The sequence below is a fragment of the Triturus cristatus genome, chromosome 10 (genome assembly GCF_964204655.1).
Source record: "Triturus cristatus chromosome 10, aTriCri1.1, whole genome shotgun sequence".
NCBI lineage: Eukaryota > Metazoa > Chordata > Amphibia > Caudata > Salamandridae > Triturus > Triturus cristatus.
The window spans coordinates 97,853,322-98,430,037 of record NC_140593.1 but is presented as its reverse complement, the minus strand read 5'-3'; the positions used below and the strand labels follow the sequence as shown (position 1 = coordinate 98,430,037).

Genomic DNA, 576,716 nt, shown 5'->3' with positions numbered 1-576,716 from the left:
TACGGGGCAGAGTAGGAAACTTTTGGGAATGGGGCAGTAGAGGCAAAGTAAGATCGGCAGGAGGCCTAACCAGGTTAGATATACTCACTTCTGGGTTGAATTTGCACTTCTGGGTTGTTAATCTCTAACACTGCAGTTATGGTATGCAATTACTTGTGTCATACTGCGCCTGAGTTCAAAATCTATGGCCACTTGCTGGAACAAGCTTGATTGCTCCTGCTCTTGGAGAATCCTGGATGCAGACACAGTAACTTGGTTATCCACTTATAGTACAGTAGTGCGTGAGGCCCTAGCATATAAGTGGTAAATGGCAGTACACCATGGATAGTGTCCTGTAACCATAAACTAATGTAGACCCATAGTAATAACCACAATGGAGCATGATCTCCCATGTCACTGCTGCATGTGGGCTGCACCACACACTCAGAGGTCTTTACTTCATTTAGCAGATACAAACATCACACCCTGCAGGCTGCAAAGGCCCCTTAAGAGATTGTGCCATCTAACTGTAAGTAAAAACTTGTGACAATTGCAGCACTCCTAGTCCTGCACCCACATAATCTCAAACTGAACTACCCAAAGACTGAGCGCTTACTGCCCTGGTTGTCCCACCCCTTGAGCGGACACCTGGTGCAGGCTGGAATATGCCTGTAGCATTAATTGAATTGTAAACCCACCTGGTTCCATGTTGTCTCCTCTTCAGATAGTTTATCCACACCTCCAAGTCTAACTTTATACTTTTGTTTGGTCCATGGTGGACATCTAGTCATTCAGTGAATGTCCGGCTCCCCAAACCCTGACAGTTATCTCTAAGGGCACTACTTCACACTGTAGATCATAACTATAATGAGTAACAGAAACAAGCAGTGACAGACAGGCGTATATGGAAGTTTTGTGTAAGGAGACTTTATCTCACGGCATGGATTTAAACCCGATGGGCCCGATTCACAGAACTAACTTAAGACAAAATCCTAAACTTACTACCATTTTCGTATTCACAGAGGACAGTTACTCATTTCGGTATTCACAGAAGTTAGGAGTCCTAACTTTAGGACTCCTAAATGCCTTCTGTGAATACCGAAAGTCTTAAAATTAGGATTTTTCTCAGTTTAGGAGTCCTATAGTTAGGACTCCTAACTTTACTACTAAGAAACTGAGAAAAATCCTAATTTTAAGGCTTTCGGTATTCACAGAAGGTATTTAGGAGTCCTAAAGTTAGGAGTCCTAACTATACTACTACTAAACTGAGACAAATCCTAATTTTAAGGCTTTTGGTATTCACAGAAGGCATTTAGGAGTCCTAAAGTTAGGAGTCCTAACTTTACTACTACTAAATTGAGAAAAATCCTAATTTTAAGACTTTCGGTATTCACAGAAGGCATTTAGGAGTCCTAAAGTTAGAAGTCCTAACTATACTACTACTAAACTGAGAAAAATCCTAACTTTAAGACTTTCGGTATTCACAGAAGGCATTTAGGAGTCCTAAAGTTAGGACTCCTAACTTCTGTGAATACCGAAATGAGTAAGTGCCTTCTGTGAATACCAAAATGAGTAAGTGTCTTCTGTGAATACCAAAATGGTAGTAAGTTTAGGATTTTGTCTTAAGTTAGTTCTGTGAATCGGGCCCTTTATCTTCCGGATCTGAGAATGTTAAGCAGCAATGCAGAGTGTGTGTGACATCAAAGCAGCAATGCAGGGTGTGTGTGAGTTAGGCTTTTTTTCTTAAATGTGACTTTGATGTGAATAAAATTTATCAAAAGGATATACCAGTAGGTGCACGGATGTGGGGGTTTGGTGACATAGCAAAGTTCTGTTTATTATTCGAGTCCGTGCTCACCTCTTATTTGCGAAAGAGAATTCCATACTGAGCTGTTATTGCTGTGGTCGGAGAGCTGGTGGTTGTCCTGTACATGTTGGCACCTACTTGCATCTCTTGGTGACATAGCAAATTTATGTTCATGATTCTCATTTTAGGTCATAGTTATGTTTTAATAAGAATTCCATACTGGGCACTCGCTTGTGTGGACGGACAGCCAGTGGTTCAGCTATAGCTAATAAACTTTTGTTGGCACCTAATTGTGGCTCTTATAATGATAGATAGAGAGATAGATAGCTAGAGAGATAGATAGATAGATAGATAGATAGATAGATAGATAGATAGATAGATAGATAGATAGATAGATAGATAGATAGATAGATAGATAGATAGATAGATAGATAGATAGATAGATAGATAGATAGATAGATAGATAGATAGATAGATAGATAGATAGATAGATAGATAGATAGATAGATAAAGAAGGAGGCAAGGAGGTAGCAAGTATCATGATATATAAAAAACCAAAGGTTACAATGATGTTATAGTTAGGTTCAGATTTTACACGCACAAAACCATAGACATTCAGCTGTTAGAGTTATCTCAAATAACTATAACTCGCACCCTCACAATGCAAATGTTACAGTGATATTATCAATGATGTCATAGAAGATATCATGAGGGATGCAATATCTGGGGTAATTAGCAGTGCATGGCGAGGGTGCGCGTTATAGTTACCTTAGGACAAGAGTTATAGTTCCCTCTCCACCATGGTGTTTATGGAGTAAGAACCTCCATGACACCGCCGGCAGAGAGGAAACTCGTAATATGCTTGGTGGGACCATGCCAGCCCCGCCAAGCATATTGCGGCCTCCTGACTGCTGCAACATCGTCAGGGAACAGCGGCTCTCTGGCAGCTGCGGCTAGGCTATGGCAGTCCAACCGCCCGACTCGTAATCGGGCGGTCGGGAAACCACTCCTGCCACACCCCCATGAGTCTGGTGGTCCGTGGACTGGCAGAATCATAACCGGAACCTGACTGTTCTATTGAGATGCCACTGCCCCTCCCACTTACCTAGCATGGTCAGATGACTGCCGCTTGTCCCTGCCACCTCCACCCTGCCTGTCCGAGTTCTATGCCCCAACCCCCTCACTCCTGTCCTCCATGGTTAATTTTTCTGCCACTCCCTTCTGCCCTCTATGCTCTGTTGTGCTGCAATTGCTTTGCCTGCCTGCCTGCCCCACGTGGTCTGTTAGGAAGCCCCTTCCCTCTCTTGCCTGTGTCCAACCCTGCCACTAATCCTCCTGCTTGCTATGCTTGGCCTTCTGTGCTGCCACAGCCCCTCTGCCCTGTGTGATAAGCTTGCTGCCCCTGACAACTACCCACCCTCCCACCTTTCCTCCACTGTCTATGTATATGCCTTCATAGTCTCACACTTGCCCTCCATTGTGTGTTGTGCTTCCAGTGTCCATCCTGCCTGCCCTCAATGGGCAGCTTGCTGCTCTACCCCTGCCCCTTGCCCACTGTTTTCCATGTGCAGGCTCCTATCCCCTCCCTCTTGCCCTTCATGGTACATTATGCTTCAACTGCCCCTCCTGTCTGTCTGGTATGGTCAGCTTTCTGCCCTTGCTTCTTTCCCCTCTGCTCAGTCATCCAATGTACCATACTAAACAACATTTTGAATTTGGTAAGAGAGATATTTTGAAACAAACTTGGGAAATTGATTGTCTCCATTAACTTACATTAAAAAAGAGGACATTTTAGGCAGGAGACAGATACAATAAATCCATTTGGGCTTAAAAACATTGGGAGTCTCCAGCCTGAATTAGGTATGTTGGCATGTATGGTTGTATTGGCACTGCCTCTTCCTTCTGCCCTCAATAGTCTGTTATATTGCCACAGCCTCTCTTGCTTGTCCTGCAAGGTTGGTTTGTTGCCCCAACCCCTCTTTCCCCTGCCCTCCATGGTCTGTTGTGCTGCCACTGCCCACCTCGCCTGCCTAGCGTGGTCAACTCATTGCCTCTGTACACTTCTCCCTGCTCTCAATTATCCGAGTCCGTGCTCCTGACATCTGCCTCCCAACAGTATTCTAATGAACAGCTAGATTGCTAACATTCTATATTTATTACAAAAGAGTGGCACGCCTGACGTCATCTTGATGTAATCAAAAATGTAATACCTAAATCATTTCCTTTAGATATTATAAAAATAAGAGGATCTTATTCCCAAAGAAATTATGGTTAGTGCCCTGAAAAATTAAAATGAGGACATATTTACTGAGTTCTCAAATAGCGACAAAGCCCTTTTAAATTATTTGCTATCTTGATTTTTTTATCCAGTTGATCATTTGATTATATGTTGCACTTAGGGAAGAGAATGTGGCATTACAGCCAGAGCTGCAGACTTTGCAACTGGGTAACCAGGGTAGAGTTTCTGCATCAGCTCGACACTGTGTGATTCTGTGCAAATCACTTAATCTCCCCATGCCTAAAGTGTGCCCTTGTGTAATGTAACTGATGCTCATGTAAAGCACTCCAAAACCTTCAGTTCAAGTCTGCACTATATAAAACTGCACACACAAAAATATGTGTTTTATACAGTTCTGTCATTGGGCTATACTTGGGCTACATTTGGGTGATATTTGTGCTATATTTGGGTCATCTTGGGAGACTTGTTATGAAGCTCCCTAATCTCCTCATTTACTGCAGTGTCCTCAGTAGAAAATGCTTTCGGTTTTCTACTTCGATTCCATCAAGATGGTGGTCAAATGTGCCACACTTTTGGCATAAATTCAAAATGTTAGTACTCCAGTTGCTCATTAGAACACTGTAGTAAACTGCTGATCACCAGGGAGCTGAAAGGGCCGGACGCATAAATTCTGGACCTACTCTAGAATCACAATCTGATGGTTCTTTTTAGCAGCGTGTAAGGGTAGAAAGTCGTTATTAATCCCAATCAATTCAACAGGAAGTTCTCTGGACACATAGTAACCACAGACAACTACGTAATGTTAGTTAATTTATTACAAGGCCAAAAATAACTGGACATAAAGACACCTCAAAAAAAGAGTGTAAAAGCACACTGGAATCAGCATAAAGCCAAATCTAAGTAAAGTTGAGGCGATGCAACATGCACAAAACAATTAACTCAAGAAATAAGATGCAGAGGATCAGAAAGGCTGCGTCCATATTTCCCTGCATTGAGTGTTGATGAAAATATAGCATCAATCTAGCCCTACACTAGCACTAAAATGACATCCCTACTTAAGCATCTTCAGGAAAGTAATAAAAGGTGTCAGCATGTGGAGTCTTCCTAAGAAGTCTCTCCACCACCGATGGGACCAATAGCATAAAGCTATCGAGACAGGGCTCGTTTGAAGATGCTCTCTCTCCGAAGACAAAAGGAGAAGTGGGCACTTTCCCTACTTGCAACATCCCAATATTACAGGTATCCTTCCCAAGGATCCTTGCGGGACACGCCATACACACTGAATATCATCCTGAAGGTAATTTTCCATGGGACCGCGATGTTATTCTTCTCACCATTTCTGTCCTTGGTTCTCAAGCTCTCTTCTGCGCGAAGCGCAACGGCATTCTCTTATCGATTCAGACCGAACAATGTAACTTTTTCTCTTCTTGCCTGACTAATAAAACAAAGACATTATTCTAGCTAACAAGAGCACTTCTTTCACCTGCAACACAAAACGTGAGAAAGAACAAATTCCACAGCACACATGAAATTCAGCTATTAATTCTAAAGAGAGAGCTTCAAGGGAAAAATATATTTCAGGCCTACAAAATTCACCTAACATAAGAAAATGACATGTAAGCTTTACGAATTGCATTAGAATTTAAGGCATGTTCAGTTAATATTTCTACCTACAAGTAAAATGACTCATTAATAATCACATTTAATAAATGAATGATTGTCAGATGCACAACACAAATTTTTCACATTAATGTTTTCTGCTAGTTACATTCACTTTCTATGTTAATTCTACATGTTACTTACTATTCAATAGCCTAAACACATCACATTTCACGTTATTACATTCCGGATTATAACACTTCACGTTTATATGACATAGGATTATAGGCGGGTGTGCTCTACAAGTGTGATTGCAATGCACCCCTACAAATAAAATGCAGTTTCTGCTACATCAGAGTTAACTGGCAGTCTGCTGCTGGTGTTGAAAGTGCATGTTTCAGTCTACATATCAGAATGTTGTAATGATATAGAAGAGGAAGAAATTTGAGGACTCACTTAAAGCATGTCCTAATTTTCCTTTCTACAGGACTAATCATAATTTCTATGACAAAACCCCCTCATTTTGTTCTTTTCTAAATTAAATGTTTTAAGTTTCACCAATTTGATTAAATCAAGATGGCTTCAGGTGTGCCATATTTTTGTCATAAGTAAGACTGTTAGCACTCTAGTTGTCCTTTAGAACACTCTGGGAGGCTGCAGTAGAACACAAGGGAACCAACTGACAGGCTGCTCCTGTTGGAAGTACATGTTTTACTGAAAAAGTCAGACTTCATTCTCATATGGCTGAGAAAGATAGTGTGAATGTACAGAAAACATGGTCCAATGTTAGCTTCTGGAACACTTTCCATAACCTCTATGGGAAAATCATGAGAAAACAGTTTTTTCTCAAACTTGATTCATGTAATCCCAGCAGAAGGCTTTTTCACAAGGTAAACACCTGATTTATATTGTAACTAAGATCTGTTATCACCCTTTTATATTTTCACTTTTTGTGACACTCAAAACTGGCCATTCACTACAATGCATTTCAAAGGGGTGCTATCATGTATATTGGTCCCAAGATGGCTGTCATCACTTTCTGGTTGCAGTGCTGACAGTCAATCAAATCTCACCATGAGATCTGTGCTTAGGATCTGCCCAGATATATAGATTTGAATTTCCTTTAATAGCTTGCAAACTACTGAACAGATTTACACCACTTAACAAAAAGCCCAATCTGCAGACCAAAAGGTAGCTTTCTGGCAAATTTGGTGTATTCCATCCAGTGGTTCTGGCTGCAGGCATGTTTAAAGACTCTATGGAAATTATCATGAGAAACACACTTTCCTCCCCCTCACCTCCCCCCTTTTTTTCTCGGCCTCTGCTTGACAGATCGCTTCAAAACATTCCATGCAGAACTAGAATTACTGGGGCAATTTTTTGGGAACATTTTGTGACGATTCGTCAAACTGCGCTAAAGGTATAGGCAAGTAAAAAAATGCTTTTCCTATGGAAACACGGTCCTAACTATAACTACCTACTGGAAACCTCCAGTAGGTTATATATACCCTACTGGCCTCAGAACCCCGTTCAGAAGGCCATAGGGCAAGCAGGAGCTACAGCGTCCAACCATGGGAGTTGAGACCTTTTACTACTTATGTCCTGGGGCCCGACCGGCTATGGATCCTGAGCAACTGGGCCAAGTACTCCTTAAGCACTTGACTGTCAGTGGTAGCGTGGGTCTAGCAGTCCAAGGTTTCTTAGGGGATAGGTAGGCAAAGGGGGGTAAACACAGGCCCACAACTCAAAATATATTCAGCAGCAGAAATAAATGAATGTCCAGTTAAATACCTTTTTTTATGAAAAAAGGATTATTTATATATAAACAGAAAGTAAAATATGGCATTCTCAAACAATATACACAGTCTCCTGAGGCCAGAGCTCTAGTGCCTCATACACGGGTCCCTGAGTTCCATTCGCCTCTTTCTAGTGGTAGTAGTTATTCCACATTCCCTATAGGTGAGATTCAAGTTAAGCCCCACTAGTAGTCCAATGCTCAGGAGTCCCACCGACTCTTTATTAAAGTCAAAAGTGTTCCAGCGCAGACGCTATATGGCAGGCAAGATCCCTTGGGGCCATCTGGCCCGTAAATCAGTCTTCCATGTGCCAGCAGTATCCGAGTGACTAGAGTCTCTGAGTGCGCCCCCTTTGTGGGTGCTAAAGCTGCAGCAGCTGTCTCCGGTAAATTCCTCACATGCAGCCTGGGAGGGGCAGCAGTCTGGTATCCTCGAGTTCCTCACACAGCTCTGTGGAGGCAGAGGCTGGGAGATTCTCGATGTTCCTCCAATACTGGGAATTTTCTCAGGATCCTCCCCACAGTTCGGGGTGTTGTGATAGTCCTGATGCTGGTCTTCAGTTATGGCTTGGGCCCACTCAGATCACCACAGTGGCCTCCTCCTTCCAATGAGGGTCTCAACCAGACCACACTCCTTGCCTTGTCCTGGTGGCCCCCGAAGTCCTGGTGGTCACCATCCTCACTGTACATGGGCTACAGCCTGATCAGTACACCAACAGTCTTCACAGCTGCCCCACCTGGCATATGGGGTTCAATGGCTTAGCGCCGCACATGGGTTATGGCCTGATCGGCATGGCAGAAATCTTCACAGCGACCCCACCTGGCATACTGGTTTGCCGACTTACAATCTGCACACGGGCAACAACCCAATCGATGCAGCAGCAGTCATAGCTTACTTCACGGTGGCTGTCCTCTGACATACGAGGGTCGCCATCTTTTCCCTGCACAGGGCTAAGACCCGATCAGTGCTGCAGAGGTCTCTTCAACCCTCTCTACAGGAATCCAACTGCCAGGATCCCCTACTGGACCACACGCCCTCCAACACTCTCTTCTTCATCTCAGTGCTCACTGGTCTTGGCAAGCAGGCAGGCGCTGATGCTCCAGGCTCTAAGAGCAGGTGGTCTTGGATTCCCTGAGGTCCCCTCACCTAGTTGGTAGAATGGCAGGCCTTGGCTCCCAGTCTTGGCCACAGGCAGAGGTCTTGCAGAGCTTCTCCTCCTCCTAACAGCCAGACTGGCTGCTTAACAACTGAAAATATTAGGGGCTTTGAGCTCCCACTCCGATGGTCCATTTCCAGACACCAAACCTGATTTAAAGCCTTTAAGGTTTATGCTGGGGGTCTGCTTCCTTTTGAAGTGCTGTCTCCTCTGCCCTGCCTTTTTCTCCAGAAAGCAGTCTTTCACAGCAGGAGCAACTCGAAATCTGATAGCCCCACAACACAGGCCATGAGAGTGACTAGAGGTTCACACATGGATGTCAGCCACAATGATACATTTATCAAAAGGTTACCTCAGGGCCTCAGCTCTACTCTTTATGATTCTACTATATTTTATGTAATACGTGTTATTTATTAACTGATTTTTTATGGTTCTCTTAATTGTTTTTATTGACCCTCCTATACCATGATTGGATATCATGTGCACCCATTTGTGTTTGTGCTGTATTGTCTTATGTGCTTTTATGGTTTTTCTAAACCGGATAGAGTATTTTGATGATGATTCTCTGAAAGAGATGTGCCCAGGCCCATTCCCAGTGATGTTTCCTGAATCAAAGGGCACCCTGAAGTGTATTGAAGAGACTGGATCTCCCTCCCTCCAGTGTTCCCCACCTAGCAAACTGGAACGCACTAATTCACAAATCTGTCTGGGAGGATTCCTCTACCTCTCCTATTCCTCCAGTTGGCACAGAGTCTCGCAAAGTGAAACCTAGAGTCTTTCATGTGCTGTACTATTCACAGACCCACATACACCCAGCACATGTATATGGCATACATGTGCTGCACAGCACTACTTCCTTTAAGTATTGTACCATTCATAAGCACACATACACCCAGTACATGTATATAATATAAACACACTGCACAGCACTGCATTATCTCTGTATTGTACCATTCACAGGCCCACATAACCCCAGCACATGCATAACCCTCAAACACTGCACAGCACAACAAACCAAACCGGTGTAGGCCAAGGGTGAGTTAAGCACATATTAGTGGAACTTTTAAAGGAGTGAGCCTGTAGGCCTCACTCAAGTGCACAAGTAAAAAAAGGACCTGTTCATTTTGACTGATCACTACACGGTGTGCTGCCACCACCACGCTTGTGCTGCTTAACTCCTGGTGAAGGTAGAAGCCTGACACCACTATGAGGGTAGCGCTTTAGATGCCCATCCTAGTCCAAAAAGACCACAGTCCGTGAGACAGGTCTATGTCAGTGCACACACGCATAAATTCATGTTCACCCATGACAACAAAAATCAGCATCAGGGTACCAGACATTATTACAGTTGTGGCACTCAGGGCAAGGGCAAAGGAATTTTATGTCCCAACCCCACTGTGTAGTTATAGTTAAGGCACAGTTTCCCTAGTAAGGGCATTTTTGTGTTGCTAATAACTTTGGCAACATTTGACAAATCTTCGAGAAACATACCCAAAAGAAAGTTCATCCACTTCAGCTTCTTCCTTGAATGTTTCATGGTGATCCATCAAGCGGGGGCCAAGAAATAAATAAATAAGATATATATATTGGTATATATTGGAACTGACACTACAAGGCCCATAATGCTCTGCTAGTCGCGGCAGAGCGTCCCATCCAGGGCATGCATTGCAGCATTTAAATATGAGGGCGGTGTCCTATGCACCTTATATTGCCAAAGCCTCTGAAGAGAAGTGGGGACACTTCGAAACGCGTCAGGCATCCATGGTAAATTAAACTGCTTAAAGTTATCGTTGTGCTGGCGGATTGTATACCATAAAGGCTCTTCATGAGCATGTTGTCGTTCGAGTGCTCCTCATACGTTGGGTACTTTGGAGCTTTGATAAATACGCGGCACACCCTGCCACAAAGGAGCACCACCCCAGGATGCGGGTGCCACGCGGTCTGTTGTCGAGCAGGCCGACTTCATGGGGCAGCAACGGATTTAGCATATCCACCGGCACACCGAGGCCCATCTGGGGGCTATGAATGTTACAGCAGCAACATTGCGCGCTGCATCTGGAGAAAAGGGACACTACAAGGCCCATAATGCTCTGCTAGTCGTGGCAGAGCGTCCCATCCAGGGCATGCAATGGAGCATTTAAATATGTGGGCGGTGTCCTATGCGCCTTCAATTGCCAAAGCCTCTGAAGAGAAGTGGGGACACTTCGAAACGCGTCAGGCATCCATGGTAAATTGAACTGCTTAAATATATCGTTGTGATGGCGGATTGTATTCCATAAAGGCTCTTCATGAGCATGTTGCCTTTCGAGTGCTCCTTATACGTTGGGTACTTTGGAGCTTTGATAAATACGCAGCACACCCTGCCGCGAAGGAGCACCACCCCAGGATGAGGGGCCACGTGGTCTGTTGTCGAGCAGGCCGACTTTGTGGGGACACAATGGATTTAGCATATCCACCGGCACACCGAGGCGCATCTGGGAGCTATGAATGTTACAGCAGCAACATTGTGCGCTCCATCTGGAGACAAAGGACACTACAAGGCCCATAATGCTCTACTAGTCGCGGCAGAGCGTCCCATCCAGGGCATGCATTGGAGTATTTAAATATGAGGGCGGTGTCCTATGCACCTTCAATTGCCAAAGCCTCTGAAGAGAAGTGGGGACACTTAGAAACGCGTCAGGCATCCATGGTACATTGAACTGCTTAAAGTTATCGTTGTGCTGGCGGATTGTATACCATAAAGGGTCTTTATGAGCATGTTGCCATTCGAATGCTCCTTATACGTTGGGTACTTTGGAGCTTTGAAAAATATGTGGCACACCCTGCCGCAAAGGAGCGCCACCCCAGAAAGAGGGGCCACGCGGTCTGTTGTCGAGCAGGCCGACTTCGTGGGGCAGCAACGTATTTAGCATATCCACCGGCACACCGAGGTCCATCTGGGAGCTATGAATGTTACAGCAGCAACATTGTGCGCTCCATCTGGAGACAAAGGACACTACAAGGCCCATAATGCTCTGCTAGTCGCGGCAGAGCGTCCCATCCAAGGCATGCAATGGAGCATTTAAATATGTGGGCGGTGTCCTATGCAACTTCAATTGCTGGCGGATTGTATACCATAACGTCTCTTCATGAGCATGTTGCCGTTCGAGTGCTCCTTATACGTTGGGTACTTTGGAGCTTTGATAAATACGTGGCAAGGACAGCACTGTGCTAGTCCTATGCTTAAAGACTTTGCTGTAGAAATGGCAAAAGACTGTGTCCTTTTCTATCTCGGCGTGGATGGCACTGTGCTAATTCTATGCTTAAAAACTTTGATAGAAAAGCAGACATTTGAGGTGCGCAGATCTAGAGTGTCGCTGGTGTTGAGAGTGCTCTATACAGGAGCTGCTTTCCACCTAAACTTGAGAACTACCCAGAGTTCTCTGCTTCTTTTTTGCATAATTTATTCGTCACTCTATGCCTGAAAGGGTATTTTTTTTACTTATACTGGGTGCTCCCTTGTATATATATATATATATATATATATATATATATATTCACTGAAAAAACCATAGGTTTCACACATGTTATAGTTAGCTGGACATTTCACTCGTAAAGAACCAATGAAATTCCCCCGTTATAGTTAGTTCAGCTAACTATAACTCGCGCGCCCGCAATCCACTGCTGATGACGTCACATATTACATCCCTCATGACATGGTCAGTGACATCACTCATGACATCACTGATGACATCTCAAATGACATCACTGATTACATCACTGATGACGTCATCCATGTGATAAATTACCACATCTTCTCACACCCTAATATAACCTTTGATACAACGACTCAAAATTTCAGAGTTCCATTCTCAAAACCATACATACTGCAAGTTATAGTTAGCTGAACTAACTATAATAGGGGAATTTCATTGGTTTTTTACGAGTGAAATGTCCAGCTAACTATAACATGTGTGAAACCTATGGTTTTTTCAGTGAATTTGCAAGGTTTTTTAAATGCTAATTCCTAACTTTAACGTGTGTAAAACCTATGGTTTCTTCAGTGAATTTGCAAGGTTTTTTAAATGCTAATTCCTAACTATAACGTGTGTGAAACCTATGTTTTTTTCAGTGAATTTGCAAGGTTTTTTAAATGCTAATTCCTAACTATAACGTGTATGAAACCTATGTTTTTTTTAGTGAATTTGCAAGGTTTTTTAAATGCTAATTCCTAACTATAACGTATGTGAAACCTATGGTTTTTTTAAGTGAATTTGCAAGGTTTTTTAAATGCTAATTTATGAATGTATTATTATATTTTTAAAATATTTATTTTACAATAAGCTACCTATATATATAGTTATAGATTAACTTTAACCTGTAATATGGAATGGCTCTGTTTTTTTTTTATTTTATTTGGATAGAGTTACAGCATAGTTAATATCTTCTATAAACTTATAAACACTTTTCACTTTTTTTTTTTAAGTGTTTTTGACCGTGCACGCATGCGTACGTGCTCCGTGTGCGCATGCGTACGTGCTCCACGTGCGCATGCGTACGTCGTGTGTGCTCCGTACGCGCGTGCTCCGTACGTGCATGCGCGCGTGCTCCGTACGTGCATGCGCGTGTGCTCCGTATGCACATGCGCCGTACGCGCATGCGCGCGTGCTCCGTACGCGCGTGCTCCATATGCGCATGCGTGCAAGCTCCGTGCGCGTACGCGCATGCGCGCGTGCTTCGTACGCGCATGCGTGCGCACTCCGTGTGCGCACAGTGCGCGGCAAGTCATGTGATTTAGAAACAACACTTTTCATTGGTTTATAGTAGTTTCAGGTCATGTGATTAAGAAACAACACTTTTCATTGGTTTATAGTAGTTTCAGTTCCAGAAACTTCCAACACCACACCCACTCCCCTCATTATTACTTCTGATTCCCTGGGAGAAGGAGCTGAGCAGCTGTTCCAGTACTCCAGTACTTGAGAATGGCAGAGCAGCAGTCATCTTCTGGGAGTGAGCAGGAGACCCTTGTGCCACAGAGACAGAGGGAACAGAAAAACTCTTTTATATGGCAATTTTTCACTTTTCCAGAGGGGCAGAAGAAAATGAATGCTCCAAAAGTCACCTGCACTATTTGTGGTGGTGTCTTATCAAGAGGAGATCCTAAAAAGAAATACTCTTTTAGTATCTTCACTATGATCAGGCACGTTAGAGATGTACATCCTGTGACTTATGCTCGAGCTGCTAGAGAAAACCCTCCAGCAGCTCAGCCGAGCACATCCGCAGCAGCTCAGCCGAGCACATCATTGGCAGCTCAGCCGAGCACTTCATCTGCGGCGGCAGCTTCACCTGCTTCTGTTCCTCTGGATATACACCCTCTTTTCAAGAGGGTGCATATACGGTGCAATGCGTGCAATGCTCTTCTCTCTTATGGGGACACCAGCATTCCCCTAATAGAGAGCAAGATACAGCAACACACATGCGGCACCCTATAATTTTTTTCATTTTTTTGTTCCTCTGTTCCTCAATTAATACAACGGCTCTTTTTAGAGCCACCTAACATCTAAACACTTAAATTTGATTTTGAATTCTATTTTTTTAATGATTTTTTTTCTGCAGTGCGCGCACCTACCGACTGTGCGCGAACGGTGCGCAGCCCGCGATTTTTTTTAAAAGAATAAAATGTTTTTTTCACCCTTCATGGTCCTTCAGGGACCCCCTGACAAAAGCTAGGGGGTCAGGAACTCTGTACCCTGCCCCCTTTTCACGTTCTACACCTTTCTTTTTCAGTGTCACACACAAAATGGCGGACAACACTTCCTGATTTTGACCGATTCGAATGTTGACTGACATGTAACCACCAATCAGAATTACGCTCGCGCACGGTGCGCACACGGTGCGCGCACGGTGCGCGCATATAGATATTTATGTACTTTTAACTGCACTTTCCTCAGGAACTACTGAACAGATTGACACCATATATGCAAAAGGCACATCCCTGACCTGAGGACTACCTCTTTGCCAAATTTCAAGTAATTCTGTTCAGCCGTTCGGGCTGTACCTTCGACTAAAGGTCCTATGGGAAAATGCATGGGGAGAAAGCGTTTTGAGACCCCCCTTTTTTCTCAGCCCCTGCTTGACGAATCACCCCGAGACTTCCAGGGTAGGAGCTGAGCGGAGCACCCCATTAGTTTTGAAAATTTCGAGAGGATCCGTCAACCGGCGCCAAAGTTATTCAAACCGCCAGTAGATATTATATATATGGTTAGGACCAAAGTTTCCATAGGAGAAGCCTTTCTTTGTTGTGCTAATAGCTTTGGCGCCACTTGATGAAATCTTTTAAAAAGTCCCCTTTTTAGGTCTCGCCTAGCATTGCAGTGCATGCGCTGCTTGCTCGGCGAGAGATATTGTGGATGAGTAGATTTCAAAAGGGGACTTGAAGCCCCGCCCATCCTTTTCATTGGGTAACGTCAGCGTTTTTGCTAAACGCTGGCTTCCCATTGAAAAGGATGCTTTTTTGTTGCCACCCTTTCGGCCTTTTCATCCCGCCCATTACGGCTGGATCATCTGCTTCACAGCTGTCGTGAAGCAATTTCTTATCTCTAGTAAATAAGCCGTGAAGCAATAAAGGATCCAGTCCAGATGGGCCGGACGAAAAGGAGACAGGGCGGTAGCGTAATGAGGACAGTTTCTTAACACACCACAAGGCGTACCTCCATTCCCCCACCACCCCATATCATGGGCTGTGGGGGGAGTGGGTCTTGGGGGGGGAGACACAGCCCTGCTGCCCTGATAAGGAGGGATGTGATGCCGCACACAATGTGCACGCTGTAATCCCATGGGGCCTTGTATGGTCGCCTCTGAGCGTGCTGCACATTAAGGCAGATATGAGCATGTGAAATGTTGCCCGGGGGAGTTGACTCGCTTGTCTCCGGCACATTATCTGCCTCTTTGCATCCTCCCTACCCGTGTTTTTGTGTTTTCGCGGTGAAGGGTGCCTCTTTTTGTGGCTGCCTGCCTGTCTCTTCATCTAAGATTATGTACCTTCACATCAGGGAGTTGGGGGAGCGGCGCCAACGATTTTTGAATCAGAGAAGGCGGTTGCTTGCCGGTTTCGTTTTCGGCATAGTTCTCCCCAGGCTCCACGTGGATTGAGTTTCCCACTTGTGCCTGCTGCCCTGTGTTCTTGGCCCCTGTGCCCGGGACCACCTCTCATGCTCGATGGCATCAAGGTACACTGCCCAGGCAGGCGGAACGGCTGGAGGCAGCTGGGGGGCGAAGTCGGCAGAGCGGCCGGGCTTGCGAGCAGAGTGCGGCCGGCATTGAGGGAAGGACAGGGCAGTCGTCCCAGAGAGGAGATGGACCAAAAGCAGCTCACTTGGGAAGTGAGGCAGAGGTGCACGGAACAGCAGGCAAGAGTCAGCGGTACATACAGTGAGGCCACTGCCCGGTGGGACCTACCCGCTTGCTGCCCAACACACCACCGTGACCTCGGGAAGCATGCAATCTCGGGCGGAGCCAGAGCCAGGTTGCAGAAAAGAAAAGGCTACATACGAGGTGTGTAAGGTGCTGTGAAAATAATATTGCTTAGAAAAGTGTAATGTTGTGGCATTTTGATGAAATGTCACAACGGTTCAAAAATAAAAAAAAATAAAAAGCAGTTTGCTCACCTGTGTTTTCTGTCTGCACAGCCAGTGTTTTTGGTTGCCTTTCTCTCCTCCATGAGGTAAACTTGCGGTCGTAACTTGCTGAGGTGATTTAACCCAGCATTAACAGCCATTATCGAAAAAGTCCTGAGCCTGCAAATGATCGGTCACTTGGTTTGACGAGCTGTGTCCCATGCGATGGGCATAGTGGTTAGAGTCGCTTCAGTGGGCTTTTGCCGCCGTGGGCTTTGGGTTACAACGGCACCAGGGCAGCACAGGGTGTGCATCCGGTACGGAAACTGTTTTTAAAACAGATAGAATGGGCGGCATTAAACTACACAGGTGTGAAATATAAAGTAAAGCAGAAATTCAAGGTTTTGCGTAAGGTATGTCACCAATCATGTTGCGAGGAGCAGTTTAGATAAGATATTCTTCGGTTTACCCCCACCCACCTTTCAGTTTCTCCGGCCACATGTACAGAATCACGTTAAAGAGTGTTGGTAGTAAAAGGCGCTTCCAAAACCACTTTATAAGCAGAATAAGAAGTGGATTGTAAAACTTTAAATATAAACTTTTACGGTATTGGCAACTAGAGGAAAGCCTTCTCCACGGTCGCCAGCGGCCCCTTTGCCTCTTTGCATCCTCCCTACCCCGTGTTTTTTGTGTTTTCGCGGTGGGGTGCCTTGTTTTGTGGCTACCTGCCTGTCTCTTTGTTTAAGATTGTGTTTAAGGCTCAGGGGGTGGATTAGCGCGTTGTAAATTTTACCATCAGCCGCGTTATTTACAGCCACAAGAATGGGGTCCTCCATCTGGGGTGCGTGCAAGGGATGGAAGGCACGGGACCACTAGTAAACAGGGGGCCCCCGCACCCCCACTACACCCAGCGCTGATCCCCGCGTACAGCAGTGTGTTGTGCGCCTGCTCGGGTCACGCGCTGCACCTAACAACACATCACACACCAACACTTCACACACCACACAACAGAGGCTTCTGGCCCACTGGTGTCCTAACGCCTCACCCCTGCCCTCATGACCCCCCACTACACCCAGCATGGATCCCCGCGCACAGCAGTGTGTTGTGCTCCTGCTCGGGTCACGCACTGCACCTAACAACACATCACACACCAACACTTTACACACCACAAAACCGAGGTTCCCGGCCCTCTGGTGTCCTAACGCCTCATCCCTGGCCTTGTGACCTCCCCCACTACACCTGCGCAGATCCCCGCGCACAGCAGTGTGGTGCTCCTGCCTGGGCCACGCGCTGTACCTACCAACACATTACACACCAACACTTCACACACCGCACAATAGAGGCCCCAAACCCTCTGGTGCCCTAACGCCTCACCCCTGGCATTGTGACCCCCCCCCACTACACCCAGCGCGGAGTCCCGCGCACAGCAGTGTGTTGTGCTGCTGCTCGGGACACGCTCTGTACCTACCAACACTTCACACATCACACAATCACACAACCGAGGCTCCCGGACATCTGGTGTCCTAACGCCTCACCCCTGCCCTCATGACTGCCCCCCACCCCCCACTACACCCTGTGCAGATCCCCACACACAGCAGTGTCTTGTGCTGCTGCTCGGGTCACGCAGCAATCTCTCTGTACCAGTGTTAGAAGTGGGGGGGAACGGAAGGGCACGGCGTGCCCCTACTTTTAAAAATTATGCTAGTCTGTTCCCCTACTTCTTGATTTAAAAAAAGCGTCCCGGGACTGCCCTAATTCCCGGTTCTAGTAAGGGCTTGAAGGCAGGCGCGAAACGCCATGGGGCTCAAAGTGCTTCAAAGCCCCCCCCACCTCCCCCGTCGTGTGTCACAGATAGTTTTTGAGATTATCGCAGCCTTACCTGAGTACTTCACAGGTCTTTAAAAGACCATTTACATGTTAACGAGGCTTTGTTTATTTTTTCACCCCTTCATCTCCAACAGGGGCATGGCGAAAGGCGACAAATCCTTTCTTTGGCCGCGGTAACCTTTGCCTACTGTCCTGCTGCGCGGATATTCTTTTTCTATGCAGCGCAGGAGAAAAGAAGTTTGTTTATTTTAATTCACCTTTCCCAACCCCTGCAGCTGCTTATCACTTCAGGCTGCGACACTAAGATTGACTATGACGAGCGCGAAATATAATGAAGCGCGCACTTAGGACTCGGCCCCCCGGGCGCCCGGGCATGCCCCCTAGGTGGTCCACTTGGAAGAAGTAAAGAGGACGAGGACGGCAGCAACAACTACTTCCGGGTCAGCGACGTGACGTCACTTCCGGCCGAGCCGCAACTCAGGGGGAGGGGGCGAAGGCCTATTTAGGGCAGCTGGCCCTTGTCCTCGCCCTCTCTTTCTTTTCTGCGCCGGCCTCGGGATGCAGGGGGCTTCGTTAATCTGTGGTTTTAGTTTGGAATTGTAGCTTGGGGGTGGACAAGGCCGTGCTTGCCAGGTTCTATAAAGACACTGGGGTCAGTTCCATTGGCGATCTGCTGCTGGATGCTTCAGGGTTCCAGGCGGGGTCGAGACGGCGGGGTGGCCTAGTGATGAATTAGGGGAGAATTGATCTCTTCTTTTTGACGCACATTGGAAGGTTATTATTGACTGGGGGTTGGTTTACTCGAGCGGGGGCGGTCAGTTTACGGAGTGGGATGTGAAGGGGGGGGGGCCCCATGAGGGGTTGTACAGCATATAAACCCCCTCAAAGTTATTGTACTAATTAGATTTATTATTAGAGTAGTCCACAGTAGTAACAGGTTTCCCGCCATTGAAAACTAAGAAAATAGATTGCATTGTCTTCCTTCAAAAGCCATTGAGGGTTCATCGGGGAGGTTTGCTTTGGGAGATTCTGGGGCGGGAATACGTATTCGGTAGTATCAAAGTTTGGAGGGGTTTTACCATTCTAAAACAAAGATGGGAAAAACGGAATACACGGTGCCATTGCGCACCTGGACCTCTTTGTTTGTAAGTTCCGGTACACTTCGTTCATTGGTCGACGCTTGGTTGCTTGGCTATTTGACAGGCGGTTTGTGGGGTGTGTTGGAAACCATTCTCGAGTTTGGAATTTATGCATCGAAGCCCAAGCCCGTTTGCTATAATGCAGCGTTTGCGCTGAGCAGCGTTAGGGGCGCGTCAGTAGCAGGTTTCACATGGGAATGTGCGGCGATCTTAGATATAAACGAAAGGCAAATATGAAGCTCACCTGCTTGCGGGCTTTCGCACAAGTGCTAGGCCTGTGGGCCCCGGGCTATGTCGATGTTTAGGGTGTGGGAGGAGGGGCCTGGTAGCAACTAACATGATCTTAGCTTGTGCCCCCCGCGATATAACAGCACCAATATGACACGCTGGTGTCCATGACGGCGGCAACAGTGGGTTGATCATTGATGGGAATCAGAGCATCTGAGGGTGGGATAGGGGCTATCCCGTGTCCCGTTGGAAGCCGCACCCGTCCAAGAAAAATAGATACATAGGGATTGGTGGTCGCACACATGGTTGCACACACGACTGGGCCGCCATTTAGTAAATTATGGGTTGACCCCGCCCTTGCGGGGGCCGTGGAGGAGGCAATAAAAAAGTTAAAGTACATACTAAGTTACAGTACTGGTTGGCGCATGCGCTTGGTACGGCCGGGACATGGCTGGCAGTTACGAGTGCTACTAGATAGCTTGGGCAGGCACAGGGTTCACCGATTAACACCTTCAGAATACGGATAGGTCACGCACCTTGGCAGGATGCGCTGGGGCGAGGTGCTCGGCATCATCGCCCTGGTAGGCGGTTTTGTCGCTGGTTTAAAGACTAGTCACACCTTGGCAGGGTCTGGTGGTTGGGGCGCATCATTTCAGCTGTCTTCAGGCAAGAATCTCCCCCTTAGAGGAACACCACGCTAGATAGACTTTCAGGTGACTCGTCCAAGATACGGTTTTGGAGTTCGGGGCTCCCAATAAGGCAGAGGGACGGAGGTTGGGTAACCAGGCACAACACATTGATGGTGTTTATCTATGACATGGGGGCTCAGGGGCAGCGCGCATATCCCGGGGGTTCGAGGTTGCGCTGTGCAGGACTTGGGAAAGTCGTGGAGAGCTAGGGCCGTCGGCACACCTGCAATCAGAGGGCATCCCTAGTTCGCTGTATCGCTCAGGTTGCCGGGCGACCCATCGGAGCAGAGGTAGAAGCCTGCCTAGACAGTGAGGTCAGGGGTAGTGGACATTGATAGAGTGCATGGGGGGAGCCTATTCCTGGCGCGTGGCACAACGGGTTGGTGGTCATTTTCTGGGAGAAACTTGGGGTAATTCCTTCCTGGGGTTAAGGTGTTAGCAGAGGTGGGCGGGGGCCCATTACTTCAAGAGCAGTCATTTGACATCCTTACCTGATTTCTCGCTACATGGTAGGGGGCCTGTGGGGGCCCCATCCAGAGCAAGCTGACTGGTACTGGCATCGGGGCGTGGGGAGGCTGGAAATGCCCGGATACTGGGTTAGCATAGGTAGGTAGACACCCTTACCGACGGAAGTCTGTAACCGGAGCAAGTTAGAATCGGTTCGTAGGCGATGGGTGGACATGCATAGGGGTACACATGGCTGTGGGGTATCACGACAAACGCGGGCAGAGTTGGTGCATATCTCTTACGGGGTTATTTCCCGCAGCGGTCGGATTAAGGTAGTGGGCCACAAGCGTGAGACTTGGACCCGCGACAAGCACAGCAGGATAGATATTTCACTGCCCAGGGATTAGGTAGGGTGGTCAAAGAGAGTAACTGTGGCCGAATGGTTAAGGTCTGGGATGCTTACTCTCGAATGGTACAGGTTCAAAGCCCATTGATGTGGTTCAGACAGATAACTTTGCGACATGGCTGATCCCCAGAGCCACACCGTGGCAGCGGGTGCCAGGCGTCGTGTGGGACTCCCGTCCCCTGTGTGGGTTATTTTGCATTACAGTGGTAATAAGGCGAATTCGGCTATTTGAATCAGACATGCTCTTGGCCTGGGGTTGAGGAGAACCTGGGGGTCATATGTTGCTGTGGGGTGGGGAGGGCGAAGGGCGGTCTGCCCTGGTCTCCCTTGTGGCGGTAAAGAGGTCACAGAAATTGCCTTTACATTGTTAAGGGGAGTCCTCCTGCATACTCCTTAGCCCAGCACTGAGGCGGAGAGACGGTAAGCTCACCCCAGAGAGAACGGGACACCGGCTGGGGGCAAGGGCGCCAGTTTAAAAATAGGGCATGGTGGCGGATCTAGACCAGATGACAGGGGCTCACCCTTCAAGGAAGCAGGCGGCTTGCGCCTTGCGCGGTTCTCAGTTGGTTGTGGGGACGCGAGCCAGAAGGCCCCTTAGTGCTGGAGCAATAGACAACGTTCTTCGTGTAAGTAAATTGAGTTCTGCCCGACTTGCGGATGGAGCATGAAGCTAGGGGGAACTTAAAATAAAATGGTGATTAACGTTTGAATTTGATAAATACATATCGTATCGTATCAAATTGTATGATTTATATATTGTCATGTTTGTGTGATTATTTGTAATAAACATGGCCTTTTTTAACCCACAGCTGGTTGTTAAGCATTGTTTCGTGGGTTTGGACGGGGGCTGGGCCGAGAGCCATCCTGGGGGGTACGAGTCCTATGACAAGCGCGAAATATAATGAAGCGCGCATTTAGGACTCGGCCCCCCGGGTGCCCGGGCATGCCCCCTAGGTGGTCCACTTGGAAGAAGTAAAGAGGACGAGGACGGCAGCAACAACTACTTCCGGGTCAGCAACGTGACGTCACTTCCGGCCGGAGCCGGCAACTCAGGGGGAGGGGGCGAAGGCCTATTTAGGGCAGCTGGCCCTTGTCCTCGCCCTCTCTTTCATTTCTGCGCCGGCCTCGGGATGCAGGGGGCTTCGTTAATCTCCCACCCACCCGTCCCTAAGGATAGAGTTTGGTGAGGTGTTGGATTTAGGTTAGAGAGCGGCGGTAAAGAGGTCACAGAAATTGCCTTTACATTGTTAAGGGGAGTCCTCCTGCATACTCCTTAGCCCAGCACTGAGGCGGAGAGACGGTAAGCTCACCCCAGAGAGAACGGGACACCGGCTGGGGGCAAGGGCGCCAGTTTAAAAATAGGGCATGGGGCTTCCGCCCCTGGTTACTCCCTACGAACCCCGATGAGCAGCCTGGTGGTGGAGGGGTGGGCCCCTCAGGTGGCGGATCTAGACCAGATGACAGGGGCTCACCCTTCAAGGATGCAGGCGGGTTGCGCCTTGCGTGGTTCTCAGTTGGTTGTGGGGACGCGAGCCAGAAGGCCCCTTAGTGCTGGAGCAATAGACAACGTTCTTCGTGTAAGTAAATTGAGTTCTGCCCGACTTGCGGATGGAGCATGAAGCTAGGGGGAACTTAAAATAAAATGGTGATTAACGTTTGAATTTGATAAATACATATCGTATCGTATCAAATTGTATGATTTATATATTGTCATGTTTGTGTGATTATTTGTAATAAACATGGCCTTTTTTAACCCACAGCTGGTTGTTAAGCATTGTTTCGTGGGTTTGGACGGGGGCTGGGCCGGGAGCCATCCTGGGGGGTACGAGTCCAGGCGCAGCAGGACATGTACTTCGTGTGTGCTTCATTTAATCCGTTTTTATCATTATCATGGCTGATGCAGGACAACAATAGGACAATAAAAAGATGCCCAGATAACGCTGGGGATTAATGATCCTGCTGGAGAGCAATCATTTCTCTGTTAGTAGTTAAGTGCAGATGAACTGTATTTTATGTGGAAGCTCAATGGGTTACTGTCATTGTGACAGAGATCCTTGTGTTACTTGCAGTTCAGAAGTTACAATCCTAACATCGGACAGTGACCAATGAACTGTCATCAAAGAGCTGTATGCAAACCTGAATGATATAGTTAGAACTTCGCGTTTTTTGTTTTGTGATATAGTTAGAACTTCCCCAGTCTTTCATTATTCTAATGTTGCTAAAATGAGTATCTTTGGGCAGATATACATTTTTATCAGTAAAGCCAACCCCTAACCACTGGAGTTCTTTAAATCTTGAGTTTGTGCTTCTCCAGACCAAACCCTCTTAAAATAACTGCCCACCAGTCTGGATGACATGTGATTCATACACCTTGTAATCCTCATTGGCTTATGTGACATTCCCTGTAGGCTGATTTACATACTTGTATGATTCGTTGTCTCTGTATAATGTGTGCGTGGTGTAAAGTACTGACACACACTACACTGATATGAGTAGCGCTACACAACAAATGAAATGCATATGAGAGAGGGGCACATAAAGATGAGGGGCACTGTTGGAGGGTGGCAGTGAGGGAATCCGAGGAGGAGGTAGTGGGAGTGGCTATGGAGCGATGAGGGGCACTGTTGGAGGGTGGCAGTGAGGGAATCCGAGGAAGAGGTCATGGGGGGGAGGGGGGAGCTAGGGAGAGATGAGGGGCACTGCTGGAGGATGGTAGTGAGGGATTCTGAGGAGAAGGTCATGAGGGGGAGGGGCTACAGCGAAATGAGGGGCACTGGTGGAGGGTGGCAGTGAGGGAATCCGAGGAGGAGGTCATGAGGGGGAGGAGCTATGGGGAGATGAGGAGCACTTGTGGCGTATGGCAGTGATTATTGGTGTGGCGCCAAAAAAGACTTTCGCATCAGCGCTAAAGCCGGCCTTGTCATGGCCTTTCTGTTTTGGTTTATTTAATTAGCAGTCGGGTCATAAGGGCTACTGTGGTACATACTTTAAAGTGTGTGCTAATTATATTTACTGCTATATTCAATGTTTTAAGTTTGAAGGTGATTTTACTAATGTTTTTACCGGGAAAAATGAAAGTGGAGCCCGATGGTGCCTGATATGGGGCTGGGGCCCAAGGTCAGCTGAGAGATAAGGTGCACCGGAGAGGAGTAGTGGATAATCAAGCCTGTAAGGGAGTGCGTTGCAGAGTCTGGGGTCAGGTGGAGGTAGCAATGAAGAGGGATCCTCCATGAAGGCTCGAACAGAGGGAGCCCAAGTAGTGTCACTTGCCTGATACTACCACCTCAAAAACCGCCTCTTCCCATCAAAGGAAAATTACATAGAAAAAACAGTTTTTGAGAGTGATAATATTTAGAAAGAGATTTGGAAAAGAGTGCGATTTACTGGGCCTTGTAAGACTAAGAAGAGATAAAGGAGGGCCCGGAGGGTGTTCCTACTCCCAAGATAATTTTGAAAAAAAAACTATAGGGTCAAATACTGCTTTTTATTTTCAACACCCCATTTTTACACAAACTCTCTCAAAAGCCATTACTGTGCCAAGACAACATCCCCAGGAGTTGACCACATTTTTTTTCAAGATGCACAATATGTTCCTCCCATAAGTAAATATTCACCTCCACTTTGCCAAGGCCTGTGTTTTGTCCTGCTTGCTCACATGTTATCTCACTCAGGCTCACTACCCCCATTATTCATTCTCATTCACTTTCCCTTTTACTCAAAATTGCTCACTTGCACTCACTCTTCAACATTCGGTATCACATTCTCACTCACTCAGTCTCACCACTTTTTCCTACTCTGATTACCTCATTCTAACTTACAGTTTCACTTACTCTACGTGACTCCTTCTCACTCACTTTCTCTCACTTTCATCGACATACACTCTTTCACTCATGCTCAGTTACATTCAGGCACTCAATCATTCACACCCACATTTACTTACTCGCACTCATTCTTCTTTGCAGGACACTTGAATACATATGTGCTATACTATTTTGAGCAGCTAGCTGGCTGACATGAATAAGAATTATTTATTTATTTATCTCACTTGTAAAGCGCACTCTCACCTAACAGGCATCCTGGCGCTGACAATCAAGAGTGCACTATTTGTGGATAAGAAGGAGCCCTTGTGGGTTTCCGTGAGTCAGATCAGATTCTCTTGAAGAGTTCCTTTGTCTCTGAGCCCTGCTTAACACATGTGTACAGGAGGAGCCCTATATTCATGTCCTCAATGTTTGAGACAAAAAATACTCATTGATTTCTGAACGAGAGTAAAAGCGTTAAGGTAACATGTCGTTCCTGCTTATATTTTGCATGCTTTACATAATCCTGCATTCCCTATGAGTATTTGCTTTTCCCAGAATGTTGTTACTTTTTTTCAGGCACTGCATAATTTGAAATGAGTCACATCCAGGTGCTTATAATGGGGCAGAATTGGGTTGTAGGTGAAGACAGTGCGAGTTTCACTCAGTGGGGCAGAAGGGTGTTCGGTGGGGATAGGATGTGGCATTATGGCCAGAGCTACCAAATTTGGAACTGGGGAACCTGGTTCAGCCTTCATGCCTTGTCCATCAGACCACTCCTGAGGGAGCACCCATGATAGACTTTAGAAGGCCCCACTAGACCTTAGAAGCCCTGGTCTCTTAGCACCAGCAGGTGAACCCTACCAGTGGCCAGTTGGGTAAACTTGAAGCCCTGTCCACCACAATTCATACCGAAGTTCACCACCAGTCTTGCGGGCAGGTCTACAAAGCAGCACACCCTAGAGCAGCAGTGGCTTTGTCACACAGTAGTTTTCCTGCAATAATAAAAAGTCTCCCACACAACCCCCACGGTTTTTGACGCATTCATAGATTTACAAGGACTTGTAATCCTGGGAATGCGGCAAAATCTTGCGCTGCCCCAGAGGAGGCATAACTAGGAGAAATATCTTTATTTCTCCTTGCTTTTTCCTCTTTCAAACTGTGCTTTATTCTGCAGCCCACATAGAAAGATGAAAAAGCCTCTCAAGATTGTTTTTGTACAGGAAGGTGCCCCTTCCTGCACAAAAACAATCCTGCATGCAAAGGAGGCACCCTTACACCATGGGGCAAGTGTGCCTGCGTTGAAGCTAGGCTGTCGAAATGGCGCCAGTGCAGGGGGAAAAGACCGGAATGCACCATATTGGATAAATACGGCACATTCCCGCCCTTTCCCTGTGACGCAGGGCAGCGCAGCAAAGTAACTTGCTGTGCTGCCCTGCGCCACCATTCCCATAAATATGTCCCTAAGCTCACAAATAGTAAATTGACCACACTAATTATCTGTGTAAGAGCATGTATTGATAAAAACAATGAGCCACTGACCTTTTTCTTGGACCTTGTTGAGTTGCCAAGCACAGCAGCAAATCTAATCTTAGATACCTTACTTGCATGCTTAGAGAGACACGGTTTTACTGATGAGTATTTAAAAAGTCATTTGGTTCAGCTTGTAACAGATGGTGCTTCCAATATGATAGGTAGGAAATCCGGTGTGGCAACTCTTCTGAAACTGAAATATCCACAGTTGAGTGTATGGCACTGTGCTAACCACAAGCTGGAGCTTGCTGTGGGTGATGTTTGTAAAGAAGTCGCAGGCATTAATCAGCTCAAATTTTTTTTTGAAAAACTATATACCACCTACCATGCCTCTCCGAAAAATCAGAGAGAGCTTGGGGAATGTGCTCTGGAGGTAGAAGTAAGACTTCTGGCAATTGGAAAGGTGCTAGATGTACGTTGGGTGTCCTCAAGTGAAAGATCTGTGAGAGCTGTTTGGAATAACTACAAGGGACTTATTAAACATTTTATGGAATCTTCCGAAGACTCAACGAGGAGTGACATTGAGCAGAGGAAATATACTGGTTTAAACCGTTTATTAACCTCCCTGGTGTTTGTTGAAAATATGGGCATTTTATATGATGCTCTCACAGAATTGGGTGACCAGTCCAGAAGGCTGCAGCGGCGTGATATGACCATATATGAGGCCGATCATTCAATACATATGCAGATTTTAGTGTTTGAATCAATGCCTGATGCACCTGGGCCCTTTGTTTGCTACAACTGCATTAGATGCTGCTGAACGGATGCAGTTTGCTGGTGTAGGACTGCAACAGGACAAAGGCTGTGTTAGCATCAATAGGGCACAGTTCTTTAGGAGCTTAGCAAATAACCTGCGAAAAAGGATGAAAATGTCTAATGCATCAAATGTTTCTAGATGCACAACCACAAACAATGATGAAATAGAATACAAAGAGTTAGTACATAGAATGAAACTCCTACAACCAGTTTATTGGCCAGATCCAGTAGACATCTTATACGGTGAGGGAGAATTACAAAACCTTTGTAGCAGGTTGCATGTATTTGATACCAGGCAGTACATCCTTGGTTTCAGAGAGTACAAACAAAATAAAAATTGCATCTCTGAAAGCCTGAAACCATTAATGCACATTATAAACACCTTTTGTACCTCAACTGCTGAATGTGAACGGGGCTTTAGTGTAATGAATGATGTGCTCACACCACTGCGGAACAGAATATCAATCATATCAATCAATCGTCTGTCTTCTACAATGTTCATAAATATCGTGGGGCCACCTGTCATAGAATTTAAACCTGAATTTTATGTTCAGAAATGATTAGAAAAAGGGAGGAGAAGTGCAGATGAAAGAAACTGCATGGCTCGGAGACAAATGGCTTATGATTCCACTTATAAGCGTATTTGGAATATTCTGTGATTGGAAACATGTCCCACATTGTAAATTAATTAAATATAAACAACTTATATATTAAACCTCAAATAAACATGTTTATTGATTCTTTGAATTAAATAACGTTATAAGCTGTAACTGGTCAGTAAAATGCCAAACGTTCAAAAATTGGTATGTTTTGCTATTTCTAGCCACACCTCCGACTCCGCCCACTAATCCAATCCTTGGGTTATTCCCGCCCCCTGAGTCTCCGCCCACAGTTCCCCTACTTTTTTTTCCCCACTTCGACCACTGCTCTGTACCTACCAACACCTCACACATCACACAAAGATACAACCGAGGCTCCCGGACACTGGTGTCCTAATGCCTCACCCGGTGTACCTAACAACTCATCACACACCAACACTTCACACACCACACAACCAAGGCTCCCGGTCCGTTGGCGTCCTAAAGCCTCGTGACTCCCCACGCCCCCTCTTGGGGTATCCCCAGGTCTTGGCTTCCACCAACTTCATGGAGTGTAAGAAAAACGTGGCAAACTACAGAAATGTGTGGCAGGAAAATGCAGAAACCCTTTTTACATGCACCCAGGAAATACCATGTATCCAGATAAACTTCAGTCACCAGCGCACATCTCCCGCGCTACACCGTCCTAGGGGTAATGACAGTCCTTGTAATGAGTGAAGTTCGGGGAGTGGGGTTCTGGAAATGAGTGAGGTTCAGGTGGGTGGGGTTCTGGTAATGAGTGAGGTTCGGGTGAGTTACGGTCTGGAAATAGTTGCAGTTCGCTGACTGAGCTTCTGGTAATCAATGAGGTACTCGTAATGAATGAATTTCGGGTGACTGAGGTTCTGGTAATGAGTGAGGTTCTAGTAATGAAGGAGATTTGGGTGAGTGAGGCTCTGGTAATGAGTGAAGTTCGGTTGAGTGACACTCTGGCACTGAATGAGGTTCTGATAAAGAGGGAGGTTCTGGGAATGAATGAGGTTTGGGTGAGTGAGGTTCGGGTGAGTTAAGTTCTGATAATGAGTGAGATTCAGGTGAATGAGGTTCTGGTAATGAATGACGTCTGGGTGAGTGAGTATCGGGTGAGCGATATACTGATAATGAAAGAGTTTCAGGTGAGCAAAGTTCTGCTAATAAATGAGGTTCTGGTAATGGGTGAGGTTCGCATGAGTGAAGTCTGGTAATGAATGATGTTTGGGTGAGTGAGGTTCAGGAGAGTGAGGTTCAGGTGGGTGAGGTTCTGGTGAGTGAGGTTCAGATAATAAGTAGGGGTCGGGTGAGAGTGGTTCTGGTAATGAATTAGGTTGGGGGAGTGGGGTTCTGGTAATGAGTGAGGTCCGGGTGAATGCGGTTCTGGAAATGAATGAGGTTCTGGTGAGTGAGATTCTGGTAAGGAATGAAGTTCCGGTGAGTGAGGTTCTGGTAATGAGTAAGGTTCGGGTGACTGCGGTTCTGGTAATGAATGAGGTTCTGGTGAGTGAGATTCTGGTAAGGAATGAGGTTTGGGTGAGTGAGGTTCTGGTAATGAGTGAGATTCGGGTGAATGCGGTTCTGGAAATGAATGAGGTTCTAGTGAGTGAGATTCTGGTAAGGAATGAGGTTCTGGTGAGTGAGGTTCTGGTAATGAGTTAGGTTCGGGTGAGTGAGGTTCTGGTAATGAGTGAGGTTCGGGTCACTGCGGTTCTGGTAATGAGTTAAGTTCGGGTGAGTGCGGTTCTGGTAATGAGTGAGGTTCGGGCGAGTGAGGTTCTGGTAATGAGTGAGGTTCGGGTGACTGCGGTTCTGGTAATGAATGAGGTTCAGGGGAGTGAGGTTCCGGTAATGAGTTAGGTTCGGGTGAGTGAGGTTCTGGTAATGAATGCGGTTCGGGTGAATAGATGTCTGGTTGTCAGACGAGGAAACTCCCAGAATGCATCCCTTCTTAGGTCACCATTGATGGCGTTGCAATGAATGTTCTCCCAGCCTTGCACCACGGACGGGTGGTAAAGAGGCCAACAGACCACGAGTCCTCTACACGCCTCTCTGGTCACCCAGCCAATGCCACAGGGCATCATTTTTACAGATTTTGTGACATGAAATAATCCAAATTGTCACAACTGTTGCAGTGTGATGGTTTGACGGTAACAGTGGTACAGGCACTTGGAAGAACGGCCTCTTGTGAAATACCCTGGGGCCAGCTAATTATGTTTTTGACGAATTAAGTGCCATGGGTAGGGCTAGACTAGTGCAGGCAGAGAACATCTTTTAAACAAGCATTTGCAATGTAATAGGTCTCACATTTACGCGAGTTTGAGCTATTGACATTGCAAATAACAATGCCTTTTATAATTGTTTTCGTTTTTAAAACATAAATAAAAGGCATTGTCATTTACAATGCCAACAGCTTTAACTCGTGTAACTGCGAGACCTATTGCATTGCAAATGCTTGGTGGTTCAGCTGTTGTGTTTGAAGTTTTGGGGTGACCCATCAAGCGGTAACTGAGAAAAAAGGGGGGGTCCTAAAACACGTTTTCACCTATGTTATGTCTATGGGGATTTTTCAGTTTTTTTAACACAACAACAGTCTGAACGGAATTACACCAAATTTGGCAGAAAGCTATAAGCTGGTCCAAAAAGCATGCTTTTTGTGATTTGGTATAATTTTTTTTAGTAATTTCAGAGATATTTAAGTTTAAATATTATAGATATCTGGGAGCACAAAATCCTACTGAAATTTGATTGGCTGCCAACACTTCAACCAGGAAGTATTGGCAGCCATCTTGGGACTCGGCTTGAAACCTGCAGGGCCCCCCTGAAGCACCAAGGACCACCACCTCCCCGGGGCTCAAATAATATAATGCAGGGGGTCCGTTGCAGAGACCCGGGGACCATCACCTCCCCGGGGCTAAATGAAACAAAGGTGGGAGACTGCGCACCCCCCTCCTGGAGCCAAAGATGGCCCAGGGTACTGCCAACCCCCACAGCCGGTTCCTGCAATGTCCCTGGGTGCCCACTCACAGGACATACCTATTTGCTATGCCTTGGGTGGAGCTTTACTACTCCAACCAAGCCACAGCAAACTCTGCTCTGCTTCCAGCAAGCAAGAGCATAAAAAATGCTCTTGCTTACTAGAAGCGGAGCAGAATTGCTTTTGGATAGAGGGAGCTGCATGTTCAGCAGCTCCCTCTGTCCCAAAGTAATGCTGGCTCCCGCAGGATGTGTGGAGCCTTCAGGCTCTTCCGTGGTCCGCAACACAGTGTCTGGGTGCCCAGCGCGGGACAAGGCCACCTAGACCAGAGGCCGGGTCCCGGGGCATGGGGTCACCAGGGTCAAAATCAGCCCGGGAGGCCGGCCGCTCAACCCCCTCCCTTTCAATCATAAAAAAGAAAAAAAAGGAAAGGCGGGCCCCAGGAGATGGGGGCAAAGGAGCACCCCTTCCCCATTGAAAAAGGCCTGGCCCCTGGGGGATGGGGTCGCTGGGGCCGAAAACAGCCCACGGAAGGGGAGGCACGCAGCTCCCCTCCCTTAAAAAAATGTAGAGAGAAAAAAACCAGCAAGTCGCTGAAGGCCACGACTCCTTCACCACCACTCTGCAAACGCGTCTCCTGGTGCACTGCTGTTTGGGGGATTAAGTCCCCTTGGGTCCAGAGGGTCCTTGGGGGCCAACAATCCCTCCTGTTATCTCCAGTAAGTCCCACACACTGGGATTGCTGAGAGGTCTTCGGAGGCCATGTCCCCTTTTTCCACCACTCTGCAAACGCACCTCCTGGCACACTGCTGGTTGGGGGATGAAGGCCTCTTGGTGCCAGAGGGTCCTTGGGTGGCAAACTACCCCTCCTCTTATCTCCAGTAAGTCCCACAGGGAACAATTGCTGTAATGACTTTGGAGGTCATGCCTTCTTTCTCCACCACTCTGCAAAGGCACCTCCTGGCATACTAATGCTTGTTGCATGAAGTCCCATTGGTTGCTGAGGGACCTTGGGGGCCAAGAAGCCCTCCTGTTACTTCCAGTAAGTCCCTTACAGCGAGATTCCTAAGAGCTGGTCAGAGGTACTGCCCCCTTTTTCTGCCACTCTGCAAACTTGACTACTTTTTGTTTTTTTGAGTTGTATATAGCGCGAACTAGATCCGAAGACATTGGGTATCAGAGCGCTTTACATGAGCACCAGTTTCGTTACACAAGGACACATTCATTTTTGTTAGGCACGGGGAGATTAAATGATTTGCCCATAATCACAGGATGTTGAGAGTTGTTGCCGAGATTCGAACCTGGTACCCCAGCTTCGAGGTTGACCGATCTAGCCGTAAGGCTACATCCTCCCTCACTACTAGTTAAACAACCATAGAAATTCACTTAAAAAAACAAAGGTTACAGGGACGCTATAGTTAGGAAATAGAATTTGCAAAACCTTAGAAATTCACTGAAAAAAACAAAGGATACAGGGACGTTATGGTTAGGAAATAGCATTTAAAAAACCTTAGAAATTCACTGAAAAAACCTAAGGTTACAGGGAGATTATAGTTAGACTGAGATTTCACTCGTACAAAACCAGTGAAATACAGCAGTTATAGTTACTTGAGCTAAGTATAACTTACACCTCCGCAATGCACTGCTTATGACCTCACATATTACATCACTCATGACATTGTCAGTGATTTCACTGATGACATCATCCACAGAACCACTCACACACCCATTCACACCCCCATAGAACCTCTTGTACGCCTACTGACACACCCACACAACCACTCTAATACCAGAACTTATATACCCACACGCTCCTCCATACAGGCAGTCACACACCCACTCACTCACTTGTAGAGCAACTCACAGAACAATTCACTCACCCATACAGCCACTCATATAAAAAGTCATTCACCTGTACAGCCACTTACATAGCCACATACTCACCCATATGGCTACTTACACACCCACTTATTTACCTATACAGTTACTCACACTCCCTCTCACTCACCCATACAGCCTCTCAACACAGCCACTCACTCACCCATATAAACACACACACACACAACCACTTACATATCCATTCTCAATTCCATACAAGCACTCACACATCTGCTCACTCCCCCTACAGCCATTTATACACTCTCCAATCAAGCCACTCACACACCAACTTACTTAACCAAACATCTACTCACACAGCCACTCACTCACCCACCCAGCCACTTACACACTTAGTCACTCACTCATACAGTCATTCAGATACCTACTCACTCACCCATACAGTCACTATACACCCAGTTACTCACTAATACCACCACTCACACAGCATGTCACTCTCCCACACAGCTACTCACACACCCAATTATACAGCTATAGTGACACTTACACACCCATTCCACAAGGATACATACAGTCACACAGCCACTGACATATGTGTTAGAAGTAGTGTCGCTCATTAGTAGTGCATCTAGTATACTAATTTATCTTTTGTAGTAGGTTAGCAAATATGTTTAACACCCATAAACTTTTGAAAACACTTACACTCACTTTATTATGTCATCAGTGATACAATTTAAGATGTCATCAGTAATGTCACTGACCATGTCATGAGTGATGTAATATGGGAGGTCATAAGCAGTGCATTGTGTGGGCATAAGTTATAGTTAGCTCAGGTAACAAGAACTACTGAATATATATATATTTAGGATACCAAGCGATAGGAGTTTCTCTGATTTGTGCTTGCTAATAACTTTTGCCACTGCTTGATGAATCTCCATGAAACCTTATGGAACTTTTTTTTATCCTACATTGCCGGTGCAGTTTGTGTTGTGTAACTCTAGACATATGTTTCTGAATTAATTCCTTCTTTAGTAGAGAGCAACAGTTTGTGTTGATGCACCTGCATTCAGTGAGTGGTACAGGGACCTGAGTAGACTATTGGCAGCATTTCCAGCACCCACAAAACGACATGTTGCTCTCTACTCATGAACAAATGATTCCAGAAACACGTGTCTAGAGTTACACAGCACAAGCTGCACCAACAAGGGTGAGAAATTAAAGACTACTACTGAAGTAAATGTTATCATGTGCTGCATTTACCAATAATGCATTGGGGCAAACTGAGTGCAGAGATGTGAAGCTGTGTGCTCCCTCCCTCCTTCTGTTTAAAAAGGCAGCCATATTGTTTATACCACAGTTAGTGTTTGTTCTGGGTTTGAACATGATATATACTGTATTACTGGTTTAGTAATGCATAGGAAGTAATGAGGCACTTTAGCAAGGTCTGTATAGGTAGGGGAAAGTATTTTTATTGTTTTATATATATTTTTTAATGTTTACGGAGTACCGCGATACCTATAGAAACAAAAAATACCAAAAATATATCACAAAAGACACTGTACGACATGCCACACTACTCCTATATACAACACATCATTCCCTTCTACAACATGCCACTTCACTGTTCGACCGTCCACTTCATAGTACACCACTCCACACAACTCAATGAGACACCACTGCACTCTATGACACGCCACTGCACTCTACGACATGCCACTCTACGACATGCCACTCCACTCTACGCCACTCCACTCTACGCCACTCTATGCCATTCCACTCTATGCCCCTTCACTCTGCGCCCCTCCACTGTAAGATACTTCACTCCAGTTTGCAACAAGCCACTGCACTCTACTCTGTGACATGCCACTGCACTCTACGCCACTCTACCCTATTCCACTCCACTGTAAGACACTGTACAACACGCCACCCTATTGCACTCCAACCACATCACTCCACTCTATGTCACTCCACTCTATGCTATTCTACTCTACACCACTTCACTCTACGCCACCCCATGCTACTCCACTCTATGCCACGACACTTTATGACAGGACATTCCACTCTATGGCACTCTCTCTAGTCTGCTCTATGATACTCCACTCCACTCTACCACACTCTACTTACCTTTAGGACACTCCACTCCACTCTATGACACTCTATCCACTCTCTGACACTCCACTACACAACACTCTACTCCCCTCTACTTTACTCTACTTTCTCTATGCCACTCCACCTCACTATACTCCACTCTACTCTAAGACACACTTCCCCACTCAATTCCACTCTACACCACTTGACTCTACAAGAAGACTCTATTCCACTCCATTCTAGCACACTCTTCTCTACGCCAGTCCACTCTACAATACTCTACTCCACTCTTTGTCCAACACACCACTCTATTCCTCTGTAGGCCACTCTATGACACATTTCAACTCTCTGGAACATGCCACTCCAATCTATGACATTTTACTTGACTCTATGTTATGCCACTCTAATCTACAACACGCAATTACAATCAACAACACTTTACCCCACTCTACGCCACTGTATGATGCTTCATTCTATGCCACTCCTCTCTACTAAACTCTATGCCACTCTACGACATTCTACTCCCTTCTGTGTCCCTTCACACTACTATACTGCATGACACTGTACAACACGCCACTTAATTATTGCTCACACCTCTACCATGCACATCTTATACCCTTTCATATTACATTACTTATACCACGTTAAATGATAGCATTTATAGCAACACTGGTGACATCTCAAATGTAATCATTTATGAAAAAAAAGTGCATGGTAGAGGGGCGAGCTATAGTTATAGTTTTGTGTCTAGGTCACCATTCCCCCTGAGCTCCCCGTAGCTGAGAGGCATCGCTCCTGTCTCCGTCTCCAGCCAGAACCCGGGTAATACCCCATTGTTCCATTCTCCGCTACCTTTTCCCTGTTCTGTCTTTTCGTTCTTTTTGGTATTCTTTTGTTTTATTTTGCTCTTTCTTGGTTGCTTTTGGTTGTTTTCCCTTTCACCCAATTTGTGTTCAGACTCTCTCCGCCCCCCTGTTCCAGCCCAATGGGCTTGTTTCGGTTGCTCGTGCCACCCTACTGCCCCTTCCACCTCTCCAGGCCTACTTAATGGAAGCTGCTGTGCAGCTCCATTGACTAGCCCACGACCTCTGGGTTTAGGTCGCCACTCCCCTGAGCCCCCCGTAGCTCCGGTTCTGCATGCTGCCCTCATGCACCTCCCCAGGACTACTTAATGGAGGCTACACCGCTGGCACACAAATGGCATGCCCGTCTGCACCAGTCCGCAATTGGATCGCACCCAGCGCCAGGACCCCTGGTTGCATAGCCAGCCACTGCTACTCTGTCAGTGAAATCCGGAACCTCAAGCCCAAGCCACGAGACAACAACTGCTACATCACCTCTCCCCACTCCACCAAAGGAACCTTCACCTGCCACCACTGCCTCCTCTCCTGCAACAGCAGAATGCCTGCCACCACCAGCCTGCTACAGACACCCCTCCAAAGATCAGAGCTCCATTGCGTTCTACTCAACATCAGGTCCCTCTGCAAGCACGCCATGGAGGTACGGGACACTGTAACTACCCTCGCATCAGATGTGATGTTCATCACTGAAACCTGACTCACCCACTTGTCCGCACGCGATATCGCCACCGCTATGCCCCCCAGATACAATATGATCCACCATGACCACCCCAATAGACCGGAAGGAGGAGTTGCCATCATCCACAAAGACTACCTCGACTGCATCGCTCTGGACAACGACAACACATTGATCATAAAACACCTCAACTTCCAGATCAAACCCAACGCCATAACCACCATCAGAGGAACCCCTGCTTACAGACCACCAGGAACCTGCATCAACTACTACAACGGAAAACTCAGACTTCATCGCTCCACTAGCGATAGACTCCAATCACTACATACACTACTTCAACTTCTACCTCGAAGACCTAGCTGACTCCAGCACCACCTAGCTTCTTGCAGACATGAACATCCTTGGCCTCGCTCCACTGGTCACTGCCCCCACACACAATGCAGGACACGCCCTGGACCCCATCTTCTCCACCAACGACCGTGCAAGGTTCTCTCACACCATGAGCAGACCTGGACAGATCACAGCATCATTCACTTCTCCATCAATGGCCCATTGGAAACCCCCACGAGACACACCACTTTTCCCAAACGCAACTGGAGCAAAGTCACCAAAACCATATGGACCGCCGCCCTTAACGAAACCAGATCTCACCCCACGGACTCTCTCAAACTCGATGTTCAGAATTTCTCCAACTGGATCAGCCGCCGACACCATCGCCCATCGGAAAAATATTCCCACCGGAAGAAACACCAAACATGCAAGCTGGCTCACCCCCAAACCTCTGACACTCAAACACCACTGCAAGAAGCTGGAAAGACTGTGGTGCTTTGACAAGATCCCCGCAAACTGCAACTCCTTCAAGACCGCCCTCAACAGCTACCACCACCGGCTCAAGCAAACCAAGAAAGAAGCCCTCACCATCCACTTAGCAGCGAACATCAACAACACTAAAGAACTCTTCAACATTGTCTGAGAGTTCGCCTGCCCCTCCACCACCGAGAACACTATGTGCCCTTCCCAAGCCCTCTGCAACACACTAGCAGACTTCTTTCACCCCAAGATCGCCAGCATCTTCAAACCCCAACCCACTGACCTCTACAACCTCCGCTCCCCAAGCAACTCCACCCTCCACCAAATCACAAAATGGAAGCAACTCTCACTGGAAGACACCATCTCAATCATGAGCTCCATCCACTCCAGATGCCCCTCGGACCTCTGCCCTCACCACCTCTACAACCCAGGAAGTGAAGCCATCGGGCGCACCCTCGCAGGACTCCTCAACACCTCCATTACCACAGAAACCGTACACAACACCTGGAAGCAGGCCGAAGTCAAACCCCTCCCGAAGCAAACCTCAGCCGACCTCCAAGAACTCAAAAATTACTGACCCATCTCGCTCCTCCCCTTCCTTGCCAAAGTCTTGGAGAAGGCCATCAACCTCCTGCTCACGAATTTCCTCAAAGAGAACAACTTACTCAGCCCCTCCCTGTCAGGATTTCGACCAAACCACAACACCGAGACTGCCCTTATCGCAGCCACGGACGACATCAGATCCCTTCTTAACCAAGGCAGCTCGGCCGTCCTCATCCTCCTAGACCTCTCGTCAGCCTTCCCACCACACGCTCATCATCAGACTCCACCACATAGGCATCCATGGCAAGGCTCTCATTTGGATCACTTCCTTCCTCTCTGGACGAACTCGGAGAATCCACCTTCCACGCTTCGCCTCCACACCCAAAGCCATCATACAGGGCATTCCCCACGGCTCCTCCCTCAGCCCCACGCTCATCAACACCTACATGACACTGCTAGCCAACATCGCCCGCACCCACGGACTCAACATTGTCTCCTACGCCGACGACACCCAGCTCGTCCTTTCCTTCTCAGAAGACCCAGACACCACAAGACTCAACTTCCAAACCACCTTGACCAATATCTCCACTTGGATAAAAACCAACTGCCTGAGACTCAACTCGAACAAGACTGAGGTCATCATCTTTGGAAACAAGCCCTCCCCTTGGGATGACACCTTGGGGCCCTCTGCTCTCTGCCCATCACCCAACCCGTCGGATCATGCACGAAACCTCAGAATGATCCTTGACTCCCATCTCACCATGAAACAACAGATCAATGTTTTCTCTGCTGCCTGCTTTCACACCCTCAGCATGCTTCGCAAGATCTTCCGCTAGATCCCCATCTCAAACAGAAAGACAGTAACCCAGGCCCTCATTTCCAGCCGACTCAACTACGGGCAACACTCTCTACGCCGGAACCACCAAACAACTCCTCAACCACCTCCAAACCATCCAGAATTCAGCTGCGAGACTCATCCTCGACTTTCCCAGAAGATACAGCATCACCCCTCACCTCAGGGCCCTTCACCGGCTCACCATTCAGGAAAGATGCCTCTTCAAGCTCCTCACTTACACCTACAAAGCCCTCCACAATTCAAGACCCACCTGCATCAACAACTGCCTGACTGTCCAACGACCGACCAGAGAGCTCTGCTTCTCCACCCTTCGATTAGCCCAAGTCCCACGCATCTGTTGCAGCTGATGCAGGGGCCACTCCTTCTCCTACCTCGCAGTCAAGTCCTGGAAGGACCTACCCCTTCACCTGCGCACCTCCCCCTCTCTGAAGGAATTCAGGAAGCAGCTGAAAACCTGGCTCTTTGACCTCAACCTCTCTCCGAGCGAGGATCGCTTACACCTCACAGTGCCTAGAGACCCTTCCGGGATGACTAGCCGCGCTATACAAGCCCCGCGGATTGACTGATTGAATGTAGTCTGGCTAGCGAGTTCACAACACTGTGTACAGAGATGCGCGAGTTATAGTAATTTTATGGTGGGTTATAAATTATAACTTTAATTTATAACTGTAAAGTTATAACTATAACTTTAGAATTTCTTTTTTTTAATTTCAAAGTATTTTTACAAAACAGGTACATTCGCATTTTCGGTATGGGTTTCCAGATAAACGTAGTTGGTGTTACAGAGATTGCATTTTATTGTTTTGTACACGTGCAGCTGGTCCCCTCTGCGTTGACTAGCTGGAAAATTAGAGAAAGGATGGCAGGAAGAGACAAGAAAGGAGAGAAAGAGTAGAGGTAGGGTACAAGAAGTGTTCTCTCGCTATGAGCCTAGTGTGGGGTTGTATCACTGTGTAGAGGACGATCCCCCCGGGGGGGTCCCGAGTGGGCTCACGGGGGTTCGTAAGAGTCCAGAAGCATGTCTAGCGACTTCCACATCCCCCTAGTAGCTGGTCTCCAGGGCGAGTTTTGCAGGGTAGTGCTATCTGCGCCTCTGAGGTATGTCACCCAGTTAAACCATCATTTGTATGTTGTCCTAGCAGTATCCTTCCAGTTGGACAGGACCAATTTAACTGCCGCTGTCAATAGGAGATCTAGAAGATCCCTGTCCTGCTGTGCAGGGAGTCCTGCAGTTATAAATGCGGCGGTGAGGGAGGAGAATTCTGGACTTAAAGTGCACCCCAGCGCCCATTTAATGAAGTCAAAGATTTCCTCCCAGAACGTTTTGAGTTTTGGGCAATAGAAGATGAGGTGTGCTAGATCCCCTTTTTCACAGCCATAGTTCCAGCACAGGTCATTCTCTCTGAGGCCTACCGAGGCTAACCGAGCGGGGGGCCAGAAGGTCTTGTGGAGTAGCCAGAATTTTGTTTGTGATAGTGCTGGCGATATTTTGTTACGTGAGGGGGATGCCCAAAGGAGAGCTAGCTCCTGCTCATTGAGTGGAGTGTTGGATTGTTTTACCCAGTAGTTAGCTGTCTTGTCGTTGAGTTTGGTGGAGTTTGGTCGGCGAAGTTTGTAGAGGTGTGATACTTGATGACCTATCCTATTTATTTTTGTCATATACTGCATGATTGACGGGGTGACTGGCGAAATTTTGGCTTTTGTTACGGCTGTTTTGATTTTTAGGAAATTGTAGCACTCCATTGCCGGGAGTTTATGTCTATCTTTCAAAGTGTCGAACGTGCTGGGGCGGCCCTCTTCCACAAGTTGCGCTAGGTATGAGATGCCTTTCTCTTTCCATGCGTCAAAGACTAGGCAATGACCATTGTATTTGAACTTGCTGTTGGCCCAGAGGGATTCCCATTTCGAGTTCCTTACACTGTTCTCCATTTTCTTGTCTATTTTTAGCAGGGCTATTTTTGTGTTTTTGAAGATTGGGCTGGAGGCGTGTGCATGTTTGTTAGCTGTCAGGAGAGCTAGTGGGTTGAGGTTGTTTAGTATGGCTCGTTCCACTAGTAGCCATGCTGGCATGTAGTCTTGCGGGGGTGACAGCCAGCAGGCTCCTTGCTTTGCCAAGAATGCCGTTTGGTAGGTTATAAAGTCAGCTAAGTTTAACCCCCCCTAATTTTTTGTCTAGCCTTAGTTTTTTAATACTAGTGCGTGCTTTTTTACCCCGTCATTGGAAGTTACTGATTAGTTTATCCACTTTGCGGAGGAAGTCATCCATGAGTAGTAAAGGTAGCATGCTCACCAGGTAGTTGATCATTGGTGTAATCATCATCCTGATTGTTTCTATTCTGCCCACCATGTTATAAATTTGGGGGATCTGGACTCTAGGAGTTTCTTTATTTTTTCTAATAGTAGCTTCTCATTTTGGTGTAATGTGGTCATGAGATCGTTGCCAAAGTGGATCCCCAGGTATTTGATGAACCCCGTTTACCAGGTCAGGCCCGAACCTCCCAGGGAGTCCCTAGAGGCAGGGCCGGACTGGTCATTCCGGGCACCGGGCAATCCCCCGGTAGGATGGATGGGGTGGGGGCCAGTTTCGTGACAGGGGGGCCGGTACTGTTGTTGGGGCCGTCGGTCCAAATCGGCCCCAACAACAGAACACAATGCTTACAGTTACAGGCAGTAGTTGTACATTAAGCACAATCAGATCTGAGAGGCCTGGTGTGAGCTGCGGTGCTGCGCGGCGGGCTGGGCGGCGCTGCGGCGGCCTGATCAAAATGAAATAATAATTTTATTTGAAATCGGCGCGGGCCGCGCCGATTTGAAATAAATTATTATTTCATTTTGATCAGGCTGCCGCGGCGCCGCCCGGCCCTACTCATTAATGTATATTACACACACACTACGTCACCACTGACCTCACCTCCTGTCACCTGACCATGATGATGTTTTGTTGTTGAAGAAGCGCGCAGCGAGCATATGTCACCGCCTCCGCGGCGCCACTGTTTTGTTTAGGGTGGGGGTTTGTGCAGTGATGCTCATGCGCATTGGGAAGTGCGTGTGACTGAGGCGAGGTCGGCGCAGGCATTTCAGAGCAGGACAGGTCAGCCAGGAAAGAGAAAGAGATCCGCACCCCTGCGCACCCCGTCATTTCATGTCCCCTGTCTGCCGCCCGCAGCGCAGGTGAGTGCTGTTTGTTGTTTGTTTGCAATCCTGTGTACTTATCATTTTTTCTGAGGATGTGTAAATAAAAAGGAATCTTATCAGTATGTCTATGCAGGAGCAGTCCTAATCTGTTTGTGTGTAAGGGTTAGACATTTACAGATCTTACACAACGAGTTCAGCTTCCCATAACTGCAAGGGTCTGATGGACAGAGAGCCCAGTTCATAAACGTGTTAATAAATCTTGCATGGGTACAAACTTAGGAACTTCAGGGAATGGCAAACTTTTCTAAGAGCACCCCAGCGAAGCTGTAAGAGTAGCATGTTTTCCATGAGTATCCCTAGAAAGGGGTTTTATCATTCTATACAGGTGCATCCGAAATTATTTACACATACATCACTTTACATATACACAATTGAACGCGCGAAAATGCTCTTGAAAGAGTGCAATTACACTATTCCTATTTTTTCCACAGTTTAAATATTTTTCTCTTGGCGAAACCCCTTCTCTGACAATCTCAACAACCTTCCCAGGCACACCCTTTAATGGGGCTTACCGTCACCCTTTACAGGAGGGAATTTATGAATATTTCCAAGGGTGAGATGGGGTATTTGGAGTTCCAAACGATCCTAAAATAGCTCATCTATTCCCATATTTAGGATTTACCCATATCATACTTGTGAAATAACACTCGTGGGTATTTAAAAATAAAATTGCACTCAAAAGGCCTGATTCACAGAGACATTGCTCTGACTCAATCTTCCCCTGTGATTTCCCATTTGGCATTGCCTTCACCACATCCGGGATGTCTTTGTTCATTATTTCTCCATTTAACCCTTTTCCGAGTGCTTCAGCTAATTGTATGATGGGCAGATTAGTCGTGAAAACCTTTTTGGCAGTTTAGTCTCCAGTTGCGTCAGAGGTATATTATATATTAAAAAAGTAAAAGTAAAATTCGGCAAATTCCGCCGGCACAGCATTACTGTGCTAAAAAGACATTTTTAGCAGGAGTGCATCCAGCCAATGAAATATTCGGCATGCGGGCCCGCACAATTTTTTTCATTTCATGACACAACTTGAACTCAGTGTAAAACTGCATTCAATGCTGCGCAGCGCTGCCCGATTTTTAGTTAATCTGGCCTGGGCCTCTGTTTCACATCTTAATCTTTCATTCTTCCCTCCAGTTTGCTTTAGGTTGTTGCTTGCTATCTATTCTTTGTGCATGTTGTTTCTGATAGTTGTTTATTTTAGTTATTTAGTGAGGCCGTTTTCTACAGTGATAACATGTATGCCAGCAGCCACTTCAGAGCACTTGGTTGAGACTTTCTATCCACACGACTGTGGGTCGAATGCATCTCTGGAGGGGAAGGGTTTCCAATCTTTCCAGAAGAGACAGCAGTGTCCTTATTGCCTATCAATAGGTCAGCAGCATTCTAGAGGTCTGGGCCAGGGCACTTTGTGGGTCTTACTTCCTGTCTTTTTCTTTTTGATGTGTTTGGGACACATCTTCTGTGATTTGAACGATCTTCGGTTCATTGTGAGAAGGTTACCACAGCACTGCACTGTCTGGGCCTGGGCCTGGGCCTGGGGCCGGGCGGCAGCGTCAATCTCGGGTATGGGAGGCCTAGACCAGCTAACCAGAAGCAGCCTGAAGGCACATGAACCGAAGGTACATGAACCGAAGGTCTAAAGAAAGCTGTGCTTTAAATGGGCAGGTATAGTCCTGGCCCGATTCGTTTCACCTGAGGCCTCCCGTTCTGTTTGGAGCACCGCGTTGACTCGTACCGCATCAGTCCTGATTTAATCTGACCTCGAGCAACCTTTCCGGGGATATCGTTTAGATACATTCAACCCATCCCTTTAAGCCTCGTCATTAAGAATCGGCCACCTAATTATCCCGCACCTGGGATTCTCTCAGCAAGAGATCTGTTACCGACCCAGAGAGCATGTACTTTCCCTTCAGTAGAACTATTTCAAGCAATCGGCTTGATTGACTGCCTCCAACCTGTTTTATTCGCTTCACGTGACTTCACAGGTCCCAGCCCTAAACCATACTATGACTCTTGGTGTCTGCTCGCCCTGAGGAAGGTGGCACCTATATTTCGGTGCATTCACCGAAACGCGCGTCGGCGCATACATGAGGCCCACCTACACTTTGTTTTTCCTTAAATTGTGAACATTTGCTCACCAACATTATTTTGAATATTCATTGAATTATGTTAACACTTTGAATTTTTTGGACGGTTTATTTCCTCTAGATGTGAATGTGCGAATTTAGAATTTATGTTTTAGAATGATTCTGGTATGAGTGTGTCAGTTAGTGTGTGTTTGAGTATGTCTGGGACCCCGATTAGCATGCTCTCTGTTTCTTGAAAATTCTTTATGCACTGAATTTATTTCTTCATAAATCAATTTAATTTGAAAATAAAATTATCAAAAATTCACCTTTGTTTACGCTTTGAATCATGCTTTGAATCATACTGCCCTAGTCCAAGTGTAGATATATTAAAGAGACGATACATTGTACGTTCTGAAACCTATAGGTAGAGATATTTGTGTTCGAATTTATAGTCAGGTACCTTACCTAGTATCCACACTACTTTAATTTAAAGTGAGACCAATAGCTATACGCCATTAATACTATTTGGCAGGATGCGCTGGAACCTTCTGCCTCGAATTTGGAGGTCAGGAGCCTGCTAAGAAAGAGGAATTACTTTGGGCTGGCTGTTATATACACTGCTAATTCTGTATTGGATTTTCTATAAATAAGAAGCGTTGCCTTGGATTTTGATCCTATGAAGAACGTAAAACTTTTTCTTAGGACTATTTTTGTCACTTACCATTTGAGCCCTGAGGAAGTCTTTTGGAAAATATTGCCTTAGACGAAACACGTGTTGGCTGTATGTTTTGAGGTTGTACGAGCTAAGAACAGAATTTATGTTCAATACAAGTCAGTGCTTGTTCATGCTCCTCCCAGCGTTTCTATACAATATTTTTTGTCAATGAATGTATTATGCAGACATCTTCATTTGTTTTTCAGGAGTGTTCAGACCTCTTGGCGGATCCGCACAAACTGCTTAAATTCAGAGGAATAATTGTGATCATTATTAAGAGTTGCACTGCATGGGTGTGATGTTTCCATAGTTTCTGGCCTCTGTGCCCTAGGTGCTAGTTATCAGATGCTTATGTGTGACATTTCCACAGTTTCTGCCCTCAGTGCCTAGGTGCTTACGAGTGACATTTCCCCAGTGTGTGACAACGTGAGTGATAATTTATTGAAAATACAAAAAAGAATATCAGAATGTAGTTTTTATGCTGTTAAGTTATGACGTTGAAACAGTCTTAAAAAAAAAAGCCTAAAACGCATAGCACTTTTTGTTGAAAAGACAAGAGTGGCCCGAAGGGTGTTGTGATCATCCCTGTACAGCCCCTTAAAGAGTCCTGGGCAGCATTGTATGCAATTTCATTTACTATGCTTTAAAAGTTAATACAATCTAATATTTAATGAAAAATGTGTTGAAAAATGCTTTGTTTTGGCCTTTCTGTCTCCTAAATTTTCTTGGGGGGGAGAAGTTTAACCCCTCATACTCCCCCTAGTAGTGGTTGCTCACTGCGCTTGCTCGCTACACACCATGTGGGGGCTGGTCTTACTTTTACTTTTTTCTCTCTGATTCACTACTTGTGTCTATTTTTGATGCTCTCTGAAAGACTGTCTATGGGTACATATGACCGGGTGGGTAACCTGATGTTCTTTAAGGTCATCTACTATTTACTGTGCTTTGAAAGTTGATACAATTTGAATATGTAATGAAAAATGTGCTGTAAAATTCACCATTTTGGTCTGTCGTTTTCCAAAATTTTCCCCAAACCCCTAGTAGCGGTTGGGCTCGCTCGCTGCACTCACTCGCTACGCGCCAGACGGGGGCAGGTCTGGCAAATTTTGCCAGGGCTGCTTTCAGTTCCCAGTCCGGCCCTGCCTAGAGGTGTGGATGTTGAGAGGTTTGCACTATGATTTGCCCCTGTTGAGCTTATATTCTGAGTGTACTGAGTATAATTCTATGGATTCAATCAGGGCCACAATAGAGGACTTAGGCTGCTCTGTCACGATAAGGATGTCGTCAGCATAGGCGGCTAATTTAATTTCCACGTCCCTTATATTGATCACCTTTATTTCGGCATTAGTCTTGATATCGCTAATCAGTGGTTCTAGGGCTAACAGAAAGAGTGAGGGAGACAGCGGGCAGCCTTGTCTGGTGCCACGTTGCAGCATGAGAGGTTCGGAGAGTGAACCATTAATAACTATGCGTGCTTTGGGGTCCCCATACAATGCCATCACCTTCCTAATGTACCCCTCCCCTAGGTTGAATGACTGCATGCATTGCTCGAGGAAGGCCCTAGAGACTCTGTCGAAGGCCTTCTCTGCATCAAGGGCGATAGCCACAGCTGGCTTTGTCAGCTTAGAGGTGTGTTCTAGAATGTGGCAAAGGAGTCTGGTGTTGTCGCTAGATATACGGGTCTTTAGGAAGCCTACTTGTGAGCTGCTTATCAGACTGGGTAGGACAGGGTTTAATCTTGCTGCCAGGATTTTCGCGTACATTTTGCAGTCTACGTTGATTAAGGAAATGGGCCTATAGTTCTTGGGCAGCAGTTCATCCTTGCCTTCCTTTGGTATGACAACTATATTGGCCTCTGACATGGATTGTGAAACCAGCCCATCCTCCGCACAGTGGTTGAACACCCTTTTTATGGTGGGTTTCAGCTGATCTAGGAAGGTCTTGTAAAAAGTTGTTGTGTAACCATCTGGTCCTGGGGCTTTGTTATCTTTCATAGACTTGACCGCCATTTCGATCTCGGCTATGCTAATGTCTTGTCCTAGTCTCTGTGTTTCTAGTTTGGTTAGTTTGGGGAGGTCAAGTCTGCTGAGATATTTTGTTCACGCCTCCAGGTCAAAGGTCTGGTCATTTTTGTAGAGTTCCTGGTAGAACTCTTGGAAGTTCTTTAAAATGTTCTTGTGCCTTGTGTGGGTTCTGTAGTGTGAGTCGGTGATGGATGAGATGGTATATTGGTTACGTTTGTGTTTTAGGTAAGAGGCTAGGAGTTTCCCCGCCCTCTTAGACTCACATAGGTTTATGGCCTTGTATTTATTGATCCATAGTCCGGCCCTTTCATTGAGGATTTTGTTAAATTCGTATTTCCTGCCGGTTAGTTCACGTAGGATAGTAGTGTCATGTGTGGCGCTGATGTGGGCTGCTTCAAGTTTCTTAATGTCTTGCTCGAGCTGGGTCAGGTGTAGGTTAGTGGCTTTGTTAATTTTGGATTTAATTTTGATTATTGTGCCTCTGACTGTTGCCTTGAGTGCATCCCAAAGGGTGGTTGGCTTAATGCCCGGTGTATCGTTGTGTCTAAGATACTCATTTATGGCCTCCTCTATCTTTTTTTTGTGTACTGGGTCTGTTTTTCTTCCTCATCTTGTCGCGTAGGGCCAGGAAGCCCTTCCTAATGTGCAATGTGGGCTTGGAGTAGTACTGCGTGAGGATTATCTTCTGCCCGTTCCACGCGATATGATGATTTTTCCGTGCAAAGCTGAAAATGGCTTCTGTGTGATATGACCTTAGCGGTTTGCATATTATTGGGCGAGCACCTGACTTTGTCGCGGACTTGAATACAGGGACTCTATAGGCTCTATCCAGCTCAAAGGGTTGGTGAAATTTGAGGTTTGTGATTTTTGGTATAATTTACTCGATGAAGGTCAGGCAAGACCCTGCTTTATCTTCTTCGCCGTCCGGGACACCTAGAATTCTTATGTTTCCCCTTCTGTTTCGATCTTCCAACTCTTCCGTTTGCCCACACTGCTGCCAGCTCTAGTTGAATTGCATCCATAGTCTGTTTTGTGGTCTTGGCCAGGTCGTGAACATCCGCTAGTTTTTTTAGTATCATCTCCAGTGTGCTGTTCATGTCAGGCTTCTGCTTTATCGGTGAGTCTGTTAGAGCGGGCTCAGCCTTGTTTTTTTTTAGTTCTTGTTGGTGTCTTGCATCGCCCCCGCCATGTTTGTTAGCCCTCTCTTGACCTGTTGCAGTTTAAATCTTCCCCCTCTTCTTGGTGTTGCGGCCAATCCTTTAGGATCCTGAGTTATCCCCCGTTGTGACTGGAGGGTCTGTCTGGGCTCCACAGTTGGTTCTGCTGGATGTTATCCTTCGCGGGGAAGGGGAGATCTGTACCAGTGTTTTTGCGCTCACTGGACCGCAGGGGCAATTCTCCTCCCCTGGGTCGCAGCTCTGCCAGTCTTTTTCTTCTATACTATCGCCACTGTTCCCTGGCGCTGCCACTCCTAGTCTGTGTCTTTACTAGCCGCTCTTGCAGGGGCCCTGGTGGTAGTTCTTCTTGTAGATATTTTACTCCTGTATGCCTGGTATGCTGTATCAGTTTAGTGCTCGTGTGAAGGGTCCTCGCCAGGTTATGGGTGCTTTGAGGGCAGGTTGGGCAGGAGCTCCGTTCCTTGAGAGCTGTGCACGGCTCGTCCAACTCGCCGCTCCCACTCCGCTCTGAGATCTCTTCAGCTCTCACCGTTTGTATGGAGACGAAACTCAGGTGAAACTCGGGCAGAGGGGTTGCCTCCTCGCAGCGCTACACTCCGGCTGCGTGGGCACCTCTCACCACACAATTTCGATTTCTTGACTATGAAGGCGGCTGGTCCTGCTGATCTACCACACCCACCTAAGATGGCGGACGTTGATCCGATCGCTTTGCCGGGTTTCGGTTTTGGTTACGCCGCCATTAAGCCCCTGAACAACGCGGTTAAGTTAGTTGCCTTCTTTCATGCATTGGCGAATTTTTATCTCTTTTGACTCATGCCACCATCATTTTCAGTGCCTTTCCGCTTGCTCTGGCATTTCCTTGCTAAACATCTGCTTGGACCGAATCAGCGTGCAGCTCATTTTTATTTCCGGCTGGCTCAGCTAAATCTTCACCATCCCGCTCGATCTAGCACACTGGCGGCTGCTCTAGGTTCTGCACTCATGCTGACCTTTTTCTCGCCAGGTTCCAATCCGTTTCAGCCCTCCATATTTCTTCGCTCGCTTTGTTTCACCCCTCTTAGCTCTGCCCGCGTTTTTTGCTAAATATCCCGCTGTGGTGGGAGCAGGTCTGGGAGTGATGTGGCGGTACCTGGTGGGGTAAGCTTCCACTAAGTCTCTCCGTCTCTGCTCCCGTCCCCAGCTCCACTTGGTTGAGTTTCACTTTTGCCGCGCCATTTTCCTGTCTTCCGCACCGCTGCAGGCTCTGACGATTTCGGTCAGTTTCTCCTATAATTCTTGAGAGGGCCTCACGAAATTGGTCTCATCGTCTGTGGCCAACTTTCCGATATCCATAAAAGTTCATCTCGCCCCAGTTCGTCCGGTGTGCACTCTCGGGTTGTTGTTGTTCCTCTCGGTATGACGGAGCGGCTGATTCAGGCAAGCATCCCCCTTGCCGTCCAAGCCACGCCCCATAACTTTAGAATTTCTAAGGTTTGTGTAGCTTAAGTTGGTTTTATCTACAAATAATGACTTAAGTTTTCCTAACTATAACTTAACCTTTGGTATTTTTCATTGAATATATAAATAGCTGTCTAACTGTGTCCTGGGGAGCCCATCCCCAGGACTGAGTAGTTTTAATTCCTGCTGGAGCTTGTGCAGGGAAGGCATGTCTGCTCCCATCAGGCAGGAGCTTTAAAATGCTCCAGTCGAGTGGGAATAGACATGGCTTTTGTGGTTGCCCTGGCTGGATATTGGGGCTCCTATGTAAGGTCCTGAGAGATGGGGTCCCCGGGGCCACTATTGGCTCGAATGGGGCTATGCGCTCTCCTTCCCTTAAAAACACATAAAGGTCCCAGGGGATTGAGTCCCTGAGGCCCACAGTAGCTAGAGAAGTGGGGCCACACACCCTCTCCCCTTTTAATATATGTTTTGGCCCAGGAGATGTGTCCCCTGGTCCACTATTGGCTCAGGGTAGGGGGCCACCTTCCCCCCTCCCCTTTAAAACAAGAAATCCCTAGGGGATGGGGTCCCTGGAGCCTGTAGAGGTTTCGGGAGGGGCAATACATGCCCCTCTCCCCTTAATTAAAACAAAAGGCCCTGGGGATGGGGTCCCCTAGGCGCTGAAGGTTTGGGGAGAGGGGTCATTGTAGGCGGCTCGATGGCCTGGCGGGTGTACGCGAATAGTGGACGTAGGCAGTATAGGGTTTTCAACAATTTTCTTTTCTTGTTGGGACGTCTTTTGTAGGAATAACGTTTTATAAGTCCCATAGACCGGACGGGGTCTCCCAAAGTACCAAAAAAAAAAAATAAGATAGGAAGTGGACTCAGTCAATGAAACAAAATGGTTAATCACTGGTTGGGGGATCTGATTCTCCCTTCTCAGGACCGTCCTTTAAGACTTGAGTTCAGGCTCTCTGTGGATCTTGCTTCCTCCCGCGTGCTCCAAAAAGAAGGGAAAAAGGAAAAAAAACTAAATACCGGGATTAGCTCACAGTTTCCTGCTCTGGGCTTATTGTGCTACCACCACCAAGCGTTGCGTAGGGCAAAGGGAACCGGTGGATAGGGAGTGACGGTATCGTGGTGAGAAGCACGGAAAGAACCATAGGTGAACTAGCTCCCCGTGCCACCCCACCACCCCCACCAAAACGACCCTTTTAGCGCCACTTGCCTTGGGCCATGACCCATGAGTAGGACCGTGGCGTTGGAACCCGGGCTGTCCTCTCCCTTCTCTGGGCCGCCGGGTTTATCCGTGGTGTATACTGTCTCAGGGATCTCCAGACCTCCGTCGTCTCCTCCGCTGAGTTGCTTTTTCTCCTCGCCACGCTCTCCTCTCTTCGGTTCCTCCTCTTTGTCGCCGCTGCTCCTCGTTTTCACGCTGCTCGCCTCTCTGGGGTTTGAATCTCTGCCCTTATTCCCCTCCGCCGGTGCCGACGTCCTGACGTCATGCTCTCCCAGTGCCACTAGACCGCTGCCCTCTTCCGGTGATTTTCTAGCATCCAGGCCCGTCTTTACCCTCTTCTTGTCGGGTGTGCCCTCAACCTCCTCACAGTCATGTGCCCCCATTGGCAATATTATTTTTTTAAATTGCCAGCTCCCACTGGTACCCATGATGCGGTCTGGCAGGGGCGTCCCTGACACTGGTGCTCCCCCTGCAGCCCACACTGCTTGCGCATATAAGATGTAGGGACAACACCAAGGTTTTTTTTCAAAGTTGTGTTGTGCTGCAGGAACTATAGAAACCCTCAAACAACTTAAAAAAAAAAAAAGCAGGAAGTCTCCTGGGTCAATACATCCATGACTCCAGGAGAACTTACCATATGTTTTTTAAGGAAGCTGTATGCTCTTCAACTGGAGTGCAAGACACTTGTGTGGTTGTTTTTATGATTGCATGCTGCGGGCTAAAAAATATTAATAAAAAGACATAGAGACATATTGTTTTTTTAAATGTAAGTTTTTCTTTTAACATTTTTCAGCCCATCAAAAGCAATCATAAAAACAATGTTAAAAGAAAGACTTACAGACACGTTGATTTCTTTCTTACTAAAACTTTATTAAATATTTTTATAATAATACCTATTAGTAAACATTCCATTGTGTGAATTACTATAATATAGATTTGATAAAAAATAGTGGTGATTTTGGGAGAAAGATGATACATCTGCTCTATATATATTGATATGCTCATCCCTTGATAAAGTCAATTGGCCATTTTTATTCTTTTGATAGCAAAATGAATACAAGGTGACAAAGTGAAAGAATATATAATTCATCTCCACTATGAGGAAAGACCGCCAGGGCAAATAATAGTAGCCCAACTGTTGTAATTTGCAACCTCGATGTGATTAAGCATTTACTAAAGACATTAATTCCCTTCTCTAGATCATGTTTTCTCCGTTATGTTGACCGAAGTTTGGACTCCATTTTGTATTGTCATGCTTCCACGTGTTCCCCACGAGAAGAGTCCAACCTCTGTGTTAGTTGCTCTTGTAATCTGCCTAGTAACAGTCTATAAATAGCTCCTTTGTCCATCTGGCGCATGGCCAGACTTGACCACATCTGTTATCAGTTAGCCTTGCTTGACCATGTTTTCGCGGGCTCAAGGAGTGTGCCAGCTCCGCCCACATATTGATCTTGTATCGAAAATGTCCATAAAAGGTAACATTCCTTGCCTCATGTTGTATCCACCCACTTATGAGCCCCTCTGTTGTGTATAAAAGGGGACCGTGTACGCAAGTTCTTTGTGCTACTCTATGCAATACTGAAGAGTGTTGTGTGGATTGTAGGACCACCCTTAAGGGTTAATAAATGCTGTCTTTGTACTTTGCAGTTTCCGTGCCAACTTCCTTATAGATTCCATTACAGGAGAGCGAACCCTTGTGTCCTGCGGGCCTAGCTGGGGCCTGTATTCATCAATTGGCGCCCGTCACGTGGGGCTCATCGGCGACTCGGATGCTCGAAGGACTGGTCGCGACGAAGGTGAGGAACTTGGCCGGGGACGTGATCACTGCCAGCGGCGTCTTAGCCCTGGCATCCCGAGGTTTTTCTTCCTTCCCTTCCGAGCTGACCGTCTGGGTGGCGCCGGTCCTCGACTGAGACCTCTTCTGTCGGTCCTGCCGTGAAAGCCGTTTGGGCGATTGTGGAGCTTGGCAGTTGGAATCTGGACTCTTGATTGGTAAGAACCGGTGTACGGTACTTGCTCCGAGTTTTTGAAGCCTGGTCCGGCTATTTGAGTTTGATTTGTGATGACTAGTCATATTTTGTATTTGTCTTTGTGAAAATATATGCGTTGCAACACATATAGGCAGGTAATGTGGAGAGATTTCTCCGGAGCTGTGTAACTTTGAACGGCGCAACGATTAAGTGCCATTTTTCTATAATATTGCATATTTTGCATTATTCCTGAGCATGCCTGCTTTTAGCGCACTCCGTAAGTGGTGTTGCTGTTTTGGAAACCGGTTGAACCTCGAGGAATCTGCTCCAGCTCCCCCAGAGGGGACTCCTAATAGGGATATGTACGTGAAGCATGGTCTTTCTTCCATAATGTACAGCACAGTATGGAGGAAATATACAAAAAAAGATCCTGAGTTGCGATGGCCTTTGTATGGATCGTTTGATATACGTAAGATTGAGTATGTGGAACAGTGTATGTGTAAGCGGCGTGCTCGTCAGGATATGTTTGAGTGTGTACGGTTGTGGGTGAAGGAGGTGCGTGAGCGAGAGAAGCGCGAGAAAGCGCTGTTTGATAAGGAACAACGGAAGAATGATCATGTGCGAGCCCAGGAAGCGAAGCGTCGGGAAGACAGAGAACAGACAGAGAGACAAGAGAAAGAGCGTAGGCTGCAAGTTTCGGGTCAATATGCTGTTCGGCAGCCACTCTATCCTGTCCTTAACAATCTTGATGATGATTTTTATTTACTAGATCGCTCTCCGCCCCCTTATGTTGGCGCATCTGCTCCGAGGCCGCAAGATTCTGTCCCGGGTCCGGGTAAGGTAGATACGCGGTCCATGTTATCGGCTGAGCATATGGCTGAGCTTCGGCAAATCTCTTTCCGTGCACTTAAGGGTAAGGTGTACGTGGATGAATTGTTCTATACGTGGGGGTCGTGGCAGGATAGAGAGAGATTGTATTTTTTGAGTCATTTCGCTGAGGAAGTGATTGCTGCTTTTCGGAAATATTCTAGTGTCTTTGAGCCTGAAGAAGTGACATCGGATGCTAAAGCATTACATGATGGTGTTTTTTCTCCCTCTAAGGCTCCTGATACGGCTCGGCGGCTATTCGCCTTGCGGGACGCGGTGCTGGCCCATAAAGAAAAAGCGCGCCAACGAGCAGGGGAGGAGACGCAGTCGGATTCGTGTACTACAGAAGGCCACTCATCCACCTCTCAATCAGATAAGAGCGATCTAGTGCATGCTAAGCCAATGCGCGAGGCGGCGCCTTTGTATGTTCCTCCTAAAGGAGCGGGGACTAGCTCGGACATTACCTCCGCCGATGCTAAGGGATATTTTGTGTATAATTGGGTTTATACTCCGTGGCATAGAGCTGATGTGATGGCATTAAAGAATGCGCTGCCTGACCCCCGCAAGAATCCAGCGGCCTTCTACGAAGAAGTCGAGGGGGCCTTGAATTCTTGCGTTATGACTTTAGCAGATATAGACCTGTTCTTTGGCCTTATTCTACCACCGGATATGTGGCGATCTGTCCGAAAAGTAGATGATACAGTTGCCTTTAAGGCCCGGTGGTCTGACCTTGAGGATGAGGATAGGGAACGGAAGCCCGCGCAGAAACCGCCCCAGAGTATTTTAGATCTCCCTGCTGCTATCGTGGCTAAGTTGAAGACAATTATTCCCCCTAAAAAGATTGACTGGAATATGTTAGCTGCATGTAAACAGAAAGCTGACGAGTCAGTTGCGGACTTCTTTACGCGCTTTGAGGAGACGTTTCATGATTTTAGTGGCCAGTCGCTTACTGACGATACGGGCCGCCACCTTTTTGCGGATAAATATGTGGCTAATCTGCTGCCGGCAGTTGCGGCCCGTCTAAAAGCGAGTGAAAGTTCTTGGTCCTCCGCTACACCGACGGCCCTCCTGACTATCGCCCAGTATTATGAGCGTCAGGAGCAAGAAGCGAAGGGCCAGGAGGAAAAGAAATCGAAAGATTTGAAAACAAAGGTGATGTTGGCACAAGTCTATGGCCCGCCCCGGCGGGGTAGTAATAGAGGTAGGGGAGGATCTTATGGTCCTCCCTCGGGCCGATCTGATTTGAATAGGAACCAATGTGCGTATTGTAAGCAATCGGGTCATTGGGCTAGGGACTGCCCGGTGTTGCATGCATCGCGTCAGGGGCATACCTATGGTGGCCCGCGAGGTAGAGGGGGTTTCTCGAACTTTCGAGGGAATTCTAACGAACAGGCTCGTTTTGACTCTGCTGGACAGCACCGCGATAGATCAAACGTTTTTGATCGCCAGCATCAGTACCAGGCGTCGGGGATTGACCGGTCGGGGTACCATGACTCTCAGCATGCATAGGAATGCGTTGGATGGGGGTTAGAATCAGTTGAGGTGCCGGTCGATCAGAAGGGCCCTTATGTATCGGCTGAGGTTTTGGGCTCTACTGATCAGTTCCTAGTGGATACAGGAGCGACACGTAGTGCACTGTCTAAGCAATTGGTTCCGGGGGCTCCCCCATCCGGCTTAATGGTCACATCGGTAGGGTTTGACGGAACACTCTCCCGAAGCCCTCTTTCGCAGCCCCTCATGTTTAAAGTTGACTCTTTTTCTGCACCCTGTCCGTTTCTGCTTGCCCCGTACACACCGGACAACATTATGGGTCTTGATATGTTAAAGCATTTTAGGGCTACGATCCGTTGCTCCCCTGCTGGTGTACGGGTAATATTGAATGACAATTACCCCCGATCAGAACGGATGTGTACGATGTCAGAGGATGCGCTGTTAGCTACCCTCCCTCGTGCTTTGTGGGCAACTTCGGATACTGATGTGGGACAAATGGTGATTCCACCGGTCCACATTAGCGTCCAGGAGGGGGCGGTGTTACCACGCCTTCCTCAATACCGTATTTCCCAGGAAGGTGAGGAGGCTCTTATACAGATAGTGCAGGATTTGATGGCGGTAGGGGTAGTGGAGGAAGTCCCCTACAACATTTGTAACAGTCCGATTCTTCCCATACTGAAAAAGGATACGGATGCCAGAGTTTATCGGTTTATAATTGATTTGAGAGAAGTGAACAAGATCGTGATACCTCAGTACCCAGTGGTTTCCGATATCACAACGTTGCTTACCTTGGTCCCGCCTACGGCAACCATGTTCTCAGTGATTGATTTGAAGAATGCCTTCTTTTCCATTCCTATTCACCCTGATAGCCGATATCTTTTTGGGTTTACATTAAATAATAGATCTTATCGTTTTTGTAGGATCCCCCAGGGCTACACAGAAAGCCCTAGCATTTACAGTCAGGCTTTGAAACGACAATTGGATTCCTTTGCTCTGCTCGAGGGTGTCGCCCTCATTCAATATGTCGATGACATCTTGCTGGCGGCTGACACCCTGGAGTTGTGTGAAAACAGTACGTTATCCTTACTTTCCTTTTTAGCATCCCACAATCATAAGGTATCTAGGAAGAAATTGCAATTCTGTAGACCAAAGGTGACTTATTTGGGTCACCTTTTGTCTAAGGAGGGACGTGCACTCACACCGGATCGTATCCAAGTAATTCTGGATACACCGAGACCGTCCACACAGAAGGATGTGCGTGCATTTCTGGGTCTTGTTTCTTTTTGTAGACAGTGGATATTGGGGTTTTCGCACATAGCTAAGCCATTGTTAGCCCTCTTGACAAAGGACACGCCTATCCCAATCCCTTGGTCAGATGAGTGTGATACTGCTTTTCAGCAACTACGGCAGGCCCTTTGTTCAGCACCAGTGTTAGGGACCCCTGATTATGCAAAACCCTTTTCGTTGTATGTGCATGAGAAAGATGGATGTGCATTGTCAGTTTTAGTGCAGATGCACGGCGATAAGCAGCGCCCTTGTGCATATTTTTCGGCTGTACTTGATCCTGTCGCCCGAGCATTACCGGGGTGTTTTCGCTCGGTTGCGGCGACAGCTGTGTCAATACGCCAAAGCGAGGGAATTGTGTTATCCCATAAGCTGTTGGTATTAGTCCCCCATGCTGTCGATGCCCTGCTCAATCAAACGAAGACGCAGCATTTGACCAGCGCCCGTTTAACGGGATATGAGTTGACGCTTTTGGCTCCTCATATTACGTTAAAAAGGTGCGTAACGTTAAACCCGGCAACATTGTTGCCATACCCCGAAACCCAGCCTGAGGCGCGGAAAGCGCATGATTGTATTCTCGTGACTGAGGAACAAACAAAGGGTCGTATTGATCTCCAGGATACGCCCTTTCCAGATGTAGATGGAGAACTGTGGGTGGACGGATCATGTCTGAAGCTACCAGATGGTACGACTTCAGCAGCGTATGCGATTACCACATTGCAAACGATAGTGGAGACAGCACGCATACCACAGAAATCAGCTCAAGCAGCGGAACTGATAGCATTAACACGAGCATGTGAGCTCAGTACAGGACTATGTGTGAATGTTTATACAGATAGCCGTTATGCCTTCGGAGTAGCGCATGACTTCGGCCTACTCTGGAAGGAGAGAGGGTTTTTGACGTCACATGGAGTACAGATAATGCATGGAGAGTTAGTTCATAATCTTTTAACTGCATTGACATACCCAAAGAAAATTGCCATCGTTAAGTGTAGCGCCCATAGGAAAGTAGTTGATAAAGTTGGAGAAGGGAATGCGTTGGCAGATCGAGTAGCACGGGAGACTGCGATGCAGCCCGGTGCTACTGCCGTGTATGTAGTAAAGTCACAGGTGGAAAGATGGCATGATGCGAAGGAGGAAGTGCGAGAAATGCAAAGGACCGCTTCTGACAAAGAGCGGGAACAATGGGCTAGTGAGGGAGAACTGGATGACGAGGGCTGCTGGAGAAATAAGCAGATGGATAGATGGAAACTACCCACGGCTTTTGTACAGCCTATGGTTCAGATGGCACATGGGCTAGCACATGTTGGAGCTTCCGCAATTGTGAAATTGCTTACCCAAGTCTGGGAGCATCCAGAGATTGCTAGCACAGCAAAGAGGGTGGTGCAGACTTGTATGATCTGCCTGAGGTACAACCCAGGAAAGGGCACTCGAACTCCAGCAGGAGGGTTTGTGACACCTACTGTGCCCTTCGAGGTTTTGCAGATGGATTACATCCAACTTGAGCGCTGTAACAACCTGAAGTATGTTCTAGTAGTGGTCTGCGCTTTCAGCAAATGGGTTGAAGCGTACCCTACGAAAGACAATACTGCAATGACTACTGCGAAGTTGCTGCTGAAAGAGTTCTTCCCTCGATATGGCGTTTGTAGACTTCTGTGGAGTGATAATGGGCCTCACTTTGTAGCGGATGTTATAAAGTACGTCTTGAAGGGCCTAGGCATCACTCAGAAGTTCCACGCCGTGTTTCACCCTCAGTCTGCAGGCCTAGTTGAGAAGTATAATGGTACACTGAAGCTTAAGATCGCTAAAATTCAAGCTTCAACGTCTTTGACTTGGCCAGACGCTCTGCCACTGGCGTTATTGTTAATTAGATCGGTACCACACTCTCGAACTGGCCTTACACCTTATGAAATTGTTTTCGGACGCCCAATGAATATTTGGGGTCCACCAAGACCTAAGGCTGTGTATAATGTACCTTGTGTAATGATGAGCGATTATCTGGCACAGTTAACGGATAACTTGGTTTCTATCCATCAACAGGTCCGAGAGGCGCTCCCTGATCGGTCTACCGGTGAAGGACATGGTCTCCGGCCTGGGGACCACGTGATGGTGAAAATATTTGACAGGACGAACAGCTTGGAACCGAGATGGGTGGGTCCTGAGCAGGTCCTCCTCGCAACGAGGACGGCTGTGCGAGTCTCCAACAGAAAGAATTGGATCCATTCCCTGCACTGTAGGAAGGTGCCGCCCGGATTGGTGGAACCTGCCGTGCTGACCGATCAACGAGAAATCTTGGCTGCAGAGACAGGCCCTGCTGCGGAGCCAAACGCCACCGAGGAGCTCTTTCCGGACCACGCGACTCCTGGTGGAAGGCGATATCATCTTCGACCAAGGAAGTGAGTTTTCCAGTACCGGGACATACTGTCAGAACGGCCCTTGGGTTAGTGAAACGGAGAGCCGATGAGGCAAGGGGGGGGGATCAGCCCTGCATTAGTGTAGCGACACCCGTCTTGGCCCGCTGGTGAAGAAATCAACCGCTGCCCAAGGGGAAGAGTTCTGACAGACTTTTAGTTTCAGGAAGATATTGGGTTTTATTTTTACCTTGACATGGAGAAAAAGAAAATCCTTTGTGCATTAGGGTTCATGTTGACAGTAGCCATTGTTGGGATAACCACATGGTTCGTGGAGGATGTAACACCCGCTCGGAAGATTCTTGTGTTGACAACTCCGGTGCCTGAGGAGCACTACTTTTATACATTACCATATCAAGAGTTGAAGCATCGACAGTCTTACTTGAATAACACTTTCATCCAGATGCTGCATCATACCCACGTTGCTACGAATGCTACGAACTGTTGGATATGTGGGATGATGCCAGCTCATCAGAAGAAAGGAGGAACGCCATTTATACCACTTCCTTTCTCTCATAATGGCTCTTGTAGAGCATGGTATACTTTGCTTTTTGCTACTCGGAAACCGACAGTGGGACGATTGCTCTTCAGACTCAATAAAGAATGCCATCAAGACAAAAATGGGTATCCACAAGCGAATGGGACAATTTGGGAGTGGGAAGAGTACCGACCAGACAATGAATCCATTCCCTACATCTTCACGAACACAAGAGACACTGTGGGAAAGGACAAGTTTGTAATTCAAGTAGCACAAGCTCAAGCGGACCTGTGTGTCCAGAGTGTGGGTTTCATTCCTGTTGGTGTTAGTGATTGTATTACTGTTCTGAATATTGATGGGTTGAACAATAGTACCTTTTTAGCCTCCCATAATACGTACTTTGTGTGTGGAAATAAAGGTTATTACCGTCTGCCGGCCGGGTGGTCTGGGGTATGCTATGTATCATTTCTATTACCTCCTGTATTCCTAGCTCCCGCATCTTATCATAAGGATCTGAAATTATTGAATAATGTGACTGTAAATAGGTATAAACGTACTTTATCACTTGACGATGTAGATCAGACTGATACCAGTCTGCAGCAGTATATTGATTTTAACTTAGGATTGTTTTTCTTTGTTGGAGCTGCCCTGAACAGTAGAAAGATCCGAAGATTAACAAGAGTGGTAGAAGCGGTGACAAATCAGACCGCTGCTGCACTTGGGAATCTTACGGAGGAATTGCAAATTACTAGAATTGTTGCGTTGCAGAATCGTATGGTATTAGATGTTATGCTAGCTGACAGAGGTGGAGCTTGTAAAATTATCGGAAGTAGTTGCTGTGTGTTTATTCCTGACCACACACCGTCAGTCTATAATGCAATTAACAGGTTGCATAAAATTGCAGCTGAAATCCATACAGAAAACGGCACTTGGTCCTTTTCTGGATGGTTTTGGGCGTTAATTACTGCCTGGGGATGGAAGGTTCTAACTGGTCTCTGCATTATTGTAGCGGTTCTGTTTTCATGCTGTATCTGCGTTCAATGTGGTCCCTCACTCTGCTCATTATGTGTATCATTTTGTATCCCCGATACGAAAGCTATTGCCAATGTCACTTATCAGAAACGTTTAGCTAAGGAAGTAGAAGAGATGATGATAATTGATATATATGATGATTATTCTAACAAGCCGGATGTCTTCAGTAAATGCTGAAAGGGTCGTCTGTTGTAATTTGCAACCTCGATGTGATTAAGCATTTACTAAAGACATTAATTCCCTTCTCTAGATCATGTTTTCTCCGTTATGTTGACCGAAGTTTGGACTCCATTTTGTATTGTCATGCTTCCACGTGTTCCCCACGAGAAGAGTCCAACCTCTGTGTTAGTTGCTCTTGTAATCTGCCTAGTAACAGTCTATAAATAGCTCCTTTGTCCATCTGGCGCATGGCCAGACTTGACCACATCTGTTATCAGTTAGCCTTGCTTGACCATGTTTTCGCGGGCTCAAGGAGTGTGCCAGCTCCGCCCACATATTGATCTTGTATCGAAAATGTCCATAAAAGGTAACATTCCTTGCCTCATGTTGTATCCACCCACTTATGAGCCCCTCTGTTGTGTATAAAAGGGGACCGTGTACGCAAGTTCTTTGTGCTACTCTATGCAATACTGAAGAGTGTTGTGTGGATTGTAGGACCACCCTTAAGGGTTAATAAATGCTGTCTTTGTACTTTGCAGTTTCCGTGCCAACTTCCTTATAGATTCCATTACAGGAGAGCGAACCCTTGTGTCCTGCGGGCCTAGCTGGGGCCTGTATTCATCACAACCGGTGTCCCCAATAGGGAAGGACCCAAAATTGACGGGAGATATAGGGCAGGTGCCCCTTTACCTTACAATAATAGATGTAATCCGATGGGATCCAGCCTCAAAGAGATAAATGCTCAGTGAACCCTTAATAAAATGATAATGAAAATATACGGACAGTCCCATGCTAATGTGTTACATTTTTTCTGTTTGATTGAATTATTGACACAGAGAGTAATTCAGTTTACAAATCATAAGAAGCAGATTTAAGATAAAAACGCAAATTGAGGTATATCGAGTTACAGTATTACAACGATCGTAACACACACTTTAGGATGTTTTCTTTTTCCATTCTGATGTTGCATGTACTTAACGGCACTGCTGGCAGTAGTTTGTAAACTTGACAAAGTCCGTCTGGCCGAAACGCGTTGTTTTGCACAATAAATCACTCCTGGGGAGAATCGGTGTGCCGCCTTTTCGTGTGAATTAGGATTGCTTGGAATTTTGTGGCTCCTGCCACCACGGCTGGCACCAACAACAAAGGGCAGACGTAAGGCATCAGGCAGACTCTCTGGAACCTCTCTATATATATATATATATATATACACACACACACACGCACACATTTATACACCCATGCACACACATATATACATACATACACACACACACATATGTATATATACACACATATATATATATATATAAACATACACATATATATATATATACATACACACATATATATTATCTACTGGCGGTCGCCAGTAGATAGTTATAGTTACAACCTAGTTTCCATAGGAAATCTCAAAATTCTATTTTGAATAACTTTGGCGCCGGTTGACGAATCCTCGCAAAATTTTCAAAACTAATGGGGCGCTCCGTTCAGCTCCTACCCTGAAAGTCTCAGGGTGATTCGTCAAGCGGGGGCCGAGAAAAAGGGGGGTCCCAAAACACGTTTTCCCCATGCATTTTTCCATAGGACCTTTAGTCGCAGCTACAGCCCGAACAGCTGAACAGAATTACGTGAAATTTGGCAGAGAGGTAGCCATAAGGTCAAGGAAGTGCCTTTTGCAGGTCTGGTGTAAATCTGTTCAGTATTTCCAGAGAAAATAGCATTTAAAAGCATATCAATATCTATACGCGCGCACCGTGCGCGCACAGTGCGCGCACCCTGCCGTGCACGAGTGCAATTCGGATTGGTTGTTAGATGTCGGTAAACATTCGAATCGGTCGAAACCAGGAAGTGTCGGCCGCCATTTTGTCTCTCACAGTCTGGGGTGAAAAAAAAGGTGGAGAACGTGAAAAGGGGGCAGAGTGGACAGTTCCTGACCCCCTAGCCTTGGTCAGGGGGTCACAGAAGGACCCCAAGGGCGAAAAAAACATTTTTTATTTTTTTTAAAAATCACGAGGTGCGGGCACGGCGAACCGTGGGAGCTCGGTGCGTGAAGCGCACCTAGCGCCCACAGCGCGCACACGGTGAAAAACCTGAAAAAAAAATAATAATAATAAATACATAACTTAGCATTTAAAAAAACTTACAAATTCACTGAAAAAACCATAGGTTTCACACACGTTATAGTTACGTATTAGCATTTAAAAAACCTTGCAAATTCACTTAAAAAGCCATAGGTTTCACACATGTTATAGTTAGCTGGACATTTCACTCGTAAAAAAACCAATGAAATTCCCCCGTTATATTTAGTGCAGGCAACTATAACTCACGCGACCGCAATCCTCTGCTGATGACGTCAGATATTACATCACTGATGACATATGTGTCTTTATGAAAAATAAATATTTGTAATATATGTATAGCTAAAGATTAATGGAAGAAGACATGGGTAAATAAGTGTCTAAATACAGTGATGTAATATCTGACGTCATCAGCAGAGGATTGCGGTTGCGTGAGTTATAGTTGCCTGCACTAACTATAACGGGGGAATTTCATTGGTTTTTTACAAGTGAAATGTCCAGCTAACTATAACATGTGTGAACCCTATGGTTTTTTAAGTGAATTTGCAAGGTTTTTTAAATGCTAATTCATAACTATAACATGTGTGAAACCTATGGTTTCTTTAGTGAATTTGTAAGGTGTTTTAAATGCTAATTTATGTATGTATTATTATATTTTTGATATATTTATTTTACAATAAACTACCTATGTATATAGTTATAGATTGACTGTATCCTGTAATATGGAATGGCTCAGCTCTTTTTTTTTTTAATTTGGATAAAGTTGAACAGCATAGTTAATATCTTCTATAAACTTATAAACAGTTTAAAATGTTTTTTTTTTTTAAGGGTTTTTCACCGTGCGTGCACAGTGCGATTTTTTTAAGAAAAAAAAAAAAAAAATCACCCTTCTGGGTCCTTCAGGGACCCCCTGACAAAGTCTAGGGGGTCAGGAACTCTCTACCCTGCCCCCTTTTCACGTTCTCCACCTTTCTTTTTCACTGTCACACACAAAATGGCGTCCGACACTTCCTGATTTCGACCGATTAGAATGTTGACAGACATCTAACCACCAATCAGAATTACGCTCGCGGACATTTGGTGCGCGCCCCGTGCGCGCACGGTGCGCGCATATAGATATTTATGTACCTTTAACTGCAATTTTCTCAGGAACTACTGAACAGATTGACACCATATATGCAAAAGGCACATGCCTGACCTGAGGACTACCTCTTTGCCAAATTTCAAGTAATTCTGTTCAGCCGTTCGGGCTGTACCTTCGACTAAAGGTCCTATGGGAAAATGCATGGGGAAAAAGCGTTTTGGGGACCCCCTTTTTTCTCAGCCCTCGCTTGACGAATCACCCCGAGACTTTGAGGGTAGGAGCTGAGCGGAGCGCCCCATTAGTTTTGAAAATTTCACGAAGATAAGTCAACCGGCGCCAAAGTTATTCAAAATAGAATTTTCAGATTTCCTATGGGAACTCGGTCCTAACTATAACTATCTACTGGCAATCGCCAGTAGATAATATACATACATATATATACATTCATATTAAAAATATTATATTTTATTATTCAGTTATTTTATAAGGTGTTCTTATCAACATCTCATAATTTAAAGTTTTATTGTATTTAATATGGTTAGTACATATATGGTTTTAGTGGTACCTATCTAGATGAGATACTATATAGATAGGTCGATAGATATATTTTTAAGGTTAAATCACCTTTTAATTTATTTATTGGCATTTTTTGCACATACTAAAATGCACTGACACGTATGCACTTTACAGGTGCGGTCGGTCTACTTTGAATGGGTATAGATGAACCTGGCATTAGATCTAGGAATCTACCCATCAGCAATACAAGACAGAGGATTTGCATAAAAGATAGGACCGTGATTTAAAACTATTTTATTGTAAATGACCAATGTTATTATAACAATATTACAGGTCCAGGTATTTCACAAGTGTATTCTTATGATCATTTGAACGAAAAAGAAATAACTTTAGGCATTGCCTGAATCCCGCCATATATACAGTGGTCACATTAGCTCTTGAAACAGTATAAATAAGTCCAAAGAGACTATATATTATCTATAAGAACTCATATAATCTATTTAAATGGCCCTAAGAACTACAGAAACCCGGTTTATTTATTAGGCTGCATTTGCACACATATTGCACATTACACTTTTACAGAAACAATAACTATATGTTTTTATTGTTTTTGCTTTTAATCAATGTACCACGATGGATGCAACAGAGCACTTTAATAAAATCTCTGGTCTTCATACTTAGACAAGCATTGGCAAATAGAAGACATTATGAACTAAATGACGGTATTTTACCGAGATGTACAGAACTGTATAGATATGACCAAGTGAAAACAAACGCAAGTAAAAGGGTATCAATGTGCACCTTTGATAAGTAAAATTGCATCAAATGTTTAAATATTATTTAGACACTATATGGAGTTCGCACAATGTAAATAAGGTCAAGCTTTTGTCTAGGTTCATTGGAAATTAACACGTCATGTCTGTCACGTGGTCATTAGCACATTTGTACTTTCACTTTAAAAGGGAGTTACCTCCACTATGCCACTGTCATGTGATCAAGGCTCAGGTGAGCCGAAACGCGTAATGGCGACAAAAGAATAAAGGAATAACTTTGCACAAATTTCTGGGTCTGTGTCCATCCTTCGGGAGAGCCGTTTGGTGAAAGTCAGCGGAGGAATATTCGTAACATACATATATATATATATATACACATATACATATACACACATACATATACATACATACATACATACACATATGCATATATATATTTAGGAAAGAGCAAGATAAAGATAAGACAGTGGCTAGGTCCCTGCCCAGTTATTGCTGTTCTTAAGCGATCCACATTCAGCAGAATTTTCGATGCACGAGCGTCTATAGATTCCCACTTGGAACACAGCATACACTGAGAGCCATTCCATATCCCTGCATGCAGCCAGGACGTCTCACATATCATAGTGGGGCTGCTAATGACCTGGACCTCTGGCGCCACCTACTGGCCGTAACTCGTTTGTTGTCTCCCACGACATCAATGTTGTGTCTAGAAAGGTAGGTAAAATGACGTGTAAAATCCAGGTCATTTATGACTTCTAGAAATTGGAGATAATGATCTTACAGATCCATAAAGTCTGTCTTTTGCTTTCAGCGCTGGGTTTTACGGTTCATTTTAAAATATTATTTGCTCTGGTTTCTTTAACTGTTTATTATTACTATCAAGAGGTACGAAAAATATATAGGATGTTTTGTTGAGGCAACTAGTCTGTGGAGTATCTGCTGCAGAGATCTCATTACTGCTCCCTGGAGGTCATGGAGGGACGAGTTTCCCTTTTACCAAAGTCTAAACAGTAGGAACTATTCAGCTGTGTTTTCAATGTTTATAATAGTAACACGTCATCCGAAGCGCTAGAAAGTAAATAGTCCAGCAAAAAAAAGCGCTACAAAACAGTTCCTTTGATTTTTTATTTATTACATCTTCAATAAATGATTTAATTGTTTCTTCGATTTTAACTGGGTTGTGGGGTTTATTATGGGTTTTGGTGGCTATTGCTTTGTTTTTAAATTATTTATGAATGCTATTTCATTTATTTGTAATCGTCGTTTGTTTACATGTTTAATCATTTTTGAAATTAGTACAATTTAATTTTAAATTACAGGGTTTATTGGGGGTTTGGAAGAATAGTTTTTCAGTAAAACATATTTAAATTGATAATAATGAATGAATGTATTAATTGTGGTCATCTTGTATTTTGGATATGCTTAACGCTTCATGCCAGCCATTACGTCTCGCAAACGTGAAATTCCAACCCAGTTAATCCTAGCAATTAGCAGGGAGAGATGTTAATTTTAAATTAAAACAAGCATTGGCATAGCCAATAGGTCTCGCCTTTGGGACCTTAAAAGTGTTTAGCCATGCAACAGTTGCATAACTAAATACTTATAAGGTCGCAAAACCTCTTGGCTATACCAAGCGGACTTGCGGCCGCAAAAGTGAAAGTAATCGCGGTAAAACCCGGCGCGCGCACCCGCGCACGTGCACTGTAGCTCTAGGCTGGCCTGGTAGCACTTTTTGGAGCCCTCTCAATAAGTCTCGCCAGACCAGCACATGCGCTGGGTCTGGCGAGACCTAAAAATTAAAAATGTAACTTACCATTCCAGTCTGGTTCCGCGTCGTCCCACGTTCTCTTCTCCACACAGGAAGCAGCCAAGCAGGCAGCCTCCCTTCCCTCCCCTAAGCCAATCACAACGCTGCAATGGCAGCATTGCGATTGGCTAGGACGCCGACCGCACAGGCGTCTATGGGGAGGCAGTTTTCTCCATGCAGGCTGCATGCAGCCTACATGGAGAAAACGGAGAGTGTGCATGACTGGTTTGGTCCACCCTCAGCCCGAACAAACAGTCAGCACCCACATCGGGCTAGCTACTACTCCCTGACCCGCCCGCCCACCTACCTGCCTCCAACCAAACCGTTCTTCTACTTTCTCGCAGTGCGAGAAGCAGAAGCATAAAAGGGTATTCATAATACCATTTTATGTTTCTGCTTCTCACACTGCGAGAAAGCAGTGGGGCGACGCTCCTCCCACATGAAGGAGCCGCCCCTGAATAGACGTAATGTCTGCACCCCTCCGTTTACTTGTTGATCTGTGGTTGGGCAGTTTATGCGGTCTGTTGCCAACTGGGTATACTGCAGACTTGTCTCTGTTGATTTTTAGTCCCCAAAACTCTCCAAATATGTGGAAATATCTAGAGAGCTATCAGGTTGGACAATTCAGGATCCTGTAGGAACACTAAGACAGTGCAGGCATATAAAGTTACTCTGTCAGCAATCCCCAGCGCCAGTGGCATAGCTAGGGAGGGCGGTCTGCTCCGGGCTGCACTGTTTTTGGGGGCGGCAGAAGTGAGCAAGTCTTGTCTGTCAACTACCACCGTTCTCCCGCACCCCAGAGAACAAGTCGTCCATCAGCCGCCACCCACTCTTACCTATACCGTGCAGCAAACGTAGGGTCTGCCCCTGGTGTCTGTAGGTCTAGCTACGCCACTGCCCGGTGCACTTTTGAAATTGATGGTCTACCTTTATCCATTCCGCCAATGGCTCCATCACTACAATGAAGAGAGATAGGGACAATGGGCAGCCCTGCCTAGCACCCCAGTTTCACAGGGAATAACTGGGATACCTTTCGTCCTACACTCACCCTTGCAGACAGACCAGTGTACATCATTCATGTGTATATAATGAAGCTGGGTCCAAAGCAAATTATCTGCAGTAAAGAAAAGAAATAGTCTCACCCCCACTGAATCAAAGGCCTCCCCAAAGCCGGCCAGGTGGAAAGCCAGTGGTCCTTCTAATTCGCCTGCAAGGGCCAAAATGTTACAGAGAAGCCTTACATTATGTCTAGAGGCTCTTCCAAGAATGCTATAATCAACAGGAGCAACCCACAGACCCAGAGGGACAGGGGTAATATTGATATCTCACAACAATGTCCCAAGGGGCATCATTTAAAATAACCCATTTCTGTCATTCATACAATACTATAAATCAGTGTATAGCATATGTAAATTAATTGCAAAAACGATATGGCCAACAATAAGCCATAGAGATATTATTTTATGATTTCTAAATCTATCTACATGTATACTAGATTAATGGCAGCATCAAGTATGAAATACTAAATGCTCAATGCGCAAAGTCAACACACAGTGCGCATGAAATTGAAGTGAACAGCACAAAGTGGTACACTCAAAAAACAAAGGCAACAATGAAAAGTAACAATAATTCAGTACTGTGAATACAAATAAATGGACGAAAGCACATATATCATTGTACAATAAATGTCGTTTTCAGCTGGGAATTTTTCGATGGCATTGTGACCTTTCACAATTTTCTCAGGTCATCATCAGGACAAAGGGAGCACAAAAATTGTGATTGCTGCCTGTAAATATTCCAATTGGTAGACAATATGAGCAAATATTTTACCAACCCTCTTAACAAGGGAGATGGGTCGCTACATTAATGGATCATTTTCAGGACTTCAGGATATTAACAATCATTACATCTTTAAATGAAACACCAAAAAACACCTCATGTGCAAAGTGAGTAAAATCTTTTAGTAGCTGAGGAGCTAGTTTGTCTGTAAAATCATCGTAAAAGCAGCCAATACACAATTTGAGCCATATGCTTTCCCTATCTTCAGGTTACAAATGATTTTGATAATCCCTTCATTGCTTATGTGGCAACAAATTTGCACTCTAAATTTCCCATCATTTTGCACAGCATCTTTAAGTCCAGCTGCATTACAAACAAAACCATCAGAAACAACTCTCCTGCTTACCTGGCTCACAAAAGAGCTACTTTAGGTGAATGTGTTGCATTGATTCTGCTCAGGAACAGAGCTATGCTTGGGACCATAGAGCATTGGCATGTAGGGACTAGGTCACCATACTACCTGACTATCCATGAGCCCGAGTAAAACTAGCTACAGTCCCTCACTTGTCTTCCTAACCTTTCCAGAGAAACAAGTAAGTTGGCACCCCAGAACACAACCCTCTCAACCCTCTCAGGGATCGCGGTAACAGGACACGCCCTTTTGCTCTCTCACTCGTACTTGTCCACAATAAGATAAACAGGAGACACAAAGGAAGTTTAGAATATTTATTTAAACTATTGTGCTCTAAGATGCAGTATTTGTGCCACAATTGAAAAACAAACGCATACCAAAAATATCGTTAGCATGGTTCACAACCCATACGCCATGAAAAGCCCTGTCATGTTATAAAATAAAGTAGATTAACCCCCCTCCTACCGGAGCTAAATGATTATATATCAAAGATATCTGGGATTAGAGGTAGACCCCATACCTTAGCATTCATAGATGGGCGTTCTAAATCTCTGCTGATGCAGTAATCTTACCACAGGACCTTTACTCAGTGTGTGTGTGTGTTTTGAACTTGTGTCCTCAGTTATATTACAAGACATGTTTGCTCACAAACAGCAGCTGCATTCTTGTGTTATGTCTAGGTGCTAGTGTCTGACCAGAGAGAATAACAAGGGGCATTGTTGCTTCACCTTGTTTATTGTTTTCATGCTAAATCGCAGTAAATGAACAGAACATAAAAACATTTGCAGGTTCTGTGTGAAAATACAATGTGGCACAACAGCAAGTGTTTTTATATAGTAACGTACGCAAAAGAAAATGTGGCCTACAACTTGCACAACTAGGCTAACATAGGGAAAACGACAATGGACCATGAAGGAAACAGATAAACTGTGCCACACCAGAAACGAGGACATAACTAGACTGGAAACAAAAATAGCAAAAAAGAGAAAATTATAAGACCGGCTTTCTCAGTCTATGATGTTGACTGGAATATTTTTCTAGATACTGAGAGCAGATTCAGCACAGCCATTCTTGAATTCAGAAATGAACTAAAGACCCAGCTCTTAAAATACTATGCCCCCTCCCCCAAAAATATGTATGTGCTGAGCCCACAGAAATGGAGTCCCCTGGGCTATTAAATGATTGTGAGGGGGGGGGGACATGCCCTTTACTCTTAAATTATAAATGATGTGAGGACAACAAAGGCCCTAACCTACCCCAAGTTGATTAAAATTGATAAAAGGGAGGTGACCCAGCCTTTTAAAAAAAAAAAAAAAACCATGATAGAAATGTTTTTTTTTGGTTGGCAAAGGTGCACACCCAAGCCAGACAGAACCCACCACTCTAGTCAGGGTAAGCTAGATACACAAAGAAGCTAGCCTGTGCTCACCCTCTGGTAGCTTGGTACAGAGAAGGCAGGCTTATCAGCAGAGGCAATATGTAAAGTATTTGTGGAACACACAAATTTATAAAAATAGCTCTTTGTATTGTCAAAAAAACAAAAATGATATAAATGCGGGAAATACTTTTTAGGATATGTGCATTCAAAATATAAAGCTTTAAAATGAAAAATACAGTGCAATAATTAGTTCCACTTCTGTGAGTTATGTCATGAAAACACTAGCAAGGAAGGCACAGGAGCGCTATGAGAACCAGCGTCGTATTCCTTCCGAACTCTCATAGAGAACGCCTCTACATGGTCCCTCGAGACCGAAATGCGGAAAATTCACCCTCAGCCACCCGTGATGTTGTGTACACAGGCTGGAAAGATCTCACGGGTCTTGGGGGATCACAGTACATTTGTCGTTCAGAAAAGTGGCCGTGCAACTATTCGCTCTGTGGCTTCCTTCGCTGCTTGAGGAAGGGCACGACGTTGCCAGGCACGCTTGGATCTAGGAAGCAGACACGTCTTGATGTTGTCAGAGAAAGCAGGTTGTGAGGCGCGCTGGAGCATCTGCTCGGAGTGCTGCGGGTCTGTTGTCGGAGCAGAACGCTCAGGTTGAAACAGACTGCAGCGCTCGGTCACTGTCCCCAATGAAGTAGGACCTCACACGAAAAGCTCCTTCCCAGAATAGGAGTTTAAAAAAAGGGAAAACACAAATCACTGGATCTCTTCTGATCAGCATCTGGATGCAGCGCTCTTTCAGTGTGAACCACGAGCGGGAAACCACAAAGCGATTGATCAGGTTGTCGTCAAGAGCCCACTGCTGGATAGGTAGAATGCAGAGTCCCTTGGCAGGGGCCAGCAGCCAAAGTCTTTGATGGCCCTGAGACTTTAGAACAGGGGGGCAAGCCAACAAGCCCTTGGAGAATACAGTTAGTTCACAAATGCAGAGGTAGCAGGCCAGCACAGCAAGGGAGACAGCAAAGTGGCAGTCCCTCTTGCAGCTCAACGAAAAGCAGGTCAACACAGCAGAGCAGTTAGCAAAGTGGCAGTCCCTCCTGGCAACACAGCAGTGCATTTGGCAATGTGCATATGTAGAGCCAGTGATGTCTGGTTACAGGCCCAAAAGTGTCTGTTTTTAGGAGTTAGAGCCCCAGCACTTATATCCAAAAGTGCCTTGGATGTAGGGGGTGACATTAAAGGAGTTTGCTGAAGTGCACGAGTCACGTTCAACCCTACCCTGTCTGCCAGGCTATCAGACAGGGGTTATCAGTACCTTGAGTGTTGGCCGGACACTACCTATTCAAGTGGAGTGTGAGCCCCTACCACCCCTCTTAGCCCAGGAAGACCCATCAGAATTCAGATGCAGTTGAGTGACCTATGTTGTGGCTGTCTAGAGGGAATGCACAAATGTAGCTGACACCCAGAGCAACCCAGACGTTTATTGAAGACACGCCGTAAGGCACATAGAGCAGTAAGTCTAAAAGTAGCATTTCTAAAATATTAAAGGTAAATCCAACATCACCAGTAAGTAGGATTTATTAATAGCATTCAAAACATATGAAAAATCAAAAAGCTACTCCTCTCTGATCAGAAATTACCACTTTAAAAGGTATAAGGGAATTCCCAATGCTAACATATGAGAGGGGTAGACCTCACAGTAGTGAAAAACAAATAGGCTGTTTGTCACTACCAGGACATGCAAACCACAATAGTACATGTCCTAACTTTTACTTACATAACACCCTGCCCTTGGGGATACCTAGAGCCTACCTTAGGGGTGACTTATATGTAATAAAAGAGGAGTTTAAGGCTTGGCAAGTAGTTTTAATGCTATGTTGAAGTGACAGTAAACTACACACCCAGGCCCTGCAGGTATGAAATGTTACTCATGTGGTTGGCACAATCAGTGCTACAGTCACTAGTAGCATTTAACTTACAGGACCTGGGTATATGGTATACCGCTTTGTAAGTGACTTCCATATGTATTTTATTTTTTATTTAGGGGATGGGGACAGAGTGCCGAGTCCTAAAATGGCTACCAAACATCTCGGTTGATGTGAGGTAGCCAATCAGATCTTAATCTTTTGATCTGCCAGTACCTCTGTGATTCCACATCCTTAGATAGCTATCAAATTTTAACTTTAATTTCTCACAAAATGACTGAACAGATTAACACAAAATGACAAAAGCACGATTTCTTAAGATTCTAGGTACGTTTCTTAAGTCAAGTTTCTGGGTGAAGATCTAGGTTTCTGGCAAATGTGGTCTATTTCCGTTCAGCCGCTTTGGCTGTAGCTGTGCCGAAAGTTCGGATGGGGAAATTGCATGGGGGAAATTCACTCTAGGACCCTGCAACCCAACCACAAGAGGTGAGGTGGATGAAGGTTTTTGGGGAAAATGTCATAAAGATTCATCAAACTGCCCCAAAGTTATTAGCAAACAATGGCAACTGCCACCATGCAAAATATATAATGAGTGGCTGTGTTTTATAGAGTGCATCAGTTGCTCCAACCAGAGCGTTCCATCGGTAGATGTAAAAAAACAGGAGACTGGAAGAACCCTCTCGGGAAGTCTAAAGATTCTTTGAAAAGAAATGGAGTAGAAATCAAGAAAAATCATATCTCCGTACAGAGGTGGGTCTTCAAGTAAACATTAAATATTATAGCCGTTTGTTTTGCAAAGAAAACATTCACAATTCTGTAGGATGTGTCCAAGATGTTGACTGCAATACAAGTTTGTAATGTAAATGTAAATTTTGTCACAAACAAATTAATTATTTTTGCAGCTCCAAGGCAGCTAGAATGCACTCCAGTACTTAACGTATTTTGTTTTAAATAAGGCTTATCCACCTTTGTTCAGAAAGGACCGTAACCTAACTCTAGTGAGAAACAAAATCTAGGTAACCACAGTTCTGGCTGAATTAGACCAAAGCCATTTGGTTCAAGTCGATTCTCTTCAAGCTGTTATATTCAACCATATTTGGAATTTGTGATGCGTAACATTCAGCAGACCTCTAAATAATGGGAGACTGCTGGTGCATAAGAATGTACCCTAACTTAAAACTGGTGCCTGTAAGTTCACTTTTTATCAATAGTTTGCAATGTCAATGTTAGATTTCAAGGTTAAGTGTTGTACACCTATTCAATTAATCTTATTCCACAAATGGTCATTATTTTTCAAACATAACTTTTCTGAAAGAAACAAACAGCAAGGTAATGCCACTAAGGGTTTCTGGTGACCTGATAAGCCAAATAAAAGTACAGAGATGGCATAATTGCACCATAAAGCACTAATTTTGTCAAGCAGATAAATGGATATGAAAAGGAGTAAGTTGAACACTGGAGTATACTACTGATTGGCTGTAGTGCAACAAATAGAAAAAAACCTCAAGGGAGAGCTAATCGCGAGGAATATTTTTCCTTTTTTTACTTTTCATGGGTGTAGTATTCAGTGATCAATGTGGTTTAATTAAACGCCATACTTTGTATTGATTGGTCAAAGTGATTGTCATGCTTAGTAACTAGTTAATCGGACTGAAGAAATGATTTTCAAGACTTTCATTTTGGTTGAAATTTGGAACTCATGAGAATGCTGTTTCCATGAAATATATATATATATATATATATATATATATATATATATATATATATATATATATATATATTATCATCTACTGACGGTCACCAGTAGATAGTTATAGTTAGGACCGAGTTTCCATAGGAAATCTGAAAATTCTAATTAGAATAACTTTGGCACCGGTTGACGAATCCTCGCAAAATTTTCAAAACTAATGGGGCGCTCCGCTCAGCTCCTACCCTGAAAGTGTCGGGGTGATTCGTCAAGTGGGGGCTGAGAAAAAAGGGGGGTCCCAAAACGCGTTTTCCCCATGCATTTTCCCATAGGACCTTTAGTCGAAGGTACAGCCCGAACGGCTGAACAGAATTACTTGAAATTTGGCAAAGAAGTAGTCCTCAGGTCAGGCATGTGCCTTTTGCATATATGGTGTCAATCTGTTCAGTAGTTCCTGAGAAAATTGCAGTTAAAAGTACATAAATATCTATAGGCGCGCACCCTAACGTGCGCGAGCGTAATTCTGATTAGTGGTTACATGTCAGTCAACATTCGAATCGGTCGAAATCAGGAAGTGTCGGCCGCCATTTTGTGTGTTTTGTGTGCGACAGTGAAAAAGAAAGGTGGAGAACGTGAAAAGGGGGCAGGGTAGAGAGTTCCTGACCCCCTAGCCTTTGTCAGGGGTCCCTGAAGGACCCCGAAGGATGAAAAAAACATTTTTTTTTTTTTTCAAAAGCCATTCCATATTACAGGATACAGTCAATCTATAACTATATACATAGGTAGTTTATTGTAAAATAAATATTTAAAAAATATAATAATAGATACATAACTTAGCATTTAAAAAACCTTACAAATTCACTTAAAAAACCATAGGTTTCACACACGTTATAGTTAGGAATTAGCATTTAAAAAACCTTGCAAATTCACTTCAAAAACCATAGGTTTCACACATGTTATAGTTAGCTGGACATTTCACTCGTAAAAAACCATTGAAATTCCCCCGTTATAGTTAGATCAGATAACTATAACTCGCGCGACCGCCACTCTATCACAAGGATGATGTCATCAGTGATGTCATCAGTGATGCCACTGACCATGTCATGAGTGATGTAATATGTGACGTCATGAGCAGTGGATTGCGAGCGCGCGAGTTATAGTTATCTGATCTAACTATAACGGGGGAATTTCAATGGTTTTTTACGAGTGAAATGTCCAGCTAACTACAACATGTGTGAAACCTATGGTTTTTTAAGTGAATTATATATATATATTCTAGTTGAAATGAGCACATTTATTGGGGCAGCAAACTGCTTAATTTTAAGACATGCAGACAGTTTTATAGAACAGTGTATCATCAAGAAATACCACTTTTTCGATGTTGCAAGTCAACCTGCTTGCATACACGCTTATAAGATATTGTTTAGGTTTAAAACAGAATGTGTAGTGCAGCAAACCATTTGTATAATGTGTGCTCCTGAGAAAAACGTGTAATGGAAAAAGACAATAGCTACAGAAAGGAAAAAGTCCCCTGCTTTGAAATAAAGTTTGTTGCTTCCAAAAATAAAAACCTGCACATTGACCAAAGTCGACAGGCTGGCCTTAACCCCTTCGGTGCTCATGACGGAACGGTTCCGTCATGAGCCACGGTTGAGCTGTGCTCATGACGGAACCGTTCCGTCATGACCACGCCCGCGCAAGATTCCGTCAGCACAGCGGCGGAATCTGCGCAGCATGGAAGGGGTTAATGTGCCAATGCATGTAAACACAGGTGTTCACAAATACTCACAAATGTGTGCTTCTGTAGTCCATGTATAAATGCCTAGCTCTAATTTCTTTATAAAGTCACAAGTCACCGATTATAAAGAATAGATGTTGGAATTTGACTATTATAAGATATTACAGTTGACTTCTGACTTTACAGTGGCTTCTCCTGGAGCCAGAAGACAAACTGAATTAAAGCACCTGCTTAAAACAATGAAAACAGTATCTTGCTTTTCTTTCTTCTGGTCTATTTTGTAGCTTACAATGAGCAGCAGAGAGAACATGTTTATTTTTGGCACTCATTAGATAAAGAAAAGTTAGAATCTTTCTGCACTTTTCTACACATTCTGAGCTACTACAGCTTTCATTTTTTTAAAAACTGATTTGTATTGAACTGTTTCTAATATGTTTGCAACAAATATCTAACACGTTTTTGAAGTGTTCAGTTGTGCACTAGAGGTTTTATTTTTATTCTTCATGTTTGCAAACATGCTCTCTTTTTCACATGAAAGAGCTACGCATCAAGGTTTTAAGTGGTTTGTGGGAAAGCTGATGTGTGAACATGTATTATAATATATGGGATAAAATACCCCCTGGTGTACATGATAAAAATATTTCAAATCACCTTGGAGCTCCATAACCTTCAAAAATAACTCTGCCTTTGGCCTTGTTTCTCTATATGGTTATGGAAGTCCTCGATGACTTGCAATAACCTTATAATGTACGGCAGGGGGATATATATATATATCCAATTGCCCCTACTTCTTACCCTTTTGGGGGCAGGGGTGGGTGTCAAACAGTCCAGATAATAATGCCAAAAACCTCCACTCCATAGGATAGAGAAGCGCACACACATTAAGTAAAAAATGAAAAGGCATTTCTTAATGACTCTCAATGTGTTTTGCCAGACATGCAAGCCTTGTTCACAATCATGAGTGATGTAATATATGAGATTCTAAGCAGTGCATGGCAGGGGTGCAATTCACAGTTAGCTCAATTAATTATAACTGGTGGATTCCAGTGTTTTTGTTGGTTTTTAAGCTTTAGTTTTTATCTAGTTTCAACATCTAAGAATAACATTACTTTAAACTATGAGTTTTCAGTGAATTTCTATATATATATATTTTTTTAATATAAGCAAAGATGTTATTACCATACTGTGAGGAAATAAGGTGTATTTTATGGTGTGGTTCTGCGACCTCACAGTGCAATACACTTACTAACCCCTTTAAGACCAGTAGGTTTCGTTTGTCAAACCTTAAGTTTTACCCCGATTAACTGTGACTTTGAGCAGGAAGGCTTAAACAAAGAAACAAGTGTAAAGCATTCAAACATAACCAAAACAATTGAAGAAGAATTCAACAAGATGCTAGAGAAATCCAACACCAATTTATAAAAATAGACTGTATTTTTATGTATTTTGAGACACCACAATGAAAAAGATCCACTAGAGGCTTCCGGAGATATAGAATTTACAAGGTATAGTAAATCAAAGCATTTCACTCAATCACGAACAAGCAATGACAAATTCAACAAATTTGACAGAGAAACTTTTTCACCAAAAAGTGTTTTTTTTTGTTTTTCCTTTTTTATTTTCGTTGCAATACAAACACAAGTTTTCACCAAAAAGTTGGGCTAGTTCGATTGCGGTGTAGGAAGCTGGCTTTGTATACACTATACCAAAGTAAGGTATAGTGTGCAGAAAGTACAGGGAGTCCCCAGAGGTATATCAGAGATTAAATTAGATAAGTACTAACAGCTCTCTTTGTGGTAGTGTGGGCGAGCAGTTAGGCTTATCCAGAGGGTGGGTTAAGCATTTATTGTATTCACTCATTCAAGGACTGATTACACACACTCAGAGACAGAACCCAAACCAATTGGGTAAGCATAAAAAAGGTATACTTATGTTTTATTTCTAGAACTAAGTAGGACATGGCACAGGTAGGTAAAATATACTTTTAATTCTAAACCTTTACAAACAAATGGAATTGGGCATGGATTTGCAATTGTTTAAGGTTGGAATGGTTTTAAAAAGCAGGTTATACTACACAGTAATAATTTTTAGGATACTTTTTGATTATTTTCAGATTACATTGAGGGGGTGGTATGCCTAGATATCACACCTAATGATCTCACGGTACAAAGTAAGTAAAACTTTTATTGGCTTGAGTTATAGTTACTGTTTTCCCCATACAAAACAACAGTTCAGCACTTAGAACATATTAGGCCCAAAGTCTCATAACATGGGTTCCTATGAGAAAAAATGTTTCACAGGTAAGTAAACGTCTGACAAGTAGGAGTTTTGGGGATTAGGACCAAAGTTCCCCAAGGTCTAGATAGCCACTCGAGTTGCACCACCAGCAGCATTGGAGAGCCGGGTGCAGAGTGCTGGGGCCCAATGTTAGCCAAAGGGGCTAAGGGGGCCTTCGGTTAGGGACTGCTTACGAGCAGGCCACTCCGGTGTGAGGGCAAAGCTCCAGGGGTTAAGGTCAGCACTACAGGGACCAACAATTAGCACAGGAGCTGCACCACCAGTGGCACAGGGGCGGCCGGTTGCAGGGTGCCAAGACCACATCGGGGACCCTGTGATTCTCAATGGAGACCTTTGGTTCGACAAAGTTGCTGCAGGCTCATGCAGGAAGACTTCGTGAAGGCGATCACCGGCTGGAGAGGTAAGTTGGGTTCTTGGGGGATGGCTGGACACCGTGGGTTGTGCCACTCAATGACGTGGGTGTCGGATGCAGTGGTGTCTTTTGGCATCAGGTTTCTTTACCAGCTCTGGTCGCGGTTGGGGGGAACCTTCAGGTTGAGGCTGCAGGTGTCATCTTGAAGCTTGAGGGAGGTCAGGGATCACCAGATCTCAGGTCAGGATCGCTGGTGAGACCGCCTCGTGGTGTTGAGCCACTCGAGTTCAGGCCATGGGCGTCGGGTGCAGAATCACGGAGTTGCCAGAATCCGTATTCTGTGGGTGAGTCTTTGCTTGAGCAAATCCTATGCTCACGGGAGAGTCTGTAAGATGGTTGCAGGGTAGGTCCTCCGGGCAATGGGGGGCTGCTGGACACGCCAGTTTCTTCACTGTAGGCAGGTTGTGGCGGGACAGGCTGGTAGGGCTGGGGCCAAAGCAGTCGTGTCCTCTTCTTCCAGAGTCAGCACGGCTCTTCGCTCCCTCTTTTTTCTTCCTCAAATCTGAGGAGGCAAGGTTCAGGGTTGCCCCAAAATACTAAATTTAGGAGCGTTGAAGGGGTGGGTAGGTCAGGGCCAGTGGGTCCCTTCCTCGGGGTGGGTACAGCCCCTATTATGCCACCCTCCAGTGGGAGGGGACATGAGCCTCTCCCTAATTGGCTAGGTCCCCTCATCTTCAAGATGGAGGGAGCTGAGAAGTGTGCTTCACCTGAGGGGTGGGGTTGGCAAAGGTGGGCACCCCTCTCCTCCTAGCTTGGTATTCCCGCTGATTCTCCTGTCCAAAGTGGGGGCAGAACCAGTGGGAGCCAGTTGCTGGGGGCAGCAAAGGGCAGGGACAGCTTCCAACGGCAGCAGGCCTTTGAAGCTTCCCCTTTGTGGCCCCAAACCATCCTGGGAGAGGAGGCATGATACCTTTGCGCAGGATGGGCTATCTCTCTGGACCCAGAGAGCGGAAGCTCGCTCACCCAGGGGTCCAGAAATCTGTCTGGTGGTGGCACATGGCGGGCAGCCATTCAGGAACCACACCAGGGCTGGTCGTTTTTCAGGGGAATCTCTAAGATGCCCTCTAAGTGCTCTTTACATTAAATCCCACACTGGCATCAGTGTGGGTTTATTGTGCCGAGAAGTTAGCTACCAAACTTCCCAGGTTTTAGCAAAGCCATTATGGAGCTGTGGAGTTCGTAATGACAGACTCCCAGACCATATACTCTTTATGGCTTTACTAAACTTATAATGTCTAAGAATGGACTTGGACACAGTAGGGGTACTGGGCTCATACCACTGTACACCCACCTGGGGGCTAGTGCAACCTGCTAGAGGGGGGACCTACTACAGGCAGTGGATTACAGGCATGGTACACAGGGATGTGTGCCATGCCGCCTCTTCACAATTATCTGCACCAGAACACACAGCTTGCAACAGCAGTGTGTGGGTATTAAGGTACAGGTCCTCTGAGGGTGGCACATTAGGTGCTGTAGCCCTTAGAGGCCTTTCCCGGCCACAGTGCCCTTGGTACCCATGGTACCTTTTACAAGGGGCTTACCTGTGGAAAGAGATGTGACAATTGTGGGTACAAAGGTACCATTCTGGGAAAGAACACAGGCCCTGTGAACCTGATTGGAAGCAACCCAGGGCACATCAAGCCAAAGTGCATCAGGAATCTGGCAAAAAGTGGGGGGGTTACTGCAACAGAATCCCACTTTCCTACATGCGGTCACTTGGAGTCACTTTAGGCGACCAACTACAGTAGAGAGCCAGTCAAGGGGACTTGCAAGGCCTCAGAATAAGTTGTATTTGTATGTGAAGCAGTCTTCAGGCAGTTCCAGGCACTTTCTCCCCCTTGCAATGGATTCCTGTGGTAGTGGTCCTGATGCAAGGGATAAAGAATGCTGAAGAGGCACAAGGATGCTGTCAATGCAATGTGGTCGACAGGGGTCTTTATGCAGCTACTTCATGGTCCACAAAGGGGGAGAGGTGGTCCTGGTCACAAAGTTGGCATCCCTCGAAGTCCTCCCCGTGAGACCCCCTTTTTCTCAGCCTGCGCTTTTTGGATTGCCCCGCAACTTTCCAGGAAGAAGCTGGGGCAGAACTTTTTTTTGGAACATTTTGTGCAGACTGACAAGTGGTGCCAAAGTTCTTAGTGAAAGAAAATATGCTTCTTATGGAAACTCTGACCTAATTATAAATACACAGTAGCAACTGCCACTGTGTAATAATGACACGCCTAGGATTAGAATCATAAATCATAAGTCTAATAAATATAAATACATATATATACATTACCTCCTTTTTGTTTTGCTAATAACTTTGGCGCTGTATGAAGATTCTTCAGAAAAATTTTCAAAATTAGTACGCAAGTTAGTTGAGCTGTCTGGAAAATTTTGTAGGGATTGGGGGGTCCCAAAACGCTTTTTCCCCATGCAGTGTCTATGGGGATTTTGCAGTTTTCGAGAAAACTACTACAGCCCAAACCGCTTAACAGAATTACAACACATTTTGCAGGAAGGTAAATCTTGGTCTAGAAAGAGACCTTTTTATAATTATGTGTAAATCTGTTTAGTAGTTTGGGAGTTATTAAAAAAAGAAATGTATAAATATCTAGGGACGCGGATTCGCCACGGATCCATGGGTACCCACGGATCCACAGCCCTATTGGGGGGGGGGGGAAACCTCACCTACTATTACTTTATGTTGAAAAAAAACATAGAAATTCACTGAAAAAAACCAATGTTTACAGGGATGTTATAGTTAGGTTGACATTTTACCTAAACAAAACCATAGTATTTCAGCAGTTATAGTTATACTAATCAGTAGAAACTATAGCTCGTGTCATTAACTAACTTTAGGTCATGTAACCTTTGGTATTTTTCAATGTGTATATATATATATATATATATATATATAGTTAGAAATTAGCATTTAAAAAACCTTTGAAGTTCACTGAAAAAACCATAGGTTTCAGGCACGTTATAGTTAGGAATTAGCATTTAAAAAACCTTAGAAATTCACTGAAAAAACCATAGGTTTCAGGGGCGTTATAGTTAACTGGACTTTTCACTCGTACAAAACCATTAAAATTCCCCCGTTATAGTTAGTTCAGCTAACTATAACTCGCGCGCCCGCAATGCACTGCTGATGACGTCACATATTACATCACTCATGACATGGTCAGTGATATCACTCATGACATCACTGGTGACATCTCAAATGACATCACTGATGACATCATCTTTGTGATAGAGTGGCAGACCTCCTCTCTCCCTAATATAACCTTTGATACACACATTCAAAAATAGAAACTAAAATCTTCAAAACAATGGACATACCAATATCAGTTACAACAACCTATTCAGTAATTCTAAGATCCACATACACATCCACTCATTCACCAACAGTCCTATACAGTCACTCATACATGTACTCACTCATCATATGTACTCATACACCTATACATCCTGTTACACAACGCCACTCATCCATAGAGTTACTCACACACATAGTCACTCATGCTAATACAGAATCAAACATCCATTTACTTGCATATACAGTTATACACACACCACCACACTTACTTCTACAGAAACTTACACATACTTAGTCTTTTAAACAATCACTTATAGAAACACATACTTATTCATACAGGAACTCTTTCAATCTCTCACTCACACATATACTCACTTATATACACCAATAGTCACATATACTAGTTTAAAACATATGTAGTTACTCATAAAGACACTATTGAGACAGTCATTCACTCACTAACACACCCATGCACACACTCATCCACCCATACAGTCCTGCACACATGCTGTCTTCAACACATACAAACAGTGAGTCACTCATTCATGCACTTATGCACTACGTAATACCTCCCACCGAACCATACAGACACTCACTCATACTGATACTCAAAAAACCAACTAATAACCTATATAGACACTCATGTAGCTACTCACCAACCCATGCAGCCACTTATACACAAAGTGAGAGACTGATACAGATATTTACATATTTAAACATTACTCACTAAGCCATGTATTCACTAAGATACACTTAATCAGTCAGTTATACAATCAATTTTTCAAAAACAAATCATCCATTTAGACACTTATATACCCATTTATTCTTCCATCGACCTTGAGATATACATATATAAAACATATGTAATTTTCAGAAAAACACACATTCACTGGATGATGTCATCAGTGATGTCATCAGTGATGTCATTTGAGATGTCATCAGTGATGTCATCAGTGATGTCACTGACCATGTCATGAGTGATGTAAATGTGACGTCATCAGCAGTGCATTGCGGGCGCGCGAGTTATAGTTAGCTGAACTAACTATACCGGGGGAATTTCAATGGTTTTGTACGAGTGAAAAGTCCAGCTAACTATAACGCCCCTGAAACCTATGGTTTTTTCAGTGAATTTCTAAGGTTTTTTAAATGCTAATTCCTAACTATAACGTGCCTGAAACCTATGTTTTTTTCAGTGAATTTCAAAGGTTTTTTAAATGCTAATTTCTAACTATGGCTACAGAGATAGGACATGTGAAGAAAGAAGAAAAAACGCAGAGAAAGAAAAAAAAGAAATGCAGAAAGAAGCAACAGAAGTCCTCAAAGATGAAGAAAAGTGCAGGAAGAAGGATAACGTGCAGAAAGATCAAACAGAAGAACAGAAAGAAGCCTTGTTGCAAAATCATCCTGTACCCTCAACTTTTTCAGACGGATACTGGTGTTAACTGAGTCTGACTAACCAGTCCTAGAGCCAGTGCTATGTTAAAAGACACTCAGAATACAGTGAAAACACCTACTTACAATAGGGAACACTATGCGTTGGGGTCCCCCTGTGATCAGCATGACCTCCTCTGTAAGCCCCTAGTATATTATAGGGCAGGTGATTAAAACTACCTCTTAAAACGCGCCACAGGGCGTGTTTGCACACGTCACCTCAGGCCCAGTCCCCTCACTTCCCCACTGTGTAAACACGCACTGTGGCCATTTTAAGTTGGGAGATTAAGTCCCCTTGAATCCTGAGGGTCCCTAGGGTCCAACTAAACCACTAGGTACCTCCAGTAAGCGCCACAGAGCTGCGTTGCAGAGAGATGTAAAAAGGGGCACGGCCTAGACCACCTCTCTGTAGCGCAGCGCAGTTGCGCTTACTGGAAGCACCTGGTGGGCTAGTTGGCCCCCAGTGTCCCTCAGGATTGAAGGGGAATTATTTCCCCAACTTAAAACGCGCCACAGGGCTTGTTTGCACACGTTAACTCAGGCCCCGTCCCCTCCCTTCACCACTGTGTAAACAAGCCCTGTGGCCGTTTTTAGTTGGGAGATTAAGTTCATTTGAATCCTGAGTGTCCCTAGGGTCCAACTAGCCCACTAGGTACCTCCAGTAAGCGCCACAGAGCTGCATTGCAGAGGTGTAAAAAGAGGCATGGCCTGGACCACCTCTCTGCAACGCAGCTCAGTGGCGCTTACTGGAAGCACCTGGTGGGCTAGTTAGCCCCCAGGGGCCCTCAGGATTGAAGGGGAATTATTTCCCCAACTTAAAACGCGCCATAGGGCGTGTTTGCACACGTCATCTCAGGCCCCGTCCCCTCCCTTCCCCACTGTGTAAACACACCCTGTGGCCGTTTTTTAAGTTGGGAGATTAAGTCCCCTTGAATCCTGAGGATCCCTAGGGGCAAAATAGCCCACTAGGTACGTCCAGTAAGCGCCATTGCAGAGAGGTGTAAAAAGGGGCACGGCCTGCACCACCTCTCTGCAACGCAGAGCAGTGGCGCTTACTGGAAGCCCCTGGTGGGCTAGTTGGCCCCCAGGGTCCCTCAGGATTGAAAGGGAATTATTTCCCCAACTTAAAACGTGCCACAGGGCGTGTTTGCACATGTCACCTCAGGCCCCGTCCCCTCCCTTCACCACTGTGTAAACGCGCCCTGTGGCCGTTCTAAGTTGAGAGATTAAGTCCCCTTGAATCCTAAGGGTCCCTAGGGTCAAACTAGCCCACTAGGTACCTCCAGTAAGCGCCACAGAGCTGCGTTGCATAGAGGTGTAAAAAGGGGCATGGCCTCATAACACCTGTCTGCAACGCAGCTCCCTGGCGCATACTGGAGATACCTGTTGGGCTAGTTGGCCCTCAGGGACCCTCAGTATTGAAGGGGAATTAATTCCCCAACTTACAACTGGCCAGGGGGTGCGTTTGCAGAGTGCTGCTAGGAGGGGGCGTGATCTCCGGCGCGATGCCGGTCTTTTATTTATTTTATTTTTTTAAGAAGGAGGGCTGTGTGGCCCCCCTTCTTTTTCTAATTTATTGGCCCTGGGGACCCCATCCCCCAGGGCCTGCATCCTAATTTTTTTGTTTAAAAAAAAAAAAAATTGGCCCTCCCAAGGCCTTAATCGGCCCGGGGACACCAACCCCCGGGTCATGGCCTTTTTTTTTTTTAATTCTTTAGGAGGGGGCTGCGTTGCCCCCCTCCTCAGGCCACTTATGGCCCCGGGGACCCCATCCCCCAGGGCTGGCCTTTGTTTTTTATTATTTTAAAAAAATATATATTTATAGAAACACTTAGGACATGCTGGACAAACCGTATGTACCTATCACCATGACGATTTGCGTGATAATCATTAAAAGGCAACTATGCATAGAATGAATCCACATGGAATGTATTTACACCGCTAGTGAAGCTCTGACGTGTCTGACGCCCTACCGTGCCTAATCCCGGCGCCCCCCCTGGTGGGTACTCTCCAAGTAGACACCCTTGTTGTTTATTTAAACAAACATGGGTAGCTATTGACGGGCACAATTAAGATACACGCACACCAAGCCATTCAAAGGGGATTCAACAAAAATTCGACCAAACTATGCAAGAAACCCCCCCTCATGGTTAATAAAACACACATCCACCGCCGGATGTGTAATACTTTTAATTTTACTCTCTGGAAAGGAGACGAACCTCACTTGAGAGTCACAGCGTGCTCCTGGCTGAGCCCAATGCTGTGTTACACCCACCAGTGCCCGCCGAGTGCCTCACACCTCTGTGTTGTATTCCACCAGCTAGCGCGTATGCTATGACACTCTCTAGCCCATGTGCACTGTAACACCACTCCGTGAATATGTCGTGCCACACTTGCCTTCGCACGGGTTATATGGCCCCATCTAACGTGCCTTCCTCGATGCCTATGTTATAAAGCACAGCGCTATGCCATACATATTACAATCTGGGATCCATATCTTTGTCACAGTGCATATGCAACGTTACACTCCCCAGCACATATTTTATATTACAACTTTGGAGACTAGTTAGGTTACACAACACTGTCCTGTGCATATTACACTCCAAGGCGCATATCGCATAGCACGAGCTAGTGCCTGTGCTATCTCGCGCTCTCCAATGAATCTGTCATTGCGCACAATGTATTGCATATTATATTTCACGCCCCGGTTCATCTTCTATCACACTTTTTGGTGCATAGTTTATACCATATACTATATCTAGTTTTCATTTTCAATCGTGCTCTCAGGACTATGTTCCATATAACACTGCGTCCACCTACCCTTTTCACGGACATTACATTTTGCGATGGGGGGTGGAGGGTCAGGGGGTGTTTCTGTCAAGTGAGCCCGTTGTCACAGTCACAAACGTCCTCTTCTTCCTGAATACAAGTGAGATTATGCTGCATACTTGTTCATATTTTAAGTAGTTTGCACAGACACACATTTTAAAAACAATAAAGTTCCTAATACCCACCTTCTCTGAACAGTTAGCTTGCTGCCCCATCCACCTCCTCCCGATCCTCTGTTGTCTGAATCCATGGACTAGCCTCCTCCCTCCTGCCATGCATGGTCTGATGTGCTGCCACTGCCCTCCATTTAGCATGATGTACCAGTCCACTACTCCTGCCCTCCATTGCCCAATTCTATGGCCCATCGTTGACCACCTGCTTAGCCTCTGTGCTTAGCTTGCTGCCCCTATTCTCCTTCCCCCTGCCCTCCGATGTCTTTGTGCATGCCCCTGCTCCATCCTTTTTGCCCCCCATGTTCCATGGACCTGCCACTCCTATCTACTCTGAGTGTTCTGTTGAGCTGCCACTTCCCTCCCACCTGCCTAGCATTGTCAGATGACTGTAACCTGTCCCTGCCACCTCCACCCTGCCTGTCCACATGCCATGCCCCTATCCCCTTCCTCCTGTCCTCCATGGTCCATTTTACTGCCACACACTTCTGCCCTCCCTGGTCTGTTGTGCTGCAACTGCTCCTCCTGCCTGCCCCGTGCAGTCTGTTGTGAGGCCCCTTCCCCTGAACTCTCTTGTCTGTGCCCAGGTCCTGACCCTCCCTTCTATCCTCCATGGTCCTTTGTGCATGCCCCTGCACCCTCCTTCTTGCCCATCATAGCCATTGTGCTGCCACTAACCCTCCTGCTTGCCATGCATGGTCTTCTGTGCTGCCATGGCCCCTCCCACCTTCCCTGTGTGGTCCGCTAGCTGCCCCTGACCCCCTCCCACCTTCCCTCCATGGTCTGTGTGTATGACATCATAGTCTCATTGTTGCGTCTTGTTTCTAGTGCCCATCCTGCCTGACCTCCATGGTCATCTTGCTGCTTCTGCCCTGCCCCCTTGCCCCCAGCCCACTGTTTCCATGTGCAGACCCCTATTCCCTCCCTCCTGGCTTGCCTGTTCCATTGTAATGCCCCTGATCCGTCCCTCCTGCCCTTTATGGTCTGTTATGCTGCAGCTTTCTCTCCTGTCTGTCCATTATGGTCAGCTAGCTACCATTGCCTATTTCCTCTCTGTTCTCTGTTGTCCATGTGCATGGTCCTGTCCCCTCCCTATTGCTTTCCATGGATTGTTGTGCTGCACTCCCTGATGCCTGCCCTGTAGGGTCAGTTTGGTGCACCTCTCCATGTCCCTCCTGTCCTCTGTTATCCGAGTCCATGTCCCTACCCCAATTCCTCCTGCCCACCATGATCCAATGTACCATACTTGCAAACATTTTGAACTTGGTAAGAGGGAGGTTTTGAAAAAAAACTGGGGTATTGATTTTCCCCTTTGAGTTACATTAAAAAAGAGGAGATTGTAGACAGGAGACAGATCAAGTAAAGCCCATTTGAGCTTAAAAACATTGGACGTTTCCTGGCTGAAACGGATCGGTTGTCATGTATGGTTGTACTACCACTGCCTCTTCCTTCTGCCCACAATGGTCTATTATATTGCCACAGCCTCTCTTGCCAGTCCTGTATTGTTGGTTTGTTGCCCCTGCCCCCCTTTCCACTGCCCTCCTGTAGGAGAGTAGGGTCTGCTATCCTATGGTCACCCCAAATTTTTGCTTTTTGCTTCACTGGTTTTTGACATATTGAGGCTGTGGGCCTGCCAATCAGACCCCCAGCCTGCTGTTCTCTCTACTAAATTAAAACTATGCACCCTAGGTGCATAACCAATTGGAAGTGGATCACCCTGTCAGCCCCTGTACCAGTGTACACTAGGTACCCAGGGCATTGGTGTACCCAAGGCCTGCCAGGGGCTGAAGCATGTATTATGCCACCCCAGGCTTGGCCTAACAATTTGACACAACTGGCTGATCACTCAGCTGGGGTAAGTTGGTGTAACCACCTCTTACTTAGGTGTAGTATACCTATACCTAACCTTAAATGGGACACATGATAACCTATAAGTCACTCCTATGGCAGGCCTTAACAATCCTGAAGGCAGAGTGCTTGGTTCCATGTGAGATGGTGCTCTGGCATGAGCTGAGCCTGTCTGCAGTGGTCGGAACAACTTCCTTCTACTGTTTCCAGATATCGTCATACCATATACTCTTAAGTGCATTATGAACCTCGCGGTTAAATGCTATCTTTGGTTTGGCTTTATCAAAACATGTCGAGTAAGGTGTCATACGAATTGGAATACTAACCCCTCGCAAATTCTGGCGACGGGGTTAACATTCCACCCTTCTAGAGGGACACGACATGTACAGTACCTGAATCCCGGGTAAAATCAGACATAGCCTCAGCTCCACAAAATGGATGCTGCCACCACAGACACAAGTCTGCCCTCCTGCTGCTGGGAGTCCTTCCAGCTTGGGAGGTGTGGACAAAGGGTTTCCTGCCAGGGAAGGTGCGTGCACCACCCCAGACAGGATTTTGTGTATTGGTCAGGTAGGGCTGAAAAGAAACCAGACATGCCTGTGGCTCACAAGGAGCCTCGGTGCATATGCCAGTTCAAACCGGTCCTGGGGCACACCAGTCCCGGGCCTGGGGCGAGCTGGACAAAGGATTGGGGGTGTAACCACCCCCCTTCCTGGTCCCACCCATAGGGAGGGACCTAGCAGGTAGTCCGGCCCCTAGAATCCGCTTAAAGGTAGGAGCTGTGTCCTAAGACTTCAGACATCCTGGAATCAACTTGAAACTAAGAAGAAGACGGGAACTTCGACATTCTGCTGCACAGAAGACTGAAGGAAATCTCCCCTGTGGTCAGGGAGTGACCACCTTGCTAACGCAAGCACCATCCAGCGAATCAACGTCTGCTTTGCCGCCGCCTCCCGCCGGAGCCCGAGCCCAAGCCCAGAGACTGACAAGACCTGGACCTCCAGACCTCTCACTGCCCGATCCACAGTCCCTGAAAAGAGGAGACCCGTGGAGGCACCGAGACACGTGGAGCCAGCCATCTTGGAACGACCACGACAAGCTGACAAGTGCAACAACCGAGGCTCCCTCCAAGTTGTGCTTTGGGATCTGAGAAGCCCAACACCCGAGCAGCATCTGCACCAAAGGTGAGCCCTCCAGCATCTCCACGATCTGCGTGGGGCCCTTCTGCATTTTGCCACTCGACGCGCCTAACCGGTTGCTGGCCCGCTGGCTAGTAGCCATCTTGGCGACGAACTTCACGAAATACACCGCTGGTCTGGTTGCTCCAGACTGGCCCTTGCTCCCCTCCAAAGGAGCAGTCCTTCTGACCTTGCTGGTCAGACCCATCAGCTTATTTCATCTCCTACAACAATTGCTTTTGCCAAGGCTTGTTTGCTTCAATCAAGTCGCCGACACCGCCGACAGCGAGAGCCTGCGTGGGACAGCTCGTGAACCGACTCCTGGACGTCGTCGACCTCCAGGGACCACGTGGCTGCAGAGACAAGCTACACCTTTCTTCCTGTTTGCACCCGACATTGCCTGGTACCCACCTGGTGCCACGCTGGTCACTGGCTAGTGACTGTGAACACTGTCCCCTCTGCTTACAGGTCTTCAACATCTCCGATCCACTCTTGGATCCACTGCATCTCTCCCGGACCGACCGCCTGCATCATCTTTGTCTTCAGGCTCCACGGAACAGATAGAAGAAACCTGACGCACTTCGAGGCCTATGCACCCGCTTCCTGTGGGTGAGGTAAAGCTGGCACACCTGTGCCCAAGTGTAGTATTACATCTCTAGTGCCTGTGTTCCAAATCTTGAGTTCCTAGTCCATCCGGAAGATCCTCTTTGCAGTAACTTTGTACTTTTTACGCACCCATTGAAACCTATGGGAGCACGCGTGTGACTATTTGCTCTGCACACGCCACCCGTGGACCTCCTGGTCACTAACTGAAGTTAGCTCCTTGTAGGCCCAGCGATTCTAGAGGCCCTAGGCCTTTTCCCTTTTCTGTTCGTGGTACTTATACCACTATTTTAGTATATGGTTTGAGCGGCCACCAGGGCCTATCCATATAAAGTGCAACTTCTGTGTATTCTACTGTAATCTTGTTTGACGATTTGTGCTCCTGTGCTCATAAAAAGACTAGGGGTTACTTTGAGAAATAAATACATATATATTTTGAATATATATCTGTGTGGTGTCCTTTCATTGGTATAAAAGGGGGTTGCATTTGGTAAAACAGCTGGCTTAACACGCTTCACGAGTTTAGCCTCAAAGACTGCTTAGCCTACGCTACCACTAGGGCAGCTAGTCTGAAAAGGTTGACTTACAACCACACCATAAGGGTTGCTTGGCATGGTACAAGGTGATCACTTTAACTAGTGAGCATCATATACCAGGCCAACTTCTCACATTGGTGAGCAGCGGTTGGATTTGAGCTTGCTGTGTTTTACCATTGTAATCTCTTGGTTACCAATTGAAAGATCACATAGGTACCTGTAGGTACATATAAAACAAGATTAGATATACATAAGTTCTACTGAACTTAGTTGTTGTAGAGCAAAGGGAGTAGCACACCCTGACTACAACTACTAGATAGGTTTAGTAGGTAAACCCAAGTGTAGGTAGATTGCAACACATCCACCCACACTTAAGAGCAACGGCTGGGGCAGAGGGGTCCACTGTACCCATCTCTGTTGAGAGTGACCCCCAGAGGGCACCATCCATCTTTGCTACCCTTAATCAGAATGAGCTCAGGCATTTGGCAACTCTTAGAGGCCTTAAACAGCCCAAGAACCCTACCTCTGCTGAGCTCAGAGAACTCTTGCAAAATGATGAGAATCAGAGAGAGCTCAAGAAAGCTTCCCAGTTAGCCCCCTTAGGGACAGGAACAGGAGGCCCCCCTTCTGAAGATGCTACAGAGGTACCCAGTTCCAATAGTTACCCCTTAGATGGGAATAATACCACAGAGGATGAGAGTGATAAAGGGGCTGATACAGAAAGTAGTGATGATGAAGGGAGAACTAGCCCAGTGCCAAGTGTTATACTTGGCCCAGCTAAACTAAGGCTATTGGGGACTGACAATGGGTTTACCCCATTGGATCTCCCCAGTGGACTTAACACAGGGCTTGGGAGGCAAAGGAATCGCTCAGGTGACTCCAATGCTTCTCATGGCTCTAGAGGCTCTCAAGGTCACTCCAGGAACAGGATGACCACCCCTCAGAGGAGGGAACATGAGGCCAGAATGCAGGAAGCCCAGCTGAGGATCAGGAAGCAGGAGCTAGAAGTAGCCCTGATGGAAGAAAAACTGAACAAGGCTAGGCAACCTAGAGAGAGTGGGTCTATACCCACTGGTGGCAGCATTGTCCCTAAGGACAAAGATAGGGTCTTTGATAATAGGAACCTGTCTAAGGTTGTGCCCCCCTACAAAAGTGGGGATGACATCCACAAATGGATAACTGCTCTTGAGAGAGCCTGCAAAGTACAGCAGGTTCCTGAAGACCAGTGGGCAGCAATCCTCTGGCTCTCCTTTGAAGGAAGAGGCAGAGACAGACTCCTCACTGTTAGAGAAGAGGATGTCAGAAATTACAGAGTCCTGAAGAGTGTTCTGGTAGATGGGTTAGGCTTAACCACTGAACAGTACAGGTTAATGTTCAGAGACACCCAAAAGACACAGACTCAGGACTGGTCTGAATATGTTGAATGTGCCACTAAGGCTTTGGAGGGTTGGTTGCTGGGAAGTAAGGTATCTGATTTTACAGGATTGTATAATTTGATGATGAGAGAACAGATTTTAAATAACTGTCAAAACCAGCAACTGCATCAACACTTGGTTGACTCTGATCTGACCTCTCCCCAAGAATTGGGAAAGAAGGCAGACAAATGGGTCAGAACCAGGGTTAAGCAAAAGAACCAGAACCAGGGCCAAGGGGGTGATCAGAAGAAAACAGACCAAAAGGGTGGAGATCAGAAACCTAAAGACCAGAAGTCTTCAACAGGGCCCCAAACTACTGCTAAGGAGGGTGGGTCCCAACAGTCCAAAAAGAAGAAAGAAGGTCAGAAGAAACCCTGGTGCAATCATTGCAAAAATACAACTCACTGGACTAGTGATTGCAAAAAGGGTGGAGCCCCCAACACTGTTGCCCCTAAGGCACCTGCTCCCAGTACTACTGTTAGCAGTGTTGGTCCCCAGACAAAGGGTGTAGTGGGAATCACTATGGGAACTGAAGGAGATTCTGACTTAGACAGAACCCTGACACAGGCAGTCTTGATCTGTGATGGGGACATTGATTTGTCCCTGACTGTGAGCCCCAGTAACCTGGGCAAGTACAGATAGACTCCTTTAATAAACGAAAAAGTGGCTCAAGCCTACAGGGACACATGTGCCAGTGTCACTATGGTGACACCAGGCTTTGTGGACCCTGGACAGTACATACCAGGTGAGAACTACCTGGTGACCAATGCCAGCAATGCCACTACTTCACATAGTGTGGCAGTTGTTAACTTCTCATGGGGAGGGGTAACTGGTCTCAAAAGGGTTGTGGTTAGTGCAGACCTCCCAGTAGAATGTTTGTTGGGCAATGACCTAGAGAGTTCTCTATGGTCAGAAGTGGAGTACAGGACTCATGCAGAGATGTTAGGTATATCATCACATGTCCTTGCTGTGACCAGGTCACAGGCCAAAAAGTGCCTCACTGAACCTCAGGTCTTGGATCCTGGAACAATGGACCAAGCACCTACCAAGAAGAAGAACAGGAGGGTCAAGGCTGTGCCTTCCCCCCTGCCTCAGAGTGATGATCAGCCTTCCCAGGAAGCTGATCTAGAGGACCCTGAAGGAACTGTCCCTGAAGAGCTTGAACCTGATCAGGTTGAGTTTCTGGGGACAGGGGGACCTTCAAGGGCTGACTTGAGGCAGGCTCAGTTATCCTGTCCCTCTCTTGAACCCCTCAGACAGCTGGCTGCTGCTGAGGCTGCTGGGAATGCTCAAGGTACCCATAAAGTGTATTGGGATGAAGGGCTCCTTTATTCAGAGGCTAGAGACCCCAAGCCTGGTGCTACCAGGAGGTTGGTTATACCTCTGCAATTTAGGGGCTTCCTTCTTACCTTGGCCCATGATATTCCTTTAGCAGGACACTTAGGCCAGAACAAGACCTGGGACAGACTTGTCCCTCACTTTCACTGGCCTCATATGAATGAAGATACAAAGGAGTTTTGTCGCTCCTGTGTTACCTGCCAAGCCAGTGGCAAATCAGGTGGCACAACAAAGGCCCCCCTAATACCACTACCTGTGGTGGGGGTCCCCTTTGAAAGAGTGGGAATAGACATAGTGGGTCCCATGGATTCTCCCACTGCATCTGGGCACAGATGTATACTGGTGGTAGTGGATCATGCCACCAGGTATCCAGAGGCAATTCCCCTTAGGACCACTACAGCTCCTGTTGTGGCCAGGGCCCTGCTGGGAGTATTCTCCAGAGTGGGGTTTCCTAAGGAGGTAGTATCTGACAGAGGTACCAACTTTATGTCAGGATACTTGACAGCTATGTGGAAGGAATGTGGTGTCAACTACAAGTTCACCACCCCTTATCACCCACAATGCAATGGGCTTGTTGAGAGATTCAACAAGACCCTAAAGGGTATGATCAAAGGATTACCTGAAAAGCTCAGGCGAAGATGGGACATCCTTCTACCCTGCCTTCTGTTTGCTTACAGAGAGGTCCCACAAAAAGGAGTTGGCTACAGCCCCTTTGAATTGTTGTTTGGGCACCCTGTAAGAGCCCCACTGTGTTTAGTGAAGGAAGGATGGAAGTTACCTCTCAAAAAGCCTAAACAAGACATAGTGGACTATGTACTTGGTCTCCGCTCCAGGATGGCTGAGTATATGGAGAAGGCATCCAAAAACCTTGAGGCAAGCCAGGCCTTACAGAAAGCTTGGCATGACCAAAAGGCTGTCTTGGTTGAGTTTCAGCCAGGACAGAAGGTATGGGTGTTGGAGCCAGTGGCCCCAGCAGCACTCCAAGACAAATGGTCTGGACCCCATACAATCCTGGAAAAGAAGGGAGAGGTCACCTACTTGGTCGACCTAGGAACTCCCAGGAGTCCCCACAGGGTACTCCATGTTAACAGGCTTAAAGCATATGTTGACAGGGCAGACATGGGCTTGCTCATGGCTACAGATGAGGGACAGGAGGAAGAGAGTGACCCTCTCCCAGACCTGTTGTCTCAGAACCCTGAAGATGGCTCAGTTGAAGGAGTGACCCTTGAGGCAACCTCACTGCCCATCAGCAGACTGAATGTAGACAGGTTCTACAATCATTTTCACATATGTTTTCCTTGATACCTAGTCAAACTGACTGGTGTACCCATGTGGTGGACACTGGTGACAGTCTGCCTGTAAAGAACAAGCTTTACAGACAACCTGACCACGTCAGGGACTGTATAAAGGCTGAGGTACATAAAATGCTGGAATTAGGTGTCATTGAACCCTCAGAGAGCCCCTGGGCTAGCCCAGTGGTTCTGGTCCCCAAACCTCACACCAAAGATGGCAAGAGAGAGATGAGGTTCTGTGTGGATTACAGAGGACTCAATGCTGTCACCAGGACAGATGCACACCCTATTCCAAGGGCAGATGAGCTCATAGACAAACTAGCTTCTGCAAAGTTTTTGAGCACATTTGACTTAACAGCTGGCTATTGGCAAATCAGATTAGCTGAGGAGTCTAAGGCCAAAACAGCATTCTCAACCCCAGGTGGGCACTACCAGTTTGTGGTGATGCCCTTTGGTCTGAAGAATGCACCTGCCACCTTCCAAAGGCTGGTGAACCAAGCCCTTACTGGGTTGGATGACATTGCTGTCTTTAGCTCCACCTGGGAGGATCACCTGATCCACCTGAAGAAGGCTCTTGAGGCTCTGCAAAGGGCAGGCCTCACTATCAAGGCTACTAAGTGCCAGATAGGGCAGAGTAAGGTTGTATATTTGGGCCACCTTGTAGGTGGAGGCCAAGTTCAACCACTGGAGAGTAAGATACAATCCATCAAGGATTGGTCCCCTCCAACCACCCAGACTCAAGTTCGAGCTTTCTTGGGCTTGACTGGGTACTACAGGAAGTTTGTTAAGAACTATGGGTCCATTGTGACTCCTCTTAATGATCTGACATCCAAAAAGATGCCCAAAAAGGTTCAGTGGACAGTAAGCTGTCAAAAGGCATTTGATGACCTGAAGGAGGCCATGTGCTCTGCACCTATCCTGAAAAGTCCTGACTACTCCAAAGAGTTTATTGTCCAAACAGATGCTTCTGAGTTGGGTGTGGGAGCTGTGCTGTCACAACTTAATGTAGATGGTCAAGACCAACCCATTGCTTTTATTAGCAGAAGGTTGACCCCCAGAGAGAAGAATTGGTCAGCTATTGAGAGGGAGGCCTTTGCTGTGGTGTGGGCCCTGAAGAAGCTGAGGCCATACTTGTTTGGCACTCACTTCAAGATTCAGACCGACCATAAGCCCCTCTTGTGGCTAAATCAGATGAAGGGTGAAAACCCCAAACTGCTTAGGTGGTCCATTTCCCTACAGGGGATGGACTTTACAGTGGAGCACCGGCCAGGTACTGACCATGGGAATGCAGATGGTCTCTCCAGGTACTTCCACTTAGGACATGAAGACGAGACTGGTCAAGGCTAGTTTAATGTCCCAGCGTTTGGGGGGGGTTGTGTAGGAGAGTAGGGTCTGCTATCCTATGGTCACCCCAAATTTTTGCTTTTTGCTTCACTGGTTTTTGACATATTGAGGCTGTGGGCCTGCCAATCAGACCCCCAGCCTGCTGTTCTCTCTACTAAATTAAACCAATAACCAATTGGAAGTGGATCACCCTGTCAGCCCCGGTACCAGTGTACACTAGGTACCCAGGGCATTGGTGTACCCAAGGCCTGCCAGGGGCTGAAGCATGTATTATGCCACCCCAGGCTTGGCCTAACAATTTGACACAACTGGCTGATCACTCAGCTGGGGTAAGTTGGTGTAACCACCTCTTACTTAGGTGTAGTATACCTATACCTAACCTTAAATGGGACACATGATAACCTATAAGTCACTCCTATGGCAGGCCTTAACAATCCTGAAGGCAGAGTGCTTGGTTCCATGTGAGATGGTGCTCTGGCATGAGCTGAGCCTGTCTGCAGTGGTCGGAACAACTTCCTTATACTGTTTCCAGATATCGTCATACCATATACTCTTAAGTGCATTATGAACCTCGCGGTTAAATGCTATCTTTGGTTTGGCTTTATCAAAACATGTCGAGTAAGGTGTCATACGAATTGGAATACTAACCCCTCGCCAATTCTGGCGACGGGGTTAGCATTCCACCCTTCTAGAGGGACACGACATGTACAGTACCTGAAACCCGGGTAAAATCAGACATAGCCTCAGCTCCACAAAATGGATGCTGCCACCACAGACACAAGTCTGCCCTCCTGCTGCTGGGAGTCCTTCCAGCTTGGGAGGTGTGGACAAAGGGTTTCCTGCCAGGGGAGGTGCGTGCACCACCCCAGACAGGATTTTGTGTATTGGTCAGGTAGGGCTGAAAAGAAACCAGACATGCCTGTGGCTCACAAGGAGCCTCGGTGCATATGCCAGTTCAAACCGGTCCTGGGGCACACCAGTCCCAGGCCTGGGGCGAGCTGGACAAAGGATTGGGGGTGTAACCACCCCCCTTCCTGGTCCCACCCATAGGGAGGGACCTAGCAGGTAGTCCGGCCCCTAGAATCCGCTTAAAGGTAGGAGCTGTGTCCTAAGACTTCAGACATCCTGGAATCAACTTGAAACTAAGAAGAAGACGGGAACTTCGACATTCTGCTGCACAGAAGACTGAAGGAAATCTCCCCTGTGGTCAGGGAGTGACCACCTTGCTAACGCAAGCACCATCCAGCGAATCAACGTCTGCTTTGCCGCCGCCTCCCGCCGGAGCCCGAGCCCAGAGACTGACAAGACCTGGACCTCCAGACCTCTCACCGCCCGATCCACAGTCCCTGAAAAGAGGAGACCCGTGGAGGCAGCGAGACACGTGGAGCCAGCCATCTTGGAACGACCACGACAAGCTGACAAGTGCAACAACCGAGGCTCCCTCCAAGTTGTGCTTTGGGATCTGAGAAGCCCAACACCCGAGCATCATCTGCACCAAAGGTGAGCCCTCCAGCATCTCCACGATCTGCGTGGGGCCCTTCTGCATTTTGCCACTCGACGCGCCTAACCGGTTGCTGGCCCGCTGGCTAGTAGCCATCTTGGCGACGAACTTCACGAAATACACCGCTGGTCTGGTTGCTCCAGACTGGCCCTTGCTCCCCTCCAAAGGAGCAGTCCTTCTGACCTTGCTGGTCAGACCCATCAGCTTATTTCATCTCCTACAACAATTGCTTTTGCCAAGGCTTGTTTGCTTCGATCAGGTCGCCGACACCGCCGACAGCGAGAGCCTGCGTGGGACAGCTCGTGAACCGACTCCTGGACGTCGTCGACCTCCAGGGACCACGTGGCTGCAGAGACAAGCTACGCCTTTCTTCCTGTTTGCACCCGACATTGCCTGGTACCCACCTGGTGCCACGCTGGTCACTGGCTAGTGACTGTGAACACTGTCCCCTCTGCTTACAGGTCTTCAACATCTCCGATCCACTCTTGGATCCACTGCATCTCTCCCGGACCGACCGCCTGCAGCATCTTTGTCTTCAGGCTCCACGGAACAGATAGAAGAAACCCGACGCACTTCGAGGCCTATGCACCCGCTTCCTGTGGGTGAGGTAAAGCTGGCACACCTGTGCCCAAGTGTAGTATTACATCTCTAGTGCCTGTGTTCCAAATCTTGAGTTCCTAGTCCATCCGGAAGATCCTCTTTGCAGTAACTTTGTACTTTTTACGCACCCATTGAAACCTATGGGAGCACGCGTGTGACTATTTGCTCTGCACACGCCACCCGTGGACCTCCTGGTCACTAACTGAAGTTAGCTCCTTGTAGGCCCAGCGATTCTAGAGGCCCTAGGCCTTTTCCCTTTTCTGTTCGTGGTACTTATACCACTATTTTAGTATATGGTTTGAGCGGCCACCAGGGCCTATCCATATAAAGTGCAACTTCTGTGTATTCTACTGTAATCTTGTTGACGATTTGTGCTCCTGTGCTCATAAAGAGACTAGGGGTTACTTTGAGAAATAAATACATATATATTTTGAATATATATCTGTGTGGTGTCCTTTCATTGGTATAAAAGGGGGTTGCATTTGGTAAAACAGCTGGCTTAACACGCTTCACGAGTTTAGCCTCAAAGACTGCTTAGCCTAAGCTACCACTAGGGCAGCTAGTCCGAAAAGGTTGACTTACAACCACACCATAAGGGTTGCTTGGCATGGTACAAGGTGATCACTTTAACTAGTGAGCATCATATACCAGGCCAACTTCTCACACCTCCATAGTCTGTTGTGCTGCCACTGCCCTTCCTGCCTGCCCAGTGTGGTCAAATTGTTGCCTCTGCACTCTCCTACCTGCCTTCAATTTTAAGAGTCCGTGCCCCTGGCCTCTGCCTCTCAACAGTATCCCAATGAACAACTAGATAGCTAACATTCTCTATTTATTACAAAAGTGTGGAACGCCTGACATCATCTTGATGTAATCAAAACTGTAATACCTAGAGTATTTCCTTTAGAAATTACATATATGAGAGGGTCTTATTTGCATCAAAATTATGGTTAGTGCTCTAAAAAACTAAAATGAGGACATATTTTCTGAGTTTTCAAATAGCGACAAAGAACTTTTAAATTATTTGTAATCTTTATGTTTTTTTATCCAGTTGACCACTTGATTAAATGTTGCACCTACGGGAGAGGATGTGGTGTTACTTCCTGAGCTGCAGACTTTGCAACTGGGGAACCAGGTTGGAGTTTCTGCTTCAGCTCAACATTCTGTGATTCTGGTCAAATCACTTAATCTCCCCACGTCTACAACCAAAATGAATTTGATCTTGTGTGATGTAACCAATGCTCATGTAAAGCACTCCAATACCTGACAAGTCTGCACTATATAAAACTGCAAATACACAAAAAATACGTGTTTTGCACACTTCTGTCATTGGGCTACATGTGGGCTACATCTGGGTGATATTTGTTCTGCATTTGGGCTCTTTTGTCTCTGGTGGCCATCTGGGGAGATTTATTTGTTATGAAGTTTCCTAATTTCCTCATTCACTGCAGTCTCCTCAGTAGGAAATGCTTTCAGTTTTTTACTTTGATTCCATCAAGAAGGTATTCAGATATGTTACACATTTGCCATAAATTCTGAATGTTAGCACTCCAGTTGCTCATTAGATCACTGAAGTAAAGCTACTGCTCACCACGGAAGTCTGCTGCTGGTATTAAAAGTGTATGTTTCAGTCTGCAGGTCAGTATATTTTTATGAAATAGAAGAGAATTTGAAAAGTCAAAATGTGCCCTAATTTTTCTTTCTGCAGAACTATTCATAATTTCTATGGGAAAATGAACCCCCTCAGTGTGTTCCTTTGTAAATTAAATGTTTTAAGTGTTACCACTTTATTCCAATCTAGATGGCTTCAGGTGTGCCATAATTTTGTCATAATGAAGACTGTTAGCTCTCTAGTTGTTCGTTAGAACACTCTGGGACATTCTGTCATTGGGCTATACTTGGGCTACATCTGGGTGATATTTGGGCTACATTTGGGCTCTTTTGTCTCTGGTGGCCATTTTGGGAGACTTATTTGTTATGATGTTTCCTAATTTCCTCATTTACTACAGTCTCCTCAGTAGGAACAACTTTCAGTTTTTTACTTTGATTCCATCAAGAAGGCATTCAGATGTGTCACACATTTGCCATAAATTCAGAATGTTAGCACTCTAGTTGCTTATTAGATCACTGTAGTAAAGCTACTGCTCACCAGGGAAGTCTGTTGCTGGTATTGAAAGTGCATGTTTCAGTCTGCATGTCAGAATTGTTTAATGAAATAGAAGAGGATTTGAGAAGTCACTCAAAATGTGCCCTAATTTTTCTTTCTGCAGCACTAATCATACTTTCTATGGCAAAATGAACCCCCTCATTTTGTTCCTTTTTAAATTAAATGTTTTAAGAGTTACCACTTTATTCCAACCAAGATGGCTTCAGGTGTGCCATACTTTTGTCATAAGTAGGACTGTTAGCGCTCTAGTTGTTCTTTAGAACACTCTGGGAAGCTGCAGTAGAACACAAAGGAATCAACTGACAGTCTCTGCCCTTGTTGGATGTACATGTTTTACTGAGAATGTCAGACTTCATTCTCCCATGACTGAGAAAGATAATGTGAATTTACAGAAAATATGCTCTCAGTTTAGCTTATAGATCACCTTCCAAACCTCTGTGGGAAAAGCATGAGAAAATAGTTCTCTCAAACATGATTCATGATATCACAGCAGAAGGCTTTTTCACATGGTAAAATCACCTTAGAACACACCACAATTCCTAAAATGAGTATGGTACCATCAACAAATGATTTATAATGTAACTAAAGTCTTATAACCTTCTATTAACTGCAAGGATTTTTAATGAGGTGCTATCATGTATATTGGTCCCAAGATGGCTGCCAACACTTCTTGGATGAAGTGCTGACAGCCAATCAGATCTCATGATGAGATGTGTGGTTAGGCTCCACCCAGATATATATGTGATTTTACTTTTGATTTTCTCAGGAACTACTGAACGGATTTACACCATATATGCAAAAGGCACATGCCTGACCTGAGGACTACCTCTTTGTCAAATTTCAAGTAATTCTGTTCAGCCATTCGGGCTGTACCTTCGACTAAAGGTCCTATGGGAAAATGCATGGGGAAAACGCGTTTTGGGACCCCCCTTTTTTCTCAGCCCCCGCTTGACGAATCACCCCGAGACTTTCAGGGTAGGAGCTGAGCGGAGCGCCCCATTAGTTTTGAAAATTTCACAAAGATAAGTCAACCGGCGCCAAAGTTATTCAAAATAGAATTTTCAGATTTCCTATGGGAACTTGGTCCTAACTATAACTATCTACTGGCGACCGCCAGTAGATAATATATACACACACATATATACATGTATGCATGTAGGTACATACATTAAAAAACGTTTAACCTTACCTGCAAAGTTGGTCCATCTGACGTAGCGAATCCCGGTGTAGAGGATGCACGTGGTTATGACTGCGTTGTAGTGTCCTGCATTGTAGCGACATTTAAACGTTGCAAGTCAGGCTTTGCTGGCATGGCATATCCTGCCCATAGGACATCTTCAAGAGCAACTGACATGCAGTGGGGTATTGCAGTATAACTTTGATTCAGGCGAGATCTCGAAACCTCACCGCCTTCTCCAAAGCTAAGTTTCTCAGCTACATGGGCAGATGGAAAACTGTGCCTGGTCCTAACAGAACCAGATACCATAGAAGGGCCAAGAAGGGCAAATAAACAGGCTGAGAAGAATAAGACTCATGAGCCCACCTTCAAAGCATTTTGGCTAGTAATGTATAAACTGAGTTATTTGATACAGTGAGTAGGGGGTCTCCTTTGGTTTAGTAGAACTCCTTCAAGAAATGGTGTATTGTGATGCCTGTGAAAAAATGAAAACACAAAGGGCAGGAAGACTATTTATTAAATTAAATCTAAGAAGCAGATGAGGTGCTTTATTTAATGAAACAGCTTTTCTGTCTGATGAGGCCTTATGCAAGAGGCACGGTCTGTACCAAAATTCTGATCCTTTTCAATTAAACTAAGGGGCCTAACGGCATTTTATAGTACTTTTAGTAGTGCTACTAATGTACTACAAAATGCTATTCACAAACCTATGTGCACGCGGAGGTTCCACCACATCCTTTCCCATCTTGGTCCCTTCTGAGATCTCCAGCCCTACTGCAGAGTATCCGTACATGTAAATATATGTTTAAGTTGTAAATGTGGGAGGGACAGAGGGGAGTCTCTGGGTAATGGGGAATACTTACTACAACATGGGAGAGGTTTAGGGAGGGAATTGTACCCACACACAAAAAATATGCCAATTCCACTTCACAAACTACACTTCTAAAGTTGCTACAGACAAAATGGGACCACAAACAGTGGTAAACTACTCCGGCTCAGTGTTGAGTAAGTCTAGCATCACACATGGCCACTCACAGGACTTAACATAAAACCCCATAGGAAATAATATTAAATTATTTATACTAGTTAAAAATATAAATGTAATTGAATAGCTGAAAAATTATCAAAAAACAACACACTTTATGTGTTAATTTAACATATTCTAATGACCTTCTTTTACATTTACAAATGATCAGGACAATTTGTAATAAAATATAATTAAATTACTTTTAATTCTATATATCAATTAATAAATTGCAATATGTAATAAAAAACAATTTACTTTAAATTGGGATTTTATTTATAATTTAAACTAAAGTTATTAATGTGGTCAATTTTTAAATTGGTCTAAAATTAAAATTAATATAACATTAAAATATGTTTTCAAGTTTAATAAACTTTATTTAAAAAAATCACTATAGTTTATCATGCACAAATCTCTGTCTTGGGGGCAAAGACCTGCACCTATAAGTGAAAATGTACTGACCAAAGAAGTGCTCGCCACAAAAAAAGTCATACCCATTAGTGTATTTTGAACATCCGCTGAGCGCCCTGTGACGTCTTAATGCCACAGATGAGCTCATAAACCTGGCCAATCAGTCAGTTATATATGGGCCCATCCTGATTATATGACAGGAAGCATACTACCCATCACAGACCACTTCTGCAAAGTAGCCCCTTGATGCTCTGGTAAGTTTTGGACCATCGATTCGGCCATATCCCATAATGTGTGAGTCTAACACCCCAATAAACAAGCTGCATTCAGGTAATGCAGGTTTGGATGCCTACAGAAAATATTTTCTTTCTCCCTCCCTCCAGCGTTCTTTCAACTCGTTGACTGGGGGGACAGTAGGAAAGCTACTGGATTCAACTTGGTTTTGGAGAATGCCAGCACCACTAAGCTTTCTTTGGAAGGATAGAGGGACAACAAAATTGGGTCCCCAGGAGCTGGTCTGTAGCGGTGTGCAATTGTTCGTTTCACTGCTGGGCAGAAGGAGGGCTTACACCAAGGTTCTTTGACTGCTACCACACCAGCCTTATTAAAGGGTAAGGAGGGGTTCCACAGTAGACGAAGCAGACACTTCAGTCAGAATGTTAGCCCTGTATCTCATAGAGGGGAGAGGAAGCTTAAGCACTTCGATCTCCTTCTTAAGTATGGCACGAAAGGATACAACATTGACATTGATCCAGCCCTGTACAAAGGACTGGCAGAAATGGCAATTTCTGCCAGCCCTTGGGACAGGGTCCCCTTGGCCATCTCTGGACTACTGGCCCAATTCTGAGTCAAACAAGAGTGTGGATTATGTCCTAATACGAACTTTGGACACTAGTGGCGTCTTACTATCTTTCCTCTTCCAGGAGATGATGAGCTTCTCTTCTGGATGTCCTGCTTTCGAAAAGTGCCGGTTGAGCTTCTTGATCTTGAGGAAGGGGGCATGAGGGGGTGATGGGGGACGTCCTAACAGTGCCAGGAACAGAGTCTGGGCTGACATCCGAGGTAGCAACACCAACAAGGGATTCGCTACAAGGTCGATGCCACACGGCATGGGGAGAAGCCCATGGCAGGAGAACACACGGTGCCCAAGGAGGGACACTGAGCAGAATCCCAAATGGTCCCATAAGACCAACAGGTACACCAGAGGTGACTGCCACTCACCAGAACATGTCCAGAAGGGTAGGAACTCTGGGTACAACAGCACCAGTAACACCATGGGTGCTGGGAGAGATGGTGCCCTAGGGGACAATGCTACTATGTCTGGAGAGGAGGGATTCTTGGGCGAAGAATGAGCAGAGACTTACCTCTAGACTTAGGTCTTCTGTGGGAAGAGGAGTGCTTCTTTTTCTTCTTATGGCATCTCTATAGGAGTGAAAAGGAGATCTAGCCCTTGTTCTAGAACATGATCCAGACCGTCCATGCCTTCTACATTCCTCCTTGATGGCATTTGGATTAATTCAGCGACAGAGAACACAATGATGAGTCAAACCTCGAACTGAGACACTGCAGACCATCATGTTGATCTGTAATGGGCATCTGCCCAGCATACCTGCGGCATGGTTTGAATACTTCTTTGGTGGAGATATATCCCTAGCACTGCACCAAAAACCTTTGGAGAGCAAAAACCGCTTAATTTCAGAGCAAAAGAAAAAACCTCCAGACCTGCATCAAAAAGGGCAGCAAAACAAAGGAACTGTTGCCAGGGCGGGTGTTATTTGGCTCAAATGCAGTTATTACAACTACATGTCCAGCTGCAAGACAGAGTTAGTCTCCCTACCGGACAGCTTGTTAAAACTTTCTGGATCCAATCAGGTGTCTGAGATATTCAAAGGTGAGGAATCTACAGGCAGAAGCATACATCAAAAATAATTTTAGACAGCTTATCTGCTACCAACCATAGAGAGTGAGAATAACGTTTTTTTTGCAAGGACTAGGGAGCATTAAAGAGCTCCCACAGAGCAAGATTGCAATTTCTTCATCTTTATACGGAACACATTACATTTCAAAATTCAGGTTTCCATACTTCTGTTGCTGGGAGGTTTGGTTTGCACCTTCTATATACCTTTCCCTGAGGCCTCTTGTCCAAAAGCATTCAGGCAGAGAGTAGACAGCCAGGGCAGAGTGTGACATTTGGTGATTTTTTCATGACTTTTCCTGGTATTAACCACTTGACATAGAGGAGATACTATCCACATTATTGCCCGCCTGTTAGAATTGCACGCGAAGCAGAAAGAGACATGCCTTGGATGTAACGGATATCGGATATGTTCTACATGCAGACAACCCAACTAAGGCATCAATGTTTCATTTCACTTTCTCACAAATTCAACTCCAAAGGCAGTGTACCTTAAGGTTAGAACACTGCCCCTTCTATTCCATGTTCAACTTTGCCATCATCTGAGTCTTCAATCAGGATGGTGACCGATATGCCAATGACAGCCAATTTATACATAAAGTTGAAAAACTATCAGACCTTGAATGCTGTACAATAGGACAATTTCTCAAAGCAAGCGCTGGATGCCATTCAAACAACTGTACTTAAACTTGCCGGAAATGAAGATAACTCACTTGCATCAAATAAGAATTATGTAATAATACTCTGGCAACCCACTAGGCTCACCACTGCCCCAATCAGTCACTATTGGGGCTTAGAGTATGAAGGTGGACTTCAATCTCCGGCATATCACAATTAAATCAAGTTTCCAAATGAAGAGATGCCTTTGCAGAATTTTCCAATTCTTAGGTTTCCCTCAAAAAGTCAAAGCAATCACCTTGGTGCTCTTGCTTCTTGACTGTGCCAACGCTCTATACCTCGAAGCGCCTTCTTTTCCTACTTCAGAATTTACACAGAACTCTGAATGTATCTGCCAGTGTGACTCTCAAATCTATCAGCTCTAAAATCTACAAACTTTGCACCTTCCATTAAACAAGACCACTACACACTACGCTGGCTCCACATTTGACAATCACTACCTTCAAAAAGTTGCAAACTGAGAGATCCTCTTTCAATACCCAAACAGCTCAGCACTGGATCCCTATTCTTGCTAGAAGAATTGATGATCACATAGAAAGCCGGCATATTTCATCTATGAAATCAATAGATACTGCATGAAAATAACTGTTATGCACAACAGAAGCAGCAGCATAACATCAAATAATGCTTATGTGTAGCTACGGGGCGTGGCTTGCATGCCGATGGTTGCGGACGTGTGAGCTCCGAGCCGACCTATTCAATTATCCTGAATAAGTGCTGGTGCCCCGGTCTCGGCGGCGCACATCGATACTCACCAGGTCTGGGCATTGCCTGGACCCGAAATTTGGAGGCCCCAAGTGCTCATAGCGCTGTAATGTCGCGGTAGGAGGTGACGGATGCCTTGATGAGCGAAACCCAAGATGGCGGCGTGAAGTATCACAGAGCACTCGGCTGACGCGGAGAAGGACTGCTTGAACCCTCATACTCATCTGCTCTGCCCTCATAATGGAACGGGAGCTGTGGCGGCCCGAAATTGGTCGGTAAGCGGCATTGCGGATTGAGGTGGGCGGCGTTGCATGACACTGTGCGCCTCCGGCGTGGGACCTAGAACGCTGCACCGAGGGCACAGACGCATTCCCATACAGTATCGGCTGATGAGTTAGACGGTTTCTATACAACTTAAAACAATGATAACGGGGTTCCTCTGGGCTACTGGCAGACGGAGGGTGGCACTGAAAGTTCTGATGAGACCAAAATCAGACGGTGGCCTGGCGGTTCCTGACCTTGAGACTTACTACTTAGCGGCTCAACTGCAGTGGCTTACCCAGGCAGTAGCATTGAAGTTTCAGGGACTGGGTGAACATGAGGGAGAGCAGAACTCCTGGCAGATCCTATCTCAGATAGTGTTGCAGTTGCCCCTGCGACTTAAGTCACTTCTGGATGAACTGCGGCGCTCCAGCTTTGTTGCAATAGGAGTCAGAAGCGAGCGCGAATCGCGCACGAATCGCGCATCCTTATGCTCCTGAGATCCCATTGGCCATGTGTGCTGCACTACTGCATGGTGGTAACAGGAATGCACTGCCCATTTGGAAGGAGAAGGGACTGACCATAATGGGGGATTTATATGAGGAGGATAATACCTTGCTTCCCTTTGCTGCACTGCAAGAGCGATATGACCTCTCTCGCTGAGATTTTTTACTCCACTCGGCACTCATTGTGGCCATTCAAAAACATTGGAGAGAGGGGTTGATTGAACCACAGATATCAATCGGCTGCCAGTATGTAGTATCAGCAGCGGAAACCTTTAAAGCAGTCACATGCCTTTATAGGCATATGACCCAAGAAGCATTGACCCCATTAACCGCATTACGACTAAAATGGGAGGAGGATCTGGGAGACGAGATTTCCGAGAAAGTATGGGCTGAGCTAGTTGAACGAGCGTGGAAGAGTACTAGAAATGCTCGCTTTCAACTAGTGCATTTGTACATTCTGCATAGGGCGTATCTTACACCCGCCAAAATTAATACATTTTTTGATACTATCTCGGCTTCGTGCCCCCGCTATAATCTGGCGGGAGCATTATTTCGTCACATGATGTGGGATTGTCCCCAGTTGGAGACTTATTGGGAGGAGGTAGTTGTGCTACTAAATGAAATCACTGGCAGAGAATTGGAACCCACTATGGGCCTATGTCTGCTGCACTGGTTCCCCCATACATCTAAGAACAAGGTCACCAGTAAGTTCATGGACTTGGGCCTCCTCTTGGCTAAAAGAAACATTATAGCAGACTGGAAATCAAAGGGTAATACACACTATAAGACCTGGAGATATCAAGCACTATATCACAATACATGGGATTGGGAGAGGGGCAATATAAACAATTATTATACCCTCAAAAGTAGTTCGTATCATGAACTATCAATACCAACCCAAGTGCTCAAGTTTAACATTTAAAACAACCCGTCATGTGCAGAACAATCCAACCAAAGCATAAGTCAGAAAAAATGTGTGGAGAATGAGAAAGCATCTCACGTGCACAACACCAGAGGAGCTGCTGGCTGGTACTCGCCAGTGTGCTCACGAGTTTCTCATCATCGATGACTTTCTCATGAAAAGAATGAAAAGGAATGTGTAAAAGAATTTATACACCAAGAGAGGTATATTAGGCAGCCCAAAAAAACCAAAAGAAAAATTCTTGGAAAAAAGACCCGTGTGGTCTTACAGATAAGATTAGGTATGACCCACGTCTATATTCTGACCCGTTTTATTCCACTCTGTGAGTCACCCCAAGGTTAAAAACACGGTCATGTTCAAAAACCACATTTATGAATGGCCAACATGTTTCATTGCCTACTTAACTTGGCGGCAAATTCATCAGGGCGTCAAGGGACTGCAATCACCTCCCTGGAATAAATCTGTTGACAAACAGAAATCGCTGCGTGTATGCAGAGAACATAAAAAGCACATGTCAGATTGGCAATAACATGAAGGAACCACAATGTACCACCCTACAAGCCGACATGACACACCCTTTCACAGGGAACATTACCTCGTGAAAGCCAAGGGCCCATATACCAGCTCTCACGGAGTCAGTGTATTGAATGAGCACTGTCTGTTGCTCTATTGGTCCTAATGCCCACACACATCCGTTATTTTGTGGTGCTTAGACCGTCATCTGTCGAGACAAATCACATGCTTTAGGCGAAGCCCCTATTTCAACGCTCATGCAAACTTGTTAGTGACACTGAGTTATGTCTTAGATTAAAACCTATCACTACCCCGTACTCTGTTCATCAAAGATGATTGTCAAGCATCTAGTTCACCCCACCATCCTAGATATCCTAATTAGCTCATGACTAATAGTACTTTATCAAAATGATGATTCGCATACTCTTTGACAAAAACTTCCCAGAACGCTACCGCTTGTATAAAGACATTTGCCAGGGATCACCGTGTAGTCGGGATACTCTATTTACCTAAGTTCACCCATGTTTTCCCAGTTAACTAAATACACCACTGCTCTATTACTTTAGCCGCGCGTTCTAAACCCGCCTACGATATTAGTGCTGGCCAGCCCCAACTCACCGTACGGTAGAAGAGCTCGCTCGGTAACTCATTCCCGGAACAATCCGGGGACTGAGCGGCCGATATTTAAACCGGCGGCTCAACATTAGTACTTCCGGGTTCGGGCTGGTGACCCGGATCATTACGCAAAAGCGTCCAACAAGGCGGCCATCTTGTAGTGGCCACAATTCACATTCGATGCATCAGCAGTGCATTTAGTATTTACCCTAGCAAAAGTATATCTACAAATATGAGGCGATCGGAGTAGAATCATTTTTAAGTTCTTTATTAATGAGACTTTTATCGAGGAGTTGGAGGTGAAAAGTAGAACTTTTTTATTATTTATTTTGCCAAACAATGCTCACTGGTGAGAATCATAATCCCACAAACTATGTCAAGAATATGTCAAGACACAAGGGGGACAGATGTTTTTACCAAGACCTGGCACACAGTACATGCCAGGAGTATGTCAACCGAATTGCAGGACCTACAGCAGTGACCCCAGTTTTTATCCTCTGGAAATCTTGTTCCACTCTATTTGATCATTCAGGCCAACTTGGTCAGCCTTTTCGGAATAAATCCAGCGAGCTTCCTTCACTGCAAGCGTATTCTCAATTTGATTAACATGGCCCATCACTCTTTCTAACACCACCCATTTAACAGCCTTATAGTTGTGCTGGTGGTCTTTATAGTGTTGAACCAGTTTTGTGGTTAATTTGCCGTTCTTGATGGTACTGAGGTGCTCTTGTATCCTCACCTTGATTTTTCTTGTGGTGAGGCCAATATAGTGAAGCCCACATGGGCAAGTAAGCCTGTAAATCGTGTTTGATGAATTGCAGTTACTGAACTTGTTTAAGTGCCAAGTCCGTCCATCCTGCAGCTGAACACTAGTTGTTTTTTCAGTTAGTTCACAGACAGAACAGCCTCCACACGGGTAGTGTCCCGGGGGAATGGATGTATTGGTCACTTGTAATTGGGGCCTAGTATGGACAAGCCTGTCTTTAAAGTTCTGCGCTCTTCTGAAGGCAAACCGAGGTGCTGGCATTTTACAGTCGCTGGTGGATAATAAGGACCAATGCTTTCTAATGGCCTGACGAATTTTTGTCGCAAGAGGGTCAAAGGTAAGCACTATGGGTAGACAATCAGAGCTCTCCCTCGAATTCCTTTCCAAGAGTGCTTCACGTGGGGTGTTATGTGCCCTCTTGCGAGCTCTGTTGACAATTTTTCTGGGGTATGCCCTCTGTACCAGCTTCTCAGTGAGGGCTTCAGACTGTTTCAAAAAGTCAACAGTCGAGGAACAGTTTCTGCGATAACGCAGAAACTGTCCCACTGGCAAATTATCCCTCAACGCTCTAGGATGGAAAGATTGGTAATGCAAGAGGGAATTTTTGTTGGTGGGTTTCTGATGAACAGTAGAGGTTAACCTATCGCCAATCACAGTGATGTCCAAGTCTAGGTATGTAACCTTCTCGGTGCTGATGTTCCATGTGAACTTCAAACATCTGTCCCGATTGTTGAGCCATTCCAAAAACTCACCAAGATGGCTACGTGTACCAGTCCATATGCAAAGAACATCATCAATATACCGCTTCCAGAGGCTGATATGCCCCTGGAAGGGATTGGATGGATGATATAGATGATGTTCCTCGAACTGGCCCACGTAGATGCAGGCCAGACTCGGTGCGAAGGTAGCACCCATAGAAGTCCCAGATATTTGTAGGAACATATCATCCTTGTAGGCAAAGTAATTCCGAGTGAGTGCTACCTCAATGTATTGCATAACAAAGGTTTGGGGGGTATCATAAAACCACTCCTGGCTTTCAAGGGCACGTGCTGCTGCCACAAGCGTTGCGTCTTGAGGGATACTTGTATATAACGATTCAATATCGATAGTAACAAGTATCTGTTGCAATTCGTCAAACCTTAAATCTTTGATGGTATTCAAGATGTCGGTGGTATCCTGGACATATGACAGCTGTTTAACCACCGACTCCCTAAGGAAGAAGTCGGCAAATTGGGACAATGGTTCCAGTACAGAGGAAATCCCCGACACTATCGGGCGTCCTGGAGGAAATCAAAGGGCCCAAGTGTTAAGAGATGGAGGACTGAGCTACTCAAATGGGCGGAAAGTGAGGGTACTGTTAGGGTACAATTAGCTAAGCGAGCAAATAGTGAGAAAGCTCTGGAGACAACGAGGGCTTGAGAAACACTGGTGGTTCTGCTGAAAACCCCAGACACTGCCCTAGATGAAGACCCATTGGCAGCTACTCCGACTAATTCGACCTGACCACTGCCCACTTCTATGGCTCGATGCATTTTTCCTCTACATTCACAAATTCCCCTAGCTTCGTCACAGAGGGATTCCCCCGACACTTAATTCTGACTAATTTTTTGTACTTTCCTGTCACATCTCTAGTTGTTGACATATTCATTGATAAGGATGACTCGCCGGGGGGGGGGGGCGAGAGGGGGAGGGGGGTTATGAGGGAGGGATGGGGATTTGGTTAGTGTTGTTAAATGTGTGGGGGGGTTTACTACATTTTTCTTTAAGAAATTGGATGCCGATAACATGCATGCTTATTGTTGGGTTCGTTGACATATGATATCTCTGTTGTGGAAAGTGGAACACAGCATAAGGCTATAATGGATATGTCGTTTGTTAATGAGCTCTGTTATGCTAAATCCTCATTACATGAGCACCCTATTGCCTATATTTTCTGCAATTGCAAAAACAACAGTTGATGGACAGAATGCAGAACAATGTCATACATTCACCCCAGTACAGAGATCTGGGCCTAAATCCATCGTTTTTTTGCTCACCATGCCGTTCCAGTTTGAACCCAGCCATATGCAAATCAGTCTTGACCCTGTGCCTCATGGGTACACTCCAGCCCGAACTGCCAAGCCAGGTCCTCCCTGGACTGGAAACAAGCATCCTAGGACCGGTTTCGGGGTTTCACCCCTCTTCAGCCAGGATAGCTTGATTCCAGTGGCATGGAGAGCACGGGACCCACGTCTGGGCATGCCCTTCCCACCCGGGGTGACAAATGCAAAAACAACAGTTGATGGACAGAATGCAGAACAATGTCATACATTCACCCCAGTACAGAGATCTGGGCCTAAATCCATCGTTTTTTTGCTCACCATGCCGTTCCAGTTTGAACCCAGCCATATGCATATGGCCATGTCTGAACTGGGGTGGCGTGGTGAGCGAAATAACGATGGATTAAACCCAGATCTGTGACTGGGGGTGAATGTTTTGCCAATGTGCAACGTTCCGTCCATCATCTTGTGTGTTTTGCTGTTCAGCCTATGTGGGAAGGGTATGCCCAGACGTGGTTCCAGTGCTCAGTACGCCACTGGAGTCAAGCTATCCTGGCTGAAGAGGGGTGAATCTCCGATACTGGTCCTAGGATGCTTGATTCCGGTCCAGGGAAGACATGGCTTGGCAGTTCGGGCTGGACTGTTCCCATGAGGCACAGGGTCAAGACTGATTTGCATATGGCCATGTCTGAACTGGGGTGGCGTGGTGAGCAAAATAACAATGGATTATACCCAGATCTGTGACTGGGGGTGAATGTTTTGCCAATGTGCAATATTCCGTCCATCATCTTGTGTGTTTTGCTGTTCGACTTATGTGGGAAGGGGATGCCCAGACGTGGGTCCCGTGCTCACTACGCCACTGGAGTCAAGCTATCCTGGCTGAAGAGGGGTGAAACCCCGAAACCGGTCCTAGGATGCTTGATTCCGGTCCAGGGAAGACATGGCTTGGCACTTTGGGCTGGACTGTTCCCATGAGGCACAGGGTCAAGACTGATTTGCATATGGCCATGTCTGAATTGGGGTGGCGTGGTGAGCAAAATAACGATGGATTAAACCCAGATCTGTGACTGGGGGTGAATGTTTTGCCAATGTGGAATATTCCCTCCATCAACTTGTGTGTTTTGCTATATTTTCTCCAATGTTTGTTCCCTTATATTTTGGAAATAATAAACATTTTGTTTTAAAATAAATGCTTACGTGTACCTACCAGTTCACAGCACATCAACATCTTTGAGCCTCATACATATAACCCAACATCTGTAAAAATGACAAACTCCAAACTACATCCTTCTAACCAGACATGCTGAAAAGATTTCAGGACTCAGAATCTAACGGGAGTGCTTCACGGCCTTGTCAAGAGCTGAAGTGATATGCAAATGAAATGCATTACAATGCAATTGTGCTTTAATATTCTCTCTATTGCGGCCAACAAATGTTGATAATCCAAGGAACAGCACTCTGAAAGCAGGAGAGAAACTATTAGTGGCACCTCACAATGGCCCACATTTCTAACCAGTTTGTCCTCCACTCTCCCTGAATAATTATGCATATCGCCAACTCAGATGACGGAAATGATCTAAGGGTGCCCATCTGAATGGGTAAAGCTCTGACACAAAGTACTCACCTGTTGAGGTGCTTGTCTGATTGAGCTCCTTTCCCAAAAGATGACCTCTCTACCTCGCCCACAACTCTGCCTGGGATGTGCTAGGAACGGATTCCTAAATTATTTTCTGCATGTCTGGTAAGGAAAGAAGTGGTGTACCTTGTTTCTCAATATTTTCTTTTCACGGGATCTAATACAGTAATAAGAGGTAAAAACCAAATATCAGCACTTAATATTAGTATTTTGTACGTTTTTTAAGACATAAAACCATAAATCAGTAGCTAAATTGGACGGGATTACACATTTCATATGATGTGTCTACGACGCATGCCCAAGAGCTGATACAGACGGATCTCCATGCAAAACAATAGGAACAACTCAAGATAGGAACACTTATTGAGGAAAGTGCTATAGGCCGATGATGGAGGAGTTAATCTAGTTCCTCAACCAGAGGTAGCAGGTTAGTATTCTTTTTTTTTTTTTTCTTTTTTTTAAAGAAAAATACTTACATTTTCTAAACACGGTTTATAAATTGCTCTTTCTTGGACTCCAATAGGTGCATAGCTCAAAACCAATATAACAATTAAAAAACCCAAAATAAAGCAGCAGATGTGAACATTTGCTTATTGTCCATACGGATACTGATGTTCATGTACCCGCAAGGTGGAGGAGGAGGTGATGGGTGAAAATTAAACTGGGTATCGTAGACCCACAGCGGGAGTGAGGATATGTGGAACTATGTGCATATATTGTTGTCAGATATCTCACAGTCCCTCTGATATGTAAAGTGAAGCTCTGCGCTTAATCACACTGTACGCTATCTCAGACCACTTATAGTCACACAGTATCAAGCTGTGGTAAAACCTCACGTCTAGGTATCAGAGAAATAATGTTCGGAAGCAGTGCTATGCTTAACTTAATCCCACAAGCTGCAACGAGAAAGAAGAACAGGCCAGACTGCAGCTGTAAGAGCAGCAAGTCTTATTGAGATCCTGACAGTAAAAAAAAAAAACCATTTGGTGTTTAAAAAGACAGCACGGGGAGTATAGATCCCGGTCTGATCTTAAAAGAATGTGAATATGGTCTGGGTACCCATTAACTGACAACATCATTATCTTCCATGTAAAACTGTAATATGGCTAGTGGGTCGGGTCTCCATATTTAAGAGAAACTGATATACTTAAGAAGCACATATTGAGTTTGTACAACGTTATTAAAATTGGAAGGGAATGATATTCCAGTAAAAATAAAAATCGAAATCGCTCACTGTACCATTATTGGAGGCGGCTATTGGCACTGACAAATAAGTGAAGAAGTCTTTAAAATGCAAATGTATCGAAGAACACATTTACAACATATAAAGCCATGTTCGGATTGTTTACCCTTTACACAGACAACAATGTAATGGGAAAATGGCCACCAGCTTTTTAAAGAACCTTTAAAGCAGAGATAAACTGATGTTTACAGGAAGCATTCTACATTTCATCACAAAACTGAAAGGTTCTGTAAGTGGAGTTCACCATTTTTCAGCAATGAAAAGTGTCAAATAGACCAGAAAATACATCTCATGTGCCAGCTTATTTTGCCTAACTGATCCTGCTTGTTAATGAGCTATGCAGGACTACACGAACCGAAACGTATCTGAAAAACACTGGTTTTACTGTTTTGAAATTGCTTTATCAAAAAAGGGTAGTGAACAAATAGGAATTATTTTCTTTTATTAAACAATCAAGTTATTTTTTTAAGCTTCAGGTGGCAACTCACTTAGCAAACTAGTGTGCTGAACATTTGGAAGAGCCTCTGCCTGGTCCATTTCCCCAAAATAACAAGAATACATTCCCTTAGACCACTGTTGTATAACTTCTCAGTGTGTGATACAGTTATGGTGAGATAAATAGATAGGATGTGTCACCATCACATTCCACTAGCATTTACCACCAGACAATAACACCTTTTGTGCAGAGATGATGGGAGATATATTATGTCAGGGATTGCCACTTCTTGATTGGCTCTGCGATGGAAAAACTCCTTACTCCATATATGGACAATTGATAGCAGCTTGGAGAGTTGAAAGGACATCTGAACAAGTTTTTTATACACTCAATGGTACCCCACGACTCTTGCTTACAGGCATCTGGGTCTAAAGCAAAGGAGCAACACCGCCCTGCTAGAAGATCTACGTCTACTGTAGCCAATCATAAGCATCACAGAACCCCATGTACTAAAACACCCAATGTCTATGCCTCCCCATGTCTTTGGGAGAAGCCTTCTATAACTGGTGTTCTAACTCGTAACATGAATATATCGAGGCATTTCACCAAACAGTCAGTGTCGACCTTAACAGGAGAACTACTCACCTGTACCTCACACACCTGATACTGTGCAGAGCCCTATTCGCCGAACTAGAAAAGTGGCCTTATAAAGTAACATAGGACAAAGTACAAATGGAAGTGATGTGCAAACCAACTTAAGTGAGGCGGTAAGATACTGTGGATCTGTGAATATCAAGTGCCTGGATACCCTATTGGGTGACTAGCTGTCCTTTATAAATCCTGATCGATTGATGCATATGATCATCTGATACCCAGGTCTCATGGTTTAGATTTGGGCTACAATCGAGGAACTTGGGGGGCGCTATCATTTAGTGCCAATGCCCGCAAGTACCGCCATCTACGGGCACTTCAACAGTTACAAACCAAGAGCAGCAGAGACAACCTATACATTTCCAAAACACAGGGAGGCATTAGTGCCACCAAAGCCAAAGGAATTGCTGAGAGCGATTCGCCTTCTCTCATTGTCCCACTTCTGCGCTACGAGTGGCACATAATTCAGATCAAACTCCGGGGCTGTCTTGTCCAGGTTGAGGGTGGGTGGGAAGGTGCCATGGTAGCAAGACAGAACCGTGAAAGCAGCCTCGATAGCCCCCGCTGCACCAAGCAGATGCCCCGTTGCTCCCTTGGTGGCAGACACAGCGAGGGAGTAGGAATGATCTCCAAAGAGTCTCTTGATAGCTTGGTTCTCAGCAGCATCCCCTAGTGGTGTTGACGTGGCGTGCGCATTAATGTGTCCTATATCTTCTGGGGAAATTCCAGCATCTTTGATAGCTGCTGCCATGCATCTAAAAAAATTAACAAAAAGACAAATGTAAATATATGAGCTGTATTTGCAATAAAACAACCTCCAAGGATGAATCTTTACCAATGTTCAACAATTTTGCAATTGTGCCCTAAAATATTAAGCAAACTAAAACAAAAAATATTGTGATGAATATCAAGGCTTATAAGGATTTTTGGAAGCACTAACCTTTTCTTTAATAAAAAAAAATGTTTAAGTGAAAAAAAGAAAAAGAAAATTGACATTCAGTGCAAAATAATGATTACAATCTTAAATAATACATGCTCAGAAAACTGGTCATGGCCTGCACATGGTCTGCAACCTTCACTATAGGCGTTTTAAGCACCCCTGGATTGGTGACAACATGTTAAGAGTCTGAAAACCAAGGACCCAGAGAGTGGCAGATCCTGGCGAGGACTGACAAAAAGTCATCTGATGCTAGTCCCTCTAAGTTAGAGTGGTGTCTGAAGGAGTCAGCAGGCGTTTCTGGAGGTACCCAAAACGTAGGGGCTCCACAGCAAAAGAGAAAGGAACGAACAGGTGGAGAAATAAAGAGAACTGTGAGTCTTCCCTTCAAACTCACACATTCACCCAGAACTACAGCAGCAAGAAAGGGCATCATGATCACCCGAGTATGGAGCTCAACAGCACAACTTTTTAGGGAAAGATTTGAGGTGTAGATAGCGACTCCGCTAATATGCAAACCTCAACATGAAAGCCTCCCGAAGCAAGAACAGAGCTCTTTAGTCCCAAAGGAGTGCAGCTAACAAATACAGAGATATGGGGGCACAAACAGGCACGTGTATGTATGGGAGGCTATGCACCACCAGATATGGAAATGCTGGTAATGCTTCAACGTATAGACAAGAATGCAACACTGATGAATTCAAAATCATTAGATGCATTACAGAACACTGCGGTGATGTTGGCTAACAGAGATCAGCACTTTGAGATGCACAAACACCACTAGAGTAAAAAAAGAGTTGCGCACAAATTTGTGTAAAGTGCAAGATGAAGTGGCACAGCGAGTGGTACAAAACCAGAGAGGCATAGGGCAAAGATCAGAAATGATGGAAAATTCCCACAGAGCTTGAAATATTAGAATAGTAGGCATCCCAAAGGACAAAGGAGACAGAGACTTGCCAGGCAACTTGATTTCATGGCTATCTGAGACTCTTGGACCATCCTTAAGAATGCTAACACTAGGCTGATACGTAGAGATTTCTGGCTAAACTCGCGAATGCCTTCTGTGTCCAAACCTTCACCTAGCCCCACGATCATTGTACATTTGAGAGATGAATAACCGAGGTACACCATTCTACATGCACCAAAAAGAAAATGCAAAATACTAATGGGGAACAGTCTTATTTACCTTTTTCGCAATGATTCTTACGACAGTGAGGCAGGGAGGACAGAAAAGGAACCGATTAGGAGCAGGGAACATGAGCGGGAGCCCTGAAGAGGAGTCTATTCCCAGCTAAAGTATCCTTAGTTACCAAAAGGTAAAAGGTACATATTCTGGGGCCCAGAAGAGCCCGGTGGTGGAAATGACCAACCGACCTGAGATCTCCAGAGATGTTTGATAGATGTCTAGAGAGGGTGTAATGATACATAGATACAGACAGCGCTGTAGAGGTAAGTAAGTAGAGGTGGGCGAGCCACTGAAAGCTCGAGCCAGGCTTGAGCCAAAAGCCTGACTCGGGCTCAGCTTCACTTTCTCCTGGAAGCTTGAGCCCTAAAAACTGAGCTTTCACAGGAGATGGTGTGGTCTAATCACTAGAGCTACCGTCAATGCACCATGGGGAGACCAGTTTGAAAATGGCTTTGACTCAGGATCCTACAAATCTCCCTGTGCCAAAACAACAAAAGTGTAATGTAGTCGGTCTCTGTTGTGAAGTGCTCTTATGTCTTAGGGCAAGGTTCCAGTAGTCTGAAAAAACATTAAAAAGTGCGTTTGGTCTGTTACTCACGCTCTAATGTCATCCTCCAAGCATTAACATTTGATGTCAGAAAGATATCCATCTAGCGATGGAATTGGAAAGTCATTTAGGATCAATCCCTGTGTCATTGCTTGACCAAACTGTGGAAGTCTAGGCAAATACTTTATCTTACAACACCTCTTTTTGTCCATTTTCACATAAGAGAGCAGTTTCAAATAGGTGAGTTATGAATATGCACTGTACATAACAACTCAGGCTTCTCTTAGTAGCCTATAGCGTTGCTCTACTTATAGCAACATTCTAGGCCACACATTGGGGGGGAGGGGAGAGGGGAGAATGCAGACTGGCTTGCCTTTTAGCTCACCAATGGCATTATCATAAGGGTGGGGGCAGGAATGTTTCTTAATGCATGCTTTAAAACTCTCTCTTTAAAAAATACCTCTCAATGCAGAGATATAATCTGATGTGCTAATATGAAATGCTTTGACATGTTAAAGAAATATGGTTTTCTGAATCTTGAAGACACCTTATCATATTCTAAAGTGATGTTTATTGCATGACTTGCGTGCCAAATATTTTCAAGGATCGGCTTGAACACGGGCTCTTAGAGCCAGAGCCCACCCTTGGCTCGGCTCTCCCTGTTAACTTGTTGGCTTGCCCACATCTAATTTAGAAGTATTTTTCTTTTTTTGCTAAGCTGCCTCAAATTGACCACCCCCCACTAGGACTCATTTTGTTTGTAGACACTAGTGGTGGACCTCCTCTTTCTGGTCCCTACCCTTGCCTTCTCCCCTTCTATCCCACCCGCAGCCTTACATGTTAAGCTTGTTGTGATCCGACCCTTGGACTCCAACCCTGACATTTTAATTTCTTCTCCCTATATTCTGGTGTCCGGCACAAAGCGGGTATGGTGTATTTAAATAAGCTTCAAGCTGACGGGACATGGGGGAACAGGAACTGAGAATCAAAGACTTGAGGACTACATTGTATGGGAGTGGTGATGTGCCTATAGTCATTGTACTTCATGAAGCTCAGAAATCAAAAGTAACTCACCTTGCCATCCACCATTCTGTTTCTCCTTGTTCTTTAAATGTGATGATTTCTTGTAAAACGTTAATATTTGGGTTACAGAAAAGAGAAGGTGCACGAATGTGGTGCTTCAATGAAATATTACATTCTGGAAGAACTTCAGCTGCTGCAGAACTGGAGTGCAGACCTTAGGGTGGTAAAATAATCTTAAGCACCTTAAAGCATTAGAAAGTGGGATCTCTAGTAAAGCAATATTTTTAGGGTGAGGGACATACATGAAAAAGAGCAAAGGTTGTCCCAGGACAAAAATTGGTTTAAATGGTGTTCTTCTAAAAGAAAATAAAGTAGTTCCCTAAAAGTGAGCAGTGTAAGGGTCCAGCTATCCAGAGAGATGGTAAAAAGATATGCTACAGGGGAGGGACAAATGTGAGATGAAAACCTGGGACTAAGAAAGCCATTGAATAAGAAGCAAGCAAATGAATGTGCTAAGGAAGCCAATCTGTGGTAAGTGAGGTGCGGACTGAAAGCCCCTGTAAGTACTTAGTAAGCCAACAATAGATCTTTTGAAACCAGACATCTTATGCTGTCTGGTAGGCTTGACCTAAACAAGCATTTACAATGCAATAGGTCTCGCAATTGCGAGTTTTTCAGCTATTGGCTTCGTAAATGGCAATGCCTTTTATAATATTAAAAGACATTGTCATTTGAAAAATCAATAGTTCAAAGTTTTGCAAAAGCAATACTTATTGGATTGCAGAGCGCGGTGTCCCTGAAGCGGGCGCCGCGCTCATTATTAAAGTAAAAAAAAGAAAAAACAAAAACAAAAGAAACAGAGCGGGATGTCCCTGAAGTGGGCGACCCGAGCATTATTAAAGTTTTTTTTTTTTTTAAATGAAACCGAGCTCGGTGTCCCTGAAGTGGGCGCCGTGCTCAGTATTAAAGTATTTTTTTTAAAGAGAAATAGAGCGCGGTGTCCCTGAAGCGGGCGCCGTGCTCAACATCAAAGTTTAAAAATGTAAAACTGAGAGAGGTCTCCCTAAAGCGGGCGCACGCTCAGCATGCACGTTAGAGCGGCATAGCACTCTATAAGAAAAGAGGCCGCCATTGTCCTGTGTGGGCACGCTGCAAATACAAAAAGCAGCCGCCATTGTCCCCAAACAGTGTCAATAAACAAAATAGTGCTCACCCACTTATAATGCAGACCGTGTAACAAGCCAAGTAAAAGGTCCAGTCGTTATGAGCGGTAACAAATGCAGACAAGGCGGAACCAAGGAGAGACTAATAAGCCTATTTACGAATCAAAAGCCAGCATTTACCAATGACAATGACAAAATCAAATAAATATGGATGGCGAGTGGGCGGGGCTTCCAGTGCATGCTCTAATACAGCATGCCTCGCAAAGCAAGCAGTGCATGCGCGCTGCCACTAGGCAAACCTAAAAATAAATAAATAGATAAATAAATCACAGGAAAAAAGCTGAAAGTTGCTGAATGTAATTTTGGAGGAACCTCAAGGAAAACAGAAGAATCCAATCGAGTGAGGAAGCCAAAGCAAACACCCCTATAAAAGAGAAACAACTGAAGGAGAAGATACAACCAGGAGGATAGTAAGACTGGTATGAACTGAGGATACAGAAATGGCAAACAATGGAGACAAAGTTTTAATTTTTAGCATCGTCAAATATCAAGTACTGCCAAAGAAGGATTAAAAAACAAGCATTTGCAATGCAATAGGTCTCACATTAGTGAAAGTTGGAGCTATTGGCATTGCAAATTATGTTTTTTATTTGTTTTTTTCTCTTCGTTTAATGGGAAGCATACCATTGAAAACTGTGATCACAGGTAGCATTTTAATTTAGGAGTGGCTGGGAAAACATAATTACAAACTACCATGTTTGAAAAGCAGGGAGAGTGGCAGGAGAAGGAGAGTGATGCCACAATTAGTAAGGACTAAGAGAAGAAAGAACAGAGGTGAAAAGAATGAAAAATGTAATGGAGTGGTGTTAAAGACCTTCAACTGAAGGCATGGAAGATGATGTATCAAATGTTCAATGGGCTACGCGAAGGGGCTATGGTTAAGATATTTAGGAGAAGAATGCCCACAATCACCAAGGATCGAATGGTGGGCTTTATATTTAAAATTTGTAAGCGGCTCCAAAAGTTGAACAATTATTAATAACCAGAAGATTATCAAGGAGTGAAGGCGGACCTGTACAGGTAGTTATATTCAAAATCGCAAAAGGGCGTGGGGCGGAGTGTGAGGTCTGTAGGTTGGAGTCATAAAGAATGCTCTGATGTATTTTTAAATGGATGGCGTTTGCATGTTGTAGAATCGGTGTAACGTTAGAATCACTAAAATGTGATTGACACTGTAGGAGAGTAGGATCTGTTTCACATGGGTACCCCCACTTTTTGCTGGTGTTTCACTGTTTTTCGACCTTAGTCTGGCTGTGGCTCTGCTACTCAGGACCCCAGCCTAGCTACTTCCTCTCTAAAATGGTTTCCATGTACATTAGGTACATTACTAATTGGATTCTGGAGTGCCTTATAAGCCCCTAGTATATGGTATACTATGTACCTAGGGCATAGGTACCTCAGAGGCCTATCAGGGGCTGAAGCATGTATTATGCCACCCCTGGGAAGCACTCCAAAATGACACCACAGGTCTGCTACTGCAGCCTGGGTAAGGTGGTGTTTGCACCCCTTACAGTGGTATAGGCTACCTATATCACTACCATTGCACACACATAAAACCTATAAGTCACTCCTATGCCAGGCCTTAACAATCCTGAAGGCAGAGTGCTTGGTTTTTATGTGGGAGGGTGCCCCTGCATGAGCAGAGCCCCTCTGCAGCGTTCGGAGTACCTCCTCTGATGCTGTTTGTGGTGCAGCCTGACCATATACTCTTAAGTGCATTATAACCTCGCGGTAAATGCTAACTTTGGGATGGCTGCACGGAAACATGTTGTGTTTGGTGTCAAACGCTTTGGAATACTACCCCTCGCCAGTTCTGGCGGCGGGGGTAGCATTCCACCCTTCTAGAGGGAGAGACATGTTCACCATGGTCTAACCCGGTAGTACTTTCTACAGCCCTGGCATCACAGAATGGATGCCTCTGCCACAGACACGGGTCTGGCCTCCAGCTGCTGACCGAAACTCTGGCAGGGGAGGCCTGGACAATAGGTTTCCTGTCCCAGGGAGGTGTAACGACCTCCCCAGACAGGCAGATGTGTATTGGGGCTGGGCGGGAGCATTCTCTGGTGCTTTGAAGTCCTGCACTGGGGGCACACTTGGTGTCCCTGTGCATAGTCCAGTTCATACCGGTTGCAGGGGCTATCTGCCCCTGCTCTGGCGCGAAACTGGACAAAGGAAATGGGTGTAACCACCACTCTTTCCAAACCCTCCCATAGGTGGGTCCCTAGAGTATGTCCAACCCCCAAACTTTGTATAAGTATGGGAACCCAGTCCTTGCGACTTTAGATTACCCTGGACGAAACTCTGCAATATATATCCTGGACCTTCGACATTCTACTTTAACTAGAAGACTGAAGAAATCTCCCTTGGGGTCAAGGAGTGACTCCCCTGCTTGGCAGGCACCAAAGAAGCAACTGTCCGGTCTGCAATTCTGAAGCTCCCGCCGGAAGCCGAAGTCTCTGCATCCCCAGAGGTGGATTTCCAGACTTCCCCCAGGCTACCCTGAGTCCACAGCAAAGCTGAGGCCCGTGGCTATCGTGGGTGACGTGGAACCGTGACCCCTGGACACCGTGAACTTTTGCAGCAACATCATCTTCCTGGTCTTCCTCGAAGTTGTGCTTTGGGCTTCGAGTAGCCCCAGCCTTGAGCACCTCCTGCACCGAAGATTTCTGGCCTCCACTCCACATATGACCCGTGGGCCAGTTTCCAGTGCGAGCGCTCGAGGCTCCTTCGCGATCGCTAGCCCGTTGGCTAGTAGGTCCCCACGAAGGCGACTCCTCTTCTGATTGGGCTTTCCTGGTTGCTCCAGACGTGCCCCGACTTACCCTCGCTGGGTGAGTCCCCCAAACCTTGCTGGTCTGCACTGCCATCCTTTCTCTGATTCCAAGTGACTTGCTGTTGCCAAGGCTTGTTGGGTCCAATATGGTCGCCGACACCGCAGCACTAGACAGACTTCATGGGACAGCACGAATCCAGCTCCTGGTCGTCATCGGCGCCCCCTGGACCTCGTGGCTGAAGAGTCAAGACACCCGTCAACTCACCTGAAGCACCCGACATCTCTGGGCATTGGTCAATCGTGCCCCTGGTCACTGGTAAGTGACCCAGACTCTGTCCCCTCTGCTTTCAGGTTCCTGCCCTCCTAGATCCAGGCTTGGATCGCTTCGGTCACTTCTCTTCACGGCAGCAGCACTTCTTCGCCAGCTCCCATTGCAATCAAAGACGCGATCCGACACCAAAACACACCTATGCACCCGGCTTCCCAGTGCTCCCGTGGTTGCTAGCCCTAGAACTTCCTAAGTCCAAAAGGGTTTGGTCCTGACTCATTTCTAAGTGTCCCTAATTTTTTAATTTCCAACCGCAACATTGCCCATAGAAGCGAATTGGAACCCGCGGCTGTGTTCACACACTGCACACGGCTCCTGTGGGTCCCCTGTGTCACTACCTTGGGTGGCTCGTTGGGGTCCCAGCGATTCTACAGGCTCTAGGCCTTGTGTCTAGTTCAGTCGTGGTTCTTATACCACTTTATTGGTATATGGTTTGGTACGCCCCTAGGGCCCAAACGTGTATTTGTGCTATTACTGTTGATTGCTAACTTGTAAATTAAGTACTTCGAACTCCAGCCTCATAAAGAGACTAGAGGGTGTGTTTTATCTTAAATACATATATTTTAAATATATACCTGGTGTGGTTGTCCTTTCATTTGGTCATTCAAGAGATTATAGACTGGTAAAACAAGCTGCTTTACATTCCTTCAAGACTTAGCCTGAAGGCTGCTCTCCATAGCTATCACTAGGATAACTTTCAATAAAGGTTGTCTTTAACCTATTCACCATAAGGGGTTGTTTGGACTAGTACAGGGTGCCCACTTTAATTAGTGGACAGCATATACTAGGCCAACTTCTCACAGACACAAACAGTAATTGAGCAGAGGCAAATGTACGTATTTGGGATGGGGTTGTTATATAAAATACACATTGAAGAGTCAATTGTACAGGTTGTAGGGGTGAAGTGGGTGACTACAAAATGTGTGCTGCATTTCTGATCTTTAGGGAGGGAGGGGGTACAAGCGAGGAGGCAACAGATGGCCACAGCTGGCCAAAAAAAAAGAAATCAATGGGAGAGGTTGTGGCGTTACTTTGAGAGCTGCTGACTTCGGACCTGGGGAATAGGGTTTGAGTCCCAGGATTAGTTTAAACAGGGCCTTTAAAATAATATATATATATATATATATATATATATATATATATATATATATATTATCTACTGGCGGTCGCCAGTAGATAGTTATAGTTAGGACCCTGTTTCCATAGGAAATCCGCAACATTCTATTTGGAATAACTTTGGCGCCGGTCGACGAATCCTCGCGAAATTTTCAAAATAGGTGGGGCGCTACGCTCCGCTCCTACCCTGAAAGTCTCGGGGGGATTCGTCAAGCGGGGGCTGAGAAAAAAGGGGGGTCCCAAAACGCGTTTTTCCCATGCATTTTTCCATAGGACCTTTAGACACAGCTACAGCCCGAACGGCCGAACAGAGTTACTTGAAATTTGGCAGAGAGGTAGTCTACAGGTCAAGGAAGTGCCTTTTGTAGGTCTGGTGTAAATCTGTTCAGTATGTCCTGAGAAAATAGCATTTAAAAGCATATATATATGTGGGCGGAGCCTAACCACACATCTCATCCTGAGATCTGATTGGCTGTCAGCACTTCATCCAAGAAGTGTTGGCAGCCATCTTGGGACCAATATACATGATAGCACCTCATTAAAAAGCATTGCAGTTAATAGAAGGTTTTAAGACTTTAGTTACATTATAAATCATTTGTTGATGGTACCATACTCATTTTAGGAATTGTGGTATGTTCTAAGGTGATTTCACCATGTGAAAAAGCCTTCTGCTGGGATATCATGATTGAGAGAAAAATATTTTCTCATGCTTTTACCACAGAGGTTTGGAAGGTGATCTATAAGCTAAACTGAGAGCTTATTTTCTGTAAATTCACATTATCTTTCTCAGTCATGTGAGAATGAAGTCTGACATTCTCAGTAAAACATGTACATCCAACAAGGGCAGAGACTGTCAGTTGATTCCTTTGTGTTCTACTGCAGCTTCCCAGAGTGTTCCAAAGAACTACTAGAGCGCTAACAGTCCTACTTATGATAAACGTATGGCACACCTGAAGCCATCTTGCTTGGATTAAAGTGGTAACTCTTAAAACATTTAATTTAAAAAGGAACAAAATGAGGGGGTTCATTTTTCCATAAAAAGTATGATTAGTGCTGCAGAAAGAAAAATTAGGGCACATTTTGAGTGACTTCTCAAATCCTCTTCTATTTCATTAAAACATTCTGACATGCAGACTGAAACATGCACTTTCAATACCAGCAGCAGTTTTCCCTGGTGAGCAGTAGCTTTACTACAGTGATCTAATGAGCAAAAAGAGTGCTAACATTCTGAATTTATGGCAAATGTGTGACACATCTGAATGCCTTCTTGATGGAATCAAAGTAAAAAACTGAAAGTATTTCCTACTGAGGAGACTGCAGTAAATGAGGAAATAAGGAAACTTCATAACAAATAAGTCTCCCAAGATGGCCACCAGAGACAAAAGAGCCCAAATGTAGCCCAAATATCACCCAGATGTAGCCCAAGTATAGCCCAATGACAGAATGTCCCAGAATGTTCTTAAAAACAACTAGAGCGCTTACTGTCTTCATTATGACAAAAGTATGGCATACCTGAAGCCATCTTGATTGGAATAAACTGGTAACACTTAAAACATTTAATTTAAAAAGTAACACAATGAGGGGGTTCATTTTGCCATAGAAATTATGATTGATGCTGAAGAAAGAAAATGAGAGCACATTTTGAGTGACTTCTCAAATCCTCTTCTATTTCATTAAAAAATTCTGACATGCAGACTGAAACATGCACTTTTAATACCAGGAGTAGACTTCCATGGTGAACAGTAGTTTTACTACAGTGATCTAATGAGCAACTAGAGTGCTAACATTCAGAATTTATGGCAAATGTGTGACATATCTGAATACCTTCATGAGGGAATAAAAGTAAAAAACTGAAAGCATTTCCTACTGAGGAGACTGCAGTACATGAGGAAATTAGGAAACTTCATAACAAATAAATCTCCCAAGATGGCCACCGGAGACAAAAGAGCCCAAATGTAGCCCAAAATCACCCAGATGTAGCCCAAATATAGCCCAATGACAGAAGTGTGCAAAACACTTATTATTTTGTGTTTTTGCAGTGTTATATAGTGCAGACTTGTCAGGTATTGGAGTGCTTTACATGAGCATTGGTTACATCACACAAGAACAAATTCATTTTGGTTGTAGACATGGGGAGACTAAGTGATTTGACCAGAATCACAGAATGTCGAGCTGAAGCAGAAACTCCAACCTGGTTCCCCAGTTGCAAAGTCTACAGTTCTGGAAGTAACACCACATCCTCTCCCCTAAGTGCAACATTTAATCAAGTGTTCAACTGGATAAAAAAACATAAAGATAACAAATAATTTAAAAGTGCTTTGTCGCTATTTGAAAACTCAGAAAATATGTCCTTATTTTAGTCTTTTAGAGCACTAACCATAATTTTGATGCCAATAAGACCCTCTCATATATGTAATTTCTAAAGGAAATGCTCTAGGTATTGCAGTTTTGATTACATCAAGATCATGTCAGGCGTTCCACACTTTTGTAATAAATATAGAATGTTAGCAATCTAGTTGTTCATTAGGATACTGTTGAGAGGCAGAGGCCAGGGGCACGGACTCTGAAAATTGAAGGCAGGTAGGAGGGTGCAAAGGCAACAATTTAACCACACTGAGCAGGCAGGAAGGGCCATGGAAGCACAACAGACTATGGAGGGCAGTGGAAAGGGGGGCAGGGGCAACAAACCAACAATACAGGACTTGCAAGAGAGGCTGTTGGAGGGAAGATCTATTACGGGTCAAGGAAGCTAGGGGCGGTCCCCAGAGCCCCGGGAGCCACCACAGAACTGAGCAGGAGAGTGAGTCAGGGACAAAAGGGGCACCTTAATTTGAGCCGGGGTGCCTAGTAACGCTTGCTCCAAAAATGAAGAAAACAGACATATGAGACATGGAATTGGAGGCAGAATACAATGGCAGTTTAATGAGAAGATGCAACTTCAAAGAAACCGCAGAATAGAGACATAAAGTACAAAATACAGAATCCAGATAATCATACAGCTGTCATGATATTCTCTGCATCTCATTTAATGTACTGACAGAGAGAGAGAGAAAACACATCTATAAATGCATCATGAGAAACAAGTTACACCAAGGAAAATGTTACCTAGGAACACTCACGTTTACTCTTAGAGCAAGCATTCCTGCAATTACAATACAAAATCTTTTAAATGCAAAAGTAAAGAGAACAATGGTTAAACATAACATGACATTTCATATAGGTAAAATAGAATAAGATACTTCAAGCAAAGCAGAGCAAGACATTTTAAGCAAAGGAAGACAAGAGCTCCCAGCTCTTGGGGAAAACCTGCACAGCCTGTTAACCTACATACAGACGGCGAGGTAGTCCGTCGATATCTGTGGGTGCTTCCTTTTTATATCATTTTGTGGGCTCCTTTGCACGCTACATCTACCTACGTATGCTACCCAAAAGCTTTGTCTGCAGATTTTACCAGACATTTCGTCATTTACCCACTTAATGCTGACAATGGACTGGGTGAAAAGGTCAGTCTCTCAGGCCAATCGCTTATCATGAGTTCCATAGAGCAAGCAGAAAATAATGGGTATTGTACGGGAATTCAATATATTCATGTATAAAATCTCCTCAGTTCTCCTAACTTGACGCTCTGTGGTTGCCACTTCCTTAAAAGCGGGAAACCTGCCCAGGAAGCAAGTACCAGTCCAGGATGCAGCCTACTGTATGTCGACAGCTTCAGGGGGATGTTGAACTTTGATACCGAGCACGGAGCACTCGGGTAGGGTGGGGGCTACTAGTTTGGAGCAGAAGGCCTCGCAGACCTGCCTTCAGACTGCTATACACTAAAATTGCAGAGCTATGGTCAATTTAACAAAGAGGCCTACATATTGAACAGAAGGGCCTACACAGGGGTTTTATGCTGGCTGAGTGGTAAGGATGTCTCAGGATAATTATATAGCAACACAGGACCCGCTGGTCAATTTAATACGGCCTACAAATGCGGCTGGCAGGGCAAGGACAAGGGTCTCATACTTCAGGTGTGGACAGAACGGGCCAGGGGCCCCCTGTGATACAAAATCTACCCTCCTTCAAGGCTGTGGCAATGTAATAGACCATTGTGGGCAGAAGGAAGAGGCAATGGTAGTACAACCATACATGCCAACAGACCCGATTCAGCCAGGAAACGTCCAATGTTTTTAAGCTCAAATGGGCTTTATTTGATCTGTTTCCTGTCTACAATATCCTCTTTTTCAATGTAACTCAAAGGGGAAAATCAATACCCCAGTTTTTTTTCAAAATCTCCCTCTTACCAAGTTCAAAATGTTCGCAAGTATGGTACATTGGATCATGGAAGGAAATGGGATAGGGACATAGACTTGGATAACAGAGGACAGGAGGGACATGGAGAGGTGCACCAAACTGACCCTGCAGGGCAGGCATCAGGGTTTGCAGCAGCACAATACACCACACAGGGCATGCAGGACGGGAGTGCAGCACAAAAATCCATAGAAAGCAAGAGGGAGGGGACAGGACCATGCACATGGACAACAGAGAACAGAGGGGCAAGAGGCAATGGTAGCTAGCTGACCATAATGGACAGAGAGGAGAGAAAGCTGCAGCATAACAGACCATAAAGGGCAGGGGGGACGGATCAGGGGCATTACAATGGAACAGACAAGCCAGGAGGGAGGGAGTAGGGGTCTGCACATGTAAACAGAGGGCTGGGGGCAAGGGGGCAGGGCAGGAGCAGCAAGATAGCCATGAAGGTCAGGCAGGATGGGCACTAGAAGCAAGACACACCATGAAGAGCAACAGTGAGACTGTGATGGCATACACACAGACCATGGAGGGAAGGTGGGAGGGGGTCAGGGACAGCTAACTGACCACACAGGGTAGGTGGGAGGGGCCATGGCAGCACAGAAGACCATGCATGGCAAGTGGGAGGGTTAGTGGCAGCACAATGGCTATGATGGGCAAGAAGGAGGGTGCAGGGGCATGCACAAAGGACGATGGAGGATAGAAGGGAGGGTCAGGACCTGTGCACAGACAAAGTTCAGGGGAAGGGACCTCACAACAGACCACACGGGGCAGGCAGGAGGAGCAGTTGCAGCACAACAGACCAGGGAGGGCAGAAGGGTGTGGCAGTACAATGGACCATGTAGGACAGGAGGAAGAGGATAGGGGCATGGCTTGTGGACAGGCAGGGTGGAGGTGGCAGGGACAGGTTACAGTCATCTGACAATGCTAGGCAGGTGGGAGGGGAGTGGCAGCTCAACAGAACACTCAGAGTAGATAGGAGTGGCAGGTCCATGGGACATGGTGGGCAAAAAGGATGGAGCAGGGGCATGCACAACGACATCGGAGGGCAGGGGGAAGGAGAATAGGGGCAGCAAGCTGAGCACAGAGTTTAAGCAGGAGGTCAATGATGGGGCATAGAATTGGGCAATGGAGGGCAGGAGGAGTGGACTGGTACATCATACTAAATTGAGGGCAGTGGCAGCACATCAGACCATGCATGGCAGGAGGGAGGAGGCTAGTCCATGGATTCACACAACAGAGGATAGAGAGGAGGGGGATGGGGCAGCAAGCTAACTGTTCAGAGAAGGCGGGTATTAGGAACTTTATTGTTTTTAAAACATTGTGTCTGTGCGAACTACTTAAAGTATGCAGCATAATCTCACTTTTATTCAGGAAGAAGAGGACGTTTGTGACTGTGACTCCGGGCTCACTTGGCGGAAACACCCCCTGACCCTCCACCCCCTATCGCAAAATGTAATGCCCGTGAAAAGGGTAGGTGAACACAGTGTTATATAGAACATAGTCCTGAGAGCACGATTGAAAATGAAAACTAGATATAGTGTATGGTATAAACTATGCACCAAAAAGTGTGATATAAGATGAACCGGGCGTGAAATATAATATGCAATACATTGTGCGCAATGACAGATTCATTGGAGAGCGCGAGATAGCACAGGCACTAGCGCGTGCTATGCGATATGCGCCTTGGAATGTAATATGCACAGGGCAGTGTTGTGTAACCTAACTAGTCTCTAAAGTTGTAATATAAAATATGTGCTGGGGAGTGTAACGTTGCATATGCACTGTGACAAAGATATGGATCCCAGATTGTAATATGTATGGCATAGCACTGTGCGTTATAACATAGGCATCGAGGAAGGCACGTTAGATGGGGCAATATAACCCGTGCGAAGACAAGTGTGGTATGACATATTCACGGGGTGGTGTTACAGTGCACATGGGCTAGAGAGTGTCATAGCATATGCACTAGCTAGTGGAATACAACACAGAGGTGTGTGGCACTCGGCAGGCAATGGTGGGTGTAACACAGCATTGGGCTCTGTCAGGAGCGCGCTGTGACTCTCAAGTGATGTTCGTCCCCTTTCCAGAGAGTAAAATAAAAAGTATTACACATCCAGCAGTGGATGTGTGTTTTATTAACCGTGAGGGGGGTTTCTTGCATAGTTTTGGTCGAATTTTTGTTGAATCCCCTTTGAATGGCTTGGTGTGCATGTGTATTAAATGTGCCCGTCAATAGCTACCCATGTTTGTATAAATAAACGACAAGGGTGTCTGCCGGGATTAGGCACGGTAGGGCATCAGACATGTCAGAGCTTCACTAGTGGTGTAAATACATCCCACGTGGATTCATTGCATGCATAGTCGCCTTTTAATGAATATCACGCAAATCGTCATGGTGATAGGTACGTACGGTTTGTCCAGCATGTCCTAGGTGTGTCTATAAATATATATTTTTTTTAAATAATAAAAAACAGTGGCCGGCCCTGGGGATTGGGGTCAAAAAAATATAATTAGGAGACAGGCCCTGGGGGATGGGGTCATCAGGGCCAATACATTAGAATAAGAAGGGGAACCACACAGCCCCCCTTCTTAAAAAATTAAAATAAATAAAAGGCTGGCATCGTGCCGGAGGCCATGACCCCTCCGTGCAGCACTCTGCAAACGCGCCCCCAACAGGCATCTCCAGTATGCGCCAGGGAGCTGCGCTGCAGACAGGTGTTCTGAGGCCAAGCCCCTTTTTACACCTCTCTGCAACGCAGCTCTGTGGCGCTTACTGGAGGTACCTAGTGGTCTAGTTTGACCCTAGGGACCCTTAGGATTCAAGGGGACTTAATCTCTCAACTTAGAACAGCCACAGGGCGCGTTTACACAGTGATGAAGGGAGGGGACGGGGCCTGAGGTGACGTGTGCAAACACGCACTATGGCACGTTTTAAATTGGGGATATAATTTCCCTTCAATACTGAGGGCCCCTGGGGGCTAACTAGCCCACCAAGTGCTTCCAGTAAGCGCCACTGAGCTGCATTGCAGAGAGGTGGTCCAGGCCGTGCCACTTTTTACACCTCTCTGCAACGCAGCTCTGTGGCACTTACTGGTGGTACCTAGTGGGCTAGTTGGACCCTAGGGACCCTCAGGATTCAAATGAACTTAATCTCCCAACTAAAAATGGACACAGGGCGTGTTTACACAGTGGTGAAGGGAGGGGACGGGGCCTGAGTTAACGTGTGAAAAAACACCCTGTGGCCTGTTTTAAGAGGTAGTTTTAATCCCCATGCCCTATAATATACTAGGGGCTTACAGAGGAGGTCATGCTAATCACAGGGGGACCCCAACGCATAATGTTCCCTAGTGTATGTAGGTGTTTTCACTGTATTCTAAGTATCTTTTAACATAGCACTGGCTCTAGGACTGGTTAGTCAGACTCAGTTACCACCAGTATCCGTCTGAAAAAGTTGAGGGTACAGGATGATTTTGCAACAAGGCTTCTTTCTGCTCTTCTTTTTGTTCTTTCTGCACGTTATCCTTATTCCTGCACTTATCTTCGTATTTGAGGACATCTGTTGCTTCTTTCTGCACTTCTTTTGTTTCTTTCTGTGCATTTTTTCTTCTTTCTTCACATGTCCTATCTCTGTAGGCATAGTTAGAAATTAGCATTTAAAAAACCTTTGAAATTCACAGAAAAAACCATAGGTTTCAGGCACGTTATAGTTAGGAATTAGCATTTAAAAAACCTCAGAAATTCACTGAAAAAACCATAGGTTTCAGGGGTGTTATAGTTAGCTGGACTTTTCACTTGTACAAAACCATTGAAATTCCCCCGTTATAGTTAGTTCAGCTAACTATAACTCGCGCGCCCGCAATGCACTGCTGATGACGTCACATATTACATCACTCATGACATGGTCAGTGACATCACTCATGACATCTCAAATGACATCACTGATGACATCATCCTTGTGATAGAATGGCAGACCTCCTCTCACCCTAATATAACCATTGATACACACATTCAAAAATAGAGACTAAAATTTTCAAAACAATGGACATACCAATACCAGTTACAACAACCTCTTCAGTAATTCTAAGATCCACATACACATCCACTCATTCACCAACAGTCCTATACAGTCACTCATACATGTATTCACTCATCATATCTACTCATACACCTATACATCCTGTTACACAATGCCACTCATCCATAGAGTTACTCACACACATAGTCACTCATGCTAATAAAGAATCAAACATACATTTACTTGCATATACAGTTATACACACACCACCACACTTACTTCTACGGAAACTTACACATACTTAGTCTTTTAAACAATCACGTATAGAAACACATACTTATTCATACAGGAACTCTTTCAATCTCTCACTCTCACATATACTCACATATATACACCAATAGTCACATATACTAGTTTAAAACATATGTAGTTACTCATAAAGACACTATTGAGACAGTCATTCACTCACTAACACACCCATACACACACTCATCCACCCATACAGTCCTGCACACATGCTGTGTTCAACACATACAAACAGTGAGTCACTCATTCATGCACCTATGCACTACGTAATACCCCCCACCGAACCATGCAGACACTCAGACTGATACACAAAAAACCAACTAATAACCTATATAGACACCCATGTAGCTACTCACCAACCCATGCAGCCACTTATACACAAAGTGAGAGACTGATACAGATATTTACATATTTAAACATTACTCACTAAGCCATGTATTCACTATGATACACTTAATCAGTCAGTTACACAATCAATTTTTCAAAAACAAATCATCCATTTAGACACTTATATACCCATTTATTCTTCCATCGACCTTGAGATATACATGTATAAAACATATTTAATTTTCAGAAAAACACATATTCTTTGGATGATGTAATCAGTGATGTCATCAGTGATGTCATTTGAGATGTCATCAGTGATGTCATGAGTGATGTCACTGACCATGTCATGAGTGATGTAATATGTGACGTCATCAGCAGTGCATTGCGGGCGCGCGAGTTATAGTTAGCTGAACTAACTATAACGGGGGAATTTCAATGGTTTTGTACAAGTGAAAAGTCCAGCTAACTATAACACCCCTGAAACCTATGGTTTTTTCAGTGAATTTATATATATATATATACACACACACACACATATATATATACATACACATATATAATGTAAATACATGACGATCGTCACGGAAACAAAATGAGGAATGTTCAACTATCCCTAACTGAGCTTGAGGACAAAAGTGGGAGAGGGAAAGCAAAAAGTCGTCAATATCTAACTGGAGAGAGGCTTTGACGTAACATTGAGAGCTGCCAACTTCAGACCTGGAGAATTACAAACAACCAATATTTTGTGGAGAGTAGGGTTTGGGATGTTAAAATTAAAAAAGGTACATTTCTGCATAATCTATTCATAATTCGTTTTCAATGCTCAAAAAACTGTAAATGAACAAATGTGGAGTAAACTTGTGGGAGTAGATCTCCAGCATTGTGAATGGAGGCCCTGCTTACGATACACACTTGATTTGAGAGAGAGTCCTGGTTTGTGGCCCATCGATACTCCTATGCTCCCTCTCTGAGAGCCTTTTTACTTCAGTACACCTCAGCTTCTCTGCAACAGCAACTCTCCCCTGTAACACTAAAGTGTGCATGCACTGTGGCCCCCATCACCAGTGGCCAATAAATACGGATATGAGTAGTTACTAATTTACTAACTCAAAGCAAAAATATTGGGGGAAAATGCCACCCTGTTAACACCACAGCAAAAGACAGATGATTTAAAGTGCAATTAAACGCGTCTGTGGGCCTCAGTCTGCATGAAGAAGAGCAGCAAACAAACCTTCAGATAGTAAGCCATATGTATATTATATTCAAGATGAACAGATCAAAAAGGAAACTTCAATGGAGTGAAGTGGTTTGTAACAGAGAAATTAAATTTATTTTCTCTGTCTGTATAGGTTTGACTGAGAAAAATGTGCAGGTTGCTGTATGTTTCTTTTCTCTCCGTGTTTAAAGCCGTGAGGTCATTCAATGTGATGTGTGGGACGAGGCATTTCTTTCCCCTTCCACACAGTGGCTTGGGGGAGGGGGTACTTTAATAGTATTAAAGCACAGAAAACACAGCAGAGAATAGGCCAGCTGTGCTATTCGGTGCCTGTCTTCAGGGGGGGGCCTAGATGTACAGCGCACATCCCCAGACAGTGTGATGCGCCCCCTTAGGTCTGAGCTGCTGCCCATTGACCTCTGGATGGCAGAAAAGGGGGCAGAGCAGAAAGGAGGGGGTTGAGTAAGAAACAGGCGCTACAAGAACACTGCCAAACAGCCAACTAGGCGCTATAAGTCTCACACACCAACTTTCATACAATTTAAGTACAGTTACAATAGAAATATATTACAACATGTATCCCCACTCACTACACGTGTGTTCTATCCTGTTCTTTGAACCAGGCTAACATTGTTAGCAGCATGACGTTGGCGTTGGGCCCACACTCAGACGGGGCACTGGGAGTGCCGGGTTTAATGATTTAAACCAATAATGATCAAATGGGCGCTGTGCAACAACATTATGCGCGGCGCCCGTGCATATTAAACTGAGTGGCCGCTGTGATCATTGTCGGTGCCCATGCATATTTTTTTTAAATAATGATAAAATGGGCACCCCTGCATATTAAAATAAGTGGGCGCCATGTTAATAATAAAGCGCGGTCTGGAGCGTTCTGAAACAAAAAAAATTTTTTGCTTACACATGGCCGCTCGAGTGGCATGCTGCTTGTTTTGAGCGTTTGGCAGCGTATAACAAGGCTGTTTTTTTTTTTTTAAACGGTTGTGGGACAGCATCTCCTGGCTGCAACAGCTGGTAGGGGAAAGTCCTTTAAGAAAATAGTGCCCACAGACCGTTAATAAAACCTGCGGAGTAACAACACTAATAAAAGAGCGAGTACTCATGCGAGGTTACAAAAGTAGAAAAGGCGCTACTAAGGAGGGACTACTAAGCCTATTGACGAATCAAAAGCAACCTTTGAGAAAGGGCAGTAACAGGAGCCAATTGAAGAGATGGCGGAAAATGGGCGGAGCTTCAAGTCTATACCTGAATACAGCATGTCTCGAAGAGACAGCGCAAGCGCTGCCTAGGCGAGACCTAAAAAAGTGGATTGTTCTGCTCATGTGCCAGTAAGGAATTCCTGTGAGCCAGAGAACAAAATGAACAATACTTCCCTTGTTTCCAACTCAGATGACAAGAAGTTGAATACCCTGAGGTCTTCTGAGGATCTCATCCTTATTGGAATTTACATTTGCCTGAAGGAAGCAAAGTGCAGGTAAGTCACTAGGGTTGTTTCCGGCCATGAGAAAGAAGAGCTGAAGGAAACAAGTTTGGTTTACACAAATCTGGAGAGGATGAACATTGGAGGGCCACCTAGTAATTCTTTTCTTCCAGTAATAAGAAACAAGCAGGGCTGGCTAGACTAATACAAATATTTTTTTTTTGTGGCAAAAGTGACACACAGAACAAACAAAAAGGCAGATACATAACATTAAACCTCCATCTGCGATCTCTCTGTCACAATGCGGACAATTCTATTTATTAGTACGTGAAGAAGTACTACCCAGTAGTAATTCACATAATCCTAAACGTCTTTGTGAATTGGCCCTGCAACACCAAATTTCCCATTTAAAAAAGTGCAAAGAGGGCACATTCCTTTCTTTTTGTATTAATTATGAATATACATGTTTTAGATGTTGTGGGTCCAATTCACAAAGGCATTGGAAAGGAAGAAAGTAGTACTAAAGGAGCTATTTCTTCCTGTACCTTGGTGACTAGCCCCAGTATCTCCTGTCGGGGACGTCACAATTATGGATTGCAAAAGTGTGCACAAGGGGGGGAACAGCATTCCAAATATGTAAGTAGTGTGCAATACCACTTTTTCTATTTTTAGGTCTCGCCTAGCTATTGCGTTTACACAATCGCTAAGCGAGACTCTAGTAAGAGGGGCATTTCAAAGTGCTCCCAAAAGTGGATTGCATGGCGAGCATGCGCACAATCACATGCATCGTGCCGCAATGCAATCCGTTTTGGGAGGCGCTTCAGCCAACTGGCGCCCTCTGCATCATACTTCAAAGGGTCAGCTCCCCAGACTGGAATGCGCTCCCCCGCCAAGAGCGCACGCTTGCTTTCACTTTCGCGCGGCGCTCGCTTGCGTCCGGACCAATTTGTCTTGTTTTTCATGGCAGGTTTGAGTGGCTCCTACAGTCCTGTTTTTTTTTCATGGCATGAATGGCTCCTGCCGTCCTGTTTTTTTTCCGTTCAATCTGACACTGGCTGTTATGACTTTTTCACGGCTGGTGGACTGCAAAAGCAAGCTTACAAACTGTTACAAAAAAAACAGGACTGGCGAGCTACATCCAGGTGGCATAGGGTAACTCAGTGTCTCGGTCTGTTCGGTCATCCTGCAGGCTGGCATTCTATTCCCTGCTCCCACTAGTGACCAGACGCCTTGTGTGATTCGGGGCAACTCGTGAATTCCCTGGGCCTCGTTAGCTTACACGCTGTGCAGTAAACCAGTACACTGCTCGCCCATAACTTCGCGGCACACGTCACTGCACATACATTAGGGGTGCCATGGCCTCGCATTTAGGAAAAAACTGGTGCACAGGAGCAGATTCTACCTGTGCACTCTTCAAGAGTAACATATACATTATTAATGTGTGCAGGTGTTTGTATGTATGCTTCCTCACCGATGTACAGCTCTGTGAATATATCAGAGCCTTCTATTAACTAAACGTGTGGCACTCAGTTTATCGAACGCAGACTTTCAGAGATGACGTCATTTGAAAGTGTAAACTGCAGGACACGCACGGAACTCTGCAGCCGGTGCATAGCCCGCTGACCTTCTGTTCACTGTTGGTCTTTGACACAGCTTAGAGAGTCCCATCAAAACGACATGGGCCCGAGAGAAAGCGGGGGGGGGGGGTGAACCCCCTCCCCCCAGATATTTAGTGACAGATGGCCGTAATTGGAGTTCAGGTGAGCCTGTAAATGCCTGCTCCCTGCTGCAATTACACCTGCGGCAGCAATGCCAATCAGTGGCGACTCCATGGAGTTCGGAATGAAAAGAGCGCACGCACACACACGCGGATATCGTAACGCAAAACACACTTCAAGGACGCCACGACGCTGTTCCTAATCGAAAGACACACTGGCTGGTGTTTGGTTGGCAGTTCTTATAGTAGGTTGGGTTTCAGATTGCTTGTAGGAGGCGCAGCGAGCTTACCTCTTTAATAGTACGAAATCCATTCTTGAAAGAGCCTAGCTAGAAGCCATATTTACTGTGTCGTGTCGTATACAAATAATATAAATAAAACAAAAAAGAAAAATCACATTTTATAGGAGTGGGCAAGGTGTTGAGTTTCTGTCCAGAGTTAAAGGGGACGTGCTGGTTAAATAGGCATAGACAGCATTTCCCAGGCACGGCCAGGAACGCAGGGCTCGCGTCAGTAGCTGAAGCAGGCAGAAGGACCCCCGCGGGCCCCACGTGTGCAATCCGTCGGTGTCTTTGAAAACGTTGTTCAATGTCTTTTTGTAGTAATGAATGTTTGGGGTAAAAAGTAAATTCACTGATGTGCACCTCGGAAAGGCAGGTTTGGGAAGAAATTGTGCGTGTGTGAAGTGTGAGTGTCTTTTGAAACTGTGTGAAGTGAGTGAAGAGCCTACGCGTGTGAAGTCAGCGTGAACGTGTGTGTTTCTGAGTGTCTGAGGAAAGATTGTGTGTATGTATGCAGGCGTGGCTGTGTATGAAAAAGAGTGCACACGTGTGCCTATTAAGAAAGCATTTTTTGTGTGACCGAGAGACTGCATGCACCCGCAGACCCCTCGAGAAGTCCCATGCCAGGTGTCAGAAGCCATCATGTCCTGTTTTCTTTCTATGTCCTCTGGTATTTGTCATGATATGCTGTGATAAAAAAAACTATTGTCTATATACAGGGAGTGTAACCACGAGTCAAATGCATTACCCTCTCCCCTTTCCTCCCCACCTCCTCCGGCCACCACCTACGCCGATGTTTAAACTGTGAAATACAGCAATATTCATGGTTCATTGGGCCACGTGCCTGTGCACCTGTTGCACCAACGGAAACCACGCCCCAGACAAATGGCTGGCCTTGAGACTTACAGCAGCCCCAAGTGTTTGAGAGATGCGTCTTTTGTCATTAGCTTTGCAGCTGGATGTGGTATGCGGTCTGTACCATAAGAGTCGATGACGACACTCTTACTGATCTTGTGTGTTGAAGACACTTGTGCCATTATCATAGTCTTCGGGTGGCCTAGTTATATTTACCCATTATAAGTCCAGAAATACAAGTCCCAGAATGCAAAGTACAAAGGAATGGCTCTGCCACACTTCGTGGACGTGGGGCTTCTTGGTAGCTCTGCGTCTGTGTGTTCATGAAGAGACGTGCGCACGTGTCAGAAGAGCGTGGTCCTGCGTGCGTGTTTGTATTCCATGCTTACCCAAGCGTCTTATCAAGAAACATTGTGCACGGGCTGAGCAGGCTGTACATAGGAACTTACTGGCAAATGTGCAAGTGAAACAGATGGCGTGAAGGAGGGAAGAGGAGCGAGTGGGACGACACATGACAGGATGGTTTACAACAGCTATGAGTTGAGGGGTTTACAACTGCAGGGAGCAGCAGTGCATGCTTCTGTGGAGACGGCATTGCGTGTGTTTGCATGGAATGAGGGGCCCTGCACGTGCGTTTGTGTGGGAAACACGAGCTCGTGCTTGTGAAGCAGTTGCGTTTTTACGTCTCGCCTGACCCAGCGCATGCGCTGGTCTGGCGAGACATTTAGTAGGTGGGTTTAGGAAGGGCTACCCACATTTTTGTGCTGGCGACAAGCTATAGTGCACGATGGCGTGCACGCACACAGCTGCTCCCCGCATTCCCCCCTCCCACCTCGCCCAGCCATCTGCCTTTCCTGCGCCAGCCTTCAGCACCATACCCCTCCCCCGCTGCTGCGCGCGCATCCCTAGCGTGCGTCATCACGATCGCGATCACTTTCGCTTTTACAGTGATCGCGATCGCGATGAGGGATTGTCAGTGTCTTTCTACCCGAGAAGACATTAGTGAATTAGTTCTGGAAGCAAACGCACTTCATTTCATTGGTTGCTTGCGCACGCTGTTATAAGACAGCGAGCATTAAACAAAATACTAAAAGCTCTGTCTGCCTAAATCCACATTGGGTCTGAGGCTTAAACCCTTGTTTTGTTGAAGAGAGCAACTTTCTGGCTATGCACACGGCTGCGCCCTGCCTCTGAAAAAAACGTTAGCTAAGATTTGCACCCTCCCCCTCCAGAAATGGAGACCTTTTGGAGAGTGGACTGTAATCAGTGTTTTTTTTAAGGATCACTTACTTTTATTGAGAGAAGAGGCTGCTCGCAGCCATTTTCATCGCATGGCTGGTTCCCCTCTGTCTCTCCTCTTCTCCCCTCCCCTCTCTCGCAGTCTGCTCCCCCCCCCCCATTTGCAGTTCACTGCACTGTTACTGATTTTGCCAGCTCTCTCTGTGAAAAGGAGCAGTGCAATTCCTGGCTTGAAAGAGCAAGCCTGCAAGAAAGAAAAGCAGAGCATTTGGCTCAGCCCCGCCACCCCCCCCAATTGCTGTCATTCATGAAACAAATTCTGTGCCTCATTGTACCTCCTAACGCCTCGCTAAAATGCCTGGGAAGTTTGGCAAGTCAACGATGCAACTACAAATGCACGCCTGAAATATACAGTTTATTTTGACTGTGTCTTAACGTTTAAATTTAGCCAGAAAGCAGTAAGGCCGTCTCCCTATTATGCTCACAGACACCGAAGTAGTACCGGTACTACAGGTGAATAGCTCGTTCGCTCCTATTTTTCAACTTTGCTATTTAGTAATTTCTCAGCCTGTACTCTGCACATGCTTTTTTATATTCAATACCAATTAAAGTATTCTGCAATGATTACAACAAAGGAAAACATGACAAAGTAAGAAACAGAACACTGGGATGTCAGCATTGAAATTCAGCTTGCCTAGAAGTAAAAAGTTCATGTCATGAAACAAGTTGGCAACCGTTAGCCATTTTAAACACAGATCTACATTAGGTATCGTCGATCTGAACATAAATAATGCACAGTTACTAACAATTGCATGTTCACATGTTAATGTCAATATAATGCAAACACATTTACTATAAAAACAAGCATTGGCATAGCCAATAGGTCTCGCCTTTGGGACCTTATAAGTGTTTAGCCATGCACAAGTTGATGTTGTTGCACCAAGGATATTGTGCTGCATAACTAAATACTTATAAGGTCCCAAAAGCGAGACCTATTGGCTATGCCAATGCTTGTTCCTGATGTATTGCATTTCAGTATGTTCACTGTCATTTAAATTTGTAAAACTCACAATCAGATTTGAGGGAATTAGGGGCCAGATGTACATAGCTTTGTGTTTGCGATTAGTTAATAAAAAATTTTTGCTATTAGGCAGTCGCAAACAGAGAAGTACTAAAGTGTGTTTTACACGGTTTGCGATTCCCAGTGGGTCGCAAATAGACCTACCTCATTAATATTCATGAGGTAGGTCGCAATTTGCGACCCTTTGGGAATCGCTAAAATTATATGGAAAGTGGCCTGCTGGGGTCAGCAGATCACCATGTCTGTGATTGCTTTGAATTAAAGCACTTTTTTTTCTAATGCATCCCGTTTCCCTTAAAGGAAAACTAGCTGGGTTTCAAAATGTAAAATGAAAAGTTTTCTTTTCGTTTTTTAAGAGTAGGCAGTAGTTCGTGGGACCACAGCCTGATCTTTAAAAAAGATTTTCCATACATTCACAAAGAGGAAGGGGTCCCTTGGAATGGTTACTACCATCTCGGTGTTGGCAGTAATATGCGAATGTTATGTGAGTTGCTATTACGAAGGGACGCACTAAACATGCCCATTCCGAATACCAAATCGCAAACCCATTTTGCGAATCAGTAATAAGTTACTGAATCGCAAAATAGGGTTTTGTACATATAAAAATGTTTTTTAGGTTGAGCCAAGCAGAACGCATGCGCTGCTCTGCGAGGCTTCTTGTAGCTACTCCGTATGAATCTGACTCCTCCCACACATTTGATTGGCGTTTGTGTGTGTCTTTCAAGAATGAAAGCACGCAAATGGCTAAAGGTGGGTGCGTGTCCCACCTCTTCTAAAAAAAGGTTCACTCCCATGGCGTTTTGCCTGCGGGAGTGAGCAGCGGCGCGCAGGGCGGCAGCTGACCCTGAGACTGATTAAACACCCATACTCCCTGCCTTACCCCCCCACTTCCTCCTTCCAAAGAGACCCGCCACAAGTCTGAAGGCCTTGTCCTAAACCATGCGAGCAGGCCCCCAGCCATGTGTGTACAAATGCCTCCTGCCACGTTGTGATCAGCTGTTCCCTCTACATTTCTACAGTGTAAGCATGCTGCTGTGTTATGACTCTGCACAAGGGGGCGGAGAACAGTTTCCCTGCGACACCGAGCCGGAAACATCTGATCTGGGTACAAGCGGGCTCTGAGCACTGAACTCCGGGCAGGCAGGAGGTGGCAGAGGGGCCGGCGGCAGCTGTGGAGTGAGCGCTCAGGTCACCTCGAATTGGCGGGATGTCTGTCACTGGAGTCGCAAGGGCAAGCTGGTAAGAGACTGCAGCACCGCTTCAAAGAGAGTGTTTCCGGTGTGCTTGCCGTTTGAAGCACGTAGGTGTCCTTACGGTCGTATTATACTACGTATTCATTCCCATGTCTCTAACACTGACTGACTCAAAGGAAGCTGTGGTTCTGTGGTTAAGTTTGGCAATAGGAGACCCTGAGTTCTATTCTCAGCTTGCACACGTGACTACATCGTATGGTCCTAGGAAAATCACTTTTTCCTCCTATTGTCCTAATTTGGTCATATCTAGGACGTCTAGCAATATACTCAACGTAGTCTATATAAAGAAACTGCAGTTCCACTTAGCCTCGAAGCGCCACAAGGCAATTCCCTATAGTGTTGCGCTGTACAAAACTCGGAACTCACTTCATCATTCTGCCAGGGATCTAGAAAGGTCTTTCTCTTAGATTACATCACCACTGGTGATTCAGCAGCGTACTAGTGATTGTTTTTACCGGGCTCCACAGAGGGTAGTGTACACCTCCCATTGTAGGATGGGTTACTTGGCAGGTAACTGGGCAATTCTCCGAATCTCCGCTACCGCAGGTCTGTGTTTTAGTTTCTATGCTGCTCCCAGCCTGGGAGGTTTGTACGTGCAGCTCCTTTTACAGCAGGTGCCTTTGGTTAAACAAGTTTTACAAGTACCGCATTCTCGTTCTCCATTCTTCTAAGCGCCTAGTGGCGATTTATTTGGATCTATTGAATGCGTACAGAAACATCACCATAGCAAGTTTCAAAAGTGCGCTTGTGATAAAGAACCTCCAAATTAGGAGAGATGGGAGGAAAAGAGCAGGGCACTGCCTAAAGTTCCAAGGATAGGGGCATTTTATCCTGGGGTTCGAATTATGCGGGTTTAACACCTCGACATTCCATTTTTTGTTTCTTAGAGAGGAAGGTTGTGACACTGTAAATGTACACACATTTGCTAACAGTATTTTTCGCTATAACTTCCATGTGAAAGTGTCTCTTTTGACTAATTTACTAAGATTGGATAATCCTGACATTTCATCCGCTCATTGTGACACAAACTTCTTTGTGGCAAGCCTAAAATGTACCAGAGTGCACTTGGAGTCTCTTGGCATTGCCTTCATAGTACACTCCACCTTTCTGCTTTCACAAGGTACTAACATTAGCGAAGGTGGGAGTCGCTTGAGGGGAGGGGCGGGGGGGCTGGGGCGGATTTCGACTGGACAATGTCTTGTATTTCCAAGTCCCTGTGTTATTGTATCTTTGGTCCATGGTTTTGCGCTTCTGCCTCATTGATCCTGTATTTGCAAGTGTCTCATTGGGCCTTTGTGTTCTGCTGTCTGCAGGGTGTCCTCATTCATGGTCCATGTGGATATCTCCCGGGTTCTGCTGGCACCTCTCCCTGGGTGCAGAGTATCAAGAGTCCAAAGGGTAGCTCGTCAGTCCAGTTTTTAGGTCGAGTCTAGCAGCGCGCACGCGCTGCTCTGCGAGGCTTCTTGTAGGTACTCCGTGTGGGTCTGACTCCTCCCACACATTTGATTGTCTTTTGCATGTGTCTTTCAAGAATGAAAGCATGCAAATGGCTAAAGGTGTGTGCCTGTCCCACCTCTTCTGAAAAGGTTCACTTCCACAGCGTTTTGCCTGCAGGAGCAAGCAGCGGCGCGCAGGCGACAGCTGCAGTGCCTCCTTATCTCCCCTGAACCACTATGCCATGTCTTCCTGTGCCTGCCCCCAGTCTCGTGTCGGTCTCGTAAAAATCATTTAATCTCCCCCTGCCTACAGAACAAAATTACTGTGTCCTAGTGTAATGTAATTTTCCACGCATGAATACTTTGTCATCATGGTCGAAGGTCAGGCTAGCAGCCCCAAATCAGCCAGCCTAGCCCAGGAAACCTGACGGAGGTGTGGCGAAAGCCCTCTTAGCCAAACAGTCTGGTCTGAGGTGAGATACAGTACTAACTTTTAAGCAATGCGCTAACTAGAACTTTTAGTGTGCAAATCCTCCATCTCGTTTTCCGAGCACACACATGCACCTGACAAACGAAAGTGAAACTGCCTGCTACATGGCAAAATACTTAGAAGGTCTCAAAGGTGAGACCTATTGGCTATGCCAATGCTTGTTTGCAGTTGCAAACAGCCGAGCTCAAAAAATGTATGTTCATCTGCCCCTTAGTTCCTTCAGTATGATTAATTGGAAACACTCCCCACCACCAAACAGCACTTTTTGACAAACTCTTTTCACACCATACCTATTTCAAACTGCTTCCATGTTTAACCTGAGTAACTGAGGCACAACAAGCATTGGCAAAGCCCAAGGTCTCGCCTACGCGAGAGCTATTGGCTTTGCCAATATGTTTTAACCATGTTGTACATCAGCATGGCTGCTGTTCAACACAGCTAAAAGATAGTGGGGTAAAGCAGAATAGCAATGAGTGTCATAAAGTGGAGTATTATGGAGTGGCGTACAGTGTTGCAGAGTAGACTTGAGTGGCGTGGAGTGAGTAGAGTGTCGTAGAGTGGAAGGCTGTAGAGTGGAGTGGCATAGAGTGAAGGGGAGTGGAGGGTTTGCACAGAGTAGTGTAGAATGGAGTAGATTGTAGTGGTACAGTGCAGTGGCATAGAGTGGAGTAGTGTGGGAAAGTGGAATGGCAGAGTGGAGTGGTATAGAGTGGAGTGGTGTATTGCAGAAAAGAGTGGAGTAAAGTGGCTTGGAGTGGCAAGGAGGGAGTTGCGCAGAGCGTTGCAGAGTGGCATTGAGTGGAGTGGCATAGAGTGAAGTAAAGTTTAATGGAGTAGAGCATCATAGAGTGGAGTATAATAGAATGTAGTGTCATCGAGTAGAATGGCCTAGACTTAAGTGGTGTCAAGTACAGAGGTGCAGAGTAGATTGGTATAGAGTGTAGTGGTATAAAGAGCATTAGTTTGGAGTACATTGGCATAGAGTGCATTGGCGTAGAGTGCAGTGGCCCTACGGTACAGTGGTGAAGAGTAGATTGCAGTGGTCTAGAGTAGATTTTTCAAAGTAGAGTGAAGTGGCATAGAGTGGAGTGAGTCAGAGTGGAGTGGTTCAGGGTATAGTGCAGAGGTGTAGATTAGAGTGGTATAGAGTGAAGTGGCGTAGATCAAAGTGGTGTACAGTACAGTGGTGCGTAGTGGTACAGAATAGATTAGAGTGGCGTGCAGTAAGGCAGACGGTAGTGGCATAGAGTGCACTGCAGTACAGTGTTGTAGAGTGGAAGGCCGTAGAAAGTCGTAGAGTGCATACAATTTATTGGAGTAGAGTGGAGTGACAGAGGGTGTTTCATATAGTGGTGTAGAGCACAGTAAATTGTCAGAGTGGAGCAGTGTAGGAGAGTGGAATGGCCTAAAGTGGAGTAGAGTGTTGTAGAGTGGAGAGGCGTAGAGTGGAGAGGCATAGAGTGGAGAGGCATAGAGTGGAGAGGCATAGAGTGGAGAGGCATAGAGTGGAGAGGCATAGAGTGGAGAGGCATAGAGTGGAGAGGCATAGAGTGGAGAGGCATAGAGTGGAGAGGCATAGAGTGGAGAGGCATAGAGTGGAGAGGCATAGAGTAGAGTGGAGAGGCATAGAGTGGAGAGGCATAGAGTGGAGAGGCATAGAGTGGAGAGGCATAGAGTGGAGAGGCATAGAGTGGAGAGGCATAGAGTGGAGAGGCATAGAGTGGAGAGGCATAGAGTGGAGAGGCATAGAGTGGAGAGGCATAGAGTGGAGAGGCATAGAGTGGAGAGGCATAGAGTGGAGAGGCATAGAGTGGAGAGGCATAGAGTGGAGAGGCATAGAGTGGAGAGGCGTGGAGTGGAGAGGCGTGGAGTGGCATAGAGTGGAGTGGCATATAGTGGAGTGGCATAGAGTGGAGTGGCATAGAGTGGAGTGGCATAGAGTGGAGTGGCATAGAGTGGAGTGGCATAGAGTGGAGTGGCAGAGTGGAGTGGCAGAGTGGAGTGGTGTGTTGAAGAATAGAGTGGAGTAAAGTGGCATAGATGGAGATGAGTGGAGTAGTGTTGTAGATTGGCGTAGAGTGGAGTAGAGTGTTGTAGATTGGCGTAGAGTGGAGTAGAGTGTTGTGCAGTGGCGTAGAGTATCACAGAGAGTAGTGTCATAGTAGAGTGGTCTAGAGTTAAGTGGTGTAAAGTACAGTGGTGCAGAGTCGATAGGCATCGAGTGTAGTGGCGTAAAGTGCATTGGTTTGGAGTAAAGTGTTATAGAGAGCATTGGCATAGAGTGCAGTGGCGAAGAGTACAGTGGTGTAGAGTAGATTGTTTCAAACTAGAGTGAAGTGGCGTAGAGTGGAATGGTTCAGGATGGACTGGAGTGGTTCAGGTGGACTGGAGTGGTGCATGGTAGATTGGAGTGGTGCATGGTAGATTGGAGTGGTGCATGGTAGATTGGAGTGGTGCATGGTAGATTGGAGTGGTGCATGGTAGATTGGAGTGGTGCATGGTAGATTGGAGTGGTGCATGGTAGATTGGAGTGGTGCAGGGTGGAGTGAAGAGGAGTAGAGTGGCATTGAACAAAGTAGAGTGGCGTAGAGTGCAGTGGCGCAGAATTCAGTGGCAGAGAGTGCAGTGTTGTACAGAAGACTGTTGTAGAGTTCAATGGTGTATAGTAGTAGTAGAGTGGCATAGAGTCCACTGGTGTGGAGTGCAGTGACAGAGTGGTGCAGAGTAGAGTGGAATAGAGAGCAGTCATGTAGATTATAGTGGTGCAGAGTAGAAAAGAGTGACATTGAGTGCAGTGACCTAGAGTACAATAGCATAGAGTGCAGTGGAATAAAGTGTTGTAGAGTATAGGGTGTAGAGTGCAGTGGTGGAGAGAAGATTGGCGTAGAGTGCACTGGTTTTGAGTAAAGTGGTGTAGAGTGCGTTTGCGTAGAGTGCTGCGATGCATAGTATAGTGGAGTGGCACAGAGTAGAATGGAGCCGAGCGCAATGGTGCCGAAAGCAGTAGAGTAGAGTGGTGTGGAATAGAATGCTGCAGAGTAGAGTGGCGTACAGTACAGAGGTGCAGAGTAGAATAGAGTGCCGTAGAGTGCAGTGACAGAGTGCAATGGCCCAGAGTTCAGCGGCGTAGTGTTGCAAAGTAGACTATAGTGGCGTAGAGTATACTCGTGCAGAGTAGAGTGGCATAGAGTGCATTTGTTTTGAGTAAAGTGGTGTAGAGTGCAGTGATGTGGAGTGGCGCAGACTAGAGTGGAATGCAATGGTGCTGAGTACAGTGGTGTAGAGTAGATTGTTTCAAAGTAGAGTGGTGCACAGTAGAGTACAGTGGTGTAGAGTAGAATGGTGCAGAGTAGATTAGAGTGGTGTAGAGTGATGGCATAGAGTGGAGTGGCAAGAGAAAACGAGAGGGGGCCCTCACACCAGGGGGACAGAGAACTACAAAACCAGTAGAATAAAGACTCTCCTTGGAGAAACTGTATCACACCAATCGTTTCTCAATCACTCACAGCACTCAATCAAGTGGTCCTCGTATACACTATAAGACTGTGGAGTTCCGAGTTGTGAAGAGAGTCATAGCGGAATTCGATTTCTACATGAAAATTCGTTATCGAATTAACTTTTTGTCTATTGGGGGAGACTTATACCTAAAGACATTGTCCTGAAGAAGGTGGCTGAATTATTTTCAAACCCACCGAAACATGTTGACATACTTCTTACGCAGAACCTGTTTGCAACAAAGAACCACAGATGAGGCATATCTACTTCATCGGAACTCGTGTTTGAAAGATATAATGGTTCATCAGACGCAACAGATATATTAGTACTTTTCTGTAGGATGCTCTTATTGGTTTTTAACCTTTTAATCTTTGTATGTACATTTGTGGATTTTATGTTGAGCCGTATGGGGGGAGGGGAATCTAGCAGCGAATTGCTTTTTACATTTATATAATGGGTCATTGTTTACCTATATTGTGATATGAAGTTTAGATATACTTCGTGTTGATTTGATGTAATTATGGGTACACATGACATTAAAGCTTTTTGTAACTTTTTGTCTTGGTGGTACTTGTTGAGGAGAAAAGGACGTATAGTGTATATGAGGACCACTTGATGGAGTGCTGTGAGTGATTTTGAAACCATTGGTGTGTGATACAGTTTCTCCAAGGGGAGTCTTTATCCTACTGATAGAGTGGAGAGGTACAGAGTAGAGTGCATAGGTGCAATGCAGTGGCATAGAGTATAGTGTTGCAGAGTAGAGTGGCCCAGAGTACAGTGGTGCATAGTAGAGTAGTGTGGAGTAGAGTGCACTGGCATAGAGTAGAGTGAAATAGATAGGAGTGGTGCAGAGCAGAGTGCAGTAATGTGGTGTGGAGTGGCGTTGTGTGAAGTGATGCAGAGTAGAGTGTAGTGGCATAGAGTGGAATATGCATTGTGCGGTAGCACACTGCCATTACAGACAAACCTTCAATTGAAATAACCATTGCATTTGCACAGACATAAAATGTTACTAATAAAAGTATACTGCGTACAAACAACAGTGTGGTAAAGTCATCACCTAGCTTATTGATTTGTTTTGATCGTATTACATTTTTTATTTCCACAACACTTCAGAATTACCAACAAATCTTCTTCATTTGTGCTTTTCTAATTCTGAAGTATCTTCACAATTCATTTACATTTACATTTTGTTGTGTGATAGAAAAAAATACATGTACAGCCTTCTGCAAGCATTTCCCCTGCAGACAGCATGATTGGCACATAAATCTGCTCACTTGGAAGTCAGAGAATGAAAAGTAAACACCAAGCTCCCTAGACGACAAAGCCTGACATTTGACCTCTGTCTTTGAATGAACAACAAATATGACAAGATAAGAACAAGATTTAAAGGCCTGTTTACAGAATTCCTGTACTGGTGGAGGAATACAGTAAATAGGGCTTGGGCAAGGGAAGGGAGGAGCTCAAGCTGGACAGCCTAAAACAAATAAAGCCAGCAAAGCTAATGGTAAGCAATGGGAAGAATGCATTTCAAGGGAAGCTTTCCGCGTGTCCCCAAGATGTCAGTAGCAAACCAGACAGTTGCGCTGTCTGGTAGGCTTCGGCCTAGAAATCAATGTGGTTTGCTGAAGCCCACATAGAGTTTATTTTCTTGATTTCTGCACTCCAAACTGAGAAGGACAAATCACTTGATCTGAAGTTCATGTAACATATGTTGTGTATCCTAATATTATACATTGGCAGCTGCCATTGTGTATTTATTGTTCAGTTGCATTTCCCAATTTGCCTATACCATTGGTCCTCATGGATGGATCTACACCAAATTGTTTAGTGTATACGGCTTTGGTCCAGCATGCCACTTTTTGTGTATTTCTTTTTACTGGGGGGAAAAATTAAAAGGTGATCAGTGTGGTTGAAAATATGTTTTCCCATTTTAACTAACACAGAAAACTTTGAATGCAGCTACAGCAAAAAAAATTCAAAAATGTACACCGAGCTTGACATGAAAGTAGAACGCTAATTAAAAAGGGACTGTCGTACTTTACTGTAAATCTATTCAGTAGGTTTTTGAGATTTTGGCATTTGAAAAAGGTACTGGGCAGGCTTGAAAGTGTTAAAACCTTTCTATATCTTGGCTGTTTAAAACTGCTATTTCTGTCATTCGCATTTTAATTTTTGGAGGAATAAAACTGGGTAATAAAGGAGATAAAATTGTTTTTCTACCATGTTAAAAATCATGACTTTGTTAAAAACAAGATTTGATTTTAGCACATTGAAAAATAATTCTAGAGCAACGGGGAGGCACTATGAGAGCTGCTTGACCTTGGAGACCTGCTGGGGACTCTCTGATCAAGGAAAATGGGGTAAAAAAAAAGACCGGAAAAAATAACTTTCCACAGTAAAATCACAACTTTACTGAAAATTGTGACCACCATTTTTATATTAGGATAAAGGCACCACATTACTAAAAATACCTGTTTTTTTACTATTAAAAAAAAAAAGAAATAAGATAACAAGAGACATATTGTTAGGTTACAGTGCTGGTGGAATGCACGTGATTGATCATGAACGCCTGGCCTACATCATTGTTTGTCTTCCATTAACCATAACCAACCGTTAACTTTTGTTTCAATAAATATATATATATGTATATATATATACACACACACACACACACACACAAAAACATTTAGATTAATTTGGCTACCCATATGTTTGATGTTAACTTTCCTGGTAGATGAACTTCAAAACTTCAACCAAATGTTTACCTGTAAGCACCGTCTCCATCGGGACTTGGCGCTGTAATGTGACAGGCATCACCAGACAGGCCATAGCCCAAGATTTCAGCGTACATCCTGGCATTTCTCTCTTTCGCATGCTCATATTCTTCCAGTATAATCACAGCTGCTCCCTCTCCCATCACAAAGCCTTCCCTTTCAGGGTGGAAAGGACGAGACGCAAGCTTTGGTGAGGAATTAAAGTTGGTACTCAGTGCTCTTGCTCTTGCAAAGCCTGCCAAAGACAATGGATCAATGCATGCCTCTGCTCCTCCAGCAAGCATTACATCAGCATCTCCATTAGTAATAAATCGGAAGGCATCACCAACAGCATGTGCCCCGGTTGTGCAAGCCGTGGAGACTGCATGGTTGGGTCCTTTAAGCTTGTGCCGGATGCTAATATGACCAGCAGCCATGTTGATTAGGATCCTGGGCACAAAGAATGGACTGATCTTGTTGTAACCTTTCGCTCTGAAGAGCAGTGCCGTTTCTGAGATCTCATCCAGTGGAACCATCCCCATTCCAATGGCCACACCTGCAGCTTCCTGGTCTTCCCTACACTCAGGGTTCCATCCACAGTCCTTCATTGCCAGGTCCGCAGCCCCAATAGCCATGATGGTGGCAGATGACATGGCTTTAAACTCGCTCCTTGAAACATAGTCTTCCTCCCTGAACTTCTCCTCACCATCTCCTCTTGGGACACAGGCAGCCACTCTGCAAGGAATGTTCTTGTAATCCTCCCCTTCGAGGTACACTATTCCACTCTCACCTTGGATCAGACGGTTCCACACCAATTGAGTGCCAACCCCAAGGGGAGACACTAACCCAACCCCTGTAACTACAACCCGCCTGCGGAGTCTGGAATGAGGCGCAGTGCTGGTGGCTCTCATGTGTTGAAATTTTGGGTGATAGTGGTTAAAATGCAATACTTTTAGTAATGATCTTGAGCAGCAAAACATTGTGGAGACTTTATACGCAAAAGTATTTTCCTGAGGAAAAAAATACAAATAAAAATCGCTTTACCAACTAGGAACAAAAAAAAAAAAAAACACTCCCAAGTTAAATAGCTACAGAAATGAGGGTAAGGGCTATTGAGCCACCAATAGTAAAAATAAAGTCAGGTTTATGAGGATATGGAATTTCTGTGCTGTGACATGACAATCCCAAGTGTAATACAAAATACTAAACCAGATCCACCCAAAAAAACGTTGAAAATGACTATCACAGACTCTTGGTCTTCACTCTACTTCCACACGCTATACTTCCTAAGCATATAATGAATTGATGCCTGGACAACACTTTCATCAACACTTTAAAACAGATCTAATCATCCCAGGTTAAATGGTAGTTGCTCATCCATTTGTGGCCTTTACTTTGGATTCCTATTCTTTTAGTTTCACTCCCTCGTCCTCTTTCCCCTCTTCTTATAAATGGAAGACAACAAATACCAGAATGAGAAAAAACAAGCATTGACAAACACAGTTTGGGCTTTCGGTATAGCACTTGCAACCAGAGGTATACACCATGCATAAATGTGCAATATTACATAGACAGACTCAACAACGAGCATTCATAAATATGCAAACCCATACAATTACCTATTGACACGAAACATCAAACGCCACGAACATAAACACATATAGTTGCCCGTGTAAACCAACCACACATTTGAACACGCACACCGGAATAAATAAATGGTTCATATAAGCATATATTTGCTCCCTTCTTAGGATGTTGTCAGTGTAGAAAGTTGCATCTGACTTCGCCATTCTGGCTCTATTTACTAGTGTTGGTCTGGATTCCTGTTTCAGTGGCAAGGACACAAGGATGTAGAAACGAGGCAGATATTTGTGTTGCATTTATTAGGTGAGACTCGGACAAACTGAGCTAATGGCCTTAACTTCCCACAAACTGTCTGGCATTGAGTGTTTTTAATTTCCCTGCTCCTCAGCATGCCCCCTAACCTTTGAGCAAAAATTAAGAGGGAGCAAATAACATTGGCGCCCACTGGTGAGTGCTGAGAAGAGGCCAATAATGCTATAGCATGTTCTTGAACGAGAAAATCTAGCTTTGAAAACATATCGTACATAGTTTTATGAAACCGCGAATGGGCGACCAAAAGTTTAAAAAAAAAAAACATCCAGAATTATTTTTGTTGGTTTACATTACAGCAACGAGACTGACAGAGGCGTGGCATCTGTGAGAATTAGCTTTTATTTAACCCAGTGGTTCCCAATCTGTGCGCCGCAGCACCTCAGTGCGCCATCAAAGCTAGTCTAGGGCGCCGCACACAGTTTGGAAATGTACATGAATTTGGCTGTTAATCATGTCTTTCTAAAGCGCAGAGCTCTACTTTCACTCCCTCAGCTGAAAAACATTTGAATCCGTAGTTTGCAGTTAAAATGTCAAAGCCAAGTTATCTACGATGCTCAGGGTGTAATTGCCTCCAGTTATCCCTGAAAAAAATGAATTAATGCACAAATACAAGTTTCAAGCTAAGTTATATACACAGGCTATCTGAAGTGTTCATAATTCATAAAAGGGAGGTATGACATCTGCAGTATTCAATGAAGATTGATGTTCGAGTTCATTGAGATTGCAGAAGAAGAAGTGAATATTTTGATGCTTATTTCTCTAAAAATAAATTAACATTTCCATAAGCGACTGTCACAGATCAGAAGTAGAAGACTGAAAGCAAATGGAATTGATTAGAAGCAGAAGTTCAAACTCAAATGTCAGAAACTAAAGTGCAAAAGACATAGGACAAAGGTCAGAACAAATGCCCATAAATAAACTAATGTCACTGGTGAAACAGAAGGTGGAGTCCTAAACCAAAAGAATCAAATTCCAAAAATGTGGCCAAACCAAGGTGACAGGAAAAACAGTGGTAAAGAGAGTGTGTGGTGGGAGAGACCTGGGAGGGACGTATATGAGAGCCCAGGGAGGAGCTGGAACAGCACAGATGTCATCGTCATCTTGGAGCTGAGAGAGAGGCTCAGGCAGCATGCTCCTGTTATCTCAAGACCCAGAAAGATGCTGAGAGTCAGAGTGCATTATTGAGAACTAGGAGCAGCCTGCGGTGCATCAATGGGAGCCCTCAGCTCTGAGCCCTGAGCTCTCCTGGCAGGTACCTGGCCCTCCCCAGGGGGCATGCACACACAGTCAGAAGGCATGATGACACACAAAGGAGGCCAGAACACATAGTCAGGAGGCAAGGACACGCAGGCAGTAGGCAAAAACAGACTGAGGGCATGAGGACAGAGATAAGATGCAAGAACACAGAAGACATGAGACAGACAGCATGCATGAGAACGCAAAGTCTGGAGTTAGGAAGGAGCAGACAGGAGATGTCCACAAAACACACTCCTAAAGAGGACAGAGTGAAAAGGGAGCAAGCCAGACAAGGGTTTACCTGGGGTCATCAGAGGCAATAATGTGCAAAAACAGAAAAAAATAGACAGCAGATGCAGTCTTCTCTATCAATGCACCGAGGGTCTGAAATAACATTCCTGTATCTATCAGGGGCTCACAAACCCTGCTCAGGAATGACCTGTCCTAAAGACACACCTCTTCAAAGAGCACGACATAACAATGCAGTAACAGTTCACTTCTCCAATAACCCAGTGTCCCTCCGTTCAGTTGATACTGCATATGGCTCAGTAGTGGAGTGGATAGGATTGCATCTAGGATTCTAATACCATTATCTGCTTCATCCCAATTATTTTCAAGGAGAAAAATAAAAATACTCCTGAGGCTGGGTTTACATCCCCCACCCGTCCCCCCAAAAAAGTAACAGAATGGGGAGCCACGGCCAATGCCCAATAGGTCAAGGGAGCCGCAGGTCGAAAAAGTTTGGGAACCACTGATTTAACCTGTAGCACAATAATAACAGCGGATGCAGTGTTAGAACTGTACAATACTAAAAGTTGTATGCATGATACTTAAAATCTTCAAAACAATCAGTTGCAAAACTTGGGGGGAAAAACACTCTAATTACAGTTTATATTAGACTTGCCAGAAAAACTAGTCAAACGAATTTCATGCTTAAAAAGGACTAAGTGAACTGCTGATACGAGTAAGACAGCTTCAACTATACACGGACCTCAAGTCACACATATCGAGTCCTATTGTGACAAGACCGAGCAAAAGCTAACCCCTGCCACCATATTCACCAGCTCTGGCCGTTATTTCTCACATCATATAAAACGATTTATCATTTAAAAATAAACTTTTGGTCCAAACCTCTTAATTCAGCTACAGTGGACTGCTCGACCTTCAGATATTTTACGTGTACATTTGAACTGGTAATGTCACTTTTTACATAAGCTTAGCATGAATGGGAAAACACGCCTGCTGCCTACAACACATCCATACCAGAACGACCACATAGCTGGAGAACATGCTGAGCAATTATTCACGAAAAAGTCAAAGTTGGTTGAGGAAGTGACCCATGATCAGACTACTTCCGCCAACATCAATGTGTCAAGTTACTCTCGCGAGACGTGCGCGGAAGGCGATACGTACGCCTACAAAGGTATCAGCCTACCTATGGCTGCCATCTTGAAAGTAAAACGCTGACCCAAACGAATGTGAACTGCCTAGAAAAAAGACAATAACATAATAAAACAAAAAGCACACCCATGTGCGTGAAAGTAGAAGTTGGCAACTATACTCACGTACAGTGAGAAACCACCACATTGTCCAGTTTCTTCCTCGATTTCTGTATTTGAAAGGGTATTACTTCAAGGTGGCGCTCATAGTCCCTTTTCTATGCCCATGCCCAGTCACAATCACAAATGAGTCATCAAGCAGCTGAGTGTCCGCGTCCTCGAGTTGGATTCTTCCCGCAGCCACGCTCCTTCCGCAACGGTTGGGGCTCCTTCTGACCCGACATGGCCTCTGCCTCCTCGGCTGTTGGCGAGCTGTGCCAGAACGAGCGCGGAGTCTTCCTAGACGCCTCCCAGCTGCTGCTCACTTATGCCGACAACATTTTAAGGTGAGTGGCACTGGGAGATGCCAGACCAGGGGTCTCTAACAGGTAGCTCTATAGAGCTATTGGGTTCGCCTGTACCCTGGAAGTAGCTCCTTGAAGTGCCCCGCGAAGTACTTCATTCTGAGGGTCTGCTCGAAGCCATATTAAAGAAGGTCACACTGTAACAAAAATACAATTATTTCTTTGAATGGGTTAACCCAAAATGGAAAGTGCATATTTGAAACCATGTATTTTGAGAAACTGATATACCGAGGTTTGCAAACAATAAGATTGAAAATCCAAAACACATTTAAACTGCTGTTTGAATGATGCTTCATACCAAGTTGTGTAGATTTATAGGCCCACTTGCTTCTGTGGCTGCTATGGTGTTAGTCAAGTGGCCTCATTTTATTATAATACATTTTTCTGACACTGCTGTTATCAACCCTATATTCTGCTTCGGGTGGATAGTGCTCAACTACAATATCGAATTCTAAATATCTTTGAGCCAAAATATTGTATGCAGCATTTAGACTAGGACAATATCCTGAAGGATAGTAAACAAAGGCTAGTACAGTTTTATTGCATTCTTAGCTCCACATCTATTTATCTTGAAGATCTATATGTTTGAGGTATGTAGATGCGAAGTTTAGATTTGAAAGTCTATACTTACCTTTTATTTGTACATTTATGATATTGAATTTCTTAGTCCATATTCTGGATACAATATGTTGGCATCACTCAATATTGTGACATACATATGGGTGGTCACTATTTGTAATTCTGCCAAGTGTGGCCGCTGTTGTTACGTCTCTGATGTTGTCACTACTGTAACAATTGTCAAAGTCATTTGTAGCCCGCGACTGTTTTCATCAATCAGAAGTAGCTCTAGTTATAGAAGAGGTTGGACACCCCTGCGATAGACCATGAAAATAGAGCGGTTCCAACACAGCTGGCAGACTAATTTATACTCCAAAACAGAGACAGAAAGAAAACTGTCAATGGTAAGATCATGGAAATAAAAATAGGACAACATGATAAACCAAAAGGGTAGGTAAAGATACCCTTGATGGGCATTTCGCAATGGATCTTTTCAATATTTTGTTACAGGGTTTGTCATTAGTACTTGTATCATCCTGTGAGCTGGACTTGTTAGCAACTCGTGTATTTACCCTGCCTCTGCCTGAACTCTAACAGTTTATGTGAGTTCCGAATTTGTCCATATGAGAATATCTTATCCTGCATAGCTTTTTCTTGCATTTCTTTAAAGTCTGTTTCTCTGAAAGGGGTGTGGCCTGTGTGGTTACAGGCGTCCCTTAAGCATGAAAACTACCTCTGTGTGACTTTACTTGTATGCCAACCAACGTGTGTGTGTGTGTATATATATATGTGTGTGTGTATATATGCGTCTGGGAACATATGTGTATATGCGTTTGTGTGTGTATGCATATATTTATTTAGTGTTTTATATAGAGCGAACTTGACCCCTAGGGTATCGGAGTGCTTTTCTGTAAAAACTTATTTTGTTAATACATTTCGATAGTAGGCATTACACACACTGGCATGCGTAAAAACAACTTCTCATAGCAGCAAAGACGTTTGCAAATTCCCAAAATATGAGTCTAAAGGATCCATATTGTAAAGTAGTACATTTACACCAAAATTAGCGAGAATCTACATTGAACAGGTATATAGGGAACTGTGTCTCGTTGGTTACGAGGATAGATTTTCAGAGGTAAGATGAAAGGGTTCTAACTGCTTTGTCTTAGGGTTCATCTGGCATGTGCAACAGATGCTCGTGGGGAGGTATGCGAAAGTCTCTTGGCAAATCTTTACATGGTTGTTCGGTAATGTTTTAGGTAGGAATTTGCTCATTAGAAAGATCCTGCCTTTCTTGAAACTTGAAGCGTTCAGTATTTTTCTAATGCTTGGAGGCAGTGAATTCCAGATTCTCGGTGGAGCTCCAGAGAATGCTCTGTCATAGGTTTTTTTCTTCTGGAAGATCGGTGGCTCCAGCCCTAGATCTCTGGTGCTCTTAGAATATCTGCTTTCACAGGAAATTTCCAATTTCTGAGCTAGATAGTCGTTGTTTTGAAATGTATTCTTTTGTGTGTAATACAAGTCATTTTGAGTTGAATTCTGGCTTCAGGTGAGGAGAGATGTGGTCGAATTCTTTTGAGCCTGATATAAATCTAGATGCTGCTTTGTGGCAGGCTTTTAGAGGAGCTGTTGAGATCTTGGGTACACCTGATAGTGTTGTACATCCGTATTCAATCCTTGATGACTAGTGCCTGGGCAGCCAATTTGAGGTCTGCTGTTTTGAGGAATGGTTTCAATTTTCTAATATAGCTCAAGTGAAATTGGGCATTTCTAGCCAATGAGTTGATGTGGGTTTGCATGTTCAGGCTCTTAACTAGCACAATTCCTAGTGATTTGGTTGAGTCCACTATGCTTGGGGTGCAGTTTAGTGCGGTGATCGTCTTGGTCCATTCCTTTATAACGGGTGAGATTTTGGTGGGGGATTTTAGAAGGAATTCTGTTTTTTGCGTGTTTAGTTTCAGCTGATTGCTTTTAACCATTGCACCGTAGCCATTAATACCTTGTTCCTTGCATTGATCTCCTACAATAGTGAAATCTTAATGTAAATCTGTGTGTCATCAGCATATTTGTGGAAACAGATCTTGGCAAGTCGTAGCATTTTGGTTAGAGGTTCTATATATAAGTTGAATAGTGAAAGGGTTGAGCCTTGTGGTACTCCAATTGGATTGGGGGAAGGTGCTGATGGGTTTTGATTCACCAGAAATCTTTGTGTTTTTTTCCTCAAGAATGACTTAAACCATTCTAGAACAGTCCCCGAAAAACCCGTCCTATTTTCCAGTCGTTCTAGCAACTTATCATGGTTAACTGTGTGAAAAGCTGCCGATAAGTAAAGGAGGATTGAAAGACAGGTTTTGTCCTGGTCCAGTGCGAGTAAGGCATCGTCCACTATGTGGGGTATTGCTGTTTCTGTACTATGATCTGGTCTGAACCCCGATTGGCAATCATCTAGTCGTTTAAATTTAGAGATGTTGGCTGAATTGTTGATGCACACACTTTTGTAGCTTAAGCTAATTGGGGAATATTGGACACCGGACGAAAATTGTTGGGGTCAGAGGGATTCTCTTGCATTTTTTTATGCTAGGTATGACTTGACCAGTCTTTAGGTAGTCTGGTAAGGATCCTTGAGACAAAGAAGCATTGACTATCGATGTCTAAATGGGGATGATAAACTGGTCGATTTTCATTACAAATTTTGTGAGGAGTGGATCATTGTAGTGTTTGTTTGGTTTTATGGTCGATTAAGTTTTGGAGATATTTTTGTAGTCGTATAACTTGAAGGTTGGCCATTTCTCTCCAGTTTCGGGCACTGCCTGATGGAGTTGTATTGATTAGACGATTTGTGAAGCCTCCCAGGTAGAGGGAGTAACAGCGGCTGTCCTGAGCTCAATTTCCAAGCAATTGGCTTTTTCTGTAAAGGATGAGAATTCTTCACAGCTAATTTGAGATTGTTGTTTCTAGCATCGATTTGTCCATTTTATTCAATTGTTTTATTATTTAAAAGAGTTTACTTGGTCTGTTTTTAGCATTCTCCAATTCCGTCCTGAAGAATTCTTTTTTTATTTTTTTTATTTTTTAGAGAATATTTTTGTTGTAGGCATTTCTGGTCTTCCTTAGCAGTTTTAGCTGAGGGGATGGTGGGTATTGTCTCTTTCTGTTTGGCTAGTCTCATATTACGCCTGTCTTCATTTAGTGCTCCGTTGAACCAAGGATTTTTCTTTATCCGGGATTCGTTTCAGCTTTAACAGAGCTATTGAATCCATTATATCTGACATCTTAGAATTATAGTGGTCTGTAAGTTCGCTAACATTTGTTATATTGATAGGGGGGGAAGATCATTCATGCTAGATTCTCATTGTCCAAGCCCTTTGTGAGCCGTACCAATTGTTTGGCTTTGACTGATTGTATGGGTTATTTTTCTTACACCTGGTATGTGGAAGGCTATATGATGATCTGGCCAGTCACAAGGAACAATCGAGGTTATGTTCACAGCCTTTTCTTTGGAGATGATCCAGTCTAGCGTGGAGCCTTTAGTTGGAGTTGGAAGAGTGCAAGCTTGAGCCAGGGTTTGGTCAGCTCGGGAGTCTTTAATAGTGTTGACCTGGGAGGAGCCAAGATGGCGACCGAGACGGCAGCGTAGACTCCCGGCTCCGTGAACCTCTGCATCCCGCACGGATATCCTGCCTGAGATCCTTAACCTGTGCTACGTGGTCGTGTTTCTGAAGGAGAGGGGCTCCCGACTGTCTGACTCCGAGGTTTCTAGCTGCGGTATTACCGGAGAAAACTGCATCTGAACTTTGCGGCCTGTGCGGCCCTGGAGCCGGGACATCGAGTGGACGCCGTGTCCGGGTGGCAGTGCGACAACAGCGGCCAGTGGTGACTGGGTGGAGTCGGCCCACCGGAGCGGTGCCAAACTCGGCCTACATTTCGGCATGGTCACTTCTACTGCCCAGCGTAGCGGACCGAGTGCTTGACCGGGGGTGCAACTCTTAGGTTCCCCGGTGACTGCCCCTGCCTTGCTGGTGAGCTGCCCGGCCGCCGTCCGTATCCTGCCCCGATCGCTGCGGGCCGCCCCCGGATTTCCACGGGGGCTGGTCCGTGGTGGGGACGACTGTTGCCCGTGACCACTGATAGTTTTTTGCCTGCCCCCGGAACCCGGTCACCCGCGACGTGGACATCGCGACGCTTGTCCCGGCCCCTGTGAGGGTCGGGCATACTTGGCGGCCATCTTTGGGCGATGAAGCCTACCATCCTGTCCGCTGGGCCGCGGCGGGCCTGTGAGCGTACGACTTCTGGGAGTACGGCGGCGAGATCGCAGAGAGCTGAGCTGGGGTACGGCGACCTCCTCGAGGCTCTTGGTACTCTTCACTCCTCCTTGGTTCATGGTTTCGTGATCTTGGGGAGTAGGCTCGATGGTGTGGCGTCGGAGTTGGGGCAGTGGCGGCCCGCCTGTCCGCACGAATACAGAGACTACCCACACTGCGTGCAGGAGGATGCTGTGGCGGCCACCCCTGAGGTTAGTGCACGACTGGACGCCCCGGCCAGTATGCTACAGTGTGTTCGACCTTCTGAGGGCCTGATCTGTCCCGGAGGCGTTGGACCTGAGTGTGATGTGGTGGCCTCATCCCGTACATGCCCTCCTACGACCCAGGGACAACTCCTGCAACTAATGTCTGCTTTGGCTGCTTCTGCCTCCCTGAACCTTGCATGCAGTGCAGATCCTAGGGCAGCACTGGGAAGCCTGTTTCCTCACGCGGCGGACTGTGTTGATGTTCAGAGACTTCCACCCCACCTGTGTGCGTCGCTTCCCTGTCGTTGTTGGACATTTCTCTGCCTAGGAACATTGGGTATGGTGCTGGGTCGAGGGGTTGGCATGGGCAGAATTCCAAAGAGTGGTCAGGGATGAGGCTGGCCCCTCGGGGGTGGTCGCCTAATGGACGGGCGGGCATAGAGGTGGCGTGCTCTCCTGACATGGCTACTGGCACAATAGGTACATAATGCTCCCCATCGTGGTTTGAGAAGATTGTCTTTGTGCTGTTCCTTGTTCACTTTAGGGGAACCTTACCGTGCGGGAGGGAGAACGCCGGGGGTCTGTTATGAAGGCCCTCCTCCAGTTTATAAATACTTTCTCTACCCCCCGCCTGGTGGGGGTCTTTTCCTACTTCTTTTTCCCTACTCTTCTATATTTCGGGTCTGGTTCCAGGGCGACAGGCACACTGCTGGGGGGGGGGGCCGTACTCATTTGCAGAGGTGCAGGGTGGGGGGTTGGGGGAGGGGATTCTGTATTCTTTCATCTCCTTTTCCATGGCCTCCTTTTTCTTTTCTGATTCTTTTTGTTTTTTCTTTTTCTGGGATCAGCGTGATACACTCCCTTTTGCTATGCCTCGTTGCCATTCCATGTGTTCACAACTTCCGAGGTGTTCTTGGGGAGTTTTGGCGGGGGACTGCGGGCGCAACTGTATATTATGTTCTTCCCCATCCTGATGTTCTTGTGCTTGCGCCATCGACCTAATAGATTGCTGTAAATCGCTAACGTTCATTACTCTGCAGCTCCGTGATCGTTGTTTTAAAATTGCTTGTCACCTGATCCTACTGCCTTGTCTCATCATAAAATGAAAACCTTTTTCTCCTGGTGCCCTACTTACGCTGTTCACAGTATTAGTAGTACGATTTTGCTCCCCGAAGTGCTGCCTGTGTTTGTACTTATCGTTATTGATCTGATTGCTTAGCGGCCGGCCCTGGGGGGTTGTAGGCCCATACTTGTTCTTATTGAACTGTTAATAAAGGTTTTCAAAAACAAAAAAAAAAAAAAAAAAAAAAATTATTGTACTGAACCATGAAAAAAAAAAAAAAAAAAAAAAATAGTGTTGACCTGATTATCAGTAAGATAGGTCCAATTTAGCTTATAGTCTCCTAGGAATATGTCGTTGGAGTGAGGGGAGAAGTTTGCTGTGATTTCCATTAGGTGGTTTACAAAAGGTTCATTCATACCGGTGGGTGATAGAATGCATGGAGCTTGCATAGTTGAATCCCTGTGTTACTTATGGAAAGAGTGAGATATTCACATGAGTCAAGTGGTCAGAATGTATTGGAGTAACCAAGAGATCAGAGCGATGAATGTATAAAATACCGCCCCCTTTTCTTTTTAGCCTGTCTAGTCACACAATGGTGTAATCTGGGGGAACTAATAGTTCCAAACATGGCGAAGATGATTCGGTGAGCCATGTTTCAGTTAGGATTTCTACATATTCGAATTCCTGTCTCAAGATAAGATTAGTGATGTCGAATGCGTGTTTCACTGCTGATCGGCAGTTGAGTAGTAGTCCTAAAAGGGGTTTCTGTACATTCAGGTTGGTATCTTGATTCATGGCGGTTACACTTACTTTCTCCAAGTTATTCAGGTTTATCTTTCTGTTGTTGAGCATAATTTCTCTAAGTTTTGAGTGGGACTGGTCTGATTATATTTTTGTTGCCCTTGCTGGGTAGACTGGCTAAAATCTGATACGATTTGTAGGATAGTGTGTGTGTGTGTGTATATATATATATATATATATTAGAATTTAATCTCCAGGTCTGTTAACTGTGTAAGATAAATAACAAAGATTTTGTTGTAAATGTTTTAAGTATGAAATTATTAGACTGTGCATTAAACATTACTGAGGCTGTGGAAGGATTAGTTTGTACATTTATGCCCTTTTTTTTCTCTCGACTTTTTGCGATCCCAGTATCTTTCAACATAAGGTTCCCTTGAATTTCTCATGATCAATTTAAATAGCTGTTCATTAATTAGGATAGCGGTGATCTCTAAGGACTTAAGCCTTGAAGAAGTTACAGTAAGTAAGGAAACACGTGTCGGCTGCCATCATCCTTTGACACCGAGGAGGCCTCAAGAACACTACCTCCATCTGTCCAACATCGTTTATTTTACTATGCTGGACTAATTTATATAAATTATTGAGACATGATTTCTTATTGTTAAGTGGAGCATTGACGATTGATTAATTAAAACTATTTTGGGGGACAAAAAGGAGAGAGCGAGTCGTGTAGTCCCGCTGATTGAGAAAACAGACGGTGTGTGTGTTACTGAGCCGGAAGAAATTGTCTCCTGCTTCGCGGACTATTTCCGTGGGGTGTATTCCCCGGTGTCTTCCTGCTCTGAAGAGGATTCCCGTACCCTGCTCAGGGATATCGCGCTGCCTTCCCTTTCGGAGGAGGACAGAGTGTCGTTGGACGCCGCTCCAACCTTCGACGAAATCGCCCTCGCCATACGTTCGGTCGCTTCCGGCAAGGCCATGGGTCCTAATGGTCTCCCCATCGAGTTGTACAAATTGAGACCGGATACGCTGGCACCACATCTCCGATCGATGTTCCTGGAGGCCCATTCGGTGGGCTCCCTCCCGCTGGACCAGCGTCTGGCTACAATCGTGGTTATCCACAAGGAGGGGAGACCTCGGGACCGGGTTACATCCTATCGGCCCATTTCGCTACTGAACGCGGAGCCTAAAATTCTCGCCAAGGTCCTGGCCAATCGGCTGGTCGGCGTGGTGGGCGAACTGGTTCACCAGGATCAGTCCGGCTTTATTCCCCATCGTAACACAGCTCTTAACTTGCGGCGTTTGCATGGGGTGCTTGCACGTGTTCAGTACATACGGGAGCCGGCCATTTTGGCATCCCTGGACGCCACCATGGCGTTTGATACGCTTGAATGGCCATACATCTGGGCGATGCTTGCGAAGTTTGGCTTTGGCGCAGGGTTCATCAGTTGGGTCAAATTGCTGTATTCGAGCCCATTGGCGCAGGTGGTGGTGAACGGTAGAGTATCGGCTCCGTTCGAGCTGGGCCGGGGCACGCGGCAGGGCTGCCCCTTATCGCCGCTCCTTTTTGCGCTTGCCTTGGAGCCCCTGGCAGAGTGGCTGCGGTGGGAGCCTTCCATCCGTGGTCTCCGTTGGACCCCCGAGCATGAGGACCGCGTATCCCTATACGCTGATGACATCCTCTTGTACCTAGCTTCCCCACGTAACTCACTTATAGTACTGGTTGATGTTTTGCATTCATTTGGTCGTAACTCCGGCCTTGTCATCAACTGGGCTAAATCGTGCGTGTATGTTCTCTCTGGGGAGGCGCCCATTCTCCCGCGGGGCTGTCCGATCCAGATCGCCCCGCAGGGATTTCGGTACCTGGGTGTCTTCATTATTCTGGACCCGGAGGCCCGGTATGATCGGAACTTGCTTCCCCCCCCTCCAGCGCCTGAAGGAAGATGTCACGCGCTGGCGGCGCTTGCCACTCTCGCCGCTCGGCCGGGCGGCATTGTTTAAGATGATGTCTCTGCCGCGCTTCCTCTACGCTTTGCAGAATACTATGGACCCCGTCCCAGCGCGCTACTTCCGTGAGGTGGAGAGTTTGCAGCGCCGCCTGTTCTGGGACGGGAGGCCGCGTATTGCCCTGACGAAGCTGACGCTCCCATGGTATGACGGCGGGATTGCCCTCCCGGATATCAAACGATACTATTGGGCCTCCCAGCTGGCTGCGATTAATCACGGCCTGTATGGGCCCGCTTTAAACCCGGCATTCGAAATGGATAAGATGCTACTCCCGGGTGGGGACTATAATCGAGCGCTCTACTCCAGCACGCCTGACGCTCGGCTGACCGGCCCCACGCGTGTCATGGTGCGAGTGTGGCACGCGGCTAATGTGGCGATGGGGTGGAAGGATCGTCTGACCCGGGCGTCACCACTATACGCGTCCGAGCAGTTGGGCTCCCTGTGGACCTCGAAGGGCTTCGAGAAGTGGGACATGATAGGCATTAGCAAGGTGGGGGATCTCTGGACGAGGGGAGGATTTAAAACGTTCGAGATGCTGCAGACGGAGTTCCACTTGCATGGCAGGGAGTACTTTCGGTATTTGCAGATCCGGCATGCACTGGGCTCCGTCTTCCCGGACGTTGCATCCATCCCGGAGTGTTCCCCCCCCCCTTGAGGATAGAGTGCTGGATGGACACGTTCCGGACAGCACGATCTCACTGATCTACAAAAAACTGATCAATGACCCCACGGGATTGCTGATTGCCCTTCGTGAGGCTTGGGTTGCCGATGGACTGGAGCTGGACGACGAGGACTGGACCCTTGCGGTGGCCTCCCCGAAAGAGGTGGCCATACCGGCCCGCCTTCGCTTCGTCCAGCTCAAGATACTCCACAGAGTCTACATGACGGGGCCGAGGCTTCTGCGTATGGGCTATGCTGTGGACGGGTTGTGTAAGCGTGGGTGTGGCGCTTTGGGGACCTTTCTGCATATATTGTGGGAATGCCCGGAGGTGGAGCGATTCTGGCGTGGTGTGCATGAGGTCCTGCGTGTGGTTACGCATGTGGTGCTGCTACCCGAAGCGAGGAGATGCCTGTTGAATGTGTGGAAACCTACCGACTACTCGGCGCCACAGACGTGGTGGGTGACTCTGGGATATATGGTGGCCAAGCGTGATATTGCTCAACTGTGGGGATCTCAGAGGTCCCCGACTGTCTCGGCCTGGAAGGAACATATGGATTGGTGCATGTTTCGGGAAAAGGTGGTGTATGTTGCGAGAGGTAAGCCTGGGACATGGGTGAAAGTCTGGGGCCCCTGGAACGCCTACCGCGGGGGAATCTGTACTCCACCGTTATTGCCCGATCCGTCGCCTGCCCCATCCCCGTAGCCGACCCATCTTCCCTGTTCCGGGCATTGAGTTTTACCCAGCCCTAATCCTGATCTCTTCCCCTTCTTGATACTCCTATGGATTGGTAGGGTCCCCCTCTCAGGGGAGCACATGCTGCTATTTCTGATTGTAGATTGCCTTGTGGTTTTTGTTTTTTTCTGGTTGTTATTTCAGTTTAAAATGAAACCGTACAGTGTGGTCCGGATGGTGTGGCTATCAACGCTGCGAACTCCTGTGCATCTTCCTTAGCCGCAACGCGCGCTCTACAATGTGTATCATATGCTCCTTTTGTTTACTAGCGGCCGGCCGGAAGGTTGTAGGCCCATCTTTGTATATTTTTTGAGTTTTGTAATAAACGGTTTAAAAAAAAAAAAAACTATTTTGGGATTAATTATTAAGATTGATATTTCTTGTGAGTGGCTATATTGATACTTAGAGGATTATGTTTACTGGCTAAGAATAGAAAAAGGACAGTAAGAGTGCCGAGGCACAGTGTTTTTTTTGAAATATTTTTAGTATTCATTCCGTTGACCTAGTATTCCTTCCTTGGCTTTTTTTGGGGGGGATTTGCAAGTCGCTCTATTTTCCAATCTTATCTTCCAAAGGACACTCTTTAGAGATATCTGCTAGAGCCAACAACCAACCTGATAAGGATCCTACTTTTGATATAAGCAATTCAAGTGGTGCCTCACTCTTTGAAGAATGAGGTGCATTTTGATATGTCCTAAATTTTGTCTCTAACAAACTCCAGAACATCACTATTGGCAGTGAGGGCAGACAGAATATCCTTGATCAGTATTCTGTTAGCACACTCCACAAGACCATTACTTAGTGGCCTGTAAAGTGACACTGTATAGTGCTTCACATCACTTTTCAGAAATTATTCCAACTGGCCAGAAACGTGCTACACTCCATTATATATAACAGTTTCTCTAGGTGTAGCTTGCTTAGCAAAACACTCTTCAAAACTTAAATTGCCACATCAGTCTTGACTGCTCCTACAAAAGAGAATTGCATCAATTGAAAATAATAGGCCATTAGAACTATTGAGTAAAGCTTATCCTGTGGTAAAGCAATTAGTGGGTCAGCAAAATCCACCACCACTTTCTCCTAAGCACCACATGGAAGATATATAGTATTCAAAGGTTTGTTTTGAAGTTTCCAGAGTTTGTTGTACCCCAAACATACATTGCAGAGATTCACTCAGTGCTTGACTATGTCATCCATTATTTGTCACAAGAATTTATTTTCAGCAAAATTGTCTTGGTAGCAGTAGAACCAATGGGGCCCTCGTAAGCTAACATTAATTTATTTCGCCAACTTTCAAGTGTCACAATTTTATTCTTTCTTAACCAAATACTTTTTTCCAAGGTAAGTTCAGCTGAACCTTGTGCATAATTCTTTAAGAACCTACCCAGCTTTTCTACAGTAGGCCATACCTTGACAGCAAACCCAGACACTTGCTTCACTATATAAGCTTTCCGCACAACAACAAACCTTTCACTTTCACTGATATCACACCCAACCGCCAACACATCCACAGTTGCAGCAACACAATCGCCCAGTACATTACTCCATTCCATTGCAATGTCAGTCTCAATAAACCTACATAGCCTACAAGAGAGAACCCACTCCTGCCAATGTTCATAGTTTCTCCGGTTACCTAAAAGGGGCATCCATAGTTGTTTTAAACAAATGTGGCATGCTTAGAGTCCTCACCCAGATACTTTCTCCATCTGGGTCGGCTCAAACTTGATAGTCAAAAGAGCACTTAGTTATCTTTGGAGAGGGATCTACAAATAAAAATTGCCTAAAAGTATCCCTTTGTTTCTGAATCGTATTCTGAGGTCCCTTGTTTTAGTTTAAAACGTACAGTGATGTTATAGGATATACGGTAAACTCCAACATATCAGGGTCAACATGTTTCCACCATACAGATTTGCCTTTGTGGCCAAGTGGCTTTCTTCAGGGCTAATCATTGATCAACCCCCCCCCCCCCTCCCCCTCCCCAGCTGACCTCATTCGGGGCGCTATAGCTAAGGGTAATTCACTATTGTGCAAAAGTTGGCCTCTGTGAATCTCACTCATTGTAGCATGCCATGCATACAAACCATACTGAAGACATCCCTCTGAGTATCTGGGGGTCAGAGGAGAGACATTATTAAAATAGGGCTGTTTATAGGTATGATATTGTCCTCCCTAAAGAACATAAGTACCTACATTCATGGCTGTGTCTATGATTATACTTGCTACAGCACCCTGACCTAAGGCCTATTTTATTCAGCAAACTCTGTTTTCATAGCATCATCAAACCTTATGTAGTCTTTCCAGCATGTTCCCTAATTGTCAGGCTTGAAACACCCTTTCAATTATGTACTACGAAGGACTTTCAGGAGCCTGATGTATGGGGAAGTTTTTCACAAAGGGGTTCTGATTGTCCTCAAATAGACAACCAGAGCGAAGCTCGTATTGCAAAAGATGTCACTCCGAACCCGGAGGTGAAAAACGTCCTTATAACTCAGTTACTGATCTATAATTTTTATGTTATGCATGGCCCCCCAAATCATCTGACCCAGCTTATAACTGAAAGGCAGAGGCAAAGGATAAATGGAGAGCCATACATAGTATTGTCTGTTTCCCTGTTCCATATGTGAAAGAAATACCTCAAACAACCCCACCACCATCCCTGCCTTTCTTCCACTCCTGCAGCTGTGCTTTCTAGTTTGAGTTAAATCGACAAGCAGCGATGCACTGGCAGGCTCTCAGAAAGCCCTGTCAGTCTGTCCTGGAAGGCTATTATGATGTAGCAACAGTAGCACGTTTTGTTTTTAGCTGTTACAGAATTACCATATTTAAAATCTGATGCAACAATGTACACTTCCTAGGAAAGCCATGCATTAGATAAAAATAATTCCTTTGCCTTTAAAGGGGTACAAAATAGCTCTGCAAATACAATGTGCAGGTTGTATGGAAATTTGTCCCCCACAAGGCTCTACCTTTTGGGGAATTCATGCTCTACAAACCACATCGCAAACACTTGGGCCAGGGAAACTTCAATTTCACTGTGCTGAGTGACTTCAGTCAAACCCCATCAGTTTTCAAACACCAAGATGCCTGGGAATTAGTGACTGCTGTCCTGTACGAAAACTGTATAATTAAACTGCCTGAGTCATGGTGTCAGATGTTCCTCGGCAAAACTGGCATAGTAAAACCAATAATGACGCTTTGTGGTGTTCAGCTCTCAATATTCACATATAAGGCCGGTTAACTCATGACAATTTATGTTGCAGAAATGATTTCTGAGGGCATAGCAACGAAAATGTTATGGCAATATTCATAAAGTAGGAACTGTACATCCATAATTAAGATAGTTGCTGCTAAAAGGGACAGTTGCTCACCAGATTTTTTTTTAATGGATTTGTATAGCGCTTGAATCACCCCCAAAGGGGTATCTCAGCGCTCACTGACCCACATGAACAAGCTGTCGCTAAGGAGCGAGTCTAGATTAGAACAGAACCAATTTCAAAGCCTTTCTGAACTGCAAATGGACCGGGCACTGCCTCAGTGAAATGGGAAGCTGGTTCCAATAGAGGGCAGCCAGATATGAGAAAGCTTTTCCCCCTGTCCATAGCTTCTTGATCCTAGGTACCATAAAGAGGGATTTCGAACCAGAGCTGCGGTCCCTGCGGAGAGTATATTGGATAAGTTTCTCCGCCAGATAAGTAGGTCCTTTACCCCACACTGCTTTATGCACGATGCAACATATTTTAAATTGTATTCGTTTGCGCATTCAGTGTTAAACAAGCTGACGTATTCTGCACTACCTGTAAGCGGTCCAGCGAGGACTCGTTAGCTGCAATGAACAAGGCATTGCAGTAATCCAATCTGCTCAACACCAGAGTCTGGATAAGCGTCTTCCGTGTGGAATCGGGAAGGAAAGGGAAGACTCTTCTCAGCAGGCTAAGCGCATGCAAGCATGAGCCAACCGTGTGGGTCACATGCTCCATCATGTTCAGAGCCTGCTCTATACGAACCCCTAGATTTTTAGGTCTCGCCTGACCCAGCGCATGAGCTGGTCTGACGAGACTTATTGAGAGGGCTCCAAAAAGTGCTACCAGGCCAGCCTAGAGCTACAGTGCATGTGCGCGGGCGCGCCGCGCTTTACCGCGATTACTTTCACGGCCGCTCTGATGTTTGATCGTGATCACTTTCGCGGCCGCGTGGCAGCTTTGCATAGCCAATAGATCTCGCTTTTGGGACCTTATAACTATTTAGTTATGCAACTGTTGCATAGCTAAACACTTATAAGGTCCCAAAGGCGAGACCTATTGGCTATGCCAATGCTTGTTTACTACTGTTTTCGGTACTGGAGCGGTCCCTAACTCTTTTGGCCACCACTCTGGTTTCCACAGCAGTAGAGTATCTCCAAAGAGCACGATCTCAGTCTTTCCGGCATTTAGTTGTAGATAGTGTAGTTCCTATATCCCTGATGGGCTCTGCGCATTGGAATGATATACACTATAGTTTTGACATAGGACTAAGGTCAGTATGTCTCTGTCGAGTACATTAAACTTAATTACTTGTGTGTGCCAGCTAACTCCGAGGTCACTAGAAACTTCTCGAATAAGCAAGAAGGCATTTGTTTCTGACAACCGCATAAACATGACAACTTTGTTTCCCTTAGTCGGAACAATCTCAGAACCGTGGAAACAATAGGTAAGTTTCACTGAACCGTGCTTGCTTCGTTGCTACAGAGTTGCATAGAAATAGAGAGACGGGCGTTTCAATAACAAGCATTTGCAATGCAATAGGTCTCGCCTTTGGGACCTTATAAGGATTTAGTAATGCAGCATATTGTGTGTACCCGGAGCTTTCAGGGTGCTGAGTCACTTATGAGCAAGAGGTGTCCTGTGATTTTGGGAAAATCACTTTAAATATAAGCAGCGATCTTGGAGGGGTGGTGGGTGTGGGTAGGGAGAGGCGGCACAGGTTGAGCAGAAAACAAGATGCCATGGTGAAAATGAAAGCGGTGAGGGGGTGGGAAGAGACGGCACGCAATGCGACTTGAACAGCATTGGAGTTTATAAATGACTCAATTTGGCAACATTTAAAAAACAGCAATCCAACAGCACCAAACATGCTGTGAAGGGCGTACAGTCAGAGCTGCCGACACAGGAGTTCGTGTCTCGGCATCGACTCAACATCCTGTGATTTTGGAAAAATAACTTTAAAATACAAGCAGTGATCTCAGAGGGGTGTTGGGTGCGGGGCGGGGTGAATGGAGAGAAGGCACAAGGCGACCAGGCTGCCACGAGCAGGAAACCAGCTGCAATGGAGAAAATGAAAGTGGGCAACTTGTTTAAAGGTGCATGGCCTTCAAAGTAAAAGAATAATTAAACTAGTGATGCAAATGCCGACCTGGCCATCGAATGCAAACTGTCAGCACCTTTGAGTTAATATGAGCCTGCAGTCTAAATCAATATAGTTACTTAAGTACTGGAGTAACATGGCTCCATTTTGAATGTCCGTGTAATCTCAGATGCATGATTTGCTTTTACTTACAACACAATTTAGATAAATCTGCCACATAATTTGGTTTTCTGTTGCCGCTTAATCCTAATAACCCTGATAATGGTAAAGATATGCAGAACTCTTCCGGCCTGTCATAATGATGATAAAACATATAGGCGCACACGATATTGCACAAGCAAAGCAAGTGACATGTATAGAGATATAATTGTGGTCAGCAATGCGATAGTGACGCACCCAAAATAAATTCACACGTATTTCTTTCTTAAACATCTGTGCCAATTAAGTTTTGCTATGCAAAGTTGTACAATGAATAGAGTTTATGCACTTTAATGCGCGCGCACCAAGTACTGTCTGTCGGCCCCATGCGATTCCTCATTTAACGTAGCTGTAGCAGAGAATTATTCGGACTCCAAGGGTTCCCTGCGTCCCTTTCTCCTCCTCTAGAACCCATAAACCACTCTGGCAGATAGCTGGGAAGCAGCTGCTAATGATAGTTTTGCTCTGGAGTACAGGAAGTCACCCTTTAACCCTTTCTCACACACACACACACACACACGCACACCCCCCCCCCCCCCCCCCCCCCCCCGGACATCCAGGCAAAATATTAGAGACACATCAACATTTTTGCAGTTTCACAAAGCGCAAACTCGACTCTCGGAGTGCTTTACATGAGCACCAGTTACATTACTCCGTGTCACTTTTTTGGGGCGCGTATTCACAAGTTTGTTGCGCCGACGCGAACCGGGTTCACTAGCTCCAACGTCGGCAGCTTTGACTGCTCTCCTCCTACTTTCCAGCCAACCTACTGAAATACAATGTATAACATCCCTCGTTTTATGTGGCATACATACCTTGTCTTCATTTGCACAAGCGGGTGAGGTGGTATTCACAGATTCCCCAAGGAGCGGGAGTCCAGTCGCCGGAGGAATTAATAAAACATCTTCGCGGGGACTGGGTGTAACTGTGAAAGGGCGCGAAGGCCAGGAAGGACGTGTATCTGTAAAGTGCATGCTCGCCCTATCTCTTGGCAATATTATTGACACAAAAACGATGTTTTTTAACGCCAGGCGAGACCTAAAAAAGTAGGGGAACAGAAGCTAATAAAGTAAAGAAGGGGCACGCCGTGCCCTGCTGATCCCGCCCACTTCGACCACTGGTCTAGGGGGATAGTGAGAGAGGGGCAGAAGGGGAAGGTAGAAGCGGTGATCAGGACACAAGCATGCTTTAAGGTGCAAGAGAACAAAAAGAGCGATTCAGACCAAGTTAACTCAATATAGTTAATAGCGGGAAGAGAGCGGAGCTCTAGGCATAAAGTTATTAACAAGACAAGCCCGGCGGAGCGTGGCGCGCACACTTGGCAGGGTAGCGCATTCCAGGCGGGGGAGCGGACCCTTTGAAGTAGGATGCCAAAGGGATTGCATGGCGGCACGATGCACGTGATTGCGCGCATGCTCGCCATGCAATCCGCTTTTGGGAGCCCCTTTACTAGAGCCTCGCTGGCGATCGCTTACGCGATAGGCAGCGAGACCTAAAAAGGGTTTATTGAACAGTCTTATTTCTAGTGCAAGAGATATGAACTGCTACAATCGTAAGACAGGCTGCGAAGTACAATACGTACAGAGTTAGCATTAAGATAAAAAAATACTGCAATAGCATGGTTTGTAGCGATGACATATATTCATAAAATACATACATAAATAACACAGGCTAAAATGTAAATACTCATCTGATGCTTCTAAATTGTTCTACCCCAGTGTACCTAACCTAAGTGTAGTACGAGGTAAGAAGTAGGTGCTGTTTTCTAAAGTATAGCTAGCTATAGTTTATTTTTGCCAAAAGTTTCTCTAAGTTCTAGTCTGCGCCATACCTTAGAATGTGCGAGGTTGGAATCTCTTTCCGGTACTCGATATCTAACACCCCTCAAGGGGAGTCAGAAACACTGGAGCTGGATTCTCTGCGAGGAGGATGGCAGCGTCTGGTCAGTGCATCAGGCGGGAACTCGATCTCCTTCCGAACTTGTCGTGGCGAACCGCAAGTAGGCAGTCGAACTGGACCGTACCGGAACCGTGGTTTGCCAGGGCAAGTGCAGGTATATTTATACCTTGAAGGTGTTTAGGAATGCCTGTATTGACATAAAAGTCGGGTATCGGAACGTCATGAATGAACTCCAAAGGAATAGATGTTCATGCATAATAAATGAGTTCTTGTATAAATCAATATCCAAGCAAGGGAAATTCCTAAAGGCTTAAGAGTCTGGTTTTCCAAGAACTCGTTGTGACGTGGATGGACGGATGTAGGAGACCACGCCTGTATTTGGTTAGCATGGACAATGCCTAAATAAGGGCTGGATTTTCTATGCCTAAATAAGGGCAATGTGAATTGTGCCTATAAGGACATCAATCGGGAAACCTATATACGGAATCTAAATCTTCACACAACACCCACTCCAGTTTCGTATGAACGACATTACTAAATCCTAAACATACTAAACATGTCTTAAAGAGAGTATCGCATGATTATCTAAAACATGCTAAAACATATCTAAAACATATGTCCTAAAAATGCATTACAAATCCATTGCTATGCATAAGGTGCTGTACATATTAAAAGCAATGTTTCATTCTTAGCATAAGGTCACATTAGAATGCGAAATGAATGAACCATAAATATATACACATAATGAAATGGCTCATTGGTACAGAAGAAAAAAGGGCCGAAACCATTTCATATCAGGTTACATAAATCAATTGTTGTTTATGACAAGGTGGCATATTGTCCCTGGAAGTTTGTCAAAGAATTATGTTCTCTATGAATAGTTCTACTATAAGCAGATTACTGTGCCAAAATTGAAAAATACAAATTTGGCGGGGAAAAAAAATTAATCCTAGGAAAAAGTTCCAAAGTCAGTCCCTTGTTTGAAAATAATGAAGGCCAAATTCAGAGTCTAATCGGAACACTGTGTGCTTGAATCGAGTCAATGTGTGGGCCTGGAGAAAGCAGGAAATCTTCTAATCCTGTAGACAAAAAGTAATCTACCGTTGTAGGTGAAGTTGGAATACCTTGTTTAGAAGATTAACTGCACATAGTTCACATCTATCGCCTTCAGCATTGATTGCATCAGCAATGTACGAATCGTATGTTACTTGCGTGCCTGATGTTTCCTCTCGTACCTCAGCAGTAACAATTTGCATCTGTGAGATCTCAATGAATGCCGTTTTGAACCCAGGATTGGGAGCCACTGGGGACAACACAGAGCATGGGCTGTTACCGGGTCCAGCAGAGTATCGATATCCGTAGGCATGACTGAAGGGAGTGTTAGACAGATGTCTAGCACGCATTCTTCACCGCAAAGCAGGTAGAGTAGAACCGGTAAGATGCAATCTTGCCAGATTGGTCTGAATGACAGAAACCATGTGGTTTTTAATTCTCGTAGACTAGGTAAACCCAAAATTTGGACGATGCGCTCACGACACTTCATCTCCAATAGAGCTCTCTCCATGGCGAATTGGGTGTCGCTGGTGATTTGGCTTGCCATATCGTAGCAGTAGGAGCAAACATAGGATCCCTGCAACGAGTGCTAAAAGGAGCGGCAGTCCACCAAACAGTGCACGAAGTTTTGAAAAATTCCGAGGACTGCTTGAAAAGGTGCTGACAGTCCTGCACACACGTTCTTAAATACATGTATAATACCGCTCGTATCAGACCTGTTTAAGATACGATCTAACATTTCTGAGAAATGTACAGGGCAGTTTGTATACAAAAGGGTATGTATCTCTGCAGAAGTCCTTGCAACTTGCAGATCATAGATTTCTTTGACCGAGGTCAGTGGTACTGTTTTTTGTAAAAGCATGGCTTTCATTCTGCGTAGAGCATCAATTCGTATAGTAGAGATATTCTGTGAAGGCCATCAAGGCGACTCCCTGACTGTGTCTACTTGTGGAAACAAGACTTGCATACAGCAAGTGACCCTGGCTGTAACAGTTACTAGATACAGGATACCTGGCAACATGCCACAGCAGCTGTGATCATTCAACATAATGTAACTCCCATTAGAAAGTTGGCCAAAAATTGGATTCATCACTGCAGCCAGTGAACCTTGCAGGTGACAGTATAAGTTTGTAGTGGAACCATCGCAGGACCCGTGTGGAACCATCGCAGGCCCCGTGTAAGTTAGTACCCTGACAAAGGAGAGAACCGCTTAGTGCGTGTTCACAGTTTTCACCGCTAAGAAACACTTCACGTTCCTCACTCCAACATCTATGTGTGTAAGGTAAATCCCAGGATGTCTTGATATATCCTTTACCCAACCTTTCATATTTGCCTACTGGTATATGTTTTAGGCAATACTGAAAATGGAAAGTTGTAATAGGCAGAGTAATTTTACGACGCATGAGCCGTTCAGTAGCTGGTTTTTCTACCTCTGTGAATGGTAATTTTTGCAGTTTTTCAATGCTCAGCACAGTGTAGTCTTCTCCCCTTTGTGCCAGTCTGATCTGTTTATCAGTGAGATCGAATTCTGAAAACAGTGACGTAGTGTTGATTAAACGCCAAGGCACATAGCCTGCACACACGTTTTGTAGCATCCAGCCCCAAAGGATGATCGAACGTAGCTGAGACTAACCATGTTGCAACATGACCAAGTCTTGTTCCATGATGTCTGACAGAAGACACAATGCTGTCCAATGAATATATTCTGGACGACAGTCTTTAACCCATTGTCTACTACAGAGAGAGTTTTCTCTAAATTAATACGATCAATTTCTCGTATTTATTCTGCAGTTTCTGCTTGGGTAACCTTCCATGCTTCATTATAAGCAGCGTAGATACCGGCATATATGAAACATTTTTGACGCGGTTTTCTTGGCCCTAGCAAGAATTCCGTAAGGTCTGCGCCTTCTTGAAGTAAAGTTTAGTGTTGTTTTACATCCTTCAGTGTAGCTTTCTGTAGCCAATCAAGGCAAAGTTTCCCTACACTGTATGTTGTTACTACCCCTGGATGCTGTCTTTGAACATAGCGTGGGTCTGGCCTAGTGATAGTGAAACCCTGTGTTTTGTTCAGGAATCGATCTTGACAGGTATTCGTGTCTGTGGGCCAGAGCAACCATTTTTTCCATTCTGGATCTGATCTGTTGTGATGCTAAATATTATGTACGTTGACCTCCCCCCTGTGTTATTACTTGCAGGTGCAGGTATGGACGGAGTGTTCATGTCTTTTATCTTGGCTAATCCAAGGCATCATGTTTGTTGGACAGTGTCATTCAAAAACATAATTTGCTCAGGGATGATACAGGCTCTAAACAAAGCTTCTACCCCCTGCACTTTCCAATCTTTTGTACCCCAGACAGATATTGTCTCAATCAATCAATCATTTGTAAAGCGCACTACTTACCCGTGAGGGTCTCAAGGTGCTGAGTGGAGGGGGTGCTGCTACTGCTCGAAGAGCCAGGTCTTGAGGAGTCTTCTGAAAGTGAGCAGGTCCTGGGTCTGCTTCAGGTGGGCAGGGAGGGTGTTCCAGGTCTTGGCGGCGAGGAAGGAGAAGGACCTGCCGCCGGAGGCTGCTCATTCGATGCGGGGGACGGCAGCGAGGGCGAGGCTGGCAGAGCGGAGCTGGCGGGTGAGGGTGTAGAAGCTGAGTCTGCTGTTCAGGTAGGCTGGTCCGGTGTTGTGGAGTGCTTTGTGTGTGTGGGTGAGGAGCTTGAAAGTAATCCTCTTCTTGATGGGGAGCCAGTGTAGGTCTCTCAGGTTGGGGGTGATGTGGCTGTGGCGTGGGATGTTGAGGATCAGTCGGGCGGAGGCGTTTTGGATGCGTTGCAGGTGTTTGGCCGGGATTCCTGCGTAGAGTGCATTGCCGTAGTCCAGCCTGCTGCTGACGAGGGCTTGGGTCACCGTTCTTCTGGTTTCGGTCGGGATCCATTTGTAGATCCTGCGGAGGGTGTTGTAGCAGGAGGAGGAGACGGCGTTGACCTGCTTCAACACGGAGAGGGAGGAGTCTAGTATGAATCCTAGGTTGCGTGCGTGGTCCGTGGGTGTCGGTGCTGTTCCCAGTGTGGTCGGCCACCATGAGTCGTCCCAGGCAGAGGGGGTGGGGCCGAGGATGAGGACCTCCGTTTTGTCCGAGTTCAGTTTCAGACGGCTGCTCCTCATCCATTCGGCGACGGCCTTCATTCCTTCGTGGAAGTTAGTCTTTAGTGTGCGGTGGCAGACAGTGTCGAAGGCGGCTGATAGGTCCAGGAGGATCAGGGCTAATGTTTCGACGTTGTCAAGTTGGCGTCTCATGTCGTCTGTGGCGGCAATGAGGGCTGTCTCGGTGCTGTGGTGTCGTCTGAATCCGGACTGGGAGGGGTCTAAGATGTTGTTGTCCTCGAGGTGGCGGTCAGTTGCATGTTGACGGTCTTCTCGATGACCTTCGCCGGGAAAGGGAGCAGAGAGATGGGCCGGAAGTTCTTGAGGTCCGCCTTGGGTTTTTTGAGGAGGGTGTTGATTTCGGCTTGCTTCCAGCTTTCCGGGAATGTTGCTGTCTTGAGGGAGGTGTTGATGACCTTCCGTAGTTGGGGTGCGATGGATGTGTCAGCTTTGTTGAATATGTGGTGAGGGCAAGGGTCTCCTGAGTTCATGACCTTGCGTGTCTCGTCGTCGTTGACTTAGGACCAGGAGGTTGGTGCAGGTGGTGTTTGCGGGGTGGGTGGAGTCTGCCGTAGTCGGGGCAGTCGTGGTGTTGAAGCGGTCGTGGATGTCAGCGATCTTGCGATGGAAGAAGGTGGCCAGTGAGTCGCACAGGTCTTGTGAGGGCGGGATGTCGTTGGTGATGGCGCTGGGGTTGGAGAGTTCCTTCACTATGTTGAAAAGTTCTTTGCTGTCGTGTGCGTTGTTGTCCAGGCGGGCTTTGAAGGAAGATCTCTTGGCTGCTCTGATGAGTTGGTGATGTCTGCGGGAGGCGTCCTTGTGGGTTGCGTGACTGTCTAGTGTACGATCGTGGAGCCATGTCTTCTCCAGTTTCCGGCATGTACGTTTGGAGGTCTGGAGTTCTTCGGTGAACCAGGTGGCTTTCTTGCTGGTGTGGCTGTTGGAGGGTCTCTTGAGCGGGGCGAGGGTGATGGCGCAGTCGCCGATCCACTGTCTGAAGTTGTGGGCGGCGGTGTCTGGGTCGGTGGGGTCGGCGGGTGGGTTCTGGGCGAGGGTGGACGTCAGTTGATCTTCGGTGACTTTGCTCCAGCAGCGGCGAGGCCGCTGTTGGGTGTGGTGGTGCGTGGTTGGTTTCTTGAAGGTGAAATGGATGGAGGGGTGGTCGGTCCAGTGGAGTTTGGTAGTGCGGATGAAGGCGACATGGGTGCTAGTGGTGAAGACTGGGTAGAGCGTGTGGCTGGCGGAGTGGGTGGGTTCGTTGACGAGCTGTCTTGAGGGCAAGGTTGTCGATCAGGGTGGTGGAGTTGGTGTCGTTGTTGTTCTCGAGGTGGTAGTTCAGGTCTCCGAGGAGGATGTAGTCCTTGGAGTCGAGTGCGTGGGTGCTGGCGAGGTCGGCGATGGAGTCGCTAAACTGAGCACGGGGTCCGGGGGGTCTGTAGATGAGTGTTCCTCTGAGTGTGGTGTTGGGGTCTGTGTGGATCCGGAAGTGCAGGTGTTCTGCGGTGTTGAGGGTGTCGTCTGCGTGGGTGTAGACCTTGAGGGTGGACTTGTGGATGATGGCTAACCCTCCTCCGATTCCGTTGTCGCGATCCCTGCAGGTGATCTTGCATCCGTCCGGGATGGCTACGGCGATGTCGGGCGCTGAAGAGTTGTTCCACCAGGTCTCGGTCAGGAAGGCAACGTCTGGGTCGGAGGTGTCAAGCAGGTCCCAGAGCTCGACGGCGTGTTTGCGTGCAGAGCGGGTGTTGAGGAGTATGCAGCGGAGGTGGTTGTTTCCGGTCCTTGGAGGTTTGGTGGATCTGTCGCAGGTGAAGTTGCAGGTGCGGCAGGAAAAAGGTCCGTGTGTGCGTTTTGGGGCAGCCTGGAAGCAGCGGCGGTCTCTGCCGGCGTTCAGTGCGAGGAGCGTGTTGGCCTCGTATCTGAGTCTTGTGTCATGGAGGGGTTCTGGCGCTGGGCGCGGACGGGTGCATACGGGCTTGCCTTCGGCACGGCCTCCATAAGAGGGAGGGAGGGAGGAGCAGCTGGGAGGCGGGAGCGGGGTGGCCAATGGGAAAGCAGGGGGCGGGGCCGCAGGGACACAGCGGCGGGAGGAGTGGGAACGGCGGGAAAAGGCAGGCAGCAGCCGGTGTGTACCGGCGTAGGAAACCTGAAAAAAGAAAATAGAACAGTGACACAGTTAGGGTGTAGGGAAACAGGGAGCAGAAGTGAACGGCAATTTTGTCTTTCCAAAAGTCGAAACCTTGTCTAGACAGTTGGGCAATAAAGGCTGCAGAATAAATCTGTTTCGTATTTGTTAACATATTTTTCGTTCCTGTCTTGTTCACATTTTTAAAGTAAAACGTTTCTGGATTAGACAAATTGTAGCCTGAAAAATGTGGAAATTTCATTGCCAAAGTTTTCAAACTACCCTTTGGAGGTGTAGGACAACGTTCCCATTGGGTATACATAAATACATTTCTAGGTGTTCAAGATTTACTAGATATACTAGAGGTAATAAAGTCACTTAATGAAATCTTAAATAAATGTGGAATCTTCAAAAGCTCCGATGGGCCAAAAATGTCATATTCAGTTTAGTCCCAAACTATACCTGTTGGACTCGGCCCTTCTGGCAGGTTCGCCCCTGAAACTTTTTGCTTTTTATTGTGACCTGGTGCTAGTGATTTTTGGCTTCTGCGCACTTTACCACTGTGTCCCAGGGTAAAGTGCGTGCGTGTAGTGAGGTTGGCCTGCCCTCCCATAGGAATGCATGGGGGAATGTATGTGTCCCTGGTGGTTCCTGATGCGTGGGGAGTGCAGGTGCGTGTGATGAAATGCTGCGCGATGATGTGTGCGGCGTCAATGTACCTAGTATGGAAGTGCCACTTCTAGAAGTTGGCATTTCTGTGTGCAGTGTGAGATGAGTGCATTGTCTGGCGATTGGCTGGCTGGGGTCATGTGATGGGCTAGGGAATCCCCAGAGTCAGGAGGAGTCACCCAGTGGTGAATGGGGAGATCAGCAGCCAGATGGGTGGGAGGAGTACACATGGGACCTGAATAGGGCTGGGCTTTCCCCACACAATGCTGGCTCCGCCCCCTGTGGTGCGACTGATGACCCTGGCCTGTTCTGTGAATAGGGAGAGGGGCTGAGCAAAACAAAGTGCTCAAGAACCAGTTGCATCTGGTTCGCCCCTCCCCTGCACCTTGAAACAAAGGTAACGTGTATGAAAAGGGGCTGTGACCCCATGTAAAATGTTCTCTGCTGATCCTAACTGAGGGGGGCTGCTGGGCGCCAGGAGAGACCGCCACTGGTGACTGCCTCCCTGCCTGGAGGGCCCTGTGAGCTGGCCCCTGGGCCCAGCCCTTGCCCCACCTGCCTCCTGAAAAACTTTTCCTGAACTTTGCCCTTTTATTGGGAAGAGCGCCCCACCTTTCCTTGGACTCTGGACTTCCGCGCTGGTGAGCGCTTTATTTTCCATTTTTAAGGAGCGCCTTCGTGGGAGAAGCGGCGCGGGACGGCGATAATTTACAAGGGAATCCCGACGTAGGGATTCTACCACTTTTCGCCCGTGTTTTATAGCGGGTGCCCACCCCACACTGTGGTGCTCGTTGGCGGGTGCCCACCCCGCTTATTACTTGGTTTCAATTGCGGGAGCCCACCCCGCATGCTTGTGCCGTCGCGGGTGCTCACCCCGCACTGTAGGATTAAAGAACGGGAGCCTACCCCGTATTTATCGCCACCGAATAGATCACCGCTGCCGGCCCGGGGCCTCGCCAGCACCGTTCCCGGCCAGCGCTGACGTCAGGGGAAAGCCGCGCTGAGATTGGTCTCAGCGCGGCGCATCCCCTAGCAACCGAGGGGCTTGTCGGCCCGAAGCCGCGCTCGGATTGGAGGAAGCGGACGGGAGCCAACCCCGCGCATCCCCGAGGAAAGAAGAGAGAGCGAGTCCGCGAGGCAGCAGCGTTACTGCTACCCGGCCGAAGTTCTGCCGGCCACGGAGAAGTGTGAGGACGACGCCGCGGAGAGCCGGTAAGTGTGGGTGTCCCCGCCGGTCTCTCCTCGGCCCCACACAGCGCTGCGCTTTGTTTAGAGCCCGAGTGAGGCTCCAACGTCGGGCCTTCTTTGTTATAGAGTCCAGAGGGACTCCAACTATGGGGGCATTTTACCTTGTGGTGATCAAAGCGGCCCCGGAAGGCAGCGGGCCGCTCCAACGTTTTGGGGGCATCATTCTTTTCGAGCCCACGAGGCTCCAACGGGGCATATTTGTTTAAGAGCCTAGAAGGCTCCAACGCAGCATTGTTTGTTTAGAGCCCACGAGGCTCCAACGTTGTCCCAGGACATATTTGTGTTCTAGAGCCCACGAGCCTCCCACGCTGTTTTGGGGCATTCCAGCGCCCAAAGAGGGCTCAAAAGGCGCAGTGGTGCCCCGGCTCATTTTTCCAGCTGCCCAGCACTTAGTGGGCAGCTGCAACGTTTAGTTTGTGCCCGGTGCCCTGTTGCTTGCGCAGTCCAGCCCTGACTCTATGGACAGAGGGCGTTTGAGCCCCTGAGAGGCCAAGTTGGCCTGGGGACAGTTTTCTTGTGTGGTGCCCTCACCTAGGGTACATAATCCTTGTTACCTGTGTACTTTCGCGCCTGTGCATTGCCTATATGCTATTTTGATTCCTAATGTGATTTATGCAATGCTTTGTGTATCCCTCTAGATGTATTATTATGCCTAGGAGATTGTTTTGCTAGTAGAAATTATGCTAGTGTGTTCATGGTTCCCTGCATAATATTTTCCTAAGGTAGTTAGGGTTGCGTAGGTGGTACTTACCTGTTACCAGTGGTTACTGGTTGTGCGCTACAGTATTTATTTGTTCTACCATTCTACATTTACATTTGGTGATTTGTGATGATTCTGACAGTGGTCCATGTGCCCTGTCTTGTGTAAATAGTCCCCTGTAAATTCCGCCCAGTGCCAGTTGGCACAGTGTAAATTCTGTGAATATTATCTAATGTGTTTTGGTATAATACAAAGGCTATTTTTATATATAACCTTGTGTGGAGTTTCTTTTGTGGTGGGCCGTGGGTGTTGTTGCTGGGTGCGTGCGCAAACGCTTTACACATTGCCTCCGGGATAAGCCTGACTGCTCGTGCCAAGCTACCAAGGGGGTGAGCAGGGGTTATCTTTGGCGTGTAACTCCCCAGCCCTGACTAGAGTGGTGGTTTCTGCCTGGCTTTGGCGCGAGCCCTAGCCAACCAGAAATCCCATTTCTAACAATACCATCATGTATAGGAACAGCTGTGATGTTCACTGCTGACAAGTCTCTTGCGTCACGATGGGATAATTTGTGTGGCTGGAGAAGTAAGTTTACTCTTTGACTTGCTGTGTCCATTTGAATATATCTTCCACTTATCAGCATACCCAGAATTCTTACCAGAGCTAACCAAAGTAGAAAGAAGAATATTCCCAAAACAATCCATAGTTCAATCCATGGTGAAACCAGATAAGTCTTTTTCAGGAGATGAAAAGTCTATTGCTTGTTCTTTGAAAGTTCTTTGTGCTGGTGTCGTTTCAGGTTCGCTGGAATCCTCAGAAAACGTATCAAAGTTCATGAAATAGCCAGAGGCAGTTCTGCCAATGGTTGAAATTGCATCAGGATTTGTTGAATTCGCTGGAACTAGTTATCACTTGTTACTTTGTTGTAGACATGTGCATCAGGACAAACTGTTATTTAGGTCTCAAGAGGGACAAGTTCCATAGCTTTGTTGCTTAGTCCTTTATTTCTCACTGTTGAATCTTATATGTGATGAGTTTTTCAGTTTGAACCTCTTGGATTGTAGCTAGAGGAGTGCGTCTGCAACATTGGCGGAGACCACTTGGCCTACTGCTTAGTATTGGCCACATAGTGTGGTTTGATCAGGTCGATGGACACAAATCTTTTCTCCTTTTTACCAGCAAGGGGCGGCAGTAGTAGTGTTCTCGATCCGTGGATTGCTAGGACAGGTACTAGTTGTCTGTAAGAAGGCCCAAATGCCTTCTTGTCCGCGATCTTTTCTCTGACTAGATCACCAAGCTTTCGGATCCAGACAGGCCTTGCTGAGACGGACGGTTTTTCCCCAGTGATGGTTGGCTTCAGGAGTATGTTGCTTTTGTTTCTTTCTTAGTTCATTTAAGTCCTGTAAAACAGCCAAACGATCTTTGATATCAAATTTATTATTTTCCATCACTGTGCTTTGCATATCAAGGTCCGGAACCAACATTCTAGTTCCAAATAGTACTTGATATGGAGTGACACCCCCTAGAGAACTTATTGGCAAGTTATTAAGTGCGCGCTGGACCCCATAAAGGTGTTTGACCCACCCATCACCCGAACCTACTACCCTAGCTGTTATAGACTGCTTTATGTCCCGTTTTTTTTCTTTCTACAACAGAATTTCCCTCAGGATGGAATGGAGAAGAATACCGCAATGCTACGCCCAAACTAGCCATGGCTTCTTTGTAAGCTCGAGAGCTAAACGCAGGAACCTGGTCAAAATGTAGTGTGCCAATTGCGTATGTGCCGATAAAGACTCGCAAATCTTTTAGAACAGTTCGGGCATCAGCCGAGCACTCAGGCCACATCCATAGGAACCTAGAACACGAATCCACTGCGACCATGATATATTTATAGTTACCATCCCTTTGTAAAGGACCGCAGTGGTCCAGGTAAACACATGCTAGTGGTTTATCTGAAATGAACGGGACGTCTGCGCAGGACGTTTTACAGTAGAGACTTTAATCTTCTGGCATATTTCACATTCCAAAACATAATTCCTGGTCTTTTTACTAATGCCTGGCCACCAGTATCTGTTTTAATAACGATACTGTGGCTTAAACACCTGCATGGGCAGAGGGGATCCCTTCATGTGCTGCTAGGATTAGTCCTAATCTATATGCCATGTTTGGTATTACCCTATCCCCCCCACTCCAGGGATTCGAGAAAACGGAACATTGTTCGCATCAATTATATATGAGTGTTTGAGTAGAATTTATTTATTTTTTGGTAACCATGCACGGCTGTTTTTGCTTGAAGCATTGACAGCCAGCATTATTTCACTGTCTATTTTCCTTTTTGAACGAGTGATTGCAGCTACGGAAGCCGTTTGCACAGCCCCTTTTGCGGCTTCATCAGCCAATGAATTCCCTTCAACGTGAACGCCATCACGTTGATGACTCAGCGTGTGTATCACGTGAGTATTTTGTAGTCCGTTACGCAACTGAACTATTTGTTCCCAAAGCGTTTTATGCTTGATTGTGCCACCTTTTGAATCTTTAAAACCATTTTGAAGCCAATTCTGTAAATATTCATTGTAAGATTGAACACAATAAAAAGAATCGCACACTATGAGTGTGGGGAATTTGCGATGCATGTTTTCAAGTGCCTTCTTGAATGCTTGTAGTTCAGCTCGCTGAGCTGTACAATCTCCTAGAGATTGTGTTTTTGTGACCATTGGTCTGAATTTGCCATCGCGCATACGACCTTTAACGATCGCGCATGCTGCACTGTAAGCTTGCTTACTCACCGTAGCGGGTTGTGCAGATCCATCAGTATAAATTCGTACTGGTCAAGAGGGAGAATTTCAGTAGGCAGAAGACATTCGTGTTCGTATTGAAGGAATGCTTGTGTTTTCAAATAAGGATCAAAAACATATTCAACATCAGTTGCAGCAAGATAATTAACCCATTGTATCCATCTTGGATATAAAGCTTTTGCATTTGGAATGCTAGCTTTAGTAACTGCCTCTAAGGCCGGTACAGGAGTCACAACCATAATGCATTACCCCTGTGCTAGGGCTCTTTCTTTTGCTACAGCGGTTTGAACTGCTGTCAGAATTTTTTCTGTCGCTGTAAATTTCATTTTTGCTTGCGTATGCAAATGTGATTTGTATGCAATTGGTACTTTTTCACCTTCGTTAAAAGTTAAGGAGGTGAATCCGCATTGACCCGGAATGATTCGGATCACTAAGTTGTGCATGTTTATGCGTGTTTGCACGTGTTTTGTTGCTAACATGTCTGAAGTGAACGCAGAATTCCTGTGTGTTCTTGTGTCCAAGTAGTGGCTTTGAAATCAGGTTTGATTAATTCGTAGAGAAGTTTAACCCTCTCTGCGTAATTTAAAATTAATGTTCTTCCAAATTCAGGAAGCCTAGAATAGACTAAGTTTTTCAGCGTTTTTGGAGGTTGGAGCAGCGCACACCTTTCTAAAAAGTTGGCTGCCAGGCTTTTGCCTTCACTTGAAAGTTCATATCCTAGAAAAAGGACGTTGAGAGGGGAAATTCTGGACTTTTTAAAGTTGAATTTGTAACCCTCGGAGGCGAAGCCCAATATAATGGTGTTCACCCTGTTCAAGTGTCTGTCCAGGTCATCGTCTGTCAGATATATATCATTGACATATGACAATGCCTCGTCATCATAAATTTGTAGTAACTGTTACTCTTGCTGAGAATAACCCCGGGCTGTTTATCATTGACATATGACAATGCCTCGTCATCATAAATTTGTAGTAACTGTTACTCTTGCTGAGAATAACCCCGGGCTGTTTTTGAACCCCTGTGGGAGTCGCCAAAATTGACGCTGTGTCCCCATTATTGAGAAAGCGGTCAAATATCTACTTTCAGGTGCAATATTTTGACAAAAGAAACCATTTGAAATGTCTAATGTGGTTTTGTACTTTTTACACACAATTTTATTCATTAATGCTGTACTGTTTGCAAATGTTTTGCAACAAGAGTTTAGGTGTCTGTAATCCAAAACTAGACGATATGTATTGTCTAGTTTAGGGACAGGAAACAAAGGATTGTTCATTGATGAGGTGAATGTTTCAATCACCCCTTGGTATTCAAGTTGATCCAAGATCTCCCTGACCTGTGTTTTAGCTTCTTGCTTAATTGAATACTGCCTTTGTGCAGTTGGTTCATTTTTTAACTGGATTTTGTGTTGAGGCGAGTCCTCATCCCATCCTACATGATTCTTGTATCATGCTGGGGCCTGGGCCACTGCCCATTTCCTGGCATAAGTATATTTTAAGTGTACTGGAACATCGTTGGAGAAGGCTGGCATAATGATGTCTTCGCCATGTGGGCACTCCCTGACAAATTCTGGTGGCCAGTCCCGTTCTGCTAGAAGTATATCATAACCCTTTGAAAGTCGCTCCCAAAAGAGCGCTTTCACTTTTCTCGGTATGTCTCCCTCCATCCGGAGTTTTATTTCATATAAACTATGCGGAGAACTAACCCTGGTATCTGCAGTTTCAACTTGAATGTCCTCATTCTAGTCCACTGTCTCCAGAAGCCCCTTCAGGTTCTGGCGAGCTACTGTAACTTCTGCTGCACTGTCCAACATTGTCTGAGCCCATTTTCTGTTCTTGAGTCGTGTTCTCAGAATCCTCGGCATGTCTGATCTTCAGACCTTCTACCTTCTTTTTGGAGAATTGAGGTGTTTGTTTGTTTGTTCTGAACGTGATGATCGTCTTTGGACTTCACGCGTTCTTTGTTCTCTGACCGTCCTCTTCTTTCGGGTGTCTGTAAGGTACGAGAGGAACATGTATCAGTATCTTGATACCTGTCAGGTTTTCTCAAATTATCCCTATTCCGGAGGTTGGACCTCCTTTCAGAAGGCTCCTTTTGAGGAGACCTACCTCGTGAATTAGAGTGCTTCTCTTTGGAATGCTGTTTATTTTCCCACTTCTTTTTAGAAGAGGTAGGATTGTTTTTATGAAAGACCTTAACAGGACTTTCAGACAGTTGTGGTTTAACTGGTTTCCCTCCCAACTGTCTCTGCCTAATTCTTCATAGGATTTTTCAATTATTCTGGCTAGTTCTTGTGGTTGTCCTGTTACATCAAATTCCCTTAATTTCTGTCGGATTGCCACTGATACTGCTTCTCCTTTAATATTAGATATTATTGTTGTTGAGACCTGGTCGACCTTTTTAAGCAACTTCATACCTAAATTCAGAGCAGGTTCTGCCCCGTATTCGTTTTGAATCTGTTTCAGGGCGTCCGGTATTACCGCCATAGACGGAACACCATGTGCTTTTGTGTAGCTGGCAGCAAAGACTGTGCCCCAGTGGTGCAGTCTTCCAGATGTGGTGTGATCCCCACTGGTAAACAGTTTGTTAAAATTCTGTGTTTCGCATAAGGGCTAGTATTAGGAAATACCGCTTCGATTTGAGTAATTTTTTGAGCTATCCAGAATGGAATTTGTTCACTTTTTGTGGGCATTTACCCATGACTGCGTGTAAAGTCTGTGGAGGGATTTTTAGCGCATTCCCCTGGTGAGAGATTTGTCTTGGAATGGATATTGTCGGTTGGACTGTGAAAGTCCTCATGACATATTGAACCAATTGTCTATATATTATGATCAACTCTTTGAGTTGAGCAAGTAATTCTACATCTGTCATTTCTTCAATTTCAGGATGTGGTGTGTAGCCGGCTACAATCTGCCATGTAGCTCCTGGTCTGCCTAGTGGACCGAGCCTGGTAATGTGATTGTAATGTTTTAGGGCGCCTTTAAACCAGAGATCATGCTCCTGGTATGTGAGTGGAATTTCAATATTCTCGAAAGGAATATATTCCTCTGGTGGTTCATCTTTGTAGAAGTGAAACATTTGTGTCACTGCATTTGATGCAGGGAATATTATCCATGAATAGAATACCTCTGTCTGGTGAGATTCATGTGCCTCTATCACAAAAACTGCTCTCCCACCTCTTGGTGTTAGGCCGTGTTTTAGAGTGATGGCTCTCCTTAATTTTGGAGCGATGATTTTCACATTTTCATCGGTTTCATCAAAACCTGTAAAATCAAAAGCTGCTGCGATTTCATCGGGTACAGCTCCACCAGTATCGGTGTTTGTGCCATTTTCAGACATTGTTTAATGAAAGTTGCAGAGCAAGTTTCAAGGGAACAAAGATAAGGTGCACAATTTTTTGGAACACTGTATCCTTCAACGTTGAACAAACAAAACCGCTAATACATAGGATTTTCGTCCTACTCAGCTATGGCGGATATTATCCCTACCCACTCCAGACGTCTTATGGAGTATTATGAGTAGAGGGGTCTCTGAGAAAAGCACGTCTGAGTTACTTCAGTATCTAGCGTTAAATGAGTGCCTTACCAAACCGTTGGGCGCCATGTAGTGTAGTTCCTATATCCCTGATAGGCTCTGCGCATTGGAATAATATACACTATAGTTTTGACATAGGACTGAGGTCAGTATGTCTCTGAGTACATTAAACTTAATTACTTGTGATAGCGGCGTGACGCTACGAAAACAAGCTACCTGCCTCCGGGTTGTTGGCTGAATAGCAGTGTACACTTTGATGGCACAATAAAGGTTTTTGAAAAAAAAACAACAAAAAAAAACTTAATTACTTGTGTGTGCCAGCTAACTCAGAGGTCACTGGAAACTTCTCGAATAAACAAGAAGAGATTCATTTCTGACAACAGCATAAACATGACAACTTTGTTTCCCTTAGAGTCGGAACAATCTCAGAACCGTGGAAACAATAGATAAGTTTCACTCAGTCAATCATGCATGATTTGTTTCTACAGAGTTGCATAGAAATAGAGAGACGGGCGTTTCAATAAAAAGGGTTTATTGAACAGTCTTATTTCTCGTGCAAGAGATATGAACTGCTACAATCGTAAGACAGGCTGCGAAGTACAATACGTACAGAGTTAGCAGTAAGATAAAATAATACTGCAATAGCATGGTTTATAGCTATGACATAAGTTTATAAAATACATACATAAATAACACAGGCTAAAATGTAAATACTCATCTGATGCTTCTAAATTGTTGTACCCCAGTGTACCTAACCTAAGTGTAGTAAGAGGTAAGCAGTAGGTGCTGTTTTCTAAAGTATAGCTAGCTATAGTTTATTTTTGCCAAAAGTTTCTCTAAGTTCTAGTCTGCTCCATACCTTGGAATGTGCGAGGTTGGAATCTCTTTCCGGGACTCGATATCCAACACCCCGCAAGGGGAGTCAGAAACACTGGAGCTGGATTCTCTGCGAGGAGGATGACCACGTCTGGTCAGTGCATCAGGCGGGTACTCGATCTCCTTCCGAACTTGTTGTGGCGAACCGCAAGTAGGCAGTCGAACTGGACCGTACTGGAACCGTGGTTTGCCAGGGGAAGCGCAGGTATATTTATACCTTGAAGGTGTTTAGGAATGCCTGTATTGACGTAAAAGTCGGGCATCGGAACATCATGAATGAACCCCTAAGGAATAGATGTTCATGCATGATAAATGAGTTCTTGGAGAAATCGATATCCAAGCAAGGGAAATTCCTAAAGGCTTAAGAGTCTGGTTTTCCAAGAACTCGGTGTGACGTGGATGGACAGATGTAGGAGACCATGCCTATATTTGGTTAGCATGGACAATGCCTAAATAAGGGCTGGATTTTCTATGCCTAAATAAGGGCAATGTGAATTGTACCTTTTTATAAGGGCATAAATCGGGAAACCTATATACGGAATCTAAATCTACACACAACAATAGATGTTACGCATACATTGAGTGATTGCCCACATGCCGGAGGAGAAGGTGTTTTGAGCTGCCTGGAGAGATTTATTGAAAGAGAGAAGGTAAGTTGAGTGTCAACCGTAGGTCCTCAGAAGTGCGGCCAAGGGAGCGACGTAGATGTTAAACAATGTGGGGCTTAGACAAGAGTCCTGGGGCACTCCCTTGGTCAGTTCCTTGGATGTAGAACGAAGTGGACCCAAATTTACTGTTTGGGAACGATTAGCAAGGAAACTTGTCATCCACTGCAGAGCCACTCCCTCAATACCCGATTCCTTCAGTCTCCTGAGCAAAATTTGGTGGTCGACCGAATCGAATGCGGCGGGCAGATCTAATCACACCAATAGAGTGGATTGTCTGCTGTCCAGTTTTAGCCTGATATCTGTAACAGCCACGAGGGCTGTTTCGGTACTGTTTCGGCCGAAAGCCTGATTGCAATGGATCAAGGGTGCCTGCCAATTCGATATTGTCCAACAGATGTTTATTAATGTTTTTCCAGCAATTTGCCCATTAGAGGTAGCGGGGAAACTGGAGGTAGCGGGGAAACTGGTCGTAAGAGGAGGTTTTGGTGTTTTTGCGGATCGGAATGATCTGAGCCGCCTTCCATGCCGCTGGAAGATGGCCTTCCTTCGATGACAGATTAAGGAGAGAGCAGATTGGAGCTGACAGTTGTTTAACAAGAGAGAGGAAGAGCTTTTAGCAGGTATATCAAGCGGTGAACCTGATTTTACATTGCACATTAAAGTTTCCACCTGCTCCTGAGTCAGTAAAGGGAAGCTCCCCAGTGCATTAACCTTCGGACACGGTGACAAGTCGATGTTTGTGGTAACCAACTGCCAGCAGAGGTAAACTTATTGTAGATGGTATCAATTTTCTGTATAAAGTAATCCGCTATGTTATCACAGAGGATTAGGGATGTGGCTTCCTCCTGATCACATAGGATTTCCGAGCCAGCTTTATATTCTTGTGATACTGGGTCAGGGCTGTCCTGAATTTCTATTTATCATTAATAAGATGGGTCCGTCGCCATCGCCTCTCCAAATTCTTGCTGTGACATTTTTCATTACGAAGCTCCAGTTTAAACCAGGCCGCCTGGGTCTGTCTGGATTTGCTAGGACGGGTTCTTAATTGGCGATCTGATCGATGGAGGCTCGGGCCACTTCATTAAAGTGGGCTAGTCCCTCCTCGACGTTCCTAGGTTCCATGTCCCATGGCAATGTAAAGACCTTTGAGAATGAGTTAGGGGATGGGGGGGAGAGGGGTACATTTATTCCATTGCCTATAACGGAACCGGTATTCTGGGCCAGGTGCCACCTCTCCTCTGGGTCCCTGCATTTGGAAGTCTGAGTGCATGGTCTGACCAGGTAAGTGGTCTTGGAGCTTTACATGAAATGCGAGTCGGGTTGGAGAAAATAATGTCCCGGGTATGTCCCGCTCTATGATGAGTCGTAGTGGTGGTTGGGCTTTTGTCCATGCATTTCCTCTTGATGCAGTTGATCACTTTCATTAAAAGGGAAACTGTGGATATTTTCTGTAACTGTCCCCACTAGAAGGGACATATGTTTTCAAAGTTTCTGGCCGAGTGGTTACTTAGCAGCCTGCTCCTGATGGCTTCATCTGAAAAGCTGTTTACTGGTGCTGGTAAGCCACCCAAGAAACATCTGCAATACGCAGACTACGCTTGATTCTGGTCTCATAGGAAGAATCCAACCAGAACTGTCAGCCAGAACCACCGCATTTTACACATGTGACTCTATATTACAACTGAGCAGGGAGTTTGACGTTATATATGTGGCACTCCAGTTTTTTCAGTGGTTAAAAACCACAAAATCCAGTTTCTCTTTATATATAGTGCTCTGACACACGGTAACATTTATAGTTTAAAAGAGAAGGGGACATCATATGCAGAAACATATAAATGAGCCGCCATTCTTAAACTACTGTTGATTTCTTGTAGTAAAACTTCATAAACTTGTTTTCACATACTGTTCAAGTGGAGGTCAGATAACATTGGTCTCAACAAGGATAGCGACAAGTATAGAACCACTTGAACTTAAGTGTAACTGGGCTTTAGGCAGCAGAGTGTTGTTATTGAATAATAATGTAGAGGGTGAAGGTTTATGCATTGTAAATGTGTATATATGTTAAGGCAGAATAAAAGAGTATAAAGCAGACTTGGAACGATTAAAAAAGGACTTGGAGATTTTACAAGATACATACCCAAGAGATGTGTTATTGTTATTGGGTGACTTTAACCACAGACTAGACCCCCAAAAAACCGACTCTTGGCAGAGGGAGTTGCTAAGAGTATATAACATGGAGTTTGCTAAGTTCCCTAGGTGCGGTAGCTCAAACCAAGATATGGAGCTAGGTAAACTGCTGGGGGCCATGGGCCTGTTCTGTGTAAATGGAAGAAAGGAATCGGATCGGCCTGCAAAGCGTACTTTTAAAATGGGGCAGCAAAAGTGCCCCATAGATTATGCATTTATTCAGGCATGGAGTTTTCATTTAATCAAACACTTTGAAGTAGGGAGGGCAGATGGTAGTGACCACTACCCATTGATGATAGAATTACAAGTAAACAGGGGCCCGCAGAGGCAAAAAGTGTTACAAGTAGATGTGGAATACCCTAAGCGTTTGACAACTAGGATTAGTGATGACCATATAAGGAAACTGAGTGCACTCCAATTAACAATGGAAATAGAAAATCGAGCAGCAGGAGAGGATTTATCTTGGTATGAGGATATAAGGCAACTAGTAGAATGCCTCAGGATTAACATTAAACTGGGTAACTATGGGCCACAAAACAGACCAAAAGTACCTTCAAATAATAAACCATGGTTTGATGATGACTGCCGAAAAGTAAAAGCCGCTATTAGGCTGAAAGAAAGATGCCTAAGAAATACTTATAATGATGCATTATTGCATGAACTTGAGGAATTAAGGATGAAATATAAGGCAAACCATCAGAGGAAAAAAAAGATCCTATAAAGATAGATGCTGGATGAACTTACTAGAGTCAATTGAAGATAAAAATGTCAAAGGCTTCTAAAAAATGATACAAGAATGTATGGGGAAAGTTGTAGGGATCCTACAGTGTTTGGTTCTGGAAGATAAGTGAGAAAGTCACCTTGAAGAAATCTATGGCAAATGGCCAAGGAGAGAGGAAATGGTACCAAATAATTGGCCAGGGGTCAGGGAAGATGTGAAAGAGTACTTCTCTACTGATCATATTAAGAGTATTATATTAAATTTAAAATTAACACGAGCTGCAGGTCCTGATAATCTACCAGCAGTCGTAATAAAAACAAACTCAGAGTGGTGGGCCGAGTTCTTTTCAAAGATGTTTCAGAGGATACTAATTACAGGAACTCTCCCAGATAGCTGGAAAAGGGCGATAATTAGGCCAATACACAAAAAAGGCAATGTAAAAGATCCAAAAAACTATTGCTTGATAAACCTCCTGGATATAGGCGAAAAAGTATTCTCCAAAGTAATCCTAGGTATGCTAAAGGATTGGGCATATGATAACCAGATGGTACCCCCAGAACAGGGAGGATTTAGAGAAGGACATTCGACGGTGGACCACTGTTTCGCTCTCTGGGCCATAGCGTGGAAGTCAATAGAACAGAGGGGTAATTTATTCTACTGCTTTGTGGACTTCCGCGCGGCTTTTGATCTTGTGGACAGAGAGCAGTTGTGGACAACCCTGATAGGGTATAAAATACAGGATGATCTTTTGGCCCTGATCCAAGCCTTACACATTGAAAATTGGGCCCAGATAATTTTGGATAATGAGGGAGGTCTGTCAGGGAGGAAATGGATTGAGGCAAGGGTGTGTACTTGCCCCCCTGCTTTTTTCCCTGTTCATAGCAGATTTACCTAAAAAATTAAGAGCGGTCAGAGGGGCTAGCCCGAAACTGGGAGGGAATCATGTACCCTGTTTACTATATGCAGATGACCTGGTGATTCTGGACTAGACGGAGATAGGTCTCCAGAGAAAATTAAATAGGTTTAAAGAGTACTGTGTGAATAAAAAACTAGTAGTGAATATGGAGAAGACAAAAATGTTATGCTTCGGGAAGAATAAAACAAAGTTTCTATGGAATCTTGGTATAGAACGCCTCGAGAGAGTTATGGAGTATAGATATCTAGGAATATGCTTTACGAGTAAGTTAAAATGGAATACTCATCTGGAAGCGCTAAAAATGTGGGCAGCGGCCTCTGTGAAGGGCCTAAGAAGATTTAATAGCGTGTATGGAGAGATGTCGGATAGGCCGGTTATAAAGGCCTATATAGCAATGGTCCCGCCACAATTCCTGTACGAGATAGAAGTATTCTACTTAAGCGGAAAATCCAGCTGGGATAAAGAAGAGGGAAATATCCTAAAAAGCTTGTTCTCGCTGCCAAAATCATCAATGGTACAAGCAGCAAGACTAGAGCTGGAAATTACCTCTTGGGCCATAACAGCCTGTATGGCACTAATACGCTTCTGGCAGCGCTTAGGAGCTGAGGAGTCTCATAAAGTTTCCCAGTGGCGTAAAGCTGAAATTGCCACGAGTGAGCTGTCCTGGGCAAAAGAGGCAAAAACTGTAATAAAGGAAGCGTATGGAATATTAGGTTTAATGCTGGACCCGCAGCTAGGCTATCCCCGAATAGATAAGAAAGAACTCGGGTCATTGGGTTTTGACATGTCCTGTATACATGACCGGGAGTATCTTTCACGAAAAACTTCAGTATCCCATATGACTTTGGCTTGGGAAAAGGATAAACATTACCCTTATATAGATAGGCTACCAAGTCACTATTTACGACGTGAGGTGCTAAAAGTGCGAATGGGGATAAATCCCTGTTATGTGAATAATGGGGTGAAAAATCTCATGATAGATCATAGCGGGAAATGCACTTGCACTTTGGGGACCTCCTGTGATATTGTACATATTTTATTGGATTGTATGACATTTTTAGATTTACGAAAGGAGATTCTACGCCCAATATTTATAAAATACAGAATAATGAATAGGACGCAAGCTGTTGAACTTTTAATGGAAATGAGGAATTTAGACATAGCTTGCGCCATGGGGAAATTTATGTGTAAGGTCAAAGTGATTCTTAAGGGCACAGAGTAACCTTTGTATGTGTATGGTAACGTCGTTATGAGATGGCGCAACTAAAAGACATCAGTCCTGTGTTTGATCTATCGGAAATATTGGATGTAAAGGTATAAACGTATGAATCACCCGGTTTTACTAATTTTAGAATATTTTGTAATTTAAAAAAAAAATAGGATAGGGATCATTTTTAGTTGTGTTGAATATGTGATATATTTTATATATGTATTTTAACAGATGAAATAGATGTAATGTACACTTTTATGGTTCTAACAAACTAAATAAAGTTAAATTGACTGACTACTGTTCAAGCTGTTCAAGTGCTTAAGAAATGAGTCACTTGACCATCAAAGCCGCACACCAAGCAGTACAATAAAACCAGTCTTGCAGGCTGCACTGCAATGTTAAGTCTGTATGAACAAAAAAACGTCCAGTTTGTGTTCTTGTTCCAGCTCACATTTTCTGGTGGAAACAAGTTCCTAAGTATTGTAAAGCTTACCTAACGGCCCCGGTGTTGTCTACTAGAAACAAACGCGGTAAAAAGGTCGATGCTTTGTCACACACCGCTTACAGCGAGTGACGTAAAATGGAGCTTCCTTGCTCAACCATGGAAGGGAGAGGGTCAAATAAAAGCAGGGGGGCAAACTCTGGGCAGCCAAAGATATTTACCAATGAGCTTTAGCGCAGAACGTGTCACTGGCATCGGAAATGTATTTTATAACGAGTACCCATGGGGAAACAACGTAAACGCACCCACACCAAGATACCAGTTGCTGTTTGTAATGTTAACATTACTGCAGATTTGATTTAAGTTTACGTTGTACAGCTGTTTCTTATGTAAACCGCAGCACCCGCTTCTGTGACGTCACTGGCGCACAGTTCCTGTTTCAAAAGAAATGCTGCAGCTGCGAAATACAAACACACTGCAACACTACAATTGTAATTTAAAAAGTGTTCTTTTTTTTTATTACATCAATAATTTACTGCGCAAACGTTTTGACCAAAAGTGTATTAGGAAACTGCATACTGGTCAGAATTCCAATGAAGGGAGAAGTCTTGGAGCTACGACGAGGCAACATGACAGCGACAACTTAGTCATGTAGGGTAAGCGGCGAAATGTTAGAAGCTGCCCAACTGCTGACAATATGTGCAGGAGCGCCCTTATCAAAGTAAAACCGCAGCAGTTTGCTGCTTTTGGAAAAAAGGTTTTTAAAAAGGTGATTTTGGCGTGTGGCGTGGCGCTTTGAAAAGCTCTAAAACATGTAGGTCACTTACATGGAGCTCAAATGGGCGCGCTCTGCAAAGGCAGCATGGGAAGGGGATGGGCATGATAGGAAGGCTGCTAGGAATTTCCCGTTCGTCACCGCGGCAGTCCCCCGTTAAACAAAGCGCGGTGTAAAAAGTGAGAGCATGAAATACCAGCGTATATTAGTAATTTGAACAAGTAATCCGCATACGAGCAAACAAGCCCCTACAGTTAAGGAAACTGTACGTGTTTCCTACTCCCTCGCTGAGTATGTATTAAAAGAAGTAGTCCCCACACGAGCATAGAAGCACCTATAGTGTAAGCAAACTGTAGTTGGCCGGTGCTCCCGAGCGATAAACGGAAGTGATGTATCGGGAGCACCAGCCAATTAGCCGTCAGTAAAGAACACTGACACACGAGTGAACCTATGTAAAGCAGCAGACGTAATCTACATGCCTATAGTGGAAACGGGTCTTGTAGACCGCACATGCGCGCTGATGCTCGACCTAAAAATACAGTGCTCCAACAACATAAACGCATCGACCCAGGGGCATCGTGGGACATATGTGAGAGTACTGCTCAATAATAAGAGCAAGTATATACAATTAAAACATCACCCTCTGCTTTTTCCTTTGTCTCTCCTTAGCATTTCTGAAGAGAAGTCTTTTGAAGCTTATCAATGGGAAAGCACGGTCTTCTATGATTGCCATATTAAATAGGTTGTCTTCAGGGCAGAGCATGTAACTCTTGCTGTTTACTTCTGTATGCTTTCATGAGTGTTTAAGCTATTGTTTAATTTCTCAGAAGGCAGCGAGAAAGAGGGGAGATGTAAATCTCACCATGCCACCCTCGGTTTTCACCTCCGTTCAGGCCCCTCAGAGTGTGATAGGTTTGTTAACTGGGACAGCTAAGCATCAGCCTGTCAGGTCACTGTACATATGCTGCCATTAGTGCTGTGCTCACCTGAGTGCATTGCTGCAGTTGTGTTTTTTGCCCCTGCAACCACATCTAAAGTGTTGTAGGAGGTACATGCTTTGTGTTATAATGGGTAATCCTGAGTGGTGGGGCTGTACTGGCAGCAGAAGTGTATCTGCACTTGGTGTCCCCTTTGTCAACTTTTATATTGATATTATACCATAATCTGTTGTTAAATTTCTTCATCAAGGTTTTGATGCGAAAGCTGGTGTTGCAGGCCTATTTAGGTAAGGTGTTCTGTTGCAAAATAGTTGTTCCAAATTCATATGAAACAAATTTATAGGAAAAGAAACTGTTTGACTAACGTGAAGAAGGAGCTCCCTATTTCATTAGATCAGGGGTCTTCAAACTGGGGTGTGGGCCTCCCTAGTGGGTCCTAAAGTGATCCCAGGGGGACGCCAGGCTCTGGCCAAAAGAAGCATTATGCTGATAACTGTGCTAAAATCCTATCTGCTTGGCCGCTATCGGGCTGTATCTGTCCCCCCGCCCCCCCATTTTTATCCAAAATTAGAATGGCCGCAAATGGCGTCCCCCAGGGCTCTTCCCTCAGCCCAATTTTATTCAAAATTTTTATATTCAACCTTTAATCTCTTTTTAAGTCCCACAAGATGAATTTGATTAATTATACGGACGACACCCAGCTGATTCTATCACTAAGCGAAGAGCAGGGCGATTTTTCAGTGCAACTTTCAGGCATACATCCATGACATATCTAACTGGATGAATGCTAACTTACTTAAGATGAATGGAAGTTAAACAGAGTTTCTCTGTTGTCCATCCAATAAAGTTCCTGTATCTCAATCTCCTACCTTCTGGCCTTTGCCCACTGATATTCCGTTGAGCAACTCCACTGTGGTACGAAACTTGGGAATAGTTCTGGACGAAGGTCTCACTATGGAAAAACATGTGAATCGAATCACAGGGACCTGTTTTGCACTGACTTGTGCACTCAGGAAGTTATACCCACCACTTGATCTTCAAGCTAGATCACTGATTTTTAGAGGTGTTCTATTAAGCAGGCTGGATTATTGTAATGCCCTGTTACTAGGAGCCCCTGGCTTTCTAATAAAGAAGCTAGAGCGCATCCATATAATCACAGCAAAGCTAACACTAAATAGACCCCGATACTCATCTGCCACAAATCCCCCGAGAGATCTTCATTGGTTGCCCATCAAGGAGAGGATTATGTTCAAATCGCTTTGTGTTGTACATAGAGCACTACACCATAAACAACCAAAACCTTTCCAGGCCAAACTAATGAAATACACTCCTGGCAGACCCTTTCATTCAGCGATTTGTAACTTTGTCCAAGAATTTGGATTTAGAAAAGTCTGACAAGGACAACGTGGTTTTACAGCAAAAGCAGCTCTGATCTGGAATAAATTGGCAGCCTCATTAGGACTTCACTCGGACCTACTAACATTCAGGAAAGTCTCTGAAAACCTGGCTTTTTCCTCCCTAATAGCCAGACTTGAGCTTTTTCAGATTCTTTGTAGCCAACTCCTTTTACACAGTGGTCTAGTTAGCGTCAAGATACCAATTTTCGTCACAGTGGGCTTTATAAATTCGAAGTACAAATGCAAGTAATTAAGACTCGTGCCTAGTGACAGGCTGCTAAATCCCATCTTGGGCGCTGACTGCCCTGAGGCAGGCTCGGAGCAGGAGAGCGCTTGTCGAAAGGTGGGAGCGCATATTCGTAGGCCTCAGTGCATTATCGCCTGTCCTTATGTTATGTCTTTGGCGCATGGTGCTAGCACATAATAAAGGCGTTGCATTTATGAAAAGCTCTGCTCGCAGCTTGACACTGTAAGCATCAAAATAATTAGAGTGCCCTCTATACCATGTAGTTAATTTATTTAAAAGCATGCCCTCTGCCATCCAAGTTCCCAGCGTACGCCCGAGCCAAAACTGCAGCCGTAGTCCTAGCAACGCCTGAAGAGGGCGGGGTGGGAAGCACTGTGGGGAGAGCGTGTGGCTTAATGGCTAGGGTGGCCAAGGAGTTCCGGTTTTAGCCACTCTGCTTCATGGGATATGTACTTTAATTCATGGTCTCTTACGTTTTAAAGGGTAGTAGGTTTCATTTTTCAGCTGGAGCTTGGTTTTCTCAGTTGGTTAAAATGGGTTATTCTGATCACTGAGGCCATATCGGTGGGGTGAGGGTGCTCGTAACTGACTCGACTCTGCCGGCGGGTCGCGGAGTTTTCTTGCTGAACTTAGCGCTTCAAGCAGAGCGTGGAATTCCAAAACTCTGTGAACTCCGCCGGCAGAGCGGAGTTCGTCATACCTCATAAGGTTTAAAGGCCACAAACCACCTTGAAGACAGTGTTTGTGGTTATGTGCCATCCACCTGTTGGCTTCAGTGGGAAGGGGGCTGTGATGGATCTGCTGAATAAACAGAAAGTGCTTTGAGAATGTGTAATCGAGGACCCTGATGAAATGGCTGTTGCATTAGTTTGTTTTTTGGGATGAGGTAGTGAATACATTTTAGAGTTGCCTTAAAGCTGAGGTATAGCTATATTCTTAGTGGTTGTGAGGGTGAATGAAATATAAGGGGTTTGAAGCAGCATTTTATATATCGGATGACTCCACCTCCCTTGTTAAATTAAGGAAAGGAGACAGTTTATTTCAGGGTTTCTGTCCTTAGAATGAAGGTGCTTAGGTGTTAGAAAAAAAATTGTTATAAAATACTCAGTTAATTACTTTTTAATTTGCAGGTGTCCCTTATTGATAGGTCCTGATGATACCCCCCTATTGACTGTGGGGTCGAAACGCCGTCTACCCGCATTTACACAATGAACCATCTTGAAGCTTCCCTACTATTGTGTTTAGAAGGCTGTCAATAACTATTGTTTATTGCTTTATGGTTGTGTTTGTATATTTTGAAACCTATTTTTGTGTCACAAATTGTCACTCTGAAAGTCTAGGTTATATGTTCACTTTGTCAAACATGTTTATTGGTATTTCGCAAAACAGACCTAGTTAGGGTCACAACAATCACAATAGCAGTTTCATAGAATGCAATACACATTATCACAAGATAGCCAGGTGGAGGGCGTTGATGTGAGCCTTGCTGTACCAGTCTGCTGAAGCGGAGTCTACATTAAGCTGTACAGTTTCATAAAGTCCCAGGTACGACATGACATAATCCCCCAAGTAGGTGGTCGAGAACCATTGTGCCGTGACCGGCTTACATTCAGACCTTCCAACTGGGAAGGCCCTTCTAGGGAAAATCCAACCGATTAAACCAAAAAAAAGAAAAAAAAAAAACCTTCCCAATTCCATAACCCTCCCTCTAATAACTAGGTGGTCGGCGGTGACCTTGTGTATTAACGATGTACGGTTGACTGAGCAGAAATGTAGTATTCTAAAATTGGAATAGATGCATGTCTCTGGTCGACGGCGGAGGGCATACCACTAAAGGCAGGCCCTTCGTAAGAAAGGCAACTAAGGGATCCTATTTATATTTGAAACATTTGTAATCATCGCGGAATATGTCCGCCATCCGTTCCAAGCAGAGGGGTTTCCATAGTTGTGAGTGTCATAAAGATAGGGAAGGAGCTGTTGTCTTCTTCCAGGCTGCCGCGATTGTTACCTTCTCCGCGCCTATACAGGTCCACATAACGGCTTTAGCGGCCCTGGCCTGATGTTCTAGGGAGGGATCCCGAAGACCGCAAAGGATTCCATCCACGGTGGTCGGTATGGGGTACCCCAGTACAGTTTTAATTTGAGCCAGAATTTCTTCCCAATGGGGACGGATGGTGGGACAGTACCACCAGATATGTTGGAAATCCCCCAGTACCCACAGCCCCTCCAACAGTGGTCAGTCATGTTCGGGAAAATGCATTTGAGTTTGGAGGGAACTAAATACCAGTCCATTAGAGTTTTTAAGTGTGCTTATCTTAAGTTGTAGAGAGTGATTGAACTTTGATATATCGGACCATAATGCTGTCCATTCTCTGTCCTGAATATCACGGTGCAGTATCCCCTCCCACATAGACCTGTAATGTGGTTGGGCTGAGTGTTTGTTGGAGAGCAAATAGTTATAGAGAAAAGAGATCACTCCTCTCATGGAGCCCACCGTCCTAACATACTTCTCAAATCCCGTTTTCTCCCTTGTGGCTTGTTCGTGTATGTGGGGGTGTAAGTGCTCAGTGTCGCAGTTGAAGGTAATGAGTGTTCCTCTGGTAGTAAATGGAAATTCCGTCGGCAACTATCAAAAGTGAGGATGTCGTGGTTGTGGAATAGATGGTCAAGCATGTGGCAGCCACCTTCTCTCCAGGCGTCAAATGGGCCTGCTGGAGGAAATGTCGGGTCAAAGTGGATCAGGGTGTATGTGGAGGGGAACGTGGTCCATCCCTCGCCTCCTGACGCAGAGTCCCAAACTTTCAGAACGGTGAGGGTGGGGGTGCTGATGTATGCGTTCGCGGGACAGTCTTTCTTGGCTCTCCAAATTAGATCCCATATTGTCCTCCCTGCCACTCCCCTATCCATATGGAGCCAATGTTTCCCTGATTCCCTTTTAAACCATTCTGCCACAATTCGCAGTTGGATAGCTTTGTAATACAGTCCAATATCTGGCAGTCCCACTCCTCCCTTATCTCTCGGGCGTCGCAAGATGTTAAAGGATAAGCGAGCCTGCCCCCGTTGCCAGATGAACTGTGTAAATAATTAATTATGTTTAGAGAGCAAGGTGGTATCAAGATCGATAGGTAGGGCTTGAAATAGATAGAATAATTTGGGTAGTTAGTGATCTTAATAGCATGGATGCGGCCAAGCCAAGAAATAAATTGGGGCTTCCATTGTTGGAGGTCTTTCTCAATTTGACTGAGGGCCGACGGAAACTTGACTTTATACAGCCTCTCCACCCGTGGGGTCAGCTGGATTCTCAGATACTGGAGAGAGCGGCTAGTCCACTGCAAGGGGGACTGAGACTGGAGAGTCCATGCTTCATCGTCCGGCAGGGTGAGATTAAGAACATAGGATTTGTCTAGATTGCCCTTAAATCCGGATACCACCCCGAATCTGGCTATTTCAATTTCCAATGCTGAAAGGGATTGAGACGGATCCGTGTGTGTGAGGAGAACATCGTCCGCAAAAAGTGAAATTCTGTGGTCCTCTTCCCCCCAAAGGGAATCCCCTGTATCTCCAAATGGTTTTGAATGGACATCGCAAAGGGCTAAATGCTTATCGCAAAGAGTAGGGGTGACAGAGGGCATCCCTGCCATGTGCCCCTCGTAAGAGAGAAGGGCGCCAACTTCACTCCGTTGACCTGTACCCGAGAAAGGGGCTGCTCGTAATTGGCCTGGATAATGCAAATTAATTTATCGGCAAAACCGAAAGCTTTAAGAACGCGAAAGAGGAATGCTCAATCCACCAAATCAAAGGCCTTCTCGGCATCCAGCACCACTAGGACTGCTGGTATCCCCCATTTGGTGGCTTTTTCGATGAGATGGACTGTGCGCCTGATGAGGTCATGTGTTTGCCAGCCTTGTATAAAGCCAGAATGGTCGGGATGGATCAAATCGGGCATTAAGTCCTGTATTCGGTTCGCTAGTAGAGTAGAACTTTGCATCTAAGTTTAGGAGCGCTATAGGGCGGTAAGAGGCACACAGTTGTGCGTTCTTCCCAGGCTTAGCGATAACCGTAATGATCGCATCGGCCATCGTAGGGGTCACCTCTCCTAGCTCCGCCATCTGATTAAATAGTCGTGTGAGATGGGGAATAAGGTCGGGGGGCAAAGGTTTTCTAGAAATGGACTGTGAGGCCATCTGGTCCTGGGGCTTTATGGAGTTTAAGGGCTGCAATCGAGTCGCCTACCTCTTCTGTGGTTATCTGGGCCATGAGTTGATCATTAACGGCTTGTGAGATACGAGGGAACCGCAGAGCCCGAAGGTAGTTATCTTGCAAAAGTGAGTCCGTAGAGTCCGCGGTGTACAATGACTCATAGAAGGAGCAAAAGAGGTTAGCTATATCCCCATCACTTTGAATCAGCTCATTATTCCTATCTTGGAGGCCTCCAATATATTCCCTCTCGTGCTTCTCTCGTAGCTGACGCGCAAAATGTCTACCTATTTTATTCCACTGTGTAAAAGAGGTATGGCGGAGTTTTAAAAGGGTGTATTCTGCCCTATTGTTGTAGATTGCCTTTAACTTGCCGCGTAAAGCAGTAAGGGGCCATAGAGTAACCCTAGAGGGTTTGTTTTTGTGTGCTAGTTCTGCCTGTTCTAGCTCTTTCTCCAGTTCCCTCGCCCGTTGTTTATTCAGGGTGGTGTTGAGCTCAATACATTTCCCCCATAGGACTGTTTAAAGGCATCCCAGTTATTGCTAGAGGAAGTCTTCAAGCCTTTTGGCTTGTGATCGTGTCTTGTACCTCAGTTCTGAGTACCCTGTCACGTGTTAGGGAAACTGGGAAGTGCCATTTAGGGTTCGTGGTGGAAGCTGAACCCCAGTGTAGGCAGATTGCTAATGGGCAGTGGTCCGAGAGGGAGAGGGGAAAGATCTTCACCTCCTTAAGTGTGCCCAGCCGTCTTTTTCTAACGGGTATATAGTCTAATCGGGAGTACGTGTGGTGCACATGAGTAGAACGTATAATCTCTGATCTGTGGGTGCTGGGTCCGCCATGCATTGTGGAGACCTAAGTCAAGCATTCTTTGCTTTAAGTCAGCGGCGAAGGAACCAGTGGCAGCCCTGTGTGTTTGAGTGCTATCCAGTTCCAGTTGCCCGTGAGATTAAAGTCCCCCAACAAAATTATAGGACCTTCCGCAAAGTGGTCTATTTTGTCTAATACAGTAAGGTATTTCCATACTGTCTGCCTTTTCTGCGGTGAGTTAAGACCCCTGGCGTTCCACAATGCCATTGTGATTACCATCTTGTCAAAAAGAATTCACCTCCTCCGCCCATGCCCACCCATCCGTGCCCCCTCCGCATGCATATTAAAAACATGACCGTCCCACAGAAAACCATAATAGATATGCAACTGCCCCAGCCGTCTCCGAAGCAATAAGTGAGCAGTGCCACTACCAGGATCCCACCACCCCCTCCCACCAAATGAAGAAAAGAAAAAATAACCAGACCCCTAACAATACCAACTGAAACTCATGTATAGAAGATGGTTTCCAATCGTAGGTGAGCTCACCCACGCAGTATGGTTGGCAGATGGCTTGACCAGTAATCCCATCCATGCCTGTCTCGAGGCACTGTCCTGCAGTTCAAGTCGTTAACCGTGTCAAACTCTGAGATTGGGCGGAGGCCAAGCGCTTCAGCATGAAGTCTTGTGAAGCTCCAATGACGGAGCAGTCCCCTCATATCAACCAAAGGATTCCTCCAGACTTGTGACTAAGGCATGTAGATTGCATCAGTGTGAGAGTACAAGAGACTTGGTACTGTCCTCATTTGTGGTTTCCACCCTGCCCAAGAGGAGGTTCCACGACCGGAGCCCTGTGTAGTGTCCGCTGTGGGTTCAGGGTCAGTGGTAGGGAGACCTAATAGGTTCAGGCCCCATTCAGCTCAGTGATGTTGCGCTGCTTGTTGTGCCATTTGAAGGTCAGGCTGAAGGGATGGGTCCAGCGATATCTAATGTCGTCCCACAGCTTGGAAGTGAGGGGTCAGAACTGCTGTCTCCGCAATAACGTTGTGGGCGCCACGTCTTGAAATATGCTGCATTCGTGCCCCTCGAAGAAGATTGAGGTTTTTTAGGTCTCGCCTGGCGAACGCAGCGCGAAGCGCTGCGGTCGCCAGCGAGATCTATTGTTGCTGACTTGCCTCGGAAGGGGGACAGGAGATGGGCACGCGCAGGCTCTTAGCGGATTTGAATTGGTGTACGCGCTTACAGCCACGCGGCGTGCACATCTCCTGTCCCCCTCCGACCACATGTCAGCCCTGTTGGAGCGGCCCGCTGCAAGACGGGGCCGCTCAGAATGCCAAAAGGACTCTGTGCCTCGATCAGGCACCAACAATAGCCCACACGGAGCCCCCCAGCCCTTCTTCACTCACCGGGCTTCTCTTCTGGGGGGCTCCTCCTCGCGGCTGCAGCACTTCTCTTGCAGGGCTTCCCTGGAGCCCCGCGCTGCCGTGGGCAGCCTCGGCCGCCGCAGTCTTCACCCGGGCCCCCTCCTGGAACCCGGGGCTTCGCTCCACTCCGGTCGCCACCGCGGGGCTCTCCCTTCAGCATGGGAGACCCGCGTTAGCATGGCACGCCGTTTCTCTTCCTGCCGGAGCAGGCCCCGCCCACGTCCCGGGCAAGGGCGCCTGACTTCCGGCTTGTTTCTTTATGCATAGGGTACGGCTGACTGCTTTTGTTTCTTGTTCTAAAACCGGATTACAAGGCAACCTAAATGAAAGAGCAACAGACCATAATTGTTATCGGTGCCACGTGGCCAGGGTGCCCAATCAAGTGCCATGGTGTGTAAACACGGTGTAATGTGATATTGGTCTCAGCCGGATCCCTTCAGTTTAGCATCCGGAACTTTCGAGCTCAGTACATCTGTGAGGCGAGCAGAGATGGTGCTCTATTCTTGGGCACAGAGGACGGTAAAATCTGTTTGGGACACAAAGGTGCCTTTTATAGCTGCACTTTAGGAAGGTACACTCAGATTAAGCAGTTTGAAGTGCAGGAGGGAATGTGACCAAATGTTTTGATCTTAACCTAAACCGGAGGAGCAAACTGTTCACTGAACAAGACAAAGTCTGCAAGGAAATTAATATTACCTCACCCTAGCCCTACCTCTGGCCTGGAGCTGTATTAATAAGGTCAGGATTGTAATTTGTACAGATTGGCATTTTTAACTTAATAGTACTTTTGCTGCCTCTAAGCACTGTGAGTAACACTTGTTACTATTATCCATTGTAATGGGACTTAATTAACCGGCCATTAAATTATTGATAGTCTCAATTGGCATACTGGGACTCGAACTGCAGGTGTCCGATGCGAGCATTTAACTCGTTGAGCCGCCTTGCTACTTGGTGTTTCACCCATGCCCCCCTGCACAGTGCTCCAAAATGGAGCATGGCGCGGACTTGCATAGTATTTTAAAAATGTTGTGCCACATTCGGAGAGTCCATTATGCTGCACTTTGGTGCATGCATGGCAGACTGTTGGAAACAGCCCACTCCCACTCCGCAGGGTGGTGGTGGACTCCCCGAACACACAGTGTGGTAGCTTGGCTCGAGTGGTCAGGAATCAGGCTCCGTGCTAAGCATACAACATACCCAAACAATAACCATGCGTGCATCCGTTCCAAAAACGACTCTACACCGTAAAAATTATGAAAATAACTTTCTTTATCTGCTTTTTCTCTTAGTTGCTGATTGGAGAAAATAAATAAGTCAATCACAATATACAAATTTTAAATAGTGCAGGTCAAATAAATATTGTCTGAAGATTCAATAAATAGGGATGATCATAAATACAAGGGACATAAATATAAGTGCAGGTAATACAGGCAATTAAATATTCTGAGGCAATAAATACTGTCACCAATAAATATTGTACACCAACAAGTCCTGTAGACCAATAAATATAGTGAAGCAATAAATAGGTTAACACAATAAATACAGTGCCCCCAATAAATAATTAAAAGTATACAGCAACACTCATGTAATCAGATCACTTTTCAATTCCTAAGGGCTGATTGGGCCCAGGCACAGCTTGTAGGGTTGTGGAAGGCTTGAGGGGGGGGGGGGGTCTACTCCCTGGCTGGGACAAGGCTGAGGCCTAAACTGAGGTAGATCAAGGGGGGAATACCAGTGCCCTGGCTTTCTCTCTCCACACAACCTCTCTAGGTTAGTCCCAGTTCACCCCTGGCACAGTCAGGTTGGTTTCAGCACCTCCCTAGCCCCTTAGAGCAGTCTCTCAGGTCTCCACAGGGCCTTAGGCGCCCTCTACTCCACTTACTGCCCTTTTTCTGATGTTCCGACGCCGCTGGAGTCGTGTCGATGCCGTGAGGCGGTTCCGGTTCGATCTCGGCGGCCTCGGCACAATGTCAGTTCTAGACGACGCCGGTAGGCGGATCCGGTCCGATGTCGGCGGCCTCGGTTCGATCTCGACCTCCGATTCGACGGCGTCGGGCAGTCTCTACTCGATGTCGACTTCGGGCGGCTCCGGTCCGATGGCGCTCTCGGCTTCGATGACGTCAGCCGGCCTGGCCTCGATGTCGACTTCCGGCGACTCCGGGGTGCGATCCTCACCCCCGACCTCCGGTGCTCCTCCTCTCAGGTTCCGGGCGACTCCGGAGTGCGATCCTCACTCCCGACCTCCGGTACACTTCACCTCGGTCTCCGACGACTCCGGAGGGCGGACTTCACTCCTCCGATGACGCCGCTCACTCGACCTCGGTTAACTTCCTCCTCGACCTTTGGTATTCCTCACGACCTCCGTCGGCGCCCTCTCACGACCTCAGGCGGCTCCGGGTACGACGTCTGCTTCTTCAGTCAGCGCCGCTTCTCCACCTCGGGCTCCAGGTCTTGGGCTACTCGACGCCGGACTCCAGGGAAACCAGTTTCCAGGTCAGGATCTTGCTGCTTTCTGCTTCTAAGGCCTGTTCCTGCTGTCCAGGTCCTTAGGATGAGTTTTTCTGGCTTCTTCCCACACAGGGCTACAGGCTGGGATCCATCAGTAGGGACAAGTATCAAGGGTGGGTTTATGGACCCCACTCCAGGCACAAGTTTCCACCCCTGCTGCTTCACTCCTTCCTCCTTCACTGTTGTGCTGCTCTCTCTTCACCAGTCAGGTGCCAACTGCTAGCTCCAACTGCCAACACTCTGTCTTAGCTTCCCAACATTCTAAACCGCCTCCAACTGTCACAGAGTTCTGGAATCTTCTGGAATGTTCTGGAAGGTGCTGGTAGGTTCCAGTGGATGCTGGTGATGTCACAGGTGGCCACCATTTTGTGCTTCAGGCCCTCAGACAGAAGTTTCAGGGGTAGGTAAAATGGCTCCCTGAATCTGCCTCAACACTACAAAAACGAAAACAAATGAGGGAAAAAGGGCCAAGTCCTACACAGACTAATTAAGTTTTAAGCAAATTGTTATTCCCCTCTGTAAACTGATAGTTTTTCATGCACAGTACAGTGACAGTGGCACTGGGATAACTCTGCATCAGTCACACACAACACATTTTTCACTCCACCAAGGACCAAACTATTGGCTTTGTCAGTGCTTGTTATTGGAGGGGATGTCCTGGTCTCCCGCTCACAGCTCTTACTACGGGGCTCCCCCCTGGCACTTGTCTAAACAATGCAGGTGATGTCACAGGGACATTTTAAGCTAGAGTAATATTGTGCACATCGGAATTATTTGGCTGTATTACATGTTATTTATATTTTTTGTATGATTTTCGTGTAACATTGGCAAGCAGCACACACACTCAAGGACACAAATTCATGCATAATTGATATCCTCAATGTGTGCCACAGCCCTTATTGGACATTACATTTGTAAATAAGGGAACGACCCTCGGCAGGTCAGCAGAGATAAACAAGCATTTGCAATGCAATAAGTGTCGCATTACTAAAAGTTTGAGCTATTGGCGTTCCAATTAATGCAACGTAATTATCTCAAACTTTAAGTAATGCAAGACCTATTGCATTGTAAATGCTTGTTTGTTCTGGCAGCTGTAAGGATAGTCTCTTTAACCTTGTAGGAATGAAATTTCGCAAGAATATCTCTTGTGCGCTTCCGGTCCCCAGTTGCTGGGCCCCCAACCCTATGAACTCTCAAGTTAATTTATAGGACCTGTGGGCAACGATTTCTGCAAAGAGGTCTAAGAGAAAGGCTTCCAGGTCAGGCCCTTCTGCCCCCACGTCCTGGTGTCGAATCCGTAGGTTGACTCTGCCTGCTCTGTTTTCAAGGTCCTCCATTTTCAGTTGGTTGAGATGCAACTGGTCCTGGAGAGCGTGGATCGTAGCCTGCAGTTTGGAGGATCAAACAACAAAAGTGGGGCGACCCGGTGTCCCTCAGAACCTGGGTATAACGTTTATAAACAAAGTGGTTCTGTCTGGTTTAATTATCCTTGTGCAGAAAAAGTCGCAAGGAACAAATTTCAATGGGACATAAATGAAACACACACCTGACCAGATAGGAAACGGTATCTGAAATGATCAGAATAACAATGTTTGTATATATCCACTTTGTATTTTATCAGAATTAATTCATTCAGATGTATCCATTTTTCAAAAGTACAAAAAGGCTATTCAGAGATGGGTCAAATATATACATATATTGCTCATGTGACAAGGTGTTTAGTGATCAACTTGGTGCAATATGTACAAGGTGGTTACAAGATTTATGTACAAGGGGGGGGAAAAAAGGGGGACAACGTTAATTTGAGGCCAGAAAATTCATTCTCTCCGGGATTGAAGGATTGTTGCCTGCATTCTCCACGCTGACTTATCTGGGACCATTCACGCAACTAAAGCCATTCGTTGCCAAATATCCCGCAGACTCTTTCACCGGGATCCCAAAGCCTGAATCATACTCTGGCCAAGCCAAGGCTGTTATCGAATTGCTCCACAACTCTAACTCTCACAGAGTCCACATCGCGCTGGAGGGAGGCCATGCGGTCGTTTAGGTCATTTTTTAGCTGATCGATAGAGCCCTTAATGTCCTGGCTCAATTCCTTTCGCAGCTCCATCTTAAAGTCTCGTAGTGTGCCATGAGGTCTTTGGTAAAGGACACGGTGTCAGCGTTATCTTCATGGTCAGTGGAAGGGGGCTTGTCTGTTGGAGTGAAGAAACTGGTGACCCCAGTCGCTGCTTTGGTGACCGTTTTCTTAGGCGGCATAGAGGCAAGCCACCCGATCACCACTCCTCCGGCGCCCCAACCCTCCGTCATTGCCGTGCTGTGAACCCCAACAGTCCGATTTAGAGCGATCTTAGTCTCTCACAGGGTGCATGCTCCTCCAGCAGTTCCGTTGTGCAGCCAGTATCACAGCTTTAGGTCTCCTTGATCATGAGGGGGCCCCGGTCCACCATTCAGAATGCCGAGCTCCTCGCTTGCATGTCTTGGGGCACCACTCCGTGCACCCCCACCCTCGCGCGTCTCTCTCACCTGGTCCTCTCCAGACTTTCAGCGCTCCCTTTCCTGGTGGGGCCTTAGTCTGTGGTGTGGCGTTTCAAGAGGAGCTCCCGTGAGAATAGCCCATACTCCTTGGAGATTTGATGGTCGTCGTCGTTAACCCGGGAAGGTAGCTCTGTATTCTCCAAGGGAGAGCAGGGGGCACTCAATAAGGCAGTGGTGCAGCGGTTGGGTCTGGGGGGAAAAAAACCCATGTGGTGCTCAATGCATATCGAGAGGAAAGCCTGGTCGGTCATACGGCTGCCATCTTAGAGTCAGGCATCGGTGACTTCGAACTCCCAGGTCTACTTGGTAGACGCTAGTCCTCAGGGATGCACCAGTATTCTTTCCCTCCCCGTCCATGTAATCAGTCTAATAGTGCTGGTCCAATTGATTGCGTACTTGCATGTCACGCTCATACCTCTGGTGGGTGGCTGTATCCATTACTCTGCCTTAGAGCTGCGGGTGAGGGATACTTGCTCATTTGGATGTGTGCATTGCGTAGCAGTAGCAGCACTCAGTCCTTGCACCGTCCTCGCCACGGGCGCCGAAAGTCACCGAGCGCCGCAGGAGGACCCAAGATGGCGGCTGCCAGCGCGGTTACCCCAGGAGCGCCGCGGCGATGGCTTGAAGTGGACTCTGTTAGCGCCGCAGCGTTATTCTGGGATTTCTCGGGCGCCCAAGGTGTTGCAGACGCCTCCTGCTCTCATAGCATGGACTGCAGGTCCATGGAGCGGCTAGATTTGCCCCGAGACACTGGCGCAGACTTGGAGCCGACACGGATCACGTCTGTTCGGCCATCGTGCCTGGCCGCGCCCGTCCAGAGCACTTCTTTTGATTTTCCCATTGCATTTAAATTCTTATAAAAAGTAAATAATTTCAAAATGGTTTATCAGGGGGAATTATGACTTTTTGACCTTTCTTTACCCATGAATATTACCATTGAGTTGAAATACTATTATATACGATATACATTGTCCGCAGGAACCATTTTAACATTTTTATAGATTAGATACCCTGGTTCCGTGTGAGTAGGGTGGCCCTTGTTTCTCTGAACACGACCCCAAAATACGTTAGCACCTTTTACTATCAACTAGGAGTAAGTATCTTTTTTAAGTTAAAAACGAATTTGAAACGTACGGAAATACAATAATTAAGCTGGAAAAATATGGTGTGCAGTAAAGTGCGTGGAATCAACCATAAATGTTAGCCTGGTGCAGTCCAGGATTGCCTGCTTTAATTGACCTTCTGATGTATTTAAAATTTACAAAAGCCTTTTTTGAGCATTATATGCCAACGCCATTGTTCAAAAATCTGAAGCTCACCCACCATCCCCTATCTTACTGACCAAGCTACACCCCTTACTTTACGACTCCAAGAAGTTACAATGGCAAGAAAACCCCATTCCTTAATGATTTTCTCCAGCTGACCTCAGAGTGAAAAGCAGTGAGGTATGGGGTAAAAAAGAGAAGTGGACCGCAATGCAGACACACAGCACATCCAAAGAAGAGAAAGGAGGTGAGATAGTATATCCAGAGCACCCAGGTCTCTCGATTTTTGGGAAAGCGAAAGCGGTAGACCTAGAAAAAGTACAAACATTAGTTGTTTTACATATCCGAAATGGCAGCGATCGTGAAGTACAATGTTTCACTGAAGATTCCGCCGAATAACGTTATTTAAATTAGTTAAGAAAAAAAAAAAAAAATTTGGTAAACGAAACAGTAGGCTTCACTTATCAATTAGCAGCAGTATAGTCCGATCGTTACACATACATCTTTGCCTTGGTGCCATAGTACCCCTTATAAAACTCAATCCAGTTGAATTATCTAGGCACTTTTACAGCCATCTTGTTTAACTCGCTTGGTGTACCCCACCCTTCCCCTGCACCCTGGGTCATCTCCCTCCTGCCCAACCACCCTAACTCCTATAGTTTCTCCAGTCACCCCATACTCTCTCCAATTTTTTGGGACATCCTCTGGCTGTGTAGATCACTTGTTTCGCTTTCTGGCACCAATCTAGGTCAGCCTCCCAATCCTCAACTGATTGGGCGGTCCCAGCCCCCCCAAGCCCTTGCAATATTTTGTTTTGCAACCCCCACTGCCAGTCTCAGCCAAATTTCTTTTCACTTGGGCCAGACATGGTCCCTGTTTATTCCTAATAGTAGCCATCCAGGGTCTGCCGGGACCTCCACTTCCACCACCCTTGCCATTATTGACCTAGTCTGGGCCCAGTAGTGTTGGACCAGCCAACAGTCCCACAGGATGTGATAGAAGGACCCTTCAATCCCACAGCCCCTCCTGCATAGTGGGAGTCTGCTCTGCCTATTTTGTGTAGGAGGGCTTGTGTATAGTAAGATCTATGAAGAATCTTGAGTTCGACCAGCCGAAATCTCACTCTGAAGGAGATCTCCAGAGGGACCTGGAGGGCCTCCACCCAATCTTCACAATCTAGCCTTTTACCCAGATCTTCCTCCAACACTTGTTTTAGGGGGCCAAGCAGGTCAGGAGAATTGTTAATTAGCTTCATGTAAATTAATGATTCTCCCTTATTTGATAGTGTCTCTGTAAGTAGACGGTCCTTAATGGCGAGGAGTCAGGGAGCTGTTCCACCACTGGTAAGTGACAGTGCAATGCATGCCCCAACTGGGCGTGCCAGAATCTCTCCGATTCAGCTAATTTATATTCGGACTGTAGGTCATGAAACTGTATGTAGTACTTGTTCCTCCAGACGTCTCCCAGGTGCTCTATACCAATGAATCTCCGCTTCCGGAATCCTCCTAGCCCTGCTTCCTCTGGTAACAGTGCACTGCACCACAGCCATCAGTTTACCATTCCAGCCCAGAAACCGGGCAGCCCTATGGGCACTACCACTTGTGTATGTTGCGGCCAATCCTCTCTGGTCATCCTACCATATAGTAGTCTCTCCCATCTTCCCAGGGCCATGTACCTGCTTTTTACCATGTATTCTGGGTCCTGGTGGCTTGCAAACACCCAGTCGTTGATTATCAGCAGCTGCGAGGCCCAGTAATATTTTTGAAGGTCGGGGATCGCCAGTCCTCCGTCATATACCCCTTTTTGTAGCTTGGCCAGCGCAATTCTTAGCCCCCCCCCCCCTTTCCATAGTAGTTTACAGACTGTCTGGTCAATTCCTGTGAACACTGTTGGTGGGATCTTGTAGGGAGTATTCTACATTACATAGAGCAGTCTCGGAAGGGTCATCTTGTAGAGGGTAGCTCTGCCGGCTAACGTCTGTGGCGGAGATTCCCAGTGCTTCGCATCTGCTTTAGGCCTTTCGACTTGCAGATCAAGATTTTGCCTAAGGAATTCATGCGGATCTCGCGTGATATATATTCCTAGGTATTTGAACCCATTTGGACTCACCGGGCCTAGCAGTCATGTGGCAAGTGAGGGGCTTCCCCCCGACAGGGGGTATATAACTGATTTGGCCCAATTGATTGTATAGCCTGAGTGTTCCCAGATATTTGAAAGATTTAGATTACTCTGTTTATGGAATTCTGGGGAATAGCAACGTATAGCAGCATATCGTCAGCATACATGGAGATTCTTTCTTCCCATCCCCCTCCGTGGGTATACCCCAGATTAGACGATCGCGGTGGATCCACGCTGCTAGGGGTTTGACGGCCAGGGCGAATAACCTAGGCGAAAGTGGGCAGCCTTGTTGGGTGCCTCTATGAAGCTCGAAGCTGCGTGAGACTGTTCATTCACCCTCACCCTGGCCATAGGGGTTGGGTCGTGTAGTGGAGTTTGACCCAGGCTCTAAGTTCGGGGCTGAACCCTAATTTATCCAGAACTGCAAACATATAATTCCTCTCCGCTGAATCAAATGGCAATCTCACACCTAGGGCCATCGCTACTGTTTGTACCTCCCTACAGGATTTAGTTATGTGGAGGACCCCATATAGGCTCCTCAGATTGAGCCGCATGCTCTTGCTGGGAATAAACCCCGACTAGTCGGGGTATATTATCGAGGGGAGAACCACCTTCAGTCTAGTGGCCAATATTTTGGCTAGCACCTTGACTTCCACATTTAGCAGGGAAATTAGCCTATACGAGCTGGGTTCAGATGGGGGCTTTCCTTCTTTTAGTGTGGTCACTATCATTGCAGTCCTCTGGTCAATTGGAGGACAACCCGTGGAGAGCGCTTCATGGAACATTGCCAGCATTGGTTTGGTCACGACCTCTGCCAGGCCTTTGTATAGCTCTATCGGCAAACCATTGGGCCCCTACGCATTGCCCGATTGCAGTTCTCTTAGTGCCTCCTGCAGGTCCTCCTCTGATAAGTCTGCTTCTAGGGCTTCCTGTAAGGCCCCTGTTAATGGCCGAAGGGTCACCTCTATGAGAAAATCAACGCAGTCTGCATCCGTCATTAAGGTCTGGGATACATAGAACCCCTCATAGTAAGAGGCAAAGGCTTCAGCTAGTTCGGCATTGGATGAGTGGATCTTCCCATCTTTGTCTTTCACCTCAGTTACCCAGGACCTTTCCCTATCTCGTGATTCCAACCATGCTGGGAGTTTGGCTGCCTCATCTCTGACGTCCGAGACGTCGCTGCGTTGCCAAAGCATGCTTACGAGCTAGGTCCTTCGTTAATGCTCTCGGCTCCTGCTGGCAGAGCAGTAGTTGGTGTTTGTCCAGTTCTTGACTCTTGTCTTGCGCTTTACTCTCTGTCTGTAATATCTTCTTTTCCAGTTCGACGCATTGTCGTCTGGCAGCTTTCCTTCTCCCTACTATAGCCCGAGTAGTCCCTCTCAACACAGTTTTGAAGGCCTCTCATAAAGTCAGTGTAGAATCGATCGACCCTTGATTTTCTTGAAAATACCGTTCTGCTTCCTTGCGGATTTTGTCCCTTGTGTTTTTTTTCTTTAAGGTACCATTCATCCAGCCTAGGAGGACACTGATAATATATCACCGAACCTTGTAATTGGACCTCGACCTGGGAGTGATCTGATACTCCTTTGGCCGACTGGACCGCTGTCTGGAATCGTGGCAGCTGGGAATGGGGAGTGAATAAATAGTCCGTTCTAGAGAAGCTTCCTTGCGGTGCTGAGAAGTATGTGTACTGCTGAGTGCTTGGATAAAATTATCTGTAGCAGTCCGCTAGGCCCAGGGCCTATGCAAACTGCGAGAGCGGAGTCGCTCCTCTTAGTCCCCCGGAGCCCGCGCCTGTTCTATCCATTTTGGGGTCAAGAACCGCATTAAAATCCCTCCCCCACTAGAAGGATTCCTGTGGGGAGTTCCAAATATAGGTCCCCCATATCGGGAAGAGTCGTGGTCAGGAGTCGAGGCAGGGCATAGACAGAGCAAAGATTAAGATCCACCTCATTCCAGGTCTCACTAAGTGTCACATACCGTCTGTGGTTATCCATGGCAGCCATTATTGTCCGTAGGAAGGGTTCCCCCTCCGGTTGATGGTCTCCCAGGGAGGCGGACGCCTCGGATTCCCGAGCCCTCAGCTCAGACGCCGACCTCTTCACTGTGTATTTATCCAAACTGGTTTGCTGTGTGGGTCTTTTTTTTTAGGCGACACTTCATTTCGGGGTCCCTTCTCCTAGACTTCCTTATCTTCAGTCCTGCGATGAGGAACTCCCGCAGCACTTGTCCTAACCCCTGGGACAGCTACTCCAAGGATCTCCCTCTCCACTACTCAGTCTGGCGTAAGGGGTGGTCGCCAGTCACCGCAGTTTCAAGCCGCCACGGTCGTACCACAATGTACCTTGTCCACAGGGGACCTCTATTGAATCAGGCCTTCAGTTTGCGAGCAGCGCTCAGTTCCTCGATGGTCCGGGGTCACCTCCCACTGGTCCCCACGGGGGGAAAGAGGCTGTGAGGAGAAAAGGCACGGGGTCCAGGCAGCCACTCTGATTCAAAGCGCGAGTGCCGTCCCGGCACCTCCAGGTCTGTGTGTCAAAACGCCCAGCCATCAGGCTATAGCAATGACCTCTGCACTCACTCCTGGGCTGCATCACCCTGATATGGGGAAGTTTGACCCCCTCTGGTGTGGGTCCCGGTGTCCTCAACCTCCAGAGGATTCTCTTTTTAATCAGGCTCACTCCTCTTCCCAGCAGAACCTAGCCGCGACCCCCACAGGCCGCTGCCAGAGTGCAGGGGGAAGGCAGGTGGGGGTCACCAGGCCCACAGAGTAGATCTTCACTCCAGAGGGCCTGCATCCTCCACTGATTTCGCTATGGGCCAGCTGTCTCCCACAGCGCTCTCAGGCCGGGCGGCGCTCCTGCCACAGGCAGTCACTCACAGTTGTGTTGCGGCAGACATGGGCCGGTCTCCCCTGCTCTCTCTCGGCTTTGAGCTCCCAGCCGCAACGAGGCCCACGCCATCCGTCCAGCTCCTCCCCCAGAGCTCAGCCTTCCAGCCCGTCACCAATGCCTCACCGGGATCGGAGCGACCAACCAAGCTCCGCCGCAGGTCCAGCAAGGCGCGCACTGTCACACCGGCGACTATCAGTTGGTTAGGCGAGGGAGGGGGGCGGGAGGCGCCTCCAGTCTCTGGCCCTCTAAGCGGTCACAGAAAAGGTGCCATTTTGCATGCCTCTTCGTTTCTCGGTGTCTTGCTTCCTTCAGTCACCTGGTTAGTTTCAGGGCTTGCCGGGCACCGCAGGGTCTTCAGGGAGGCAGGGGTTGCGCCGAGCCATGGCGGCCTCTGCCAGGTCGATTCACGGATGGAATTGATGGATATTTAACGGATTAACTCCTGGCGGCACGGAGCCCTCTCAAGGAGCCGCCATGTCCTTCGACTGCAAGCCACGCCCCCGTAATTTAAATTATAAACTTCATACAACGTTTAGATGTTTAATAATGGCCTTTGAGAAATGATGTTTACTATTAAAATACCTATAATGTTTACATAATAAAATAAGACCATTCCAACTATTTACAGTTTCGTGTTTACAATTGTAAATAAACCGGCTGTGCCTGCTGCGGCAGGGGGAGAGGATCCGCAGCACCAGGTGTGCTGCAGGGGAGGAAAGACCCCTACAAGCAGGGGGAGGAGGAGGCAGCCTGAGGAGAGGGAGCGTGCAGCAGAACCAGGGGAAAGGGCAGGGGAAGGAAGCCCTAGACCTTTTTAATAACATTTTTTTAAAAGCACAATGGACATGAAGCAGCTACCGCGCTCAATATGGAAAACGAAGCAGTGTGAACGTAATATGTTTTTGGAAAGATAAGCGCTGCGTACGTGAAACGGGTGCAGCGGTGAGACAGGACAGCAAAACACGAATATTATAAAAAGTGCTCATGCTAAATTAAAAACCAAAAAGTTCCAAAGACACCAAATACAGTTGTACACGTGGAAGAGGACAAGTCCTGAAGCAATACTCCGTGGGAGTTAACAAATGTAAAAAAAGGTGGGACAAACATGAAACAATAACCACTTAGAAGCAATGTTTTTTAAAGGAAACTAACATAAGCCAATCAAAAGCTGTGGCCGGGCTGAAAGTTCAAAGAGTGATAACTGCATGGGCCTAATTATGAGTTTGGCAGTCCGTGAACCACCAAACTCACGGTGGCAGTCCAGCCACAGCTGCACTGGCGGTCCAACCGCCCTATTACAGCTTTGGTAGTCGGACCGCTATTTGACCGCCGCAACTGCCAGGGAATCTGGCTGTGGTGCGGTGGTCAGGGCCTCACAATATGCTGGAGGTGCCACAGTGGCACCGCCATACATATTACGAGTTTCCGGACCTCCTGCGGTCGCATGGATGTTCTTACTCCGTGCTACAGCTGGCCGCCCAGAAACAAAGGGACCCCCATGCATATTGGTGCAAGGAAGGTGGCACATGATGTGCCCCCCCCCCTGTGTGCATGCAGCTCCAGTTCAAGCACGGCATGGATTTAACAGTCCAAGCCATGCTGGAACTCTATGTGGCGGTCCCATGGGGATGCAGCACTAAGGCTCCAAATGGAGCCATTTTACTGCACCGCCACAGGACCACCATGCCGCCCGCCTGACCACAATTCCACTTGTAATCTGGTGGGCGGGTGGCCCTGTTTGGCGGTCCTAGAGTAGGGTGGCAGCGTGGCGGCCCACTCAAAGACCGCCAAACTCATAATCTGGTGCAATGTCTCAAAGACGGCGTATGCGCGCTGCCAAGGCTTGACCTAAAAATGGGTAATGCTTTGCTAGTTCGCAATAACGCCTATTTGCACATTTGGAGACTATTTATTTTATTGTGTAAGCCTTAAGAGTTATTATTTTTACTGTTGCTAAAGCTTTATTACCTTTTTAGAGGCTGATTTTGGCTGTCCTAGAAAAATGCTATACTTTTTAAACAGCCTTGTACCGCCCCATGGAGCCTCCCTCTGTCTTAAGACAATATGTTCCTGACCAGAGCAAGTCCTATTTATTTAAAGGAAATAAAGTTCTGTGCTCTTTTTACTCTTTTAAAAGTCAACAACCAGATAAAACTCATGGCTTACACCATTTTACAGGGGTCTTTGGATCTCTGTGGGTAATCTTTGATATCCATTCTTGGTTTTAATGCAGCATCCTAAGAATGTTGCTGCTCTTTTGTGGGTCAGCCTTCTTTGGGTTCTCCACCACTTCTCTTTTATACTGTGGTGTTCCTTCTAGCTAGGAAGTAAGCAATGAAGTAAGCAAGGAAGTAAGCATCTTGAGATACCACAGTGCATTGCGGGTAACCTGTGTCGTCCTGTCTAGTTTTTGAATCACTATCCCATGGGAGGTCCTACGTGTATTTTGTGTGATCCCTTATTTCAGTCTGCCCATCAGTGGCAGCAACCCTTTCAGCCACTCCAACCAGTTGAACCCCAGTGGCAACAAACATGGCAGGACTTGCCCCCTTCCCAAGACTGCCTGTACTCACAACTTGCTCATCCTAACAGATATGCTGTGTTGGACGAGGTAGATTGACTGAGCTCTACTGAAGCTTTGGATTTAAACATCTCTTTGTCCTATTTAGATATGGCGAGTGCTCCTCCTGTCACACCTTTAGCCGCACTCCCCGAACCCCCAATGGTGTCATCGTTAATACCCCTCTCGCGTTTAGAAAACAGGGATAGCTTTGATGCATGTACAGCTACTGTTACTCCCAGATTAAGCCCAGATATCATCTCTCGGGAAGATGGTCCTATCTTATTACGAGAAACTCAGCCAGAGTCATCTGTAGTTGGTGATTCTGGCAAACCAGCAGGACTCTCTCTTGTTTCCTGGAACATTGCTGGCCTTGCCAGCAAATTAGGTACACCCTTCTGGACCAGTTTTTTGGGGGAGGGATTGGACCTAATTTTGTTACAGGAAACTTGGTGTCTGGACCCCATTAACATCGAAGGGTACGCATCCTACTGTCTCAGAGCCACCAAATCAAGCTCGGGTAGGGCCAAGGGGGGCCTTTTGTTGCTTTTATCTACCAAGCTGTGCGATTGTATGGTTAAATACAGCACGACAGTTGGGACCCATAGTCAAGTTATAAGGGTGGAGTGCAGGAAGAATATTGATTTAGTTGTGATAAATTTTTACAACAATCTCTTTGATGCAACTAGAGGGGATATCCTACCGCCTCTAGAAAGGGAAATAACTAAAGCCCTTGGTATTTCGAAAAGAAAGGCCGAGGTTGTCTGGGCAGGGGATTTTAACCTGCAGCCCTGCCATTTGTCCAACGGGAACATCTGCGGTTTTGGCGCAGCAATGAGTAGTCATTGGGGGGGTTTGGGTGTGAGGGAGGATTCTCCTCACTTCCAACACTGCAGTTATGGCTCCACATTAAATAATATGCTAGTCACACTAGACATGACCCTGTTAAACTGTAACACAAACAACCAGGCAATAATATGCCCTACATTTACAGGCAGAGATGCAGGATCATTTATAGATCATATTCTGTTGTCTAGCAGTGGAGACTTTACCGATCTGTATGTAAATGAAGAAAGCCTCAGCGACCATAACAGCCTTCGTGTTACCCTTCTGGGGCATGGTACCTCGACGGTTTCAGATGGGAAATGTTCTACTGACTTAGTACCTATTAGACCGAAGGGTCTAAGGATTAAATGGACTGGATTAAATTCTAAGGTTAAGCAGAAGGAGGTTCTTACCAGATGTAAGAACCAAATTAGTTTCTGTTTGGATGATGACTGTGACTTAGGCTGCCTATTAGCTCACTTTGTCTCCATGAATAGTATTATTGATGGTATTTTTACTAAGGCCTCGCAATCTAATAGCGGTCCGAAGCAGGGGTGGTTTGATAAGACCTGTATAGTCGCCCTCCGTGATTTAAAGAATGCTTTGGGCACTAATCGACGCGTTAAGACGGATATACAACTTTTTAGGGCAAGATATAAAATAGCAATCAATACTAGGAAAAGGGTATTACAGACCGAGGCGTGGGATAAGTTGAAGGAAGCAGCCGAGACCAAAAACTGCAAACTGTATTGGGAAACAATTAACAGCCCGTTTCTCAATAAAGAAGATGTACCAGAATTAACATCTTATGTGGCATGTAGCGATTGGGTCAGTCACTTTTCCAAAATTTTCAATCCAGAAGGGTTATCTCTTGAGTCAATGTTACCTGAGTCTATCTCATGGCTACCCCTTCCGTTGGGAATTACATTAGAAGAAAGCCATGAAGCAATTTCTTTAAGCAAAGGAGGTAAGGCCCCTGGCCCCGATGGGGTTCCGCTGGATTTATACAAAGATGAACCAGCTTTATGGGCTCCCATCCTGGCGAGGATATTCAATTGTGCGGCAGAAACTAATTTCCCGTCTACTTGGGGTCAATCGGTCATTATCCCTCTACATAAGAAAGGTGATAAATCAGAGGCCTCTAACTACCGTCCAATTTCATTATTGGACGCCTCTGTGAAGGTGATGAGTAGGATTTTGCTCAGGAGGCTGGAAGATTGGGCAGCTGATTTTAATATCTTAACTAGAGTCCAATATGGCTTTCGGAAAGGCCTGGGCACATTGGACCAATGTGTAAATTTGGACCTTTTAATTAACAAATATACTGTGGCTAAAAATGGCAACCTTTTTTTATGTTTTGCTGATTTGAGCAGTGCTTTTGATTTGGTTAACCACACTATTCTTTGGGAGGTTTTGCTAGACGCAGGGGCACCGAGGGAAATAGTCCATTTTTTAGCTAGACTTTACGAAAAACTTTCTTGTAAGGTCCGCTATGGCACCCTTGGAGAATGTACCCCGTTTTTCAAAGTGTCTCGGGGCATACGCCAGGGATGCGTTTTGGCCCCGTTGTTATTTTCCCTCTTTATTAATGACGTCGACCGTTCCTTGGTTGACATCCCAGCAGATGCCCCCTTGATTGGTGGTAAACCTGTTCCGCTGTTACTTTACGCGGACGACGCTGTTCTCATATCCCGCACACAGATGGGCCTTCAGCGCCTAATCGATAATCTTATGCAGTTTATTCAAGTTAGGCGGCTCCGCGTGAACAAAACTAAGACGTATGTTATGACATGTGGACGGGCAGCTAAGCAGGTAAAGCATACCTTTTTTCTGGATAAGGAAAAGTTGACTCCTGTCAAGTCCTTTTGTTATCTAGGAATTACATTTAACGATAGCGGGTCTTGGACCTCGGAATTTGATTCCATCAGACTAAAAATGCTGCGGTCTATTGGCAGTATTTTTCGTTTTGCCTCTAAACTTGGCTCACGAAGCATTTTAGACATGATGAACATATACAATGTTTGTTGTGTCCCCTCTGCACTGTATGGGGCAGGTGTATGGGGCCATAGTGTGGGTACATCCCTGCAGAAGGAGGAAAATAAGTTTTTAAGGAGGTTGTTATGTGTCCCCCCTTCCGCTTCCATTCTGCTGATCCATGAAGAAGTTGGGATCGAGTTTATTTCTGATTTAGCAGCAGTCCGGCCACTTTTATTGTGGCGTTCTATTTGGGCTAAACCAGAGACTCGATTTACTCAGGATATCATTCTTGATTGTATAGGCTTGGACCACTCCTCACGCATACAGTGGTTGAGATACATCCACCGCTGGTATCTCCTTCTTTTTAATATTGATGTATTCCGCGAGCCAGAAGAGGTTGTTTCTATTTCAAAAAAAGAAATTAAGACAACGTTCTTAAACTTCCGAAAGGCAGAGCGAGATAAAATTTCTGGTAATCTTATTACCGTGAAATTTTATAAAGATTTAAATTTAACTTCGGGGTTCCAATCCTATCTTGTGTATGTGACCCGTCCCTCCCATCAGTATGTTTTAACACGTGTCAGATTGGGTATTGTTCACCATCTGGTTGCATTTCCAAACACAAGAACCAGTTCAGATATACCCTGTCCGTGTGACAGTATTTCCCGGCAGAATAGTTGCCACTTTTTACTTCTCTGTAAATTTTATCATTCTCTCAGGTTAAAATACCTTAAGCCAATTTTTATTAAATATAATATTCGTACTACAGAAACAGCACTGATACTTTTATCCTCATTAGAGAACGAGGAGATCTGTTTTTTCCTGGCTACTTTTATTCTGAAGTGTACAGCTGTCAGGAAAAGTATTGTACTATAATATTTTTATACTTACCTGTCTGTACCTATGTTATACAGCTGCCAGGTACTGTATTACGCTGCTATTACTGTTTACATTTTTGTCTGTATATATACGTCTTCAAGTTTTATACTATTTTTGTAACTAAAGTATTATTTTTATTTTGTTGATGTCCACAGTATATTATGATTATTTATAAATTTTGATGTACAGCTGCCAGGAAAGGCCCATTGAGTAATTCCTACTGATCTCCTGTCTGTTCATCCATGTACGTTTTGCTTTTATAATAGTACGTTGACCCAAACTGGCAAGACTACTCCTTAATTGTTGCACTTCAGACTTTTGCACAACGTCTTATCATCGTTTTATATAAGTGGTCATATGGTGATTTTAAACATTTTATTATGTATTTTTTTTTTTTTTTTTTGCTTGTATGATTTGTATGTACAAATCGAATAAAAGCTTTAAATTGAATTGTGTGATCTGTTATGTTGGTTTGAGCTCTTGATCCACCTTCTTAGGGCATTAATAGGTGCATTGATATGTATTTGTCATGTCCCCTTTACCTTGCAAGTTTCAGTCTTAAAGGCATGCTTATCTGACTGTGGCTTATATGTGTTGATGGCACAAGCTACTGAGGAAGCAGCTTTTGCTTTTAAGATGTTATAGTGGCAGTGGAACACGCACTTCAGGCTGAAACTGCTGTCACCATTATATATTTCCTGTTAAAAGCCCATTCTGATGGATACTTCTGCCTGTGTATTCTCACATTATGAATACCTCCTGCGCCAGCATTCCACGGAAATTCTTTCCTAGCTCTCCCACGTCGACTAGGACGTCACAATAGCAAGGCTCCGCTCGCGACACCGTATGACATCATCGGAGCCATAAGAGGACCTCGTCGGCGTGCTGATGTCAGTTCCCTTTTTTCCACGCCATCGACACTTAACGGTTTTTCTAGGGGCTCTCCATTTTCTTCGAAGAAAATTTTGTATCACTTGTTGTTTTCTGATGGCTACTTCCAGGGGAAGACCGGGTTTAAACCCTGCAGAGAGTGTGGCGGGCATATGTCGATCACAGACCCGCATGAAGATTGCCTCTGGTGTTTATCTTCGGATCATGGCGTCAAAGAATGTCGAAGTTGCAGGAAAATTAATCCCAAGGCTATTAAGGAGCGTGAAGCTAAGCTGTTTATGGCCAAAGCCAAAAAGGAGAAGAGGGGTCGAAAGAGGGTGAAGTCTTCGTCTTTCCATACATCGAAGTTGAAGAAACATAAGAAGTCTAAGAGGAGACATGGCTCTCGGGACTGTTCTTCGAAGGCCAGGGCCTAGAGGTCGACGACTCCGGCTGAGCGGCCTCGAAGAAAGGACTTTGTTTCTCCATCTCCTTGGGTGACGCCGGTTCCATCTCCAGTATCGCCGGCTTCGAAAGGCACTTCGCTGCATGAAGACTCACCGGCTCCAGTGATGTCTCCGGTGCCTATGGAGTCGTCTCCAGGCCGGGTGGCTTCACCTGTGCGGGTGCCGTTCCCGGCTCCGCAGCCTCCAGTTCGACCTCAGGAAGGTACGGATCCTTATCCTGCTTTTCCTGCGTCAAATTCTTCGCATTTCCTTAATGCGATGTTTGGCATGTTTGCCCAGGGCCTCTGCTCCCTCCGGTGCACCTTCGGGCCCCGTGGGTCCTTTGGCCCTTAACTTGGGTGTTCCTCAATTTTATCCTCCAGCAACCTTCATGCCTTTCTTGCTGTTGTCTCCGGCTTGGCATTTCCCAGTGCCGAGTTCCTCCACTCCGGCTTCTCGGACTCCTTCAGCTGTTGACTGTCGAGTTCGATCAACGTTCGAAGCTGAGGCTCCTCCGTCGACTAGGTTGATGCTTCACTGGCGTCGCGTGTGGCACCGCCAATTCCTAAACCACACTCTAGGAGAGAGGCGCAGAGGCTCCTTGAAGAGGAGTAATATGCACAGAATCAGGAGGAAGGAGAGATTGTTGAATGTATGGATGAGTTTGAGGGCCTTCATGAGACTAGTGGCTTGGATACTTCTCCGGAGTATAATCTCCCATCTGCGAATGCTGGTGTTGTGCAAGACATTGCTCCTTATGTGGTCATAAGGAAGGTGGCTGATTTGCTTGGTCTACAGCTTCCCTCCGCTGAGGTGAAATCTAATATTCTTACGGAGGTTCTTAATACATCTTTTTCAACTTCTGAACCGTTGCTTCCTTTTACGGGTGCGTTGACGGAACCAATAATGGAGGTGTGGCAGAAGCCTTTATCTGCTCCTGCAGTTTCTCGTTCCATCTCTAGAAGGTACAGGCCCCCTCCTGGGGATCCGGCTTCACATCCTACAAAGGTGATGGCGGTGGTAGCGGCTCATCTCAGAAGGTCAGGGATTCCTGTTTTCCCCTACCTGGATGACTGGCTGTTGAAAGCAGAGTCTCCAGAGTTGGTTTCGCGCCACTTGCAGGTAACTGCTCATCTGTTGTTCAAATTGGGTTTCTCGATAAATGTACCCAAATCTTACCTGGTGCATTCTAAGCGCAGCCTGTTCATAGGGGCAATACTGGACAATTCTGTGTGTCGAGCTTAACCTCTTCCGCAGAGGATTCTCGACATTCAGGAAGTGATTCCTTTATTTCACGATGGAGCGGTTGTTCCTGTCCTGAAGGTTCTTCGCCTGCTCGGTCTGTTCGCTTCCTGCATTCTATTGGTCAACCATGCACGCTGGCACATGAGGGCACTCCAGTGGTGCCTCCGGAGGCAATGGTATCAGCACAACGGAGATTTCGGGGAGAAGGTCAGGATCTCCAGAGAAGCTGCAGCGGAGCTTATTTGGTGGAGTGTGCAGGGCAACCTGTCTCAAGGAAAGCCCTTTCAGCTTCCTCCACTGGTGGCCACAGTGATCACGGATGCCTCCACTCTAGGGTGGGGTGATCATCTCGGGGATCTGGAGGTCAAAGGTTTTTGGTCTCCAGACGGAAGGTTGCTTCATATCAACCTGTTGGAATTGCGGGCGATTCGTTTGGCACTAAAGGTCTTCCTCCCTTCCCTTCGCGGTCCGTCGGTTCAGGTCCTAACGGACAACACTACCGCGATGTGGTATATCAACAAACCGAGAGGTGTAGGGTCATATCATCTCTGTCGAGAGGCTCTGCTGCTCTGGTCCTGGGCTCAGAACCATCAGATTTGTGTGTTTGCAAATCATCTGGCCGGTGTACTGAATGTATGTGCGGAAAGTCTCAGTCAGCGTTACTCGGCCGATCACGAGTGGCGGCTTCATCCGGTGGTGGTCCATCACATCTTTCAGATGTGGGGGTCTCGTCGGTTGGACCTGTTTGCCACTCACGAGAACGCGCACTGCCCGTCGTCTGCAGTCTTCAGTATCCGATGCGGGGAGCGCTGGGGGACGCGTTCCAGTTGGATTGGAGCTCACAGCTCCTTTACGCGTTTCCTCCAATACCCTTAATTCCTCGGGTTCTGAGGAAGATTCGCCAAGACCGGGCCCAAGTTATATTGATCGCACCGGATTGGCCAAGAAGGGTGTGGTACACAGATCTACTTCTTGTTACACACTAAATATATGTGATAGGAGCAAACCCAAGTCCTTTACTCAGCACTGCTACTTCTTCTGGTTTCAAGGTGTAGTCTGAAAGGTTCACCACAAGTCCCTGTTAGCCCCAACTTGTGGTCCCTTGGTCATGCTCCATGTGCTCACTGTAGTGTTGCTGTCCTCCCAGTGAACCAGTTTGTGTGTGTTGGTTCTCCTGCCGCGCCTCTCTTCTTCCGCCCTGTCCTAAAAAAACGATTCTGATTGTAGTTTGGTTGGAAAAAAGGCGCGGGATGGTATTGTGGGGGCCCATGAAATTGTGGAGGTCCATAGAAATGAATGCATTCTACTTGGGACATTTAAACCACTTATGCACGCTTGGCCATCGCTCACAAGTCAATGGAATCCGCGCCACACAGGCCATTAGCAGGGGAAGACCCATGAATCCGTGAGTGTTTCGCTGTTTGGATCAATTATAATAAGGTACGCTTCTCCACTATCTCCGCACGGAGATTCTGCTGATTTCGGACTTAGTGATAATCCGTTTCCCTTCTTTTGTTTGTCTCCATATACATACTTTTTAAACTTCCTTCACCAAATTGACGGATTGGTACACATGGTTATTCCTGTTACCAATGCCGCCTTATAACAGGGGCATCCCCGTTAAAGCGTGATTACACGTGGATTACTATCACTCTCCAAACTGGGTCAGAGCACCTTTTTTAAAGAAACATTTTACTACATTATCGAGCGGTATGAATGATGATGAGCGAGTGTGCGAATGGTGAAGGATTCAAAACCCTGATCCTGTCACCTGGGTATAAGGTCCACTAAACAATGGCAATTAGCCAGTACGAGACACAGAATGTAAGAATGCGGGCACTCTTTGCGCAAGGTATAGCTTCTGAACTATTGTGCTATATCACAAGAGGATAAATAATCTTCACTGGGAGAATGTGAGGTCACCTCTCACGGTTGTTTTGATATCATGCTTCCAAAATCATGGTGAGCTGATATATGTCCTGTTATATGTTGTGTTTTCTCTTCTTTCCACAGATGGAGTGATTCAACATTCAATTGAATAGCGACATACAAAGGAGCAGCTACCTGCCCTTTTATAAATAGAATAGGGTAATTCCTTGTTCTTCTCATTCCAGGGGGTGACACAGCCCTGAAGAAAGTCCTAGCACCAATTCTTTTGGGCATACAAGGACTGAAACATGTTGGCCCTAGGGTCTCAGGACCATACTTTTCCAAACGACCCTACTGTTCACTATTTTAATATTCCTGCCAGACCCAAGAATAAAGGGATACAGGGGTCTGATAGTGGATTTTTAATCGTTATCCCCCCTGGCCAGATATACTATCTAAGTGCTCCCTGAAATATTTGTTGAGCCCTCCGCGACTTATAGGGGTCGCGGTGTCCCGATGATGAAGCATGACACCACTAGGGTGTGTGAGGGAAAATAAATAAATAAAAGAAAGGTCTTTTCCTACACCACTATAAGAGTGGTTGCTTCACTTGGGGACATCCCATTATTTCTCCCTCCATAATTAAAACCCTTCTTACAATCAATAACTTGGTAAGAACAATAGTGGAGTACTTTAACGTGGACTAACACAGATCTACTTCACCTCTCATCGCACCCTCCGCTCCGTCTCCCTCTCACGGCAGACCTCCTCTCGCAGTCGCAGGGGCAGGTTCTACACCCCCACCTCCAGAGCCTGCACCTTCATGCCTGGAAATTGAACGGGGCAAACTGAGTTCTTTCTCTCTCTCGCCGGATATAGTGGATGTTATTTTATCGTCCAGGCGACACTCCACTAAGTCTGTTTACTCTTCCAGATGGTCCTGATTTGTTAGGTGGTGCGGAGAGAGAGACATTGACCCTTTGAAGGACCGTTTGTCTAATATTCTGGAGTTTCACTTTCTTTGGCACAGCAAGGTTGTACTGTAGCCACTGCTAAGGGCTATTTGTCAGCCTTGTCGACCTTTCTATGTTTACGGGATCAGCCGTCTTTATTTAAGTCCCCCATTGTCATGAGGTTCATTAAGGGTCTTACAAATAAGTTCCCTCCCACACCTTTCATTATGCCTCAGTGGGATTTTCATCTCGTTCTTACCTTTTCAATGGGTTCTCCGTTTGAGCCTCTTCATACTTGCCCGTTGAGGCTTCTTTCTTTTAAAACGGTTTTCTTGATTGCCATTACCTCGGCTAGGAGGGTAAGTGAGCTTCAGGCTCTTAGTTCGAAACCTCCTTTCTTGAGCATTCATGCGGAAAAGTTTGTTTTAAGGACCAGGGCTGCTTTCCTTCCCAAGGTGGTTACCCCTTTTCATATGGGACAGTCCATTACTTTACCTACCTTCTATCCTCCCCCCCTCACCCTTCCAAGGAGGAGGAGAGACTGCATCGTTTGGACCCTAAGAGAGCTGTCAGCTTTTACTTGGATAGGACAAGAGATCGGAGGCTGGAAGATCAGCTCTTTGTGGGCTGTGTTGGGAATATGAAAGGCAAGGCTGTGCACAAGAGGACTCTCTCCAGGTGGATTATCTTGTGCATCAATATTTGCTCCGCCTTGGCCAAGAAGGACCCTCCTGAAGGTATCGGAGCTCACTCCACCAGAGCGAAGTCTACTTTTTCTGCTTTGGCTAGAGGTGTTCCTGTTGTTGAGATTTGTAAGGCAGCAACTTGGGCCTCCTTCCACACCTTTGTGAAGCATTAGTGCTTGGACTCTGAGGTTAGGAGGGATGGCCATTTTGCTTGTTCTGTTTTGCAAGATTTTTTGTTCTAGTAAGGTGGACACCCTCCTCCAGGAGAGGTACGGCTTTGTAAGTCTATTCATAAGGTGAGGAATCCACAGGCAGAAGTATCCATCAGAAGAACAAGTTACTTACCTTCGGTAACGCTTTTTCTGGTGGATACAGTATCTGCCTGTGGATTCATCACTGTCCCGGCCGCCTCCCCGTTTTGTCCACCAGTTTCTACCAAAAAATGTTTTATTTTAATGTCTTAATCATGTTTATATTTTAATAGTGAGAAATGCTTATTCAGTTGCTATTTCTGTCTTTACTGATTATGCATTTGTGAATTTATATATGTGTATATATTTGGTATGCTATGTTTACATTTGAAAATGTCGGTCTGCCAGTTTGCCTCGGTGGCACGGAAAAAATGGGCGGAACTGATGTCAGCACGCCGACGAAGTCCTCTTATGGCTCTGATGACGTCATACGGTGTCGCGAGCGGAGCCTTGCTATTGTGACGTCCTCGTCGACGTGGGAGAGCTAGGAAAGAATTTCTGCGGAATGCTGGCGCAGGGGGTATTCATAAGGTGAGGAATCCACAGGCAGATAATGCATCCACCAGAAAAAGTGTTACCGAAGGTAAGTAACTTGTTCTTGCTAGAGAGAGAGCTAGTACGAGGGAGTATTGCATATTAAACACAGTTCATCAGGGAGAGCTCCCCAGGACTCTGCGAAGAAGTTGTTTACTGATTTAACCAGTCTTTAACCTGACTTTGAGAAATAAGATTGTGAAAATGGTGCAAATGAAGTCTTGTATGGTATTTTTTGTTAAATATAATGTACTGTATCCATTTACTAAACCTCTCACTCTTTCATATATTAGAAGTCCAAATGAAGACAAATACCGCTCCATTCGCATCGGGAATCCAGCTTTTTCCACTAGGCTGCTGCCCATCCGCGGAGCTGTGGAATGCTTGTTCGAAATGGGATTTGAAGAGGTTAGTATTTCCTTGTTTAATCCTGGCTATTAACAGTGCCACTGCTCGCTTTATTTTAATTCTAACCTTTTGCAGAGGATTATTGAATCATGGCTGCAACACTCTCTTTAACACTGAAAATCAGGTGTCTGCTTGTAATGTCTGTAAGGAAACAGGCCTTGCAGTTTTACCCCCACTTACAGGTTGCAGTTTTACCCTCACTTTCAATTTTGACTACTGGGTACTGCTGTAATGGCTCTGAAATGTTCCAAGCCTTGCTAAAAAGGACAGTGCATGTGCTTTGACCCTTAAAATGGCGCATGTTTAATTGGCTTGTCCCCAGTTGGCATAACCCAAATTACTTGTAAGGTTCTAGTATATGGTGCCAGTGGTACCCAGGGCCTGATAGAATGTCCCCCAGGGACTGCAGCACTTGAGTGGAACAAGGTTAAACATCGCTCTCAGTCTGCCACTGTAGATTGCAAAAGCCCAACCGTCCCTTTTTAAATATATTTAAGTCACCCCTTAGTTCGACCTAACACGGCCTAAGGAAAGGTGGCATATGTTGTACTTTTTGCATGTTCCAGCTGCAAAAAACCTAAATTGTTGTTTTTACCTTGAGAAGGCTAGTAGCCCCATTGGCAAGTACAGAATTACAGGATAACACCTCAGCCCTGCAAAATATTCTGACTGGGACTAATAAGGTTGGTACTGTAAGGTATCAAAAGAATCGGTGATTAAATCTGATTTAATGGTTTAAATCTAATTTAGTGTCACTGGTGGGCAAATTGCAACTTTAAAAGTTGCCACTTTCGTTGCCCACAGTTTCCAGTGCCTGTTTACTTTTGCACTGGGTGTCTGTCCTGGAGACAGCTTTCTGCCTTCTGGGGATACATGCTAATTACTCCCAGGAAAGGCTAAGATAAGGGCCTCTTCTGGAAGAGGTGTTACCTCCCTGCAGGAAGCCACACAGAAGTCACCTTTGAATGGCAAATGGGTTACACTTGGAAGAGGGGACGCTCCATTGTTCAGACAGGCAGCTGACACCTGGAACAGGAGAGGGGAAGCCAGTTGCCAAACCGGTTTTCCGTGGGCATGTAGCCCCCTTGGTAGCCATACTTCTGGGTTGGACTGAGGAGCTCCAAACGCCAGAAGAGGGTCCTGCTATATTGGAAGAAGGCAGAATAGTGCATCCTGGGACGCCCAGATGCCACACTTCGAAGAAAATGGTCATCAGATGAGAAGGAACCTGGTAGCCAATTGGCCTGAGAGAATTCTTTTAGCATAAGTAGTGCAACCCTGACACCCCAAACTCTGTTCTCGACTGGACTGGAAAGAAGACTGTAGGACTGCACTGCTGCACCACAAAACTGGCAAAGAGAGGCTGCACCATTATGAACAACACCTCCTGGCTCGAGAAGAAATTGTCTCCAGAACCCAGCCAAAGCCAAGAGACTCCAAAGGTCAGTGGACTGGCCTCTTGTCCACAACTGGAACCCAACCGCTAAGAAGCCAGCCTTCCGCTAATCCCTACCGTGCAGCACCAGGGATCAGGACCCGATGCACAAAGCTGCATCCGATGCTCCGGTCGCGCTGGGTGTGAATGAGGGTCCCCCATGGGACTACTGGGGTCTTAGCCTTAGCGATCGACCCAGGAAGGATTGGCCTGTGACCGTGATACTGGGCGACTGGTAGTCCAGTGGTGACTGGACTTCTGCCAGCACCAACAGGACTTCGAAAAATGACGTCCCTGTGACAAGAGTGCCTCACCCCCTTTGTGGAACAAGGAGAAGTCCCAGTAAAAGACTCCCGTCTACTGCATCGCCTCCACAGCATCCTTTGAGCATCTTCAGCATCCTCAATCCCTTGTATCGGGACCACTTCTATAGTAAAGCCCTGCAAAGGATGAAAGTGCCTGAAATGGACTGAAGACTGCTTCACCTGCTGAGGTAACTGTTTCTGAGGACCTTGCTGGTCCCCCTGACTGACTCCCTGCCAGAGGTGGTCGCTTAAAGTGACTCCAAGTGACCGCATTACACCTAGCCCAAATGTTTTAGTGAAAAAGCTCCCAAGTGTCAAATTTGTTGCATTTACCAATGCTTGTTAGTGGTTGAGTACCAATATCGTAATTTACTATATCTTGTAAATTCTAAAAGTCTGTAACCATCCGGTGTATCTTTTTCATTGTGGTATACTTAAAAATACTTAAAATCACAGCGTATTTTTATAGATTGGTGATGTATTTCTTTGGTGTCTTATGGATTTCTTCAATTGTTTTGGTGCTGTTTAACTGCTTTACACTTGTTGTTTTATGTAAACCTTACTGCTCAGAGCCAAAACTACCCAGGGTTGAGCTGATGGTTTGACAAACTAAACCTAAGGGGCCTTAGGGTTGGTAAGTGTATTACACGGTGAGGTCACGCAGCCACACCATACAATACACCACATTGCCTCACAACGCCTTTTGCTTTCTTAGGTCTAGCTAATGATGACTTTTAAGTCTGTGAGACCTAGCACAGACTCTATAAATAATGCCTGGCTGACCCACCACTGTAACATTCAATGCATTCATAACCCGTCCCATGCCCTTCCCCCTCTCATCACCTCGGACCTTTCTCAGCCAGCTATTTATAAGCATGTATATACAATATTTGTAACATAATGTCCTGTTGCTATATCATCACCATTCTCCTCTATCATTGATCTATGTAATAAGTCTGCCGCTTATGACCTAATGTGACAATTTGTCCCTTGCTACAGTGTTTCTGGTCCCAGTGATTAGTGTAAAAGAAATAAGAAAGCTGGCTCATATGTGCAAAGTCCAGAAAAGGCACAAAAACATGCTGGGGAAATGGTCACAATAGCTAGTGCATGGATTGTCAATGGAACATATTCTGCGCCCTTTACTCAAATTATATGCTATCTTCATAGTATGGGAGTTGGATTTTTTTCTGAAAAGTCCTAGACCCAGCATGGAGAGTCTTGTATCTCTGTGTGTCCTGTGCTTTCAGAATACATGTTCATGATGTAAACAGTCTGAAGTGAGAAGCACTCATTGATCTGAATTCAGCAGCATGTTATCAAAAGGGAAACACATCAAGACACACTGTGTCTATACAAGCAATTTAGTTTAAGCCATCTGTCACATGTTAAAATATTTGGGCTTGGAGGGAGAAACTATAATAGGTGCTCTAAGTAAACCACATTACATATGCTGAAGTCTAAAAGTGTTGTTTCAACACTGCTCTTCAGTCCTTGTTTCTTGGATTAGACTATTTTAGGAAGGTGGCCTTTTTTGACATGGTCACCACTCCCTTTTTGCGTGGTATTTGATGCAAGTTTGACTGAAGTGCACAGAGTTCTTGCTAACCAGGTCCCCAGTTCTCTTTCCCTAAAACAAGGTAACTGTTCTATTGAACCTCAATTGGCAAGACCTTTTACACTTCTGCTAGTCCATAGTAAACAGTACCCCTGGTACCTAGGGCATGGGTACTAAAGAGGATCCCTAAGGGCTGCAGCATGTATTGTGCCACTGTAAGGGACCCACTACTAAACTCATGCAGACTGCCATTCTGCTATTGCAGACTGTGTGAAATGGTGCAGAGGAGTCTGAAAACGCAACACAACACAGCACACACCCTGTGTGCCATGCCCACGAACACTACATGCAACATATGTAAGTCAACCCTACATCCTTATACCCCTAAGACAGGATGAATTCTTTTTCATGTGAGGACATTTCTGTTATGTTAAACATTTTGTAAAGCGCAACAGCTGCCCCAGCTAAGAGGCGTCCCGGCGCTAAGCAGCAAGAAAATAGCACGCACAGGAGGCCTACAAGGGAGGAAACGGAAATGTTTTAATGGCTTTCCTGAAGTGAAGATAATTAGTAAGCCCGCGAATGTGGGCCGGCAAAGCGTTCCGCAGAATGGCAGCTCTATTCTGAAAAGAGCGCCCGCCGACGCGGACTCTTCTCACCCAGGGGATCACTACCAGACATTGTCCCATGGATCGAAGTGATCGTTTAGGAGTGTAAGGTAAAAGAAGATCAGTCAGAATTTGTGAAGATGCCAGTTTCAAAATGTTATAGGTTATACACAATGCCTTAAACTCAATTCGCCTGGCCACTGGCAGCCAGTGAAGGCGACTGATGGCACTAGGCACTAGTCACTGCGCAGGTTCTGCGCAGGCCCAAAAGAGATCTTGCAGCCGCGTTGTGGACTCTCTGTAGCCTCTGTATTTCAGATTTTGTTTCAGCTACCAGGTACAACGAGCAAGCATTATCGAGCCTAGACAAGATCAAGGCCTGAATCTGCCTAGTCATAGCATCGAAGAAGGCCAGGATGGTTTTGAGCCCACGCAACAAACCGAAACATGTTCCGGCCACCTTTTTTGTCTGAATCTGAAAATTGAGTGAGGTGTCCATCCAGACCCCCAGGTTCTTCACTACAGGCTTGGGGACGGGAGCCGTACCTAAACTCTTGGGCCACCACAGCGCGCTCCAACAATCATGGTTCCCTCCCACCAACAGCCCTTCTGATTTGTTGGTATTCAGTTTGAGACAGTTGGCGGTCATCCACTCGGCAACCGCCGAGAGGTCGCCCTGAAATTTCCTGGCGTCCTGCTCTGGGTCACTCGAGAGAGCCACCACCAACTGAGTATCGTCGGCATAAGAGACCATGGTCAGCCCTCTGCTCCTGGCTACACCCGCCAGAGGTTGAACATAAAGATTGAAGAGCAGAAGGCTCAGGAACGAGCCTTGTGGGACCCCTTGGCTGATATGCCCCTGTACTGTCTACTTCAAGTGAACAAGAAAGCTATCTTAAATATATGTACTGGACATTAAGGGGTCTCCAACTACATGATGGCTTTACTGAAACCTATGGTGTTTGATACCAGAAGACCTTGTCTTGATAAATCCATACTGATGCTAGTAGTGGATTTATTAAAACATGCACCCAGAGGGCACCTTAGAGGTGCCCCCTAAAATCCTGTCAGCCTCTTGGTGTGCTCATTCACTGGTATTGTCCAGCCTGCCACCACAGACCTGTTTCTGACCTCCTGCAGGTGAGAGCCTATGCTCTCTGAGGCCGGAAGCAATGCCTGCTCTGGAGGTAGGCACTCACATCTCCAGCAGGATGGTTAGTGATTTAGCATATCAAGGCCAGAGGCTGCAGAGCCTCTGCCATCTTTGATATGCGACCCTGGCTTCCCCATACCTGGAAGATGTCACCCCTGCCTAGAGGCCCATTTGGCAATAGGACAGGTGGGAAATTAGCTATGCAGTAGGTGTACCTCCAGCCTAGTCGCATCCCTAAGGTGGACTGCCCGTTGTGCTCCACCTAAGAAGGATTCCACCATCTATCTTATTTTTGATGGAATTAGGATCTTGGGGACAGGGTTATGCCCACTTATGCCCACTCACCATAGGAAGTGGTCATATAGGGGTGTAGTGACCCCAAGGGTAAGTAGCCCATTTCTTACTACCCTTCACTCTCCTTAACACCCCTACATTCAGTATTTAGATGTCTTCCTGACTCCAGGAACTCAGCTGACTTCAAAAGAAGGACAAAGAAGAGCCGAAGAAAGCGATAACAGAGCGCTAGTTGTGGAACGAGCTAACCCTAGCTAACACGTGACACACCGGTACAGTCGCAATGGCGTACACTACAGCCTATTGGAACAAACCAGTAATAGATTTACGATCTTAGTAATGTCAAGAGGTTCCAGGGACTCTGCAACTAATGCAATCACCCTTTGTAAACAGGAATGGTACCTTACAATGATGTAAAAAGGGGTTCGTCAATGATATATTTGATGTCCATTATGCAATGTTGTATGCAAAACCCTAATAAGAAAATTCAAACAAAAAAACAGAGCGCTAGTTGTGGACTTCGGTGCCAAACTCTGCTTGCTCCTGTCCCGACAATCGCCCAGACCTGACTCGTCCTGCAGCTGTGCATCTTCCAAAAGCCTTAGAAGGTTGCCATCACGTTGTCAACCAGCCAGTATCTCCCTTGAAGTGCAGGCCCGACCGCTGAGTCTGGTGCACCAGTCTGTTGACTACCGGTTCCACAACAAAGCAGCCACCCAGGAAGAGGTCACTGTGCTCCAGGAGGTCAGATCCGCATGTCCACCACGTTTGGAGACACTAGGACACCCCCAACCGAACCCCCCCCCCCCACGGAGGCGCCCTACACCTATACCCGGGATACTGGTGCCTGTTGCAAGCACCAAGGCTTGTTTGTGTTCGAGCCTGAACACCGCCGTCAAAACCACCTGCACGTCAAGGGTTCTCACCAAAGACCAGGTCCACGCCAGAAGTAGTCTTGCTTTGTTTCTTCTCCATCTGCTGTAGGTGCACCCACTACCACGGTAGCCTCAAACTTGACAACCCGCCAGACAAAACAACTATGCACCCAAGCCCCCAGCCCGAGTCCATTGAAACTGACTGTGTCTCTGTGGCCCTAAGACCCCCAAGAGTGGAGCCCTCATTTGGGTTCTGCCGTTCTGGTCCCCCTGTACCACCTTGCAGTCTCCTTCTTACAGGTACTTTTCCTATTGACTACAGTGTGTAGCGTCCAAGGTTACCACAGCTGAAAGCACCTTTGCACCCGGACACCCTACGGCAGGTAAAATTGAACTCTTGGTGGTTTTTAGGACCTTGCCCCCTACTCACCTTAGTCCTGAAGAACAGTCCTGTGAGTAATTTGGAAGTAACCTTGTGCAGTGAATGTTTCTCCCATAGGATAACATTATGATGTTCGAGGCTCATGCCTCACATCTGGCAGCTGTCCTTTTCGACTGTTTTTTCTACTGTAAAATTTGCTAAGGTCTATTGTACTTACCCGATTACGAAGTTCTTGGTGTCTAACATTGTATAAAAATAAATGTTGATTTTCTAAATTGGTCTTGAGTTTCTTCTTCTTCTTGAGTGTGTCTCATTTCGTTTAGTTTGAAACTTTTTTTCGTCCACAAGCATAGCAATAAAAGTGCAGCAGATAAAAAGTACATCAAATGGTTAAAAGCAATATATAGCCTTGGTCACACTAAAATTGCATACATCATAGACTACACAAACAATTCAGAGTTTAAAACCTCAGAATGTTAACAATTCACATATAAGGGATCACCCCACTTGATTTACCCATCGCCAAATAAAGTGCAAGTGCCAGTTCATTGAGGGAGGAATAAATAACATAACATGGCTGTCTGTGCTTAATGGTTATTCTATCACAAGGAAGGTAAAAGCAAATTAAACAAGCATTGACAAAGCCAATAGGTCTCACCACTGGGACCTATTTGTTTTCTCGATGGTTTTTAGCTATGCTGTACATATACCTAATACTGTACAGCTATAGCTCAGCTAGAAAAGAAATGCAATTGTCATTTTGTTGACACCATGCATGTGTGTACCTACATAATAAAGCTAGCTGGACAGCCAAAAGCAAATAAAGCCAGCAAGTAGAAATCCAGAAAATGTGAGTTACAAACCAAAAAGCCAACGGTAAGCAACAGGGGTAATGCATGCCTAGATTTTTTTTTTTTAACCATTTTTTAATTGCCATTCGATATACACTACATTTATGCTTATACATACACATCACCTAACTGGAACCTTGGTATCGGATAGGCCTGGGCGGTAAATTCCGTTCCGCTCGTGGAATTTGCGGAATTTCGGTAATTCCGCGTTCCGCGGAGACCGCGAAATTGCCCAAAATTCTGCTTTCCGCGACTTCGCGAAATTTTTTCTTGTTCGCGTTCTCAAAATGCGTGTTCGCGAGATATTTCTCCCCGAGCACGCAAACAGCAACTGTGAACAGGAAAAAAGTATCGCGAACAAGCAATTCCGCGTGTTCGCGGAATTTCTGCATGTTCGCGGAGATTTTTTACCGTTTCGCGGAGATTTGCGTAACGCGATTACGCAAATTCCGCCCACCCCTAGTATCGGACTGATAATCACATTGCGGCACATGCCATTACTTTGCTAGAACTGTGTATTATCGTTATATACTTAATATTTCAGTGTAAATAATCAAGCTTCGTACATAGTACAGTTGTCATGGTGATGTAAACAATCCTGCCTCTGAGCAGCCAGGCATTCACTCGTATGTGCCCTTTTAGGGTATTACCATTATATTTCTGTCATATTGCGTCCCCCCATTGTTCAATTTATCTATTTTTTTAAACTAAAGTAACTTAGTGCAAAACTTTTAGCGGTTGTTGGTGGTAAGGGCACAGCGCAGTAGCACCTCAGTATTATTATTATTTGCTCTCTTGTTCCGGTTTCATCACTCCGGTATGATCTCAGTAACTCTGGTCGGGAGGAGTGTAAAGCTGTGAGGGGTCGCCATTAAATTGTCGAGAATGCGACCTTAGGGAACCTATACAGCTAGTTAGAGTAAGCGTAGGACACCTGATTGCCCAGGCCACACCCTCCCGTGGGCCTGCATAGGTGAGGCTCAACCAGGGCTTAGGGTTCTGCCCCTAAGGTCCCCTCTGCCAGTCAACCTTCTAGCCTGTTACCCACGGTCATCATCCATCTGTGGGGGAGTGTATGAATGTTGCATCTGCTGTGAGGAGGTTGCTATCAGCGGTGTGCTAGAAGAATCGAGTGAGGAGTCGTTTTTACTCTCTCTAGCGTAATGCCCCACATCTTTAAGTCTCTTTCAGCATTTTCGTCAGTACGAACATGCACAGGCAGCGCTCCTCTGCGACCCCTCCCCTCACACATATTAGCCTTACATTTAGTTGGACTTGGAGTCACGGACCACATCCAATATATGGCAGTTCGGTGCCTGGCTAACACCAACCCTTGAGAGATGGATTTATGCTGCATGCGAGTCTTAGCCTTGGGAGATGGCAGAACGCCCAAGAGGCAGTGCTTGATCATCATTTCAACTGGGAATTTTGTTGCATTTCACAATATCCTCAGTATCTCTGTCCAGTAGGGGTGAAGGCAAGGACATTCACAGGTCATGTGTACAAAATGGGCTGGGCCTGTTCCGCATCGAGGACATGTTGTTGTGCGCGTTGGGTCATTTCGCGATAATCTAAGAGGGGCCTGGTAGGTATGGTGTAGATAATTAAACTGGGTTAGTTTAAATCGTGCATTGCTTGCCACCTCCTGTACCTGTACAAATGCTCTTCTCCATTCACCCTCCGTTAGAGGTGTAGCAGGTCATCCAACCACCTATTCTGAACCTTAGATAGATCTACTCTGTTGTCTGCTTTTAAGGCTTAATACAACCCGGATATCAAGTCCCATAAAGGTGCTCGGGTCCAAGATGGTCATAAGGGTGTGGGACTTAACCGGCTCTTCGGGGAATGTATTCCATATTTCATGTTCAGTGCGTGTTAATTTAGCGTATTGTAGGAAGTGACCCTCTAGGACTTGATAACCTTCTCTCGCATCTGCAAACAAGAGAAATGTTCCATTTAAGTACAAGATTGTGGAATTTAGCAGGAACATCTGCTAGTACTGTGCACAGTTCACTTGGTTTTCATCTGGACCCTATATGGTAATACAACCTCTTTCAAAAATTAAAACAACTGTAAAAAACAACTATTCATTCACGAATAATTGTATTCATTATTCTCATGAGTTATACAAAGATCAGCCAATAGGTCCAATACATATGAATGCTTTGTCAGCAATGCATAATCACTTTCAATGTCAGTCTATGACAAAAACAATCTTATTTCATTTTGAAATTAAAAAACATTTCATCTGTATTTCGAACAATGGCCCGATGCATTTTGGGACTGAGTCCCTTCATCAGGGGAAAAACCTATAAAGAACATCATGAAATTACTCAAATTGTATAGATAACAGATTAGTCATTTTCATTACAGGCAGGTACCATTACCCAATCAGATATATACTGTTGTGTATAAAAATATTACATATTGTCAACGTCCATTATTAAAAATAAATAAAATGAATAGAGATAAAATATGTCCCCCCGTGGAGCACCATTCAAAACACTTGTGCCGTGAACACCAGTCATTCCTCAAGCCTGAAGGAACCAAATGCTCCAATGTGACAGGATTAATAAACCCACGTGCACGCAATCACAGAAACTTTAACAATGAATGAGGCAGTACCTACATGCAACCGTACATTGTTTGAGGAGAAAACGAAGACTCACCATATTCAATGGTAGAATGTAATCAGAAATGTTCTTGTAAGTATGCGTCTGAACCACTACGTGTGGCAACTAGTATGACAAATAAAAACAATAAAACGGCCATAAGCAACTAATAGAACCATGCGATACTCGATGTGTATTGGTCTTAAAGGCACTAAATGCTCACCTCGCGACTCTCTTCCTCCTGATAAACAGCCGTAATAGGTATATCTATGTAACGAGAATCCTGTTGTGTGGGGTTCTATGTGAAAAAGAACGCCACAATATTACTTGTCTATGACGTGAATGATACAAAATGAATCAGTACATGGCGCTAACGTTGAGAACTTACTAAGATAAAAAACCGAGAGAAAAGACAAATGGAATCCGTACGCCAACCAAGTTCAAAGTGTCGGATAACCTTTCGCTGCAGGCGGTTGTGTGGGGCGCTATATAAAAAAAGAACGCCACAATATTACTTGTCTATGACCTGAATGATGAGAATTAATCATTACATGGCGCTAACGTTGAGTACTTACCAAGAGAAAAAACGGAGAGAAAAAGACTAATGGAATCCGTACGGCAACCAAGTTCGAAGCGTCTGATAATCTTTCGCTGCAGGCGCGTTGTGGTCAGCGTGTGTAACGCGGAAATAATAATAGACTCCACCGGATGTGATCTAGGTCACGTGCTAATAATGGTGAGCAACGACAGACTACTAGTAGGTCCGAAGTATAAACGATAACTGCTCTGATGCAAATATGATATGAAAACTAAGAGTACAGACGGTACAAATTATTGCTACCATGAACGGACCTATCAATGTGCAACAGAGATTATTAGTCTGTTGCCTAGTATAAAAGTTAACCGACTACAAGTGTTAGATACATAAGAACTTGATCATTATCAGAAAATCAGTCTCGTCTATCTGATTATATCTGTGTGGATAAAAACTAACGGTCATTATAAGAAAGCGGATATGATTGCTATAACCAGGTGCAAAAAAGATGACAAATTCTACTGGTCCACTGTGGGTAGCTATTAATGAATAAAAAGACCGTAAGGAGTGAATATACTGAATCTACATACACACTGAAAATACTATCATGCTATGTGGACATGATTTTTTAAATGCTACATAAGTTTTTTAAAATGGACTGATAACCCAGAGGTGTTTGTTTTATTATACAGATTTGTTATTACAGGAAACAGCTCATGTCTAACCGATCATTTAGCCCGACCGGGATCATAGTATTGAGAATTTTTATCCAGTAAATTTCCTTCTGTAAATGCTTCCTAGTGGTGTCTACCCCGGGGCGTACTTGCAGTTTCTCAATAACTTGGAACCTCAACTCGGAGATTACATGTCTCGCCTCAACCCAATGATTTGCCAAAGTTTTTTTTTTTTCTTTCAGTGCAAATATATATTTATTTTCTTCAGTGCATGGGTGCCATCACGTGTTTCGAACCTCTGAGGGTTCTTTTTTTTTTTTTTTTTTTTTTTTTTTTTTTTTTTTTGTTGAAAAACCTAATTGACATTTCAATCATTAACAAGTATGGGCCTGCAACCCCCCGGGGCCGGCCGCTAAGCAATCAGAGCAATAAGAGCAAATGTAAACACAGGCGGCACCTCGGAGAGCAGGATCTTCATTCCAATATAGTCCGGCCAGTGAGCCGCGCAGGTAGGACACCAGGAGAAAAAGGGGTTTTCATTTTATAATGAAACAAGACAGTAGGATCAGGTGCCAAACAATTTCCCAACAGCGATAAGGGGCAAGAATAATAGACGTAAGCAATAAGCAGCAATCTATTGGATCAATGGCGCAGGCACGGGAAATTCCGGATGGGGAAGAATATCAAAAACAGTTGCGCCTGCAGGCCCCGGTACCTAACGCCCAGAGAACACCCCGGAAACTGTGGCACACATGAAGAGGCGACGATTCACAACAAAGGAGGTGTACCGCGCTGATCCCAGAAAAGAAGAAACAAGAAGAAGCGGAGAAGAAAAAGGAGGCCATGGAAAAAGAGATAAAGACTAAAGAGTCCCCTCCCCCAACCCCCCACCCTGCACCTCTGCAAATGAGTATGCCCCCCCCCCCCCCCCCAGCAGTGTGCCTGTCGCCCTGGAACTAGACCCGAAATATAGAAGAAAAAGGGAAAAAGGAGTAAGAAAGAACCCCACCAGACGGGGGGGTGGAGAAAGTATAATAAACTGGAGGAGGGCCTTCAAAACATACCCCCGGCTTCTCCCTCCCGCACGGTGAAGTCTCCCCACAGCAAACAATAAGCAGCACCAAATCGACAATATCAAAAAAGGGGAATGGGGAGCATTATGCACCAACTATGCTAATAACCATGAGAGTACGCAACCATGAGTCCGCCCGTCTACTAGATGACCACCCCCGAAGGATCAGCATCATCCTTGACCACTCTTTGCAATTCTGCCCATGCCTACCCCTCGACCCAGCACCATGTCCGATGTTCCAAGGTAAAGGAGTGTCCAAAAACAACCGGGAAGCGACGCACACAGGTGGGGTGGAAGTCTCTGAGTACCAACACAGTCCGCATCATGGAGGGACGTCTTTCCCAGTGCTGCCCCAGGATCTGCACTGCACACAAGGTCCAGGAAGGCTGAATCAGCCAAAGTAGACAAACTTTGCTGGAATTGTCCCTGGGTCGCCGGAGGCCGTGCACGGGACAAGGCCACCACCTTCCACTCGGGTCCAGTACCTCCGGAACAGATCAAACCCTCAGTTAGCCGATCACACGGTAGCATACTGTCCGGAGTGTCCGGCTGTGCACTAATCGCAGGGGTGGCCGCAACATTATCCTCCTGTGTGCAGTGTGGGAAGCCCCTGTGTACCTGTGGACCAGCATGCCGCCACTGTCCCAACGCTGATGCCACACCATCGAGCTTACTCCCCAAGACCCCGGCGCCACGAGCCAAGGAGAAATGAAGGGCACCAAGGGCCTCTAGGAGGTCGCCGTACCCCAGCACAGCTCTCTGCGATCGCTCCGCCACACTCCCAAAAGTCACACACTCCCAATCCTGCTGCGACCCAGTGGACAGGATGGTAGGCTGCATAGCAACAAGATGGCCGCCGGGAAGGCCCGACTCGTATTGGGGCCGGGACCCAGGGACAAGCGCCTCGAGGTCCACGTCGCTGAAGACAGGGGTCCGGGGGCAGGCACAAATTCCGCCGTTGCGTGGTCACGGGCAACAGTCGTCCCCGCCACGGACCAGCTCCCGCGAAAAGCCGGGAGCAGCCCGCAAGGATCAGGGCGAGCTAGGGGCGGCGTCCGGGCAGCTCACCGTCGAAGGCAGGGGCAAGCACCGAAGAATCTGAGAATTGCACCCCCGGGCATGTCCTCGGTCCGCTACGCTTAGCAGTGGGAGCGACTACGGCAAAATGCAGGCCGAGGGCAGCACCGCTCCGGTGGACCGACTCCACCCAGTCACCACAGGCGGCTGTTGTTAAACTGCCACCCGGCCAAGGCGTCCACTCGAGGTCCCGGCTCCGGGGCTGCACGGGCCGCAAAGTTCAACTGCAGATTTCTCCGGCGGTACGGCAGCCAGAAACCTCGGAGTCACACAATCGGTTGCCACTCTCATTCACAAACACGATCTCATGGCGCAGACTGAGGATCTCGTGCAGGATATCCGTGCGGGATGCGGAGGTTCACGGAGCCGGGAATCTACGCTGCCGTCCCGGTCGCCATCTTGGCTCCTGTGATTTGCCAAAGTTGATGTGGTTCTTTGATTTCTAATTTTACTTTTGTGTTCAGTTATACTGGTTTTCAGTTTTCTCTCTGTTTTCCCAACGTAAGCCTTTCGGCAGGGGCATTTAATGCAATATATCACATTTTCAGAGTTACAATCACTGGTGTGCTTGAGCTTTATTTTCTTGCCAGTTGTTGGGTGAGTTAACTCATTGCCTATAATCACATTATTGCAATGTATGCAATTATTGCAGCTCATGGTGCCTTTACATCCTGTTATTGCTTGATCTTGTTTGGGAAATAATAGAGCACAAAGGTTTTTGCCCTGGTGTATACGTAAAGTGTTTTTTCTGAAAAAATGCCATTGGAATCTGTTTCATTTTCTAACATTTCCCATCTGGTGTTTATAATTCTTTTTAGTGATTGTGATTCTGTGGAAAATTGCATGACAAATACCAATCTATCTGTTTTTAGGTCTTGTTTGTGGCATTAATAAATCTTTACGTTTGTTTTTTGCTCGTGTAAGACATTCATCAAGAATATTTTCAGGATAACCTCTTGCCTTATATCGCTGTTTAAATTCTTGCTCCTTTACTTCCATTGTGTTTGGGTCTGAACATATCCGTCTTATGCGGGTAAATTGAGAAAATGGTAAGTTTTTTTAATAAGCTTTTCGGATGAAAGCTGCTGTAAGCTAGTGCATTATTGCGATCTGTGGGCTTTTGGTATACTTCCGTTTCGAATTTCTGTCTCCATCGATTTAGTGACCAGTACATCTAAGAAATGGATGCTTTGATCCTCAATATGGTTCGTAAATTGTATCCTGGGTCAATGGTGTTTTGTGTTTCAATCATTGATTTTAATTTAGTTTTGGAATCTGACCATAGGATGAAGATGATATTAATGTTTCTGGTATACATTCTGATGCTTTGCCACCTTTCTGGGTTTGTCATGATGTTTACATGTTCATAGAGAGCCATGAAGATATTTGCGTATGCCGGGGCACCCGCAAAACCCATAGAGGTACCCGTCATTTGTGCATAAAATTGACCTTGTCATTCAAAGTGACTGTGATTTAGACAGAATGTAAGTACCTTTAGAATAAAAACCTTCTCCATGTCAATGTCCTCTAGTTGAAGCAATGCCCATTCGACAGCCTCTATGCCTGCTTGGTGTGGTATTGATGTATATAATGCCAATACATCTATAGTGCAAAGCACTAGGTTCGTGATATCTGTTCCATCAAACTATTCCAGTTTCTGTAGAAAATGTGTTGTATCCTTTGTGTAAGACTTCCAATTCTGAACGAATAATTGCAAATAGTAATCCAAGAACTTGCCTATTGGGTCGAACAATGATCCACACCCTGATACTATTGGACGGAATGGTGGGTCCATAAGATTTTTGTGTATCTTCGGGATCATATATAATTTTGGTCTTCTTGGATTAACAGTTGTAAGGTAAATTCTAGTTTGGTCAGTGATCCAATCATTGTTATTGGCCTCATTTAACCCCTTCGGTGCCACGCCCTTTCCCCCTCCTGTGCCGGGCGTTTCACACGCGGGTGGGGTTCATGACGAGATAGTCTCGTCATGGGCACAGCGCGACCGTGCTCCATGACGAGACTATCTCGTCATGGGCACAGAAGAGGTTAAGATGTCCTCCAATATTTTCTGCAATTGCGCAGTCTGGTCATTTGGTAATAGCATCAGTTACATGTTCATTCACCTTCGCTATATAGTAAGATGTGTCAATGACCACTATCGCACCGACCTTATCTGCAGGTTGCATTGTAATTTCCAAGTTATTGGCAAGAGATTTGATTGGAAGTCTGTCCTGTTTAGTTCAATTTTGTTGTCTTCTATATTGGTAATTAACTTGTTTTAAGTCTTTTTGAACCATTGTTTCAAAAGAGTCCAGGATTTTGTGTGAAACCGGTGGGACAAATGTGCTACGTGGTTTAAACACACTCATGGTTGTAATTGCTGGATGTTGCTCTGGGGGAACCACGTTCGAGAAAAAATGTCGTAACCCTAACAATCTCATGAATTTATAGAAATAAGCTTCAGCTTGAAAAAGAGTAGACGGGCTGGTGGGGACAAATGACATCCCGCGTCCCAAACCAATTTTCTCTTGCGGAGTCAGTTGGTGAGAAGAAATGTTAATGAGTAGGTCACTGTTTTGCCGCTGCGTAATGATTTGCCACTTTTTTCTCTGTCCTCCTTGTTTTTCCCATATTGGTATTACTCTGCGATCTATTGTTGATGGTGGCCGCCCTTGGTCTGGGGCTTGGGATAAAAAAAAAAACTTGCGGTGCTGATTTGGATGATTGGCTTAGATCAGTTGATGATCCTGCTTTTTGAGTCTGGGATGTAGAAGATCTCACCGGTGTTCTATTAGTCATTTCTTGATCCAAAACCCGAACTTTCATCAGATGATGTAGTACCTTTTTTGTGATCAAATCTTCTCCTAGAATATATCTCGGCCCATGTGTAGACCTCATTTAATTTATAGTCAATTATGTCCCTTTTGTACTTGCGTAATTTGCCTTCCTGTAACTCTTTTTCATATTTTTCCAATTTTTGATTCAAGACTTCCAATTGTAATTTCCATGCATTATCCTCCATTCGTAATTCCAGTTCGCCTTTCAAATTTCTTCTTCAAGTTTTCGTATAGTTTTAGAAAGTTCTTCAATTTTAAGTTAAATCCGATCTAGCAAACATTTGTTTAAGATGGCATAACACTTATCCATGAAGAGTAAATTAAGGTGAAACCGGAAAAGCATGGGTTTAAGCGTAGGCCCCGTGGTATACGTTTCGCCTTGTGATATTGTACAAGTGTTGATGCGTGAAGTTTCTGATTGAGCGGTCGACGGGTAATGAATTTGAATTCTAATTTCCTAAGTTGTTGGGTTCTGGGTTCTAGGATCATTGTAATAGGGATAATGTAGGATGCACCTTCAGTCTGAAGGCACCCATTAGATACTAATTCATTTTTGTAAAGTACCAAGGTGTGTCAGATTTGTAAGTCACATTTTTGTGAAAACCTGTAGGGTACGCATTTTGGTCTGAGTGTTATCACCTAACATGTTGGAAATTTTCTTTTGAATAGGTTGTGTTTGGGCTGATTATTGATTTTCAATTTTTATATATATTTTTTTTAGGTACTCCCTGGGCATTGCTAATTTGATTACTTAACGGGTCCTGATGAAGGTGGCTATTCTTTTCCTGTGCCACCGAAACGCGTCGACCACTGATATTTATATCCTGCTCTTTGCAGCTGTTCTGTTTGTCATAGGAGATTACTGTCATACTTAGATCTCCAATTCATTTTGAGTTTTTTGCTTGTGATTATGAATGTAGTATGAATGTGGATTGAATCGGTATGAGAGAATGTGAAAAAACCTTTTTTGATGTGTTTAGCTTTACCTAGGGAATACATTATGGTAATAAGTGGTATGATATGCTATAGATAAATGTGTTGAGTATATTCATTATATGTTTATAAAAAAGAAATCACAAATTGATAATTTTGATATCTAAAGAAAAGTGTTTTTTCTTTAAAAAAAAAAAGGAATAAATCAAAACATAAAAAATAATTATGTATCTGTAGTATATTATAATTTGATATGGCCTGTTTTTGAATTCATTTGGATCAGTTAAAAAAAGAAATATAGGTCACGAGGGAGCTTCTATAGTACGATTGTTTTTCCTTACCCCTCTTCTCTCTGACCTAAATTAATTATTTGAGGGGGTCCCAATTTCTCTGCCTTAAGTCATCTGCAGTTACAAAGCCACCCCCGTACCAGCTGGGCAGGTCCATCAACTTCTGTACATGGCAAAAACCATGGAGCCAAATCAAGGATAGTGACCGGGCATATGGGGCCTTTCGCAATACAAGGATGAATGCACGTTACCACGTCTAGGCAACCTGGCTAACCATGAATGGGCAATCCTGAGGCGTCTTGAAGCCCACCATCCTGTATCGGTAGGTCTGCCTCTGTGCTCGAGTCCGCTAGTAATTTCTTTGCCCGTTGGCGCACCATTGTGCGGCATATTGGAGAAGCCCAGCGAAGTAATACAGACGTAGGTCTGGAAGGAAGAGGTATCCCTTATCCATATCCAGTTTTAACATCTCTAACCTCACCCTACTGCATTTCCCGGCTGACACCAGGGAGACCAAGAGGCTATTTGGGCTAGTAAATGTGACATTTGGGATTCAACTGAATGAGTTTTGCAGCACATATAGGCAGTGTGGTAGGAGAACCATTTTTGCCAATGCTACTCGTCCCATGACAGATCGTTGGAGGCTATTTCAGAATTGTATTGGTCTCAAGGCTCGCGAGTACCGCTCCTGGGTTCAAGGCAAATTCAGCTCAACAGCATGTGCAACCTGAATGCCTAAATACCGGAAATTATCACATTCCCATTTGAATGCCAAGTCGGGGAGTTCCTCGACCGCTCTCCCTGCAAGGTTAGCCAGAGGGAACATTATTGATTTCTGGCTATTAATACCCAGCTCCGACACAGCACCATTAAGAGCGTCGGTATGGCCTCCGTAGGGTGACGTAAATAAACCTGCATTCATCAGCTGAGTAACCACTCTGTTCAATCGTATTGCTGAGACTTTAGCCAGAATTTTTTTATCCACCCCTAGCATGGATAGAGGTCGGTATGAGCCAGGTCACGCTGGGTCTTTGCCCGGCTTGGGGAGCATTACTATCGGGGTTTGGAGAGAGGAAGAGTCCCAACCTGCTTGACCTCATGTAAGGTCTCCAGCAGTTTAGGGAGTAGCATGTCTGCAAATGTCTACTAGGAGGCCGTCCGGTCCTGGGTCTTTGCAGCGAGCCATACCCTGGACTGCCTCACGGAGGTCTTCAAGTCTAATCTCTCATCCTAGCTCGTCTCGCAAATCCGCCGGCAAGCGAGGGAGTCTTGTATAATCTAGGAACTGACTTCTTCTTGTCCTATCGACCAGGTTCTCTATATTTACAGGTGTTCACGAAATGTGGCGTTTAAAACAGTTTGTGTTGGTGCGAGGGTTCCATCATCGCGCTTTCATGTCAATACAATTGGGGGCGTTCACCCTTCAGGAGCCGTGCCAAGAGTTTGCCCAATTTATCCCCTTCCCGGTGCAAGAGTTGGCGGTATTCCCGACTGACCAGACAATCCGATTTATCACATATGTCTCCCCTGCTGCGTTGGGCACATAATCCGCTCCTCACCATGTCTCTCCGTCTGGGCCTTTATTCTGTAGGGCAGTCAGTGCTGCCTCCGTGAGCTCTCTAACAGCTTCCGCATGCCTCCCACCTTTGAGAGGCAGTCCCCACGTGTCACTAATTTAATGCTTCCCATTCCATTCCCCTGGTATTGATGGATAGCCAGTTGACTTGGAAATAACCACTGGCCAGCCCCCTGAGCTCATCTTTCAGGGTTTCTTGTTGCAGTCGCCAGAGGGGAAACCTTGGCCGGCCACTCCCGGTCCCCCATGTCAGTAGCACTGGGGAATGATCCGAAATAAATCTCCCTAATAATTCGATCCATAGAGCGGCCACCGCTGCATCACCTGTAAGCAGAAAACCATCCAAGCAGCTATAAGCTGAACGCGCAGGTGTGTAGCACGTATAACCCTGTGCATCTGGCTGCGTCATGCACCATAGGTCCACACACCCAAGGTGGTCCATAACTCCCTTTAGAGCAGCCGACATATTAGGTTTTGTGTGTAGTTTGGGGGGTGTCTATCTATTGTGCCATCTAACACCGAGTTACTCACCTGCCCACAAAATTGGAATTCCTGCATATGTCAATAGCTGTTGCTCCAGATCCAAATAAAAATCATTGTCATCAACATTTGGGGTGTAGACATTCAGCAGGCATACTTCAGTGCCATCCAACACCCCATGCACCAAAACATAACGTCCCACTATATCTGCTATAAGTAGCGGACCCGAAAGGGAACCTGCAGAGCCACCCAATTACTACCCTTCGGGCATATGTGGAGTATGTGCCTACGAACAACTGACCTCTCCACTTTGTGTAGCCTTTGAGTTTCCTTGTCCGACACGTGGGTTTCCTGCAGCATAGCTATGTGTATGCCATGTCTGCGAAGATCATTTTGAACTCTATATAGCTTCATGAGTGAATTAAGCCCCTATACATTCCATTGGAGTAAGTCCACTATGCCCACCCGCCATCTAAACAGAACGCCATGTTCAAATGCCTTCTCCCCACCCACCGACTAAACGCATTACTAACCACTCGTGCCTCCCCAATTGTAACTCGACCACAATTCCCACCCTATAAACTAGAATAAATCAGGGCAATGGTCTGCCTGCTATCCGATCACTAGGCAGCGTCCACCGAAATTATAAACACTTATTCTGTAGCATGTACAGGAATCACTCATCCGCATACTCAATCACACCACAACCACAGCTCTATTATCCCAGTGCAGTGGCGAGAGGGTACTCCACCAGCCACCCTACCCGTGAGTTGTAGGGGCATCCATCCACACCATGCACTCACCCAGCTACCACAGACTATCGATTCCAATCCAGCAACAAAAATCGGCAGCGAAAGAGAGGGGGGGAGGGGGGGAAGCAAGGGGTATGCGGAGGTTGGCAAAAAAGGAGGCAAGGAAACGTAAAAGAGAGGGGGGCATTGGGCCACCTCATAAAGAACCTCTGCCCAACACGCCAATGTAGTTATTTGATCCGGCCTGTCTTCTTTAGCCATCTGCAGGGAGCTTAAGTTGCACCTCTAGATCCTCCAGCTCCTCAGTGTCTCTTTGTTGGTACAAGGGCATCCTTAGGTTCAATGATTTGCCAAATGTTCATGTGTTGGTGGTTTGGGGGGTGTCCTCCACTACATCTCCCGTGTTCGCCTCCGAGCTCGCAGCAGTCACCACCTCCACTAATGCTCTTGCTTACTCTCTTTCTGCCTGGAGCAACTCTGGGCTCATTCGAGACGAGTGCGCCCCTTCACTGTCTGACCCCACACTTTCCAATTCCAGGGAACCATCCTGTCATACTACCACAATTTGTGCAGATTTCGCGGGGCGTTTACTCCTCCAGCCGTGTATGTTTGTCTTCTGTGAGGACCAGATATCTGAAGGTCCGCCATGAGAGGCCTCCGAAGACCAGGGCCGGTTCTCTCTGCTCACCTCCTGCCAGTCCCAGGCAGTTTCAGGCATGGTGAGATAGTGGGTGCGACCCCCATATTGGACCTTAACCTTAGAGGGATAGAGTAGCATATACTGCAGGTTCATTGCCCTTATTTTTTGTTTCACCCTGACAAGACATCCTCTGTTGCTGCACCAGGCGTGTGTAATCTGGAAATCTGCAGATGGTGTGATTTTCGAACACTGGCTCTCCCCCTTGCCGTGCCTCTCTGAGTATACAGTCCCGATCTCTGTAGTTAAGGATCTAGGCTATAAGATTGCATGGAAAGGCAACCACCGGCAGGGCTGGGCCCAGCACCTGATGCGCCAGTTCGATCAGAAAGCAGGGAGAGAGGGGGGCTGAAGGCAGTGTTGTTTTGATCCAGTTTTCGAGGATAACCTCTGGTGTGTTACCTTCTGCTCCCTTCGGGAATCCCACAAAGCGCAAGTTGCATCTACGGGATCGGTCTTCCGCTTCTTCTGCTCTGCATTCCAGTATCACCGTTTTTGCTGTTAGATCACTGAGGGCTGTTTTCAGGGTGGAGACCTCGGTCTCCAACTTCAAGACCTTCTGTTCAGTCGCCATGGATTGCTCGGCTATGGCCCTCAGGTTGCCCGATCCCCTGTGCGTACCGCCTCCCCTGATGTCAAGTGGGCTGGGTTCGCCTCCTGCCCGTCTGCCGCATGGTAGTTGGCCAGACGTAGCCAGTCTTCACCTCCTGGCACAGACCGCTTTGGCGTAATTTGGCTCTGTGGTGCCTGCATGCCACTACTTGGGCTGCCGGTGATTCCAATTGCCTCTTCTACAGGTAAGGGGGGGTTAAAACACTTTAAAACCCTTTACAGCGCGTCCTTCGCGGCAGCAATCTTGGCCACACCCCATGCATTCCTAAATTAACCTTCTAAATTCCCCAGAGATGTTTTTAGCAAACCAGACAGCTATGCTGCCTGGTAGGCTGGTACCTAACAAGCGCTATGACGCTTATAGAATGGACCGCTTTATAGCTCTTTTATATTTTGAAAGTAAAGAAAATAAAAGCGCTCTGATGTGGTCATAGTGCTTTTTTGTGGCGGGAAGGGGCTATGGTGATTAAAGGTACAAATGGACGGAGGGGAGTCACGCAACGATGGGGAAAACACATTAAGGATGAATAGCGGAGTTCCCCCAAATACACAAGACCCTGACAAATCTTCCCTGAAATGGATGCAACTACAACATGCCTCCTTGGAAGGCATGGAAAGTCCGAACATAGATGAGAATTTTTGTTGCTACTCTTGGGCACTGAGTGAACTCCGTTCCCCCCCCCTTCCACCTCCCTCCCCTACACCCCCCCCTCCCCACCCCCTCCCCACCCAGGCCTGTGTGAGCCAGACTGGAGTCAATGTTCAAGCCCCGCTGCTCCAGAACCGGTTGTCAGGTGTACTTCGAGACACAACATCCTTTAAAATATCTTTTTAATTTCTTTAATGTGTCTTCTGGTGGCATGTCGGTATCGCTATAACTCTAGTGCAATGTGTGACTCCTCCCCTACACACACAGATATACATACCAAGGCGAAAAAACACATACATAATGCACACTTTCACACAGATATTCACACATAGAGATACATTTACAGAGATTCACAGACCGATGTCCAGACCCACACACTCACACAGACATATACATACACAAGCACACACAAAGGAGCACCTAGATAAAAACGTAGGCATATAGGCGCGCGCGAACATACGAGCACACATGAAACCCAGAGAGAAACGCTGACACATAGAGAAACGCACATACACACCAGTATGTATACACCAATACAATACACACACACATACACAAAAGTATACACACAAACATACGCGCACATAGATGATTCACGTGGGTGCACTCTGAGGCGGTTGGAGAGGACGATCCAAATGATAGCATCTTCTAGTTAAATATTTGTAAGGCTGCGAAGGTGATAAAAAATACTGTATCGAGTCACAAAAGCCTACATACAATTGATAAATACTGGATCTCAAATGGTGATATTGTCTTTAAGTGAAGTCTTTCCATATTAAATGACACTTGTGCGTGTGTGCAATGATGGAGGTAACCGCAACAGGGTGGAGGGGGGCCGTGGATGGGCAAGCAACGATGGTGGAGGGAACAAGCATCGACACGAGGGAGGTGGTGGGAGGGGCAGGAGCAAACCACCACATAATAGTTGGGGTAGGCAGAGGCCATGGAGGGAAGCCAAGTGGACTAATGTGTCCACTGCAGGGGCCTGTGTTTGACTCCATGGTCACAGGTTCAAATCCGGTGGGTTCACTCGGCCTTTCATCCATCTGAGGTAGATAAAATTAGTACCATTGAGTTGGGTAACAAGAAGCATCTGTTATTCAGCACCAAGATACCTACGGGTGAACGTGCGCTTTACAAATACACGTTATGTTATGGCTTAGTGCCAGAATCCCCACCCTTCCGGAAAAACAAAACCTTGAATGTCCAAGTAAGGATGCAAAACGTTCCCAGTGGACCTTAGTTGTGCAAAGAGTCCTCCAAGGATCTGGAAACTTACCTTCTGCAGTGGTTTCCAGCTCATGTGGCAGCAGCCAGGGGCAGAGGTCTGGTGTGTTTGAAAAGCGTGGTGCTGGCAGTGGATTGATCACAAATTAAAACCAAGCATTTGCAATGCAATAGGTCTCGCATTAGTGAAAATATGAGCTACTGGCGTTGTAAAAAACGAGCATTTTATTTTTTGTTTAAAATAATGCCGGCAGTAGCATAAAAAAATTAATTCTACTAATGAAGAAAAGGGTGCAGTACCACAGGCTGTTACCAGGTGTTCCTAGTACCCTTTCCTTAAGCCTTAATATAGGAATTGGATTACCCAGAGGCTTAAGGAACGAGTGCAAGCATTTGTTCCTTAATTAGTGGAATTTCTTTTCTTATCGCAGATGCAACAAAAGGCTAAAAAACATTTCGGAAATGCTCACGCTTAATCCTTAAGCCTCTGGGTAATGTAATTCCTATATTGGGTCTTAAGGAAAGGGTGCTGTACCACAGGCTGTTACTAGGTGTCCTTGGTACGCTAGAGGGCGCACAGCGAAATGGCTGCAATGTAACACAGCTCCGCCGGACGGCGCAAAAAACACTTTAAAATCCTACTGTTCCCGCGCTTGTAAACAACTGGAAACGACGGTATTGAGTTGCTGAATGCCCCCAGCAGCCATCGAAAAGCAAGTGTGCCCTCCGTATGCTGTTCCTCATCGGCTTTTCAACAATTTAAGCCTGCGGACCGGCGCTCGCAAGGTGGTGGCCCCAGTCTCCAAAGTTTGGCACCGAAAGCCCCACGTATCGCCTGCGACTTGCGACGCGCCATGGAGTTCCCTGATGGCAACGGTCGATTGACCAACAGAGATCCGGCCGTAGCAGCGCATAATATCGGGCGACTGCAGACCCGCAGGTGAGAGCTGGGTGATTGCGCAAAGGGAGGGCCACGTCCCTGTGGAGATCATCTGGAGACTGGAGCCGCTGCAGTGGTGATGTGTGCGGTATATCCCGGCGTCCTTGAGTCTGGCGAGGTGCCCGGTCGTACATCATTGTTTCAAGACGTTCCAGAGCCCTGAGGGTCGTTACTGCACGGGCTCCTGCTCGGCCCCAGCGCCACGCGGCCCTACCAACCTAACCGCCACGCTAGGCCCGACTTTGTAATTGCACCCCTGTGGTGGGGGGATTGGGGGAGGATGGCGGCGGTGAACGAACATTCTTGTCCGGGGGCCTGCATCTGCACCGGTGCCACTGCGTAAAGAGAAAGCCGCTGAGGTGCTCACTACTGCAAATCTAGAGATTCGGCACTGCGGCGCACGCCGATGAGCTGGCAGGGCGCTCCATGTCAGGCGTACACTACCTTTGGAGCGGGTATAGCGTGGTCCTCATTATTGTGAACTCTCTGCGCTGAGATGCCGCCTATCCCAAACCTGATAACTGGCCTGCTGACATTGCTGCTGGTACACTGTGAGACATTGTTGACTCGACGAACTGGAGGAGATTGGCCCCCTAATTCTGGACAGCCAAATTCCTAACTCCTCACTAGTCTCTATACAAGAGGGTACGCTGTGGGCTGTTCAGGTGCTGTTGAGACTGTGGTGGTGAATTGGAATCTTTCACGAATACCGTGATTTGCGACAGCAGTCCAGCGCTTCACCATGGGGAAATCTGAATGCAATCATCCTTGGCTGACCTTTGAACCGCGCCAGTCTAGCAAATCCAGACAGCAGGCGGCATCGGACTCTGAGGCCGAGGCTCCTCCAGACAGTCTCACAGCCATTGAGAAGACATTATTGGCCTTACAAAACAGCTTGCAAATGATAGATGGTAAAATTGATAATTTAAATCTCCGAATGGATCACATGTCCACTAAACTGGAGAAGCACGCGCTGAGACTGGGGGAAGCCGAAACCCATATCTCTGAAGCTGAAGGTGGACTGCAGAAACCAGCTGAGAAAACGCTTGCCATGGAAAAAGTGCTTGCTGTGTTCCAGGCGAAGAACGAGGATTTAGAGTCCAGATCCAGGCGCAACAACCTACGCATCACAGGACTGCCCGAATCCACCAATACCGGGCGCCTTGAACCATATGTCGCGAATTTGCTACAAGTTATATTTGGTGCCAAGAATTTCTCAAATTCTGATTGTGGAGCGTGCTCAGAATTTTGATAGCCAGACCGCCGCCGGGGGCCCCCCCCGAGGCCTCTGACAACACCGTGACGCAATCCTACGGCTGGCTAGAGAAAAAGGTGATATCGTTCATGAAGGGAACCATCTCGCTTTCTATCCCAACTTCACAGCAGCAGTGCAAGCAGTGTGAAAAGAATATCTCCCAGCCAAGAAGCTCCTCATTGCTAAGAAGGTTCCCTACGCAATGTTATATCCTGCGCGACTGCAGATAGACATCGACGGGAAATCAAGGATTTTTCACAACCCCAAATCGGCAATGGACTATGTGGAAAAACCTCAGGCGACGACATCGTGACTCCTCCAACCGCACTGGCAGCGATAAGGATACATCTCACTAGCAGGGCTCGGACTGAAGGCTGGCGATGGCTGCCTGACTCTGATGGCAAATCCCCTGTAGGTGCCGGGCAAAGGTGACGGATGGCCTGAACACTGGAGTCGGGAGCTCATAATAAAGAGACTTCTGATATTGTGGTCGACGTCCTGGTTACTGGACTGGCAGATAAGATTTCATCATTATCTAGGTGGATTGTTTCACTTGCTAGTTTCTTGACTTTAATATGCGAGTGCGGCAACATAGTTGAAGGGGTCTCTGTCTACCTCCCGTTCATCTTGGGAGGGGCACTGTGTCTCTCTGCGCCCCAATGGGAGATCCCCAACACTGTTAGTTCTGTGTGTTTTTGTTTTTTGTCATTTTGGGGAGGGCACTGGGATGGCTTTGGCAGGTTGGGGTTGCTGAAGTGGGTGGAGGGCTGGGGGGGTGGGTTTCCGGGGTTGCAACAACAAGGGACACTTGGGGGCTATATCATGCTACTGGGCATGAGGCGGGAGTTTGGGATAGGGACTGAGCTTGCATGTACTGCACTGTCTGATTATATGTTAACTCGCAATTTGATGATACGAACACACCACCACTATGGTATTAGGTGATAGATGTACATTTCTAACATACAACGTTGGCGGACTCAACTCTCCTCAAAAGATTAGAAAGATATTTGGATAGACAGGGAATACAAGTTGCACTACTGCAGGAGACTCCCCTTACCACTAATTATGAGGCAGGGCTAGCACACAGGTTGGCCGGATACAAACTGGCTTCGTCTTATTCCACTTATGCTAGAGGAGTTCTGATCCTGATCAAAAAAGTATACCATTTATGCCATTTAACACATACTGATAACGAGGTACACTGATAACGAGGGGCGCTGTGCCATGGTCCATGGCAAACTGGGTATGTCACTGATTACTATTGTAAATGTATATGGGCCGGTTGTGGAAGAGCCTCAGGCTTTTGATCGCATGTTTAATGTGTTGTAGCGCTGGCCGGAATCAACAATAATATGGGGTCGCGATTTTAACACTCATTTGGATCCACTGCAGGATAAGTCCAGTCCTCACATCTCTCGTGCACTCAAGGTTGCTCACTGTATAAGAAACACCGTAGTGGAATTAGAATTACTAGATGTTTGGCGCACTAGACACGCTGAGGCATGCATTGGTACACATGTCACACCTGCTCATAATAGCTGGTCCCGCCTGGACTATTGGCTCCTGGGTGAGAAAGCCAATGACTGGGTTACAGCGGTGGAGATCCTACCTCGAACACTGTCCGATCACAATCCAGTGCGACTGGCGCTCTCTATTCCCACAAACCCGCAGGGTCCATTTACCTGGCGATTCGCTGCGGAAGCTCTCTTGGATCCTATATATGAAGACACTATCCGTACAGTGATAACACAGTATGTTGAATTAAATGTTGGAACTGTTGACAGCGTGGCCACCTTGTGGGAGGCCTTCAAAGTGACTATACGTGGTGTTTGTATTAGCACCACCGCCGGAATCCTGCGAGACATTAGAGGTTAATTGCACAAGTTAGAATCTTCATTGGGGGACCTTGAACGGGAATATGCGTCCGCACCATGTACATCCACATTAACTCGCATATGAGTCGCTTCTGGACTCGTTTGCTTCTTTAATATTGGGTCTCATTTATTGACTCTGTGTGTACAACAAATGCTTAACACTATTCTCTGATAAGCTTAAACAGCTTGCCCACACTACCACAAAAGAGAGCATTTGGGGTTATTAATTTAACCCCTGTAAGCCAGTAAGGCTAGTCTGAAATTTCTATATAGTGTACTTTATTTTGGTAAATGACATAAAAAGCCAGCTTCCTACAACTATTGACTAGTTTCAATCCCTGCTCAGGTTTGTTACCATTACATCAAAAATGTAGGGGCCTTGCTATGAAGACATGCAACGTCCATTAAAAGTATTGCAGGTTTGTTCAGAAGTAACAATTTTGTTATCTACTCACTACCGGCAACTGCTGTTCTGATTTGCCTTGAGTGATTCCTACTTAGATTCTCTGCAGGCTGGTTTTTGTTTTCACGCGCTCTCCGTTCCACCGCGGGATTCCAGTTTGTGTGGAGAGAGCTAGCGAGAGTGTGGGGAGCCCTATTTCCGGTTTTAGAGGAGATTGCAGTAGTCAGCGGTCCAGCTGCTCACTCAGCCAATTATTTAAACCGCATGGCAGGCCGTCGCCAGGGCACCTGCATCTCCGGGCTCAATCACGGTTACCTCACTGAGACATTTTTATTCAGGTGAGGAACTCATTGGTATGAGATTTGCTATGTAGAATTCTGACACGTGTAACCCACTCAGTAATTTCTCCTGCTTGGAGGGCCCTTTCTCCTGCTTGCACTGTCAATTTCAGAGTATCAACAAAAGGCAGAAAGCTGAACATATATCAGTTCCTTCTAAGTCCTATCTGATTTCAGTTTGACATGTCCTCACTCTCAGCCATTATCATTTCCCCTAAATGATCTTCTGCCTGGAAGTGTTTCCTATGCAATGTGAGATCCTTGCTGAAACATGCTATTGAAATATGGGACTTCCTGACCTGGGTTTCCTCACGGAGACTTGGCTTAAACCCGCCTCTACTCCTTCTATCACCCTGGCTCTCCCCAAAAAATACCGTATTTTAAGGATTGATAGGAAGGGTAGGATGGGTGGCGGCATTGCCATTGTATATAAAGAGGCTTTAAAAGTGTCTATTATTAAATCTAGCTCGGAGGAAAAGATAGACATCTGTATATCGAAAATAGAATTCTCACCCCAAGAATGTTGGAAAGGTGCTTTAGTGTATCGTCCCCCAGATCCCCACCAGGACTTTACTCTTAAATTCCTGGATTTGATTGCTATATATGCGATTGCTTCGAAACACTTTGTTTTATTAGGTGCTTTTAACATACAGAGCCAAAAAACTCCAATTTGGAAGTCACTCAGTTCCTGGCTGACCTGGCCTCTCTTGGCCTGGAAAAGACCAACGTGGGTCCTACCCACTCGGCAGGCCATACGTCCGACCTAATCTTACCCAATTCTTCGAATTCACATTCCAAGGCCTCCTGTCGGATAGTTCGGTAGGACCATGCCCTAATTGATTTCCAGATAACTGTTACCTTAGGGGATATTCCTGTCGACTCGACCTCTCACTGTTTTTGGAGACAATGGCATAATATCACTCCCAACTCCTTTAAGAAAGTGTTTAGAGTTCCTTTGACAATGGAATCAGTGAATTTCAGTTTAAGTGTTAATTACTATTATAGCCATTGATCATATTGCCCCTCTAAAACAATACAAAAACACTCAATCGAGCTATGCCCTGGTACTCACCTGAATTACGTAAAGAGAAGTCAATGTGTAAACAGCTGGAGAAACCCCCTTCTCAAGCATTATGCAATAATATTGCTAACTACTTGGAAGAAAAAATCAATTGGATTTATAATAAATTCTCTGTAGCTAATGACATCCTGAAAGAATGTACCATTCTTCTCCCACTAAGTAACAATAATGCTCCTTTTTTATAAAGTTTTATCTGCCTACAAATTGATGCGGTGGAGGAAATGTTGAAATCTGCTGAGTCGGGGTACCCTCTTGACATTTATTCCAGCCAATATTACTGCTCTATCCACTCAGCCTGCTCCAGCCATTTGCCAGATATTTAATCTTTCTTTGAGTGAGGGCCAACTTCCACTTGAGCAGAAGTTCGCTCAGGTAATTAAAATTGGTAAAAAGCTTAATCTCCTGGCTTCTAATATGTCCAATTACTGTCCTAGCTCCCTCCTTCCTCTTATGAGTAAATTATTGGAAGGATATCAATAAGAAACTTACAGAATACATAGTCTACTGGCTGTCTAGACCCATCACAGTCGGGTTTTAGACCTATGTATAGCACAGAATCAGCGTTGATAGTGGTGACTGATCATATCAGATGTTCTCTTGATAATAATCAAGCTGTGTTGCTAGTGCTGTTGGATCTATCCGCAGCTTTGGATACAGTGTCCCACCGAACTCTGCTGCAAAGATTGAAGGAGATTAGAATTAGTGGTCGAGCTTTACAATGGTTTACGAGCTTCTTAACACACAGTGCACAGACCATTAACCTAGGACCTTTTCGGTCCCTTATCTTGGAACTCACCAAGGGAGTGCCACAGGGCTCCTATTTGAGCCCTACTCTGTTGTAAGAAAGTGCCCTCTTTCTTGCATGGTATGCCCCCACTTTTTGCTGAATTGCTGATGTTCTTTGACTGAGTGTGCCCTGGGCTCTTGCTAATCGGGCACCCAGGGCCTATGTTCCTTCCCTAAAACTGCATTGAAGCCTAAACCCAATTGGCATCTCTGGCTATATGTCAGCCCCTGGTGAATGGTACCACAGGTACCCAGGGCACTGTGACCAGACACACTTATTGTGCCACCCTTAGAGGCCCTGTACCTTGACACTCCCACACTGCCTTTGCAGGTTGAGTGTCTTGGTGCAGAACAAAGTGAAGATTCGACATGGTACACATCCCTGTGTGCCATGCCCACAAACCACTGCCCTGGCATACATCAGTCACCCCTCTAGCTGGGTGCCCTATGCCAGTGGTGAGGGTACAGGTGCATGAGCCCTGTACCCCTACAGTGCCCAAGTCCATTCCTGGGCACTGTAAGTGCAGTGCTGCCATTAAGAGTATATGGTGCTGGGAGTTTGTCATTACGAACTCTACAGCACCATAATGGCTACACTGAAGACTGGGAAGTTTGGTATCAAACTTCTCAGCATATTAAACCCACACTGATGCCAGTGTGGGATTTAATGAAAAATGCACAACAGAGAGCATCTTAGAGATGCCCCCTGAAACTCGACCAACTCCTAGTGACCTGACTGGTGATGGCAGCCTAAGCAGCCACTCAGACATGTTTCTGGACCCCTGGGTCGAGAGCTTGCTTTCTCTCGGGGGGCCTGAAACAATGCACATCCTGGGACGAGATGCCAAGCCTCCTCCTCCAGGATGGGCAGGGTTCACGAAGGAGAAGCTTCAAAGGCATGCCGCCTTTGTGGGCCTCTCCAGACCATTTGCTGCTGTCAGTAACTGGTCCTCACTGGTTCTACCCCCCACTTTGGGCGGGAGAACCGGCGGGAAAAACAAGTGAGGAAGAGAGGTGTGCCCACCTCTGCCAACTCCACCCCTTAGGTGGGGGAGGCCAGGTGAAGCACAACCTCGAGTCCCCACCATCTTGAGGATGGGGGGACTCAGCCAACCAGGGACAGGCTCCTGTCCCCCTTCCCACTGGAGAGTGGCAGAATAGGGATGTACCCACGCCAGGGAAGGGACCCATTGGTCCCTACCCCTTACCTACCTGTAACGCCCCTAAATGTAGTATTTAGGGGGCACCCTGAACCTACCTTCCTCAGATCCAGCAACAACAAGAAAAGAAGATATGAAGAAGGATGAAGAGCTGTGCAGAGCTAACAAGAGGACGACGACCACTGACTTGGCCCCAAATCTACAGGCCTGTCTCCCCTCAAACCTGCTCCTGCGAAATCCCAGTGTGTCCTGCAGCCAGCAACCTCAAAAACCCCGGAGGACCAGCCTGCCTTCACTTCAAGGACTGAATCTCCCGTGAACTCCAGACTTGTTATAACTGCAGAGTCTGGTGCCAGCTAGAGACCGCGAATCCAGCCCACTCGGCACCCGGCCCGAACTCGAGTGGAAAAACACGAGGATGTCACCCCGGCGATCCTGACCCGAGATCCGGTGATCCCTGACCTGCCTCAAGCCTCCAGCCGACACCTGCAGCCTAAATCCAGAAGGCCCCCCTAACCGCAACCAGGAGCTGGTAAGAAGATCGACCCCAAAAGGCACCCCTGCACCCAACGCCCCACGGCCTTGTGTGCACAACCCGCCGGTGCCTAGCCAACTCTTAACTTCCCAACTTACCTCTCCAAGTGGTGGTCGCACCCAGAAGTCCTTCGTCTCCCTGCTTTTGCAAAACGGAGGTCCTCCATCGAAAACAGGGTGCCCAACGTCGCAAGAGCACTCTGCACCCGGCTGCCTCTGTGCCATTGAGGGTGCACCTTTTGTGCTTCTTTATTTGCCCTGATCTTAACCCTAGGAGCTTTGTTCCTACAACCCAGTGGCCTGCTTGCCAGCCGCCACCAACCGTTGGCCCCCTATCCCCCATTGGATAACACTGGGCCTCAATGCTCTGCACCCGGCCGCCCTAGTGCCGCTGAGGGTGCAACAACAGTGCATAACTGACCCTGGGGGACCCCTGAGTCTAACCCCAGAACCTTAACTCCCACAGCTGTTTACTTACCTGTGAAACGTTAACACGTTTTTTCCCCAATAGGATAGCATTTACACTTTTTCTCCAAAGGTGTGGAGTTTTGAAACCGAAATATATTCCTTAAAAATCGCACAAATTACCAAAACGTATTTACTCACCTGTTTGCAGGAAATGTCCCAGTGCTGAATCTAGGTATCCAGCACCAAGTTAGAAAAGTAACGTGAAACGTAACCTACCTGCAATTTACTGTCAAAGCCTATTCATTTCAATGTTCTGCTCCAAAAAGTTTCTAAGTGTGGAGTTTTGAAATATGAAAATATTCTTTAAAAATCGCACGAATGAGGAGGAGCCAAGATGGCGACCGGGACGGCAGCGTAGACTCCCGGCTCCGTGAACCTCTGCATCCCGCACGGATATCCTGCCTGAGATCCTTAACCTGTGCTACGTGGTCGTGTTTCTGAAGGAGAGGGGCTCCCGACTGTCTGACTCCGAGGTTTCTAGCTGCGGTATTACCGGAGAAAACTGCATCTGAACTTTGCGGCCTGTGCGGCCCTGGAGCCGGGACATCGAGTGGACGCCGTGGCCGGGTGGCAGTGCGACAACAGCGGCCAGTGGTGACTGGGTGGAGTCGGCCCACCGGAGCGGTGCCAAACTCGGCCTACATTTCGGCATGGTCACTTCTACTGCCCAGCGTAGCGGACCGAGTGCTTGACCGGGGGTGCAAATCTTAGGTTCCCCGGTGACTGCCCCTGCCTTGCTGGTGAGCTGCCCGGCCGCCGTCCGTATCCTGCCCCGATCGCTGCGGGCCGCCCCCGGATTTCCACGGGGGCTGGTCCGTGGTGGGGACGACTGTTGCCCGTGACCACGGATAGTTTTTTGCCTGCCCCCGGAGCCCGGTCACCCGCGACGTGGACATCGCAACGCTTGTCCCGGCCCCGGTGAGGGTCGGGCATACTTGGCGGCCATCTTTGGGCGATGAAGCCTACCATCCTGTCCGCTGGGCCGCGGCGGGCCTGTGAGCGTACGACTTCTGGGAGTATGGCGGCGAGATCGCAGAGAGCTGAGCTGGGGTACGGCGACCTCCTCGAGGCTCTTGGTACTCTTCACTCCTCCTTGGTTCATGGTTTCGTGATCTTGGGGAGTAGGCTCGATGGTGTGGCGTCGGAGTTGGGGCAGTGGCGGCCCGCCTGTCCGCACGAATACAGAGACTACCCACACTACGCGCAGGAGGATGCTGTGGCGGCCACCCCTGAGGTTAGTGCACGACTGGACGCCCCGGCCAGTATGCTACAGTGTGTTCGACCTTCTGAGGGCCTGATCTGTCCCGGAGGCGTTGGACCTGAGTGTGATGTGGTGGCCTCATCCCGTACATGCCCTCCTACGACCCAGGGACAACTCCTGCAACTAATGTCTGCTTTGGCTGCTTCTGCCTCCCTGAACCTTGCATGCAGTGCAGATCCTAGGGCAGCACTGGGAAGCCTGTTTCCTCACGCGGCGGACTGTGTTGATGTTCAGAGACTTCCACCCCACCTGTGTGCGTCGCTTCTCTGTCGTTGTTGGACATTTCTCTGCCTAGGAACATTGGGTATGGTGCTGGGTCGAGGGGTTGGCATGGGCAGAATTCCAAAGAGTGGTCAGGGATGAGGCTGGCCCCTCGGGGGTGGTCGCCTAATGGACGGGCGGGCATAGAGGTGGCGTGCTCTCCTGACATGGCTACTGGCACAATAGGTACATAATGCTCCCCATCGTGGTTTGAGAAGATTGTCTTTGTGCTGTTCCTTGTTCACTTTAGGGGAACCTTACCGTGCGGGAGGGAGAACGCCGGGGGTCTGTTATGAAGGCCCTCCTCCAGTTTATAAATACTTTCTCTACCCCCCGCCTGGTGGGGGTCTTTTCCTACTTCTTTTTCCCTACTCTTCTATATTTCGGGTCTGGTTCCAGGGCGACAGGCACACTGCTGGGGGGGGGGCCGTACTCATTTGCAGAGGTGCAGGGTGGGGGGTTGGGGGAGGGGATTCTGTATTCTTTCATCTCCTATTCCATGGCCTCCTTTTTCTTCTCTGATTCTTTTTGTTTTTTCTTTTTCTGGGATCAGCGTGATACACTCCCTTTTGCTATGCCTCGTTGCCATTCCATGTGTTCACAACTTCCGAGGTGTTCTTGGGGAGTTTTGGCGGGGGACTGCGGGCGCAACTGTATATTATGTTCTTCCCCATCCTGATGTTCTTGTGTTTGCGCCATCGACCTAATAGATTGCTGTAAATCGCTAACGTTCATTACTCTGCAGCTCCGTGATCGTTGTTTTAAAATTGCTTGTCACCTGATCCTACTGCCTTGTCTCATCATAAAATGAAAACCTTTTTCTCCTGGTGCCCTACTTACGCTGTTCACAGTATTAGTAGTACGATTTTTGCTCCCCGAAGTGCTGCCTGTGTTTGTACTTGTCGTTATTGATCTGATTGCTTAGCGGCCGGCCCTGGGGGGTTGTAGGCCCATACTTGTTCTTATTGAACTGTTAATAAAGGTTTCCAAAAAAAAAAAAAAAAAAAATCGCACGAATAACCAAAACGGAATTTCTTACATGTTTGCAGGAAATGTCCCAGTGCTGAATCTAGGTACCCAGCACGGAGTTAGAAAGTAAATTAAAAGGTAACTTACCTGAAATTTACTGAAAAAGCCTATTCATTCCAATGTACTGTATTTGCTAAGTGTTGCATACTACTGTTCCCCTGTAAATCAAAAAAAGTACAATTTCTATTGCATTTTCAAACTCTAACCAGTAACTTATTACTGAAAAGTATTTAATGCTTACCTGTGCCAGGCTTGCTTGGTTCTAAAAATAAACAGTATATTTTTATACAACAACAATTGGCCTAGAGTTTAGTTCTCTAGTGTGTGAATTAATTTGCTGACTGAGTGTGTACATCAAATGCTTAACACTGACTGTCCTCTGATACTGCCTTACTGCTCGACCAGGCTACCACTATTAGAGAGTAAGGTTCTATCTAACGTTAACCTCTGCCTACCTCTGGGGACACTTGGACTCTATACACACTATACCTCATTTTGGTGTAGTATATATAGAGCCGGTTTCTTACATCTGTTCATATTTATGTGGCCCCCCTGGCCAAGATTATTAGAGAATTTGGTTTTACCCTATCTCTTATGCTGACGACACACATTGGAGGGCATAAGAGCAATTTCTTCATGGATGATGGCAAAGTCTCCAGCTGAATGCTGATCAGAGTGAGATTATACTCTTTGGTAATGCCGATGCACTCTGGTCCGCAGAGTGGTGGCATGTGGAGCTGGGCCCAGCCTCTATCTCGAAGACAGTGGTAAAAAACCAAGCTGTTCATTTAGATCAGGCTCTGTCTATGAAGGATCAGGTAGTGGCTACCACCGGTACCTGCTTCTATCTGATGTACCTCTTGAATAGATTTTCTCCTGCTTCCGTTACCTGTGCACAAAACCCTGGTTCAGGCGCTGGTTATCAGTCGGCTGGACTATTGAAATGTACTTTTGGCAGCAGCCAATGAATCCATTCTGAACAAACTTCAAGTGGTACAGAACACAGCGGCGCGGCTAGTCAAGAATATGCCTCCTAAAACATCTTCTCTCCCCCTCTTGCAACAACTCCACTGGCTTCGTATTCGCCAGAGAATCAAGTTTAAAATTTGCTGTATGATACACAAAGCCTAAAAGGGCAAAGGACCCAGTTACCTAGCTGATTAACTCATTCCCTACCAGCCAGGTAGGGCCTTGCGCTCTAGGGAGAAAGCTTTCCTCATTACTCCCCGTTTCAGGAAATCACATAGGGGAGGTAAATCCTTCTATTATCTGGCCTTCATGCTGTGGAATCATCTACCTCTTGAACTTTAGAGATATGATAACCTTTCTATCTTTAGGAAGCAACTGAAATCTGAACTTTTTGCCAGTTAAGTCCTTGCCGGTTCTGTTTTGTACTGCCCTCAGCGGAGGTACCCCTGCGGGGGTAATTAGGCGCTCTATAAACTGCAAATTAAATTAAATGGTGGCCTGCTTAGAAGAGCTGGTAGCTTTTCACACTTGTTGGGATCCTGGATTTAGAAACCAAACCGGGTGAAGGCGCCTTTTCATATCTGGAAATTCTCCTCCAGGACAGTGTCTCACTCTTTACTCTGGCAATCGAAGAAAGCCATCTCTTACTGACATATTCAGAAACACTGCTTTTAATGCTTGGCCTCCCTTTCCCCCAAAAATAACAATGCATACAAATGTAGATACAAGGGGGTGGGGGCTTCCGTCAGCCCTCTTCACTATTGGTCTGATTAAGGGTCACTCATTTTGTGTCCACCCACCACAGCCAGCATGAGGAGATGAGTCAGCCCACTTCCGCCGTTGTCTCTCCTCATAGTGAGTGACGATGTTTGCTATTGCGCATATAGATATCTGCCTAGAAAATAGTCCTATAAAGTGCCAGGGGTGGTAAGCCATTCTCTGCTTTCATGTATGCTTTTATGTCATGTTTATTTGCTTTTCTTTTAGATGTAACGTTCTCTCATTCTGTGTTTTTTGTCTTTGCACACACATGCACACCAATCTCGGATGGCAGCGTTTTTACTTTTACACTTGTCTTTTGCATATGTTTAGTTAAAAAAAAGTAAAGAAAAATTGCAAGCTTACTAAGGCGACATCTATTGGCTTTGCTATTTCTTTTTTCACCTTTAAATTCAAATTCTGTTCTCAGACCACAGCTGCATTTAGATGTTGGCGATGTTTGATTAGGACATTCTAATGCTCCAGGTATACACATGCTTTACACGTCAGGTACAAGATATTCGAGCCAAAATGCCTTACATTTGTGTTTGAAGGAGAAAGGGGAATTGCTCACCTCATTCACTTTTTGCCCCCTACAAGTGCCTACCAACAAGTGCTAGTAGCCTCTTCATGTATATTGTAAAAAAAAAAAATGAAAAGAACTATTTTCGCACACAATACCGCCTGATACTCAACACACTATATTTTACTAAAAACAAAAAAAACTGACATTTGACCTAGTCAGTGTTCTTGTCTGATTCCTGACTGAATTGGTATGTTGGCAAACTTATTCACAAATTTATCAGACCTATTAATTGATCGGGAACTCAAGGTACACTTGGTTGCTTTGCTAATGTGCATCTTTCCTCTGCTTGTCGGTCATGGACTTTTGCACGTTCTTTGACAATATATTCTTTACAAGGCTTTAATGCAGTAACAGAGTGACTTGGTTCCAATTTAAGATGGGTATTCCTAAATGATACATACCCCATGTCTCTGGTTTTTACGAAGAAATAGGTAATCCATCCAGCATTATTTATTTTATCTTTTTTTTCAGGGAGAAACCCATCTTGTTTTCCCCAAAAAGGCCTCAGTCGATAAGCTCCGCAAAATCCGAAACTACATTGCTGCTGAAAGGGAGAGGCAAATGTGTCCAGTAAATCCTACCCCAGCACCTCCAACTCCGCCACTCCCTGCCACCTGTGCACAGCCCACTGCATCACAACCCACACCACCGGTCAAGCCCCAGGTCACCAGGTCACCACCATCGACAACAGATCCAACAGCCTATTTGGTAAAGTATTTGTGTCTGCTTCTTTCAAGAAAAGGCATTGTTAGTGTTTTTGCAAACTTTGCTCTTATTAGGTTACTTAGCCAGCTGCTTATTGAGATACTCGTGACTTTTGTAGATTAAAGTCACTGGTGGTATCTAATACATTTACATTGGTGCCTACTTCCTATTCCTGAAGCTCTTACTAGCTGCCAGCCTTCCTATTGCTTGAGAGTTTGCTCTGTGCTGGTGGATAAACATAGTGCCACAGAGAGATGGAGTAGACCTATTGTCCCTTTGAATTTGTTTGTAATGTATTTATTTTGCATGGATCGCACCCATAGGCTGAACATTGGAGTGTTGAATCACAGCAAGTATATGGCAAGAGGATAATGCAGTACAGAGCGTAGAATTTTATAGTTTCACCGATCTGTAGCCGCATGCAGTGGTAGTCTGCATACACAGGTTTTCCTACTGCAAGGGTTTGTGTAGAGTGCTAATAAGTTGTTTCATCAGTGGGTGATCAAAACCATGCACGTGCGAGCTTCCTTTGACAGTGTCATTTCAGCTTTTCATTTTGGCTGTTTTGGGGTGAATTTCTTCCCAACAAGCCTTCTCGGAAGCCTAAATTAAAGCATTCTAGCTATATTTGTCTTAGGCTGAATTAAAATGTTGATAAAACATTTGAAGAATGCATGAAGTGATGTGTATTGTGGGTTTTGGTAAATTGCATCAAAATGGATTGGTTTAAAACATGGCCTTGAAATCGCACCTTTTTTCCCCCCTCAGCTGTTTGATCAACTGCTTGGCACTTAGATTATGAAGAATTAATTCTTAAACATAGTTCCTTACAAATTACAGGTGCTGTTCTTAGCATTTTGATGGACATCGTTGTGTGGCACCGAATTGGCACACAAGGTATGCCAGTGCTGCTTCTCCTAACTTACTATATTAAATTCCTTAACCGAATTTCACAGATTTCTTTATAAAACACTTATCTGCCATCCGTCTAATAAAGTATATTGTCCAGATATTGAATGCAATACATAAATGAATGCATTTTTTCCCTTGAATGTCCGTCTTTTTAACTGTTTATTATCAAAATCTTGGCAATGAGATAATTAGCTGGGGGGGGGGGGATCCTGAATACATTTGTACTACTTCTTTAAATCCAGCCTGATACCCGGTACACATCCTCTCCTCCCAAGCTGCCACTGAAAATGAGTCCTCTGTTTGGATTTGCTTGCTCCTCTGTTCAGGCCAATCACTATTCTCTTCGTAGATGCAAAGCTTGTTTACACCCTCCAAGCTTTAGTTCACTGTACAAAAATGTAAATAAACGAGGGTGTCACCATAATTGTGACTGCCGTTATGTCCCTGGCACAAGTGTTGTGCTGCCACTTAAGCCCATGTATCATCCCCACCTGAGATGCACACCATTGCTAACTTTTGTTAAAGGTTGCAAGAGATGGTGATACCCTGACTTTTCCCAGTATTTAATGGCGAATACAGTGGTATTTCACGTATTGGAGGACACAATGTGGAAGCTTGTTCCCGTCGGCAATTAGAGATGTAGAGGAATCTATGCCATGCTGAGCGAGTCCTATGTTCCTCCATTGGTCAGTGTGGTAGTGTGCTACTGATGCTTGTCACAGAAGAGAATTAAACCTATCAGAAGACACTGCATAGATTACTGCATACACTGCGGATTTCTAGTCTAGGAAACACTAGAAGAGGACAGGTGATTGGTCATGGGTTATCTTTGGAAACATTTCTCGCTTTCAGATTAATCCTAAATGAAAAATCTCCAAGTGGTTAATGTTTTGGCCCTATAATATAGGTTTTACAGTAATCTCCTTTTTAATGTCAAAACTACACTTTTTCAAAGATTATTATGTTTCTTTTATGAGGGAAATCATTCTGTTCCCCTTAATTTTAGTTTAGCCATCCTTCTTGCTTTTCAACGACTGACAGTCCTCACATTCACCATAATCCTGTATGTAACTGTCACTGTTCCGTTTTTTTTCCTTCCCCGAAACGTATTCCTGATTTGTACCCTCATCCGTCTTCTCTACTACGAATCCTTTCATTTGTCCTGTTTTAACCCCAAACAAACCTCATTCCCATTATTCCACTTAGAGTTTTGTGTCCAGAGATTTTTAGTTAGCAAGGCGTAGCCTACAAACGTGCTATATGAGCTGTAAAAAACTGCACTTGGTGCGGGCGAATGGTAAGAGTGTAGCCATCACTTGGGAGATTACTTCAGAAGCACTGAAACGCCAAGTGAAGTAAAGCCCCTCCCCTCCAAGAAACTAGGCAATGCGTGTGTTTGCAATTTTTTTTGGAATCTCCTGTAAACCTGCAACATATCTTAATTGTTGGACAGATTTAGTCATTTATTGGAGCCTGACCAATTAAAACTTTTGTGAGAACACATAAACCAGACTTTCACTGACTGGTCTTTTAATGGGCGTTTACCAGAAAATGATTTCAAGCCTTCGGACCACATGGCTAGCAGGATCGTCTAAGTCTGCTAACTAGCCAGGATTTTACTGGCATTGTTCTTATTTTTATAGTTCGGCAAATAAAGAAAAAAAAAGAAAATCAGCAGAGGACAGTATTTTTTCCCCCATTAGAAATCTAAACTTTAAAAACGATGTGATGTCTCCACAAGTCCCAAGAAGCATTTCAGTTTTGAGTGTGTTGTATTAAAAAATCTTAATATGAAATATGTGGACCGTGCACTACGTGGGTCTATGAATTGTACTTCACCACTTGGATGGCACAGCCTGCCTCTGTGTCCTTGTGCTGCTTAAAGAATTGCCATTCGATTTAGGACATCACATCCAGTTTTTTGCTATTCAGTGCCACAATAAAATTTAAAATACTAGTTATTGTTTTGAAAGAAAACACAAATACTTGATGAAGCTCACATTAGAGTAATACACGTTCATGCAAAAGTATAGCAGGGTGCATAAATATCCTACATTTGAATTTCCCCGACTGGCATCAGTGTGGGTTTGAGAGGAGTAGTTTGGTAGCAAACACTCCTGGGATCAGAGAAGTCATCATGGTGCAGGGAACTTGAGTTGTCGAGTTTCCAGCCCATGTACTCTCTATACAATACAATACAGCGAAATTTGTATAGCACGCTACTCACCCGTAAGGGTCTCAAGGCGCTGAGGAAGGTGGGGGGGGGGGGGGGGGGGGGTTGCTACTGCTCGAACAGCCAGGTCTTGAGTTGTTTCCTGAACGAGAGAAGGTCCAGGGTCAGCTGTAGGTGAGTGGGGAGGGAGTTCCATGTCTTGGCTGCCAGGTAGGAAAAGGATCTTCCTCCGACGGTGGATTTCCGAAAACGTGGGACGGTGGCGAGGGCGAGGCCGGCGGATCGGAGCTGTCTGATGGGTGTGTAGAATGTGAGGCGGCTGTTGAGGTAATTCGGGCCCGTGTCGTGGAGAGCCTTGTGTGCGTGGGTGAGGAGTCTGAACGTGATCCTCTTGTTGATGAGGAGCCCGTGCAGGTCTTTCAGGTGGGCAGAGATGTGGCTGTGGCGAGGGATGTGCAGGATGAGTCGTGCAGAGGCGTTCTGTATGCGCTGGAGTCTTTTTAGGTCTCGCCTTGCTATCGCGTAAGCGATCCTATTGTAAAAGGGCATTTCAAAGTGCTCCCAAAAAGCGGATTGAATTGCTAGCACGCGCACAATCACGCGCTTGGTGCCGCCATGCACTCCGCTTTTTGGGAGCACTTCAAAGGGTCCGCTCCCCCGCCTGGAATGCGCTCCCCCCGCCCCCGCCAAACGCGCGCGCCAAATTTGCTTTCACTTTCGCGCCGCAAAACGCAAATCATAACTAAGCAAATCATTTAATATCACCGCGCCTCAAAATGAATGGGTCTGTAATGCAACTGGTGTCCATGTAAAGCGCTGTTATACCTTCGGGTCGCGTTCGCGCTATATAAAACTTCAACAACAAAAAAACTCGGAAAAAATGAAAACCATCGGAAGCAGTGCTTCCAGTATTTTAAACGATTCATTTTGAAACCACGAGGGGCTTTCGAGGCTCTTCCTCCGAGGGCTGTAGACGAGTATGCACATAAACATATTGCCCGTTAACATGTCTAAATAGGGGTGTGGGTGGGTACGAACAGTAAGGGACAGTGCAGATGACTTCGAGCCAGTCGCGCAACGCACATTGGGATCAAAGGGCTTCAGCCCCACTCCCCTCACGTCGTGTGTGGCAACCCAGGCTGAGTTTCCAGCACCAAAGTCGGCAGTTTAGCCGACGGACCACATCCTCTTCCCCAAGAAACTTAACGAAACCCAAATCCTAACTAAACAAATCCATTAAATATCACCGCGCTTCAAAATGAAGGGTCTGTAATGCAACTGGTGCCCATGTAAAGCGCTGTTATACCTTCGGGTCGCGTTCGCGCTATATAAAACTTCAACAGCAAAAAAACTCGGAAAAAATGAAAACCATCCGAAGCAGTGCTTCCAGTATTTTAAACCATTCATTTCGAAACCACGAGGGGCTTTCGAGGCTCTTCCTCCGGAGGGGTGTAGACGAGTATGCACATAAGAAACATATTGCCCGTTAACATATCTAAATAGGGGTGTGGGTGGGTACGAACAGTAAGGGACAGTGCAGATGACTTCGAGCCAGGCGCGCAACGCACATTGGGATCAAAGGGTTTCAGCCCCACTCCCCTCACGCCGTGTGTGGCAACCCAGGCTGAGACGGCTTCCTGGGCACCCGAGTACTTCACAGGTCTTTAAAAGACCATTTGCTTGTGAATGAGGCTTTGCTGTTTTTCACCCCTTCTCAGAGCCCCTGCATCTCCACTCTTAACTACTGCTGGAAGAGTCAGCCCCCCACCCGAAATTTTTTCTTAGCCCCCTCGAAATTTGGCTCTAGTTGTGCCCCTGCTACGAGTATATCTAAAGGGTGATGGTGACCAAGCGTGCACCACTGAGCGCCGCTCCTCTAGATGTGTGCACGAGGGTGCTGCTGCTCTCATGTCTGTGTAAACAAGTCTGGTGGCCGCCCAGCACGGGCTCAACAACCGTCCTTTGTGGAGGGTGCCGAAGCCACCCGAGTCTGCGCACATCAGTAGTCCAAGTGTGTGTGTGTGTGTGTGTGGGGGGAGGGAGGGGTCTGATGGGCACAACGTGCCCATAATTGTAACCAGCATTGGCATAGCCAATAGGTATCGCTTTTTTGGACCTTATAAGTATTTAGTTTTGCAGCACAATATCTTTTGCGCAACACCATCAGCTGTTGAGAATGGCTAAACCTTGTACCTTATAGGTGTTTAGCCATGCAACAGTTGATGTTGTTGCACCAACGATATTGTGCTGCATCACTAAATACTTATAAGGTCCCAAAAGCGAGACCTATTGGCAATGCCAATGCTTGTTTGGAGTTTGGCTGTGGTTCCAGCGTAGAGGGTTTTCCCGTAGTCCAGACGGCTGGTGACGAGGGCCTGGGTGACCGACTTCCTGGTTTCGGTGGGGATCCATCGGAAGATCTTTCGGAGCATGCGCAGGGTGTATATGGCTTCCCTGGCACTTACAATATCTAAAAATAGACTTAAATATTGTAGGGGCATATCTGCTCATGCAGATATACCCACACCTGTGATATACTGCACTCTGCCTTAGGGTTGTAAGGCCTGCTAGAAGGGTGACTTACTATACCTTAGGTAGTGCTAGTTGGCATGGCACATAAGCAGTGTGTCATGTTGACTTTGTTGTTTTGTCTGTACCAGGCCATGCATGCTGAATTTGCAGTCTGCATGTGTGAGAAAGTGCCATCTTTCTTGCATGGTATGCCCCCACTTTTTGCTGAATGTACTTTGACTGAGTGTGGCCTGGACTCCTGCTAATCAGGTGCCCAGGGCCTATGTTACTTCCCTAAAACATAAAACCTAAATTGGCAAACCCTGGCCACATGTCAGCCCTTGGTAAATGGTATCCTAGGTACCCAGGGCCTTGTGGCCAGTGAAGGCCTCTAAGGGCTGCAGCACTTATTGTGTCACCCTTAGAAGCCCTGTACCCTAACACAAACACACTGCCCTTGCAGGCTGAGTGTCTGGGTACAAGACAAAAAAAAGTCGACATGGCACACATCCCTGTGTGCCATGCCCACAACCTACACTGCCCTTGCATACATCAGCCACCCCTCTAGCTGGGTGCCCTATGCCAGTGGTGTGGGCACAGGAGCATGAGCCCTGTGCCCCTACAGTGCCCAGGTCCATTCCTGGGCACTGTAAGTGCAGTGCTGCCATTTAAGAGTATATGGTGCTGGGAGCTCGTCAAACACGAACTCCACAGCCCCATAATGGCAACACTGAAGACCGAAGTTTGGTATCAAACTTCTCAGCACATTAAACCCGCACTGATGCCAGTGTGAGATGTAATGTACAAAGCACTACAGGGGGCATCTTAGAGATGCCCCCTGAAACCTAACCTACAATCCACATCTTTTCTGAGAGGCTGCCTAGGCTGCCACACAGCAGACATGTTGCTGGACCCCTGGGTGGAGAGCCCCCGCTTTCCTGGGCCTGCAACAATGCACATCCTGGGCGAGGTGCTAGGTCTCCTCCCCCAGGATGGGCAGGGGGAAGCTTCAAAGGCATGCCGCCTTCTGTGAGCTTCTCCAGGCCACTTGCTGTACTCCGCAACGGGCCCCCACCGGTTCTGACCCCCACTCTGGCGGGAAGACTGGCCGGAAACTCCAAGTAAGGACAGGGGATGTGCCAGCCATGCCAACCCCACCTCTCAGGTGAGGGAGGCGAGGGGAAGCACATCTCCGGGCCCTCGCCATTTTGAAGATGGGGAGCCCTACCCAATCAGGACTAGGCCACTGCCCCCCTCCCACAGGAGAGTGGCAGGATAGGGGTTGTACCCACCCCAGGACAGGGACCCAGTGGTCCCTGCCCTTTACCTACCTGTAGCAACCCTAAATTTAGTATTTAGGGGCACCCTGAACCTTCCTTCCTCAGATTCCAGATTCTAAACTAGCAAAGAAGAAAGAAGACCTGCCGTGCAGCTGCTACGAAGAGGAAGACACCAACTGCTTGGGCCCCAGCCCTACCGGCCTGTCGACCCTCGAACCTGCTCCTGCTAAATCCCGGCACCTCCTGTGGCCAGCAACCTCACAAACTCCGGAGGACCTGGCTACCTTGTGACTGAGCACCTGGGACTCCCATGAGCAGTGGCTCTGCTCAAAGCAAGTTTCTAACCCCTGGCATCAGCCCGGAACCGCGAACCCTGCACGCTCTGACCCCGCCAAGCCTGGCCTGTGCCGGAGTGGACAAAGACCCCTAGGATGTCCCCCTGGTGACCGTGACCCCGAATCCGGCACCCAAGGACCCACCTCAATGCTCCTGACGCCTGCATCCTCAGAACTAGGGACCCCCCACCCCCCCCCCCCCCCCAACCGCGATCAACAGAGGGTAAGATTTCCCGACATTAAAAGGCACCCCTGCACCCGGCGCCCTGCGGCCCCCTGTGCCCGACTCCTGGGTACCTACCTATCCTCCAACTACCCAACTTACCTCTCGAAGTGGTGGTAGCACCTGAAGAATCTTCGTCCCCGAGCTTGCAGCCTTTGTTCGTCCTTGAGCTTTCCCATTGAAATCCATTGAGTGCCCGAAGGCTCAAATACACCCTGCACCCAGCCGTCCGAAGTCTGCACCCGGCTGCCCCAGTGCTGCTGAGGGTGTAACAACTGTACTTACCTGACCCTGGGAAACCCCCGAGTCTGTGCCCAGGACCTTAACTCTGCCAGTAGAGTACTTACCCAAAAGCCGATAACTCATTTTTCTTCCATAGGGTAAAATTGACTGGCTTCTTCTGAAATTTCGAAGTGTGGAGTTTCTAAACTTTAAAATATTCACCTAAAATCAACCGAGTGACAAAAACGGAAATACTCACCTGCTATTAGGAGAGATCCCAGTGCTGGATCTTGGTGCCCAGCATTGACCCTGAAAAATACTTACAGCCGTACTTGCCACTAACTCAATTTTCTCCCATAGGAAACCATTGACTGTTTTTCTGTGAAATTTCTTCTAAGTGTTGATTTTGTAAACTTATAAATATTCATTAAAAATCGCCTGTGTAACTTAAACGCAGTTTCTCAACTGCTTACAGGTGGTACACTAGTGCTGGATCTAGGATCCAACACTGACCTAGAAACAGTAACCATAACCCCACTTACCTGCTAAGTGAATTTCCTTCCATAGGATAACATTGGTAATTTGATTAGAAAAAGTTTTTGTGTCAACTTTTAAAATAGCTAAATATTGCTTTAAAATCACAACAGTAACTAAAACGAATTTACTCACTTGTTTCCAAGAACTGTCCCGGGACTGAATCTAGGATCCAGTCCTGGAGTTAGAAAAGTAATCCTGAAAGTAATCAATTGCACAGTACTTAAAATTCCCATTGAGCTCAATGTATTATTGTGTTTGAAATTGTGTTGCCTATTGCAACAAAACTGTAACTATTATCTGCAAAACTCAATTGCCTATTGCAAGGTATTTAACTAAAGCATCTCATTCTGAGAAAGTATATTTTGATACCTATTGTTGGTTCTAAAATAAAACCATATAATTTTTATATAAACCATTGGCCTAGAGTTCAGTTCCTGAGTGTGTGAGACCATTTGCTGACTGAGTGTGTTCAACAAATGCTTTACACTGTCCTCTGATACTGCCTTACTGCTCGACCAAGCTACCACTTTACAGAGTAAGGTTATATCTAACTTTAGCCTCTGCCAAACCTCTGGGGACTGTGTACACACTGTACCTATTTGGGAACCTTATATACAGAGCCACTTTCTCACAGCATGGCCTAGGAGAGGGGTCCCTAGGGTTCCCTCTTAATGCCCTAGGTACCCAGTTACCATTTACTCAGGACTTACAGAGGGCCAAAAGGGCCAATTGTGCAACAGTTTTAAGTAAGAAGAAATGGCACTGGGGACCTGGTTGGCAGGGACTCTATTCACTACAATCTAAACCACATTTTTCAGGCAAAAGGTGGGGGGCTAACCATGTCAATAGAGGCACTTTCTCATAATCCTTTAGTAGAGAACCAGAGGAGGAAACGGAAAGTAGGGTAAGGAGAGTCCCTCACTTTAGTTTGCAAAACTGATTTTGTGAAGGGAGGGAGGAAAGCTATTGTGCGCTCACTCTCAAAGACCACCTTGCTTTCGGTCGAGCTTCAGTTGTGTACTTGGAGGGGCAGGGAAATGGCTGGTGCAGCTGGATTAAGGAGCCTAGGTATAAAATGGTAATGGTGTGGTAATGTTCCTGCATACTTACCCACATAGGATCACAAAACAAAGACCACACCCTTCTAACCACACACCCTACATGGCATGGGTAAGCGCTTCAGTGCCCAACATAACGGTAGTAATCGCTTCATAAATTCTGCAATACAATACATCAGAACATCCTTTTCTCCCTTCCCAACACCATCGCCGATACAATTGGCAAGATTGAAATGTAGTACTTTTGGTGCTAAGCTTGTCGATGTAGGAAACAGGGTGATTGTTGCAATATGCCCACGCCCCCTCTCCCTCTTTGCCTGTTTAATGACACAACTTTGATTGAAGTGTACTAAGTTCCTGCTAGCCAGGACTACAGTACCAGTGTTCCTTCCCCAAAACAAGACTCTGGTCACTTGATCCCCAAGTGGCCAGTCCTTTAGCACCTCTAAGTCCCTAGTAAGTGGTAACCTTGGTACCTAGTGCTTTGGTACTGAATTGGGCCCCTAAGAGCTGCAACATCGCTTGTGCCACTCAGCACCAAACTCAGGCAGAGTGCCACTGCAGACTGCGTGGCATGGTGTTGTAAAAAGTGAAAACACAACATGACGCACACTTGTGTGCCCTGTCCTCTTAAACACTGCATTTAATATTTGTAAGTCACCCCCTACAGCAGGCCTTACAGCTCTAAGGCAGGGTGCATTATGAAAGGAGTGGGCAAAGAAGACTGCTGACCCGTGGAGCACGACTGAATTGGCGCCAACCCTGACAGCTGCACCCAACTCTCGTGAAGCAACTGACTTGTCCTGCAGCTGTGCAGATCTCAAGAAGCCAGTGCTTCGCCAAGCTCCATAGAGAGGAGCTACTCCCCTGCAGCCGCAGGCACCAAAGGAGCAATACCCGGTACACCAACCTGGCGCTCATCGGGACTGCCGACACAACCTCTGCCTAGTAAGTGCTCCTACTGGTCAGATCCGTCCTCCCTCCAAGTTTGGGGACACCAGGATCGACTGGAGCCGAACACCAATACTTGGGGTACCAGATACCTTGCAGCAGCCAAAGCTTGTTGTCCAGTCTTCGGACTACCAAGGAAGCTAGACCTGCACTTCGAAGGACTTCAGGGACTGTGAAAACCATACTGAGAGTTACCCAGCTGTCCTGTTTGCCTTCCTCTGCAGAAAGCAAACACACAGAAGTGAGTCTGCGACCGCTGCCACCCAGCGCCTCAAAGCACCTATGTACCCACGCGCCCGAGTTCAAGGGAGGTGATGGGGTCAACGGGGCTCCCAGATCTACAAGAGTTAAGCCCATCCTTGGGTTTACCCAGACTGGACTTCAGTCACTGTCTGCAGCCTCTTTCTGCAGGCCCCCTCCATCCGCGAGTGACTCCAGCACCGGATCAGACGCCAAAATACACCAATGCATCAGAGGCCCACAGCCTTAGGAGAAGTGGACCAAGGATGTGTGCCAGAGGATCTCAAGGGTTGAGCCCCATTGCAGGTTCCCCCAGTTCCAGCTTGCAACCTCTTTCTGACTGGACCGTTCTCCCATTGAAGTGAAAGGGACACCTGAAGCCATAACAGCTCTGCACCTGGACACCCCAGAGCCTCCCAAGGTGACCTGTTGGTGTGGCCTTGGACCTTGCCCCATACTTAATGTAGGTGGAGAAGAACAGTCCCGTAAGTCGCTGTTAAGTGCCCGAATGCAATACATGTTTTTACTCCGTAGGATAACCTTACCGATCCAGAGATAGAAAACTGAAAAAATTCATAACTCAAAAAGTACTTACCCGGTTCCGATGCTCTTGGTATCTAAATTTATATAACAATGTGTTATTTTTATTAATCTGTGTTGGATTTCTTTATTGAGTGTGTCTCATTTACTGCCTTTGTGTACGCAATAAATGCTTAGCAATACCATCTAATATGCCTAACTGCTCGTCCTCACTACCACAAAAGAGAGCATTTGGGGTGTAATTTCAGCCTATGTAATTCCTTTGGGGTTTCACTGGACTCCCTGCACAGTGTACCTCATTTTGGTGCACTATATAGAGCCAGGTTCTTGCAGTCCTTGCATAAACCACTTTAGCCATGAGTCTGTTGCTCCCTTGTATACATTGTGAAAAGATCACGAAAATGTTCTTTCAAAATTGAAATACATTTGCTTTCGATTCATCTGTCTTCTGTGTACTAGTTACACACTTGATTTCTCTTCACTCTTCATGTGTTACAAGGGCATTTATTTGAAGCGCTGTGTATCCTAATCTTCTCTGTATTTTTTCACCCTAGGCCTCGGAAATGAAGTTCTTTAAAACCATACAATCTAACTTTCAGCACGTGCTAATGTACGAAAGTCCAATCCTCCAGAGCAAGGCTTTAGCGGTCATCCCAACTCCGACTTTGAAAAGTAAAGCCTGTGGATCGCTGATGAGGGCTAGAGAAGTTGATACAGGTAACCCATTGTAATGTGCGTGAATTCATAGAAAACGATGTCCAATGAAGTAAAGCACTGAAATAAATATCTCAGACAAAACTGTTTCTGAAAGTATGACCTGCAACTATTTAATTTGCACTAAACAATATGCATTCACTAGCCAATTTCGACCAAAAAGACATTCTATAAATTGGCTTCTACGAAAAGGTAACTGCCATTCATTCTGAAAATTTCCATTAAACAGTTTAGATGAAATGGTGCCTCAGTAATGATATTCCTGTACTTGTTTTCTAAGAAATCGCATACAACCAACTAATTGGTTGTCTCTCGTCTGACAAACAGCAGCAGTGTGCAGACTACTCGATTCCTAGCGGGTGTAGACCTTCCCAAGATAACAGACGCATTGGCTGAGCTATTGGCGGCGTGAATCACCGTAGCAGAAATTAGAGTTGCATTAAAAGCGCTGGCACCTAATAAGACCCCTGGGTTTGACGTTCTGACTGTGGAATTCTACTCCACCTATGTGGATGTGTTGGCCCCGAAGCTGCTACAATTATATGTCACCTCCTTAGAGGAAGGTGCGCTGCCCACCGCTGCTAAGGAGGCCATAGTTGCGTCCTTACTAAAACCAGAGAAGACCCCACTGATTTGGCATCGTACCATCCATTATCAATCCTTAATACAGACTATAAAATCCTAAGTAAACTTTTTTCTAGATTACTTCCTCTGTTGCCTAAATTAATACACACAGACCAGTGCGGTTTTATCCCCAAGCATAGTACTTCCCTTAATATTCGTCGGTTACACGCCCTGATGCATGCAGTGAAGGGGTCCTTACCGTAGGCCGAATGCTTATCCCTAGATATAAGGCAAGCGTTTGATACATTAAGCTGGTCCTACATGCTTGTGGTGTTAGTAAAGTTCGGTGTACCCTCCGAATATTGCAAATGGATTCAATTTCTCTATACTGCTCCCGCGCCAAGTCTGGAATGGTTATTTCGCCTGCATATCGTATTTATAGGGGGACACGTCCGGGGTGACCAATGGTCCAGCAATTGCGCTGCGAGATGGCCCCATATGACATACGGTTACTGTTGGACCTGGCCCATTTGGCAGGTTCACCCCTAAACTTTTTGCATTTATCCTGGCCTTTTTCCCTATGTAGTGTTAGTAGTTTTAGGCCTCTAGGCACTTTAGCACTGTGTCCCAGTGTAAAGTGCGTGCACTCTGGGTTACATGTAGTGAGACTGGCCTGCCCTCCCATAGGAATGCATGGGGAATATGTGTGTCCATGGTAGTTCCTGATGTGAGATGAGTGCAGGGGCGAGTTTGGTATGTGCGAACTCATGGGAATAAATACTGTGCAATGGTGTGTGCAGATTTATGGTGACTGGTGGAGAAGTTCCACTTCTAGAAGTTGGCATGTCTGTGTGCTGTGAATTGCCTGTCTGGCTTGTGATTGACAGGAGCTGGGAGGGCTGGGGAATTCCAGGAGCCAGGGTGAGTTTGCCCGGTGGTGAATGGAGAGATCTGCATGTAGATGTGAGGGAGGAGTTGCACCTGGGACCTGAATGGGGCTGGGCCTTCACAATGCTGGCTCCACCTCCTGTGGTGCGTCTGATGTCCCTGGCCTGTCCTGTGAATAGAGAGGGGAGCTGGGCAAAACAAAGTGCTCCTGAACCAGTTGTATCTGGTTCTCCCCTTGCCCTACAGTTGTTGAGAAAAAAGGAAAATGTAGTATAAAAGTAGGGGCTGTGACCCCATGAAAATGTTCTTGTTCTGGACTTGAATCTACCAGGGGCGTGCTGCTGCTGGGGCTCGGGGGAAGGCTTGCCTCCCTGGGCCCTGCCCTGCCCCTGGATGCCTGGACGACTTTCCTTTGCTGGGAGCTGTTTTGTTCCATCTTTGATGCCCACGACTTCTTGGACGCTTTTGATTTTCCTTTTTAGTTTGCCAAGGCTTGATGCTGTCCTAGCGCCCTGGGAGCGCTTTATTTCCCTTGCAGCAAGGTGCTTTCCTGGTCCTAAGGGAGAGCGCTTTATTTATTCTAGGAGCGCTTTGGTTCCCTTTTGCAGAACCTCTGCCAGGAGCATGAGCTGCGCAGCGCTGTGCCGCTGCCCCGTTTTTCCGAGGGAATGCCAGTGTGAGGTATTCCCCCAGTGCTGTTGGACCGGGTGCCCACCCCGCGTTCTTGTTAAATGTGGCCGCGTTATGGCCGCACGCTGTAATTAATGGAAAGCGGGTGCCCACCCCGCTGTATATGCCGCAAAATTGATGTTATCCAACGTGGGTGCCCACCCCGCATTTTACTGAGTTTCGCGGGTGCCCACCCCGCTTATGCCGCTTATTTGAACCCTAGCAGGTGCCCACCCCGCCTTATGTAACTATTCTTAATTTACGAGGGAGCCTACCCCTCTTACTGCCGAAGCAAAAGAATCACTGCCGCAGCCCACAGGAAGCCAGGCATCCTTGCCCGGGACCTGGGTGGAGCCTGCGGTTGGAGCAGGAAGTGTTTACTCAAACGGGGCTCCCGTGAGCTGTTGTGAGCCCCGGTGCGCGCTGAGGAAAGTCCAGGCGGGAGCCCACCCCGCACTGGACCGCGCCAGGAAAGGAGGAGGCAGTCTGGGGCCTCGCTGGCCCCATCCTGAAGTCCCGGTCCCGAGACGGGGGACCGGGTGAAGCCTGGTGCAGCAGAAAGGCGGGGCTCCCGCAAGGAGGGAGAGCCCCACCGGTGCCAGCGGCAGAATGGAGAGACCCGCCGCATGGACGAGACCCCGCACCCGGAGCCCGGTAAGGAGAGGGCTCTGGGGGGTCCTGTCCGTCTTAATTCACGAGCGGCCCCACTTGGCAGCGGGCGGCTCCAACGAGGCCCGCCTCGCTTCTACAAAGGGGGCAGTGACTTGGGGGCATAGTTGATCTTCAGAGCCTACATGGCTCCAACGACGGGGCATACTTGTTCTGAGAGCCTACGTGGCTCCAACGAAGGGGGCATGGTTGTTTAAAGAGCCCCATGAGGCTCCAACACTTTGAATATCGATTTTCAGAGCCCCGTGTGGCTCCAACGAAGGGGGCCTAGTTGTTTACAGAGCCCCGTGAGGCTCCAACACTTTGCATATTGATTTTCAGTCTACGTGGCTCCAACGAAGGGCGCAAATTTGTTTTAAGGGGCCATTGAGAGCCCATGCCTCATTTGAATATTCCCATCTGCCCAGCAAGTAGTGGGCAGCTGCACCGTTTAGGGCATTCTTTCTTTGGGGGACATGTGTTTTAAGTTAGGAGTGAGACACACTCCTTTGCCCCATCTTCCTCAGCTGCCCAGCAAGTAGTGGGCAGCTGCAACGTTTAGGTTTGTGCAATGGCGCACCTTGACTTTCGCTGCTCTGGCAGCGCGGCCTGACTCTTGGGATTTAGGGCATTTGATCCCCCTTTTTGTATGGCCAGTTGGCCAGGGAGTATTGTTAGATTTATAGGGCGCCAGGCCCTACTGTGATTCTTGGGTGCTAGGAAATGTAATGTATGTAGAATGATTTACGCACCTGTGTTGATACCTCTAAATGTGCGTTATGATTGAGGTTGGTTTACATATAATGGTTTATGCTAGTAAGAGTTATTCCCTAATGTAGTTATGCTTAGGAGGTTAGGGTCTAATGTGTTTAGACTTGTGAGAGAATTGCATAATGTGTTGATGCTGATGAGATTGGCGTACAATGCGTTTGGCGCCTAATGTGATACTGTGCATAATGTGGTTTATGTTACAGGCTGAAGCGAAGTACAGTGGTTACCAGTAGTTACTGGTTGTGTTCTCGGTTTATGATAAGTTCTACACCTACTGAGTTCCCTTTGTGATGGTACTGACAGTGGTCCAGTTGGCCCTGTCAGGTGTAAATAATCCCTTGTAAATATTGCCCAGTGCCAGTTGGCACAGTGTATAATATGTGCTTACTATTCTAATGTATTATGATAATACAAAGGCTATTTGTATATATAACCTTGTGTCGAGTTTCTTTTGTGGTGGACCTGGGATGTTGTTGCTGTGTGCGTGCGCAAATGCTTTACACATTGCCTCCGGGATAAGCCTGACTGCTCCTGCCAAGCTACCAAGGGGGTGAGCAGGGGTTATCTTTGACGTGTAACTTCCTTGCCCTGAGTGGTGGTTTCTGCCTGGCTTTGGCGCACGCCTTAGCTAGCCAGAAATCCCATTTCTAACAGTTACCACCAGTAATGCACTCAGTTTTGCTTTACGCGGGCGATATGCTATTATTTTTTAAAGATTTTGGCATGGACATGCAGCCCCTTGCCGCAGTGTTCTCGCAGTTTGGGGATATTTCTGGGCTGCGTCTGAATGCTACTAAGTCAATAGCATACTTTTTCTCCGACACATACGAGGGTACCCACTTGCAGTTTGGTCCAGCACAGTTCGTACTGGCACCCACAACATTCAAATATCTCTGGATACGAATTTATAGGTCCCCCACTGACACTATTGACGGGAATGTGGTGCGAACCATAAACTCGCTCCCTTCACAAGTGTCATTTTGGAACACCCTGCCGTTGTCACTGGCGGGCCGGCTAGCAGTGTCCAAAATGGTCATGTTACCTAGACTCTTATACCATTTTGTGAATATCCCTGTGGCCCTGCCGGCCTGGATCTTTCGGACACTTAATACATTACTGACGACATTGAGTTGGCCTAACGGCTAGGGCGGTCAACCTCTAATCTGGGGAATGAGGTTCGAGTCTCAGCAATGACTCTGAACATCCTGTGATTCTGGGCAAATCACTTAATCTCCCCGTGCCTGAAAAAATGAATGTGTCCTCATGTAATGCAACCGGTGCTATGTAAACCGCTCTGATACCCAATTCGGGTCAAGTTTGCGCTATATGAAAAACTGTTTAAAAAAAAAAAAAACGGAGACATAGACTAGTACTATCCAAGATGCAGCTGCCGACTGCTGCAGGTGCTATGGAAGCACCCGATTTTAAAACCTATTGTATTGTTGGGCTGCTGCAGTGGTTGGCGGGACGTAACTTGTTCGTAATAGAATATACCACTGCACACTTGCAGCGGGGGAGGCTGCAGGCACTGCTGTGTCCCGGGGCTGACCAGGTACGAAATCCTCCTTTTCTATTGTCCGTTGGCTTACACTACTGGAAGCAAGCCCTGAAATCCGCAACGGTCTTGAGCCCGTACGCTCCCAACATCTCCCTATGGGGTCTACCTACCCGCCGTGGGGTTTTGTCTACTGCTAGGATACGAGACTGGATACAGGCAGGCACGTCTACTATTGGGGATTTCTTCCTTGATGGTGCGTTAATGCCGCATGACACATTTGTCCGCACCAATGCGGTGCCGGAGACTGTTTCTCACACATGCAGCAGTGGTGCACTATGTCCGGAGGCACTGGTTGGTGGCACAGAAAGAACCCCCTACATTTCAATTACTGTGGTCTCTCCACATTATGGACCACATACGCCACCTTGTACGCTGGTTGTACCGCAGACTGCGGGAACATTTACAAGTATCACTGTTGCCTCTCCGCCAGAAGTGGCAACTAGCACTGGCAAGGGAGTTAGATGATAGGGAATGGGATGCAGCCCTAGAACATCCCTGACGAGTGTCTCGTAATTTGCGACTGAAGAAAATACAGTTACTAATATTCCACAGGGCTTACCTTACACCGCGGGCTAGCGACAAAATGTATCCCTCGTCCTCTGCACAGTGTCCCAGATGTGTCCATAGCCCTGCCGACTTCACTCATATGATGTGGTCATGCCCTACCTTGGGAAGGTTTTGGTTGGAGGTTACACAAGAGCTCTCTAGACTTGTGGGACACACTCGTTGGGATACCATGGAGGTGAGCCTATTGGGTCTCTTTCCGCTCCCGAAGAAGGCAAAACTCCTATGTTGCTTAGCAGGGTTAGCATTGATGCTTGCAAAAGGATTGACGCAGCGTTGGAAGTCTTGCATGGCATCACGTTGGGGCAAATGGAGAGAGGAGGTCATTAGATGGGAGGTGGCAGAGGGGGAGGCGCTCAGTCGTGAGCAATATAGGGGATTAAGGAAAAGACCTGATTTCCCTAGAATGGGCCCAAGTACTAGAGCAGTTCAAAGCGGTAACTGACGAAGATGCCACAGACACCCTGGACCCATTAGAAACGGGACAGAACAGCTAGAAACAGCTACTGGATCCCTGCATGGTAGACGGGCAGGACTGGTAGAGTCCAGGGTGGCCTCTCCTCCCTCTTTTCCCCTCCCCCGCTCCCCCCCACCCCCCGGGTCACACTAGCAGAGAGTTGCATGGATTGCCGCTCAGAAGCCGGTCCCGACGAAACTGATTGGAGTACAGCGGTTACGTTTATATTTATGGGTTCGGGGGGAGGGTAGAGTTGCGGGTGGGATGCTGAGGGTGGGTGGTGGGGACTGGGTCTGCGGATATATGGAGTACTGAGATGGAATGGGTAAACCAGATTATTGTGTATTCCTAATAATGTCATTGACCACGGGTTCATGTACCACGTAGCTACTATCCGAACTGAAACATCACGAAGGATTGTGACAGATCTTACTGTTGAACTATATGTCTGTATGTACACCAAAAACGGTATTTTACAATGTAAGTCTATATGTATCACCAAACCCTAATAAAATTGTGTTTTAAAAAAAAAAACAGCAGCAGTGTGCCAGAGTTGTATAATTGTGGAGTGCATGTTAACTTAGTCGTTCTTCCGTAATAACATGGACAATTAATTTCAGAGAGTTTGATTGTGTATTTGCCATCATTTTCGTTTCAACCTCTGGCATTGATTCTTAGTGAGTATACATTTTAAGTTATGCTACAGCAGTATACAACACTGACACGTGAAGTACTGTAACAACACCTGATTCATTGCATCCAGTTCTGAAGGTTGCTGCTTGAGGATTGTCTCCAGAACTGGCGGCCATTCTTCGAGATTGTCACCTCCTGGAGGCCACATTTAGTTTATTGCGTTCACTTATGAAACTGTTATCCAGTGTATTGTCAGATTCTGTGGACTGAGCCTGTAGTACTGTGCCAAGCTCTGGAGGCTAAATTCTGGTTATTAAGAGTTCTTGATCGAGACATCACTTCTTCAGTGATAACTTTGTTTGGCTCTAACCCTCCAATTTTCACAACTCAGAGCTGCTAATTCTCTAGGTTAAAACTGTTTGGCATAATCTATATTCTGCTTTAACTAACTACATCTAGAGTGTTCTCTTTGTATTTGTTTATGTAGGGTTTTTGTAAAGTACAAAAAATCACCCTGTGGGGATTTCAGAGTGCTTTATGAGATTGCTATATGTAAAGAGTTGAACCCATTGATCAAGAATCAGAAGTCTATCCGATAACGGTGGATGCCCGCCATCAGCTGTTCCCCAAAAGATGAAAATGCCTTGAAGCAACAAAATCCTAAGTGCTTACAGTGATGAAGGCTTGCTGGTCATAGATCTCTGAATATTCAGGACTTCAAGGAGCAACTATTTGATGAGGATTGGATTATCTAGGTGCTAGGGACTTGAAGGATTTTTTGAACTTCATGAAGTCTTCGATGTAGTGGGGTAAATTTGACAGGAAGGAGCCGTGAACGTGAAAAAAGTTTGACAACTAAATTTCGTGTATCTGGTCTGTTGGATAATTAAGACATTTGTTAGTAGACTTGAGGCTTCTGTGATTAGGCCAGGCATAATCAGTTTTGCGAGGTAGATTGGTGATTAAGCACGGAGTGCCTTATATAACAGGCAGAGTTTGAAGGTCCCGGTTTCTTTTTCTGTCAGCCAATAGAGCAATTTCGGGGCCATGATGTGGGCATGACATTAAAACAAAACCACAGATGAGCTGCATTGTTTTGAAAACCCAGGAGTTTTGAGAGAGTAGGGTGAGGCGTATGCACAAGTCGTTGCATTGTTCTAGTCAGGACATGACCACAGTGATGATCATCAAGATTTTGTGGGAGTAGAGTAATAGCAGAAAACCTTTTGGCAGATTTAGTTGGTGGAATGCAATTTTAGAGGCAGAGTTAAATTTAAATAACGGAGCGCTATGAAAGATTACACCAAAGTTATAAACTTTGTTCAAATGGTTGAAGCAGAGCTCAGTTTTTTAGGCCATGATAAAGGGAAGAGGGTAGGGTCGACAGGCCTCAGGACCAGGATTCTTGTTTTATCAGTACTAAGGCAGAGCCAGCTATACTTCATCCGGTTGTGGACCGGTGTAAGATGGTTATATAGGTTGTGGAGATTGGCAAGTTCATCGGGATAGAGTTGAAACTGTGGCATCCACATGCTTGTGTTAACCTGTTTTTCTAGGAGTCTAAAATGGTAACGAGGCGGCTGCGTAAACTTTGAACCGTGTTAGTGAAAAGCCAGAACCTTGGAGAATGTAATCTTGTATATTTGCTTTTCATGACTAGGATGGGCCAAGTTTGACTTGATGGGAGCTTTTATTTTGAGAAACCATGTCAGTTCAATTCCTGTGATGTAGGCCAAAGTGGACGATATTTTGATTAATACTCAATAGCTGGGGTTGTCGAAGGCAGTATAGAGGTCCAACAGGCTCAACCCTTAAAGGTGGTCCTGGTCGGCAGAGTTTAAAAGTACTTCCCTCTTATTTAGGAGAATGGTCTGCGTGCTGCAATTGAGTCTGAAGCCTTATAGAAGATTTTGGCATTGCAGAGATTCTGAGAAGTCAATGGATTCTTGACTGAGGTCAAGATATTGCTAATGTGTTGTTTCGGAGTTTGTAGCATGCTCACAAATTGAAGATTCACAGGTGGCTATAGGAGAGCAAGTGCCTGCCTCCACAATGTTTGTGATTGAGGTGGTGATGCAACCCCTCATAGTGACAGTTTTAATGTAAAGATGACGGAAGATTGTTACAAAGGTATGTTGAGAAGTCTGCTGTGCTAGAAGATGAGCTAGGAGAATCATTTCCTTATAGTTGCAAAACAGATTTGTAGTAATTTTTGAAGAATCATCAATGTGTGTTTGAAATTAATCGTTCTTTGCTGTGTCACAAGCTGATTTGCAGCCTCTGAAGTGTGCCCGTCAGTCTGAGATGACCATGGTCATTTCGATTTTTAAACTTCTGTATGTGAGTTAGCGCACACCAACTATGTAATAATGGATAACAATTAATACAATTAAAGACATGAAGCGTGCAACTCAGAGACTAGGAAGCCCACCTCGCAAAATTACATATGAACTGCTGGTGAACTAACACCAGTATACTGAGTGCACAGCGGAAAAACTGAAGAGAACAAGTGTGTCAAATTCACAATCTCAATATAAAAAGAAACCGCGTAAGCTTTAACTCTTTAGAGCAACAATCTATTCGACAATCAACCAAAGGTTTTTGGAAGAAACCATTTTTATAAATCGATCAAAAAGAACAAAAGAATTGCACATTACATCAATGTTGGAATGACATTGAAAGCAAGAATACATTCAAATGTGAAAACTGCACAATGGCGATAAAGTTAGACGTCAATTCATGAAGGAGTGCCCAATGCATTTCGGGATGAAAAACATCCCTTCTTCAGGGGCGGCTGTGAAAAAAAGAAATTTCATTGTGACACATAACAATTTGAAAATATCTTTGTCGCAATTACAGACACCGGTACACGATGCATCGTGGGTGTGACAACAGAAAGAAACAGCTGGTCTGTATCAAACCAAGTCAATTCAACGTGCACAGTGAATAGAAATGAAAAGGAATGGAGGTACACTTTGGGCGTGTGTGTAAAAAACGAACAAACACACACTGGTGAAAAGTGCATGAGAGGTTAAAATTGTGCAAAAAGTGACAACAATAGCTGAAAAGAGTGTGCTGTTAAAGTAAGCGTGAAAGATATATGATGTGCGATAATAATAGACAGGCATGCATGAATTCTGTGGAACGCAAAAAAATCACTCCTGGAAAGCTCAATAGACTCTTACTGCATATGAAGAGACGAAGAAAACTATCACACCATTGCACAATTGAGATACACCATTCTTGAAATTATGCCCTGCAAAACGCAAGTCAACACTGAGAGGCTATTAGCGCAGAGAGAAGTTTGGTGGACCAAGTTCTTGCAAACCTTGTTACCCCATGGGCTCAATGACAAATTAGAAATGCAATGTTTTTTGTAACGCCTATGTTCGCCAGTGCGCCACATCCTTCCTTCATTCCCTCCAGATTGTACGTCTGTTTCAGTCCGAGCAATTCAACAATCTCTCTCTTTTGATTAGTCACGTCTCTCTTCTCTTTTTATCAGTCACGTCATTTTCATCATCACACAATTCACACAATTCCCTTGCTTTTACGTCTGGTGTCGTCCCACGTTCTTTTTCTCTTTGTCCGCTTTCCTCACACAGTTCACGTCCCCATATTTCTATCGTCTTTCATCGTTCTTCCCACTATTTCTTTTGTATTACCTATTATGTGTCTCTTTTCAGTGCGTTTCTTTCAACCATCTTCACCCTTCTTGATTCTTGATTTTTCAGCCTGTCCTGTTTTTCTTCTTTTATACATGTCCCTCTGCTATTAGCAGTAGTTTCCTGCTGTTTTTATTTTTCACTATCATGTCTCTCATGTTTCGGTCCTTATTTCTACTCGCCTCTATATTTTTGCTTCTGTCTCCCTCCAGTCATATTGCGTTTGTCTATCAACCTGACCCTGCTCCCACACAGTCTTTCTCTGATTTTCTTCATTCACAATTGTTTACATGTCATTTTTATTTATGCTATTCTTTTGGTTTCATTTTGATTACACCCCTTTTTTTTCATCATCGAACACATTGCTCATTTGGACCCCTTGGCTTTAATGGTGTTACACTTTTACACATTTCCCCCTGTTTTAATTTTTTCACCAGTTTTTTGCACCCCGTTGCGAGCACAATTCTGGGTCCTTGTTCCAGTTTATGCGTCCTGGTTACGCAGTCCTCTCTCTATCTCTGTTTATTCTCCGGCATCACGTGACGACGTGTGTGTCGCTTTTATTCTCTGACATACTCTCGAGTGTTTACTGTTCCCCAGTCTGCTTCGCAGCAGTCCCAGTCATCCTGTTTTCCTTAACGCCTCGTTGGTAAGTTTCTCTTTGTTTCTTTAGTCATTTTCGTCCGCGTTTTTTCCTGAACACGCTGGCAACAGTTTCTGTTTTCCTTGTTCCAGCTTCTTCAACACTTGAAATACGCTGTTTACTACGGTTCAGGTACCCTCACCGTTTCTCCTCAGCATGCAGCCTTCGGCTAACACGTTCTTTTATTTCCATTTTTTCCTGCATTTCTTCACACAATTTCGTCATTTACTTTCAGAGTAGTGGCATCCTTGCCACATTGGTTCTCAGTGTTCTACAATTTTCTGACCAGCTATCTTTGGACATTCTTCTCAGTAAGTCCTCTTCATAACTCTTCTCTTTTTATAACCCCTTTGTCTCCCTTTTTTTGGGCTTCAATTGTGCGCTTTCTGTGTTTTAGCGTTTCCACTTTGAAGCATCCTTCTCTCCTGATTGACACTGCGAACTTCTTGTTTAAAGGAATAGTTTTCTTCGTCTCTTCATATGCAATAAGAGTCTATTGAGCTTTCCAGGAGTGATTTTCTTGAGTTCCACAGAATTCATGCATTCCTGTCTATTATTATCGCACATCAGATATCTTTCACGCTTACTTTAACAGTACACTCTTTTCAGCTATTGTTGTCACTTTTTGCACAATTTTAACCTCTCATGCACTTTCCACCAGTGTGTGTTTGTTCGTTTTTTACACACACACTCAAAGTGTACCTCCATTCCTTTTCATTTCTATTCACTGTGCACGTTGAATTGACTTGGTTTGACACAGACCAACTGTTTCTTTCTGTTGTCCCACCCACGATGCATCTTGTACCGGTGTCTGTAATTGCGACAAAGATATTTTCAAATTGTTATGTGTCACAATGAAATTTCTTTTTTTCACAGCCGCCCCTGAAGAAGGGATGTTTTTCATCCCGAAATGCATTGGGCACTCCTTCATGAATTGACGTCTAACTTTATCGCCATTGTGCAGTTTGCACATTTGAATGTATTCTTGCTTTCAATGTCATTCCAACATTGATGTAATGTGCAATTCTTTTGTTCTTTTTGATCGATTTATAAAAATTGTTTCTTCCAAAAACCTTTGGTTGATTGTCTAATAGATTGTTGATCTAAAGAGTTCAAGCTTACGCTGTTTCTTTTTATATTGAGATTGTGAATTTGACACACTTGTTCTCTTCAGTTTTTCCGCTGTTCACTCAGTATACTGGTGTTAGTTCACCAGCAGTTCATACATTTCGATTTTTAGCCACTCTGCCTAGACGTTTCAGTTGGCAAAGGTTATGTGTGTACCAGTAATTAATATTCAGGAGCATAGGAGATGGTAGCCAGAGTAGATTGTCAGCAGGTGTATACAGCATTTCTTGGGTGAGGACGTCGGCCTGTATTTTCTTCATGTTTCTCAAAACAAAAGATGACCAATGTCTTTGGGGATCTTAGATTGGGTGTCAAGCTTACTATAAATGTAGACTTTGCAAAGAGACTAGAAAGGTGAGAACTGAATGCAACAATGGAAGGGTAAATAAGAGAAACTGTATTTCATGACAAGTAAGGAATGCAAACTCAGGGATGTGATATCAGCAATTGTAAACAGGCTACTGCAAGTACAAAAAAACGAAGATTGCGAAGGCAGATTGTAGCAGGATTAGAACAGATTTACAAACCGTTCCTGGGCTTACTAAGCAACAGGTCAAGGAGAGAATCCGTACAGTTTTTTAACTTGAGGTCCTTCCCGAAGGGCAATCGTTAGTAAACAGCTGCAGTTTAAAAAACAAAACAAAACTATGATCCAGTCACTGTAGATTAAAACGGAACCATTAGCCCTCTCAATCAAGAAGGTCATCAGTGGATGATGTCAAAATGGACTAAGCATGCCCTTTGCAAAGTCATGCGTTGCACTGCAACAATATGGTACACAGAACAAGGTAAGAATGCCCAAACACTCCTCAGGCAGGCACAGAGTCTGCATGACCCTATCACTAGACACAGAGGTTGATATTCATCCACAAGATGAGTTTTCTGACACCAGTTCCCAGCTGTGAGTGTTGGGTGGAGTTAATGAGAGTAGACCAACAATTGAAAATTCGCTCCAGTTGCTTGCTCTACTACTTTTGACTCTGGAGAAAGAACCAACATACGACCAGCTACAGTGCTGGAAACAAAACCAAGGGCTGCAGGAGGCAAGGAGAAGACACAGGCTGTTTCTGCTCCTTTGGCAGGAAAGGAAAGTGAAGATGGCTATGTAAGGGAAAATTGGGAGCAACACACACCGGAAGCCAGGAAAGACCAGAAAATAACTAGTACTGATGATTTAACTGCCCGTATGTATTTAAAAAAAAATCATTTTTCAAAATCATATTTTTTGAATTGATATTACCATAGGCGTTTGGTGTATTGCTAACATATAATTTATTGTGATGTTCCATCCGTATGTGTTTGTGGTTACTCATTAGGCGAATGCCTGCTGTGCATGTTCGTGCATGCACCGCAGCATTTTGGAACGGTTTGGATTTGTCAGTGTGTATGCCATCATTCAGCAAGTATTGACTAAGCCAAAATATAAGTGAGCTGTGTTTTTGGTGAGGGGATCAAGTGTAGACAACATCCTGCACTGGGGACACAGGGACAGAACAATAAGACCGCGAGAGGGGACGACAACACAAAAAATAGGTTACCAAAGGCTCTCTCAATATAGTCCCAAGTAACTTTCTACAACATGGTGTGGCCTTAAGGACCACCCATCCAGCCAATGGCAATTAAAAAAATAAAATAATAACAAAATCCATAACAGGGTTGCAGGCTGCAGTGGTCAACCCTTTCACAAATCTAAGGAAGCTGCTCTTCTAAGCAAAGACTGAAGAGTTTGTGTTGGGGGGAGGGGTCCAGCAAGGGACCGTCATAAGGCATTAATTTTAATTCCGCATGAACACAGCAAACCATTGTGAGAAAGTGCCATCTTTCTTGCATGGTTTGCCCCCACTTTTTGCTGAATTGCTGATGTACTTTTACTGAGTGTGCCCTGGGCTCCTGCCAATCAGGTGCCCAGGGCCTGTGTTCCTTCCCTAAAACTGTATTGAAGCCTAAACCCAATTGGCATCTCTGGCCACATGTCAGCCCCTGGTAAATGGTACCCAGGGCCCTGTGACCAGAGAAGACCACTAAAGGTTGCAGCACTTATTGTGCCACCCTTAGGGGTCTGGTACCCCGACACACAAACACACACACTGCCTTTGCAGGCTGAGTGTCTTGGTGCAGAACAAAACAGAGTCGACATGGCACACAACCTGCCATGCCCACAAACGCACTGCCCTGGCATACCTCAGTCACCCCTCTAGCTGGGTGCACTTTGCCAGTGGTGAGGGTACAGGGGCATGAGCCCTGTACCCCTACAGTACCCAGGTCCATTCCCTGGCACTGTAAGTGCAGTGCTGCCTTCAAGAGTATATAGTGCTGGGAAATCGTCATCACAAACTCCACAGCACTATGATGGCTGCACTGAAGACTGAGAAGTTTGGTATCAAACTTCTCAGCACATTAAACCCACACTGATGCCAGTGTGGGATTGAATGTAAACTGCACGACAGAGGGCAACATAGAGATGCCCCCGAAACTAAACAACCACCTGTGTCCTGACTGAGAGACTGCCTAGGCTGCCACCCCGCAGACAGGTTGCTGGCCCCCTGGGTAGAGAGCCATCCGCTCTCGTGGGCCTGCAACAATGCACATCCTGGGGCGAGGTGCCAAGCCTCCTCTCCCAGGATGGGCAGGGGAAGCTTCAAAGGCATGCCACCTTTGTGAGCCTCCCCAGACCACTTGCTGTACTCAGCAACTGGTCCCCACCGGTACTGACCGCCACTCTGGTGGGAAAACCCAAGGGAGGAAAGGGGGTGTGCCAGCCTCTGCCAACCCCACCCCTCAGGTGGGGGAGGCAAGGTGAAGCACGACCCCGGGCTCTCGCCATCTTGAAGATGGGGAGCCCTACCCAATCAGGACTAGGCTCCTGCCCCCTTCCACTGGAGAGTGGCAGGATAGGGGTGACCTATTGGTCCTTGACCTTTCCCTACCTGTAACACCCCTAAATTTAGTATTTAGGGGCACCCTGAACCTTCCTTCCTCAGATCCCGATTTTGAAACAAGAAGAAGAAAGAAGACCTGCCGTGCAGCTGCTAACAAGAGCACGACACCAACTGACTTGTCCCCAGCCCTACAGGCCTGTCGATCCTCGAACCTGCTCCTGCTAAATCCCGGCGTTTCCTGTGGACAGCAACCTCGAAAACCCCGGAGGACCTGACTGCCTCGCTCCTCTAAAGACTGGGATCCCACGAGCAGTGGTTCTGCTCAAACCGCAACAACCCCTGGTGCCAGCCAGAAACCGCGAATCCAGCGAGCCCGGCCTGTGCCTGAGTGAACAAAGACGACGAGGCTGTCCCCCCGGTGACTGACCAAGAATCCAGCACCCAATGACCCTCCTCGACGCTCCTGACGCCGCCTGCAGCCTCAACTCCAGGGACCCCCCCCCCTCACACCCCCCCACCAACCCTCCCCCCCCCCCCCCTGACCCCCCCCCCCCCCCCCCGAACGTGACCAGCAGAGGGTAACATTTCCCGATGCCAAAAGACAGCCCGGCGCCCTGAGGCCCCCTTTGCCCAGCTCCTAGTTGCCTACCTAACCTACAGCTCCCCAACTCAATTCTCGAAGTGGTGGTCGCACCTGAAGAATCTCCGTCCCCGAGCTTGCAGCCTTTGTTCATCTTGCAACTTCTCCATTGAAATACATTGAGCACCCGATGGCTCAAAAGCACCCTGCACTCAGCCGCCCGAGTGCCCCTGGAAGTGCAGCATCTGTCCTACTCTACTTCCCCACTTGCCCTGAGTAAGTGACCAGGAGCTTATCTCCCACCGCCGCGTGGCCTGCCTGCAAGCAGCCACCAACCAAAGGCCCTCTGCCTGCTGTAGGCTAACATTGGGCCTACTCTCTCTGCACCCGGCTGCCCCTGTGCTGCTGAGGGTGTAACAACTGTACCTACCTGACCCTGGGAAACCCCGGAGTCTATCCCCAGAACCTTAATTCTGCCAGTTGAGTACTTACCTGAAAGCCGATAACCTACATTTTCTCCATAGGGTAACATTGACTGGTATTCTCTTGGAAATTCTCGTGTCGAGTTTTGAAACTTTAAAATATTCACTAAAAATCAGCCGATCAACGAAAACGAAATTACTCACCTGTTACCAGGAGAGATCCCAGTGCTGAATCTTGGTGCCCAGCACTGACCCTGAAAAGTAATTACAACTGTGATTTTTTTTCCGATAACCAAACTTTCATCCATAGGATAACATTGCCTGGTTTTTGCCAGAAATTCTTCTAAGTGTTGATTTTTGAAACATGCAAATATTCCTTAAAAATCACCTGTGTAGGGGGGCGGAGCTTGTCCGGCTGGAAGATGGCCGCGATTCCGTAGTGCTTCGCTCAACACACCCACTATCCATTCAAAATCCGCACAGAACCATGCTGTGACTACGGCGCCAATACCTGTGTTGACTGCTTGGTTGCGCGCGGTCCCGGAGGGTGTAGTCCGCTCTCTGCCATCCTCCCCTCTATCGAGTACTGCAGAGGCTCGGCGGGCACGGCGTGAGGCGGCCTTTGATCCCCGACCTGAGGTTTGATGCTGGCCGGGTCTCCTGTTGCCTGGGCCGGACTTGCTGGGGCGGAGCCGAGCACCCTGCATCCGTCGCTCCGCCTTGTGCTGTGGTGGCTGGTGATCGCGATCCTCTGGTGGAGCCGAGCCGGGATTGCTGGGTGTCAGCTGCTGTAGTGCCACTCGGATCCGCGCCTAGACCGTTGGAGCCCCCCTGCTGGTGTCTGCCGCCAGCGCGAAGCGGCGCTGCCTGGGCCTGATCGCCTTCTCTGGCAGAGCGGCCATTTTGACCGTTAGTTTGGTGGAGACGCAGCGAGGTGCGCAGCTCATTAAATCTGCTGCGGTGTGCTCCCTCCTGGTCGGTGCACCATCTGATTCATCTTCCTGGCTGCCCCATCTCTTGGATCGACCTGTGGTGCTCCTGAAGGTGGGAATCCTTAGTATCAGTGCCTGCTGTTTTTCTCGGGCTGCGGTCACCTGCTATTGGTGGCCCCTCGACTTGGCTGATTTTATGGTGTGGTTTGCTCTATCCAACTGATACCAAGTACTTCGAGCTTGCTGTCCTGCGCTCATGGAGCTGCGTCGCCACAGTGTCGCTCCCCTCTGCTGGAACGGGTCCCGTAGGCGGGAGCTGGTGGACTTGACCTCCTTGCCTGGGCATCCTGCGCCCTCCTCCCCTCCCCTGCTCTGCACTTACCTGCTCTAATCACCATCATGGGAAAACTTGACAAGACTCAGCCCAAACTCCATTTCGAGCAGCGTAAATCCCGGCGTAATGCGGAGGGGGCAGACGGGGCTCCTCCTGAGTCTGATGCTCCTACTGACAATCCTGCGTCCATGCAGCAGGGCCTCACTGTCATAGACTCTAAGATTGACACGCTGGCCTACAGGATGGATCGGATCGCCGAGCGTGTCGACAAACATGCCGAGCGCCTGGATATGGCGGAGCGCAACATTACTGAGGTGGAGGAGGCCCAGACCGATGCCGCGGGTGCACGGAAGCAGATGGAGCGCGCTGTTTCGACCTTACATGACAAGGCGGAGTACCTAGAGGCCCGGTCGTGCCGCAGCAACCTGCGCATTACTGGCCTGGCAGAGTCTACAGCGACGGGGAACATGGAGCAGTTTGTGGAGCGCCTGCTGACCTCTCTCCTGGGTACTGTCACTTTCTCTCATCTCTTCGTGGTGGAGAGGGCACATCCTATGTATGTATGTATGAATGTATGATGGCGCACAGCTTTATGTCCCCCCCCTCCCCCCCCTGCCTGCGTGTTGAGTGGTGCAATTGGTTTGCGCTCAGCTCGGATGGAGGGACTCTTGAATTCCTTCACAAACTGCACATGCAGACTATGGGGGGATCTCTTTCGGAATGGGCGGATGTGCTCTTGGGAGGAGGCGGTTGACGCTGGTGACGGGCAGACGGCACTGACCAGATTCCATTTCTTCAGAAACCGACACGCCTTGCGCGCAGTTTGGGGTGAGGAGCTGCAGGACCCTTTTAGACATTCCCCCTCTGACCTCTCTTCTGTGCGCCCAGAGCCCATGCAAGTTGGGCTCCAAATTGTACATCTCTGCTCTTGCCACGAAAGCTCCCCCCCTCATTAGGGCTCGACCAGCCTGGCAGTCTCACTTCGGCACTCCTATCACGGACGATATTTGGCTCTACTGTTGTACAGTTACCCGGCAGATTTCTATCACTGGCCGGCATAGGCTTGCCCATTTTAAATGCCTAAATAGAGTGTACCACTCCCCTTTATGCTTGTTCAGGTTTGGATTGCGCGACTCCGACGACCGTGAACGATGTCGCGCTTCCCACGCTGGCTTTTTTCATCTGGCGTGGCAGTGCCCCCCAGTTACACAATATTGGGATGCGCTTTTTCATAAACTAAGTGACATACTAGGATGCCCCCTGGCTCCGGATCCCCTGATGGCGCTCTTAGGTTACACTAAACCTCTTAAGAAGGCTATGCGTAAATTGGTTGCTTTCGGCCCACTCTTGGCCAAGTGTCGGCTAGCGATGAGATGGATGAGGGGGCCGTTGCCTACACTAGTGGAGTGGGAATGAGACATGGTATACTGCCACCCTCAATCTGATGTTTACAATGAGATGCGGCCTCCAAATAGTCGCCCGAAGAGTTTTTGGGGTCTCTTTGCCCAATACTGTGCATCTAAACTGTCTGAAACTGATGGCCCTGATGGTTAACGGCACTGCTTGCTCTATGTCTATTCATGCCCTGCGATGTTTATATTAATGCCCTGCCCCCACCGGACTGTTCACTCACTGTTGGAGCTCCACCTGCCGGGTAGGAGCCCATGCATCAACGCACTGTGCACTGCTCCATAATTTCCCAGATTGCTATATCCCCAATGCCGCTTCTCTCCTTCCCCCCCCCCCTCCTCCCTCAACCCCCCCCCCCCCCCCCCGTGCTCGCCATTGTCCTCTGTATTGATATTACTCATTTGTATATTTGGTTGCGATCCACATTTGTAGTATTTTGGCTTTTGTTCTTTCATTTATTATCAGTTATGAATGTTATGATTTTCTTCTTTTGCTGTATTTCTTAAACTGTAATAAAATACAATAATAAAAAAAAAAATCGCCTGTGTAACACAAACTATTTCTTTCAACTGTTTACAGGAGATGCACCAGGGCTGAATCCAGGATCCAGCCCTGAGTAAGAAAAACCTATGCAAAGTAATTATTATTGCCTTTACTTCAAAATTCCCATTGAGCTCAATGTTATAATTGTTTGAATTGTGTTGCCTATTGCAACAACTGTAACTATTGCATTTAAAAGTCTATTGCTTATTGTAAGTACTCAACTAGAGCATTTCATTCTGAGAAAGTATTTTGATACCTACTTGTAGTTCTAAAATAAAACAACTATATATTTTTATACACAAACCAATTGGCCTAGAGTTCAGTTATTGAGTGTGTGAGACCTTTTGCTGACTGTATACAACAAATGCTTTACACTGTCCTCTGATACTGCCTTACTGCTCGACCAAGCTACCACTTTAGAGAGTAAAGTTATATCTAACTTTGACCTCTGCCAAACCTCTGTGGACTGGACTCTGTACACCCTGTACCTTACTTTGGTCCAGTATATACAGAGGCACTTTCTTACAACCATACTTTCTGTGATTAGTGGTGCTAGAAGAATAGGTTCAAACATGGTTCTTTACGATAGCATTAAGAAACTTAATGCAAGATTGTGACTATTTCTATTGATTAACTGGTTGCTTTGATGGAACAATTGACAGTTCTTCTAACCCACTTTTCTGGTATATTACATCCTCTCCTGTGTGTTTCACATGGTGTTCCGTCCACATCATTGTTATTCGATTTTCTGTTAGTATATGTTCAAATAATTCTGACGCTTGTGACGTGAGTAGAGATGCTGCCACTGAAGACCACGAGTTTTAAACCGTGTCACTTATGACATAAACAGATGTTGGTCACGGATTTGACCAATAGCTTGTTCCTTTTACATTTGATAGCCATCAGTAAACAGGAGACAAAGACTGTTGAATGCCGATGTGGACACCGCCCATGCCCAGCGGGGCCCATCCACAACTGCCCCCTAACAATAATCATTGGTGGCTAGTGGGGTGGATTAAAGCTTGTGGTATCGCCCTCTGACTGGATTTTCCAGAGCTCCACTAGAAAGAGACAGTGCTGGCAGGGGATATTATTTCCCTCCCAACACTGCCTCTCCCGTGTTGATCTGATTTTGGGGACAGCGTTATGACCCTGGCACTGATTAAAAGTGAAAGCAGCCCACGCCATTAGCTTGCAATTTGCTCCTCTACTCATGCTCTCGTGGTAGTACCCATATTCCTTTCGAACCAGAGTAGGCAAAGTTTCTTTCTTGGTACTCAGTCCTTTTCCCAGTATACCATATACCAGAGTTTGCCAATGTGAGTGCAGGGTGAGCTGTGTACCTGTGAGAGTGCACTTTTCAGCAGCTTCAAGCCAGAACCATTCGCATTTCCAACGACTGTTATTTGAGTAGTGGATGAAACTCTTCTCCTTGTACACACTAGTCATGTGGATCTGGTCTAAATCGATTTTACTTTCTAGCTCTCCGTCTCACATTGTTGATTCAGTGACATTGCACCATCTGCAAATAAATGCCACATCATGCGACTCTTGGGTAAAAAAAATAAAAATCACAAGCGACCTTACATTTTTTAAAGTGCTCCGTCCTTCTAGCGGACAATGTCAAATGAGATCAAAGCATAAAACAAACTTCAAGCCATGCTCCTTACAAGGGTGACTATTTATATATTTCATTTATCTAATGGCAGCTGGGAAAACATCTTTAAGTTTGCACTGAATGGAAAACCATCACAATTATGATGAAATGACGTACATGATTTAGGGGGGTGCACAGCTGCCAAAAACTCCATCATGTGGCCCCTTTAGTTAGTTCTGGCTTTTTAGCCTAAAAAACTTTGCATTCAGGGACTTAGTTCTCTTTCCCAATACTGCGTCACAGCTAGCAAAGTGCGGCTGGCGCTTAAGATACGGGGGCAGTTAGCAGCAATGAGGTTCACTGCTTGAGGGTCTTACACATCACAGCTTCGCCGTGAATGGTAAGATGGAAAAAAAAGTTTCTTACATTAAATTTTGCGGTCATTACCCTTCACCCTAAACACATTTGTCAACTCCTTATTGGCACAGTTAATATGATTCCATTTCTTAGGTGCATCTTAGAAAACCATTTACTGATACAATAACAACACCCCATCTTATTGTCTTTGTCTGAGAGATCATACCATAAAACCCTACACTGTTGCATCTGTCCGTTCACATTGTAAAGCTATCGTGTATGCATTTAGGAAAGCAGTTCATTGTAAATCCCCCTTCCTATATCTGTCCAAGTTCACAATGTAAAACCCCTCCTTCTGTATTGGTCACAGGGTTACACCGTGCAAAGCTTTTTGCTACTGTATTTGACCTGTGGTCTGCGTTAGAAAATAAATACTTGTCTACAGGCCTTAACCCAGTGAATTAACAATCCACCCACAAAGGCATATTGGTTTTAACAAATGCCTTTTCACTATAAATAAAACAAGCCTGCTGTCTTTGTCATAACTATTTTTTTTATAATAAACAGATCAGACCTATGGTGCTTGACCTGTTTCCCCATGAAGTAGTGAGGCCTTTACAACTTTACAATTTGGTGCATAGTTGATGTAATCCACAGTCTTCCCCTTCAAATCCGGTATGAAGGAAGATCAGCACGTGAGTGGAGCCAGAGCCCCTCTGTTATGCTTCTTAAAGCTCTTTTTTCTGTTGGTCATATGGGTAGAGTGCAATCTAGCCAGAGGATAAAAAAATTGCAAATACACTAACGGTTGGCTGTAAAATGAGGAGTATCCTTAGCTCAGAGAACAGAGGTCTGGTCTCTGCTTACCCGCATGTGTGCTGCTGTTGGTCTGAGAATCCAGATTGAGGATTTTGTAGGTCTCTGGTTGTCACACTACAGACCGATCCTCACCCACATGCGCATCATCAGGCCAAAGTGACACCAACCTGGCAGAAGGTCCTTCTAATCCTCTATTCCCCAGCACATATACACAATCTCTGCTTGGTGACGATGCCTCGCTTGCCTGCCTGAGACTGACTGACAGTGCAATGGGAGGGGCACTTGTCTGAGGGGCACTTGTCTTCGGCTTTTCGGCAAACTTAGTCAATACTTAACGGGCACACTGTTAACTCTGCTGAGCTGTGTGAAAAATCGACCAACATGCAGTGATGCAGTATTTTATTTAAAATGAGTGAGCCTAACTCTTGATGTGTGGCACATGGCTGGATCTGTAGGGCCAAGATTAAAAAAAATCCTTTTAGCAAGATGTTAGTAATGCCAGTCCTGGTCTTTACATTTAATGCTATTGAAAATGTCGGCCTGGAGATCTATAAAAGCGATCTCTTCTTTCCATTTACTGCTTTTTTACGGATTTTCTGCTACAGAGTTTTTGCTCTTTTACAGATTTCAAGGGTGATGAGGCTTACTTCCTGCTGCTTGAGCTTTTGCATTGGTTCAAGAATGACTTCTTCCAGTGGGTGAACAGCCTACCGTGCATACGGTGTGGGGGGCAGACTCAGACCAGGGAAGCTTTGACCCCATCTGCTGAAGACCTGAGATGGGGAGCTACACGAGTCGAAAATCATTACTGCGATACCTGCAAGCACAGCACCAGATTTCCCAGGTAAAGAGTAGCTGGTGTGCACTGAAGCACTCTGCCTTTGTTTTGACCCCCTTGAGTTACCAGCATGACTGGAGTTCTTCTCACCCTTGGTAAATGTGTGGCACTGATTCTGACAAGGTGATGCTATGGCCATGGTATGTATTTAAGCAATATTGTCTTTGGGTGCATGCACATCAAGGTAGTCATTCACCTTAAGTGTAATGGAGGATTTACATTAAGGATCCAGGGGCCTAACCATTTTCGCCTATGCTCTAAGCTTTAGCTACCTATTTTTCAAATTTACTTTTTGGAGTATATTTGGAAACTGGCCTCAGCAGGCAGTGAAGTGGCGTACCGAGCAATAGTGACATGTGACTTACATTGTATTAGGAGATGCCGTGGAGGTACAGCCTGAAACGTTTAGATGCCAAACTTTCTTTTTTTTGTGGGATCTTTCCTGAGGTGGATGCAGATTGGGGCAGTTTGCTCAGGGGGTATTCTTCGAATTCTTAAAATTTCTTTTTTTTTGTTTGTTTTTTTTGTTACATTTTTGTAATTTTTTTTGTTTTGTTTGTTGTTTTTGGTGTACGTGGAGAAGAGTGGCCTACTTGTATGTTCTTTGATTCTGTTTCATTCCAAGTTTGACAATGCTGCAAGTGCTGCAATTCCTGCCCAACATGTGAATTTTACCTCCTAGCCAGTGTTACGTTATGTTGATATGACTTGTATAGCGCATGAATCACCCCCCAAAGTTGCATCTCCGCTCTAAGTAAGGGTACAGTCAAACACAGAACCCCATCAATAAAGCAGCACTGTTTTAAGAGTTTTCCTAAAACTAACAGTCATAAGTTGGGACATGGAGTGGCAGATTGTTCCAGTAAAACTGTACCAAGTAGGAAAAAGCCCCCCCTCCCCCACATCTCCTCAAGCAAATTCAGGAAACTGACAGTAGATCTTGGCTTTAGAACGTAAGTTCCTGGTAGGGCAGTAGAGTTCAAGTTTGTGGGCTAAGTAAGCAGGACTGTTGCCCATTAGGGATTTATAGGCAAGACAGCAGATACAAAAAAAAAGGACCTTTTCTTAATGGGTAACCAATGTAGTGATCTTAATAAAGGTACAGAGGCGGGGTCGGCAGGAAGATTGCAAACAAACCGGGTGACCGTGTTTTGGACCGCTTGCATTTTCGTTAAAAAAAAAAAAGTCTAATTTGCCAGAACTTGGACTAAAGTTTTCCTGGATGAGGGTGGAAGAAAAGGGAAAGCCTTCTTCAGCAAACACAGTTTTTAAAAACAGTTGTTGCTAATGGCAGCAACATGATCTTTCATAGAAAGTGACTTTATACAAAGAGTTTTGACTACCTGTTTAGGCGAGGGGGGCAAGCCAAGATTGAACAGCCACCAGTCTGGAGTCCAGAGTATTTAGGCTTTGCCGAATAACAATCTCCGTTTTGTCGTCATGTAATGTTGGCAGCCATCCAAACTGCTATGGCCTTCATTCCATTGGAAAACTACCCTGTAATTTTCTAACCATTGTTATCAAAGGAGATCATCAACTGTGTATCATCAGCATATGATATAATATCGAAACCAAAGGATCTGACTATTTAAGCAAGGGTGTCTAAAGGGCTTAAACAAGAGCCCTGTGACACCCTCTTACCAATTGAAGTACAAGACTTCAAGGTGCCTTCCGATTCGTCTGCGTTCTGGGAAGGGGCTCTAGAAACCACTACAAGGCACACCCAGAAATGCCAATCTCATACAGCCTTTGAATTATCCTTGTATGAGACACAGTATCAAAGGCAGCAGATAGGTCAAATAATACTATCATGGTAGGGGTCTAATAATACTAGCATGGTAGTGGTTCCTTTGTCTAGAGAAAGTTGAATGAAGTCCGTGACTGCAACCAAGCCAGTCTCCGTATTATGAGCTACCCTAAACCTCGGTTGAGATGGGCCGAGAATCTTATTGGCTTCTAAGTAGACTGAAAGTTGTGCGTTTATTAGACCCTTCAGAGATTTACCTAAAAGTGTTAGTCATGAGTGTCCCCACCCTACCAGAGATGCAGTTTGTAAACTGCACCCCACCTCAAGTGTTGATTATATACCTAATAGCCTGCATGTAATAAGATGGTCCTTCCCTGTCTCCCTTTGAGGTCTTGTCAGCCTTTCAAGCCAGTTATTGAGATGATTTGCAAATATTGGAATGGAGCTGGTGCTTTCCAGCCCATTGCAGCGAGGTACAAAATATTTACAAATCTACTGTTTAAGAGGACCTTGAGCTGCAGGAAGGAACCTAGCACTTTTTTGAGTGGTGCTGCAGAATTGCTTCCGTTGTTATACTTTTTTTTTTTTTTTTTTAACCAAAGTAACCTCTGATTATGGTATGCCTGCAGCCAACCCACTGCCACGCACAGCCTATGGCCATGGACTGCTGAGTGTTGGCCACATTTGGTGTGATTCTGTTCAGCGTTTTGTATTGTTGTCTAAGTTTTTTTTTCTATGAAAATTGCATGAGGAAAATATTGTTTTTGAACCCCTCCTTTTTCTGGGCCCCTGCTTGATAGACCATACTAAAACCTTCCACAAAAGTAGATAGTTTGTTTTAGGACATTTTGTGAGGATTTGTCAAACTATGCCAAAGTTATTAGCAAAGCCAAAAGATCCGATTTGCTTTTAATTACACAGTGGGGACTGTGAAATACACACACTCTTCTCACTCGCTTATATGTATATGTGTGTGTGTATATATATGTGTGTATGTGTGTGTGTGTGTGTATATATGTGTGTGTGTGTGTGTATATGTATATATGTATATGTATGTATATGTATGTGTATATATATATATATATATATATATATATATATATATATATATATATATATATATATATATATATATATATAAAATATCTCACCAGTCTCTCTCCAGAAGGAAAAAGCGTGACACAGCTCCGAGGGATTAAAAACCGCTTTATTGCTGTAAACGCGCTGGCAATTCAAAGGTTCCTGAAACGCTGGGCAGACGCGTTTTAGTATGTAAATGGCTTTCCTCAGTGCCCATTTCAGTGTCCTTGTTGTTCCCAGGGGTTTGTTACTCTGTTGTTTTTGATTGTGATCACACCATTACGTGATCACTGGCCCCTCCTATGCCTCACAGCTGTAAGGCACCTCTCGCTGATCCTGCTGCTGCACTGCATCATGGGCGTTGGAGTCCAGATAGAGCCCAATACAGTGACGGGATTTCTACTACACCATGTGATGCTACCAAACAATGTTGCCCGTTACTCACTCGCCGCTGCAGTAATTAAGCAGGTAAAATCCATCCTTTGGCCCCCTTAAACAGTCAAAACAAATTCTGCGTCCTCTCTCCCCAGTACATCTGTTTCCACCATGTGGGGCACCAGGGGGGCGACGCGTAGCATTTTTGTGCGCAGACTAAAGGTTGCAGGCAAAACGTGTTGCGCCAGACCGAGAGGGCGGTCACAAGCCAGCACGCTGACACACACACCGACACACACCGACACACACCGACACACACCGACACACACCGACACACACCGACACACACCGACACACACCGACACACACCGACACACACCGACACACACCGACACACACCGACACACACCGACACACACCGACACACACCGACACACACCGACACACACCGACACACACCGACACACACCGACACACACCCACACACACCGACACACACCCACACACACCGACACACACCCACACACACCCACACACACCCACACACACCCACACACACCGACACACACCCACACACACCGACACACACACACCGACACACACACACACACACCGACACACACCGACACACACCCACACACCCACACACACACACACACACACACACACACACACACACACACACACACACACACACACACACACACACACACACACACACACCACCCCCCCCCCCCCCCCCCCCCCCTTGACATAGTACTTAGGGTTTGTGATGAGCTGCATAGCTTTCTCTCCGGTCCCTTCTTTATGATTCACACGTAGCAGTTATCAGAGAGATTTGGATGTACCCCGCACATTCTTATGATGTGCATATGTCATAAAATATTCTGACTGGCGCTCATTAAAAAAAAAAAAATGTTGTCCCCCGGGGAAATTAATATTGTTTGTCTATGAGACTAGTTAGAGGGTGTTTAAAGTTCTGGTCAGTCTCATTGATATGCGTGTGACATGTTAGATACTTTTTCTGAGTTTGGAGATCTTTTTGTTTGAGTGATATATTTTTGTGGATGGCTAGATTTTCAATTTACTGGACAGCAGCTATCAATTGTTAACCCAAACCAAATCCTTTTGGATACCATTTACCGCAAGGCAAGTGTTCTACTGAAATTTGAATCTAGCAGAAAACAGCTATAAAGATATTTGAGGTCAAGCACCTCCATGTTTTTAGGTCTGAGTTGATTGCTGGATGGAATGTTACCAATTATTTAAAATATACCTAGAGTTGGCTTTGGCTTCACCCAGAAGAATATTGGACCCCACTTCTCATGCTGTTGGCAATTTCACCCCTGTAGGTGTATGCACTGCAATGTACGAGCTAGCATTTTACATCTCAGACGTGCACTAATTATAGATTGCATTCTTTGTCTGACAGATGTTTTATATTGAATAAAATCAGGTTTTAGTGTGTTCTTTTTAATTGCTGCAGACTTTTTAAAGGTTTTAGCCAGGACTCAAAAAGCAAATCTGTTGTATTGACTTTACCAATGCTTGCTTTATTGAGTGTTTGTTTTGTCTACTTAATCTGAGTTTTTAACCCCCTTCAGAGTCAAGAGCCTGAAACTAGCACCTTGGCTTTCATAACTGGAGTGCATCAGTATTATGGTGATGGTGCACCTCTCCGGAAGTTCATGTGACGCCTCTCTGGGGCTGCCCAATCTGTTATATACTACATGGAATCATCAACCCTTCTAGGTAGAGACCCAATTTGCCAGTTTTTAGGTCTCGTTAGCATAGGCTGCGCACATGCGCAGTCTCGCTGGCGAGATTTAATGTTTGGGGGATTTTTCAGTAAAGAGCTTAAAGCCCCGCCCCTCTTTCCCATGCCGGCGTCACCGTTTATGCTAAACGGCGGCCAGCCATTGGGAAAGAGCTGTTGGTGACTTTTTTGCACGCCTTTCTCTGCCGTCCCACTTGGACGGCCACGCCTGCTTTCCTTCTGAAGTAAAAGGTTTCTTATCTTTATGGGGCCAAACACATGGCCCCATAAAGATAAGAAACCTTTTAGCAGGCGAGGCCGTCCAAGTGGGACGGCAGAAAAAGGCAAACGAAAACGTCATGGCGAACGCTTGTTTGCAGTAGCGGTGTGTGGTGTCTTGGCATGGAAATTGCATGCATGGGCATAGAATTTCATGCAGCAGGGCAGCATTCTTGTGATGAGACTTGTGGGTTCTGAGAATGCTTGTAGATGAAGGGGGAACAGTTGGAGAAGGCAGAAAAAGTTGGATGAGGTGTTATCCGCAGCTTGAAATAACTACTTAAAATAAGGTATTGCCTCCGACTCTACACTGGTGACGAGCAGTTGTAACCCATGATAGTTTTACGGGTTCACCTCTGCAATCTTTCTCTAAAGACTAAACCGTCCTCTGGTCTGTTTTCTGTTAGATGATCAGTCGCGTTTACATTTTTTGAGAGATGAACACTAGAGGTCTTGCGCATGGAAACTTTGTGAGCTGCCCCATCGCAAGGAAACTTAATGAGCGCTCGCTTAAGTTAACCTCACAGCGCTACTTTAAACAAGTTTTAAACTTAGGACTGTAAACCTTAGCCTACATATAACTTTCACTGCATAGATAGCTGTTTCGAAACTATTTCTCCGCATTGATTACAACCGATATTTACTGTTTGATGAAGCTCGAGCCTTCTAGCGGCCACTATCCTCAAACTCTCGCTTACCCGCACAGGTCCATGCAGCTCTCGATATGCATGCGCACCCCGCTTCAGCAGGAGGACACACTGAAGAACAGCAGCTGGTTGGCGGGCAACAATTCTTGGAGGCTGTTCACGCTACTTACGCGTGCAACACTTTAGGACGAGGGCACTCAAAAGTACTGTGGTAGCTGGTTGCCGGGCAAAGTTTCTCGGCCAGGATGTACAGACATGTTGTGCCGTCACGGGTAGCCTTATTGATTTGAGGGGGTGTGGGGGGGGAGTTGTCGGAAACGTTTCCTCTTTGCTTGCTTTGCTCAGTGATGCATGCCTTTGCTCAGACCATATTACATCAAGTACAGTCTTCAAAAGTACTTTGCTGAATCTGGAAATATACAGTGAGACTTTTTCATTCAGTTCCTCAGAGTGTCTCATCGAATTGAGGAGGTTTAAATCTTCAAGTCAGTCGCTATTCAAACATGGGGGAATTTTCTTTGTGCAGTGGTTGGAGTTTGCTTGACTACCTGTATCTGCTTCATCAATTCTACTTTATGTTTTGGTGTTTTTATATAACATCTGGAACACTTGTTTTTCACTAATTTTTCGTTCCCTGCAGGACTTGGAGTTTGTTTATTCATCGTATACTGGAGAGCATTTGTCGTAATTCCGGTTTGTGTTTAGTTGATTTAAGAAGTAACGTTTTGCTGCCATGAAAAATGTAAGTCTAGCTACACTCTTCCCTTCCTCCACTGGTCGAAATGGAGGAATTTAACCATACTCAAAAGGATGGTCCTACAGACTTAATAAACAAGCATTAAAAATGCAAAAGGTCTCGCCTTTTATTAAGTTAGTCATTTGCTTTGCTGCATAATACCATTAGCAAAGCAAATGGCTTTAACTTAATCAAAGGCGACACCTATTGCATTTTCAATGCTTGTTTGGAATAAGCTGGTAGGGAGAAAAATCCATGGAGCTCTCTCTCCCTGAGGAATAGGCATCTATGCATAAAGTGTTGGTGTTTTGTTTTTAATCCGAAACAGGTGGCATCACTATGGTAGGGAGTAGATTTAGGTACAAGACTGTCATGTCTACCCTGGACAAAAGCAGCATGCAGGAGGTGTAACATCTTGTGCAGCCACGCACACCACACAACACACGCTTCATCCAAACATGTCACATACACACAAAGATGGCCATTGGATGATCCCAGCCCTGGGACTGGATAGATGTTTATCTCCTTCACAAATGTAGAGGTGAAAAGGCCTGTCCAGAGGTACTGTAGACAAGCTGCCACCACTCCATTACCTCAAAATGTCGGATGAAGGGGCAGAAGCCACCACCAAGGTTGATAAGTTTTTCAAAGCCATGCAGGGGACAATCTCCTGCTCAAGCATAATAGAAAGTAAGGCCACAAATGAAGCCAAGGGGGAGACCAACAAGGGTGTGTGAATACATATGAAGATGTATCACTTTTTTTTAAATCTTAAGATTTAAATAGGAACGATACGAGGCTGACTTACATAGCATGGATGCTGTAGAGATATTAATGTATTCATAACTGAAATTATGAGGGCCAATGGTGAGAAACAAAGAAAGTCAAACCATTAGATAAATTGATATGAATCTGAGGTGGCCAGGTTAGAGGGGGACTTTTAAGATGGAAGACACTGCTCCTAGAAATATAGACCACTTCGCAAATTTGGTAATTCCATCATAATGTCTTCACATTTTATATCTACATTCATGGAAAGGTCTTCTCTGGTTTTAACTGTTAAATCACTGGAATTCATTTAACAACAACTTACATTGCTCCTTTCACACTTTATTGTAATCCAATACTGGAGTGACCAAGATATTCTGGCGTTTAAATACTTTCCAGGTCTCGCATACCAGACAGCACAAACTGTCTGTTTGGGCAAGGCCTATAGTGGGCTTACCAAAAACTTACTGTGGGCTTAGAACCCACCTGTTGCTTACCATTGGTTGGCTTAGTCATCCTCATTTGCTGGCTTGCTTATTTATTGGTGTGCCTTGTTCTTCTTGTGTTTGTCCCTCCCTGGAGCATCTCTTTTTACTATCCTTTTGATTGGCTGACTTGTATATTTTTACTGCTTACTGTTTGGAACTATAGTTTTCTTTTTGGTACAGCATTCAGTGTGAGTTCATGTGGTTTTGAGCACTGTTTACTACTTTCCTCCCTTGCGCTCTATAGTGCTCTGGGTTGCTGCTCTCTCTCTCATGCTTCTCTCTGCCATGTGCTCAGTGTTGCTTTCACTATCATGCTTTTCTCCCTCCCCTCACCCAGGTGTTGCACTTTCACTCGTGCTACTTTTTCCCTTCTCGTTTTATGCTGTACAGCAAAACCAATCGGTCCCAAAGGCAAACATTATTGCCTTTGCCTAAGCTTTTTATGATTGAAGTTTACTGGAACTTGGAAGTGAGATTTAACTGATGCTAGTTTGGAAGAAAAGAAGTACCAAGTTTGTGTTCATTTCCAATGTGTCCTTACATTTCAAGAGAATAAAAAATCAGAAGTGTTTGATGAAGGAGGAAATTTTAACACATTTTTGACATAGGGGAGGATTCCTGCCGCATTAATGGCCCTGTTATGTTTGTGTGTTCCAGGTATAATGATCCTGAGAAGCTCTTGGAAACCAGATGTGGTCGCTGTGGTGAATGGGCCAACTGCTTCACATTGTGCTGCAGAGCACTGGGGTTTGAAGCCAGATATGTGTGGGACGCGACAGGTATGGGGGGGTTGAACCTGTTTTTCATTAACCTAGACCGCTATAAGCATTGTAACCCTAAGTGGTAAGGTAATTCCAGTGAGCAAAACAAGTATAAATGGTCCCATGTCTCCCAGCACCAATAAACAGCTAGGTTAGTCGTACGATATCATACTACCAATAACCAGCCCATAAATTTAACTTAGGCTAGCTGAATGCTGACAGAATTCTTACAGCGTTGCACATGGCGGGGTAACTGATTTCTGGATAAAAAGGCGGCTTGCCACCACTGGTATTGAGCTTGGTCCTTCATTACTACACAAACTATGTAACACAATATAGCTTCTGTTATTATCATATTAGAATGTTAAGCAGAACATGCAGCAGAATAAAAGAAAAAAACTATATATATCCTTTCCTTGTAAATGTTTAACGGGTTGCGGCCCCATCACCATTTGAACCTACTTTGATTATACACTGTACATAGCTGCCAAGTTTTTAGGTTGCTTATGTGTGACATTTCCATGGTTTCAGTGCACTTATAAGTGACATTCAACTGCCAAATGTGTGACGCTTAAAGGTACACTTTCTTGCAAGCAATGAAGTGCATGGAAAGAGATAAATATCAGAAATGACACACTTTTTAGCTAAGAGAAGCTCTAAAAAAATATCTTGAAACAGCTGCAAAGTCCCTGAAATAGGTTAACAGTTGCTTTACATATTGTGCTTTCCGTGCACTTGCGTAGCTCAGAGCAGGTGCAGTGTGTGTGGGACTGAAATGGTGAAAGATGGGGACATCGTAGGCAGACAGTTTGGGGATGTCCTGGGTGTTCGTCTACCTGGGAATGTGCACAGGTAAAAAAAAGGCATGAAGGACTTCAGAAGCAGGATATTGGTAACTGCAAAGGTTTTTAATAGGGAAAAAAAAATTCTAGAAGGTGCTGAGGGTATGTAGGAGGATGCTGGCTCTCTATATAGTGCACTAAAGCGTAGTACACTTTAGAGTCCAGGCAACCCTTATTGGTTTACAGGCACTTGCTTTAACAGTCCCGAAGTGCTCTTAGTAGTAGTGTAGGTGAGCAGCTTTAGGCTTATTAGAGGGGAGTGTTGAGCATTTGTTGAACACACACACACAGTCAATAAATGGGACACACTCAATAGATTTTTATATTTTTGGCGCCTAGATCTTTCCGATCAGGCAAGTATTTTTTAAGATGGGTATTTAGCATTTAAATAATTTTTTTTTTTTTTTGGATTGCTATATAGCGCAAACTTGGCCCAAATGTATTGGGTATCAGAGCACTTTACATGAGCACCAGTTGCGTTACATAAGGACACATTCATTTTTGTTACGTACTGAGAGATCTAAAAAACGCATAGTGATAGATTCCTTACCTTCTAATTACCCCCAGGCGTCAGACTGGATCCGCCCACACGCGCTGACGTCAGTTCTTTCTTTTTCCGCGCCAGCAAGCGCAGATCCAGGAAGAGCAGGTACCTCCAGTCATTTTTTGACTAACTTTTTGAGGCTTTTTGTCTCTATTTTTTTCATTGGGTCTTCAACTCCTGGTGCAGTTAGGATTCCAATTTTTAAGTCCTGTGAGGACTGTCACCGCATAATGTCAGTGACGGATCTGCACAGAGTGTGTCTTTTCTGCCTGGAGCGTGACAACGACCCCAAGTCGTGCCCCGACTGCCAGGCCATAGCGCCAAAGTCTTTGCGGGAGCGGTCCCGAAAGCTGCTGTAGGACCGGCAATCGGCTCCGCGCTGTTCAAGGTCCCGGTCCTGTGGGAGGTCGAGGGAGCGTGCGCGGAGTCGTCGTCATCGTCATCATCATCATCATCCTCGTCGTCGTCTTTCGCACTCTGGGTCAGGTAAGGCGAAGCACAAGAAGTCGAAGAAGCATCATAGTCATCATCATCCTTCGCACTCGGGGTCAGCTAAGGCGAAGCACAAGAAGTCGAAGAAGCATCATAGTTATCATCGTCATCATCATCCTTCGCACTCTGGGTCAGGTAAGGCGAAGCACAAGAAGTCGAAGAAGCGTCGTCATCGTCATCCTTCGCACTCTGGGCCAGGTAAGGCGAAGCACAAGAAGTCGAAGAAGCATCGTCATCCTTCACACTCTGGGTCAGGTAAGGCGAAGCACAAGAAGTCGAAGAAGCGTCGTCATCTTCATCATAGTCATCGTCATCATCATCCTTCGCACTCGGGGTCAGGTAAGGCGAAGCACAAGAAGTCGAAGCTTCATCATCATCCTTCACACTCGGGGTCAGGTAAGGCGAAGCACAAGAAGTCGAAGAAGCGTCGTCGTCATCCACGTCGTCGTCATCCACGTCGTCGTCATCCTCGTCGTCGTCATCCTCGTCATCGTCATCCTCATCATCGTCATCCTCATCATCCTAATCCTCATCATCCTTATCCTCCTCATCCTTCGCGCACTGGGTCAGGTAAGGCGAAGCACAAGAAGTCGAAGAAGCATCATCATCATCCTTCACCCTCTGGGTCAGGTAAGGCAAAGCACAAGAAGTCGAAGCGTCATCCTCATCATCCTTCGCACTCTGGTCAGGTAAGGCGAAGCACAAGAAGTCGAAGAAGCATCATCATCATCCTTCGCACTCGGGTCAGGTAAGGCGAAGCACAAGAAGTCGAAGAGGCGTCATCATCATCCTTCGCACGCGGGGGCAGGTAAGGTGAAGCACAAGAAGTCGAAGAAGCGTCATAGTCATCATCATCATCCTCATCATAATCATCCTTCGCACTCGCTTTCAGGTAAGGCGAAGGAAGCACAAAAAGTAAAAGAAGCGTCATACTCATCATCATCCTTCGCACTCGGTCAGGTAAGGCGAAGCACAAGAAGTTGAAGAAGCGTCATCGTTCTCCGACTTCCCCTCGCCGGTCGGGCGACGTGGCTGAGGGTGCGGGTAGTGCCTCCCCCGCTGCTCTGGCGCATCCCTTTCCGGGTCTGTCGGCAACTCCGACCCAGATACAGGAGTTCCTGTCAGCCATGGCTCGCCTCTCTGGGCCGTTGGGTTCGGCTGGTGCGCCTTCAGACTCTGCGGTCCTGACTGGGGGTCCTCGTGTTTCATCGCCGACAGCTCCGGCCTCGCTGCCAGCTCCGGCCCCAGCGCCGCAGGACCTCCATGGATCCAGGCCTGGATCCCGGTCAACACCGGTTGACCTCATAACACCGACGTCGACCCCACCGTCACCACTTCCGACATCGCCCGCTCCTCAGGACGACATAGACCCCGGTTTCAGCCCTGAAGGGGACGCGGCGTCGGGCTGGCGTCGATCGATGCCATTCTCGACGTTGCTCGGGGATTTCTATCCCCATGTCCCTGCTCCTTATTTTAGGCCTGTGGAACGGCCAGTGGAGGAAGGGGTGAACTGGGAGGGGTCTGAGGACCCTCTAGCAGCCGATTGCGAGTATGAACAGGACTGGGCAGAGGAATTGGGGGAAGCCTGTGGTCTGGATACCTCACCAGACCTTGGCATGCTGTCTCCTACCGTGGCCACGTTGCAGGGTGCTAGTTTTGCTGTGGTGTTGCGTATGGCGGCCGAGGCTCTACACCTCATGCTCCCTACTGTGGCCGTCAGGACTAACCTCCTGACAGAAGTGCTTAAGCCAGCAGCTACTTCTGCAGAGCAGCTGCTCCCCTTCAACGAAGCACTTTCCAACGTACTTTTGGGCACCTGGTCCAGACCCACCTCAGGGGCTCCTGTCAATAGGAACGTGGCCCAACGCCATCGCCCGGCTCTGGGTGACCCCATTTCCCTCTCCCAACACCCCACCCCGAGAGCTTGGTTGTCAAAGCCTCTTCTTCTCCAACCGCCTTTACCTTCGCCTTCTGTGATTCAATCAATGTAGGGTTGGGACTAGGGCTAGGATTAGGATTTCTATTGGAAGTAGGGACTAGGGCTTCCTGTGTTATTGGGTCTAGGATGGGACTAGGGCTAGGCCTTTAATTGGAAGTAGCGATTACGGGCTTCTGGTGTGATTGGTTGCTGGACTAAGTGTGGGACTAGGAGTAGGGTTAGGCTTTCTATTGGAATTGGGGACTAGTGCTTCCAGTGTCATTGGTTGCTTGGACTTGGGTTGGGACTACAGGTAGGGCTAGGGTCTCTATTGGACGTAGAGATCAGAGGTTTTTAAACTGATTGGTTGCTTGGACTAGTGCTAGGATTGCCTGTAAGGTCCTGGTCTTCTACTGGTTCCAGATTTTAGGGGTAGTGTTGTGATTGAATAGTGTTAGGGTTCCCATTGGCTGGAGGGGGGTCACCTGATTACTAGGGCTATAAAAGGCTAGGGTTAGGGCGTCTCAGCCCGGGCGTCGAGGCTAAGGGCGGAGAGGACAAGGGCAGTTGCCTGTTTGAGCCTGTTAAGGGCGGAGAGGACAAGGGCAGTTGCCTGTTTTAGCCTGTTAAGGGCGGAGAGGACAAGGGCAGTTGCCTGTTTCAGCCTGTTAAAGGGCGGAGAGGACAAGAGCAGTTGCCTGTTTGAGCCTGTTCGAGATTGGTCGGGACCAGGGCCAGTAATGCTGCCCATGTTCCCATTCAGTAATACCCACCACACACCATCCAAAAACAGAGTAACACACGCACACCAAATGTACAACAGACACAACCCTATGCACAAACCAATGTACCAGCATACACTACAAAACCAACCAAACTACATCTATACACTCTTTTATCCCAACTACCACGCATACCCACCATCACCTACAAACTACACAACTCTATCCTATACAGACCCCCAGGATATTGCGGCATGGATTAGTAAATTTAGCAGCACCAATATGGAAATTTAGTGGCATTTTTGCGGCACTTTATTTGACAAATAATCATTCAATTTCAGCCTGAAGTCAATGGAATCTGTTTTAGCAGAGTATTCCACTTTGAAATAGGCAAATTTAAAGTGTCTGCAGCTCTACGGAAGCTCAGCTCCAGTCCTAACCTTGTAGGAGGGCGCTGTATTTCTCCATGGCATGTTCTAGTGCCCATGTATGCACCCCTGCAGGGTTAACAAGCGCTATATAAATGCAAACCTTTTTCCCTCGTCTATCTCTCAGCTATCCTTCTGAATCCAAATAACTGACTAACCTATCCACCACTCAAATTACTTTCAGTCGAGACCCGGGTAGATCTATGTAACAATGCAACAATGTCTCAACCAGTAATCATTTAGTAGACAAATACATAAAGAAAACAAATAAATAGCGCAAAGGAGAGAAAAGGCTACCACAATAATTAAGGCGGAACAAGTAAATTGGTCTGTTTTGAAACAGGTGTAGATATATCGGCACTAAAATACATTTTATGAAAGTGTAACCCAAACATTGGTGTTCACAAATGTGCTCTTGTTGAAGGTGAACAGCGCAGGTGACCCGTGCAATAAAGTGAAGTTTCAGCAGAGAAAACTGCACCAAAATTAATACTTTAGGGACAGTGTATAAATAGTTCCTACAATGCGCTACATTTTATTTGTTTTCTTAATGTATTTGTCTACTAAATGGTTTCCTGTTGCGACATTGTTGCATTGTTACATAGGATAGGTACAGGCACGGATGGATGGACGGACGGACGGATAGACGGACCAGTACTTAGGATAGGCGGGTGGGCTGATAGGTGCGGGGACAGATGTATTTATTTACGTATGTATGTATGGATGGCTGGATGAATTGATGGCTGGATGGATGACCGTGCTTAGGATGGGAGGGTGGACGGATAGATGCTTAAGATTTGTGCAGGGATGGGTGAATGGATGGATGGACGGACGGTAGATGCAGCTACACTTCATAAGTATTCATTCTTTTTTTCACAAAGGGTGCTCTTAAGTCGAGTCAATGGTTTGATGTCCATTTGCGGTTTTTGGCATATAAAGGCATGTACATATGTTTAAAAACTGTCAGATAAAGCCAGAGCCACTCGAATAGTCCCCTTCGACAGTTTATCGAAATCATCTAATGGCGCATTTCACCCCAACCTACCTTTTAAAACATTGTACCTACAATCAAGGGGCACATGCTTGACAGTAACAAACTCAACGGATGTCTAAGCGCTCCATGTCTCAAGGGCGCAGGGCAGTCTCATCAGAGAAGGTGTTCTGCAGCTCCCAGGCGAGCTAACAACGGAGGACCACCTCTTTCCTTACAGGAAGGCCCCTCCACAAACCGCCCTCGGAAGAGCCGCTGCAGAAGTGACCAACCCGGTTCTCACCAAGCAGAAACGCAGATCCTCCCCCACCCCGACACTGGCCTGGTATTTAAACACCCGTACTGCCCCGCACGCACACCCCACACCTTCAAGGCTGCTATTGGCGAAGTGGGAACACAGTAGCACGGTCGGGGGTACCCAGGCTATATTAACCCCCAAGTTTAAAACAAGGATTTGTCGGCACAGTCGAAACGCTGCCTTTTGCCACATTCAAATCGCCATAATTGTCTGCTTCTACTTAGACTAAGCGCCCACTATCAGCCAGAAATATCTTGGCACTGCGAGTACATGGCGCAGGGGAACTTGGGTTGAGTAGACGGGCATGGCAACTTATTTACCATATACAATATTATCTATTAAAAATCACAAAGTCATCACTTGCACTTTTGCTGTACGATGAATATATTTAAATATGACCACGTACATATTGTTTCAGTGCCCGGCTGTGTGCTCTGTCCGTGTGCACTGGATGTTATGCTTTGCAGCAGGGCACAGTGCACTTGAGTGGAACATGGGGCTTATTTCGGCATTTCTCTTGTCACACGTACTCTGCAAGCGCTGCGCTCTTTCCTTCATGATCTATACAAGTACGATGGCAGCTATAACACCTTCGCACACAACTGGTTGGAATTTGTGCTCAACTATTAAATAAGCAAATAAAGAAAAAGTATTGCTCGGCTTCGAGAAGGCTCGACCATGTTCTCACTGTTATCTGTTCGGTTCATTGGCCAGGGTTAACCACTTGAAGACATTATCGGGATCCCGTCTTGCAGAGTAAATGCCACACTTTGATATAAATACTGCCTTTCTGGAACCCATTACCGCCGCTCATTAAATCTTGCTTCCCTCAAACTAAGCCCCATATGTAAATTTTCCAAATTTCAAGGGCAGTTTTGTAAAAATCGCGGCATTTTTACAAAACTGCAGATTTCGCTTTCTTTTTTTTTTTTTTTTGCACATCGCGAAATCCTGGAGGGTCTGCCTATACCTCTAACCAATCCACTCATCACTTACACAACTCCATTCAACACCATACATAACCACATCCCATCCAGACACGCGCTCCCTGCTCTAATTACTCCTAACAGACCACCTTTTACCACTAACAAACATATCAGCCTTTCATCACTTGTCCAACCAACACCCTCCTCTTCCTTCAACCATAACACTAACACACAGCACATACACTGCACACCACCACACTTTCTAACTCCTACAACAAACCCGTTTAAGACCAACACTCTTACCTCTACTTCATTCCCTCCTACACACAACATACTCTACTCATAAACACATCACCATCCTCTCTACCTTACAACCTCCTCTCTCAAACAATACTATACAACCAAATCCAATGCATGAAACAAATACACCAGCACCCCTTTTCACTACTTCTCAAACACAAAACATATCGCGCACACCAGCACAACAAGCTCCTCAAAGCGCAACACCTCGTAATACTTGCCATCACAAAATACAAACATACAACCAACTTTCAAACCACACAAAAGAACAAACTCCAATACCAAGCTTTCTCTCTTCCACCACTCCTAACACAGATACAGCAACACAGCAACTCTCTTCTACCCGCCTCTCGTCCATTGGACAATTTAGAACCTTACTACATGACCCACATACTGCACCGCCACCCTTGACTCCTACACCGTCTGCCCTAAACACACGCAAACAATATAAGCAACGTGCCACACCTGCAAACTTCGCTTCCCCATGTCTACTGCACAACAATGTTACACCACAAAAACACAGCACACCAACTCCCTCTCAAACGCCATCGCCACCACACACAGACCCATCAAAATGCCTTCTTAGCATGCTGGATGAGGAACATGATACAGAACAGCTACACTATTGCTATCCTAATACAGCTAAAGCCAGCACTAAAAACGCACCTGCTACATACCCACACAATACTGATCACTCGTCTACAAAACAGTCTCACTATCACCAAAGGCCATTCTCTAAACTGTCTCGATCCCTCGCTTAAAACAAACATCACATCTACGACCTTCTCATAGATGCAAAACCAGATATACTATTCATAACAATCATGGTTGGGAGATGATATGGCTCCAGTCTTGCATGAAGCTGTTCCTCAAGGCTATCAAATGATCACCCAAAATCGCATAGGCAAAAAGGAGGTGGTCTAGCTGTTGGGTTCAGGCAAATATTACATATCACTAAAGTTGATAACATCTCCATAAAGAATTGTGAGGCTCTTCTACCAAGATGCAGTCCTACACCGTCTTCCTCCTTTAACTTCCTGCTCCTTTAACTTCCTGCTCCTTTAACTTCCTGCTCCTTTAACTTCCTGCTCCTTTAACTTCCTGCTCCTTTAACTTCCTGCTCCTTTAACTTCCTGCTCCTTTAACTTCCTGCTCCTTTAACTTCCTGCTCCTTTAACTTCCTGCTCCTTTAACTTCCTGCTCCTTTAACTTCCTGCTCCTTTAACTTCCTGCTCCTTTACAGACCTCCACCTAGCAAGGCGATATTCCCAGATGCACTTCTAGACACAGTTTCAAACCTGATAATAATACACTCCAACCTATGTGTTCTGGATGACCTCAACATTTGGTTTGACAAACCCAATATGACCCATCCAAAAACAATAATCACTGGCCTAGGTGCACTAAACTGGCATCAGATCGTCCACAAACCCACCCACAGCGCTGGACATATCCTAGATGTCATTTTTGCTAATACTGAACTAGTTACCTTTCAAGCTATAACTCCAGTCACATGATCAGACCACCACTTGCTGGCTTTCCAACATAAAACAACACTAAGCGACTCACCTAAAACTACCTATCGGTCGTGGCACAAACTCAATTTGGAACACTTGGAAACACAACTAAGATCCAGTACAAATCTGGAAACAATAAATTCTGTTCAAAATCTTTACAGGAAGCTTTTGGTATCCTGATACCACTCAAAACCACACCACACAACAGAACAAAATAAAAAAAGCACCTTGGAGCAATATAGAAATAAAAGACATAAAACAACAAATTAGAAAGCTGCAACGTACCTGGTTTAAAACAAACAAGACAAACTTCACCTACAGAAAAATAACTGATTATACAAGTCAGCTATCAAAGAAGCTAAGAAAAGGTACTATTCAGACAGAATTCAAAATGCTAAATGTGCAAATAAAGAATTCTATAAAATGCTCAATGAATTTCGCAAACCAAATTGCCTAGAAGCAACTCAGCCTGTTACTCAAGATTTCACAAACAAACTGGCAAATCACTACAAGGACAAAGCAGACACATTGGACTCGTACTTAAAACAGAAACAAAGCACCAGCACTAACCCTTGTGCAAAACAACAATCCAAGAATACTCTAACCCAGCCTCTCCGTTCCTTCCAACACATCTCACATGATGAATTTATAGACTTGGTCAAAGCGAGCGAGCAAGCCTGCCGGCAGCCCTTCTGACCCCTGTCAACCACAAGCATTCAAGACCATTCTTTTAACAACCTCTGCTGCCACTCCAGTAAGAAGAATCATCAATGATTCCTTAACTACCGTAATATTTACAGAAGAACTCAAAAGGTCACACATATGCCCTTAACTGAAAAAAACAAACTTGGACCCACTGAACCCTGACAACTACAGACCCATTACAAATGGACCTTTCCTGGGCAACTTGATAGAGCAGTGTTCTCCCAGATGTCACAATTCATTTAAGTTAACAGGATTTAGTCCGGGAAGAGGCACTGAATCTGCCCTCCTTGCCATCTGGGATGACCTGAAGAATACAGTAGACCGCAACGGGGTTGCTGCACTACTCCTCTTGGACCTCTCGGCCTCCTTTGACACGGTTGACCATGACACTCTGAAACAAAGACTCTATGAAGCTGGCATAGAGGGAACTGCTCTAGACTAGATTGCGTCCTACCTTCAAAACCGAACTAATGTCATCCACACCCAAACCAAACTCCACAAAAGCAGGGGTCCCTCAAGGCTCTTATCATCTCGCCCATGCTTTTGAACATCTACATGAAGTCCTTACCAGCTGATCAATCAATTTCACCTCGCGTGCTATAACTATGCAGATGACACGCAAATACTCCTTCACTTGGAATGCCCCAAAGACAATGGAAAATCCCCAATTTACAGTTGTCTTAGAGCCTTGAATCCGTGAATGACTTGGAGCCATCTCAAATTGAATGCTTCCAAAACGGAAATACTCACGTGTGGCGATTGGAAACATTATGACCCGCTTGCCGCCTGGCCTGATGAATTGGGATCACCGCCTAAAGCAGCAGTATTCAATCTGTGGGGTGCGAGCCCCAGGGGGGCCGTGGAGTCCTGGGAAGGGGGTTGCGCATTATCAGGCCTAACTTCTGCCTGGAATGCAAAATGTGCTTTTCCTTTTGGACAAGGGCTCGGACCCTTCATTAAGCTAATTCACTCATGTGCTGTAAAACGAAGAGGCCTGGTAAAAACAATCCTTCAAGTAAGTCTTCATGCCAGGGTGTCTGCTGCTTGAATGACATGCAAATGTGTGCTAGGAGTTATTCTGCAAATGTAAAGGGTGCTTGGGAGTGGTTCTGGCTTTTATTGCTTGAATTACTCCAAGCATTTTGATGGCAAAGTTGTTATTTTTTTTTTTGCATGGTGGTGTGAAGAGTTAACAACTAGGCTGTGAAGTGCATTCTTTTAACCATAACTGCATTTACACAGTGCTTAGTACCCCTGGGGAGGTGTTGAAGGGACAAGTATGCAAAAAAAAAAAGAATTACTTATGGTCTTACTCAAATCTACATTTTGGAAGCTCCATTTTATTTTAAAACTATTTGCACAGTTTGTAGCAGTCTGTATTATGTGTGTAATGCAAGTATAAAATAACGACTTACACATTCACTGTGCTTTCTGTCACAGGCTGTGACCTCATAGTATTAAAAGTAAACAAGTCACTATTCTCCACTGCGCCAACCAAATTTAATTCTGTGTGTATCTGGTTACACACAGACCTCTGCAGTGCATTAAATAATAGAAGTTTCATAATGTACTACAGTGCATTTCCCATTTAGTAAATTTATTTTTCATTTAAGCTACAGATTTTATTTTATTTGTAGCTACCTGATGGTGAAAGACCTAAAAAAACTAACAAAAATTTTTAGGGCTGATTTATGAGAGGCTTGCGCTGCCGAAGTGTCACCTTTTTTTTAAGCTTTGGTGGCACAGGCATCTCAATCATATCTATGAAGCAACGCAAAGTCACCCTGCATGGCTTTGCATGGCCTCATAGATATGGAGGAAGACAAAGCAGCGCAAGTTGCTGCGTTGCCTTACACTATATCAAGTAGGCGTTCCATAGGCATTTCAGTGGGTGTTCTCACGAAACACCCACGGATGTTGACGCTGCCCCAGATTTGTCAAACCATGTAAACCTGGGGCAGTGCTAAAACCTTATTCCTCCCCACAGCAGGCGCAACGAGGAATTTTTTTTCAATTCTCCTTGTTTTTCCCTGTTTCTATGTGTGTTCCTCTTTCCATATTTGCTGCAGAATGTGTGTTCCTCTTGCTATGTGTGCTGCATTCTGCAGCGCACATAGAAAGAGGAAAACCCCTCTCGGGATTCTTTTTTTACAGGAAGGTGCCCCTTGCTGCAAAATAACATACCTGCCTATGTTGGCGCTAGGCAGCAATTTGTGTGCCAATGCAGGGGGAAAGGACAGGAATGCACCATATTTCACAAATAAAGTGTATTCCTGCACTTTCACATTGGCGTAGGGCAGAGCAGCAAGAAAACCTGCGGGGCTGCCCTATGCCAATGCCTCATAAATAAGGCTTTGTTTTAGCCACACCTTTGACCACGCCCCCAAGCTCTCTTACTGACCTTTGGTTTCCTAAACACTGTTTAATTATTTGCCCTGATGTAAAAATTATCTGCTGTGGGAATTGGGGACGTTTATGGTAGTTGATAGTTGGCAATGATGAGGAGGACCAAGTTCTAGATTTTTTTTTTGTCAGGAGGGGGTCCTTACACTTAAAATGTTTTGATGGGGGGTCTTGGCATCAAAAAGTTTGAAGACCTCTGGCCTAAAGTATCGAAGGAAGTAAGAAACCTCAGAATGACCATGGACTCCAAGCTGTCGATGAATGCCCAAGTGGACAAACTAGCAAGATCAAGCTTTGTCACTATAAAAACGCTGCTAAGAATTTTCACCCATTTGAGATTTCCGCACAAAGTCCAAGCCACCATCTCCCTTGTTCTGTCCAAACTCGATAAAGCCAATAGCCTCTACGACAGATCACCTTTAATAACTATGAAAAGACTACAACGGATTCAGAAATCGTCTGCCAGACTACTCTTGCATATCAAACCGCGAGACCACATCTCACCTGCTTTGAAAGCCCTACATTGGTTACTGGTTGCCAGAAGATCACGTTTGAGCTACTTTGTATCACCCACAAAGTAATACATGGAATGGGACTGCGCTTCATAAATAAAATCACCAACCACATTCAACAAAGTAACCTCCGATCTTGCCTCAAAATCCCAAGATACAAGAAAAAAAAACATGGGTGGCACATCCTTCTCTGTTCAAGCAGCCAAACTATGGAACTCTTTACCCCCAACATAAGATCCACCGGCAACCACCTTATCTTCAGAAAACTACTCAAGAATTGGCTCTTCCCCACATAAGCACCATACACAAACAGAAATATACAGCATATCCCTCCGTATATGAGCATTTATTTTCACTATTGATATGTGCCTATCTTTGTGTACTGCTTTGTATAAACATTTACAATAATTATGCTGATAAAAAAAAATCCTCTTTTGGTCTACATGTACTTGCTTCCATTGTGCATCTATGTACCTCCATTTACTTGGATCTGTGTGTCTGTTACTTTTCTCCTGAAAAAGCATATCCAATGCACTACCCTATTTCTCTTCCTGTACCTCTATCAATATCTTTAATCTTCATATACTTACCTTCTTTATGCATCTATATACTTTCAATGTACTTATGGATCTATATATTTATCACTTTCTTCTAATTTGGTATTTCCAATGCACTACCCTATTTTCTCAGCCTATACTTCTCTCAGTATATCTTCTAGCCCACTTACTGACTCATTTCAAACTCATTTCTACTACTCTTTCCAATGCACTACCCCATCTCTCACCCTATACATCTACTCTCATTTATCCCAAACCCCATACCACTACTCTGATCCCCAAAATAACCCTTTCTAGACTCTCTCCTACTGTACCCCGCCTTGCATCATCTGACACCATTTACTATGCCGATCCCCCAAAACAAACCTCCCTAAACTCTTCCCTCTGACTCTTCCCTTCCAAAAACCCTTGTTACTCATCCAAAAGCCTCCTACTGCTATGACATCCTTTCAATCAACATGTTCACTTCTCAAATTCCATATTCCACTATACTAACTCAACACTAATCCTTTATGGTTCCAGAGTAGCGTGCTACTCGCCAATAGTGTTTCAACACCTCATCAGGGTTACAAGCGCTATATAAATGCAAACCTTTTTTCCCTTTTCTACCCCTCCCCAACCCTTGTCAATCCAAATAACTGACTAACATATTCACCACTCAAATTAATTTCATGTTTCACCATACTAATTCAACACTAATCCTAATGGGTGCCAGAGTAGCGTGCGCCCAAAAAGTGCTTCAAAACCCCATCAGGGGTAGCAAGTGCTATATAAATACAAACCTCTTTCCCGCTTCTATCCCGCCACCTACCCTTCTCTATCCAAATAACTGAATAACATATCCACCACTCAAATTACTTCATATTTCACTATACTAATTTTCAACACTAATCCTTTGTGGGTTCCAGAGTAGCGTGCTAATCGCCAGAAAAGCGCTTCAACACCCATCAAGGGTAACAGGTGCTATATGAATGCATACCTTTCTTCCCCTTCTACCCCTCCGCTATCCTTCTCACTCCAAATAACTGACTAATATCCACCACTCAAATTACTTTCATATTTCACCATACTAATTCACCACTAATCCTTAATGGGTTTCCGGAGTAGCGTGCTTCAACACCCCTTCAGAGGTAACAAGCGCTATATAAATACAAACATTTCTTCCTCTTCTATCCTTCCGAATCCAAATAACTGACTAACCTATCCACCACTTTAAAATGTACTTGCATGTTTCACTATACTAATTCAACACTAATGCTCTATGGGTCCCGGAGTAGCGTGCTACTTGCCGAAAAAAGCGCTTTGACGCCTCATCAGGGGTAGTAAGCGCTATACAAATGCAATTGCAATACAATAACTGCTGAATTTCTATGATTTTGTTAAAGTGAAATCATGTCTGCCAGACAAAAGAAGCCTGTCACAAATCAGAAACACAAACAACAAGCGTCTGCAATGCAATAGGACTTGCATGTATGCGAGTTTGAGCTATTGGCATTGTAAATGACAATGCCTTTTATTTATGTTTTGGTTTTTAAAACATAAGTAAAAGGCATTGTCATTTACAATGCCAATAGCTTAAACTCTTGCAAATGTGAGACCTATTGCATTCTAAATGCTTGAAGGCATCGCTGAGTTGCCCCCTTCTGTTTCCCATGACCTCTGAAGAGCTCCCCGTTTGCTACGAGTTAAATAAAAAAGCCGGTGGTCACAACTGCGCACGAGAGACCCACCTGCAGTAAGAGAAACTCATTAAAGTAAATAGTGCTTATAGACTAACAAAGACGTACCGTGTAACAACTGAAGTAAAAGGGCCAGTCCTCCTGGGAGGTTACAAATGAAGACAAGGCGGTACTAAGGAGAGATTACCAAGCCTAATAACTAATCGGAAGCCGGCATTTACGAAGGACTATGACACAAGTCAATGATAAATATGAGCAGAGAGTGGGCGGGCCTTCAAGTACATACTCCAGTACAGCATGGCACGCAGAGCATGCGCTGCCCAGGCTCAACCTAAAAATTTCAAAATGACAAACACACTTCTGGAGGTGAGGTATGCAGTTTTATAAGTTTGCAGATATGGCGAACCACCCAGTATGTTTCGGATTATGCCTTGCTCTCGGTTAGAGATATAGTGTGAACAAATTCAATATATGTGAAAAGGTGATCATAAAAATAGTGAAAGGACCACAAACGCACCGAAATACATAGTAAGCATCGGAGGTTCTTAGAAGAACAGTCCAATACCTTGAATACCAAAATAGTAACCCTGTAATAACTAGAAAATGGTAAAGAAATCATATGAAAAGACCATGAATTCAGAATGTGCGCAAAACTAAATGACATATTAAAGCGATTTATCTTTTTAAATTGATCACAATAATCAACAGCATTTCAATCAAACCGATAACCTAATTTATTCACCAGTGGGCTAAGTAGACGAGCTTTGTCTCAAGTTGCCCAAGAGGACAAAATAAATAAACAAACACATATATGGCAATGGGAAAAAAGCAAAATCAATAAACGTACAATTTAATTTCATAATTAAGTGGTGCAAGGCACTGAGCCTAAACGTGCAAAAATAATATATTCCACATAGTAAATGTTGGCTAAAACTGTAATTCAAAGGTTCAATCACAGAGAAAAACCTAACGTACTCATCTCATTTCTGCCTATAATGAATATAAGTCCAAGTGGGCAAATGTGTACCCTAAAGTACATATCAAACATTACCCAAGATGTGAAGAAAAGTGTAGACCAGAATCCACCTAGAGCATTTCAAAGTGAAGACCGGAATATCACCAATTTATAAAACAGAATATTCAAAAGATTAAAAACTCATAACCAAAAAATAGCAAGCAATCAAGAAAATCAAATGAAACTTAGCCGAACAGTACATCATCTAGAACGAGACTGTCTACAAAGAAGTTATAGTTCGTCCCGAAAATGAATACTCCAATCCTTACTCTGATTTTTCTCTCAATGGATCGTGTATCTGGATTCCAGATGTCAAGGTTCTAACACTCGGTTACCCTCTTGTTCACAGGTTTCAGTTACAACCTCACTGTTGTGATATGTCTGAAAATGCCTGTCAACTAAATGTGTGTGCTGGTTGTGTGATGGCACGTATAGGCACTGAAATATTTTTCTTGGCAGAGTGAATAGTTCTAACCACATATCTAAGAGAGCAAGGGTGTGATAGAGCATGCACAGAATAATCCGAATTGCTGGTCAAATGTTTGATAGTAATAGCTTTGGTTGAGGGTGATCACATAAAAGCCTTAATATTGTGACTGTTTTTACAGGCTTTGCAATTGGTGCACGTAAAAAAGCTTGTAATTGTGGATGTCCTCTCCTTACTACTTGACAAGATTTTATTATTTACAAGTCTGTCTCAACAGGTAACAGTAATAAGTCATGCATCTCCTCTAGATGGCTTCATGTATAACCATAGATCCTCATGCTAGAGTGAAAATGCTTGCATTGGGAAATAATAGATAATTACTATACAACGGCCTTGACCCAAGAAACCGCCACTAATGGAGCCACGCTACCACCTCGAATGGAGAAATTAATGCCTGACCCAAGTTCTTCTTTCCACACCGAGTCTGGACATCTGGCCACCACACCAGCCGATGTCAAAAGGCAAATAGCTAGCGCAGACCGACAGGTGCCCCCGGACCAAACGTCATTCCACCAATGCTGTACAAATCAGATGCGGCATTTTGGAGCGTAGTACTAACACAGATATTCAACAACATAAAGAACACCCAGACTCTTCCGGAGTTGTTTTTATTGTTTTGTAAAGATTTTAATTAATCATGTACAAATAAATAAATTGCTTGCTTGCTTGCATTGCAGGAGTGCTTATCGCACCAATGGACTCAAGCGTTGGGTCAGTTAGATCGTGTTGATCGGCCCTCAAGCTTGCCACTCTCTGCAGTGGTGGAACACCAACAACCTGTTAAAGGGACTGACTTTCCTAGACCCAGTTCCTCAGGACAGTAACAGACGCCTTCCTTACAGGGTAGGGAGCACATTCCCAATATCTCACTGTTCACTGCCACTGAACACCCTGTCAGAGAGATCTCAACATAAATCACCTTGAGTTACTAGCTGTTCACCTAGCGCTAAAACCCTTCCTTCCTCACCTAATTAGCAAGGTAACCCTCATCAAGATGGACAATATGACAGCAATGTATTATCTCAAAACGCAGGGGGGCACCAAGTTCCCACAGTTTCCCAGTTAGCCCAGACCATTTGGAGGTGGGCTCACAAATACAACATTCACCTGTTAGCTGAATATCAGGAGTGGACAATGACTTATTGGTACCTCCTGCTGAGGAGATCCGCTAAGTCCATGAGTAGGAACTCCACCCACAAGTCCTCCTCCAATACTTTCAGCGTTGTGGACAACCACAAATGGATCTCTTTGCCATAGCAGAAAAATGCAAGATGCCCCGACTTCTTCAGGTTCCCACGATCCAAGGGCAATGCACTATGGATGAGTAGGTCCAGGTTATTTGCTGACGCTTTTCCACCTCTTCCATTTCTTCAGTTTCTGTGTCGCAAGCTTCAACAGACATCTTTCACCCTCATACTGGTGGCTCTTACATAGGCGCCGCAGCAATGCTCAAAATGTCGGTAGTTCACAACAAGCACACTGAACAGGCAGGATCTGCTCACACAGGAACATGAAGAAATCAGACATCCCGATCCCAGATCGCTTTACCTTACAATCTGGTACCTGAAGTTTTAACATTTGGATACATTAATCTCCCACAACAATGTATGGAAATTCTCAGAGGTACACAGGAAAAATTTGTTTACTTTTGTCAGTCCAAACACATTGATCCCTTAGCACCTAAAGTACAGTGCATTGTTTGCTGCTTGTTTCACTTACATACCTCTGGTTTAGCTTTTACATTTATAAAGCTACACCTAACAGGAGTGGCTGCATATCTTCAAAATAGGCAACTCACTTCCCTACTTAGGATTTCAGTTGTCAAGGCCTTCCTAGAAGGGCATTAGAGTCATTCCTCCTAGAGTTCCACCACCTCCCACATGGAATATTAATATTGTATTAAGAAGATTAATGGGCTGTCCATTTTAAACCCTCCACTCCTTCCCCCTCCAGTTTTTATCCTGAAGGGTAACATTCCTATTTGCTATCACTTCTCTCAAATGGGTCCGTGAGCTTTAGGCATAACTTCAGTGAGTATTTGGAAGAATACATGGGGATAGGGTAGTACTGTGTACCACCCCAACCTTTGGTGGTCTCACAATTCCATCTTAATCAATTGAACAACCTGTCATTTTTCCCCAACCTGATTCAGTTGCAGAAAGGGCTGCCCATACCTTAGATATAAAAAGAGCTCTCATGTATGATATTGACATGACTGAATCATTTAGAAAAACACAACTATTTGTCGCTTTCTCAAAACCTCACAAGGGAACGGCATATCTTAATCTGGCACTGCATGATGGATTGTCGAATGTATCCAAATGCAATTTCCATATGGATTTTAGAGCAGCTCTATTTCCAAAAGGGTGGAACGGAATTGCACCTTATTTTTTTTTCATGTGGCAGATTAAGCTCTATGGAATTTGTGCTCTTTCCTCCATTCTGATTCCCCTATCTGCCATGGAATCCAGTACCATATCTTCCCTGTCATTCTATACCCTCTCATGTAACTGAAATGAAGAGCATACAAATCCATTAGTGTGAGAACGTGGCTCTGTATATACTGTTCCCAAATAGGTACAGGGTGTACAGAGTCCACAGTCCCCAGAGGTGTGGCAGAGGATAAAGTTAGGTATGACCTTACTCTCTAAAGTGGTATCTTGGTCGAGCAGTAAGGCAGTATCAGAGGACAGTGTAAAGCATTTGTTGCACACACTCAGGCAGCAAATGGTCTCACACACTCAATAACTGAACTCTAGGCCAATGGTTTATGTATAAAAAATATATGCTTGTTTTATTTTACAATCAACAATAGGTATTAAAATATACTTTCTCACAATGAGATGCTTTATATAAATACTTTTGCAATATGCAATTGACTTTTGTAAACAGTTACAAGTGGTTGCAATAGGCAACACAATTTTAAACACAATAACGCATTGAGTTCAATGGAAGTTTCAAGTTATTTGCAACAGATTACTTTTAGGATTGCTTTTGGAATTCCAGGACTGGATCCTAGATTCAGTCCTGGGTCAGTACTTAGAATCAAGTGATAAAAGTCGACTTAATTACTGTGATGATTTTTAGACAATATTTTGCTATTTTAAAAGTTGACAGAAAATATTTCCTAGAAAACAGTCCATGATTCCCTATGGAAGAAAATTCAAGTTGCAGGTATAGTATGTTCTCGTTACTTTTGTAATCCAGTACTGGGTACCTAGACTCAGTACTGGGACCTTTATCCAAAACAGGAAAGTAATTACGTTTTCAGAAGTTATACGATTTTTAAAGAATATTTTAAGTTTGCAGAAATTGACACTTAAAAGAAATTTCACAGAAAAACAGTCAATGATGCGGCTGTGGGAGCTGGACTCCTGGTCACTTACTCAGGGCAAGTGGGGAAGTAGATAGGTGTAGAGGTTACACTGCCAGGGCCACTCGGATGGCTGGGTGCAGGGTGCTTTTGAGCCTTGGGGCGCTCAATTGATTTCAATGGGGAATCTCCGGTTTAGAAAAAGACTGCAAGCTTGGGGACGAAGATTCTTCAGGTGCCACCACCACTTCGAGAGGTAAGTTGGGTAGTTGGAGGACAGGTAGGTACCCCGGGATTGGGCACAGGGGGCCGCGGGGCGCCGGGGGCAGGGGTGCCTTTTGGTGTCAGGAAATCTTACCCTCTGTTGATCGCGGTTGGGGGGGCACATGGTTCTGAGGCTGCAGGCTTCTTCAGAAGTGTCGAGGGAGGTCCTTGGGTGCCGGACTCGGGGTCACAGTCGCCGTAGGGTCGTCCTCGTGGTCTTTGTTCACTCCGGCACAGGCCAGGCTTGGCGGGTGCGGAGTGTGAAGGGTTCGCGGTTCCGGGCTGCTGCCAGGGATTAGAAGTAGATTCTACTCATGGGAGTCCCAGGGGTTTAGAGTCAAAAGGTAGCCAGGTCCTCCGGGGTTTGTGAGGTTGCTGGCCACAAGAGATGCCGGGTTGGAGCAGGAGCAGGTTCGAGGGTCGACAGGCCGGTAGCGCTGGGGCCAAAGCAGTTGGTGTCTTCCTCTTCTTAGCAGCTGCAGGGCAGGTCTTCGTTCTTCTAGCTCTTCTTCCAGATTTCAGAATCTGCAATCTGGGGAAGGAAGGTTCAGGGTGCCCCTAAATACTAGATTTAGGGGCGTTACAGGTAGGTGAAGGGCAGGGACCAATGGGTCCTTGTCCTGGGGTGGGTACACCCCCTATCCTACCTCTCTCCTGTGGGAGGGGGGCAGTAGCCTAGTCCTGATTGGGCAGGGTTTCCCATCTTCAAGATGGCGAGAGCCCGGAGATGTGCTTCACCTCGCCTCCCCCACCTGAGGGGTGGGCTTGGCAGGCTGGCACATCTCCTGTCCTTATTTGGGGTTTCCGGCCAAGCTTCCCGCCAGAGTGGGGGGTTGCAGTGGCCTGGGGAAGCTCAGAGGCGGCATGCCTTTGAAGCTTCCATCTGCCATTCCTGGGGGAGGAGATTTAGCACCTCACCCATGATGTGCATTGTTGCAGACTCAGGAGAGCAGGGGCTCTCCTACCCAGGGGTCCAGCAACATGTCTGCTGTGTGGCAGCCTAGACAGCCTCCGAAAAGATGTGGATTGTAGGTTAGGTTTTAGGGGGCATCTCTAAGATGCCCTCTGGGGTGCTTGGTACATTAACCCCTTCCATGCCCATGACGGAACGGTTCCGTCATGAGCATCGGTTGCGCTGTGCTCATGACGGAACCGTTCCGTCATGGCCCCGCCCGCGCTCAAACCCTTCAGCACCGCGGGGGAATTCCCGCCGCGCTGAAGGGGTTAAATCCCCCACTGGCATCAGTGTGGGCTTAATGTGCTGAGAAGTTTGATACCAAACTTCTCAGTCTTCAGTGTTGCCATTATGGTGCTGTGGAGTTCGTGTTTGACGAGCTCCCAGCACCATGTACTCTTAAATGGCAGCACCGCACTTACAGGTCCCAGGAATGGACCTGGGTACTGTAGGGGCACAGGGCTCATGCTCCTGTGCCCACACCACTGGCATAGGGCACCCAGCTAGAGGGGTGGCTCATGTATGCCAGGGCAGTGTAGGTGGTGGGCATGGCACACAGGGATGTGTGCCATGTCGACTTTGTTTTGTCTTGTACCCAGACACCCGGCCTGCAAGGGCAGTGTGTGTGTGTGTGTGTGTGTAAGGGTACAGGGCCTCTAAGGGTGGCACAATGAGTGCTGCAGCCCTTAGAGGCCTTCCCTGGTCACAAGGCCCTGGGTACCTAGGGTACCATTTACCAGGGGCTGACATGTGGTCAGGGTTTGCCAATTTGGGTTTTGTGTTTTAGGGAAGGAAAATAGGCCCTGGGCACCTGATTGGCAGGAGTCCAGGGCACACTCAAAGTACATTCAGCAATTCAGCAAAACGTGGGGGCATACCATGCAAGAAAGATGGCACTTTCCCACAATTAGTACACATGAATACTGAGGTAAAGTGTAAAAAGAAAGTATTACCTTATGTATTTCAACAGGGTCCTTTTGTATGTTCCAATGGCTATACATATATTTTTATAAACAATATGGGTATCAAATGAACACAGTTGTTTTGATGAAAGCATGAAAGTGGTAGGTTACGAAAGATACAAACTGCTATCATATTGTAGCCCTATAGCCAGAAGTACAAAAGATTTTATGAAAATACTATTTAATAAATTGTGCATTAAAGACTACTAAGGTATATGTTTGAATCACAAATTGTTATGTAATTGTAATATGGGTGTTGATGAGAGTTTGGAATATGTTTTATGGTAGTGTAAGGAAGCTGAAAAGAAACATCCCTACTTCGAGAGCTGCAACAGTGTCCATTTATTCGCAATAATACTGAAATTATATTGTTAGTGTAATTGTATGCGATCTAAGTAAGATAGGAAAGTATTAAGTTAGAATCTGTAAATACTGCAAATACATTGTATGAAATGTGAGTTCTTATAGGAGATTATTGTAAGTATCATCTCTTAAGGATCTAATAAGTACTTTCACAGTAAATAAAACATTACAGAAAAAGCACAAGGCAAAGTAAAAGCTAAAAACAAATGAAGTTGTCTAAATAAAATTAATTTTCTAAAGTCTGTTTCAAACCTTTTAAGGAATGTTGTACTCTGGGATACTTTGTGGCCGTAAGAAGCTTAGTAGCCAATCTGGGGTGGTGTTGCTATGATCTGAGATGACCGATTCTGTTCTTCACCTTCTTTCAGATCATGTCTGGACTGAAGTGTACTGTGTATCAGAGAAGCGGTGGCTCCACTGTGATCCCTGCGATGGTGTTTGTGACAAACCCCTCCTTTATGAGGTGGGATGGGGAAAGAGTCTTTCCTATATCATCGCCTTCTCCAAGGACGAGGTAAGCATGCAGGTTAACAGAATGCAAACTTGGCACTGGCTGTCAAGGGAGCAATCATAAATGCGTAAGACATGCAGCACTAGCTGTCAAGAGTAATAATAAAGGAATTAGGCGTGCATCAATACTGCTGTATGACCCATTGTTGGAATTGGGGTTGCCCATTCACAAAGGTAGCCTGGCTCGTGACAGGAAGGCACCCAAAGGCATTCTGTGTAAAGTAGCTGTGCAGTACACACATTCACCTAGGCAGAGTAACGCACGCAATGAAACTGACACCACTCCAATTGTGTTTAAGAACAAGACTCTTTATGTAGCGTTTTATAGCAGGGAGTAGGCTAGTATGAATTCATTTAGATAGAAGCCTAACCTCGGCAATAAATTAGCATGAAATTACTAAAGACTAAGCGAAACATTGACTGTAAATTAGCATGAATTAATTAATGACTGAGCAAAACATTGACTGTAAATTAGCATGAATTAATTAATGACTGAGCAAAACATTGGCACGAATTTGCATGAATTAATTAATGACTGAGCAAAACATTGACTGTAAATTAGCATGAATTAATTAATGACTGAGCAAAACATTGGCACGAATTTGCATGAATGAATTAATGACTGAGCAAAACATTGGCACGAATTTGCATGAATTAATTAACGTTTGTACCAACCCCCTCTCCCTCAAAATCTCGATCCCTGATGATTCTATCCCGTGCCATGGGGGGTATGGTCCCCTTGTACTACTTTCAATGAGGGAGGGGGAGTTCCTTAATGGGGGCTGTGTGCTTGCCTTCTGGCTCTCCCCTAGATATTATGGGAAGGTCCCATGTCACAATGAGTCTCCTCAAGACAGTTCCAGGGCACAGTCACAGTCTCTCCCGGGGGAAGGGCGGGAGCGGGGCTGCCTCCCTTAGGTTAGACACTTCTCGGCAGGCCCCGCGCTCCGTGAGTTTCCGCTCCCTCCCCGGGGTCGTTACCTGCACTCTTCGGCCCTCCGGGGCCCTTGCGTCGGTCTCAAGCTGTTTCACTCCCGCTGGAGCCGCGCAGCTCGCGGGGTGATGACGCGGGCGAAGAAGGCGGAATGTGGGCGGAGGAGGCTGGATGAGGGCGGGGGCGAGGCCTGTGACACGGCCGGCGCCCCCGTCACGTGAGGATGGTGAACTTCCTGGGATCGGTTGCGGCCTCTGGAGTCCCCGCGGAATGAACTCTCCTCAGCTGACGCGGCCGGCTCTCCTGTCAGCTGCAGCGTCCATGGCAACGGCGAAGAGTCTGAGGCAGCTTCACACCCGCGCTGACAGAACTTGGGCAGCGGCGGTGAGTGGGGGCTCGATTAGCGCGCCACAATCACAGCGCTTCTGTAACTCGGGCAGTGGCGATGACAGGGGGGGTCCCTTAGTGCTTCACAGCCACAGCGCTTCAATAACTCGGGCAGCGGCGATGACAGGGGGGGGGGTCCCTTAGTGCTTCACAGCCACAGCGCTTCAGTCAGAGGACAGCGCTCCTCAGTTACAGGTGGCGGTCTCATGTGGCAGGGATGGTTCTTTGCCCTTCGCTCTCGTTGGTGGTTTCTTGTGGCCCTGTTGGCTTGTTGCCCTTTTCCCAGTTGAGGGATTGATTAAGGCAAATAGGGGGGGGGGGGGGTTGAGTGGGAGGCTGCTGTCAGTCAGGCCTCTCTGGATGGTCCCCTGGGGATTCCCTCACACTGGGCCAGGTCAGTGGGTTTGGTCAGGATTCCTCACGCAGCTTAAAGGGCAAGGCCTAGACCTAGTCACCCCTAGTGGTATAGGTGCCCCCTCCCCCTTCTGCCTAAAACTCCAGCTCAGGGTCCCCCCAGGTCAGTGGTACCTCATCAACTGGCTAGAAGTTTCCCGCCCTTTCTATTTATATTCCCAAGTCATGTGACCTCACTCTATTCTAGAAGGTTCCAGGGGCTTCTACATTCTAGGTATGGGCAGGGGTGTCAGGCTAGTGATGTCACAATACCTAAGGGTTCTAGGCAGCTCCTGGCAACTAGGGCGCTTCTTGAAAGACCGCTCCGCAGTAGCAGGGGTCTGTGGCAGCCATCTTAGTGGTAGAGAGCACCTGCACCTTAGCATTGACCAGCAATGGTAAGGTGCCCGAAGACCTAGAGCCAACCAAAAAGAGGGTGGAAAAATGAGGCAAGGGCGAAAAAAAACAGGGAAGATCACCCTAGGGCGGACAGGTCTAACACCCATTCTAGATTCACATGTGTGCAATATACCCCCTGTAGTGATATGGTTTCGAAAAGTATTATCTATATGAGTCATGACAACATTCAACTTAAAATATTGGCCCAGAGAATACCAAACACCATAAAATCCATATAGAATAACCTAAAGCTGCCAATCAGTTGTTACTGATAAGTCTCATTTTCCGATTTAACTGGGTTTAAGGTGTGGGGTGACATTAGTCGGGTCATGATACTACATCCTATTTTCAGATTTTACTTTTGCAGACAGTGTGATACAAGGACCAGTATCTAGATATGCCCAGATTTCATTACAAGACCGGAGGCTACCATTATGCATTATTCCTTTAATGCAAACTCCACACAGCCACTTTGAAGCACTGCATCACAAACGAAATTGTTCTAGATCAGAATACAGCTAGACCCCAATAGGCATGCCCATAGTACAATCTGCCATTTTTAAATGCGGGTCCATACAGATAAGTATCTCCAATTTTGTATATGCAATATCTTTATATTGCCTTTCTGTTAGTTATTGAATACAGGTTTCCAACTTACGCAAACCTTATTCCTTATTCATGGCAGTATTTCAATAACGGACAAATCTTACACGGTTCTCACCCTTGTCGACGGGCTGATTAATCCTACAAAACTTTCTGGTTTTAAGTGCCTTTACCCCCCAAAAAAACATTTATATCTTCTGCTACTGTTTACCTTAAAAGAACCGGCACGTTATCTCTGCTGAAACTGATGGCCCTGACGCCCCTGATCCTAATATTAATCAAGAATTACTTTAAATAAATTATGCAACAGGCGAGGTGCACTTGTATGCGCGAAACCTTGCAACAAGTCATTTCTAATAAGAGGTCCCTAATCTCTGGAAGAGTCTGTTTGTGGTAAGAAAGGGGGCAAAAGACAAAAGAAAGTTAATAGCATTGAAGGGGCAGCTTCCATGAGCATATTGGGAGGTCCCAGCACCTCCATTCTTACTGGAGGTCTAAGCACCTCAGCACACAATGAAGGTCTAAGAACCTCAATTCATACTGAGAGGTCCAAGCACCTCAACTTATACTGGAGGTCTAAGCACCTCAGCACATAATGAAGGTCTAAGAACCTCAATTCATACTGAGAGGTCCAAGCACCTCAACTTATACTGGAGGTCTAAGCACCTCAATGCATAATGGAGGTCTAAGCACCTCAATTTATACTGGGAGTTCCAAGCACCACAACTCTTAATGGAGGCGTAAGCACCTCAGGCAGATCAGGAGGTCAAAGCACCTCAAAAGTACTGGGTGTTCCATGCGGCTCAACTCATAAAGGTGTCCGAAGCAGCCCACATATCTTAAGTGCTCCGAGTACAGCAGAAGATACTACCATGAAAGATCAAGGGCATCAGAGTGAAGAATTACTTGATGAATGCATCCTTGACCTGGATTAGGATTAAATGGACATAGATGGCCTCTTCACAGAAGTGAAATGCCCATTATCCTCTAAGGGTATAATTATGAGTGCCTTTGGTCAGGAGATGTTTTCCCCACATAACATCAGGCATCCAAGAAGTGTCAAATGGTGACCTCAAAATCATGTGGGGAAATTTATTAGAAGGTGGATAAGAAATACCCTAGAAAAAGAGGCACGTTACATCGTGAGAGCAGAGTACTCTAGACCAGTGATCCAAGAGAAAGTTTTCTGAACACCGAGCCTGGATCCTTAACTTATCCAGACCCCGGAAAAGCATGGAAAGATCCCTTAAGGCACCTTCTCCACATCCTAGGTCCCCTAGCTAGAATAATCGCCATTGCAGAGGCGGCCCATATTAATGGGACCCCAGCAGATATTAATCGACTTAGGGGCTGGAGCCAGAGAGATTTGATCTTCCTGGGAAACACCAGTGCAGTGCCGAAGGCTGAATGGCGTAGGGTTGTCCTAAGCAAGATCAACCCAAAATTAGGAGACCTGGCAAATAAAAAACCCTCTGAAAACCCCCAAAGGCCTCCTGTTCGGAGAGGATATGATTAAAACAATAAGAAAATATGTGGCTATGTCCACGGCCTTGGACAAAGCACAGACCGACATGAGAAGGGTTTTTAACCCTAGTGTTTTTGGTTGGGCCTTTCTACTGGCTGAGGTACTCAAAGGCCAAGCTTCAGACAAAGAGGTTTCAGTAGAGGTTATCAGCCAGGTAACTCACAGTCCTTCTTCCCCCACCGAGGACGAACCACTCGTACCAGAGGCTTCAGATCCCGTGGACAAGGATCCAATTTTCAGAGTGAGTACGAGCACTTCATATATTTATTTTTTTCCCGGTAAAAGTTGGGGGATAGACTCAAGTTCTTTTCCCATGCTTGGAAATTAATTACACAAGACCCCTGGGTCTTGGAAATGATTCAGGGTTTCAAAATAGATTTTGCAGAGGTCCCGGTCCAAACCTCTCTCCCAAGAGTATTGAAACTTACCTAAGAGCAACAGAAGGTGGTAGAAAAAGAGGTAGTATCTATGATGCAAAAAAGGTGCATTCGTAGAGGTTCCTTGGGAATGCCAAGTTTTTGTAAGTACACTCTTGTGGAGAAAAGAAAGACAAAGAATGGAGACCAGTTATATATTTCAGGGACCTGAACAGATTTGTTGTCAACAGACATTTCAAGATCCATCTATTGAGAGACATTCTACTAGAAAAAGACTGGCTCATGAAGTTGGACCTGAAGGATGCCTGCTGCACCATTCCCACTGCCATGGAGCCTCAAGGTAACCTCCAGTTCTTATGGAATCATTCTTTTTCAGTTTCAGGCACTTTCCTTTGGCCTATCGTTTGCTCCTTTGTGTTTCGCCAAGGTAATGAGAGTGGGGATACAGTTAATTGTTTATCTAGACAATATACTCGTAATGTCCCAATATCATTCTCAGATTTTAAAGGATCTGGAATTGTTGGTAAATCTTCTAGAGTTTGAGTTTCATAATAAACAAGGTCCCTAGAAATGTTGGGTTTTATAACCGACACAATAAAGACCCTTCTGTTGCCAGAGAAGAAAATTACCAAGATTCAATAGGAGATCAGATTTGTGTTGAGACAGGACTCTGCAACCTTGAGAGACTTAGCCAGGCTCCTAGGTCTCCTTTCCTCTTCTATTCAAGCCATATTTCCAGGGCCATTACATTATCGAGCTGTACAACGGGTAAAAGTGAGAGCTGTAAGCGAATGATCATGGTATGGAGACAGGGTGATCCTAGATCAAGATGCCAGACCAGAATAGGACTGGTGGTTGGAGAACATGGATGCCCAGAACGGCAGGGCAATCTTATGGGAGTTCCCCGAAATATATACTAGAATCGGATGCAAGCTTTCATTGCTGGGGTGCATGCCTGGGCAACCAGAACACAGGAGGTTTATGTTCTTACATGGAGAGGTCCCACCACATAAATTATCTGGAGTTGAAAGCAGGTTTCTATACTCTAATGAGCTTCAAATACTCTTTGCAGGGCAGAACTGTCATGTTAAAAATGGACAATGGGTCTGCAGCAGCATACATAAGTCGGTTGGGAGGGTACAAAATCCTCAGTCTTGTCAAATTTGGCTAAATGTATATGGATGTTCTGTCTAGAAGACAAGATTATCTTGAGAGAAGAGTACTTACCAGGGAAAAACAATATCGCAGCAGATTGGAAATCCTTGAAAGACTACAGAGACTGTAAGCTGAACGAGAGCCGCTTCAGACGTTTGTCACTAATGGGTTCCTTTGGAGGTAGATCTCTTTGCAAGCATGTTGACATTTCAACTGAAGTACTTCATTTGGATGCCAGACCTGGGTGTTCGGGCTGTCAATGCGTTCCCACAACCCTGGAAGGGAGCCCCAGCTTACACCTTTTCCCCTTTGCAATGATCCAGAGGGTTCTCCAGAAGGTAAGACAGAAGCAGATGTTCCCTGGTACCATGTAACTCCTTTCTGGCTGTCCCAGGCTTGGTTCCCAACGTCCTTGGATTTGACCTGCGATTTTCCCTTGCTTCTACCGGCAGAGGAAGGCCTTTTATGGGATGTAGATGGAGGAGAACACCCTCTAGTTTTGACTGGAATTTTGAACCATCTTGCCTGGAAAGTGACTGGAGAAATAGTGAGATGTCTGGTCTTTCGGGAAGGGCTGAGGAGCTCCTTGCGGAATCCTGGGCTCCACATACCCACTATAGATGCAATGGAATATGGAAAACATGGGTACGTTGGTGCTTGGAGAGGGACTTGGATCCTGTGGAAGCTCCTATAATTGAAGTGGTCAATTTCTTAGTAGAACAGTTTGATAGCTGCCTTAATTATAGGTCACTTAATTGTTACAGATCTGCAATCTCAGCAGGACACTCGTTAACAAACGTTCTTAAGAGCATTAGGTTCAGGAGAACCCCCCAGACCTATGGGACATTAAAATAGTCCTGGATCTTTTCACAGCATAGCCTAGTAATGTTTAGATCGGAAGAGACTTTCTATGAAGCTAGCTTCTCTTCTCTGTTTATTTATTATTAGAGTTTTATATAACGCAAACTAGACCTGAGGATATCCAGTATCGGAGAGCTTTACATGAACACCAGTTTCGTTACATTCATTTTTGTTGGGCACGGGGAGATTAAGTGATTTGTCCAGAATCATAGGCTGTTGAGCGTCGTTGCCGAGACTCAAACCCAGTTCCCCAGTTTCGAGGTCGACCGCTCTAACTGTAAGGCTACATCCTCTGTTTAATTTCCTGCCGCCGTGTATCGGATGTTATAGGTAAGTAGCACGGTTTACTACGCCTTTTGGAGTGAGATTTGAAATTAGTAGAAGAACTAAGACTGTCAGATAGAATTGTTTTTCCTAGGTTTGACTCTTGAAAAACGTTGTGTGTAGTAGATTGCATGAAAGAATATGATTCCAAAATCAGTGAGCATCCTTATGATTGTGGTGAGCAACTACTCCTCTCATTTGTGAAACCTTTCAAAGCTATAACGTATGCTTCAATAGCAAGGTGGGTTAAATGGACTATGAATTTGGCAGGTGTTGACCTTAAGAAGTTTCAAGCACACGCTATGAGAGGAGCTATGGCTAGCCAATCCTTTTGGGAAGATGGAAGACTAGAGGACATCCTTAGGGCTGCTGATTGGTCAAACTCTAATACGTTAACAAAATATTACTGTAAACCGGCCGAGCACATGTCAGATGTGGTTTTACAGGACTACCAACATGCATAATGGTAGCCTCCGCTCTTGTAATGAAATAGCAATTCTCCTAATTAAATGCTTAGAGAATCTGGATTTCATTAAAGACACGGAGGCGAACATTATCCCACCCTCCCTTCCCTTGAGTTGGTTGAAGGGTTTGGATAACGACATAAATAATAAAACATATATTTTTTTAAAATACAAAACTAAAAGAGGTTAATAAAATGTAAAAGTTTAATAATTCAAGTTTCTTAAATACATTGTATTTGTTTGTGTAATTTATTTAGAATGTCTTACACTTATAGAGGATGTTCTAATATTCCTCTTCAATTTCAGATAATTACCAGTAGATCACGTCTTGTGTCTCCATCACCTGGAAACCTCTACGAACTGAGTGCCTTCTTTCCTTGGTCCTGCAAGTTCATTGTTGTTTAAGGAGTTTCTTCATTTCCTGTTCTGCCATATCGTTTTGGGATTTTTCGTAATACATGATGGAGAATTTTGGACTGTATTTCAAAGGGTCAGACTGTACTGTGGGCATGCCTATTAGGTTCCTGCTGTATTCTGTTGTAGAACAATTTAGTTTGTGATGTAATACTTTAAAGTTGCTGTGTGGAGTTTGCATTAAAGGAATAATGCATAATGTTAGCCTCTGTGTCTTTAATGAAATCCAGATTCTCTTAGCAGTTAATTAGGAGAATCGCTCTTCTCAGACCAGCTCTTATAGTATCCAACTGTGTATTAAATCACCGCCTATTCATATTGCTTTGTTTCCTTTGATTTTATCTCTAAATGGTCACTTTATTTAATGTGACGGGTCCTGCATCACAGGATTTTCAATCCTAGTCCTAAAATGTAATTTGTCCCACAATGTGAGGTATCCCACATCACGTTTTGATAATAATGACCTGCATGCAAACTGTGCACCCAATTCATGATGGGCTCCTCTGACTAGCTTGAGAAAAGCAAAATGTGCCATGAGCAAATATTACTGCGAATCTTGACAAAGTGCATTAAAAAAAACAGAAATGCAAAGTTGGAGATAATAATGTTGAAAAAGTAACCACTATTAATCTTTGCCTCATGGATGTGGAGGGTGCATTCAAGCAGCTATTGGGCAGATGAACTGCCATGACCAAAATGCCCAGTGGAAGGCGACTTAGCTGCTAGCTGAAGGACTATCGTAGCTGGAGAGGTGAGCAGTTGTGGCATGGGGCTGACCGATGATGAAACCCAAGACAGGCAGACCATTCCCTTCCAGGAACATTTTATAAGCATTATCAGGGACACAGTTGGCTGCAAACCCCCCAAAGCAGATGGAGGCTACCATGGAACACTAGATGGTCAAGTTTGACACAATCCTACAGGCAAGTCTAGACACGGAGAGTGCTATGGAGGCAAAGATTGACACAATATCCACTGGCATGAATTTACTGAGATCAGATCACAAAACTGGTGGACTGGGTTATAATACTGAATATGCGTTAACCTCCATATATCCTCAAGCATGAGGTGGAGCAGCTCTCCGCAAGGGAGGCGGACTCTGAAGGACGCTCCAGACGTAACAATATCCGGCTTGTGGAGTTCCCTGAACACTTGAATGGAGCTGTTCATGGAGGAGTGGCTCATGAGCACAGACTTGGAGGTTAAGGTCTCTAAGTTTTTCTCCATTGAAAGAGTTCATCCTGTTCCAGGATACCCCTCACCGCCTGGGTTGTGCCGCGCCTCGTGATCGCCCGTCTGCTCAACTACAAGAATAGGGACCTCCTATCACAACTTACCGTGAATATATAATGGCAACACCATCTGGGCATATCCTTACTATACCACTTAGGTGCAAAGGAAGCGCGGGTTGTACCCGGAGGTGAAGCAATGACTTCAAATGGTGGGTCTAAAGTACACCCTCCTATTCGCGGCAAAGCTTAGGGTGGTGAAGGGAGATAAAGTGCTTTTCTTTCTCTCGCCAGTGGAAGCGTGGAACTGGCTACAGTCAAAGGATGCCCTGCAATACCTGAGGGGGAGCAGACTGAGACAAGCTGGGAGCAGCAACGGAAGGGACCGTGACGAGGCAACAAAACCAGAGTTATGGCTGCTGCGTGACCAGGCAGCTAGGGAATGGACACAGGTGGTCTCAGATTTTCTTCATCGCCAAAACCTCTTTGAGGTGAAGGCAACTGACCTGATAGATGATTGCCATAGGACACATGGTTCAGGGGCATCCCAAGATGTGCTTAAACGAGGCTCAGTTCTGACACCCAGAATTGCAGATGCTGTCATGTGACACTTTTCTCCTTTACAGGATTGTATTCCAGAGATCAGTGGGGCAAAATGAGCTTTTATTTTGCCCCATGTTCTGGGATACAGGTTGTCTGTGAGGCCTAGCACGAATCTAAGAAAAAGCAGATTTATATATATATTCCTACCTAAACAAATGGCTGGTGTATCCAACAACCTGTAATAAGTATTAAAGAATTTCAAATCCATGATGACACTCGACAGCAGATCAGGGCTGCAAGTAAATTTGCAGGAAAAAGTAACCTACCTGGGCTCATTTCTCAACACCCATCACACACATTTCCTGTTTTTCCTTCGGTGTAAAAATATGCACAATCCAATGGTGGGACAAGTTTCTCTGCTGAGAACCATGACCTTGTGCATCTTCATAATTCCAAAAGCTAAGATGTACATGTACTCACATCAACAGTGTCCAGAAGATCAATGGACTCAGAAGAGAAGTGGGATTCTTGGAAAGATTGAATTAACCTATCCCAAGAAAGTTTGCAATCCCTAACATGGTGGTGTGAGCGCCACAGCTTCTTTCGGGATGTCCATTTAATCAGGATCCTCTAACACAAACAACTCACAGGTGTGTCATTGGCAGGCTGACTCCTGTACATGGGATGATTTTAAAGAATACTGTGATGCAGAACTAGGATTGCAAGTAGGTAACTGTCTCTTCTCAGGCCTGAAATCTCTGGCATTTATCTAGTTAACTATTTGGTTTCCTTCTCCTGGCAGCTGAAAGAAAGCAAATTACACTTCATGTGCTTTAGATTCCCACAGTCTGTGACTTTCACACATTAAAGTAGAGCCAAGAGCACACAATTTCCTCCCCAATACTGTTGCTTCTAATGGATAAATATTCCTGCAGATTATTCACCTTATGAATACTGCTTCTTGTCTTCAGATTGGTCCTGCATGCTTTTTTCCCCAGCTATTACTTTTCAGCTCTGCCAGGTGGCGCCACACTATTCCAGGTATGATTCTGTCTTCCTCTACAAGTAGCCCTAATCTTTTCCCCCTCATTCAGAAGTAGGCCTTGCCAGCCTCCCTTCGGCATCTTATGATGTCTGAGAGATCCTTTCAAATATTTGTATTATTTAAATGATACTTCACATGATGCTCCACTGTAGCTGTGTACTTATTGGTGCCATTTTTGGCAGCAATTGAGTTTGTGCGTTTGCTCATAGAATAGTGTACATGTACACCACAATGTGGTATTTGATGTATAAAACCGGTTTATAAATAAAAGTACTTAACTACAGAAACGGAATAGCTTTCAGCATGACTCTCTCTAAAAGGTCTAGCTGAATATCTGTTTCCTTTTCCAGTTTTCTGGGTCCTATAGTTTTATGCTACAGAAATGGGAAACACCTTGGCAATTGCTTGCCCGCAATGACTTCATTAACCTATCGGCAATTAGATCTCTTACAAGCAATGCCCACAGTGGCCTAGACTTGTTGACTGAACTATTTTAATTTATAAATCTCTTTCAGGCGAGTCTGCACTCTCCTTGACATGTTGGGGAATAGACTGTTCCATACAGCTGGGGCTATGCAGCCAGTTGTCGAATAAGCATCTCTTTACTCAGTTCAAAACCAACTTTTGTTGATTTCCTTTGCTTCAGTGGCATTTTTTAAGTCTTGTGATTTTGTTGTTTTGCTTTAGGTTGTGGATGTCACCTGGCGATACTCCTGCAAGCACACAGACCTGTTGTCTAGAAGAACTGAAGTTCGAGAAACCTGGTTGAGAGAAACAATCAATAGGCTAAATAAAATGGTAATGTTTGCATGCCATTAAACTTTAAGTTGCACAACATCAACATCAACATCCCATCTTTTGACAATATATCCAAGTACATATTAACAATTTACTGAACAGCAGCATTTTCATCATGCTCCAAATTCACCCCATCACATCTGCACAATGAAGCAAACGCACAGGTGTGTGTTAGTCTCAATCACATACACTCCGAAACACTGTATAGGCAGCTCTTCCCCCTCTGCTGCTCATTGCCTTAGCTGCCTCTAAACTCCTATTTGGTAGCTCTGTACTCTGGTTGGAACTGAGACCTGGCTTGGCATGCTTCTAGTACTGCAATTATGCTTTTCAGGATCTTGATTGATAGCATTAGAATAGTCCCATCCATCTGTACGGAATCACCACAAAACACGTTGATGCACATAAATATATATTACACACTGGTGATAGCTAGTGTGTAGTTGTGGTTAGCTTAGAATTTCTATTGAAAACAATTTTTTGGTTTTCTTAAGTTTGGCACCATTGGAATCTGCATAAAACACTCCAGAATAAATGTTCTCCTTATTTGGATTTGGCATGCTAAGTTTTTTATTTGGATATTGTGGGGGTCAAAAACATTGTCCCACTTTAACTCTCATAAGAAACTTTGCTGACCTCACCAGAAAAAAATGGCGGAATGGAATTACACGACCAGCACCCCTGCTTATCTTGCACACAAGTTCTCCATCTCTGGTGGTTTTTGGTACTCTCGCAGCCGGGATACCTACAGACACTAATAAGTGTAAAAATGACAAACTGAGGTCTGTTAACATCTATGGACACAGGAACTGAAACAACATCCCTGTATCCATTTAGACCAATGCTGCTCCAATTTAGAAAGGATTTGAAGACGCACCTCTTTGAAGAACACTACATCACAATGCATTAATAGTGCTAAAACTAGCTACCTCTCCTGTCACTCATTGACTTTGTTTGCCTTTGACTCTGCAGCTCTTCGCTACCACTCACATACTTAAAGAAAGGTCATGGTTTGGTGTTAAGCTGTAGTAGCTTTGGACGAATAGCGATACAAAATGTTTCTGATGGATACATCTGCCAGTGGATTCCTCACCTTGTGAATATCTCCTGCGCCAGCAACATTCGGAATTTTTTCGTAGCACTCCACGCCGACGAGGACGACGTCACAATAGCATGGCTCCGCACGCGGCTCCGCTGATGTCACTGAAGCCATAAGAGAGCCTCGTCGGCGTGATGACGTCAGTTCCCTTTTTTCCGTGCCGTCTACGCGAACGGTTTTCGGGGACTCACCGTAGCTTGTCTAGTTACTTTGTGTTTCTGGATTGTTTCTGGTCTTCTCTTGCTTCTTTCCTGAAGATGTCGACGAAGTCAGGGTTCAAGCCCTGTAGGGTGCGGAGAACATATGTCCATCACGGATCCGCACGAAGATTGTGTCTGGTGCCTGTCATCGGATCACGATGTCGAGGGGTGCTCTTGCTGCCGTAAGATGAACCCGAAGGCTTTAAAGGAGAGAGAGGCCAAGCTGTTCATAGTGAAGATTAGGAAGGAGAAGAGAGGCCGAAGGTGGTCGAGGTCGGGTTTGAAGTCGACGTCGGGTCATTCTTCAAGATCAAAGAAGCCTAAGAAGAAGAGGCACGGCTCTCGACGCCGTTCAGATAATGAGACGGCTCCAAAATAGACTTCTCCAGTTCCTCGGCGCTGTAAGGACTAGGTTTCTCCTTCGGCTGCGAATCCGGCTCCACCTGTTTGTCCGGCCTTGCCTGCAGCTTCTCCGAAGCGTGCTCTGGTTCCATCGCCGACGCATTCTCCGGCTCCGGTGGAAGAGGCTCCGGTACCTGATGAGTCTTCGACTCCAGTGGCTCCACCGTCGGCGCCGTTTGGCCCGAGTCCGGTAATGCCTCAGCCTAAGCCTTTATCAAGCCCTTACCCGCCTTTCCCTGGCCCGGGTCAAGACGCATTGCATTACTTGAATGCCATGTATGGTGTCTTTTCAAGAGCAATGTACCCCTCTGGAGCACCCTCGGGTCCCATGGGTCTAATGGCCTTTAATTTGGGGGTTCTTCAGGCCTATGCTCAGGCTCTCTTTATACCTCTTCTTCCAGTGGGCCGTCTTGGCATTTCCCGGCACCGAGGACGTCGACGCCGCTCCCTTCATCTCCGGCTCCGCCAACTCGACCTCAGGCTGTGCCGCCGGATCTGTGTTCGACGCCAGCTCCGGCTCTATCGGAGTCGTGTGTGGCGCCGCCGGTTCAGAGGATAAAATCCAGGCGGGAGGCGCAGAGGATTTTGGAAGAACAGCGGTATCGAGCAGAAGAAATGGAAGAGGGTGAACTTCTAGAGTCAGATAACTTATTTGAAGAATTAAAGGCGGCAAGTGGCCTTTATGTCCCCAGAAAGGGAACTTTCTCCTCCTTCAGATGCTCCCTCTAAGGATGTGGTTCCTTACCACACAGTCATAAGAAAGGCAGCGGAGCTCTTAGACTTGCAGCTCCCAACGGCTGTATTTAAGTCCAACATCTTGACGGAGGTTCTTCATTCTCCCTCCACTGTAGTAGAACCTTTGCTTCCTTTTAATGATGCCATCACTGAACCAGTTATGGAGGTTTGACGTAAGCCCTTTTCAGCTCCGGCAGTGTCTAAATCTGTTGCGAGGAGGTACAGGGCGGCTCCAGGGGATCCGGACTTCTTAACATCCCATCCTTCTCCTGAAAGTCTGGTGGTTCAAGCTGCCTGTTCGAAGAAGTCTTCTGGGGCTTTTCCTCAAGTTCCTAGTGATAGAGAGTCGAAAAAGCTTGACCAGTCGGCCAAGAAGGTGTTCTCCTCGGCAAGTATGACCTTGAAGTCCACACATGCCAGCTGCCTTTTGCATCCACTTCCTGATGGATTCTGCAAAACAGCTGGCTCCTACATTGTCTGAGGAGGACAGGCAGAATTTTAATGAGATCTTGTCGGACATTCAAGCAACTGCATGACAGGTTATTCAGAGTGGTTTGGACACTGCGGACTCTGTTGCCAGAATCATGGGCTTCTCGGTTGCCACAAGAAGTGCTTGGCTTAAGTCGTCGGAGTTCTCTCCAGATGTGCAGGCAACACTTCTGGACCTACCTTTTGATGGTTCTGGACTGTTCAGAAAGAAAGCAAATGCAGCATTGGAAAAGTTCAAGGACAGCAAAGCCACAGCTAAGTCTCTGGGCCTGCAGGCGCAGCCTAGAGGTTCTTCTTGCAGGAGGTACAGAGGTTTTGGGAGGTCGTCCTTTCGGACCTACAGGCAGCCTCAGCAGCAGCAAAATACCCTGTATAAGACCTACAGGGGCAGGAACAGAGGTTGTTCTTGAGGTCGTCAGCCCTCCTCCTCTTCCTCCCTCCCTCTTGCCACTGCAAAGCAGCCCTAGATCCACCATTCTGGATCGTGTTGGTCCTGTGGGGAATTGGTCACTACAGACCTTTTGGGTTCTAAATCTTGTGGAAAGTGGATATGCTCTTCCCTTTCGGGAATTCCATCCAAATTACCCTCCTTGCCAAGGTGCTTGCTAGGAGGACCACCTTCTTCTCCTGCAGGAGGAAGGCCTAACATTACTAAAAAAAAGGTGCGATATAGGTTGTTCCAGAGCAGGAAAGGGGTCAGGGATGCTACTCCCGGTATTTCCTGATACCCAAGAAGGATGTCAGGCTACGTCCAATCCTGGATCTCAGGATCTTGAACCTTTTTCTGAAGCAGGAGAAGTTCAAGATGCTCACTCTTGCGCAGGTTCTTCAAGCGCTGCAACAGGAGGACTGGATGGTGTCGATCGACTTGCAGGATGCGTATTTTCATATTCTGATGCTGGAGTCGCACAGGAAGTATCTCCGTTTTACGGTAGGGTCGTAACATTATCAGTTTGCGGTTCTCCCGTTTGGTCTTACTACTGCACCTCGAGTCTTTACCAAGGTGATGGCAGTGGTGGCAGCCCATCTCAGAAGGTCGGGGGATTTCAGTTTTCCCCTATCTGGATGACTGGCTGATCAAAGCGGAGTCGCCAGAGAAGGTGCTTCATCATCTGCAGGTTACAACTCAGCTGTTGTACAAATTGGGTTTCTTAATAAACGTGCCCAAATCTCATCTGGTGCCTTCTCAGCACAACCTGTTCATAGGGGCGGTACTGGACACTGTGTGTCGAGCATTCCCTCCTCCTTAAAGGATTCTCGACATACAGGAAATGATTCCTTTGTTTTACAATGGAGCGGTCCTGAAGGTCCTTCGTCTGCTCAGTCTGTTTGCTTTCTGCATTCTGTTGGTCAACCATGCACGCTGGCACATGAGGGCGCCCCAGTGGTGCTTCCGCAGGCAGCGGTATCCGCACGACGGAGATCTCAAGGAGTCTGTGAGGATCTCCAGAGAAGCTGCAGCGGATCTGTCTTGGTGGAGCGTGGAGGGCAATCTGTCTCAAGGAAAGCCCTTCCATCTACCTCCATCGGTGGCCACAGTTATAACGGATGCATCCACTTCAGGGTGGGGTGCGCACCTGGGGGATCTGGAGATGAAAGGTCTTTGGTCTCCAGAGGAAACGTTGCTTCACATCAACCTTTTGGAGTTGCGGGCGATACGTTTGGCACTCAAGGCCTTCCTCTCTTCCCTATGCGGTCAGTCGGTTCAAGTCCTGACGGACAACACTACCGCGATGTGGTATGTCAACAAGCAGGGAGCAGTGGGGTTGCATTGTCTCTGCAGAGAGGCTCTGCGTCACTGGTCCTGGGTTCAGGATCATCAGATTTGTCTGATGGCAAATCTGGCCGGAGTTCTGAACGTGCGTGCAGACAGTCTGTTGGCAGGTCGCTGCCGACCACGAGTGGAGGCTCCATCCGGAGGTGGTTCGTCACGTCTTTTGTACGTGGGGAACTCCTCGGGTGGAGCTTTGGGGGACGCGTTTCAGTTGAGATGACTCGCATCTCTTTTATTCGTTTCCTCCCATACCCTTGATTCATCGGGTTCGGAGGAAGATTCGCCAAAACCGAGCCCAAATCCTATTGATCGCCCCGGATTGGCCATGAAGGGTGTGGTATACAGATCTTCTCCACCTCTCCTTGTGCCCTCCGTCTCCCTCTCAGGGCAGACCTCCTCTCGCAGTCGCAGGGGCCGGTTCTACACCCCCACCTCCAGAGCTTACACCTTCATGCCTGGAGATTGAACGGGGTAACCTGAATTCTTTTTCTCTCCCGCCTGACGTGGGGGACGTCATTTTGTCTGCCAGGCGTCACTCCTCAAAGTCTATCTATTCCTATAGGTGGTCCATATTTGTCCATTGGTGTGGGGAGAAGTCTATTGACCTTTTGAGGGCTCGTTTATCCAAAATCCTTCAGTTTGCACTCTCCAGCTCAGCAAAGTTTTGCTGTAGGTACTGTGAAGGGTTATTTAGCGGCTTTGTCGGCATTCCTTTGCTTGCCGGATCAGCCGTCCTTGTTTAAATCACCTATTGTGTTACGGTTCATTAAGGGCCTTACCAACACATTTCCGCCCACTCCATTTATTGTGCCTCAATGGGACTTAAATCTTGTCTTAACTTACTTGATGGGTTCTCCCTTTGAACCCTTGCATAAGTGTCCCTTAAGGCTATTGTTTTTTAAAACAGTTTTTCTCTTTGCCATTACCTCGGCAAGGAGGGTAAGTGAGCTTCAAGCTCTGAGTTCGAAACCCCCGTTCTTGACCATTTATGCTGAAAGAATGGTACTCAGGACCAGAGCTGCTTTTCTGCCTAAGGTGGTAACTCCTTTCCATCTGGGGCAGTCCATTACCCTTCCTACCTTCTATCCTCCCCCTCCCAAGGAGGAGGAGCGGCTTCACCGCTTGGACCCTAAAAGGGTGGTGAGTATTAACCTCGATAGAACTAAAGACTTTCGAGTGGATGGCCAGCTCTTCGTGGGCTTCATTGGCTACAGGAAAGGCAGAGCGGTGCACAAGTGCACCTTTTCCAGTTGGATTATCTAGTGCATCAAGATCTGTTACTCTTTGGCCGGTAAGGAACCTCCAGAGGGTATAAGGGCTCATTCTACCAAGGCAAAGTCTTCTACATCTGCCTTATCTAGAGGTGTTCCTGTGGAGGACATTTGTAGAGCGGCAACTTGGACCTCCCTCAACACTTTCGCGAAGCATTACTGCTTAGATTCCGAGGTGAGGAGGGACAGACACTTTGCACGTTCCGTCCTTCAGGACTTTTTGGTATAGAAGGGTGGACACCCTACTCCGGGAGTGGGGACTGCTGTGGGAATCTATTCACAAGGTGAGGATTCCACTGGCAGATGTATCCATCAGCAGAACAAGTTACTTACCTTCGGTAACGCTTTTTCTGGTGGATACAGCATCTGCGCCTGTGGATTCCTCACTGACCCACCCTCCTCCCCGTTGTCCACCCTTGTATACCTACAATAGTGATAATGTCACAAAACTTATCTGTTACTGTCAAAGGAAGTGTGTTATTTCTTTTGCTTTCCTGCATTGACTTCACACTGTGTGTGTTGGTTTGGATATTATGTACTGTGTATACTGTGTATATATATATATATATTGTTGTCGGTCCGTCCGTGTGCCTCGAAGGCACGGAAATAAAGGGCAGAACTGTCGTCATCATGCCGATGAGGCTCTCTTATGGCTCCAGTGACGTCAGCGGAGCCGCGTGCGGAGCCATGCAATTGTGACATCGTCCTCGTCGGCGTGGAGAGCTACGAAAAAATTCTGAATGTTGCTGGCGCAGGAGATATTCACAAGATGAGGAATACTGTATCCACCAGAAAGTGTTACCGAAGGTAAGTAACTTGTTCGTTGGGTGGTCTTCGAAGGGTCAGAAAGTTAGAACTATCTGGGGTATTAGTCCTTGGTTGGTCCATGAACCCAAACCAAAAAAATAAAGAAATCTTGTTGGATGGAGGAGGTATTTTTTCCTGTCATCCATTTTGAGTCCATGAACTCAGTGCTTAGCCTGTGAACTCAAAGCCTCTGATTGGCTGGCTGTAACAGAAAAATCTGTTACGACCGCCATTAAAGGACACTCAAAACACTCTGTGTGTGCTCGCAAAAAAAGAGGAGGGACAATGGGGGAACGTGGGGCTTTGCCAGCACCATTCTCATGTCCTCCCACACCCTGTTCAACTGGTACAACAGCCATGCAAACCATAGTTTGCACATCAAATGCAATGCTTGCGAACTAAAAATATTTCTATCACTAAGTAATGACCCCTAAAATCACAGCATCAATAAATTACAACATATTCTCATACCTATAAGTAATCACTTAATTCATAGTCCTCTCATTCACAGTGTTAATGCTAACATGATCTGTAATCCAGCATTCCAGATCATTTGAAATTTGTAATTGCAACTGTTTCATCAAGTGTGAGGCCACAAGTCTGATAATGGTGTACGAGTTATGGTTTGCATGACGTTTATGTAAGTTATGAATTGCTGAGCTAACCGTACCTGGTGAATTTCAGCGTTTTTTTAAATTTGGTTTTCTATCCATAACTTCACTTCAACTGTATTTTTTTTTCTCCGTGAACATGTTTGTAACGTGTAGCTCCAGAATGCATGCTTTGCACACTCCTGCCATATAAAGTGCTGGGCACTGATGTTTGAAGTATAAGTTTTGAGTTGGAGGTGACTCTCCAAAACCCACAGTGCACCAGGACAAATACTCCAATTTAGATTGTTCTTATGCTATCATTGAATTTGGAAGTACTTTATAAGTTCCATGACTGTATAGCTACAAAAGTTGCTTGGCTCTAAACACTGGAACCACCTCCAATGAATGGAGAAAGTATTGTCAAATGTTTGCACCTCAGAATCAATAAGGATCAGGGTATTTTTTCCAGTGCAAGGTCATATGAGAATGACCCTTTGGTGGGGGAGTGAGGGAGGGAGAATTGAAGGGAGTTGGAAAGTTTATGGCTTTGTTTAAATTTGTTTAATTTTTGGTGTTGCCCCAAGTGCAACGCTAGGTTCCAGTGATCAGACCAGCATAGGGTTTGTAACCCGCTTACCCAAAGATATCGAGGAATCGAGCTGTGCAGCCTGCCAAGTATTCAAAAGTAAAAAGACTATTCAATAGTAGGGGACGTATTGGTGGGTGCATTCTAAGATGCAGTACCAGTGATCTCATGAGTCATTGTTTGCCCTCTGTGGCAAAGGAGTCTGAGGAACGAAGAGGTAAGTCCCATACAGTGTTCTTGTAGGCCAAGAAGATCGGTACCCACAAACTGTCCTCTCAGATGACTCCAGTTATGGAGATAAGTCGACTCTAGTGGCCATATTGAAACCTGGACACAGACTGCAGAGAAGACATCCACAGCATTTACATTCTCTACGGATCTTCCCTCAGGGACTTGAACTAGTCAGGAGTCTCGAATCTAGGATAACCACTAGTCTTGAGGTCCTGCCAGCTGGCACCAACCACTGTCCCCAAGCTTGCTTGGCACTGAAAGCCATCCTTGGCTCTGCAGTAGCTCTGAACACTGGGTACGAACCTCAAAGTCTAATCACACACCCTCTTGGCCTGACTGGCTTTGGCACCAAAGTCAACTCCAGAATTTGATTTGAGAAGTTTCTTAACCTTCCTCGATGTCGAGTAAGCCAACTCTTTCTATCAGGCTACCTAATCAGCCTCTTGTTAGACAGAGAAAGATAGGTTTGAAGCATGTGAGCTGTAGATCACATGCTGTGCATAGCCCTCCATCTAGTGTTGGGTCCGGATGTTTGCACTTTGTTTTTCTTTCTGAAGAAGTATGAGGCATATGAGCTGCAGATTACACACTGTGCATAGATCGCCATCTGGTGTTGGACCCGGATGTTGCAGTTGTTTTTCTCTTGGAAAGTCTTTGGAAGTCACAAGGTATGTGACTCCTCCTTTGGATCATATTGCGCATGGGCTTGGGCTCCATCCTTAGATTGTTTTTTTCCGCCATCGGGCTCCGATGTGTTCTTCGCGCTCCAGTTCGGAACCGTTCCAGTTCTCCTGTTCGGCGCACAATCCTTCCCCTTTCGACGGTATTGTCTCGATCGCGTTCTCCACACTCGACGCGATTCTCAACAATCAACGTCTTCGATTCCGGTCGCCGACGAAGGCCTTCGGGCCTACCTGGGCTCCTGTCCTGGCTGATGGAAAGGACGCCATTTAAAAAGTGTCCTCTATGTGGGTCGAAGTTTCTCCACACCGATCTGCATGAGGTGTGCAACCTCAACCTCTGCCTCTCTCCGGAACGCGAGGCAAGGGACTGTCCAGCTTGCGCCTCCTTCCGATCCAAGAAGATGATCCGGGACCGACGAGCAAGGAGAACTATGGCTCACTCATCGACTTCGATCTCCGACGACATCTTTGAAGAAGGCGTCTATGTTCCGGAACCACAGCACACCGAAGAAGGCCTCGTCAGCGCCTCCGAAGCTGACGACGCCGACGACATCCCTCCGGCACAAAGGGGCGTGAGTACAGACTTCGACCCCGACCCCACACCCCCCTCCATGCCAGTAAAAAAGGCTTTGGTCACGCCTTCGCCTTCGGACCTAGGTTTACACCAAGAGACTGCTTCCTACACCTCGCTTTCGGGCCCGGTTAAGAAGCCCATCAAGCCTTCAGGCAGCTTGGGCTCGAGCCAGCCTACCCTCGGTGCCGAAAAACTCCCATCGAAACCGGCACCGAAAAAGAAAACGCCCCTTTCATCGTACGCGCCGAGCTCAACACCGAAGCTTTTGGCGCGGAAAACTGGCTCCGGCTCATTGGCACCGACACCATCCTCGGAGCCCAGCAAGAAACCCAAAAGCCTAGACTCCCAAACCTCGAAGCCGAAACCCACCTCGGAACCGAGGAAGCCAAAAGACACTTCTAAAACTCAGTTCCACACCAAGGACCAGTGCCCAGGAACCGAGGAAGCCAAAAGACACTTCTAAACCTCACAGTTCCACACCAAGGACCAGTGCCGAATCGACGCCTAAAAATCCCACGGCACCGACACCTTCGGCACCGATGGATCTGCCCCTTACAGAGGAACTGTTTCTACCTGATCCTTAACAAAAAAAACCTTGTAAAGGATCCAAAGACTGGGCACTTAACGCTTGGCACCAGAAAAAGATCACTGGACAAGCCTGCACCAGCTGCACCACCTAAAAGGAGAGACATTGCCACCTCCCCTCTGAGGATTCCTCCCTCCACCCTCCTCCCTCCTTACTCCTCCTCCCTCTCCAGATGAGGATACCGATGATGACATTATCTACGACACAGGGGACGGGGCGGACAACCAACCGGGGACCCTACTCCTACAGGCTCCCCAGACCCATGGGACGACTACAACATTCCAGACATCCCTAACGTCCCACAGGACAATGTTTACCCTTCCAGACCATCCTCCTCCCCCTCCCCCCCCCCCCCCCCCCCCGCTACAAGAGGACACAATGTGATTTAACCAGCCACTCCATAGGGCTGCCCAATACCACGGGGTTGATCTCCACACGGACCCCGTGGAGGAGCATTTCCTCTTGGATACATTTGATACTGCACAGAGGTCCACGTCAATTCTGCCCATGCTTAAGGGGGTTATTAAGCACGCACCAGAGGTCGTTAAAGACCCGGTTAGGGCCAGGGTCATCAACCCTCGCATTGAGAAAAAATATATGGCGGCCCCAACATTTCCAACCTACATTAGAGGCCCCGCACCACTAGACTACCTCATAGTCTCCAATGGAAGGAAACGTGTCAATTCCCAGGCATCAGGCGAGGCTCCACCGCCAGATAAGGAGTCTAAACTCCTGGACGCCTCTGGCAACCGGACAGCGTCCCAAGCGGCCAACATATGGCACATTGCTAACACACAAGCGCTCCTAGCCAGATATGACAGGGCACATTATGATGAGCTGGAGTCAATAATGCAACACCTCCCTGACAAATACAAACATAGGGCCAACTAACTAATTCAGGAGGGTAAAACTATCACTAATACCTCCATTCGTTGTGCCTTCGATGCAGCTGGCACCGCCCCCAGGGCAGTAAATACTAGCGTCCTTCTGCATAGGCATGCCTGGCTACGCATTTCAGGGTTCAAACCTGAGGTTCAGAGTTCCATCCTCAACCACCCCTTTGATGAGAAACACCTGTTTGGCCCTAATGTCGACGTAGCCCTCGCAAAAATGAAAGGACACAGACACGGCAAAATCTATGGGAGTCTTGCAGTCGCAAGCTCCCAGGCGCTCCTTTCGCCGTCCCTCCTTTAGAAGCACCACCAGAGGCTACTCCTCCGACAGCGCCTCCACTTCCTACAAGGCCCCTACCCAATCCTCCTTCACTAGTGGTTACCAAAGAGGCAGTTACAGGGGTAACAACAACAAAGGCAGAGGCAAAACTAACTACTCCCGCTCTGCCTCCACCCCCACCCAGTGACTTCCCTCCACTCCCCCCAGACTATTCCACTCCAGTCGGGGGCAGACTCACCAATTTCCTTCCTGTCTGGGGTACCATCACCTCAGACAAATGGGTGCAACAGATAATTCAATCAGGCTACTGTCTAGAACTAACATCTACCCCCCCCCCAACATTCCACCCAAACAGCGCCCAATGTCACAGGAACATTTGTCACTTCTAAAGCAGGAGGTAATCTCCCTCCTACTATGGAATGCAATAGAACCAGTTCCTACCCACCAACAAATCAAGGGAGTTTACTCCCTATATTTTCTCATACCAAAAAAGGATGGCTCTCTAAGACCCATCCTGCACCTCGGACCCCCAAACCAATACATACACTCAGACCACTTTCACATGGTCACACTCCAGCAGGTACTTCCTCTGCTCTCCCAGAACGACTTCCTTGCCACCATAGACCTCAAGGACGCCTATTTCCACATTCCCGTTCACAACGCTCACAGGAAGTTTCTCAGATTCGTAGTGGACGGTCAGCACTACCAATTCAAAGTACTCCCATTCGGAGTCACCACAGCACCACAAGTGTTTACCAAGTGCCTAGCGGTAGTGGCAGCACACCTCAGAAGACAACACATCCACGTCTTCCCATACCTAGACGACTGGCTCATAAAAGCCAGCTCATACAACCAGTGTGTACAACACACTCACGCCACTATCCAACTACTTCACAAACTGGGCTTCACAGTAAACTACGCCAAGTCCCATATGCATCCGTCCCACGTACAACAATACCTCGGTGCCACCATAGAAACCTCCAAAGCGCTAGCCTACCCCAGTCCCTTCGCACCAAATTTCAACCACAACACTCTCTTCCAGCCCGAGTGTCATGCAACTTATAGGGATGATGGCCTCTTGCATAATCATAGTACCTCATGCAAGACTCCGGATGCGTCCTCTCCAGGAGTGCTTAGCACGCCAATGGAACCAGGCTCGGGGTCCGTTATCAGATCTGGTCTTGGTAGACGGTCGTGCCCATCGCTCTCTGCAGTGGTGGACCACCAAAAACCTTACCAAAGGGCGACCGTTCCTAGAGCCGGTTCCTCAAATAGTTCTAACTGCGGACGCATCGCTCTCTGGCTGGGGAGCTCACCTACTACATCACACCATGCAGGGCAGGTGGACACCTCAACAAAAGTTACTCCACATCAATCATCTGGAGTTACTGCCCATATTCCAAGCCCTAAAAGCCTTTCAAACACACGTCTCCGGCAAGGCTGTCTTAGTCCGCACAGACAACATGACAGCCATGTACTACATCCAACAACCGGGCGGCACACACACTCTGCAGCTCTCTCAGCTAGCACAGAGCATATGGAGGTGGGCCAATACTCACAACATTTTTCTCCTAGCCAAACCTGTCCCAGGAGTCAAACACCATTGCAGATCTGTTGAGCCGTTAAACACAACAGATCCACGAGTGGGAACTTCATCCAAAAGTTCTTCAACCATTCTTTCAAAGGTGGGGGCAACCACCTCTTCGCCACCCACGAAAACGCCAAATGCCCAAGCTGCGCCGCCAGATATCCACACCCATTGTCCAAAGGCAATACGCTATGGATGAACTGGTCAGGCAGATTTGCGTATGCTTTTCCGCCTCTCCCACTCATTCCATTAGTGGTGCGCAAACTACAGCAACATTCCCTAACTCTCATCCTAGTTGCTCCGACTTGGGCCAGACAACCGTGGTACACCCCATTGCTGGAACTCTCCGTAGTTCCGCACCAAAAGTTACACCTCTCTCCACGCCTCTTAACCCAGAACCATGGAGAGATCAGACACCCGGACCCAGCTCAGCTCAACCTTGCGATCTGGCTCCTGAAATCCTAGAATTTGGTTACCTTAATCTTCCCCCTGACTGTATGAACGTCATTAAAGAAGCTAGACGACCTACCACTAGAGCTTGCTATGCAGCCAAGTGGAAACGTTTCGTGATTTATTGTCGCAACAATAATGTCAATCCCTTAGTTGTGTCTATCCAACACATCATAGGCTACTTACTACACCTACAAAGATGCAGCCTAGCCTACACGTCTATTAGACTATACCTTGCTGCCATAGCAGCTTATCTACAAAATAGACAGCATCTATCACTCTTCAGAGTACCTGCCATAAAAGCCTTCATGGAAGGCCTTAAAAGAATAATTCCCCCCGGAGTGCCACCCTCACCGGTGTGGAACCTAAACATCGTTCTCACAAGACTAATGGGGCCTCCATTTCAACCTCTACATAAATGTGAGCTTCAATTTTTAACATGGAAAACAGCTTTCCTTGTAGCCATTACTTCCCTCAGAAGGGTCAGTGAGATAAAAGCACTCACCATTCAAGAACCTTTTCTGCAAATGCATCATAATAAGGTTGTTCTCCGCACTAATCCAAAATTCCTTTCTAAAGTCATTTCTCACTTTCACCTCAATCAATCTGTGGAACTGCACGTATTCTTCTCGCAGCCACAAACCATTGCAGCAAGAGCTCTACACACCCTAGACGTCAAAAGAGCTTTACTCTACTACATCGAGAGAACACAACCTTTTCGCAAGACCAAACAACTATTTGTGTCTTTCTCACCACCACCCAAAGGCAACCCCATCTCCAAATCTGGGATAGCTAGGTGGATTGTTAAATGCATCCAGATTTGCTACCACAAAGCAAAACTAACGCTATCTGTTCCCCCTAAAGCCCACTCTACACTTAAGATGGGGGCTTGCATGGCATTTTTAGGGAACATCCCCTTAGATGATATTTGCTAAGCAGCTACAAGCTCTACACCGCACACTTTCACTAAACACTATTGTGTAGATGTGCAAACTAAGCAACAGGCTAGTGTGGGCCAGGCTGTCCTCAAAACACTGTTTCAAACAACAGCAACAGATACTGGTGGTCGCCGCTAGGAGGGGGTACTGCTACACAATCTATGCACAGTGTGTAATTTGCAGCTCATATGCCTCGAACGGAATATGCTACTTACCAGTATGCATCTCTTCTTGGCATGTAGAGCTGCAGATCTACACGCGCCCACCCGCCTCCCCGGCTACCTTTATCTGTTCCAGTTTATCTTATTTAGATACAGCACACATGGGCATCTTCACTACTTATTACTACGCTTCATAATTTCCCCGCTGGCGAAAAACAATCTAAGGATGGAGCCGAAGCCCATGCGCAATATGATCCAAAGGAGGAGTCCCATACCTCGTGACTTCCAAAGACTTTCCAAGAGAAAAACAACTGCAACATCCGGGCCCAACACCAGATGGCGATCTATGCACAGTGTGTAGATCTGCAGCTCTACATGCCAAGAACAGATGCATACTGGTAAGTAGCATATTCCTTTCCAGTCACAAGGTAGGTGACTCCTCCTTTCGGTGATACGGTGATAGAGCGCATGGGCGTCGACTCCATTGTTAAGTTGTTTTTTTCTGCCATCTGATTTGGATGTGAATTACTGCGCTCCAGTTCTACACCGTTCCTTCGGTTTCCCTCGGTGCGCAAAATACTCCCCCGTCCCCCCCCCCCCCCCCTCTACGGTATTGTTTCCAATCTCGTCTCTTTCCATTGCGTATCGTATTTACTTATTAAAACTATCTTTAGATTGGAAAGCCCTCTGTGTCAAGCTAAATACCCGCACACCGATTCACACGAAGTGTGTAATCTGTATTTGGCTCCTGAACACAGAACAGGACTGCGACGCCTGCCAGGCTTTCCGCTCCAAGAAGACACTTCGCGACCTCGAGCAAGCACACAAGCTCCATTCCGGACATCTTCGAATCGGACGAAGAGGCCGGGGAGGCCATGGGAACCGAGGAGGAGCAGGACCCAATCACCATTGCAGAGCTCGACTACAACCAAGAGAGAGACCTCCCACTTGGACAACGTACTGTGTGTACAGATCCCCCCTCGTCCCAAGATCCAATTCCACATAAAAAGAAGGCTCCGGTCCAACCCGTGCCCTCGGGCCCCGGTCGGCACCCAGACCATGCGTATGACGCCCCGCCTTCTGGCTCTGCACCGAAACCTACCAAAAAGCCTTCCAGCTCCGAAAGACTCGCCCCAAATCGAGCTCGGAGCCCAGACCTTCGGGGTCGAAACACAAGTCTGGCTCCGACCCCCACCATTCGGCACCGAAACACGCTTCGGATCCGAAGACATAGACACCTAAGACTCAGGCACCGAAAGTCAGATGTGCCGAAATCACCAAAACTTACGGGTTCGACGCTCCGTTCGACAAACCGAATCCGAAACAGAAAGTGCTGGATATTAACCCACAGACTGGACTTTAAAAAGGACTGATACAGAAGAAGAATATCTCATTCCGTTGAAGAAGAGAACTGTTGGAACTAACCCTTCCCCTCCTCCTCTGCCATCACCTCCTTCCCCTCATTTTCAAAAACTTTCACCAGAGCATTCACCTCCAAATACACCTGACTACCAGGATGATTGGGATGGCAATGGGGTTGGGGATGATGATCAGCCACTACAAGACCCATGGGACGACTATAACACCAATTCGCCCACAGGCAATGATGCCGACTTGTACCCTAAGAAGCCCTCTCCATCAGACCGTGTAGGCTACATTGAATTACTGGGTAGAGCTGCCAACTACCATCAATCATTTGCAAAGCGTACTACATACCCACGAGGGTCTCAAAGTGCTGCGGGGGGGGGGGGGGGGGCGCTACTGATCGAACAGCCAGGTCTTGAGTATCCTCCAGAAGGTCAGCAGGTCTTGGGTCTGTCGTAGGCTCAGTGGGAGGGTGTTCCATGTCTTGGCGGCAAGGTGGGAGAAGGATCTCCTTCCGGTGGTTCTTCGGATGCACGGGACGGTGGCAAGTGAGCATAGCTGGCGGTTGGGGATGTAGAAGGAGAGCCGTCTGTTGTAGGCTGGGCCGGTCTTGTGGAGTGCTTTGTGTGCGTGGATGAGGAGCTTGAAGGACATCCTCTTGTTGATAGGGAGCCAGTGCAGGTTTCTCAAGTGGGGGGTGATGTTGCCGTGTTGTGGTACGTCGAGGATCAGTCGTACTGAGGTGTTTTGGATGTGTTGTAGTCGTTTGATGAGCTTGGTCGGGGCTCCCGCGTAGAGGGCGTTTTCGTAGTAGTCTGCTGCTGACGAGGGCCTGGGTGACGGTTCTTTTTGTATTTGTCGGGATCCACCTGTAGATCTTGCTGAGCATGCGGAGGGTGTTGAAGCAGGAGGAGGAGACGGCATTGACTTGCTTGGTCATGGAGAGCGTTGAGTTGAGGATGATTCCCAGGTTGCGTGCGTGGTCGGTGGGTGTCGGGGCTGCCCCCAGTGCCGTTGGCCACCAGAAGTCGTCCCATTCTGAAGGGTTGGAACAGAGGATGAGGACCTCTGTCTTGTGGGAGTTCAACTTCAAATGGCTGATCTTCATCCAGGTGGCGACGGCCTTCATTCCTTCATGGAGGTTGGCTTTGGCGGTGATGGGGTCCTTGGTGAGGGGGAGGATCAGTTGAGTGTCGTCGGCGTAGGAGAATATGTTGAGATCGTGCTGTCGGGCGATGTGTGCGAGCGGGGCCATGTAAATGTTGAAAAGTGTCAGGCTGAGGGAGGATCCCTGGGGTACGCTGCAGATGATCTTGGAGGCTTTGGAACGGAATGGGGGAGGCGGACGCTCTGGGTTCTGCCGGAGAGGAAGGAGGTGCTCCATTCCAGAGCCTTGTCTCAGATCCCTGCGGCGTGGAGGCGTGCGCGGTTACAGACGGTGGCGGAGAGGTCTAGGAGGATGAGTGCTGCGGTCTCACTGTTGTCCAGCTCGGTCCTGATGTCGTTGGTGGCGGCGATGAGGGCAGTCCCGGTGCTGTGGTTGCTACGGAACCCTGACTGGGAAGGGTCCAGGATTCTGTTTTCTTCAAGGAATCGGGTTAGCTGTCTGACGATTTTCTCGGTGACCTTGGCCGGGAAGGTGAGCAGAGAGATGGGCCAGAAGTTCTTGAGGTCTCTTGGGCCTGCCTTAGATTTTTTGAGTAGAGCGTTTATCTCGGCATGTTTCCAGCTCTCTGGGAAGGTCGCGGTCTCGAGGGAGAGGTTGATGACGTTGCGTAGGTGGGGTGTGATGGAGCTGCTTGCTTTGTTGTTGATGACGTGGTGCGGGAATGGGTCTGACGGAGACCCGGAGTGGATTGTGCTCATGGTCTTGATGGTGTCATCGACGCTCACGCTGGCCCAGGCTTGCAGGGGGTCGTGGTCGATGGTGTGCGGAGGGTCTGTTGTGTTGCTGTCTGCTGGGGCTGTCTGGGTGTTGAAGCTGTCGTGGATATCTGCCATCTTGCGGTGGAAGAAGGTGGTGAGGGAGTCGTACAGGGCTTGCGACGGTAGGATGTCGGTGTTGGACCTGGGGTTGGGGAGTTCCTTCACGATGTTGAAGAGCTCCTTGCTATTATGTGCGGTCTTTGGAGGAGGTCCTCTTGGCCGCCCTGATGAGGTGGTGGTGGTTGCGTATGGCGTCCTTGTGTGCTGCGTGGCTGTCCGGAGTTTGTTCACTGTGCCATTCCTTCTATAGTTTCCGGCAGCTTTGCTTGGAGGCAAGGAGTTCTGGGGTGAACCAGCTGGCCCTCTTGCTGGTGTCTCTGTGGGGGGGTTTCTTCAGCGGGCGAGGATGTTGGCGCAGTCCTCGATCCAGCGTCTGAGGCTGTGGGCAGCGTCGTCGGTGTTGGAGGGTTCAGTGGGTGGGCTGAGAGCGCGGTTTGCATGTAGTTGGTCTTCGGTGATTTTGCTCCAGCAGCGGCGGGGGACCTGTTTGGTGCGGTGGTGTGTGATGGCTTTCTGGAAGGCGAAGTGGATGCAGCGGTGGTCGATCCAGAGGAGTTCCGCGGTGTGGCTGACGGAGACGTGCGGGCTTGAGGAGAAGACTGGGTCGAGCGTGTGGCCGGCGGAGTGGGTGGGCGTTGTGACGAGTTACTGCAGTCCGAGGTTGGCGAGGTTATCGATCGGGGTTGTGGAGTTGTTTTTCTCAAAGTGAAAGTTCAGGTCTCCAAGGAGGATGTAGTCGGTGGAGGTCAGGGCATGCGTGCTGATGAAGTCGGCGATGGAGTCGCTGAACTGGGGGACGGAGTCCGGTGGCGTCAGGAGACAAGGGTGCCTCTGAGGGTGGAGTTAGTCTGTGAGGATCTGGAAGTGCATGTGTTCGGCGGTGCTGAGCACGTCATCGGTGCTAGTCGAGACCCTGATGCTGTTCTTGTGGGCGATGGTGATTCCTCCTCCGACTCCATTGGTGCGGTCTCTGCGGGTGATCTTGTAGCTGTCTGGGATGGCTATGGCGATGTCGTGTGCGGAGGAGTCATTCAGCCAGGTCTCTGTCAGGAAGGCAACGTCCGGGGATGTTGTGTTGAGCAGGTCCCAGAGCTCGACGGCATGTTTGCGTGCGGAGCGGGTGTTCAGTAGTATGCATCGGAGGTGGTTGGGGTCTTTCTTGGCGGGTGGTTCGTCGGCTCTGAGGCCGGTGTAGCTGCAGTTCCGGCAGGTGAAGGGAACGTGTGTGCGTTTCAGGGTGGCCTTGAAGCAGGTGTGGGTCCGTCCGGAGTTGAGAGCTGGCATCGTAATGGTGGCGGTCGTCATGGCGGGTGCGGGGGCCAGGGGTTCTGGCGCGGTCCAGGCATGGACGGGCGCAGACGGGCTTGCCTTAGGTGCACCTTCGTGTGCATGTATTTGCAACCACGGGGTGCAACTGCATAAAGAAACCCTTAGTAGTACTCAAAAGTCATCACACACACTACCCATTCTCAAAGGGATGATCAGGCATGTAGATGACATCTTCAACGACCCAGTCAGGGCTTATATTCTTACCCCCAGAGTAGATAAAAAATACAAGCCATCACCATCGGACCAAGTATATATAAGGGGACAATTACCATCAGACTCTATGGTTGTGTCCAATGCAAGGAAAGAGCCAGCTCCCAAACTACAGGAGAGGCTCCACCCCCGGATAAAGAATCCTTATTGATGCTTCGGGGGAAAAAGTAGCATCTCAGGCAGCAAACTTCTGGCGTATCTCTAAAACACAGGCGTTGCTAGCACGATACGACGGTGCGCTTTGGGATGAAATGGAGCAGTTAATCCAATTTTTGACCCAAGAACATAGATCTAAAGCACAAGAACAAGTGCATGAAGGACAACTTATTTCTAACAACGCAGTCAGATGCTCACTAGATGCGGCAGTCACGGCTGCTAGAGCTGCAAACACCAGCATCCTTTTAAGAAGACGCGCCTGGCTCCGCTTATCTGGGTTCAAACCCGAAGTTCAAGCCTCCATATTAAATACACCCTTTGATAAGGAACACCTATTTGGCCTAGTGGTAGATTCTTCACTAGAAAAGATGGACACTGAAGTGGACAAATCCATGGGAGCCCTTTAGTCAACACAAACCTGTGGTTCCTTTCGGTGCTCTTTCTACTGTGGAGGCTCGAAAAATACCTCCTCGGAGACCACCTCCACTTAAAAGGACAATAATCAACCCTCTCCCTCTAGGGGTTACTTCAGATGAGGTTACAGAGGTAACCACGGCAAAGGAGGGGTAGGGGTTCAAACACACGCACCTTGTCCTCCAATAGTAAACAGTGACTTGCCTACACTTCCCCCTGACTACTTAACACCTGTCGGGGGAGAGTTTCAGATTTTCTACCAATCTGGCAGTCCATAACAGACAATTGGGTACTACAAATTATCCGTTCTGGTTACTGCCTGGAGTTCATCAATACTTCACCAAACATTTCACCAAAGTCACACAAACTTTCACCAGATCACCTACACCTCCTCAAACAAGAAGTGCAGTCTCTCCTTCTAAAAAGGGCTATAGAGCCCGTACCATCACAACATCGCAGGTCTGGCTTGTACTCTTTACTTCCTGATATCCCAAAAAGATGGTTCTCTCAGGCCAATATTAGATCTCAGAGAATTCAATCTTTACATTCAGTCAAATCATTTCCACATGGTAACACTTCAACAAGGACTACCTCTTCTGCAGAAAGGAGTCTTTCTGTCTACTTTAGATTTATAAGACGCCTATTTTCATATTCCAATCCACCCCACTCATTGCAAATTCCTCAGGTTTGTGGTAGCGGGTCAACACTTCCAGTTCTAGGTACTTCCTTTCGCAGTCACAACTGCCACCAGAATCTTCACAAAGTGTCTGGCCGTAGTAGCTGCTCACCAGAGAAGACAGAACATCCATGTCTTCTCTTACTTGGACGACTGGCTCCTCAAAGCCAGTACGTACCAGCAATGTCTTCGGCATACTTTCAGAACAATCCAGTTACTACATAAACTAGGGTTCACAATCAACGTGATAAAATCACATCTTCAACCAGCCAATATGCAGGACTACCTAGGAGCTTCGCTAGATACTCAAAAAGCTCTGCCGTTTCTCAGCACATCCAGGATTCGTAATATTCAGGCTTTAGTTCTCCAGTTTCAACCCACCATTGGCTTCCAGCTCGGGTTTATATGCAGCTGCTGTGAATGATGGCATCTTGCATCATTATCGTCCCCCATGCCAGGCTGCACATGCGTCCACTTCAAGAATGCTTAGCCAGTCATTTGAACCAGTCAAAATGTCTATTAACCAATCTAGTGTTGGTAAGCAGCCGTACACATGGCTCTGTGCAGTGGTGGAACACAAATTGTGTCAAAAGGATGGCCTTTCATAGACCCGGTTCCACATATAGTACTGACAGCAAAGGCGTCCCTCACTGGCTTGGGAGCTCACCTACAACAACACACAGTCCAAGGCCTGTGGAGCCAACAGCAGAAGTTGCTCCACATACTTCATTTGGAGTTGCTTGAAACCTTTCTAGCTCTCAAGGCGTTTCAGACTCACTTGTAGGGCAAAGCTGTCTTGGTTCGTATAGACACCATGACAGCTATGTATTACATACAAAAACAGGTTGAAGACACCCTCTCTTCGACTGTCCCACTTAGCCCAAGACATCTGGAAGTGGGCCATTCACCACAAACTTCATCTCATAGCGGAACACCTCCCAGGAGTAAACAACCAGATTGCAGATCTCCTCAGCAGGCAGAGACAGCAACTACACGAATGGGAACTTCACCCTCCGGTTCTCCTCCCATACTTTCAAAGTTGGGGAGTCCCTCACATAGACCTGTTCGCCACACACCAAAATGCAAAATGCCGAAGCTTTGCCTCCAGGTACCCAAAATCCAAAGGCAATGAACTGTGGATGAACTGGTCAGGGATATTTGCCTACACTTTTCCGCCTCTCTCACTCATTCCAATAGTAGTTCAGAAGCTCAGGCAAACCTCTCTCCCACTAATCCTGGTAGCTGCTACATGGGCACGTCAACCTTGTTTCACAACCCTGTTGGAGCGGTCTCTGGTTCTGCATCAAAAGCTGCATCTAACGTCCAGTCTTCTCACACACAGCCATTTAGAAATCAGACAACCAGATAACAAACAGCTGAACCTCGCAATCTGGCTCCTGAAGTCTTAGAGTTTGGCTACTTGAACCTTCCACCAGAATGTATGACTATCAGGGAGGCCAGAATGCCTACCAAGAGAGCTTGTTATGCTGCTAAGTGGAAGTGATTTGTTATTTATTGTGGTATTAATCATATCAACCCTCTTGATACTTCCTTACAAAACATCATCTGCTATCTGTTACACTTGCAACAGTCGGCGTTGGCTTACACCGCCATTAGACTACACCTGGTGGCAATAGCTGCAGATCGACAAAATAGACATTTGTCATTGTTTAGAGTACCTGTAATCAAAGCTTTCATGGGAAGACTAAAAAGAGTCATACTACCAAGACTCCCACCTGCTCCAGTGTGGAATCTTAACATAGTCCTCACATTATTAATGGGCCCACCTTTTGAGCCCATACACAAATGCGAACCACAGTTCCTCTCTTGGAAAAGCGCTTACTCTCATTAATGAAGTGATTGCAATGAGGAAAGTGAACTTCAGGCATTAACTCTACAAGAACCTTTTTTCCAACTACACAGACAACGTGGTTCTTCGTACCAACCCCACATTTTTACCTAAGGTAGTATCTTCGTTCTACATAAATCAGTCAGTAGAATTACCTATATTCTTCCCTCAACCTGATTCAGTTGCAGAACGAGCTCTACACACCTTAGATGTCAGAGGATCACTTTTGTACTACATTGAAAGAATAAAATCTTTTTGTAAATCAAAACAACTTTTTGTTGCTTTTGTGCCAACACACACGGGCAATCCTATCTCCTATTTATTGCAAGGTGGATTGATAAGTGCATTCAAACTTGCAATGCGAAAGCAAAGAGAACTCTAACTGTACCCCCTACTGCACATTCCACTCGTATGCTAGGGGCCACTTTGGCTTTCTTGGGAAACATTCCCATCGCCGACATTTGCAAGGCTGCAACATGGTCCACACTGCACACATTCACTAAGCACTATTGTGTAGATGTGTTAGCGAGATAGCAAGCCAATGTTGCACATACAGTACTTAAAACACTATTTCAGACAACTCCAGCAGCTACAGGTCAGCCACCGTTTTGGGTAGGATACTGCTATATAGACTATGCACAGCTTGTGATCTACAGCTCACATGCCTCGAATGGATGATGTTACTTAACCTGTAAGCATCTGTTCTTGGCATGTAGAGCTGTTGATTCACATGCGCCCACCCACCTCCGCGGATACCCGTGGTGGCTGTTCTCTATTATTTTACATACATACACATGGACATCTCTATTCTTTACTATTACTCCATTCTCACCCTCTGCGGGTAAACTATCTAACAATGGAGTGACTGGAAAAGACTTCTTCAAAGAAAAACAAAGAGCAAACATTCGGACTCAAGACTAGATGGTGGGCTTGGCACAGCATATGAATCTACAGCTCTACATGCCAAGAACAGATGCTTACTGCGCAAGTAACGTTATCCTTATTTAACCTCAAACAGGACAGAAACTGCTCATTCACCACAGCAAAATACAGCAGCAGCACCTCTAAGGAAAAGGAAGTTACCATTTGAGGGGGCCATATCTGAGGAACTGATCGTGTTTCCTTCTTAAGAAACATCACTCTAAGTACCCTAGTCATGTTCTTCCACCACTGCACCCACCAGTGCACTCATCCTTACTACATCACTCACCTCACACCAGCTCAGACCAGTAGCATGAACTGGATCCCCAGAACCCCGATTATGAACTAATCCCCACCAAGCAGGAAAGCCGATCCATGGCACGACTATAATGTGGATCCTCTAGTGGATCCATCTTTCGAACCCTACCTAGTGAAGGCTTCATCACTAGATACACAACAGCTTACCATGCAATCATCCATACGGTGACAGATCACCTTAAAATGAAGAACGAGCCTGTGCTTATCGACCAGCTGTACGTTGATGTTCACATACCAGTCAGACTCCCTAGTAGTTTGTACTTGCAAGAAGAGAGGCTTAGCTCAGCGAATCGGAGAGGCTCCGCCACTGGATAAGGAAGGCTGCAAAATAGACGCTGCAAGCAAAACATTAGGAGTATTGGTGGTAATGCAGTGACAAAAGGCCAACTTAGTAGCCTCCTAGGGTGTAGCTACGCAAGACAAAATGGCGGACCCACTGTCAAGGATCTTAGGCATGGCACCCACTATTCTGATTTGATCCTCCTCCATCTGTGGCAATGCAGTGAAGTGATCACCACAACTGTGTGGGCATCCGCCAAAGCTCTGCACGGATTAAGGAGTCTGGTGGTTAGACCCCCAATACCAACGGCCTTGATTGGGTCTGCTGCGAGCTCCGTGCCCTGACGAGAGCCATATGGTGTTTTAAATCTTTTTATTGAGTGTAAGACCGGAATTGCATACAAAACCGCTTACATATACAAAGCTGTGTACAAAAGAAACATGTCAACCCAAACCAACTACGCTGAGGTCTGGTACCGCTGAGGGTGGACATAAAAGCATGTAGGGAGTACCCAAAACAACAATGCGAGGTGATTGCATGGACATGAGAGCTTCAGGTAAGCCATACAGAGCTCATGGGATGGTAACTGGCCCTGCGATGGGTGGAAGGAGTTAGGAGCGAGCAGGGATAAGGCAATCTGTGGACAAAGAGTGAGATATCTTGGGCGATGATGCACATAGCAAAGAGGCAGCAAGGATGGAGAAAGAGTAGATAAGAGAATGGCGACTGGACATCAGATCCCTCGACGGGCTGCACAGTAGTACAGGATCAAGAAAGCGGTTAACGGGAAGGAGGGGGCACGAGGGATGGAGTTCATACAAACAACGAGAACACAAAGGACAAACGCAAGGAGGGTAATACAATGATGAATAATAGCCACCCAGTAGTCTGGTGTTGAAGGGGACTACAGCCCATCACGGTGCTTCATGGAGAAGAGGGCCCCAGATGTCTGCAAACAAATGCTCCTGGTCATTTAGTCGATAGATTAGATGTTTGTGCCATTGTGGTCGCTACACTTTCAAGCCAGTCCTTGTGGGTGCGAACAGCCGAAGTGGACCACCAGCAGTGGATGAACAGCTTAGCTACAGTCAATAGGGAGGCCACCCAGCCAACATTGTGGTAGGTAAGATGTCCTGTGTGTCGTGAATTATCACCAGGGGGTAATGTTGTGGCCAAGCGTATCACGCAGAATGCGATCAACCCCAGACCAAAAGGGTGTGTGCTTTGTGCAGGACCAAAACAATGTGGACAATGCTGCAGTTCAGAACCTGACAGCGTCAGCAGTTTGGCGTAGACGTCAGCTGCACCCTGTGCAGCCTAGCCGGTGACCAGTGCCAGTCTTGCAATTTTGAAGTATCAAAACTTTATTCTGGCCTCACGGAGCCCCTGACTGTGGGCGGCCAGGAAGAGTGACCCACGCATAGTTAAGGTGTAAAAGGTCAAGCCTTCAAATCTGAAGCTGGTGTGTCAGCAATATAGAGAACAATTTAGACACCACAGACTGTAAAGTTCAGAGACCAGGTTCTGTCAGAGCCCCTCTGCACCTGATAAGTGGCAGGTAGCACTTTCACAAACCACAGAGTGAGTTTTCCAGAAGAAGTCCAGCTGGTACAAAGAACGGGAGAATGCTGAACAAATTGAACCTTGGGACGGTCACCATTTCTGCCCCCAGAGGAATGGGCGGAGGGCCGATCATTTGGAAAAGTCCTTTTTGTCGAGCCAAGGAGCGGGTGAAGATTATCCTGCATCAAATACCAAAGGAGTGGGACCACACAGTATTGCACAAGGGTCTCTTAAAAAAAGATTGGGACCCTCAACTACTACTTTTAGTCAGTGGCATGTTATCCCCACTGGCGTACTAGTAACCGGTATCATCATCGGGTCAACCCTCCACCAGGAGGGGATATTTCCAGACCAAGAGACAGTGCGATGTTGATCAAATATGAATTTACCTTGAAAAAACAAAAGACCAGAGGAACAGTTGGTATGATTAAACGCTGCGTCCTGGAGTACAGTTACAGAAGCGGGTCTGAGAATTGACTCAAAGTACAATCGATCTGAACAAGGTTTTATACATTTCTTTGGGTATCATAAACTATTTCCATACATCCTTTTTTGGTAAAGGATGCGGGTCTTTGAAGTCATAGATAAGTCCCCTGATAACAAATGCAGGTGGGCCTTAACCATGCATGGACACAATGTGAGGCAGTGGGTAGCATGCCCAGATTTCCGGCATGAGGATCACATGATCGCTGCCTGTATTGTGTGTGCTGTGTTTTGATAGGCACTGTGTTCCTAACTTCGTGTAGCATCTGACTTTGTTTTTGGGAATGTGTACACCGCTCTGGCCATGTGTGCTTTATTGGGGCCTATCCCCCTGGACCATTGTGGTGTCACTGTGCCTATCTCTGGTATTGATCTGAGTTTCCTGTCCACACGTTTGTCTGCCAGCTCGTGTTGCGCCACCTGTGACCCATCAATCAGTAGCTTCAGGCTTAGGTCTCAGCCTGCCTGACCATGTATTTCTGAGTCTGGATTGATGGAGAGTTCATGATGGGCAAATTCGATAATGATGCAATCTCGTTCTTGTACATACATGTATCATTGTGTACATCGATATTTCCAATATTAACGTTCCCCTCTCTAGTTGAATATTCAACTACACCAGCTAACACATACTTCATGACAGTCACATTGCTGGGGGTTTGTTGTTGTTCAGTTTTAACTATTATTACTTCCCTAGTTACTTGTATTCTACCCAAGTTGAGGACTGCATTTTTACTGCAGGAAACCCCAAATTGCAGGAAACAATCAATCAATGGACATTTATTCAGCGCACAGCTACCTCCAACAGAGGTGTCCCGGCGCTAGCAGCGGACTCAACAATAAGAGAGGGGGACCTTAATGTCGGCTAAAAACCAGGTCTTCAGAGCCTTCATGAATGCTAGTTCTGTCTCAGCATTACGAAGGTGTTCAGGCATCGAATTCCAAAGAGACGCTGTTCTCACTGAGAAAGCTCGGCCGCTAATCCTGGCTTTAGTGAAGTTGGGAGTCCCAAGTAGTTCTTGATGATTAGATCTCAAGGCCCTAGTCTGACGCTATTCCTGGAGTCTCTATATTTAAGGTAAACCGGGCCCCTGTCCCTGGTGCCTCTATGTGCCAAGGACAGCGCCTTGAACTCAATTCTTCTTTGGACTGGCAACCAGTAGAGGCTCTGCAGTTGGGGAGAGATGTGGTGGCGAAGTGGCACATTCCTAACGAGTCTAGCCGCAGCGTTTTGGATGATTTGCAGTCTACGAATCAGATAAGCTTGGCAACCTATATAGAGGCTGTTAGCATAATCTAGCTGCGATGTGACCAGAGCATGGACCACGGTCTTCCTACAGTCCATGGGCATAAGATGAAGAAATCTCCGTAAGGCTTTGTTTCCAGAAGCAGGACGATGAGACTTGACAGATCTGGGCCTTGCAAGAAAGGCATGTGTCGAACTTGAATCCGAGGTTCCTAGCTGAATCAACTGGGAGCAGGGGAGGGTTTAGCTCTGTCGGCCACCAGGGATTGGAAAGCAGAGGAGAGGTTTGATTGAAAAATAATACCTCAGTTTTATCCGCATTCAATGTCAAGCAGCTATCTGTCATCCAAGTTGAGATCTTAATTAAACATTGCTTATAGTTATCGAAAGCTGCCTTGGAGTGTTCTCTAAAAGAGAACACCAGCTGAGTATCATCAGCATAGGAAACTACTTTCACTCCCTGTTGCTCGGCTAGCGATGCAATGGGGGTCAGATATACGTTAAATAGAGTCAGGCTCAGAGCTGAACCCTGGGGATCTCCACACATCAGGCGCTTAGGTGTGGAGACATGCGGGAGGAGAAATGCTTGCTGAGATCGGCCCTCTAAAAACGAGCTGCATCAGGTCAACGTAGTTCCCGCTACTCCCAGATGTTCAAGTCTTTCCAGATGGATCTGATGAGACACCGTGTCGAATGCCGCAGATAAATCAAGCAGCACGAGCATAGTGGAGTGTCCTAGGTCTAAGGCTTCACGTACCGTTTCTGCTACTTCCAGCAAGGCTGTCTCTGTACTGTAGCCAGATTGAGAATCATGGAGACAATTGTTGGTCTCCAGAAAATTGGAGAGTTGCTTCTGGACCTCCTGCGCAAGAATTTTAACCGGTGCAGGCAGAAGGAAGATGGGCCTAAAATTCTTGAGTTCTGCTGTATCGGCGTCTGCTTTCTTCAGGATCGGCAGAACAAAGGCCTTTTTCCAGGTGGCAGGGTAGGTGCCTGTTATCAGCGAGGAGTTCCAGATACTGTTCAGCTGCATATTGAGCTGAGTGGCTAATTTAAAAAACTTAGCCGGGCAAGGATCGCCAGGCAAGCCCGATTTTACATTTGCTCAATTATAGCAGCAACGCATCTGAGCCAAACGTACAGAATTCTGACCAGGTGCCTGGAAGGTGTAATGTAAAGTTTTGCGTCATTGGTGGCGCTGCCGAGGAGAAAGAGGAATAGATAGATTGTACTTTCTCCTGAAAGAAAACGGATAAGTCCTCACAGTAGTTGAGGGAGCAATGGTGCTCTCTAAAGCCTTCGGCTTAATGAAGCTTTTGACAATCATGAAGACTTCTTTGACTGAATTGTCAGAAGACTTAATTTGTTTGGCCATATGGTCCCTGATGGAATTGCGTTTTAGCCCATGAAATTGTTTGGAGCAGCTCTGTATGTGCACTTGGCCTCCGGATTGTAAGTCTTTCGCCAGGCACGTTCAAGTTTTTTACATTTGCTTTTCTCCAGTCGAGAACCAAGGGGCAGAGGGTTTTACCCTGGCACGTTTCATAGTTCTAAGAGGGGCTTCTCTGCCCAGGGCTGACGAGACCCAGTTATTGAAGGTAACGACATCCCTGCTAGGGTCTCCAATTTGCTCCAGAGGGGCAGCTAATAACACAGGGCCCAGAGTATCAGGGGAGACCTTTCGCTAGTTTCTCCTTTCCTCAAAGATTTGATTGTCAGAGTTGTTTAAGAGAGTGCCATTGAGGCTGAAAGGAACTAACTAGTGATCCGACCAGGTTAGAGGTATTGGAGTCTCTACTTTCAGGGTGGGATCATTCGTGAAAACGAGATCCAGCAAGTGGCCAGCAATATGGGTGGGTGCGCACACCTTTAGACCCAGATTCAGGCCCTTGAGCGTGTCAGCCTGTTGAGTGGCCAAGGAACAGTTACCCTTGTCCATATGGACATTAAAATCTCCAAGGACTATAAAATTGGCATGTCTCAGAGATAGGTCCGCGATAATGTCACATAGCTCCAGCAGCTGGCCGGACGGGGTGTCCGGAGGTCTGCAAGCCAACACACCAGCAATAGATGATGCAGGGGAGGTTATGCTACAGAAAGACAGTGTCTCAATCATCCCCGTGCTCTCTATTCTCCTGTATGAGATTTCCCAATCATCACGCAGAATAACCGAAAGCCCCCTATCTTGTTACCATCCCGGTTCACTGTAACAATGCGAAAACCCTCTGGTATCGCCAACATTATATCTGGATTAGTGCTTGCTTTTAACCAGGTTTCGGTTAATAACATATGGTCCAGTTATAGGACACTAGTGTGAGCCATACATCATCCGCGTGTTTTGGAAGAGATCTGCAGTTTAACAAACCGGCCCTAATGTTATAGCTATTGGCCTTATTGTGTGAGAGATCTCGCCGTCGTGTAATGGTGTCGAAGCAAATCCCTCTCATCTTCCTCCCCAAGGAAAAGGTGCATGATTTGCAGTGCAACTCCTGTTTTGACATAGAGATCCAGGCTAGATGGTCCTAAGCAAGCCGCCTTGTTTATACCTAGTAGCTGCTCCCTGGACCAGACAAATCTGGCTAGGGGGGCAAAAGGTGCAGCGTGGCTCACAAACATTCGCTTTTGTCTGTAGGGTGAAGAAAACAGTCTGAATTCTTCTGGAATATCCTTGTGCTGAGCCCATCCAAAATAATCAGCAGTTCTTTTCTTTCAAGTCTGGAGCAACAGAGTCGTGTTCTTCTTTAGTGGATGTTGGACCGGTCTTCTCTAGGTATGACCAGGGTCAGGGTGTGTAAGGTGATGAAAGAGCAGAGGCTGCGCCATCTGGGGACGAGCTGAGTGTAGACAAACTCAACGCATTGCCAGTAAGTGTCCATCAGCATGGAGGTGCCCCATGCATGTCCGGTATGTGCAGTATTGTGCCACAGTTTTCATTTATTCCCAGCAGAATGGTTCCTTTACCTCTGAAACACAAAGAATACAGTGTAAGTTTCCGTACAAGTAGGGGTCGCCCCTTCCTATACCATATATAACTATCAATCATTTGTAAAGTGCAGCACTGTCACCCCATGGGTATCTGGACGATGAGGCTACCGTGTGTAGAAAAGTGCCCCTTTTTGCATGGTTGCCCCCCAAATTTTGCCTGATGATGCTCTTTGACTAAGTGTGCTCTGGGTTACTACTAACCAGATATCCAGGGCCTATGTTCTTTCCCTAAAACTGTACCTTTGCAATCCCAATTGGCACCTCCCTAGCCACATGTAAGGCCCTTGTAAAAGGTACCATGGATGCCAAGGGCACTGTGACCAGGGAAGGCTTCTAAGGACTTCAGCATCTATTGTGCCACCCATAGAGGCTCTGTACCTTAAGACACACACACTGCCCTTGCAGACTGCGTGTTTTGGTGCAGAGAAACATGAAGAGTCGACATGGCACACAAACCTGTGTGCCATACCTACAACCCACTGCCTATGGTATAGGTAAGACATCCCTCTAGCTGGGTGCACTATACCATTGGTGAGGGTACAGATGCATGATCCCTGTACCCCTGTGGTGCCTTATTCCATTCTTAGACATTGCAAGTGCAGTAAAGATATAAAGAGTATATGGTCTGGGAGTTTGTCATTACGAACTCCACAGCACCATAATGGCTTTACTGAATTCTGGGAAGTTTGATACCAAACGTCTCAGCCCATTAAACCCACACTGATGCCAGTGTGGGATTTATTGCCAAATGCACTCAAAGGGCATCCTAGAGATGCCCCCTGAAAAACAACCTAAGTCTAGTGTCCTTCCTTTGTGGCTGCTCGCCAGCTGCCATCATCAGACATGTTTCTGGACCCCTGGGTCATGAGCCTCCTGCTCTCGAGGTCCTGAAACAAAGCACATCCTGGGCAGAGGTGCCAACCCTCCTCCCCAATGATGGGTAGGGTCCAAGAAGGGAAAGCTTCAACGGCTTGCCGCCATTGTGCGCTCACCCAGCAATTTGCTGCTCCCAGCAACTGGCCCCCACCGGTTCTAACCCCCACTTTGGGAGGGAGTATCAGTGGGAAAACCAAGATAGGAGGAGAGGTGTTACCTCCTTTGCCAACTCCACCCCTCAGGTGGGGGAGGCGAGTCCCTGCCATCTTGAACATGGGGGACCCAGCTAACTAGAGAGAGGCAAATACCCCCCTCCCACTAGAGGGTGGCATAATGGGGGGTGTACCCACCCGTAGGAAGGGACCCATGGGTCCCAACCTGTACCTACCTTAAACACCCCCTAAATGTAGTATTTAGCGGCAACCCTGAACCTTGCCTCCTCAGACAAACAAGAAGGACTCAAGAGCCGTGCTGAAGTAAGAAGAGGACACAAACTGCCTTGGCCCAGCCCTACCGGCCTGTCCTAACCTCGACCTGCTCCAGCGGAATCCCGGCGTGTCCTGCAGCCAACCGCCCCCAAGAAAGTGGAGGACCTGCCCTGCCTTCCCTACAAAGACTTTGTCTACCGTGAGCAACGGACTTGCTCAAGAACCAGACACTGCCTCCAGTCGAATCTGCGAGTTTACACCACTCTATACCCGACGGCCCGAGTTTGAGTGGCCCAACACCATGAGGAAGTCCAACCAGTTATCCTGACCTGGGCCCTGGTCATCCCTGACCTACTACCTCAAGCCTCTCAACGACTCCTGCCACCTCCATCTGAAGGGTCCCCCTGACCGCGACCGGAGCTGGTAAGGAAACCCGATGACTCCAGACACCCCTGCACTCGATGCCCCACGGCTTTGGGTGGCCCAACCGATGGTGTCCAGGCAACCCCCTGCATCCCAACCTACCTCTCTAACTGTTGGTCCCCTCCAGGAAGCCTCCCAGCCCAAACCTGCAATGTTTGTTCCGACTGGAGATCTCCCATTGAGACCAACAGGGCAACTGACACCAAATCAGTACCCTGCACCCGGCAGCCCCTATGCCACTGTGGGTGCACTTTGTGTGCTAACTTTGATCCTCTTTGCCCTGAGCTTAACCCTAGGAGCTTTTCTCCCTCAACCTTGTGGCTTTCCCAAGAGCAGCCACCAACCAACGGCCCTATAGGCTAACAATGGGCCTCAGCACTCTGCCCTAGTGCCTCTGAGGGTGCTTTTTGAGTGCATCCGTGACCCTGGGGGAACCCTTGTTCTAACCCCAGAAATTTCTCCCCAAAGACAGATTGCTTACCTGCGTAACGATAACCTCATGTTCGAGGCATGTGAGCTGTAGATCACATGCTTTGCATATCCTGTCATCTAGTGTTGGGCCCAGATGTTTGCACTTTGTTTTTGTTCGTAGAAGTATTTTGCAGTCACTAGGTAGGTGACTCCTCCTTTCAGTGATGGTACACATGGGCATCAATTCCATTGTTAGATTGTTTTTTTCTGCCATCGGGTTTGGATGTGAATTGCTGCACTCGGTTTGGCACAGTTTCTTGGGTTCCCTTCGACGCGCAATCCATTACCCTCGACAGTATTGTCTCTCGATTGCGTTTCCCATTTTCCACGTATCTTCCCGACTCAAAGACCTTCGATCGGAAAACTCGTGGAGGGCCCTTGGGCCTACTCACGTGGGGCTCGCGAGCAGTCGATGGAACGGACTCCATTCAAGCTCTGTCCAGGGTGTCGGGCCAAGTTTCCACGCACCGACTTGCACGAAGTGTGCAACCTGTGTATCCCTGGAATGCGACGAGAGACTGTGACGCGTGCCGATCGTTTTGATCGAAGAAGATGCTTTGTGGCTCTCAGGCTTGACGTCACGCGATGCAACATCAAGGCTGTTCCGTACCGGACATCTTCGGCGAAGATTCAGATACAGAAGAACTACACGCTCGAAGAGCCGAGGAAACACAACACATCTTCGTGTCTGAGGCCGACTCCGACATGGAAGAAGAGGAACAAGTTACACCGTGTCAGCGTACCGTAAGTACAGAAGCCCCCTTGCCCTAACCACAACACAAGACCAAAAAGACTCCAGTCCTTCCTCTGCCTACGGGCCAAAGTCGGCACCGAGAAAGTTTCGGGTGCCCCGCTCTCGGGCCCCGGGGCCAAAACACAAAGAAAAGCGTTCTGGCTCAAGTCTGCCCCATGCCGGTGCCGAACCAAAACCGAAGCCACCGTTATCAAAGAGCCAATCTTTGGAGCAGAAGGGTTTGGAGCCAAAACATTCAACACCGAAAACGTCGACCAAAGACCAATACAAGAAGACTCCACCAAAAGATCATTGGTCCGACGTTCCACCTTGGGATCCAAAACTGAGCTCGTTATACACCCAAACACTGGACATATCCATGCCAGATTGCCTGAAAAAAAGGAAAATGGGCCTACAGGACGATTACCACATTCCTCTGAAGAGGAAAAATGTGGGGACTAACCCTTCACCACCTTACATTCTACCTCCTTCACCCACTGATCCCAACATACTTATCACACCCATAAATTCACCACCACTATCACCTGACCCACAGGATGGAGATTGGGATGAGAATAGGCCACAGGATACTGACCCATGGGATGACTATGACACTGACACAGATAATGACCTCGATTTATATCCGTCCAGACCCTCACCACCCGACACTGAGGGCGCAATGTCCATGGGGTTTTTGCAGTTACCTTTAAATGGGGGTTCTTTTCGTTGCTCCTTTTACAGGGGTGGCTCCAAGAATATATCCACAGAGAATCACTCCTCCTCTTACAAGGGCAACAACCAATCGCCCTCATCAAGAGGCTATTTTAGAGGAAGATTTAGAGGAAACAACGGTTACTTCCTGGAAATTACAGACACTCCCCCAAACATTCTCCCGAGATCACACGCAATGTCACAAGAACATCTCACCCTTCTGAAGCAAGAAGTTATCTCTCTTAGAAAAAGAAGCTATAGTACCAGTCCCATTACAATATCAAGGGCCCGGGGTATACTCCCTGTACTTCTTAATTTCCAAGTCGACTACTCTCTCAGGCCTATACTAGACCTTAGAGAACTAAATCTATACATTCAGTAGGACCACTTTCACATGGTGACACTCCAAGTGTTCCCGCTCCTTCAACAAGGCAATTTTCTTTCCACTCTGGACTTAATGGACGCCTATTTCTATATCCCAATATACCCTGCTCACTGCAAATACCTCAGCTTCATAGTAGCAGGCCAGCATTATCAGTTCAAGGTGCTCCCATTCAGAGTAACTACCGCACCCAGGATTTTCACCAAGTGCCTGGCAGTAGTCTCAGCTCATCTACTAAGACAACAGTCACGTCTTCCCATATTTATACGACTGACTCATATAAGCCAGCTCGCAACAAAGCTGTCTGTCACACTCCCAAAACAGTACAGGCGTATCTGGGAGCCACGATAGATACACAAAAAGCTCTGGCCTACCCCAATCCGGCCAGAATCCGCAACATGCAGACTCTACTCTGTCAGTTTCAGCCTCCACACTCGTTGCTAGCTCGAGTGTTCATGCAGTTGCTAGGGATGATGGCATCTTGCATCCTAATAGTCCCTTATGAAAGACTTCAAATGTGTCCCCTCCAGGAGTGCTTAACCTGTCAAGAGGAACCAAGCTCAGGGTCTGTTATCAGATCTAGTGGTGGTAGACGGCCGCACCCATCACTCCCTGCAGTGGGGGAATACACAAACATTTTCAAAAGAGCGGCCCTTCATAGACCCGGTTCCACAGATAGTGCTAACAGCAGACGCATCGCTTACTGGTTGGTGATCTCCTCTCCAGTCGCGTACAATTCAGGGCATGTGGAGCCTCCAGCAAAAGCAGCTTCATATTAATCATCTAGAGCTGCTAGCGATTTTTCTAGCGCTCCAAGCTTTTCAAGTTCATCTAGTAGGCAAAGCTGTCCTGATTCGTACAGACAACATGACCGGAATGTACTACAAAAACGGGGAGGGGGGGGGAGACACACTCTCCAGCTGTCACAACTAGCACAGACCATCTGAAGATGGGCTATACATCATAAAATGTATCTCCTCTCGGAACACCTTCTAGGATTAAACAGTCAGATTGCAGATCTCCTCAGTCATCAAAGACAACAGATCCACGAATGTGAACTCCACCCTCATGTTCTCCTCCCATTCTTTCAAATGTGGGGCTTTCCAGACATAGATCCGTTTGCCACAAACCTAAACGCAAAATGCCCAAGCTTTGCATCCAGGTATCTACACCCATTGTCCAGATGCAATTCACTATGGATTAATTGATCAGGGATATTTGCTTACTCTTTTCCGCCTCTCCCACTCATTCCATTAGTGGTTTGAAAGCTCAGGCGGGCATCCCTGACACTAATCCTAGTTGCTCCCACATGGGCCTGTCACCCTTTTTTCACAACTCCTTTTGGAGCTCTCAGTAGTTCCTCACCAGACACTACATCTCGCGCCCAATCTCCTCATTCAGAGCCACGGAGAGATAGGACATCCAGATCCCAGTCATCTCAACCTTGGGATGTGGCACCTGAAATCTTAGATTTTAACTACCTTAATCTCCCGCCAGACTGCATAAACATTATCAAAGAGGCTAGACGTCCTACCACAAGGGCATGCTTTGCAGCAAAGTGGAAGCCGTTTCTGATATACTGTAATAATAACCAAATGAACCCGCTAGATGCTTCAGTTCAAACCATTTGATATCTGGTTCATCTGCCGCTCCGGGCTCTGTGCACTCTGGGGACTATAGCGAGGCGTTTTGTTTCTGAACGTAATGTTCTCTTGGGAAGGTAGGGCGTGACGATAGTTCTTAGGATAGGAGGTGCCCTCAAGGACATCAGCTTGTGAGCAATACAAAGGGCCTTAAACTGAATTCTTTCCGCCACTGGCAACCAATTCAGAGAGGCAATCGGAGGGGCTTCACCGGAGCCCGATATGGAGCCTGCAATAAGGAACGGGCTGCACAGTTTTGCACCATTTGAAGTTTTTTTATGGCAGCGCCCGAAGTTCCAAGGTAGAGCACATTCGCATAATCAACCCTGGATAGTATCAGGGCCTGAACCATCAGTTTCCCCGCACTAAAAGGCAGCACGGGAAGAATTTTCCTTATCATTTTAAGGATTCCAAAACAAGTGGCTGCCACTTTTCGTGCTTGTTCATTGAAATCCAGTTTATGGTCAAACCATAATCCGAGACTTTTTATGCGATCTTTTGGCGTGGGCATAACACCTAGGCATTTAGGCCAGAGAACATCAGGGTTAATATTGGTGGGTTTCCCTAAGAACATTAACTCTGTTTTCGCACCATTCAACTTTAAGAAAGAGTTGTCCATCCAGGTGGCTATTCTCTCCAGGCAGTGGGCCAGGCAAAACTGTTTCTCGTCCAGTTGGTTGAGGGACCCAATCAGCTGTGTATCGTCTGCATATGAGACGATCTTAACCCCAAAGGGCTTGACCAATTCGCCCAGAGGTTGCATATATACATTAAAAAGCGTGGGGCTAAGGGAAGATCCCTGAGGAACCCCACAGCGCAGCGGCATTTTCTCTGAGAAGGAGTAATTCTCGAAAATATGGAAAGACCTATCTCTGAGGAAGGATTCCAACCATTTAAGTAGTGCTGCTGAAACTCTGATCTCACTGAGTCTTTCCATCAATATATGATGGTTGACAGTATCGAAGGCCGCGCTGAGGTCAAGTATCACAATGGCTCCGGACCCGCCAACATCTAGAATTGTCCTTGATTCTTCAACCACTGTTAGCAAGGCCGTTTCAGTGCCCTGCTGAGGTCGGAAGCCAGTTTGAGAGTGGTACAAGTGGTCGTTCTCTTCCAGAAATGTGGAGAGGATGGTGTTAACATATTTTTAGCATATTTTGGCTAACCCTGGTAGCAGCGAAATGGGCCGATAGTTTGCGAAAATTTTCGGATCCAGGGAAGGCTTCTTCAGTAGGGCTCTCACCATAGCCTATTTCCATAAGGAGGGAACGACCCCCGTGGATAATGAAAGGTTAATGAGGTCAAGAATAGCTGGACCGATAAAGTCAAAAACCTGGTTTATGAGAGATGGGGCAATCACATCATTGGGGGAACCGGATTTCAGCTGGTGAGCATAAACTTTTAAGATTTTCAAATCCATAGGGGGGATAGTCTCGATTCCTAGACCTGACAGTTGGACTAGGCTTTGTGAAGGGGGAGCACCTCCTTGTCCCAATGGGTGCGGGAAGGTAGAATAGATACCATCAATTTTTTTTAAAAAGAACTGAGCCAAATTATTGCACCGCCCTAGGGGGTCGGCAGACGAGGGGATAGGCTCGAGCGGCTTGAGGAGAGATTTAGCGATTTTTAAAAAAAAATTCCTGGAGAGCATTGGCGGCAGAGAGAATCTTCTCATAATATTCTGCTTGAGCTCACCTAATTTCCGCTTTGTAGGTCTTGATGGTTTCTCTATACTTCAGTTTCTTAATCACAGAGAAGTCCTTTCTCCAACTTCTTTCCAGGCGTCTACAAGTTTGTTTCAGCTCCCTAAGTTTGGGGTTATACCATTCGAGACCATGATTGTCTCTCTTATTAGTCGTAAGTTTTTTAGGAATTAGTGAGTCTAGAGAGGATTCCATCCATCTAATCACTTTCATATTGGCTCCTTCGGGATCATGACCTAAGAGAGGTGTGGATTTTTGAAGGGTCGATGTCCAAAGATCAATATCAAGTTTGGACCAGTTTCGCCTCCAAATTTGTCTTACCTTGTGACTGAACCCCATACTGGGGAGTCCAGGTAAAGGGAATCAAAAAATGGTCAGACCATGGTAGAGGAGTATGTTTTCCTATTTTAATGTCCCTGCTATTGGCGAAAAGTGGGTCCAGAAGGTGACCTTTTTGGTGAGTGGGGCTGGATACTTTAAGTTTCAATGCTAGGGCACCTAGGCAATCAATTGCGGCTACAGCCTCCATGGATGATTCCTTATCAAAGTGGAGATTAAAATCTCCTAATACGGTAAAGTTCGAAAATGAACTGACCAGTTTAGATAGATTATCTGGGAGGTCCCTAATAAAATGGCCACTGTATCCAGGGGATCGGTATATAAGGACACCAGAAAAGGTGCACGTGGGGGAGAACCAGAGGGAGAATAAACAGCTTTCACAATCAGTAGTTTTGTTAGCTGACATACTACAATCATATTTTTCCTTATAAATGATGGCTAATCCCCTACCCCCCCCCCCCCCCGGTTATTTCCCGGTGTAGTCTTTGGATCAGATAGCCCGGGGGCAGGGCTTGCACTACTGCGGGATCTGAAGATTCAGACAGCCATGTTTCAGTGAGCAACAGAGCGTCGAGTTCTAGCTCATCTAGAAGTAAATGAAGCTCTGTGGCATGTTTGGGTAGAGAGCGACAGTTCAAAAGTGCCATTTTGTAGGTCAGTGTACATCTTGCTGCAATAGCTGCATACCTACAGAACAGACATCTGTCTCTCTTCAGAGTGCCTGTCATTAAAGCATTTATGGAGGGACTTAAAAGAATCATTCCCCCAAGGCTCCCAACTGTTCCAGTGTGGAATCTCAACATTGTCCTCACCAGACTAATGGGTCCACCTTTTGAGCCATTGCTTGGATGTGAACTGCAATTTCTCACTTGGAGGGTAGCTTTCCTCATAGCTATCACATCCCTGAGAGTAGGTGAGCATCGGGCACTAACCATAGAAGAACCATTTTTACAAATACACCTCAACAAAGTTCATTTCTGCCTTTCATATCAACCAATCTGTTGAGTTGCCTGTGTTCTTCCATCAACCAGATTCTGTGGCAGATCGTGCTTTACACACCTTAGATGTGAAAAGAGCACTACTTTACTATATAGAAAGGACAATACCTTTCTGTAAGACATAACTATTATTTGTGGCTTTTGCCCCATCAACATAAAGGCTATCCTATATCCAAATTAGGTTTGCAAGGTGGATAGTCAAATGCATTCAGACATGCTGTGCAAAAGCAAAACAAACATTGGTAATTCCCCCTAGAGCGCACTCCACGGGCAAACTATGGGCTTCCATTGCATTCTTAGGAAATATACCAATAGATGACATCTGCAAAGCTGCAACATGGTCTACACCTCACACATTCACAAAACACTATTGTGTAGATGTGTTAGCAAGACAGAAAGCTACACTATTTCAGACAACTGCAACCGCTACAGGTTAGCCACCACTTTGGCAGATAACTGCTGTATAGTCTATGCAAGCGTTACAACAAACAAATGATGGACGGAATGCTGACAATGCAGACATTCTCCCCCAGTCAAGAGATCTGGGTTAAATCCATCGTTCTTTTGCCCACTACACCACCCCAGTTTAGACATGGCCATATGCAAATCAGTCTTGACCCTGTGCCTCATGGGAACAGTCCAGCCCGAACTGCCAAGCCATGTCTTCACTGGACCGGAATCAAGCATCCTAGGACCGGTTTCTGGCTATCAGCCGTCATCAGCCAGGATAGCTTGACTCCAGTGGCGTAGTGAGCACGGGTCCCACGTCTGGGAATACCCATCCCACTTAGGGCGAAAAGCGTTACAACAAACAATTGATGGACGGAATGCTGACAATGCAGACATTCTCCCCCAGTCAAGAGATCTGGGTTAAATCCATCGTTCTTTTGCCCACTACACCACCCCAGTTTAGACATGGCCATATGCAAATCAGTCTTGACCCTGTGCCTCATGGGAACAGTCCAGCCCGAACTGCCAAGCCATGTCTTCACTGGACCGGAATCAAGCATCCTAGGACCGGTTTCTGGCTATCAGCCGTCATCAGCCAGGATAGCTTGACTCCAGTGGCGTAGTGAGCACGGGTCCCACGTCTGGGAATACCCATCCCACTTAGGGCGAAAAGCGTTACAACAAACAATTGATGGACGGAATGCTGACAATGCAGACATTCTCCCCCAGTCAAGAGATCTGGGTTAAATCCATCGTTCTTTTGCCCACTACACCACCCCAGTTTAGACATGGCCATATGCAAATCAGTCTTGACCCTGTGCCTCATGGGAACAGTCCAGCGTGCTCAGCGGGCTGGACTGTTCTCATGAGGCACAGGGTCAAGACTGATTTGCATATGGCCATGTCTAAACTGGGGTGGTGTGGTGGGCAAAAGAACGATGGATTTAACCCAGATCTCTTGACTGGGGGAGAATGTCTGCATTGTCAGCATTCCGTCCATCATTTGTTTGTTGTAACGCTTTTCGCCCTAAGTGGGATGGGTATTCCCAGACGTGGGACCCGTGCTCACTACGCCACTGGAGTCAAGCTATCCTGGCTGATGACGGCTGATAGCCAGAAACCGGTCCTAGGATGCTTGATTCCGGTCCAGGGAAGACATGGCTTGGCAGTTCGGGCTGGACTGTTCCCATGAGGCACAGGGTCAAGACTGATTTGCATATGGCCATGTCTAAACTGGGGTGGTGTGGTGGGCAAAAGAACGATGGATTTAACCCAGATCTCTTGACTGGGGGAGAATGTCTGCATTGTCAGCATTCCGTCCATCATTTGTTTGTTGTAACGCTTTTCGCCCTAAGTGGGATGGGTATTCCCAGACGTGGGACCCGTGCTCACTACGCCACTGGAGTCAAGCTATCCTGGCTGATGACGGCTGATAGCCAGAAACCGGTCCTAGGATGCTTGATTCCGGTCCAGGGAAGACATGGCTTGGCAGTTCGGGCTGGACTGTTCCCATGAGGCACAGGGTCAAGACTGATTTGCATATGGCCATGTCTAAACTGGGGTGGTGTGGTGGGCAAAAGAACGATGGATTTAACCCAGATCTCTTGACTGGGGGAGAATGTCTGCATTGTCAGCATTCCGTCCATCATTTGTTTGTTGTAACGCTTTTCGCCCTAAGTGGGATGGGTATTCCCAGACGTGGGACCCGTGCTCACTACGCCACTGGAGTCAAGCTATCCTGGCTGATGACGGCTGATAGCCAGAAACCGGTCCTAGGATGCTTGATTCCGGTCCAGGGAAGACATGGCTTGGCAGTTCGGGCTGGACTGTTCCCATGAGGCACAGGGTCAAGACTGATTTGCATATGGCCATGTCTAAACTGGGGTGGTGTGGTGGGCAAAAGAACGATGGATTTAACCCAGATCTCTTGACTGGGGGAGAATGTCTGCATTGTCAGCATTCCGTCCATCATTTTGTTTGTTGTAACGCTTTTCGCCCTAAGTGGGATGGGTATTCCCAGACGTGGGACCCGTGCTCACTACGCCACTGGAGTCAAGCTATCCTGGCTGATGACGGCTGATAGCCAGAAACCGGTCCTAGGATGCTTGATTCCGGTCCAGGGAAGACATGGCTTGGCAGTTCGGGCTGGACTGTTCCCATGAGGCACAGGGTCAAGACTGATTTGCATATGGCCATGTCTAAACTGGGGTGGTGTGGTGGGCAAAAGAACGATGGATTTAACCCAGATCTCTTGACTGGGGGAGAATGTCTGCATTGTCAGCATTCCGTCCATCATTTGTTTGTTGTAACGCTTTTCGCCCTAAGTGGGATGGGTATTCCCAGACGTGGGACCCGTGCTCACTACGCCACTGGAGTCAAGCTATCCTGGCTGATGACGGCTGATAGCCAGAAACCGGTCCTAGGATGCTTGATTCCGGTCCAGGGAAGACATGGCTTGGCAGTTCGGGCTGGACTGTTCCCATGAGGCACAGGGTCAAGACTGATTTGCATATGGCCATGTCTAAACTGGGGTGGTGTGGTGGGCAAAAGAACGATGGATTTAACCCAGATCTCTTGACTGGGGGAGAATGTCTGCATTGTCAGCATTCCGTCCATCATTTGTTTGTTGTAACGCTTTTCGCCCTAAGTGGGATGGGTATTCCCAGACGTGGGACCCGTGCTCACTACGCCACTGGAGTCAAGCTATCCTGGCTGATGACGGCTGATAGCCAGAAACCGGTCCTAGGATGCTTGATTCCGGTCCAGGGAAGACATGGCTTGGCAGTTCGGGCTGGACTGTTCCCATGAGGCACAGGGTCAAGACTGATTTGCATATGGCCATGTCTAAACTGGGGTGGTGTGGTGGGCAAAAGAACGATGGATTTAACCCAGATCTCTTGACTGGGGGAGAATGTCTGCATTGTCAGCATTCCGTCCATCATTTGTTTGTTGTAACGCTTTTCGCCCTAAGTGGGATGGGTATTCCCAGACGTGGGACCCGTGCTCACTACGCCACTGGAGTCAAGCTATCCTGGCTGATGACGGCTGATAGCCAGAAACCGGTCCTAGGATGCTTGATTCCGGTCCAGGGAAGACATGGCTTGGCAGTTCGGGCTGGACTGTTCCCATGAGGCACAGGGTCAAGACTGATTTGCATATGGCCATGTCTAAACTGGGGTGGTGTGGTGGGCAAAAGAACGATGGATTTAACCCAGATCTCTTGACTGGGGGAGAATGTCTGCATTGTCAGCATTCCGTCCATCATTTGTTTGTTGTAACGCTTTTCGCCCTAAGTGGGATGGGTATTCCCAGACGTGGGACCCGTGCTCACTACGCCACTGGAGTCAAGCTATCCTGGCTGATGACGGCTGATAGCCAGAAACCGGTCCTAGGATGCTTGATTCCGGTCCAGGGAAGACATGGCTTGGCAGTTCGGGCTGGACTGTTCCCATGAGGCACAGGGTCAAGACTGATTTGCATATGGCCATGTCTAAACTGGGGTGGTGTGGTGGGCAAAAGAACGATGGATTTAACCCAGATCTCTTGACTGGGGGAGAATGTCTGCATTGTCAGCATTCCGTCCATCATTTGTTTGTTGTAACGCTTTTCGCCCTAAGTGGGATGGGTATTCCCAGACGTGGGACCCGTGCTCACTACGCCACTGGAGTCAAGCTATCCTGGCTGATGACGGCTGATAGCCAGAAACCGGTCCTAGGATGCTTGATTCCGGTCCAGGGAAGACATGGCTTGGCAGTTCGGGCTGGACTGTTCCCATGAGGCACAGGGTCAAGACTGATTTGCATATGGCCATGTCTAAACTGGGGTGGTGTGGTGGGCAAAAGAACGATGGATTTAACCCAGATCTCTTGACTGGGGGAGAATGTCTGCATTGTCAGCATTCCGTCCATCATTTGTTTGTTGTAACGCTTTTCGCCCTAAGTGGGATGGGTATTCCCAGACGTGGGACCCGTGCTCACTACGCCACTGGAGTCAAGCTATCCTGGCTGATGACGGCTGATAGCCAGAAACCGGTCCTAGGATGCTTGATTCCGGTCCAGGGAAGACATGGCTTGGCAGTTCGGGCTGGACTGTTCCCATGAGGCACAGGGTCAAGACTGATTTGCATATGGCCATGTCTAAACTGGGGTGGTGTGGTGGGCAAAAGAACGATGGATTTAACCCAGATCTCTTGACTGGGGGAGAATGTCTGCATTGTCAGCATTCCGTCCATCATTTGTTTGTTGTAACGCTTTTCGCCCTAAGTGGGATGGGTATTCCCAGACGTGGGACCCGTGCTCACTACGCCACTGGAGTCAAGCTATCCTGGCTGATGACGGCTGATAGCCAGAAACCGGTCCTAGGATGCTTGATTCCGGTCCAGGGAAGACATGGCTTGGCAGTTCGGGCTGGACTGTTCCCATGAGGCACAGGGTCAAGACTGATTTGCATATGGCCATGTCTAAACTGGGGTGGTGTGGTGGGCAAAAGAACGATGGATTTAACCCAGATCTCTTGACTGGGGGAGAATGTCTGCATTGTCAGCATTCCGTCCATCATTTGTTTGTTGTAACGCTTTTCGCCCTAAGTGGGATGGGTATTCCCAGACGTGGGACCCGTGCTCACTACGCCACTGGAGTCAAGCTATCCTGGCTGATGACGGCTGATAGCCAGAAACCGGTCCTAGGATGCTTGATTCCGGTCCAGGGAAGACATGGCTTGGCAGTTCGGGCTGGACTGTTCCCATGAGGCACAGGGTCAAGACTGATTTGCATATGGCCATGTCTAAACTGGGGTGGTGTGGTGGGCAAAAGAACGATGGATTTAACCCAGATCTCTTGACTGGGGGAGAATGTCTGCATTGTCAGCATTCCGTCCATCATTTGTTTGTTGTAACGCTTTTCGCCCTAAGTGGGATGGGTATTCCCAGACGTGGGACCCGTGCTCACTACGCCACTGGAGTCAAGCTATCCTGGCTGATGACGGCTGATAGCCAGAAACCGGTCCTAGGATGCTTGATTCCGGTCCAGGGAAGACATGGCTTGGCAGTTCGGGCTGGACTGTTCCCATGAGGCACAGGGTCAAGACTGATTTGCATATGGCCATGTCTAAACTGGGGTGGTGTGGTGGGCAAAAGAACGATGGATTTAACCCAGATCTCTTGACTGGGGGAGAATGTCTGCATTGTCAGCATTCCGTCCATCATTTGTTTGTTGTAACGCTTTTCGCCCTAAGTGGGGATGGGTATTCCCAGACGTGGGACCCGTGCTCACTACGCCACTGGAGTCAAGCTATCCTGGCTGATGACGGCTGATAGCCAGAAACCGGTCCTAGGATGCTTGATTCCGGTCCAGGGAAGACATGGCTTGGCAGTTCGGGCTGGACTGTTCCCATGAGGCACAGGGTCAAGACTGATTTGCATATGGCCATGTCTAAACTGGGGTGGTGTGGTGGGCAAAAGAACGATGGATTTAACCCAGATCTCTTGACTGGGGGAGAATGTCTGCATTGTCAGCATTCCGTCCATCATTTGTTTGTTGTAACGCTTTTCGCCCTAAGTGGGATGGGTATTCCCAGACGTGGGACCCGTGCTCACTACGCCACTGGAGTCAAGCTATCCTGGCTGATGACGGCTGATAGCCAGAAACCGGTCCTAGGATGCTTGATTCCGGTCCAGGGAAGACATGGCTTGGCAGTTCGGGCTGGACTGTTCCCATGAGGCACAGGGTCAAGACTGATTTGCATATGGCCATGTCTAAACTGGGGTGGTGTGGTGGGCAAAAGAACGATGGATTTAACCCAGATCTCTTGACTGGGGGAGAATGTCTGCATTGTCAGCATTCCGTCCATCATTTGTTTGTTGTAACGCTTTTCGCCCTAAGTGGGATGGGTATTCCCAGACGTGGGACCCGTGCTCACTACGCCACTGGAGTCAAGCTATCCTGGCTGATGACGGCTGATAGCCAGAAACCGGTCCTAGGATGCTTGATTCCGGTCCAGGGAAGACATGGCTTGGCAGTTCGGGCTGGACTGTTCCCATGAGGCACAGGGTCAAGACTGATTTGCATATGGCCATGTCTAAACTGGGGTGGTGTGGTGGGCAAAAGAACGATGGATTTAACCCAGATCTCTTGACTGGGGGAGAATGTCTGCATTGTCAGCATTCCGTCCATCATTTGTTTGTTGTAACGCTTTTCGCCCTAAGTGGGATGGGTATTCCCAGACGTGGGACCCGTGCTCACTACGCCACTGGAGTCAAGCTATCCTGGCTGATGACGGCTGATAGCCAGAAACCGGTCCTAGGATGCTTGATTCCGGTCCAGGGAAGACATGGCTTGGCAGTTCGGGCTGGACTGTTCCCATGAGGCACAGGGTCAAGACTGATTTGCATATGGCCATGTCTAAACTGGGGTGGTGTGGTGGGCAAAAGAACGATGGATTTAACCCAGATCTCTTGACTGGGGGAGAATGTCTGCATTGTCAGCATTCCGTCCATCATTTGTTTGTTGTAACGCTTTTCGCCCTAAGTGGGATGGGTATTCCCAGACGTGGGACCCGTGCTCACTACGCCACTGGAGTCAAGCTATCCTGGCTGATGACGGCTGATAGCCAGAAACCGGTCCTAGGATGCTTGATTCCGGTCCAGGGAAGACATGGCTTGGCAGTTCGGGCTGGACTGTTCCCATGAGGCACAGGGTCAAGACTGATTTGCATATGGCCATGTCTAAACTGGGGTGGTGTGGTGGGCAAAAGAACGATGGATTTAACCCAGATCTCTTGACTGGGGGAGAATGTCTGCATTGTCAGCATTCCGTCCATCATTTGTTTGTTGTAACGTATAGTCTATGCAAAGCATGTGATCTACAGCTCACATGCCTCGAACGGAAAATGCTACTTACCCAGTATGCATCCGTTCTTGGCACGTAGAGCTGTAGATTCACCTGCACCCACCCTCCTCCCGGGAACTTATACCTGTTGCAGTAACATCTTACTTAGAAACATATATACATGGACATATCTTACTAACTGCATTATCACCTTCTGCGGCAATCAATCTAACAATGGAGTCGATGCCCATGTGCACTATCACCGAAAGGAGGAGTCCCCTACCTTGTGACTGGAAAATACTTTTTCGAAAACAAAGTGCAAACATCTGTACCCAACACTAAATGGCAGGCTATGCAAAGCATGTGAATCTACAGCTCTACATCCCAAGAACAGATGCATACTGGCTAAGTAGCATTTTCCTTTCCTCCATAAGATTGCGTTGACTGTTTTCCACTGAAAGTGTTGTTGTTTGTAGGGAAACCTAGGCAACTGTCTTTAAATGAAAAACTATTTTACTTACCTTTGCCTTGGAAATGTCCCCGTGTGATATCTAGGCACATCGCACTGAATAATCTAAAGTACCCTAAAGAATAATCTGAAAAGTATATATGGTCTTTAAATACCCTACAAACCTGTTACAAAGTAATTTTCATACAGCTTGCTTGTTTTGATCAGCCTGTCTTGAAAAGTACAATTTTACTTACCTGTACCAAGTCCTGCTTGGTTCTAAAAATAAAATGCAATTAAAGAAATACTTTTTGATACAAACAATTGGTCTGAGTTCAGTTTTTTTGTGTGTGACACAATTTCTTGCCTGAGTGTGTACAATAAATGCTTAACACTACCCCCTGATAAAGTACTACTGCTCGCACACACTTCCGCAAATAGAGGTAAAAGTAGATTATACCTTGCTCTCCAAGTTTTTGGGGACCCACTGGACTGTGTACACACTATACCTGTATGTTATAAAGTATTTACATTTTTTAAAACTTTACCACTGTTTAAGGGATGTTTAGACTATAAACAACATTTCCTGTATATATTCTATTTTTTTATATTGTGGATCTCTGACTAGGTCTCTGTCAATAAAATTAGATTTGATTGATTTGACACTATAACTTAAGTATAGTATTTACAGAGCCAGCTTCCTACATCGTGCCTCAGTCGAAAAGCCAGGTCTTGAGTGTAGGAAGGTGGAATCTGACTATATGGTTGCCCCCACTTTTTTTCCTGGTGTTTGAATGGTTTTTGACTAGTCTGGCTGGGATCCTGCTATCCAGGACCCCAGCCTATCTGCTTACTCCCTTAAATGATTGGTGTGCATATTAGATGCACTAGTGATTGGTTACTGTGGTACCTTATGAGCCCCTAGTATATGGTACCTTAGGTACCTAGGGCATTGGTACTACACAGGCCTACCAGGGGCTGCAGCATGTATTATGCCACCCCTGGGAAGCATTCACAATCTGACACCACAGGCCTGCTACTGCAGCCTGTGTGAGGTAGTGTTGGCACTCCTCACTGAGGTATAGGTTCCTATATCTCACCATACACACACACATAAACCTATCAGTCACCCCTCTTGCAGGCCCTAACAATCCTGAGGGCAGGGTGCTTAGTTTACTGTGTGAGGGGGTGCTTCTTCCTGAGCAGGACCCCTCTGCAGCTAGCTGAGTCTATTCTCTACTGCTCTTTGTGGATGCGGTTAAACCATATACTCTTAAGTGCATTATAACCTTGCGGTAAATGCTAACTTTGGAATGACTGCATCAAAACATGTCGTGTTTGGTGTCAAACAACTTGGAATCATACACCCACACCAGTAACTGGTGTGAGAGTATGATCCCACCCTTCTAGAGGGGATGACATGTACCCACTGTACTAAACGGTAGAAATCTTCTAGAGCCCTGGCATCACAAAATGGATGCCACCAGCACAGACACCGGGCTGCCCTCCTGCTGCTGACCGAAACTCGCAGTGGAGGAAGCCCAACAAAGGGTATCCTGTCACAGGGAGGTGTCACCACCTCACAGACAGGATTTAGTGTATTGGAGCTGGGTGGGTGCACTCTTAGAGTGCTTTGAAGTCCTGCACTGGGGGAGCAGTAGGCTCCTCTGTGCATATGTCAGCTCAAACCGGTTCAGGGGCTACCTGCCCCTGCTCTGGCACGAAACTGGACAAAGGGAAGTGGGTGTAACCACCCACTACCCTGACCCTCCTAGAGGAGTGGTCACAGAGCTAGTCCCTCCCCTATCTTCACTATAAGATACCAAGCATTGCCAATGCAATTCAGATTACACCTGGACGATGCTCTACAAAGAAGAATCCTGGCCCTTCGACGTTCAACTATCTCTGGAAGACTGAAGAATCTCCCTTGGAGTCGAGGAGTGACTCCCCTGCTTGGCAGGCACCAGTAACTTGATCAACGGTTGCAAACTTCACCGCTCCCGCCGGAGTCCGAAGTCCCTGCGTCCCCTGAAGCGGATTTCCTGACCTCTCGACGGCCATTTTGAGTCCCCAACGAAGCTGTGGCGTCTGGACCCCACGAGTGACAAGGAACAGCAATACCAGGGAACCGTGCACTGATTTCGAGTGCAAACCCTAAACAACGTTCTACGAACTTGTGCTTTGGACCATCCATAGTCCAAGTCCCTAGCAGGTCTGGTACCGAAAATCAGCGGCCTACCCCGTCCCGAGTGACCGTGGGCTCCTGTGGAACTTTTCCTGCAAAGGCGTCTTCGCGGTTGCTTGCCCGTTGGCTAGTGACTCATCCGGAGACTTTCTCATCGACTTCAAGGGCTCTCCTGGTTGCTCCGGGCCTGCCCTCACTTACCCTCGCTGGGTAAGTCCATCAGACCTTGCTGGTCTGCACCATCTTCAATCTTCACTCCACACGAGACTTGCAGTTGCCAAGGCTTGTTGGCTCCAATCCGGTTGCCGACACAGTCATCAGCTGCAGACGTCGTGGGACCCTCCAAATCCAGCTGCTGGTCATCGTCGATCTCTCCTGGACCTCGTGAGCGAAGAGACAAATCACCATCGACTACCTGAAGCGACGCGACATCCGTGGTCATCCATCCTGCTGGCCACCGGTCACTGGCAAGTGATTTTGAACACTGTCCCCTCGATTTTCAGGTCCTCTTCAACTCCAATCCATCTTCGGATTCCAGCGGACACCTCTCCTGTCGTCACAAGCAGCAAGTCTTCAGTGATCTCCATTGAAAACAGCATCGCGACCCGACACCAAAAGACACCTATGCACCCGGCTTCCGTGGGTGAGGTAACTCGTGTACTCCGGTGCCCAAGTGTGTGTTGGCCCTCGAAATACTTACCCTGTGAGTGGCTTGCTTGTTGACTTCTTCGAAGTGCCCTAAAACTTTAAATTACAAACCGCGACTTGTGCCATTGAAACCAATAGGAAACCCGCGGCTGTGTTTAGACACTGCACGCGTCTCCCGTGGGCTGATTACTTACCTGCTAACACTGCACAAGTGAAGCCCCAGCGATTCCCAAGGCCATAGGCCTTTTCATTTTGCAAGTCGAGTTTGTTAAACCATTTTCTTAGTTTATGGTCTGGTACGCCCCTAGGGCTACAGCCATATTTGTGCTTAATTTGAGAAGTGTTGACATTTGAATGTGTATCTGGGTTCTAATCTCATAAAGAGATTAGTAGAGTGTATCTAAGAATAAATACATATATATTTGATATATATACCTGTGTGGTGTCCTTTTCATTTGGTAATTCAAGAGATTATAAGGTAAAACAAGCTGCTTTACATTCCTCTGAGACTTAGCCTGAAGGCTGCTCTCCACAGCTACCACTAGGATAGCTTTCTTTAAAAGGTTGTCTTAAACCTATCTACCAAGAGTCGAATTGGACTGGTGCAAGGTGGCCACTATAACTAGTGACCAGCATATGCCAGGCCAACTTCTCACTGAGTCTCTTTCTAAAGTCCGCAGATAGGGCTGTGCTCAAAGGTGGAGAGAGAGATTTGTTCCAGGTCTTGGAAGCGATGTAGGAGAAGGAACGGCCCCAGCTGCAGCGGATGCTGGGGTGAGGGCGAGGGAGGAGAAATGAAGGTGTCTGGAGGGTTGTTGAAAATTCAGTTGATAGTTGATGTAGGATGGTCCTTGATCGTGGATGACTTTGTAGGCATGCATGAGGACCTTGAACTGGCATCTCTTCTGAATGGGGAGCTAGTGGAGTTCTGAGGTGAGGGGTGATGTCCGATCATTTGGAGGGATCCAGGAGGAGTCTAGCTGCAGTGTTCTATTTCATCTGCAGTTTCTGTGGACCTAGGTGGGGATGTTGGTGTAGAGAGCGTTGCTATAGTCAAGTCGGCTGGTAACTTGGGCCTGAGTGACGGTCTTTCATGTGTTGGTTGAAATCCTTCTGAAAATTCTGCAGAGCATGCAAAGTGTGTGGAAGCAGAAGAAGCGACTGCGTTGATCTGTCATTTCATGGTTAGTTGGCTGTCGATGACGATTCCCCATGCATGGTCTGTTGGGGAGGTGGTCCAAGTTCATTTGGCCACCAGCTGTGTTCCCAGGCAGAAGTGTTGTTCCTGAAAATCAATACTTCTGTCTTACCAGAGTTTAGTTTGCAGTTGTCTTCCATCCAGTTGGCTATGACTCATGGCGCTGGAGAACTTGCGTTTTGCGGGGTCTCTTATGAGCGAGAGGATGAGTTTTGTGTCGTCTGAGTAGCAGATTATGTTGAGGCTGTGAACTCGGACGTCTGCAAGGCGGGTGGGGGGGGGGTCACTTAGGTGTTGAATAAGGAGGGGGAGGCTGAGTGATGATCCCTGTGGTACACTGCAGATGAAGTCCTTGGTTGCAGAGGTGAAGGGAGGGAGCGGATGCTCTGTGTACATCCTATAAGGAAGGAGGCGATCCATTTGAGGGTGTCGTGCAGAATCAAGACCATAGTTTCTCTGCAGTCGAGGAGAGTTCTGATGTCTGTGGCATCAAAGGTTCCTTCTTTTGGCCTGGGAAACAAGTGTGCCTTAGTGTGTGTGTGCCATTTTTAGCAAAATGTTAGTTTTTTTTAGCCTGTGTTTTAGCGGCGACTTCATGATAAGTTGGGTAGTTTTGGAGGACAGACGCGCTCTAATTTCTCTTATTTAGGGAATCTTGCGTTCTACTGTGGTCACGGGGAAATAGATGCACGGGGATTGCTGGTTCATCATGAACATTTCACAAATAACAATGCTTACAACACATAATGCCACGGCAACACAAATGGTGATGTCTTTTATCTCAATTGAGTAGTTCATTAATTGGGCATACCGTGTTACGAAAATGCATGTAATGTTGACAATAAGAACAGCTAAATGAGAATATGTGTGTTTTACTGTTCCCCTTTTACTTTCTCTAGAGGAGGAGTGATTTCTCATTCATCCTCAGAGTGAATGCACCTGGTACATTCCAAGCCGGGGGATAGTGCCTAGACTATAAAGCAGAACAGGGATCCATTCAGTCTCCTGGTCCTAAGGAATGCCATCAACCTGTATGGGCGCAAGTAGGCTGAAACTTGTTGACCTGATGTGTGTAAATGTGAGGGACACCTTACCTTTCCCTAGACACATTTTTTCTCCTTTTTTGTAACCTTACCCTTCCTCTGTTTTTATAAATTAATTTTGCCTTGAGACCGGAGGTAATTTTTAGATCACTACCTAGTTTTAACGGATCCCACAATGTCTCTTGATCTGGAGATATCTCCCTCTGGTGGATGGTAGGCCTGATAATGCTACCAGTTACTAGTACGCCAAAAAGGATAACATGCCACTGACTGAAAGTAGCTGTTGAGGGTCCCAAAAAGTACAATACTGTGTGGTCCCACTCCTTTTTTAGTATTTGACGCGCTCTTTTTGGAAGCTGAGGTGGAGACTTGTAGTCCTTGCTTCTCTCTTCCCCTCCCCCCATTGAAGTCCCTCTGTAGAGAGATGCCCAGGTCTGCCATCAATTGAGCTACAGGGTTCGTTGGTGTGGGGGTCAAAGGCATTGCCTCTGTCTTGGCCCAATTGATCTTGTATCCAGAGAAGTAGACCAAGGAGTCCACAAGAGCCAAAATCGACACTTCTGGTTGGCCAATGCTAAGACATTGTCTGCATACAGCAGAAGTTTAAGTTCCCCCACTCCCATCTGGATCCCCAAAATGTGCGCTGAGGATCTAATAGCCACCGCAAGGGGCTCCATTGGCAGAAGGTAGAAGAGGGGTGACAGGAGGCATCCCTTCCAGGTGCTCTGGGTGATGGAGACCGGGTTGGAAAGGATGCTGTTACAGTTGATTAAAGCCATAAGGGATTGGTAGAGGCAGTGAATCCTTTGTATGAACTTGGGGCGAATTCTGAATATATTGATGGTGCGAAAGAGATAGGGCCATTCGACCCGGTCAAAGGCCTTCTTCACGTCAAGGGAGAGCAGCAAATGCTCATCCTGGCTCGACTTGGTAGACCAGACGACATGTGCCAACGTACGCAGGTGGTTGTGAGATGAGCAGTTGGGAAGAAACCCCCGAGTTATCAGTGACCTAATCAATGAGACCTGCATGATGATCGCCTCCCCGTAGGATGCCAGACGTGCTCTGTGGGGTGCAACCCTTTCCTGCCTCCGTGGGCCCAGAAGAGAGTGGTGACCGTAGGCCATTGCAGCTCGAAGACTAGATCCATGCCACATCTGTGATTCCCCTCGTATCTGTGCACTGGTAGGTAGCCAGGAACCTGTGCCCAATAGAGGACAGTGAATTTGACCCAGGCCTCTTCTGAACGCTTTTAGACCTGCATATCTCTTCTTACAGTTGCTAGCAACACGTGAATTGTGATTTCTTTTTTTTCTTCATATCACGTTTTCTTTCTGTTCTATCTGTAAAATATTGAGTTTTCGAATTTCAGGAACTAATTCTTCTAGAAAAATTATGGTGATTTTAGTATTTTTTGTATTTTTAATTATACTTTTTGTATGCACCGATGTAAGCCTTTTTTTCAAAATTTATTTTTGATGTAATAACTGATGTATTCCTATTATATACTGCTGCTGCTTAATGAGATGTACACTTATATGTTTTTTTCCAAAAATCACAAAGTATAATGACGATGACGACGATCCAGGGTTCAGATCTCCCCACCCCACCCCTGCTGAGGAGTTTGGTCAAGCTGTACTCAGGCAGTTTGATACAGGGGGTAGTGGGATAACCTCCCACTCTTCATTGTGTATTGGTCCAGTGATTGCAATGGTCTCCTCTGATAGCAGATGCACTACTGATAGGAAGCTGTTGGGAAATAGTGAACTGGTTTTGGGTTTGTCCCTAAAAATCCCAATCCTGCTATATTAGCAGATTTTAGACTTAGAAGTACAGGTGGGGTGATTCAGCCCCCCCCCCCCACCCCCGAGACCTTGAATAGGCCACTTCTTTCTGAGTGGCCCATAGGTCCCCCTGTAACATTGTAGTTGAATCCATTAGAGGAGAGTCCCCGTCTCGTATAAGCCAGACATGGGCTGTAGAAAGTCATGTACAGTACAGCTTGCGTTCTCTGCATGATTGTGCCACTTCCAAACTCCTCTAAATTGCCCCCTCTAACAGAGAGGGCAGAGGAGGGTGGGCCAGGGTACGCAGTGAACACAGTCCTTCTTACGCTACAGCACCCCCATGGATTACCATAGTGGGTGTTATGGTGGGCAAGGTGTGACAAGTTGCCTGGTTTATGCTGTCCACTAGTTATAGTGGGCACCTTGCACCAGTCCAAACGACCCTTATTGATGATTAGGTTAAAGACCACCTTTATTGAAAGCTATACTAGTGGTAGCTATGGAGAGCAGCCTTCAGGCTAAGTCTCGAAGGAATGTAAAGCAGCTTGGTTTACCAGATTATAACCTCCTGAATGACCAAATGAAAGGAGAACCACACAAGGTATATATAAAATATATGTATTTATTACTAGATACTCTCTATTATCCTCTTTATGATATTAGAGAACAAGGTACATAATATTAAAGCACTAGAACGACAGTAAATAGCACAATACAGAGCGGGCTCCAGGGGGAGACCGAACCATATACTAAGAGTGGTATAACAGCCACTACACAGTGCCTAGAGCATGTATATTAGTTGGGACCCCAAGGAACCAACCAAGGTAGGTACACAGGGGAGCCACGGAGGACGTGTGCAGTGTGAGAACACCGCCGCGAGCTCCGTACAACTCTATGGGAAAGTCGCGGTTGGAATTTTAAAGATTAAGGCCACTTAGGAGAGGACTTCAAGCAAACCCTTTGGAACATAGAAGGTTCTAAGGCCAGCACCCTTGAGAGTACCGAGGTACCCGTGAAACCTATCCCAGGAGAGCCGGGTGCATAGGGGTCAAGTTGTGTCGGAAACGCTCGTTTATTTCAGTGGCGTGTTGTGAAGAAGTGCTGCTGCCGGAAAGATGAGAAGTGTCCGGTGTGATCCAAGCCTGGATCGGAGCTGAGAAGAACCTGAAAGCAGAGGGGACAGAGCCTGGGTCACTTCAGGGTGACCAGGGGCTCGGTAGACGAATGCCCACCGTTGTCTGGTGTTTCAGGTGAGATGAGGTGAAGCTTGACTCTGCAGCCACAGGGACCAGGAGACGTCAACGACGACCAAAGTCCACAGGTGAGCTGTCCCACTAAGGGGGGGGCCAACAAGCCTTGGCAACTGCAACCCACGTGGTCAGAGAAAAGATGCTTCGGTGAGGACCATCAAGGTCCTGGGGACTCCCCAAGCGATGGAGAATCAGGGCACGTCTGCAGCAACCAGGAAAGCCCACTGAAAGTTACCGTCACAGGCCCCACACGGCGATGGACCAGGGATCGCAGAGGGACCTCGAGAGAAATCACAAAATACCAGCCCACGGAACACTCGTGGAGTGTAGGCCGGTAATCTTCAGTGGAAACACTACTCGGGGTCAGGACTACAAGTAGCCCAAAGCACAGCCTCGGGGATCACCAAAAAGCATATGCAGCTGCAAATGTACACGCTGCCCAGGGGTTCGGGTTACACGGTCTCCACAAGGGATGTGGATCTCAGAATTGCTGAGAGCACAGATCAACCTCAGAGACCACAGGAACCCACCTCCTGTGTTGCAGAAATCTTCGGAGCCCGTTAGGAGCTGCGTAGCTGCAAACCGGTCAGATGTGTTTCAGGTGCCTGCCTTGCAGGGGAGTAACTCCTTTACTCCAGTCATCCAACGAAGTGTAGATAGTCGAAGTATTTGGTTTCTGTAGCAGAGTTTCGTTCAGTTAAATGTAAAGTCCTGTAGCCAGGGTTTCCTACTTTATACCGAAGGAAGGGGTGGGACAAACTCTGGGGACCCACCTATGGAAGGGTCAGGACAGAGGGGTGGCTACACCCATGTCCTTTGTCCAGTTTCACGCCAGAGCGGGAGCAAATGGCTCCTGCAACCGGTTTGAGCTGGACTACGCACAGGGACAACAAATGTGCCCCCAGTGCAGACATCAAAGCAGTCGCAGAGTGCACCCACCCAGCCCCAATACACTAAAGCTTGTCTGGGAGGTGGTCACACCTCCCTGTGACAGGAAACCTATTGTCCAGCCATCCCCTGCTGGAGTTTCATCCAGCAGCAGGAGGGCAGACTCGTGTCTGTGGCTGGCAGCATCGTGATGCCAGGGTCGAGAAAGCTGGTAACCGGGTGTATCTGTGTTGTCATATTTCTCCCTCTAGTAGTGTGGAATCATACATCCCATCCCACACCAGGTGCTGGTGTAGAGGTGTGATTCCAAGGTGTTTGACACCAAACACGACCTGTTTCCATGCAGCCGTTTTAAAGTTGGCATTTACCGCGAGGTTATAATGCACTTAAGGGTATATGGTTGGCTGCATCACAAACCACCCTGGAATAGAGGTTCCGAAGGCTGCAGAGGGACTCTGCTCATGCAGGTGCACCCTCTCACATAAAACCCAGCACCCTGCCTTCAGGACTGATAAGGCCTGCCATAGGGGTGACTGATAGGTGTATATGTGCAGTGATATGGAGTAGATATAGTGAACCTATATCTAAGTAAGGGGGTGCATGCACCACCTTACACAGGCTGCTGTAGCAGACCTGTTGTGCCATTTTTAATGGTCTCCCAGGGGTAGCATAATACATGTTGCAGCCCCTGAGAGGCCTCTGGGGTACCTATGCCCTAGGTACATAGTATACCATATACCAACATGTCTTCTGCCCCTTTGCTGCAGGTTATGCGGCAAAGGGGCAGAAGACATGTTGCACCTGCTATGCTCGTGTGAGGAACTGCACGAAGAAAGGAAGCTCCTGCTGAAACGCCATTTCATCCTACAAGGGGTACGCACACGAAGGAATGCAGTGCTAACCTGCTTTTCAGCACAGGACCCTCAGCTGAGCTGTAGATTTGTGAAATTTTTAAAAGTAGTAGAAAAAAAACTACCAAAAATTGATCCATGATTAACTCAGCAAAACAGGACATTTGATTTAACTTACACAGACGAATTATTTATGCTGTAGATTTTAATGAATTTTATTATGTGTTATTGTATCGCATTGGTTTTAATTAACTGTGCAATAAATTATAAACTGAAACTGAACTGAAACATATACTAGGAACTTATAAGGGTACCCCAGAATCCAATCTGGAGTGCACCTAAAGTACATGCAATCAATTTAGAGAGAAAGCAGCTAACCTGGGGTCCTGGATAGCAGGATCCCAGCCAGACTAAGTTGAAAACAGTGAAACATCAGCAAAATGTGGGGGTAACTATAAGAAACAGATCCTACTCTCCTACACAAGGCAAAAGCAATTAAGAAGCCCACATGCTCAAGAAAGACCTCACTGGGCCTGAGGGAACTAAGCCCAGATGAACAGACAGACTTGCAGGGGGACAAACTGGATTGAACCCTTCAGGCATAGTGGCCTCTAGGGAGAGTGGCCTCGCTGGCAATTAACGTGGGCCCTCTTCAAGAGGACCGTTGTAAACTGAGAGAGAGTGGCACTAACTGAAACCGCATTCCAAGCGCGGGAGCCTTGGTTAGATAGGCAAATGCAGGACCTTACTGACTGAATCAGTTTATTGGAAGGAAGGGCGGAGGACGGCAAAAGTCTCATCAGGCACAGTAATATCTGTGTGGCTGGCCTCTGGATGTATTGGAACGTTAAGTTCCAGGGGCATGCAATGACAACTGACAAGGCACAGAGCCTGGCACCCAAGAATGGATCGATGGCCCCTACTCTACAGCACATGCGAGAAAACAAGCTGGGAGTGCTTATTATGGCTGCTGTACTGCACGACTTACCAATAGGAATTATCCCCTGCAGTCCTCAGCCAGAAAGTACAATGGAGGGCTCACTGCCTTGCAGAATTAAGAGGCTCGCACAGCAGATGATCTGCTTTGACTGGAAGTATGTTATTGGGGAAGATCCAGGAGTGCCTAAATAACCAACAGTGACAGTAGTTGCTAACCCAAAATTATTCTATCTGTTGCTATGTGGGAGCTCTATGAAATGTATAGATCTGCTTGCTGTCAACACAGCCCAACTCCCTTACTTCTGTGACTCCAGTTGATGGCTAGGCATTATTTGTTTCCGCCCTGAGGTGGTTGGGGGGGGGGGGTGGAGGGGGGAGAGGGGGGAAGAAAGAATACAGGGCAGGCTCTTCTATAGGAAGAAGAGAGTTAGGTGAGCATGGATGAGAGGATAGACTAACTGGCACGGAGGTACTGACCTGCTTGATTACATGATGTTGCCAAATAATACGTGTCCCTTCATTATCTGGAATGTCTAGGGGATGAATATGTTAGCATAGCGACAAAAGGTTTACTTGTTTTTAAGGCGCATGAGGGTGTTGAGTGACTTTCCCTTCCCATCTAACAAGCATGGCGAGTGCCAGGCAGCAACACAGGTGGGGTGGAGCAAATATTTGCTGCAGGATTTTTATTATATGATAGGAGAGCCCTCGTATGAATCACACCTCTGGTTCCCTTCTCTGTTAATACTACACTGATAAATAAGGAGGGTAAATGTGCTATAATAGAGGGGAGTCTAGAACATAGACCTGTAGTTGAAGGTAAGCGTTAGGTTCCGAACGTCAATCAGCTGCCGTACTAGGGCTCTCTTTCTAGGCTGTTGGCCTGATGGCCTCATCAGATTCTTCCTACTGGGCAGGAACTTCAACTTTGTGCTGGGTGTTAACCAGAACTGGTCATACCCACCCCTACCCCCCTCAGACCTTTGAAGGATTTGTTAGCTAATTGGGCTTTAATAGATGTATGGAGAAGTAGAACTCAAGAAACACTGGAATACTCATTCTACATATAGTCTGTGACCTTCATGTCAGATGGGGCTGATTAGTTTGCACAAGGGTACTTTTAACATCAGTCCAATACTCTGAATATCTGAGCAGGATATTATCTGGTCATAACCAACAAATGTTATCTTTTATTTTGGGTAGGTAACCACGACATGGCTCTGGCATGGTGTTAAATTAGAAATTACTGTGTTTTGGGCAGTACTGGGCAGCTCATCGAACCATGTTTTTGAGGTTTTTTTCTTCTTTTTATAACAAAGGACCAACCTCTTCAAAGGCATGGGAATGGGAAGCATTTAAGGTGATACTGAACGGGCACTGTATGCGCCAGATAGTTGGAGCCACACAACAGATTGGGAGTTGGATAGGCTAAACCAGGAGCTAGCAATCCTGGAGAGAGAAGCAGTAGGAATCGTGCCAGAATAGACTGCCTCAACCCAGCAAGATATGAGCTTGGCAGCTTGGTGGACATGCAATGGTGCTTCAACTTTGCTACTTATTCGTCGGGCAGCATGTGGAGGGGGGCAGGGCTGGCATGCTCCTGTCTTTGCTGTCTAGACATGAGCATAAAAGGACCCCCTCGACAACCACAAGTGACACTCGTGGAACCATCCAATGCTCCCAAGAGGAAATCAACAATGCCTTTTACCAGTATTACACCATTCATTATAAGGAGGATGATGGGAGCTTCCTGGTGGAGCTCGATGCATATTTAGATGGACTCAGGCTCCCACAGATGGATCTTCAGAGTAGGAAAGAAATGGAAAAACAGGTCTCAGTTCAAGATATTTGGAGGGCTCTCCAGGACCTAGCGTCTGCAGAAAGTTCCAAGTACAGCTGGAGTGCCCTAGGAATTCAGTAGGACATACATTGACCGCCTGGCCCCGAAACTTGTCAAGTTGTATGGTGAGACAGGAAAACAACCCCCCATTATGAGCGAAACGCCAATAGTCTCCTTGTTGCATGTGGGTAAAGGTCCATTAGGTTTGACATCATACCAGCCACTAGTGTTCCTAATTACTATTGATCCTGGTAACACAATTCTGTAAATAAAAACTATGCCTTATTAATTAAAGGCTATCTATAAGGCTATATTTATCAAATGTCTTTTGTTTGACTTTTGTAAAATAGCCAAAAGGCACTGTGGACCCAACTTTTTCTGCCCCTGCTTGAAGGGAACTAAAGGAAAACATAAGAGAATTGAGGGAAATTCGTCCAGAAAGGCAGCAGTAGTTGGAATTTGTCACTGTTATTTTAAGGAGCCAAAAGCTTCCATTCCCGTTCATGCTTTTTATAGTTATTTGACCCAGACAGACAGTTACATTTTTCTTCAACCAAAGATCGTAATACGACTGCTTCTTCCATTGCTCTCTGGAATTCTCTAACAAAGAATTTCTTATGACTGAAAACTCAAAAGTGAAACACTGATGTTCCTGAAGCAATGCAAGCCTCCAAAGCAAGATCCAGCTAATAGTAAAGGAGATAATCAGCCAGATTCTGAGACAGTTTTGTTTTTAAGAAAACATCTCTCCTCAGAACCAGTCACATCTAAGCTGCCAGACAGAGACAGTTCCTTAATACAGTTGGGAGGAAAGTGTGTAGTACAGCAGAGTTGGTGATTAAGGCAGCTGTCTGCAGGGTGACAAATCTTTGTGCAAATTAATACAGAGGTTCGGTGAGAATATCCCTAAAGCAAGGAGACAAGGTGATCAGGAAGTCCGCAAGAATGGTCTACTAATCTTAACTCAAGTAATAGTGTCTCAGACTGGGCAGATCTAGCAATCTCTAAATACTTCCATGGCCTAGTTTTGAAAAGGTCATCGTAGCTGCATCTCACAAACCTTCAGACTGATACCCTAGAAAAAATTATGAAGGTACAGCTCTTTTCGTCCCCACCATGATGATGAAATGCAAAGTGAAGATCACCCCCAAAGAAATCAGTTTTTTTATACCAACTTCTGATCCACTTTAGACTGCATTGGGATATTGTCAGGACCCTGGTCATCAGCTGATTCTAGCTATAATTCCTCACAAAACACTTTCACAACTGCAGAGGCACCTTTCTTCTTCGATTGTAAGGCTGGTCTACCTCCTGGGACTTAGTATCGCAGTCTCTCCCTCCTCAAGACATTGCTCTTTTTCACATATGGGACCTGTTAATATTCAAGAAGCTCAATTGAGTCTTCATTTCTGACCTGCAGTGCCAGAGGTTCCATGGAGACTTCAGACTTTACTTATTTCACACAGCTCTTTGCCCACTGGTCACAGATCCAGCCTGGTCCACTTGCAAACCTAAGCACTCCCAACACGTTTGCCCTAAGAAGGGGTCTAGGTACAATGGACACACACCCTCAGTGTACACTTCAGCATCTCCCAGTAAGAAGCCTTACAATGTTTCAGGAAGTTCTAGCATGAGATGGAGCCAAACTAAGTATTCCTCTGGAGAACCCTAAATTATTGCTTAGTAATATTGTTGAAATGTTTTCCGTGAAACTGTTGCTGGGATTTTTACCCTATTTTGACAGCTTTGTCTATGAAAGTATTTTTTTCTCTTTGCTGAGCATCTTCTGCGGAAGATGAATTGATCCCCTCTTTCACCCAGGGACAGGGAAATCATTCCTTTCTTGTTAGTCAAGTGTCCTACCTGTGGCAAGACCCAGGCTGCCAATGATTAGTGTGGCTTCTGTGTAGTCTGCTTCCTAAATTCCCACAAGACCAAGAAGGTATCTTGCTTAGCGGACTGCAGAAGATTTTCACCTTAAGGCAAAGTACAGAGAGATTTATGCGGAGCAGGACCGAACATCCATGCAACCAGCTCCTTCCGCCGTAGAACAGCTTAGATCCTTCCATGCCCTCACAGTGGAGATCCAGGGAGAGAGGAAAGGTGAAAACACAGACTGTGTTGGCTCGGTTCAGTGATGATGGTTTTGAGGTCAGGAAGGGGCACCAAGCTATGTGCCCTCTGTCAGAGTGATTTGATGCATCAAGGCTGTGACATAAAAAAAGTAGTCACTGGCAAGCACCATCTGCCTTGAGGCATGTGTGTTGAGGCACACATGAAGGTTGGGGTCTCGTGTTCTGTGTCGCATCTTCCAACGTGATATTTGACATCAGTGCATTCTTCATCAACAGACTCAACATCCACACATGCTTCTAGATGACAACATTAAAAGCTGTAGGCCTAAAGTAGAGGTAGTCATGTTATCGAAGAAGGCTGCTGGGTGCAGAGGGAACCACAAATAGTTCTTGTTTCCAGCAGGATAGACCTCTGCCTCAGGACAACAATGGAAAGCACGTCCGTCATCCCTCTTGAACTCAATGGCATAATGCATTTTAATTAAAGCTCCCAGTTTTATGGTATTTTTATTTTTTACCTTTCTGTCTGCATTTATCCATATTTATTTTTGGGCCATCTTATCTGTATTTATCCATGTTTTTTTTTTGTTTTGCTGATTAATGTAGATGTCAAATTTTACATTTCCATATTTATGTATAGATTTGCACTCGTACTTTTATGTCTGTCCTGTTTTAGCTATTTAAGCTGCCAAATATAACATAACAATATACCCACTGGTGAATATTCGCATTATACCACAAATATATGTTGACTTGCCAATATTTAGGGGGTATTTCATCCTGTTTTGTAATTTTATGGCATGACAAAGAGGCCAAGATTATGCAAATCTCCTTTATTGCGCAGCTCACAGCAGCAACAATGAAGAGATCTAGAACTTCATAAACATTCCAACATAGTATAAAGTCCATGTGCACGTAGTCATCTCCCTTCTTTGTTGCTGCCGCTCACAAGATAAGTACTTGTACTTTATTTGAGCTTGTTCTTTGTTTATTTGAATGTGTTGCTGATTGATGTGGGTGGTTGCCGACTGGACGAGTGTACCTCCTTTTCCTCCCCCCACCCTCTGGGCAACACTGAATTTGTTTATTCGTCTTATTTATATTAATTTCTGATTTCTATGTTCTGCTTGTAGCTTAGTTCTACTTATAGCTTAGTTTCACACTGTACCTCATCTTGGGCTCTTCCCCTCCTCTGCTGGGACTCACGATCATGGTTTCCCTATTCCGAGCTTTCGGGGATTACTTTTGAATTTCCCTCGCACTCGAGCTCTCTCCCTATCGACGGAGACCTTCACTCTCCGCCTCGTGGTGTTTCTCCCCCTCAGGGAGCCAAGCGGAGGCATTCTTACCTCCGTCCGCCCCCTTTTCGTGGCTTTCCTCTATGGTAACCCTGCGGCCTCAAGCGAAGCTCTGGGAGGCCGTGCAGGGTTACCACGGAGACAAGAGATGAGAAAAATCTCCGTTTGAAGTCACGAAGACTTGTTTTTAAACTACTGTTTTTTTCTCCATAAATAAATAAAACAAAAGAAAGGAAATTAAAGAAGCCTCACTTACCAGCTCCCCTTACTGATTAACTCCTGGACTGCACTATTAATAAAAAAAAGAGACAAGAAGGGCAATAGAAAGAGGACTACAAGACTATCAACAGACCAAGTTTCCAAAGCCCATTGTAACTAAAGGACTACTACCCTGAGCCCTCAATTTTTAGATTAAAGGAAAGACCCTTAACAAAGCTCTCATATAGACTCAAAATGCAGAATTTATTAGAAGAAAGACCCCTAGCAGGTACAAACATCCATTTTGAGAGCCCAAACAGCCATTTTAAACCCATTATATTTTCAAACCGACATGACAGTTAACTACCACCACTCATTTCCTAGACTTGTGCTCCTTCTCATTCTACCCATGTCGTCAGATCCCTCATCCAGCGCAATGGAAGACAAAATAGAGGGACTAATCAACAAAGCCCTAGATAAGGTAATAGGGTCACTGGACGACACCATTAATAAAAAAAATTAAGAACCTATCCAATAGGAGCTGGGCACCCCCAACCTCTCAGGGTGAGCCGAAAGGCATGGCACAAAGAAAAAGGCCAATTACTGACAACCCTCCCAAGGGTAGCAAGGGTAACAAGAAAGCTAAACGCTTAAACCCTGCAATTCTGAGCTCACGCGCTGACTGTGACAATGACAGTGCCTCGGGCACAATAGATGGGCAGAATAAAGGCCCGAATTTACCCATCCCCATTGATAGTGACGAAGAGGTGGATGAGATCGACCTTTCCTACTCCTCAGACTTTGACTCTGAGGAGGAAGGCAAAATTGTCGATACACCAGGAGAGGCATCTAAGGCCTCGGGGTCTACCATGGGAATCCTTGACCCCTTTGGAGAATACATGTTCGACCCACTTCTTATTAAGCACCCCCTCTCCCCTGAATGGGTCCCCTCCCAACACATAGGGGAATACCTTTCATTTTGGCTCCGTAAAGAGATCCCCAAAGAAGTAAGATCACGACTTAGATCTGAATGCCCTCGCCCCTCCCTCCCTGACAAGGTAGCTATGACCCCCGACCTGGATAGTAAGGTGGTGGCATTCATTGCCAAGACAGGAAGAGACCCGAGAAAAGGTCTTGACAAGGGACTTAAATCTTGATACTAAGATATTCGAACTGGCAGAAACAGCCTACGTCCATAACAGTCCCATAGACCCTAAAGAGCTGCGCCAATGGGCGCAAAGAGCAATCTCCCTGTTAGGCAACATAAACACCGCGCTCTCTAATGAGAGACGGAAAAGTGTGCTCCTAAAGATTGACCCAAAGGTTGTCGAGCTGGCTAACGAAGAAGGGGGACCGTCCTCCCAAGGGCTTCTCTTTGGAGAAGAATTTATCAAAGAAATGACCAAATACGTTGGAGTATTCAACTCTATCCAAAAATCTCAAAAGGAAATTAAAAAAGTCTTTTATAGCAGAGTTTTTACCATGACCGGGAGAATGCGGGGCCGACTCCCCGGCCGAGGAAACTTTTCATCAAGACCCTTCGTGGGACGGGGAGGAAGATTTCCCCATTCTAGCTTGGCCGCCCAGTCCTCATTTTATCCCCAGAGACAGAGATTCCGCTCAAGAGGCTTCAGGGGTGAAAGAAAGCAAAGAGGATTTTCAGCAGGTAAGTCTAACCAAAGACCATTTAGATACCCCTATAATGGTGGGAGGGAGACTAGCCCTATTTTGTGGGAACTGGAATGTGGTGACTCAAGACCCATGGGAGTGAGATACTGTCAAGGGCTACAAAATAGAATTCAAAAATTCACCAATTCAGGAAAGAATACCCAGGGAAATTCGTTTTTCAAAAAAAGACTCCGCTCTAGTCTCTCAAGAGGTAAAGGACCTTTTCACAAAAGGTGCGAGTCGAGAAGGGAAAGAGATCGGCTTCATCAGCAATGTCTTTCTAGTAGAAAAGAAGGACAAAAAGATGAGACCTGTGATAAATCTAAAAGAACTAAATCAATGGGTGGTCTATCGCCACTTCAAAATGGAGGGGATCTACCTCCTCAGGGACATCCTAAGGAAAGAAGATTGGCTCACTCGTCTAGACCTAAAGGACGCTTATCTAACCATCCCCATATGGCCTGCGCACCAAAAATTCCTCCAATTTCTATGGGAAGGAAAGCTATGGCAGTTTTCAAGCCTCCCCTTCGGACTATCCTCAGCCCCTTGGTGCTTTACCAAGATCCTCCGTCCAGTAGCGGCCTGGCTAAGAAACAAAGGAATAAGACTAATTTTAAATCTGGATGACATTTTATTAATGGCACAGTCCAAAGAAGTAGCCTTTCAACACACAGTTCTGACTACAAAAACTTTTAGAACACTTGGGTTTCGTGATAAACAGCAAAACATCTTCAACAACCCCAACCCAAGTCACACTGTTCCTCGGTTTTACGGTAGATACAGTTCAGGCAGAATTAAAACTCCCCGTGGAGAAACTCAGAAAACTCAGGAAAGAGTTAAGAAAAATTCTAAGGAAACCATCCTTTCCCCTAAGATCCTTAGCCAGAGTACTGGGCCTCCTGTCCTCGACTATCCAGGCCATATATCCGGGCCCCCTATATTACCCGGCCCTTCAGAGACTCGAGGCAAAAGCCCTGAGAAGCAATCCTTCCTACTCTCATATCGTGTACCTGGACTCAGACTCCAGGAAAGAGATACTCTGGTGGTTGAGGAATGCAGAAGCCTGGAACGGCAGAGCCATCTTTGGGGAGGAACCAGACCTGATAATAGATTCCGCTGCGAGCCTAGAAGGATGGGGTCCCACGTGCGGCGACTCGTCAACAGGGGGCCTTTGGACTTCTCAAGAGAAAGTTACTTATCAACTGCCTAGAACTACTGGCAGGATCCTTTGCAATCCGGAGCTTTACCAAGGATATGATCAAGTGCTCAGTCATGCTCCGCATGGACAACGTTTCCGCTGTGAGATACGTGAACAAAATGGGGGGTCCTCACTCCAAAGGTCTTTCGGACCTGGCCAAGAATTTTTGGGCCTATTGTGTCAACAAAGGCATCTCAGTGGTTGCAGAACACATTCCAGGCCTGAACAATGGGGTAGCAGACTGGTTCTCCAGGAATTTCAAAGATTCCAGCAATTGGAAACTGGACAGACAAGTTTTCCTGTCCATTCAATCCTTATGGGGTCCCTTTGGAATAGATCTGTTTGCAGACAGACTCAACATTCAACTTCCGAATTTCTGCTGCTGGAGACCAGACCCTCAGGGCTTAGCGATAGATGCCTTCCTTCAGAACTGGCTTGGTCTGAACCCTTATGCCTTCCCTCCTTTTGCCATGCTCCCACGTTTTCTTATTCAAGTTCGGAGAAACAAGGATCCAGTGGTAGTAGTAACCCCCCTTTGGAGATCACAAGCTTGGTTCCCAATTCTGTTGGAAATGAGCATAGACTTTTCAGTACTCATTCCTACCTTCGGGGCGATAATCACAGGTCATCACGGAGAACGCCACCCCCTTGTGACTTAGGGCCTCCTGTCATTGATGGCTTGGAGGATTTCAGGAGACAATGGCGCCTCCCAGGGATTTCGGAGAACGCTTTCAGACTCATGTCAGAGTCCTGGGCACCTGGGACAAGGAAAGCTTATAGACTGGCTTGGCGTAAATGGGTTTGTTGGTGCGTTCGGCGGAATTAAGATCCCATTTCAGTCGGTCTAATTCAAGTTATTAATTTCTTGTCTGAAATCTTCGCTTCAGGCCTGGCTTATCGTACTGTTAACGTCTATAGATCGGCCATTGCAGCAGGTCACTGCCTAGTAGATGGTACTTCGGTAGGCCAGAACTTGCTAACCAAAAAGCTTATGCGTAGTATGCGTGTTTTAAATCCACCTTTACGCAAATATTCCGCCTTATGGGACGTCAGGGACGTTCTTAGACTAATTACAAGTTGGGGTGAGAATTCTTCCCTCTCTTTAAAAAGACTCTCCTATAAACTCACTGTTTTATTGTGTCTTGTCTCCTTCAGGCGAACATCGGACGTCAAAGCCTTAGACATCTCTAGTAGGGCTTTTCAAATTGAGGGAGTTTGTTTCTTCCTTAAAAAAAGGACTAAAACTATGTCAACTTCGGTCTTCTACCCCTCTTTCCCACAGAACGAAAGCTTGTGTGTTGTCAAGTGTTTATTAGAATACGAAAAAAGAACATTAGGGTTAAAGTTCTGTTGATCAATTATTAATATCTCACAGATCCCCTCATAGAGCGGTTTCTTCCCCCACCTTAGCTAGATGGGATAAGGATGTTATGAAAGAAGCTGGAATTGATACTTCCATTTTTGGTGCTTATTCTCTTAGAGGTGCTTCAGCTTCAAAAGCTTTTGTTTTGGCTGGTGGCCTTCAAGATCTCCTTAGGGCCGCAGACTGGTCAAATGAATGGATTTTCAAAAGTTGTTGTTTTAAACCTGTACCGAATGTTATCGATAATGTGTTGAATACACTTTGAACTTGCATAATGTTGGCCTCCGTGTCATGCCATAAAATTTAGATTTTTCACAGCCTGGTGGGCAGAAAATCTGGATTTTATTAAGGACACGGAGGCCAAGATTATCCCTCCACATTTGAACCCACCCTTTTAATATAATTCTGCTCTCTTTTCTTTCAGATTCAATGGTTTCAGAGACCTTTCAGATGTCTTCTCTAAGAAAGTTATTTGAAAATAATTTTAAAGTTATCTTGTTCGCTGCACAAAGAAGGGAGATGACTACGTGCACATGGACTTTATACTATGTTGGAATGTTTATGAAGTTCTAGATCTCTTCATTGTTGCTGCTGTGAGCTGCGCAATAAAGGAGATTTGCATAATCTTGACCTCTGTGTCCTTAATAAAATCCAGATTTTTGCCCACCAGGCTGTGAAAAATCTAAATTCTCCATGCTGTCTATCTGCTCATCTGTTGGCCTATAATTCATGCAAGACAGCACAGAGTCACTTAGAAGAAGCCCAATTTTCTGTGTTTAGCCTTTTAAAAATAAGTGCAGACTGAAAACACATTTTCTGTCTGTATTTATCTGTAAAAACCAAAGATCTTGAGCCTTAATTTTAATTTACTTAATGCAAGGCTGAATATTAGACCTCTACTGCATTGTATGAATGACCAGTGGTGGCAAATGAGAGGACAAATTGGGCTTGTCTCATGCAACAATACAATTTCTTTTACGGCTGTGTTTTCAAATCAATCTTTTGTCAAAAGCCTGAGAATCTTTTCACTAAAAACTGGAGCAATGTGGAAGTTGCTCTTTCCAAGAGACCTTTCTGTACAGGAGATCCTTCTGCCATACATCAACAGTGTTAGGAGGATGACTGTAGATGACGCAATGACCGGGGCCAATTTCAATAGAAAAGGGGAAATAGTGAAGCTTTTCCTAGAAATTGCACAAACTAGGGACAGTAGACAACACCATTTATGCTCATTTGGAAAGAGAAATTTCTATGTGATTTTCCAACCACTCCACTGATTCTACCAACTCAGATAAAGATAAAATCTTCCCATGCAAAAATGATTCTAACTGCTCCAGAATGGCCGAGACACTGGTGGTATATGGGCCTTAAACACTTGCCTCAGAGCTCCCACTGTAAGGTTGCTTCTGTCAAGACTGCAGTTTCAAATTTACCAGGTATTTCATTGTTTGCAGCGTAACTGCTGAATTTGTATAAAATTAACATTGGAATTATGTTGCAGAGGAGGACCAAATTATGTGGCAGTATTAACTAAATTATAAAGCAGGAAAAAGCAATTTATGTAGGCGTAAGGTGGCACATTTTGTGAAAGTATTGTTGCTCGGGTAAGAATTCCTTAGGAAAAAAAGACATTTGGCAAAACAGGAACAGTTTGTTTAATTCAACAGCTTGGCTGGGGAACAGTTACAGGCACAAGGTCTCAGGACTGTCTCAATTTACATTTGGTTTCTGTCCTTCTATTCAAAATACAACAGGTAATAAAAGTTTCCAGCGTACCATATGTGGTGAGGAATGTTTGTTGCTGCCTTTGGAGTCATAAATTAATGGTCAAATGCTTACTACAGGTGGGTCTCGATCTCACGTGGACACAGTGTGGTCAATGGTGAACATGTCCAGATCTTCATCATAGGGAGTGCGTGATCACTACGTGTGGTAGGTCTTGATTGGCTATGTGTTTGTGACTCGCGTGGCATCTGACTTTATGGTGTATTTAGGAGCGAGCGTACCCACTCTGGCCAAGTGTGCTTTATTGGGGCAATCTCCCCTGACCATTGTAATGTCGCTGCGCCTATCTGCAGGATTGATCAAGAGTGTCCTGCCTGAGTGTTTGCCTGCCAGGTATGCACCCTTCCACTTGTGACCAATCAATCCGTAATCCCGGTTCTAGGTCGCAGGCCTTGCCTGACTACATACATGAGTGTTGAGGTAAGTGTTGAGTTCAGAACGGGCACTTCCACTAATAAGGGTGAGAGCTCATCTCTATCGATGAGCGCAATGATTTCCATATTAAGTGTTACCTCACTAGTTTGTCATTTTTACCCTTGGAAACAGTGTCTAGGGAAAGATTCCTCTTATTGGTACCAAGTTAAGACTCCAGCAATGCAATAAGCAACTGGCAGATGACTAGGCAACATTAACAAAGGGCCTTCCAGTTTACAGGAACATATGCCGCCCTTTTTTAGTAACTTTTGATCGATTTGAGCTAGAAACATTTTATAATTAACATTTGCAGGTTATGCTGCAGATGATGGATTAAGTGGCAAATGTGGCAAATCCATAGTTATGCAGCAGAATCGCATATTTCCAGGGACCCGGCATCTGAGCTTGTTTAAATACTGAATTAACCTTCTCAGAGAAGCAGAAAGGCAATCCATTCAAATGTCCTGTGGCATTAAGTGCAAACAATACTACGTTTGCAGTGTCTCCGACAAAGTACAATTCTGTCACATTCCATGAAGAAGCAGTGTTACCATGCCTTCTAATGTTGGCTAAATCGAGCCTTAAACTCTCCCCCCTCAAGATACACCTTTATGGAAGGATTATAGTTGTATCCACCAATTAAGAAACTTTGTCCTCCGGGGGAGCTTTATGTTAAGTTAATATTTTTTGCACTGTCATTTGACTTGTTCTCTCCTTTCAGCATTTATCACAGACTGCCTTTCAAATAGCTATAACCTCAGTGCACAGGGTTAGTGAGATTGACATTAGGTACACAGAAACCTTGCATGCCCCTTTGTGATAGTTGATTAGTAAAGACAACTCACCCTTCAAAATCTGTTACTCAGCCGAAATAGCTCTCCATTCTTTAGATATACGATTTCCTAAAATTCTAACTTGCCAAGACAAAGACTTTAAGGTCTGTGAAGATCTTCTCATCATTTAAACAATCTATTTCCAAATGGATTGTTGCCTAGCAGGCCCAAACCTCGTTGACCAAGCGGTAAAGCACCAACTACTTTACTACAAAGTGTCTACATGTTTTACATTTTCAACATGGCTACTTCGAGGTAAGTCTGCACTTTCACCTGTCACTATCACGTAGAGTACAGTTCTAATATAGACCCAAAGGTGGTCAAGCCATGTTAAAGAGTCTGTTTATTTAATGAAAAATATATTCCTGTCAAGTTTTGTCATTTGCATTTTTTCACGAATTTTAAGGAGGTGGGCTTGCTATTCTAATGAAGAACTTACAATCCAGAATGGCAAGTTACTTAATTCATCCTAGTACTGCATCTTACGAACATTAATTGAAGTCGCAAACATCCCACTCTCCTACTGTTGGTACGCAGCTTGATGGAATATGAAAGCAGCTGACCCTTTAAGAGCAGTGCCAGATTTTAGCTTTTTGTTATTGATTCCAATCTGTTTGCCTATGTTTTGCTTTAGTCATTATTAGATATCTTGCTGAAGAGTTGCTTTTAAATGGGTTCAAATGGGTTTATTTTCCAAAAGTAAGAAAATTGGAAATTATGAAATTTGACCTTTTAATAGGTCCAGAAGACTCGAGTACATGTTATTGGGGTTTTTCTTGTATTGTATATGTATATTCACATTCATATTTCATATGAATACATGTGTATTCATATTTTATATGAATGTGTATATTCCTGTGTTCTACAGTTCCTGCATGAAGGCAGGGCTGTTTTTTATGTTTGACTGACTTCTTGAAGATTTCTATGGTGCTGAACTAAGATTAGATGTGAGCACCTTTCTACTATTAGTCTCTGCTGTGCCCCTATCTGATTTTCTACCTGGTGACTGTTGTGCAGATTGGCTCCTGTGTGGAATCTCTGCAATTTCTCCTCCACAGTGCTTCAGTTCAAAGGGAAAGCCTGCAACATGTTCTGCATTAGGCACTGTATGAAGCTACATTTTATGTAGTGTACCCAAATGAGGTACACTATGTAGAAAGTCCAGATGACCCTTATTGGCTTACATGGCTTAAATTAATAATCCCAAATGCTCTTTTTTGTGGTAGTGTGGGCGAGCAGTTTAGGGTTATTAGGGAGTAGTGTTAAGCATTTGTTGTACACACCGAGTCAATAAATGAGACACTAAAGAAGAAACTTGAGACCAATTTAGAAAAAGAACATACATTTTTTCCTATAATTTTAACTCCAATACCTTTGTAATCGAGTAAGTACTTTAGAGGTTATCAAATTTTACAGTAGAAAACAAAAAATGACAGCTGGCAGATTTGAGGGATGAGTCTAGAACACTGTAATGTTATCCTAAGGGAGAAACATTTGGTGCATAAGGTCACTTGCAGACATTTTACAGGACTGTTCTTCTGGACCTAAGTTTTACCTGCCCTGGGAAGTCCTGTTGTACAAGTGCTTTCAGCGCTGGTAGCCTCAGACGCTGCACACAGTAATCAATGGGAAAGTACCTGTGGAAAAGAAGCTGCAAGGGGGGCCCTGTCCAATAGAATCCAAAATGGGGACTCCAGTCTTTTGGGGGGGGGGGGGGGGGGGGGGGTCTAAAAGCTATATAGACACCATCTGTCTCTTCGAGTTTGAGGCTCCCACGGTTCTCAGTGCACCTACTGAGGAGGGAGAAGAAACATAGCAAGATGTCTTCTGGCGTGGAGCTGGCCACAGGTGAAGTCCCTTGACATGCTGGTCGGTTTTGATGGCGGTGGTGTTCAGGCTCATCACAAACCAGCCTTGGTGCTTGCAACTGGCTCCGGTACCTTGGATATTGGTGCAGGGTGGATCCTGGGGGTCCTGGCATCTCCAGAATTGGTGGGGAGACTGATCTGACTTCCTGGAGCACAGTGACCTTTTCCTGGATGGCTGCTGCGTTGGTGGATCCGATGGTCAGCAGATCAGTGTACCGGATGTCGCAGTCGATGGCTGCAGAGATTTGGCTCCTCCCCTTCAAGGGAGATGCTGACAGGTTGGCAAATGCTGGGGACTCTCTGGGGCATCGAAGGATGCACAGCTGCAGGACAAGTCTGGTATTTGTAGTTCTCGAGACAGGAGCAGGCCTACGGGGTTTGGCGCCAAGTCCACAGCTAGTACAGTTATTGTGTTCTTCGACTTTTCTTTGTCCTCTTTGTTCTTTAGTCAGATAAATCTGAGTTCCTGGAAACGGGGCCACCTAAATACTGAATGGGCTACATGCCGTTGGGTTACTACACCCCCTGTATGACCACTTCCTGTGGGAAGTGGGCATAACCCTATCCCAAAGTTCCTAATTGCAAAAGCAAGATGGTGGAACTCTTATTTCATGGAGCACATCAGGCACCCCACCTTACGGGTGTGACTTGCCTGGTAGTGCAACACGCCTTCTGCAGATCTAATTTCCTGCCTGTCTTGGTGCCAAATGTGCCTCAAGGCAGGGAGTGGCATCTCCAAGGTCTAGGGTAGCCATGGTTGCATATCAAAGGCAGCAGGTGCTTTCCCTTGTCATTCCCTGCCTTGCCATCCTGCTGGAGGTGGTTTGAATACCTTCCTCCAGAGCAGGCATAGTTTCTGGCCTCCGAGCGTGGGGTCTCACCTGCAGGGGATCAAAAACCTATCCATGGTGGCAGGCTGGATGATACCAGTCAGCCAGCACACACAGAGGCTTGTAGGGTTTCAGGGGTACCTTTAAAGTTCCCTCTGGGTGCATGTTTTAATACATCCACTACTGGCATCAGTATTGATTTATTAAGACAAGGTGTTTGATACCAAACACCATAGGTTTTAGAAAAGCCATCCTGTGGCTGGGGAACTCATAATGATCAGTGCCCAGTACATATACATAAGATGGCTTCCCTGTTGACTTGTACTATCTAGTAATTGAACTAGACTGCACAGAGGAATATCTGCTCATGCAGATATATCCTCACATGTAGTATAGCGCATCCTTCCTTAGGGCTATAAGGCCTGCTGTAGCGGTGTCTTACATATATTTCATGCAGTGTCTGTGGGCATGGCACACAAGGTGTCAAGTCGTGTTTTCACACTTGTTTGCACCATTTCATATAGCTTGAAGTGGCAGTCTTCACGAGCATGGATGTTGGTCCCTTAGGGTGCCACAATTCGTGCAGCAGCCCTTAGGGACCCTCTTCAGTACCCATGCCCTAGGTACCAGGGATACCATTTACTAGGGACTTAGAGGTGCTAAAGACCTTGCCAATTGGGGTACAATTGAACAGTTACCTTGTTTTAGGGAAAGAGCACTGGCATTGAGGAACCTGGCTAGCAGAAGCCATGTGTACTTGAGTTAAAATTGCATCAAATACGAGGCTAAAATGTTGGGGTGACCATGTCAAAAAGGGGCATGATCCTAGAGGCAATACCTGAGAATGGCATATTCTGATGGATACATCTGCCAGTGGATTCCTCACCTTGTGAATATCCCCTGCGTCAGCATTCCACTGAACATTTTTCCCCTGCTCTCTACGCCGACGTGGACGTCATAATACCTCGGCTCCGCTCGCGACTCCGTATGACGTCACCGGAGCCATAAGAGAGCCACGTCGGCGTGATGACGTCAGTTCCCTTTTTTCCGCGCCGTCGACGCGTAACTGTTTTCCAGCACTCTCCTGCTACCTTGTAGTCTTGTAATGGGTTACTGTTTCTGGATAAGCTATGTCTTCGACAAGAAAGTCAGGTTTTAAACCTTGTAGGGAATGTGGGGACCACATGTCCATGACTGACCCCCACGAGGATTGTTTGTGGTGTCTTTCTTCAGATCATGATGTGGAGGACTGCTCCAGCTGTAGAAAGATGAACCCTAAGGCCCTGAAGGAGAGGAAGGCGAAACTCTTCATGGCCAAGGCGAAGAAGGAAAGAAGAGGTAGGAAAAAGAAGTCGAGGCCAGAGTCGTCGACTTCACACTCTTCGAAGTCGAAGAAACATCATAAGAAGAGGAAGCATAGCTCTTGGCGCCAATCGTCGAGGAGTAAGGCTTCGAGGTCGCCTCGGCGTCGAAGCAAGGATGTTGTATCTCCATCTCCTTCCCCTTCTCGAATGTCTCCAGAGAAGTTACCTTCGCCGAAGCGGACTCCGGCGCAGTCACCGGCGCCAGTGGAGTCTCCAGCTTCTGACTCCGAACCGGATCAGGAGGAAGAGCTTTCTCCAGTGCCAGCTGAACCTGCGGCGCCAGTTGCGGACACTTCGGCTCCGGTTCCTGGTACTCCTCGACCGGATCCAGGGTCAAACCCATACCCGCAGTTCCTGACTCCGGGTGCGGATTCAACGCATTTCCTCAATGCGATGTATGGAATTTTTCAAAGGGCTGCCTTCCCATCCGGCGCACCATCTGGTCCCGTGGGTCCTATGGCAAACACTGTGGGAGTGCCGCAGCATTAAGTTCAGGCGCCCTTTATGCCCTTCTTGCCGATGGCTCCTTCGTGGCAGTTCCCGGCGCCGTCTGGTGATACATCTCGGCTTCGTCTGGATCGTTTGCCTTCTTCGGAGCCTCCCTCGACGCCGTTGCCGACTCCTTCTGCTCCACGCCCAGCGCCGCCTACTCCTCCGGTTCCGCTGACTCCACGTTCGGTTCCGCTGACTCCGCATACGGTGCCGCCGACGCCGGGTCCTCTGATCCATTCTCGAAGAGAGGCCCAGAGGGTTTTGGAAGAGGAGCGTTATAGGGAGGAAGTGGAAGAAGGTGAGGTTGATGGATCCTCGGATGACTTTGAAGGCATTCTGGATGCTAGTGGTCTTGATACTACTCCGGAGTGGGAGCATTCTTCTGCTAGGTCTTCACCACCACAAGAATTGGCCCCTTATCATTCGGTCATCAAAAAGACTGCAGAGTTGCTGGACTTAGTTACCCTCTGCTGAATATAAACCGAACCTTTTGACTGAAGTTCTGCATTCTCCTTCATCAATTGTAGAGCCCTTGTTACCTTTTAATGAGGCTATATTAGAGCCAGTGATGGACGTTTGGCACAAGCCTCTTTCTTCGCCTGCAGTATGCAGACAAGTGGCAAGGAGATACAGGGTGGCTCTGGGGGATCCAAGCTTTCTTTCTTCTCGCCCTTCTCCAGAGAGCCTTGTGGTGCAAGCTTCATGCTCGAAGCAATCATCAGGCGCCTTCCCTCAAACACCTGCGGATAGGGATTCTAAGAGGACTGATCAAACAGCCAAAAAGGTCTTTTCGTCTGGAAGCATGGCTCTTAAATAGACCAATGCCACTTGTTTATTGGGGCGCTATGTTCATGCACTGATGGACTCTATGAAGTTATTAGCCCCTAAGCTGCCAGAAGAAGAGAGCCTCTTTTATGGAGGTTGTCACGGACACTCAAGCTGATGCAAGGCAGGTTATTCAGTCGGGCCTAGACACGGCTGATTCTGTGGCTAGAATTATGGGGTCTTCGATAGCCACTAGGAGACAAGCTTGGCTTCGTTCTTCCGGCTTTTCTGCGGATGTTCAGGCCACGTTAATTGACTTGCCTTTTGATGGAGAGAAACTGTTCGGGGAGAAGGCCGATTCCGCCTTGCAAAGGTTTAAAGATAGCAGAGTTACTGCAAAGTCTTTGGGTTTACAGACTCCTGCTAAGGGATTTGGATTCAGGAAATTTATAGGATTTGGGAGGTCCTAGTTTCGTACCTTCCGGCAACCTCAGCAACAGCAGCAGCAGAATCCCCTCTATAGGTCGTATAGAGGAAGGCAAAGAGGACGGAGAGGTTCTGGCCGCAACCCATCTTCATCTTCTGCCTCCTCTGCTCCCAATGAAGCTTCAGGGAAGCAGCCCTAGATCCCCCCCTCCTAGATCATGTGAGACCTGTGGGGGGTCGTGTGTCCCACTTTCTGCGGGGTTGGAAATCCGTCACGACCTACCTTTTGGGTTTTAAACCTCGTGGAGAATGGGTACGCCCTTCCCTTTCGGGAATTTCCTCCCCACTTACCCTCCTTGCCAAGGTTTTTGCTCAGAAGACCATCTACTTCTTCTGCAGAAGGAGGTTCTTGCATTGCTACAAAACGGTGCGATAGAGGTGGTTCCAGAGCAAGCTAGGAGTCTGGGATGCCACTCTCGGTATTTCCTGATTCCCAAGAAGGACGACAGATTGCGTCCGATCCTGGACCTCAGAGTTTTGAATTTTTACGTGAAGCAGGAGAAATTCAAGATGCTGACCCTTGCACAGGTTCAAGCGTTGCAGCAAGGAGACTGGATGGTGTCGATCGACTTGCAGGATGCGTATTTTCACATCCCAATCCTGAAGTCGCACAGAAAGTATCTCCGTTTTACGGTTGGGTCGCAACACTACCAGTTTGCGGTCCTCCAGTTTGGTCTTACTACTGCACCTCGAGTCTTCACGAAGGTGATTGCAGTGGTGGCTGCTCATCTCAGGAGGTCGGGGATTCTGGTTTTCCCCTACCTGGACAACTGGCTTCTGAAAGCAGAGTCCCCAGAGATGGTGCAACATCATCTGAAGGTAACATCTCAGCTGTTACTCGACTTGGGTTTTTCGATCAATGTGCCCAAATCTCACCTTGTGCCTTCTCAACGCAAGCTGGTCATAGGGGCGGTACTGGACTCTGCTGTGTTGAGCATTTCCTCCTCCTCCTCAAAGAATTCTAAACATTCAGGAGATGATCCCTTTATTCCACAATGGAGCGGTTGTTCCAGTTCTGAAGGTCCTTCGTCTGCTCGATCTGTTCGCCTCCTGCATTCTGTTGGTCAACCATGCACGCTGGCACATGAGGGCACTCCAGTGGTGCCTCCGCAGGTAGTGGAGAAATTCAAGATGCTGACCCTTGCACAGGTTCAAGCGTTGCAGCAAGGAGACTGGATGGTGTCGATCGACTTGCAGGATGCGTATTTTCACATCCCAATCCTGAAGTCGCACAGAAAGTATCTCCGTTTTACGGTTGGGTCGCAACACTACCAGTTTGCGGTCCTCCAGTTTGGTCTTACTACTGCACCTCGAGTCTTCACGAAGGTGATTGCAGTGGTGGCTGCTCATCTCAGGAGGTCGGGGATTCTGGTTTTCCCCTACCTGGACAACTGGCTTCTGAAAGCAGAGTCCCCAGAGATGGTGCAACATCATCTGAAGGTAACATCTCAGCTGTTACTCGACTTGGGTTTTTCGATCAATGTGCCCAAATCTCACCTTGTGCCTTCTCAACGCAAGCTGGTCATAGGGGCGGTACTGGACTCTGCTGTGTTGAGCATTTCCTCCTCCTCCTCAAAGAATTCTAAACATTCAGGAGATGATCCCTTTATTCCACAATGGAGCGGTTGTTCCAGTTCTGAAGGTCCTTCGTCTGCTCGATCTGTTCGCCTCCTGCATTCTGTTGGTCAACCATGCACGCTGGCACATGAGGGCACTCCAGTGGTGCCTCCGCAGGTAGTGGTATCAGCACAACGGAGATCTCAGGGAGTCGATTAGGATCTCCAGAGAAGCTGCAGCGGATTTGTCTTGGTGGAGCATGGGGGGCAATATGTCTCAAGGAAAGCTCTTCATCTTCCTCCATCGATGGCCACAGTGATAAAGGATGCCTCCACCCTGGGGTGGGGTGCTCATCTGGGGGATCTGGAGATCAAGGGTCTTTGGTCTCCAGAGGAAAGGTTGCTTCACATCAACCTTCTGGAATTACGGGCTATACGTTTGGTGCTCAAGGCCTTTCTCCCTTCCCTTCGCGGTCAGTCGGTTCAAGTCCTGACGGACAACACTACCGCGATGTGGTATGTCAACAAGCAGGGAGGAGTAGGGTCGTATCGTCTCTGCAGGGAGGCGTTGCGGCTCTGGTCCTCGGCTCAGGATCATCAGATTTGCTTGATGGCGAATCATCTGGCCGGGGTGCTGAATGTACGTGCGGACAGTCTCAGTCAGCAGTTCTCCGCTAACCACGAGTGGAGGCTTCATCCGGAGGTGGTTCGTCACGTCTTTCGGACGTGGGGGATTCCTCGGCTAGACCTATTCGCCACCCGCGAGAACGCGCATTGCCCGTCATTCTGCAGCCTCCAGTTTCTGTTGCAGGGGACGTTGGGGGACGCGTTTCAGTTGAGTTGGGGCTCACAACTCCTTTATGTGTTTCCTCCCATACCCTTGATTCCTCGGGTTCTGAGGAAAATTCGCTAAGACCGGGCCCAAGTTATTTTGGTCGCCCCGGATTGGCCAAGAAGGGTGTGGTACACAGATCTACTTCACCTCTCGTCGCACCCTCCGCTCTGTCTCCCTCTCAGGGCAGACCTCCTCTCGCAATCGGAGGGGCAGGTTCTTCACCTCCACCTCCATAGCCTGCACCTTCATGCCTGGAGATTGAACAGGGCACCCTGAGTTCCTTCTCTCTCCCGCCTGATGTGGTGGATGTTATTTTATCGGCCAGGCGACACTCCACCAAGTCCATTTACTCATATAGGTGGTCTAAGTTTGTTAAATGGTGTGGAGAGAGATCCGTTGACCCTTTAAAAGCTCATCTTTCGAATGTGCTTCAGTTTGCTCTTTCCTTGGCTCTGCAGGGCTGCGCTGTGGCCACGGTCAAGGGCTATCTATCAGCCTTATCGGCTTTTCTGTGTTTCTGTGTCTTCCAGATCAGCCGTCATTATTTAAATCTCCTATTGTATTAAGATTTATCAAAGGCCTTACTATTAGGTTTCCACCTACTCCTTTTGTAATGCCACAGTGGGACCTTAATCTTTCTTGATGGGGTCCCCTTTTGAGCCCCTTCATAGCTGTCCTTTGAGGCTGTTGTCCTTTAAGACGTTTTTTCTTGTAGCCATAACCTCGGCAAAGAGGGTGAGTGAGCTTCAAGCTCTTAGTTCTTAACCCCCGTTTTTAACCTTACATGCTGAAAGGATGGTTCTTAGGACCAGGGCTGCTTTCCTACCCAAGGTAGTTACTCCCTTTCATCTGGGGCAGTCTGTTACTCTCCCTGTGTTTTATCCGCCTCCTCATCCTTCCAAGGAGGAGGAAAGACTTCATCGACTGGACCCAAAAAGAGCTGTGAGCTTTTACTTGGACAGAACGAAAGACTTTCGTTTGGACGATCAGCTGTTCGTGGGCTATGTTGGACATTCTAAAGAAAAAGCTGTGCACAAGCGCACTCTGTCCAGATGGATCATCCTAGCCATCAAGATCTGCTACGCCCTGGCTGGTAAGGTTCCACCTGAGGGTATTAGAGCTCCTTCAACTAGAGCTAAATCTTCTACTTCTGCTTTGGCCAGGGGTGTTCCTGTGGCAGACATTTGTAAAGCCGCGACTTGGGCCTCCCTCCATACTTTCGCAAAGCATTATTGCTTAGACTCTGAGATGAGGAGGGAGGGCCACTTTGCGCGCTCTGTCTTGCAGGACTTTTTGGTATAGGAAGGTGGACACCCTCATCCGGGAGTGGGACTGCTGTGGGAATCTATTCACAAGGTGAGGAATCCACTGGCAGATGTATCCATCAGAAGAACAAGTTACTTACCTTCGGTAATGCTTTTTCTGGTGGATACAGTATCTGCCTGTGGATTCCTCACGGGCCCACCCGCCTCCCCGTTGTCCACCTTTGTATACCTTAAAGGTTGTCTTGTTTGACATGTTTTACATTGTCTTCTTTCTATCTGGTACACTTGTAGGAAATGCTTATGTTCCTTAGCTTTCCTTTTTCTATATGTACTATGTATATTTGTTCGAATGTTGTATACTGTGTATACTTTGAATCTGTTGTCGGTCCACCTGTTCGCCTCGGAGGGACGGAAAAAATGGGTGGAACTGACGTCATCACGCCGACGTGGCTCTCTTATGGCTCTCTTATGGCTCCGGGGACGTTATACGGAGTCGCGAGCGGAGCCGAGGTATTATGACGTCCACGTCGGCGTAGAGAGCTGGGGGAAAAAGTTCAGTGGAATGCTGGCGCAGGGGGATATTCACAAGGTGAGGAATCCACAGGCAGATACTGTATCCACCAGAAAAAGCGTTACCGAAGGTAAGTAACTTGTTCTTTAGAGTCCAAAAAGTTTGACATTCTTCACACAGTAAAGGCTATGTTCATTGACTGGCAGCCAGATTCCTCGAAGTATTGCTAGGCTTCTGAATATTCTTATGAGAGGACCCTGACTTTGTGATGCACAGGTCATTGTTCTGTAGAATGTGATGTCCAATAAGCTGCCTGGCTGCCAGATTCTGCACAGGCCAGTCAAGGCCATGCACGTTTTTTCCATGGTACACCTGCTGTCTGACCCTCTTCACTATTGAAAATTGTTATGCTTCACTAATTAGTGGCACTCCTCCTCCACTGTGCTGTGCTTCCTTGTGTTTCATGTTTGTTTGCTGCATGTCCACCTCCGCATAATTGCTAAAACCTACTCTTGTAACTTTATAGGTTAAACGGTATATGCTTACATTCTCCAAAATGTCACATTCTCTTTAATGTATTTCAGCGGCAGCATTCGTTGCCTGAGCAAAGGAAGAAAGAGCTCTTACTGAGGTTAATTGTTGAGCTTGTTGAGTTCATTTCTCCCAAAACGCCGAAACCTGGGGAGCTTGGAGGACGGGTGTCTGGTTCACTGGCTTGGAGAGTAGCCAGAGGAGAAATTAATGTAAAGGTATGTCATTTACGTACGATAGACACCAAGTTGAATACATCAGTAAATGTTCTTCTGTTGGGTATCAGTGGTGTTATGGTGATGCCAGGCACTGCTAATTAAAAGGAAGTCATTTCTGATCTTGCTGTGTCTGAGATTGATTGCAAATAAATATGTAGTAACTTGATGGAAAACTAAACCCTGAGCAGGTGCTCCAACTTGTGATCGACAAAGCTCAGTAGTGCAAAACAAAGTTCATCTCCACATTTAGTAGTAATTAGTATGTTTAAAGGCTATCTTGAGCATAAAGTGACTGTGGGTGTAGGAGCTGACCAACTGCAGGCTTTTATGTTGATTGCTCTTTCTGCCTGAGCAGAAATCTTGTTTGCATAGGGCAAGAATAATAACCCTATGTATTCCTGCAATATCTTGGCTAGTGGGTATGGGTATGGAATGCTGTCAGAAAAGTCAAAACAGTGCAAGACCTGCCCAGATCCCCTGATGTCCCAACTTGACAGTTTAGACTAGAATTCAGTTGGGACTTCTTGTTTAAAGGAGGGCCAAACACCAGATGATCAGAAATTGATTTTATTGGTAACACATATTGTAGGAAGCTGGCTTTGTATATGGTATGCCACTAGGTGGTTAAGCCTTGCAGTGTGTCCAGGGGTTCCCCAATAATGTGCAGGGCTCAGTTTAAAACCCAAAGTGCTCTATTAGTGGTAGTGTGGGGGAGTAGCCTTAGGCCTAATAAAGAGGAGTGTAAGACATTTATTGCACACACATGATCTATAATTGACACACCACAGAGAAAGTGCCATCTTTCTTTCATGGTATGCCCCCACTTTTTGCTGAATTGCTGAAGGTACTTTGACTGAGTGTGCCCTGGGCTCCTGCCAATCAGGTGCCCAGGGCCTGTGTTCCTTCCCTAAAAACTGTGCTGAAATCTAAAACCTAAATTGGCAAACCCTGGCCACGTGTCAGCCCTGTACCCTGACACAAACACACTGCCCTTGCAGGCTGAGTGTCTGGGTATAGAACAAAACAGGGTGCCGTGCCCACAACAATACACTGCCCTGGCATACCTCAGCCACCCCTCTAGCTGGGTGCCCTAAGCCAGTGGTGTGGGTACAGGAGCATGAGCGCTGTGCCCCTACAGTACCCAGGTTCATTCCTGGGCAGCGTAAGTGCAGTGCTGCCATTTAGGAGTATATGGTGCTGGGAGATAGTCAACACGAACTCCACAGCACCTTGATGGCTCCACTGAAGACTGAGAAGTTTTGTATCAAACTTCTCAGCACATTAAACCTGCACTGATGCCAGTGCAGGATTTAATGTACAATGCACGACAGAGGGCATCTTAGAGATGCCCCCTGAACCTAACCTACAATCCACGTCTGGTCTGAGGGGCTGCCTAGGCCGCCACACAGCAGACATGCTGCTGGACCCCTGGGTAGAGAGCCATCCGCTCTCCTGGGCCTGCAACAATGCACATCCTGGGCAAGGTGCTAGGTCTCCTCCCCCAGGATGGACAGGGGAAGCTTCAAAGGCATGCCGCCTTTGTGAGCTTCTCCAGGCCACTTGCTGTACTCAGCAACTGGCCCCTACCTGTTCTAAACCCCCACTCTAGTGGGAAGACTGTCCGGAAACCCCAAGGAAGGACAGGGGGTGTGCCAGCCTCTGCCAACCCCACCCCTCAGGCCTCTGCCAACCCCACCCCTCAGGTGGGGGGGGGAGGTGAAACACAGCTCCGGGCTCTCGCCATCTTGAAGATGGGAAGCCCTGCCCAATCAGGACTAGGCCACTGCCCCCTCCCACAGGAGAGTGGCAGGATAGGGAGTGTACCCAACCCAGGGCAGGGACCCAGTGGTCCCCGCCCTTTACCTACCTGTAACGCCCCTAAATTTAGTATTTAGGGGCACCCTGAACCTTCCTTCCTTAGATCCAGATTCCGAAACAGCAAAGAAGATCAAGAAGAAAGAAGACCTGCCATGCAGCTGCTAACAAGAGGAAGACACCAACTGCTTTGGCCCCAACCCTACCGGCCTGTTGACCCTCGAACCTGCTCCTGCTAAATCCCGGCATCTCCTGTGGCCAGCAACCTCACAAACCCCGGAGGACCTGGCTACCTTGTGACTCTGAGCATCTGGGACTCGCACGAGCAGTGGCACTGCTCAAAGCAAGTAACTGACCCCTGGCATCAGCCAGGAACCACGAACCCTGCACACTCTACACCCACCAACCACGGGCCCCCTGCCTCCCTTAGGATAACATTGGGCCTACCTCACTCTGCACCCGGCTGCCCCTGTGCCGCTGAGGGTGTAACAACCGTACTTACCTGACCCTGGGAGACCCCTGAGTCTATGCCCAGCACCTTAACTCTGCCAGTAGAGTACTTACCCAAAAGCCGATAACTAACTTTTCTTCCATAGGGTAACATTGGCTGGTTTCACTTAAAAAGTGTGGAGTTTCTAAACTTTAAAATATTCACCTAAAATCAACCGAGTAACGAAATCGAAAATACTTACCTGCTATTATGAGAGATCCCAGTGCTGGATCTTGGTGCCCAGCACTGACCCTGAAAAGTAATTACAAGCATACTTACCGCCAACTCAATTTTCTCCCATAGGAAACCATTGACTGTTTTTCTGTGAAATTTCTTCTAAGTGTCGATTTTTGCAAACTACAAATATTCTTTATAAATCGTACCAACTGTGAAAACGTAATTACTTACCTGTTTTAGATAGATGTCCCAGTACTGAGCCTAGGAGCCCAGCACTGGATTACAAAAGTAACGAGAACATACTTTACCTGCAACTTGAATTTCCTTCCATAGGATAACATTGCCTAGTTTTTGCTGAAAAAGTTTGTCGATTTTGCAAACTTACGAATATTTGTTAAAAATCGCCTGTATAACCTAAACGCATTCTCTCAACTGCTTACAGGTGGTACACTAGTGCTGGATCCAGGATCCAACACTGAGCTAGAAAAAGTAACAATAACCCCACTTACCTGCTAAGTGAATTTCCTCCCATAGGATAACATTGGTGATTTCATTAGGAAAAGTTTCTAAGTGTCAACTTTTAAAATGTCAAAATATTGCTTAAAAATCACAACAGTAACTAAATCGTATTTACTCACCTGTTTCGAGGAACTGTCCCAGGACTGAATCTAGGATCCAGTCCTGGAGTTAGAAAAGTAATCCTAAAAGTAATCAATTGCATTTAATTTGAAATTCCCATTGAGCTCAATGTATTATTGTTTGAAATTGTGTTGCCTATTGCAACAAACTGTAACTATTGCATTCAAAAGTCAATTGCCTAGTGCAAAGTATTTAACTAAAGCATCTCATTCTGAGAAAGTATATTTTGATACTTATTGTTGGTTCTAAAATAAAACAACCATATATTTTTATATACAAACCATTGGCCTAGAGTTCAGTTACTGAGTGTGTGAGACCATTTGCTGACTGAGTGTGTGCAACAAATACTTTACACTGTCCTCTGATACTGCCTTACTGCTCGACCAAGCTACCACTTTAGAGAGTAAGGTTATATCTAACTTTAGCCTCTGCCAAACCTCTGGGGACTGTGGACTCTGTACACACTGTACCTATTTGGGAACAGTATATACAGAGCCACTTTCCTACGACGACTCTAGGATATCCAGACCAATTTAATAAAATTATACTTTGTACTTTATTTTAAGACCTAGGTGTTCGTAATAAGGTAAGTACGTGTTCGAGGCATATGAGCTGTAAATCATATGCTATGCATAGATCGCCATTTAGTGTTGGGTCCAGATGTTTGCACTTTGTTTTTCTTCGAAGAAGTCTTTCCAGTCACGAGGTAGGTGACTCCTCCTTTCGGTGATCGTGCGCATGGGCATCGACTCCATTGTTAGATAGGTTTTTTTCCACCATCGGGTTCGGACATGTATTGCTGCGCTGCGCTTTGGCACCGTTTCTCGGTTCCCTTCGACGTGCAATCAACTACCCTTGACAGTATTGTTATCGAACACGGTTCTCCGTTCGTCGTGTATCGTCTCACCTCGAAAAACTTTCATCGGAAAACTCATGTCGGGCCTGCCCGCGCCGACCGCACTAGCAGTCGATGGAACGGACTCCCTTTAAGTTCTGTGCTGGGTGTTGTGCTAAGTTTCTACACCCCGACTTGCACGAAGTGTGCAACCTCTGCTTGTCCCCGGAACCCAACGAGAATGACTGCGACGTCTGACAATCGTTTCGATCGAAAAAGACACTTCGTGACCGTCCGACTCAACACCACGAGATGCAACACCAGAGCTGCTCCGCACCGGACATCTTCGGGGAAGATTCCGACACAGAGCAACAAGCTCAAGTAGCCGAAGAGGTAGAACATTTCTTTGTGTCTGAAGTCGACTCTGACATGGAAGAAGAGGAGCAAGTTACTCCGGGTCAACGGGAATAAAGACACCCCTCTGCCCCCTCAACAACCTAAGACAAAGGCTCCGGTCCCTCCTCTGCCTTCGGGCCAAGGTCTGCACCGACAGAAGGTTTCCGATGCCCCGCCCTTGGGCCCGGCTCCGAAACATAAAGAGAAGCCTTCCGGCTCGGGCTCGAGCCGGCACCACTCCAGTGCTGGAAAAAAACACCTTTGGCACCAAAACCCATATCTAAACATGTTGCGGTCACAAATACACCGTTGCCAAAGACTCTACCTTCAACACCGGAAGGCTCAGAGGTGAAAGCTCCGACGCAAAAAGGCTTGGAGCCGAAACCTTCGATGCCGAAGCAAACAACTAAAGATACTCTGTCTGAAGAGTCTCGACCAAATGCCTCACCTTCGGACCCGATGCAGAAAAAACTTGTGATCAACCCTGATACAGGACATATCCATGCCACTCTTCCAAAAAAACGGAAGATAGACCAGCCAGTGGACCAGCCAGAGGACTACCACATTCCTCTCAAAAGCAAAATAACTAACCCTTCTCCACCTTATATTTCTCCTTCCACTGATCCCAATTTACTTATTACACCATCAATTTCACCACCACCACCACTTACACCTGACCCATAGAATGACTGGGATGAGGATGAAGATCTGGCTAGGCCACAGGACATTGACCCTTGGGAGGATTATCATACTAACCCAAGTCCAGATACTGACTCTGATTTGTATCCGTCTAGACCCTCCCCACCTGACGATAATATTGTGTACATTGAACTCCTTAACAGGGCTGCTCAATATCACGGGGTGGAGTTGAATAAAGACCCTTTAGATGAGGATGTCTTCTTTGAGACACTTAGTTCCTCTGAGAGCCACTCATACCTTACCTATGCTAAAAGGTATGTTAAAACACAGACAAAATATTTAAAGATCCTGTCAGGGCAAGAATAATTACATCTCGAGTGGAGAAAAAATATAAATCTTCACCTGCCGACCCTGTTTACATCGGAGGTTAGTTGCCTTTACAGACTGGTGGTATCCAACGCCCGCAAGAGAGCTAACTCACAAACGACAGGTGAGGCTCCTACTCCTGATAAGGAGTCTAAGCTTATTGATGCCTTGCTCAAGCTCTGTTGGCTTGCTATATTTACCTGACGAACACAAAACTAAGGCTAATGACCTTATCCAAGAAGGTAAACTTATCATTAATATCTCAATCAGGTGTGCCATGGACTAATCAGATACAGCAGCTCGTACAGTAAACACCAGTGTACTCCTACGCAGACATGCTTGGTTGAGAATCTCAGGATTCAAGCCTGCATACCTCCATCCTCAACCAACCATTCGACAAAAAACATCTCTTTGGCCCAACGGTTGATACATCACTGAAGAAGATGAAAAAAGACAGAGGTCGCAAAGTCCATGGGGGCTTTGCAACTGCCTGCCACTAGGGGTTCCTTTCGCCGCTCCTTTTATAGGGGGGGGGGGGGTTCAAAAATGTATCCACCGAAAAACCCTCCTCATCTTACAAGGGCAACAACCAATCAACATGTTATTTTAGAGGTGGTTTCAGAGGAGACAACGGTAAGGGCAGAGGCAACTCCACACGCACTTCCCCCGCAAACAAACAGTGACTTCTTTCTGTTACCCCCGATCATTCCACTCCTGTTGGGGGATGTCTCTCAATTCCTACCTGTATGGAATTCAATCACCTCAGACAAGTGGGTTCTACAAATTATCAAATATGGTTACTGCCTGGAGCTTACACACACTCCTCCAAATATTCTTCCAAGATCACTTGCAATGTCACCAGAGCATCTTACCCTTCTAAAGCAAGAGGTTCTCTCTCTCGTGGAAAAACACGCTATAGAACAGGTCCCATTACAATATCAGGGGACCGGTGTACACTCCCTGTTCTTTTTAATTTCCCAAAAAGACTGCTCTCTTGGGCCCAAGCTAGACCTCCGAGAACTCAATCTATTCATTCAGTCGGACAACTTTCACATGATCACACTCCAACAAGTGCTCCCACTCCTTCAGCAAGGCGACTTTCTGTCCACTCTGGACTTAAACGATGCATGTTTCCATATTCCCGTTCACCCGAAATACCTCAGGATTCTGGTAGACAGCCAACATTATCAATTCAAGGTCCTCCTATTTGGAGTAACTACCGCACCCAGAGTTTTCACCAAATGCCTGGCAGTAGTTGCGGCTCATCTAACAAGACAGCACATGCACGTCTTCCCTTACCTAGACGACTGCCTCATAAGTCAGCTCGCAGCAAAGATGCCTACGCCACACTCCAAGACCAGTCAAACTGCTTCACAACCTTAGTATTACTGTGAATCTCACCAAGTCTCATCTCCAACCATCCAATACAAAACTATATCTAGGAGCCACAATAAACACTCAAAAAGCTCTAGCATGTTCCAACCCAGTCAGAATCGGCAACATGCAGACTCTAGTTTCTCAGTTTCAGTCACAACACTGGTTACCTGCTAGAGTGTTCATGGAATTGATAGGAATGATGGTGTCTTGCATTTTAATCGTTCCTTACGCAGTACTCCAAATGCGTCCCCTCCAGGAATGCTCAGCATGTCAGTGGAACCAGGCTCAAGGTCCGTTATCAGATCTAGTGTTGGTAGACGGCTGCACTCATTGTTCTCTGCAGTGGTGGAATACAAAAAACCTTTCCAAGGGGCGGCCATTCGTCGACCCAGTTCCACAGATAGTGCTAACAGCAGACGCTTCGCTCACTGGTTGGGGAGCTCATCTGCAAAAACATACCATTCAGGGCATGTGGACTCTTCAACAAAAGCAACTCCAAATAAACAATATAGAACTGCTAGCAAGTTCTCTAGCATTGAAAGCCTTTCAACTTCATCTAGTAGGCAAAGCTGTCCTAATTCGCACAGACAACATGAGAGCAATGTATTACATACATACATACAAAAACAGGGAGGGATTCACTCTCCCCCAGCTCTGTTAGCTCAGAGCATCTGGCGATGTGCCATACCTCACAAAATATATCTCCTTGCGGAACACCTTCCAGGAATAAACAACCACATTGCAGATCTGCTCAGTCGTCAGCGACAATAGATCCACGAATGGGAACTCCACCCTCCGGTTCTCCTCCCGTTCTTTCAAATGTGGAGCTTCCCAGACCTAGATCTGTTCGCCACCCACTTAAACGCAAAATGCCCACACTTTGCATCCAGGGATCCACACCCACAGTCCAAAGGCAATGCACTATAAATGAACTGGTCAGGGATATTTGCTTATTCTTTTCCGCCTCTCCCACTGGTTCCATTAGTGGTCGGAAGCTCAAACAGCTCTCCCTGACACTAATCCTAGTTGCTCCCACATGGGCCCGTCAACCCTGGTTCACAACCCTCTTAGAATGGTCAGTAGTTCCCCACCAAAAACTCCATCTCGCTCCCGATCTCCTCAATCAGAACCATGGAGGGATAAGGCATCCAGATCCCATTCATCTCAACCTTGCGATCTGGCACTTGAAATCTTAGTTTGGCTACCTCAATCTTCCGCCAGATTGCATAAATATTATCAAAGATGCTAGACACCCTACCACAAGGGCATGCTATGCAGAAAAATGGAAGCGGTGTGTGATTTACCATAATAACAATCAAGTCAATCTGCTTTACGCTTCAATCCAAAACATCATTTGTTATCGATTACATCTACAACGTTCCAATTCAGTGTATACATCCATTTGCTTACATCTTGCTGCGATAGCCGCATATCTACAGAACAGACAGCATTTGTCGCTCTTTAGAGTGCCTGCTATTCAGGCTTCCATAGAAGGACTCAAAAGAGTAATTCCTCTCAGAATTCCACCTGCTCCAGCGTGGAATCTCCACATCGTTCTTCCAAGACTCATGGGTCCACCTTTTGAGCCATTGCATACATGTGAACTGCAATTTCTCACTTGGAAAGTAGCTTTCCTCATAGCTATCACATCTCTAAGGAGAGGGGGTGAGCTTCAGGCACTAATAGTAGAAGAACCATTTTCACAAATACATCAAAACGAAGTGGTTCTTAGGACTAACCCCAAATTTCTACCTAAAGGCATTTCTGCCTTTCATATCAACCAATCTGTTGAGTTGCCTGTTGTAGGACTTGGCCCTTTTCCCCTCATTTGTTTTCGTTTTTGTAGTGTTGAGGCAGATTCAGGGAGCCATTTTACCTACCCCTGAAACTTCTGTCTGAGGGCCTGAAGCACAAAATGGTGGCCACCTGTGACATCACCAGCATCCACTGGAACCTACCAGCACCTTCCAGAACATTCCAGAAGATTCCAGAACTCTGTGACAGTTGGAGGCGGTTTAGAATGTTGGGAAGCTAAGACAGAGTGTTGGCAGTTGGAGCTAGCAGTTGGCACCTGACTGGTGAAGAGAGAGCAGCACAACAGTGAAGGAGGAAGGAGTGAAGCAGCAGGGGTGGAAACTTGTGCCTGGAGTGGGGTCCATAAACCCACCCTTGATACTTGTCCCTACTGATGGATCCCAGCCTGTAGCCCTGTGTGGGAAGAAGCCAGAAAAACTCATCCTAAGGACCTGGACAGCAGGAACAGGCCTTAGAAGCAGAAAGCAGCAAAATCCTGACCTGGAAACTGGTTTCCCTGGAGTCCGGCGTCGAGTAGCCTAAGACCTGGAGCCCGAGGTGGAGAAGCGGCGCTGACTGAAGAAGCAGACGTCGTACCCGGAGCCGCCTGAGGTCGTGAGAGGGCGCCGACGGAGGTCGTGTGGAATACCAAAGGTCGAGGAGGAAGTTAACCGAGGTCGAGTGAGCGGCGTCATCGGAGGAGTGAAGTCCGCCCTCCGGAGTCGTCGGAGACCGAGGTGAAGTGTACCGGAGGTCGGGAGTGAGGATCGCACTCCGGAGTCGCCCGGAACCTGAGAGGAGGAGCATCGGAGGTCGGGGGTGAGGATCGTACCCCGGAGTCGCCGGAAGTCGACATCGAGGCCAGGCCGGCTGACGTCATCGAAGCCGAGAGCGCCATCGGACCGGAGCCGCCCGAAGTCGACATAGAGTAGAGACTGCCCGACGCCGTCGAATCGGAGGTCGAGATCGAACCGAGGCCGCCGACATCGGACCGGAACCGCCTACCGGCGTCGTCTAGAACTGACATTGTGCCGAGGCCGCCGAGATCGAACCGGAACCGCCTCACGGCATCGACACGACTCCAGCGGCGTCGGAACATCAGAAAAAGGGCAGTAAGTGGAGTAGAGGGCGCCTAAGGCCCTGTGGAGACCTGAGAGACTGCTCTAAGGGGCTAGGGAGGTGCTGGAACCAACCTGACTGTGCCAGGGGTGAATTGGGACTAACCTAGAGAGGTTGTGTGGAGAGAGAAAGCCAGGGCACTGGTATTCCCCCCTTGATCTACCTCAGTTTAGGCCTCAGCCTTGTCCCAGCCAGGGAGTAGCCCCCCCTCAAGCCTTCCACAACCCTACAAGCTGTGCCTGGGCCAAATCAGCCCTTAAGAATTGAAAAGTGATCTGATTACATGAGTGCTGCTGTATACTTTTAATTATTTATTGGGGGCACTGTATTTATTGTGTTAGCCTATTTATTGCTTCACTATATTTATTGGTCTACAGGGCTTGTTGGTGTACAATATTTATTGGTTCAGTATTTATTGCCTCAGAATATTTAATTGCCTGTATTACCTGCACTTATATTTATGTCCCTTGTATTTATGATCATCCCTATTTATTGAATCTTCAGACAGTATTTATTTGACCTGCACTATTTAAAATTTGTATATTGTGATTGACTTATTTATTTTCTCCAATCAGCAACTAAGAGAAAAAGCAGATAAAGAAAGTTATTTTCATAATTTTTACGGTGTAGAGTCGTTTTTGGAACGGATGCACGCATGGTTATTGTTTGGGTATGTTGTATGCTTAGCACGGAGCCTGATTCCTGACCACTCGAGCCAAGCTACCACACTGTGTGTTCGGGGAGTCCACCACCACCCTGCGGAGTGGGAGTGGGCTGTTTCCAACATAAATTGGTGTTCAGTGGTGGGATAGAGCTGTGCCTACGCATACTCAACAATAACTGTGGGTAGTCCATAGGCCTACACCGGGAGTTTTCTCAAAAGCGGCCTTCCTAATTGTGGGTTTTTGTTTTTTCCAAATTTACTCTGGTGGTGGGAGGAGGTATTATTAAAGGTACCCCCCTGCATAGTTACTGCACAAAACCTGTCCTCTAACCTGAGTGGGCAAGATGGAGTTTGTACTAGAAAATCTAGAAACGTACACTGTGGCCCAACTCAGGGAGTTTTGCCAGCGGGAGGGGGTGTACTGTCCCCCAGGAGCAAAGAAGGGTGCACTCCAAACCAGCTTAAGGGCTTGGGGGGAGGCACGCCGGGAAAGCAAGGCTGAGGAGGAAGGCAGGGATGGAGAGCCTGACCCTGAGGGGGCTGAGATGTACCAACCTGAGGTGGGGAACCTGTCAGCAGGGCCCAGAACCATTTCTAGGAAGGGCAGCAGTGCCTCTAGTGGTGGCTTGTCTAAAGTGGAGTTAACAGACCGGAGGGAGAAAAGACAGCTCACATGGGACTTAGCAAGGCTGGAGAAAGAGATGGAGGAGAGAAGGATGGCGCACGAGCTTCAGATGAAGGAATTGGAGCTGCGTGCCCTCCAGATGAGTGTGTCCAGCGAGGACACTGGTGGCAGCATACCGGAAGCTCCACAGGAGCTAGAAGTTTATTTACCCCAGGATGACATCACCAGGGTGTCTGAGGAGGCATTGGGGTGGGAACCTGAAGGGGGTAGTGCAGGGATCTCCCAACCCAGCGAGGTGGGAGAAGTGGCAGATAGCCCGGCTAGGTCCCAGGGAGAGAGGGTTGTAGGGCCTCACGACCTATCTGTAGGAAGGCGTGAGACGGGGAGGTGTCCCGAGGTGCCCCAACCGAAGTCTCAGGGCCTGGAGAGTTCCGCAAGGGAGCCCCAGGTTGGGAGCCTAGGCTGTCCCGATGTGCCCTCCAGTGCAGGGGAGCCCCTAGTGTCAGGAGGACCCAGGGCGACTGTAACCAGCGCGCCTGAGGTTCTGGGGTTGGCCCAGTTTCAGGGTTTAGGTCCTGGGCTGGGATGCCAGGCTCAGGGGTTGCCTGACCTGGCGGGTGGGGCCTCTGTTAACCGGGTCCCCCCGAAATTGACTTCCAGGGGTACTTTTCCCGTTAGGAGGGTGCTGAAATCTGGAAGGGGGTGCAGAGGGAGGAAGGTCTCGCCTCGGGCACCGACTCAGCCTAAGGGTTTAGACCCTAGGTTGAAGGATCAGTTGAGGGGTCAAGGCCCTAGACTGAGGAGGAAGTGTTGGTCTGAGGGTGCCTCGCAGGGTAGGGTGAGGAACCCCAGAAGGAGAGTTAGGGGGAGGAGAGCCTCGCCCCTGAAGGCTGGTCAGCCTAAGGGTGTGAACCCCAGGAGGAAGGACCAGAGGCAGTTTAGGACTGCAAGGAGGAGGACCGGAGTGGTCAGCGGGCACTACAGGCCTGGGGCTACTGCCCCCCACTCCGCGAGATCACCCGGGCCAGAGACATCTGGACGGCCCAGGGGCCGGTCCTGGCCACAACTAGCTAGGGAGCCCCAGTGGGGTGGTTTTGTTGGTCCAGGGAGGCTTGTTAGGGAACCATTGGGTTCCAGAGCGGAGGAGAACTTGCGGGAGCTCCTGCCGTTGCGGGCCGGCGTCCACCTTTTCTCGCCCCAAGCAGGGAAGACCATCAAGGCATTGCTCGGTCTACCCTGGCTTTTGGCTGGAAGGGGGTTATGTAGGACTTGGCCCTTTTTCCCTCATTTGTTTTCGTTTTTGTAGTGTTGAGGCAGATTCAGGGAGCCATTTTACCTACCCCTGAAACTTCTGTCTGAGGGCCTGAAGCACAAAATGGTGGCCACCTGTGACATCACCAGCATCCACTGGAACCTACCAGCACCTTCCAGAACATTCCAGAAGATTCCAGAACTCTGTGACAGTTGGAGGCGGTTTAGAATGTTGGGAAGCTAAGACAGAGTGTTGGCAGTTGGAGCTAGCAGTTGGCACCTGACTGGTGAAGAGAGAGCAGCACAACAGTGAAGGAGGAAGGAGTGAAGCAGCAGGGGTGGAAACTTGTGCCTGGAGTGGGGTCCATAAACCCACCCTTGATACTTGTCCCTACTGATGGATCCCAGCCTGTAGCCCTGTGTGGGAAGAAGCCAGAAAAACTCATCCTAAGGACCTGGACAGCAGGAACAGGCCTTAGAAGCAGAAAGCAGCAAAATCCTGACCTGGAAACTGGTTTCCCTGGAGTCCGGCGTCGAGTAGCCTAAGACCTGGAGCCCGAGGTGGAGAAGCGGCGCTGACTGAAGAAGCAGACGTCGTACCCGGAGCCGCCTGAGGTCGTGAGAGGGCGCCGACGGAGGTCGTGTGGAATACCAAAGGTCGAGGAGGAAGTTAACCGAGGTCGAGTGAGCGGCGTCATCGGAGGAGTGAAGTCCGCCCTCCGGAGTCGTCGGAGACCGAGGTGAAGTGTACCGGAGGTCGGGAGTGAGGATCGCACTCCGGAGTCGCCCGGAACCTGAGAGGAGGAGCACCGGAGGTCGGGGGTGAGGATCGCACCCCGGAGTCGCCGGAAGTCGACATCGAGGCCAGGCCGGCTGACGTCATCGAAGCCGAGAGCGCCATCGGACCGGAGCCGCCCGAAGTCGACATCGAGTAGAGACTGCCCGACGCCGTCGAATCGGAGGTCGAGATCGAACCGAGGCCGCCGACATCGGACCGGAACCGCCTACCGGCGTCGTCTAGAACTGACATTGTGCCGAGGCCGCCGAGATCGAACCGGAACCGCCTCACGGCATCGACACGACTCCAGCGGCGTCGGAACATCAGAAAAAGGGCAGTAAGTGGAGTAGAGGGCGCCTAAGGCCCTGTGGAGACCTGAGAGACTGCTCTAAGGGGCTAGGGAGGTGCTGGAACCAACCTGACTGTGCCAGGGGTGAATTGGGACTAACCTAGAGAGGTTGTGTGGAGAGAGAAAGCCAGGGCACTGGTATTCCCCCCTTGATCTACCTCAGTTTAGGCCTCAGCCTTGTCCCAGCCAGGGAGTAGCCCCCCCTCAAGCCTTCCACAACCCTACAAGCTGTGCCTGGGCCAAATCAGCCCTTAAGAATTGAAAAGTGATCTGATTACATGAGTGCTGCTGTATACTTTTAATTATTTATTGGGGGCACTGTATTTATTGTGTTAGCCTATTTATTGCTTCACTATATTTATTGGTCTACAGGGCTTGTTGGTGTACAATATTTATTGGTTCAGTATTTATTGCCTCAGAATATTTAATTGCCTGTATTACCTGCACTTATATTTATGTCCCTTGTATTTATGATCATCCCTATTTATTGAATCTTCAGACAGTATTTATTTGACCTGCACTATTTAAAATTTGTATATTGTGATTGACTTATTTATTTTCTCCAATCAGCAACTAAGAGAAAAAGCAGATAAAGAAAGTTATTTTCATAATTTTTACGGTGTAGAGTCGTTTTTGGAACGGATGCACGCATGGTTATTGTTTGGGTATGTTGTATGCTTAGCACGGAGCCTGATTCCTGACCACTCGAGCCAAGCTACCACACTGTGTGTTCGGGGAGTCCACCACCACCCTGCGGAGTGGGAGTGGGCTGTTTCCAACACCTGTGTTCTTGCCTCAACCAGATTATGTGGCTGAACATGCTCTTCACAACTTAGATGTAAAAAGAGCGTTACTATATTACATTGACATCAGGTATTGCAAGGTGGATAGTGAAGTGCATTCAAATATGCTATGCAAAAGCAAAACAAACGTTAACAGTTCCCCCCTAGAGCACATTCTACACGCAAACTAGGAGCTTCTATAGCATTCTTAGGAAATATACCAATAGATGACATATGCAAAGCTGCAACATGCTCTACACCTCACACATTCACAAAACACTATGTGTAGATGTGTTAGCAAGAAAACAAGCTAGATTGGGACAGGCAGTTTTACGTACACTATTTCAAACCACTGCAACAGATACGGGTTAGCCACTGCTTTGGGAGATAACTGCTATATGGTCTATGCATAGCATATGATCTACAGCTCCTATGCCTCGAACGGAAAATGCTACTTACCCAGTATGCCTCTGTTCTTGGCATATAGAGCTGTAGAGTCATATGTGCCCACCCGGGTACCTGTATCTGTTGCAGTAACATCTTACTTAGATACATGCATTCATGGACCTCTCCTTTTACTATTCTTACTAACTCCATTATCACCCTCTGCGGGAAAACGATTTAACAATGGAGTCGATGCCCATGCAAATATCCGGACCCAACACTAGATGGCGATCTATTCATAGCATATGACTCTACAGCTCTATATGCCAAGAACAGATGCATACTGGGTAAGTAGCATTTTCCTATTTTTTTTTATTTTTAAGGATACAAATTTATTTTGCTGCTTGGTAGCAATACTTTAACATAGTGCTTCCCAAACTATTTAGAACCATTAACCAATTTTAAGAACAAGTAACTTTGGCGACCCACTTAACTTTAATGGACATGAGGCAGGCGATTGTGTGGTAAGTAAAGTGACTTGATTTGTTTTGATCCTATTAAAATCTTTCTTTCCTTCACACTTCGGTATACAGTGTTTCTTTTCACACTCCCTGTACTCCAGCAAGATTGTCACACAATTCACTTTAAAAGCTCCTGTAACTTGGCAGTCAGAGAAATACAAATAAACACCAATTGTTAAAGAATAAGCAGCAGTTTGTCAGAAGACATAAACTGACATGCAACCTCTGTCTTTGAAACACCACGAATGTGACAAGATATAGAACTTAAATGCATTTTTATTTATTTATTGCTTGGACTTTCGCAACCAACCAACATTTGTCTTGCCACCCACCAGTGTGTTGTGACTCAGTTTGGGATACACTGCTTTAACAGTTTAAGGGACGGGTTGTGCATTCATTTGATGTCATGTTAGGCTTAAAAACCCAACCTGACAGCATCACATACATGGACATTCTAGAATGCTTAGTCTTCTTGTTAAGAACACAGTCTGCGACTAGTGTGCATTGCAGCACATTTCAGAAGTCCAGGGTGTTACTTGCAAAACATTTTGAGCGTGTTTGGTCAGTCAATTATGTACGTTTTTGATGCAGGACTGGATATAGAGAAAAGGATTTTTTTTAAAAACCTCTTTTTATTGTTGACATTAAGCAGAACAATACCAAGACAATACCATATTTTACATTTTCATCATTACAGTCTTGTACAGTAAGGCCAAATTTGATTTGAGCATGCACCTTATACTACTTAGCAGCATTCTTCCCCTCATCCCTAGGTCTCTCCTCTATTGGAGGGGCCGAGGTTGGGTCAGGCCTTCTCTTCCAGGGGTGGTGTGCTTATTCCACTTATCCCAAATTTTGCCCAATTTCTTGGGACAGCACCTGCTGATGTACACTGCCTTCTCAGCCACCATACACCAGTCCATTTCTTGTGACTATTCCCTTTGTGTTGGCGGTTCACCCGACCCCCATTTACGAACTATGTTGCGTTTCATTACCATCAGTTCCAGAGGCAAGTGCGTTTTTAATTAAAAATACTTTTCACTTTTAAAAAGCGACACTTGGGAACTTTTTTACACTGTCCAATGTTATCCTATAGGGAAACCAATATTGCGGTTAGACAGGTAAGTATCTAACTTACAATTTCAGTCTTCAGAGCCAAATGTAAGCAGGGGTCAGATAAGTACCAAGACTGCACCACCAGCGGCACAGGGACTGCCTGGTGCAGAGGTCAAAATCGGAGTTCGACCCAATGCTTTCCGATGGAACCAGGGAGTGCCTGGAGCCACACTGCTTTCAGGTAAGTAGATTGGTTGCAGGGGCCAAGCTTTGGGGGATGGGTTAAGCACAAAGGGGGCCACAAAGCAGCACCAAACATACACCACCAGCGGCACAGGGGTGGCTGGGAGCAGGGTGCAAATTCAACATTGTTCACCCAAAGCTTTTCAGTGAGGATCTTTTTGACGGTAAAGAGGATGCAGGCGTGGCACCAAGTGTACAAGAGGAAGACTAACAGCAGAGGTAAGTTGGGATGTAGGGGGTCATAGGGGCACCGTCTGTTCAGCTCACCAAGGCCCAGGGGCTTCAGATTTAGTGGTCCCTTTTGGCATCTTAGTCTTCTAACCGGAGCCTGTTCGCAATCGAGGGAAGCCTCTGGATTCACACTGCAGACGCCGTCGTGAAGGGCAGGAGAGGTCAGCCAACGCTGGACACAAGGTCAGGATCTCCTTGGACACTTCACTGTACAGGTGAACCACTCAGACTCAGGCCGTGGGCGTCTGGTGCAGAGTGGGCTGGGGACGGTCTGCTGTTCTTGGGAGATTGGAGTCTTTATTGAAGGCAACAGTCCTCCCTGGGGTTTTTGAGGTGGTTGTTGCAAGACAGGTCTCGGGGTCGTCGATGCTGGAGATAATCCGGCTAAGGCAGTTGTCTTCTGCTGCAGGGTGTCTTCTCTCTTAGGTCGTTGCAGGTCTGGGGGTCTAGGTCTGTGGGAACCATCTAAATACTAACTTTAGGTGGCGTTTTAGGGGAGTAGCATGTAGGGACAATGGACACCTTACCTGGGGTGACTACACAGTATTATGCCACCCTCCTATGAGAGGGGTGCATAAACCTACCCCCGATTGGAGGGGTCTCCCCATCTTTAAGGTGGCAGGGAGAGAAAGATTTGCTTCACCTCGCTTCCCCCCCCCCCCCCCCCCCTTCCACCCTAGGGGTGGGGTTGGCAGATGTGGGCACACTACTTTTCTTTTTTTAAATGTTCCCGCTGGGTTTCCCACCCCAAGTAGGAGGGTAAACGATGGCCTATCATCTGCTGCTAGCAGCAGATGCTTTGGGGTCCCATTACAAAGGTGGCAGGCCTTTGAAGCTCCTCTCTTCGAGCACTGACCCATCCTGGGGCAGGAGGTATGACACCTATGCCCAGGATGTGCATTGTCTCTGGTCCCAGAGAGCAGGGGTTCTCTACCCTGGGGGCCAGAAACATGTCTGGTGGTGGTTGGCTGCCTACAGCAAGTCAGAGAACACACCAGGATTGGTAGGGATTCATGGGGCACCTCTGAGGTGCCCTCTGGGTACATGTTAGAATAAATCATACACTGGCATCGGTTTGGGTTTATTGAAGGGAGTAGTTTGGTACCAAACACTCCTATATTTAGTAAAACCATCATGGTGTTGTGGAACTAGAGTTTCCAGCCCATGCACTCCCTATGGATTCACTGGCAATTCTTTAAATGATGCCCAATGTTGTAGGGGCACATCTGCTTATGCAGTTGTGCCATCACCTGGAGTATAGTGCACCCTGCCTTAGGGCTGTGAGGCCTGCCAGAGGGGTGACTTACCTATACTGCCAGGCAGTGCTAGCTGGAAGGCACCCAGGCAGGGTGCCATGTCAAATTGGTAGTTTTCTCCCTCACAGCGGCAAGCAGGCTGCAAAGGCAGTGGCAATGTCCCAGTGAGGAGAGTTCCAAGGGACCCTCTTCAGCTTCCAGGTCATAGGTACCCAGGGTTCCATTTATTAGGGACTCACGGGAGGCAGAAGTACCAATTGGGTGTTTCTTTTAGGGAAGGAGCACTGGCGCAGGGGACCTAAATGGGAGGGAGCCTGTGCACTATGTTTGAAACCACATCAAAACCAGTCAAAAAGTAGGGGGCTAATCATGCAAAAGAGGCACTTTCGCAAACATATTATACAATTAAGACCACAGATACTGTACTTCATATTGGCATATGCAGTGTGACTAAAAAGGCAAATGGCCACAAGTCCTAATTTACAATGAAAATGGAAGACCGCAGATCCTGGCTAGTGCTTGTATCAAATGATGTGAAGTGAGTTCTATCACTTGAATCCTGTATCGATGCTAGCTGTGTCTTTCAAGATGCTGTCTGATCAGATCCATTTTAGTCGGATGTTGCAGCACATCACGCTTTAGGCTTCCCTACAGATACAAAGCACTAGTTAGTTTTACTGGCAATAATTGAACTCACTTGGCATTATTTGACACACATGGACTTGGGCCACAACCTTTTGAAGTATTAGTTGCTCACTAAGGGGATGCAACCATATTATTGTCCTGATGAAGACCCTTTGTATTAATGACCTCTGGATGATTGAATCATTGACGTATCTATTGTGTTGGCTTGACAAATAACTGAAAAAACACACAAAAGGTGATGGGGAGAATTCCTGCAATTTGTCTAACCACTGGCAATAGCGCGGGGTAGCATTCCAACCCATCACTCTTTTGCCCACCATAACATGTTAGTTTGGACCCAGGCATATGCAAATAATTCCTGACATGGATCCAGTAGGAACAGTACAGCCAGAAATACCGGAACACAAGCAACCCAAGACCAGTTTTGCCCAGACCTGGATCCTGTCGTCCCCCTCCGCCCCCCCCCCCCGTGCCACTGGAACCGAACTACACCTGACTGAAGATCCCCAATCGGGGTGAAACCAATCTTAGGTTGCTTGTGTGAAAATTTCAAGTCTTTTATTCTAGGACAACATTGTACCATTTTAGTAGCACTGATTCGCACCCCTTTTGAACCTGTTCATAAATTCAACAAAAAACACCTTTCATGGAGTCTGCTTTCCTTCTGGCAATTCCTTCCACAAGAGTTAGAGAATTGCAATTGCTTTCTTGCTGAGAACCATTTTTTCTCCAGGAGAACGTATCACCTTGTTTTCTAACCCCAAATTTATCCCAAAAGTTTCTAATTCATTTCTTATGAGCCAAAGTATTTCACTAGCAACATTTTTGTCCTATTCTAACCACTTCCACAGAGTGCGCTCCACACTCAATGGATATCAACCGAATTCTACATGCATCACAATAAAGACTTTCTTCAAACAGATACGTTTTTGTTGCATATGGATCAACAAATAAGGGTAAACCCATTGTTAAAAGATCCTTGTCAAGGTGGATCATAGCATGCATCTCTTTGGAGCATACCATCATGAACAGACTAATAACAAACAATTAAACCACGGTACCATATGAAAAAATTGGCAGATCATGACAGCCTAAATTATCAAATCTTCTCCTTCTCCCCTTACCTACCAGCCCTGCTCCCACACGGGCTCTACATCATAGCACACCGTCAGATTGAATACTTCAAGAGCTTTCCAGTTTTGCTAGGTTGAAGCCCATGCTTTCGGATGCAAAGAGGAGCCTCATGATGAAGCATTCCACCAGGTGGGTGAGGGCTTTCATCTGTAAAAGGAGACAGATGATTTGATCTTTGTGGTCACGATTCACAATCTTTCCATGGGTTATACTGAGATGTTTTCATTTATGTTTGTGGGGATCGTACCACTGTGTCCCTGCTGTAACCCATATTGTGTGCACACTCAACCAGGGCTAGGTGTCCTCAATAGCTCTGTTTGCAAGTATGCCGCTTAGACATCTACAAAGCAGCTATGTGGAAGATGACCACCGTGTACACCAAGCTTTACTTTATTGACATCAACACGAGAATAAAAACTGTGATGAGAAGGGTTGTGCTTCACAACCTTTTTTCACAAGGTAAGCCTCAGGCTCATCATCCACTGTGGCCATCACCTTGATTTGCACTGCCGTGATAGTCTCAATTCAAGCATATGACTTTCTGAAAGATGTAGGATAAAAGTTACTTATTATAACTCTGGTTCTCCAACATTGGCACTTTTATATTAACATGATACTCCACTCTCCTCCCCTTATAACTGAGCCTGTGTGAATGTGTATGATATGAGATATATATATATATATATGTGTGTGTGTGTTTGTGTGTGTGTGTGTATATATATATATATATATATATATATATATGTGTATCTTTTGACTTTTATATTTAATGAGCTATAAAATCTGAAAGCCTCTGGCAAGGGATCATCTGAGGGTCTGGGTTTGAGATTGGCTGGGGTTTGTGTCGTTTAGAATGAGATAGAAAGGATGCAATAGTGTTTGTATTTTTCTCAATATTATTGAGTGTAAAGGGACACCGCTATGCTAACATTGTTTAGCAAGGGTTCCCTGCCTGACGACAGTAAATAATTCATGGATGTGATGATAATGTTTGATTAATTAAAATCATTGCAATCACATAAATAAGAAAATATCATTTAAAACATAACCATACATTGTGCTTTTACTTATCCAGTATTGGGGTATCTTTCATAGATTCACATGCCTGAATCATTCCCCGTCGCCGAGACGGGAGTCCCACGGTAAATAAAAAAGTAGTGCCAAAAATAATAATAGTAGTAGTAGGCCCCAAAGAAAAAGGCCTAAGGCCTAGATCTTAGCAGCCTATCTACATCATTATGCAAAAAGAACCAAAGAATTGGTACCAACCAATCCGCCATCAGCACCAGTTCTCCTCAGATTTTCACCGCACGTCGTGTGGAAGGGAGTCTCCCTGAGTGCCACTCAGTTTTCTACTTTCTTCATCATGTCTGACAAGAAGGCCTTGTTCAAGTCCTGCATAACCTGCACCAAGAAGAGGGTCCATGTTGATGACCAGCATGTGGACTGCATCTACTGCCTCTACCCTAAACATGAGGCAAAAGATTGCAAAATTTGCCGCACCTTCCCTACTAAGACTCTTAGGGATAGGGAGGCGAGAGTGCTGTTATGGCTTAAATCCTCTTCGTCTGAAGAGGATGATAGAGCCTCAACTTCTAGCAAGAGAGCTAGGTTTCATGACAGCTCTTCAAGTGAGGGGAAAAAACGCCATAAATCTTCCCACTCTACTTCTGGCTCTTCTCAGAGGACTCCTCTCATTTCCTCTGAATCGGCGAACTCTCCTCAAGATTCTGCTCTCCAGGACTCTAAAAAGCCATCTTCGAAAACAGTGAGTAAAAGCCTTTCAAAATCTCTGGCTTTCCTTCCATCGTCGACGATTTGTCACTTCTTCTGCTCCTTCGTTGACAAACTATCACGACGACGTCTATCACCTCTCCTATTCTGTCGACAAGGATTACTATCCTGTCAAAGAAGCCCGTCGTCGAGGGATCGTCTAAGTCTGCGTCGAAATCCATATCGACGACGTTGCCGTTGACTAAGCCTCCATCGTCGACGAGAGAAGTGTCGACGAAGATACAGACCACCCCGACTACGAGCGTCCCGTCGACGAGGGTCTAGTCACCGGAGGTCCCGTCGACCTCGAGCCCGTCTAAGACAATCTCGTCGACGACGATAATTAAGAGCCTGTTGACGACAAAGCCATCGCGGAGAGCCAGTCGACGACGATACCAGGGGATTTGCCTGTTCAGTCTGCGGCACCTGCAATGGCGCCTACTCATTCTACTCCTGTTTCTTCTAGGAGTTTTCAGCTGAAAACTTTTCAAAGGCATGACTATAGCGATATATCACCACTTACTCCCTCACATCTCCTGGAAACATATGTGCAGGATGAGGATGATGACTGAGGATGACGAGGACGAAGGGCCCTTTGGAATAGCTCACCATCCTTCCGAGTTACACATCAAATGTCAGGATGACGATGATGATGAGGAGGAGGACAATTATCAAGAACAATATTATCAAGAGGACATTGTCGTCCCGCATCATAAGACTTACCATAGACAACCTCGTCAGAGCGAGATGTCCTATCTGCCTCTAACTCTGATACAGGACCTGCAAGCCATGCTCGCAGATTACAGACAGTGTTTTCCCCCACAGCCAGTCATTCGGCCGGTTCCGGATCCTTTGCCTTCACCTGATGCTCCTGTTCCAACGCCTCAACTTCCCGTCCCTCAACATGACCTGCGTCAGGGTCAGGACTCAACCTCTGAAGAGGAATTTTAAGAGGGGGAACTTCCAGATCCGGCAGATCCTTGGGATTCATATATTATCTCTATGCCTTCGCCACCCCTCTACCATCTGATTCGCCCCCAGAGGCTATAGGGGGATTTCATAATCTCATGCAGTGGGCTGCTGCTAGATTTCACTTGCCGGTTACCATTGAGCAGTCTGAATGCTTTCTCTATGATTTGAAGGAGGAATCAAAGGTCACAAGAGCTGTCCCCATCATTGATTACATCTGGAAAGAAGATGTCAAGATCATGAAAAATTCTGCATCTGTGCCAGCGATGCTTCCGCGGATAGACAAATACCGTGCTCCGGCCAATAGTCCATCCCGTCTCATTGCCCATCCTAGACCAGATTCGGTCATTTCACAGGCTGCCCAACAAAGATCTAAAAACCCGGCAACACATATTACTACACCGCCGGACAAGGAGGGGCGTCGTCTGGATTTGATCGGCAAGACATTTTCTACAATGGCAGCTGCCTCCATCAGAGCAGCTAGCTCCCTAGCAATAATAGGGCGTTATGACTGCCAAATGTGGTCAGAAATGGCTGGTCTTATTGAGCTCATTCCGGAGGACAAGAGACAAGTGTGAGAAAGTGGCTCTGTATATGCTGCTCCCAAACAGGTACAGGGGGTACAGAGTCCACAATCCCCAAAGGTTTGGCAGAGGCTAAAGTTAGATATAACCTTACTCTCTAGTGGTAGCTTGGTCGAGTAGTAAGGCAGTATCCGAGGACAGTGTAAAGCATTTGTTGCACACAGCAAATGGTCTCACACACTCAATAACTGAACTCTAGGCCAATGGTTTATATATAAAAAAAATATATGCTTGTTTTATTTTAGAACCAACAATAGGTATTAAAATATACTTTCTCAGAATGAGATGCTTTATATAAATACTTTTGCAATATGCAATTGACTTTTGTAGAAAGTTACAAGTGGTTGCAATAGGCAACACAATTATAAACACAATAATGCATTGAGTTCAATGGAAGTTTCAAGTAACAGATTACTTTTATGATTACTTTTGGAATTCCAGGACTGGATCCTAGATTCAGTCCTGGGTCAGTACTTAGAATCAAGTGATAAAAGTCGACTTAATTACTGTGATGCTTTTTAGACAATATTTTGCTATTTTAAATAGAAAATATTTCATAGAAAACAGTCAATGATTCCCTATGGAAGAAAATTCAAGTTGCAGGTATAGTATGTTCTCGTTACTTTTGTAATCCAGTACTGGGTACCTAGACTCAGTACTGGGACCTTTATCCAAAACAGGTAAGCAATTACGTTTTTAGAAGTTATACGATTTTTAAAGAATATTTAAAGTTTGCAGACATTGACACTTTTTCACAGAAAAACAGTCAATGATTTCCTATAGGAGAAACTTGGGTTACTGGTAAGTACAGTTATAAGTATTTTTCAGTCAGTGCTGGACACCAAGATCCAGCACTGGCAGCTCACCTAATAGCAGGTGAGTGTTTTCGTTTTGGTTACTCGGCTGATTTTTGGTGAATATTTTAAGATTTGAAAAGTCCACACTTAGAAGAAATTTCAGGAAAAAGCCAGTCAATGTTGCCCTACGAAGAAAATTGAATTATCGGTTTAAAGGTAAGTACTCGACTGGCAGAGTTAAGGTTCTGGGCATAGACTCCGGGGTCTCCCAGGGTCAGGTAGGTACAGTTGGTTCACCCTCAGTGGCACAAGGGCGGCCGGGTGCAGAGAGAGTTAGGCCCAATGTTATCCTATGAGAGGTAGGGGGGCCTTGGTTGTTGGCTGCTGACTAGCAGGCCACGCGCCTGTGGGAGCTGGGCTCCTGGTCACTTACTCAGGGCAAGTGGGGAAGTAGATAGATGTAGAGGTTGCACTGCCAGGGCCACTCGGGTGGCAGGGTGCTTTTGAGCCTTCGGGTGCTCAATTGATTTCAGTGGGAAATCTCCGGTTTGGAAAAAGTCTGCATGCTCGGGGACGAAGATTCTTCAGGTGCCACCACCACTTCGAGGGGTAAGTTGGGTAGTTGAAGGATAGGTAGGTACCCCGGGATTGGGCACAGGGGGCCGCGGGCCGCCGGGTGCAGGGGTGCCTTTTGGTGTCAAAATCTTACCCTCTGTTGATCGCGGTTGGGGGGCACCTGGTTCTGAGGCTGCAGGCTTCTTCAGGAGTGTCGAGGGAGGTCCTTGGGTGCCGGACTCTGGTTCACAGTCGCCATGGGGTCGTCCTCGTAGTCTTTGTTCACTCCGGCACAGGCCAGTGCAGAGTGTGCTGGGTTCGCGGTTCCGGGCTGCTGCCAGGGATTAGAAGTAGATTTTGAGTAGAGCCTCTACTCATGGGAGTCCCAGGGGGCATAGAGTCAAAAGGTAGCCAGGTCCTCCGGGGTTTGTGAGGTTGCTGGCCACAAGAGATGCCGGGTTGGAGCAGGAGCAGGTTCGAGGGTCGACAGGCCGGTAGGGCTGGGGCCAAAGCAGTTGGTGTCTTCCTCTTCTTAGCAGCTGCAGGGCAGGTCTTCTTTCTTTTAGCTCTTCTTTGGAATCTGGGGAAGGAATGTTCAGGCTGCCCTTAAATACTAGATTTAGGGGTGTTACAGGTAGGTGAAGGGCAGGGACCAATGGGTGGGTACAACCCCTATCCTGCCTCTCTCCTGTGGGAGGGGGGCAGTAGCCTAGTCCTGATTGGGCATGGCTTCCCATCCTCAAGATGGCGAGAGCCCGGAGATGTGCTTCACCTCACCTCCCCCACCTGAGGGGTGGGGTTGGCAGGCTGGCACATCCCCTGTCCTTATTTGGAGATTCCGGCCAAGCATCCCGCCAGAGTGGGGGGTTGCAGTGGCCTGGGGAAGCTCACAGAGGCCTTTGAAGCTTCCCCCTGCCCATCCTGGGGGAGGAGATTTAGCACTTCGCCCAGGATGTGCATTGTTGCAGGCCCAGGAGAGCAGGGGCTCTCCTACCCAGGGGTCCAGCAACATGTCTGCTGTGTGGCAGCCTAGTCAGCCTCAGAACAGACATGGATTGGAGGTTAGGTTTCAGGGGGCCTCTCTAAGATGCCCTCCATGGTGCTTGGTACATTAAATCCCACACTGGCATCAGTGTGGATTTAATGTGCTGAGCAGTTTGATACCAAACTTCTCAGGCTTCAGTGCTGCCATTATGGTGCTGTGGAGTTCGTGTTTGACAAGCTCCCAGCACCATGTACTCTTAAATGGCAGCACTGCACTTACAGGGCCCAGGAATGGACCTGGGTTCTCTAGGGGCACAGGGCTCCTGCCTCTGTGCCCCCACCACTGGCATAGGGCACCCAGCTAGAGGGGTGGCTGATGTATGCCAGGGCAGTGTAGGTTGTGGGCATGGCACACAGGGATGTGTTTCATGTCGACTCTCTGTTTTGTCTTGTACCCAGACACTCAGCCTGCCAGGGCAGTGTGTGTGTGTGTGTGTTAGGGTACAGGGCCTCTAAGGGTGACACAATGAGTGCTGCAGCCCTTAGAGGCCTTCCCTGGTCACAAGGCCCTGGGTACCTATGGTACCACTTACCAGGGGCTGACATGTGGCCAGGGTTTGCCAATTTGGTTTTGAGGTTTTTGTTTAGGGAAGGAACATAGGCCCTGGGCACCTGATTGGCAGGAGTCCAGGGCACACTCAGTCAAAGTACATTCAGCAAAAAGTGGGGGCATACCATGCAAGAAAGATGGCACTTTCTCACAACAAGACGCTCGAAAAATTCTATTAGAAGGAGAGAGCGCAGCATCCGAGACCATAGACTGCGCATTGGACATTGTGAATACGAATTTTCGCCAACTGGCTGGTGCAGCTGTACTCAGACGCCAGGGTTGGCTTAAGGCCACCACTTTCAGACCAGGAGTCTAGACAAAGATATTGGATATGGCCTATGATGGCAAATAGTTGTTTGGGAAACACATAGATGAAGCACTCCAAGCAATAAAAACTGATACCGCAAGATCCTTGGGTTTCTTGCAGTACAAACTCGGAACCTTCAGAGGTGCAAGAGGGCGTGGTTTTTCCTCTAGAGGTGGATATCAAAATCAGCAGAATAGACAGTACCAGCCCCAATATAGATAATCTTATCAATCATCGTACAGACAATCCAACACGTCTGGTTTCTCTCGTCAAGGCGGACGAAGAAGATCGCAAAATCAAGGACGGGACACCAACAGAAAGCAGTGATCTCTGTAGGGCGCCTTCCACTCCTATTCCCCTCCCTGTGGGTCCGAAAATTTCAGCACAAGTGGCAAGAAATTACATCGGACCAATGGGTTCTAGACCTAGTAAACGACGGTCATACCTTAGAATTTGTCACCCAGCCACCCACCACTCCACCCAAGGGACCCCCTCCCCCTCATCTTCACTTATTATTCAAAGAAGCTTTAACAATGCTCCTCAAGAATGCAATCGAAGGTTCCCTCACTTCAGAAGGGGACTGGTTTCTATTCCCGATTATTTATTTATTTATTTTTTATTTTATTTATTTATTTATTTATTTCCTCATCAAATAAAAAAATGAGGGGAATGGCATCCGATCTTAGACCTTCGCAACCTGAACAGATTCCTCAAAAAGCAAGGATTTCGCATGGTCACACTGGCAGACATTCTAGGTTATCTCAACGAGGGAGATTTTCTGGCTTCTCTGGATATGGAAGACGCTTACTTTCACATCCCAATACATCCGAAGCATCGCAAATATCTTCGCTTCACTGTGGCTGGCGCCCATTATCAGTTCAAAGTGCTCCTGTTTGGGCTAAAATCTGCTCCAAGGATCTTTACAAAGTGTCTAGCTCCTGTGGCAGCAGCGTTACGATCCCGGGGAATCCAAGTATTCCCGTATTTGGACGATTAGTTAATCAAAGGTCCTTCGGAAAGAGCAGTCAAGATTGCAGTGACAACGTCTCTTCATCTGTTCAACTCTCTGGGGCTGACTGTGAACAGGAGCAAATCTCAGTGACGCACAATGCAGGTCCTTCCATTTCTAGGAGCTCTGCTGGATACCGTCCAGTGCAGGGCATTCTTATCTCACGAACAGCAGGTTCGTCTTCAAAAGCTGGCAATCCTGATTTCCAGAAGAAAGTCAGTTTCTGTCTGCGTGTTTGCGTCACTCCTGGGGATGCGCTCTTCCGCAATAAACCTCGTCCCTTTGGCAAGACTTCGGATGAGACCCCTACAAGAGGATCTACACCTTCATTGGCAGCAGGCTGTGGGTTCCTTCGGCGACATCCTCATAGTCACACCACGCATGAAAAACGCTCTGTGTTTGTGGTCACAGATGCCCAACCTAGCAGAATGACTCACTTTCATACAGGATATTCCAGATTTTGTCCTCACTACGGATGCCTCTATGGAAGGATGGGGAGGTCATCTCCAAGATTTACAGATACAGGGAAAATGGTCTCCAGAGTACAAGAAACAACACATCAACAGCCAGGAATTGTGAGCGATTTTCCTGCCCCTGCAAGCTTTCCTTCCAAGGATTGCAGGTTCATCGGTACAGGTTCGGACCGACAATACCACCAGCATGTTTTACGTGAACAAGCAAGGAGGGACAAGATCAGCAACTTTATCAAGAGAGGCTCAGGAGTTGTGGGAATGGGTCACACTCCACAACATAACCCTCTGAGCAGAACATGTCGGAGGTCTCCACAATACCCTAGCGGACATGCTCAGCAGGTCCCAATCTGACTGCCACGAATGGGAGCTAGAGCAGGCTCAGGGTATTCAGAGCTTGGGGCAAGCCAGCACTGGATTTGTTCGCAACAAAAGACAACAAGAAATGCCGATATTACGCCAGCTGATACCCTCAACAGGGTTCATGGGGGAATGCCCTGTCTATGCGATGGTCAGGGATTTGTGCTTACGCTGTTCCCATCGATACCTCTAATCCCGAGAGTCATACGCAAGATGAAGTTGGAGGGCTGCCGTCTCATCCTGATTGCACCCAGATGGTCACCCCAGTACTGGTTTCAAGAGCTTCTGTTATTATCCCAGGACCAGCCGATCCGTCTTCTTCCGACAATGCTGTCGAGGAACAGAGGTCAGGTGCTCCACCCGGACCCTCAGTCTCTACATTTACACGCATGGCTCCTGATTTCTTAGAATTCAAGGACCTTGACATCCCTCAGGACTGTCGTGACATATTGACAAAATCACGAGCTCACAGCACGATGAAAACTTGGTCTAAAATGGAGACTATTTTGCTGTTGGTGCGAAGCTAACCACGTTCATCCGGTGGAAGCTCCTGCGGAATAGATCCTTCCTTATTTGTTACATCTGGCAAGATCTGGACTCTTTCTCATCAGTCAAAGTCCATTTAGCCGCACTTTCCAGATTCAGAAAGTGTGCTCATCTTCCTTCTCTGTGTTCGTCCTCTTTGATCAAGCAATTCATGAAAGGACTTTTCCGGTAGTTTCCTCCGATTAGGCTTCCTCCACCGGAGTGGGAATTCAACGCGGTCTTAATGCACTTAATAAAACATCCATTTGAGCCTATACACAAGGCTGAACTCAAATTCCTCACCTGGAAGTTTGCCGTACTTCTGGCTCTAACGTCAGCTAGAAGAGTGAGTGAAATTCAAGCATTTCTACACTTCACTCAGGACTACGTGCACCTCCGAACTAATCCGACATTCATACCTAAAGTACCGTCACAGTTTCACCTCAATGAACCTGTAAAATTAAGGACTTTCTTTCCAAATCCATCTACACCAGCGGAAAGAGCCTTACATTCTCTTGATATCAAGAGATGTTTAAAATTCTATCTCCAAAAACAAAGAGCATTAGAAAGTCTGACCAGTTGTTTGTGGCTTATGGCCAAAGTACTCTGGGAAATGCAGTTACAAAAACCACAATTGCAGATGGATAGCATCAACAATCCATTTCTGCCATGACAAAGCTCACAGGCCATTGTTAAGGAAAGCCAAGGCCCATTCCACAAGAACGGTAGCAGCGTCTACAGCATTGTTTGCTGGGGTGACTCTTGAAGATATCTGTCGTGCTGTGACATGGAAGAATGTCCACACGTTCACGAGACCTTACTGCCTTCAATCTACGCATCAAGACGATGCAGCAGTCGGACAAGCTGTCCTACGCCATCTTTTTCTTTGAGGTCAATTGCAGGTACCTTTTCTGTTTTTCAAATGCTATATATGTCTATTTTTTCATGACAATGACATTTCTATGATATGACATGTTTGACATAGATTGTTGTTGCAATGCATGTTTCATTTCCCTGTGTATGTTACATGTTTTGAATTTTAAGGTTGGTTTTCTTATACCTCTTGTTAACAAGTTGTGGATGCAATTGGGGGTGTATCAGCACTAGTCTCCCACAATCCGCAAACGACTGTATACTTTGTATACTGCTTAATTCAGGCATGTGAATCTATGAAAGATACCCCAATACTGGATAAGAAAACAAGTTACTTACCTGTAACTACAGTTATCCAGTATTGGTATCTTTCATAGATTCACATGCACCCACCCTCCTCCCCGTAGAGTCAGTTCTCTATGTTTTGGGACATTTACTTCCCACTTGTGCTAGGGAAAATCTGAGAACTGGCTCTGCTGAGAGGGTTCTAGAGGGTGCTGATGGCTGATTGGTTGGTACCAATTCTTTGGTTCCTTTTGCATAATGATGTAGATAGGCTGCTAAGATCTAGGCCTTAGGCCTTTTTCTTTGGGGCCTACTACTACTATTATATTTGGCACTACTTTTTTATTTACCGTGGGACTCCCGCCTCGGCGACGGGGAATGATTCAGGCATGCGAATCTATGAAAGATACAAATACTGGATAACTGTAGGTTCGAGGCATATGAGCTGCAGATTACACACTTTTGCATAGATCGCCATCTGGTGTTGGGCCCGGATGTTTGCAGTTTGTTTTTCCTCTTGGAAAGTCTTTGGAAGTCACGAGGTCGGTGACTCCTCCCTTGGATCCTTTTGCGCATGGGCTTCGGCTCCATCCTCAGATTGTTTTTTTCCGCCATCGGGCTCGGATGTAATACTTCGCGCTCCGGTTCCGAACATTCCAGTTCGACGATCGAAGCGGAATCCTCGCTCTTCGCGGTATTGTTCAGATCCTGATCTCCTCAATCACCTTCTCTTCGACACACCTTCGATTCGGTCCCGGCTGATGGAAAGAACTCCATTCAAGAAGTGCCCTCGATGTGGGTCCAAATTCCCTCACACCGATCTTCATGAGGTGTGCAACCTCTGCGTCTCCCCTGAACACGAGGCTCGAGACTGTCCCGCCTGCAAGTCTTTCAGATCCAAAAAGACTATTCGAGATGGAAGGGCCAGACGAAAAATGGCGCACTTCTCGACTTCCGTTCCAGTCGACATCTTCGGGGACGACGTCGAAGCTCCGGGACAGCAGCACACCGAAGAGGACCTAGTCAGTGCTTCCGAAGCCGACGATTCGGATGTGGAGGACATCACCCCGGCGCAGAGGGTTGTGAGTAAAATACCCCCTCCCACACCCGCGCCGACACCCAAAAAGGCTTCAGTCACGCCTTCGCCTCCGGGCCTAGGCAAGACCAAAGACACTGCTTCGAACACCCCACCTACGGGCCCGGTGAGGAAGCCTAATAAGCCTTCCGGCGGCTCGGGCTCGAGCCAGCCTGCCAGCGGTGCCGATAAACACACTTCGCCACCGAAGAAGAGATCGGCCTCTACCTCGACACCGAGCTCCGCACCAAAGCCCTCGGTGTCGAAACCCAGCCTCTCGGTGCCGACCAAACATCATAATTATTAAACAAGAAAATGTTCACAAGGAACTTATTCAATTTAGTACATTTACAATCGGGAGTAGGAATTATACTCACAGCTGATTTAATCAAAAAGTATACCAAGAATTATTCCACTTTGCCAAAGAAAATTACAATAAATGCAACTACTTAATTAGCCTGGAGAGCTTATTTACTTCAGCCGAAGTAAATATAATTTGTTCCAGAAGTCAGTTATATCACAAACAATTTATATTTTTTCAGGCACATATGAAAAAAGGTGAAAGAGTAAGAAAAGATATAATAGAACCCAGTGAAGTGATCATAGCCTACAAAGTGAACATAATATTTAGAAGGTCTTAAAAACAACAATGAGAGGCATATGGCAGTATAACGAATCTTTTTTTGCTCTCCCTTGGTTGGTGTCGACGACGTTTCAACCCACTCTGGATATGGGGTCTCTTCAGGACAAATATCTGGGGACTACAAACAGGGGAAAGGTAAGTGCCGGTAATATATTGGACCCACTAGTAGTGTGAAGACATTCTGAGAAGTCTAACCATTAATCATATGCGCCTCGTATTAGGATAATCTTTACGAGACAATTTAAATGATGGCCCCTTATAAGAAAGGTCATACATCAATTGACCATTAAAAATATCTCATTAATTCTGAGACAGACATATCAATCGAGGGATGTGATTATATCATAAGCCTGCTATATATTATAAGGTTGCCCACAAAATATTTCTTTCATTATAGGCTGCATCGGACACGACTAAACGCTATCAGCCACCTACCCTTATTCCTTGTTGTGAATACCATTAGGTAAGCCAATTACTAACCTGGAGTCTTCACACTACTAGTGGGTCCAATATATTACCGGCACTTACCTTTCCCCTGTTTGTAGTCCCCAGATAATTGTCCTGAAGAGACCCCATATCCAGAGTGGGTTGAAACGTCGTCGACACCAACCAAGGGAGAGCAAAAAAAGATTCGTTATACTGTCATATGCCTCTCATTGTTGTTTTTAAGACCTTCTAAATATTATGTTCACTTTGTAGGCTATGATCACTTCACTGGGTTCTATTATATCTTCTTACTCTTTCACCTTTTTTCATATGTGCCTGAAAAAATATAAATTGTTTGTGATATAACTGTGACTTATGGAATAAATTATATTTACTTCGGCTGAAGTAAATAAGCTCTCCAGGCTAATTAAGTAGTTGCATTTATTGTAATTTTCTTTGGCAAAGTGGAATAATTCTTGGTATACTTTTTTTGCTTTTTGATTAAATCAGCTGTGAGTATAATTCCTACTCCCTATTGTAAATGTACTAAATTGAATAAGTTCCTTGTGAACATTTTCTTGTTTAATACTAATACCCAGTTCACAAGGACATATGGGTGGCTCTTGTTTCTTATAAATATGACCAAACATCATAAGGCCCTCGGCACTGACTCTCCCGCGCCGAAGCCTGTCTCGGCGCCGACCAAAAAATCGGAGGTTCCAAAAAATCACAGCACAGACCAGCCTAAAAAGCCATCGGCCCCGAAAACTTCGGCGCCAACCGAACAGCCATTGTCTCAAGAACTATTTACACCGGATCCTTTGCAAAAGACACTTACCAAGGATCCAAAAACTGGACATTTGGCACTGTCTTCTAGAAAGAGACATTTGGACAAACCAGCTCTGCCTCCACCTCCAAAGAGGAAAGACTGTGCTACCTCCCCTTTCAGGGTGCCTTCCCCACCTCCTCCACCCTCTCCACCTCTGCCTCATCGCTCTCCGACCCCGTCTCCAGACCATGATGATCAGGGGGACCCATACTACGATCCAGTAGATGTGCCTCAAGACCCCACCCCTACAGGATCCCCAGACCCATGGGACGATTATAATAATCCAGACATTCCAGATGTCCCACAAGATGACCTTTATCCATCCAGGCCATCTCCACCAGAAGACTCATTAGGTTTTCACCACCTACTTCAGAGGGCGGCACATTATCACGGGGTAGAGCTACACACTGACCCAGTAGAGGAAGATTTCCTCCTAGACACCTTTGATACTGCACATAGGTCTACTTCTATACTACCTATGCTCAAAGGGGTAATAAAACATGCGCCAGAGGTTTTTAAAGACCCAGTCAGGGCTAGGGTCCTCAACCCACGCATTGAGAAAAAGTATAAAGCTGCCCCCACAGATCGTGCCTACATCAAAGGGCCAGCGCCACTGGATTCCCTAGTGGTATCCACTGCAAGGAAGAGGTCAAATTCCTAGGCGTCAGGCGAAGCACCACCGCCTGACAAAGAGTCAAAGCTCCTGGACGCATCAGGAAAACGCACTGCGTCACAGGCAGCCAATACATGGCGTATCGCCAACACTCAAACGCTATTGGCCAGATACGACAGAGCGCATTATGATGAACTAGAAAGCATCATGCACCATCTCCCAGAAAAATACAAAAATAGGGCCAATGAATTAATTCAAGAGGGTAAGACCATAACTAACACCTCTATACGCTGTGCCTTAGACGCAGCAGACACAGCCTCCAGGGCCATTAACACTAGTGTCCTCCTCCGTCGCCATGCTTGGCTGAGAGTTTCGGGCTTTAAACCTGAGGTACAAGCCTCCATATTAAACCATCCATTTGATCAAGAACATCTATTCGGTCCAAAGGTAGATGAGGCCCTCGAAGATGAAGAAAGACACAGATACGGCGAAATCTATGGGAGCCCTACAGTCACACCCTCCTAGGCGCTCCTTTCGCCGCTCTTCCTTTCGGGGCAGAGGCTACTTCTCAGATAGCGCGTCCACGTCCTACAAATCCCCTGTTCAATCCACCTTCACAAGGGGTTATCAAAGAGGCGGCTATAGAGGCAATAACAATAAAGGCAGAGGCAAAACAAATACCACCGCCTACCCAATGACTTTCCCCTGCTCCCTCCAGACCATCCCCCTCCGGTCGGGAGCAGACTACAAAATGTCCTTCCCGTCTGGGAGTCCATCAGACAGATGGGTGACCCAAATTATTCGTTCAGGGTACTGCCTAGAATTGACATCTACCCCCCCCCCCCAACATTCCACCCAGGCAACGCCCAATGTCACAAGAACATTCCACGTTACTAAAACAGGAGGTAATCTCCCTCCTACAAAAAGAGGCGATAGAACAGGTCCCCGCCAATCAGCAAAATGTAGGGGTCTACTCCCTATATTTTGTGATGCCAAAAAGAGACAAGACTCTACGACCTATCTTACATCTCCGGCCTCTAAACACATACATACATTCGGACCATTTTCACATGGTAACACTTCAGCAGGTACTTCCGCTCCTCTCCCAGAACGACTTTCTCTCCACACTGGACTTGAAAGACGCATACTTTCACATTCCGGTACACCATGCCCACAAAGTACCTCAGATTTGTAGTGGACGGGCAACACTACCAGTTCAAGGTGCTCCCATTCGGGGTCACAACAGCACCAAGGGTATTCACCAAGTGCCTAGCGGTAGTGGCGGCACATCTCAGAAGACAGCACATTCACGTCTTCCCATATTTGGACGACTGGCTGATAAAAGCCGCGTCCTACAACCAATGTGTACACCACACCGCCACTACAATCCAACTGCTTCATCAACTAGGCTTCACGGTGAACCACCAAAAGTCCCAGCTAACACCATCCCACATAAAGCAATACCTCGGTGCCACCATAGACGCCTCAAAAGCCATAGCCTACCCCAATCCGGCCAGGTTTGCAAGCATTCAGGCTTTGCGTCAAAAATTTCATACTTCAACACTCCCTCCCAGCAAGAGTGTTTATGCAACTGATAGGGATGATGGCCTCTTGTATTTTCATAGTGCCTCATGCAAGACTCCAGATGCGTCCACTCCAAGAGTGCTTAGCGCGCCAATGGAACCAGGCCCAGGGGCAACTGACAGATCTGGTGTTGGTAGACGGTCGCACCCATCACTCTCTACAGTGGTGGAACACCACAAATCTTTCCAGAAATCGACCGTTCCTGGACCCGGTTCCACAAATAGTCCTGACAACAGACGCATCGCTCTCCGGCTGGGGAGCTCATCTACTACACCTCACAGTGCAGGGCACATGGACGACGCAACAAAAGTTACTCCACATCAACCATCTGGAGTTACTGGCAATCTTTCTAGCCCTAAAATCCTTTCACACACAGATTTTAGGCAAGGCAGTCCTTATTCGCACAGACAACATGACGGCCATGTACTACATTAAAAAACAAGGCGGCACACACTCTCCACAGCTCTCTCAACTAGCACAGAGCATATGGAGATGGGCAATTCCACACAAAATCTTTCTCCTCGCCCAGCATGTCCCAGGAGTCCAAAACACCATGGCAGATCTGCTCAGCAGACAGACGCAGCAGATCCACGAGTGGGAACTTCACCCGCAGATTCTTCACCTGTTCTTTCAGATGTGGGGGCATCCACAGATAGACCTATTCGCCCCCCACCAAAACAAAAAATGCCCAAGCTTCGCCGCCAGATACCCACACCCATTGTCCAAAGGCAATGCGATATGGATGAACTGGTCAGGCAAATTTGTGTTCGCTTTTCCACCTCTCCCACTAATTCCATTAGTGGTGCGAAAGCTACAACAGCACTCCCTCACAACTGATTCTAGTAGCTCCAACATCGGCCAGACAACCGTGGTACACCACGCTGCTGGAACTCTCAGTAGTGCCACACCAAAAGTTACACCTCTCACCATGCCTCCTAACCCAGAACCATGGAGAGATCAGACACCCGGACCCAGCTCAGCTCAACCTTGCGATCTGGCTCCTGAGATCCTAGAATTCGGATACCTTAACCTTCCCCCCGACTGTATGAACGTTATCAGAGAAGCTAGACGCCCTACCACTAGAGCCTGCTACGCTGCCAAGTGGAAAAGATTTGTTGTTTATTGCCATAACAACACAATCAACCTTCTAGACGCATCCATACAGCATATCATATGCTACTTACTCCATCTACAAAGATGTAACCTAGCATATACATCCATTCGGCTACACCTCGCAGCAATTGCTGCTTACCTACAAAACAGACAGCACCTATCACTTTTCAGAGTGCCTGCCATTAAAGCCTTCATGGAATGCCTAAAACGAATAATTCCCCCCAGAGTGCCACCCTCACCTGTGTGGAACTTAAATATAGTTCTCACAAGGCTAATGGGACCGCCTTTCGAACCTTTGCATAAATGCGAACTGCAATTCCTCACATGGAAAACAGCTTTCCTTGTAGCCATCACTTCCCTTAGAAGGGTCAGTGAGATACAAGCACTTACTATACAGGAACCTTTTCTCCAAATGCACCCGAACAAGGTTGTCCTCCGTACCAACCCAAAATTCCTACCCAAAGTCATCTCACCCTTTCATCTAAACCAATCGGTAGAATTACCGGTTTTCTTCTTGCAACCTCAAGCTGTTGCAGAAAGGGCTCTATACACACTGGATGTTAAAAGGGCCTTGCTTTACTATATCCAGAGAACACAACCTTTCAGAAAGACAAAGCAACTGTTTGTCTCTTTCTCTCCACCTCATAAAGGCAATCCCATCTCTAAATCAGGGATAGCTAGGTGGATTGTAAAATGCATACAGATTTGCTACCACAAAGCAAAACTCACGCTATCTGTTCCCCCTAAAGCCCACTCTACAAGAAAGATAGGGGCTTCTATTGCTTTTCTAGGGAACATCCCATTAGATGATATCTGCAAAGCAGCTACATGGTCAACACCGCACACTTTCACTAAACATTACTGTGTAGATGTGCAAACCAAGCAACAAGCTAGTGTGGGCCAGGCTGTACTAAAAACACTATTTCAAACCACTGCAACAGATACCGGTGGTCGCCGCTAAGGTTGGGAACTGCTATATAGTCTATGCAAAAGTGTGTAATCTGCAGCTCATATGCCTCGAACGGAATATGCTACTTACCAGTATGCATCTTTTCTTGGCATGTAGAGCTGCAGATCTACACATGCCCACCCGCCTCCCCGGCTACCTGTATCTGTTCCAGTCTAACTTATTTAGATACAACACACATGGGCTTCTTCACTATTACTACGCTCCATCTTTCCCTGCTGGCGAAAAACAATCTGAGGATGGAGCCGAAGCCCATGCGCAATACGATCCAAGGGAGGAGTCACCGGCCTCGTGACTTCCAAAGACTTTCCAAGAGGAAAAACAAACTCCAAACATCCGGGCCCAACACCAGATGGCGATCTATGCAAAAGTGTGTAGATCTGCAGCTCTACATGCCAAGAACAGATGCATACTGGTAAGTAGCATATTCCTTACAGGTAAGTAACTTGTTTTCTTACATAGTTTCAACCCACAAGTAATACAAATATACGGTGCGATGCTCAGCAGTATATGCAAATCCTGTGCAGTTGCACGATGGTGCATACTGTCAACATCACAATTTTAGTTGGAAAGCAGCTTAAAGTGTCAAATAATAATGGAGTTACAATAAACACTTATAAAAATACAAAAATCATTTGTCCGATAGTTGGAAAATGGCCCTCTCTAAAGGGGCACCCCAAACATTTTGCCTTCCTCCTCTTTTTGCTGAACTCTTTTTATTGTCCTTGGGACTCGGAGTTCTTTACCACGGCTAATCAGTGCTAAAGTGCATGTTTAGGGAACAAATTCCCTAAGCGTGTGTAACTGTTGTATACCCGATAAACATATTTAATGTACTTATAAGTCACTTGTAAGGTGGTATTTCATATACCCAGGGTATGTAAATTAAATGCTGCTAGTAAGCTGCAGCACTGATTGTGCCACCCCTAGAAGTAGCCTTTCAAACCTGTCTCAGGCTTGCCACTGCAGTGCCTGTGTGTGCAGACTACTGCCACTTTCATTTGGCATTTAAAACTACTTTTCAACAAAAAGGAGCATTAGAGGGACAAAAGAGGCATCAAGGACGCCCTCCACTCAACATCAGCAACACACAGAAAAGCCCTTGTCGCACACCACATATCATGTCATTGCTTCTTGGGTCTCCCACTACTCATTTTCAAGCGGGGGAGGTTCTAGTATATACCTACGAAAGAACCCATTATGTGTATTTTTAATAAAACTATAAAACAGGTCAGGTGCATCATCGTGAATATTGCAGAAATGAGGACAAAATGTGACTATAGAAAGTACCTCACATAAGCAACCAACAGGGAGTGATTGGTAGGTTGTCACCAAATTGCTTACTCTTTAGTCATCAGCACTTTCCTATATTGGGGGAAAAAAACAACACCCAAAACATGTGTAGAAGTATCTTGTATGAGTGCAATCTAAAAACGACTGTGTATGTTGTACTTCTCATCAGGGCTCTTGGACCTCCGTCCCCCTTAGAAGTGCACCAGACCTGTAGATTAAAAAGAAATAAGAGGGGACAACACACAGCATAGCGAATGCATAAGACTTTTGCATATGATGTTTCAATAGTGTAACCCCCAGTGTTCTATCCATTGTATTTGGTATAGTTACCATGAGGTCACCAGGTGGAGGCTTACCAGCAGACCACAGGTAGGAAACAAATTTAGGGACCAACACTATAGGTAAAAAATTAACACTTTAGAAACCTGGCCTGGGTGCATATCTTAGCTAACCAGAAATCCCATTTCTAACACCCACACTTCAACTTGGCAGGTGAATAAAATAATTGTAAAATACCATAGTGCATTTGCTCATGTACGGACTAGTATATCTGGACATATCTTGGTAGCAAGTTTCAATATTTATAATATATAAATTTGTTAAAATTCATATCATGAAATCATTCATAAATCCACAGTACTAAGAGTATTACATATTTACCTGAGCATTATTTAGCAGCAAGAACAATGTGATCTGTGCAAATACACCAAGGTGCATACTGTTTAGTAATATTTTCCTAATCAACTATGGAAAATCTCAAAACTTCATCTAGAGATACAAAGGCATAACAGCCATAGGAAATAGTTCATTCAACAAATTGGCTCTACCTGATTGAACATTTATGTTGAATACCATAGTAGAATTGTTTGTGAATGGACAGGTATACCTGGACATATCTTAGCAGCAAGATTCAACATTAATAACATAAAAAGGCGTTAAAATCATAAAATCAGATAAGTCCCTAAATCCACAGTTCCCAACCATTCAATATTTAACTGAACATTATCAAAGCGCAAAAAGAAATGACTTGCAAATACGCCAACAAGCATACTCTCTAGTTAAAGCGGTTACTGCCATGGCTCTGAGGCTATCAGTTTTTTCTCGGCCACAGCAAAAAAAAATTACAAATTGGCAAATAAGCAGAATAGAGCTAGCAATTAAACATAAAATCAAAGCTTGGCGGTACGTTCTTACCCGTACTTCCAAAAAATACGGTCTCAGCTTGATTTTACACAAGTTTAATAGGGCTATACAAATACACACTATATGAAGTAGTGTTTCCCCCATGTATCCACAGAGCCTGCAATGGTTTGACAATTATTTTACCAATAGCGGGGTAGCCTCCTTAGTAAGAGATACGCCAAGTCTTAGTCCCAAAAATGAGTCTCATATGTGGGACGGAAATGCAAGATCTAGTATGGTTGGATGCCTGGAACTTCATTTGAGTTTATAATTGGCCAAGCATGCTTTTTTACTGTTATTGCTTCATTGTCCAGCTGAAACGAAAAACATTTCATTGATTGATTCACAGTAGGCTTAAAGCAGGCTGCGGTCCCTTGGGCAGTTCACTGATCCATCAAGCATAAGGCTTGGACGGAATCCTGTATATAGATTCGCCATATGCCTGTATTTGAAGAGTTGGTATTCAAGCAGGTGAATAAATGAAAGATACCAATGTTGGATAACCGGAGTTACAGTTACGTAACTTTTATCCTTCCTGTATTGCAACTTTTGGATGGGACACAACCAGGGCCGGCTCTAGGGCGGTGCGATCGGTGCCACCGCACCGGGCGCTGACATGGGGTGAGGTGTCATTTTTGTAAGTATATTAACAATTTAAAAGCACCTGCTGCTGCGTTCCTGGCCTCTAGCAATTTTCAGGCATCAATTAAAACGTCAAGATAACTCCAGTGATTAATCGTGCTCTTGGAAAGAGACTGGAAGTTTGTTTAGTGGAATATTTTGATTCATGGAAAGGCTGCGCAGAGGGTTAAAATGCCTGCTGCTAAGAACGTGTACCATGTGGATAACATAATGCATATAATGTAAATAGGTCAGGAGGTTACTACTTCTGAAAAAGTTTTTTTTATTTGTTATTTGTAGTTTTCAAGTCAAAATCCTAATACAGAACTTTGAGCAGTCTTTCATTATCCTAATCTTCCCAAAGGGTTTATTTGGGTAGAAAACAATTCTTGTTATTTTAGAGAACCCCTAACAATGGTGTTAGATTTTAAATTCTGAATTTGTGCTTTACCAGAAAAAGGACTCTTAAACTATATTGCCTACCAGTATCGATGGCATGTCACTCCTACACTACACTTTGTAGTCCTTTCTGATGTACATTTCCTATACACTGATTTACACAGATATGATTGTCTTTGTGTAATGTGTGTAATGTGTGTGTGGTGTAAAGTGCTCTGACACCTTACACTAAATGAATCTTAGAGACAATAGTTATGGAGACTGGAGGGGCACTGCTAAAGGGCGGTGGTGAGGGAATCCGTGGCAGAGGTGGTCATGAGGGGGGGGGTGGGTGGGGGTAGGAAAGTGGCTCTGTATATACTGTTCCCAAATAGGTACAGTGTACAGAGTCCACAGCCCACAGAGGTTTGGTAGAGGCTAAAGTTAGATATAACCTTACTCTCTAAAGTGGTAGCTTGGTCGAGTAGTAAGGCAGTATCAGAGGACAGTGTAAAGTATTTGTTGTACACAATCAGTCAGCAAATGGTCTCACACACTCGAGAACTGAACTCTAGGCCAATGGTTTGTATATAAAAATATATAGTTGTTTTATTTTAGAACCAACAATAGGTATCAAAAGATACTTTCTCAGAATTAGATGCTTTAGTTAAATACTTTGCAATAGGCAATTGACTTTTGAATGTAATAGTTACGGTTTGCTGCAATAGGCAACACAATTTCAAACACAATAATACATTGAGCTCAATGGGAATTTTAAGTTGTATGCAATTGATTACTTTCAGGATTACTTTTCCAACTCCAGGACTGGATCCTAGATTTAGTCCTGGGACAGTTCTTTGAAACAAGTGAGTAAATTCGTTTTAGTTACTGTTGTGATTTTTAAGCAATATTTTGCTATTTTAAAAGTTGACACTTCAAAACTTTTTCTAATCAAATTACCAATGTTATCCTATGGGAGGAAATTCACCTAGCAGGTAAGTGGGGTTACGGTTACTTTTTCTAGGTCAGTGTTGGATCCTGGATCCAGCACTAGTGTACCACCTGTAAGCAGTTGAGAAACTGCGTTTGTTATACAGGCGATTTTTAGCGAATATTTATAAGTTTGCAAAATCGACAGAAGAAATTTCACAGAAAAAGTCAATGGTTTCCTATGGAAGAAAATTCAAGTTACGGGCAAAGTATGTTCTCGTTACTTTTGTAATCCAGTGCTGGGCTCCTAGGCTCAGTACTGGGACATCTATCTAAAACAGGTAAGTAATTACGTTTTCACAGTTAGAACGATTTTTAAATAATATTTGTAGTTTGCAAAAATCGACACTTAGAAGAAATTTCACAGAAAAACCGTCAATGGTTTCCTATGGAAGAAAATTGAGTTAGTTGCAAGTACGGTTGTAAGTACTTTTCAGGGTCAATGCTGGGCACCAAGATCCAGCACTAGGATATCTCCTAATAGCAGGTGAGTATTTCCGTTTTCGTTACTCGGTTGATTTTAGGTGAATATTTTAGATTTAGAAACTCCACACTTAGAAGAAATTTCAAGTGAAACCAGTCAATGTTACCCTATGGAAGAAAAGTGAGTTATCGGCTTTTGGGTAAGTACTCGACAGGCAGAGTTAAGGTTCTGGGCATAGACTCAGGGGTCTCCCAGGGTCAGGTAAGTACACCCCCAGCGGCACAGGGGCAGCCGGGTGCACAGTGAGTTAGGCCCAGTATTATCCTATGGAACGCAGGGGGTCCTTGGTTGGTGACTGCTGACTAGCAGGCCATGCGGCTGTGGGAGCTGGGCTCCTGGTCACTTGCTCAGGGCAAATGGGGAAGTAGGTAGGAGTAGAAGTTGCACTGCCAGGGCCACTCGGGCGGCTGGGTGCTTTTGAGCCGTCGGGCGCTCAATGGATTGCAATGGGAAAGCTCAAGGACGAATAAAGGCTGCAAGCTCGGGGACGGAGATTCTTCAGGTGCGACCACCACTTCCAGAGGTAAGTTGGGTAGTTGGAGGATAGGTAGGTACACAGGAGTTGGGCACAGGGGGCCGCAGGGCGCCGGGTGCAGGGGTGCCTTTTGATGTCGGGAAATCTTACCTTCTGTTGATTGCGGTTGGGGGGGTCTCTGGTTCTGAGGCTGCAGGCGTCGTCAGGAGCATCGAGGTGGGTCCTTGGGTGCCGGATTCAGGGGTCACAGTCACCGGGGGGACGTCCTCTGGGGTCTTTGTCCACTCCAGCACAGGCCAGGTTGGCTTGTGCAGAGTGCGCAGGGTTCGTGATTCCTGGCTGGTGCCAGGGGTCAGTTACTTGCTTTGAGCTGTGCCACTGCTCGTGGGAGTCCCAGATGCTCTGAGTCGCAAGGTAGCCAGGTCCTCCGGGGTTTGTGCAGTTGCTGGCCACGGGAGATGCCGGGATTTAGCAGGAGCAGGTTCGAGGGTCAACAGGCCGGTAGGGCTGGGGCCAAAGCATTTGGTGTCTTCCTCTTGTTAGCAGCTGCACAGCAGGTCTTCTTTCTTCTTGATCTTCTTTGCTGTTTCAGAATCTGGTATCTAAGGAAGGAAGGTTCAGGGTGCCCCTAAATACTACATTTAGGGGTGTTACAGGTAGGTAAAGGGCAGAGACCACTGGATCCCTGCCCTGGGGTGGGTACAGCCCCTATCCTGCCACTCTCCTGTGGGAGGAGGGCAGTGGCCTAGTCCTGATTGGGCAGGGCTCCCCATCTTCAAGATGGCGAAAGCCCAGGAATGTGGTTCACCTCGCCTCCCCCACCTGAGGGGTGGGGTTGGTAGAGGCTGGCACACCCCCCGTCCTTCCTTGGGGTTCCCGCCAGAGAGGGGGTTTAGAACCGGTAGGGGCCAGTTGCTGGGTACAGCAAGTGGCCTGGAGAAGCTCACAAAGGCGGTATGCCTTTGAAGCTTCCCCTGCCCATCCTGAGGGGAGGAGACCTAGCACCTCGCCCAGGATGTGCATTGTTGCAGGCCCAGGAGAGCGGATGGCTCTCTACCCAGGGGTCCAGCTGCATGTCTGCTGTGTGGCGGCCTAGGCAGCCCCTCAGACCAGACGTGGATTGTAGGTTAGGTTCAGGGGGCATCTCGAAGATGCCCTCTGTCATGCATTGTACATTAAATCCTGCACTGGCATCAGTGCGGGTTTAATGTGCTGAGAAGTTTGATACCAAGCTTCTCAGTCTTCAGTGAAGCCATCCTGGTGCTGTGGAGTTAGTGTTGACAATCTCCCGGCACCATACACTCTTAAATGGCAGCACTGCACTTACAGTGCCCAGGAATGGACCTGGGTACTGTAGGGGCACAGAGCTCATGCTCCTGTACCCACACCAGTGGCATAGAGCACCCAGCTAGAAGGGTGGCTGAGGTATGCCAGGGCAATGTATGTTGTGGGCATGGCACTCAGGGATGTGTGCCATGTCGACTCTCTGTTTTGTTCTAGACCCAGACACTCAGCCTGCAAGGGCAGTGTGTTTGTGTCAGGGTACAGGGCCTCTAAGGGTGGCACAATAAGTGGCGCAGCCCTTAGGGGCCTTCCCTGGTGACAAGACCCAGGGTATCTAGTGTACCATTTACCAGGGGCGGACATGTGGCCAGGGTTTGTCAATTGGGGTTTTAGGTTTCAGCATAGTTTTTAGGGAAGGAACATAGGCCCTGGGCACCTGATTGGCAGGAGCCCAGGGCACACTCAGTCAAAGTACATTCAGCAAAGAGTGGGGGCATACCATGCAAGAAAGATGGCACTTTCTTACAGGGGGGAGAGGGGGGGGGGGGGGCGTGCCAACAAACATTGTCGCACAGGGCGCCACCAGTGTTAAAGGCGGCCCTGAACACATTACAGGTGACTTGTTCAGCTGATCAGACTGTCTAATGACCCAGATTCGTGAAACAGTAAACAGACTAACATTTAGGATGTAGTGTTCCCCCAATTTCCCCAAAAAAAAACTAATGTGAAAGTAATACATTCAAACTTTTTTTTGCATTATAAATAGATTTGTAATTGCCATGGCTGCCTTTTAAAGTCGCAAGCAGAATTCTTTTATGTAAAAACTTACATTTGCTCTCTTTTGCTTTAGCAGTCAAGATGTGATTTTAAAAAGTTAGAATTTAAATAAGACTACATTTGACAGTTTGTATGCTCTACATGTGCTTCCACATGCTATTTTGTTTAGAAAAATCCAGTTCCTCAAGGAAACACATTGGCTGCTGAAAAGGAATTGAAATACGTTATAGCTGGTTAATTCACAAGGATGTCCTATATGTGGGAGCTGAAGTGCTTCTGAATAGAGAATGAAAAAGCCCTAGTTTTTGACTTTAAGATAAATTATCTGTTTTTCTCCCATAAGCACTTCAAAATGGTTAGATGTCTGTATATATGCTGTGTATATATTTTGCATGTGTAAATATTAAAATATTAACCAAGTTATTATTTTTTTTTAATTTTGTTTGGAATAAGAAAGCAGACACTGTTTTTGTCCCTTCTGAAAAAGAGCAGTCTTCTAAATGCTTTCACCTCCGTTATAACGTAGTTGAAGATCGTTACACACGTGTCTCAAATGATAACGAAGATATCAAGGGCTGGGAGAGCGGCGTGTGGCGCATGGAGTCTCTCACGAGGAAAGTGGAGAATGACTGGAAAATGGTAATTAAGCTAATGCTCCTCCTGCGAGATCCTGTTTATTCAATGCCGCTTTCGCTAACTGCACTCCATGCCCAAAGAATGACACTTTGTTCTTATCTGCTAATCATGAATGTACTTTGCACACCGGTGAGAACAGCAAAGCCTGTCTGAAGGTGCTGAATTCCCCATCACAGATGTTCTTGACATATCTGGTCCCCTCAGATGTAAACAAATAACTTTCTTGGAAGTTACCCAGTTAAACAATTCACTACCTTTGCCACTAATCTAGTAAAATTGCAGTAACGCAAATGTAACCATACAGTATAAAGTTTTATAAAAGTAAGCCTGTGCTGGTTTGTTTGCCAAATCGGAATATACTTGGTCTTCATAAATGTTTTCTTACCTGTTATGTGGATAATTTTTATCACACTATTCTAAATCTGAATTGTGTTTGTGATTGGTTCTGTTAATTTATTTACAGACCAGAATAATGAAAGATGGTCATCACAGTGCACACTTTTCCAGTCCACTGTACTGCTTTTCCTACCATAATCCTTGACTGTCCCCATCTCCGTTAAACATTTAACATGAAAAAAACTAAAAATATTTACCAAGATATCAAAAGATATTCATTTTAAAAAGGCCTAAATTCCAGAACGTGTTTTATGCCTGTTGTGAAATAAATAATAGATCTGTGCTGTAGAACACTGTCTCAGTCTATGGTAGAGTGATGCATGTGATGATTTTCAATTGTACACCAAATGATTATAGATACAGGGAAATGTCAACTGATGTGGTTAGACTTTTTGTGGCTTCTGTGCAAAGGGATTTATAGAGTGCATTTGTAGTACAGTTTACATTTTTTTTCTTTATTTAAAGTAACTGGTGTTGATCTTTCTGAAAAGGCATTCAGTCTGTGATTAAAATAAAAAAGTTATCAAATATGACATAATATTAAATGTATTCCCTTGTTCCCTGTTTCTCACAGGTATATTTAGCTCGCTGGGAAGGATCTACAAATGCTTATGTGTGCTGGAAGCTGGAGTGTGGTTCAGTTGGTCTGAAAGTGGAAAATGTCTCTGTTCGAGTTAGCAGTGCAACATATCAGAGTGGAGAAGTAAAGTGGCGCTTGCGGTCTTCCACAGCTGAAGTTGTTCTGAGTGGAGGTTTGTGCTGAACTCAACATTCTCTGCATTGTCACAGCAGCAGTCTTTAATGAGAAGTGGTGGATGTGCTGGCCTATGTTTCACTTCCCTTGTGTCAATAGTACTCATTGGATAAATATGGAGATTCATCACCCACCAAATTCTCACCCGTCTGTCTTGCGAATTTAATTTATTAACAGACCACCGGAAATGAAACACTCCTTTTGTCTCACTTCCCTCTACCTTCCCTTGCCCCTGACTTGTTTACCCATTCCGGTCTCCAGACTCCTGCAGCTTCCTCTGGCGATACCTAGCTAATTCCTTTAGAAATATTGCTCTATTTTATATCACAGTTCACAGAATAGCTTTATAGACTTGCAATTGTTCATGTTTTTCTCTATGTTTCTCTTGATTTTGACCTACCAGATTGGAGTAGAACTAAGGCAAGAAGAAAGCATTGTATGAAAATGTACTATACTGATCCATGCACCCTTCCTTACATTGACCCATAAAAATCAGGGGTGTTAAAAGTTTTCAAAAATCTACTTGGCCAGGGGACAAAATGTTACACAAATCTACTTGTCCTGGTAAGGTAACTGCTTGCCCCACCTACTGCATAAATCACTATGGTAGGTCTGCACGGAGAGAACCTGCACTGCAATCAGTGCAGCATACTGAGCAATATATATTTCAAGTCCAATTATGCAGTGCATGGTCATGCTCTCTCAAATGCAACTGTTGTACTGGATGGTTGTACAGCATGCGTGCAGATGTCGGTGTGCACTGCACCCACTTATCAACTAGTGTGCATGTAACACATTTTCATATGTTGAGAAATAGTGCCTAAGGGCAGAGTGCAGACTGGTAATTGACTACATTTCTTGAAGTGTTTTTGTCACAAACCAGACTGTGTCGAAATTTGAAACTGTAGTACAGAAGGGTGTTCTAAATCATAGGGCCAACTCATAGCTGTCCAGCTTCAAAAATACTCGGATGCTCTGATAAACTTGTGGATGGGAATAACTGCCCTTCTTGGCAGAGCTTTTGAACGATTTGTGGGGCAGCAAAATCACGTAGCAGGTGTGCTGTGATTCACTGATGCAGTATCCGCAAGTACAAATACACAAGGCAGTAATGGGCAGTTAAATCAATCTCTCCTTTTACACTTCTGTGTGGTGTTTATATTATTGTGCACTCACTGCTACATCTCCACATTCTTCCCCACACATAGAGCATATGCAGCACTGGCAGTAGCAGTACATGGTTCTCTCATGCATATAGTAATGGCAGCAGCAGAGTAAGCTACGCTAACATGAAGAGGTGCAGCTCAGCAACTTATGTTCAAGTTTGTCTCCCTCAGATATGTAGGACATGTAGCAGCTGTGAAATCTTCACACTCACACAGCTGGAAAGCAAGCGCTAGTCTTACAGCGAAGGGAAGGAGTGTTAAGTTGAAAAGACAGTAAATCTAGAAGTGGAGAACTGAGCATCATTGAGATGGGGGCGAGCGAGTTACTGCAACCACCCAGCATTCCATGTCACACCTAGCAAGGACGCCTAGGCTCAGTCACAGTAGAGTTAGAAACACTGTCCTGGCCTCTTGGATATTAAAATGTTATCTGGCAAATTAAATTTGTTTATTCTTCAGCGGATATAGAAATCCAATAATAGCTGAACAAACACCCAAAAGCGCTACTAATTTTATTTTCTCTAGTGACATATTGGGTCTGGTGGCTTAGTGGACTAATGCGTCCATTGTAGAGCCCTGCGTTTGACCTCATAGTCCCAGGTTCACATCCCGCCAGGCCAACTTAGCCTTTCATCCTTCTGAGGTCGATAGAATTAGTACCATTGAGTTGGATAACAATAAACATCTACTATTCAGCGCAAAAATACCCTTCTGGGTAAATGTGCGCTTTAGAAATGCACGTTATGAAATCAAGCCAGGTCACAGGCCTAAACACTGAGGCACTTTCCCTGCAGCTCTTGCAGTGATGGTGGTAGTGTTCGAGTTCAAGATGCTGGATTATTTCTTTTCACCTTTAAAAATGGGAAAGCTTCATAGTCTGCTTTATCTGTAAAAGGAAAGCACCGTGCTTGTCATGTGAGCCTGGTGTGGGCGTTTATTTTTTGCAGTTTGCTAATATAGCACTATCACGACCCAAAGGTAGTGGAGCGCTTCACGTGAGCACCAGTTACATTACACAAGATCATGTTCATTTTTTTTTTAGGCCAGAGCAGGTTAGGTGACCTACCTTGAAGCACAGGATGTTTAGCTATGCTGCGACTCAAACCTTGTCCCCAAGGTTCAAAGTCGGCAGCTCTGGCTGGAACAGGGGAGTCGGAAGCGGGGTGGGTATGTATGTGGTGTGTGTGTGAAAGGCGTAGGGATGGTGGTTGGTAAAATGGTGGGGCAGCCCCAATCTCTCTTCGTAATAAGAGGACTCTTTGCTCCCCTCACCCACTCTGGAGTCTCATGTATAATAATGGACCGCTTTAATTGAAATAAAATTTGTTAATCAGTGGGACATTATGAAACCTCCATTAGTTCATGCACTGACCAACCAGTGAACATTTAGCACAGCATGCAGGAATCTCTCTGACAGACCGTCTTAGGCACAGGCACCCACATGTGCAGACTGCACATGCAGCCCTGTGCACAGGTGGCTGTGCAAGTTTCACTGCAGACTTCTGATGCTAGCCACAGGCAGCCGTCCTGCAGGCCACTGAACTCCACCAGAGACAACATCAAACTGTCAAAAGAGCCGGGCACACCTTTTGAGTGGCTAGGGGTTGAGGTGGAGGCTGTGAGATGCCACTGGGTCTCTGCTGAAGGAGGTTCTGGTCACCGGAAGTGGAAGGGGCAATCAAACAGCTATGTGTCCCCAGGGGCCTGTCTTGGAGGCTTTGATGCCACCTAGTGGTGACACTGAACCAGTGACAATGAGGGGTTATGACCTTGAGATCCCCTGAAAATCACTTCTGTAGTCAGAATAAAAAATGTGGATGGGCGAGTGCAGGCATCGATTGGGGTTTTGTGCTGGGCATGAGGTTCAGGGGTGGCAATATGGGTAGAACAACACTCTAAACATTCTTCATATACCTCTAACGTACCCAAGTATTGAGGGCTCTTTGCCTAAATAGAGCTCGTGAAAATCTGACCACATCACAGGCTACTGTGACTTTGATTACAGCCTCCATTCCCAATAGGACAGCCAATGAGGTTGAAAGTCTGCTGCAGTGATCAGTTTGTAACCTACGTGCCACAGATAGATACAAGTATTGTAGTTTGGTGGGCTTTTAAGCCTGCTACCGAATACAATGTAAAGAGACACCTGCAGTTCCCCTGCTCCGATCGCAGTGGGTTGGATCAGCAGGCGGAGTTTTTTCTTCTGTGATCTGTTTACAATGTGCCTGCCTCAGGCTCCAAAGCCAGTATGCTAGTTTCAAGGGTAGATTCACCTGCTGGAGAGGGGGAAAAGGAGTAGGGGAGGTGGGAGAACGGGAAGAATGTGAGCAATAGACTGCATGTGAGCATGTATTAGTGCAAGGAAGTGTGGAGTCATTGGTATCTTTACTACATTTTTAGTAGTTGATCTAGTCTAACCCCCTGGAGCAACGGGGGATCACAGAGAACATTTTTATAACAGCAGAAACAGACTAAATTGAGGTGCTTTAGCAAGAACCGATTTGTGTGCATGGAGTCTGTGAAGAGGGTGCGACGACTAGTAGTGGGGAATTACTGGGTTGTGCACTTTTGATATTTTTCAGTTTTTTTTATGATACACAGTCCAAGCAACAGGAAGAGATAATAAATTTTAGAGCAGAATAACACCTGCTAAAACCAGAATGTAACCGAGGCGTGCTGGTTCCAAGACTGAAAGGAGTAAATTTCACTATGATAAAGTAACAGCTCGGCTGCTGCGAGCTGTCTCGTGATGGGAAGCTCATGGACTGCTACTGCAGAGTGCTGGGATGTCTCTTGCAAACTCTGCATGCCTCCTGTGCAGCCCACGTGCAGGATATTACGTGCCAGGTGAGTGTTAGGGGAAATTGCCCAATTTTCAGTGCTATAAAGTTAATTTCACCAGTTCCATCGTGGCTAGTAAATACACCCAATTATCACAAATGACGATAGAGCACTAGTTGGAAATCGTTTTCTTTGTGGTCTCCTGGAAGAAAGCAGCAATGTGGTCCTTCGAACACGCATCACGTAATGTGCAAAAGGGGGAGGGTGCCAGGCGTCCTCTGATTGGACTGATGTGGTTTGATCCATACAAGTCAACTAGTTAAACTGCAAGTAATGAGATGGGAAAATCATCTTAGGAGGGGGCTTTGAGGAGGAAGAGACAGGACTGAGGCGCTTTCAGCATGTGGCTGCACGCAGCACTCGCAAGCCTAACAAGCCAAGCAGTTATTTCAAAATGTTGTTACACAGACACATGGTCCTGAAAAATAGCAGGAAAGAGAGCATGAAATATTGGCGCCTGAGAGAATGAGACAGATAATGTTAACTCATGTCGCATTGTGTGCAATGTAAGGCGCACACTCGATTAGCCCACCAATGAATGAGTGTCTACGCTATGTGACTGATTCGGGACACTGGAATTTCAACATCTCTTCGTCTATACATATATAACAGCATATAGAGGCTCACTGTTCACCACCTCAATTCTCATCCCAGCAAAAAGTAGTCGACTTCGATCAGACACTGTGCAGGTAACGGATTGCAACTTCTGTCCCTAAAGGAAATGAATACAAATCACATATTGCTCATTTGCTCTAATGCTACCTTGTGGTGATGCGGAGATACTGAGCGTGGTATTTTTAAAGGTTTACGACCCGGTACAATTCTTTAATGGCAAATTTAGTATAATGTGCGTAGTTGCATAGCTGAGCTCCACTTAAAGAATAGTGCGCTCCAAACCCCAAGTTAGCGAGCTCTGTTTTCTCTAGTGGAATCTGAACTGGGCACTAGCGTAATGCCGTTATTTTGACTGCAATCAGTTGAGCTCTCAGCAGGATATTTTCGAGCAGAGACGATAAAGTTAACTGTATCTCTATGCCCCTGATGCCGCAAGTTCACTTTGCATTAGCCTAGTAACATTAATGCCACACTTTCTCCTCACCTCGGTCTACAGGTCACGCCCCAGCAACAAGCTATTTGTGCTACCCTCTAGTGTTAAAACTGAGACAGCTTCCTCGTAGTTCTGCACATCCAACCCATTGATATTGAGAAAGCTATACACCATATTGCTGAAACTGCTGCTTGTTGAAACTGACTTCTGATGGATACATCTGCCAGTGGATTCCTCACCTTGTGAATATCCCCTGCGCCAGCAACATTCGGAAACTTTTGTAGTAGTCCACACCGATGAGGTCGAAGACGACGTCAGAGACACGGCTCCGCTCGCGACTCCGCTGATGTCACCGGCTCCATAAGAAGACCTCGTCGGCGTGATGACGTCAGTTCCCTTATTTCCGTGCCGTCGACGCCAACGGATTTCGGGAGTCTCTCTCTGTAGCTGTACTTGTTACTTTGTTTTGTGCTGGTTTCTCTCTCTTCTTCTTCAGCTGAAATGTCAACGAAGAAGTCTGGCTTTAAACCTTGTCAAGAATGTGGAAAGCACATGTCGATAACGGATCTGTATGAAGACTGCGTGTGGTGCCTGTCATCGGACCATGATGTGGAAGGATGTTCTTGCTGTCGCAAGATGAGCTCCAAGGCTCTTAAGGAGAAGGAAGCAAAATTGTTCATTGCCAAGACGAGGAAGGAAAAAAGAGGCCGGAGAAGATCGAGGTCGGCGTCAAAGTCGACTTCGGGGCAAGTCCAAGAAGCACAAGAGAAAGAGGCATTCATCCCGACATCACTCTGCTAGGGATGCGGCTCCGAGATCGACATCGCCCTCCCGACACCGTAAGGACTTTGTATCTCCTTCGCCTGTTCCTGATTCTCCTATTGGTCTATCGTCACTTGTGGCTTCACCGGAGCATTCTCCGGCCCCGGCTCCATCTCCGACGCCGGCTCCATCTCCGGCTTCGTCTCCGGTTCTGATTGAGGAGCCTCCTGCTCCGGGTGAGCCTTCGGCTCTGCTGATTCCACCATCGGCGCCGGTCGGCCCGAGTCCGGTGATGCCTGAACAATATCCTGCGTTTCCAGACCCAGGTCAGGACCCTACGCATTATCTTAATGCTATGTATGGAGTCTTCTCCAGAGCCATGTACCCCTCTGGTGCACCTTCGGGTCCTATGGGTCCTATGGCCTTCAGTTTGGGAGTTCCACAAGCTTATCCTCAGGCTCCCTTCATGCCTTTTTTCCGGCGACGCCGGCTTGGCATCTACCGGCGCCGAGGACATTGACGCCGCTCCCTTCTTCACCGGCGCCGACTCAACCTCGTTTGACGCCGGCTGTCCCTTTGGATCCACGCTCGACGCCGGTTCCGGCGCCGTCTGATTCGGTCACGGCGCCGACTCCTGTTGTGAGGATCAGGTCTAGGAGGGAGGCCCAAAGGGTGCTGGATGAACAGAGGTACTTGATGGAGGAAGTAGAGGAAGGTGAGCTGATGGAGTCAGACGATGTGTTTGAGTTGAAGGAGGCTAGTGGCCTGGATTTATCACCTGAATGGGAGTTTACTCCTCCTTCTGATGCTCCTTCAAAGGATGTGGCTCCATACCACGCTGTTATTAAGAAGGCGGCTGAACTTTTAGATCTGCAGTTGCCTTCTGCAGAGTTCAAGCCTAACATCCTAACAGAGGTTCTGCACTCTCTTTCTACTGCATCAGAGCCTTTACTCCCTTTTAATGACGCCACTATAGAACCAGTAATGGAGGTGTGGCGTAAGCCCTTCTCTGTTCCTGCAGTTTCTAAAGTTATTGCTAGGAGGTATAGGGCAGCTGCAGGGGACCCAGACTTTTTGACATCTCACCCATCTCCGGAGTCTTATGGTTCAGGCTGCCTGTTCCAGAAAATCAACAGGTTCTTTTCCCCCAAGTCCCGAGTGACAGGGAGGCGAAGAAATTGGATCAGTCGGCCAAGAAGGTTTTCTCTGCATGGCCCTTAAATCGACGAATGCCACCTGTCTTTTGGGCCGATATATCCATGGCCTTATGGACTCAGCAAAGCAGCTAGCCCCAAAGCTGTCAGAAGAGGATAGGATGAATTTCAATGAGGTCCTTTCGGATACCCAAGCGGCAGCACGTCCGGTAATCTAAATTGCTTGGATACAGCTGACTCGGTTGCAAGAGTCATGGGATCTTCTGTTGCCACCAGGAGGAGTGCGTGGCTTAAATCTTCAGAGTTCTCCCCTGATGTCCAGTCAACGCTCTTGGACTTGCCTTTTGATGGCTCCGGACTTTTTGGCAAGAAAGCGGATGCTGCGCTTGAAAGATTTGAAGAGAGTAAGGCCACGGCTAAATCTTTGGGCCTTCAAACACAGCCAAGGGGTTCGTTCAAGAGGTACAGGGGCTTCGGAAGGACAACCTTTCGTTCTTACAGACAGCCCCAGCAGCAGCAGCAACAGCAGCAAAACACTCTGTATTAGAGCTACAGAGGCAGAATCAGGGGTCGCCCTCCTCCTCCTCTTCCTCTTCCTCTTCCTCTTCCTCTTCCTCTTCCTCTTCCTCTTCCTCTTCCTCTTCCTCTTCCTCTTCCTCTTCCTCTTCCTCTTCCTCTTCCTCTTCCTCTTCCTCTTCCTCTTCCTCTTCCTCTTCCTCTTCCTCTTCCTCTTCCTCCCCTGCAAAGCAGCCCTAGATCCACCATTCTGGATCATGTTGGTCCTGTGGGGGGGCCGGCTTACCCATTTTCTACAAGATTCGGAATCGGTTACTACAGACCTTTGGGTTCTAGATCTTGTAGAAAATGGGTACGCCCTTCCCTTTCGGGAATTCCCTCCAAATTACCCTCCTTGTCAAGGGGCTTGCTCAGAGGAACACTGTCTTCCCCTGCAGGAGGAAGTCCTGACGTTACTGAAAAAAGGTGCGATAGAGCTCGTTCCAGAGCAGGAGAGGGGTCAGGGATGCTACTCCCGGTATTTCCTGATTCCGAAAAAGGACGGCAGATTGCGTCCAATATTGGACCTCAGGATCTTGAATCTTTTTCTGAAGCAAGAGAAGTTCAAGATGCTCACTCTTGCGCAGGTTCTTCAAGCGCTGCATCAGGAGGACTGGATGGTGTCGATCGACTTGCAGGATGCGTATTTCCACATCCCCATCCTGAAGTCGCACAGGAAGTATCTCCGGTTTACGGTAGGGTCGCAACATTATCAGTTTGCGGTTCTTCCGTTTGATCTTACTACTGCACCTCGAGTCTTCACCAAGGTGATGGCAGTGGTGGCAGCCCATCTCAGAAGGTCGGGGATTCCAGTTTTCCCCTATCTGGACGACTGGCTGATCAAAGCGGAGTGGCCAGAGAAGGTGCTTCATCATCTGCAGGTTACAACCCAGCTGTTGTACAAATTGGGTTTCTCGATAAACGTGCCCAAATCTCACCTGGTGCCATCTCAGCGCAACCTGTTCATAGGGGTGGTACTGGACACTACTGTGTGTCGAGCGTTCCCACCTCCACAAAGGATTCTCGACATACAGGAAATGATTCCCTTGTTTTACAACGGAGCGGTCATTCCAGTCCTGAAGGTTCTTCGCCTGCTCGGTCTGTTTGCTTCCTGCATTCTGTTGGTCAACCATGCACGCTGGCACATGAGGGCGCTCCAGTGGTGCCTCCGCAGGTAGTGGTATCAGCACAAAGGAGATCTCAGGGAGTCTGTGAGGATCTCCAGAGAAGCTGCGGCGGATGTGTCTTGGTGGAGCGTGGAGGGCAATCTGTCTCAAGGAAGGCCTTTTCATCGGTGGCCACAGTAATAACAGATGCATCCACTTTAGGGTGGGGTGCTCATCTGGGGGATCTGGAGATCAAGGGTTTTTGGTCTCCAGAGGAAAGGTTGCTTCACATCAACCTTCTGGAATTGCGGGCGATTCCTTTGGCGCTCATGGCCTTTCTCCCTTCCCTTCGCGGTCAGTCGGTTCAAGTCCTGACGGACAACACTACCACGATGTGGTATGTCAACAAGCAGGGAGGAGTGGGGTCGCATTGTCTCTGAAGAGAGGCTCTGCGTCTCTGGTCCTGGGTTCAGGATCATCAGATTTGTCTGATGGCAAATCAGGCCGGAGTTCTGAACGTGCGTGCAGACAGTCTCAGTCTGCAGTTCTCTGCCGACCATGAGTGGAGGCTCCATCCGGAGGTGGTTCGTCACGTCTTTCGGACGTGGGAAACTCCTCGGGTGGACCTGTTTGCCACTCACGAGAACGCTCACTGCCAGTCATTCTGCAGTCTCCAGTATTCAATGCAGGGAGCTTTGGGGGACGCGTTTCAGTTGAGATGGGACTCGCATCTCCTTTATGCGTTTCCTCCCAACCCCTTGATTCCTCGGGTTCTGAGGAAGATTCGCCAACACCGGGCCCAAATCATATTGATCGCCCCGGATTGGCCAAGAAGGGTGTGGTATACAGATCTTCTCCACCTCTCCTCGTGCCCTCCGCTCCGTCTCCCTCTCAGGGCAGACCTCTCGCAGGGGCAGGTTCTACACCCCCCACCTCCAAAGCTTACACCTTCATGCCTGGAGATTGAACGGGGCAACCTGAATTCCTTTTCTCTCCCGCCTGACGTGATGGACGTGATTTTTGTCTGCCAGGAGTCACTCCACCAAGTCTATCTATTCCTATAGGTGGTCCAAATTTGTCCATTGGTGTGGGGAGAAGTCTATTGACCCTTTGAGGGCTCGTTTATCCAACATCCTTCAGTTTGCTCTCTCTCTAGCTCAGCAAAGTTTTGCTGTAGCCACTGTGAAGGGTTATTTAGCGGCTTTGTCGGCATTCCTTTGCTTGCCGGATCAGCCGTCCTTGTTAAAATCACCTATTGTGTTTTGGTTCATTAAGGGCCTTACCAACAAATTTCCACCCACTCCATTTATTGTGCCTCAATGGGACTTAAATCTTGTCTTAACTTACTTGATGGGTTCTCCCTTTGAACCCTTGCACAAGTGTCCCTTAAGGCTGTTGTCTTTCAAAACGGTTTTTCTCATTGCCATTACCTCGGCAAGGAGGGTAAGTGAGCTTCAAGCTCTGAGTTCGAAACCCCCGTTCTTGACCATTCATGCTGAAAGAATGGTACTCAGGACCAGGGTTGCATTTCTACCTAAGCTGGTAACTCCTTTCCATCTGGGGCAGTCCATTACCCTTCCTACCTTCTATCCTCCCCCATCCCCTTTCAAGGAGGAGGAGCGGCTTCACCGGTTGGACCCTAAAAGGGCGGTGAGTTTTTACCTCGATAGAACTAAAGACTTTCGAGTGGGTGACCAGCTCTTCGTGGACTTCATTGGCTGCAGGAAAGGCAGAGCAGTGCACCAGCGCACCCTTTCCAGATGGATTATCTTGTGCATCAAGATCTGTTACCCTTTGGCTGTTAAGGAACCTCTAGAGGGTATAAGGGCTCACTCTACCAGGGCAAAGTCTTCTACATCTGCCTTATCTAGAGGTGTTCCTGTGGAGGACATTTGTAGAGTGGCAACTTGGGCCACCCTCCACACTTTCGCGAAGCATTACTGCTTAGATTCCGAGGTGAGGAGGGACGGACACTTTGCACGTTCCGTCCTTCAGGATATTTTGGTATAGAAGGGTGGACACCCTCCTCCGGGAGTGGGGACTGCTGTGGGAATCTATTCACAAGGTGAGGAATCCACTGGCAGATGTATCCATCAGCAGAACAAGTTACTTACCTTCGGTAACGCTTTTTCTGGTGGATACAGTTTCTGCCTGTGGATTCCTCACTGACCCACCCGCCTCCCCGTTGTCCACCCTTGTATACCTACAATAGTGATAATGTGATAAAATCGATCTGTTACTGTCAAAGGAAGTGTTTCTTTTGATTTTCTGCATTGACTTCACACAGTGTGTGTTGGTTTGAATATTATGTACTGTGTACACTGTACATATATTGTTGTCGGTCCGTCCGTGTGCCTCGAAGGCACGGGAAAAAAAGGGCGGAACTGACATCATGCCGATGAGGCTCTCTTATGGCTCCAGTGACGTCAGCGGAGCTGCGTGCGGAGCCATGCTATTGTGACGTCGTCCTCGTCGGCGTGGAGAGCTACGAAAAATGTCCGAATGTTGCTGGTGCAGGGGATATTCACAAGGTGAGGAATTCACAGGCAGATACTGTATCCACCAGAAAAAGCATTACCGAAGGTAAGTAACTTGTTCTTTACAGTGCTAGGACCCTTCTCAAAGGACCTGAAGAAATCACTTGGATCAAGGAAGGCTGGAGAGCCACCCCACCTGTGGACACACCAGTAACCAGGATACCTACACCTGGGAGCCCAGGTGAATAGGGATGAAGTAGTGTCACAACCACCCGTAGACGCCAGTGGAGGTTTGTGGAAGATCAGCAACAGTGTCTCATGGACCAGGCCGTTGGAACCAGGACATGGAATCCCGATGAGAAGAACCTGAAAGCAAAGGGGACAGAGTCCAAACCACTTGGAGTTGACCAGGAGGCACAGGAGCACAATAAAAGCCCTCGTCTTTGGTTCTTGCCGTAGCACGGTTGAAGCAGCAGCTGTGGAGCCCAGGCGACGATGGAGGAGCACAGTAGCCTTCCACGAGCTGTCCCATGCTGGTTGACGAGCGCAGGAGAGTCCGTGGCCGACAGGACCACCAACAAGCCTTGGCAGATGCCAACAACGGATTGCGATGAACATACTGAGTTGCAGACAAGCAAAGTCTGTGGGACTAACCCAGCAAGGGTACGTCTGGGTCAACCCTCTGCCCGCAGGAGAGCCAGCAGGAATCAAAGGAGCCCCCTCGAGATCCCTCTGGCAGCAAGCACTGGGAGTCGCAGGGAATCCTCAGCAGCACACAGGAGATAAAGGCCTACGATGCAGAGTATACAGGCTGGGCGTCATTCTTGGAGCTGTGCGATGCTGGAAACTGGGGCTTCCTGGAGCTTGAAAATCTTTCGTGAAGAAAGCCAACAAGTCTTGGCAACGGCAAACTGACACTGCACAGGGAGGCAGCTCAGGTCCGCTGAAGAGGGATTACAGTCACCCCAGTTGCAGGGAAGACTAGTTAGGCCTCTGAAGTACCAACCACCCACCACGTGTGTTGCAGAGCCTTGCAATGTCCGTGGGACAACCGGATCAGCAAACCGGTTGTCGTCGTTGAGGTGCCTCTAGATGCGGGGAAGGGACTCCTTCACTCAAGGGAGATTTCTTCTGGCTGGGATGCAGGCTGAGTCCTTGGTGGCTCGTAGGATTCACAGCCATGAAGTTGCAGTCGGATCTTGAGTTTGTTGTTGGGATGAATCTAAGGACCTACCCTTAGGGGAGCTCTCAAATAACCCTAGAAAGAAGGACTTCTTCTGTGGTGACCCGCCTAACAGAGGGGGGTCAAGGATGCTACCCAGCTGGCCTAGCCAGTCAAATGCCCCCAAGGGCCAAGATTCAACATGGCAGAATCAAGTGGCCACTTGGAGGAACTCTGGGCACCTCCCTAGGGAGGAGCTGGACAGGGAGGTGGACACTCCCCTGTCCTTTGTGTAGTTTTGTGCGAGAGCCAAGGGCTCCTTGTAAGAAACTGGCTCTATATATACTGCACCAAAGTGAGGTTCAATGTGTATAGCCTCCAAGGGTCTCCAGAGGTTAAAGTTAGATAGAACTTTACTCTCCAAAGTGGTAGCTTGGTCGAGCAGTAAAGCAGTTTCAGAGGACAGTGTTAAGCATTTGATGTACACAGTCAGCAAATGAATTCACACACTCAAGTATACTGTTATTTTATTAGAACCAAGCAAGCCTGATACAGGTAAGCATTCCATTTTTTTCAGTAATAAGTTACTTGTCAACAGTTTTAAAAAGCAATGAAGATTGTACTTGATTTGATTTACAGGGGATGCAGCAGGTTGCAATACTTAGTATATGCAGTACATTTAAATGAATGGCTTTTTAAAGTAAATTCTTGGAAAATTACTTTTGTGTTACTTTTGTAATCCAATGCTGGATTCATAGTTTGTACAATTTTTAAAGAATATTTTCAGATTTCGAAAGTCCACACTTAAAAGCTTTTTGTACCAGTACATTTAAATACATAGGCTTTTCCTGTAAATTGTAGGTAAGTTACTTTCGCATTACTTTTGTAATCCAGTGCTGGACTCCTAGATTCAGTACTGGGACATCTACTTAAAACAGGTAAGTAATTAGGTTTTTGTAGTTTGTACGATTTTTAAAGAATATTCTTGTTTTTCAAAAGTTGACACTGTCCACAAAAAAACACCACTGTTATCCTATGTAAGGAAATTCAATTCACAGGTAAGTTACTTCTAAGTTACTTTTCTTACTCAGTGCTGGACACCTAGGTTCAGCACTGGGACCTTTCCTGCAAACAGTTGAGAAAATTCGGTTATGTTATTTGTGCGATTTTCAAAGAATATTCTTAGTTTTCAAAAGTCGACACTTAGAAACTTGTTGGGAGAAAATGTGTCAATGTTATCCTATGAGGAAAATCAGGTTATCGGTTTCGAGGTAAGTATTCGGTCTTTGGAGTTAGGGTTCTGGGGCAAGACTCAGGGGTCCCCAGGGTCAGTAATGCACTGTTGTTGCGCCCCCAGTGGCACTAGGGCAGTGGGGTGCAGAGTGTTGAGGCCTAATGTTATCCTATGGAGGATAGGGGGGGCTCCGGTTGGTGGCTGCTGGCAAGCAGGCCACGGGGTTGTGGGAGCCAAGCTCCTAGTGTTTAGGTCAGGGCAAATAGGGAACCAAGTAGGCACAAAAAGTGCACCCTCTGCGGCACTGGGGCGGCCGGGTGCAGTGCGCTGTTTTGGCGTCTGGTGCCCTGTTTTCAATGGGGATTTTCAGTTTTGGTTTTTCAGCTGCAGGCTCGGTCCAGGAAGACTTCCGGGAGGAACCAACAGCTGGGCAGGTAAGTTGGAGGGCTCGGGACATAGGTGCAGCTCGGGTTCTTTTCTCCAGGGCGCAGGGCGACTGGCTGTAGGGGTGTCTTTTGAGGTCTGATTTCACCTTACCGGGCCACTCGGTTGGTGGGGGGGAGGGTCTCTGTGCAGAGGCTGCAGGCGACTTCGAAGTCCTGGAGGGATCAACCCACGGTGGACTCTGGAGCGCTGGGGGACCTGGCTGGGACCGGTGAACCACTCGGGCCATGGGCGATGGGTGCAGTGGTAGTTCCAGGCGTCTGGTTTCTATGTCCTCAGCTGGCTCAGTCTATTTTCGGAGTTTCTTTTGAACAGGGTTGCTGTTCACAGGATATCCGGTCTTTGTTGAAGGCAGTCAGTCCTCTCAGGGATTCTGGAGGTCGCTAGCTGCAGGACAAGAGGATTTTTGGCGCAGGATCTCTGGAAACTGCAGACGGGCCGGTAGGGCTGGGGGCCAAGGCAGTTGTTCTCTGCAGTCTCCTCTGCTGGGCGTCGTCTTTCGTCCTTTTTTTTCTTAGGTTGCGGGAATCTCCCTTCTTGGTTCAGGGCTGCCCCCTTAAAACTGAATTTAGGGGGCATTTTAGGGGTCTTGAGGTCAGTAGCCAATGGGCTACTGACCTTCGGGTGACTACACCCTTTGTGTGCTCACCCCACGTGGGGGAGTGAGCACAATCCCTAGTACTGATTGGACAGTGCCTGCCATCTGCAAGATGGCGAGCACTGAAGAGTGGGCTTCACCTCACCTCCCCCACCTGAGGGGTGGAGTTGGCAGAGGTGGGCACACCTCCTTGGCTGGCTAGTTTTTCCCGCCCGTCTTCCTGCCGAAAGGGAGGGGAGACAGGAAGGGGGCCTGCTCCTGCTAGCAGGAGAGGCTGGGGGTCGCATCACAAAGGCTGCCAGGCCTTTGAAGCTCCCCTGCCACAGATGGCTCTTCCTGGCCTGGGGGGAGGTGTGAACACCTCCGCCCAAGAAAGGCTTTGTTTCTTGGCTCAGGGAGCGTAGGCTCCCACCCTAGGGGTCCAAAAACATGTCTCGTGGTGGCAGGCTGGTGTGTACCAGTCAGGAAACCCACCAGAGGCTGGTCGTTTTTCAGGGGGCATCTCTGAGATGCCTTCTGTGTGCATTTTCCATCAAATCACACACTGGCATCAGTGTGGGTTTAATGTCCTGAGAAGTTTGATGCCAAACTTCTCAGTTTTCAGTGTAGCCATTATGGTGCTGTGTAGTTCGTAATGACAAGCTCCCTGCACCATATACTCTTAATGGCAGCACTGCACTTACAATGCCTAAGAATTGGCTTAGACACTGTAGGGGTACAGGGCTCATGCACCTGTACCCTCACCACTGGCATAGGGCACCCAGCTAGAGGGGTGACTGATGTATGCCAGGGCAGTGGTTTGTGGGCATGGCACCCATGGATGTGTGCCATGCTGACTCTTCACTTTGCTCTGTACAAAGACACGCAGCCTGCAAAAGCAGTGTGTGAGTGTCAGGGTACAGGGCCTCTAAGGGTGGCACAATAAGTGCTGCAGCCTTTAGAGGTCTTCCCTGGTCACAGTGCCCTGGGTACCTATGGTACCATTTACCAGGGTCTGACCTGTGGCCAGAGATGCCAATTGGGTTAGTTTTGGGGAAAGAACACAGACCCTGGGAACCTGATTGGCAGGGACCCAGGGCACACCAAGAAAAAGTGCATCAGTAGTCTGGCAAAAAGTGTATGGGGGGGGGGGGGTTACTGCAACAGAAACCCACTTTCCTACACTCCTGAATTGTGCAAAACTGGTTTTATGCAAGGAGGGCACTAAATGTGCTCTTCAATGCAGTCTGGTGGCGCTCGGAAGCACCCTCACCCTATCTAATTCTAAAGGAGAGGTGGTCAAACCTCTCCTTTGCAGGAAGTCCTTTGTTCAGCTTCCTTCCCCTGCCCGAGTTAGGCTCATCAGCAGGGGGGGCAGATCATAGTCAAGGGTCGGCAGCAGCGCGGGCTGGCATTCAGACCATGTACGGCTACACATAAAGGTATGGGGAGTCCCCTAAGCAGCCCCCCAGTACATGGTATCATGCAACTAACACTGGAATCGGTATAGTTGCATGCTTGATACCAAACATGAACAGGTTTAGGGAAAGCCATTATGTAGTTGGACATCTCAACTTGCGAGCATCCGCTTCAAACCTTATAATGGCTGTCCCGCGCTAAGAAAGCCGAGAGAATGTAGCCTGGGTTTGTAGGGGTACCTCTGCTCGTGTAAGGTTACACATGCAATTAGAATCATGCACCCTGCCCTTGGACTGAAGGGCCTACTTTAGGGGTGACTTATAGGTTAAAAGTGCAGTGACCGTGATAAAAGAGAACCTTGTATCCAAAGTGAAAGGTGCAAGCACCCTTTAACGCAGTCTGCAATGGCAGCTCTGCAGACACTGTTTGCATGGGCTCCCATGGGTAGCAGAATACATGCTGCAGCCCATGGGACACCCCTGGTGTACCAATGCCCTGGGTACCTTAGTACAATATAATAGGGGCTTACACTCAGTATGGCCATTGTGTGATGTACAAAGTACTTACCATGGAATTCAGAGGAGAGAGCACAACCACTAGGGGCCTGGTTAGCAGGATATCCGTGAACTACAGTCAAAACACAATGACACCGGGCAAAACGTGGGGGTATTTATACCTGAAAGATCCTACTTTCTTGCACGTGTGTCAAACAAAAAAAGCATTTGACTGAAAAATTAGGCTAAAGAGCCAGTGGAAGTCTTAATTTACTTTGTGGCAGTTAGAGACTCCAAAGGCATGTTGTTTTCTGAAGAAAACTGCAGAAATATGTTTTAAAAGCATCCCCACTGTTTCAAGGCCACACACTCTGGAAAAACCATTGGAAAAAAGAACTGACTCGAGTTGGCTGTCAGTATAAGACATCATGGGACTGAAGGCCTCTAGACCACATAAAGGCACAAGGTGTTCTTGTAACTCTTATAAGGTTAAGCCTATCGGGTCTCTTTTTTTGCCTCGTATTTAGATTTAGGCAGCAGTTTTGATCATTTAGTGCTGCAGTGGTGTTATGAGAAAGGATTTTCTATTTTGTTTGGAAAAGTGAAATTTCCAGAAAATAATGGGCCAGTGATGGGCTTTAGAGCAGAGCTTTCCAAACTCTATGTCGCGATACATTACTGTGTCGGCAGCCATGTGTGGGTGTGTCGCGCAGTGACGACGAGGCCTATTCATCCTGCCATTCTTCTGCTGGCCCGTTGCAGCGGCGGTGAATAATATACTGTGGCGTCTCCAGCTGGCCGCTCTGCAGTCCCGTTCACATTCAGCCTATGCCGGCAGCAGGGGGAGGTCGGCAGCCTCATTTGGCTTGGGGGTCGCCATCCGGCGCTTGTGATGCTTCCTGTGGAAGGCGGGAGAGGGAGCCTTGCACTGCTGTTCTTGTGGCCTGGTGAAGCAGCGGTGAGTAATATTCTGCGGCGTCTACCCAATACTCATTTGCTTCTGACATCACCTGTCATTGATGTCTACACACAAAAGCCCTACACCCTTTTGATGCTGCTCACTTAATTAGCCCTGAATGCTCCTCGTAGCCCAGGTCCACAAGTGTATTAAAATCACAGACCCATTGGTGCCCAAGGAATGCAATTCTGTCAGGCAGCCAGATACACTAAGGGCACTAAAGAGCAGTAATGAACAGATCGACACGTGGCATAGGGAAACAAAACCTCATTCAGGAGGATCCCAAGCAGAATAAAGAAGCAGGCGCATAAATGACTACACCTCCAGGCAATCCTTAAGAGCCATCCCAAAATATCCTAGGAACAGTGGTCAGCGCCACATGAATCAAAGGCTGGGAGCTTCAGTCACTCTAGGTGGGCAACGAGGGACCACACTCAGTGGTCACTCAAAAATGAGTTCATACGAGCCCCTTGTGTACTGAGTGAGTATAGAAAATGAGTCTGACAGTCTAAAAGAGGATTTGAGGAAAGAAGTTATACACAAGTCTACAGAAACTGTGTGCATTCTCTTATGGCTGTTTGTCACGCAGGATAGTGGACAATACCCTGGACCTCTGCTTACTTGGGGGGAAGGGGGTTCGCTGTCTCCCACATGATCATTCCAGCCCGGACAACACCTGGCTTACAGCAAGATATATGCTGAGTATTCAATCCATGAACCACCCAAACTTGGAAGTAATCCACATTCAGTCCTGGGCATGACAACTGAGGATGATGTTAACATAACTTCCCACAAGCAGCTACAACAAATATCTGGACTTCCAACTGTTCCAGCCTCATCAATCCAGAAATAGCAACCCATGGATGGGGCCTTTGGCTTAAGTTACTTATCACGTGTGTAATTTACATTTGTACAAAGCTTTTTGATATACACGATCTTGTATCGTCGCTAACCTCACTAATTAATTGACAGCATGCTTTTGCTCCACTGCTAGGTTCCTGCTACATAAATACAAATACCGATATATGCATTAGCAAATACTGAAAGACAACAAAATGAAATGGCCATCACTAAGAAGTGCTCTGTCCTTGTCACTCCCCTGGCCCTGATAATGTTGAAATCATGGATGGCACTGCAGGCATGCCTGATTAATCCGACCACCACAGTACTGGTGAAAAACATCAACCCACCTAAACATCCTGACTTCAAAGTATTCTCCTCTTTCACCACAAACAACTCTCATACAAATCCAAGTGCTGGTGCTAAGCTGCCTCTGCCTACTCGCTGCCCAGTGCCCACTACTTGTTGTCAATACTCAATAAGTCTGTATGTATGTACAGTGTGAAAAATTATGCATGTCTAAAAATGCCGTTGATTTAACCTCCGGTTTGCTAGTAAAACTGAATTACCGTGTCCCGAAATGATGCATGCCTATAAAGTGAGTCACCAAGATGAAAAGTACAGCTTTAGAGGGTGCTTCGTAACATTGGTTTTGCTGTTTTTTTACACCTTCTATATATCTAGGCATGTGACTTGAATGTTCTGGTGAAGAATTCTAAGATTTAGGGCTTCAAAAAAGATCTCTATATACAGAAACTAGACTTCAAGTTAAGTGACCATTACTTACCCATATATAATGATTCTTTATTGGCTGGAATGATACGTGCATTGGGCAGGCAAGTTAGTTATTATGCTCCTTTTGTAGCCTTTGCATTCTGTATGTGTCAATTAAATCTGTGGGCATTCATAATAGATTTTCCTTCTTCCTTTAGACAAAAATCTTCATTCCTACGTAGACTTTGCTGGTGCAACCGAGATATTTTTGGAAGCGGAGTTGAGCGGAGGGGAAGGAAGTGTTGCATGGCAGCATACACAGCTCTTCAGAGAGAGCCTACAGAACAACAAGGAAACCTCATTGGAAATTCTCACCACATTCAAATAACGGAGGGTCGGATGCGACTGTGGCAAATATGTGGAAATCCAAGATTTAACTTTAATAGATCTGGTGTCAGCGCTGGATCCTGACTTTGATGTGAACACTCATCATAAGCATGAGAAGTATGCTTCTACTTAAAACGACGATCAAGGAATTGAAAGGCTATACTGAGCAATGCAGAAAATATAAGCATTAGTTAATCTGTTAATGAAACTAAATGATTAGCGTATGCACCGGATTATGACTTCGTGTCCTGATTCTAATGAGATACCCACAATTTGTCCCCTATATTTTTTATTTTTGATGTTACAAATTGCTTATTCAGGCTATAGAAACTGCTATGCCTGTCATTTGGCTTCACAAATGTATTTGTAGCAGAGTATAAGTAACTGTAAAATATTTGCAGTTCTAATCTCAAATTAGAAAACACAATCCATGAAGAATCTGTGGGCAAGAAGGATGGGTGACACCACAGGCAGAATGTCTGTCTTCAGTCATTATCGGGACATGAGAACTGCTAGTGCCTGGTATGCTGCCAGCAAGAGCATTTAACACATTGTACACTTTTCGTGGAATGTAGATTAAAATGTAAAGTATTCCTCGATGATGGTGCTTTTCTAAATGTGGAAGGTTTTTGTGGGTTTTAAACTCTGATTGTATGACATGCCTTTACATATTGTTTAAGTAAACGCTGTTGTAGTGCTCTTAATGCAGACCGGTTTGAGCAAGTAGAGAGACATGAAAACATATTTTTGCATTGAGACTTTTTGTGGAAAAGGAGTCTCCTTTAGGAGGTGTGACCTAGGACAATTGGAAGTACTTGTTATCCTCTCATTGTAAGGGCCTTATCTCTAAGGAAAGGAACATTGCCCAGAAAACTATTTTACCTGTTGAAAAGCATTTGAGAACTTTTTATTCTGTAGTGTGAATCCTATTTTAGATACCCATGCCATGGATACTTTCCCTATCCAGTGTTTGGGCTTTACAATTTGTTTTAGCCATGTGTGCAAAAACCATAGGTTGGAGGCTCTTGCCATCAGCCTAAAACCCATCATATCTCATAACCTGTCGCCATTACATGAGGCATCAGAAGTAAAGCAAAGACAAAGTCAACCATCCAGGAATGAGAGGTATGTCAACAAATTTTTAGATTCCAACAATTGTCACATCTGCTGGGACTGACCACAGCAGGCACCATGGTGTCATTGAATTTACAAAAATAGATCCTTACATTCATTCTAACTATGATAAAGAAAGACTTCAATGCCACCAAAGGAACACCAAGAACCGTTGTTAAGACCTAAAAATCCCTCTTATCGAACCTTAGACATAGAGGTGCTATATCAGGCATAAAAGATTAAACATCAGCCTTGAGCCAAAAACTCTCAAGTGTCAGCAATAAAATCAACACCCTGCTCTGAATCAGAATATCGTGAATTTTCAATACTGAAGATTATTGCCAAAAGATGTGAACATTCCGCCCGGAAAGGTTTCTGAGACACTGATCTACAAGCATCCCATATTTTTGGAAAAAATCATAAATAACATTTAAGGGGGCTATATCGCAAAAGAAAGAGACTAAATAAAGATGAAATGCTAGTTACTGTATCACAAACAGCAGACTTGAAATCCTGAGGAATAAGACGCTACCTGCTGATGATGATACAGTAGGGAACCAGTCAGTTTGAAAAAGCTTAGGGTACAACATGAATATTCCCCATAAGAGGGTGATATTAACAGTTTCTCAATTAAACCATTCCCTCCAAAATGAAAACCCAAGACTCAAAACTGTATATTAATATGCTGGACCTCAAGACTAGACCTACCATTCAAAGAATTCCAGATGCACTTGCACTACAATATAGTGCTTGTCTGTCCTCACAATACAGAAACAGTGTATTAACTTGAACAAGGAGGTTTTGGGGCTGGGCACTAAACATGCACGAACAACCCACAAGAACATACATATAGTGATACCGAAAATATGAGCAACAAGCAACAGATTTGTAGGCATATGTAAATTAGAGACAATCCGCCCAAAGGAACTGATTCCTTGGGAAGTAGCATTGGCCATGTATGTTTACAGAACACACTCAATACATTGTCCCAACAATAGATCAAAATATTAAGATGCTACATCTGGTCACTAAAGCAGCAGTCCAAGGAGAATGTACTACTGAAATATAGGCACATGGCATTTACATCCATTTTACACCAATTCCACTGATCCCGTGAGTCAAGAAAGTCATACACTTGGTAGTGCAGTTTATGCATTACATTGAGTTGTGCATGTAAGACATGCTTCCTACGTCCGAGTGAGATGCGGTCAGTACTGCAATGGAAGCTGTGAGTATGCCAGGATTATAGACCTGGTTTATGTAACTATAATCCATCTAGACCCCAGCTTCTTTCCAGTTTGGCATGTGGCCACTGAATGTGAATGTCTGCATTTACTACAAAGTTACATGTGTGTACTTAAGCTAGACAGCAAACAAAATTATAAGGATGTGTAAGTTGTGATATGGTGTTTACTGAGAAACCTTCCATTGCAGCCAACTGCTTTACAAGACATACTTCAGTTGCTTCTACATACAGTAGAATGAGGCATAATAACAGCTTAAGTGAAGGTACACTTAACTGTGTTTGTGTCTTCTACAAGAAACAGACCACACTACTTTGCTTAGACACCACTCATCAGAGGTTTCTAGCTAAACTTAATATCCCCACCAAGAGGGCTACCACAACCATTCTGGTACCTAAATGTAGTGCTAACTAAAATAATATCAACTCCGTTTGAGCCAGTGAATAAATGACCACCCAAAGAATTGATTTCAATGTTCTTTTGTTAATAGCCATCACTTTACTCAAGCGTGCCCGCATATTACACAGTCACCCAATTCAAAACTTAATTGAATTTCACAAGCAAAAGGTTTTTTTTCAACCACTTCTACAATTCTCCCAAATAAGTAGTTTCGCCTCCCACCAGTTTAAATGTATACATTAGGTGCTCGAATGTACTATTCATATATAGAATAGAAGAAACACTCATCACTGTTTGAAGTAGAATTTAGAAAGCCCTACAGAGTTAAAGCTATCACGAAGACTGGCATTGCCAGTTGTGTATATGTCTACATTCTGCTTGCTGAAGACTGGCAAATAAAGACCTTTCAGTAATATCAAGAGTGCACTGTACCTTGAAGGCTTCAACCTTACTTTTCATGCAGCATTACTATACCTATATATTTGTAGACTGAAATCAGTAGAACAGAGTAGGCTGACACTTCGACTATACATTCACCTACAGATGAGGAGGAACAAAAGTGCACCAACATTAATGCATAGTATATAAATCTAAAATAAAATTCATGCTAAAAAAAAGCTGGACATGCAGCTTGTAGCTATGCTTGTCTAATACGAGACCCACGCAAACGCCGTAGGAGGTGCAGCAAATATGTTTAAAAAAACGTTTACATAATGCCTTATGTTTATAGCTTACAACATAGCAGAGGAACAAAAGACAATCTGAAGGTGGCGTTGTCAGTCAAAATCTAATCAAATATGTCTTTATTCGACATATTTCTGTGGCATAAAAGAATAAAAGCCAGTTAAATCACACAGTTAAAACTATCCATCACAATATAATTATACAGTTGCATTGAGTGGAAAAATGACAGCATTGCACATTATCTAATTTTTCAAATCTTCAAAATAAGATGCCACTGAGCAGCATATTAGAGGGGTATGTACTGCTGGAACAATGATAGAACTGATCTTCATTGATAACATATAAAATCTTTAAAAATTGGCAATATTAACTTCTTTCTAAGCATAAGATAACGAGCAAAAGAACACAAAATCTAGGGCCGACTGACCAGACTTTCCATCACTGGGGCATACCCATAGTTCCTATAAAGTGCAACTACTGGCAGGAAACCCCCACCAAGAGAGTTAGTAAATTAAAACAAAACCTGGTGAGGACAAAGCAGTTGTCTATTATGAATAAAAGAGATACTTTTGGAGGACCTCACGGACGAAACGCAGATTGTACGCATGCACCGTGGATTTAGGATTATCTAAGGAATCCGTCTTTGCAGCAGCCTTCTCATAAAACACTTCCTTTAAAATGCCCTTTTCAAAGAGGGTGGCAAGATTCTGGGATGGCAAAAAGACCCAGTTGGCCAATTGACTTACAAACAGCCTTCACATATGCGAGCCACAGGATATGTGTGTCAGTCAAAACTCTTCCATGATCAATGCCTGACATTTAATCTTTGAAAAATACATGACACTCTTCGGAGCCCACCTACTAGATGATTGAATTATGCACACAACTTATTCACTGCAGTTAGATACCCAGGCAAATGCACCTGAAGACTTGTGCTAGTCTTTCTGGATGGATTGAAATCTGCATTAAGTAGCCATGAGAGGTATTTGTACATTCCCACAGAAAACCAACAAAGAAACGTAGAGAAGGCATGCCTGATAAATAATTTTACACATTTTTAATTTACAAAAAAAGTGTATAGGGATGTGGGATTTTACAACTTAAAAAGGAACCCTTCTGTGAGGTGGTAGCTCAAGAGGGATCCTGTTTTTAGATACCTGGATCCCCAAAGATGCATTGCTACTTCTTTTTTTATTCTATTTTTATTATTATACAAAATATACTGAATTAATTTCTAAACTAAATATTTTGTATGTATTTGTGCTTTATGGTAGAGCAAGAAATTATTATTAAATATACATTTGAAATTGTAGGGGGGAGGGAACACAGATGTGGCCATTGGCTGAGGGGAAAATAGCTCAATGTATGACAGTGTGTTATTTTTCATGTCTTTATTATTTTAATGTTTACAATAAAATAATTTTAACAAATATATGAAATCATTTTTACTTTTTCTTTTTTTGAATAAATAATCCCTTTTATGGAACAGTCACAACCGATGAAGCTGGTTTGGTTTCTGAATTTTGCTATGTTTAATTCTTATTTACTGTATGTAGTTGTTGAGTGCAAAACTAGACATAAGTCAGTGCAACGCCATATGAAGGCTCAATGAGCACCCTAAGTATCTGCGAATGATGAGCAACATCACACAAATAGGATGAAAAGTGAAAATAAACAGTGTGTATAAAACTAGATCCAGGGGTCCTGATACTTAATAAAAGATGCACTGAAAATAGTAGTAGGGGATGAAGGAATGCAACACAAAACATAGTGTGAGGGTAATTCCTTAGTATAAGGGTCAGGCCCAAGAAGGCTGACTACAGGATTGGCATCCTGAAACTATTAGGGCTCGCCTGCGACCACGCATTCATGCACTCTGACTTGAGAGGTATTGCTTACAAAAAAGCACTTGAAGCCTGCCTATTACCGTTTGTTGGCTTAATTGTCACTCTTTTCAGCTGCCTCTTAATTGGGTAGTGCATGCCAGGCATCACTTCCTTTTCTTTCCGTGAAGAACAGATTACTTCCTCTTGATTAGTGTCCATCCGCTGATAGCTCTGTGATTGAGGTACTATTTCTTTCAGTTCTACACTTTTATATAAATGTTCAAAATATTTTTGTATTGCTTATCACCGTACAGGTAAGCATTTCAGGACACTTCCTCTGTTTCCAGTTTTTGTGCTGCTTTCTCCTTTCCTTTTTATGCCTCATACCTTTGTTACTTACACCCACAACTGTACTACTCACTGCAACTCTACTCTACACCATGCCACTCACTCCTAGTCACTCTACGCCACTCCATTCTACTCTAGCCTGTTTCACTCCATGTCTCTTCATTCCAATCCACTTCACTCTGCGCCACTCCGCACTACACCACTCCAAACCACTCTCCTCTATGCCACTAACTTTCAGCCATGCTGAACAGCAGCCACACTGCTGTACAACATAGGTAAAAGGCATTGGGAAAGTCGATGACTCTTACACAGGCGATACCTATTGGCTTTGCCAATGCTTGTTTCCAGTGTTTACAACCACTCAAAGTGGAGTCACCATCTGGAGATCAGCAGTTCTGTTCTTTTTGTGAGACTGGTTGGACAAGGGCCGTCGGCTAGTAGACAAAAAAAATATGTTGACAAGTAAAGTTAAACATTTTGGCTCCTAAATTAAAATATGAAGTAGTGTGGACAATGAGTGGCTGTGGTCTAAGACCACATAGGAAACAAACATTCACGTTTGCGTCAAGTTTTTTCTGACTAATGGCACTATAGCCCCTCCTAAAATTACAAGGCTTAAGCATTTTAGGGACAGTCGCAAGCTAATGTCTGTGACAGTTTCCCAGGAGATGTTCCTCTGGTGTTTGGGGCATAACTCAGTCTTGCTAGCAGTGTGTGTGCTCTTATGAATCCTAAGACTATCCAGGAACGTGAAGCAAAGCTGTATGGCTTTGAATACCAAAAAGTCTTGGACGACCCGTTCCAAATCGAGAGTGTAGACCCGTTTCTGCTCTCAAGGCTGTGTTGCGACAGGTCCTCATCGTGGTGAAAGTCTTACAATAAGTCAGTCACGAGAAGGCCAAATGGAAATCGCCCCATTACCGCCACTCTGTCAGAGAATTTAGGACGACTGGGTGCCCTCACTGTCTTGCTCTTAGTCCCCTACCGATGAGTCGATTATGCAACTGATCCAGATGCACCAGAGTTAGTTCATTGGCGAAGTCGCAACAGATTTAAGAGAGGACCAGTTTCAAATTTTCATTACTCTTCCTGCTCCCTCGATGCACCTTCAGGCCCCTAGGATCTGTGGAGGCCTCCAATTGGGTTACTTCCCGCAGGTACATCCGCTGCATAGTCTCGGGTTCTGCTCTGACGCTGGAGACCACTTCCATTTTGACTTCCAATCCAGAACCAAAATCCATGCAGACCCCTTGGCTTGATGCTGGCACAGACACCAGAGGAAGGCTCTGTTCCTTTAGATCCAACCAAGATCACGTCCCAAATCAGTACTGACAAACCTGGCCCCAGTCCAATCTGATGCAGACTGAACCACACCGTTGCCTCTGAGCCACACACCTGCATTCCAACAGCTTTTTGTTTCGTACTCTGATCAGAGCCAACCAGACTTTGGAGATTACATTGGAGATGAGGAGGATTAATTTCTTCAACACTTTGATGAAAATGTATACATGGACTGGCAGCAGGCCAGTGGGTTGCGCCTTTCCCCGGACACTGGGCTTGGTTCTCCCTCTCGACCATCAATGGAAGAAAGTGCCTTCTTTGCTGTAGTAATGAGATAGGCAGCGGATGTATTTGGCGGATGTATGACGATACAACGCATACTAATACCACGCGTGCCATTACAACGCGGGTATTACTACGCATGTCATTACGTCGCATACTTTTACCACGAGTATGCCTTTACCACGCATGCCATTACAATGCAAAGGCATGCGTAGTAAAGCTATACTCGTGGTAAAAGTATGCAAGGTAAGTGACAACCCTACCCCTACACAACACACTACTCCCACCCCTACACTACCCCTAACCCTAAAACACTACTACAATACCCACACTACTCCCACCCCTACACTACCCTAAACCAATACTACATTACAACACTAACCACACTACTCCCACCCCTACACTACCCTAAACCCTAAAATACTACTACACTACAACACTACCCACACTACTCCCACCCCTACACTACCCTAAACCCTAAAACACTACTACACTACCCACACTACTCCCACCCCTACACTAGCCAACCTACTACCACCCCTACACTACCCTAAACCCTAAAACACTACTACACTACAACACTACCCACACTACTCCCCCCCCCCCCCCCTTACACTATCCTAAAACACTACAGCACTACCCGCACTATTCCCACCCCTACACTACCCTAAACTACACTAAACCACTACCCCCACCCTAAGCACAATCAGCCTTACCTCTTTCCTCGTGGGTCCAGCGTCGCCGTCTCTGCTCCCGGTTCCTGCTTCCTGCGTCGTCCTAGGTCCACGTCGTTGTGAGGAAACAGCCTCAGTTTCCTCACAACGACTTGGATATCCGCCACATTGCATCGCATGTGTTGTAAAAGCGCATGGTATGCGTGGTTTTACCACGCATTGTAACATCGCATGCGTTGTAATGCATGCGATGTAATAGCAACGCGTGGTAAAACCCGCGTTGTAATGGCTGTTCCCCGTATTTGGCATAGAAGTAAAAACTAACGTAAAGATAGAGGTTTTCAACTCATATAAACTTAATCTGAACCGTGCTTCCATTTAATGAATATCTGAGTGACTGACACTCATATTGGAGTGGGTCTAAGCCTTTTTCCTGTCCACCAGTGAACAGGCAGGTTGCCAGCTGCCATAAGCCAAAGGCAGGTGACCCCAACTTTTTGACTCCGCACCCTACAGTAGAAGGATTCGTGATTCAGACTTCCACCAGTAGGGTCAACACCAATTCATTCTCCACAACCCCCTCGAGACAGAGTTAATACAAATCTATGGAAGCTTCAGCAAGCTGTTGTTTCCCCCCGCCACCCTGGCCCTCTGATCAGCCAATGCCAGCTGTTTACTGGAGAGATGTACTTGTGTTTCAAGCTATTCGGGATCCTGCAAAATATATAATCTGGTGTGGGCTTGACACTACGACCTGCTTAGGCAGAGCTGTTGGTACTAGCAGCGTGCTTGGGTGACATTTTTGGATGAGATCAACAGGCTCCTAAAGTGATGTACAAGCCACTTTAATGGGCATGCCGTTCTATGCATCTCACCTGTTTGCCAAGAAGGCAGATTTAGCGTTGGACTGCCCGAAAAAAAAGCCTGGTCACCACATGTTCCACTCCCAGCAAGATGGTTGCCTCCACCGGTTCCCCCTTTTGAGGCTACTCCAGAAGGTTGGGGAAATGGACAATGCCAAGGCTCACCATCCCTGTAACAAGCACCTCTGTCCTTTCGGGGCAGGGGCGGGGATCAAGCAGACAACACCCAAGCCATCATTGCAGTGCACTTCCCAGTCCCTTGCACTTGTGGCATCAGTCTCCACGCTGCTTTAGATTGCCCCTAGTGGCACACAACCACTCTGATTGAGGCAGGATCAGACATTTCCACCAAGGGTTGCCGAAGATAACACCTGAAAGGTGAATCCTTCAGATCATTCAATGAAGTTATGCCACACCATTCTGTTTAGATCAGCCACACCTCTCTCTCCCAAATCTGAACATCTTTCAGCAGCACCAGTCCATCTTGCTCCAAGAAATGCAAAAATGGCAAAAGGAGCCACAGGGTCCTGGCCCCAGATCTAGGGACTGACTGGCTGTTACTCCAGCTATTTTCTGATGCCTTATAAGGATGGTGGCTTTCATCCCATCTCAGATCTTCACCTTCTTGCAGGACATGGACGAAGTCAAGATGCTCACTGTAGGAAGTGGGGTTTAGTTTCAGTACCCCCCCCCCCCACTTTTTGCCTGACTCTGATGCATCTTTGACGGAGTGTGCACTGGGCTACTGCTAACCAGGTTCCTAGTGCCTGTGTTCTTTCCCAAAACTGTGCATTTGTTTCCACAATTTTCACACCTCTGGCCCACATATAAGTCCCTTGTAAAAGGTACCAGTGATACCAAGGGCTTTGGGACCAGAGACGGTCTCTCGCGGCTGCAGCATGTATTGTGCCACCCTAAGAGACCCCCTCACCAAACACATGCATACTGCCACTGCAGTCTTCGTGCTTTGGTACAGATAAAAGGGACGAGTCAAACTGGCACACATCACTGCTAGAGGTATAGGTATGTCACCCCTACAGCAGGCCTTACAGCCCTAAGACAGGGTGCACTATCCCTTATAAGGTCATATCTGCATGAGCAGATATGCCCCTATAGTGTCTGAGTCCATTCTTAGACACAAGTACACGGTCAAGCCATACGGAGTATATAGGTTGGAAGCTTGTCACTACGAGTTCCAGAGCTCCATGATGGATTCACCGAATTCCAAGATGTTTGGTACCAAACATTTCCGATTAATGAGCCCACACTGCTGCCAGTGTTGGATTCATTAGTAAATGCACTCCGAGGGCACCTCAGAGGTGCCACCTAAAAACCTACTAACCCTCTAGTGTGTGCCTGACTGGTCTGCACAGCCTCCCACCTCTAGACCATTTCTGACCCATTGAGGTGGGTGCCTTTTGCTGTTGTGGGCCAGAAACAAAGCCTGCTCTGGGTGGAGGTGCCTCACACCTAACCCCAAGCACGAACAACTTTGAAAGGCGGTAAGCCTCAAAGGCTTCCCCTTATTTTTTTATGCTGACCATGGCCTCTCCAGGTAGTGATCAAGCCCCACTTTTGGCAGCAAGGTCGGCGGGAAAATTAGTTAGCAAGAGAGTTGTCTCATCACAGTCAGGGCCACCTCTAAGATGTCCTGAGCTGAAGACCCCCTCCTTTAAAAATACTCCATATTGTCTTGGAGGATTCGAGCCAATAGGATTAGGGATATACCCCCTGCCCTGAGGGATTGGACATACAAAGGCTGTAGGCACTCTAAATGTTAGTAGCCCATTCTACCTTCTGACCCCTGTAGTGCCCATAAAACTAGTATTTAGGGACACCCCTGAACCTTAATCCTAAGATTACTGATGACCTACGAAGAAGAGGACAAAGAGCCGTGCAGCAGCAAAGACTGAAGACACCAACTGACTTGGCCCCAGCTCTGCTGGCCTGTCTGCAGCCCTTAAAGATCCTGCTACAGAAGAGAGACTCGTCCCTCAGCTCAGCGACCTCCACACTGGCGTATCATAAGGCCCGCACCACTGGACTTCCAGAGCCCTGGGAGGACTGCCTGCCTTCTAAAGACTCCTGCTGTCCCGTGAAGAGCGGACCTGTCCAGAAAAAAAAACAAAGTTCTGCCTGTGGAATCGCAAAGTTTGCCACCTCTGCACCGGACACCCCCGGCCCAAGTCCAAGAGTCTCACCAGTCCAGAAAAGGTTCCCCCGCAATCCTGAGCAAGAGTCCCCCGTGAGTTGACACCCTGCCGGACTCCACATAGAAACCTGCAGTCTCCACACAATGACTCCTTTACCTCCCTCCCCCCACCACAACTGCACTGGTAAGCTGACTGCCGATGCCAAAGGACACCCTTTCACCCGGTGCTCCTGGGCCTTGAGATCTACCAACGGTGTCCCGACACTCCGGCACATCCCAGCTTACCTGTGAATCTGTAGGTTTCTTTCATCTAGCCTCCTGGCCTGAGCCTGCAGCCTTTTTCCAAGTTCGAGATCCCCTATTGGTTTGTGGAAATGTGTTTTTTTAGGGGCGCACTGGTGCAGGGTTCACCCTACTCTGTCCACGGGTCCTTAAACCAACAAAATAGAGATTGCCACTGAAGCTGGAATTCAAATAAGTTCATTAATCACTCATGAGTGGGACTACGTCAATACAACACCCTCAAGTGCTGCAGAAGGTGGTACATGGAATACAGAGACCATAGTGCTTATATACACCCTTTGTGGCAGAGTGAGCATGTAGTTACAAATAGAAGGTACAAGCATACACAGGAATAGTTACAGCCAGACATGGGGCAGATGGGAAATCACTTAGCAAAGTGGGAGGGGGAACAGAACTGCTTACAGTTGCAAGACACAGTTAACAGTTATGTCTTTAGTCAGGTGCATTCTAGCAGCTACAGGCCTTTTCTCAGCACATATACATTGCTTGAGCTTAGAATAGAAGGAGTCAACTAAAGCTGATGACTCGAGCAGAATAGAAAAGCAAGCAACAGTGAAGACTGAAGAGACACAAGCCTAACAAAATGGATGCTGCAAACAATATGGCTTCAGCTCATGCCTACAGCAATTATTTTCGATTCCCATAGACCCTTTTAGCATTGGCTGAAGACATCTCTAAGACTTAGAAGGGGCACGGAAGATATCCTGTACATCTATTCTCATGAGTTCATTAATTTACTGGTCCATTGCTAGGCGGGCATTTACATTCTTGACATTTTGTTTAGTCGGTACACATGAGGTACCGGTAGAGATACAAAGGGAACAGAGCATTGGGCCACATTGAATACATGGGCAACAAGTGAAAATAATCGCAAAAAATATACATAGGGCTGACAATATTTTCCAGCCCCATACAGTAAACAAAATCCATAGCCATCCAGTCAAAGTCCATATCCCTCAATCCTGATGGATTTCAGTAGCAATTTTGTGCAGTTTAGAAATTGCTTCAAAAACTGAAGGGTGCGTGGTCAGGAAGTACACACAACAGCTGCTCCCAATGATGCGGCATGCTCCAACACAGTTGGCCAGGATGACATCGAGGACAATCCTGTTTTGGAGCGCCACAATTCAAGTCCAGACTAATCTCTTGACTGAAGTGCTTCAGCCTGGGGCTTCCTCATCCGAACCCCTTCTGCCCTTTAATGAAGCACGGATGTCGTGCTAGGCTTGGACCACGTGCCTAGCAGAAGGGCTCCTGTGAACAGGACTATAGCATGCCGCCATCTCCCTGCACCGGGTGATCCAGGTCTCCTCGGTCAACATCTTACTCCTGAGAGTTTGATGGTCCAAACCTCAAAATCCAATGGCACATTCCCTTCCATGCCAGCCTCCCCCCGGACAAGGTATCCAAGAGGTTGGATGCATTTAGAAAGAAGATGTTTTCTTCCGCCAGCCTGGCATTGCGGTCGGTGAACACCGCATGCCTGTTTGGATGTTTCTCACAAACCCATTGGGAAACTGTTGTGCAAGTGCTGCCATGGGTCCCGGAGAAGGCCTGGGACGTGCTCTCTCAGGCAGTGAAAGATGGAAGAGATGAAGCAAAGTTCACCATTAGATGTGGTTTGGATACGACTGACTCGCTGCGTAGAGTGGTTTAGTCGACGGTGGCCTTGCGGCACCTTGCCTGGCTGAGAGCATCTGGCTTCTTGGGGGATGTCCAGACCAACCTCATAGACATGCCCTTCGATGGGACTCGTCTCTTCGGAGAGAAGGCAGACTCTGCGCTGGAGCACATGAAGGATTAACAGGCTACGGCCTCTCAGTGACACCTCGTTCCCAGTCTGTCTTTTGCCCCTTTTGTGGCAATTAAAGGGGTTTTCAACCATGTCAGCCATACCCCAGCCACCGTCCTGCACAGACTTCCCAAGTTGTGCAAGGACGTGGACGCGGTACATTCCAACCTCGTGGGAATGGTAGCCAGAAGTCGTCGCCACCCACCCCCAGCAGCTGCATGCTTTAAGCCTTCCTAATTTGGTTCTGCAAGACCATGGGTGTCCATTTGGAGGGAGAATTCAACATCTCCTCCACTAGCAGTCCATAACATTGGACAAATAGATCTTGCAGATCATTCAAGAAGGTTACTCCCTTTCCTATTTTTTCCTCCTCCTTTATCGCCATCTCAAGAACAGCTGGTGAGAGGATCATCTTCTACGCCGACAAAGTTATGGCTCTCCTGGCCAAGGGGGCTATAGAGAGGGTTCTGATTTCATAAGTAGGCAGTGGTTGTTAATCCCGCTACTTTCTGATGCCCAAAAAGAACAAAGGTCTTCGTCCTATTCAAGACCTTCGGACCGTCAATCTCTTCCTCAAAAAGCAGATATTCAAGATGCTCAGGTCTTGTCTGCCCTAGACTAAGGAGACTGACTGGTAGCGTTTAACTTGCAAAATGCATATTTTCACATTCCCATCCTGCCGGCCCACATGCACTACCTGCGGTTCAAGGTAGGCCAAGAGCACTTTGAGTACACCGTGCTCCCCTTGGCCTTACCAGCGCCTCTCTGGTGTTCACCAAGGTGATGTTGGTGGTTGCAGATCATCTGTGCAGGTTAGGGGTCTCAGTCTTCCCCAAACGACTTACTGTTGAAGGTGTCCTCGCTCTAGATTGTCGTCTCCCACCTCCAGACTACGGCGTACCTCCTGCATTTCCTGGGGTTCACTATAAACGTGCCAAAGTCACAGATGACTCCTCAGTGAGAATGACTCTGAGACCGCTGGGGCTCATGGCCTCCGGCATCCTATTGTTAAATCACGCCATGTGATACTGCAGCAAGCAGGGCTGTTTGGGGTCGTGGACGCTTGTCAAGAGGCCCTACGTCTCTGGACATGGCTGGAACAGCAGGGAATTACCCTGATGGTTCAATTTCTGGCAGGTTCTCTGAACGCCAGGGCAGACTAACTCAGCATTCGATGCCTAGCGGATCACAAATTATGTCTCCAGTCAAAGGTGGTGCAAGGTCTCTTTCAAATGTAGGGAGAGCCTTGGTTAGATCGGTTTGCCTCCAAAGAGAACTCACAATGTCAGCAGTATTGCACGTTGTAGTTTCCTAGGCGGAAATTGCTCGAGGAGGCTTTTCGACACGAGTGGAGCTCAGGACTCCTCTGCGCCTTTCAGCCCATACCACTTCTGCTCAGAGTTTTGAAGATCAAGAACAACCGGGCCAAAGTCATTCTTGTGGCTCCGGATACGGCAAGGAGAGTCTAGTATCCTTCTTTGAATGAGCATTGATCCTCCGATCAAGCTGCCCCTTTGGGAGGATCTTCTGTTGCAGTACCAGGGTAGGGTCCTCCACCCAGACCTGTCCACTCTCTGCCTACTTGCGTGGAGATTGAGCGGTGACGGTTGATAGCTGACGACCTTCCTCCTGAAGTCTGTAAGGTTATCCTAGCGTCCAGGCGGCCCTCCACCAAGACTGTATACACCTGCCATTGACAAAACTTTGTAAAATATTGTACAGAAATGTCTATTGACTCTTTCTGCATCTCTTTCTGATATTCTTCTCTTTATTCTTAACATTGCCCAGCAGGGCTCTGCTCTGGGCACTCTCAAGGGTTATCTTTCTGCTCTATCCACTTTCCTGCTGCTTCCTGACCCACCCTCGTTTTTCTAGTCCCTTAATGTAAATAGGTTCCTGAAAGGACTTGTACATATGTTTACCCTTACGCCTTTCATTATGCCCCAGTAGGATCTCAACCTAGTTCCCACTTTCCTCATGTGTGCTCACTTTGAGCCACTACATAATTGTCCCCTCCGGTTACTTACCATCAAAACTGCATTCCTATTGGCTATTTAATCTGCCAGGAGGGTGAGTGAGCTGCAGGCTTTATCATCCAAGCTCCCTCTCTTATGACATTCCCGGATAAGGTGGTGTTTCGCATCCGATCCTCTTTCCTTCCTAAAGTGGTGATCCCATTCCATCTGGGTCAGACTGTCACACTGTCCACCTTTTTTGCTTCTCCGCATCCCTCTAAGGAAGAGCGGCGTCTCCAGCATCTGGACCCAAAAAGAGCATTGTCAATCTATCTTGACTGCACAAAAGAGCTCCTGGTGTATGACCATCTCTTTGGGGTTTATGTGAGAGCTAAAATAAGGTTGGGCAGTGCAGAAACTATCCATTTCACTCTAAGTCATTATCTGTATTAAGATCTGGTATGTCCTGGCTAAGAAAGCGCCTCTTAAGGGCTTACGAGCCCATTCATATTCATAGTCTTGAGCTCATACCTATGGGGAAACAGCCTTTATCATACAGACTTACAACAGAATGCCTTTACCTCACATCAATTACAATCCATTGTTTTAACCATGCATTGCCTTTACCGCGCATGTTTGTACCATGCATATTCCTTTACCATGAAATAGTACGTATATTTAAGGTAAGAGTGTGAGAAGAAAAAAATATATATATATAAATATATAATGGCAAAAGACTTTGGCCCTTTCTAGCTCGGGATGATAGCACTGTGCTAATCCTATGCTTAAAAACAGACATTTGAGGTGAGCAGATTCAGAGTGTCGCTGGTGTTGTAGTGTGCACTATGCAGGAGCTGCCCTCCACCTAAACTTGCAAACTACCAAACGTTTCTGCTTCTTTTTTTGCATAATTTATGCGGCACTCTAACCCTGAGAGTATTGTTTTGACTTAAACTGAGTGTTCCCTTCTGTCTGGACAAAGCTAAACGTCTCTGAAGAGCTATAATGATAGTGAAACACGTATCAGGGGTTTCTTTTATACACATCCATGTTGGCTTAGATTGTATTTTACCAATCCAAAGCTGTAATACTGTGTCTGGAGCGGTTAAAGGCTTTTGTCATTTTACAGCTCGGCCTTGATGTCACTGTGCCTGTGCTAATGCTATGCTTAAAGACTTTGCGGTAGAAATAGCGACAGACTTTGTCCCTTTCTAGCTTGGCATGGGTAGCACTATGGTCGTGTAGTTTCCACCAATTAGTAGGAACTGCGCATTTGTGGATGACAAACTAAGAATGGTTCCAGACTGATTCCATGCACCCCAGTAGGATATGTTGTCCCTCTGACGGCTAGCTCACAGTGCCACTGACCCCTCCCATACCCCAACCTGAACAGTGAGCGTACATCTCTGGTAACCACTGAACATGACAACTCTGTTCCCTCAGGATCAAGCGTACCCCTATGATGCTAACCTAACCTGTGTCTAGGGTGTGAATGTATGGTCTGCCAAGAAAACACCCGTCTGGCTGATCTAACCTCTACCTGGTGGGTAAGAGTGTACGACCCCGTCTTGGTCACGAACTGGACAGCCCTCATGGAGATTACACTTCACTGCTGGGTGAAAGCTTCAGCATGCAGGGACCCCTCGAGGTCAGCAGAAGTACATTCTCTTATTATGTTGGAAACAAAAGGATATATAAATAGAAAATGTCATCCTTGCCTCAAGTTGAGAGTGTAGTCGGGCAACCATTGTTTGTGTTCTACAGATAGCTGTGTTGCCATATGGGTGCAATAATAAAACACGTGAATTACACATGAGAGGCTTTGCACCAAATGCCAAGGTGGTGTGATAGAAAACATTTCGTGAGAATCCTGTCAGCAAGGTCAGCGTTTTTGCAAAACCAACCCAAGCGTCACAGATGCAAATTGTGTTGTACGCTAATGTGCCAAAGAGAAGGCAACTTTAGGAAAAAGGATTCATGTGCACGCAAGATACTAATTCCTACCGGGCCTAACTCAGGCAGGACTCCCACTTCTCGAACATATGTTAGTGAAAAGTTAATAAAATCAAATGAATCAGACGTTAGTATAAAAAGAAGATGCTAAAAACTGTGTAGTAAAATCGCTTAAAAAATCATTTTTAAAAGATAGGTACTCATGCTATTAGAAAGCCAAAAGCATAAAGAAAGCTAAACGTGTATAAAAGTACTTAAAAACAAATTTGAAAGTAAAAGGCTGAATAAAAATGTCCAACCACACGGGAAGTCAAATGTTTACATGTTCCACATGGTAGACGAAACATTGCTGTTCCCAGCGTCCGCAGACAAGGTTCCCAGGGGCAAACCTCGGAGCAAATCGATAGAGCAAATATGTTCCCATCCAGCCCCTACAGCAGCCTTTGAGGGAGGAAACACAACCATCTGATATTCCATTGAAACAGAGCTCAGATCCAAACAACTAGATGTGAAGGCAACGCAGGGAAGATTATAGAACACGGTCAGGAGCAAAGGTAATCGCAGGGCACAGCTGTACAGATGGGCCTTCAGCTGGTCGGACAGCACATCTATGTTCCAAGGTTCAACCAACTGCGATCCCAAGCACAGGTCCAGGGAACACCTGTAAGTGCACAAGAGGCTGCAGAACACAGGCTGTACGCAATGAAGCCATAGAGGCCGGAAAGACAGAAACCAATGCTTATCCAGTTCTTGAAGCGGATGTATGCAAAGGAAATGCACCATGTGTTCACGGCACAGCAGGACATGAGGCAGAGCCAGCTCTAATTGTTCCCGAACTGCGACATCCATTGTGGAGGAAAAATAGTAAAATCAGTAGTCCTGCAACTAGAATCAGGACCAGCACCAGTGGAAGACCTTCAGTAGATGCTTTCGAGAATGGAGTGGATGAAGGATGGAATAATTCTGAACACTATCTAGAAGGTGCTGACTAACCCAGAGCCTATGCTTTAAAAAAAAAACTACAATTCCATTCATATTAGACATAAATACGATGGACCAGCTCTCAAAAATGTCATGGGAAGTTGGTGCGGAGAAGCGCCTGTATCTCTGAAAAAGAACGTGCCACCTGACAATCAAACATCTCCTTGGCCAAAGTTAAGGTCACATATTTTTAAACAATAAGGCTTTCAGTTTGCTCAGGGCATCAAAGCGCGCATTTGTAAGATTTATTGAAGTCCACAGCGGGTCCTCCCTAATTACACGGGTAGGATGAAACCGGATTTGTATGCAACATGTTACAATAAAGGAAACTGTTACTATGTAAGCAATCCCTGGCTTCATCCCACAACAACGTTCAACATCAGGTAACTTCCATTCGAGAGCAGTCAAAGTCTGACGTAACGCGGTTGCTGGAGACCATCTTAAGTAGCAAGAAAGATTTGCCACAGATGCATTGCATGCCCCGAGCAACGAAACGTCCTTGCACACTAGGGACCCACTGAAAGCATTCTCACAGTCCAAACTGCTGAGAAAAACGTCAGTGTCCTTATTCCTACACTGGAAAGTGAAAGGACGTTCCCATTGTTCATGTATGAACCCGTCACCTAATGCTTTATACCTGCCCACTTGATGGTGTTGTAAACCGTACTGAAAGTAAAAAGTTGAGATCGGCAGTATAATGTACCCATGGATTATTCAATCCGTGGATGCTATCTCTGCAACGGTAAAAGGTCATCTTGCTCGCTTCTCAATGTGAAACATTGTATTTTTAGCATTTTTACTTGCCATAGTTATCTATTGTTCTGACATGTTTAGGTGAAAGCAGATTTGTGATGTTAACGTGTCACCATGGCACGTAACCAGAACATAATGTTTGTAATGTCCTGCTCAACAGTACAATCGACCTATGCTGAGACTACCCATGTTGTAATGCAGACACGCCTTGCTGAAGCACATCTTTTGTGGATGAGACCATGTTACCCAGGGAATAAATTCTCGATGATAATGTAGTCATCCTGTTGTCAACTATTGCCAGAGTGCAGTGAGTGACCCGGGAAGAGGTTGAATTTGGAGCTCGTAAAAGCATGTCGGGAATGTTGTTTTTGTTTGTGTAATTTCATATGGATTTTGGTCACTGTGTGTTGCACCACTCTCACGTATTTCTGCCCTTGTGTATACCCCATATATCTTGTGTCGCAGTCTATGAGCACATTATCGAAGTTGCTTATTACTGTCTCAGGAGATAATATTTCAAACCCTTCCCCCCCCCCCCCGTAAAAACTGCCTGACCCATGTGCCATGGCTTATAGTTGGAGGGTGATGAATAGGAAAGGCACAGACGCATGGTGATCCCACCCTACCTGGGATGCCTAACTACCTGGCCCTGCTTTATAAACCATAACCTAGGGTATGAGCTATTTCCTTGCACTTAAAAAGGTCACAAATCCTTTGGGATATAGCACAGGTGTACTGATGAAAGAAAACAAAACCGCTCAGTGGGCTTTGAATACTTATCGCATCCTTTCCTATTTTCGTGAGGGCACTGGTGGTGGCAACCACCTCCAGGAACCAGCAGAGAGAAATAAAGGAACTATATTACCACTTGCTACCACGCCTGGAGGACCACACCCACACAGCCGGGCTCTTCTCATTGGGGAATACCCATCTATAGCCAATATTGTTTGTACATCTTGTTAATCAATGATAAGTACATCAAAAAAGCCTCCTAAGCCATATTTCTGCTTATCTCTCTTACAGGGAGGTTAACCCATGTCCCCCATATTCCCAATGCAGGAATTCACTCGGTGCATACATTTGTTGCCATCAGTATATAAAACATTTCCCCCGGATGGAGGTAGGTGGTCGCCCATCCTGGAAAATACTGTTTCAACAGAAACAACAGCAAGGGCACTTAAAAGCCAAGACAAACCATTGGATCCATCGGTCGCCCACCAGGGCGGGTCTCAGCCAGTCCATGACAACCCAAGGAAAGCAAACAAAGAAAATTAAAGGGTTAGTCAATACTTTATAGATCATGTTTAACAACACTTACCAACAGGCATTATTAGAGCGTTTCACCATCATGGTGGCCTCTCGTCCTCCTTCGCCTCTAACCTGCCCTCCCCTTACTTGCAAAAGTTCATCAATACCGTCACCTCTGCCTTGGCCCACCACACTAAGTCCAAGAACCAGCGCCCCACCTAGGATGCCGAGCTGGCTTTCCATGCCATTGCTATCTGTCACAAAAAGAGTACCAGTGCCAGCGCCATCAATCTGACGGTATTTGTATCCACATTGTAAGTGGGGCAGATGCCGAGTAGGCAGTACTCGGGGTCGAGAGGCACCGCCCGTTCAACCACCTCAGACAATTTTCAGTCACCTCCCTCGATGTCACTCGGCGAACAGGGCAAGCCCACACCATGTGATAAAATGAGTATGACACCTTGGGCATTCCGAGGAAGCTCCCAGAAAATATCCAGTTTAGTCTCTGTGGTGTCAGGTAAGACTGATGTAGGTAATTAAACTGCATGTATCAGAACCCCGGTTTCCTGGAAACCCCCTTCATGTGTGCCTTGACTTTCACTTCAGATTGGACCCCATTGCTGTCATCCACATGGCCTGTGCCGGCAGCACCATCCCACAGCGCTGGGTGTGCAGCTCACCGTGACATCCCCATGTGTGATCTGGACCTGTAGCAGGAGCGATGTCTCGGATTGTGGCGCACCCCACTCCACAGTGCATCTACTGCCCGTTGACTTGCACTGTAGTCGAGGAAGCATCCCACCCGGTATCCCATATTCATCTTGCATTGCCTGGGAGGACTGTATCAGCCCCTCGCAGTAAACATCCACTGCCTGCAGCACCTCTGCCTCCTTCCAGATGCGCACTGTGCTTCGGCCAAACAAATCTGCTAAAGGTGGCAGTTGCCAAATCGGCACCTGGGGTGTGTACGGAGGGTATTCTCCATTGCCTCGGACATATTTTCACCAGCATGCATGTGTCACCCGCATCATTCGGCTTTTAAGGCGGCCTGGGTGGGTGTCAGTATCTGCCCTCCCTAGAGTGCACATCGCATGGTCTCCATCTCCGCAGAAGGTGCCGTCCCCAGCCAACTCATCGACCTCTGCAGCTGGGCTGCCAAGTAGTTCAGCTTGTAATATGGGGCTTTCAGGCTGCCCTCTTCCAGGGGTCGCTGCGTCAACAGTGCGGTTCTCCTCCTATCCCGTCCCTAAATCAGGTCTGATAAAAACCTGTTCAGTCCCCTAAAGTAGTGTCACAGCACCACCAGTGGTAGCGCAGAAAATAAATACAGTTGCCTGGGCAAAACCAGCATTTTTGGGCTCGCCCCGCGACCCTTTGGAGCCAGGGGGAGTTATAACCAGAAGGGGAGGGAGTCGCACGCCAACACCTCCGTTGGAGCAGTATACATTCACCCCCAAATGAATGATTGTATCAAACTGCCACTCCAAACGCGTGGGTGTGCACAGAACTTGTTTTTGCCTATAATTGTTATTTGTTTTGAAATCTTTTAATTGCATTTGTTTACATTTTTGGAATTTGTAAAACTGTTTTTAAAATTGTTCTTTTCTGCCGCTTATTTTTTCCATATTCAGGAAGGTTTTAATTTAATGTACAATAAACTTGAAAGTCAAAAACGTCATTACTGTCTCTATCTCCTAAGTAAAGTGAACCTGTTTCTTCCAGAAAGCAGCTATGCAACTGCAGTTCAAGCACTCACTCTTACACCACTACTGTCACGAATCCCTCACCCATAGCATCTTCCCAGAAGCTCTCAAGGTACGTCCAGATCCTCCCACTCCTAACGAAAAGTGCAATTCACCCTAATGACCTCACCAGCTATGGGCCCATCACTCACACATCCTTTATCTGCAAGATCATCGAAAAAGTAGTTCACGCTCAAGTATCACATTGCCATGCTAATTGTCTTTTGCAAAGCTACAAATCTGACTTCGGATTATGCTGCAGCGGGGAGACCACAACCTTACACATCATAGATGATGCCCTTCTGACCAGAGATGAAGATGACAATTACTCCTGATAATGATGAATCTCTCAGCTGCCTTTGACACAGGTGACCATTCCACCCTCATCTACATCCTGGAGTTACCAATGGGACTCACTGACCACGTCCTTTACTGTTTTTCCTCCTACCTTGCCAATTGACACCATATTGTTTCATGTGGGCGCCTCCAGATTCCAAACGTTCCCTGGAGTCCTCTACAGTCCTCATCTTCAACTGCTTCATAAAGCCCCTTGGGGCTCTAATCGCAGAAAATAGTATCAAAATTCACCAAAGCTCTGATAATCCACAACTCTACTCAGAAAGTATACTCAAGCGTCTCCTCCGCTTCAGTCATTCAACACCTCAAAACTGCCTGCCGCTCATCCTGACCTGGAAAGCCAGCGCATACCTGAAGACCAATCTCCCTAAGACAGATTTCCTATTTTTTACCAAAAAGAACAAACAGGAAATAGTCCAAATCTCCTTCAACAATGACTTCGAACCCCAACGTTCACCAAAGTCTTGGTCACTTCAGTCAGTCAGTCAGTCAAAAGATACTTTATTCGACAGCTAAGAGTCATAAAAGCACAGTTCATTGCAAGACATTGGTACTTAAAACCTTAAAAACATTAGAACGTTATATTCTAAAAATACTATATGCAGAACAGATAAAGGTATCCCAATTTACAAATTCATCAGACATCTATAGGTATACAAACAGAGCAACAGTACAAGGTACAAACATGCAATAAATAAATGACCAGAGTATATTGAATCTATCTCGTGAAATACTCATTAAGTAACCGAACACACTGACTCTGGAGCCGACAAGCTTTTCCTGTATCTGATGGCCGCTATTTAAAAGCTTGCAACCCCCAGGCAAACTGTGTGAGAAGATAGCATTTGAAGATAGATAAAAGCCGGCCTCACTTGAACAAACTGTCGATCTTTAAACAGTGGTAGAATATGAGACCTGCGCTGAGGGTCTTAAAAAGTGCAAAAAATATAACATTTAATGTATCCTGATCTGAGAAATTGTCGCAGGGGCAGGGTTTGAGCGAATTAGGCTTCGAGGAGCCTAGGGGAAATGCCAAGAGCCAAGGGACCAGCTTCAGACGAAATCTAGTCAATACAAAGCGGTGATATGCTTTGTTAACATAAGTTAAATAAGGCTGCATCTGTGGGCCCATACTCAATATAACAAAACTCCTCACAGACGGTTTTACTACTTCCGCCTCCTCCCTAAGCATCTGCCGCTTGTCCAAAAACTGCTTTTTAAAAGCTCTGATAGCAGTTTTGCTCAATACCCCTGGGTTCAGGAACAGATCCGGGCGGCCAAGCCATCCGGTCTGTTCTTTTATGTATTTCAACCGGGGGATACGCCAGGCCCCATCCAGACTAGAGCAGTCGCCAATTATGAGCTGGTCCAGATTTGGCGCTGGGGACGCCCAGGTTCTGAGCCAGCGCAGCAATGGTGCAACCGCAATCTCGTCTGAGATATATCCAGCTCCCAGTTCTTCATGCACGTTAAAAACGGGTGTTGCGATGGGTGACCGCAAGGAGTTTCCGCATATAGTTATTCTCAGCTACCTGGACCCCTTCGCATCCTTATACCCCCAAATGCCACTCCCATACGTAGCCATCGGGATGCATTTTGCGTTGTAGATCTTTAATAGAGCAGGGAGTGGTTTAGACCCCAATCTTTTTGCAAAATTCAAAGTGGCCCCCGCAGCTCTGGCCAGAGTGTTCCTTTTAAGTAGGATTAGCGGACCCCAGGATCCTTTTTCGTCAAAAACTACCCCTAGATAAGGAAACATGGGCACCTTAGTCAGTTCTGCCCCTTTGCAATAAAATTTGGCCTTAGCCGTCTTTCCTGAACCTATGGTCATACTGTGTGATTTCTTATAGTTCGTAGTTAGATCCAATGACTCCATAAAGCTTATTAAACAATTTAAAAGACGTTGTAGGTCCAATGCAGTTCTGGCCAGCTGAACTGTATCATCTGCATACAGAAGTGCAGGTATCATTTTGGAGCCAGCTCTGGGGATGTCTTCACAACAAGCTGTTTGGGTGAAACCCTATCTATTAATGTAAAGTGTGAACAGCAGAGGTGCCAGAATGCACCCCTGCCTGACCCCCCTTTTTACTTCCCAGGAGTTAGTCAAACTACCATCTGTGTTGTACCTTACAGCTGCTATGGTGTTTTCATCGGCAGTATGCAAAAAGGACACTAACTCCGCATCTATCCCTAGATCACGTAGCACTAACCACAGCTTAGACTTGTTGACAGTCAAAAGCTGAGGTTAGGTCCATGAACGCCAGATGTAAGGTTCCTCTCTTGGCAATGGTGTACTTTCCAATAACTAGATGCAGGTTTAGGCACTGGTCCAAGGTCCCTTTCCCCTGCCTGAAACCATACTGCAGGTCAGACATGATGTTGGCCTGATCGAGATATCCTGTAAGTCAATCCAGAATTACTTTCCCCAATATTTTTGCCACGGAGTCTAAAAGAGAGATTGGTCTATAGCAGGCGGGATCGTCCGGGCTCCTTTTTTAAATATAGGGACGATAACCGCCTTAGCCAACGATGAGGGAAAACCCTGAGAGCACGCTGCATTAAAAACATGGGTTAAAATCTTGGCCCAAACATTTGGATCAGCTTTATAAAGGTCAGCGGGTACCCCATCTGGTCCAGGCGCCTTGCCTGCTGAGGTTGAAGCAATGGCTTTTTGGACCTCATCTATGTTAAAATTAAGGGGGTTACTAGGTAGGCCGGGAACTGATTGTTCCATGGCAGATTCCAAGTTTGTATCGCTATAGATATTACTAAAATGCTGGACCCAGAGCTCAGCTGGTATTGTGCAATCGCTACTGGAATTAGGTGTATCTGAGAAGTAAGGGCTATTAACCACCGACCAAAATCTAGTACTGTCGGCCAAAACGCTGGCTTTAGTTAGTGCTTCCCAGGCCTGTTCCCTTATCTGTTTCTTCCTTGCCTGGATTGCAAGTTTATAGGCCTTCCTATAATGCCTAATCAATATAGCGTCACTTGGCTTTTGCATCAGGGTCTGTTTTAGTTCCTTATGAGTAACTGAACACATTTTGTCAAACCACCTTTTGATTTTTGGAGAACTGGTTCTAGAATTAGAGGTTAGGTCAGTTGCCACCTGCTTAATAATGTTATCAAAAGCTTCAAGAGTGTCATTGTCTTGTGAAGCAGGGTCCACACACACTTGGAACTCCGGTGCACAGGTTGAATATAGATTATCTAAGAAACTCACCGGTGTAATCCTTTCCCACTTCAGTCTCCTAGCTTGGTGTTTGGTGCTGATATTTTCATTAGCAATTTGACTTGTGGCCCTCCCCTCAAATGCGGCCAAAAAGGAGGCATCCAATGTTAAGGGATTATGGTCACTGAGGCAATTCCACGTAACACTTAGGTTGTTGGCAACTGGTGCTAGTGAAACAGATATCATAATGAAGTCAATAACACTAGAACTACCACTGCCTACATAGGTGGGGACCAGCGTTGAGGGATCCGATTGCTGTAGACAAATTATGGTCCGAAAGAAAACTTTCCAAATAAATACCCGATGGTGTGTGCTCAAAATGATTAGACAGATCATCATGCCCATTGTCCTTCTCCATTGTGGGGATACAATTGAGGCTGCACAGATGGATGTTGAAGTCCCCAAGAACTAGTGTATCATGGTAGGCTTGAGTTCCTTCCCCATAGCTTTCTAATAAAGCCTCCATTGCTAAGAGATGTTCTGTCTCATGTGATCTAGTGTACGAATTATAAAAATGTACCACTAACAGAGTGGGGAAATTCTTGCGTGACAATGCCACTGCTAACACATTGGGTGAGCGACAATTAATCAGTTTTGGTCACTTGGATTCACCCTGGCCACCAACATCACCCTCAAGGAACACATTGGGAAAAACAATATTTAAAAAAACAAACACAGTCTAGTACCATCTCTCTCTTCTAAAGAAAGCGAACCTGTTTCTTCCAAAACTGCAGTTCAAGCACTCATACTCTTGTATCTAGACAGTGTGAATGCCCTGCTTAATGGCCTCCTAGTCTCCACATTGGTCTCATTAAGGGAAGTGTCTCATCCAGAGCTGAAGAAATATGATCACCTCACCCCATGCTAATGGGACTCCATTTGCTCCTCTTGTTAGCCCACACCATTTTCAAAACAAGCTGCATCATTTACAAAGCCATCATAATTAGGGCTCCCAGTTTCCTGTTTTCACTGATTTTTACAGATAAACTGTCTGTATTTATTTTTTAATACCGATAAATATGGAAAAAAGACTTGTTTGGATGGTTATTTTCTGCTGTCAATCATGAGTGCCAGGTCAGTAGCTGTACAGACTGAGAGGTGTGGGAAATTAAAAAAGCAATAGATTAGACCTTTATTGAAGTAGACAAACACGCCAGAGTAAGTGATAAAATATAAAGGTTTTATTTTACTGCGGTTGGGAGAGTGATGAACAGGTAGGATTGTCATCCAACTCTCAAATTGGCTACAGCAGGTAGCCCTTTATATAGTGTATTTTTGCTGAATCATACATACTAATCATGTTACAGACAACAGCCATATTTGAGCAACATTACACAACTAAAGCCAAGCCTCCCACCCTCCTTCATTCATTGGTGAAATCACTCCCACCCTCCTGACTACTTGTTCTTAGTGCTATCTGCTTACGTGTAATTTGGTTTGTGTAATCTACGTGTCCTAAAACTCAGCTCAAGCAAAACACGTGATCTGACTGTGTATTTTGATTTGTGCAATCTGACTATTTGCTGATCTGACTACGTGTATATTTCTACAACCTCAGCATAAACAGAGCATGTGATCTTGCTCTTGTTGCGTTGTATTCTGATCGTCCCAGTATCTTATCTTTCCCTACTAAATTGACCTCAAAGCTGATTGGTTTACTTGCATTACTCCCCTGGTACCACCTCGTAGCACAATCATTTTCTGAAGGAACTGTAAATACTGGTTGTTTGATGTACCAGGGACTTAATGATTTGTTTGTTTTCTTGATTTCTAGCTACCATCAGTATATATCAAAGGTGCAGCTGTTCTCTCTCTGAGCTCGTCCACTGTGATTTATTAACATGAAGCATTGGGCACATACTGTTTTCTAAGCAGGTGTAATCCTGTATTGCTAAAGGAGAGGCTTATTAATGATACTTTCTCTAGGTCTTCAATATCTGTAGTAAACCTTTCTATACTAGCATTCCCCCCTTTGGTTGATTTATCAACTATCTCCGAGTTTGTCCTGTTTTCGTTAATCTTGGACGTAAGGCATGCAAACTGTCTGTTAACATACATTCCCTGTCCTTATTTTGTGACTGTGTTTTTACAGCAATGTAATATTAATTGGAAGATACAACACATAACAAGCAGCACCACTATTATTGGAAGTAAAGATTTAAATAGTCTCGATACCCAATTCAGAAGCCACCAAACCAGTTCTAGAGCCATTCATCTGGGGCACCTCCTTCTTCATGCATAGTCTGTTGTAAGTTATGTAAAGTCAGTATGGTTTTGGTTAGAGAACCATTTTTGGCTTCATTTCCTGGTATAACTGTACAACAGGCAGCTCCTATATTTGCACAAACTCCACCGTCGATAGCTGTGAGTAAATCCATCACATATCTGTTTTGTGTTACCATCATTCTCATGGCTCTTAGTTAATCTTTAATTGCATTAAAACCATCTTCTGTACCGTTCATCATTTTTAAAAGTTCCCACCCGGTGATCTGCAACCACCTTACATTTGCTTTTATTTGGAAGGTGAAGAAGGGTATGGCACCTCCTGCATTCAGTTGGCTTTCACTGAAAAGTCAGAATTCTTGTGGGATTTTTTTGTATATGTTCCATCTGAAATACTCAGTTTCTCTTCTTGCTCTTTTCTGGTGAAGGTGGGTAATCTTTTTGCTCATTGGGTATTTGTGCAATGCTGAAATATCCTCCCCTGGGATTATTAGCACCAGGGTATGCAGAGTCACCAGGGTACAGACGCCATGCCATCGGGTGGCAGTTGGGCATAGACTTTTTCTCCACATTGCCAATAGTAGTCCATTAGCCCGGAGGTGCCTTGTTGTAAACATCCTAGATTTTTAGTGGTGCTGCAGTTATGGTTGATCCCCACTGGAACTTTACCATTGTCCTTAAAGCATAAAGAAAAATGTGTTACTTTAATCACTTTTATATTTTTAGAAGTAGGGCTAACAGTGATGTAACTAGAGGCTTAAGTGTTCCAAATGGGCTTACACCCTTTTGTGTGTGTGTGTTGTTTAGCCCCTCCTCCCACAGGGACCTCCCTTGGCAAGAAAGTATGAGACTGTGACTCCACCCTTACTGTGAGTAAATGGATCCATTTATTAGCATTGTTGGCCTTATTTCACACCCATCTTGGGGAGTCTCATTAATGTCTGTCTACTTAGTACATCTAAGATCATGATCGTATACTGCTAGCTTTCCCCTCTGTATTATATACTCTTTTAGGAATTCATGTATTTTATAACTTCCTGAAATCTGTCTTCTTCTCCCACTATCTTCTAGTGCTTCAGGTATCATAGATATGTCGGTTAAGCTTTTTGTTAAACTGTTACTTGTTTCATAGGCAGAGGCGTAGGTGAATTTGTTTGTTGCTTGGAATAAATAAGGCTGTATTTGATCTCTTACTCTAGAGGCAAGTAAATGTATCAAGCAGAGGGTGATGTTGGATCTGTCTCTTTAGTTAAGTATAAAGTGGGGGCAGACGTTGAATGAGGTATTAACTAACACACGTATCATGATGTATTTGTTGTCTGTTGTTCAGTGTTCTTCATATGTGCATTCCATGTGTTATCCTTTAATCCTGTCTGAATCTTGTCATTCTTAGTGTAAGTGTTTGAGTGTACACTATTTGTTTCTCTACTTTCCCTATGTATATGCTTGTTTATTCTATCATTGTCACTATTACTAATATTACCCCTATCATTGTTGCTCATTAATTCTTTAGGTGAATCAATATTATATATATATATTCACATATATACATATATGTATGTGTGTGTGTATATCTATATATATATTACCCAGCCGTGCATAATAGAAAAATTGACAACATATATCTCATATTTCTTTGTGGTGAAACAAAGTCCAAATACCACGTTGGAGGGGAGGATATCTCTGGTTGCTTCTCCTTTCTTCGTCCTCCCCCCCCCCCCCTTTTATTTCTTTCACTTTCAGCGCTGTATCCATTTATTCAGTGACTGTGTAAGGTCCTTCAAACGTAGGGTCTTTCCACTTCCTGATGATCTTCTTGATGTAAAGTGTATCTCCTGGTTGTGGGACTGGGTCTGCCTCTGCAGGATTGTTGGAGCTCTTTTGTTGGTACTGTAAAATCTGTTTGGAAAACAATTCTGCTGCCTTTGTTAGTTGATACAAATAGTCATACATTTCTTTTCCTAGTACCTCGCTACTTGTTTCAGCATCTGTTCTTCTGGATGGAGAATGCTGCTTTTTAATAGTCCTTACTGTCACTATCTAATGGGGTGTGAGGTGATAATTAGTACTTGGTGTGTTTCATTGTGAGAATAATGCAATGGGAAGGCAGTATAACCATTTTTTGTTTATAGTTGCTGATATTTTGCTCATTTTGTTTTTTAGAAGGCTATTAAGGTGTGCTACAATTCCATTACTTTGTACGTGATAAGCTGAAGTCAGTTTATGCTTGAATTCTAACATTTCTGTGATATGCTTGAAGATATCATTTGAGAAATCAGTTCCATTATCTGATCTTATTACTTCTGAGTCTCCCCATCTCGGTATAACCTCTGTTACTAGATAGTTAGCAGCTGATTTTGCATCACAGCGTACACATGGGCCTGCCTCTATCCATCTTGAAAATGGACAGACTACAACTAATAGATACCCGCAGTTGCCTTTATCTAACATATCTACAAAGTCAATGTGCAGAGCTCATAACGGACCCTGTAGGCATGGTATTATTGATGTGATCACTTTTAGAGTTGGTGTTGGGAAATATTTACGACAGGATTGGCAATCACTTAAATACATATTCACCATCTCATGTAAATTTGGTATGAACCATTCCGATTGCAACTCGTTGCATATAGGAGTAATGGCGGTGTGTGCAGGGTGATGTATTTGATATAAAGCAATGATCAATAGCTGTTAGGGCATCACTGGTTTGCCTGTTGTGCTTTGTCTAAATATCCAGTCAGAACTAGATTGTTGACATTCTTTCTGTTTCCAGAAACTTTTTCAAAGTCGGGTGATGCCTCTTGCAGTTCTCTGAGATGTAGCTGGGAAGTCTCAACATATGTTGTTGTTCTGGATACATTTATCTCATCTGTCTTATTCTCTTCATTCTCCTATTTTTTGTCCTGCATAGAACATTTGGTGTGTTGGTTGTGTGCCTCTAGCTGCTCTGGACACAAAGCCCTGTGCTCCTGTGTGTGCTCAACAATTTACTACGGCCACTCTGGTTGGTAATTCTAGTGCTTCAGTGATGAGTTCTAAAATATCTCTATGTGCTTGTAAGCCTTCTTCCTTCAAGAGTTGTCCTGGAGGAGTCTCTCCAACAATGATACGCGAGCTTTGGCTTTAAGGTGAGTGATATTTATTAAAGGCATTAATAGTCACAGTCCTCCTGGTGATGGTTAGGTGGAATTTTAGATTTAGAGTCAAAACACAAACAAATACTTCTAAAGTGTGGCCTTAATCTCAGTCCGAATGTGGCTTGATATTGCTCTGTCAGGTACGAATTCAATCCAGGCTACTAGGTAAACTAGGTGTACGGTTAGGTCCTGTCTTGGCCTCCTGAAGGTCAGGCTGTCGGGGTCCTCTTCCTCTCAGGGGAACCGGGAAAATAAAATGAACAAAATGGAGGGGTAAGGAAAATGCTATTTCATGGATCTAACAAAAGGGGGAGGGGAATAAGTGCACCCTTCACCTTCCCTACCTTGTCTCATGCCTTAGTGCGGGAGTTTTAAGGGTGACAGATTAGACACGTGTGCCCCGCAACCCTGCCCACTACACTTTTACAACAGCCAAGGGCCGTTGAGACACTTGTCTGAACACACGACCCTCCTGGGTCGTGGTGAGGGAAGCCGCAGCCTCTGCTTCCCTGGCAAGAGGACTGGAATCGTCATCGCTGCTCCCTGAGCTGCAGTCTCCCATGACGTTCGGTGCCTTCTTGCTGGTACTGTCTCCAACCTTCTACTGCCTCACCAGGGTCTTCTTCTGTTCTTCCGCCGCGTTCTCGCGTTCTTCTGGACTCTGTGGCCTCTTCGGACCATCTTTCTTCGCTCCTCCTGTCCATTAGCCCTTTTTCCCCCCCATTTCCGGGCTTTTTCTCTCGATCTCGCCCGCCGGTACTGGAGCACTAACTCCTCTTCCGGCCGGGGTCACTGTGGGCGCCATCTTTAAGTCCTCGGGATAGTTTCCGAAGCGATCACATTGCTACTGGTGTACCATAACTTTTGAGGAATCCCCTTATTTTCCATCTAGAGATACTAGAATGCACTGTGTTCGTGACATAAGCTGATCTGAATACACTGTAATATTATCTCCCTTCCCATGTTCCAGAGTAGCCAGCAGCGCTATGAGTTTCGCTGCCTGTGCCGAATAACAGGAGGGTTGTGTTATTTGCTCTGTTATCAAGAACATATCACTGTGTATTTTACCTTCCACTACTGCTTCACCAGTATGTCGTATTCCTGTTTCTTGGTCAGTTGTGGATGAGCCATCAACAAAGTATATGGTAATGTCGGATATTGGTGGTTCTTCTTCTTTATAGCCTCATCTGAGGTAAATATAGAGCAGTCATGCACCTCATCTCCTTCCTGTCCTGGGTGTGCTATGACTGTGGTGGGATTTACATTATGACATCTCACTATTTTCAATGAAGGTATAGATAACATTTCATATCCTGAAACTCGTGTGGTTAATGTGCCTCTTGCTTTTTGTATTATGGAAAACACTGCATGTTCCACATACAAAGTGAGAGAAGGTGTGCTGCCTTCAACACCAAAAGCAGTGGTTGCAAGTGCTTGTTCGCATGAAAAGTGTCCTTTCATTATTGGATCTAATAATGCACTAAAGTAGGCAATTGGTTTATGACCCAAAGGATATTTTTGTGTTAGTACTGCTGTTATGGTTGCACCATTACTATGGAGAACATGTAGAATTTCTTACTGTAATCTGGTGTACCAAGCACAGGGGTGATACTTATCTCTTCTTTTAGTTTCTTGAACGTTGCTGTCATTTCCTTTGTCCAGTGTATTTTTTCTTTTGTTTGTTTTGCTTCTTTCATTCCCTGCAATAATGGTGCTCTCAGTGAGCTGTAATCAAACACCCATTGTCTGACATAATTACAGAGGCCTAAGAAAAGTTGCGTCTCTTTCACTGTTTTAGGCTCTGTCTTTTTCCTGATACACTCTGCTCTTTCTGGTGTAACTCTTTGTCCTGAGGCAGATATTATTTGGCCCAAGTAATGCACTTCAGGAACTGCATATTGTACTCTATCTTTTTCAACTCGGTACCCTCTTTGTGCTAAGACAGTTAACAGATTGGTGATATAATTTCTACACTGCTCTTCTTGCTGCTTACTAGGATGTCATCCACATATTGCAGCAGCAGCCTGTCACACTGGAAGTTTGAAATGTCAATCTTGACTACCCTTTTAAATATACTAGGGGACTCACAGTACCCTTGTGGTAGACGAGTATACAAATACTGAGTACCTCTATAGCTAAATGCTGTTAGGTATTTACTTTCAGGGTGCAGGGGGACACTATAGAAAGCATTTGTCAAACCAATCACTGAGAAATGTGTCCATCAGCTGTGATGTTTGTCAATGTTATCGATGGATCCGGGACCACTGGGAACTCGGGTACCACTATATTAATAAGTGGGTGAATATCCTGAATCATCCTCCCAGTACCCCCCTTTGATTTCGTTACAGGGAACATAGGAGTATTACAGGGAGAAAGACCTGGATATAGTACTCCCTGCTGCACCAATGCTGGTGCTATTCCCTCATCTGCTTCTTTTGATAAAGGATACTGCTTAACCCAAGGTAAAATTGCTCCTGCCTTTATGGTAATTTTTACTGGTGTTGCTGTCTGTATTCAACCTACATTATATGGTCCTGTTGATCAGAACTGTGGTGGTACTTTTGCTAAATCTTGGTCTTTCATTGAGTTGGGACATGGCTATTGTGTGGATGTTCCTATCTTTAATTCTACCCAAATCATAACTGTGTTTTCAAATGCCACAGTGGAAGTTGTTGGCTTGCTATCTCCAAACAGTTGTTCATCAAGTAGGTCTCGTAATTTAGTCCTGGGTTCATAACTATTGCACATGCCCATGTTTGGTGCTTGTCAGTGGCCAATAGTATACCATGTGTGAGAGTTATTTTAATTTCATCTATGGTTATCAAGAGTGGTGTGTCCTGCAACTGCTGTGATTGGGGTGTTCATTGGCATCTGAACAGGAATTATTTTGGTAACTCTACTAATCTTCCCAGTTTGCGTGCATTTACTGTTATAGCATAAACTGCCCTTAGAAACCCCTTTTCATCAGTGGGCCTGGCTCGGTACTGTTTATTGATATCTGCTCTCATAAGTAACATCATTGCTTTTTTCTGAAACCCCAGGAGTTGTGCAGACCATTGTCGGGAAGAGGTGTGGCGCCGCGGCCAGGGCGACTGACTCCGGAATCTGGGGATCACGGTTCGATCCCCGGCGCCGGAGGCAGCTTAGCCCAATACCATGTGACTCAGGGCAATAGCTTGCTTAATCTTCCCGATGGCCCCCAGCGCCTAGAGACCCTTACGGGTGATTGTTCGCGCTTTACAAATGTGGATTATTATTATTACTATTGTGCCATCTGTGCCAAAATGTATTGTCATGTTAGTCTTGGACATCAAATCCCTTCCTAAAAGATTAGCTGGTGATGATGGTGAGTATAACAGTTTTCCATCTATCAAAGCTCTTCCCATTTCCATCTCAACAGTTTCTGGAAATAGAACCTTATTTATGGATTTGTGTATTCTGGTTCTGATAACCTTGGAAATGATTTTGAAGAATTTGTTGTCCTTGTAGCAGGTTATTCTGCAGGGGTGTTGTGGTAAATTGAAAGTCCATGGAGCCAGGTATATAAAACAGGTTAGATTTATTGGAGCTTAGTTACAAGGTAAGTTCATTAGAAGAAGAGAGGTAGATGGAATAACCCCACCAGGAGCAGCCTCCCTGCCGCTCAGCCTGCCTGCCACCAACTGACACTCCACACACAAGCCAGGCACTCAAACATTCCATGAGGTCATCAGGCATTCTAACACTCATACTAGCTGAGCAACAGGGAAGACACAGCCAGAGAAAGGAAAGACACAAGTCAATTATAACAGATGTGTTCTACATCTGTTGTCCCTGCCCCTGTATATGCATTGTTTGTGCCTGTATGTCTGCTTTCTTATATCTGCACTCTCTTGCCAAGTGGACTATTTTATGACAGTAAAAGCATAATATTGCCTTTCAGTTGCCCATATTTTCACTACAACTTCCTCTTCCCCCTCCATTACATGACTGGTTCCCTCTGTAATATTGCTGCTGTGGTTGTGACATTGTATTTTGAGGTGCAGTGGCAGCCAATACTGCCCCTTCTGTTGCTGTCGCTTTAAATTTGTTGTACTAGTCTAGCAGCTGCTCTTTCATTTTCCGTTTGTTTGTCTTTCTCCTTTCCTTCTTTGTTTTGTAAAACAGTCCAATATGCACCAGGATTTCCATACAGGGCTTTGTTTATAACCCCACTATATTTTCTAAATTGGCCTGTACATCTGCTGGTAGCCCTCTTTTTATTATGTTAAAGAACAATATAGTGTTTTTAAAAAACATTATGTGTGACTTTTATCAATTACAGACAGCGACACCTCGCCACAAAGTAGAGCAAGGGCATAAATGTAATACATAATGTGCATTTGCATGCCAATTCCACAAATCCTTTTACCCTCCCAGGGAGCACCAGAGTATCCTTCTGGGCATTTGTTGACCCTTGGAATCAAATGCTCTCCAATCGGTCCTTTACTCGGCTCAAGCAGTTGCAGTCGCCATCTAACAGTAGGGATACAGCTAAGCATCTAAGAAAGAGAAAAAAACGGGGGGGGGGGAGAAGGGGTAAGCGGGGAAAACCTCTCTGGCTGAGCCCAAAAAATGTTGGAGTGCAGATGCAGGGGGAGACCCTCCCCACCGGGCATGCACCTCTTTCATTCTTGCCTACCCATCCCGGGCAGGGGCCTGTGCCTGACCATCTTGATGTGCTTGCAAAAACCTTTGCAGTGGTTCCCATATAATCAGGGGGCGCGCTTGCGTGGGCCTCAAATCCCAAAGTTGGGTGTAACAAAATGCTGCGTCTTTCAGCCACTCAACTCTGCACGGCCTGGGCCTGCGACCCCAGCAGATCGCCACACGTCTCTTTTCCAGCAGCAACAACATGGCAGCGAATCTAAAAATGCCTTTAAGTAAGTTTTTGACATAGCCTAGCAAAGCAATCAACGGAGTACGCTCTATCCTGTATTCCAGCATTTCATCCAGAACATCAAACACACTCCCCCAGAATCCTGCCACCTCCCGACACTCCCATGCAAGGTGCATGAATGAAGCCTTGAGCGCCCCACATCGCACACAGCAAGCCTACGCACTCAACCCCGCCCTGCACAACCACACCGGAGTTCTTTATAGTCTGTGGAGGAATTTGAAGTGGATTAGTCTAAGCCTATAGCTGGGCGACATGTCCCTGGATTGCGTGCAGCAGTAAGTCCACATACCCTCCTCAAAAGGAGTTCTCAGGCTCTCCTACCAAGCAGTCTGGGCAGGGGGCATATTTACTGGGTAGCCTCGCTGCATACCAGTGTACAGGTGGGTTATAAGTTTGCGGGTGAGGGATTTGACAAAAATGCTTCCAAGACATTGAATGTTGGCGGCGCAACAGGGAATGAGGCGAATCACGCTCACATAGCTGCCCGCAGTTAATAATAGGTCATCCTGTCCAGGAGTCCCGTGTGTTCATCTCCCAAAGCGGTGTCCAGGCTTATAAATACTCCCTCTGGAAATGCCCGACCCAGCCTGTGCAATTGCAGCTTACGCAAACACTAACAGACTCCTGCTTTCACTGCGGAGGGCAGCCCCGGGTGTCCGGTCAGCGGAACCCAGGGTGCAAACAGGGAGTCCACACGCTCCCGCCGGCGGAGCATCTGCCGTGCCCATACCATGCCGCAACCGTATCTATCCCAGCCCGCAGGCGACGCTGCGAACGGAACATCACCGTGTGCAGCAGAGTCGGGTTCGCTAGGTCACTCTCAGGGGCCACGTGTGCCAAGAACGGTGTCGGAAATATCCAATGCAACGCGGATTGAGCCTGAGCACAGAAGTGGTACTATTCCATATCTGGCGCCCCCAAGCCTCCATGCTCGAACGGGAGCGTAAGAGTTTCTCAGGCTACACGTGGCTGCCCACGTAACTGAAATCCGATTGGAGCGGAGTCGCTTCTTAAACTCGATCGTGAGAGGAAATGGAAGATTAACAAAGGTGTATAGGAACTTGGGCAATATCAATATCTTAGCAATGGCGAGACACCCCGTTAACGAAAGAGGGAGCGCCCTCCAGCGCGGCGCAGAATATAGTGTTACTTTGTTCTCCCATGCTTTCCCTGTCTCTTGGCTCCACCTTTCTTTCATTCAATTTACATAATCAGTTACATTTTCATCTGGTCTCATTGTCTCTGCCATCATGCCTCCTATATCTGGTTTATTGGGATAGTTTTTTTTTAGTGCTTCCCATATTTCTGTTCTGTAATTGTAAAATTAAGATCCATCAAGCTTATTCTCTGTAAGTGTTACCCCTGGAATTCTAGCTGTTTTACAAATATTGTAAGTTTGGCTCCCAATTAACCTACTCAGTAGACTTTTTTATATCTCCTATAGCTAAGGTCAACCCTGCAGAATGTATTTATTTATTTTGAAGGTTTTATAAGGCGCGAACATGACCCTTGCGGATATCAGAGCTCTTTACAAAGGAAGATAGTTGAACAAAAGATCACTGTATGTTTTGGAAAACAAGTCAGCATCTGTGAGGCCTGCACAAATAACATGACTACATTTGTCCTTCACTGGGAACCAAACACCCAATTGTAGCACCTGCATCTCAGAGGGTAGCGCTGCAGAGCAGTCTGAGGCTTACTCAAGGGAGGTGGTGTGGGCTAGTAACCGCCATTACAGGTGCGCACCAATAACCCTCAATAATTGATTGTCCAGTCTGCAGTTTGCTTTATAAAAGTAAGAGTACATTTATTAAACACACACACTACTCAATACTATGCACCAATTTACAAATATACATAAGCTGTTGGAATTACTTTGTGACATTGCATAACATCTCCACCCCTCCCGCAGGGGGGTGGGGTCTAGTACCAGCACTTCCATGTATGCACATCATCTTGCCCCCCAATGCAGTTTGTTGAACCTAACCTGGATCGGGGGCCCTGCGCACTGGCATCATCCCAGCGGCGACCCACCCCGTTATCTCAACAAGCATTTAAAATAGGTACACCTGCCCTGGTGACACACAACCCTGACGGAGCACTTCCTACTGACCATGAAGTATACACCCCTACGTCTTAAGGGCTAACAGTCTGGGTTCTTCACCTAAGCGCAGCAGCAGCAAGAATACATGTTTATGCATCACTTTAGAATGACAGTTCTCATCACATTTGTTGGACATTAGAATGCATCCTTGGATTGTGTGTTTACTGCTGGGGCTGACACGGAGAACTTCACTGCTGGACCGGGAGGCAGAGGACATTTTTACTTGCTTTTAGCCACCTCGGGACTGCGAGGACCAGGGCGCTTTGCTGCCTGCTGAACTGCCGCACCTGGTTCCTCTTCCCGACTCCTCCCCTTGCATCCATTTAGCACCTCGCGGCCCCCGCTTCGCGGGAGCCGCTCGCAACCTTGGATTGTGTGTTTACTGCTGGGGCTGACACGGAGAACTTCACTGCTGGACCGGGAGGCAGAGGACATTTTTACTTGCTTTTAGCCACCTCGGGACTGCGAGGACCAGGGCGCTTTGCTGCCTGCTGAACTGCCGCACCTGGTTCCTCTTCCCGACTCCTCCCCTTGCATCCATTTAGCACCTCGCGGCCCCCGCTTCGCGGGAGCCGCTCGCAACCTTGGATTGTGTGTTTACTGCTGGGGCTGACACGGAGAACTTCACTGCTGGACCGGGAGGCAGAGGACATTTTTACTTGCTTTTAGCCACCTCGGGACTGCGAGGACCAGGGCGCTTTGCTGCCTGCTGAACTGCCGCACCTGGTTCCTCTTCCCGACTCCTCCCCTTCCCTATATTAGTCGCTCCCTGTCTCGCGTAAGCGGGACGCGTGCGGGGCGTAGTCCGGGGCGAAGACCGGGCAAAGAGCGGGCCGTTTGAGGCCGTTCGAGTACGGTCGAGGGAGGGCGTGGGGCACCTCAGTGTGTCTATAATCCACTACATACTAGGTGCTGTCGGTGACATTATGACCACGAGAGAAACCAGGAGCAAGAGTGCTATGGCGACGGGAAGGCCAACAGGTACATTGGATACGTACTTCGCTAAAGCTGGGTCCCTTCTTGTGGATGAGATTTCCATCCTTGAAAGACGTATCTCCCAAGAAATAGACTGGGTGAGGAGATCCTCCCTGGGACCCATCGCACATGTTGCCACCCCCGCCAAGCCACCAAGTCTCACAACACTTCCGGCAGGGGGCGAAGCGGGACTGCCTGCTCTTTTAGACCTATCTGATACCAACCGCTCCACTACCTCCTCCATTGACTGTGAAAATTCTGAGCATGCAGAGCTTAGCATCCTACCTCTCCCAAACTGCAAGGGCCCCTTAACACACACCACTGCTGAGGCAGCTGTCACTGAGCAGTCTATAAGCAAGACCCAGCCCACACAGCGGGAGAAGGAGGGAGCAATCCCGAAAATGGATAAAAGGGCAAACAAAACTAGGGGGGGTATCTCTAAAGCTACTAAAGTTAACCCTAGAGTTAGGGGAACTAAACAGGACATAGCTAGCAAAGGGCCGGCCTCATCCCGCAAACACGAAGCCATCCATCAACACACCCCGGAAAAAAATCCTCCCAGCAAACAAAACGCTGCAGGGATGTATGATAGTATGTTCTCTGATTTACGTACTCTTGTGAGGGAACTGCTTAATCCCCTAGAAGACCGTCTGGCCAACATTGAAATCTGTCTAATAGATTTGCGCAAGGGATTACTAAGTTTAGCATCAGACCAAAGAGCAGGTATGCATGCAATAGGTGGGCACTCTAGAGGGGTTCCCAATGTACCTAACTTATCTTCAGATTCCATCATCGCGCCCCCCTTACCCCCGACAGCCACCTTATTGGAAAATGTGCAGCCGGCTCCTCTGCTAAAACCCGCCTCTGCACCACCCGTCACAGGATCTTCCAATAGGCAGAATTTATCTGGCACGGCCTCTGGTATTAATCAGGTAAAATCACCAAATGACGTAAGGAACCCCAAAGATAGGCAAGACAGTCAACAAGATAGGCGCATAGTGGTCAATCTGCCTCCAGAGGCTGCTGCCTATTCGGTTGTCTTGAAGGGAGTACCCCCGCTTGAGGGAACCGTGCTGGAACCATACGATGCTTTACATAACAAGGTTACTAGTTGGCTTAATACTCACAGGTCACTTCCACCCAATACTAGGGGAGAAATTCTCATGGTTAGAAGAGTCCCTTGGATTGGCCACACTGACAAGAAATGTGCTGGTGACTGTATAATTGTAAATTTTAGGAACCCCAAAATTGTGTCCTATATTTGCAATTGGACCGGGAACAAAGGGTCTACATCTATTGAAGTGGTCCCCTTGTCATATTTTTATCCCAATACTTTTAAGCCAATTTTGACCATTGACAATGGTTGGACCCGGGTTGGACCGTCCACGGATGGCTACAGAGTCAGGCCCACCAGTAATGCTTCACGCATAAACCTTGGTAACCTTTTTCATCCCAATAGATACAGCTGTCTTGAACAGACGGATTGACTCTCTAAGGGTCAGGGGCATGGTGTATGTGAAATAGATATCGCCAGTCAAGAATATGGCGCCCCCTCACGGGTGATTCTGACATCTATTAACCCCCACGGTGAAGAAACTGAATCATCTAAAACTAAAATTGTCTTGGGTGGTACTAATAATAAGTTAAAATTGCCAGTTCCAACGCTTCATAAATCAGACCCGAAGGAACTATCTACTGTGGAAACATTCCTGCCCAGTCTTACGACTGTACTATTGGATGTTGCTCCGCCCAAAAGTGCTGGAAGTCTCCCTGACCCGCCTGACATCCCTTTAAAGGTTCTCTCCTGGAATGTCGCTGGCATTGCAAATAAACTTGACACGAGCGACTGGGAGTCCCTGATAGCTAACAGCGACATTTGTCTCTTTCAAGAGACTTGGGCAAGGGAGTCACTATCTAGAGTGGGGTATGCTGTGTTCGAAATCAATGCGACTTGGTCAGGAAGAGGGAGGCCCTCCGGAGGGTTGGCGATCTGGGTGGCTAGTCACATTGGGTGTAATGCGGAGTGTTTACCGACGCACTCGCAGGACATCCAGTGCGTTCTACTCAGGTGGCCTAACGCTTCGAGCTTAGCAATAATCAATGTATACTCCCGTCCCACCAAGCTGGCCATGGAATCTCCCACACTTGACGATCTTACTAGCTTCCTTGCCACCCTCCCTAATGACTCTAAGATAGTCTTGGGAGGCGACTTGAATTGTCATTTTGAGCCTTTAGAAGGCCTTAAGGAAGGAGCCCTTGTTGCGGAAGACGACCTTTGGGGCGTACCGCGATGTCAATCGCCATATGTCAAAATCTGGTCGCCCCTTGTAGTACAAATTCTGTCTTTAACGCTAAATTTCTCTTTAAGGGCATGTAATGGCCGCAGTACCTCAGATACACCCTCTGCATGTACTTTTAACAGGGTGAACCAAGAATCCAGGTTAGACTACATCTTTGTTGATATCAGTCTCTGGCCCACGGTTCAGGATTTTAGAATAATACCAAGAACGGACAGTGATCATAACGCACTCGTAATGTTTATGGCGCACCCTAAAGGTGCTGATCGATCACTTGCCGTTAAGCCCAGCAAAGACCCCGGGAACTTGATAATTAGTTCCAATAGACGCAGGATCAAATGGGGGAAATTGGCGAGCTCCGAAGAGTCCCTAAGCAAGATTTTCCGGCTAGCACTCCCGAAGCTAATAGAAACGGACAATCTAATTTCACAGCCAAGAAATTTGGAATTCAACAAGAAATTAGCCCACATACATGAGGAACTGGTGGCCCTTTTAGGTGAGGTCTTTTACCCAGTGTTACCCCCAAGGAAAAATATAACTCGAACTTCAACCTGGTATAATGCATCTTGTAAAAAGGCCAAGTCTGAACTCCTGAAGGGCGTCAAAAAAGGATCAGACAACAGCAAACTCGCTGAGCTAAGACAAATCTACAAGAAAACAATGGCAGCGGCACGAGCCGAATGGGACTGGAATAAATGGCAGGATCTGACATCAGCACTGGAAGCGAAAGATCTGAGGAAATTTTGGTCCCTGGTAAATACTGGTATGCCAGACCCCAAAGCTGCAATTGAGCCAAATATTGCAGCATCTATATGGGAGGCCCATTTCGGCCAATTATACCAGGAACCACCCCAAACCGATGGTGGGAGGGACATGGTCTCCATTGTTGCTCCTGCCTTAGTACCAGCCCTAGAATTTACTCTTCCCGAGGTGGTAAATGTCATTCTAGCCCTTTCGAGGGGGAAGGCCCCTGGTCTTGACAGGTTGCCCGGCGATCTTTTTCGCTCATACGCAGATATATGGGGTCCTTATCTCCTTACACTCTTTAACGCCATTCTGGGTGGGATGGAGATTCCTTGTACTTGGCTGGGGGCTGAGATAGTGCCCATTTTCAAAAAGGGTTCGCCTCTGCTCCCAGCCAACTACAGGCCAATAAGCCTCATAGATGTCCCCCAGAAAATTTACTCGCGCCTTCTCCTAAACCACCTTATGGAGTGGATGGAGGAATTAAAATTCTCAGCCCCCTACAAGCTGGCTTCCGGAAAAACACGTCCACCATGGATCAGATCTTCCGCCTCGTACTCCTATACTGGAAAACTGTGACCATTGAGAGGGGAAGGCTGTACATGGTGTTCGTGGACCTGAAGTCAGCTTTTGACCTGGTCCCCAGGAAGAAACTATGGGAGACACTAATGGGGCTGGGAGTTCCACCCCATCTTTTAAATGCCATTACTAGGCTCCATGAAAACAACTTTGCACAGGTCAGGTATGGAAGGACGGGTGCGCTGACATCTAAATTCCCAGTTCGTAGAGGGGTCAGACAGGGTTGTGTCCTTGCCCCGACCCTGTTCTGCCTCTACGTTAACAATGTAATTGCTTATCTTGACAAGGTTCAAGATAATGACGCCCCGTCTTTGGCCGGCAGGAGGGTACCGGCCATTATGTTTGCGGACGATACCCTCCTGCTGTCCAAATCCCCGATGGGGATACAACGGATTTTAGATGGCTTTGGTCTTTTCTGTAGCCAATATGGCTTGGAAATAAATACAGGGAAGACCAAATTTATGATATTCAACCCCTCAGCCAAAACCAGACCTAATCCATCCCTGAGTTCAGTTACACTGGAGAGAGTAAAAACCTTTCAGTACCTAGGGGTAACGCTGCATGAGAACCTATCATGGGAACCTCACGTAGCAATCAGTCGTATGAAACTCGCACAACTGTCTGGGGGAATTTTGAAGGTAGCAAATTCCTCCACCTACAAACCAATTAGCCCGGCAGTTGTAATGTACAAGTCACAAGCTAAAGCAGCCGCATCCTACGGTGCAGAACTCTGGGGCTACAAGGCGGGCACAGGAATTATTAATGCAGAAAACAATTTTTTAAGGCGTCTCCTGGCCCTCCCCCGAGGCACACCCCTCCTTCCTCTAAGAATGGATATGGGTTTACCCTCTATAAAAGAGGACCTGGAACTTATGCCACTAAGGTTCTGGCATAGGCTCTGGTCCACTGTTGAGCTTCTACACTATAGGCAAGAGCTTGCACATGTCATGAATCTGAACTCCTGCGACAAAATTACCTGGCTAGCCTCGATAAAGAAAGAACTCTATAGGTTGGGACTCCACGAACTATGGGACTCGCCAGAGCAAGGTTGTCTTGGGGTCTCCCGCAAACGTCTTGTGGGTATATATAGGGAACAATGTTATGCCTCCCTGGTCTCGGCATCTAACAAGGGGTCCTTGACTGACCGATTTCTGACTTTCAAGGACCATTATCAGTTTGAGGGATTTATGGACATTATTTTTCCCATTTTATCTAGAAAATTGTTTATACAATGGAGGCTAGGGACTCTCCCTATTAAAACTTTTACCCACAACTGGACAATAAAGAATGATAAAATCTGTCCAGGGTGCTGCAACCATGATGAGGTAGAAACCCACATTCTGTTCTTTTGCCCAGCATACAATAGACCAAGAAGATATTGGCTAGTCCCACTATGCAGAAATCTGGGCATTAGGAGTCATCAGCAGGTGTACAGAATACTGAAAACGAACACTGATCCGCATATAGTGTTTGCAGTTGCAAAATTTTTAACGGCTATGTGGCATATAAGGTCTAACATAAATAAGAACTGTGTTGGTTAATGAATTCCATTTTCTAGATGCCCGTAACATTTGTACATTGATTTTACTGCTTTTATCATGTTTGCACTTTTTGTGATGTTTTAAATGTCTCGTGTGATTCTATCTTTTATGGCCTAATTGGCCGAAATAAAGAAATTTTGGATTGGAAATTCATTGAAAATACAGCCCCTACAGGCATCACAGATGAAATAACAGGATTAGGCACATACAGCCAGACACCCTAGCAGAAATGTCTGGCAACATAATCTCACTTTGCTTATGACATCACTTACACAGGTACTTCACATTACACATGTGACCTTCAGTTCCACAGGTACTTCACATTACACATGTGACTTTCAGTCCCTCTAAATGAAATAATGTTCGTAAATGCATTTCTGGTGCAATTGCACCTCTTCACCTGCAGAGGATGCCCTTCTCCTGACAACTCAGCCCTTCCTTGATGCACTTCTCAGAACATCCCCAGCTGTATAATAAAAGTTCCAGCCTTGGAGGTGTTAAAATGCAGGTTGAGCCCTTGAGGTGTTATTCTTTTCACGTTCCCATGAGACTTAGGGGGGGGGGGGGACATCCATTTTCGTGCAGGGGGAGACTGTGATGCTCCTGCAGCTCCCACTACACCTTTGCACACGTGTGGTGGTGACCCCGTTCTCCCGGGGCCACCACAAGCAGAGGAAACGCTGTTTTGCCCTTGCAGGCCGGTCCTGGCCTGCAAGGCATTATGGGAATTCCTGCATATTACAGCAGCGGCTCTCCCGCTGCTTCGGGAAGAGCCGCGAAGTGGGCCTCCGGCCGCTGCTTCCCTTGTTGGAGGGTCTGGTCCCACCCAGACCCCCAGATGAGTGTTTAGGCTCGGGGAGCCCACCCCCGGCCACTCTTTCTGTTTCTCGGGGCCCTGTCCCACCAAGGCCCCTCACAGCTCTTCTTTTCCTTTTGGGGTCCCGGTCCCACCCGGGACCCCCGCATGCCCACACATTGAAGGGCAGCCCGGGGAGCCCGCCCACGGCTGCCCCGCCAGCTCCCCGCCCGGCCAGCACCCTTGTATGCTGCCGCGGGAGCCGGCATCGCAGTTCTGGCCTGCCCGCTCTGGCAGGCAGACGCGCTGGACTTCTCCTGTCCTCTGGGGAGCACTCCCTCAGCCTCCTTCTTCTCCACTGGGCATTTGGATGGGGTCCCGGGCCCCCGGACATCTTCGAGGGGGGCGCGATGGCGCTCCCCTCCCTCGGGAATCTTCACTTTGGGGCCCGGAGATGGGGTCCCGGGCCCCTCCTCCTCTTCACTGGCCTGCTTTTCTTTGGCGGGGGCCAGGGCGGGCTCCTGGCCCCCTGTGGGGGATATTGTCACGCTCCCCGGCTTTGCTTTGGGGCCCGGGGATGGGGTCCCGGGCCCCTAAAGACCTTTCTGCGGGGGGCACGACGGCGCTCCCCTCCTCCTCTTCACCGACATTTTCACGGGGATTGCGACGGCGCTCCCCGGCTTTGGCGGGGCCCGGAGTTGGGATCCCGGGCCCCTCTCCCTGTTCCCAGGGGGGCAAGACGGCACTCACCTGCCTCTGGTTTTGGCGGGGGCCAGAGTGGGCTCCTGGCACCCCGCAAGGACATTTTTCACGGGGAGCACGACGGCGCTCCCGGACTTCCGCTTCTTGTGGGGCAGCCCCCGGGACTTGACCCACCCCAGGGGCACATTCAAGACCGGCGGCGGAGCCCCACGCGCTTCGTCGTCGGTCTTCTTGGAGGTCAAAGGTCACCTACCTTCTAGGGGGCATATCTCAGCCCCCAGGGTACCGATATGCGCCATTTTCGCCTCCTCTTGCTCCTGGTGGCGCTCCCCAGTCACTAGGAGCACTCTCCTTCATCCTCTGGGTCTCCAAGGGGGTGAACTCAGCAGGGAGCGATCTTTACTGGCTCCCTGTGCCAGCCTTTTGCATGGCTCTCCTTCTGGGCCTCTCTCCTCCCTGCGCAGAGGCCTCTGCGCACTGGTCCTGATCTCTTCTCCTGGCGCTGTTCAGGATCCTGGGATAGTCAGGGGGTTCCTCCTTCCAACTGCCCATTGCGCCAGTCTCCAGCACCTTCTGCCTCAGCATACCACACCCCAGAGAGAACTTCTCTTCCTGTGCATGTTCTATAAAGAAGTTGGGGAGAGGGCTGGCAGGAAGTCTCTGTTTGCCCTATCACAAGGCAACACATCAGGGTCTCCTGCCACATGGTCTCTGAAAGCCCCTTCCCCCTTGCCACCTTCCCTTCCTGGTGCAGCCTGGTGCCTGGCACCTAGTGATAGCTGCTGATAGATGAGCCTGTAGCCCCACCCATCTTCTTTCCTGGAGAGGAGGTCTTCGCTCTGGGAAGAAAGGTAATCAATTCAGGCTACTGGGATCAGCCCCCAGCCAGGGCCTGGTTATTGCTGACTCAGAGAAATATGACAGTTCTGGGTGACCTAAAAGCAGTACAAATATGACTTTGGACTCTGCAGAATACTTTTTCTCACACCTGTTACAGTGGACTTTAGTGCGTGTCTGGAATCTCTAGGCCGTAGGAAAGTTAATCTAGCCCATGGGCTCCACATCCCCATAAGGGAATAATGAAGTGAAAAACACAGTAAAACACACTGACTTTCCCTTGCATCTTTCTTCCCAGTGTATAAAACCTATTCCATGTCACCACCCCATTCTGCATAAGTCCTGCCACACCAGTCTATCTGCACCTGCTCCTTGGCTGCGCACGCTAGGAATCTCCCCTGCGCAGACCCTACACGTGTGCACACGCATGTACACATATGTCTGCATGTAACCAGCTCGGCGTTCCTTACTCCAGCTGCTGCGCAGTGGCCTGGTCAAGCAGAGGGACACCAGTAAAATCCCCATGCAGTCTCTTTAATGGTGAGTTCACTGTGGGTGAGTCCCAACTTATGAGGTTCCCCCACCATAAAAGCTCAACAATTAGGTGCTCAAAAAGTGAAAAATCTGGGTGGCCCATAGTGTCAGAACCACCTTCTAAAAGTATGTCATAGTTATGTCCTGCTATACAAGCAGTCGTTATGAGAGTAAAGTACATTGTTCATGTGAATTTGTTCATATGAAGAGATTTTACTTGAATGTCTCTCAAAGCTACTGATGCACTTATGTGCCCCGTCTGACAGAGGTGGTAACTTGTTTTTTAGTCCTTCTTTGTCCATTTGTGGCCATGGGATATCATTTATCTGGCCTGCTCCTTTCTAAATTAGTAGTAACTGCATTATTCTATTATTTATTGCATAGGTGTCCATATCATTATATCCTTCCCTGCACAAATTCCTTATTGAATTTGGCTTCTAGATTGTCATTTTGAATATATTTCCCAAACTGTTAGACATTTTTGCATATAATCATAATCCCGGTCTGGGCCCACCTCCTCATCCCTGATGCACCGTTCTGCTATTGCCATGTCATCTGGGTCAAATGATCCTTTCCTGGGCCATGGTCTCCTCTGTGGGGCCTATCCTTCTGTCCATCCAGCGAAATAATCACAGAAAGGGGTCACATATATATCCCTTTATTCTTCAGATATTATCTGTTTAGGTGTGAGATCTCTACTTCTTACTCTACCTTTATTTCCCACAATCAATGCAGCATTGGCAGCTGAGCTCATAATTCTAGTAGTCCTTCCTGGTCTTTTACTTGCTCTCCTAAATGTGCCCTAACCTGTCTGCTATTCTATTAAAGTTTGCGGTTCTCATCCTTGGTGCTGTGTTGTCTCTGTTTTCTCCTACTGCTGTATCTGCATTTGACATTTGTGTTGGTGGGGGTTGTGGCATATGATTATGTATATTCCCTGACATGAGTGGGTGTGGGGCTGCGGGCATTGACGAAGGTTGTGTTGGTGTTTGTATTAGGTCTCCTAGTTCTTCCTCTGTGTCCCATTCTCTTTCTGAGGCACCATCTGTTTGCTCCTCATATTGGACCAAATTATGTGCTGCATGTTTTAATTTGTTATGTCCTTTTTCATGTATTCTAAATAAAAGGTGGACTGTTCTCCACTTTCCAAATTTAGGTCCAGTCCCCACATTTATTTGAGCGAACCCTCTTCCTTGTGTCTGTACCCCTTTTTGGCTTTGCTTAATAGTGGTAGGATTTTTTACTTCTGGTGGGTTTTCATATCCTGCTGCTGGGTGTAATAGATTTTGGTATATTCCTACATATGCAGAGGGTGTGGAGTGTGTAGTGGGTGTAGGGGGTGTCGTGGGCTCTGCCTCTGTGTCTTTATTCTTATCTTCAATGAGGCTTTTAATTGACAAATCTTCTTTATTCTCGGAGCTATTTTTAAATATTGACTATAAGTTAATAAGGAGCTCTCTTTTGTTTAATCTTTTTCCTTTATATTTAGCCCTGATAAATGTTTTTTTTTTAATTTAAAAAATAATATATTTTTCAATTGCAGTGATAGAACAAATACATTACAAAGGAGACATTTATACAAAGTGTAGCAGTCCCCCCCCCCTTCCCCCCGGAAGCTGAGAGTGTGTGACAGGTGCCAAATCTTGAAAAAAAAACTGTAATAGTATCTTGTGTAAAAGTACAGATATCAAAAGATACAATGTCTCACACTACAGCAAACAGCTAGAGAGAGAGAGATTAATTGATCAATTTACTAAAAAGCAGGAGATAAGGTGACCAGTGCAACAGTACATCTCTAAGAATGATAAAGCACCCCAATGGATTACATATTATAAGATAGTATTAAAAAACAAAACTAGGCTAAAGTGGCTAGTGCATAAGAGAAAAAAGTGACTTGTGCATGTTTACAAAGAAGGATAACCTTAAACACTAACCTCGCTCGCTTCAAAGGTTGCCGAATTGAGTCAGTGAGAAAGATGTCCCCAGATGATTAGTCCTAGCATAGCCATAGCAATGAATATTAGGGCTCCTCCGTTCTTTCTCTCTATCGAGTCTAGTGTGCCCAGCAATATAGTGGAGGGTGTTAAAAGTGTCCCAGAAAGTGTTGAATTTTATCTATTAATGGTCCTAATTTGGCACATGTAGCAAACATATGGATTGAGTCGACCTTAAATTCACCACAGCGAGGACAGTATGTACCTTTCCCAGACCCCCATTTCGCAATCCTACAGGGAGTGAAGTATTAAAAAAACGGGTTTTATAGAACTGTGCTTGAAGGCTGGCAGATAATAAATCACTTTGGGCGGACTTAAGTGCAAAACAGAAAGCGTTATTAGAAATGTTCAATTTCTGTTGCCACTTGAAAGATATTGTAGACAGATCGTCGGGCATTAAGCTATTAAAAAAGTTGTAAATAATTCCAATACGTGGAGGTGTAGATCCGCAAAGTTTCTCGATCAGTTCACAATTAGTAAAGCCAGAAGGACCCCCTGTCTTCCGCAAAAGAAAGGATTTGATGTCCAGATATTTAAAAGAGTCCCTGTTATCTAGATTAAAGATCTTTAAAGGGCAGAACCTCATCGGATGATCAAAGATCTCCTAATTTCTTTACTCCTTTATCTATCCAAGTTTGGAAATAAGATGAACTAAAGATATCCGGCAGCTTACGATTGTTTTTAGTAGGGGTAAAAAAGTTCAATCTGTCGATACCTAACTTCTTGCGTACAGCTGTGAAAACTTTATAGACACCTAGAAGGGTCTTGAATTTGACTCTTCTATAGTATCCAAATTCCAGCTGTTGCCACCGACCACCACAAGCGTCGGGCGGAGCAAGAGTTCAAAGGGGGAGGGCAGACCGACAACGGGCATTGAGGGAGAGTCTTGCAACAGTATAGGACATGATTGTAAAACAGTAGCCCAGTAATATAGTTTTAAATTGGGTAAAACCCATCCCCCTCTTTCCCGGGGTAAAGACAAAAATTTGAATGTCCTTCTAGGTTGGGAAAATATCCACACAAATTGGGAGAATAGCCGTTCAAACCTTGAAAGTGTTGTCTTATTGAACTCTAAGGGTATAGCCCTAACAGGTATAATATTCTTGGAAAAAAAATCATTTTCAGCAAATCGCATCGTCCAACTATAGAGAGGTGTAGGTTGTTAAGACGGTTCAAGGCTTTCCTTGTCTCTAAAATAAGAGTGTCCGTGTTCTGGCTGACTATGAGGTCGGCATCAGCCAAGATGTGGATACCCAAATATTTAGCTTTGACCACTACTCTTCCGTGGTTCCAGGCGACTTTGTTGTTGATTATAATTTGGGTTTTCCCTTTATTTAATTTATATCCAGATAAGAAACCGAATAAATAAGCCTCAGCCTCAATTTCTGGGATGGCTTTCTTTGGATCCGGCGTAACCAAGGCCAGATCATCGGCATAGGCCATGATTTTGGATTCTAGGCCGAATCAGCTCACTGCCGGAATAGCCTGGTTTCCTTCGAGTTTTTTGATGAGCGGGTTGATATAAATAGCGAAAAGTAGTGGGGAACAGGGACATCCTTGACGGGTCCCCCGAGTGATATTAATTTGTTCGGTCATTCCCCCGTTGATAGATACCATGGCCATGGGGGTAATATATAATGCCTTGATGGCCTGAATAGCTGTAGGCCCAAAATTCATTCTCTGCATGACGCCCCAGAGAAAGTTCCAGGGAGACCCGATCAAATGCTTTTTTGGCATCTAAGAATATTGCAGCAATCGGGTCTCCTGAGATCTGTGCGGCGTCAAGCAGAGTAATGACCCTCTGGATGTGTTCTGTGGTGCCTTTAACGGGGATAAATCCATGCTGCCACCTAGATACGAGACCTACAATTCTGGCCGAAAGCCGTGAGGCAAAGATTTTAGAATATACTTTCGAATCACCGTTGATAAGGGTGATTGGACGGTATGAGCCCATTTCATTTAGCGGTTTATCTTTTTTGGGAAAAACTATAATTTTGGCAATAGACCATGATTGAGGAGGGGAAACACCCTGAAAGATTTGGGTCACTACAGCATTAAAGATGTCTTTGATTTGGGGTACAAAAACCTTGTAAAATTCGACTGGGATACAGTCTGGCCCGGCAGCTTTCCCATCTGGTAGGCTGAACAGAGTTCTAACAGTTTCTTCCCATGATGGAGCAATTTCAAGTAGCTCCCGCTCTTCTCTACTAAGAGTTACCAACGCAATTGAATCAAGATAGATGCCTCGATGATTGTTAAAGTCAGGTTGCTTGTCCGATTGGGAAACCTCCTCTTCCTCAGCTCCCTCAGAACATAAGTCCCAGGAAAAATCCGCAGAAGGCAGTGCGTATTTCTTCCGGGTTGCTGGTTATAGCTCCTGCAGATGTTTTAATTTTTTGAATTTTGTTAGCAGAGGTCTGTAGTCTGGTTCTCATTGCCAACTGGTGGCCAATTGTTTCGCTATAATCATATGTTTTTTCTCGAGCCGCAGCCCACTTGGAGGCGGCTTCTTCAGCCAGTACTGAGCAGATCTCTGCCCTGGTGGCAGCCACAGCCAGTTGTGCCGTATCGATCTCACCCTTGGACTGAATTACTGAGATAAGATTTTCCTCAGTTTTAGCTAGTTTAGCTTGTAATTCCATCAGCTGAGCCTTCTCTTGTTTGTTTTTCTTTGGTGAGAATTGTAAGGTTTCCCCAAGAACACAGGCTTTTAACGTGTCCCAGACTACCATCGTGGGGGCTGAGCCTAGGTTGTTGTCTAGGAAGGTCTTTATCCATTGTTTCATGTGAGTCTGGTAGCCTTCATCCTGTAAACGTGCTCTTTCAAAACTCCAGGATGGGATTCCCTTATGTTTGATCAACCCCCGAATATTGAGGCTTAAGGGGTTATGGTCACAAAGGATACGGGGAAGCAATTCAATTTTGCTATAATTAATTAAAGAAGAAGAAACCAAAAGAAAATCCAGACGTGCAAAAGATTTGTGGGATGCAGAAAAAAATGTATAACCAGGCAAATTTGGGTATAAATGGGACCAGACATCCACCAGCCCATGGATATATCAAAGATTTTTAAGTGCTTGGAGCACTTTGGGTTTGTGGGTGGTCTGGTGGCATTCAGATTTAGACCCCCAATTACAGGGTAGATTAATATTAAGGTCCCCGCATAAAATGACAGGTAGGGGCCAATGAGCCAATTCAGCCGAGACCTGGTCAATCACGCTAGGGTCGTCCAAGACACTGCCATATATAGAGCACAAGGTGAATGAAAAAACAGGAGTTATGCGACATTCTATAAACATCCATCTCCCTTGGGGGTCAGATTTAACTCGAGTGGATTGAGGGAGATAATTATAGCGTGCTAAGATGGCAACACCCCTAGTGCGAGTCCCTTGTGTTGTACCTCCAATAACTTTATATCCTAAGTTATTTAAGAGATACAGTTGAGAGCCTTCTATATGTGTCTCTTGGAGACAAACTATGTTGGCCCCTGACAACCATAAGCTCTGAGCAACCTTTTGCCTTTTTAGAATGTCATTTAGCCCACAAATGTTCAAAGATAGAATTTTAAGATTAGTTGTGTTCATCAGTGTTTTGAAAAAGGATTCTCCTCGTTAGAGAACACTGTAAATGAATACGCATAGGGTATATACATTGTGTGTGGAAAATCCCTATTAGCCCAGTAGACCCATAAACCAAAAAACCTGATTGAATAAAACACATCAAAAACCACAAAAGGCCATCCAAAATGAGCCATTGGGATGCATATATCAAACTATAGGACACTCTATATGAACTTTTAGTGTAAGGTTGAAAAAAACTGTTAGAAATTAGGCACAATGAAAAAGCAAAAACAGCCCCTCCCACCCAGCCCAACCCTTGCCCCCGACAATGAGCAATCAGGAAAATCCTGAATGATGGACCCTGTTGTAACACCCCGCCACCCTTCCCTTGCCGAGTAAAATACTTTCAGGTTTTGGTATGCGGCTTGTATGGATCATCAAAAGGATATAAGAGAAAAAAAACAAATATGAAAAGGAGTCCTCTTGGTCAAATGACTCTTTGCTTAGAATAGACTGAGTGCATTTATGAGGGCTATCTAAATATTAAGCCAAAAGAAGGTTAGCGGTGATCATCCTAATACAGATTATTACATTGGCGTTTTCTTAGACTTAAGTTCAGTGAGAAACTCTTGTGCCTTGACTTCCGAAGTAATAACTTGTGTAGCGCCATTCAGGATGACCTTCAATTTGGCAGGATTCATGAGGAAGACCTGGGCTCCCAGTTGCTGGAGTGGGGCTATTAATTGTCGAAATTGCCATCTTCGCTCCACGGTGATGTGGCAGAAATCGGCTTTTGTGAAAAAGGATACCCCTTCAAAAGATTTCTGGGAGTACTGTCTAGCTTGATCGAAAACTAGCTGCCTTAGTAGGAAGTTCCCAAAAAAAAAACCAGGAAGGCTCGTGGCCTTGTAAATTCGTTGGTACTGCCTGACTTTTTTTAGCATAAGGGGGAAGCGAAGAGCTCGTTGGATTTCGATTTCCCAACAACACTCGGTCTGTTCGGGAAAGGCCCCCTTTAGGAGTTTTATGATGTAGCGCTGGGGGTCTTCCCCTTCAACTCCTTCGGGAATCCCAAGAAGGCAGAGATTGTTTCGGCGTTGCCTGTTTTCCTGTTCTTCCAGCTTCCATACAACGTCAGACATACGATCGCACTGGGAAGTACATTGGCTTTTGAGCAGCACAACGTCTGATTCAAGGTTTTCGGTGCGACCTTCTACCATTGTTACTCTTTCACAGATGTCAGAGCAAGTTTTGTTGAGTTTTCGAATACTCCCTTGAAGTTTTTTGGCAGCACATTTGGCCTGCTGACTGTCTGCCCGGTCCTCCTCCTGAAATTGCTTGATTGAAGCCAAAATAGCGGCTAAGGAAGGCTCATCAGACTGAGCTTGTGAGACGCAGATCGTTTTGATGGGTTCATAATTATGGGAAAAAGAAAGTTGAGACCCAGAGTAGTCCCATTTAAGATGATCCTTTTTGTCATGTTTCTTCCCTCTGCTTTTTGCCCCCTGGCATTTCTGTTTGCGAACCGTGTTTTTCCTTTTGGAGGCGTTGCTATGATTAGACACCGAAAGGTCGTCGTCACTGGAAGACAAAGAGCTTGCTTCAGCCAGAGAGTTTGAACCATCTGACACTGAAAAAAAATGCTCCCCCATGGGGTCTAGGGAGCCTGGGTTTGGTAGCCATTGTGTGCTGATATATTTTTTTTTTTTTGTGAAAACCTTTATTCAGTTTATCTGGGACACAGCTATTCAGCCGACAGCCCGGAGGTTCGGCAGCATAAATGAAGCAACATAGAAATGCAGTCACACTGAACAAACAGGAGACTCAGATAAAGGTTCAATTTTTAAAGAAACACCAACACAAACCAAACCCTTGCAAGGCGTTAAACTTCGAGTGCACCTGAGGGGTGCCCATCAGGGGAAGTCCGTCCCATTCGTCTACCAAAGACAATACTATAATGAGGGGAGGGAGGGGGAAGGCAGAGACCCACAATAGGCAATCAATCATCCACAATACGCATATAGCCGGAAAGAATTTCAAGGGGAGAGCTGCTCTTCTGGCTGATCCAGGTCAGGGGGCAGACATATGTCCCCTCTATAGCGATTCCATCGCCCCCATACTGCATGCCATTTCCGCGGGCGCCCTCTAGCACAATACACCGCCGTGGAGGCGCCTAAGATTCAAAGCAGTATTACGATGAGGAATGAAGCCCGATTGGTCCGGGTGGATCAAATCCTCAAGTACTCGGACCAAGCGGTTCGCCAGGACCTTAGCGAGGATTTTCGGCTCAGCGTTAAGAAGCGATATCGGCCGATAGGAACTACATTTGTCCCGAGGCTTACCGTCCTTATGTATCGCCACTATGGTTGCCAGTCGTTGATCAAGCGGCAGATATCCGTTCCCCCGCGCCTCCACGAACATGGCGCGCAGGTGAGGGGCGATCCTATCCGGACATAGCTTGTATAATTCGATAGGCAAACCATTTGGACCGGAGGCCTTACCCGAGTTCAACGCCCGAATGGCCCCCGCCACTTCATCAACCGTTATATCACCATCCAGGTCTTCCCTATCTACGTCAGAGAGGCAGGGCAGAGCAATATCACGCAAGAGGTCACACGAGTCCGCTGTCGGCCTGTCCGAAACCGAGGTGTACACTACGCGGAAATAATCAGAGAAACATTGGACGATACCGTCGGGGTCAGTGACAATCGCACCCTCCTCCGTCGTTAACTCCGGTACCACTCTATTGACCCGCTCTTTCTTGTCCAACCAAGCTAGCAGTTTCCCGGCCTTGTCCCCAACATCATACAGACGGCCCTGCTGCTTCCTACTAAGGGTCTTGGCAGCATTCTCCACCAAATCTCTGTACTCCGACTGCTTCAAACTCAGATTATGCAGCGTGTCCTCTTCCACCCCCTCCTCTAGGGTCTTTTCTAAAGCCGCAATCTCATCCTCAATCTCCACCACCTCGGCGTCCGTCCGTCGCTTGGCGGCCACCACCAGTGAGAGGGCCTCCCCTCTCAAAACGGTCTTAAACGCCTCCCATAGAGACACCGCCGAATCTACCGAATCCTGATTGTCCCGGAAATAGTGATCAACTGCCTTCAGCAGCGCCCTGCGCGTCTTGGGGTCACGAAAGTACCAGGGGTTAATAGGAGCAACCCTACCCCCTCCCACCCGGCCAATATCAAAACGGACCCACACCGGGGAGTGGTCAGATATGCCGCGTGCCATATGTCGAGCTTCAGAAACTAGCGAGGCATTCACAGCCAGGGTGAGCACATAATCAATCCGGGAAAGACTCCCATGCGCCCCGGAGTGAAAGGTATACTGGCACTGAGCAGGGTGCAGGAGCCTCCAGCAATCCACAAAACCAAAAGTGTCTATGAAGTCCGGAAGCCACTTCTTGGCCCCCCCGGTATCCCTGGGCGGGTGTCTATCGAGCTGCCCAGAACCAACAGCATTGAAGTCCCCTCCCACCACCAACAGTCCCTCGGGGAGTTCCAACAAGGCTCTGCCCAGATCTGCAAACGTGGAGGCCTGCAGGGCCGGAGGAACATATACAGAAACCAATACCAATTTTCTACCCTCTCACCTCCCCGCCACAGCTACAAACCGCCCCCTATCGTCAACAATGGTGGAATCAACCTCCAGTGGCAGTGAGGCCCGCACAAGTATGCCCGCTCCCCTGGAGCCCGATGAGAAGCCCGAGTGGGCAATGAATTTGTAGCCCTTCCTATTAAGTGCATAGCACATATTGCCTATAAGATGAGTTTCCTGCAATAGGGCAACGTCAGGCGAGGCACGTTTCAGGAATTGTAAGACGATCCCCCGCTTAATCCGATCACCCAAGCCATTAACGTTCCAGCTAATAATATTGAGGCCCCTACCCCCCATCCCCAAACACCAAGAGACCGTCACCCCCCCGACAAGCCACCCCCAAACCATCCTGACAACAATTACTACGCCTTGCAAGAAAAACCCCCCCAACAACCACCCCGACACCCCATGTCCCCCCCCCTCCCTGCACCCCTGCGTCAGCTTACAAAGCCCCCCCAACTTGCAGTGTGCCTGTCGCCCTATCAAAAACCAAATCTACAAAAAGAACCCCAAGGGAGGAAAGAACTCCCAACGGCCCTCCGCCACCCCCTCATTACTGCAGTTAGTCACAAGTCATTGTCCGGGGGAAAAATAAATGGACTCAACACACGGGGCATCACTCCTGCTCAGCCCGGTCACTGTCCTTTCCCGGGTTACAGTCCCCGCTGGTCCGCCTCCGTGGCAGAACGTCCAACCACTCTCCGGCCATTTCAGGCGAGTCGAAGAAGAAAGTCCGATCCTCATACCCCACACGCAGTCTGGCAGGGAAAAGCATAGCGTATTTTAAATCCATCTCTCTAAGGCGCCTCTTTACCCCCAGGAAAGACTGCCTTTGCTGTTGCACCATCTGGGTGAAGTCAGGATAAAAGTTCACAGAGGCGTTCTGAAAAGGAACCGGGCCCGTCACCCTCGATGCCTGCAGGATAGCGTCCCGATCCCGAAAATGAAAAATTCGGGCGACAATCGGCCTTGGGGGAGCACCCACCTAAGGCCTCCCGCCAGGTACTCTGTGAGCACGTTCTACTGCAAAAAACTTTCCAAGGCCCTTAGGCCCAAGATGGTTCACAACCAAGTCTTCGACGAGGAGGTCCACTGAGCACTCCTCCGAGGATTCCTGGACTCCAGTAATGCGCACGTTGTTGCGCCTGGCCCGGCCTTCAAATTCCTCCAGCCGACGGGCAGAGAGATCACTAGCAGCCCGCAGCTTCTCGACCTCCGCTTGCAGTCCCAATACATCATCCGCAAGGCCCGTAGTCTTGAGATCCAGGGACTTGACCCGCTCATTGGTTTTTGCCAAATCCGCACGGATCAGATTAACATCGACCAAAATAGTATCCACTTTTTGTGCCAAGGTATCAAACTGTCGCCCGATCGATGTTTGCATCCCCTCTAGAGCCCCCATAACATCCTGCAACGACAGCTCCGTGGCCGGGTCAGCTTTCTGTACTTCCAACGATTGTCCCGATCCACCAGGGGACCCCTTCTGCTGGGCATAGCGATCCATATTGTTGGATTGGGTATACCCTCCCCGCCTGGTTGTCTTGAGTTTCGGCTTGTCAGCCTCCGCTTTGGCCGACATTGCAGGCTCGAGAGAGACGATTCCGGAGAAAAGTCCCTCACCCAGTTAGCCTAGACAGACCGGACCGTCACACAACGACCAAGGCTGGCACGAGTCCTCCAGGTATCCGTGGAGCCTCCGGATGCGCTCTCAGGCCGGATCCAGCACAAGGCTAGAAAGTGAAAGTGAAAGTGCGACGGTCACCATCCGCTCGCTCACGCCCCGCTGGCCCGCTGTTGTTCAATTAGAGGCCGGGCATCTTGCCAACGCGAGCCCCTGGCATCCCTCGGATGTAGGCTTCAATCCGCCATCGTCCACAACTCCGGTTCCCGATGGGCGATTTTGGCCCGGACAGCGTCAATCGTCCCCTCGATGACTCCTCTACAAGATACCGTGCATAGATGACAGGATGAAGAACAGGATAATTGACGGAGGGCGCGAGGGTCTCGCGTGTGCTGATATTTTTAATGTCACTGACATCGGTGGATATAGGGCCCCAGATATCATGATTCTGGGGAGCACTTGTGGTTAGGATCAGATTAGTGCCAGTCTCTGCAAAAGGGGCTAAGACTTCCATATTCAAATTGGAAGTAGTTTTATTGATTATCATAATCCCTTGAATTTGTGCTGATTGGCCGGATTCAAGCTCGCGAGTATCAGTTGGCGGTAAAGGAGGAATCGGTTGTGATTCTGGTTGTGTATCAGGGAGCTCACTTGGACTAGCCATGGCTAATTCTGTTGAGTCGCTTTCTTTGTTAGGATTATTTGTGGGTCTTATCCCACTAACAGGACCCATCCCCGCAGTAGAAAACAATTTGGCGACTGAGGGTTGTGTAGGGTTTCCCTACCTTAGGGGTCCCCCGCAAGTAGATTTGTTTGATGCTTTTTTAGGGCCCAAAGTCTCTCTTTTGTTTTTGGGAGTGGGTTCTACTTCGAGAGGGAAGGGCGCAGCATTAGGGCCGGAGCTGGGATTGACTAATGGCTTGCCCTTTGCCCCTCTGACCCCGCAAGAAGCCATGCCCCACTCACCGGCACAAGAGTCAAGGTCGAGGTCGATGGCAGGTGCTCCCAGGTCCTGTGAATTTCGCAGGGGACCACGTCGTACCACCAAAGAAAACAACCAGGCAAAAAGGAGACCATACAGGAAGCCGGGACCAGTCCAGTCACACCAACCGCTCTGGCACTCCTGGAGCACAAGCAGCACAATCCGGGCTCCGAGATATTCGCTACCCTGACCGTGTCTCAGAATTGTCTGGTTGCGGTGTTCGCAATGATTCCGATTGCTGCAGGAGGAATCCGCAGAGGCACCGGGAGCAGCAACCAGACGCAGACGCAGACGCTGACCGTTTCTCACACAGCACGTTCACGAGGTCAGGCCGCATAGCCGATGGCCGAATAATCCCGTGGCGAGGGCGGCGGTGAGGCAGAGTATCACACAGGATCCATCTTGCTCCATGTAGCCCTGATAAATGTTGATGTGTGCGCTACAAGATCTTTGTTAAATGAACCATCTTTTCACCAGGAGTGTGAATTGTTTGTGGTTTCCTTGTGCTATTCTTTTTTTTAAATCTTTTTGCTCAAACGACCATTCGTAGTAATCAGTTATATTAATTTGCACACCATTAACATTCCAGCGTAATTGCTCAGGGCTCCTAGAGGGCTACATGGTCACCAATAATATGCATTGCAACTGAACAAACATGCGACAATTTCTTCGGACCGTCAGCAAGGCAAATTCCTTTGACTGTTCAGGGTCACACCGTCTCATAACTGTACTACACAGGGTGTTGGTCCGCTACTATACTTCCTCCTCTATATTTACACCATGGTGACCATATTTTTTCCCATTTGGCACACCCACTACCTTTGTATACAGTTTCCTCGGCTCGTTGGCACCAATCGAGGTCACGTTTCCATTCTCTTGGCGAAGGCAGAGAGGGCGCTCCCCACCGCCTCGCAATGTTCCATTTGGCGACCCCGGCAGCCAAGGCACGCCAAATTCACATGTACCTGGGCCATTCGGAGTCGCCTTTGATCATAAGGAGGAGGCATTTAGCATCCATCGGGACCTGTAACCCGGAGACTCTGGACAGCACCTCCGTCACCCCCTCCCAGTATCTGATTATCTCAGGGCACTCCCACAGGATATGGAAGAAAGTACCTTCCTGCTGACACCCCCTGACGTAGAGCCCATTCTGTGTTTTGCCCCGGGTGTACAGGTGTGTGCGTGGGTAGTATGTACGCTGCAGTACTTTAGTTTGTACTAATCTAAGGCAAGACCACACTGCAATCTTCCTAGGACTCTGTATTGCCTCCTGCCAATCTGTGTCGCCTAGTTCCCTAGATCGTCCGTCCATGCAGCTCTCAAGGCTACGAGGGGGTCTGACAAATTGCTTACTTGCTTACGGTAGACTGCAGAGGTTGGCTTTTCGGTGATAGGGTCAAGGAGTAATCTATCTTCCAGAGGTGAGTAGTCCGGAAGGGGGGTACCGCCCTGGATATGATGCTGCAGGGCGTGTATGAGCCTAAGGTAGTGGTATTTTTGCATCTGGTGCAAGGTGCATTCCTGCTGCAAGGTTTCAAAGGTGAGTGGTGTTTCCCCCCTCCACACGTCTCCCAGGCGGTCGATCCCTATACGCTTCCACTTTTCGAAGCCTGTTAATGTTACTATCTACTTTAAGAGGTCGCCTTCCCGTAATGGAGTTTGCATGACTCATCGGAGAGCGCTGGAAGGGAAAAATCATGGAGGAATTCCTCGCAGTTGCCCTCCGTTCTAGTGCTGACTGGTTTGTACACTTCCTCAAAGTGAGCCGCAAAGGCCTCTGCTATGTCAGTGTTAGATGTCTGTAGTTGCCCCGTCAACCACGCCTGTCACCCAGGAGCACTCCTTATCTCGCCTTTCCAGCCACGCCAGGAGCTTTGATGCTTTGTCTCCTACGTCATGCAACCTGTGTTGTGTGGCCAAGGAGTGTGTCTGCACTTCCCCATCTGCCAGTGCACGCAAGTCGCGTTGCTTCAGGGCTAGCCTATGCCTCATCTCTCGGAGTTGTCAATTGCTAACTCTTTCTCCATGTCAATGATTTTTCGCTCCTGGCAATGTACTTGGAGCTCTTCGACCTTTTTTTCCCACCGATTAATGCCTGCACATGTCCCCGTATCACCGTTTTATAGGCCTCCCATAGAATGACGTGGGAGGTCACTGAGCCTTTGTTCTCTTGGAAATATAACTCTGAGCTCTCATGGAGATGATTGCTAAGGTCCGGGTCTCTAAGGCACCAGGGATCAATTCTCGGGAAGGGGGCTCTATTTAGGCAGTGTCCATTATTGGCTACTCCTACCGGGGAGTGGTCCGAGATTCCTCTTGCCATCTGCCTTGAGTCCGTGAATTTGTCTGCCCTATCGTTTTGCGTGAAGAGGTAGTCTATTCTGGAAAGGGAATTATGTCTGGCTGAATAGTACATGTATTGTCTATCGGAGGGATTGAGCGTTCTCCAGAGGTCTATCATGCCAAGGGCAGTTGTGAGGTCTGCTAAGTCATGCTCGTTTTGTTTACTCACCCAGGAGCTGGAACGATCCAGCTCTGGATCTATGACTGCATACCAATGAGTAGGATACCCAGGGGCAATTCAAGTAGGAAGGAGCTAAGCTTGGGTACGATGATCCTATGCAATCCCGGGGGTACATAGACGGAACAGAGTGTAACAGTACGGCCTTCTCATTTACCCATTGCTGCCACCCTGCCTCATCCGTCCTTACTGCGGTGATGGTCAGAGGGAGTGTGCCACGGATTAGGATGCCTACACCCCGAGCCCCCGATGAGAAGCCAGAGTGGGCCGCTAGCTTGTAGCCAAAACGGTCTAGTGATTTACAGGTATTGCCTTTTAGGTGCGTTTCTTGAAGTAGTACTACATCTGGGGGATGCCTCTTGATGTATTGAAGGACCAGGGTACGCTTGATCTTGTTGCCTAGTCCAGAGCCCTCTCTTCCCGCCAATCCCATTATTGGACAGCCTAGTGCATTTGGATGACTAAGTAGGTCGTGAGCACTTCTACAAACATGCAAAGAAAAACGTAAACAATATACCCAACACCGCCCTCCTGCGACTCTGCTAGGTGAGTAAGAACCTCCCACCCCCCAAACACACAGAGTGCCTGTCACCCGAACTGTGTTATAGTAAACAGTAAAAAAAAAAAAAGGGGGGGGCAGCGTGCCAGCCGCCAGCGCGAAGCACCATGGTAGTTCCAGAAGATAAACTGAACCCACTGAGGGAGTCTTGATAGTAACCTACTCAAACTGCTTGCTATGTAGACTTTGTTCGGAAAGTGGTCCTCCGATCCCAGGATCCCAAAACCCCGGACAGGCAAGACAGCGCTGTTACATCCATAGCAGCCCAAGTGACGACAGCAGCTGCAGAACCCACCCCATAGCTGCCCACCCCATCCATGGTTCTAACCCCCAGAATCAAAAGTCTAGGGGAATACAGTGCGCAGCAGTGATACTTGTGGTGGACGACGCGCCTACCACGACACTCAGGGTTCATTATGACTTCCCAGGCCTGTCCGTTCCACCGTCCACCTCGTGTCCCTCAGTGATGACTTCAGTTCTGTGCGTCGCTGGTGCTGGACCTGTAGCTTAAAGTCAGGAAAAAAGGTGGATGATAGCATTTTCGTGGTGCAGGTCCCAAAGTTGAAGTGCTGCCTGTAGTATGGCGTCACAATCATGAAAGTTGAGTATCCGGGCTATGATCGTGTGGGGGGGCGCTCCTGGGCACGTATGACTTCCCAGCCCTCGGTGGGCCAGTTCTATAGAAAAGAAGGAGGACATACGTTTGGGTTTCAACTTATTCAGGATTAAGTCCTCTAGAAAGAGATCCATCGACTGGCCTTCCATCCCCTTCGGCACACCTACTACCCGGATGTTGTTGCGTCGGGATCTCCCTTCTTGGTCTTTGAGTTTAGCATAAATGTCCGATTGATTCTTCGTGAGGCGCGAGACCTGCTCCTCAAGGCGCTTGGTTTTGGCCTGCAGGCAACCAATATCAGTCTCTTCTGTGGTCACCTTGTCCGCCATTTTGCGGAGATCTGCTCTAAGCAGGTTCACTTCCTCCGTGACAGAGTCTAATTTAGGTTCCAGTGTCCCCTTAAGGTCTGTGATTGCTCTCATTATGTCTTTCAAGGAGGGGTCAGGGAGCTGGTCCTCCTGTTCTTCTAATGGATCTTCTCCTGCTGTGCCGTCCTTTTGGTTCCGGGCAACCGTGTACTTGTCTATTTGGTTCGTCTGTCCCCCTTGTGCTATTCTTGATTATATTTGCTTATTTTTTTCTTATCGCTTGGAATATGTTCTAGGGGAGACCCCATTTTAACCTCTAAATGCACATCTTTTTTAGTAGATTTGAAGGAATCATAATTTTCCTATTCATCTTGCATGCTTGTAATATGTGTTGCATTCTACCTGCAGGGTGTCTAAGCTTTTTGTCTAGTATATGGTAGTTGACTGTCCTTCTATCTTTTTGGACTATTTTAGTCCTCTTTAGACCCTTTATTTATGTATTTCAAAATACTTGTTGATGTATTCGAAGTTACATCTGATATGAACCATATCTGCAGTGGTATCATGACTTTTCCGGTCCTCAATCAACTCACTCTTTTAGATTTATGTTCTCTTCAGATCTTCCAGACCTGCTCTGGGGTTGACTCTCTAACCGTAAAATGAGGTTTTTGGTCTACACTTTTTGGCCCTATTTCTTTTCTCAGATCTGCTTTCCTTACCGGCCAGCAGTATGGAGCTTACTTATGCATACCCTAGATGTCTTGTGCACATTTATCATAACAAAATTGTGAACATTTCTATTTTATCACAATCTTACTTCAATTGTTATAATTCAAGAGGTCAGCAGTGGCTTACCTTATGACAGCCACCACCTCAGGGGGAGAACTACCCATGAGAAAAAGAGACAGACTTTTGATCAAACAGGCATCTGCTTACCTTCTTAGAGAAATGCGCAATCTTTTTCCAAATGGCCAGTCTCCTGTCCGTCGGTTGCCCTCGGCGATGACTCCTGTGATGACCAGGCTGGCTCGCCAGGATGTTAATTAGACCTTAATTGAAGTTGAAAAACAAGCAAGATTTTTACAGATTAATACAGACATAAAACTATTTTTCTGTCTGTATTTATTTTTTAATACAAAGAAATTTGGAAAATAGGCCTTGTTTGGATGATTTCTTTCTGCTGTCAATCATGAGTGCCAGGTCAGTAGCCAGACCAGTAGCTGTACTGACTGAGAGGTGTGGGAGATGAAAAAACAAAAAAGTTATTTATGCTATTCTACAAAGCAAGTGTTTTCAGATAATGCTATTGAACTGTATACTGCTGAAACCATTAGGACATTCAAATGCGACTATACATTTATTATTTAAATAATTGTGGAAAAATATCCTTTGCAGCTGCATTTATACAGTAAATACAAAATAATAAAATGGATAACTACAGAAATAATGAGCAAAAAAATAAATATGGATAAATACAGATGGAAATGTTGATAAAATAAGAATCATATAACAAGGGAGCCCTGATCGTAATCAGTACCCCATTTGTCTTGTGAACAAACCCACCCACTGTCTTGGCACACCTGCAGCTAGGACACCATCAAACTGGAAACTAGGTGTAAAACTAGGGAAAAAAACAGAGCAGCAACCTTTCTCCATCTTTTCACCCAGCATCTGGAACAGCATCCCTGTATCCTTCAGGACTGCCCCAATGCTGCTACAATTTAGGAAACAGTTGTAAGCGTAGCTATTCACAGAACTTTATATTACAGTGCACTAATAGTACACTTTTGATTCCTTGATACAGATACCTCTCCTATCACTTGATCGCTATATGGTTGCTTTGACCAATATAGAGTGCTATGCTTCCTTTTGGCTAGGTTTGCGCTATAGAAATCCCACATACATACACACTGCAGCAAACATGGAGCTGAGCATGGACACCTGCTGGCTCTGCTCACCATGCTTTACATTTATCAAAAGCTGGGTTGGGCTGTTGCTAATTGATGTACATGATTCAAATAAAGTTGCTACTGCATACATGCCAACCGATCTGATTTAACCCGGAGACTTCAATTTTTTTAAAGGCAAGCCTAGTTTATTTTAGCAGTTTCCCACCTGAAATTGCCTCTGCTTCCTTGCTAGTCTATGGGGAAAATACAGTGCCTGGATTTCTTTTTCAAGATCTCTCTATTTCTCATTTTAAAATGTTGCCATTTATGTTCCTGTTACTATGGCATCCGGCTTAGCTTGATACCGTAATGGGTAAGCATTCTAGAATTGTGAGGAAGATTTGAATACAGTGGCAGTTAGAGCAGTCCTGGCAGGCATGACTCGTGGGTGGGGGCATTTCGGATGGGGAGGGGGGTTAATTAAATAAATACCGATAATTTTAACTTGCCTTCACCTCTGGTCCCGCATTGCGTCTCCTCTCTCTGTGCCTTACAGAAAGCAGGCAGCCCCCCTCTCCTCCCCAAAGGTAATCACAACACTGCAATGGCAGCGTTGTGATTGGCTAGGACCCAACCCCACATGCGTCTATGAGGCGGCCATTTTCTCTATGTAGGCTGCATGCAGCCTACATAGAGAAAATGCAGAGTGTGCATGACTGGTTTAGCGCCCACAACAGGAATGCCTGGAGCAGGAACGCCCTCCCCCAACCAAACCTTGCCTTCTGCTTTCTCGCAGTGCGAGAAGCAGAAACATAAATGGTATTTAAAATACCATCTATTTTTCTGCTTCTCGCACTGCAAGAATGCAGTGGGGTGACGCTCCACCGCCCAGGTAGAGGAGCCGCCTCTGAGTTGGAGTGAGGATCTGAGAGAGTGGTTGTACCATAGATTGCTCTCAAAATAAATGGATGTTTTAACCTTACCTGCCTCTGTGAGTTCCTACAAACTGGAGACTTCGGACTTAGCCACCTTCGGCCACAATCACTGTGAGGAACATTGCAGGATCTTCATGTGGGCCGATGCTGTCGATGGTGTGTTCTCAGGTTTGGTGGGGAAACTGTGTGGAATTTCACAGAAAATTGTGTAAAGGAGAATGCAAAGCCAGCATGTCACAAGGTGAGAGGCATACCCTTGCATGTGGAAGACGATGTAGAGAAGGAATTGGAAAGGTTGGAAATAAAGTGCTTAATGGTTGCCACCCTTGGTGGTTGCTTAGAAGTCAAATGGGAAAATAAGACTGTGTATTGATCTCAGGTACCTTAATAAAAATATTGTGGTGGATAAATTCCCCCTCCCTAAGATCAATGAACTTTTGGCTAAAACTATGGGGGTTAAGTGGTTTTCTATGATCAATCTAACATCAACGTACCATCAAACTCCCCTTCATCCCACTAGCAAATGCTTAACATCCTTCAAAGACTGAATCCAGACCAATTGTTTCTATGAAAAGTTGTTACTTTGTTACTGTTATTAATAGAACCAAGAATTATTTAGTAGCAGGTAAGTGATACTTTCCAAACAATACTGTTCAAAATACAGTGTGTAAGCATAAAAGTTACTTTGCAGTATAGGAAATACTTTGTAAACTCTTTGGAATACGTGTAATTACTTGAGATTACTTTCTAGTTACCTTTCAATTATGTTTCTAACTTTGTAAAACAAACAACACCGTTTAGGTACTGCAGTGCATTAGAAAGCAGGACAACTCCTGGGCGGCATGATGGCAGCTGTCTAACCGCGGCCGTTGGGATCCCTCCAGCCCGACCACTCCACGCCGCATTTTCCAGCCCACCTGCACTGCACTGCGCTATGTTTTGGGAAGAAGTGATGGTCGTGGTCGGCCGCGTTAAACGGTTTGCGAAGACTGCAGGCACCCTCTCGCACCGGGCGGCTTGTGCTTCACATATTTTGACCCATGCTGCTTGGCGGGCGCTGGTTTTTGTTACCGGAGCTGCCGGTAGTGGTGTGTCTTTTGCTCAAGCAATGTCACCAGCCAAGGCAAAAACGCCAAAAACATGCGTGGAGGCTGGGTGATACCTAAGAAGCCCATAACTAAAACAGACCAGGGCTGTGCAGTAAAAGGACCCCCAACAGGAGAAACGGAAGGTATCTGGCCGAAGTTTTTTAAGAAACCCCCTCCTCGCACCAGTGTGAAGGATACAGGCAAAATCCCTAACAGAAAAACTACACAAATGCAAGACCAGCCCTCCCCCACAAGCCTGGCTCCACAATCACAAACTACAGGACCCAGCAGTTTGTACCAGACGGATGACGCTGTTTCAGGGATATAGCTACCAGTGAACTGTGAGGTGAGCCAAAGTGTAATTTCTCATAATGGAGAGGGGCGAATGGCGGGGCAGGTCTCAGAGAGCCTCGATGGTAAAGAGGAAGTGTTTCTGCAACAGAATAATGATGAGCTAGCAGTGGCAAGCCATCTGATATCTCAACCAGCTGACCCTAATGTCCAACAGGGGGGGGCCAAAGAAAGAAGCTGATATTATTCGAGGGGCGGAGGCTGAAATCGCTGATACGTTTTTTTCCCTATCAGATATCTTGGACTGGTCTGACTCAGACAGCCAGGGTCAGTTATCAGATTCCAGCAAGTCTAATAAGGGACAAGACAAAACCTTAGCCGATGCCGCCACAGTGAAAAAGAGGAGGAATCCTCACAACAGAGGTAGTAAAAAAGGAGAAGAGAAATCAATGCCTTTTATGGGACTATTCTGTCTCTCCAGATCTAGAAGGCAATATTCTCCCAGCTGGGAGTAAGTCAGGTGAAGCTGAGCCTGCCTCTCTTAAATCTATATGCCAAAGTATTATGGCGCATAGAGACGAAACGCACATTGCGAGCCGAAGGGTCCAGACAGCGTGCAGTAAAATGCAAGGAGCAATTCAAAGAAATTTCAAAGACTTGCGCTGACTTCTTGGGAAGAATGGAGGAAGTAGAAAGTAGAGTTAACGTGCTGGAAAATGAGGCTTCAACTCATAAAGAGAGGACAGTGTCACTGGAGAATCAAATATCGGACACCCACTGGAAGCTGGAAGAATTTGAAAATCGGATGAGACATAATAACCTGAGGGTTCTCGGTATTCGAGACGGGGTTGAGGGGGGCGATGTCTTAAAATTTACAGTTGAACTTTTTAAAGGAGTATTGCCCGAGTTGGGGAATTGGGACTGGACTCAAGAAATACAGTGGGCTCATAGGTTCCCATTCAAACAGGAAATCGTTATCATCAGCAGGGAACAAACCTCGTGCAATATTGATTTATGTAGGTAACTTTCTTCTCCGCCAGGCAATTTATGATCTCGCCTATCCGGATTGACAACGATCCTTCTATAGCCATACTTGTTTTGTAAGGCCTGATTACTGCCACTCAGCGGTCGAACGCTGCTGGGGACTTCGTCAGCTAATACAGCCGTTCCAGAACAAGGGAGTGCAGGTGTTTCTACTGAATCCGGACAAACTTAAGGTAGTTTAGAGGGAAATTCCCCATTTTGTCTCATCAGAAATCCAGGCTAAAGAATTTTTACAAACCCTGGAGTAAAACCCTCCGCATGGGGCTGAAGAGATAAATTCATTTTTGGGTTATTTTCTGGTATAATATTTGTGGTGGATCTCTTTTGATATTTTTTTTGTTCTTTTTTCTGAGTGGTGTGGGTACAAGGGAGGGCTCCCTTCCCATCACAGTACCTGATTGGTCTAGCTGTTTGTGAAGGGTGGTGGGACACAAGCGGAGGCGGGTGGGGGGGCTTAGGAGGGAGGCTCTTGGGAGGGGGGAGGAAAGGGGTAGGTGGGGCAACAAAGGTTAAAGCACTTGTTGATTAATATATGTCATGATGTTTGCATATGCTTAAGGAAGACTGAATTGAGTTGTAGGAATTTTTATAATGGAATGTTACTGATGGAGAGACACGATATTGAGAATTTCCAATTTAAGGATAATGGGTAAAACTCGAATTTGCTCCTTAAAATTTTGTGGCCTCAATGATAGGGAAAAAAGGGTGATACTTGCTAAAAACCTCAGATATATGCAGATTGAAGTAGCTTGTCTTTAAGAGACTCATATACCCTGGAACATGCGTGGGTGGTTACGGGATCTGGGCTTCAAAATCCTAGCATGCACCCGGCAGGAAACTACTAGTAGGGGGGTAACAATTCTCACAAAACATGTTCTGGGTCTCTGTAAGAGAGTCAAGTAAGATAAACTGGGATGATGGGCTATAGTGGAATTTGATCGCATTGAGGGTAATGACCCTATCATGATATGCTCCATTTATAGGGCTAATTTAGAGTATCCTGACATATTAAATTTTCAAAGGAATGAACTTACTTTATGGCCAAGCCCCTAGATCCTTTGTGGAGATTTTAATATTCACATAGATAGCAGTTTTAACTTAAATGCTGACCTACCATACCAGGGCAGAAGAGTAAAAGTGTATAAAGCTTTGCAAAGCTTAGTGAGAGAGCAGGGCCTGATTGATAGCTGGCATGAATATAGGTCGATAGATCCAGGACTCACTTCCTATTTGGCACCCTACGATAAGTTGGTTCGATTGGATTATTTCTTTATTTCTGACCAATCAGTTAAAATAATTAAAGTAGAAAGCTATCCAAGGACCATGTCTGATCATAATGCTCTAGTAATCGAAGTTTTATTGTCTGGGAATACTAGGACTCAAAGGCTTTGGACTTTCGAAAGGAAACTTTTATGTGATCAACCTTACCTGAACCATATGACTAAATGGATTATGGAATTTTTAAATCTTAATACAGGCTCATCTACCGACACTATAGTGTGGGACACATTCAAGGCAGGGATTAGAGGTGAGACCCTAAGTTTTTCTATTTCTTGACAGAAAGCTTTGCAGAGCAGCTAGAAATTGCGGAATTAGAACTCATGAGAAGAGTTAGCAAAGGGCTCAATAAGGAGGACTGCTAGAAGAATATCTCAATTATTAAGGCCAAAATTCATCATCACTTCTGCTCAGAGGTTGCCGCTAAATATGTACAATATAGGGCTGAACAGTATGAATTAGGAGATAACACAGGGCGGATCTTGGCAAAACGCTTAAGACAACAAGAGGTAGCTAATAGAATCGTCAAAATTATAGACCATTTAGACCAAATTCAAGAATCCCCAAGAGAAATATTAGAAGTTTTTAAAAAGATACTATGAGCAACTATATACCGAGGGAGGGATCCCACCAGATGAAGGGCTCGAGGCCGCATTCTGTAAGGATCTAGAAATGAAGATGCTCACAGAGGCACAAAATGCGATGCAGCGCGTGCAACAAAATTTGTTTTATTTATTTAAATGTGTACTTACCTCCGTTCATCCATATTCCGGTGTTTACATTTCCCCCCACCCTGCCCCTCCCCCGCCCCGCCTCACTGCCTCACCGAACTCCCTCCATGGACCGCTACTGGCAACACTATATGTCTGCTTTTGATCTATATTATACCCCAGCAAAAGTAGCTAAATGGGTGAAAGGGGGAAGAAGAGCAAAATGTAACAGATGTGATCTAGTCGCTGCTGATACTCTACACATGTTTTTTACTTGCTCAAAAATGGATATCTTTCTGCAGGAACTAGAGGTCTTTTTAACTAATATTTTAGGCTTCCCGGTTTTAATCACCCCAACGTTACTTATCTTAGGGCTATGAGACAGTATAGAAGCAAATAAAAGAAATAGAGTCGAGATAGGATTCCTGTTTATTGCTATGGCTATTGCTTGCTCTTGTATAACCTCTCAATGGATCAGCACAGATCCCCCTACTTTCCTCAATTAGAGATCTAGGATGCTCGCCATCTACAACATAGAAACTTCAGTTTATATATTCAAGGGTAAAAGGGAGTTCTGGCAAAACCTTTGGGCTCTGATCAGCAATCTGATGAAGTAGTAAATCCATTATCTGTTATAATGTAATCTGTATTTATTAAGCTATTTATCTATTTATTGCACAGACACTTTATTTCTGCTATATTATATAATCTGAACTGCTATATGGATTTATTTTGCATATTTATCAATGAATTATGATTTGTTATTGATTGTCTTTCTAAATATTCCAGATGGTCTTAAATTACTATGTATTATGATGTATTAAAAAAAACAAAATGACGTAATAATAGGCTGGTTTTTTTGGCCAAATTATTTTTTTTTTTAAAGAAAAAGAGAAAGCAGGACAACTCATTTGTAGACACTAAGTTTATTTGTTGCTTTTCAATTTTGCACTCAAGGCACACCACCAGCTGCACTAGTGCGGCCGGGTTCAGAGTGCAGGGGTGCCAATGCTTGTCAATGGGGACTAGTGGCACATCGGTTGGAGGCTGCTCACTGTCAGATAAAGCAGTCTTGGAGGACAATCTTCAGGAGCTAAGGTAAGTACAAAGGGGGCCCCACAGCAGCACCAAAACCACACCACCAGCAGCACTGGTGCGGCCGGGTGCAGGGTGCCCACACAGTGCTGGGCAGCCAATGTTACCCGATGGAGATAGTTGGTTCCAGTTTCAGGCTGCAGGCTCAGGCCAGGAGGTCTCTTTGATGGAACCAACCGCCAAGGGAGAAAGTTGAGATGCCAGGCATTGTCGAGTCACCAAGACACAGGGCCAGAGGATGCAGGGGTGTCTTTGGACATCGGGATTCCCCTTACCAGGCAGGTTGCAGTTGAGGCTGCAGGCGTTGTCATGAACGCTGGGAGACGTCATCCCTTGATGGAGTCGGACTCAAGACCTTCTATACCGGTGGGCCTCCTGGACTGGGGCCGTGGGCTTCGGGTGCAGTGGTAGGTCTGAAATGTGAGTATTTGAGGTTCCACAGAGTCTTGGAGATCTTTTTCTCGCTGGTCTTCAGGCTGGTCTTCAGGCTGAAAGACATCATGCTGCCGGGGTTACATGATGGTGCTGGTAGGCCTGGGGTCAAAGTAGTGGTCACCTAGTTCTTCAGCTGCATTGTCTTCTTTGCCCATCTTCTTAGATCATCGGGAATCGATGAGTTGGGTTAATGGGTGCTCCTAAATACTGTATTTAGGGGTGTTACTGGGGTTGCAAAGTAGTAGCCAAAGAGTTGCTGACCTTAGGGTGACTAAACCCTTAGTATGCTCACCCCGTGTTGGGGGGGGGGGTGCGGGTGGTGAGCATAATCCCTTACCCTGATTGGAGTGTGCCTTCCATCTTCAAGATGGCGGGCACTGAACAGTGGACTTCACCTTGCCTCCCCCAACCCCAAGGGATGGGGTTGGCAGGGGTGGGCACACTAGTTCTACTTAACAGGTAGGGTCTCAACAGCTTCAGGGTCCATCCCGCTGTAAAGGCCTCCTGCTCAATGGCACTCCAATACTGTACCCTGGTTAGTAGCCTCCTGCTTATAAAAGCACCTGGTTGGTTTTGGCCATCATCGTTGGTCTGGGATGGGACCACTACTATCCCTAGCTCAGAGGCATCAGGCTGCACAATAAGCTGATTGGGGTAGTTCGGATCTTTGAGAATAGGTGCTGAGCACATTGCCTCTTTCAGGGTGTCAGAAGCCTTTTGACAGTTCACTGTCCAGTTCACTTTCTTTGGCATCTTCTTGGAGCTAAGTTCTGTGAGGGGGTCACAATGGACCCATATTCCTTCACAATCTTCCTATATACCCCGCCAAGCAAAGGAATGCCCTGACTTGGGTCCGAGTTTTTGGAGCTTCCCAGTCCAGAATTGTCTGGCTCTTGGGCTGTAAGGGTTGCACCTGGCCTCTACCTATGAGATGGCCCAGGTATACAATAGTTCCCTGCCCTATCTGGGACGTGGATGCCTTGATCATTAAGTCTGTAGATTTCAGAGCCTGTAAAACCTTCCCCAGGTGGACAAGGTGATCCTGCCAGGAGAAGCTGAAGACAGCAATATAATCAAGATAGGTTGCACTAAAGGTCTCCAACCCAGCAAGGACTTGATTCACTAACCTCTGTAAGGTGGCAGGGGTGTTCTTTAAACCAAAGGGATAACAGTAAACTGATAATGCCCATCAGGTGTGGAGAATGCTGTTTTCTCTTTGGCTCCCTGGCTTATCTATTAGTTCATAAACCCTGGGTATGGGATGAGCATCTGTCTTAGTGACAGCATTGAGTCCTCTGTACTCCACACAGAGCCTCATCTTTTTTTCCACCCTTGGGGTGAGGTTTGGGGACTAAGAACATTGGGCTGACCCAGGGACCTTCATAGGGCTCAATAACCCCAACTCCAGCATCTTGCTTACTTCAGCTTTGATGCGCTCCTTAACTTAGTCAGACTGCCGATAGATCTTGGTTTTGACAGGCAAGCTGTCCCCAGTGTCCACATGATGTGTCTGGCCAGGGGTTAAACATAAAAGTCAAGCATACTAATGCAGGGCCTACAGTCAGCCTGCTTTTGGGCAGTGAGGGTTTCTGAGTAGATAACTCCATCAACTGACCCATCGTTTGGACTGTATGAGAGGCGGTCAGGGAGAGGTTCACTCTCTGTCTCCTGATCCTCATCAGTCCCAATGGCATGGACACATCAGCCCTGTCACATAAATGTTTGTCAGTTCACATGAATCACCCTCTTGGGGTGCCTGCTAGTGACCAGGTCTATGAAATAGGTGACCTCACTTTTTTTTCCAAGGATAGGGTAAGGGCCACTCCATTTGTCCTGGAGGGCCCTCTGTGCCACAGTCTCCAAAACCCACACCTGTTGCCCTCGTTGGAACTCCACCAGTGCAGCTTTTCGGTCATACCACTCCTTCTAGGGCTGTTGGCTGGCCTCGAGATTTTTTTTGTGCCTGTTCCTCGTACTCTGCCATCCTGGAACGTAGGCCTAGTAGATATTCAATCACATCCTGTTTAAGTTCATGGAGAGGCCTCTCCCAACCTTCTTTTACAAGAGCAAGTGGTCCCCACACAGGGTGGCCAAACAGACGTTTGAAGGGGGAAAACCCTACTCTTTTCGGAGGCACCTCTCTGAAAGAGAAAAGCAGTGCACCTACTTGCAGTCACTGGCTCTCAAGAGTGGGACAGACCTGCTGTTCAAGGCACAGCTGTTCCCTAGAGGGTCCCCTGGGCCCAGGAGCTCAACCTGATAAGGTTCAAGTTTCATGGCTCAGTTGGGGCAGACAAGTCCTTTCCCTGAGGAAAGGGCTCCGACACTTCTTGTTCACCCTGTGCTCATGTTTGTGCTCTTGACTTCACACACACTACCTCAGGGATCAGCAGCAGCTTGGCTACATGGGTTATTTGTTCTGAGGTCTCCAGGTCGTTCCCAAGCAGACACGCAGCTGGATGTTTTGGAGAGACCACTACCTGCTTTAGGCCAGTAATCCCCCCCAGTCTAAGGTCACCATAGCCATGGAATTGACTGTAGTGACACTGTCAGCGTTGGTGACTGGATAGGATTTCCCTGTTGTGTATTGTCCTGGGGAAACCAGTGTATCTCTCACCACGGTGACACTGGCACCTGTTGTAAGAAAGTGCCCTCTTTTGGCATGGTTGCCCCCACTTTTTGCTAAACTGCAGATGTACTTTGACTGTGTGTGGGATTTAATGAAAAATGCACTCAGAGGGCATCTTAGAGATGCCCCCTGAAAAATGATTTAATACTAGTGTCCAGACGTTTCTGGACCCCTGGGTCGAGGGCCTGCTGCTCTTGTGGGTCTGCAACAACGCACAACCTGGGGCAAGGTTTCAAGCTTCCTCCCCAGGATTGGCAGGGTCCACGAAGGGGAAGCATCAAATGCTTGCCGCCTTTGTGACCTGCCCCAGGAATTTTCTGCTTCCAGCAACTGGCCCCCACCGGTTCTGACCCCCACTTTGGCCAGGATAATCGATGGGAAAACCACGTGAGGAAGGGAGGTGTGCCCACATTTGTCAACCCCACCCCGAGGTGGGGAAGGTGAGGTGAAGCACAAATCTCAGCCCCCGCCATCTTGCATCTTCCAGCCAACCAGAGTGAGCCATATGCTCCCCTCCCACTGGAGGGTAGCATAATAGGGGGTGTACCCACCCCAAAGAAGGGACCATTGGTACCAATCTTTAGCTACCTGTGACACCCCTAAATCTAGTATTTAGGGGCTACCCTGAACCTTGCCTCCTCAGACAAGAAGAAGAAGAAGGACCGAAGAAACCGTGCTGAACTAAGAAAAGGAGGACACCCTCTGACTTGGCCCCAGCCCTACCGGCCTGTCCCCACCTCGAACCTGCTCCAGCGAAATCCCAGAGCGTCCTGCAGCCAGCAACCTCAAGAACCCCGAGGATCTGCCCTGCCTTCCAATTCAAACACTTTGTTTCCCGTGAGCACCAGATTTGCTCATCCACAGACTCTGGCTCCACAGCCATATCGGCGAGTTTCCACCACTCTGCACCCGACGCCTACAGCCCGAGTTTGAGTGGCCCAACACCACGAGGAGGTCTCCCCGGCGATCCTGACCTGAGATCGGTTAAACTGTGACCTGCCTCGAATCTCCAAGCGAAGCCTGCAGCCTCTTTCTGGAGGATCCCCTCGACCAGCGCTGGTAAGAAAAACAGACGCCTAAGGACCCCCCTGTACCCGAAGTCCCACGGCATTGGGTGGCCCAACCGACTGTGTCCCAGCATCCCCAGGGATCCCAACTTACCTCTCCAACCGGTGGCCACCTCCAGAAGATCTTCATCCGCAAGCCTGCAGTCTTTGTTGCAACCAGAGAATCCCCATTGAAATCAACAGGGCACCCAACGCCAAAACAGCACCCAGCGGCTGGTCTGCGGGTGTACTTTGGGTGCTAACTCTGATCCCCTTTGCCCTGAGCCTAACACCAGGAGCTTTGCTCCCACAATCTTGCAGCCTGCTCGTGAGTAGCCACCAACCAGAGGCCCCCTACCCCCATTGGATAACATTGGGCCTCAGCAATCTGCACCCGGCTGCTCTAGTGCTGCAGAGGGTGTTTTGAGAGTTCATCCTTGACCCTGGGTGAACCCTGGTTCTAACCCCAGAATACCAACTCCCACACCCAAGTACTTACCTGTTAACCGATAACCATATTTTCATCATTGGAATACATTAACTGTTGTGTGGAGTTGCTTTTGTATGAGAACCTGAAAACCTGCAAATAACTAAAAACTGCTTTACTTACCTTTTCTCTAGGAAATGTCCCAGTGTGGTATCTAAGCATATCACACTGAGTAGAAAACGTTATCCATAAAGTAATCTATAAAGTAATCAAAAGTAATCTAACAGTAATTTAAACTGTATTGAAATGATTTCCAAACCTGCAACAAAGACATTTTCTTTCAGCTTGCTTGTATTGTACAACCTGCCTTGAAAAGCACCATTTACACTTACCAGTACCAGGCTTGCTTGGTTCTAGAAAATAAATATAACTAAATAATATTTTTTCTATAAACAAATTGGTCTGAGTTCAGTCTTTGAGTGTGTCACATTATTTGCTGCCTGAGTGTGTACAACAAATGCTTAAGACTACCCTCTGATAACGCATTACTGCTCGCCCCCACACTACCACAAATAGAGAGTAAGGTGCTATCTACTTTTACCTCTGCCTACCTTTGGGGTTTCACTGGACCCTGTGCACACTATACCTCATTTTGGTATAGTATATACAGAACCAGCTTCCTACATCTGTATCCCGCAGGGCTTCAATTCTAGACCCATTCACTAAGGGGTATTGCACGTACTTTTTTTAAGTTAGGGGGCCATACAGCTAAAGTAGCCAGCTTTCGCCCCCCTTCAGAAACTAGAACAGCTTCAGTGTGAACCCTGGGCACACTGCTGATCCCATTTAGAGACTTGCCACACCAGTGCTAACTGGAGGTAGAGTAGGGGCGTTTTTGTTGGGACATGCAGATTCTCCAGTTTGGTGTCCAACCTTCTTCCTGCTCCAACACCGGGCCTTTAGCGGATCAAAATAATTACTCTTATACCCACCTGTGTTCTGGGAAGACATCTGGGACCTTTCCTGCAGAACCGGTTTTTGGGGGCCTTTCGAAAACTCTTGGTTTTTGTCTTTGGGGGCAATCACCCCCGTTACCCTGATGAGGTTTTGTAACCCCTTTCTTTTGGTCACCCCAGTGGATGGTTTGTTCACCCTAGTCTTGACCCAATGGTCTGCCTTCTTTCCCAATTCTTAGGGAGAAATTAGACCTAGGTCCACCAGATACTGATGCAACTTTTCAATTGTGCAATTACTTAACATGTGTTCTTTCGTTGTTAGAAATGGGGGTCTCTAGTTGGCAAGGGCTTGCACCTTAGTCCAAGTAGGGACCCTTCTTCCTAGTCAGGATAAGAGAGTTACACTCCTAAAATAACCCCTGCTCACCCCCTTGGTAGCTTGGCACGAGCAGTCAGGCTTATCTTAGAGGCAGTGTGTAAATCATTTGCACAAAACCAACAGTAATACAATGTAAGCACTACAAAAGGACACCACACCAGTTTAGAAAAATAGCCAATATTTTTATATACTTAAAACAAGACCAAATATGATAAAGAATCCACAATACATTACTTCAAAAATAGTTACTTCTCAAGATCTCTTTAAATTGCAAAAATACGTTGATAACACAGTTCGTACGAGTCGGTAGCTCGTTCTCACTGACCGCATCGGTATGGGCCAGCAACAGCGTGAACAGACTCGTTAACAGTACCTTTCTTAGTGCGGCTCACACGGGCGTGCGAGTCAGTCTTGGCATCCGTCGCGGTTGCCATGCAAAGTGGAAGCGGTGCAAGGCGCGATGTCCTCTCGATGCGGTGCCAGCAGCGGCTCGGTGATTGTCCAGACGGCGTCGGTGAGACCAAGGCTTGCGGTGCAGGGCGAGATGGTGCTTGATGCGGAGCTGGCAGGTTGCGGTGCAGGTGATAGAGCCGGTTGTGGCGTCTGTAGGAGAGTAGGATCTGCTTCACATGGTTACCCCCACTTTTTGCTGGTGTTTCACTGTTTTTCGACTTTAGTCTGGCTTGGACCCTGCTATTCAAGGCCCCAGCCTAGCTGCTTCCTCTCTAAATTGATTGCATGTACTTTAGGTACACCACAGATTGGATCCTGAGGTACCCTTGTGAGTCCCTAGTATATGGTATACTATGTACCCAGGGCATAGGTACCCCAGAGGCCTACCAGGGGCTGAAGCATGTATGATGCCACCCCTGGAAAGCCCTCCAAAATGACACCATAGGTCTGCTACTGCAGCCTGGGTAAGGTAGTGCATGCACCCCTTACTGAGGTATGAGTTCACTATACCTCACCTATCACTGCACATAGTAACCTATCAGTCACCCCTATGGCAGGCCTTATCAATCCTGAAGGCAGGGTGCTTGGTTATATGTGTGAGGGGGCCCAGACATGAGCTGAGCCCCTCTGCAGCCTTCGGAATCTCTTCTCTGGGGTTGTCAGTGGTGCAGCCTGACCATATACTCTTAAGTTCATTATATCTAAAATGGTTAATGCTAACTTTGGACTGGCTGCACAGAAACATGTTGTGTTTGGTGTCAAACACCTTGGAATCATAACCCACATCAATTCCTGATGTGAGAATATGATCCCACCCTTCTAGAGGGAGGGACATGGCAGTACTGGTATACCCGGTAGAAACTTAAGAGCCCTGGCATCACAAAATGGATGCTGCAGCCACAGACACGGGTCTGGCCGCCTGCTGCTGACCGAAACTCCGGCAGGGGAGGCCTATAGGTTTCCTGTCATAGGGAGGTGTAACCACCTCCCAGACACGCTGATGTGTATTGGGGCTGGGTGGGAGCACTCTCAGAGTGCTGTGAAGTCCTGCACTGGGGGCACATTTGGTGTCCCTGTGCATAGTCCAGCTCAAACCGGTTCAGGGGCTTCCAGCCCCTGCTCTGGCGCGAAACTGGACAAAGAAAATGGGTGTAGCCACCCCTCTTTCCAAACCCTCCCATAGGTGGGTCCCCAGAGCTAGTCCAACCCCTTCCTTAGGTATAAGTAAGGAACCTCTGTAACCAGTACTTTAGATATCCCTGGATGAAACTCTGAAGCTGAATCCTGGAACTTCAACGCTCTACTAAAGACTAGAGGACTGAAGAAATCTCCCTTGGGGTCAAAGAGTGACTCCCCTGCTTGGCAGGCACCAACAAATAATTTTGCCGGTCTGCATTTCCGAAGCTCCCGCCGGACTCCGAAGTATTTGCAGCCCAGGAAGAGGATTTCCAGACATCTCAGAGGCCGACCCGAGTCCCCAGCAAAGCTGAGACCCGCAGCCCTCGTGTTATAAGCGCCGTACTCGAGCTCACCATCCTGACAGTCAGAGCGTGACGTTATGCTCGGAACAACAGCTCCATCCGGGGAAGTACTACAACTCCCATAGGGCCTTGCGTGTCACGTACGACGCAGCAAGGACAGCCCATATAGGAAGTTGCCGAACCCGGGTTGGTGTCGGAAATTCTTCCACCAAGGTTCGTGCTGGTTGCAGTGACCTGATCCACATCTGGTAAGGGTGCCTTTCGCACCAGACCTTCGTTCTTAGCTTTGTTTTTGTAGGTGTCCCCTCCTCCGTTGGATGAGCGGCTGTTCGTGCGGAGGAGAAATACGCCCGCATTATCTCGATCGGCATTGTCGCCATTTCTAAACCGTGTCCTCCGTTGGAGAGCTTGCAGGCTTGTACCTCATGCGGAAGACGGTTTTGTGTTTATATCGATCGGCATTATCGGCCGTTTCTAAGTCGTGTCCTCCATTGGAGAGCGTGCTGCTCGTGCAGAGGACGGTATTCAGTCTCGAGGTACCTCCGCCCGGTATTGTCGTCCGGGGGCTCTTTCAACATTCCTACCAAGATCGGTAACCTCTTTCCCTTTGGTTTGGGATAGTCTGGATTGTTCATAGGGTGATTTAACCCTCTTGAGGAAGTCTTTTGTTTATGAGCACCTTCCTTTTCTGTTCTGTTACATGACTGTTGAGCCACATGGTAATTACTATTGGGTTGCACAGACTTCCTTTTTAACAGGGGATTTTACGAATAGTGTATCTAAGCTCTATCCCAGTGAAGTGCATTGGAGGGGAAGAAAGGGTAGGTCTTAGCAAGTCATATTTCCCCTACCATTAGTATGTTTAATCTCATCATACATAAGGGTTTATATTCATGGTGTGTTCTCTATTGTGTTTGTTTCCTGCTGCAGCTATAGTACACACAGGGTGTTACCACACAGAAGGCATGACATGTATGGAAGTATCTTCTTCTACCAGTGCAGTTCTTTTTTGTTACAGGTATAGGAGAGGACATTGCATTAGTCAATATTGTGTGGTAATGATAGAACTTTGAGGATAAGGCTATATGATTCTCTTCTTTGTTGTTTCAGATCTCCCTCCCTGCTGTTCCCTTGCTTTCCTTCCCCCGCTTGATCCTTCCAATGACCTGTGCCATTACGGCTATTTAGGCTTGGTTAGATCAAGAGGTGGACCATTTTAAGCATCAAACCGATCCTGAGGACCGACGAAGTAACACGTTGTGAGTAGCGTGGAACCGGAACTCCTGGTCACCGAGCACTTTTGCAAGTGCATTGACTTCTCGACGTCTCTTGAAGTCGTGCTTGGGGGTTACTTGTAGCCCCCACCTCGAGCAGAGAATCCACCGAAGATTGTCGGCCTAGTCACCCCGAGTGACCCATGGGCCGCCATTTTGAGTTTCCTCTCGAGGTCCCTTCGCGATCCCTGGTCCGTCGACTGGTGGGTCCCTGTGAAGGCAACTTTGATTTTCCTTGGGCTTCCCTGGTTGCTCCAGACATGGCCTGACTCCCTACCAAGTGGTGAGTCCCTCAGACCGTGCTGGTCTGCACCGAAGCATCTTTCTCCTTTCTGCGTGGGTTGCTGTTGTCAAGGCTTGTTGTGTCCAATCCGGGCACCAACACTGCAACACTCGACATCCTTCGTGGGACAGCTCGAATGCAGCTCCTGGTCATCCTCGATGCCTCCTGGTCCTCGTGGCTGAAGAGCCAAGCTTCACCTTCTTCACATGAAACACCCGACATCGGTGGGCATTCGTCTATCGTGCCCCTGGTCACTGGCAAGTGACCCAGACTCTGTCCCCTCTGCTTTCAGGTTCTTCTCAACTGTGATCCAGGCTTGGATCTCTTCGGGCACTTCTCATCTTCCCGGCAGCAGCACTTCTTTGCCAGCTCCCATTGAAAACGACAACCCAACACCATTTGACACCTATGCACCCGGCTTCCCTGGGTGAGGTAACACGAGTACTCCGGTGCTTCCGTGGGTGTTGACCCTAGAACTTCCTAAGTCCCAAAGGGTTTGGTCCTGACTCATTTCTAAGTGTCCCTAATCTTTAAAAATCTAACTGCGACTTTCCTCCATAGAAGCTAACGGGAGCTCGCGGCTGTGTTCTCACACTGCACACGGCCCCCGTGGGTCCCCTGTGTCATTACCTTGGGTGGTTCCTTAAGGTCCAAGCGATTCTACAGGCTCTAGACCTTGTGTCTAGTTAAGTCGTGGATCTTATACCACTATTTTAGTATATGGTTTGGCTCGCCCCTAGGGCCTGACATGTATTTGTGCTATTTTACTGTACAATTTAAACTGTAACTTATGTGTTTTGACCTCTAGACTCCTCCAGAGACTAGGATTTTCCTTGGGCTTCCCTGGTTGCTCCAGATGTGGCCTGACTCCCTACCAAGTGGTGAGTCCCTCAGACCTTGCTGGTCTGCACCGAAGCATCTCTCTCCTTTCTGCAGGGGTTGCTGTTGCCAAGGCTTGTTGTGTCCAATCCGGGGACTAACGCTGCAGCACTCGACATCCTTTGTGGGACAGCTCGAATCCAGCTCCTGGTCATCCTCGACGCCTCCTGGTCCTCATGGCTGAAGAGTCAAGCTTCACCTTCTTCACCTGAAACACCCGACATCAGTGGGCATTTGTCTATCGTGCCCCTGGTCACTGGAAAGTGACCCAGACTCTGTCTCCTCTGCTTTCTGGTTCTTCTCAACTTCGATCCAGGCTTGGATCTCTTCGGACACTTCTCATCATCCCGGCAGCAGCACTTCTTTGCCAGCTCCCATTGCAAACGACGACGCGACCCGACAGCATTTGACACCTATGCACCCGGCTTCCCTGGGTGAGGTAACACGAGTACTCCAGTGCTCCCGTGGGTGGTGACCCTAGAAATTCCTAAGTCCCAAAGGGTTTGGTCCTGACTCATTTCAAAGTGTCCCTTTAATCTTTAAAAATCTAACCACGATTTTCCTTATAGAAGCTAACAGGAGCACGCGGCTGTGTTCTCACACTGCACACGGCCCCCGTGGGTCCCCTGTGTCACTACCTTGGGTGGTTCCTTGGGGTCCCAGCGATTTTACGGGCTCTAGGCCTTGTGTCTAGTTCAGTCGTGGTTCTTATACCACTATTTTAGTATATGGTTTGGCTCGCCCCTAGGGCCTGACGTGTATTTGTGCTATTTTATTGTACTATTTAAGTGTAACTTATGTGTTTTGACCGCTAGTCTCATAAAGAGACTAGGAGGGTGTGTTTAGAAATAAATACATATATTTTATATATATACCTGGTGTGTTGTCTTTCATTTAGCCATTCAAGAGATTATAGACTGGTAAAAAAAAGCTGCTTTACATTCCTTCAAGACTTAGCCTGAAGGCTGCTCTCCATAGCTACCACTAGGACAGCTTTCAATAAAGGTTGTCTTTAACCTATCATCAATAAGGGGTTGTTTGGACTGGTACAGGGTGCCCACTATAATTAGTGGACAGCATATACCAGGCTAACTTCTCACAGCGTCCGTCGCGGTTACGGTGCAAAGAAGAAGCGGTGCAGGGCGCGGTGTCCTCTCGATGCAGTGCAGGCAGCGGCTCGGTGACGATCGTGCAGATGGCGTCGGTGAGACCAAGGCTTGCGGTGCCGGGCAAGACGGTGCTCGATGCGGTGCTGGCAGGTTGCGATGTAAGTGACAGAGCCGGTTGGCGGGAATGGGCGCTGGTGAAGCCGGACAGCTGTGCGTGACAAGGCGGTCACGGGTGTCGAGCCAGCAGGGACCGTGTCGGTGAGACCAGGCCAGCAAAGTGAAGCGAGGCGGTGCGGGCTGCGGTGTCCTCTCGATGCAGTGCAGGCAGCGGCTCGGTGACGATCGTGCAGACGCGTCGGTGAGACCAAGGCTTGCGGTGCAGGGCGAGGCGGTGCGGCCTGCGGTGCCTTCGGGACACAAGGCCAGCGACGGAGTCAGTGACCGAGTCGGTCACGGTTCCCTCTTCTCTGTGGCAACTGAAACAGCGGTCCCAGGAGCGGTACCCAGAGGTTAGTGAAGTCTTTGCAGTCCCTGAGACTTCTTAACAGGAGGCCAGCTCGGTTTCAGGCCCTTGGAGATACTCAGCACAAGTAGAGAAAGTTCAGTCCAGTCCTTTCACTGCCCAAGGCAGAAGCAGCAGCTGCAGGCCAACCCAACAAGGCAACAACACAGCAAAGGGGCAGCTTTCCTCCTGGCAGCTCTTCCAGCTGTTCTTCTTGGCAGGTTCCTTGATTCCAGCGAGTACTCTGAAGTCTTTTCTATCCCTGAGACTTCCAACAGGAGGCAAGCTCTACTTCAAGCCCTTGGAGAAACTCTAACATCAGAATGATGAAAGCACAGTCCAGTCCTTTCCCTACCCAAGACAGAAGCAACCACTGAGGAAAAGTAGGTCGCACACCGCTAGTCACACCAGCAAGTTGCCCCAAAGGACTGTGGGAAATGTAGTGGCGACGGCGGGTACGCCTATGCCACAAAATGTAAATAGAACAGTATGTGTATGCGTTAGCCATCCCTGGACACGTGTTTCGAGGTAGTTGCCTCTCGTCAGCAGGGAGCAGGTCAATGTAAAGGGGTGCCACGTGGACTGCCAAATGTAATTAAAAGCAGGTCAAGTACCTCTCCTGGCGCGCAGGTGCAGACTCAAGGCTCGTCAGCCCGTTAGCTTAAGGAAGCCGTTTAAATTGAGGAAAAGTAGGTCGCACACCGCTCGTCACACCAGCAAGTTGCCCCAAAGGACTGTGGGAAATGTAGTGGCGACGGCGGGTACGCCTATGCCACAAAATGTAAATAGAACAGTATGTGTATGCGTTAGCCATCCCTGGACACGTGTTTCGAGGTAGTTGCCTCTCGTCAGCAGGGAGCAGGTCAATGTAAAGGGGTGCCACGTGGACTGCCAAATGTAATTAAAAGCAGGTCAAGTACCTCTCCTGGCGCGCAGGTGCAGACTCAAGGCTCGTCAGCCCGTTAGCTTAAGGAAGCCGTTTAAATTGAGGAAAAGTAGGTCGCACACCGCTCGTCACACCAGCAAGTTGCCCCAAAGGCAACTTGCTGGTGTGACGAGCGGTGTGCGACCTACTTTTCCTGAACAGAAGCAACCACTGCAGGCCAAAGCTTCAACACGCAGCATAGGGGCAGTACTCCTCCTTCAGCTTCAGTTCTTCTTCCTGGCAGGTTCCTTAGTTCAGAAGTAATGTAAAGCTCTGGGGTCTGGGCCCCAATATTTATACCAGCAGATCCTTTGTCCTCTGAAGGCAGAGAGGCCTATACCTTGTTCAAACCAGCTTTGGGTGCATTCTGCCAGTATGCAACTTCTTCCTTTGTCAGTGTGGGCCAGGGTCATCAGACGCACCACAAGAGGTGGAGCCAGCATTGTGGAAGGCAGGCACTGCCCTATTCAGACCCAGGTACGACTCCTCCCACCCATCTATGTGCAGAAAGGTCTATTCAGCCCTGTGCTGACTCACCCTGTGTCCTGGAGTCTCCCCCAGCACCTGTCTCTCACAAACTAGACAGACAATACACAAGCTAGCAGAGGCAGGCTGGATGGTTAGGTAAGAAAATACCTACTTTCTAAAAGTGGTATTTTCAAACACAGAATGTTAAAACCAACTTCACTAAAAGATGTATTTTATCATTCTGAGTTCAGGCATACTAAATTCGAATTCCTACCTTAGTTAGGATTATAGGATGTTATAATCAAACTGCCCATTCTGGCCTATAGGGAACAGGTAGCCTTGCAATAGTGAAAAACGAAGTAGGCTGTAATTCAGGACATGTCACACACACCAGGGCATGCCCTACCTTTCACATACAATGCACCCTGCCCATTGGGGCACCTTGGGCCTACCTTAGGGGTGACTAACATGTAGAAAAGGGAAGGTTTAGGGACTGGCAAGGGTGTGCACTTCCCAAGTCGACATGGCAGCCCCAGGCTGCACACAGGCTCTGCAATGGCAGGCCAGAGTTACACTTTACGGGCTGTTTGGGTGGGTGGCACAATCCAGTGCTGCAGCCCACCAACAGCATTTGATTTATAGGCCCTGGCACTCGCAGTGCACTTTACTAGGGACTGACACATAAATCAAATAGGCCAATCATGGAAACACCAATCCATAACACATTTTACACGGAGAGCATATGCACTTTAGCACTGATTGGCAGTGATAAAGTGCCCAGAGTCCTAAAACCAATACACACAGGTCAGGAAAAAAATAGGAGGAAAAAGCTAAAAGTTTAGGGATAACCCTGCAAAAAGGGCCATTTACAACATTTGTCAACAGATTGTAACATACAGAGGTGTGGCTCACTGGTTAGAGGTGGCAGATCTGTAAGCAGAGAATCGGCCAGGGACCAGGGTTCAATTCCCGACGCGGCAGGGTCGTGGACCAGGGTCAAAACGGACTCGATAATTCTCGCCTCGGTACCTACTCTAAACCAGGAACACACTCGGCAACTCTGGGCATTAAGCTTGCCTCATCTCTACAACGGCCCCCCACAGACGCCGGGGATGCCTGGTTTCACCTTGGAGATACCCAGAAAGGGACCATCTCACAGGGATAGCCAGGATGGGTTCCCCAGCGGTCTATAGCGCCGGGACACTTCCGAGTAGCTGTGCGCTGTATAAATTAAAATAACATAACATAACATAACATAACATACAGCATAGTCCTGCACATCACTTCCAGTTAACCAACCATCTGTTTTTTTACTGAATAGTTTATTGAATCAGCCCAGGATTGGTGTGGGGTTTTGTGAGCCCCCTGAATCTAATGCTATACTCCTAATCCTATACTCCTCAGTTGTGAGTCCAAAGCCCTAATGAAAGACCTTCATGAGGTCATAGGACTCAGTATCTGGCTCCGTGAGGGTCAGAAGTCTTTTTCTGCAGGCACCAGTGAACAGTTAATAAAAACCTAAGGTGTATAATGGGGTCTAAGGGAAAGTTTAATGACCTGCCACAGTTCTATTCCCCT

General features: G+C 46.4%; 2 protein-coding genes across 4 annotated transcripts; one reads left to right on the top strand and one right to left on the bottom strand.

Annotated features, from left to right (window-relative positions):
* Nucleotides 1-114,070: 114,070 nt before the first annotated feature.
* On the bottom strand, nt 114,071-154,575 carry OXSM (3-oxoacyl-ACP synthase, mitochondrial). Its single transcript, XM_085630542.1, has 3 exons — nt 154,330-154,575; nt 150,079-151,076; nt 114,071-115,487 (listed from the first exon to the last, which is right to left on the bottom strand). The coding sequence occupies exons 2-3, from the start codon at nt 151,044-151,046 to the stop codon at nt 115,085-115,087; spliced, it is 1,371 nt and encodes a 456-aa protein (XP_085486668.1). The 5' UTR covers nt 151,047-151,076; nt 154,330-154,575; the 3' UTR covers nt 114,071-115,084.
* Nucleotides 141,741-496,102, top strand: NGLY1 (N-glycanase 1). 3 transcript variants are annotated; one of them, XM_085630539.1, is made up of 12 exons: nt 141,741-141,875; nt 229,576-229,690; nt 267,356-267,592; nt 279,126-279,288; nt 301,971-302,190; nt 310,718-310,839; nt 333,383-333,528; nt 344,865-344,975; nt 425,543-425,707; nt 470,562-470,747; nt 471,715-471,892; nt 491,064-496,102. In XM_085630539.1, exons 2-12 carry the CDS (start codon nt 229,676-229,678, stop codon nt 491,231-491,233), a joined length of 1,713 nt encoding a protein of 570 aa, XP_085486665.1. In that variant the 5' UTR covers nt 141,741-141,875; nt 229,576-229,675; the 3' UTR covers nt 491,234-496,102. The 3 variants fall into 3 exon arrangements, with proteins under 3 accessions (XP_085486665.1, XP_085486664.1, XP_085486666.1); XM_085630538.1 differs by lacking the exon at nt 141,741-141,875 and adding an exon at nt 154,873-155,083; XM_085630540.1 differs by lacking the exons at nt 141,741-141,875; nt 267,356-267,592 and adding an exon at nt 154,873-155,083.
* The last annotated feature ends 80,614 nt before the right edge of the window (nt 496,103-576,716 follow it).

Bases quoted from the DNA above. Each gene is read 5' to 3' on its own strand.
- OXSM (XM_085630542.1), bottom strand. From the start codon at position 151,046: ATGTTTTGCTGCTCAAGATCATTACTAAAAGTATTGCATTTTAACCAC. The intron at 115,488-150,078 runs GTAAACATTTGG...TAATTTTTTTAG, and splicing joins GATGGAGACGGTGCTTACAG to ATGCATGGCAGCAGCTATCA.
- NGLY1 (XM_085630538.1), top strand. From the start codon at position 154,980: ATGGCCTCTGCCTCCTCGGCTGTTGGCGAGCTGTGCCAGAACGAGCGC. The intron at 302,191-310,717 runs GTAAAGAGTAGC...TGTGTGTTCCAG, and splicing joins CACAGCACCAGATTTCCCAG to GTATAATGATCCTGAGAAGC. The intron at 471,893-491,063 runs GTTTGTGCTGAA...TTCTTCCTTTAG, and splicing joins TGAAGTTGTTCTGAGTGGAG to ACAAAAATCTTCATTCCTAC.